At 44.7% G+C, this 576,716-nt stretch overlaps 5 protein-coding genes across 9 annotated transcripts in view; 3 read left to right on the forward strand and 2 right to left on the reverse strand.

Annotated features, from left to right (window-relative positions):
• The first annotated feature begins 30,017 nt into the window (after window positions 1–30,017).
• On the forward strand, window positions 30,018–88,200 carry Kdm7a (lysine demethylase 7A). The gene is made up of 20 exons (XM_036181006.1): window positions 30,018–30,367; window positions 52,567–52,652; window positions 59,547–59,664; window positions 61,418–61,578; window positions 63,384–63,525; window positions 64,024–64,210; window positions 65,328–65,490; window positions 68,518–68,605; window positions 70,012–70,118; window positions 75,345–75,436; window positions 77,934–78,023; window positions 79,356–79,565; window positions 81,342–81,466; window positions 81,659–81,813; window positions 82,927–83,024; window positions 83,477–83,625; window positions 83,761–83,969; window positions 85,293–85,378; window positions 86,288–86,561; window positions 87,288–88,200. Exons 1-20 carry the CDS (start codon window positions 30,174–30,176, stop codon window positions 87,380–87,382), a joined length of 2,829 nt encoding a protein of 942 aa, XP_036036899.1. The 5' UTR covers window positions 30,018–30,173; the 3' UTR covers window positions 87,383–88,200.
• A 16,728-nt stretch (window positions 88,201–104,928) lies between these two features.
• Window positions 104,929–143,646, forward strand: Parp12 (poly(ADP-ribose) polymerase family member 12). The gene is made up of 12 exons (XM_036181586.1): window positions 104,929–105,480; window positions 109,710–109,845; window positions 112,327–112,627; window positions 118,126–118,227; window positions 120,736–120,859; window positions 125,478–125,670; window positions 129,182–129,323; window positions 132,466–132,562; window positions 138,846–138,921; window positions 140,056–140,186; window positions 140,996–141,147; window positions 142,437–143,646. The coding sequence occupies exons 1-12, from the start codon at window positions 105,143–105,145 to the stop codon at window positions 142,763–142,765; spliced, it is 2,121 nt and encodes a 706-aa protein (XP_036037479.1). The 5' UTR covers window positions 104,929–105,142; the 3' UTR covers window positions 142,766–143,646.
• Window positions 143,647–145,815: 2,169 nt separating this feature from the next.
• Window positions 145,816–318,050, reverse strand: Tbxas1 (thromboxane A synthase 1). Of its 2 annotated transcripts, XM_036182150.1 has the most exons (13): window positions 317,797–318,050; window positions 286,200–286,293; window positions 282,445–282,497; window positions 249,669–249,765; window positions 225,274–225,390; window positions 210,773–210,861; window positions 207,561–207,709; window positions 205,751–205,881; window positions 201,423–201,737; window positions 155,767–155,858; window positions 148,367–148,504; window positions 146,475–146,637; window positions 145,816–146,058 (listed from the first exon to the last, which is right to left on the reverse strand). In XM_036182150.1, the coding sequence occupies exons 1-13, from the start codon at window positions 317,883–317,885 to the stop codon at window positions 145,984–145,986; spliced, it is 1,602 nt and encodes a 533-aa protein (XP_036038043.1). In that variant the 5' UTR covers window positions 317,886–318,050; the 3' UTR covers window positions 145,816–145,983. The 2 variants fall into 2 exon arrangements, with proteins under 2 accessions (XP_036038043.1, XP_036038044.1); XM_036182151.1 differs by lacking the exons at window positions 282,445–282,497; window positions 317,797–318,050 and having other exon boundaries at window positions 286,200–286,255.
• A 46,860-nt stretch (window positions 318,051–364,910) lies between these two features.
• Hipk2 (homeodomain interacting protein kinase 2) lies at window positions 364,911–550,498 on the forward strand. 4 transcript variants are annotated; one of them, XM_036182325.1, is made up of 15 exons: window positions 364,911–365,312; window positions 424,005–425,088; window positions 499,657–499,780; window positions 500,113–500,232; window positions 501,963–502,049; window positions 504,630–504,814; window positions 508,514–508,676; window positions 514,356–514,563; window positions 515,415–515,536; window positions 524,287–524,429; window positions 527,182–527,361; window positions 531,725–532,006; window positions 544,141–544,388; window positions 548,490–548,653; window positions 549,285–550,498. In XM_036182325.1, exons 1-15 carry the CDS (start codon window positions 365,294–365,296, stop codon window positions 549,744–549,746), a joined length of 3,591 nt encoding a protein of 1,196 aa, XP_036038218.1. In that variant the 5' UTR covers window positions 364,911–365,293; the 3' UTR covers window positions 549,747–550,498. The 4 variants fall into 4 exon arrangements, with proteins under 4 accessions (XP_036038218.1, XP_036038219.1, XP_036038220.1 ...); XM_036182326.1 differs by having other exon boundaries at window positions 524,290–524,429; XM_036182327.1 differs by having other exon boundaries at window positions 364,912–365,312; window positions 514,437–514,563.
• Window positions 550,499–568,836: 18,338 nt separating this feature from the next.
• Clec2l (C-type lectin domain family 2 member L) overlaps window positions 568,837–576,716 on the reverse strand; it is a 17,011-nt gene continuing 9,131 nt past the window's right edge. Inside the window, exons 2-5 of the mRNA XM_036182200.1 lie at window positions 574,599–574,673; window positions 571,875–572,041; window positions 570,907–571,007; window positions 568,837–569,565 (exon numbers count right to left, since the gene is read on the reverse strand). Coding sequence (XP_036038093.1) covers window positions 569,454–569,565; window positions 570,907–571,007; window positions 571,875–572,041; window positions 574,599–574,673 — 455 coding nt within the window. The 3' untranslated portion in view covers window positions 568,837–569,453. The remainder of the gene's footprint in view (window positions 569,566–570,906; window positions 571,008–571,874; window positions 572,042–574,598; window positions 574,674–576,716) is intronic.

Consider the following 576,716-nt stretch of genomic DNA (forward strand, 5'->3'; position numbering starts at 1 on the left):
AACCCACGGGATTAGTTCTCTCCCTCTACCATGTAAATCCTAGGCTCCAATTCAAGTGTCAAACTTGGTGGCAAACACCTGTACCCACTGAGCCATCTTGCAGGCCCATAATTATAACTAGTTGTGATGGTTAGTTTGAGAATCACCAGGGAAGAGAATCTCAGTGGGGGATTTTTTCTATCAGCTTGGCCTGTGGGCATGTCTATTAGGGGATTGTCTTGATGACATTAATTGATGTGGGCAGACCCAGCCCACTGTGGGCAGCACCATTCCCTGTTTTTGTTTTTTGTTTTTTTTTTTTGGGGGGGGGTGTCCTGAAAGGTGAGTGGAGTAGAAAGCATATACGAATTCATCTCTCTGCTTTTTACCGTGAATGTGATGTAACTTGGTGTTTTAAGTCCCTGCTACCTGACCTCCCCACAATGATGATTATTACCTGGAACTGTAAGCAAAGTCAACCTCCCCCCTCCCAAGCTGCTTTTTGTTGTGGTATTTTATCACAGCAACAGAAACAGAACAAGGGCACTAGGCAGAACATGACACTTAAGATCCTCAGCACCTTGCAGCTCCATTCACAACTGGGAGGAAATCTGTATGGTCAGATGACAGACAAGTGTATGAAGATACCAGCAAAGCTGTATTATTACATTTACCAGGTAAAACGTTCTATGCAGTGCCTTTCAGTGTGTCCAAACACGAAAGTGACTTTACGTTAGTGGTTCTCATCCTGTGGGTCAAGAGACCTTTGGGGTCAGGGTTGGGGATTTAGCTCAGTGGTAGAGCGCTTGCCTAGCAAGCACAAGGCCCTGGGTTCGATCCTCAGCACCACATTAAAAAAAAAAAAAAAAAAGAAAAAAGAAACCTTTGGGGTCCAACGACCCTTTCACAGGGGTCACTTAGGACCATTGGAAACCACAGATACTTACATTATGATTCATAACAGTAGCAAAATTACAGTTATGAAGTAGCAACAAAAATAATGTTATGGTGTGGGGATCACCACAACATAGGGGACTGTATTAAAGGGTCACAGCATTAGGAAGGCCGAGAACTGCTGCTTTAGTTGTTAATGGATATTTTTGAACTGGGGTTGGTGGCACAAGCCTGTAATCCCAGCCACTTGGGAACTCAGGAGAATTATAAGTTTCAGGACTGCCTGGGCAACTTAGTGAGACCTGTCTCAAAACAAACAAACAAACAAAAAACAAAAAGCACTTGCCTTCATTCACCTAGGTCCTGGGTTCAATCCCTAGTATTCAAAATGAAGGCACTTACATACATCTCCCATGAAATACATCTATTTTTCTTTCTTTTTTTTTTTTTTCCGTGAATCTTTCTGTTCTCTTTCTCCCCAAGAAATGATTGTTCCATCATCACTTCTTAGTCAGGGTTCCTATTGCTGCAAAGAAACACCATGACCCAAGAGCAAGTGGAGGAGGGGAAGGTTTATTAGGCTCACACTTCAGCATTGCTGTTCATCACTGAAGGAAATCAGGTCAGGAACTCCAAACAGAGCAGGATCCCAGAAGCAAGAGCTGATGCAGAGGCCATGAAGGGGAGCTGCTCACTGGCTTGCTTCCCCCGGCTTGTCAGCCCCCCTTTTTATGGAACCGAGTACCCACTGTCTAGGGATGGCACCACCCACCATGGGCTGGGCCCTCCCCCATTGATCACTACATGAGAAAATGTCTTACAGCTGGATCTCATGGAGGCATTTCCTCAGCTGAGGCTCCTTCCTCTGATGACTCTAGCTTGTGTCAAGTTGACACACGAAACCAGCCAGGACAATCACCATATCTTCAGTGTGTGAGAGGGTATTGCTGGGATGGAGCCCAAGGCCTTGCATATGCTAGACATATGAACTACAACTCCAAACACAGTATCTTCATTTTTTCCCCCCTTTTTCTATTTGAGACAGAGTTCCATGTAGCCCAGGATAGCCTGGAACTCATGATATAGTCAAGGGTGAGCTTGAACCTCTCATTCTCTTGTGCCTACCTCCCAAGTATTGAGATCACAGGTCTGTGCTGGCATGTCTGGTTTACGTGGTACTGGGATGTCAAAGTGAGGGCTTTGTGAGGACTAGGCAAGCACTCTACCAACCGAGCTACGACCTAGGATGTTGATCTGGTCGCACCTTGCGGTTTCAAGGTCAGACTGATGTCAGTCGTTAGGGCTGGGATGTGAGCTCTAGTCTCTAACACACCAAAGCCTGTGCACTAAATCCTGGAGCATCCTGGCTGCCTTCCATGACTGAGAAGACACAGGCAGGAAGCAGTGGCCTTTGCCCCATCAGTAGGAATGAAGCCCTGCTTTATCCATTTTAACATTTTCCTCTGTCTGTGGCCGAGCCTGTTTGGTTTGAGTGGTTTGGCTGTGTCCTTCCTGCCGTCGGGGTCACTGATGCTTACTTAGTGCAGAAGGATACGCTGTTACCTCATTCGTTCCTCTCCTCCAGACCCCTCTCCCTTTGCCCTCCCCTCTCTGTCTCCTTCCCTCCCTCTCTTTCCTGTATTTTTCAGAGAACCATTGGTTTTCATCTCAAGATGGTTTCTTCTGTTTCCACTGGTGGACTCTTGAACTTCCTTCCACACTCCCTGCCCACTCCGACTGCGCAGGCAGCAACCACATTTTTCAGATCCCCGTGTGGGCAGGACTCCCCAAATGCTCTGCTAAGGTGAATCCACGATGGAAGCACAGAACTTTCCAGAAAAAGATCCGGCTCCTCTGAAATCTTCTATTACTAATTAGTAATTATCCTATCACGGTATTCATACGTTCGGGTGAGTGGGGCACAGAGCGAGGAGGGAGCGCACGGCATTTTGCCCGTGAGGTTGAGAAGTTCTCTGGATGCCTCCTTTCCCACCACAATAGGTGTGACAGAGCACCAGGAAGGCTGGATCCAAGACCCCCCCCCCCAGACCATTCTCCCCGCCTTCCAGAGCCACTTCCCACTAGCCTCACTTGGGTGTGACAAGGTTCCTTTTTCAGCATCATCTCGCCTGCGAGTCATTTTTACTCTGGGGATTTCCAGAGGCTTTCCGGCCCACCAACACAGGGCAGCACGCTCCTCAAAAACTGGTCAGGTTTGGGCTCACCTATCAGGCTTTGGCTGCCAGAGCTCCTTAAGGGTTTTTCTTAAAGACTGGGTGTGAATCGCTCCCTCTACCTGCTGAGTAGCTATGGTTTCCCACTTTCAAGGGAATTCTCTGAGAATTCTTGTGTGGTTCCTACCCCAGTAGCACCAGTGCACTGTGATTTACTACAGTGTCGGTTTAATGCGACGGGAGGGGCTGCAGGGATGGCCCAGTGGTTAAGAGCACTTGCTGTTCTTGCGGAGGACCCAGGTTTGGGCCCTAATACCAACATGGTGCCTCACAAGGAAGGGTCTGTAACCTCAGTTTTATGGGATTGAGGGGATCTGACTGCATCTTCTGACCTCCATGGCACCAGGTGCACATACATGCATGCACATACATGTGTGCAGGAAAACCATTCATACACTTAATAAAATAAATAAATCTTCAAAAATTAATGTGACATCCAAGTGGAAGGGGGATTGTTGGAAGCGGAAGGGGGGGATTGAGGAGTATCAATGATAACAAAGTATGCATGAAAATGCCATCATAAAGCTCATTCATTATATGCTAATTAGAAAACTAACATGGGCTAGGGATGTAGCTCATCGGTGGTGTTTGCCCAGCGGGCAGGATGTCTTGGGTTTGATTCCCAGCACCACGTGAATTGAATTATGGTAGCACAGGCCTGCAATCTGAGAACTTTCGGGAAATGAAGAAAGAGGATGAGAAATTCAAGCACGTTCTTGGCTACAGAGTGAGTTCAGCTCTACGTAAGACCCTATCTCAAAAAACAAAATAAGGCTGGAGAATCTCTGTGAGTTTGAAGCCAGCCTGGTCTACACAGTGATTCCCAGTCTCAAAACAAACACACAAATAAATATGAAAAAAAAAAAAAAAAGCCACAACAACTAAAACAACCCCAGCCCACATTCAGAAAGTAATACTGCTACTACTATTAAATACATTTCTATAGATGCATTCATAAAGAGCCATATTGCACAGCAAACTGATGAGGGCCATATAAACTGTTCCCCCCTCTGCAGTTAATTTCTGTGATAAGAATATTAATTTTAAAATTAGAAAAATAAAATTGATCTTTAATTTAAATGTAATTTTATCTGTTAATCAATGCCTGTGTATGTTTGGGTGTGAGCACACATGTGCTATGCTATACATGTGGAGGAGTTCCTTTTCTGTTTCCATTGTGGGTTCTGGGGATTGAAGATTGTCAGATGTATGTGTGTGGGTGTTTGTGTGTATTTGTGTGTGCGTGTGTGTGTGTGTGTGTGTGTGTGTGCGCGCACGCGCGTGTGTGTATGTGTGTGTGGCGGGGATGATGACAGGACAAGTGGAGCCATGCGTCCTTGAGTCAAAGAATCAGACTTCAGGGTTTGAGGTGCCCAAAGTGGGCTGGAATAGCAGAGTGGAATAATGGAGAGAGGAAAGCCTCATGAGTGTAGAAATGAGGTGGTGTGTGCTCACGAGCATGGTTGCACGCATGTGTGCGTGTTCTGAAGATCACAAGATCTGTAGAGGGCTTCTCATGACTCTCCCCGTGAGAGTTCTGATCAGTGCTTACACATGAGGACACATCCAAAGTCCGGCGAAAATCATTGCAAAAGAGGAAGAACCTGCTCCAGAGCTGGCAACTGGAGCTGCGTTAGATTTTGCTTTGCCTGCGGGAGAGGAAGTGTAGGCCACTGAGAAGGGGCCTTAGAAAGGCCAGTGTAATTGCTGGCTCTGAAGTACCTCTGTATTTAGGCTGTTTGGAACCTGCTACACAAAACTTAAGGGACTGGAGGATTGGCTCAGGGTTAAGAGCACTGGCTGCTCTTCAAGGGTTTTGATTCCCAGCATCCACATGGCAGCTCACAATTGTCTGTAACTCCCGTTTCTGGGGGGGTCCACCACCCTTCCCTGGCCTCTGCAGGTGCAAGGCCCGAACATAGTGCACAGACACATGCAGGTAAATCACCCCCACACATGAAATAACAGTTTTTAAAGAAAAAATAATAAACAAAGCTTAAAAATAAGTCTCAAGGACTCAGACTACTTTTAAGTAATTTAAGTATAAAAATAATAACAGAAACACCCAATCCTAACACTCAATAATGTAAAAGCCACAATATCTAGCCTCCAAACAAAATTATTATGGGGGGAGGGGGGTGCTGAAGAGATGGCTCAGCGGTTAAGAGCATTGGCTGCTCTTCCAGAGGACCCAGGTTCAATTCCCAGCACCCACATGGTAGCTGACACTTGTCTGTTACTTCAGTTCCGGGGATCTGATACCTTCACACCAATGCACATAAAATAAAGTTAAATAAATTTAAAAATTTGCTTAAAAAATTATCAGGCAAAGAAACACACACACACACACACACACACACACACACACACACACACAAGAAAATATACCCCATGTTGAGGAGAAAAGTAAATCAGTAGAATCAGACTCAGAATTAATATAGTAAATATATTTCATATGATTAACATGCAGGAAAGAATGAACTTGATAAATATAGACATTAGAAGATACAAAAAAAATGACCCAGATTAAATGACAAGCACAGTATCAGATCAGAAAGATTATGTGCCTAGGGCTGGCGATATAGCTCAGAGACAGAAGCTTGCCTGGAAAGGTTATGTAGGGATAGCAAAATTAATTAGAGGTCTCCATCGGGGAGGGCCAAGGACAATCCAGTTGGTCAGGTAGGATGAGAAGCTCCAGGGAAGTACCATTAGATCTCCCTACTGAAGAAGTTCATCAGGGCTTTATGGAGGAGCTGGCATTGAGTTTTCCTGTAAGAGACTTCAACCAACAGAGAGATGGGGAAGTGGGGTGGTGGTGAGCATTTTATATAGGTAGATGTGCCTGCTTGGGTCAACTTAATTGGCAGGTCAAGGGGTTCCTGTCTGGGGAGGAGTCAGCAAAGACATCAGGTGAAGGGGCTGAAGAGAAAAGGCCTGGCAGACTTGGTTGTGATAAACACAGAGACAATGGGGGTGGTGGTGGTGCTGTGACCATCAACCAAGCATTCTAAGAGAATGGATGTCACTGCTGTCTGGGGCTGCTGAGAGTGAGCATCAGGACCTCGTTCAGTAGCCAGGAGGCTATCGCAACATTCTAGGAACCATTCAGATGATGCAAATTACAACACCGGTATTGGAGAGGGACAGAGAGTGGGAAAAAGGAGGCACCAGAGTTCTTCATGGAAGAAGGAGAAGGCCAGGTCTGCTCCTTTCAGACGGGCAGGCTTCTTCGGAATTCCTTTTGATTTTGTTTTCATTTTCCACAGGACAAACATGAAGGGAGCTGTTTCTGCCCCTGAACGCGAGGATGTACAGGAAACCCCTGGCAGCCTGTAGGAAGAAAGAAAGGCGCTCCTGGGATCAGGAGGGCAGAGAGAACAATGAGAGAGCAGGGCTAGGCTGCGCGCGCGGAGGGGAGGGGGGCACCACAGAAAGGAGGCCAGTCTGCAGGAGGAGGGGAGCTGGGAGAGCAAGGAGGTGTGGCCCCCATCTGTCCTGCGGCTTGCCAGGCCTGTAGGAGCCTTTCCCACCCTTTGTCCTGGGCTATTGGGCCTGCTCCCTGAGGACAGTTGATGGAGTCCTAATCACTGCCGGTCAGACTTTGAGCCGGGCTGTGCTTGAATGAATGACACAGCCCATTCATTGTAGTCTGTTCAACACATGACAGTTGTTGTTCTCATGAAAGGGGACAATATCTGGCTCGGAGGTATCTGCGGTTCAAGAAAAACATACGTCTGGGACCGAAAAGAACTCATTGCAAAATTTTCCTCGGGATATGGAACCTAAACTGTTGTCACTGAAGAGACTTCGCTCCTGATTTTCCGGAATGACTCAAGTGTTTGCTTCAGACAATGACAGAGTGTATCTTGCTCAAATTACTGAATTTCTGTTATTTTTGCAAGATGTGGGTGGACAATATGACTCAGTATTTTTCCAAAAGATGTGAAAATTGTATTGCCTATTTTGGATCATTTCATGTTGAGATCTGGAGAATTTTTTTCTTCAATTTCAAATCTTGGCTCTTAGGGAATTTTTGTTTTTGTTTTGTCTTTCAATCATGTCAGATCTTTTCCAGATAAGAATTTAAAGGAAAAGTACTTAACAATCACTCTAGGTTGTGAAGTAGACCTTGAATGGCAATTCGTGCTGACACTGTTTATGTAAAAAGATTAGCTAGAGCTATTGAGACTAGTTTTAGACACAGATCTGGACATTATCTTATTTAAAAAAACTTACCATGCAGTAAGATAGCTAAGTGTGTAAAAGGCACTTGCTGCTAAGTCTGAATTTCTAAGTTTGATCCATGGAACCCCATGGTACAAGGAGAAACCAACTCCTGCAAGTTGTCCCCAGACCTCTACCTGAGCACCATGTCATATACATACCTGTGCACACACACATGTATAAACATATACATAAATAGTTGTAATTTAAAAACAAACCTTGTCTGGGGACTGGTGAGAGAGGTCAGTCAGTAAAGTGCCCACTATGTAAGTTCAGGACATAAGTTCAGCCAGGCATGGTGGCATGTATCTATAATCCTAGCATGGGGGTAGGTGTCTACGAGTGTGTTTCATTGGCCAGCCAGCCTAGCTGATTGATAAACTCTGGGCTCAGTGAGAGACCTTGTCTCAAGAAATAAGGTGGAGAGTCAACTCCAGGGAGGCTACCTAAAAAACAGGACCCTAAGAAAGACACAGGGATTGCCCAATGATAGAGAAATGGATGAGATCTGCATGAACAACCTGGATGACAGTGGGAGTAATGAAGGGCAAGGTTCGAGGGAAAGAGAGCTTAGGGGAGCAGGAGATCTCAGCTGGATCAAGAACAGGAAGGGAGAACAAGGAATAACAGACCATGATAAATGAAGACCACGTGAGAACAGGAAGAAGTAAAGTGCTAGAGAGGTCCCCAGAAATTCACAACGATACATCTACTGTAGACTACTGGCAATGGTCGAGAGAAAGCCTGATCTGACCTAGTCTGGTGATCAGATGGCTAAACACCCTAACTGTCATGCTGGAACTCTCATCCAATAACTGATGGAAGTGGATGTAGTGATCTTTGGCCAGGCCCCAGGTGGAGCTCCAGGAGTCCAATTGCCAAGAAAGAGGAGGGACTGTAAGAGTGTGAATTGTTGAGACCAAGATTGGAAAAGCACAGGGACAAATAGCCAAACTAATGGAAACACATGAATTATGAACCAAAAGCTGTGGAGCCCCCAACTGGATAAGGCCCTCTGGATAAGTGAGACAATTGAATAGCTTGAACTGTTTGGGAGGCATCTAGGCAGTGGGACCCAGACCTGTCCCTTAGTGCATGAGCTGGCTGTTTGGAACCTTGGGTTTAAACAGGGACACTTTGCTCAGCCTGGAAGGAGGGGACTGGACCTGCCTGTACTGAATCCACCAGGTTTAAATGAATTCCCAGGGGAGTCTTGGCCCTGGAGGAGATGGGAATGGAGGGGAGGGGCTGGGGAGAAGGTGGGGGTGGGGGCTGGAGGGGGGAGGACAGGGGAACCCATGGCTGATATGTAAAATTAAAACACAAATATAATAATAATAATAATAATAATAATAATAATAATAATAATAAAAAAAAGAAGGTGGCGAGTCATCAGATAGATACCTGATCTCTGGTCTCCATATGCACATGTAAGCACATGCACCATATGCACACATTCTCTCTCTCTCTCTGTCTCTCTCTCTGTCTCTCTCTCTCTCTCTGTCTCTCTCTCTCTGTGTCTCTGTCTCTCTCTGTCTCTGTCTCTGTCTCTCTCTCTCTCTGTCTCTCTCTCTCTCTCTCCACACACACACACACACACACACACACACACACACCAGAGCTTACCCTGTATGTACATATCGTAGAGTAGATTTCCAGCTTCTGCTTGGATGTGGTCCTTAGACGACTGAGTTCCCTTTGAATGCACTGGGTTTTGGAGAGCTCTTTCGGGAGAAGATAATGCCACGTCTGGACAGTACTATCACTTCTAACTTGAAATTAGCTTTGCAAATTCCAAGTGTGGTGCTGACCTTGATCATTATTCTAGATGAATTTCCATGTCATGGTTTCATTGAAGAATGATAGTTTTTGAAATACTCACTGCTATATTTACCACCTTTTTTTGTTTGTTTGTTTGTTTGGGTTTTTTTGTTTTGTTTTTTGTTTTTTTTTTTGAGACAGGGTTTTTTGAGACAGGTAGCCCTGATTGTCCTGGAACTCTCTCTGTAGACCAGGCTGGCTTTGAACTCAGAGATCCTCCTGCCTCTGCCTCTGGAGTGCTGAGATTAAAGGCATATGTCACCACTGCTCGGCTTATATTTATTTACCTTCTTGATAAATCAAGAAGGTTCTTTTCTAGTACTAAAACAAAACAAAGCAAGCAGGCAAACAAACAAACAAAACCTTTTAGCTGGAGAGATGGCTCAGAGGTTAGGAGCACTGGCTGCTCTTCCAGAGGTCCTGAGTTCAATTTCCAGCATCCACACGGCCGATCTCAATTGTCTCAAACTCCAGTTCCAGGGAATCTGACATCTTCATGTATACATACATGCAGGCAAAACACTAATGCACTTAAAATAAAAAACAAAACAAAACAAAAAACACAAAAAACATTAGTGTTAAGACAAGAGACAGAGTATAGTCTCTAAGAAGGATGAAGGCCTCTCAGGGTAAGAAACAGAAGCCAAAGGGGCAATTCCTTTCACTTAGGAACATGAGGAAGAATGGATGGAGAAAATGTATGGACCCTGAGAGCCCACCATGTGAACACAGAGAAGTGAGTCTAGCACAAGCTCTCTCCCACCCCTTTGTTCCTCCACTCCTGCAGGAACCACTGAGGGGTCAGTAGACACTCCTGAGGTTCCAGAACAGGGAGAAGTGGATCATGAATTAAATGAAACCTTGTTGTCAGGGCCCTAGATTTACTGGGGGCATCTCCTAGTGCCCTAGGCAGGGCCTAGCACTGTGTATACATTGTGCCACTGAAAATTGTTTCTGGGCTGGAGATATGGATCAGCAGGATCATCTGCCACCAAGCTTAAGGACCTGAGATCCCTGGGACCCACGTTAGATGGAGAGAACAGGTTCCCACAGGTTGCCCCCTGACCTCCACCCACCAACCATGACATGTGTGTGCATGCATGCATGCATACATGTGCTCTCTCCAATTAAAACATAAAAGGACATTGTTTCAAAACATTAGAATGGAGGTTGTGTAAAATTCCATTCTGATTCCCTTTCTATACCACCTATCTAACGGTTGAGTGGGACAGGAATAACAAAAGGCACTGTTAAAAGAAAGAAAACAAAACAAAAACAAACAAACAAACAAAAAAGGCACTGTTGACATCCAGCTAAGGGCAACTGGAACAACTATCATTTTGATTAGTTTTTTGTTTGTTTGTTTGTTTGTTTGTTTGGTTTTTGAGACAGGGTTTCTCTGTGTAGCTTTGCTCCTTTCCTGGAACTCACTCTGTAGACCAGGCTGGCCTCAAACTCACAGAGATTCGCTTGCCTCTGCCTCCCGAGTGCTGGGATTAAAGGCGTGGGCTTCTCTGTGGGTGCTCTACCACTGAGCTAACTCCCCAAGCCCTTGGTTCCTTGGTTAGTTTTTATGCAACGTTTCTATAGTTTGCTGGCAGATCTGTCTAGAGTAATGCTGTTGTTTTAGCTGACCCAGAGCAGTAATGGCTACTATACAAGTGTGTTGGTTAGTTGTCGTCAGCTTGACACAAGTGTGGGTCATCTGGGAAGAGGGGACCTCATCTGACAGGATGCCTCCATTAGATTGGCCTTTGGGGCATTTTCTTGAATAATATTGATGTGGGAGGGTCCAGCCTACTGTGGGTGGTGCCACCCTTGGACATTTGATTGTGGATGTTATAGAAGAGCCAGCGGAGGGAGCAACAGGAAGTAAGTCAGTCAACAGCGTTCTTGCACGGCCTCTGCCTCAGCTCCTGCCTGGAGTTCCTGCTTGGGCATCTGTTCGTGATGGGTTGTACCCTAGCAGATAAAATAAATGCTCTCCTCCCCAGCTAGCTTTTGCCAGCGTTTTTAATCACAGCAACAGGAAACAAACTGAGACAACCAATAAATATTTATCAGATTTGCCAATCTTTGCCAATCCCCATGGTGTAACTAGTTCTACTGTGGACTACTCCAAACTGTCATTGTGATATCACTAATGAGGGGTTAGGAAGGGCAGCACACCATTCTGTAGCATCGCCATTCTAGAAGAGAAGTAAATAAACCCAAGAGCATGGTTATAGTTAGACATGGTGAATAATGTGGAACTGATATGTTTGGGGGTACTTTATCAAGAATCTATCTTTTGTATTATTTAATTATAAGCATGTAATTCAAAGTTTTCTAATGGTAGTGTTTAATAATTGCCTCCCCAAACTCTTGATAGTCTTTTGTTTGTTTGTTTGTTTGTTTGTTTTGTTTTTCGAGACAGGGTTTCTCTGTAGATTTAGAGCCTGTCCTGGACTAGCTCTGTAGACCAGGCTGGCCTGGAACTCACAGAGATCTACCTGCCTCTGCCTTCCGAGTGCTGGGATTACAGGTGTGTGCCACCACCGCCTGGCAACTCTTGATAATCTTAACCATTGGGTTTCATAAACTTGATGAAGTCTTGAGCCATCAAGATGACTTGGCGGGTAAAAATGGGAGCTCATGGGCTGGAGAGATGGCTTAGTGGTTAGCTTGCTGCTCTGGCAGAGGACCTGGGTTCGGTTTTCCATCATCCATATGGCAGCTGGTAACTGTCTATAACTCTAGTTTCAGGGGAGCCGGCACTTTTTCTGAACTCCACAGGCTCTTGCACGCACATGGTGCATATACATACACTCAGACATACATACACATAAAGCAAATAACTATATAAATAACAACAAAATAACAAAAAAATGCTTTCTGTGCAGGACTGATGGCATCCCCAGAAGCCATGCAGAGGAAGAAGGAGAGAACCAACTCAGCCAAGTTTCCCTCTGACCCCCACATATGTGCCGTAACGTGTGTACCCCTGACACGTGTACAGGTGGAAAGAAATCTGCTGGCGAGTACTGCTGCAGTAGAGACCAGGAGTCTGCCTTCCTGTCTGTCTGGATGATTTCTTCTGTTTGATGAACTAAACGTGTGGGGCAAGAGTGAGGGACCTGAGGTGAACCATGTGAACAACAAAGGAGAAACAAATTTTTATTGGTGTTTTGAGCCAGGGTGTCTCTACATAGTCTTGGCTGTCCTGGAACTTTCTTTCTGTGTAGACTAGGCTGGCCTCGAACTCACTGAGATCTATCTGCCTGCCTCTGCCTACCTAGTGCTGGGATTAAAGACGTGTGCCACTACACCCAGTGAAACAAGATTTTTAAAAGTAGGGAACCAAAATAAAATAAAAGTCGGGAACCTTAGCCGGGCAGTGGTGGCGCACGCCTTGAATCCCAGCACTTGGGAGGCAGAGGCAGAGGCAGGCAGATCTTTGTGAGTTCGAGGCCAGCCTGGTTGAGTTCCAGGAAAGGAGCAAAGCTACACAGAGAAACCCTGTCTCAAAAAAGAAAACTAAAAAACCAAAAAACCAAAACAAACAAACAAACAAACAAAACAAACAAAAAGTTGGGAACCTGAAGCTAATTTGTAAAAACATTCTTTCAATTTAATGATAAATTTGAACACAGAAAGTTTTATTTTTGTGAGTGTCTAGTCAAATAGAAGTTCTTGTCTGCAAAGACTGGGTTTGGTAATTTAGGTTGGTTCAAAGTTAAAATTATTCATGCCTTCATATTAAAAATTTTGATGGCATATTAATTACTTATTGCTGCATTATAAATGACTCCATCATTTAGTGGAGCTGAGTACCAGCTAGGCTTGTCTGCAGTTGGCTCAGTAGAGGGAGAGAGCAAGTTTTTCCCCAAACTCATGTAAGTGCTTGATGGCAGGATTCCATTCCTCTTGGGTTGGTGGTCTGGGGAACTCAGTTTCTCACTGGCTGCTGGTTAGAGTCCCTCAGTTCCTCGTCATGTAGGCCTTTCCATGATGCAGCTCATGACCTAGCAGCCTCTGTCAGGGAAGAAATGAAGGAGGACACAAGGGAAAGCAAGCTGGAAGCTACAGTCTTTCTGTGCCCAACGTAAGAAGTGGTGCCCATCATTCTGCTGTATCCTTTTAGTTTAGAGTCACTTAGAAGTCATTGGGGCCAGCTGGCCCTTAAGAGGAAGGAGTAATAGAAGGGTGTGAACATCAGAAGGCTGATATCATTGGAGGCCACTGTAGAGACAGCCTGCTACTGATAGGAGTGGCTATTTTAATAAATAATAAATAAAGTTTAAATATACTTTTTGGGATGGTGGTGGTGGACAGCATCTCATACCATCCATGATGGCCTCAAACTGGCCATGTAGCTGGGGGATGATTGAACTCTTTCCTGGTCCTCCTGCATCTACCTACTGAGTGATAAGATTATGGGCATTTGTAATTGTAGCTGGAGACCTTCTCTCCAGCCCCTGCCAAGCCCTGTTAGTCCAACAACTCACTTATAAAATAAACACACAGACGCTTATATTATTTAAACTGCTTGGCCATTAGCTCAGGCCTACCATTGTCTAGCTCTTACTCTTATATTTAGCCTGTTTCTATTAATCTGTACTTTGCCATGGCTTGTGGCTTACCGGTACCTTACATCTCACTTGTCATGGCGGCGGCTGGCAGTGTCTCTCCACCCAGCCTTCCATTTCCCACAATTCTCCTCCTTCTTGTCCCACCTATACTTCCTGCCTGGCTACTGGCCAACCAGTGTTTTATTTTTACCAATCAGAGCAATACATTTGACATACTTGAACATCCCACAGCACGTAATCACGCCGTTTATGTGGTGCTAGAGATCAAAAATTTAGAGTCTTGTACATGGTAGGTAAATACTGCCAAATGACCTACATCCCTAGTCCTTGAATTTATTATTTAGAAAATGCTTCGACCATCTCAGTATAAACACGAGACATTATAGAATCTTAATTTGCATCTAGATGAAAGCTGCCTGTATCTGTTGACTTTGAATGCATCTGAGTGAAGCGTGGTGGCGCATTCCTGCAGCCCCAGCACTTGGGAAGCTGAAGCAGGAGAATGTCAAATTCAAGGCCAGCTTGACTAAACACTGAAACCCTGTCCCAAAACACACACCTACATACATATATACATACATAAATATGGGCTGGCAAGATGGCTTGTTGGGTAAAGTCACTTGCTACCAAGCCTGATGATCTGGGTTCAATCTCCAGGACCTACACGGTAGATGAAACAAACAAACAAACAAACAAACAAACAAACAAACATCAATTCTCACAAGTTGTCTTTTGAACACACATATACAACACACATACACACACACACTAAATATAAAAAGGAGATACACTTCAAAGAAAATAAAAAATGGGTTTAAACTTCTGATAGCTCAGCCAGAGAAGAGTGGGTCACACAAACATATTAGAAAGTCAGCTCAATGTTGACAGCAAGAAAGACCACAAGAAATGATCATATGGAGCTGGTTATATTATGTCTTTAGTTCAGAGCAATTGCAATTAGCTTCCATAGAGGAAAATTGGAATTTCCTTGGAATCTTACAGCTCAGATATGAAATAGCTAAGAAAAGCCATTTCTAGAATTTAACAACAATCATAAATATTTGTATAATGTTACCACTAATAATTTGTGGGATGGAAACTTTTCTACGTTATAAATAATATTTTACAAAATCAAGCATAGTGGAGGGACCATAAAAAACAACAACAAAGATATTTCTCCCACCTGCTTGGGAGGTTGGGATAGGAAAGGGTGAGTTTGATACCAGAGTGGGCATCATAGCGAAACTCGTGGCCCACAGAAGGTGTGCAAACCTGCCATATGAAAATGCAATAAAAAGTATATAGCCAACAAAATTTGACTTACAAATATTTTGTGTGTGTGTGTGTGTGTGTGTGTGTGTGTGTGTGTGCCACGATCAGAGGACAACTTGGAGGAGTTAGTTTTCTCCTACCACTTGGGTTCTGAAGCTAGCTAGAATCGAGGCTGTGGGGGTTGATGGTAAGTGCCTTTATTTGCTAAGCCATCTTGCAGACTCCCAAATTGACTGCCTTTATTATTCTAAGCTGATATATATTTTCGTTACTTAATTTGATATTTCCTTTTCTTCTCTCCCTTCTCCTTCCCTCTCTTCTTCTCCCCTCCTCTCTCCCCTTCTCCCTTCTCCTTCCCTCCCTGGCCTTGATCTCCAGAGTGGCCAAAATTAAATACATAAACAAATCATCTAGAACTCCCTGAACTTAAATTATGATCTACTTAAACATTCAAATGAGATTTATTTATTGTGAGACAGGGTCTCAGGTTGAGGAAGGCAAGCACAGGGGATATTTAGCAACCAGGGACTCTGCTTGGATTGGTTTATGCACACTCAGTCTTCTAATAATGCACTTGGCAGTCCATCTCCTTTGGCTGCACAGGCTGTGCACAAACTCTGCTCTGAATAATGCACTCAGCACTTCATCAGCCTATGAGCACACCCTCTCTGAACAATGGGATAAGTTTCTATGCCCCTAATAAATTTAGACAGTTTCTATTCAAATGTATTCTCAATGTATCCTGGTACAAAGAATGGAAAGGCTAATCCAGCCTGAACTGGTTTTGGGTGCATGCACAGTAAGGCAAAACTGGATCTTATGCCTGTGCATAATTGGGTGTACGTATGATTAAAATCAGATTCATTATGGGAAGGGATATGCACAGTAGAAAAATGATTATATGCCTTAACATAGCAATCAAAATAGAGGAATACCCTCACAAGCATCTACCAAATGAGCTGCGTCCCCAGCTCCAAGTAAATATTAAAATTATTTTATATATGACAAAATTATTTTCAACAATATTTACAAAATGAAATAGACAAGCAGAAAAAACCTCACAGACAAGGACTGTTCATACTAGTATAAAAACATATGTTGTTGGGTTGTGAGGTACTCAGTGGCTAAAGGCTCCTGCTGACAAGCCTGAGGATCTGAGTTTGATCCCAAGCCCCACATGGTGGAGAGAAAAAGGAGAGAACTGACCTCTGTAAGTGATCACAGACAGAGAGAGACAGAGAGAGACAGAGACAGAGACAGAGAGAGACAGAGACAGAGACAGAGAGAGACAGAGACAGAGAGAGACAGAGAGAACTTTTAAATATATCCTTAACAAATTAAGAAAAAAAGAAAAAGAAACTCACCCTTCCTATGCTCCCAACCACACCACTGGGAACAGTGAAGCCCGGGCTAGCCTTGAATTCATCCTTTAGACACAATGACCAGGAACTCCCCATCTTCCCAATTCTCTCTCTCCAGTGCTAGATTATCTGTGTGTGCCACAGCAGTGAGTCTTTGGTCAATATCCACTGCCAAGAGTGGCAGTCTGATTGGAGATCTGGTGAAGTCTGAGGACTTGGGTACCACAGTGTTAGATTCCTGTTTCATTGGCAATGTTATATATGCATAGCATATCCCACACATTTAAATTACTTACTATAACCCCCAGCCCCCATATACCCTGTTAAAGGATAGACCTACACAGAGCTCCAATTTTATTTTACTTGTAGTTAACTGCTGCTCTTAGAAAAGAACCTGAGGACAGGACATGGTAGTAGTAATAATCTTGCCCCCACCCTCAGCCAGGCTGGCCTCAAACTTGAGATGTTCCTGCCTCAAGCTCCACAGTGTTCCCATTACAGTCAACACACACAAGTCCCTGTTTTCTTTCTTTTTTTGTTTTCTTTCTTTCTTTCTTTCTTTCTTTCTTTCTTTCTTTCTTTCTTTCTTTCTTTCTTCTTTTTGGTTTTTTTGAGACAGGGTTTCTCTGTAGCCTGGACTATCTCTGTAGCCCAGGCTGGCCTTGAACTCACAGAGATCCACCTGCCTCTGCCTCTCAAGTGCTGGGATTACAGGCATGCGCCACCACCGCCCAGCCACACTCCACTTTTTAACTTGGGCGCTGGGGATCCAAACTCAGATCCTCATGCTGTGCAACAGGCTTTCTGCCCTCTGAGCTGTCTCCCGAGGCCACATTCCGGAGTTACATCGATTCACTCCTTTTCCTATTTGCTTTCTTTGTAGAATCTCAATTATGGATGCTGGCCTTTCTATCTTCTATGTCTCAACTTAAAAAAAGGAAGAAATTTTATGTGTGTGGGGGTTTTGCCTGCATGTGCCTGTGAACCATGTGTGCCCAGTGCCTGTGGAGGACAGAAAAGGACACTGGATTGCTTGCAACCAGAGCCACCGATGGTTGTGACCTTCCATGTGACCTTCCAAGTGCTGAGAATGGAACCCTGTACCTTTGGAAGAACACCCAGAACTCTTAACTACTGAGCCATCTCTTCAGCCCCCAACTCCAACCCCATGTCACAACTTGTATTTCCCATTCCCTTCCACATTTGCATTATGCTCTGGAAAACGTTTTAAGTTTTTCTCTTCCAAGTCACCATTTTACTTATTTGTTTGTTTTGAGATGGGACGCTCATTTAGTCCAATCTATACAGCCAAGGTTGACCTTGAGCGTCTGATCCTCCTGCCTTGCCTCCACAGTGCTGGGATTACAGGCATGAGTCATCACATTTGGGGTATACTGCTGGGGACTGAACCTGGGCCGTTGTGCCTGCTAAGCAAGCACTCAGCCTCTCACCCTTAAACCACCTATCTGGTCATTGGTTGGTTCTCTTCATTCTTTTTTTTGTTTTGTTTTGTTTTGCTTTTTGAGACAGGGTTTCTCTGTAGCTTTGGAGCCTGTCCTAGACTAGCTCTGTAGACCAGGCTGGCCTCGAACTCACAGAGATCCACCTGCCTCTGCCTCCCGAGTGCTGGGATTACAAGCGTGCCCCACCACCGCCAGGCTTCTCTTCATTCTTTAGTGAACTCATTCACTGCTTGCAAACAGAATGTTTGACAGTCACACTTCAGGTTTCCCAGTGCCGTTGAGGAAGAGCCATGAGGAGCTGAGGAGTGCCTCTTCCGTAGCAGCTTGCTCCTGTTGCTTGAAATTTCTTGTTTCTCTGAGACTATTTATTAGAATTAAGGAAAGACACTTTTATGTTCTTTAATTTGTTTTTGTTGTTTTCAGACAGGGTCTCTTGCTATGCAGCCTTGGCAGGTTCACTCTGTAAACTAGGCTGGCCTAGAACTCACAGAAATTGGCCTGCTTCTGCTTTCCCGGTGCGGGATTAAAGACCTGAGCTATCATATCCAGCCTGAATCAAGTTTTCCCAGGAAGAGCAGTTCTTTCTCTTGTTGGTTCTTTTTCTGTTTCATGTTGCTTTTTCATGTTAGTCCTTTTGTACACTGTTGATTTTCTTTGGGTGTCTTTTTTGTGTGTCTTCACAGAAGCTTCCGTGTGTGAGTACCTGCTGGGTTGGTTTCTTTTTAGGAGTCTATCATGGTTCTCTAAACTGATACACCTGTTGTGAGTATTTAAGCAAGCAATGGGTATTTAGAGGCATCTTCCTGTCTGATTCAGTGTGCAGCAGGAGGTCAGCCAGTTGGGGAACTCACTTCCGGAGTAAGAGGGCATCATTCTGGAAGACCGGAACCTTAGCGTGTCAGCAATCCTTGTCTATTGTTTTTCCGTCTCCCGCATTCTCTGCTGTGGAGTATCTTAGCTCAGGTGAGCCGCTCCCCTTCTTCCCTCAGAACCCACTACCCCTTAAGCAAATTGCTGAGTTTCCTTAGAGAGCAGACCTATCTTCTTCAACCAAGAGCTCATTGTGGTTGGAGGCCAGAATCAGCACGACTGGGAACATGGCGGTGTCAATTCTCTGTCCTACCCTAGACCCATGGAAACTGAGTGTGGAGCTCAGCCATCCGGGGCCTGACAAGCTCAAGAGCAAACTTAGGGCCTGGTACTGGGACTCCTACTGAGGCAGGACCACTGACACGAGCACTCCCCCCCCCCCTCCCCACCCCCTGCGCCCTAGGTTCTGTGGCAGTTAGCAAGGGGCCTGTTGGCTCCTGGTTTCCTCTGAGGCCTCTGGGGCCTTCTTAGGAAGAGTTGCAATGATTTTGGTGAGAATTCCTCTTTTCTTTATTAAACCATCAAGTCCTAAATGCTTAAAAAAAAAAAAAGGCAATTCTATCATGAGAACACAAGGATATCATTCCTATATTGTAATGACTACTCTTCTTGATGGGACCAATCTTGCTTTAAAAAAAAGCAGCTTGAGGGGTAAGGGTTTGTTTCAACTCACTGTTTGAGTTGTCACTTTGAGGAAGACCTGGTGCTGGAGGTGGCTCTCACCATGGACAGATCAGCGCAGAGAAAAGGGATGCCGGTCCATAACGGGCTTTTCTCCTTCTCCACTTTTTTTTTTTTTTTTTTGAGACAGGGTTTCTCTCTGTAGCTTTGGAGCCTGTCCTGGAATTCACTCTGTAGACCAGGCTGGCCTCGAACTCACAGAGATCCACCTGCCTTTGCCTCCCAAGTGCTGGGATTATAGGCGTGCGCCACCACTGCCCGGCTCCTTCTCTACTTTTATTCAGTCTGGGATAGTGACTGTGATAGTGGGGCCCAGTCTCCCTCCTCAGCTAAACAATTCTGGAGACCCTCTTACCAATATACCCAATGGTAAGTATGTCTTATTAATCCCCTAGGGGGCTACGTGTGTGTGTGTGTGTGTGTGTGTGTGTGTGTGTGTGTGTGTGTGTGAGAGAGAGAGAGAGAGAGAGAGAGAGAGAGAGAGAGAGAGAGAGAGAGATTAGAGCTGTGTGTTACCATGCCCAATTTTACGTGGGTTCCTGGGATCTGAACCCAGATCCTCATGCTAGAATAGCAATCCCTTAATCCATGGAGTCATCTTCCTGATCTGTCCTATGATATACTTCTTAATCTGAGAGTTAAAATTAATCATCACAGATATCAAGCAGTATGAAATAGTTCCTAATGACAAAAGCAGATTTTGTCAGTACTGTCACGCCCTACCCATCCCCCTTCACTGAATGTTGTCCAGATCCGTTTGCTACTTTGGGACTATTGGCAGCTATTTTGACCTTGTTTAGTCATTTTTCTGTTGACTCCACATTTTTAAATAAAAACTTTGTTGTTTCTTAATAAGTTGGACATTAGCTGTTGACTTCCTGCTACTGAAGACTTAACTCTTTCTTTCTAGCCCTCTTGTTTTCTGTCCATCCTTAAAATTTTTTGAAGTTTCTTTTATTCAGCTGAGAGAAACAAAGAGGACAGAGAGAGAGAGAGAGAGAGAGAGAGAGAGAGAGAGAGAAACATATGCTTGTCACAGTACCTGTGTGGTCAGAGGAAAACTTTTGGGAGTAGGTTCTTTCTTTCCACTATGTGGTCTCTGGAATCAAACACTTGGGATCTTCGGCTTTGTGGCAAGTAGCTTTCTTGGATGAGCCTCCTTGCTTTCTTTTTCTCTTCTTTTCTTTGATTTTTTCTTTTTCTTTTCTTTTTTCTTTTTCTTTCTTTCTTTCTTTTTTTCTTTCTTTCTTTCTTTCTTTCTTTCTTTCTTTCTTTCTTTTTTTTTTTTTGAGATAGGGTTTCTCTGTGTAGTCCTGGCTGTCCTGGCACTCACTCTCCAGGCTGGCCTTGAACTCATAGAGATCCGTCTGCCTCTGCCTTCCAAGTGCTGGGATCAAAGGCAAGCGCCACCACTGCCCAGCCCATCTTTTAAGAATAGTTATTTCATTTTGGTTTAAATAAATAGCCAGCGTTTAAGTGAGATGCACACAAAGCTCACAGCGTGCTATGCTTGCTTCCTTCCTCTTAGGGCTCCAACTGTTCTGAAGTTGAAGCAGACTTATTTTCCTACTTGCACATTGTTCTAGTGTTTATTCATGAACTCCCCACTCTGATTCTCCAGTATACCCAGTTCATTCTCATCTCCTTTTTATTTTTTCTTTCTAACGTTAAAAGGGCATTTCCACTGACCTTCCCATCTCCTTGTTTTCATTTCAGAGACTTTCATCTTCCTGTCAGATCTGACAGGTTGTTCTCTGCGCCTGTACTCAGCCCTACTCCTGGAGTCTGCCTTTTCCATTCTCCCAGTCTCAGGAATCTTAGCAGGAAGTATTTAAGCAAGGCAACATAAATCACCCTTCCTTATGCTTCGGATTCCTGCCCCAGTCCCTGTGAACAGATCATTATTTTGGCATATTCAAGATCATTTAGGCATAGTACCTAACTGTTTTCTTTTTTCTAAAGTACTAGAGATTAAATAAATCTAGGGTCTGATGCATGCCGGGCAAGCACTTTACCACACAGAGCTGTATCCTCAGTCTATTGTGGTTTATTTATTTATTTATTTATTTGTTTGTTTATTATTTATTTATTTATTTTCTGAGACAGGGTTTCTCTGTGTAGCTTTGCGCCTTTTTCCTGGAACTCACTTGGTAGCCCAGGTTGGCCTCGAACTCACAGAAATCCACCTGGCTCTGCCTCCCGAGTGCTGGGATTAAAGGTGTGCGCCACCACCGCCCGGCTTGTTTATTCATTTTATTTATTTATTTATTTATTGAGACAAGGTCTCATTGTGTAGCTTTGGCTGGCTTGGAGCTTGATATGTAGACCAGGTTGGCCTTACACTCCGAGATCTGCTCATCTCTGCCTCTCAAATGCTGAGGTTAATGGCATGCACCACTAGGCCTGGCTCTAGATGATCATTTGTCATAATATCATTGTCATCATCATCATAGTTAGTGGTTTTTCAAGACCAGGTCTCTGTGTAGCTCTGGCTGTTCTGGAACTTGCTCTGTAGACCAGGCTGTTTCTTCCTCCCGAGTGCCGGGATTAAAGGCATGCACCACTACCACTTGGTTTTTTTTATTATTATTATTATTTTGGTGAGTTTTTTTTTTTTTTTTTTTTTTTTTTTTTTAGACAGAGTTGCATTATGTAGCCTTTCTGCTGTCCTAGACTTGCTATGTAGACCAGGCTGGCCTCAGACTCACAGAGATCTGCCTACCATTTTTTCCATGAACTGAGATTAAAATCATGTACCACCGTGTCAGACCCTCTACTTTGTTTTTAAAATAGCTTTCCTAGACAGCTGTCAGAGCACATATATATTACTCTTTCAAAATACCAAAACCAAAACCAAAAGGGCTTGGACTAGTGGCACACGTCTATAATCTTAGCACTTGGGAGGTGGCTGGAGGATTATCAGGGCCATTCTTGCTACATAGCAATTTTGAGGCTAGCCTACACTAGCTACATGATTCTGTTTCAAAGACAACAAAGGCTGGGCGGTGGTGACCCACGCCTGTAATCCCAGCACTCGGGAGGCAGAGGCAGGTGGATCTCTGTGAGTTTGAGGCCAGCCTGGGCTACAGAGCTAGTCCAGGACAGGCTCCAAAGCTACAGAGAAACCCTGACTGAAAAACTAACAAAACAAAACAAAACAAAACCAAGCAAAAAACAAAGACAACAAAAACAAATGTTTCATTTATCTGGGCATGTTGCTGCTGCACAATTATAACTCCAGCACCCAGGAAGATGAGACAGGGTGGTAGAGAGTTCAGGGCCATCCTATCTTGTTCTGTTTTTAAAATTTGCATTACTTCTTATTGTTATAATGTGTGTGATTGCACAAATATGGCAGTGCACACGTGGAGGTCAGAGGACAGCTCTATGGAGTTGATCCTCTCTTTCCTTTTTAACATCAGTCCCAGGGACAAACTGAGTTCTCTGGCTTGCACAGCAAGCCACTTGCCCACACCAGCCTGAGTTTCTTGAAGTATAACTGAGCTATAATAAATAAACGGTACACATTAATGCATACAGTTTGAACTTAGGCATGTTCTGTGAAACTGTCACCAGTTGGAGCTGGAGCACTACACTTATCTGTTTCCCACAAACGTTAGTGCCTTTGTCCTTCTGTCTTCTTACCCAGGGAGGATCACCCTACCCATTGTGGAGGCTCTCCGATCTGCTCATAGAGCTCCTCGATGCCAGTGAGCACACCAGACTCCAGTTTATTATCCCCTTGGTTCCATGTGACTGTGCCTTCTTCAGCATAGGGATGAGAGAGATGGAGTGACATCATGCAGACCTATAAGCAAGTCTCACTGTTCCTGTCACTAACAATGTACCTGCAGCAAGTCAAGTCTTACTTCCCACATTAGAAGAGCCAGAGGATCACACTGCTACTCACGTGAAGGATGTAGATATCAAAGGGAGAACATGGACTGTGTTCTGGGACTAGACACTGGAAGATCTCCTGGCGTACAATATCTGCTCTGCTCTTGCCTCTGGTCACAGTCAACAGCTTTGGGGGCTATCATTAGTCTTTCTATTTCTCCTGGACAATGAAGTTTCTCCTCTCCTTCATCCCTTCTTCCTTCTGCATCAGTCTCTCTCCAGCCTCACCTCTCTGCACCTTCAGACTTTGAATGCTTCTCTTTGAAGCCTCACTCAAGAAATACTCTGGGGTTGGGAGATGGCTCAGCAGTTAAGAGCACTTGCTGCTCTTGCAGAGGACCCAAGTTCAATTCCCAGCACCCATGTGGTGGCTGACAACCACCTGCAACTCCAGGGTTAGGGTATCTGATGCCCTCTTCTAGCCTCCATGGGCTGCTGTACCCATGTGGTACGCAGGAATTAACACACACACACACACACACACACACACGTGTAAATAAGTAAAAAGTATAGATTCAATTAGAGAACTTTTCTAGGCCACCCAATCCTGCTACAGATAAATGGGTCAAGTTGATTCTCTGTTTCTTGTCCATCTTTTTTTTTTTTTTTTTTGTATGTAGACAATATTTCCCAGTTTAAAGACACCCCTGGATAAGGGTGACAAAACCAAAACAGAGGTTGTACAATTTTGCTTTATCATATATCCATATTACATCATCTGCCCCACGAATCTTTTTGCTCTAAATATAGATTAAAGGGTGTTTTTAGTTGTCCTTAACTTATTTTTGGCAAGGCTCGGCTCATCCTAGGCTTTACTCTTCCTAATACCTTTCATACAAGTCTGTGCCACAATTCTATATATGTTCTTGATTGAATGTCCCTTTCTCTAAGTCAAAATCTTGGGTTTGGAGGACCTCATTATTAACTCTTTACTCATGGCTTCTTCACTCCTGTGATCTATCATATTCTTTTTGTTTTGTTTTGTTTTTCCAGACAGGGTTTCTCTGTGTATCTTTGCACCTTTCCTGGACTAGCTCTGTAGACCAGGCTGGCCTCAAACTCAAAGAGATCCACCTGCCTCTGCCGCCTGAGTGCTGGGATTACAGGCGTGTGCCAACGCCCAGCAATCTATCATATTCTTAAAAGCAAGAACTATTTTTCTATTCCTTTCCTTTTCTTCATGGTACTGTAAAATCTGATTTTACTTTTGTAGGGTAAGTGTGCTGAGGACCAAACCTAGATAGAATCTCACTCGTGCTATGCAGGTGTTCTACCACTGAGCTATATAACTCCAGGCTCCAAGTCTAGTGAACTCTTAGTAACCAAATCTACTTTTATTACATGGGCTAAAGTCACTTTTTAGTCTTTTTATTTAAAAGGGTCTTTAAGTGTGGTGGTGCGTGCTTTTAATCCTAGCATTTGGGAGTCAGAGGCAGATGGATCTCTGTATGAGGCCAACCTGGTCTACATACTGAGTTCCAGGACAGCCATGGCTACATAGTGAGATGCTATCTCAAAAAAAAAAAAAAAAAAAAAAAAAAAAAAAAACCAAAAACAAACAAACAAACAAAAACCCCAAAAAAACAAAAAAACAAAAACTTATCTATCAAGCATAAGGAGATACAACATTTTTAAAAATCATAACAAGTCCTGAATATTAAGGCTGATTATACATTTATTACTGTTTTTGAAATACTTAATAAAAAAGAGAGCTGGAAATTCTGATTTTTATCTGCTACACTGTGAAGCAAGGTACTGAGTGACAGTTTGCAGCTTTTGCCCTGTGTCTCAGGGTGTTAGGCTTGGCAGCAAGTGCCTTTGATCACTAGCAACCTCACTGACTCCTTCAATAATATCTTTTTATTGTTTTGGTTTTTTGTTTGTTTGTTTTCTCCACACAGGGTTTCTCTGTGTAACCCTGGCTATCTTAGAACTCACTCCATAAACAATGCTGGCCTTGAACTCATAGAGATCTGGCTGTATCTACCTCCCAAGCTGGGATTAAAGGTGTGTGCCACCACCAGCTGGTCCTTCAATATCTTAATGTGGACTGTCAGTGTAGAATTTCCCTAGCTCCTGGAGTAGAAGCAAAGTCAACCACATTATTAACAAAGCTGCTAGTTTTGCATCCAAGGTCTTTTCCCACTGTGGCTCTGTTTTCCTTCTCTTCCCAGCACCCATGAAGCATTCCTTCGATTTTGCAGACTTTATCTTTTTCCCTCCATCTCACAGAATTAAAACTTCCCAGTTTTCTCACTACAAGTGTGAGGATATTTTCTGTTTCCTTTAATACAATGAGCCATTGTGAGGACCAAGTAATAGAAAGTGCTATACAAAAACAAATCATGAGGATGGAGAGATGGCTCAGTGATTAAGAACACTTGTTGCTCTTGCAAAGGACCCAGGTTCAGTTCCCAGCACCACATGGTGGCTCACAACCATCTGTAACTCCAGTTCCAGGAGATCTGACACCCTTCTAACTTCTGACACTTCTAACCTCCATGGGCATCAGGCATGCATGTGGTGCACAGTATATATATGCAAGCAAACCTTTCATGCACACAAATCCAAAACCTCAACAAATCACTAGCAATTAATGCATGATAATAGCTTAAAGTAGAAGTCCAAAGCGTATTTTTTTTTCCCCAAAGAAACTGGCTGACACAGTTACAGAGACAGAAAAATGCCAGTAGTACTATAATCAGAATTGCTACGTTGGAGCTAACATTCCTTATCAGAGAAATGAGGTTTGTGGATGAGTACTAAACACATGCACAAAAACCTCAAGAGATCTACTGCCAGTACTGTAGCACCTACAGACTAGACAGAGGACGCCCCATCATAATTTGTCAGATTACACCTGTATGGAGGCAGGTGTCTTTCTGCAAGGTATTTTTCTTAATTCTTTTTTAAAAATTGTGTGTGTGCATACACATTCCATGAGATATATGTATGTGTGTGTGTGTGTGTGTGTGTGTGTGTGTACAGGACAACTTGCAGGAGTAGGGTCTCTCCTTCCACCATGTAGGTCTTGGGGACAGAACTCAAGGTTGTCAGGCTTTTTGGCAAGCACCTTTACCACTGAGCCATCTTACCAGTCTATATTTTTAAAAACTCTTTCAAACTCTAATTTGGGATAATTTTCTAGCTGTTCCTTAGTCCTCTCTAATACTATTAATAACCAAACAATTATGGATAATTATAGTTAACAGCTATATGGCTTATTATGTGCTAAGCTGTACTCAGCAGTTGGTTATCTCATTTAATGCACCCTAAGCTGAGGCAGATATTCTTATCATTCTCATTAAAATGAAAAAAAACAAAACAAAACAAAACAAACCACCACAAACTCGAGCATAAGTTGTCGTAGAGATACCAGGGTGCAGAAACCAAAGCCATGTACGTAATTGCTATGTCTGGAGGCTGCCACTAAAATGTTGGCATTATCCAGAGTTTTACCCTGCATCTCCTTTTTCCTCAGCATTGAACATTTGTGTGCACAGCTTCTTTACCCCACTCCCACCCCTTTTTAAAGGTTTTTATTCTTACAGTGTACTTATGCCTGATTGTTTTCATTTGCTCTTTAAAACTATCTTTATTTCCTAACTGCAGGCTCAATCAGGTAGACCAAACATGAATACAGGGCTTTACTAAATAAAGCTCATCTTAATGAAGTCTATTAAGTGGAATGGAAGGTCCATTTGCCACACTATTGGTGGCACTTGATCAGATGACTAAGATGGTGTCTCAGGTGCTGTCCACTGGGTTTCTCAGCATCATAAAGTTACCTGGTTTTCTTTGCTACATGTTAGCTGTTGTGGTTCTGGTGGTGTAACCTAAGGTCTTAGATAGGCTAGTCAAGTGCTCTACCTTAAAGCTACTCTCCTAGCCCTTCCTTCATAATTACTAAGAGTTTTGTGGGGATTTACTTGAAATTATGCATGTTACAATCCTTGTGGAACTTTCAATTTATACATTTTATACCTGTGTGATTCCGTATGCTGTATGCTGGGCTATAATATGTGATCATTAACAACAACAAAAACATGAAGCTCTGGGCCAGTGGGATGGGTCAGCAGGTGGAAGTGCACCTGAGTCTGTCCCACCTCCAGATAGAGCAGTGGAAGGAGAGAACTGACTATGTTGTCTCCCACAAGTGCGTGTGTGCTGTCCCACAGCATGTGTGCCATCTCTCTCTCCCACACACAATAATCATGAAGCTCACTTACTCTCAATTCAGTCCAACAAATGCACGTTGGCCTGTAGCCTTTTGACTTGCTTTATTAGTTTTCGCCCTTTTTTTTTCCTTTGCTTTTTTGAGACAGGGTTTCTCTATGTAGCCCTGGCTATCCTGGAAACTCGCTCCATAGACCAGGCTGGCCTCAAACTCAGAGATCTGACTGCCTCTGCCTTCTGAATTATGGGATTAAAGTCATGCGCCACCATGCCCGGCAGGTTTTCTTGAATTCTTTTATCTGACACACAATTAAGGCCCCAAGTTCATCTTGCAATTTTTTTTTTTCTCCTTCAGTCTTGGAGTCAACTATTTTGCTAAGAAAAATAGAGGATTGTATTTAGAAGCCAAACTCTGGACTCATTGTTTTATGAATTCATTGTTCACAGATCCTCTCAAGGGACAGAGTATGAACATACTTATATTTCTACAAATAGAGCTTGATACCGCTATTACTAGCCTACCAGAAAAGGTTTTCTAGTTTTCTTCTCCCATGTATGTGCTTTCTTTTTCAACAAGGAGAAACGACTTCCATTTTCCGTAGTATACTTACCAACTGGAGTACAGGCTGTACATAACCCATACCCTCTTTATTTCCTCCCCAGTGTTAACTCTCCCAGGTGTGCCCTCAGAGAACGCTAGGCACCAGGCTGCTTTCTGCATGGATGCCTCTGGCTTTAACAGGTCAGCTTTGGTGCCTGTCCTGCACCGCTTGTATTGTCCTTTGACCTCACGGAACCTCTATAAAAACGTGAAACTCATTCTTTTTCTTTTTTCTTTTTTTTTCTAGACCTGAGGACCGAACCCAGACCACTGAGCTAAATCCCCAACCCCTAAACTCATTCTTTTATGTTTCTTCGTTACCTCCCTCTTTCCTCTCCTCTTGCCTCAGTGAGGTAAGGAAGGCATTATTAGCCATAATTTTTAACAGATCTTTGGGGAATTGGTCAACCCATTATATATGTGCTAAAATTACATATCTTCAAATTCATTAAAATTATACATGCTTCAAATTGATTGAGTTTGTGTCAAGCACGCTTTTCAGGCCTTTCTTTTCTTTTCCTGTGAAGTGAGAAACTGTGGTGTAGTACAGAAAGGACTCGGTAGAATGAAGAAACAAGGTTAGTTCCAGTTCTGAGACGGTGGCAAATTACTCATTTTCCTAAAAAAAAAAAAAAAAAAAAAAAAAAAAGCCGGCCGGCCGTGGCGCACGCCTTTAATCCCAGCACTCGGGAGGCAGAGCCAGGTGGATCTCTGTGAGTTCGAGGCCAGCCTGGTCTACAGAGAAACCCTGTCTCGAAAAACAACAACCAAAAAAAGGCTAGAATAGACTAAGGAGATTTACTGCTTGGGGACAGAGTGAGTTGATTCACCTGCCCATCTTCCCAAACCAAAAAAAGTTACCTAGGGAGCATTATTGCTTTCCCCGGATATAAACGCTCACAGAAATTCAGCTTCCAACACTTGATTTGATAACCCTCAACAGTCTTTCTATACGGCTCATTCTTCTCTATTCGATATTTGTTAGGTGCTTTTATTCAGTCTGATTTGGCTTCATCTTTCACTGCAAACAGTGACGGCCTGGGCTGCACCGAAGACTACTCAACGATCCTTTTTTTTGTTGTAGCATCTCTCTTCCCAGGGAAAAGACGGTTCAAATTTTCTCCCCACCTTCCCAATTAGCATAGCAGAGTAGTCACAGCCACGTCTGGTTCTTTATAAAAACGCCGGTCCTTCATCCTCTCCCCCAAGCCCATTTCAAGACCGGTTCCCCGCTGGGCGACGGAGGCTAGCGGAATTCCTCCCGGAGTCGGGGCTCTTCCTCCCCACAGCGGCTGCAGTCAACACCCCGATTTCCAAGTTGCCCTCGGGGAATTTGTGCGCGACGCTTTCGGAAGTTTGAGTGCGTTTCACAAGGCATTCCTCCACTTCGGGAGGCACAGCCGCCTGACGCGTCACCCCGGCTGGGGCCCACGCACGCCGGGGGTGGCATCCTCTCCAGTGGGCGGCTGCTAACTGACGTGAGGCGAGGCGACCCCGGAGGGCTGAAACTTCGTGGCTTCTCCGCCTCTGAACAGAACCAACCACCACGTCTACCCTTCTTCGCACGGCAGGACCCCCGGCCCCCGGCCGGGACTTAAACTCAGGACCAGCGAAGCCCGCTCCACGCACGCTCCCGCGGCCGTCCTCCGGCCGGAGCCGCGCGCCCACCACCGCCGCCGCCGCCGCCGCCGCCGCCGCCGCGCGTGTCCTCACGGCATCTCCGCCCCCTCCCCGAGCCGCCAGCCCTTCCAGCCGGTCGCCGCGCGGGTCGCCGCGGAAGGAGCAGGGAGCGCGCGCCGCGGCTGGGAACGTGCGCGAGACGCACAGCCCCGCGCCGAGCGCCGGAAGCCGCGGGCCGGGCCTCGCGCACTGCGCGCGCCGCCCCCGCCCCTGCGCCGCGACCTTGCTCGCTCGCTCGCTCGCGCGCGCGCACTGAGGCGCCGCTGCTGCCGCCGCCGCCGCCGCCGCCGCCGCCGCAGCCGCCGCCGCCGCCGCCGCCGCCGCCGCCGCCGCCGGGGCTGCTGCTCCGGCTGCTGCAGGAGGCGGCGCTGGCTGGCGGCTGCGCTCGCTCCAGTCGGCGAGCGGAGGAGCGAGCGAGCGAGCGAGCGTGTGTGTGTTTTTTAAAGATGGCCGGAGCGGCGGCGGCGGTGGCCGCGGGAGCAGCAGCTGGAGCCGCCGCGGCAGCGGTGTCGGTGTCGGCTCCGGGTCGGGCCTCGGCTCCCCCTCCGCCTCCGCCCGTGTACTGTGTGTGCCGGCAGCCGTACGACGTGAACCGCTTCATGATCGAGTGCGATGTCTGCAAGGACTGGTTCCACGGCAGGTAAATAAACCCCCCCTCCCTCCCCTCAGCCCCGCCGCCGTCGCCCGCGGCCACCGGCCAGCCGCCGCCGCTGCCGCCTGCGCCTCCCCCGGGCTGGGCCGCCGCGTCGCGCCCCACGTCCCGAAACCCGGGCACTGAGCCCCCGGGCCGAGCGGAGGCGAGAGCGGGGGGGTGGGGGCCCTCCCCGCCTGCCGGGCAGGCTGCGGAGCGGAGCCGGTGGGCTCGGCCGGCCCGGGCGAAGAGTCGCCACAACAAACAGGAACAAAGGGGCCGGCGGAGAAGTTGGCAGGGGAAGCCCGGGCGAGGGGACGCGGCGGGCGGCGCGGCTCGGGTGGCGGCGGAGCGCAGGCAGGCAGGCAGGCAGGCCCGCAGCCCGTCGCCCCCCACTGCCCTGGCTGCCGCCGGCCGCCGCCGTCCCGGGCTCCCGCCGCCCCACGCCTGCCCTCGGCGGCCGCGGCGCCTGCTTCGCTTCCGGGCGGCAGCCGCTCGGTCCGGCCGCGCGTCGCCCCCGCCGCGGGTCCCGTCGCGCCCCCTTCTCTCTTTATCAAACTTCCTCGGGCGGCGCGACGGGACCCGCGGCGGGGCGGCGTGTAAACAGAGCAACAGATGAGGGACTCGAGCGGCTCGCGAGGTGCGGGGCCCCGTCACGGCGCAGTTTGGCTGGCCGCCGGCCCACCCCGCAACACACCCCCTGCGGCCGGGGGCGGGCGGCCGGGGTCGGGGCACGTCGCCGCAGATCCTCCCCGGCGTCGCCGTCGCGCCTCAAACTTTACACTGAGTGCGGTCTCGGGCGACACCGGGACGGCCCACGGCGGTGGCCCGGATGCCGGGGCCAGCCAACTTTGGGGTGGTGCGGTGGCGGACGTTGCCCTCGGATGCCGCCGCCGCCGCCGCCGCCGCGCCGCAGGTTTGACGTTTCGGAGAGCTCGGGCCGCCTCCGCAGCCAGGCCGCCGACTCGTGTGTTTTGTAATCAAAGTGTGAGGCTAATAAAGGGCGGCGCCACAGCCTCTTGACTCCAGCGTGGGAGGGATTCGCAGGCATTTAAACAAAGAAACTAGTTGGGGTTGGGCTCCCAAAGTCCTTATTTGGGTGTTGTGGCAAAGCCTGCGGTCACCTTTAGGTGAGGCAGGTTTTCTGGGCACCGTTGGATGTTGTATCTTGACGGGAGCCCGCTTGGGAGTTATAGCTGTTATGGTGACTGTGGTTGTAGGAAGTATCCTTTGATTGACAGCAGGGCATTTAAATACCGCCCCCCCCCCCCCTCCCCAATTTTACAGAAACATTGCACCACCAGGCCAGATGCCTTAGTCTCCCTCTACTGGTCTGGGGAGAGAAAACCATTGATACTACAGGGTTCTTTTCAGGGGTGATGACTAATTAGGTAGAGTTTGACTTAATTTTCAATTACTGAGTTTTAAAGTTAGGTGTTCCTAACAAATAACACACACAAAATTATCACTTTAAAAGCAGAGTTATGGGGTTAGGGATTTAGCTCAATGGTAGAGCGTTTGCCTAGCAAGCACAAGGCTCTAGGTTTGATCCTCAGCTCAAAAAAAAAAAAAAAAAAAAAAAGGCCGAGTTATGTACTCATTTTGTGTAAAGGCAAACTTGAGCAGTCTGACAAAAGGGTATTGTAATGTCTGCCACTTAGTAAATGTTTTCCTGTATTTTGATTATATGCAAAGGTGAAATTTGTAGGTACTAGGTACTAGACCCTTCCGATTCTATGCCTACATTCTCTGCTTCCACAACATTCCAAGGAACCAGAAAAGATTACCCAACATTAGATTCTAAAAAGAATAAAACAAGAATTAGTTCCAGTTTCAGAAAGGTTGAGGTTTCCAGGGGACTATTTGACAGACATATGCCCCACTGTGTAATTCACAGATCTGATAGGTTAATAAATTGTAGATTTGAAGTTTTTAAAGCTAATTTTATTGTCATGTGGGTGCTGGGGAGTCAACTCAGGTGCTCAGGCTTGGGCTGCAGTCTCTCGACCCCCTGGTTCTTTTGAGACACGGCGTCTCTGTATAGGCCTGGCTATTCTGAAAGCTTTGTCGACCAGGCCTGATACTCAGAGATCCGCCTGCTTCTGCCTCCCAAGTGCTAGGGCTAAAAACATGTACCACCATGCCCACCTGCAGTTTTCTGGTCTTAAATTAGGTGTCTTAATGCTAGGTGTTTCATGATAAACCTCTGGCTATTTTTGTCACACATTTAAGTACCAGTTTGCACACAGGCATTGAAGAGGCAATAAAGAAGGCCAGTATCTATCTTCATCACATATACATGTGATTTCATCTGTGGAGGTGACTCGGGTGAGCCCAAGGTCCTTTTGACCACCAATCTTTGAGATGTTAAAGTGGTACACATGTAGTTTTTAAATATTGATAATTTAGAATCTATATGCCTTTCCTATGATTGATATTTATTCTAGTGAGTCACTTTTTAAACACAGTGACGTATTACTTAACATATTAATTACTAAACATTATTTATGTACATGAGAATTGGTCCCTAAAGGACCCTCAGTTTTCAAAAAAAAAAAAAAAAAGATCCATTTGCAGAGTAGGGTAGATAAACAGTCTTTACCTGGATGATTTCTTTATTTTTTCTAAAATTTGTTGTTGTGTGTTATGGTGTGTGTTCTGGGGTGGGCCTCAGATTGTGACTTGCATGGCAGGTACCTTTATCAGGCTTATCTGTTGTCTGGGAACCTGAATTTGTCTTAATTTCTTTTGAGAAAGAAGAAAGGGTCTTCCTTGATGCAGCGTTAGCTCAGGGTGACTAGAACAGCTTCTTGGGTTGAGACTGTTGAACTTAGGTGCATCCTTGGTGATGAGGAGTCCTGTCCCTTAACCGGCCTGAGCTTTTTTGCAAGGGAGAAAATAAAAGGACCCGTAACCAGTAGGTTGTGATGTATAATTGATACCCTGGGGTCAGTGAGCTGAGAGATGGGCAGGATTTTCCTAGGGAGTTTCTTTTCAATTTAAAAGTTGAAAAGGTCTTCAAGTCCTGGTGGAGGTAAGACAGTGCATGCAGGTGCTCCTTGTGCTGCTGCAAGACTTTGATATCATCCTATGAAAAACTACATCATTGTTCTGCTTAAATTGTACTAGAATGGAGCAGGGCGGGGGTGGCGCACGCCTTTAGTCACAGCACTTAGGAGGCAGAGGCAGGCCGATCTCTGAGTTTGAGGCCAGCCTGGTCTACAAAGTGAGTTCCAAGATGGCTAGGACTGTTGCACAGAAAAAGAAACCCTGTCTTGGGGGTGGGGGGCGGGATTGTACTAGAATGTTGTGTCCTATTTAAAATTAAACACATATATCTTTGTAGTTACATATTCTTTAGTTGGCTTTTTTTTTTCCCCCTCTGAGACAGGGTTTCTCTGAGTAGTTTTGGTGCCTGTCCTGGATCTTGCTCTGTAGACCAGGCTGGCCTTGAACTCACAGAGATCCCTCTGGCTCTGCCTCCTGAGTGCTGGGATTAAAGGTGTGCGCCACCACTGCCTGGCTCATTCTTTAGGTTTTATAAGAGTAATGTATTATAAAAATTAAAAAAAAAAATAGAGAAATAAAAGTAATATGAAAGTCCATATCTTTCATGGATAACTACTATTTAATGTTTGAGATAGGATTTTTTAAAACAAAATTGGAGTTTGCTTTATGTATTTAATCTGTTACTTTTTTTAAACTAGTGTGTACTTTTTGTCATATTTTTAATGCTGTTTGAAAATTTTTTTAGTGACTCTAGTATTTTTTTGGCATTTTAATTCCACATACACACAACATTTAAAAGTCATTTTTCTGTTATTACTTTACTGCACCTTGCATTTATTAATGGTGATACGATTTACACCCTTTAACCAAAATTTTGTAGGTATCTCTGTTTCCTTAGATTAACTCAAATAGAGAACCTGGCTCATGCCAGGTATTCAGTAAGAAATTCCTTGAAAAAATTGGTTAGAAGATACAGCTGTTTTTGGTTTGACGTATCTTTGCCAGGTTGTCTCCTGAAATGTTCAGTTCCCAGTGTCTTTGACAATATAAAATGTTACTAACTTTCTTTGAAAGACAAACAACTTTGGCAATTTGTATGTAAGTGAATATTTTTTTTAAAAAGCCTTGGGCATAATGGTGCATGACTGTTAACTAGCATTCTGGAGATGGATGGTAAGGGAACACAAATTTGAAGCTAGACCAGGCTACTTAGTGAAACTGTCTAAAAAACAAAACAAAAAAGATGAAAAAAAGTCACCAAAAAAACAAAAACCAAAAAAACCCCAAAAAACCCAGTACCCCAAAATGGTTTATAATTATCCTCAAACTAAAACAATCCAAATATTAACAGTAGATTGCACAAATTTGGTATATTCATAAAGTAGAATAACACAGCCGGGGTGGTGGCGCACGCCTGTAATCCCAGCACTCCGGAGGCAGAGGCAAGTGGATCTCTGTGAGTTCAAGGGCAGCCTGGTCTACAGAGTGAGATCCAGGAAAGGCTCCAAAGCTACAGAGAAACCCTGTTTCCAAAAACAAAAACAACAACAAAAAAAGTAGAATAACACTCGGCAGTAAAAAAGAATGCACTATTGGTTCATGCAACAACATAGATGAAACTCACAAATGTAGAGTTGAACATAAAAAAAGGTAGATAAGAAATAAATACTGCTTTTAATCCCAGCATTTGGGAGGCACAGGTAGAGTTCTGTGAGTTTTAGGCCACCTAGTCTATATAGCAAGTTCCAGTCCAGCCAGGGCAAATAGTGAAACTCTGTCCTCAAACAACAAGTAAAACGAAGTGTTTTTAAAGTTAAGAATTGTTCACTTTGGCAGCTGACAACATTCAGTGTGTTGGTAATGCTGCTTTTCTGTGGTGCATTTGTGGAGAGCCTTGTGCATACGATGCTAACGAAGTGTTCGGTCAACGGAAAAAGAAGTTCAGTATCCTGAGTGTGGACCATGCCTGAAAACCTAGGAAGAATTGAATGCCTGTTTGGGGGGAAGTGGAAGAGATCACTAGTTTTGTAGACAGGGCTAAGTACTTTGGATTTTACTTTTGTTTTTGTTTTTTGTTTTTGTTTTTGTTTTTGAGACATGGTTTCTCTGTGTAGCCCTGGATGTTCTGGATCTCGAGCTGTAGACCAGGCTGGCCTCACTCATAGAGATCCACCTGCCTCTGCCTCCCGAGTGCTGGGATTAAAGGCATGCACCACTATCATCCAGCTTGGATTTTACTTTTAAGCAGATGATTTCCTTTGGGTTGAGGTGTCAAGGAGTTGACATCTTTTTATAAGGATCATTCTTGGTCTTCTTGGTCTTAGTGTGTAGAAGACTAGCATATCTGAGGACCCCTGCATTTGATTCCTAGTTCTGGAGGAAACTCACTCTGTTGGTATGTGAGAATACTGGAGGGGGGGAATGAAGGTGAAGCCAGGGAGACCACTAAGGCTATTGTAATAATCTAGGTAGCAGATGCTTTAAATGGTTGAGTCAGTTTGAGTAATTTATGAATGTCCTGTCTGTGTGTGTTACTGGAGATTGAACCTAAGGCCTTGCCCATGTCAGGCAAAGCCGCCTACCACTACCTATATCCCCAGCCCTCTTCACTTTTTGAGACAGGGTCTCACTAAGTTGCCTGGGCTAGCCTTGAACTTATTCTATAGCCCACACAAACCTTGAACTTGTGCCTTGAACCTTAGCCTCCTGAGTAGCTAGGAATACAGTCTTGTACCACAAGACCTAGCTTTTAAATGTCTTATAATATTTTCCCCTTCATATTGAATGGAGACCTTTGTACATGGGGATAGAAGAATTTTGTTGGGTAATACCGTTGAATGGGCAGTTCTATGTTATACAGAACCCTAGAAACTCACCAGAACACTTACTGAATGTTTTAATCAGTCTTAGGCCCTGTTTGATTACACTAAACCTTTAATTAACATTTAATTCTCACACCTTGGATAAGTGTTATTATTATCCCCATTTTACAACTTAGGGATCCAAGGGATAGGGAGTTGAATCACCTTCCCAGGACTGCACAACGCGGTGGAATAGTATCTGAGGCCACACAGCTGGGTCAGTAGTGGTCCTGAGTCGTCTCTGTGGCTGTCACTAGCCTAGGAACAGTCTTGGTTTGTCTCTGCCGGAGATGGAATAGATGTTCCTGAGGGAACACCTGCGACATCTTACTTTCATGATTCTTTGCAGGAAAGATTATGCTTGGGGGCAGAAGAAATGGCTCCAGTGGTTAAGAGTGCATGTCCTTGCAGGAGATGCCATGCCGGGTGCCTCGCAGCTGTCCATTAACTCCAGCTCCAAGGGATTGAATGTCCTCCTCTGGCTTCTGGGTACCCTACATACTCACAGACAGACAGACAGACAGACAGACAGACACACACAAGCAAAGACAATAAAACTTAAAAAATATTTTAAGTGAAATATGTTAAAATTATAAATGCCTTGAGGACAGAATATTTATTAATAAAATATTGGAAGCTTTCCTCATTTAACTCTGCTTTCATCCTTGTTATAATGAATTTCTTATTGGAGAATATTTAGCCTTTTTTTTTTTTTTTTTTTTTAATAGGAGTTGGCAGAGGTAACTATGGATCTGTATGAGCCTGGTCTGTATATTGAGTTCCAGGCGAGCCTACGCTACATAATGAGACCCTATCTCAAAAAAAAAAAAATAAATAAATAAAAAATGAAACAAAAAGAAAATTAGGGGCTTGGGACGAGTGTGGTGGCTTACACCTGAACCCTATCACCAAGCACCAAATTCAAGGCTAGACTGGCCATGCTAAACTTTGTCTCACACTTCCTACTCCCTAGCGGCCCTCCTCTCCCCCCTCCCTCCATTAGGGATTGGAATTATTTTTAAAAATTGTTTTGTAGGCCCTATCCTTAATGATGAAGTCTTGGTGTTAATATAAACCTAAGTGAGTATGTATTGCACCTTTTGGCTATTTTTTGATTTTTGACTTCTTTTTGGGTGGGGGTGGGACAGGGTCCTGCTGTGCTTGTCAAGAGAGTGCTGGGACGACTCCTTTCCTTGGTAGGACATTTTAATCAAAGGTGAGATAGAGTTCTTATTAAGCCTGTTGGGTTTGTGTTAACTATTAGCATGGGGCTGGTTTCTGCTTGCTTACTCTTTTTTGTTGCCAGTGTTCTAGGGATTAAACTGAGTTTTCTGCTCCTTTTCAGAGTGTTGTGGAGGGCTTGTGATAGAGCAGAACAGGTGTAAAGGAGTCTGCCATCAGGAGCGTTGGTAATTTCAGGCATAGAAACTCAGATGGTTTGCACAGCTTTTGAACAGCTGGTGGGTGCTGCTCTACAGTGCTGACCGTTAAGGCTTTTGCTCTTTATAGGCACTGCATTTTATTTCTGAAATCATCATTTACTTTTCTATTACAGATAGCTCACCTTTCCTATCCAATATAGTGAGTGCGATTTAGATTTAATGTTGATATATGGTTTTTCTGTTTTCATGGGAGCCCTGGTCCCTTGCCTCCTCCCCACCATCCGTTTTGGTGTTTCAAGATGGCCTGCCTCTGCCTCTCCATGCTGGAAATTAAGGATGAGCACCACCGTACCTGGCACCCTTGGTCCCTTTTTTTTATGGAGAACAGTGTTTAAAAATCAAGGTCTGTTTGGCTGTAAACTTGACGTTATGTCTAGGCTTTCCCAGTAGACAGAACTAGGAACTACAATATTATCCACATATGTGCACCTCTGTTCTAGATCTCCCTGTCTGCATACAATACAAACCATAAGCTTTTTTTTGAGACAGGGTTCTCTGAGGCTTTGGTGCCTGTCCTGGACTAGCTCTGTAGACCAGGCTGGCTTCGAACTCACAGAGATCCACCTGCCTCTGCCTCCCAGGTGCTGGGATTACAGGCGTGCGCCACCACCGCCCAACTCCATAAGCTTTTTTACCTTGTAGACTAACAGCTCAGGGCTTCTTTTAGTTTTTCTCCTTTCCTACTCCTAATTTTTTCTTCAATAGTGGGAAACTCAGCTCTTACACAACTTTTGTTTTGTTTTGTTTTTTTGAGACAGGGTTTCTCTGTGTAACAGCCCAGGCTGTCCTGGAACTGGCTCTGTAGACCAAGCTGGCCTTGAATTTTTACAGAGATAGGAGTGCTGGGATTAAAGGCATGAACTACCCCACACCTGGCTCATCTACGGCATTTTTATTTGTTGAATTTAGTGTGTATATAATGGAGTCCTAGAATTACTAACCTATCACCTTGTGAGAAATAAATGTGCTATATTACATTTTTTATATAGTTCCTTTAGCTTCACAACATATAGTAAATATTTTGTATAGCATTGTTTTTATTTTTTTAGGCACGTGAAATATTAAATGGTCCTGAGAAGTTATGAGAGATAAACTCAGAAATGTAACTACCTCCTCATCCCTCCTGTAACTCTCTCATTTCCCTCCTTTCTAATTCTTCCCTATCCACTTCGTGTAACAAGTTATTCTGTTTTGTGTTTTCCTTTGAGATAGGGTTTCATGTAGTCCAGGCTGGTCTTGAGTTCCTGGAGATCCCATCTCTGATCTCAGCACTTGGGAAGCTGAGGCAGATGGATCTCTCTCTAGAGTTCAGTGCCAGCCAAGGCTACATAGTGAGAGCCTTCTCCATCCCCCATGTGTGCATGTTATCTTGCCTAACCCTTAAGAGTTTAAAATTTGTTTTAAAGGATTTTTAATTTTTTTTTTTTTACATTTTATGTATGTGGCATGTATGAGTGTTTTGCCTACTTGTATGTATCTGCATGCCTGGTCCCTTGGAGGCCAGAAGGGACATTGTGGTCCCCCCTACCCTGAACTGGAGTTGTTAACAATTGTGAGCTATTATGTGGGTGTTTGGAACTGAGCTCATCATGTCTTCTGCTATTGACTGATGAGCCACAAATCCACCCCCTCTCCCCCTTTTTTTTCTTTTAAAGATAAGATTTCATGTGTCCTAGTTTGGCCTCAAACTTGCTGTGTAGCTGAAGGTGGCCTTGAACTTTTGATCTTCCTGTCTCCACCTGCACCACACCTGGTTTAGATGGTGCTGGGGATTGAATCCAGGGCTTTGTGCATGCTAGGCAAGCATTCTATTAACTGAGCTGTATCACTAACTCTGGTTATAATTTTTGCATATGATGTACAAGATGCACTTCGTTGCATGCATGCATGGATGTGCTGAGGATTGAACCCAGGGCTTTACCAATTCAAAACCCATTGTCTACTAATAAACATCTCCAGTGTGTGTGTGTGTGTGTGTGTGTGTGTGTGTGTGTGTGTGTGTGTGTGTGTTTCTTTTAAACTTAAATTACATTTTAACTTATTTTGTGTGTATGTGCATATGTGTGAGCATGCATATGCTGTAATGTATGTACCTGTAGAGGTCTAATGACTTGTAGAACTGGATTCCAGGGATTAAACTCAGGTGGTCAGGTTTTTAAGGCAAGTGTTACACATGAGTCACCTCAACAGCCCTATTTTATTTTATTTTTTCCATGCTTGGAATCAAAACCAGTTCTACACATACTATGTATGTTTTTTTGTTCTTTGCCTTTTTTTTTTTTTTTTTTTTTTTTTTTTAGTTTGCTCTGTAACTTTCCATGTTTAGTTCGAAGAGGTTTTCTTTCTTGTTTTTTAAATCTCTGTGACCACATAACTCTTTTATGTGGATCCCTTGGGTCTTATTCCACTTTTCTATATTGTATGTGGGCATTTAAGTTGTTTACAAGTGTTTTGTTGTTACTAACACTACTACAGTGAACAACCTTGTATACATCTGTATTTTCACATTGTTGGAGATAATTCTTTAGTTAGATTGTTAGTAACGGTAAAAGGAGTCACAGCTGTAATCCCAGCTATTTGGGAGGCAGAAGCAGGAGGATTGATTGCAAATTCAAGGCCAGTCTGGACTACTGAGTCAGATCCTTTCTCAAAACGAAACAAAACAAAATTTAAAAGGGCTAAGGAGAGCCCTGAATTCAATCCCCAATAATATCACAGCCATCACCCCTACACCCAAGAAAATAATGCATACATTGTTTTATTAGTACTACTACATTTCTTCCTAGTAATTGGATCAACTTGAATTCTCACCAGCATTGTGTTTGGGTCTCACTGTGTAGCCCAGACTAGTTTGAAACTTTAGCCCAGAGTAACTTTGAACTGAGATCATCCTGACTACCAGATCATCCTGACTACCAGAGTATAGGCATGTACCTCCATGCCTGGCTTCTGCCTGCTTTTAAGATCTCCTGGTATATTAGGGATATTATATTAGCCCTTTGTGGCAGTTATGAATAGCTTCTTCCAATGTTCAGTTGTCTGTTGGTTTGTTATGGTGATTTTTGAACTGGAAAACAAAGTTTTAAGTTATATAGTTACGTTTATCAGTCTTTTCTTTTAATTAGCTTTGGAGTTTAAGTTCTTTTTTTTTTTTTTTTTCCCTTCAAGACAGGGTTTCGCTGTGTAGTTTTGGTGCCTATCCTGGATCTTGGGATTAGGAGTTTGAGGTCTTACCCTTTTTCTATCCAAGGTTAAAGAGAATTTTTACCTTTTATTTTCTAGTACTTAAGCATTCCGATTTTCTTTCTTTTGTAATAAAAAGTCTGTGCTTTGTTATCAATAATATAAAATTATACTATAATCTAACTTCTTTCTAAAAGTGTCCTGGTATTGTTATTAAAAACTCCATATTGGGCCGGATGGTGGTGGCACGCACCTTTAATCCCAGCACTCAGGAGACAGAGGCAGGTGGATCTCTGTGAGTTTGAGGCCAGCCTGGTCTCCAAAGCGAGTTCCAGGAAAGGTGCAAAACTACATAGAGAAATCCTTACTCGAAAAACCAACCAACCAACCAACCAACCAACCAATCAACTAAACGAAAAACAAAAAAACCCTTCATATTGGGAGGCTAGAGAGATGGCTCAGCCCTTTTGAGCACTGGCTGCTCCAGAGAACCCAAGCTCTGTTCCAAAGACCCCCTTATCAAGCAGCTCACAGCCATCATAATTTTGGCTCCAGGAACTCTAACACCTCTGGCCTTCACAGGTACCTGTCACGTGTGCATACTCACACCTACAAATAATAATGAAAAATAATGAAAACAAAACTTTGAGAAATCCATGTGGGGGCTGGAGAGATGGCCCAGTGGTGGTTAAGGACACTTGTTCTTGTGGAGGACCAGTGTTTTGCTCCTAGCCCCTCATGGCACCTTACAGCTGCCTGTAATTCCAGGAGATCTGATGCCCTCTTCTGGCCTCTATGGACATCAGCCATGCATGTGGTACACATACATACACACAGAGACTCACAGCCGTAAAGTAAATAAATAAGTAAAATGAAAATAGAAAAATCTTTCTAAATTTTGTTGACCCAAGTGGTTTGAGATGCCCAAATCCTTGCCAATTAGTGTACATGGCTGAAAATCCCATGTATGGTTGATTCTATTTATATGCATTCTATTCCACTAGTCTGTTTCTGGACCATCAGCTCACTATTTAAATTATAGGAGCTTTTCTAGTGTGATTTTAAGTCTGATAAGGCCAGATTTGTCCTCATAGTTCTTTGTCTTTTCTGTGTGAACTTTAGTATTAACTTGCCTAAATTTTAATCTTTTTTTTTTTTTTTTTTTTTCCCTGAGACAGGGTTTCTCTGTGTAGCTTTGTGCCTTTCCTGGAACTCACTTGGTAGCCCAGGCTGGCCTCAAACTCACAGAGATCTGTCTGGCTCTGCCTCCTGAGTGCTGGGATTAAGGGCGTGCGCCACCACCGCCCGGCCTAAATTTTATTTTATTTTTTTATTTTATTTTATTTTTAAAATTTATTTATTATGTTTACAGTGCACACATACCCCTGTAGGCCACAAGAGGGCACCAGATCTCATTACAGATAGTTGTGAGCCACCATGTGGTTGCTGGGAATTGAACTAAGGACCCTTGGAAGACCAGCCAGTGCTCTTCACCTCTGAGCCATCTCTCCAGCTCCTGGCCTAAATTTTAATCTTAAGGACTTATTTTTTAAATGTATATATGTGTTTCTGTATCTGTATGTTGTATGTTTGTGTGTGTGTGTGTGTGTGTGTGTGTGTGTGTATGTGTGTATGTGCATGTGCGTGCTCAAGGGGGCCAAGAGAGGGTGTAGGATTTCCCTGGAGCTGGAGTTATAAGTCAGTTGTAAGCAATCCAATGTGGGTGCTGAGAACTGAATATGGGAAGAGCAGCGATGCTCCTCTTAAGCCATCTCTTCAGTCTAATAACTTGTCTCATTTTATTCAAAAATTTAGTGGTATTTTTATTGAGATTATATTAAATTTATAGTGTGTGCTAAATTTTGTGTGTGTAGATTTTGTTCATTTCTTTTTTGTTTGTTTTGTTTTGTTTTTGTTTTCGAGACAGGGCTTCTCTGTGTAATAGCTCTGGTTGCCCTGGAACTTGCTGTGTAGCCCAGGCTGGCCTCTAGCAGAGATCCACTTGCTTCTGCCTCCCGAGTGCTGGGAAGGCGTGTGCCACCACTGCCTAGCTATTTTGTTCATTTCTTAAGATTATTCCTAAGTATTTAATTTTCTTTACTACTGTTTTAAATGGGATTTTCTCATTTGCTTATTGCTATTTATATGAAGATTGGATTTTTTTGATTACATTTGTATTTTGCTGTCTTACTGGAAGAATTGAATTTTTGGGACTGGAAATGTAATTCAGGTGCAAGAGTGCCTAGCATGTGAATTTTTCTGTGCCACATAAGCCAGAAGTGGTAGTACATACCTATAATCATGGCACTCTGGTGGTATAAACAGGGTTATCAGAGATCGAAAGCTATCCTTTGCTACATAGTGAGTTTGAGGCCAGCTTCTGATAAATTGGACCCTGTCTCAAACAAAACAAACAAACAAACAAGAAACAGACAGAAAAACCTGTTGTAGTTTAGGGTTACTATTACTGTGAAGCACTGTGACCAAAGCAGCTTAGGAAGAAAAGGGTCTGTTGAAAGGCTTATGCTTCCATGTCATAGTTCACTGAAGGAAGCCAGGACAGAAACTCAGACAGTCCTTCTCACTGCACAGTCTTTTGATCAGTGCAAGGTTCTGTTGGATGGTTTGGTTAAATAACACTAGTCCCCTAGGATTCAAATTGCAGTCACCATGATACATTGCCTATGAGTACAGGCTTTGCTGCCAGCTCTTCAGCATGCACATCTTCAGTCACTGCATAAGCAAGAGACATACATTTGTTCTTCAGTTCACATGGGTAACAAGTGTGTCAACATGCTGCCTCCTTGCCTCCTGGTAAGAAACACAAGTGAGATATTGCTAAATTGGATAATGGAGAAAAGCATTCAGTTAAGAGGATTGTATATCAGAGGGAAAAAAACCAAACCAACTAAACAAAACAGTGCCCATGGAAGTGAAGTCCAGTTGATTGTAAATGGAGGAGTAACAAAGTAGAGACTCACCATTAGGGACACTGGTGCTGTTTACCATGGAAGGATTCCAGAGGAAGCCAGAGTCATTTAGTGAAGGCACATTCCCAGTACAGTGTTTTAACTTCTAGTATACAGAAGATGCATTCCTTTCATTGTTCATTCCTCTAAACAGCAATAACATGAACATTTTTTTAAAGTTAAAATCATTTTATTTAAGAAAAGAGGACACCTGGACCCTGCCATTCTTGCATGTTAGGCGGAGGGAGTATCCACCTGAGTCAGATAGCAGCACCACACACTCGGGCACTTTTAATGTTTTGATACATTTATAGAGGTCATGGAGTAATTATAATTTCCACCATTTAGTATTAAGATAGCTTTGCATAGTTTTGCTTATGTGGTTATTTAACAAGTATTATTTATGTGTGTGTGGGTGTGGTGGTGGGGGAGAGAAAATGAGCAAGAGCCCACATCAGCAGCATGTATGAGGAGGTCAGAGGACAGATTTGGGGACTTGGTTCTCGTCTTCCATCTTGTTGAGGCGTGAGCTTTTGCACAATTCTCCTTTCTCTACCTTCCATCTCACTGAAGGAGTGCTGGAGTCATAGATGTGTGCTGTTGAAATCAAGCTTTTGCACATGGTTTTGGGGATCAAACTTGGGTCACCAGGCTTGTGCAACAAACACTTTTACCTACTGAGCCGTCTGACTGGCTCACTGTGGTTATTTTTTATGATCTTGCTCTACTGTATTAGGCAGGGTTCTCTAGAGGAACCAGAACCAGTAGAATGTAAATGTGTCATTAAAGGGGACTTATTTGATTGGCTAACACAGTAAGGACTGGATCCAGCAGTAACTGTGTTTGCTGGAGGAACAGAGAACCCAGTAGTTAGTAGGTTCACAAAGCTGGATGTCTCAGCAGTTCAGTCTGCTGCTGGAGACCTGCAAGTTCTCTAAAGACTCTAGTATCAGAGCACTTTGGAAGACCAAGGGACCTAGGGTCTGATAGCAGAAGCATGATTAGGACCTGCTTAGGAAAAGTGCATTTGACCACCTGGTAGAAAGTGCCACCCTCTTTGGAAGTGGGTTCTTCTCCCTTTGCTAATTCTTCCTAGAATACCCTCAGACATGCCCAGATGCATGTTTCCTGGGTGATTCTACATCTGTCAGGTTGACAATGAAGAGTAACCATCACAGCTGCCACGTAAAAGCGTGGATTGCCCATGTCCTTATATTTGCCAGTTAGGGATTGTTTGACCTTCTAGTGGAAATTAACAATTACCCAGTGGACTTTGAGGAACCTGTAATAACAGCTTATCTTTTGAGTGACTTCATTATATAATCAAGTAAAAAAGTCCTCCTTAATGTCATATACTTTATATCGTGCCTTGACTTGTGTGTTTTAAATACAACTGTCTAATGTATCACCCTTATTGCTGTTGATGAACACTTATGGTTTGTAATTTTACTGAAGTGCTTTTATTTTCTGGGTCATATGTGAAATTTCACGCTGGGATATTTATTATGGATTATGTCAAGATTTCCATGTTCCAAACCCTATTTTGACTTCTCCTTCATCCAGAATGGAGAAGCATGCTACAGGTATTGTTTCCTTACTCCACATGGAATGCTACCGTAGTTGCTGTCCTAACAGAAAATCCACTCATGACTGCTTTTGCTTGGCTTAGCCTTTCCTTTTAGGAAACATAGCCTTGGGACTGTTACTTACAGACAAGAAAGGTTAGCAGAAAGACTGGATCTGTTTGCTCTTTTAGTTGACTCCTCTCCTTTGTAGCTGGCTGAATCATAAATTGTCTTAGAAAAGTTTATTTGCTGTTATCTTTTATTTCAGGTGTTCTCTCTCCCTCCCTTTCTCTTTCTCTCTCTTTGGTTTTATTTATTATGTGTACAGTGTTCTGTCTGCATGTTTGCCTGCCTGCTGGAAGAGGGCACAGGTCTTAATATAGATGGTTGTGAGCCACCATGTGGTTGCTGGGAATGGAACTCAGGACTTGAAGAGCAGCCAACCTCTGAGCCATCTCTCCAGCGCCCAGGACTGAAATGTTTATAATGGTTATAATTTATTAAAAAAAATCTATTTATGGCCAGGCATGGTGGTTCATACCTGTAATCCCAACACTTAAAAGGTTGAGCCAGGACGATTGTCAACAAGTTTGAGGCCAGTCTGGGCTATAGTATAGTGTAAGATGTTGTCTCAAAAGGGGGATAGCGGGTGGGGAGATAGGCATGGTGGTACATGGTACATGCCTTTCAATCCCAGCACTTGTGAGGGCAGAGGTAATTGGATCTCTGTTTGTTTGAGACATAGCAAGTTCAGGCCAGCCAGAGCTTTATAGTAAGACTTTGTTTCAAATCAAAACTAGTAAATAAATACATAAAATAAGCCCAAAATAATAACACTCCCATTTCTTTCTTTTATAATCTATTTACCAGTATTATTTTTATTAACAATATGTTTGGAAAATCAAGATAATAAAGTGACACTTGGAGGTACATAAAAAGAAAACAGACTTTATTTACATAAATATATAATGAGTAGGGACCCTTTGTTTCCAAACTTGCAGCCAAATCTAAAAATTAAAACAAAAATAGGTGGGGGCATGGGGACTCACACCTTTAATTCCAGCACATGAGAGGCAGAGGCAGGCAAATCTCTATGCTTTGAGGCCAGCTTGGTCTACAGAGTGAGCTCCAGGCTAGCCAAGGCTACATAGTGAGACCCTTTCTCAAATCAACAAAAAATGCCAAATCCCCCACTTCATCAGCAAAAGTATCAACATTTCAGAAAAAGAACTTGACAGTCTAATCAGTTTATTCTCCTTCACACTCATTGTCCTTCACCTCCTTTTATTTTCTATTTTTTTAAGAGACAGACTAGGTAGTGCTATCTAGCCTGGAATTTGCTCAAACTCAAAGGTCTGCCTGCCTCTGCTTCCAGGAGTGCTGGGATTACAGGCATGCGCCAGCATACCCAGCTCAGTGCATGTTTAAGCATGATGTAGGGTAGTAGTCCAGACTAGCACCTCCTAATCTGTTCAGCACTCCTGTGTTGTCTCAGTACATATGTTATAGGGATTGACTGTGGAGCCTGTGTAGCTAGAGCTGAGGAGGAATGCCGAATTACATATGAACTCTTAGCTGTGTGGAGCCTAAAGTCTTCATAGAAAGAGGTTGTGAATCAACATTGTGCTAGCCTCTTTGGTAAGGTTTTAGATTAATAGTCCCCCAGTGCCATTCCCTGCCAAGCACCTGAGGAACTTGTTAAGAATAAAGATTATTGGCCTACCAATTAACTTTTCCCTGTAGATTGAAGGTGGGGCTTAGGAATGTGGTTGTGTGTGTGTGTGTACATGTTCATGTGTGGAGGGGCTGACGTTGATGTTGAGTACTATCCTCAACCGTTCCTTTTCTTCTTTAAGATAGGGTTAAATGACTGGAGCTTGCCAATTCAACTAGACTGGCTGGTCAGTGAGCCCCAGGGTTGCTATCTCCACCCCTCAGTGCTGGAATTATTAGTGTGGGTCATGGTGCCTAGCCTTATTTGTTTGTTTGTTTGTTTTTCGAGACAGGGTTTCTCTGTGTATTTTTGGAGCCTGTCGTGTATCTTGCTCTGTAGCCCAGGCTGGCCTCATCTCACAAAGATCCGCCTGGCTCTGCGTCCTGAGTGCTGGGATTAAAGGCTGCACCATCACCGCCTGGCCACCCAGCTTTTTTGTAGATGTGGGTTCTGGGGGTTTACCTCTGGTCCTTGTGCTTGCATGTTAAGCAATTTACAGACTTATTTCCTTCCCTCCTCCTCCTCCCCCCCTCCCCCTCCTCTCCCTCCCTCAAATAAGCAGAGCACAGTGAGGATTTCAGTTGCAGAAGGCTGTGTAGTGAAAAGTAGCTCTCCCTCTCCTCCACTCTACCTCCATTCAGTTTCCTCTCCTAGATGTAAGATCCACAGGAGATTCTAATGGGTTATGGGTTAGGAGTCACAGTGTGAGTGTTAACAGGGGCTAGAAGCAGGTTTTTTTTAATGTTAATTCCCTAAATCTTGAATTTCTCAAGGAACTATAGTCACTAAGCATTTCATGAATTTCTAGATTTATAAAAAATTTTACATGTTTTTTTCCTTGCTAGTGATTAGGTAGAAACCATCAGTCAAAAATACATGGTCAGGGGCTCAGAGGTTAAGAGCACTTGCTACTTTTGCAGAGGACCCAGAGTGGCTCCAGCTCCAGGAGATCTAACACCCTCTGCTGGCCTCTGCAGGCACCTACACTACACTCAAGGAAAAACAAAAATTAGGGTTAGAGATGTCTCAGCAGTTCAGAGCACTTAACTGCTCTTTCAGAGGATTTGAGTTCGGTTCCTACTGCTCACAACTGTTTGTAACTCTAGTCCTAGGGAATCCAGCACCCTCTTCTGGACTTCAGGCATTGCACACATGTGATGCACATGCATTCATGCAGACAAAAATCCATACATGTAAAATAAATCTTTAAATAAATGATATTAAAAAAATACATGATGGAGTTGAGCTTATAGACACCTGCTTGCAATCCTAGGTGGAATTTGATAAATGTAGGATCAGGGGTTCAGGTGTATCCTCAGTTACATAAAACCAAAAATTAAAAACTAAAACATACTAAAATATATGAAGTCATCATCATGAAAGAGGTGGAATCAGCTAAAAAGGAGGTTTTTCAATCTTCAGGCTTTGTTGCTGTTTTACTTTGTTATTACAGGAGATGTGGGGAGGCGGTTTAGAATATGGCAGGAGGCAGGTGGCAAATGGTGCCACAAACCTGCTACAAAACTTTTCTTTCTATCCATCTTCACTCTAATACCAAAATGTAAGAGATTCTTATATTCCTGTCTGTTAGTGACTAAACTGTCCTCTTCTTTCACTTCATCTGTACTTGACAAGAAGCTACTTAGGAGGGATGTAGAATGGAGAGTAAGGATTGCTAGCCTGAAGGGTAGAATGACTAGTGGAAAGACTATTGGGCAGTGAAAAACAGTAGGACTCGGTGGATACTTTGGAACTATTTCCCCACTGGAGCATTCTCATGGATAGAGACCTCCATAGAGAATAGTTTATTCATAAGCTCCACTGCCAGTTATATTTGTTGGTCTGTGTGCTCAGTGCCAAAACAGCATGCACATTCTTTATGCTCAACAAGCAAATAGGTAAGGTATCAACATGTGAATCATCCTATTTTCACATACTTATCATGGAATAGTATCAGTAGAATTGTGTCAGCAATAGTTTCAGCTTTTTTTTTTTTTTTAAATATCTAAACTGCTAGGCAAACAGTTTTTTTTTTTTTTAAAGATTTATTTATTTATTATGTACACAGAAGAGGGTGCCAGATCTCATTACAGATGGTTGTGAGCCACCATGTGGGTGCTGGGAATTGAACTCAGGACCTCTGGAAGATCAGTCGGTGCTCTTAGACTCTGAGCCATCTCTCCAGCCCAGTTTCAGCTTTTAAGAGTATTTTATGTCAAAATTTGTTGATTGGTTTTTCACCTCCACATTTTCTTTTTTCTCCCATTTTCTTTGTTGTTTCCTTTTATATTGTCTTTTGTTTTTCACCTTCCTTAGTGAAGATGTTTGTAGCTAGTTGGGAAGCTGTGGGATACTTGGAAACATGAAGCCAACTGTTAAGGTAGGGAAGTGTTTCATAGTCTGAGAAATTGTGAAATGGGGAATTTAGTTTGCAAAATGTCCATAACTGTCCCAAGATCTAACCTGATTCCAGAATTGAAACATGAAAGGAATAAATAAGACCAAGCTGTGGCGTTAATTCACCACAAAGGCCATTGCTTTTCTTCTGTTGATATAGTGTCGGGGCTTTGGGGGCACAGGGTAACTCAGTCCTCTGATTGTGTTTAATGCCCAAATCAAGAAACCAGATAGCTATGAGCTTTAGATGAGCTGGTGAACTTTAAAAAGGATGTATTTATCTATTTTTATTTATGTGTATATATGTGTGCCTGTGTAATGTTTTTTGTGCCCTACCAGTGTGCGTGTGCCTTCAGGGGCTATATTAGAATGAATGAATGAACAAATGAATGAATTAGTTCATGTCTGTCTGTCTATCTAAAGGGGATTTACTAGAATGGTTTACAGGCTGTGGTCCAGCTAGTCCAACAGTGGTCGTCTAGTAATGGAATGTCTAAGAATCCAGTAGTTGTTCAGTCCATAAGGCTGGATGTTTAGCTGGTCTTCAGTATATGCCAGAATCCCAAAGAGGTAGGCTCTAATGTCAGTGAAAGAATGGATTTGCTAGTGAGAGTGAGATCGAGCAGGCAAACCAAGCAAGCTTCTTTTTCCACGTCCTTTATAAAAGCAGAAGGTGTGGCCCAGATCAAAGGTGTATCTACCCATCTCAAAAGATCTGGGTTAAAAGTGATCTCCTAGGGTTGGGGATTTAGCTTAGTGGTAGAAGGCCCTGGGTTCGATCCTCAGCTCAAAAAAAAGTATTCTGGTATACAATGCATATGTTTTGTTCTCTAAAACTGCTGTATTGAATTACATTTCTGCTAGTAATTTATTTAAGTAGTCCCCATTGCTCCACACAGTCTTCAACATTTAATATCTTCACGTTTGGTATTTTTTAGCTGGTGTAGTGGAATATTATGGAATTTTTTTGTCATTTTCATATATTGTTCTCATTATTTGAGATATGAATTTGCATAGTTCATATTTTGTATTGGCCACATATCTTTCTTCTTAGTAATTTATAGAGGAGTTAATTATACTTTGGGTATAATTTCTTTGGTGAGTATCTGCATTGAAATGTCCTTCACTCTGACTTATTTTGCCCTTTATCATGAAATTGTGGTTTAATAAACAGAAGTTATGTATGGCTGAAATGACCAGTTTCTCCCTTTATGGGTGCTTCTGTGTTTTAAGATAGAGTATCTACCAACTAAGTTGTATTTTCAGTATTATGCTGTATACTTTTTGCGCCTTTTCTTTTTGTTATACTTAGGTTTATAATCTCATTTATAACCCCACCCCCTTTTTGAGACAGTCTCACTATGTAGACCAGGCTGGCCTCAAACTCATAGATATCCACCTGCCTTTGCCTCTCAAGTGCTGAGATTAAAGGTGTGCGCTGCTGTGTCTGGCAACTACAATAAATTTTTACATTGCAAGAACAATTGTAAGGTTTTTTTCTTTTTCCCATACAAATAAATGAAATGTATCTTAGTAGACCCGTACACTGAAAAGTCTGCCCTGTTTGTTTACTCTTCAGTGACCCTCCTACGTTATGCACAAGCGTTGCTGTGTACATGGATCTATGTGCATTTTGGGACCACTGACATGTGTTCTGAATGACCTTTCAGATACATTTTCATATGTAGTAGAGCTTTGTTCTTCCTTCTAAATATCTGACTGTCTTGCATAGTCTTGGCTTTTTTCATTTTGACACCAGTTTTAGAATCATCTTTTGAGATTCCACATTGATTGGGATTAAACTGAATTTGATAGTCATTTTCAGAAGAATTTAATTTTTAAAAGATTGGTTTATGTTTAGAAAAAGTTATTGATGCTGGGAATCAGTCTGGGTCTTCTGGAAGAGCACCTCTTCAGCCTTGATTGTCTGCACTGTACCTCCGTGTGGTAACACTTGCTAGTTGTTGGCACTATTCTCTGTGTAATATTAGGAGCCTTTTCACAAAGTCCTTGCCTGTGCCGGTTTCAAGTGCTTTGCCTATTCCCCCCACCCAACAGTTTCAAATTTTGAAGTCTTTAATTTAAGATCTTTGGTCCATTTTGAAGTGATTCTTGTGCTGATAGAGAGATAGGCACCTAGTTTCATTCTATGTGGGAATGTCCAGTTCCCCTGACACCGTTTGTTTTTAGGGATACCATGCTGTTCTGTTACTGTGGCTCTGTAGTGTAATTTGATAGTAGGTATTGTGATATTTCCAGCATTGCCTTTTCTGTTTAGGATTGCTTTGTGCTTTCATACTATTTTAGGATTGCCTTTTCTAGTTCTATGAGGAATGTAACTGAAATTTTGATGGGGCTTGTATTCTAAGGGTTTGTTTTGATGCTCTTCATAACATGTGCTTAAGCTCAGTAGTGTCAGGCTTCCTTTTTAAACACATTCATTTAAGGATATACATTTATATTTGCAAATTCTATAACCTACAAATTACATTATGTAGTACATTTATTGTTAAGATGAAAATAATGTTCAGAATCTCATCTCATTATGACTTACCTTTTGACTCATTGACAATAATTTAAGAACAGGTGACATTTACATAGTGCTTGAGGTTTTTTTGTTTTGTTTGTTTTGTTTGGTTTGGTTTGGTTTGGTTTTTTGAGACAGGGTTTCTCTGTGTAGCTTTGCAACTTTCCTGGAACTCACTTGGTAGCCCAAGCTGCCCTCGAACTCACAGAGATCTGCCTGGCTCTGCCTCCTGAGTGCTGGGATTAAAGGCGTGCACCATCAACACCCGGCAGTGCTTGAGGGTTTTATGCTTATAATTGCATTATTTTTGATGTTTTCACTGATGCTGAAAGTCAATAGCTTCATGTACATTCGGATATATTCTCACCCACAATTATTAGCAAGTGTATGGAGGGAAAGGATAATAAAATTTATTCTTGTATATGTTTCAGATTTGCTATTTGAGGTATTGTACATTTCTCACCTCGAGTCCAAACATTTCTTTATAGTTAAGTAAAGTTTTTTTCCATTCATATTTTGTTATTATTTGTCTTTATCTTAGCTGTGTTGGTGTAGAAGAACATCATGCTGTTGACATTGACTTGTATCACTGCCCCAACTGTGCAGTTCTACATGGTTCTTCCTTGAGTAAGTACTAGATGCTTAAATGAAAATTACATGTATATGATGGAACTTTTATGATACTCTAATAAATATCATAATAACTTACCAAGAACTGTAGGGAAGATTTCATTAAAAATACTTACAGTACAGTTTTTGTCTGAAAAGAATAATTAAAACTTTGAGGTAGTCTGATTATTTTATTTACTCATTTATTTATTTATTTGTTTATTTATTTATTTATTTTGGAGCTGAGGATTGAACCCAGGGCCTTGCGCTTGCTAGGCAAGCACTCTACCACTGAGCTAAATCCCCAACCCCAGTAGTCTGATTATATATATAGCCCATACTGCCCCCAAATTCCTCCTTTTTTTTCTTTTTCTTTTTCTTTTCCTCTCTGTAGAGCGGGCTGGCCTCGAACTCACAGATCCACCTGCCTCTGGAGTGCTGGGATTAAAGGTGTGTGCCACCACCGCCAGGCTAGGCCCCAAATTCTTGATCTTCTTGCCTCTGTCTCTCAAGTGCTAGGATTCCAGGTAAGCCTTTGTTTGAATTATTAAATATGCCATGAGTATAAGGGAGAAAAATACTAACATTTTTAATTGCTCAAGGAGAGCCCTCAAATTTAAGTACATCTTTACATCTTTTTAAAAAAAATAATAACAACAACAAAAAAAACCCCAAAAACCTTTAAATTTACAAAGCATGGCAAAGAAACTCTTCCCTGATTCTGGAAACCTATTGTGACTAATAAAATCTTGTTGTATTGGAGCAATATGCAGAGTAAAGATTTGACTCTAATGGGCAGAGGCACATTGTATATTTAGGAGATTGATAGCTAAAATATTGCATGTATTTACTGAATTTGGTTGTCAAAGCGTATCTGCCTAAAACTCCTTTCTTCCCCAACTTTGGTGTCCATGGAGAGAGAGAGAGAGATGAGGATAAGGCCACAGCAGGTCTCTGACGATAGTCTTCTCAGAGAGGACAAGGTAAAGTCTGGAATCCTTTGCTTTCACTAGGCTAGAGTATACCAGCATTAGAAACAAAATAATATTAATATTCGGTCTTTTACAGATACTTCCAAAGACTACACTGAGATGTCATTGTACAGATGCGAGAAAAAATATTTAAAAGGCTTTTAATATATAGCTATTTATTTATGAAATTTTTTGACTGCAAACTATAATTTTTGTGCTCATAAAATTAAAGGAAACTGTAGACTTTATTTTAAAATTAGAAAGGCTACTGGAGAGATAGCTCAACCATTAAAGGCTAAACTCAAACTTCAATTTCCAGCACCCAAATCATCAACGTCTGTCTCTCCATCTTCCATTTCCAGACTCGGGAGACAAAGGCAGACTGATCTCTGTGAGTTCAAGGATTGCCTAGTTTACATAACAGGCTAGCCAGGGATACTTAGTGACACCTGTCTCAAAAATACCAAACCAAACAAGAAGGAACCCTTGACTGAGGGGACTTTGATAAACTGTGGGGTGGTAGGTAGGGAATCTGTAGCCTCTTTCTTTTGAATATGGAGTTTTGCCCCTTGTACTTTTCTAAGTAGAAATTTTGTTATATGAAAATAACATGTAAAAGAGACTTAGTAACAACTAGACTGATCATATATTAGAAATAGTAATAATTTTCATAATCTCTTTATAAGAATTTAAGCTCTAGTAATGCATAAAAATAGTTTATGTCAAATACAGGTTACTTGTTTTCCTAGTATACAGTATGAAACTTAAATTTAAGATGCCTGGTAAAATTGTTCTAGGAATTCTGCTTGGTGTATGTTGTATATAAGTTAAATAAGTTTTGGTCAGGAATAAGGAAGATGGAAACAGTACAGTAGTATTATTTCTAGCCAAACAACTAAATTTTATATTGGTTTTAGTGTAAAGTTCAAATATATATTCCCCAAATGAAATGATTTGAATTTTATTTGTATGAAATACTGAGTTGCTAAGAGCTAGTACTACTTCAAGGGATACATTCTATTTTTTTCCATATGATGTCATCTTTTAAAAATCTTATCACACTTGCTAAATTGATTACACAGACCATAATGGATTGTAACCTACACTTTGAATAATGATGCTTCAGAGAGACGCTTCCTATTATTTGGCCCTTCAAGTCCCTCTTCTCTTTGAAGAATTTCATACCAGGCATTGGCCCTCTTCTGGGCAAGCATCCAACTCTGAGTACTTGGAGGGAAGATGCTCAAGATGCAGTAATCTGTTTTGCCTTGACTTAAGACTCACCTTCCCCCATACTTCAGCATCCACTTCAACTTGGGTAATCCTTTTGATTCCTTTCCCTCTGCTACTGTTTCTTGATACCCTGTCAGAATATTCCAGATGTCTTTATTATAGATATAATCGAGACATTATAATACCCACTTAATAAAGTTCATCGTATTATACTCCATGGTTGGGAATTAAAAACCCTATTTTAAAGCAGGAAGCTGCTCAGCATTTGAATATAATATTCTGTGTGTTCCTCAGGCACATGCAACCAAAGCAGACATTTTCTCCCCTTTCCCTGTGACCACTACTTAAACTATCCCTTCACTGGCTTCCTCTTAAGAAAAATTCAGTCAGCTGTTGTAGTGGATGAATTTATGTTTCAAGCTTCTTGGCCAAATAGGACAATTGCATGCTTCTCTTAATCTATAGGTCAGCACATTACAGGAAGCTATAGTTATTATATACCAGATTCTGTAGTGAGTAAATACTTGACCTATATAATCTCCTTCAATGTGTGCAACCATGTTATATGAGACATACAAGAAAGTATCTAGTTAACTATTGTGTAGTTATTCGTCAGAGCTGTGGTTTGGACCCATAACTATCAAATCACAAATTGATTACACTTTACTGATTAATGTGCTCTGCAAAAGTTCAAATAAATGGAACATCTGCCTGGCCTGGTGGCACATGTCTTTAATACCAGCATTTGGGAGGCAGAGGCAGGTGGATCTCTGTGAGTTCAAGACCAGCCTGCTCTCTGTAGTAAGTTCCAGGACAGCTAGTACTACTATGTAGAGAGACCCTGTCTCAAAGGGAGGAAAAGCAACATCATAGTCCACTTAGCAAATGGGCAGCATTTTTGTTGTTTTGTTTTTTTTAATGATTAACACAGAGCCTTGAGCTAGGCTACCTGTCTGGTAGGAATATGAATTATTCTTACTTTCCTTGAGGCTGTTTTGCAGTATATAACAAATATCTTTAAAATAGTACTGTTTGTATTAGTTTTTCTGTTGCTGTGATACAATTCCATGACCAAGGCAACTTATGAAAGGAGTTTAATTGGGTGTGTGGTTCCAGAGGATTAGCATTTGTTGTGGTGGAGTGACCGACCGTATGGCAGCCGGTGGCTGGGCCAGCAGCTGAGGCAGCGAGAGTGCACTGTGAATAGTGGGAGGCTTGAAACTAGTGACCTCCTCCCACAAGACCACACCTCCTAATCCAACCCAAAGAGCCACCAACTGGGGACCAAGGATTCAAATATAGGAGCCCCTGGGGGCCATTCTCAGCCAAATCACCATACTTTATTCTAGCATTTCTGGAAATTTATATTGAGGAGTTAATCACAGAAACAGGTTTATGTACATGGCTGTTTATTATAATGTTATATGAAGAAAGATTGAGAACAAATGAAGTGCTCGTCTTAGTTACTTTTCTACAACTGTGATGAATTAATATGACTAAGGCAATTATGGGAGAAAGTATTTAATTTGCCTTACAGTTTCAAAGGGTTAGAGTCCATGGTGGTGGAGCAAAGGAACAGCTTAGAGCTCACATCTTGATTAACAACCATGGGGCAGAGAGAACATGTGTACTGGGAATTGCAGAGTCTTGGAACTTCCAAGCTTGCCCCCCAGTGACACAACTCTTCCAACAAGACCACACTTTTTAATCCTTCCCAAACAGCTCACTGCCTAGGGACTAAGCCTTCCAATGTATTTAGTTAGCCTCGTGAACCGTTCTCATTCAAACTGCTGCTCTGCTTAAGAGTCAGCAACAGCCGGCGGTGGTGGCGCACGCCTGCAATCCCAGCACTCAGGAGGCCAGCCTGGGCTACCGAGCGAGTGCGTTCCAGGACAGCCTCCAAAGCTCCAGAGAAACCCTGTCTCGAACCCCCCCCCCCCAAAAAAAAAATAAAAAATAATTATAACACGGCACATCTACACTTTAAAATTGTCTGCTTTTAAAATTGCCTTTGACAAGAAAATAGTATAAAAACATGTGATACTAGATAGAAATAAATTTTATATCTGTGTATAGTAGAGGAAAATCTACACTAAGATGCCCTTGAATTACAGGAATGGTTTTAAAGATTTGTTTTTAGTTTTATGTGTGTTTGTGTGTCTGTATATGTATGTGCACCTGTGTGGGTGCCTGAAGGGGCCAGAAAGGTCATCAGAGATCCACCTGATGTAGGTGGTGGGAACTGAACTCAAGTGTTCTGCAAGAGCAGCAAGTGTTCTTACCTGCTGAGCCATCTCTCTAGCCACTGTATGAATGATTACAAATGAGAAAGAATAAAGCACAAGGGATTCCTTAGTGGAATGTCTTAGGAGGATTCAACTGTAATTTATAAGTTTTCTTGGGAGATTTAAAGTGGGGTGGGGTGGCACTGAACCTCTTCTGTATTGAAGATCTAGTCACAATTAGTAGCACTGAACCTCTTCTGTATTGAAGATCTAGTCACAGTTAGTTACTTGGGAATCTTGTTTTAGACTCTTAGTTATAAATAATAGTGATTTCTACATCTTTTGGTTGTAATTGTGACCTTTATCCAGATGGGGATTCAGTGTTATGATCTTGGTAAGGGAAATACTTAAAATAACCTGAAATTAGGCTATGGTATAACTCAGTTGGTAGAGCATGCATGAAGTCTAGAGTTTGATTCCCAGCACTACACAAAACTGGGTGTGGTTATGTGCTTGCCATGCCTATAATTCTAGCACTTCAGGAGGTGGTGTCTGGTTTATCAAAATTTAAGATCGTGTAGTCTGGGCTACATGAAACCTTGCCTCAAAATGATAAAATATCTTGAAATCACATGGCTGTTTTCTCTATAACATTTTGTTATGAAAATGTCCAAATATACAGGAAAAGTTGAAGTAATTTTACAGCAAGTACCTTATAAGTCTTCTCATACTATTATCATCTTCCATCACTCGCTTTACTCCTTATTTCTCCTTGTAGTTATATCACTGTCAGTCATTCTTACTATTTAAAAAATAATGTATTTCCAAGTAAGTTGCTGAAATCGGTACCAGGAAGTTTGAGTGATGGGGTTTTAGACTTTAAAAAGGATTCTTTTAAAACTAATAGCAGTGGAGCCCCCATAGGACTGGACTAGGCCCTCTGGATATGGGAGACAGTGTTTAGCTTGAACTGTTTGGGGGGGTCCCCAGGTAAGGGGATCAGATCCGTCCCTGGTGCATGGGCATGCTTTTTGGAGACCAGTGCCTAGGGTGTGACACCTTATACAGCCTTGCTGCAGGGCGGAGGGGCTTGGACTGCCTCAGCTGAGTGTGCCAGGCTCTGCTGATTCCCCATGGGAGACCTTGACTTGGGAAATGTGGGGGATGGGTTGTGGGGGGGGAAGGCTGGGGGTTGGGAAGAGGGAAGAGGGGGAATCTGTGGTTGGTATGTGAACAGAAAAATTCTCAACACATAAATGAATGAATGAATGAATGAATGAATGAATTAAATAAAATAAAGGGGAAAAAAAAACCCACCCTGGGCTGGGCAGTGGTGGCGAACGCCTGTAATCCCAGCACTCGGGAGGCAGAGGCAGTTGGATCTCTGTGAGTTCGAGGCCAGCCTGGTCTACAGAGCTAGTCCAGGACAGCCTCCAAAGCTACAGAGAAACCCTGTCTTGAAAAACAAAACAAACAAGCAAACAAAAAGCCCCTTGAAATTTATAATCTAAACAGAAGCAGGAGGATTATGAGTTCCAGCATAGCTTGTGTCGCTTGTGTTCCATGGTCAGAGTCTTCTGGAACACACACACACACACACACACACACATACACACACACACACACACACAGAGTGAAATCTCACATTGGTATCACACAGATGAGCTTTAGGTAGGGCCACAGTAATAGAGAGGTATCCATTTTCTTCATTGACCATCTTCCTCTTTGCTCTATTCCATCTCCTTCATTCCCACTTTGAGAAATCTGTATCCAGAGGTGTCAAATGACCTTTCCATTTCCAAGGTTGCAGAGGAAGTTGATGGATGAACTAAGAATTACATATAGGTCTCCTGATTTTCACTCTTAAGAAAGTGAAAAATCTAATCAAGATTATCCCCCCCCCCCCACCCCAGCTTTAGAACCATAGTAATTTATCATCTGAGCTAACCTTGAAGTTTTTTTGTTTATCACAGCACTGGTTTGCTTTAATTATGTCTTGGTGAACTGTCTCTGTTCTTTATGTCAGTATAAACGTGCTTATTTGGAGATAAAATCCTTACATAAAAGAGAATAGTGTTATGATGATGGAATGGATTTTTGATGAGTAATAAAATGCCTTATCCTGAGAAGATAATTTGGATGATGTGATTAATCGTAGTATGTATGACCAAACATAATTTGGAAATGTTATAGTTAAATGTGAGTAAATAAAAGACTTCATTTGCTGCTTTTAATTCTTTTATTTAATTTTTAAGTTATTTTGATGAAATGATCAAGCGTTTAAAAACCCACAGTTAATTATTTATAATAACAACATTAGCTTTTGTAAAATTTTCTTTTGTGGCCTGGGAATGCCTTAAAAACTTGAGCATTTTCATTGTTCCTATAGTTGTTCCTTCTGACTATGTAGACTGTAACAATGAGATAGTATAGTACTTCCAGCTGCCCAGACTGTTTCCTCTTCTGACTTTCTGTGAATTCAGTGAAGAAGCGGAGGAACTGGCACCGCCATGACTACACAGAAGTGGATGACGGCTCCAAACCTGTGCAGGCTGGAACTAGAGCCTTTGTGAAAGAGCTCCGTTCTCGAGTCTTCCCAAGGTATGGAACCTCCTTCTGCCTCAGACAAGATTTAACAGCATTGGCTGATAAAGCGGAATTGGCTACAGTGGGGTTTTTAAATTTCGGTGGCACTATGCCATTGGTGTCAATTGGCTTTTCACTTTTTTCTGTAAAGGAAGTAGAAACTATGAGTCATGACAAGTCATAGGAGAAACTATGCTCTAGTTTCACGGAACTTGTGCATACGCAGACTGGGTCACCATGTAAAAATATTCATCCCCAGAATCTGAAATACACTGATTGAAGGAGTTCTCATTTCTGACTCCTTATGATAATGTGGCCGCTGTTTCTCTTTGTCTTTCTTCTCACTTTTCCCTGTTTTGCACCTCTGTTTTTCTCAAATCACTTTATCAGCTGCCTGTACCCTGGGTCCACCAGACGCATGCAGGGTCGTTGCTTAGCCTCTGATGGCATCAGGACTGAGCTTTCTGATTCTGAAAAAAATGGAGTATATTTGAGTTGTCTAGGCTAAGAGAGAGTCAAAAGCATTATAAAGCATTTAATCATGCTAATTCAGATCGTTTCCTACTCACTGCCTGACATCTCTTTAAGAGATAATGCTTAGTAAGCTTTATACAAGATCATATCTCAGCTTGTTAATGAGGAGAAGCACAATTTAAATTTAAATCACAGTATCACATTCAGTCTATTATAGAATTTATTTCAGGTCCTGAAATGAAAACCCTGAGATTTTCCCTTGTCTTTAAGATTTCTCTGCTCTGTTCACCACCTTTTAGTCCTTAAACAGAAACATGATGAGAAACCATCCACATTTGCCTCCCTCATGTACACGGAGAAATAGAAAACATATGAAACAGTGTTTCCACATGATTTTTGTTGAATTAAGAGTCTTATTCTCAAGCTGTCAGTTACCAGTTTCCAAGTTGCAAGAGGAAGTTTGTTTATTTTCCCTTTTACTGGACAATGCTTGATTTATTTGGGGCCTAGCCCTAGATTTTTAGTCTGGGCCTGTTTACAGGTCTCAGGTATTTTATGCCCTCCTAGAAACCATCTATGCAAATTAGTGTCTGTGGGTATACATTTTTCAGGGAGAGGAGATATGGCTTTCACTTATTTAAAAGATCTATGACCCTCAAATTATTAGTAATCCATACACTTTTCTGCCAACATAAACACAGATGAGAATCAGTTAGAGCTGATCACAAATGCCCATACTGTTAATGTTGTTAATTAAAGGGCTACTTTTAATTAATTCCAAAAGCTTTTGATTATTTAAACTATAGTAAGATAACAGTAAGTATTGAATTAAATATAGTTGATGTAATATACATATTGTATAATAAATTGAATAGGTTTTCATAATCCCCTCTGTCAGGCTTAATGTCTTTTGAGCTTTACTTTCTACATCAAAACATTTATGTTTATAGATGTATATATGTATAATTCTTTAAAAATGTGATTGTGTTCTGAATGATAAACAATTTGCCTTTATGGTCTATTTCATAGGCACCTTTTCATGTGATTATATGATTTGCCACACTCCATAACTGTTGTACTGCATCCAGTATTTTTCATTCCCATACGATCTATTATTTTATTAATTAAATATGAATTTTACTTTGAGGGTTCTGTGAAAGTTTTAAAGAGGAGAATTAGGTTGAGAACCACTGATACTGATACTTCCACATTCTTTCTCCATGTTAACTCATTACCTCAGGACTTTTATAAACAGCTTATCAATAAAAATAATTTTATTCTTACATTTTCTTAGTGCCGATGAAATCATTGTAAAGATGCATGGCAGTCAGCTGACACAAAGATACCTGGAGAAACATGGATTTGATGTTCCTATTATGGTCCCTAAATTAGATGACCTTGGACTCAGGCTTCCTTCACCTGCTTTTTCAGTGATGGATGTGGAACGTTATGTAGGTACGAAATTGGTTCCTTTAAGTACTTATAAAAACATGGTAAAACTATAAATGAGAGTGTCCTAAGAGTATTGATATGGAATGGAAAAATATTAGCTCTTTGTGCCGGATGCTTCATACGGGTCAGGAAAAGTGAAATTTGGGCTGGAGAGATGGCTCAGCCGATAAAGGCTAGTCTTACAACCAAAAGTGAAATTCAGTAGTGCTCCTGTTGAGCGCAACTCCACAGACCTACAATGGTCAGAAAAGACTGAAACATTTTATCTATTCTTATTATATCAGCCTATACCACTACTCTCTTAGTTGTTAAATTTGATATTTGTGTAGGGAAAGTCATTGCTGAAGGGCAGCCACAGATTCCAGGAAGTCGTGAGAAACTGGATAGGTTCTAACATCTGCAGAATGAGGGTATCAGTTCTGAGCCTAGTCTTTTAGATCCTGCTTCTTGACCTCCTGTCTCTTAGGAGGGGCTGTCAAAAGAGAAGGTTCAGTTCAAATATGCACTTATGTTAATGACTTGGTCAGTAATTGCCATTTAATGATGCCTGGACTGACTTCTGATTTTGAGTCCCAAGAAAGTAAGAAACAAGGCAAAAATTACCAGTTGCCAGATTCTTGACACTTTCATTCCTTTCATTTATTCTCATTATAAAGTTTATAGATAAAGCTGGCAATATGTACGTGCCATTTGCTAACAAAGGATAGGTGTTATTTGAGAATCAGAACCCAAGTCTACATTGTCTCAGAATTATGTGTCCACTAATATACATTACTTCCTTGGCATGTCATATTGAAGAACTTGTCCCTTTATTCATTTTCATTGATAATTGTTTCATTTAGAAAAATCCAGTTAAATGCCCTGACTTAAACATTCATGTAAATTTAAATATATGATAACCTAGGGAATAAGACTTAGATTTAACTTAAACCTAATTGCCTGTAAAGATAATGGTTAGTGTAACTTAATTATAGAAAAAGTTGTTCAAACTGCTTTATCCACTAACTTTTAATACTGCAAAGCTCTTCAGTTAAAATAACAGTAGTAGAACTATTAATGTTTTATGTGAAAATAAGGAAATCTGAGGCAATATTTTCAGTGTATATGACGTTACATTGACTTACAAGAGTGGAACAATTCCATTTTCTATTTCAGATTAGTTAACTGTTGCCATATTTTGAATTGCAACTCATTCTGTAATCCATTGTAAAAGGGGTTTTGCTTCCTAGGGCGGTGCTGCAGAAGTCTGCAAGCATCACCTTGTGGTTTATATGGAAAACTGTAAGGTAATCACAACTCAGAATTTGAGCATTCAGGCTACACTAATATGAATTATGAATTGGCTTTTGCTTGATAACCACCACTCTGCAAGGAGAATATTAGAAGACAGTACCAGTGGAGCAAAGATTATTTGTCCTGATGACATGTTGACAAATTCCCCAGTGCCCTCCTTTTTAAAGCACCAGATTTAGACTCTTAAGCATTATAGAAATTAAAGGCAAAAGCCAATCTCCTCTTTTATGCATGAGGAAATTGAAACCCAGGAGACAGTGGACAGTTTTCATATCCCAGCTTACTGGTTTTTTTTTTTTTTTTGTTGTTGTTGTTGTTTTTATGAGCTACCCACAAGAAACCAGTGACACATAGAAGGCTTAGTAAATTATATGTTTTTACAATCGATGCTAATTCTATGCAGTTTTATAGTCAGCTTAGTTATAATAAGCAAATATAGATTTTAGTATTTTTGTTTAGAGTATCTATTTATGCAGCTTTTAAGGTCAATAATAGACTAATTTTTTTGTCTGCAGGTGGTGACAAAGTGATAGATGTCATTGATGTGGCAAGGCAGGCGGACAGCAAAATGACACTTCACAATTACGTTAAATACTTCATGAATCCTAACAGACCAAAAGTGTTAAATGTGATCAGCCTTGAATTTTCAGATACAAAGTGAGTATCTCTGGACAGTTTGCCTTAGCATTCTCAATTTTAGCTAAGTGTAGTTTAATGATAATGTTTATTCTAATGAGCATAATTGTGATGTTGATAGCTATTCATTGGAAGCAGTGTTCTAAAATTTGCTTTGCCAGGTTCACAGAATATTTAGAAACAAGATGTAGCTGGCATAGTGGTGCACAACTTTAATCCCAGCACTCAGGAAAGGAAGCAGAGGCAGGAGGATCTCTGTGAGTTTAAGGCCAGCCTGATTCCAGGAGAGTGAGACCATGAGACCATGTCTGAGAGAGAGAGAGAGAGAGAGAGAGAGAGAGAGAGAGAGAGAGAGAGAGAGAAAGACATAAAAATGTATTTTAAATGCTTAAGTATTGTTAATGTTGAGTTCCTTTTAATTGCTTGGTTTGGGTTGACATAGGAAGAATAGTTTTAAGAACTCTTTAATTTGTATTAGATTGATATGTATATATGTTTTGTTTTGTTTTCTTTTTTAAGGATGTCTGAATTGGTGGAGGTCCCTGACATAGCCAGAAAACTTTCCTGGGTGGAAAATTACTGGCCAGATGACTCAGTCTTCCCTAAGCCCTTTGTCCAGAAATACTGCTTAATGGGAGTTCAAGATAGCTATACAGATTTCCACATTGACTTTGGTGGAACTTCTGTCTGGTACCATGTCCTTTGGGTAAGAATAGGGTATTGCTTACTTCCTTATTAATAAAAACTTGCCTTATTTTTCTGTTAGGACAGTTATTTGCTCTATGTAACATTTATAAACATTTAAATATTTTTCTGCTTCTTAAACATTTTATGCTTTGGTGCTTTCTTTTTCCTTTTTTTTTTTTAATTTCAAATCCTAGGAAATCATGAGTTATTTAGACTCCCTTTTTACTTCTATATTTTAAATGATTTCTGTTAGCCTTTTGTCTCTTTTTTCTCTTCTTGGTCAATTTGCATTAATCTCTGAACCAAATGACTAAGAAGAAGCAAAATTATGGTGGTGATTGCTTCTGGCCTTAAGATGAGAATGAGAAAACAAGTTTTATAAATCACAAATGCCTATAAAATTACGAACTCTTTTAATGTTTATTTGTTCTGCTTCATCTAGAACTGCATTGCCTAGTAAACATTAGCCTTTGTGGCTAGATTTAAATAATTAAAATTTAGTATAATTAAAAATTGAGTTGTTCATTCACACTAGCCATATTACCCATAGCTAATGACTTCTATACTGGAGAGATAACACAATTAAAAAACAAAAAACTTCCATCACTATTGAATTTTATGGTACCTGGCCCAGAACCAGATCTGATTCAGATTCCTATGCCTATGCAGTACCCTGGACTAGAGCTGATACTGTGTCCTTGAGATCTGGTCTTTTTCTCTGAGGATGCCAAGAGTTCACTAAAGGAAGTTTATTCACAGGTTTTTAAATCTGTAAGGATCTACCTGTAAGTTACCTATGAGATCTTTATGGTTCTGAAGATGACGTATGAGAGATGATTGTGCTACAACCTGGAGCATGTAACACAGTTGACTTCTGTTTGTGGGTCTTTATCTTCCTCCCTTGTGTTGCTTTCTTTGATAGGATTATTGACTGTCAGTTGGAGGTGGGAGGAGTTTTAGTGCCTGTGAATTTGCTGATTAGAGAATTAGCTGCTGATCAGATATGTGACATTTTTTGAACCTAAACAATATCTTATTAAGTTTAATTTAGATCCTTTTATCGGGAAATTGTACTAGTGTAAGCCATCCTGAGAATGGCTTTTCTTTTTCAAAGTAGTATGATTACTTCCTTCCAGGGTGAGAAGATTTTTTATTTGATAAAGCCAACAAATGAAAATTTGGCACTCTATGAATCTTGGAGTTCATCTGTGACCCAGAGTGAGGTGTTCTTTGGAGATAAAGTAGATAAATGCTACAAATGTGTGGTAAAGCAGGGACATACCTTATTTGTTCCTACAGGTAAGGTTTTAATTTCATCCCCTACTTCCGTGGTTGATTGTTGAGGGCTGGGCTGATCCAGGGATTTCCCTGAGGCCCTTGTGCATGGAAAATGAACACAGTTCCTTATCTCAAATCAGTAACATGCTTGGCAGAGCCAGTAATAGCCTGGGGTTAGGGCCTTGGGAGCTTTTCCCTGAGGCCCTGATGTATGGAGAAGAAACAGTTTCTTTGATAAAACCAGGAACATGCTTGACAGAGCCAGTAATGGCCTGAGGCTGGGACCTTGGGGGAGCTGCTTCAGATCTTGAGAACCCAACTTCTTGACACCTTACAAGGCTGTGGTTATCAGTCTCAAGGCTGCTGTGTTTTGTCTATAAAGCTCTTGAGATACCCTGTGTTCTCCTTATGCAACATTGTTTGATTACCTTTTCACTAACTTTGTTCTGCTGTATGATAGTTTCTGTTGACTTGCTGTACTTCTTAATAAGCTTGCTTGGCGTAAGACACAGCTTGTACAAAGATCTCTTGACCTCACCTTTTCTGTTTTCTTTACCTTCTCATCTCCTGGCCACCTCCAACCCTGTCACTGAAGAACCACTTGCTGGTCTAGGTTAATTGATAGTGAGTCACTTGGAGTCAGCTTATAATTAGAACCAGCTTTGGCTTTAACATATTGTTAAATAAAACAGCCTGTATGGCCTTACCTAAGAAGGACTAAGAACTTTTTACTTGCTTGTTCCTCAGAGGACTTGGTCACCATCCTATTAAATGATACAATTTAATGATTTTTTAATAGATTAGTATGATCACACAACCATCAACTGCCATCTAAGTGGAGAACCATTCCATTATGTCCAGAAGAAACTCCATACCTTTTAGCAGATACTGCCATTCCCCACTCCCTGGACCCACTGTAACTACTGATATACTTTCTATGCATTTCCTGTTTGGACACTTAATATGTTTCCTTTTGTGTCTAGCCTCTTCCCTTTATTTTTCTATCTCTTCTCTTCTGTTTTTTTTTTTTTTTTTTTTTTTTTTTGTTTGGTTGTTTTTTTGTTTGTTTGGGACACGGACACGGGGTCTTGTTTGGGACATGGGGGTCTTATAGCCCAATCTGGCCTGTAACTCACTGTGTAGTTGAAAATAACCTCGAACTCCTGATTCTCTTGACTCCTCAGTGATGAGATTGTAGACATGTGCTATTATCCCCAGCTGTGAGTAACTTCTTTTACTTACCATAATATTTACTTGGCTCATCTATGCCATAGTACACACGAATGCTTAATCTTTTTTTAGCCTAACAATATTCCTTTGCAGGATATACCATAGATTGCTTACCCATTCATTAGCTGATAGACATTTAGGTTGTTACCACTTTGTGATTTTTATGAATAGTGCTGTTTTGAACAATTGTACAAACTTTTATGTGGAGGTATGTTTTTGTTTATTTCTTTGAAGTATGTAACAAATTGCTTTGTTGCATTACTTAATGATGCATAATTCTTTGAGGACTACTAAACTTCTTTTACTGTGTACTGCAAATATAAGTATTGATATGTTGGTTGGCAGTGTGAGTGAATATGCAGGCTATACTGTCTGGGCTCATGGTTTTGAGAATAGTGTTCTTCTGACTTGGGTGACCTAATGGTTGTAGAGTTTACAGGACTGTTACTACATGTTCTGCTTTTCTACCTTGCCTCTGGTATAGAATAATTAAGCTTGAGTAAATTAATTAATCATTATCTAGAAGTATTAGGATTTATGTCTAGCTTTTGAAAGGCTACATTTAAGTCTCCTAGTGGTACTTATTATAGTTTTTCCATTGTATCTTTTTTAAGATCAAATTGAAGTCATAGATTATTGGACATCCTACCTAAATAACTTCTAATAAAGTCAATTTAGTGGTCTACTGGAGTGTGTAAGGAAGAATTTAAAAGATTAATTTATGAAGAAATGCTGTTTTTCTGTGTGCGTGTACTCACAGCAACATTAGTCACGAGTCTGTAAACCAGTACGTGTGAGCTAGGGATGACTGAAATTCATCAGCATTGGTGTAGCTTGGGGGTCTGTCCAGCTTCATGGGAGCATGGGGATCACCAGGAGGGCTTGGTAAACCACAGACTTCTGGGCCTTCTTCTTAAGGCTCTCATTGAGTACATGTAGGATGGGCCTAAGAGTTGCCATCTCTAATAGGTTGCTGACTGATGGTGCTAGTTTGAGGACTGCATTGGAACAGTCACTGCTCTAATCAATGGGATTTTTCCAAGATGATTAGCAGCTTTCTAAACAAACTAGCTGTAGTTTTCTTTAATGTATAGAGTAGTTGTATTCAGTGCCAAAACCATGTATATGTATATTGTTTAAATAATGGAATTTTAGTTTCTAGTCCTGGTTTATATTGAACATGCTTTGTTACCTATATGAATGCCCAGCAGAATTTATATTTTTATGTCTTTTTGTTCAGTCTCCTAACATTTAAAAAAATTGGACATCATCTGTTAGAAATGTCTCATTTTGAAAACATCCTAATGGAAATAAAACATTTAATCATCAGCATTTAATGTACATAGGCCCAGTTTCCCACCCATTTAAATGTGGGTGATCTGCCTTTCCTTCTGCTGGAGCAGGGTGCCACATGTGTTCCCTGATCTTTCCCTGCATATTCCTTCATGATGACACTTGTGAAGCAGATTGTTCTGCCAATCTTATATTCATTATGGAAAATGTTATTTCCTAATTCAAACCAGATTTGACTGGCCTCAGAATAAAATCTTCCATTGTAAAGGTGTTTGTTTAAAAAAAAAGCTGATGGTCACAACTCTAAACCCTTACTTTCTCCTCAATCTCAGCACAACGCCTAGCATATTATTAGCTTTTACTAAGTACTTAAGTGGATGAGTCAGTCAGTTGTAATAAGCACTAACTTCTTTAGTGCTGGGATATGAAGTAAGTTGATGTCAGTTATTTGAGTTATTTATTTCACAGGTAGAATAACACCTGTTTAGTTTAGAAATTGAAGCATCATTGATTTGTGTGTTTCAGGGTGGATTCATGCTGTGCTCACTTCTCAGGACTGTATGGCTTTTGGGGGTAACTTTCTGCACAACCTCAACATTGGCATGCAGCTCAGGTTTGTGTCATCAATATTGAAAGGATCTTTTGTTATTAATTAGAACATTTGTGCTCGTTTCTTACAAAAAAGTTACAGTATTTTGGGATCTTGTGGAGATATAGGCCTTAACCAATGATTAGGAACTTTTTTTTTTTTTTTAAGCTGAGGATCGAACCCAGGGCCTTGCCCTTGCTAGACAAGCGCTCTACCACTGAGCTAAATCTCCAACCCTGATTAGGAACTTTTTAACAAAAAAATATTTTAAAAACATTATTTGGGGCTTGGGGATTTAGCTCAGTGGTAGAGTGCTTGCCTAGCAAGCGCAAGGCCCTGGGTTCGGTCCTCAGCTCCAGCAAGAAAAAAAAAAAAGAAAGAAAAAAAAAACCCATTATTTTGGAGGATCCTTTCAAATCTAAAGTAAAATTGATAACTTATGAAATATGACAATACCTCTCACATCAAAATTTTATAAAATGTGTATGCTTTTCTTAGTCTATAACTAGTGTTATGAAAATGAATTAAATTAATCGGATTTGTGTATAGCCTGTAGAGCTGGAGCAGTTCTTACGTCAGGCTTGCTATTAGAACACCTTTGAATTTTGTTGTAGGTAAAGGATGGACAGTTGTTCTCCTTTTGATGAGATCTGGCCTTTGTGCTAACTTTGTTCCTTCACTGTACTTACAAAGGGTTAGGGTTAGCCACATTTCATATGGCCAGCATGCTTCCTGATGGACACTGCATGAGGACTGAGAAAAGGGGAAATGCCTTGGAGGCTGTGTATCATGGGGATTTCCCCAAAGTAGTGACTCTTGCAACTCTGCATGTGCATGGGAGCCCTGGATGCTTTGTCTTTGCAATTAGCGAAGGAGCTGGTGGCTCTTAGAGAGGACAAGGCTCTAAGCTGTGGTAGGTTGTGTATCTACCAGGTATAAGTTTTATGTACCTCAGCTATTTCTGGAAAAGAGATGGCTTCTTCTACATGTGCTGTTGTTAGGACTCTGACAGAAGACCAATATTGTACAAACCATGGTCTCTGTCTTTCTACCTTGACTAATACCAAGTATGGTCTTGATCTTGAATGCTTGGTAGAGCCTCAAGAGAACGTGGATGGGGGTTGCAGTGTTGTCCAACACATGGAACTGATCTTACTTATTTTATTAGTGGAACCCTCATGGAATCCTCTTTTGTTAAAATTAGGATATAGATCCCAAGACGTGATCTTTTACAGTACCCAGTGTAATTCTTAAGTAGATTAGCAAATTTATTAAAGTCACAACCTGCATAAGATCACAGTTCAGTGTTGTCGAAAAATGGTGTTGTTAAGGAAACATCTATATCATGGCTTGTTTATTTTCAGTTGATTATCTTCATTTAACTTTGAAATGTTAATATTAGTACTATTCTTTAAATTTTATTCATTTAGGTGTTATGAGATGGAGAAAAGACTAAAAACACCAGATCTTTTCAAATTCCCTTTCTTTGAAGCCATATGCTGGTTTGTAGCCAAAAGTTTGCTGGAAACCCTGAAAGGTAATGAGTGATTTGTACACTCTGTTGTGTGTAAGATTTGTGCTTGCAAATTCCTTCATGCAGACCCTTTGCTAGATGTCACCCTCACTTTTAAAATTATTTTATTTCTATTTTTAACTATGTGTATGTGTGGGGGTTGAGGGTACACATGTGAGTACAGTGCTGAGAATGCACATGCTCTTAACTTCTTTCTCTCCAGTCTGGCTTCCCCTTTTAAAAAAGTATGTATTTCTTTCCCCTTTCCCTGTAAGAATCTTTTAAGCAGTTAGAGCAGTGGTTCTCAACTTTCCTAATGCTGTGACCCTTTAATACAGTTCCTCATATTGTGGTGCCCCCAGCCATACAATTATCTCATTGCTACTTCATAACTGCGATTTTGTTGCTGTTATGAATCATAATGCAAGTATCTGATATGTGACCCCAAAGGGGTCGTGACCACAGGTTGAGAACCACTGAGGTAGAGTCTGGTCTACAGCTGTTCCTTCCGTATTCTTACACATCAAGTACCTGTATACGTATGATTGGAACATAGTCATTTCATTCAGGGAATGTATGGCCTGTACACATTTTAGTGCCTTGCTCTTCAAAATGTAGCTTGTGTCACTAGACAGACTGTTACTTAACACTTGTTCTGAAATATTTGGAGGAGTGGGGGATAGGCATGGGGGTGCACGCCTTTAACCCAGTGCTCAGGAGGCAGAGGTAGGCAGATCTCTCTGAGTTGAGGTTAGCGTGGTCTACACAATGAGTCCCAGGCCTGCTGGGGTTATGTAGTGAGACCACTAGCTCAATAAACTTTAAAAAAAGAAAAAGAAAATAGGGGAATGATTTGTGTGTTCTGAATCGTTAAATTTTGTGCCATCAGTCAACATTATGACCATTAGGCTAGCCAGTTTAATTCACATGTTAGCATATAAGCCCAGCTGAAGGAAAACATTTTTAGCTGGGCCTAGTGGCCCAGACCTAGAGTTCCACTCAGCTGTTTGAGTGGCCACGACAGGAGGGTTACAAGTTCAAGAACAGCCTGGGAAACTTGGTGAGACCAAGTTTGGTGAGAAGGCTGGGGATACTATAGCCCATTGACAAGCAGGCATGAGGCCCTAGGCTCAGTTCACACACACACACACACACACACACACACACACACACACACACACACACACTTTAGACTTGATGATGTTTTTTTACATAGTACAATTTCAGATTTTGATATATTTGTATTTCGACTTAATGTTTGAGCAGTCAAGTTGGAGACTGAATGGAACACTTCATCCTGCTTTTCTGTTTTTCATTCTCTGTGCTAGTGAGAATATAATTTTTTTGTTTTTCTAATTAGTTTGTAAATAGTGATACTCTTTAAATATATATTTTTTAATTTTATGTGTGTGAATGTTTGTATGTGTGTTTGTGTGCCATGTGCACCTGGTACAAGAAGGGGGCATGAGATTATGAGATTGCTCAGAACTGGAGTTACAGGTAGCTATGGACCACTCTTTTAGTTAGGGTTTCTATTGCTATGAAGAGACATCATGACCAGAGCAACTTTTTTTAGTTTTTATTTTTTTGGTTTTTCGAGACAGGGTTTCTCTGTAGCTTTGGAGCCTGTCCTGGACTAGCTCTGGAGACGAGGCTGGCCTCAAACTCACAGAGATCTGCCTGCCTCTACCTTCCGAGTGCTGGGATTACAGGTGTGCGCCACTACCACCCGGCCCAGAGCAACTCTTATGAGGAAAACATTTAATTAGGGCTGGCTTACATTTCAGAGATGTAGCTCATTATTGTCATGGTGGGAAGCATGGTAGACATGGTGCTGGAAAGGTAGCTGAAAGTTCTGGATCTTCAGGCAGCAGGAAAAGAGATAGAGACTTTGAGCCTGGGTTAATCTTCTGAAACTTTAAAGCCCACCTCCAGTGATAAAGCCACACCCACTCCAGCAAGGCCACACCTCCTAATAGTGCCACTCCCTATGAACCTATGGGAGGAGCCACTTTTCATTCAAACCACCACAGTGACTATGTGAGTAATGGGAACTGAACCGGGTCCTCTGCAACAACAGCAAGTGCTGTTAAACTGCTTTGCCATGTCTAGTCCCAGATGATGATACTATTACAGTTAGCTCTCAGGAAAACAGATGTAGAGATATACAGTGGTCTAGAGTCTAGACATTTATTTCTTTATCCATTTAATAGTTTATAAGAAGAGAAGGTGAAATGAAAAAAGTAACAACAAGATTATTTTTAGTATGGTGTATGTGTACACACACACACACACACACACACACACACACACACACACACAGAGTAAAACTGGGGTCATTTCCCTCCAAAGAAAAAAAGGGAACCAGCAAAGATGGCTCAGTGTTAAGGTGCTTGCTGTAAGTTTGATCACTTGAGTTTGAACCCTGGAATCACATAGGAGTAAAAGGAAAGAACCAATTCTGCATTTGTCCTCTGAGCTCCCACACATACAAAATGATTAACAAAAAAAAAAAAAAAAAAAAAAAGACATGTATAAGGACATCACCTTATTTTGAATGGAAGGTGAGAACAATGAGTCCTTGCAGGCAGTGTCAGGAGAGAGGCTGTGGCAGTTTTACAAGTATGTGTATGATGGGTTAAGGTTCCCCAGATGAGGAAGACCACACAGGAGCAACCTGTGCTCTAGAAATGAGTTCTTAGTGTGAATCCATGACTCTGTCAAGTATTGTTCTTGGCTGAAGGGATGGCAGTGGATTGCAGAGTTGCACCCATTTCTCAGTGACCAGGTTTTGTTGTTGTTGATTTTTCCCTTGAACATGGTTTCCAAGTTCAAGTTTAAAACAGCAGGAAGATGTATCACACACTTGTAAAAAAAAAAAAAAAATCTATAAATGTCTTTGTTTTGGAAATACAGTTTAATTCCTGAACTTCTGTTAAGAGACTGAAAGTTTTACATTTTGGTCCTTTTTCTTGCCTCTTTCTCTTACTCTGACTCAGGGACATCAAGTTCATGTCATCTGGTCAGCTAGATGAAGCTCTACTAATTCATAGTTATTCTGTCTGTTTCTGTCTGCCCACATCCCCACAAACCTTTAGCACTCAGAAGCCCACTAACCTTTTAGAACAAAATAGAAATTGATCTGAGAGAGAAAATTTGTTACACATTAAATTTCGGCACTGATTTAGTCTTAGAAATAACTAGTATTGGGGGCCGGAGAGACGGCTCAGTGGTTAAGAGCACCGACTGCTCTTCCAGAGGTCCTGAGTTCAATTCCCAGCAACCACATGGTGGCTCACAACCACCTGTAATGAAATCTGGTGCCCTCTTCTGGCCTGCAGTTATACATTCAGGCAGAACACTGTATACATAATTAATAAATAAATCTTAAAAAAAAAATAACTAGTATTTTGTCATATCACATAAAGTTCAGAAATACTGAGGTCTATGACATTCATTATTGAGCTCCCCCCCCCTTTTTCTTATTTTTTAGATAGGGTGAGTATGTAGCCTTGGCTAGCTTGGAACTCACTATGTAGACAAGGCTGTCCTCAAATTCACAGGGATCCGCCTGCCTCTGCCTCCCAAGTGCTGGGATTAAAGGCATGTGTCACCACCATCTGGCTACATCAGCATTTTTTCAAAGCATCAATTAAGTTGTTTTTGTTTGAGTAGCAATTACCTGAATAATAGCTTTCTTTAAACTAGGTATACATATCTATATATGTCGGCCATTATCATAGGTATTCATTCATCAAGAAAAATCTTGGTACCATCCCTACCGTATAGTAGTTAGCTACTGTCTTGACTTTTGCAATAATCCTTTTTTTTTTTTTTTTTTTTTTAGTTTCACCACCCATGTTTTAAATGGAAATAATATTTTCTATTTGTAAATTTCATATAATTTCGGGGCTGGAGAAATGGCTCAGAGGTTAAGAGCACTGGCTGCTCTTCCAAGGGTCCTGAGTTCAATTCCCAGTAACCACATAGTGGCTTACAACCATCTGTAATGAGATCTGGTGCCCTCTTCTGGCCTGCAGGGATGCGTGCGTGCAGGCAGAACACTGTATACATAATAAATAAATAAAATTTCAAACTGATATTATTATGTGGCCTTTAAAATTATATTTTATCTTTGTATTTTGGTATGGGAGGTTGTGAGTCTGCCACTGCATGTGTGTCTATGTGTCTGAATGTGTGTACATCCATGCTTGTGTCGTCAGAGGCCAGAAGAGGGCATCAGATTCCTTGGCCCTGGAATTAGAGTAGTTCTAAGCAGTCTGATGTGGTGTTGAGAACTGAAACCCAGTCCTGTAGGAGTAGCAAGTGCTCTCTGGTCCCAGGGGTTTAGAAAAATCTTTTAGTTTGTATGTTTCTTAACATCTGTAATTTTAAATTTCTAAACATTTGTTATCTGTTACTGTTATCTATGTTGTTGATTTCTAGCTTAATTGCATTTTGAACATATAAGTGATTAAGATCATTGAATATTTGTTGAGGCCTCTTTATGGTCCTGCAATGCAGATGATGTGCTGAGTATGTCTGAATAACAGGTGCAGTATCCTGTTTATGACTGTTGAACCAAATTTTATACAGCTTAAGTTGAATTATCTCCCTGTTTTTCCAGTCCACTCTGTGTTTACTGATTTTGCTAGAAATATCCCACTGTAATTGTGCAATTGCTTATTGTATTTTGTTGTTTTGTCTTGCTTTTTATATTTCAGGCTTGTTAGTGTGCAAATTTTAAATGTTTTTCTAGTGAATTGAAGTTTTGAACGTGTTGAAATGATGCTTTATTAATAATAGTATATTACTACAGCTATCTGAACTTTATTTTCAGTACTTGACATCTTTTTCCCACTGTTTTAAACTTTCCTGTAGTTTTATATGCTTAGTATAAGTATTTAGTATCATTACATTTTTTAAAAGATTATTTATTATGTGTACAGTGTTCTGTCTGCATGTATGTTTGCACACCAGAAGAAGGCACCAGATCTCATTACAGATGGTTGTGAGAGCCACCATGTGGTTGCTGGGAGTTGAACTTAGGACCTCTGGAAGAGCAGTCAGTGCTCTTAACCACTAAGCCATCTGTATCATTACATTTAATGTAGTTCTGTTTATTTTTCTTTCTTGCCTTTTGAATTATTTCCGGTGCTGTTTTGGGTGTTGTTAAGTTTGATACTTGATACTCGAGATATCCTTTAGTAAACTTTTAATTTCCTTCCCTCCCTTACTTCATCCCAACAGAACTGAAAGAAGATGGGTTCCAGCCTCAGACTTACTTAGTACAGGGAGTGAAAGCACTTCACACTGCTTTAAAAGTATGGATGAAAAAAGAAGTAAGTTGTTTTGTTGATTTTGTGTGTGTGTGTGTGGGGGGGCAAGATCATGAAAACAGTACTTTTGTTGCGTGGGCAGCATTCGTGTGCCAGTTGTAAAAGGAATGGAAATTGTATTTTATATACTGTTTATACCCTATGACATACTATATACAGATTCTTATTAGAGAATAAAGAACTTTGGCTTTTGTTCTTGAAAAAACAAAATGCAAGTATATTTAAGACACTGACTAGGAAACAAACATGCTGATACAGAGTAACAAGCCATGTTAAGCTCTTAGCACATCAAGCACTGTGCTTTGTCTTTACCTGTGTGACCTGGTTTAGTCTTCAGAGTGACTGTGTGGGGCCTGAGTGCTGCTGGTGTTCCCATTTAAGTAACTTTCCCAAGAGAACTGTCATGGCTAGGGTAAAAGTTGGACTCCTAAGATTCTAACCCTGCTTTTTACCACCGTGGTGGGTTCATATAAAATGGACAGGAAGGAAGGGACAAAACTCTTAATTTGTGGTTCAGTTGTTTGCAATCGTCCCAGGCTTTTCTGAGAGTTCATCCAAATCTGCATTTGGAGTTAGTGTTTACTCTTACTTCCCTTATGCTTCTGCAGTATATTCTTATGCATTTAGACCTAAAACTAATGTGTGTGATGTATGCTTGTTTCCTTCACTAAGCTTTTGAACTCTTACTTCAACCCCATGGAGCTTCACACATAATAGTAAATAATGTGAATGATAAATATATGTGCTAATGATTTCCAGATCTCCCTGATAACCATTTAAAATAAAATTCTTGCTATTAAGGGAAACGAGAGCCAGTGAGAAACTTAGTGTCTATGAAGCACCTGCTGTGTAAGCCTGAGAACAGTTCAATCCTGAGTACCAGTGTAGAGGTAGAAGGAAATGCCACAAAGTTGTTCTTTGACCTCCACTCATGTGCTTTGGTGCATACACACACACCTCTGTCTCTCTGTCTCTCTCTGTCTGTCTGTCTGTCTCTCTCTCTCACACACACACACACACACACACACACACACACCTTCTCTCTTTCTAATAGCAATAATAAATTTTTAAAAGGAGATACTGGGATACAAGTACTAGGCTATGGTCAGGCAATTTTTTGTTCCATTTTACTTTAGGGTTAGTGCTACAATTCCATTAGGGCAAGGTGCTATAGAAACACCCAGTAAAGTAAAGACATGCCTTCCACTGTCAGATTTTATCATGTGTACGAGGAAGAAAACCCTAAGCAAGTTAACAGCTGTTAAAGTAACGCGATGAAACATAAGCTGTGGAAATTGTGTACCTATGTCTCCTGGTAGAGGCTTTGGATGGGTGCTTCTCAAATTGTGTGTTAGTGTTGCCTTGAGAACAAAAAATAAAGTCCCTGCATCTTACTCAGAATTATGGTTTTACTAGCTCTGGAGTAGAGTTGATCCTAAAAACATTCTACGTGATTTCTGTGCATAGTAAACATTTATCACAAGTATGATTAGACATTGGAAATAAAGTGTATTTCCAAACATGTCTACATTTTTAGTAAATTTGTTCAGAGACAGGAGGCAGTTCAGTATACTGGTTGAAACTTTGGAGTCTGGAATCAGATATTTAGACTCAGATCTCATCTCAGTTGCAATATGGCGGTGATCATCAGAACCTGGAAAAGGTTGAGCACCCCCAATCTGAACTCTGAAACGTCTCTAGTCCCAAGTATGTCAAATGAGGAATCTCCAGCCGGAAGTATGTCATCCTGATATTGAGGGGATTAAATGAGTTCATGCTTACCAAGTGTACTTAACAGTATCTGAACACAGAGTTAGCACTAGTCCATGTTATTGTTGCTAGCTAACTCTCTAAAAATCGAATGTTCTTAGATACAGAGAGAAGTATTTGTAAATAGACATAAAAATAATGGTGTTAGTTTGTAGTTAGTAGATATGCTCACTTACTAATTCATTTCTTGTTCCTGTTAATGGTGTCTTTTTCTCATTTGCTTTTGATATTAAACTTTTAACTCAAATTTATTCAAATTATACTTTCCATGGAAAACAGGGATTACTTAGTACCAGTGTCCCCTATAAAAATCCTTATGTATTTTGAATTAAATGTTAGGCTTAATTTCTTTATTAGTAGTTGTATTTAGAATCATAGTGGGATTTGAGGTTTAGAGTGCATTATAAATAAGATTCACTGTGAGACAATTCATTTTAGACTTTAAAATAAGAGGATTTTATTTGATAATGTGGATCTCCTTAGGTGACATTCCACCAAGTACTTAAACTCTTGAGAGTAGCTTAACATTATCAGCAGTGTCTTTAAAACATAGAGAACCGGGCTGGGGATTTAACTCAGTGGTAAAGTGCTTGCTTGCAAGGCCCTGGGTGCGATCCTCAGCTCAAAAAGAAAAGAAAACAAACAAACAAAAAACAGAACCTTATAGAGTAAATTGGGCTTAAATATTTAAATGACTTTGGTTTTCTTATCTTTATTACTCCAAATACAGCTTGTATCTGAACATGCCTTTGAAATTCCAGACAATGTTAGACCTGGACATCTTATTAAGGAACTTTCTAAAGTAATTCGAGCAATAGAGGTAAGAATAGAAGTTATGTAAGTGTGTTTGCTTGCTGTCATCTTGAGAAGCAAATGGATCTGGCACCATCTGTAAATACTGAAAGCACTTACACACATGAAGGAATAGAATGGGCTGAATTAGCTTTACAGCTTTTAGGCTTCTAATGTCTTACAGAGAAATATAGAGTATTGCAACTTGAGAAGTCAGTGCCTTTGATTAAAAACCCATATATGTGGTAAAATGTTTTAATTTATTGAAGAATAAATTCAAATGAAGCTTCTTCACCATATCATTCCCGGTGAAAGATTAGGAAACTTGAGATCATCATGTCTGAACTCCTTCTAACCTAGACATCCTTAATTTATTGAAGAGCTGATGTTGGTATTGAAAAAAGGGGGTTTTCATTAAAGTAGTTCTTCAGGAAAGTAACTTGGTTTGTGTGTAGTTTAAAATAAGAGGAAATTCACTGGAGGAATGGAGGCCCCCTGGTAATTACATTAGATAATTTACATTTACACCTAGTAATTTACGTAAGTCCTAATCTTACATTATTAGGACTCTGTTTGTAGAATGGGAAGACGAGCAGGAAACATGACATGGTTCAGCAGTAACAGGCTAGGTTCACAACATGATGTCAAGAATTGAAAGCAGTATACACCTAAGAAAATTAATCATGTCTTTGTTCTTGGTGCTGGGGACTGAACCCAGGACCCTGTGCTTGTTAGGCAAGTGCTTTCTACCATTGAGCTAAATCTTCAAACTTCTAAGGAAGATTACTATGCTAGGTTTACAATCCATGAATAGAATATTTCAAGTATTTTCAGATGTAGCAAAAATTATTAAAGAGTAATAGTAATGACATGTAAGTGTGTTTCCTATCAAAAGTCTTATCAAATATAAAATATAACATACTACATATAATATAGGTGCACATGTGTGTCTCATGCACAGTAAAACCAAAACAGAATAAACTCAAAATTGATAGTTTAGTAACAGGAGTATCATTTCTGAAAATGTCAACTCCAATTTAACATTACAAATTTAAGATGGAAGTTTGGTATGGTGGTACATGCTTGTGATCCTAGCACTTGGGAAGCAGAGCCACCCCCATCCCCACCCCACCCCCCCAAAAAATCTTCCCAAAGAAAACAAGGAAATGCATTGTTCACAAAGTGTGTGGAGGAAAAAAGAATAGAGATCTCAGGAGAGCTGAGGCTTTGATTTTTGTCTTAGATGATTAAATAGGATGTGTGTTTGTGTTTTTTAAATTATTTTTATGCTTAATTGTTTAGTTGGGTATATGTATAAGGAGCTTTGCCATAAAACATACTCTGAATTTGATTCTTACAGGAAGAAAATGGCAAGCCAGTTAAATCTCAGGGAATTTCTACTGTGTGTCCAGTGTCACGGCCTTCAAATGAAGCTTCTTCACCATATCATTCCCGGCGAAAGATGAGGAAACTTAGAGATCATCATGTCCGAACTCCTTCTAACCTAGACATCCTTGAGCTCCATACAAGAGAAGTCCTCAAAAGATTAGAGATGTGTCCATGGGAGGAGGCAAGTATATATGAGGATCAAAAAAGTGCTAGATAGTACATGTAGCAATCTGACTAGTTCCTGCTGCAGATTTATAGAGACTAATATTTTTGTCTGTGGGAGATCATGAAATCTAGTTTTTCTAGTCAAAAGTGTGGTGTTAAGGTACCTAGATTTCATTCATTTGCTGACATGTTTATTAGTAAATAAAATAAAAAAGCATTTATCCAAATATCACACATTCTTCTGGTCTCTGAAGAAGATGCCAGAGCAAACAAACTTGAGTCCCTACCTTCATGTAGGTTTTATCAGAATTTAAGTTGGAAGATAGGGAATATAGATTAAAATCATGCAATTTTAAGCTGGGCATGATGGTACATGCCTGTAGTCCTAGCATTTGGGAGTCTGAGGCAAGAGGATTATTGCAAGTTAAGGCCAGCCTGGGCTACACAGTGAAACCCTTTCTCAAACAAACTTCAGCAACAAAATATATGTTTCCAATGCTGAGTGTTTTGAGGGGCCCAGAACAGTAGGCAGCAAGGAAGTAGAGGCTGGCTGCTTAGCTGAAGTGCTCTTAATGCCTTTCAGGTGGTGCTGTTTAAACTTAGACTTAGCTAACAAAAGAAATCAAATGAAAACACAGCTTTGAATTAGTGTAGCCAGCCAATACAATAAATTGTACAAATACAGAAAACCTGTCCTTGAGCCAACAGAACAGTCCAACTATCAAAATGGGAGACTGGTAGAATAAATCTATTTAAGTTGGAGAAGTTCTGGTGTACTGGACAGAGGTAGGAGAGTGTGGAGTAGTGGCACCTTTATAAACCATGCTACTGAGTTTGTGATAACATTTGTATCATACAAATTTTACATCCCAAGTAGAGGATTGACAGATAGTTGAACGTAAGATAGATGCATTGCTGACTTAAAATACTAAAAGAAGTTACAGTCATTACAACCTTATGTGTAAGTTTTAAATTTGGTATCATTTACGCTGTTTTAAGATTAAATGGTTCTAAACCTACTTAATGCATAGTTATTTTGAGAAGCTTATTATGAAAATTTCTATTTATTAAGAGGAAGATGATCTCAAAGAGGATCTTTTATATGTTTAAAAAAACCTTAGGGGGCTAGAGAGATGAGCCAGCAGTTAAGAGCACTGGCTGTTCTTCCAGAGGTCCCGAGTTAATTCCCATCATTAATAATAAAGTGGTAGCTCTTGTGCCTAGTGGTAACTGTGGAAGCAGACAGTCTTGGTGGGAAGGAATGAGGTCAAGGTTAGGGTGAATGGGAAGGCCCACAGCTGAACTTCATCAAGAAAAAACAGCCAAGGCACCTGAGACTGCCTAAGGCCATTTGACTCCAGCCCCTTAGCATCTGAAAGAAAGGATTTGCTTTATACAGATTTTGCATTTTATATTAGAAATTTTTTTGTTTTGTTTTTCGAGACAGGGTTTCTCTGTAGCTTTGTAGGCTGTCCTGAAACTCGCTTTGTAGACCAGGCTGGCCTCGAACTCACAGAGATCCACCTGCCTCTGCCTCCTGAGTGCTGGGATTACAGGTGTGTGCCACCACTGCCCAGCTAGAAAATTATTTTATTGCTAATGGCCCTGCTGAAAGATGAGCAATTCTGTGTGTGTTGTAACAAGGAGCTCTGGATTGTGGGACACAGATATCTCTAAGCCTAGATGGCTGCCCATCCCTCTACAAGGCAGGACCATGGGAGGAGTATGCAGTCTATTTTCAGTTGAGCAGGCCTATCTGGAGAATAAGTCAGTTCTGCTTTGTACTTTTAAGGACATACTGAGCTCTAAACTGAATGGAAAATTCAACAAACATCTCCAGCCATCCTCCACGGTTCCTGAATGGCGAGCAAAAGATAATGATCTACGATTACTGCTGACAAATGGAAGAATAATTAAGTACGTAAAGTAGATCAAGCTATCAGATTAATTTTTAGTGGATCCCTTTTGTTCACTTAATCCCTTGTCTACATTATTGCACAGCCAATCATATAGGGGAAAGGGTCTCAGTTCTCTACTCTGTCTGAATGGAGGGGAAGGGTCCACAGAGCCTTGCACGACTTCTGATGCATTTTTCCCTCCATGGCACAGAGATGAGAGACAGCTGTTTGCAGATCGGAGTCTTTATACAGCAGATAGTGAAAATGAAGAGGACAAGAAACCAACAAAGAAGGCAACCATAAAGACAGAAGAGAGCTCTGGAAGGGAGGGGGCAGAAAGTGAAGGATCTCCAAAACCACTGAAGAGTATGCTTTTTGTTCTTTCACTTATAGGGCCATGGGTAACTGTGTTTGAATTGTTGTAGGAGTAAAAGTATTTGTGTTTATAAAACTATTGGAAAATCCAAAGTATTTTTGAGTAGTTCATCGATCAGAAAAGTGCTGAATGTGAATGCCAAATAAGGTGTGGTAGCCAGGGACAGATTACCAGTGAAAGGGTTTTTAAAGTCTTTTAAAAGTTCATATGCTTTATGGCCTCTACTCCCCAAAATGAGTTTCAAGTTTAACTTCATTTCACATACGGCTTTTGCTAATGTCTTTGGTTCTCATAATTAAGAGACATCTGGTTGGCTGATCTGCAGCTAGTGGCAGTCCAAGTAGTGTGGTGCTATCTGGTTGACTATTGACCGGAAGCTTCTATTGGTGTGTTAATTGATTATCACCAAGTAAAGTAATAGTAGGAATATCAGACACTGTAGTAATACCACTTTCTCCTTAAAGTCTTTCTTCTTTGAATAAATCTTAATTCCTTTTTCAAGAACAGGATATACCTTTCCATCTAAAAAGTAATTAAAATCAGTATTTTTGATGAGTAAGTGTTCTGCATAATGAATATTATTGGATTCATATCTCAGTTTCCACTAATTCCCAGGAAGTCTGGTCCTCTGTGGTTGATAACTCTGCCTTTGTTCACATGTCAGAGCAAGGCAGTGAGTGTGTCATTGAGAACTGATGGGACAGTTGCTATGCAGCGGTGCTTGTGGAAGAGAAAGGCCGTGCTAAGAGCCCGGATTATAAACTACTTGAACCCAGAGTCCGAGAATGCAGTGAGCTTTGAGAGCTGCCTTTTTGTTCTCTAGTGAGAAAACGCAGGGAACGTCAGAAGCAGCTTGTAGTTCATTTTAGTTTTAAAGGTTTTTGTTTGTTTTTGTTTTTTTCTGGAAAGAAAGAAATACCACAAATGTTTTAAGGACATACTTCAGTCAGTGTGTATCTTGGTCATTTAGAGAGAGAAAGATTGGGAGAGAGATTGTGGGGAGATGGAAAGACATCTTGAAACTGTTAAGTTAGATATCATTTTTTTTCAACTTGCCCCAAAGTTTGAATGACTGTCCTTTCTCTTTATGAATTCTTTTTCAGGAATTTTTACAAGTGTGAAATCAGAACTCAGGAATAGAACATCAGGATATTCTGATGTTTCTGATTCAGAAGACTCTGGACCTGACTGCACTGCACTGGTATGCTTATACACCTCGGGGTTCTGGTGATGAACACCTGGGGGAGGAAGGCTGAGCCACTTTTCCCAAGGCTCGTCTCTGGGCTGTGCAGCCCAGGCTCTCCCTGTGGTGTCACTGTGCACACCGTCCCGTGACTGGGCACATTCTTAGGAGTTGTTGCTAGGTTCTGGGAAGAGTGGAGGCAGAGATTCTGCTGCTTACACTAAGCGCTTACATGGTTTATGTTCTGACAGGTTATGTTTTACTTTACCTTAAAGTGTTTAAGTGTGTTTTGTATTCAGGCAGTAGGTTATTACTATAGTTACTAGAAAGTTTTAGATTTTGTTGTAAAACAGAAGTAATTTTATGATAATTAAGATTCTAACTTCTAAACAGGTAAACTTCAATTAGTCTGTATAGCCTTGGTCAGTTTCTTTTTAGCTTTGTTTCCATTTAATGATTTATTATTTCAGAAAATTAATTTTGCCACTGAAGATTCTGAAAGTTCAGGTGATGAAAAGAAACATGAAATAATATCAAACTTTAAGGAGGAATCTGATATAGTGAGGAACCTCCTTCAAAAGGGCCAGAAGCCATCTAGAAATGAAATTCCAATGAAAAGGTAGGTTTTTATGGATGGTGGTTTTATATTGTGATGTTAATGCTATGAAAACACCATTTAGTTTTTAAGTTGTACTGAGTATTTTATCAGAAAAAAATACACTGTTGTGTTTTTGGATCACCTGCTCCTTCCTAGGGAATGTCCTACCTCGACGAGCACAGAGGAAGAAGCTATTCAGGGCATGCTGTCTATGGCAGGGTTGCACTATTCCACGTGTTTACAAAGGCAGATGCAAAGCACAGACTGCAGTGGTGAGAAGAACTCCCTCCAGGATCCCAGCAGCTGCCACAGCAGTAACCCTGCAGTGAGGCAGTTGTATCGATGTGATAAGCCAGTGGAATTTGGTAAGAAATACAAACATCAATCTCTGAAAAGTAATATATGACTCCCAATTTAAAAGTGCTGTGATGCTAGTTGAGGTTAGAGGTTATATGAATAAGGACCGTTTACCATTAAGAAACACTTTAGTCGTGTAAGATACAAGCATAAGCGCTCAGAATGTAGGTCAGCAAGATGCTCAGTGGGTGATGTGCCACAGCATGCGTGTGGAGGTCAGAGGGCAACTTGTAGGAGTGTGATCCCCAGAACCCACATAGTGGAAGGAAGAACCAACTCCTACAAGTTGCCCTCTGACTTCCACACGCATGCTGTGGCACACATGTACCTCCACACGACAGTTAATTAAACTGTACATGATGGGACTGAGAATTGTGCATACTCTGTCACTTCTCTTGTTTACCTGTTACCAACTGTAAGAGCCCCCAGAGTGGGAGGAACGTTTGGTGTTCTAGATGATCTGCAGAGCCCGTCCATTTTCCCTCCAGGAGAGGAGGAACTAGTTTTGAATAGCTTCTTTCTGACTGAGGCTAGGCTTTTGCAAGCTCTTTGAAAAGGAAATAGGAAAAGAGCAGACACAGCATGTCAGTAATGTTTCTTCCACCTAGTGTTTTTTACCTGTGCTTTCAGAGGAAAAAAAGACGATTTCCCAAAAATCTTAGGATTGAGAAAAGGACATGTAGTAATTATTATGTTCAGTTCATAAATAGGGTCATCTATGCACTAGGACCTTGATCTCCATTTTACATGAAAAGGAAATATGATTTGATGAGGTTAATGTAACTTGCACACAATTTACATAGGTATTATTCAAATCTGTTGGAATTTGAACCCAGGATCACTTGATCCCCAAATCTTTGCATATTGCATAAGAGCAAACTGAACCTTGGAAAGGTTTGATAGTTTATCTACAGTTGCATTGGTATTTGGAAGAACTCAAGAATTTAAATCTGGGTTTGCCTGTTTTTCTCTGCTCCATTTTGCCTTCCCATAATCTGTTTGGTCCCTTAATTCAAGAAAATACATACCTTTGTCCTGATGAAAATATGTCATTTTAGAGACATGTGTATTGTATTTGGTTTGCATCAACAACACATGGCCATAGTACTTGGCTGTAGGTCTTCTGGCATCTAGCACAAAACCTATCATCTAAAGAGAGTTTCAAGAAAATTGAAAGAAATAGCAAATTTAGTTGTGAGCTAACTGTGAGTTGTTTGTTTTAAGGAAATGTATAAATGATATGTCAGCATACATTTGCTTTCAGTTGTAAGCACTGGGCTAGTTTTAAGATAAATTTGTGCAAAGATAACTTAATCAAAGTTTCTTTTTAGGATACCATGACAAGACTGCAGATCAAGATTTGAGGACCTCTTCCTGGACTAAACAGTTTGATAGAAATTCCAGATTTAATCCTCAGGTATATTCCAAAGTGGAAATATGGAGAGATTTAGGATGTTCAATATTGTTTTTGCTTTTCTCTTTCCTTTCTCTTTTGATGTTGGTCATGATCTGTCAGTTAATTTCAAGACTTATCAGTAACATTTTTTTTTTCCCCTTAAAAATTGACTCAATTATTGTAAGAGATTCAAAGAGGACTTCTAGTTAAAAGGAAAAGCAGGCTTGAGCCTGGACCTTGGAATTTTTCTAGCAAACAAATATAGTAGAGATGAACCTTATACTTGTTATGTTTGAAAAGAGGTAATATGGGGGCAGCAAGATGGCTCAGCTGTTAAAGGTGCCTGCTACCAGGCCTAATGGCTTGGGTATTCCTGGGACCCACATGGTAGAAAGAGAACTCTAAAAGGTATCACATTGCAGTGAGAACCATGATGAGCCAAGGAAACTGTGGGTCCATTGCTTCTATTTCAGTCTCCTCCCAATGCTAGGGTAGTAGGCAGCACCTCTGCTTGTTTGGTACTACTTCCTGAAGTGATAAGAACTGAACTGCCAAACCTCTGGTCTGTATGGACTGAAGTGACCATTGTGAAGGGCAGGTACTGTCAAGCCCTGGTTAAGAGCACTTGCCAGTAAGACTGATGGTCTGAGCTTGATACCTGGTACCCTGAAAGGAGAGAAACAATTCCCACAAGTTGTTCTCTGGCCCTACACATGCATCCTGATGTATGAGCAGGCATGTGTACACACACGCACACGCACGCACACACACACGCACACACACACGAAACATAATATAGAAGGGGGATGAAACCAAAATTGAGTAGTTTATTTCCTTATCTTTGGTGATTTACTAATTCAGAGAGCTTAAGTATGTCATTTATCTGAAATGTGAAAAAATGCAACTACATTTCTTTCTTTCCTTCTTTAGGACTTAAGTAGAAGCCAGAAATACATCAAAAAGGAAAGCTCTTCAGAAATCAGTCAGAAGGCACAAAGCAGGCATTGTGTGGACAGCAGTAACTCAAGCATTCAAAATGGAAAGTACATGCTGAGTCCCAGCTTGGTTTCAGGGCCATGCCAGATAAGAAATGGCAGTCTAAGCCCAGAAAGGGCTGTTGGTGAAACTTCCTTTTCAGTGCCCCTTCACCCCACCAAGAGACCTGCATCAAACCCACCACCTATCAGCAACCAGGCAACAAAAGGTAACTTTCGTACATTCGCAGGTTAGGTATATTTGTGACTCTATGTAAAGGCAATGGTAGCAGGTAGGTACAGTCTCCATACCAGTGGTTCTCAACCTTCCTAATTGCTTCAACCCTTTAATATAGTTCCTGATGTTGTGGTGACCCCCTAACTATAAAATTATTTTCATTACTACTTCGTAACTAATTTTGCCACTGTAGGAATTGTAATGCAAACATCTGTTTTCTGATGGTCTTAGGCAACCCCTGTGCTGCAAGGGTCATTTGATCCCCAAAGGGGTTGTGACCCAGGGGTTGAGAACTGCTGTTCTATACTCACCACCTTTTGCATTATGGACAACAGCATGATAGCAGTGGGTGTGAGCTCTTGTAGTAACAATGAGAGGATACTTAAGCCAATCCTAAGGGACAGGAATGGCTTTCTGAGGCTCAGGAGGAAGTAGAGGCCTAAAAAGGATGAGGACTTTGCTAGGCTGATTTAAGGGAAGTACAGAAGCACAGCAGTGAAAACAGAGGAGAGCATGACCTGAGGCACAGGAGGGCAGTGGTTCCTGGGTAATGCATCAAGTTGCAGTCTACTTTGTTGCTGAAGCATAGTTTGGAGGGATGCTGGCCTTTCTCTTTTGTGTGATAAAGTGGAAGGGTTTCTAAGGTCTTAAGTCTTCCAGGTATGATAAGACAAATACACTTCTTGTGAGTGTTTACAGCGTTGTTGGTGTTTTATAGGTAAACGTCCAAAAAAAGGAATGGCCACAGCCAAACAACGTCTTGGGAAGATCCTTAAGCTGAACAGAAATGGCCATGCACGCTTCTTCGTGTGACAGCCGCTGCTGCAGCACTCTTCCTGTGGAGTCCAGTCTCGGGGTGGGGAGGCCTGGAGTCCCACCGTCCCCTGCCTGGAGCAGTTCGTGTGTACAGCAATACTGCCTGAAGAACAGAATGAACCTGATGCTGCATTTTCACTGTGCCACACCCACTCAGCAATAACCCTTTGGACCTGGTTGGGGAGAGGAAGGAGGAGGGTAGAACCTTAAAAAGAGACCTTGAACTGGAAAGGGGTCTCTTGTCAGGGCTTGAATTTAATTTAGTTGTTGGTAGTGTCTTGATTTATTTTCAATAGTAGGATAAAGAATTATCAATAATTTATTTAACAGATTTTTTTTTAAAGTTAACAGCTTTTAAATTCTTTCTTTTTTAAAGCTATTTATTTGGAAGATTTCTGGAGAAATATCTCACTAATTCAGATTTAAGAATGTGAAGGTTTTTAAATTATTTTTGATAGTGTATGTGTTACATGTGGGAAAGAGCCACAGTAACTGTAGCTAGTCTGGACTCTTAAATTTGATATTCAGGTTAAAGTCTTAAACAGGGATTTGATGCATTAATTATTTTAAATTAAGATGTATATGAAATCATTTTATTTTATATATTTCATGTGTTTTTTATAAGCTATTAGCTTCGCTTTTGCTAACATCCAAGGTGCATACTGTTATCCAGGTTGATTCCCTTACACCCCACCTTTCCACTGCAACCCTTCCACTCCCTCAGTGTATTGAGACAACCCAAGACTTTTCTCTTTGCAGGGAAACAACTTCATAGCCAATGTTTAAGAACCACATAAAAGAGTCCTCATTTCTCATTTCTTTTGACATTGTGGTTTTCTTCTACATGTAAAGAAACAGGCTTGTTTCATTTTCATTTCTCCTGATGATATCTGGGTCCCAAAGAGAACAGCTTTAATATCTTTTTCCTAATGGGGAAAGTATAAGTTTGGTTAAAATGTCATGTTTGTAGTGTTTCCAAAAAAACTTTATAATTACAGAGGGCCTTCTTCATACTGCTGGTGTTGGAAGAGCCAACATTACCACAGGTTATATCTTCCCATGCTTTTATTATGTAGACATAATTTTTTTTAGAAATACAGTTTGATTTAGGATGTTCAAATCTGCATAAAAGCCGTAATACAATAGGACTATACTATATTAAGTTGTATAGAAGCAAGCATGTTGGAATAGGTAGGTGTGTGTGTGTGTGTGTGTGTGTGTGTGTGTGTGTGTGTGTGTTTAATTTTCTGAAGAATTATTTCAATACAGATTTGGAGTCAAATGGGTGCTTTTTGCAGTTTCTTCCATCTGTCTTGACTAGTAGCATATGGAGGTTAAGTGTCTGGTTAAACTTTAGTTAAGATAATCATTTATCTCCTGTATGTACAACTTTTACTAAATGCAAGTTTTCAGTTGCTTATAATAGTTTTTAGTCTCTCTATTTTACCCCCATGGCATAAAAGTAAATTGATACTGGGGGTCTGATGGTATCATATTTTAAAAATTCCTACAAAGACAATATAGGCAAATAACATGAAATTCATTTTTAGGGAGAAATATGGCTGTATAATGGATTTTTGTCATTTTCACTCAGCAAGGTAGTTGGACTTTCCTTTCTGCACTAAGCATTAAGTTGTAAGAAAAGAATTATATACCATTATCTTTTATAGTTGCATTCAAAACATGTATTTCCAAAGAAAAATATTTCTTACTCTGCCTCTTTTACAGTATTTCATGGTATAAGGAAGTTATGAGTTCACCTTTTTTGGTCCAGATTGTCTGGACCAAAGTTTCGATCTTGTTTTGGGTGTCAGGAAGAAGGATTTTTTTTTTTATGGAATTCTTAGTATCTGTAGAAGCTTCCCTAACCCTTGCCTACACTATGCCATAACCAGTGGAGAGAGGAATGCAGTCCAGCTGGTGGTTGTATCTCAAGATGCAAAACTCTAGATTGACTGGCCCCTCCTCACCTTCCCACAATATCACTGATGTCTTTGTTTTCAGTTTTATTGTTAGAATACACATTTTTATTTAGATTAAGAAATAAGATGGATGATTTCTTTTTCCAATTATAATGATTTGGATTTTTTTATAACTCTTAAATATTTTAACTACTTTTTTTTTGTCATAAAAATTAAAAATTTATTTTTATGAATTAAAATTGTGGCCAGTATCCACCCTGTGTCTTTAAAACACTAATTTTGAGTTGCTAGTATTTGGAATTTTTAAGTAAAAGTACTGTGGATTCATTTTTGATCATTTTAACCCATAACTGACTAAATTACAAAATTTCTAGCAAATTAATACAGCCACTAAGAAAGAATCCATGTGTCTTTTTCTGAGTTGATAAAAATAGCCAGTGACTTTTCTAATCAAACCTCTTATATGTTCCCCAACTGTGATGTGTCCTTTTATCTCAGAGAGATGGCTGGACTTTGAGGTATGACTGCTACTAGGATCTGGGTTCAGCAGTGACAGGTAGTCTCATTTATAAGCAATATACTACAGCTTAAGTAAGAAGACCACAGTGATAGCATTTAATTAGTTATAAGCAAATAAAATTGTAAAATTGAGAACTAATGATTTAACATATGCAGCTTTAATAGCAGTAGTGATCCTGTTTTAATTCAACTAAGTGACCCTTAACCTGGAATCTACTGTACTGTAATTCACAACATTATATAATATCATGCTATTCAATACTGGTGAATGATTAATACAGAACTGGCAGCTTAGTAGTTCAGAATCTTTGAAATACATTGAAATTCATAAATACAGTTCATTTTTGAAGCACACAAAATTGAACCATCTACTGAAACCGCAAACTCAGAGGAGACAAATCCATCTATATCACTAGTTTATTAGCTTAATACTTAGTTAAATACTAGTTGAATACTATCCTGTGTTTTACTAATCCTAATCAATTCCTTTTCAATGTACTTTACTGTATTTATTCAAATGAGATCAGCAGGTATTTATCAGACATCTACTGTGTGCCCAGAACTAGTTAGCACTGTAGAGGTTCTCAATTTCAGTTTTTGTCTGCCTGTGAACATGTGTCTTCTCCAGGATGTTAGCAGTATTGTTTTCACTTCCAAGCAAACTTGAGCCGAAGGTGACCCATTTGTAAAGAGAACAGAACAAAACAAAACAGTCTCACTTCGTTAGTTTCAACTGAGATGTACCACTGTAGAAGTGTTTAAAAAAAAAACAAACAAACAAACAAACAAACAAAAAAACCCTGTCCTTTAACATTTAAGAACAATTCCACAAGTTAGTCATTTCTGTTGGTAATATAAGGATGTGGTATAGCTTAGAAGGACTTAAAAGTCCTGAATTATGGTCCATGCTCTGCCATTTATGTCAACTAAGCAATCCTGAGTCAGTATATTATTTTGAGTTTTATTTCTAAGTCCTAGTTTTCTTATTTGTAAGTTTGGATAAAAATAAATGATACTCAGTGAGGACCAGCCAGCTTTCTTCAGCTATTATGTCAGCTAATTATTAAGTTAGATTTGATGCTGAGTGTACCTTTAGAGAAATCTGTAAATGAAAACTGCTTCTAACCATCACACTTACTTGATATCTACTCTATGCTCAGAGCATGCTACCTAAAAACCTGAAAAATTCCTAACAAGGTGCTGAATTAGAATCAGGTTTTATGCTTGAAGTGAAAGAAAAAGAGGTGAGCTGGTTTGGAAAGAAGAGTGAGAGCTTTCATCAAGTCAATGATGATTATTTAGAACCACAGAAAAGCTAGCTTTAGGTTTTTCTCAGAGGAATTAGTATAGCACTGTTCTCCAGATTTGGACTAGGGGGAAAATAAGGTGACTAGGAAAAAGAACTCCACAAAGACAGCTTCGGGTTAGGTACTAATAGCCTAGGGAGAGAGAAAAGTCACAGGAGCAGTGTAGAAAGGCGAATTCACCTGGAAGTGTTCCAAAAAAATGAGTGTTGGCTTGCTTCAGGAGATGCTCTGCAGTGGCAAGACACTCCCTGAGAGCTGGTGGGAATCATGGTGTGGCCTAGTGTACTGCTGCTAGAAAGAACTATCAAGCAAATGTGCATTTTTAGTTTTCACATGGAGAAATAGGAAACTTCATAATGCAGATCTAATTCTCTCTCAAGAATTCATCTTTCCCAGTATATATTAAACTAATTGCTTCCTGTGTAGGAGAGAAGGTCTTGCCTTTCATATGTGTAAGGCCTTAGGTTTTATCCCTAGCACCACAAAGAGAGCAAGAGGAGCTAAAGCTTTCAGACTAGTACTGGTACCCTAGACTTTTATCTAATGCAGTCTCAAGAAACTAAGCATTGTATCTCTTGTCTAGAGAAAGCTAGTCCAAAAGGCCGACCAACTGAAATAGGACAGGTTTTCCTAGGGACACGGTGGCTGGGGGATTTCTGATCCCTTGTTTCCTTACATAGACCCTGTTCTGTGGCGCTGTAGCCTCTGCTTGTTTGTGGATGCTGTCCATATATGTTCTTGAAGCTAGACAGAAAAAAGAATTAGTGTGCTCCTAAATTGCTGTTGAGAGTGATTGACCTTCCTACTGTAGCCTTACTTCTAACCTTTCCCTTACTTTGCTTTCATGCCGTAAGTGAAAGAAATATTTGATACCCTTTCTATAAATATTTTTTAAGATATAAACGTTTTTTTAAAAAGCAAGTGTCTATTTCCAAAGCAGCTGGCATATCACTACCATGGTTTAATTCTTCTGTAGTAAGTCTCCCTCTTTACTGGGGGGAAGCAAATAACACTCACTGGAGAAGCCCTTAGGTTCCCCTCACCCTGGGTGTCCTTCTAGTTTCTCAAGGCTTTGTCGTAACTGTGACATTACATTTTTTGTTTAAAACCTTTCAAAGGATGTATCCAGTGATTCTTCCAACAAATTTACCTGCTCTGCACTATTCATTAATGTAACCCTGGCTACCACGTAGCCCTTGACCTCCAAGTAGTTTACCTATGCAAGACCTGTGATACTCTAGATTCACTTTTCATTCCAGAAAGCAGTCATAAATATAACTTAATCATTAAAGGTTTGTCTTCAAGGTTTTTTTTTTCTTTTTCAAAGTAATCAGTTATTTTCCCTCCATATTTTTTACCAAAACAATTATTATAAGTGCTAGAAATATATACTATTTTGCAGGAATAAAATAACCAAGACATATGCTTATATTTCTTTGGTGGATTTGTTTGGTAAGAAATGCCAGCATTAACTGTACAGTTGATTGCTTGCCTAGAATATTTTTTTCCTCTTAAAATTCATAAGTAACATTTTATTTTCACAAAGCATGCATATAACTTACACAATGTAGTCAGGGACCTGAGGTGTAACTTGCTAAGTGAAACCCAAGGTTATTTTATCTTGCAAAAGAAACTAAACCAAACTAAGGGCCTTACAGTTTATGGTTAGACCGAATCAATGCTGTAACCTCGGTTTTTCCACAGACAGCTCTTGACTGCACAGGCAAGTCATGCAGTTGTTGAGTAGGAAATAGCACTGAGAGGAAATGCATGTGCATCTTTGCAGACTGTATTTCCTTTGGAAAAGACTTTTCTACTTTTAATATAATTAAGCCATAACAGTTTCATGCTGTGGAAAGGATGAAAGGTTCATTTTAAGAGATTATATAGTATGAACTTTCACATTTATTGTGAAACATCTAACTTTGCCAGTGTTTCAGCAAGTTTTCTTTTGGGGTGTTGGAGGGTGGTAATGGGGAGGGGTAGTACTGGTTTTAGGGGTTTTAACTCTGTGAACTTTGAAAACAGGACAGTTGTTGGCTATGGTACTTACTGGTTTTGTAGTAATGTTTTGCTAGCCTGACTTTCCTTACTGGTTTGTACGTCCATGGTCCCTGGTGACTGTTACTCTTCTTGTTCGGGGTGTGTGCAGAGTAGTGTCTCATCTGTGTGTAGGCAGTCAGTGTGTGCACATGTGTCCTTTGACTACAGAAACACACTGTGTGACAATGGAATGGGGTGTGGCTGGGAGTGGGGTGCCGAAGCTTTAAGAGCATTTGTTTTTATTCAGAACAGTATTTCCCATCTTTTGCCTGCAGGCAGGGAAAGTGTACAGTATTTATTTTGTTTCTGTTTTACTCTGAATTTGTAAGTCTTTAAGTAGCTTATATTATTATTATAGAGGAAGGCGAGTGACTTGCTTAAAGTTGTACTTAGAATTCTTACTTCCTAATTTCTGTATTTTTAAATATTGAAATTAAAATTGTATTACTTCTGTTTGATTTTTTTAGCACTCGGTGTATTTTTTGCTCATTTTGTTTAAAAGTATAAATGTTGAAAGTTGTATAAAAATGTGTCTGAAAGAAAAAAATCTGAATCTATATCCAATTCTGACTTTCTGTTCCCTTTTTCTGAATCTCGAGGCACTATGATATGGTAAACTGTGGTGTTCTGGGGATTTAAATGTGAAAAGTAATGTCTTTTTAAAAATATTTTACTTCTTTAACGGATGAATTCTTAAGAGTGTGCACTGTTCCCATCTGGGCATCTCACAAGTGTTCACTAGCCACCTGCAGTGGGCAGACACTGCTGTAGCAGCAGTGTGACAGGATTGGCAGAACCAAGCCTGGGCTCTGGGTGACAGAAAAGGGAAGGGAAGATGGGTGGCGGTGGTGGCGCACAACTTTAATCTCAGCACTCAGGAAGCAGAGGCAGGCAGATCTCTGCGAGTTCGAGGCCAGCCTGCCAGGGCTGTTACACAAAGAAACCCTGTCTCGACAAATCAAAAAGGGAAACAAGTCTTAACTACCCAGTAAGGAAAGCATCTAAATGCAGATCCTGGGAGGGGAGGTAGGTGTGGTTTCGGACACAGAGCCTGGGAGACAGGGGAGGGATGATATAAAAAGGGTAGAGTGGAAGAAGGAACATGCAGGCAGGGAAGCTCAGGAGGAGGTAGGGTGAGTGCAGCTCATGGGACCCAAGGCAGCAGCAGACCAGGACCCTTGGCACTTGAGGGGGGCCGGAGCACTGCAGCTTCCTTCACAGTGGTTCCCAGTGCTTTTTACCCTCCAGCGTAATGACCAGTCTGTTTACAGATGGCGGAACTTGTTCTTGTAGATCTAGAAGGTACTTTGTAATGGTCACCTATTACAGTGAAATCATGAGCATACCTCATCTTCACAAACTCAGCCTGATTTTGTGGGACTGGGAAATAAATCCCAGGGGCTATTGGTGTTGCACTCCTTTGGATTAAGAGGGAAGAACCCGGTGCTTTGCTACACAAGTCTGCATTACTTCATAAGTGCTCACTGTATACAGGGAATATTTTTATTCTTCCTCACAGTATCCCAGTGAGATAGAAGCTACCTTATCTGCTGTACAAGTGAAACCAAGGTATTGAGAAGGAAAGTATGTCCAAATTCACCCACCATTAAATAGAGCTTGGAGCTGGGGAGATGGCTCAGTGGGAGGAGCTGAGTTAGGATCCCTAGCACCTGTATAAATGCTAGGCAGATGTGGTGAACCATCAGTAATACAAAACTTGGAATGTAGAGACTGGATCCCTGGAGCAGGCTGGCAAGTTATACTACCTGAATTAGTGAGTACCAGTTTAAGCAAAAGACCTTGCCTCAGTATATGAGGTGGAGAATGAGCAAGGAACATCCCCAATGTTAACTTCTATACACACATTCATATACACTTGTATACACGCACCATCCCCAAAACACTAAAAGTCTTGTTGAGTTGCTTTTATTCTGAATTTTGAATTATGAAGGAAGAATTTACATGGTCTTTGATATAGGAATGGTTTTGTTCCAAACATTTCTGTGTAGAGTGAAAATTTCTTGTAGAGTTTTACTTTTCACCAGATCTCATAGTGTGTCTGCTGGTGCTCAGGACTGATCTCACCTTCTGATACAAAAGGCGGACTGAAAACAAGCCAGTGGAGGAGTGGCCTGTTGAAAACATGAACCCAGTGAGTGCTTCCAAAGTTGGCAGCTCTAGAGGAAGAGCAGAGGCCTTGACTGATGCCAACTCCACCAGACGGCTCATAGCCCTGATGGCTGGGATGGCAGCCCCTCCTACATAGAAGCCTGCTCCTCTATCACCTTTGGTTTCTAAACTCCAAAAGTGAGTCTACCCACATGGGAAAGAAAACAGCAAAGACCTACCTCAAAGCTGAGGCTTGATACTCACCTCCTCTTCCGTAACTTCTGAGTCCCACTTGACCCCCTTCTTCCTTGTCTAGGCTATTTCTAATCTGCTTCCCCCATCTTATACATATCTTTTACATGATGGTTTTTTAAAAATATTTTAATTATGTAATAGTGGTGGGGGGTGTTGTGCATGTGAGGGCAGTTCTAGTGCCTGGAGGCTAAAATGGCATCAGATCCCATGTAAGTTGGCCTTACAATTGTGAAATGCCTGATATGGATGCATGAAAATCAAACTCCAGTCCTCATCAGGAAAGGTACACTTAGCCATGGAGTCATCTCTCCAGCTCCATCTTTATACTTTTAAAAAGTGCTATTTCTGTTATAATTTCAAGCTCATTTTATGTCATAATTTGAAAAAACAAATTTTCTTTTTCTTTGAGACAGGGTTTCTCCATGTAGCCTTCGCAGTCCTCGAATTTACTCTGTAGACCAGGCTGGCCTCGAACTCATACAGATCTATCTGGCAGGATTAAAGGTATGTGCTACCACTGGCCAGACAGATTTTTTTTTCCTATAAATAGTAATATATCTAAATTCCAAAAGTTTTTTTTTCTTTTCTTTTTTTTTTTTGTGGTGTTTATTTTTTGTTTGTTTTTTGTTTTCGAGAAAGGGTTTCTCTGTAGCTTTGGAGGCTGTCGTGGAACTCGCTTTGTAGACCAGGCTGGCCTCAAACTCAGAGATCCACCTGCCTCTGCCTCCCGAGTGCTGGGATTACAGGCGTGCGCCACCACCGCCTAGCTTGTGGTTTTAAAAGCAAATTTAACCTGGGCAAAAGATTCATAATAGTAAAAACTAGTGTTTAACTGACTCAAGTTACCTACTGTTGTTGTTGCACATCTGTCTCATAGAATATCACCCTGGAATCCACTGGCCCAGACACTTAGCAAGACCTCCAGTTTGAGTTTTCCTAGCCAACTGCAAATATGCAAAATTTTACTGTTAGCCCTTTTGCATCAATCCAGCCTCAGCCTCTGTTCTGCACAGCCTGAGGAACTAATACACACCAGCCTCTATTAGGAAAAGGAGACTGCATGTGGCTGGCCAAGTTCCTTCAGAACTCTGTAGAGGCTGAGGACAGAACACCTACTCTTACTGGGTACTTTGAATTCTCCCAAACCTCCCAGGTCTTGTGTCGTTGCATACTCTTTTAACACCAGGGTCAGGTGAAAGCAAGCAGGACTTATACTTGAGACTATCCTTTGATCTTGTAAAACTTCATTCTAAGACTCTAGGACTAAGAGCACAGATTAAAGCCAGAGTTAAATACTAGCTCTGTTACTTTCTGACTGGTCTTGGGTAAGTTCTATATTCTTCTTGGGCCTCACTTTGGTCTTAGTGACATACTTCTCAATCTCACTTAGATTATAGAAGGTATTGAATAGACACAGTGCAGTTAGGACAGTGCTTGACACAAAAAGACACTGGTTGTTAGCCATCAGAACAGTCTCGTTGAGCTGGGAGTGTAACTCAGAGGTACAATACTTGCCTGGCATGCATGAGGTCTGGGCTACAGCACTACCACTGTGTACATGCAACACACACACACACACACACACACACACACACACACACACACGTATATTCATAATACACTTTTTAAAAACCACTTCCAAGATGCTTATCTGACAGCATAAGCAAAACTAGACATACTAAGGACAAAGAAAAGGCTAGCTGCCTTTTTTTTTTTTCAAGACAGGGTTTCTCTGTGTAGCTTTGCACCTTTCCTGGAACTCGCTCTGTAGACCAGGCTGGTCTTGAACTCACAGAGATCACCCTGGCTCTGCCTCCCCGAGTGCCAGGATTAAAGGCGTGCGCCATTACCACCTGGCTAAGGCTCAGAAAAAGATGGAGTGATAGAATTCAGTCTCGTCGGCTCTCAATGTCTTATGGGAAATAGACTGAGAAAGCTGCTTGGGTGCCAATATGAACCATTATTTTAGATTTGTTTTAATTATTACTATTTTTAAATTGTGTGTGTGCTCCATGCTACATGGAGTTATAGGCAGTTATAGGTGGGAATGGAGCCTGAGTCCTCTGGAAGAACAGGAACTGCTCTTAACTCCTCAGCCATCTGTCTAGCTAGCCCAGCCCCGTGAGCCATTTCTTGTAAAGGCCGACAGAGGGCAGAGCTAAGAAGTGTTATGAAAACACATAACCGACTGCTCTTCCAGAGGTCCTCAGTTCATTTCCCAGCACCCACATGGTCTTCAATTCCCAGCACGCACATGGTGGCTCCCTTACATTACAACCATCTGTAATGACATCTGGCGCCCTCTTCTGTATAATAAATCTTAAAAAAGAAAAAGAAAAAACAGAAAGGTAACAAACACATGCACACTGGGCTTGTTATTATGGCGGCCACCAGCAAACTCTGCAGAAGCTCAGGCCAGGCTTCTAAGTGCTCAGAGAGGAGAGGGGAGGGACCGATGCTGAATGCAGCCACAGGGTTTTAAATGTGCCAGGGGAAGAACTACCCAGGAGAGCAGTATCAGCTCAGACCTCTGAAGAAAAAGAGAATCACTGGTATTAGCTACAAAGTTTGGGGTGATTGTTGTGCAGCGATATATATTTCTATTTTCTTAATCTTTTGATAGTATTCAATGTAGCTGATTATCCCTTATTAAAATATTTAGACATTTGGCTTTCATGACCTGATATTCTCCATTATTCTCTCATCCCACTGGCTTCTCTTCAGACTCTTCCGGAGCTGAGGACCGAACCCAGGGCCTTGCTTTTCTTCTCAATTTATTCTCTTCTGGGATGACCTCATCCAGCTCTGAGGTTTCAAGTCCTAAATGTTGTACAAATCCTAAATGGTCTTAATAAAAACCCGGAGACAGATATTGGGGAAAATGCTGAAAGGTCAGAGAGACAAAGGAACAAGAAAATTCTCACCGCTACCGAATCCTCAGGTGGAATGGAAGGCAAGATCCTATCTCCACGAATCCTCTGACTGACTGAGTCCTCAGCCGGAAAGCTTAGTCTGTCTCCTCATGCCTGACATGTCTTTCTCTGCCCAGCCGTCACTTCCTTCCTAGTGCTGGGATTGATGGCGTGTGTGCTTCCCAAATACTGGTAGTAAAGCATGAGATCTCAAGTGCTGGATTAAAGGCGTGTGACTCCCAAGTACTGGGATTAAAGGTGTGTGCCACCACTGCCTGGCTGTTTCTCTCTTGGCTAAATCAATCTCATGTAGTTCAGGGTAGCTTTGAACTCACAGAGATCCAGATGGATTTCTGCCTCCTGAGTGCTGGGATTTAAAGGTGTGTGCCACCACTGCCTGGCCTCTATGTTTAATCTAGTGGCTGGCTCTGTCCTCTGATCCTCAGGCAAGCTTTATTTGATACACAATATATCACCACAAAATGCCATCTGTATTTTCTTTTTCTTTTTTTAAAAAGATTTATTTATTTGGGATTGGAGATTTAGCTCAGTGGTAGAGCACTTGCCTAGCAAGGGCAAGACCCTGGGTTCGGTCCTCAGCTCTGGGGAAAAAAAAGATTTATTTATTTATTATTTATACAGCATGTATGACTGATGACTGTAGGCCAGAAGAGGGCACCAGATCTCATAGGTGGTTGTGAGCCACTATGTGGTTGCTGGGAATTGAACTCAGGAAAAGCAGTCAGTGATCTTAACCTCTAAGCCATCTCTCCAGCCCTGCCCCCTGCCATCTGTATTTTCAAGATTCTAGTACTGACCTTCTCTACAAATGCTAGACTCACAGATCCAAATGTATGCTTTACATTTTTTTTTTTTTTTTTTGAGCCGAGGATCGAACCCAGGGCCTTGCGCTTGCTAGGCGAGCGCTCTACCACTGAGCTAAATCCCCAACCCCTCTAGTATTCTCTTGTTCTATCTTAAAACATTGAATAGTCACTATAGTCAACTAAGAAATGCTATGAGCAGGAAAGATGGTCTTCCCCGGGAAGAACACTCCCTTCCATTAGTTCCAATGCGAAGTGGTCAGCCTTGAAATCATAGACATTTAAGTAGCAGTGTATAGACTGAGCAGGCTGTATTTATATATTTAGAAATACATGAATATATAAAAGCATATTATACCCTTGGCCCAGTTTTGGTACTACTGCAGATCCACACACACATACCCAATAGAGTCCATGAATTTGAGAGAAAGTGGGGGGGGATACATGAGAGGGGCTGTAGGGAGGAAAGGGATGGGGAAATGATGAAATTAAAAAATTATTAAAGAGCAACCCAAACATACTTCATGAATTGTTAAATGACTACTCATGGATGACAAAGATAGCTCACCTTGTGAGAGTGCTTGCTGCCAAGCCTCGTGACCTGAGTTTCATCCATGGGACCCACATGGTGAAGGAGTGAATTCACTCTCGTGAACTGTCCTCTGACCTCCAGGGGTGCCTTGATGTGTGCGCCCTTATACACTCACACTAAATAAATGTAACTACAAATTTGAAGACTACTCAGGATTCATTTTGTTTCGTAGGACAGGACAGGACTGTCATGAATGATGGCTTTAGATTGAGAGGGCTCTAGAAATAAGCACACTGTGCCCTTCAGGAACACACAGGTAAATCAATCCCAATGTAAGCCAGGAGGCAGAGAGCAGGGGAAAGAGCCTTGACTGTGAGAGGTGTCCTTGAGGAAGACCTGTGGTGAAGGGGCAGTTGGGATAGGCTAATTTGAATAATTTCACCAGCCTGGGGGGGAACACAAGGCCTGGCTCTCTCCGAGTCAGAAACCTGGACCTGGGGCAATTAAAGACAGGAAGTAACTGCCCAGGTAGTGGAAGCCCAAGGTGAGCTATGGCAAGGAAAGAAAGAGGTGGTTGTAGAAGCAGGCTCAGATCAGTGCTTTGCAAATGAAAGGCAGCCCACCACAGTGAGCTGTCGGTCCAGAGTCAGAGGTCAAATAAAACAATTAGAAATATAACTATTGTAAAATGTAAGTTAGGGGTTGGGGATTTAGCTTAGTGGTAGAGTGCTTGCCTAGCAAGTGCAAGGCCCTGGGTTCAATCCTCTGCTTAAAAAAAAAAAAAAAAAAGGTACTCTAGCATGCATGGATTCTGACGAGAAGCCAGCTGTTGAGGTCCCCCCCACACACACACACACACGTACACACAATGAATTAGTTGCCTCTCCTTTACTATTTTGAGGTTTTTATCTTTCCACAGTCTAATCACCTGAGGTTATAGAATTTAGATATGGAATGATTTCTATCATATTTAGAGGGGTTGGGCCATCACTTCTTCACAGAGCCTTCCTTTCTCTTCTACAACGCCCATTATGCATATGTTGCTACAGCCGATAGTGTTTGTTCACTTTTTTCATTCTTTAAAATTTGTCACACAAACCAGATAACCTTAATTGACTTATCTTCAGGTGTTCTATCCTAATAGTGAAATGTTTCATTGAGGCTTGCCCAGTGATTGAGTAAAACCAAAACTTATTAAGCCAGTGTCATCCTAGGGTCCCCCATGCTATGTAGCCTCCCTGGTTCTGTGGATTGCAGTCTGACTGTTCTTTGCTTTATATCTAGCATCAGCATCCACCCATGAGTGAGTACATACCATGTTTGTCCTTCTGGGTTTGGGTTACCTCACTCAGGATGATCTTTTCTAGTTCCATCCATTTGCCTGCAAATTTCATGCTGTCATTGTTTTTCTCTGCTGAGTAGTACTCTATTGTGTATATGTACCATATCTTCCTAATCCATTCTTCAGTTGACAGGCATCTAGATTGTTTCCAGGTTCTTAGCCAGTGCTTTTAACTGCTGAACCATCTCTCTAGCCCCTAAGAGCTATTTGTATTACTAGCTTTTACATCCTTTGTATGGGTCACACTTCGGTTCTTTACACACCTCACTAGTTACTTGAAGATAGCTATTTCAATTAATGTGGCAGCTCCCAAAGTCACATTTCCTTCCTTTCCTGGGGTGTTTCTTGTTGAACGAGTTGCTGTGGGAGGGTTCCCGCTGGGCTGCACCCGGTCTGGCTCCGGAGTGCTAGCACCTAGCCCTAATCCACCTTTTGTTTCTCTTCTTGCCCTCGATGCGCATCTTGTCCGAGAGTTTCCCAGGGGTACAAAGCCTATGCAAAACTTGGTTGGGAAAAATCTGGCACACTGTGATATTTCTTAATCAAGAATTTGTAGTTGGTGTTGTCCCTTTGGAAGCTTCTTCAGGGTGTTTGGGGGATATGGAAATCAACTTGCTAAAAGTGTAAATTTGGAGAACAATGAAAATGCCCTTAGCTAAGGGAAGGTGTCTCAGTTCTGATTCCCCCTGCAGATGGAAAGGCTAGAGACATCCTAAAAGTGGCTGTGTCTTCTTCGCACCGACTGGTGTAAACCCACACCTGTTCAACAAATTGCTGTTTGTCTAGTGACTTTTCCGATCTAATTTTGTGAAGTGTGCATCTGCATTGTGTGTGACTCAAGTCTCTATTGGTTAGCTTACCTCTCACCTAATGACTCCATGGAGATTCCCTTAAGCACCAGGAACCAGTATGCATTAGTCTTTGTCAAGGAGCTCTATGACTATTTTCAGATATGCCTGCAACAATCAGGCAGTTTACAAAAATGCACAGCTTTTGTTTACTGCTTGCAAAGAGCCTGAATGTCAGGTAGAACTTCCTAAGCATCTGAGTGGTCTTAGGCATGGCCTGTGTGGGTTCCTACAATATGCTGGCACTTTTCAAAGCCCTTAATTGTTCATTCAGTTCTTTGCTTAGTCTATTGTTTTCCTCAACTGTTATCCATTGCTTCAGCCATAATATTAAAATATTTGACATGTGTGTCCTCTTGGCAGGATGGGGACATTGTTATGACTTCGATAGTTCCAATGAGACCACATAAGGACATGCCTTTTTAGGAAACCCTCCACAGTTGTCCTTGGGATAAGCCTTTGAAACAGCTCCAGTCCTGTCTGCTCCCATGGTACAGATACTAGGAATGTGACTGTCATTTCTCAAAGGTATCAAAGAGCTTCAGGGGGACAAGATAGAACTCCAGCAAGAGAAAGTGCTACAAAAGTTGCCGAGATTTGGCTGCGCTGACTCTGGAGGAGTTGTTGCGAGCCTTTAGTTAACTTCCAGAGCTTGGAAATAATGAACAGTGTTTTCCAGCTTCTTCACTGCATCTATGGAAAGACCTACGATTTTTACCGTCATCCCCTTTCAGCCAGTCATATTAAAATGGGGGAACTTTTTTTTTTTTCCGAGACAGGGTTTCTCCATGTAGTTTTGGTGCCTGTCCTGGATCTTGCTCTGTAGAACAGGCTGGGCTCGAACTCAGAGATCTGCCTAGCTCTGCCTCTCGACTGCTGGGATTAAAGGCGTTCGCTACCACCACCCGGCTTAGTCTTCTTTATACTTTTTTTTTTTAAAAGGAGAGCACTGAGCAGTGGGTCTAGTGTTGACTGCTTTATACAGCCTACCACTGAGTTCCAGCATGCCCTTTTTATTATGGTGTGTGCATGTATGTGTAGGGGTGGAAGCCAGAGGTCAAGCCCAGGTGTCATTTCTCAGGAGCTGTCCACCTTAATATTTTATTGTGTATATGTATATATGATGTATGTATGTGTCACAGCACACATGTAGAGGCCAGAGGACAATTTTGGGGGGATGTGGTTCTTCTCCATCCACTTTCACCTGGGTTTAGGGGATCCACCTCAGGTTGGCAGGCTTGTGCAGCAAGCACTTTGCTCTGCTAAGCCAGCTCTCCAGTTCCACCTTGGTTTTTTGTTTGTTTGTTTTTCGACACAGCGTTTCTCTGTGTAGCTTTGGTGCATGTCCTGGATCTCACCTGGCCCCACCTTCTTTTTTTTGTTTTGTTTTGTTTTTTTGAGATAAGATCTCTGGAGCCCGGGACTTGCTAATTGGTCTAACTCCACTTGCTTTTTTCTTTTTCTTTCTTTCTTTTTGTTTTTTTGAGACAGGGTTTCTCTGTGTAGTTTTGGTGCCTGTCCTGGATCTCACTCTGTAGACCAGGCTGGCCTTGAACTCAGAGATCCTCCTGCCTCTGCCTCCCAAGGGCTGGGATTAAAGGCGTGTGCCACAGCCACCCGACCCACTTCCTTTTTTTTTTCCCCTTACATTTTAATAGTAATACTCCCTGCACCTTCCTGAGGATTGAACTCAGGGGTTATTCCTTCAGTTCCTCATTTTTGTAATATCTTATACTTAGAATTTTATATTCATTTTAAGTTTATAAGTACTCACCTCCCAGTTTTCTGCCTTCAACTCTCCTTTGTCCACTTTCCTGGTGCCTCCTCCACTCTCCCCTAACCAAAGTGTTGAGCCTCCTCCATGTTCATTCAAAAACACGTTACTGGTTCACTCTCAAATATGGGCTGGCCTTGAACTCAAGAGATCACCTGCCACTGCCTTCCAAGTCCTGGGATTAAAGGTGTGCCTCTCCACACCTGGGTTACATTTTTTTTTTTTTCAAGTGAATGAGTGTTTTGCCTATATGTATATTGTGTGTGCCTAATGTCCGAAGTCCAGAAGAGGGTGTCAGATTCCCTCCTGTAACTAGAGTTACAGGCAGTTGTGAGCCTCCATGTGGGTGCTGGGAGCTGAGCCAGGCTCCTTCCTCTACAAGAGCCCATGGAATATTGCTATACAACGATCTTCTCTCACAACGTATGGACGTCCTTCTTGGTCAAAGGCAGATTTAACATACGCTTGTTAAAGCCGTAACGTCTGAATAACAGTTACATTGTTCTCAGTACTCTGTCCCCTCTTGTGAACATGATTTACTGATGCTTTTCTTTCTGGGAAAGATTCCCGGGGAAGGAACGGGAGACGCCGAAGGGCATCCCTACGCTAACAGGTATTTCCCATGGACTTACTCCACGAACGTTTGACTCGCGGGGTAACATGGAGGAGAGTCCTTTCCGGTGAAGAATCTCCAAGTTTTGGTACAATCTTTATTCGGAAGGGGCGAGGGGAGGGGATCTGCCCCGTTGAAGGGCGTACCTACCCTTTCCGTGCGGGAAAGACGGAATCCGGTACAAGCTCCGATGCTCCAGTAACCCTGGGGCCGGCCTCTGGATTCCGAGCGATTGCTGGCATTTGTTCCGGGCTGGGGTGGGACCAGGTCCGCCGTCCCGCTTCCGTGGTCCGCCTGCGAAGCCCGCGTGGGCTTGGGCGACTCCTGAGCCCCTGGAACGCGCCGCGGCGGCGGCGGCCCCAGACGCGCCCCCCAGCCCCGGCCAACCGGCCGCTACGGGCCGGAGCCGTCTGGAAACTTCGACCGAGGTCGCTGACTGACGCCTTCCCAGCGCTGCCTCGAAGGACGCCGCCACTTGGCCCTCCGACGCGTCTCCGGCCGCGCGACGCCTTCGCTCAGTGCGCGCGCGCGGGCGGCCGTCGAGCCGCGCGGTCCCCAGCTGCGGGCCCTAAGGCGAGGAGGGCGCCGGCTTCTCAGCTGCGGCCCGGGGGCGTGGCAAGGCCCCGCTGCTCCTGTTTTCCCCGGCCGGGGCCCCGCTTTCGGTTTCGTTTCCTTCCAGCTTCTCCGTCCTGCGGAGCAGTGGGGCCGGGCCCGTGACCGCCGCCGTCGTCCGCGCTAACCTCGGTCCGCGACGGCCATGGCCCAGGCCGCGGTGGCGGTGGCAGAGGTGACCCAGGTGCTGTGCGCCGCCGGGGGTGCCCTGGAGTTAGCGGAGCTGCGGCGCCGCTTGCGAACGAGCCCGGGCGCCGACGCGCTCGAGCGGCTGCTGCGGGACCGCGGGCGCTTCGTGGTGGCCTCGCGGGCGGGCGCGGGCGCGGGCCGGGCGGCGGCCTCGGAGCGCGTGGTGCTGGCCGTGTCGTCGCTGCGCCTGTGCCGCGCGCACCAGGGCCCCAAGCCGAGCTGCACCGGGCTCTGCGCGCAGCTGCATCTCTGCAAGTTCCTCATCTACGGCGCCTGCAAGTTCCTGAGGACCGGGTAAGGACGCCGGCGGCGAGGGGCGGAGGGCCCTGTTCCCTCCACTCCCGGGCCTCCACTCCCGTCACCCCCCCAACCCCCACCCCCGAGTTTGGGGGCAGACAACTCGGTGACCGTTCCACGGCCTCGCCTGTCCTTCACTCTCGAGAACGTTCCTTGATCACCTACTTAGTGGCTGGCACTGTGTGATGGAGTGGCTTAGGTAGAATGTGGTACCAGGAGGGACACCTGAGTATGGTTCCCGGGAGGGAAGTTGAGGCAGAGCCCAGCCACGTAGCTTTGAGGGCAGGCAGCAAGGCTTGCGAACCAACGCATCTGTAAGAAACCTTCAGATGCTCCACTCATCTCCTATTTGTCTGCTTAGAAGCAGAAACTCAGATTTTCAAGGTCCTTAGGGAACTGGTTCTCGCAGTGCCCTAGTCCTCTTGGGTGCCTTTCTCCACCCCCACCCCCAGCTTTGGTTCATTTGGTGGCATTGCCCTGTCTGGAATACTCCTGATTTGCTCTTTCAGTGTCTCGGGCAGCAGCCGGAAGAATATGTCGTTTGTGAGCTCTTCCTCTTCACCTTCCACATCACACTGTTTACTCACCTTATTAGTCCGGGCTGGCTCTCCCCTTACACCTGCATTTAATAAATACGAGATTAGTGAAATTTGTTTGTACTGAAGAATTTGGGCCTCACCTTGAAGGTGATAAGGCCTGTTGGATGGCATCTATCGGGTTTGCATTTTAGGAAGATGTTTGGGTAATGGTGTAGATGCTGAGTTAGCAGAGGATGTTGAGACTGCCTGCTTCGAAGCTAGTCCAGTTATCTAGGAGAATTAGTTTCTTCCCTCTTTGGCTTCCTTTTGCTGTAACATAGTAGGCATTATTTTTTCTGATGTCAGGCTACTAGTCACCTTGGGATTAGTAACCTTGACCCATGTAGTCAGTCAGTCAGGGATCCAGGCTGACAAATAGAGCTGCATCCTCAACACTTTGGAGGCGGTTCTAAGCATCAAGTTCTAGAGGTTGAAGGAAAATCTGGATAGTAGAGGGTCTGGTGGGAGGTTTGTGTGGGACAGGTCTAGAAGTGGTAAATATTCCACCTACCTAAGGGGTATGGCCTGGCTAACGTGGTCTGTAGGACCCAGCTATTCAGAAATAATCCAGATTAGAACTTCACAAAGAATGTGTGTGAAAGATTTGGGAAGTTGAAGGAGACTAACAGTGTGAAGAGGGCTGTGGAGAAACGATGCCTCGTGCTTCTGCTCCACCATGGACTGAAGGCAGGAGAGAGTTTGAGTTCTGTTATTTAAAGGGAAGACCGAATCCTTAGGTACTGATTTGGAAGCTGCTAGGTGGTAAATCCTGTGGCCCCCGTCACAGGAGTAGACCAGATCTGAGAAGGTGGGTCTGCAGAGATGGTAGAATTCTAGGGAATCTGTCTAGTAAGGATGGGCATCTCTGGGGTGAAGGAAGAGCAGCAAGCCCCGAGAAAGAGGGTCCGTAACAAGTGGTGGCTGGGGGCTTGCAATGACAGGGATGCTGAAGGAGTTTGAGACAGCCTTGCTGTGTTGGCCTGAAACTTACTATGTAGACCAGGCTGGCCTCCAGCTCACAAAGATCTGCCTGCTTTTGGGAGTAAAACCATGCACCATTGCGCCTTTCTGGTGAATCTTTATAATGTGCTTAATTGGTAACATAATCATGGGAGGAAGATCTGTTCTTGTGCTAATTCCTGAAATTTGGGTTCACATTTCGTACTGGAAGTCTGGACATGTTCTGTTTACTGACCTATATCACCGAGGTTCGTCTTCCTCATTTTCACCTTTGTCTTAGCCCGTGATTTATACCAGGTAGTTTCCTAAACTACCTGAAACATCTTTTCGATGGGAAATGGAAAGTGAATGTGACTAACTGTACTTTCCTGTGACTTATCTTCTTAATCACAGGATTAGCTCGGAGAAACAAGCCCAAGGAAGGAGTCTTCAGCTCTTGATTTGCAGACTTGTGCTCAGGAGGCAGTGTGCCTGGTCATCAAGAGCATGGTCCCATGAGCTAGTCACCTTGTTACAACCCAGCTCTGCTCTTTGCTGGCTGATAATCTTGGGCAAGTGGCTTTAATGGCTAAGTCTCCGTTCCCTCAGCGCTGATAAGATAATTACGTCACAGGTTCATTGAGGACTGAGTTAACTCATGAGACATTTAGGCAGCGCCTGTGCATAGAAAATGCTCAATAGGCTTTAGCTGTCATCATTGTAGTTATTTGGTATAGTTGGCATTGGCAGCACCAATTTTCCCTTCTCATCTTGCCAGCTTTTCCCTAACCCTCTGAGTGTTTGTTTGTTTTATACTTTCTAATGGCCTCTCCTGGTTATTCCTCATTTCTCTCCCCAATCCAGACTCCGCAGTACCCTTTCTCTTTTGTGCTATTGGTTTCTTACCACAGCTGACCCTCGTTTTCCTCTCCATATTTGAGTTCTTTCCTGTTGCATTCACCAGGTGGGGGCGAGGAGTCAAGGATGACTTTGGATTTTGGATCTGCAGGGGAGCTAGTAGGAGAAACAGTTTTGGGAATGGATCAGGAGTTTGGCATTCTTTCGAGAACTTTGTTCCAGACCTTAAATGAGGTATGGCAGATGTTGCTTGCCTGGCTTTCCAGGTGACTGCCACAGTCATTTAAATATTTGTCCCTGAGTTCTTAGGGTGGAGTACCAGTGTCTGGTTGATAAGTGTTCACCAGATGCTTGTGGATTGAAAGTATGGAGGAGGGGAGCTGAAAAGGGTTGGACCCAGGAGTGTGTGTGTACATGTACACATACCTGGAAGCATGAGTCACTCTGCTTAGCATTAAAAAAAAAATTTGCCGGCTGGTGGTGGCCCACCCCTGTAATCCCAGCACTTGGGAGGCGGAGGCAGGTGAATCTCTGTGAGTTTGAGGTCAGCCTGGTCTACAAAGCGAGTTCCAGAACAGCCTCCAAAGCTACAGAGAGAAACCCTGTCTCGAAAAAACAAAAACAAAAACAAACAAACAAAAAAAAGATTTACATTGATTATTTTTAATTATGTGTCTGTGTGTGGGTAGAGTGGAGGGGGCTGTGCACTTCAGTGCAGGTGCCTTCAAAGGTCAGAAGAGAGACACCCAGCATGGGTGCTGGGAATTGAATGCAGGACCTTGGGAAGAACAGTATACCACTCTTAACTGCTTAGCCATCTCTCTACCCCCTGCTCAGTTTCTTGTTTTGTTTTTTGTTTTTTGTTTTTTTTTGGTGTGTGTGTGTGGGAGTGGGGTGGGAGGGCCCTCTACATAGCTCTGGTTGTCCTGGAATTCACTATGAAGCCCAGGCTGGCCTCAACTGAGAGAAATCTGCCTGCCTTTGCCTTCTGAGTATTGGGATTAAAGGCCTGTGCTATCATGCCTGCCCCTACTGAGGTTTTTAATCCACGTTAAGTGCTTACTGAGTGGCCAGTGTGCTGTGAGACCATGGCCCTGCCATTCTCTTTACATACCTGCTGAGAAGTGTTGTCTGGGCCCTATACATTGCTCAATCTCAGCTCTTCCTGGTAAATAATCAGGTTTTCATGCATAGCTGTTTGTTCTCTGATGCTTATAAGTAGGGTCAGGAAGTGTTTGTGAAAAATTGCTATGAAGAACAATTTCACCAGCTCTGTAAGTCAGCCATAAATACTGTAGACTGGGTGGCCTGACCCTTCTTCTTCCCCCCTCTCCCCTCTCCCTCTCCCTCTCCCATTCCTTCCCTTTCCTGCCTCCCTTCCTTCACAGAGGCTTGTTATGTTGTCCCACTAGTCTAGAATTTGTAATCCCACTGCCTCAGCTTCTGAGTGTTGGGATTACAGCTGTATGTTATAATGCCTGATAGACAGCCCATGAGGCTTAAACAACAAAAATTTCTCACAGTTCTGGAGGATGGAATTCTAGATGAAGTGTTGGGCAGGTTGATTTCTTCTGAGGTCGCTTCCCTTGGCTTTCAGATGGCCACCTTCTTTCTGGGGTTCTCACAGGCCTTTTCTCTGTGTATGGATCTATGCCCTCGTCTCCTTTTCCTTTATTAAAGTCCTGTTGGATTGGGGCCGCTCTAATGACCTCATTTTAATGTAATTACCTCTCTCATGACTGTCTCCAAAAGTAGTTTTATTTGCATCCCGAGGATCTGGAAGTTGGAGCTCTAATCAGGTCAGATTAGAGGTCAGATTTAGCCTATAACACCGTTTCTGCTTCTTTGCAGGAAGAACTGTAAGAACGGTCACAACTTGAAGACTGATCATAACCTGAGTGTGCTGAGAACTCATGGTGTTGACCACCTCACCTATAGTGAGCTTTGCCAGCTCTTGATTCAGAATGACCCCTGGCTTTTACCAGAAGTGAGTGCCAGAGGGATGGTGGGCCTTGAGGTCTTCTTTGCAAGTAATAGTGGAGAAGCCAGATGGTTGGAAGATAGATAACTCAGTGCTGGAGAGAACTGAGAACTTCATTTTGATCAAGAACCATTGCATGGAGGAGACTTGGATTTAATATCCAGCTCTGTTAATGAAATTTGCTGGATTTAATAGCTCTTCTGATCTTGGACCAGCCTTGGCACCTCTTGAAACTTTTCCTTCCCTGTCAATTGGGCTGGCTCCTCAGTGTGGTTGGCCAGTGCCTGAAGCGAGTGTTATTTAGAACTTGAGAAAAATGAAGGACCCCATTGGCCTGTCCCTGAATAGCAGGAACGCGAAGCGTATGTTTGGGTATTGCTTGATTCCCTGGTCTATGGAGCCGCCTTCAGAGCTTCTGGACAGTCACTCGGTACTCTCTCTACTCACTCCCTCATGCCCAGGAGAACTTGTACATTAGCTGACATAAAGTCTCAGATTGTGTAAGCTTATTGTGTTATCTCTGTATCATCTGGTGGGTGAAGACTCACAGCAGGAAAGAGTTACTGGGTAAGGAGCAGGGGAAGGTACAGAGACCATTTAGACAGCCCCAGGGTAGGAATGGCATTCACGGCAGGAGAGAAGGAAGGAAGGAGCTGAGTAGCAGACTGACTAGCATGCTCTGAGAAGAGTTCTGCCGGGTGCTGCTGGAGGGTACTGTGACTCACCAGATTAGGCCTGCTTTACGATCGATCGATCGCTCAGTGCCGTGTGCCATTGTGCTGGGAGAGACCTCAGTGTGAACAGGACCCTGGCTCTATAGGGCTCCTCTGGGCCTCCAGTTTCTCCAGCAGATCTGAGTAGAGTATTTTCATAGATGGGACAAGTAACGTGGGATGCTTTGGTACTGCTACTGGTTTGAGCCAACAAATTAGATTGGCATATTTTAATGCAGATATTTCCATATTAGACAATTAATGTCACCCATGTGAGAAATGTAGCATAGCATCATGAGTGGCACATAATAAATGTTAACTTTTTATATTTGCCTTTTGAAAATTTATATTGATTTAATTCAGCTAAGCTTTCTGGAATACCTATTTTGGTTAGGCACTGTGATAGGGAGACGAAAGACCCTGCTTTGCCCTTAAAGGAGGCGAATCAAATGGTGGAATGAGAAAGTCACAGGATGATTTCAGGGTGATGTTTAAGATATTGTGCTAGTCCACACTCTGGGCTGTGGGGCAAGGTGTTTTGGGGTAGATGAGGCCTGTCCTGGGTGCTGGAAGATAAGTGAGGACAAGGGCAATCTGGCACCCCTTATATGCTGGCACTGTTTGATTGACACTTACATGATTTCCTGTCTAGTAATCACAACAACTCTGTGACATTGGTGGAATTTTACCCATTTTAGAGATTTAAAAAAATGGAATCTCAAAGCTGTTGAGCGGCTTGTACAAGGCAGTTGTTGGAATTGGTATCTGGCTTTTCTCTTGGGTAGACCATCTGTAGAGTAAAATCCTTGAAAGAAAATGGCTCTCAAGGGATTTCCTACACCTTTGAAATGTAATGCCTGGGAGTCGAGTAGGTGGGCCAGCTTGCATGTTGAAGTATTTGAAGTGTAGGGAAGGGGCAGCTGATTGAGGTTCACGTTGCAGGTCTGCAGTTGTGCGTTGTGGTGCGTGTTTGTGATCTCAGCAGTTGGATGGTGGAGGCAGAGGACTAGGACTCAACTTTCCTTTAGTTATGTAGGTTGAGGCCAGCCTGGGCTGTGGGAGACTGTGTATCAATAAATCAGAAAAAAAGTTGCAGTTTGCCAACAACCCAGTTGAACAAACAAGAAATACAATGACTAGCTGTATGACTGGGCCAGCTGATGAAATCTTAATAGAATTTATTAGATTTGTTAGGAGTACATGTGTACAAGGGTGAGTGTGAGTGTGCCCCAGTGTCCAGGAGTTGTCCTCTCCTACTTTAGATGGACTCTGGTATCTGAGTCAGGTCTCAGCCTGAGCAGCAGGTGCCTTTACCTGCTGAACCATCTTTTTGGCTCTGGCTGTCGAGCTTCGGAGTCTTCTAGTTCCATTGAGAAATTCGGCCTTCTCTTGTATGCTTTAGCCCTCAGAACCTCTCTGACTTAGAATTTAGGAAGGAAAATTGGGAGAAATTATCTAGAAAGGGATATTAGATTTGTTGAGGCTATGTGTGGGGGTAAGGGTAGGTAGATGGGGTAGATAGAAGGCTGCTACTGTTCTGGATCCTTTGAAGTTCTGTGGATCTTCCCTGGGGAGAGGCATGTTCAGAGTAATTTCATCTTAGGGAATCTTTTGGTATCCATGTCTTAAGTGAGAGATGCTCACTATGGCCCATGTGAATGGTGAAATAAAACATTGACCCTGAGGCCCCTTCTCTCCCATGGCATGGCCATTGAGGAGGTGTGCTGCGTACAGTGTTCATGGGATTGATATCTTTGTTCCTCTTTGTCAACAGATCTGCCTACATTACAACAAAGGCGATGGACCCTTCGGCTCTTGCTCATTTCAAAAGCAATGCATTAAGCTCCACATCTGCCAGTACTACTTACAGGGAGAGTGCAGATTTGGCACTAGCTGTAAGAGGTCCCATGAGTTCACTAACTCGGAGAATCTGGAGAAATTGGAAAGGTTGGGTTTAAGTTCTGACCTGGTGAGCAGGCTGCTCTCTACTTACCGGAATGCTTATGACATCAAGAATCAGGGCTCAGCCCTCAGCAAAGTGTCCCCTTCTCCTGCAGGTCCACAGAGGACTTCAGGTAAGGCTGGTAGAAAGTGCTGTAGGCCCTGGGCTTGGGGCCTGGATTTTGTTGGGTAGTAAATAGAATGACTTTGTGCAATTGTGGCCTTCTTTAATAATGGTCATTGATCCTTGTCTAGCTAGAAGGTTCCTAAGATGAGTTGAAATCTTAGATGTAGTCAAACAAGGCATTCCAGATGATGTGAGGTGAGGTCGGTGCATTTTCAATCCAGGAGGATCTGGGTCTGCACTGAAGTGAGCTCAACTCCTTCCTGTGCAATTGCCTTCCATCTCTGGAGAAGTTTTCCTTTCAGTGAGGGACCTAGAGTTGAGATGCTCATTATATAGCTCTAGGGGCAACCATTAGGGGGCATTCTTTATAATATTACAAATGAATGCAGAAATATTTGCAAAGCTGTGGCCTTGGCCATTTTCCTGCCAGGAGTAAGAAGAAATTTCCCTCTTTTTTAAGAGTCTGTCAGGCTTAGTGACAGATAGATGAAGGACTTTTCAGTTTAAATTTTAAAATATTTTACATTCATAGGTGTTTTCTTCTATGTATGTCTGTGCGCCATGCACTTCTGGTGCCTGCAGAGGCCACAGGCTAGGAGAGGCCTTGGAGCCCTTGGAGCTGGAGTTACAGATGGTTATGTAGATGCTGGGAATTGTACCCAGGTCCTCTGGAAGAGGAGCCAATTAGTCTCTAGTAGAGATTTTTTAAAGTGTAATTTTAGTTATTCTTTGATAATTTCATACATGTATACAATTTTCTTAATCATATCCAACCCAAATCCCCTTCCTACTCTTTCCAATTCTTTCCAGTACTTTCTTCCCCAACTTTTATGTGTTTTTAAAAATGGATTTTATTTATGTGTGTGTATGTGCGTTTGTATGTATGCCACATGTGTGCGGGTGCCCATAAAAGTCAGAAGAGAGCATCAGATCCTCTGAAACTGAAGTTATAAATGGTTTTAAGCCTCCATGTGGGTGCTGGGAACTGAATTAGGTTCCTCTGGAAGAGAGCAAATATTTAAAAAAAAAAAAAGCTTTATTTATTATGTACACAGTATTCTATCTGCATGTATGCCTGCAGGCCAGAAGAGGACACATGATCTCATTACAGATGGTTGTGAGCCACCATGTGGGTGCTGGGAATTGAACTCAGGACCTCTGGAAGAGCAGTCAGTGCTCTTCACCTCTGAGCCATCTCTCCAGCCTGTTTTTGTTTGTTTGTTTTTTCAAGACAGGGTTTCTCTGTGTAGTTTTGGTGCTTGTCCTAGATCTTGCTCTGTAGCCCAGGCTGGCCTCGAACTCACAGAGATCCTCCTGGCTCTGCCTCCTGAGTGCTGGGATTAAAGGCATATGCCGCCACCACCACCCGGCAAAGTCTTCTCATTTGCAACAAATATTCTTAACCACTGACCCATTTTTTTTTAGATCCCTTACACTATCATTTTAAAAATTACTTATTAACATCTATTTGTGTATAGATCAGAGGACAGTTTGTTTCACCATGTGGGTCCAGGGATCAAACTCGGATTGTTAGGCTTGGCAGCAAGTGTCCTTACCACTGAATCTCCATTAGTGCTGACTGTATGCTTGTTGGCATGGGGCCATCCACCTGGGATTAAACAACCTGCCATTGGCTGTACCACCAAAGAAAGATGAGTCTCCCTCTCCACAGCAGCAATCACTTGCCAATAGCTCCTCAGCTAGGAGCGGAGCCTCCTGAACCTTCTCCCATTCATATTGGAATGTTGACTGGCTTAATCTTGTGTAGGTAAACCATAGCTGTTATGAGTGCATGAGCGCAGTGGCCATCCTTTGTCTAGACTGTAGCATTTCATCGTTCTCTCCCATCCCCCAGCTCTTACATTCTTTCTGTCCCCCTTCTGATACGTTCCTGGTCCTTGAGGAGAGCTAATACTAAATGTCTTTCTTAGGCTAAGCACTTAACAGTCACTTATTTTTGGTATTTTGACCAGTTACAATTCTGCATTGGTTGCTGCTCACTGCAAAAAACATTTTCTCTAACCAAGGTTGAGAGCAGTACCAATAAATGGGTATAAAATACATATTTAAAAGGTGGGTTGACAACTTGTCCATTTAGCAAAACAGCAGTAGTAGGTTACCCTCTAATGCCTATGTCCTCCCCAGCCATGCGCTTTTGCTTAGGTTTACAGTACCAAGTGTGAATTCTCTCCTATAGAGCAAGCCAAAATCCAAACAGAAAGCAATTGGTTCCCCACCCCACCCCCACACACTAGTTGTGCTATTATTGTACCAGTTGGCATCTCTTTTTTGTTTTGTTTTGTTTTGTTTTCTTCGAGACAGGGTTTCTCTGTGTAGCTTTGCGCCTTTCCTGGAACTCACTTTGGAGACCAGGCTGGCCTCGAACTCACAGACATCTGCCTGCCTCTGCCTCCCAAGTGCTAGGATTAAAGGCATGTGCCACCACCGCCCAGCCTTAGGCATCTCTTGCCTGGCAGGATGTATCTTGCAGAATCCACTGCTGGGTATTCATTCCATTGATGACTTTTTTCCTCCAGTGGCCTGCCTTGTGCCTTCTACCACTGTGAAAATTAGCCACCAGGGAGGATGTTTTCAGGTCAATTCCAGTTTGATTTCAGTTTTCCAATCAAAGTATGTTGTGTCTTCAAGAGCCCTCTACTTATGCTGAGCAGCCAAGAGCAATAGCCTCTGTTGTTTTGGTGGGTGTGCCTCTGGGCCTCATAGACTGGTGTCCCATGCCTGGGACTGAGGTTTTATTTAGTGACCCAGGTGTTCTGGAGGAAAGAATTTTCCATCCATGCAGTGTACTTCTACTCAAATTCCTTTTTAAAAAATGACATATTTAGGGGGCTGGAGAGGTGGCTCAGAGGATAAAAGCACCGACTGCTCTTCCAGAAGTCCTGAGTTCAATTCCCAGCACCCACATGGTGGCTCACAACCATCTGTAATGAGATCTGGCGCCCTCTTCTGTGTACATAATGAATAAATCAATCTTTAAAAACTGACATATTTAAATGAGCTTATGAAGCAGTGTTCCCATAAGCCCTTTCCACAGCCTTGGTTTCAGTTGATGCACCCCACCTTTACTCCCCACCGATCCCAGCCCTATCCCTGCTTAAGTCTCAGTCCCCAGTGTCCCCCACCTACTGGTGTTCCAACCCCTCGCCTGCCTTCTGGCCTTCTCCTCATGTGTCCCTTCTAGTTTCCTGATCTCTGTAGACTCCTCAAATTAAATACACAAACCGAAACATTTGAAGCTAGAATTTGTGTAAGATTTTAACTTTGTTTTGGAAGTGACATCTTACTCTTTGCTCCACACTGGCCTCAAATTAGGCAAAATGGTCTTTTGCTTCCGTCTCCCTAGTAGCCAGGCCTATAAGTGTATGCCTTTGTGCCTGGCTAAAGGTTTTTATTTAATAAGCATTTCTTAACTGCCTTTTATGTGGATGAATAATATGGCCGTTGAGGGACCTTATGAGAACTTGGTTTTTCATTTTAGCAACTTTGAGAATTTGCCGTGTGCTGGTGGTCTCTGTCTTGGGCCTGAGTTAGCCTTTTGTAAACATGAGAACAGGCCTCCCCCACAGAGCACATCCTTTTATTCATCTACTCATTTAGATGTTGATACAGAAAACTTTTTTTTTTTTTTGAGCTGAGGATCGAACCCAGGGCCTTGTGCTTGCCAGGCAAGTGCTCTACCACTGAGCTAAATCCCCAATCCGAAAATGTTTTTTAATAGAACTTTTCCTAAAATAGCAGGTAAGTGCCAAGACAGCCAACAAACATTGACTACTATAATCTTACCTGATTGTCATAGTTAAAAATTATTCTTGCTGCCTCTAGTTTTTCTTTGTATTTTCTTCAATTTGTGTGTGTGTGTGTGTGTGTGTGTGTGTGTGTGTGTGTGTATGTATGTATGTTCATGTGTGTACTAGGATGAGTGGAGGCCAGATGACAACCTCAGACGCTATTCATCAAATGCTGCCCATCTTCGTTTGAGACAAAATCTCTCTCACTGCCCTGGACCTCACCAGATAGGCTAGACTGGCTTGGCCAGTGAGCCCCAAGGGACCTATCTGTCTCTACCTCCTCAGTCCTGGGACTGTAGGCATGCCCAAATATATGTTTTGGTTTTTTGAGGCAAGGTCTTTATGTAGACCAGGCTAGCCTTAACCTCAACAGAGATCCACCTGCCTTTCTCTCCCAAGTGCTTTGACTAAAGGCATACATCACCATACCTGACTTAAAATTTTATTTTTATCATATATTATATATACAGTGTGTGTGTGCGTTCGTGTGTGTGTGTGTGTATGTGTATGTATGTGTGTGTATGTGTGTGTATACGTTCGTGTCTTGCTCGTCTGTGCACCACTTGAGTCATTGGTGGCCACAGTCCAGAAGATGGTGTCAGATCCCTTGAATTGGAGTTACAGATAGTTGGAGACCATGCAAATGCTGGAAAATGAACATGGGTCCTCTGGAAGATCAGCCAGTGCTCTTAACTGTTGAGCCATCTCTTCAGCCCCACTCAGCCTGCAGGGAAAGCACTGCCTGAGCTGCCCTTCCCATCTTCCCATCTCTTCAGATGCTTTTTTTTTTTTTTTTTTGAGCTGAGGATTGAACCCAGGGTCTTATGCTTGCTAGGCAAGCGCTCTACCACTGAACTAAATCCCTAAATCCCTAACCCTTCAGATGCTTTTTTAATCCCAATGTCTTCAAAGGTTTTGCTTTAGATAATGCTTAGAGCATTATCTGGATTATGACTTTATAAAACAATGAGGGGAGGGTCTGCTTCTGAGTAGCTCAGGTCTTACAAACAGGGCCTCCCAGGTGTGGGCTTTGAGGCCCAGCCTGCGGAACATCTGGGAGCTTACAGGATGAAAAGGAAAGAGGCGGATAGCAGAAGTACAGGGGATAGGATGGTACAGGAGGAAAGGTTGTAAAGGGTTTCTACTCTGATTTGGGTTAAGTGGATGGGATAAATGTAAGAGGTAAAGACTCATTGGAGTGGTAATGGGAAAGGTACACTTTGAAAGAACTCAAGAGCTTATCAGTAAACTAAAATGAAGAATATTTTATTTGGAGATGAAAACTTCTCATATATTACCTTTTTCTTATTAGTATCCACTCCTAAAGACTTCATTGACAAATGTTTGCTATAGAAACTAAATGTGATTTTTTAAAAAATGCCCTTCAATTTTTTCTTTTCTAGTGATTTGGATGGATAGTAAGAGTTGAAAAAATACCCTTCTGCGGTGTCCTGGGTTTAGTAAAAAGCTGTATGGCTGAGTGTTGTAGGATTCACCCTAAAAGTCAGGTGCCTACCTGTGTGGTTGGGGCACTCTTATCCTTGAAGGATAGGTTCTCCAGTTTGTCTAAGTCACTTCTGTCATGTAGATTGGACAGGAGATGAGTAGATTCTGTCTTCCTTTTTGCTGTGAAGTGCTATAATCCTACATGAAAAGCATCAATGGTCACTGACATATTGTGTGGTGTTTTTTGTAGAAAGAAAAGACAGTTCAGGTTCTGCATCACCAGGCATTCCTACCCAGGAGGAGAGTGATCAGATTTGCTTGTACCACATTCGGAAAAGTTGTAGCTTTCAAGGTAAGTTAGAAGCTCTTCCCTCTCATGGGAGGGGAGACTGCTTCTCATTCCTGGAACTGCGTTGAGGCACCCCTACAGAAAGGAGGGGTCTTGCCAAACTAGTTCTGAATCTGCTTTGTTGAGAACAGAAGGGATTATTTGAATTTTTGAAAATGAAATTGTAAATGAGTTTTTGGGAATATAGCAATCTGGATCTCTACCAGGGAAGTTTCAGGTGACCACAGAACTTTATGAAATGAGGCTACTCAATCTAATGGAAGCTGAAAGAATCGCCACTTCTGTAGGTCTAGGGGGGTCTCAGAAAGTAGGAAGACGTCAGTGAAGAGGAGGAGACACTTGATTCTCACTTGGAGGATTGCTCAGGGCTTCTCTGTTAGTAGGCCAGTGGTCCCTGCTTTGCACCTTTACCTAGCCTTTTCTACACACAGTAATTCTTGTGTGGGTTAGTGTGTTCACAAAAGCTTTGTGTTCTTCACGGACAACTTAGCCTTTGACCGAAGATTCTTTCTCGGCTTCTGTGACTGCAGCCACCAAAACATTGTGTTCCATTTCAGTCTTTAGCTGTCACTCAAGCAGCTGGTGACTGCTTTCACTTTGTGAAGGAGTTAGATAATTACAGAGCAGAGCGGAAAGTCCTCCTTCATCCTTCCTCCACGGTAAACACTTGCTGTGTGTTGTGCCGCTTTGTCTTACATTTTATTTATTTCAAATTACATTTTATTTTGTATGTGGCTGGTTTGTTTTCATGTATGTCTATGCACCTTGTTTGTGCCTAGTGCCCAAGGAAGCCAGAAGAAGGTGTCTGATCCCTTGGAATTGGAGTTACAGAAGGTTTTGAGCCACTCTGTGGGTGCTGGGAATCGAACCTAGGTCCTCTGGAAGAGCATCCAGTACTCTTAACTACTGAACCATTTCTCTAGCCCTTTCATTCTTGTTATGTTTTCTCACTTTTTCCTTCAGTTTTATTCTGCTGCTCTGTAGTTTGGGGGTTCTTGTTTTCTTTGTAGTTTGTATGGGCCTGTTTTATTTGTAGTACTTCTGATTGCTTCCTAGTGCTGTTTACATTTACTCTGCTCTCTACCCTGTCGATCAAGGGGTAGAGGGAGGCAGTGGGGATGGATGTGGGTGCTTTGCCTTCCAAGTTGATTCCATTTAACGTAACTCACCTGGGAAGCCTAGTCTGGATTGGTTGAGTTGGGGAACATTAGAAGGGAAGTGAGGAAGCTAATGAAGAGGTGGAGGAGCAGGGAGATGACCACAGAAGGGTTGCTTTCTGCTTCTACTGCTGAGCCAAAGTTCTTGCCAGCTGCTGCGGTTGAGGCGGTCTCTCCCATGGGCCTCCAGCTATGAGAAGCCTGGGACTTTACACTCTGCCTGTACTTAGAGTTTGTCAACGTAACATTTCAACGCTTGGGTGCATTCTGCTCACTTCTAATCATTTCCTTTAGTGCCCTTCAAGGAGGGAATAGGAACTCTGATTTGGTCGCAACCTCTAGACCATAACTGCAGCCTGACCCAGTACTTCATTGTTGGGTAGGCACACTCCTTGTCAATAATCCAGTAGATCTCTGAGCCTAGTGTGAGTCATATAAGCCTAAACTCTGTACAGATCAGCGAGTTGCAAGTCCCCAAGATGGCTGTGTCCTGCCTTGTTGAATTTAAGAGCTTTCCTTGCCTGGCCATGCACACTTGTTTTCTGAGGCCTCTTGGCCTAAGTGCTCCTTTTTGCTGTGTCTGTATAGCTCCTGGCCTGTTCTTTGACAAGCCCTAGCAACGTTAACAAGTTCCTCTGTGGTACTCCCTCACCACAGTACTTTTTGTAGATCCTGGGAAAATCTGATATGGAGAAAGAATGTGCAGATTCTAGGAAATTTTAATTTTTAAAGTGTTAAATTAACTTTCCCCCACCCTCCATCCCTCCTCTCTCCCTCTGTGCCTCCCTTCCTTCCTACTGGGGATTGAACCTAGCTCAGGCTTTTTGTCTGTGCTAGGCAAGTGCTCTGTCACTGAACTGTATTTCCAACACTGTTTTTAATTTAAATTTGTGATCCTCATGCCTCAGCCTCCCAAGTAGCTAGGTAGGATTATAGGCCTCAGCCATCAAGCTAGATTCTGGGATAGATTATTGTTGGAGTTAAATCTGGAATCTGATGTCTGCCCATCCATATGCTGTGGTGTGCACACAGACAAGGAGCACCTTGACTGCCCTCTGCAGGGCTGGTACCCATGACCTCCTTATGATTACCTTTACAGTCATGAAATGACATTCTAGACTTATACATTAAAAAAAAATTATTGCAATGCCTCATTTAAAGGAAAGATGCACATAGTAAGACATAGTGTTCCAGTATGTAAATGCCCAGGTGTAACTGCACTAACATAACACAACTTCCTCATAATTTAGAATGTTCTCAGGCCAGTGATCAGGACCACTCCCGTCGATAACTGTAGGGTGGGGACACACTGTTTACTGCTAGGGTGTCTTACTACTTTATGTTTCTATTTTAGATAAGTGCTATAGAGTTCATTTCCATTTGCCATATCGGTGGCAGTTCTTGGATGGAGGCAAATGGAAGGATTTGAACAACATGGAACTTATTGAAGAGGCTTATAGTAACCCCAGTAAAGAGAGGTAGGAGAATGAAAACGCACCCCTCATCCAGGCTTTGTGCCTGGCCTTTTGTGTGCAGCATAAGGGATTTAGTTTAAACAATAGTATGAGCATACATAGGCATGTGTGTACACAGACATACAGAGACAAGCGAGCACACATGTGGACACGCACCATCACATCAGCTTGATCTGGAGATGGAAGCCTGTGTTAATCCTGGCAGTCAGTTATCTGTTCTCCCACTCTCCTCCATTCAGGGAGGAGCTGTGAGAAAAGAAGGTGGTTCCAAGACCAAGTATCCTCAATTGCTTGCTGCTAGGATTGATCACATATGCAGTTAGTCATTATTGCAGAAAATCCAGATAATAATTTGTGAATTTCTAATCTTTTCCGTAAAGTCACACAGCTAAACTGTTTAACCTGAGTGTTTTTTTCTTTTAAGTTTTTCTTAGCATTTTTACTCAGCCAATTCGTAGTAAATAAGGAAATCTCAGATAGCCTTCTTTTAAATATTTAGCCATAACTTGGATTAAAATGTGCTGCAATATGTTGCTAAAAAGATAATAAAAAAAAATTTTAATTTGGGCATGGGCTGGAGAGGTGGCCTAGTAGGTAAAATTACTCATTGCTCTGCATTTGAACCCACTTGGCCACTAAGAACAGTCTGTAATTCCAGTAGTAGAGGATCTGATGCCCTCTTCTGGCCTCCTCAGACACTGCACTAATGTAGTGAATATATATAGACAAAATACCCATAGACATGAAATAAAAATAAATAAATCTCTATTAAAAGGTAAAGAGAGTTTGGGATTTATTTTATTGTTGGTTATATCTATGTGTGTATCTGTGTGTATGTAGGTGCATGTGAGTATAGGTGCCCGCATAGGTCACAAGGGTATTGGATTCCCTGGCCTAGAGTTATAGGCAGTTGTGATCAACTGCTGTGGGTACTGGGAACCAAACTCTGATCCTCTGTAAAAAGCAGCAAGTGCTCTTAACCACTGAGCCCCCTTAAAAGAGAATTTGAATATCTAAAATGATTTTGAACTTAATGTGCATATGTACAAATTGCTATTGGCTAAGAATGAAACAAATTATTCCCCTTAGGAAAATTAAATAGCTCACATAATAGTTCTATTTGAAGCAAATTTTAGACAGTGTTGTGTATAAATATTTCAAGTATACAGCTCAGTGACTTTTGGCAAATGTATTTGCTTATGCAGCCAGCAGTTTGATTGAGATATAGTAAGTATCTCATCACCCTAAAGAGTCTCCTTTCAGCTCACTTTCCAAAGCTGTCTTCACTCTCTTCTCTCACCTTAGACTGGTTTTGTTAGTTCTTAGACCTATAAGTTGAACCATTTGCTGTGTGCTGACATGTCTGAAGTCTCACAGCACTGTGGTTTCTTTCCTTTTGCTTTTAAGATTTTTTCAGTTTTGCTTGAGACAGGGTCTCATTATGTAGCACAGGCTGTCCATAACCTGTCAGTCTGGCCAAGTCCTCCCAACGACTGAGATTTCAGGATTGTACCAACCAGTCCAGGACTGTGTTGGGCCAATCTTCTGTGCACCATCTGTGTGTTTCTATGGGGGTTTCCAAAGGGGTCTTCCGGGAAATCTGCTGTGTTGGTCCCTGGCTTTGCCAGGTGATAACCTTTTTCAGGTGATTGTAGTACTTTCTACTCCTGTTAGCAGGATTTAATGACGTGGACCCCCAATACTGGTACTGATTTACATTTACAAATTAACCAGCCAAGAGTGTAAAATGTTTTCTCAGATTGCATAGCCCTGATTTTCAGTGAAGAAAAATTTTCCATATGTCCATTGACTGCTTTTGGTTCAATGTCCATCCTTAAATGTATTTGGGAATAAAGAGAGCTGTGTTTTACCTATCCATTTATTTTCAGGCAATCTTTACATTTCTGCATATTAAATGTGAGTTTAAACATCAACTCTTTTAGTCAGCTCATAGTGCCTTCAATGCAGAGAAATATTTATCCATCTTCTCCTTTATGGTTTTGTACTTTATGTGTCTTAAGAAATCTTCCTTTATTCCAATAACAAAAAGAAATTCTCCTGAGTTTTCTTCTAAACGTGAAGATTTTAAGTATAACACTATCTTCAAATTCTCTTTTATGTGATTAAATTTGAGCTCAGTTTCGTTCTTAGGTGAGTCACCAGTTCCTCCAATACCTACTTTGAAAAGTTTTAATTAATTTGCTCGTGATTAAAATACCTGCCATAAAACTTAAACTACTGAGTACACTCATATTATACAAGCTCATGACTACTCATTTCTGGAAGCTTATTTTAAAATCACCAAAAGAGAGCCAAATTTGGTAAAATGTTAACACACCTTAGCTCATTTCAGCTCATTTTCCTATTTCACCACAGGAGGCACTGACGGCGAGTGTAGAAAAGATGGTATTTGACACCTCCGGTGTTGGTCACTGGGTCCGCTGTCTCCTGGCCTCTAGTCAGTGCCACCCATTGGAACTCAATACTGAGTTCTGGCATCTGGGAAGGCAAAGGCTCCTCCTCTTCCTCCTCCTCCTCCTCCTCCTCCTGCTGCTTCTACTTCTGGTTCTTGCCATTTTGCTCTTTAGGAATTGAAAGTGTTCATCAGCTTACAGGTAACTCTGCTGTATTTTTAATTTGAAATTACAGATTTAATTTGAGTTTGAGGAGAACTGTGTCTTTATGATTTCAATGCAGACACAGGTCCACTTTCTGGAATTCTGATGAAGTGGTGAGCTGAGAAGTCTTCACTTTGTCTTTTATTCTCCTAACTTCCCTTTCAGTTCCTTTTTTCCTCTTGGCTGCATTTAGGGGAATTCTTCTCAGAGTCCCAGGCCACTAGTTCAGCCTCATCTGAGATACAGTGAGTCCCATCTGTGACTTTAAAATTTATGATATTATATTACTTATTCCTAAGTGTTCTTGTTTTTCATCAAGTTTACCTGGTCAATGTTTTTTTCAGTCTCATAACCTTAACTTAGACTTTTGATAATTAACTAAAAAGAACCACTTTACAAATGTTTGTATCTTAGAATGCTAGTCTGTAGCCTCAGTGGTCTGATTCTATTTGTTTTTGTCAACTATATTGTTTCAGACTTTTTCCACATGTGTTGTTCGATTTGGTTTTGTTTGATGAGACTTGATTTGTGGACATTTTTGTGAGGCGAGTTCTTCCAGGGAATTGTGTTGCTTTTCTGGGAACCACTATCTTTACAGCTCGTTGTAACATAGAAGTGTGAAACATTCTCCACCTTGTGTGAGGCTTGACCATTCAGAGTCCTGGGGAAGTTTTTCCTCTTCCCTCCAGAGCCAGTGTGCATGCAGCTGAATATCCTTCCTGACTGCCTTGGAACGGCATGTTCCTGGACCTAGCTATCCAGAAACCTGTCTCTGGTCTCTCTCTCTTCTCCCTCCTTCCCTTCTGCCTCACTCTAAGCTCTTTTGTCCAGATGGAGTCTCAAGTAACCCAGGCTGGCCTCAGCTCACTGTGTAGCCGAGAATGACCTTGAATTTTTGATCCTGCCTAGACCTAAGTACTGGGATTACAGGTGTGTGCTACCAGGCCTGGCTAGAAGTATCTCTTCTGAGCTGGGTCTGTGGTGTAGGCCCGTAATCCCATCTAGCTGGGAACGTGAGGCAGGAGGATCACAAGTTCAGGACCTGCCTGGGCAACTTAATGACTACTTCAAAATGAAAAGAGAGCTGGGATATAGCTAATTGAGGAGTGGTTTCCTAGTGTGTGTGAAGTCCTTAGTTCGGTATCCAGCACTAGAGGGAAAAAAGTCTTAGGTTTGGCCTCCTTTCTTATCCAGATACTGCATTTGCATGTGTCCCCCTCCCTGCTGGGCTGCTGAAAACACACCATTACTCATTGACTCCTCACTTTCGTTTCTGGTTTTGTGACTCCCTTTGGTCTTTGAGCAGCATCACGTTCAGAAAGGAGCCTAGTCTGGTGGCTAGTCATGCAGGCTGTGCTGTCAGACTGTTTCTTTCATACCTTGTTGGCTGGCTGGCTGTTGCTCAGATGTGTTTCTTAGCTTTTGTTTTTCCAGTTGTTACATGGAGATAATAGACTGATCCCATAGAGTTGTAAAGATTGATTCTACTATATTTATGGAGGGGCTGGCAAATGCTCGGTACATGCTAACTATTGTTTGTTTGTTTTCTAAGGATTTCTCTTCTCTCTCTCTCTCTCTCTTTTTTTTTTTTTAAAGCTTAGTAATGCATTTTATTTTTGTAGCCTTGGAGATAAAACCCTTGGAGACCAAACTGGCCTGTTCATGCTGGGCCAGTGCTCTTCCCTAGCCACATCTCCAGTCCTAATTATTTTGAAAAACAAATGTTTTAACCAGCATTTTCTGAATTTTACAGTGAAAGGATTTTCATGATAACCAGTCTTCTGTATCACCAGTGAGTGGATGCCATTGGTGTGCCCATGCTGTTAGGATCTCCAGTATCAAGAAGTGACAATCTTGTAAAACAGGTTTCCCTACCGCTAAAACCATTTGTAAAACTGCATGACACATTCATTTTTTGCACATCATGCATTCTCATTGGTGGAAGCAGAATGACCTGTGTTGTTTAATACGTGAGATTTTAATCTTCTCATTTTCTTTTTCAGGATTCTGTACACAGAGTCAGCTGCTAGCTTTCACTTTGATTTAGACTTTGAGTCCATGAAGTTTGGTGATACTGTGGCTCGTCGACTCTCCACAGCTTCTTCTGTCACCAAACCCCCACATTTCATCCTCACGACTGACTGGGTTTGGTACTGGATGGATGAGTTTGGTTCTTGGCAGGAATATGGACGACAAGTAAGTGTGGTGATGAAAAGGATGACCGCTTCATATAAGATGGAGAAGCCCTTCTCAACAAAAGCACGAAGATGCCAGGGGGCATACTTGGGTAGACAGCAGGACCCTCAGATATCTGGATGATGCACATCTGTACAAGCCTGTCTTTGAATGATTAGACATCTTGGCTCATGAGAATTGAATGTTCAATAACTGTCATGGTGGCAGTCTTCTTCATTGATTTTTATTAGTTAATAGAGAACTCTGGAGCTAGCGCTTAAACTAGTATAACATTGAAGGCTTTCAAATTACCTTTCTTGCCTGTTTCCACAATTTCAGAAGATAACCATGTGTGAGAATATTGATTTATATCAGCTATTGATTTGGAACGCAAATTGGATAACTCTGTCAATTCTATGAAGGTGTCTACAAAGGCTGACATTAAAAGGAGTCTCTGGGGAGGTACAGAAATGTAGTATGCAGAGAGAGCCATTTATGTAGAGATCCATTTCCACAGTGAGAATTACCTGTGGGGCCCGATGGGTACTTGCACTCCCTGGCTTGTTGGAGGCTGTGCTGAGGCTTTGGTTTCTTGTTCTTGACTATACTCAGAATGCTCTTCTGATCATGATTTTATGTAAGTTCCATGAAGACAGGACATTGCTCTTTCACCATGGGTGCATCTTCCATGCTTAGAATGATACATTGCAGCTTCTTCAGAAATAGCTGGCTATCAAACGAGAAGGGATTGCTGCTTCTGTTGGCCAGTTAGCTGGAGCTGGTTACTGGTAGTGCTGGCCTTATTGATGACTACCCTCTTTCTTTCTATAGTTTCTCCCTAGCACCAGCTTGACCTGCTTCTCTGTCTGGCCTACCTACCTCCCCCACTTCTGCTTTTCTCTTCTCTTCTCCAGTATCCTGGGATGTCTTACCTGTATGTGACCTCATTTAGATAAATTTTCTAATCAGATTGGTCAGGAGCATGAGAGAAGGAGGCTGGGGCCTGACATGGAAGAGAGGAGAGACATTGGCTGAGCATGTTCCATGGGTCTGGCTTGCCTGCTTACAAGATTTTGAGATCATTGGTAGGCTAGAAACACTTACCAAAGGCAACAGTCATATTTGATTTGATGATCCCTCTGGCTCTTGGGGGAAGACAGGGACAATCTTGTTGCTATAACACAGAGGGCTCTGATAGCACTCATGCAAAAGTAGGTCCCTGGGCGCCTTCCCAGACTGCATTGTCAAGCTCAGGGTTGGATACTTTCTCTTCCAACTGTCCATGCTTTTATTTTTTGCGTGTTCTTACTCTTGTGTTTACAGTCTATAAACTTGTTTAGGACAATTTGGGAATCCCTAGAAATGAACTCCACATGGATGCCATTGGTGTGCCTATGCTGTTAGGATGTGGAGACACAGGTGGGCTTGATGGGTTCTTGGGGTCTCCTTTTATAGTGGTAGCTGTATAGCCTTGGGGTCATTCTCTTTTCATATAATTGGGTTCTTTTCTTTAGGTCCCCCCCCCCCCCACTAACTTCCAATTTCAAACCAGTTTTCTCTTGATTTTCAGAACAGCTGAGTTTGTTTCTGAGTTTAGAATGTACCTTAAAATTTAATGTCAGAATCAACCAGACCCACCTTAGAACACATGGTGATTTTTCATTCCTGTAATCTTCCTAGTCTCTTGAAGTGCTAACCTTGGGTTTCCTCAGCTTAACCACTGGTCTCTTCTTCCAGACTGCAGCCAACATCCCTTTGCTTTTGTTCTCTGTGTGGTTGCCTTCATTGTCTTCCTTGGGATAACCTAGGTTAAGGGCTTTTGACCTTAAGGTTTGGGGCTGAGGCATAAGATACATGTCTGACTCCATGTCTCCTCTCTGCTAATTCTTTCCTTCATTTCCTTGGACTGAAAGGACCTGTTTTCTCTTCTTCCCCTTCACTGTCTGGAAGGAATTTGTATACTGCCTCCTCATTCTTCCAAATTATAACCTAATAATTTAGTTTTGGAGGATGACAGTTTAAAAGGAGAAACTCAGGCACTATTATAGGACCATAGAATACATTCCTTCCCAAACCGTATACCTACTACCCTTCCCTGACTGCCTTCATAGAGCCAAGCTCTTCTGGGGCTTAGGCCTTGACTTTTATTTGTTTTCTTCCAGGAAGCTTGGCTGGGTTGTGCCTCAGCAAAGGTCATTCTCTTTTTCATTTTCTTTCTTTTTTTTTTTTTTTTTGAGACAGGGTTTCTCTGTGTAGCTTTGCGCCTTTCCTGGAACTCACTTTGTAGCCCAGGCTGGCCTCGAACTCACAGAGATCCGCCTGCCCCTGCCTCCCGAGTGCTGGGGTTAAAGGGGTGCGCCACTACCGCCCAGCGCAAAGGTCATTCTCAGCAAGTGCCTGTAGCTTGTGTGTCCCCAAAGAACCGTGGGCCACTTGAACACCATGTGTTGATCTACCTACTTGCTTTTTATTTCCCCTCCTTTCCCGCTGTCCTGTTTCTCAGAGCAGGGACAGATTTGCTTGATTTGTTGTTTTGTCCAGACATTGATTGTAGAACTTGTGATTAGTGAAGAGGAGTGTTCTTTTTATCTTCTGTATGTGGTTATTTGCCTGCATATCGTGTGCCTGCAGAAGCCAGAGAGGGCCTCAGATACCATTGGAACTGAGGTGACAGTCAGCTGTCAAGTGGGCCCTGAGGATTAAACCTAGGTCCTCAGCAGAGCAACCTCTGAGCCACCCTACAGCCTCAGGTCCTCCTCCTTAAAGCTCCACCCTGCACTGGAGACTGTGCTTTAGAACATAAACCCTTGAGAGACAAACCATATCTACACCATAGCAAAAACTCAGAATTCAAATTTGGTCCATCCAATCCCAAATATTTCTAGTCGGTAATTGCAGAGAAAATGAGGGATTGAAAAAATAACTGGAAAAGTCGAGGTCCTCCAAGAGCCTAGGAAAGAATAGCACAGAAAAGACTGAAGCCCGGCAGGAGTGAGAGGGGAATGAGTCCCTGTCAGAAGGAGTGATTCTTGAGTTACGGAGCCTAGGTGAGTCCGCCGTTGGTAGTGTGCCGTCGTCTGTACCATCTGTTCTGAAGGATGGTTAAAATGCTGCATGTATTTGTAGTTGTGTGTATGTACATGTATGGATATGGGTGTGTGTTCATGCATGGATGTGGAGGTCAAAGGACAAATCCCGGCAGTTGATTCTCTTTCTATCATGTGTTTGTCTGCCTTGGTGGCAAGTACCTTTTTCTGCTGAGTCATCCTGCTGTCCTATGCCTTTTTTATTGCTTGCATCCTGGTTACCCTGCTTAGCAGGACTTATACATACTGTCTTCTGTTCACAAGAATAGCTTCAGGAGAGTCATGTCACTTCCCTTCCAAATCCCCCATCCTCTCCCCCTGCTCCCTGCTCTCCCCCTCTTTCCCTATAATAAGTTGTCTATCTAGAACAGGGGCTGGCTTGACTAGCATCTTTGTGCATCACTACAGGCTCCTGCCTCATGACATCTCTTGATTTCCCCTTACAGGGTACAGTGCACCCTGTGACCACCATCAGCAGCAGTGACGTGGAAAAGGCTTATCTGGCATTCTGTGTCCCAGGGGCTGATTCCCAGGCAGCCACCTTGAAGTTCCAGGCTGGCAAACACAGCTACGAGTTAGACTTCAAAGGTACCCCTTTCTCGAGGAGTGAGTCTAGCTCTCCCATATTAACCTGGGATCCTGGGCTGGTGTAAGAAAGGACAAGAGGGTGTATCTATAGACCCCTTAACAGATGACACTGACCTGCACTGTCAAGGGGACATGAGGAGAGGGAGCTTTTTGGACCCATGGAGGGCAGGGCCCGTGAGTACAGTGTGACTGTTCTGTATCTGAAGGTTAAGCTGTCTCTGACATGGCCTAAGGAGCTCCATTATGCAGTATTGCCTCATTATTCCTGGTATGGAACCGAAGATACTGCCTTCTCTGTAGGTACTTTCAGCCTTACTAAGTAAAGGTTCTGTACATGTAGTTAGTATCCAGAGCTGGGGCTGAGATGATTTTACCATATCCCTTAACAGACAAGAGCAGACCAGTCACCCGTTGGCCAGTTCTTCAGTGACTGATTTGTGAGAATGTTTTAGTTGTGCTGTAGTTTCTAATGCCATCTCCGTGCAAGGATATCCATCCCCCTCTGCTCAGTTCACCTTTGTTTTTCACATCTTGCACCTTGCAATTCCAGCATTTCTTTTTTAAGACAGGGTTTCTTCTCTGTATAGCTTTGGAGCCTGTAGACCAGGCTGGCCTCAAACTCACAGAGACCCCCTTGGCTCTGCCTTCCGAGTGTTCCGAGTGCTGGGGTTAAAGGCGTGCACCACCGCCGCCCGGCTGCAAATCCAGCATGTCAAAGGGAATCGATCAGAGGACTTACCCTGGCACAGTGTACTGCCCTCACTATTTTATGATATGCTCTGTTCTGTGTGGAAAGCAGCAAAGTGCCCTTGGTGAATTGTCTGAAAACCAGTTGGTTGCTTGTTTTGTGCCAGTTATTTTTGGCTTGTGGTTTTGTAGCACTGTGGTTTTGTTTAAGGAAGACTCCTGATGCTTGTCTTGCCCCTCAGAGAAGTTTCTTCTGTTCTCTAGGGGAATGGCTTCTACTGGAGAGACCACCCAAGACCAGGAGTGTCCCACATGACAGCCATTGTAATTGCTGATGTGTGTAGAGGAGGACAGGGGATAGGAAAGAAAGCAGGACTGTGCAGTGGTCACTCCTCCACTAACCACCGTTCAAATGATCAGTGTCAAACAGATACAGCCAAATGTCAGACATACCTTTCTAGTTCTCAACTTGGACTGCTTTTCTGGAGATAGAGCAAGCCGACTTTCAGGACAAGGATGTACCTAGAAAATGCATGCTCACAGTGGCCTGACCGAAGGTCATTAGGTGGTCACAGTTCACCTGTTGCTTGATTTTTTTTTATTTTTAGTTTTTGGTAGATGATAGTACCTATAAAAGAAAAGGATGGGCGGGGCAGTGGTGGCGCACACCTTTAATCCCAGCACTCGGGAGGCAGAGGCAGGCGGATCTCTGTGAATTCGAGGCCAGCCTGGTCTACAGAGTGAGACCCAGAACAGGCACCAAAACTACACAGAGAAACCCTGTCTTGAAAAACAAAAACAAAAACAAAAACAAAAAACAGAAAACAAAAAAGAAAAGGATGGGTTGGGGCTTTAGCTCAGTGGTAGAGCGCTTGCCTAGCAAGCACAAGGCCCTGGGTTCGATCCTCAGTACCACAAACAAAAAAAGAAAAGAAAAGAAAAGGACGGAAGTCATTGGCTTCACCTACAGATTTACTATGTATAATGAAATAGAGTCTCAAGTCTGTCATATATATACACTTCCTGATTGTCAGGACTCTATATACATAGCAGCCCAAATGACCTAGTCTACAGGGTTCGGGAGAGCAGCTCTGAGAAGGATTCTTGTCGTGAAAGAGTAACTCAAAGTGATGGCCAAGTTTCTAGAAGCAGAGTAATGACATCTTGTCCCTGGCTGTCAACAGCAGAATCCCCCACAGCAAGCTCATTTAGGGATGTGTCCCAGTGTAAATTAAGGAAACAGGTTTTAGGGAAAGGGGCTCTTATTTCCCCAGGGAAGGTCAGAGAAGGTGTCTAACCTATTTTTACCCAGTCCATATGTGCCGAATAGCCCATTTTTACTACTGAAAGGTCATTTAAGATTCATTACATATAGTTAATAAGCCAAGTGTGTTAATGAGCAAAGCATCAGTGGAGGGTCGAGTGATGGGTGACAGAAGGGTTATGGAAGCTAGGTGAATAGGAGACTCCAGAAGATAATGAGGATCCCTGTAGTGCAAGGGACACATCCTCAGCTTACTATATAGTTTATGTTCAAAGGTAGGTACATTTTAGACATCTGTCATTTCTAGTGTTAAAATGTTCCTAAAATGAAAATAAAAGTTGGTTCATATATTTAAGTATAAAAGTAGCACTTGCTAGGCGGTGGTGGTACGCGCCTTTAACCCCAGCACTTGGGGCGGGGGCGCAGAGGCAGGTGGATCTCTGAGTTCGAGGCCAGCCTGTGCTACCAAGTGAGTTCCAGGAAAGGCGCAAAGCTACACAGAGAAACCCTGTCTTGAAAAACCAAAAAATAAAAATAAAAAACATAAGTAAATAAATAAATAAATAAAAGTAGCACTTGATAGGGGTTTCTTAATAGGAAACATAACTTGTAGATATTTGTCATTTTCAATGCAAATGTGGGTGGATACTTACCCTCTATCCTTGGGATGAACCTGAGATTGTTGGTGGGTCAAAAAAATGTTTATTAAAGAGAACATGAATTTGAATAGATTGATAAACACTGCTATAAAGTCAGCTTACTCAAATTTAAGTACAGTCATAAGGGCAAAATTATTACCTATAAATTGCATTAACTCAAGATGTGATAATTTGTTCTTAGGCTTGGCTGGAACTTCTTTACATCCAAGCTGGAAAAAATTGCTAAGCAAAACAATAATTTAAATATTATTGGAAGGAACAATTGAAAAGCATTCATGTGTAATTGATACACCAATTACTAATCATTTCTCTATTCATTAAACTCGGTCTCCTAAGGATATCTATTTTCTTTATGACTATTTGAAATGAGTAAAATTGCCTTATCTTTAAGACTGATCTTGGGTTTTATATGTTGGATTATCTGCCCAACCCATTTAATTTATGTTTACAGAACATTACTGCTGTGCATGCACACACATACACACACACACACACACACACGTTTTTTTTTTCATTATATTTTTTTTTTCAGCCTTTCTGCAGAAAAACCTTGTGTATGGCACTGTCAGAAAGGTTTGTCGCAGACCCAAGTATGTGTCTCCCAAGGATGTTCAGATGAAGCAGTCCTGGTAAGTTAACATTTGTGAGCTTGCCTGGTGTATGGGTTCAGTTGAAGAGTGCTTTGCTACCAGTAACAGGAAGTTTCTCAGACCACATGGAAGAAAGGGTACTGACCAGCCCACTACTGTTATTAAACCTACTAGTTAGGAACCAGGGAAGCAGAGGCAGGAGGATCTCTGTGAGTTCGGGGTTAGTCTGGTTTACAGAGCTAGTTTTAGGACAGTTACACAAAGAAGACCTGTCTCCAAAAAAAAAAAAAAAAAAAAAACCAACAATAACAACAACAAAACCCCAAACCTTCTAGTTGGGAAAATCTAGTGAGAATTCGCATTGTGGGTTTCATCTAAAAGTCACAAGGCTGTCTGCTGGGGTGTGCAAACCTGACTAGATTTGAAGCCAGACCATCACCAGTTTGTCTGTGTGACAACTGAGTTATAGACCTGAATCTTTAAAAAATGGTGAAGTTCCAATGTGTGCCATCACACCTTTAATCCCAGCACTCGGGAGGCAGAGGCAGGCAGATCTCTGTGAGCTCGAGGCCAGCCTGGTCTACAAATTGAGTTTTAGGACAGCCAAAACTATTACACAGAGAAACTCTGTCTTGAAAAAACAAAACAAAACAAAACAAAACAAACAAACAAAAACACAAAGAAAGAAAGAAACTGATTTAATAGTCATTAGCAAACCAGCTTCACTTCACAGTGGATTTCTTTTCTTTTTTTTGTGTGTTTTGATTTTTTTCAAGACAGGATTTCTCTATGTAGTCTTGGTGCCTGTCCTGGATCTCTCTCTGTAGACCAGGCTGGCCTTGAACTCAGAGATATCCACCTGGCTCTGCCTCCCCAGTGCTGGGATTAAAGGTGCCTGGCCACAGTGGGTTTCTTGTGTCACAGGATGGCTGCCAGGAGCATCTGATTGAACCCATAGGCAGCATATAAAGGAGGAGAGAGACTTTCTGCAGCTGATGGGAAATTCTTGAGCGCTGTACTGATCAAATCTCTTTTAAAGCAAGAATGGTTTAGTCTTGGGCAGGCATGATGGGATTGGAGCTAGCCAAACCACATACCTATGTAGTAGAACATCATGGCCTGGATAGTGAAGATGTACCAAGTTCCCCTTAGAGTCTTGGTTTGCCATGGCCAGTGCTGGGACTTTTAAGATAACAATGTTGTTAGCTGCCTAAGCTTTATTAGCCTGAAAAGCCAGGATCACTTTGGTTTTGTTGGTTTTCTGAAGACTTTGTAGGTAAAGTTTATTGATTGTATTTGTAAAACAAAGAGGTTATTTAAAAAAGATTTGGAATAAGTAAGATGAAAAGTGTATTATCAGTCCAAGAAGCAATGCCTTGTGACTCAAATACAGCAACATAACTTCTTGAGAATCTGCCCTTCTTTTTCCTCTTCTTTAAAGATTTATTTATTTATTATGTATACAGCATGTATGCCTACAGGCCAGAAGAGGGCACCAGATCTCATTACAGATGGTTGTGAGCCACCATGTAGTTGCTGGGAATTGAACTCAGGAACTCTGGAAGAACAGACTTAACCTCTGAGCCATCTCTCCAGCCCCCTTTCTCCTCCTCTAATTAAAGTTTATTTTTGATGAAATGTAAAACATGTACTTGTTTAAAAGTCAGAGCTCTGTAATACAGCATACTCAGTAGTTTGTATCTGTGTTATCTCAAACCTGCTCCCATTGTGGTAACCATTTTTGTTTGCTTCTAATTGCTCTTTTCTGTGTTTGTCTTTGCAAAAATAAAATAGTATGTAATGTATGTACAGATGCTCATAAAGCCATCTGCCTGCTTCCTATCTTTGCTTACATAAAAGGTAGCCTACTATATATGTACCATTATGAACCTTTAAAAAAATCTTTAAAACATCCTGGTAATTGCTCTGTTCAAATTACTGAAGACTTCTTTAATCTGCTTCTGCTTGTGTGGTTTATTAGCATTTGTATATAACGTATTAATTTGTGCCCCTTTCATGGATGTTTGTGTTTTCAGTAATACACTATTACAAAATGCAGTGCAAACCCTCTGGCGTGTTTGGAGGTTGGTTGTCAGGTCAGAGTTAGAAGACAAATTGAGTTCCCTTTCCATGAACTTGGACCACTATGGCCACCCAGCAAAATCACAGTTTACTGATTTTCCTTGGCCTTGCCTTTTGTGAATCATCAAGCCCTTGGGCTTCTGCTGTTCTCATAGTGTACTTAGTTTGCTTACTTTTTTTTCTTTTTCTTTTTTTAAAAAAATTTTTATTTGATGTGCATTAGTGTTTTGCCATGGGTTTTAGGTCCCCTGGAACTAGTGTTACAGAAAGTTTTAAGCCATGTGGCTGCTGGGAACTAAACTTAGGTCCTCTGGAAGAGCAGTCAGTGCTCCTAACCACCGAACCGTCTCTTCGGCCCCCAGTTTGCTTACTTTAATGAATGAGATTGAATATATTTTTTTAAAACATAAGGGATATTTCTCCAAATCCTTTTTTTCCTCCTGTAGACTGTCTTTTTGTTTTTGAGACAGGATTTCTTTGTGTAACTGCCCTGGCTGTCCTGGAAGTCGCTCTGTTGACCAGGCTGGCTTCAAACTCAGAGATCTGCTTGCCTCTGCCTTTGCTTCCTGAGTGCTGAGACTAAAGGTGTGCACCACTACTGCCTGGGTCTTTTTTTTTAATTTAAATTTTATTTATTATGATTGTATGTAGGATGAAAGCAGACTTGCATGTTCATGACTCATGCATAGAAGGGTGAGAGAAAACTTTGGGAGTTGGTTCCTCCTTCCGTTGTGGGTTCCTGGCATTCACACTTAGATCCTCATACTTACACAACAAGCACTTTGCTGAAAGAAACAGACGAAACAGCAGCCTAGCCCCAAGAGCTTTTTAAAAATTTTTTATTATTTTGGAGCTGAGGATTGAACCCAGGGCCTTGTGCTTGCTAGGCCAGCGCTCTACCACTGAACTAAATCCCCAACCACCAGCCCCAAGAGCTTTTTAATCTGTTAGGGCTTTTTTCCTCCCTTCGGTTTTTCAAGACAGGGTTTCTCTGTGTAACTTTGGAGCCTATCCTGGAACTCACTTTGTAGCCAGGACTGGCCTCAAACTTACAAAGATCTGCTCCCCTCTGCCTGCTTTTTAGCCCTTGACTGCTTTTATAAACTCTAAATATACTCCCTTGGCTTTTTATCTGCTTTATTGTTTTGCTATTCATGAGGTATTTTTCATTAGAGATTTTTTTAACTGTTTTGTTTCAATGTTAACCTTTGGTGTTGCTTCTAGGCTTAGTTGTGATTGTTTGTGATGGGCCTACATCACATTACATGAATTTTTTCCCTAAGCAAAATTTGGAAAAGCCTCTTCTGTTTCTTTTCTGAGACTGAATTTCTTGTGTCATCATCTAATTTAGTTTTTAGGGGACCATAAGCAGACATATGCATAGCATGTGCAATGCAAGGCACTGGGTTTGATTCCTAACACCACAAAAAAGTAGTTATTTTGATCAAATACAAAATAAGGTACAAATTATTCAAGTCCTACTCCTCAGTGAGCTGTGAGCTGACTGCTGCATCCTGCATCCTGCCTATACAGGTGAGGTGCCTGGTTCCTTCCTCAGTAGCTCTAGCAACAGTGGCTGTCTGGGCACACATGACTCATACCTCAGTCTGTAGGAGCATCATTTAATGTAAAATTTGAAACTACATTTGTATACATTGAGTTTAGTTCCATTTTCAATTAACATAATCCAGGGCTGGTAATATGGCTCAGTGGGTAAAGACATTTGCTGCCAAACTTGACACACCCAAGTTCAATCCCGTGGACCTACGTGGTGGTAGGAGAAAAACATCTGCAGGTTTTCTTGTGGCTTCCACATGCACACAAAGATGCACACATGCAGACATGCACACATGCAGACATGCAGACACAAATTAAGTGTATAAAAATGTAAAGATTTTTTGATTTAAAAAATGAATTTTATTTTCCTTATTACTAGTTTGGAAGTTGTACACTGTGTTAGAAACAATGTAAGAAAGTCTGTGGGTTCTTCACTTAGGCAAAAATGAATGTCTTTGCTTTCCTATTGTAAGGACCTTCATAATCTCCTCTTGATTTTTTTTTTTTTTTTTTTTTTTTTTTGAGACAGGGTTTCTCTGTGTAGCTTTGCGCCTTTCCTGGAACTCGATTTGTAGACCAGGCTGGCCTTGAACTCACAGAGATCCACCTGGCTCTGCCTCCCGAGTGCTGGGGTTAAAGGCGTGTGCCCCACCACCTGGCTATTTTGTTTGTTTGTTTGTTTTAACTTTAAGAGACACCTGTTCTATACTGTGAAGCCTTCATTAAATTATGCACATTTTAACCTTGATTTGTCTTTTCTAATTCCTTAGGTAAGATTTCCTGGGGAAGAGAGATAGGATTGTTTCTAGTTAGTCTGAATGTCTTTATTTTGTCTTTGAAAGATGATTTCACTGGGTATAGACTGTTAGGCTGTAGTTACTGTCTCTTAGAACACTGAAGCTACCTCTCTACTGGCTTCTTGCTTTGTGGTGTAGCTTCTGAGGTAGCATTGAAGGTCTAACTGGTAGCATTGTAGGTCTAACTGGTAGTACTGTAGGTCTAACTGGTAGCATTGTAGGTCTAACTGGTAGTACTGTAGGTCTAACTGGTAGCACTGTAGGTCTAACTGGTAGTACTGTAGGTCTAACTGGTAGCATTGTAGGTCTAACTGGTAGCATTGTAGGTCTAACTGGTAGCATTGTAGGTCTAACTGGTAGCACTGTAGGTCTAACTGGTAGCACTGTAGGTCTAACTGGTAGCACTGTAGGTCTAACTGGTAGCACTGTAGGTCTAACTGGTAGCACTGTAGGTCTAACTGGTAGCACTGTAGGTCTAACTGGTAGCACTGTACGTCTAACTGGTAACATTGTAGGTCTAACTAGTACTTTCCGATGCTGTCACTTTGTTTTTAACCCCCTCTGGCTAGTTTTAAAGGTCTCACTCAGCCTTGGTGTTCTTACTTCATTCTGCTGTGTCTAGGCACGTGTCTGTATTTGCTCTGACTGGGGTTCTGTGGGCTTCGTAGCTGTGGTAGGTGTGTCTCATCCGTTCTGTCCTGCCTAGAGCTCCCTTAGGTTCCCACCAAGCCTTTCTCCCACATTTTCCCATCATGTCCTGGCTCTCTGGACCAGTTTCTGAATACTTTTCTTCCATATACCTTTCAGTTCACTTCACTCTTGAGGTGGGTGAATCTACAAGCCATTGAGTTTTTATTGTCAAGGATTTACTTTGATTTTCTAGTAGTTCTGCTTGGTTCTTGTTAGGTTCTTGTAGGTCTTTTTCTGATTTTCCTACATGTGTGTTCCAAGTGGTTTTTTTTTTTTTTAAGCATAGGAAGAATAAACGCTGATTAAAATCTGTCTGATAATTTCACCATCTTCCTAAGTGAAATAGGTGGAAAAAAGAACCTTGTGGCTGGTTCTTGCTTTTGGATCCTTGCTTAATTATTTTTAAACTGTGACGTTTTCCTAGGAAAAGTATTTGTGAGATTTCCTGGAGGCTTGGGATGAAGGGACATGTCCCATGCCAGCAGAAACCAAAAATAGATCTGCTGTAGGAAGGGCAGTGGAGGTTTCAATGTAAGGGAAATGAGCGGATGGTACTTTTCATAGGGATGTTCCTGAGTCGTGTTTTAGTACTACTTCTATTTGTTTATTTTTAGAAGGTAATGTAATGCCTCTGTTACATGACACCCTTTAATTTAGTGCGCGCGCGCACGTGTGTGTGTGTGTGTGTGTGTGTGTGTGTGTGTGTGTGTGTGTGTATTGCAAAAAGGAATGCACATTTAAGAAGGACAAACAACACACCACAAGTACCCTCTCATCAGCTTAACTCAAATTTCTGTTACAAAGTGGGTTTGGGAGCCAATTTTACTGTTTTAAGAATATTTTCTTTATATCAAGTGTATATCATTAAGGCTTCAAAAAAGTCTTTGGTGTTTTTTGAATTTCAAAACTTTGGTAAAGGCCCGTGTATACTGCTTTATTGAAGTACTCTGTCCCTTCTGTGTTGTTGGTGGGATGTAGGTGAGAAGTGCATCTCTCAGGACTGATGACTTTTTGGCTTGGCTGGTAGGCAAGATGAAAGTGCTCTTATGTTGTAGATATTTTGCTATGTACTTCCTTGTCCTCTATTTTTAAAAACATATTATGCTAAGACTCAGGAGTGGTGATATTGGTGAATAGAGATCACCTGTGGATTTCCATATGTCTAAGAATTAAGTGGTTTTGCTTATCTTTTGTAGCAATACTAAGTTTCAAATCCCAAAGAGCATCCCAGACTACTGGGACCCTGCAGCCCTGCCAGACCCAGGATTTAAGGTATGGGATTCACACACCCTTGAGCTGGACAGAAGGGGTTCTATAAAGATGGATGAGTGGGGAATGACTACTTTATGAAACTATGGCTTGTGGCACTCGAGGATAGAGATGTATGTGGGCTTTCTGTTTGTTTCTGTAGATCTTGGGGATTTTAATACTGGGTGACTATGGATTATATGAATGGGTTGACTGTAGCTCTTAGAGAAGGAGTTGGTTAGTGTAAGGGGAAAATATGAGCTGTGACATTTGCTAGGTAGGGCAGAAGTAAGGAGCTTCTAGGCAGGGCTGGATTAATAAATCTGTTTCACTAAGTAATAAAAAGAAGCTAGGCGGTGGTGGCGCATGCCTTTAATCCCAGCACTCGGGAGGCAAAGGCAGGTGGATCTCTGTGAGTTTGAGGCCAGCTGGTCTTCAGCACGAGATCCAGGAAAGGTGCAAAGCTACCCAGAGAAACCTGTCTCAGAAAACAAAAAAAGAAAAAGAAAAAGGAAACAAGGGGAGTATTTGAGTGTGATGAGGAGGGGCACGTAGAGGGAAAGACACTGACAGTAGTGGACAGGAGGACGATTCAGCAGCTCATCTGAGGCCTGCTTTCTTGTCTTGATGAATGTCCCTGGGGCTCCTCAGTGTGAGGCACGTTGGCTGATTTCCAGTGCTGGGAACATGCCGAGCACTGCAGGCAGGCTCTTCCAATACGGAGACTGTCCTGGGGCGGGGGGGGGGGTGTCTCTTACAGAGCTCAGAGCACACACGGTAGCAGGAGGCAGCATGTTAGGGCTAGAGGAGCATGCACACACCTTTGTTGATTCTAGTTCTTGCAGGCCACGTGCTCTCCTTTCTTGTCTTTGGCCTATGTGGGGTATAAAACCGTAACAGTGACATCCTGGAGACACTTAAGATGGGTGGATTAGGCACCACCAGCTGACCTAGGAACCATTTTCAAAGTGAACAAGAGGGAAATTACTATACTTTGAAAACATTTCATATCTGGAGAAACTGTATCTCAGGGAAGAGGGGTCAAACCATCACTCTTCAGCTTTATCTTGAAGTTATAGAGATTCCCAGTGATCTCAGGACAGTTCATGTATTTGAGTCAGCTGACGATAACATAGGAAAATTATTTTCCCCTTGTAGAAGATTATTCTCAGTTCTTCTTCAGAAGAGTACCAGAAGGTGTGGAACCTCTTCAACCGCACACTCCCTTTCTACTTTGTTCAAAAGATCGAGCGGATCCAGAACCTGGGCCTGTGGGAAGTCTACCAGTGGTATGTGTGACTGATAGCTGTCTTTCTTACCCTGCTGGCTGCTTATCAACATGCTTGCCAGCGCGGTTGAATGTTGTGAACTGCCTCTGCTCTTACTTTCCCAGCCTGAGGCTGTGTGACGGAGCAGCCCTCTGTAAAGGTGAAGGCCCTTGAAGCTTCCCTAGCATTGGCCCTGTTCTCATTCTGACTTTCTGAAGATCAGCGGGACAGAGCAAGACAGTTCACTCACCCATCAGCCTTAAGAACTTAAAGCTGTAGTTAGAGAGTGGAGGGACCTCATTTATTTATTTGTTTGTTTGTTTGTTTATTCTTCCCACAAGGACCAGCATGCTCATGTTCACCCAACTTTTCTCCACATAGGGTCGAAATTCATCATGGCTTTCCATGATGGCCTGGGGCCTGCTGACTTGGCCTCACATGGGTCTGGTACAGTACCATACCTCTCTGCAGAGATGGAGCCGCATAGTAGAGGGGTGGGCTCTGAGGGTGAATGCCCCCACCCCAGACCAGCAGCTTTACAACCTTTCTCAGCTTCCCAGGTGCAGCTCCACTCAGGAGCTTCTACGAACTGTTCTGCTTCTGGAACCTTTTGCTATGGAAGGGGCGATTTCCTTTTGCTCTTTGACCAGACCCCAGCCCATCTTCTCTCCTTCTGTGCTCTGTGGCTTGAGCCTCCAGGGGTTGGCAAGGGAAGCCACAGCCGCCTTCTGGTCACATGATACTTTTTTTTTTTTGAAAATGGGTCCGGGAAGCTGTTCTTTGGTGGTCAACACCTTCTTCCTTCAATGTGCATGTTTCTACCATTCTAGGCAAAAAGGGCAGATGCAGAAACAAAATGGAGGGAAGGAAGTAGACGAGAGACAGCTGTTCCATGGTACCAACACCAGCTTTGTGGATGCCATCTGCCAGCAGAACTTTGACTGGCGGGTCTGCGGTCTGCATGGCACATCCTATGGCAAAGGTAAGGCAGGGCTGGCCTCCACCAGCAGCTGGGAAACTCCTTGAAGACAGTCTCACAGAGGCTACAGGAGGAGCCGGCCAGTCCGTGCTGCCAGTGACAAGTGCAGTGCCTCTGGCCATGCACACTGGGGACAGCTCCACCCTGAGCTGCCATGCGCACTGAGGACAGCTCCACCATTATGTGTGATGCATTATGTGTGAACAAGAGCTCAGTCAGCTTATGGCAAGGCAGTCCTGCTCCCTGGGACTTGTTTGTGGTAGGGTGGAGGCCCTGGGAGGTAGTGAGAGTTGGAAGAAAACAGCAACTACACCTTTCTAACCTTGCTGAGCACCCTAGGCTGTGCTTTAATGACATCCTTAGACTAGAAACCAGAGAGTGTCGTTCCATCCAGCACATATGAATTCTCTAGGCATTTTTCTCTCTTAGTTATTTAAAACATTATTTGGTAGTAATTTCAAACTCACAGCAAAGTTGCAAGCTGTGTGTTTATGTATTTACACATACATGTATGCCTAGTGATTCTTGCATCAATTGTATCCACATTCCTCCATTTTAACATGTTGCCATGTTGGCTTCTTTCATCTCTTCATTTTCTGAACCATTTTTAAGTAACTGGCATCTGACGTTCTCTTGCACCTTCCAACACTCAGTAAGAAGAAGGCAGGTGGATATCCGTGAGTTTGAAGCCATCCTGATGTACATGAGTTCCAGGAGAGCCAGGGCTATGTAGAGAGACCGTATCTCAAGAAAGGAACAAACAAAACCCCCAAGAATCTGTTTGTTTGACGTGAACTCTATGGACTGCCTGGTTATCAGTTTCAGTCTGATGTGACATCTGTGGGATTGGCAAGCTGCTGATAGGTTTGTAAGCCCCACGAGAGGGAGCAGCTTCTGGTTCAGGTTCCCCTTGAGGAGAATCATTGCTCTATGTGTTGGGCTACTGGTGTGTCTGTAGAATGGCTCAATAGGAACAATGTTGCTCATTTTCCATGGTACCCCACTGAGGCTGGGTGGGCGCCCTATTCTATAGTTGGGAAACTGAAGTCTAGAACCAAGTATTGACTCTAGGTTTTCGCTGGATTCAGAACTAAGATTAGTTTGAGTTAGGGGACGTCCTCTCGTGCCCTGCTACATAGAGAGGTGTTGATGGCTTCCAGGAGTGACGAAGAAGGTAGAGAACTGGAGTCGAAGAGGGGCCGTTGTGGTGTTGAAAGAGCAGAGATGGCTGGCATCACATTGCCAGGATGTGCCCTTCTAGTGCCCTGTGGAGCCTGTGTTTATCATTTCAGGGAGCTACTTTGCGAGAGACGCTGCCTATTCCCACCACTACAGCAAATCCGACACGCATTCCCACACCATGTTCCTGGCCCGGGTGCTGGTAGGAGACTTCATCAGGGGCAATGCTGCTTTCGTCCGCCCTCCAGCCAAGGAAGGCCAGAGCAATGCCTTCTATGACAGCTGTGTGAACAGCATGTCCGACCCAACCATCTTTGTAGTTTTTGAGAAGCATCAAGTTTACCCCGAGTACCTCATCCAATACTCCACTTCCTCCAAGGCCCCGGCTGCTACCCCCTCCATCTTTGTTACCCTGGGTTCCTTGTTCACTGGCCGGCAGTGAGTGTGGCCAAGATGCATTAGGCCTTTCTGGTGGAGCTGTTTGGAAAGTCTTTTTTTAAACAGAACTTTTAATGAACTATTTAATGTGGCTTCTCAGTGAAGGTACAGTCTTTTTTTTTTTTTTTTTTTTTTTTTTTCCCTAGTGCTGGGGATGGGCCTTGTGCTTGCTAGGCAAACACTCTACCACTGAGCTACACCCCCAGCCCTTTTAAAATGTTTTTATTATGAGGCAGAGTTTTGCTAAATTATATTCTGCCTCAGTCTCCTGAGCAGCTGGGATTACAGGCCTATGTTGCCAGGCCTAACTTGAAGCTACAATCTTAATCCTTGGCTGATAACAGTTTTAGTTTTTAGGTCCTTTCAGGTTGGCTTATGATCTCACCAGTAGTGATTATGAGCCCAAGTTTGCCTTTTAGTAATATTAGCATTGTACTTTTAACTCTTTGATGACCGATGTTTATTAACTCTTAAGCACAGAATTTCTACATACTGTTTTATGGAATTTTTTAATTGTTAAGAGTTTATGTCTATAGAACAGCTCTGTTGGAGGGTCCTGTGGTCCAGAGTAGCATGGTGGCCTTTGGGGGAGACTACAGGGAAGGCCTCGGGCATCGCTGTCACTTCCGCCCACTGCTCTGGCACTAACCCAGGCAATTCTTGCTGTAAATGAAGCACAGTTCCCCTGTCCCCGACAGGAGACATAGACAAGTACCCCCCCTCCCCCAGTGCTGGGCTTGTCTCATACGTGCCTGTACCCAAATCCTTTAAGCATATAAGCATACAGGACACCTTCCAGGTGTGGGTTTTCTGTCCCAATGAGACTGACTAACCTGTGCTGCAAGTGTCACTTAAGAGTATGGAAATAAAAGACTATGAAACGAAGGCTGGAATTCATTTTTCAGTGTGTTTACAAAGGATAGGGAGCAGGCCCTTCCCTGGGTGTTGGGATTATCTTAGTCTTGTAGGCTAATAAAGCAAATTATTATAAACTGAGTGGCTTTAATGAACACTAAGCATTCAAGGTTCTGGAGACTAGGAAGTTCACAATCAAGGTGCCTGTATATTCAGGGTCTGTTAAGGATCATTCCTCATAGCTACCCATCTCACAGTAACCTTGGAGGCAGAAGGGTTTCTAACTCAGGCCCTTTATTATATAAGGATGTTAACCTCACTGATGAGGGCTTCATTCTCTGGACCTAATCGCCCCCTAAAGAACCCACATCCCGAGACCATTACCAGTGGCTGCAGATTTAACATGGGTTTGTGGGGAGAAACATTCAGACCATAGCAAGATATAACAGATAATATCACTGGCCTCAGTAGGGCTGAAGGTCTGGGTCTCTCTCACTTGCTACCTCCTCATCCAAGGTTCTAGAAAGGGCCCTGGAAATACAGTCACATGTTCACATGTATATTTATATTTTTCTTTCCTACAACTGATAGAAAGGTTTTGTCCCACAAAACCTAGTTTCCCCATTGAACGTGTTCTCCACATGCATCTGTGTCTGAATACACTTGTGTGGTCCAAGCTGGCAGGGAGACTGACTTCATCTTAAAGAGGTGTGCCATTGGTATGTCCTGTGGTGATCAGATCTAAGGCAGTTTGACTAGATTGATCATCTTTTGAGTGACCTAAAACCTTACACAGGGCATTGTTACTAATCAATACAGAGGGCTGAGGTACATGGTCAGAAAGATAAGCCTTCACTTTAGGTCAGCCACATAGCTGCAGACAATGTGCTTTTCATGAGTTTTCAACGTGGCTCTATCACAGCCTGACTGATCCTGAAAGTTCATTGTGTTTTGCTTGAGTTCTTGGTCCTGCTGTGGTAGTTTAGAGGGTGGGGATGGTATCTGTCTGGTCCTGTGAGTGTTGGAGAGACCACTGTTTGGACTGGCAGTGCTAGAGGGCGTAGAGCCACGTGAGCAGTTGCCTGGTTGTGAGGGCTTGGGGAGGAAAGGCTGTTTACGGATTATATTGTTACTGTATTATTATTTATAGAGCCGCTGTGAAAAGGTCACTGTTCACAGACAAGGACTGTTAGAATCACTGGACTCCCATCTCTTCTAGCAGTGTGAATCCTAAATGTCCTTCCTAACCCTGCTTACATCCTGCTCTCTTCATGCCCAACACTGATAACCTTGGGCAGGAAACAGGATGTGCACAAAATCTTCTGTTATATCCAACGAGATCCTCACAGACCCTTCTAATCAGTTGTATCTACATGTTTTTGCCCAGGATCCTGTACCCTTTTGCACCAGACATCATTCTTACACCTTTCACCAGATGCCCACCTTTCCTGTTCCAGTTTTAGACTGTTCCTTCAGCAGGGACCTGCATTTTTTTTGTGTGTTTGTTTGTTTTTTTCCATACAGGGTTTCTCTGTGCAGCTTTGGAGCCTGTCCTGGGTCTCACTCTGTAGCCCAGGCTGGTCTCAAACTCACAGAGATCTGCCTGCTTCTGCCTCCCAAGTGCTGGGATTAAAGGTGTGCGCCACCACTGCCCAGCATACCTGCATGTTTAGATGGGCCTCCTGCAGTGGCTGATGGGTGGTCAGAAACTGGGAGAACTGTCAGGGAAGTAAGGGAGGGCTGTAGGTCTCCAGGAATGTTTGTTTTTCCCCAATGAGTCTGAACCCCCTGGACCAAGCATTAAGAGAGCCAACAGTGTGCTCTTTAAAGAAAAAGATCCTTTAACCTGTATTATTCTGTCTGTGGAAACTTCTAGTAAATTTCTTCTGCCCTTATTTAGTCAAAGCATAAATGAGGCTTTGGAGCCACTTTGAGGCTGACTGTCCATACATATTATTCTCTGGAACCTATTCATTACAAGAAGCTAAAAAGCCCATGCTGGTGCCCTCAGGACCTGTTTCCCCATCTCCCCGTTTCCCTGTTTCCCCTGCACTGTCCTGAGGCCAGGACTCCTTTGACACCGTACTCACAGTTTAATCAAAATGACCTTTCCCTTATTTAACCTCAATCCCAAGAAAGCCATGCTTTGAACACCACCGTCAAAATGAAGCGTGGCAAACATTTATTAAACATCCAGGACCTGTGACATGTACCCTTTTAATCACCCAAAGATAAAGATATCATCTCTGTATTTCTTTAAACATTTCCATCTCCACACCAGGCTTTCGTTGGAATCCTGGGGGGGAGCCCTTCAAACAGGACTTGCAGATGTCATCATCACAAAGTGCTCTCTACTTGCCTTCTGTGTCAACGTGACACAATCTTGATGTGGACTCCATTTTTGGGGCCTAGGGCAGATTTGGATTCTAGCTGAAGAGGAACCTAAAATAGAGTAAATTGAAATATTTGTCAGAACTTAGCCTGAAGCATGGCTTGTGAAAATCTTGCTGTGGGCTGAGAGACAAACCTTGGGAGTTGGAAGGAGCCAGAGAGAGGGTCCCTGGCTTCTGTAGAAAAAGTTGAGCACCCCAAAACCCTTCAGGCTCAGTTACGATGACAGTTACTTGCTACTGTACTAAGGGTGATGCTAAGAAGAGAACCTCATGGAGTTGGGCCAACACTTACCTGAGCACAAGCGTGCAGTCATCCCCCTCACACTGGGATGAGATGGAGGCTGCTGTTTCTAGCACACACTTTGATCAAGAGATGGGGCATCCCTGGGAGGAGGGGGACCAGCCCTGGCTCACAGGCAGAGAAGCAGTGTGGGCGGGCCCCACCCTGGAATACCAGCCTCTCACCTGAGTCTCAGAGCTGGCTTCAAAGCGGAACTTGTGTAGGATCTGGAGGAGTGTCAGCTTGACCACCAGCAGCCCCAGCCGCACTCCCAGGCAGCTCCTGGGGCCAGCTCCGAAGGGCAGGTATGTGAAGGGTCTCTGCTGAAGCCGAGCCTCTGCTGTAAACCTACAGGTCAGGTGAAGGTTACAGTCGGCTGTGACACCTGCCCCATCAGAAGCAGTGCTTCTCAACCTTCCTAATGCCGTGACCCTTTAATACAGTCCCTCCTGTTGTGACGAGCCCCACCATAAAATTATTCCATTGCTACTTCATAACTATAATTTTGCTGCTGTTATGAATTGTAATATACATGTGTGATATGCAGGACACGGGATGAAAACTACTGATCTGAATTCTCATTTTTGGCCAAGTGGCCCCTTCATTTGAGGTCCCTTCCCTCCACCATGGACAAGAAGATCCTGTGTCCAGGACTGTCCTCAAGGTTCTGGGTAGCTGGTGGCCTCAGACTGCCATGCTCTGGTCCCTCAGCATTATCCTGCCCAATCCCAGAAGCCGCTCCATTCAGTCAGCTGAGTGCACTGTCTTGTCTTGTCTAGGAAGTCCTTATTATCCATGTATGTGTGAAGCCCAGAGATAATCCAAACTCCTGAGGCTTGGCAAGCACACCCTGACCCCAGCATGCCTCCCCTCCCTCACATCAGACCACACAGCCTCTCTCATTTCCTCCTCAGCAAAGTTCCCAGGCACATTGGCCACATCCTTGAGGCCCTCCCAGGGCCCGACCTGCTATCTCATTGAAGACTGGCAGCTACCTCCCCACTGCCCTGGATTTGCTGCCCAGAATTTGGGAAGCTTGAGTCCTTGGGAGCCTCAAGATTTGGACTGAAGGCAGAAGGACTGAGCTTGCTATCAGATCTCAGGCCTAACTCTGTGGAGCTAGGTGACAGTCACCAACCTGTGATGGCCAGCTTGCTTCTTACCACCTCTAGGCTTTCTTGTCATGCTGTGAGCCCCACAGCTGCTGTTTTTAGTATGAATCTTGCCATGCTTGCAGGATCTGCTGAGCTGTGGGATGTTAGTTACTGGAGAGGTGGACTGGGTTCAGATGGAGTTAGTAGATGGAGAACCCCAGTGGCTCCTTTAGCAGCCTCCCCTGGTGGGTCACAGGAGAAGGAAAGGGACTGATCTGTCAAGCAGCAGCGTGTGAGGGCTGCCCAGGTGTTTTATACCATATAGCCTAGAAATGAAATCGACAGCAGCCAGATCCAGGTCTATTGGATCTCATGAATTTAGGTTTGAAGGGCAGTTCTGCTGATGGGAATGCACTAGATGGAAGTGATGTGTTTTGTTGCTTCCTCATGCACACATAAACTGTAACCCTGCAAGGTGGAAAGATGGTTCAGTGGTTAAGATCATGTGCCACTCTTGGAGAGGACTAGAGTTTGGTTCCCAGTATTTATGCTGGGCAGCTCACACCTGCCTGTAGCTCCAGCTCCATGGGACCTGATGCAGGTCTGGCCTCTATAGGTACCTACACTCATAGCATGTGCGCGCGCGCGCACACACACACACACACACACACACACACACACACACACACACACCCCACATAATTAGAAATAAAATCTGAAAAAATAAAAACAAACCAACCCTGCCTCCTGTGTCCTGGCCTGGACAAAGGAAAGATACTGACTTTTATGAGCATTATTGCTATCATGCTAGATCTTTGGATCAGTTTTTCCTTTGGAAATGGTGCCTCACAATCTGTCTGAATTGGTGTGGTCTTTGTGGACAACTTTGCCTGTGACTCCCATCTGCTGTCTCTATAGCAAAATTTCTATCCCATACACTCACATTCCTCAGGAGCACCTGTTTCTAGACAGAATTCACTCACCTTTCCGGGTCAAAGATCTCGGGGTACGGCCAGTGCTCAGGGTCATGGTGTAGGGCACCCACAGCTATCTCCAGCACTGTGCCTGCAGGGATGTGCTGTCCCAGCACCTCGCAGTCCTGTGCTGCCTCCCGTGTGAATCTGTGGGAGACAGAGGCAGGAGAGCTTGCCAGTGGGCCAGTAGGTAGGGGCTTCAGGTGTTGTGGGGCCCAAGACGGAGTGTGGAGTGAGACTAGAGACTGGCCCCAGTCCTCTTGCCAGGGTGGACCAGAGAGAAACCAAGTTTTTGTCCCATAAACCCCTTCCAATCTCAAGGCCCCTGTAATGTGCATGGCCCTTGGAGATAATGCCTCATCCATGGGCCAAGCGCTGGAAAGCCTTCCATGTACATGGGGATTTCGGAGGTGACCTCCAGGGGCTACATCAGGCTAAAGGTCATTCCTCCGCCATTGTCTCCTCCTCGAGAAGATGGGTCTTCTCCATCACAGTTAAGCCTCCTCTAATACCCTCACTTTCCCTTTCCCTTCATCTCCTCTCATTTGGTAGTGTAGTTCTGCTGTCTGGCTTCTGTCCTCTGCTCCCCAGTCCATGGATGGTTCTCATGTTAAGATCATGATTGAGTGGCCCATCCTGTGGACCTGCAACCTGCATCTTAGTCCCTATATGCCATTGACTAATGATGGATCAGTCATTAATGAATAATCTTGGTTGTTAACTTGACTACATCTGGAATTAACTAAAACTCAAGCAGCTGGGCATACTTGTGAGGGACTTTTCTTGGTTGGATTATTTGTGATGGAGACCCACCCTATATCTGGGCCACACCTCCTGGTGGCAGCCCACACAAAAGGACATGGGAGAAGGGAGTGCTTGCTTTGTGCCTGCTTGTCCCACTCTCACTGGCAAAGCCTTCTGTCCTGTTGATGAACTATTCCTTCCCTGGTGTTAGAACCTGTTTCCTCAGGATTCCAGTGCAGATTGACATCCTTAAGCTCTCTAGTTGTTCCGCTAGAGAACCCTGACTAATACAACTCTATCTCATGAACTACAGCAGTGACTAGGAGAGCAGATCAGAAACCAGGAAGCTGGCAAGACAAGGGCAAGCAGGGGAAGAACGAGCAAACAAACCTCCCTTGTTCATTGTCCTTATCTAGGCTTCCAGCAGAAGGTATGGCCAGATTAAAAGTGTGCCTTCTTGCCTCAAGATCTGGATTAAAGGTGCGTGTCATCCCACCTCAAGATCCAGGTCCAAAGCTTGTGTCTTCCAGCCTCAAAATCTGGATCATGAGTGTGCCCTCCATTTCTGGATTGTAGTTCATTTCAGATATAGTCAAGTTGACAGCCAAGAATAGCTGTCACGATCCACCCCTTGTCAACTTGACACACGATCATGTCTCCTTATGTCATGATTAATTTCCAGATGAAAAACAATAACCAGGTCATAATGCCTAAACATAATATAACCATCTTATGTACACTCACAAGTGCATTATATATATTTAACCAGGTCATAATTGCACCTAACATGATATAACTATCCCTTGTACAACCACAAACGTATCATAAATTTAGAATAGTGGCATTGTCCCTTGGGGGACATCCTTCTAGTATGTCAAACTTATGTATGATAACCATTGATATTCTCTTAATTGATGTTACAATGTATAAGGAAGTTGAAAGAAAACACAAATATCTGTACAAAAACATTAACAAAAAAACCACAGAATCACTCATGTCAGTTATAATCCTTGTTTCTACAGCTGGTCATGTGGTGTTGGATGGTATTTCCTCTACTACCCATGCTTTTTTTTTTTTTTTTCCTCCACCCTTGGGAAGCACCTCCGCAGGCCTTGGCTCTTTTCCTGGAGGAGTGTCCAAACCTTCATTCCTGAAGGGTCTGTGCTCTTTGTCATCCTGTCTGGATCAGGCTGCTGTGGCTTCCCATTAGCTTTAATCACAGGACAGGGTAGGACCAAGAGACACCCTGAAGGATCTCCTGCACTCCAGACAGAATCCTTCTTACCTCCATTGTGGAGAGGCAATGGATTTCCCATGGTAATCTGGATCTGCCACCCTCCTAACATTGTCACTCCTTTCTTAGCCTGTTGTTTTAAGGGCATCAGAAGTCCGAAATGACAGGGGAGCTGGGCTTCCCTCAATGGGATGTTTGTTGTGGTTCCTGGCAGGAGCTCTCCCCTCTAGAACCAAAACTTCTAGGCCAGGAGAATTTAGGGTTGTGGGAACAGGAAGCCAAAACTTTCCTAGTTGGGTCACTAGGGGCGATAGTGAGTGGATTCCACCCTTGCTTGATTCCTGGACCCATGGATCCTGGCTATGGGAGAAAACATACCCTATAACTGGACACTGATTCAAAGCATATACTACTTTCTGGAGAACCCTTCCCTAGTCCTTCAGGCTGCTGCCACCTAATTGGTGCTAAAACTGTCTTCAAGAGGTCATTCTATCTGAGGCCAGCTGCTTCAGGATGGTGGGGAGCATGGTAAGACCAGTGGATTCCACGATCGTGGCCCACTGTCGCACTTCTCTGGCCGTGAAGTGAGTTCCCTGGTCAGAGGCAACACTGTGTGGAATACTATGTCAGTGGGTCAGACATTCTGCAAGTCCATGGAATTGGGCAGAAGCATTGTGTGCAGAAAAGGCAAATCCATAACCAGAATAAGTATCTACTCCAGTCAGGACAAAGCGTTGTCCTTTCCATGCAGGAAGTGGTCCATTATAGTTACCCTGCTACCAGGTTGCTGGCTGGTCACTCCGAGGAATGGTGCCATATGTGGGGCTCAGTGTTGGTTTCTGCTGGTGGCAGATCTGGCGTTCAGCAGCAGCTGTAGCCAGGTCAGCCTTGGAGAGCAGAAGTCCATGTTGTTGAGTCCATGCATAACCTCTGTCTCTGCCACCATGGCCACTTTGTTCATGGGCCCATGGGGTGATAGCCAGGGAAGAGGCTGACTGTCCACAGAACAGGTCATCCTATCTATTTGATTATTGAGCTCCTCCTCAGCTAAAGTCACCTTTTGACGAGCATTTACATGAGACATAAGAATCTTCACATCCTTTGTCTATTTGGAGAGATCTGTCCACATACTTCTTCCCCAGATGTTTTTCTCACCGGTTTTCCAATTACGCTCTTTCCAAGTCCCTGACCATCCAGCCAATCCATTGGCTACAGCCCATGAATCAATGAACAATCTCGCTCTTCTGGCCATTTCTCCTTCCAAACAAACTGTAATACCATGTGTACTGCCCAAAGTTCTGCCCACTGTGAAGATTTCCCTTTGCCGGTGTCTTTCAGGGTTGTCCCGGAAAGGGGCTGTAATGCTGCAGCTGTCCACCTCTGGGTGGTGCTGGGATAATGTACCGAACCATCAGTAACCAAGCCCTAGTCTTCTCTTCCTCAGTCAGCTGATCATAGAGAACTCTATGAGGCTCTAGGTGCATGCTTGGCAGCAGACAGCATTGTAACAGGAATGGAAACCATAGGCATTTGGGCAACTTCTTCATGTAATTTGCATGTGCCTTCAGGACCTGTGCAGGCCTGATCTCGTATTTACCACTTCCATTTGATAATAGATTGGCACTGTGCACATCCCACTTTATGACTTGGTGGGTCTGATAACACCCAGCTCATGATGAGTAGTTCGGGTCTCATGGTAACTTGGCAGCCTATTGTCAGACGTTCAGTTTCCACTAAGGTCCAATAACAGGCTGAGAGCTGTCTTGCAAAGGGAGAATAGTTGTCTGCAGATGATGGCAGAGCCTTGCTCCAAAATCCCAAAGGTGATTTTGGGATTCTATCATTTCACCTATGGGGGCCTGCCAAAGGCTTCAAACAGCATCCCTATCTGTCACTGACACCTCAGGTACCATCAGGTCTGCTGGATGATATGGTCCGAGAGGTAGAGCAGCCTGCACAGCATCCTGGACCTGCTGAAGAGCCTCTCCTGTTCCAGGCCCTCACTCAGCTTTCTGTGTCACTTTGTATATGGGGCGGGATAACACACCCAAGTGGGGAATGTGCTGTCTCCAGAGTCCAAAGAGGCCGCTAAACTTGTGCTTCTTTCTTGATGGTAGGAGGGGCAGGTGCAGTAACTTATCCCCTACCTTAGAAGAAATGGCTCTGCATGCACCACACCACTGGACGCCTAAAATTTCACTGAGGTAGCGGCCCTTGGATTTTGGTTGGATTTATTTCCCATCCTCTGATACACATATGGGTTACCAATGAGTTCAAAGTGGTTGCTGCCTCCTGCTCACTTGGCTCAATCAGCATAATACCATCAATGTAGTGCCCTGGTGTGATATTTTATGGAAGAGACAGATGGTCAAGATCCCTCTAACTAAGTTATGACACAGGGCAGGAGAGTTAATCTATCCTTGAGGTAAAACTATAAAGGTATACTACTGGCCTTGCCAACTGAAAGCAAGTTGCTTCTGGTGGCCCTGATGAGCAGGTACTGAGAAAAAGGCATTTGCTAGATCAATAGCTGCATACCATGTACCAGGAGATGTGTTAATCTGCTCAAGTAAGGACACCACATCTCATACAGCAGCTGTAATTGGAGTTACTACCTGATTGAGTTTTCGATGATCAACTCTAAGATCCATCTGTCTTCTACACTGGCCAGACAGGAGAGTTAAAGGGAGATGTGCAGAACCACCACCCCTGTGTCTTTCAAGTCCTTGATGGTGGCACTGATCTCCACAGTTCCTCCAGGGATGCCATACTGTTCTTGATTCACTATCTTTGGCAGAGGAACTCTAAAGACTTCCACTCAGTCTTTCCAACCATAACAGCCCTCACTCCACAGGTCAGGGAACCAATGCCAGAATTCTGCCAACTTTTCTGAGTGTATCTATCCTGATAACACATTCCGGACTGGGGAAGTAACCACGGGATGAGTTTGGGGACCTACTGGACCCACTGTGAGTTGGACATCAGCCAAAACTCCATTAATCACCTGGCTTCCATAAGCCCTACTGGAGGGCCACACTGTTTCTTTGGATCTCCTGGAATCGGTGTTAATTCAGAACCGGTATCCCGTAGACCCTGGAGAGTCTGATTGTTTCCTTTCCCTCAGGGTGCAATTGCCCCTCTGGGGAAGAACTGGAGAAAGACTAGCTGTAAAACTTTTAGGTGTCTTATCAGGGTCCGTCCTCAGGGGAACCACCCTGTCATTCAAGGGGTCCTGGGTCTGCAAGCCGGCTCGAGTCTGGAAATGGACTCTCTGGCCAAGACTGTCTTTGCCATGCATGAACCAGTGTAACCTTTCTCTCATTTGTTGGAGAATTTTTCTGCCTTTACATATCAAACAGAAATGCACTTGGCTTCCTATCTATTTTATGCCTGGAAATACTATGATTGATAAGCCAGGACCAGAGGTCTTGGCGGCCTTGAGGGAGGTCAGTATTGTCTTACATGGCATCTCCTTCAGAAAAAGTCACTGCTGGTTTAGCAGACACTGAAGGATTAATTTCCTCAGTAGAAGATGAAAAGGGGTGGCTGAGGGTACTACTTCCTCAGGTGAGATGAACCCTTGGGCACGTGATCTGCTCAAATGCTGTCTAGTGTTATAGGACTGCACCACTATGTCTGGTCATGACATGGATTTTTGATTGGGTTTAGTTAGATCTAGGAAATGATTTTTTCCCTTTTTATAAAATTTTGAGATAAGGTCTCACTATGTTGTCCTAGCTGGCCCAGAACTCACAGAGATCTATCTTCTGAGTGCTGGGATTGAAGGTACGCACCACCACACCCAGCCTGAAATGATGTAGTTTTGGCCAATTTATATAATTTCCTCCTTCTGGGGATTTGTTCAGCTCAGCCAGTTCCCTTTTTCCCAGGAATCTCAGCAACAATGGGAAGACCTGACCCCCATTATCAGTCATTCCTGGGCCTTGGAGATGGTCTTTGAAGTAGCCTAGTTCTGTTTTACTACTGAATGCTTAGTTTTGAGTTTCATTTTGAATTTGCACTTTGCAGTGCATACCAGCTGCCTGCCAAGTCCCCTGAGAGGAAAGCTGGATGTAAATCATGAAGAAAAAAAGGATTGGACATCAGGTTACTTGTGGCTTCTAAGAAAGCCACAGCAGGGCAGTAGACTTGGGTCTTCTTGTCATCATCAGAAGAGCAAGAAGGAAGCCTTTGAATTAATGAGCTGATCTGTGTCCGGAGACCTTCAATCCACACTACAACAACTTGGAATATTTGCTCCTGGGCCAGCACATTTTGGATTATATCTATACATATAATCTGTCGTGTTTGTGGTTTGAAACATTCCTCAGATCACATTTTCTCTTGAAAATGACAAAAGGCATCTCCATATGGTCTACATGGTATTTGAAGAAGTGTGGAGGGAAGTTTGTGAGATACGATTAAATGCTTTATGCTACTCCTGTGAAGTCTGCTCACTATTTTTCATTACCTTCAAGGGACCCTGGTTCAGATGCCTTTCCTCATGGGGCACTTGGTGTGGGGGAGTTTGAAAGAAGCAGACCTGGCTCCTAATCTGAATTGCAGGCTGGTGTGATGTTGTGAGTGCTGGCATGTGTCCAAGAATGTAATATGAAGTACATGCAATATGAATGTAATATAAAGGGCTGGACTGAGGCAGGAGCCCTCGCTGCTGCAGAAACAGCTCAGCAGCTAAGAGCACTTACTGGTTTCACTGGGTTCAGTTCCCAGCACCCACATCAAGTGGCTCACAACCTCCTGCAACTCCAGTTCCAGGGGACCTGATGCCCTCTGACCTCTTCTGGCACCTGCAAGCAAGTGGTGCACATAAACCTGTGAAGACACACACATGCACACAAAAATAAATAAATCTTGAAAAAAAAGTGTGTGGATGTGTGTGTGTGTGCACGCACGCGCGTACGCACTTGTGCACACATACACACACACACACAGTAAATCTTTGAAAAAAGAAATCCTTGCCATGAAGTCTTGTGTAAGAGCTCCAGCAGGGGCTGCTGGACACCAAGGAAGGAACATTCCAGCCCTAGATGATCCTCTGCTGAATGTTGCTTCCAAGGGCAGGGACTTTAGCCTGTTTTGTGCATGGGCTAATTTTCTAGTACTTACCACAGAATATATAGGTGGTGAGTGAATGATGAGTGGATGAATCAATGGGCAGGGGTGATGGCAGTGTCCACCAAAGGCTAAGAGGTCAGAGATGGGGCTGGGCTGAGGAGGAAGGCAGGAAAGGCTAGTGATGTTTGGTAAAGGTAGTTAATCTACAGGAGAATGGGCCAGACTTTTCAGGCCTTGTGCTCCAGGGGATATAGAGAAACCCAGGAACTCTTCAGGACACGTGCGATGACTGGCCGAAACAGACTGAGGATCAGTAAAAGCCCAAATAGTGATGTTCAAGGGGCCATAGACATACCTGAAAGCTGGTGGGTACATCCTCAGGGTCTCTGCAATCACCATGTCCAGATAGGGCAGGCCTTCCTGCAGGCTGCAGTACCCAGGGGCTGGCTGAGGCAGGGAACAAAGGGAGGTGGTGTTAGAAGGACTCTCACAGCTCTTGGTCTTTTTCATGGGCCCTTGCTCCAACTTCAGCAAACACTTCTGTGAAAGTCCTACAAGATGAAAAGTCGATCCCATCCAGATGCCCTTTTGGTGGCCCTGGCCATGCTCTGCTTGCTTCCTATCATTATCAAAGACCAGGAAGTGCAGTCTGGGATGTGGGGATCTTTGGGTGTAGCGTGGAGAGATCTGGTGTGATGGTTGGTGTGGTCTACCTGACAGAAGGGAGAGTCACCTGGAAGAGGGGTTTGCAGAGTATAATCTTGACAGGGTTGATTGAGGGGAGAAGACCCACCCACCGTGGGTGACACAATTCCCTAGGCAGGAGATTCTGGGGAAAGTGAGCTGAGCACTGCCGTGCATGCCTTCATTGCTCTCTTCTGACTGTGGACCTGTGACCCAGCTGCTTTATGCTCCCGATGCCTTGACTTCTTCACCATGATGGGCTGTGACCTGAAACTGTAAGCTAAAACAAACCATTTTCCCCTTACGTTTTGTCAGTATTTTTTTTAATCACAGCAACAGGAAAAGCAACACAGGCAGACTACTCAAAGACAACAGTGACAGTCCCATTTATCAGGAGACGATGGCATGGCTAAGTATGGCAAGCCCCTGCACTTGTCTAATCCTCCCAGCATCCAAGGTGGCAGCTATTTCCTTCTAAATGAGGAAGCCGAGGCTCGGAGTGGCTGTCACCTGCATAGTAATTGGTACGGCAACAAAGCTAAAAGACACAGAGAAGGAGCACAGAATAAACGCTTGCAACAGTTAGCAAGGATGAGCAGTTAACAAAGCCCCCCAAAGCTATTACATACCAGCAAGAAGAGACAGCTCAGAGGAGAAGCTGCCAACGGGTATGAAAAGGCAAAAAAACCCAAGAGAAGGAATAGAAGTCATGATGAAGAAAACATCATGTGCAATAGTAATATTCTCCCACACCAGACCAGAAATTGGAAAAGACCCAGTAAGTTTGGGAGTGCAGTTGCCAGGGCTCCTGACATCTCCTGGTGACTCTCGAGGGGTGGGACAGATTGGTGTGTGTAGTCAGCAGGTTGTGGGTACCCCCATGGGTGGGGCAGGACTAACCCTGGCACTCCCAGCCTGCCACTGCACACCCTGTGGTGGTGGTACTGTCTGACACTGAAATGCTCCCACAGGCTCGTGCTTTGAATGCTTGTTTCTCCAGATGGTGACATTCTTTAGAGAGGTCAAGAGCCTCCAAGAGGTGGGGCCTAGCTGCTTAAGTAGGTAACTAGAGGCAGGCCTGGAAGGTTAAAACTGGGGTCCTGGTCTGTTTCCTGCTCCTTACCAGGAGCAAGCCAAAGCAGCTCCTACCACCCTGCTGTGCCTTCACTGCTGTGACGGACTGAACTCTCCAGAACAGTGGGTCACCATAATCCTTTCCTCTGGTAGGCATTGTTTCTGTCTGGGATCTTGTCATAGCAACAAGAAAAGCCATACAGCCGGTAACAGCCTTGCAGTGAGTTAACGACAGCCATCCCAGCAGAACCCCTAATCTGGGGGAGGACTTTCTTCTGTGCCCACTCCTCTGCAGAGCAAGAGGCGGTCCTGCAGCTGCCACTCTCCAGAGACCAGCTCCAGGTGACTCCACTCTACCTGCAGGAAAGAGGCTCACAGCCAGGAGTGACCACAAGGCCACACTGCTAGGTGGGACACCACGGATGCTCCGATAAGCATCCTGGGGCCACAGCGTTGTCACCTGGGAAATGGCTATAAATGCAGAAAAGCTAGTGGTGGGAGAGGAGGCAGTCAGGACACTTGGAGTCCTGAAGTCCATAAGCCATACTTTAGCTAATCTGTGATGGTTCAGGCACTAAATTAAACACAGCTGCTAACGATGGGTCATCATGAGTCAGGTTGCAGTACATGTATGTGGTTGAATCCCCTGTCTGTGAATATTCATGTGTTTGGAAGGCAAGGGAGATATTTGCACTTTGTAATATAACACGTCAACTCTTGCTCGGTCTTCTCAGCCCTTTCCCACCTCTGCTCAGGGAACTGTCTCTAGCTGAGGCTCCTACTTGGCCTCACACTTGCACCTCCACCCTAGGCCCTGTGAGTGTGGCTGCACTCGGGGTTATTGCCTAGAGACTGCTAACAACTTCGCTCCTGACTCCGGGGTAGAGTTGGAAAGAAGTGGGGTGCATGCTCTGGGGCTCGGATGGCCACTCCTGGTTCCCTGGGTTGTCTCCCCTGGATGAGCTCTCAGCTTCTGTCTCTGTCTTGCCTCCTGGACACAGACATGGAGAGTGTGACCAGGGCTCACATATGCGGCAGCCATCTTAGCTTCAAGCTGGAAGAGCATGGACTATGTGGTGGGACTGGCCGGAGAGCACAGAGAATCCCCTGGAAGCAGAAGTTGCTGGGGGTACTATGGGGAGGGGGGACACCTGGATCAACTTCCCTGGCTCTCATCCCTGCCCCACCTCTCGGCCAGCTTGGGACTAGGGTTCAGGATACCCGTGAAGGTCTGGACTAGGGTTCAGGATACCCGTGAAGGTCTGGACTAGGGTTCAGGATACCCGTGAAGGTCTGGACTAGGGTTCAGGATACCCATGAAGGTCTGGACTAGGGTTCAGGATACCCGTGAAGGTCTGGACTAGGGTTCAGGATACCCGTGAAGGTCTGGACTAGGGTTCAGGATACCCGTGAAGGTCTGGACTAGGGTTCAGGATACCCGTGAAGGTCTGGACTCGCTCAGCGCAGCCTAGGTCTGAGGAGCTTGGGGGTTCTGGGAACAATTTCTCTTCTGCTTTCCATCTTGTGTTTGTGTCCTCTGGCCATTGAGTTCACACAAACATGAATTGTGCCAACTCAGCAGTCGTGCATGTGACTTCAGTCACTGGCTTTGCATGATATGCAGATGGGTGAAAAAATTCAAGTAAATACTTGAAAATTTAGATTTTTTTCTTTCCTAGCGATAACACTGAAGAGAAATGAAACAGGACCCCAACAGATCCAACAGGAGAACACGGAGGGAAGGAGGAAGGCTACCCCGGTTGGTACTTCCTCTGCCTTCTGAGTGTAGAGCCCCAGGTTTACGCTTTGCTTTAGGCCTCACAAATTGCGTAGTGGGCTCTGCAGGGCGTGTTAGTTGGTCTAAGGGGACCAGTATAGAAATCTGGATTGGGGCAAAGAAGAAGGAGCCAGAGTTCAGTGAGGACAAGTCACGAGCTGTTGGCAGCCACCTCTGCCTCATGGATCAGTGAGCACAAAGCAGCAGTTGGTGCTAAGAAGGAAACCAAGTAGATATAAAGAGAGAAGCAGGGGGCAAAGGACAGAGATCATTTCCGGTCTCGTAGAGCGCCAGTTCCTGTCCGCTGTCTGTCCCAGGCAAGTTCTCACCGGTGGATAAAGTATTTTGAGTCCTGATATCTGGAACGACGGGAGTTCTAACAAATGTAAAACTATGAAAGGAAGAAGAAAGAAGGGGAGGGAGGAAGGAGGGAAGAAGGAAGGGAGGGAGGGGGGAGGAGGGGAGGAGGGAGGGGAGGAGGGGCATGGTGACTGCACCACACACAGTATAGAGTGTGTGTGTGTGTGTGTGTGTGTGTGTGTGTGTGTGTGTGTGTGAGAGAGAGAGAGAGAGAGAGAGAGAGAGAGAGAGAGAGAGAGAGAGAGAGACCTAAGAGCTCTGTCTCTGATGGGTGAATGGTGCTGGCTCCCCACTAAACTTGTGTGGATTATAAACTGTCAGGACTTGTCAAAGAAGGAGAAGCTCATTGGACAGGCTGAGTGGCACCTTCATTAAGCTGACATCTTTGCCCGGGCTTCCTACTACCCCTCAGCTTTGACTCAAGTGCCTAAGAACATCACCTGGACCCAGTCTTCTCAGTCTATGTGGGCATTTGATGGCCTGTGGTGGGGTTTTCCAGAGCTTTCCTGGAACCTCAGGTGCCCACCACACAGGCAGAGTAGGCAAACGAAGCAAAGAGAAACACGCCCTTCATGTAACATAAATTCAGGCCAGGAAATAAAGTTTCAGGCTCTGTCTCACAGAGCCGCGGACTCATCCCTATTTGTTCCCAGCATCCCAGGGACACCAAGGGTCTGAGCTGAGCCTGCCAGCAGAGGGCAGCAAGTGTATGGTGAATGGGGGACTCCCTGGTTCCTGAAAGGACTTTAGAAATCATTGCCTCTGACTTCTTCATGATACAGAGAAGAAAAAAGGAGCCGCAGAGAGAAAGCCTGTCAGGCAGAGTCTTGCTGAGAGGTGTTCTGAGCATCTCTTTACGCAACACTCCCACAGCGAACACCTCAGAGAGCCGCTGGACTTGATGCCAGAGACCCACAGAGACGGTGCTCTGTCTTTTGGGGAGCCACACGCACATCTAACGAATCACAACACTCACTGGTGCTGTAGAATAGGCCGGGGAAGGACAGAGAGCCCATTGGGCTTGGGAAGCCATCGTCTTCTTCACCCAGGTTGTAAGCCCTGGGCCAGGCACAGGAGATGCGTGAGCACATAGCAGCCCATCACCTTCCTAACGCTCTCAGTCAACTAGGGCTGGACAGAGGAGGACAGAGGAGGCACACTCATACCTGACAGCTGCCGGGAGGGAGCCATGTTCACACTGACCTTCGTTCAAAAAACAAAACAAAACAAAAAAGTGTGTGGATGGTGCTTCAAACCAGTATGAACAACGATTACGGCTCAAACGGGGGACTCTGAACCCAATATTATAGTGGTTACTTTTCAAGAATCATGGGTTGTTTGCTGTGATGTGATGATGACATTGTGGCCATGTTTTAGGACTATAATACACTGGCCATGTAAGAGAAATACACTAAAATATTTGCAGATAACATGGGAAGGAAAAATGTGGGACTTCAAAGAAAATCTTCAGGCTGGGCGGTGGTGGCGCACACCTTCAACCCAGCACTCGGGAGGCAGAGGTAGGTGGATCTCTGTGAGTTCAAGGCCAGGCTGGTCTATAGAGAGAATTCCAGGATAGCCAGGGCTGTTACACAGAGAAACCCTGTCTCAGGGGAAAAAACATCTTGCAAGTGGAGGAAAATTGGATAAATAGTGAATCTAGATTGGCCGTGAAATAGTACTTGTTGAAGTGGGTAACAGGTTCACAAGTGTCTCTTAAACAGCCTTGTAATTTATTTACTTATTTATTTTTAGAGATTTTTTTTTTTTTTTTTTTTTTTTGAGACAGGGTTTCTTTGTATAGCCTTGGCTCTCCTGGAACTAGATCTGTAGACCAGGCTGGCCTTGAACTCACAGAAATCCTCTGCCCCTTCAGGTCTGGGACTAAAGGTGTGGGCCACCACCGCCCAGCAGTTCATTTTTACCTTGTGTGTAGGTGTTTAGCCTGCACATATGTCTGGGCGCTGTGTGTGCAGCGTCCACAGAAGCCGGAGAGGGTCTGGGATCCTCTTGAACTGGAGTTACAGTGAGCTGTTAGCCAACGTGGGGCTACTAGAACCCAGGTCCTCTGGATGAACAACCATTGAACCGTCTCTCTAGCCTCTAACCTTCTCATTTGTATCTAGCAAAACCCTCCATAATAAAACGTTAAAGCACCAAATAAAGCTCTAAGTCCTACAGCAGTGAGTGGGGCCATCTGTGCAGAAACCCTCGGGGTACATGCAAAGAATTAAAATGGTTCTGCCAGGCCTGACTAGTGGGGGTCATGGACCACCCTGAGCTGGACTCCGGGTGGATGGCAGCATGCCGTGCACAGGAGGGAGAAAGGAGTCCCATCTGGGTGGCCATTTGCTCCAAGAAAGGATGACAAAGAACAGCAGGTAGCCGCTGGTGAGAGGGTGTGGCCCAGGGCAGGCCTTCGGGATGTGGGCTTTCTTCGGCATCTAGAAACACAGACAGAGAGTGGAGTGTGCAGGCGCTGTTGTCTGACAGAAGGGAAGGATGGGGAGCTTGGTGAAGGAAGTGTCTGTCCTGGACATGCTGTGGTGGTGCTGTTGGGGAAGTGCTTGCCTCATACCTGGAGGCCTGTGCTGTGATCCCAACACTCCCGAGGAAGTGACCGGGGATCCTTGGGGCTTGGTGGCCAGCTGGTCTAACTGAATTAGCAAGCTCTAGGTTAAGTGAGGGGCCCTGTTTCAAAAAGATAAAATAACACACACACACACACACACACACACACACACACACACACACACACACACACGAAAAGTGTCCTTGGAGGAAAAGGCTGGAGGCTCACTCTACATGTTTAAAATAGAAATAGCATCTGTTGGGGCTGGAGTGGTAGCTCAGTGGGTACAAGCATGAGGGCCTGAGTTCAGATCCTTAGAACCCATGTGAAAACCAGGCATGGCAGCACACTCTGTCCAGCACTGGGGACAGAGGTGGGAATCCCAGGACTCGCTGACAAGCCAGTCTAGCGGACATGGCATGCTCTCCATCTGATGAGAAACACTGTTTCAAAAAAAGGGGGTGGTGGAGAGTGACAGCTACCTGATGTTGACCTCTATCTTCCACATGTCAAACGTAAGTAAGCATACCCTCATGTGTGCAAATCACATACACACACACGGACCTCTGGCTTCCACATGTGCAAACTTAAGCATACCGTCATGTGTGCAAATCACACACACACACACACACACACACACACACACACACACACACACACACACTGTCCACATAGCTAGTGCAAGAGGATGGAATGACAGACAGCACTGAACTCTAGCTGGCCTACCCTAGGCTGTTGTCCCAGCTTCTGAAGGTTGCTTAATGTCTGTAGGAAGTGGGCGGCAGCAGGTAGGAGAATAAGGAAGTAGTGCGGTGGGGTCTGCTGGCCTGGAAGGTCAGGAAAACTGGGAGGGATGAGTAGAATATTCTCTTCAAACCAGGCAACATGTCAAGCTTCCCCGGTTCCAAAAGATAACATCATGAAGTCACATGGGTTCTGCGGCCTCCAGACTTAGAAGTGGAGTTGTAAGGAACCTGAAAGCCACCTCTCTCTCATGAAGTAGTCTCGTCTGTCCCTCTGTCCCTGGCCATTCCCTGGGGAGCCACCGTCTTCCACAAGTGTAGGGCACAGGTATGAATGGCTCACACAGCCTTGACCCCGTCACCAGAGCACCATCAACAGGTCACCTTGGATGCCCCACCCCAATTCACAGGAAGAGCAAGTGGATGATGAAAGTGGCCGTTTCTGGAACTCCTAACAAACTGGCTGGCATTTCTGTGGGGACACACGCACTGGCAAGCCTCCTGAGAAGAGACGTCTGTCCTCTGTAAGGAGTGTTAGTAAGAAAGCGATTCCCAGGGCTTCCCAAAGTCACTCCAGCTGAGATTTGCTTCACAAAATGAATTTCTGTGCTCTTAGAAAGGAGGAAATTAAATACCAGGAGAAATGGAAATGGAAAATGTGAGTGGGACCCGCCCTGTGTTTACAGTCTCACATTAGGCTTCCTCGATTTTCAGGGAGAGCTTCATTTACATTTGATCTTTAGTAGGCAGTAAATTCTAGTTTTATTTCTTAGATTTTGGCCTTTTAGTCTATTTTTTCAACATTTATTCTATGTCTATGTTTTGCCCGTTTGTATGTATGTGCGTCATGTGTGTGCCTGCTGCCCTATGAGTTCAGAAAAAGGTGTCGGTTCCCCTGGGACTGGAGTTACAGATGGTTGTGAGCCACCATGTGGGTGCTGGGAATTGAACCCGGGTCCTCTGGGAGTGCTGTCAACTGCTGGTCCATTTCTCTGGCTCCCTATATGAAACACTGTTTTGTTTGTCTTCTTTCCTGTTTTGAGATGGGGTCTCTTGCTTTGTAGCCCTGGGTGGCCATGAATTTGTGGTCCTCCTGCCTCAGTTTCCCAAGTGCTGGGATCACAGGTGTATAGCATCACTCCCAGGTTACTGGGAGATCTTTTAAGTGGGAAATAGTGTTTCTCTTTAACAGTAGCCTGTGTTTCTGATTTGTGTGTGTATCATGTTCTTTGAAAGCTAGCACACACTTACAGACCTACACATGTCCACACACTAGGTGTGTGCACAGATGTGACCTGGAGTGTAAATGAAAACCAGGACATACAGGTGGCATCAATTTACAAAGATTTTTCTCTGGAGATTCAGAGACCTGATAGAAAAATTAACATTTTCTTGTTTTGTCAAAGGAACTAAAAGTGGCTGGCTCCATATAGTCCCTCTACAGCAGCATCACGTGGCATTAATAAGGGTTCTCTCACCCCGACCCCATTGCTACTTCTGTATTGTACAAACAGTGATGTCTCCTTTCTCTCTAGAAGCAGGGCATTAGAAATCTTTTAAGTGTAGGGACAGTCGGGGGTGGGGAATGCAGACTCAACAGACCCAGAAAGAAAAAGGTTCCCTGCACCTGGATTCTCCAGGGAGCAGAGACCACAGCATGAAACTGATCTGTGAAAAATGTGATGACCTTAGCTTTGTCCTTTTGACCACAAACTGTGGAGCAAAGCCTTCCTTGAGGCACACAGCCTGTCCCTGGGTCTCACTGCCTGTCCCTGGGTCTCACTCCCTGTCCCTGGGTCTCACTGCCTGTCCCTGGGTCTCACTGCTTGCCCCGGGGTCTCTAACTTCTACCAACATTGCAGGTTCATCTCTGAGATTTCATAGGAGTTCAGTGGGTTCCTGTGAGCTTCCAGAAGACAGACAGACACACACACACACACACACACACACACACACACACGAGCAGTCTTCTCTCAAGTTTCCTGGCTTACGTAGCGATGCTCCGAAAGTACTGCATGCTAGTTTTAGAGAATTTGGCAGCGTCAGAGGCAGAAATACATTCATAGCTTAGAGGAAGCCACGAGGAGCGTGTACATGGCATCTATTTATATCCACGTGAAAAGAAAAGAGCCAGAATCCATCTCAAACAAACAAAGGGGTTATTTTTCAGGTGTGCCTGGGTTCCGAGGCCCAGGCCATTAAGGGATTAGCTGAGGGGACAAAGGAAAGAAGATAACACACACACACACACACACACACACACACACACACACACACACACATACACACACCACACAGACACACACACACACACTCATCATCATCATCATTATCATCGTCATCAATCTTCTCCACCTAAGGCCAGTTCAATGTCATCAGCTGTGCTGGCCTTCTCAGGATCCTGCCTTTAGGGGATAAACATCCTTGGCTTTCATCTTGTGCAGTTCTGGTCTGCTCATCAGAGACTCCATATCTTTATACCATTCAGTCCTCACAACTGCCCAGAGAGATGGGGCAACTTTCGTTGTCCATCTTATAATGGATACTCCCCTTCCCCTCAGAGTCCCAGAGATTAAGCGTCCAGTTCCAGGCCTCACAGCTAGTAAAAGGTAGATTTGGAACCAAGTCCAGGTCTTCAGACGCCAAGCCTTTTCTGTCTGCCCTGCTGACTACCCAGCTCTGCCGTCTCCCCTCTTCCCTCCTTCCTACTCCTCAGTCCCTCCCTCTTGTACATGTTATGGAAAAATAACATCCTACAGAAGACATAGCACACAGACGTGCAGAGCTCAATGAATGTTTACCGGTGTAAACGTTTCCACAGAACATTCCAGAACTCTGCAGTGCTCTGTGCCCCCGTTCCTGTCACAGAAGTACCTGACCTGTAGCACAGAGGTGGCTTGAGTGTTTGCTAGTGGACTGGTCAGTGAGCAGGCGCCGCATGCTGCATCTGCCTTCTTTGGCTCAGTGCTGTCTGAGATCTGCCCACGAGTGCAGCTCTCCCCCTCTTCTCTTTCCTCCCATGAGATGTGTAACCTCGAATCTCCCTTCTCTCTTCCTCTCTCTCCCTCTCCTTTCTGTCTTTTCCTGTCTTCTCTTGGTCTCATTATCATGATAAACCATTTCCACGTGGATGCAGCCTCTGGGTTGTGAATGTCTACCCGACGCCCTGCCGCCATGCCACCAGCCCGTCCCTGCATCTGCCCAGCATACCGGCATGGTTCCCTGCACACGGATACCCTTGGGGTCCCCCAAGTAATAATTCATAACACATTTGAGTTGTTCCCAGCTTGGGGGCCATCATGAACAAAGCTAATGTGGATACTCTTGCCAATGGTTTAGGGTGAGCTTGTACACAAGTTTCTGGGGTATGTGTCTAGGCATAGAATTCAGGGTCCCAAATGATGTGCCGGCTCAGCTGTAGTAGATATTTCAAACGGTTTTACAAATGGTTTGTGGTGCCTGGAATTTTGGGGATGAGTCCATCAAAAAGCGGCAAGTTGACATCTCAGTTTTTTTCTATTTCCTCCACGACTTTCCTCTATCTACCTGATATGCTCAAGTCTAGCAATTTTAACTATCGCAGGGATGGTCTGAGGGAACAAACTTGGGTACTATTTTGGGAGTTGAGTTGTTTATTCAAATAGTTTGAGGGGGGACGTAGGGGTAAGGATGGGAACAAATAAGACATATCTAATTGCATAATTTAAAAAATTGTCCCAATTATCAGATGCAAGCACTCATAAGCAAAAATGTATTCTGGCATCAAGCAAATTTACGTTTTTGAATTAGCTTCTGTTTTATAAATTTAGCATTCTGTCCTCTCCATTAGCATGAATCATCCACAGTTGATTGTATTTGATGCTTAGAGAAATAAGCCCTTTCGCAAATGATAGTTAAATCACCCAGCCTGCTCTCTCTGTGTGGAGAAAGAGTGGACCGCATTTAATTTGCAGGGAAAATGTATTTATTCACTCATTCCACAGATAGGCATTGCTTAGCAGCCTGTGGGAGGTGGGGAGGGTAGGGAAGGGGAGATAAGATGTGATCCCAGAGCATATGGAATTCATTGTGCATTGGGAAGGCATTCATTTGTTCATTCAAAGATTTATTGTTATGACGGGGCCGCTGAGGGTTTTTGAAGAGTGGAGGTAACATGGAGAAAATGGTATTTCTGTGATCTGACAATGACAGGAAGAATAGATGGAGCAGGAGGAATTGGGGCACCATGCGGGGGTGGGGGGTTATTGCTGAAATGATGAGTTCCATGCACAGCCTGAGAAGGTACACTATGTGCCTCCATCTTGGTACTCCCTGCTGGTGCTCGGATGGGGTGGGGTCATCCCAAGACATTGAAATTCAATTGGCTTGGGTTGGCTACAGGGATTGGTGTTGTTTCCCAAGCTCCCTGAGGGATTATCATGTGTAGCCTGGATATCACAATCACTGTTATAAAGGAAGAATGGAAGGGAGGGGAGGGGAAGGAAAGGGAGGCTTGGGTTGGGATATAAGGGTCCAGGGGGAAAAGTCAGTCCCAGGCTTCACTGCTGGCAACTGAGAAAAGATGGAAAGAGGAGCCATGGTGTGGGGGGAGGAGCTTGGTCCCTGAAGATCTGTGCTGGAGCACCCCCTCCCCAGCAACCTTTGCCTAGAAATGGGATGATGAAGCACAGTCCCACGGAAGTGGCTGTGCCCTCAGGGATTAAGAGAAAGAAGCACAGAGGGACTGGACCTTCACTACTGCCCAGGGAAGGTGGCTGGTTGCTGGAAAGTAAGGGACACTGGACAACATCTCAGATTGCTGTAATTTGGCTCCAAAACGTCTCCCACAGTCCATGTGTTAAAGGCTCACACAGGAAAGCACCAGCCCTGTGCTTTCGGGAAGTGGTGGATATTCAAGGCTTAGGGGGAGGAGGCCATCTGGTCAGTGGAGGGGTTGACCTTGAGTGGAATCCCCAGCCCAGTCCTCTTCTGTTAGCATCTCAGCCATGAGGTGAAGGCTTCACGACACCACATCCTGCATGCTCTAGGCAACAAAGACCTACAGCCGAGACTAAAACCCTCAAAGCTGTGAGCCCAAACTGCCCTTTTCTCTCTACTAGTTGATGATATTTGCTGTAGAGACGGAAAGCTGACACCTCCCATCAAAGGCCGGGGATTCAGGTCTAGGGAAGACTAATTCATTGCCAGCTTGGGAAGGGGAGAAGTCAGAACAGACACCAGTGAGCCAAAGGGAGCAGAGAGAGAGGTGAGAGACAGGGCTAATGTGAAATCACACACCATGTGTCCTGTGTCCCGGGAGGACTGGGAACAGACCAAACACAGGGGACAAACAAAGCATGTGTCATATGCCATAGGTAACATGTGACAGGAAAATGCTGTGCGGGTCCATGGGCATCTGTAAAGGTCATTTTAGGATATTAATAGATGCCCCCTCATCAATGGGTGGGTGACATGAGTGACCACAAGGAGCCTCCTCCTCTGAGTTGGTCTGACGTATTAGGGCCATACTTCATCTGCTCACAGACAGCTTTGTGACCCTAGCACGTTTTAGTCACTCTGTTAGACCAAGTAAATGCCATGGGAAGACAGAGTGGTCCAGGGTTTACGCCCTGCCCACCCCCACTTCCTGTGTGCTTTTTGTTGATAATCTACCCCGAGAGTCAGAGTTCAGGTCATTTGCTGTTTGGAGAAATGTTAACAAAGATAAGAGCTCTAAGCGCTGGAATTTATTTTTTATCCACTTGGCCTAAAAGCCGCTGCCTGTTAAATTTAGACAGCCGTTCCAGACCCTCCCGCCTCTTGCTTCCTGTCCCCTCTGCCACCATGCCTAGAGCGTGCTCTCTGCTGGTTATGGAAGATGTAATATATTCACAGAGCTTGGGCCAGAGTCAGCCTGTCTGGATGTTTATCAGAATGTATCATTGGAGGGCCTGGGAGACAAGAGCCATTTCCTCCGGTCTCCAGCTCAGTTCACCAGTGTAGCAGCAGCAGCCAAAGGCTGCCCAAATATTTACCCAAACATCCTCCCAGGCAGAGCTCCTGGGCTTCTGTCTCACACTGTTGTAGGTGGGCTGTACCCCACAGGATGCCACAGCATTTCAGCAGACCATCTTAGGTTTTTAATTTACAAGGTCACCTTCCACCTGCCTGGAATCTATCATTGAATGGCTCTTTCTTTTTCTTTTTTTTTTCCTCCTATGTGGTATAAATCCCTTTGCAATCAACTCTAAGATCCAGAGAAATCCTTTTGTTGACTTGGAGTTCTGTTGTTTTGAATATTGCTTTAAATAAATGAGCCATTGTCTGGGCTCAGAATTTTCTGGAAAAAGATCTCCACTGTGATGCAATTTATTGTAGCAGGAATAGCCCCCCCCCAACACATACACACACACACACACACACACACACACACACACACACACACACACACACACATCTTCAAATCCCTATTGACTTCTCAGTCTATTTTCAAAACTCAGGGTATAAGTGGGGAGGGACAAGCTCAAACTGGAAAAAAAAATCCCTCCCCCATTTAAAAAATCCTCCTTTGTCCAAGAGTGATATCTAGAGGCCCAAATAGTGTCTGGGGACCAGATTTTAGGACTGTTGAAAATTGAGGAGCTTTTTATTTTTAGATTTTATGTATGAGTGTCGGCCTGCCTGCTTATCTGCATACCACTTGCATACAGTGCCCGTGGAGGCTAGAGTAGGGACTGGAGTTACATGCCACCGTGTGTGTGTGTGTGTGTGTGTGTGTGTGTGTGTGTGTGTGTGTGTGTTTGCACATGCGCACGGGCAGTAAAACCTCTTCTGTAAAAGCAGTAAGTGCTCTTAACTGCTGCACTGTCTCTGCAGCCCCTAGAGGACCTTTTATGCACCAGCTTAGGAGAAAGGAGAGTCAGATGCCAGTGTTTTTGATGGCACTGGATGTCAGTCATGGGACACGTAAAAACAACAACAACAAAAACAACAACAACAACAACAAAGGGGAGATGCCCAGGTTCCAGAAATGTAACCCTGTCATGAGGAACCACAGGGCAGAGAGGTGAAGTAGCTCACTCCAAGTACTCAACAAATGAGGAGCAGAGACAGCTCCAGACTCCAGGCCGACAGACCGGGGCTCAGCAGTATGCTCTCGGCCAGTGGTGCTGGAGAGAGAAGCATGAAACAAAAACCAGGGTATGAAAATCCAGAGCTACACCATTGTTATAGGATGTTAGTTAAAGATGTGTTACATTGTTTATGCTGTGGAACATTTGTTTAATGATGCATAGATGTGTTGCATTCTTTTATGTTGCATTTGTTTAACTCTGTGAAGCTGTGTTATTTTGCCTGCCTGAAACACCTGATTGGTCTAATAAAGAGCTAAACGGCCAATAGCAGGCAGGGGAAAGGATGGGCGGGGCTGGCAGACAGAGAGAATGAATAGAACACTGGGGAGAAGGGATCAAGGAGGGAGAAAAGAAGGGGACAGCTACCCAGCCACACAGCCAGATACAGGATAAGAAGGAAAGAAAGGTATATAGGATGGAGAAAGATAAACGTCCAGAGGCAAAAGGTATGGGATAATTTAAGAAAAGCTGGCTAGAAATAAGCCAAGCTAAGGCCGGGCATTCATAAGAAAGGATAAGTTTCCATGTGGTTATTTGGGAGCTGGGTTGGGGGTCCCCCAAAGAGCTAAGAGTAGAGGAGTAGAAAAAGAACCAACACACCCTTGAATGTATTTTCTCTGTTGTGGCCCCTCCTGTTTCCCTTCCTTTCTTGTTGGGCAGTGTTAGAGATACCCAGGATCTCACACATGCTGAGCCAGTTCTCAATGCTCAAGTGTGAGACAGTGCAGTGGCGCATCCTTCCAGGGTGACCATGGAGAACCCCCAGGAAGACAATGTACCTGTGGAATGACATGGGGTCTGTTCTAGATCAAATGGAAAGTGAACTTGGGCAGTGTGGCTTTGCAGTTCTTAACACGCTGCTTTCACACTCTGGCTTCCAGTCAGTCAGCAGTCGGGCGGTGTAGAAGAGGAGGAGGAAGCCCAGGTGCTCCCGCCCCACCCCAGGGGAGCACTGAAGAGAGCCGTGTGAGAGTACACAGAGAAGGTGTCAAGTGCTTCCTAGGACCTGGATCTGCCAGCCCTCTCATCCTAAAACTTCCTGCCCAGAGCTGTGAGAAACAGCTAGCTGTTGTTCCAGCCCCCAGTCTATGGTGATTTTGCTACAGCAACCTGAATTAAGACCAAAAATGCTTTTTGTTCAACTGTGTGTATGTGTGGGATACTGCACGGGACATTCTTGTGCTGTAAGAACATCATGCATTACTTATCTGAAATTCAGATTTAACTGGGTATCTTTATTCTCGCTTGCCAGTCTGGGGGCTTAAGGGTGGTCCCTCGTGCTAAGTTGAAAGCTATGTGGTTGGACCAATGCTCTCAGGTGCACGGGGCTGGGAGACCAGTCAAGGAAAAATAGGAAGGAAACTCAGAGGTCCTCTTGGCTCAACACTCATTTTATGTACCTAGAACCCCAGTGCTGTCAGAGAGGCTGCTCACACAGAAGCTCTACTTGCTATTTTCTGGAAGAAAACGCCATTGATGAGCTACTCTTTAACATACATCTAGCCCCAGTTAGAAAACGCCATTGATGAGTTACTCTTTAACATGTACCTAGCCCCAGTTACAACAGTTACAAGTACTTTATTAAGTTGTTTCTATGTTTGTTTGTTTTGTTTTTGCCAAGGAAATGGAGCATGATGGGGCAGGCTTGTAATCCTAGCCCTCAGGAGGCTGAGGCAGGGGAATCTCAAGTTCCAAGCTAGCCTGAGATACATATGGAGACCCTGCTGCAAAAGGCTGCCCTGTGGGAGCTTTCACACACAGAGACACAGACAGACAGACAGACAGACAGACAGACATAGACAGACAGACAGACAGACATAGACAGACAGACAGACACACACACACACACACACACACACACACACACACACACACACACACAAAACCCAGAAGTCTAAAGAGTAGTTAATTGTGTTTTCTTTCATAATGAACACTTAGGGATTTTTTACTTTCACGACTGGCAGACAGAACTGCAAAGAAAAGAGCAGAGTTGTGAGTCTAGCAGGTCCTGCTGGGAGATAGCAGAGGTTACTAGCCTCACAGAGACTCCGTAAATCTGGAAAATGGGGCACTAAAGAGTCACAGCCAAGCTGCCCTCTTAAGTGCTGATTGTAGGTTTTCTTAAGAGGCACTGCTTATGGTTCTTTGGCTTTGGACACAGCATGAGTACAAGAATATCGAAGGCTGTTTACAGTTCCCTCCCAGCGCAGATAGGAGACAGCTGTACCAAGGACAAGATCCCATGTCAGGTGGGGCTGCCTTGGGGAGACGCTATGAGGAGGTCCTTTTTGGTGGCAGGAAGATGGAGGGTACTATTGGGTAAATCCTCCAAGATGAGGCAGGGGTTGCTGCTCAGTGTGCCAGATGGACCCAGGCCCAGTGGTTTCCTGGCTCTGGGTCAGTTGGCTGTGGGAAGGTCTTCCCAGCATTGCCCAGCTCATGAGTAGGTTCTGGTCCTGGGCTCCTTGCTGTCTCTAACCCTGTCTTCCTGAGGAGTACCATGGCGGCCTCATTTCTTTCCATAGCACTGAATGACCCACAGGTCTGTACAAGACAAGTGACCCCCCTCTCAAAGACCCCCTCTGTCGGTTTGAATGAGCAATATCGATACCCCATAGGCCCGTGTATTTTACATACTTGGTTTCCTGTTAGTCATGTGTTTGGGGATGTCAGTGCGCTTTAGGAGGTACAGCCTTGCTGGAGGAAGTACGTCACTGGGGGCGGGCTTTGAGAGTCATAGACTCGCCCCACTTCTAGTTTGCTCCCTGTACTTCCTGTGTGCAACTGAGAAGTCAGCTCATAGCTTCCTGCTGCCATGTCTCCCCCACTGTGGACTCCCCCTCCCCAACTGTAAGCCAGAATAAACTGTAAGCTGTGTCACACGGCTGCTCACTCACACGGGAGGAAACCGAGGCTCCAGAGCTCAGGTAGCTATGGGAGAGCTGGGGCTGAACAGGCTAAGCCTGTTTCCATGACGCTTTGGCCCCGTGTAACACCACGGCCTGTCCCCTTTCCACCTGGTGCTCGTTTAGGCCTTTCTCTGTAGCTGGTGGCTCCCGTGAGAAGGACTTCTTGCCAAGAGTGACCTCTGCAACGGCAAAACTAACTTCAGAAAGGCCCCAGATAGGATGACATGCCCCTTCTCCAGCTGGAAGTGAAGCGGAATGGCGCTTATGGCGAGGAAGGGGATTTTTTAATGAAACTGGGGTGGCGAGTTTAATCAGGGATAGCACCTGCCTCGCGGTCTTATTTTGGTGACTGCACAAAGTAGCTGCTCCGTGAATCCAGACTCCCCACTTCTGGCTGAGCCTCAGTGAAGGCGGCTGCTAGTCCCTCTGCAGATAGACTCCTCCAGGCGTGTTGCCAGAGAGGATGTGGACGTGATAGTGGGCTCTGGGGAGACACAGGCTCCTTGTGCACGCCCCCTTCTCCTTCCCATGTGGCACCCACATAGCACTCCGGGTGGAGCAGAGAGGTCCTGCTCTCTGCATCTTTCATGGAACAGGGTCTCCCCTCTTGCTTCTCAATGCCCCTAGGAAAGTCTCCTCCTCATTTTCTGAGTCATTTGGGCCTATGGCACCCAAGCCTTCCCCCAAAGGCCACCCTACCTGTTCTCTTTAGAGCTTCCTGACATAGACCTCTACCAGTCCCAGCTCTGGGTCCTGCTCTGGTACCTTCTTTTGGCTTTCTTTACTCTGTGATTAGGTTGTTCTAATGTGGGGAAAACCCTAAGGTGGTGACTATGGCTCCAAGAGAACAAGTCACCCCCACAGTCTCACGTGACAAAAGATTCTTAGTTTATGTGTTTTTAATGCTTTTATTTCAGTGGTGGATTCTTTCAGAAATAAACCCCTCTTTTCCCCCAATAAGAATTTTGTCTGTCTCACACGGATGCCCTTAGCTACCATAGGACCCCTGCCTTTCCTATGGCCAGTGCCGCCTGTACCTGCTCTGCACCCAGCACTGTGTAGGCATGGGTAGAGATGGCTAATGCACAGTGCCTGGGTCAAGGGCACAAGGATATTCTAGTGCATTGCTGGAAGTGAGGGCCCTGTGGCTTTCATGGGACACTGTGAAGGTCAGGATCTACAGTGGGTGGGGGTGGGGACTTTGGAAAGCCTTCCCCAGCGAACAGGAGCCTGATGCTGAAGCAATTTTCCAAATGCATTTGTGTTCCTTCACACAGAAACAATAAAAGCAGTTAGACAAGGTTTTGGAACAACACTGAACCGTGTTCCATCGCTGCTGTATGTTTATTGCCATTTTATTGGCACACACTCTTCTGTGGTTTCTGCCTCACTTCAGTCTGTCCCAGCCCAGAGATGTGGCGGAGGCCGGTGTTAATGAGGGCAATTTGTTTTGGCTGGGGATCTTAGAGTCTTATGTTTCTTTCTTCTCTATGCCTGCTGCCCTGGTTCTGGGCCTCATGCACGCATAGATGCCTGACTCTGAGACCCTACAGTCTCAGAGCATCCTACCCAACACAGGGGCAAGGCTTCTCAAAGGGACTTAGCATGAAGGTCAGAGTGGCTGAGAGGTAAGTCCCTCTAGGTATCAGAGGTGACATTCCAGGTCACTCCAAGGGAGGATTTTTTTTCCCCCATCAGCAGAGGTCAAGTCTAGGGCCACATCCATAGAGACTGAGAAGGTCGGGTGGTAAAGAGGTCAAGAAAGGAAGCATGGTGTGTGTGGGGGGGTGTTGGGGGTGGGTGGGTGGTCAGAGAAGCCAGATCAGGAATCCTGAGGAGTAGGCACAGCTGAGCTGGATCCCTCCTAGGGGTCAGAACCAGGATGTAGGGTGGATTTTCAGAGAACACAAGAGTCATGTCTCACTGACAGGATGCAGATCTGCAGGGCTGCTGTTGCGTGGGCGAGCAGAGATGAACACCTCTAAGTCTAGGCTGCTGTGGTGAGTTGATGACTGAGGAGTGTCAGGCAGGGACAAGCACACCTCACACCCCAGACTCCACAGGCTGGGAAACCCTTACAGGTATTTGCAGGATCACCCTTCAGAGCCTGGGTCCTGAACAAGGGCCAGAGAGATGTGGCTATAACAAGGGTCGGGTTGGGATGGAGAGATGCCTATTCTGTGGGGGAATGGGAGCAGAGTCAATGATGTCATTGATAAGAAAGGAAAGTTCTAGGTCTACAGAGAATCTCGCTGTGTTCTGTGGGTGACTTTATCTGTGCCATGTACAAACCCAGTTGTAGTTTATAGATGAGGGACCTGAGGATTTGCTCAGGGGATTTGTGTGTAAGGTCAGGAGGCACAGATGGTAGCATCCGGCAGAGTGAGAGGTGGGGCTTGTGGCATCACGGAGTGAATAAAAACCAAACATGGACTCTAAGGCCTGTGACAGGGACAGCACAAGGACACGGGAGAACAACCTGTGGGAGATGCTTCACGGGATAGAACATAAACCAGGCCAGCAGAGTAAGGGGCCCTCTGGGGACCAGGGTTTTCGGGCCAGGGAGGTTAAAAGTGGGTAAGAAAGGTCAAGACTAGGGTCTTGAATGTGGAGCTCTGGCCAAGAGAAGGAAAGATGCTGTGGGTTCTCCGCTGCAAAGACCATACAGGACCTCTGTCTTCGGACTGGCCCAATTCCTGAGACAGGCTGCTCTGACTGGTCAGAGCTGGTACCAGTTAGCACAGGACAGCTCTCTTGGAAGGGACAGGAAGCCACTTGGGAATCCTGCAGGATCCTGCAGAATCCTGCCTTTGCTTACAGTGTGGTTAGCTACATAGAGTTTTGGCTCTGGTTTCCTTAGCCTTGACTTGACCTTCAGCCCTCCCTGAGTTTCAATGGAATCCTCTGGCCTGGAGTCCATATGAATGGTAATTACCTACCCTATTGTCTTCATAGACTAACCTGGGGGTGGGGACACCCCTGCCAATGTGTCTCCCTCCCTTCTGTGACAGCTTCTTCTCCAAGAACTGTCCCTGGACCAATAGGGGTCACCCTTGAGAAGTTTGGCCAGCCTTGTGGATCTATTGGAAATAGTGAAAATAGCATACTATATATTGTCTTTATTTCTGCTAAGGGCCTGCAGGGCCAGAAGAAATGGAACCAGACGAGAGCAGGAAAGGGACATCAGTGGCTTCTTCTAAAGGTTCCTCCATTCATCTGGGTGCCCTCTCTGCTTATAGGTCGCCAAGCGTGACTAACTGGTCCTACTTTGGTGGGCACACTGCCCTGGAACAGATGGCCAAGCAAACCTAATTCTCCCTGCCAGCCAGTCAAGCAGGGACAGCCACCAAAGGCTGTCTTCATAAACCCCTGAGCAAAGACATCCCTGTTCCTGCCACTCAGAGTGCCACGCAGCCCTCTGCCCTCTGGCCTGCAGCCTGGGTTTGCAAGCTCAAGAGCTGGGGTCTAGAGTTCTCGAGACTTCCCTGTGAATCACACCAGTTCCATAGGCATTCTAGAGGGCAACATAACCTGTGCAAAGGCTCAGAGAAAGCTTTGGAGGTTGCAGAGGGCAAAGGCGAGCAGAGGTGTTTTCGTCTGTGTCTGGTGGAGGTTGAGTGCAGAGCAGATGAGGAATTACGTCTAGCAGTCAAACTGCAGAGGCGGGAGCAGGACCACTTAGCTCAGACGGTGCTGCAAACCCAGGTGCCTATGGAGCCGGGGGGCACCAGGACTGTGTGAGCTGGTGCCCAGAGGGCACGGGTGTGATACAGAAGGGTTGCAGCATCTAACCTTGAGCTGCTCCGGGCACACTGAAGACTCGCCCTTGTCTGATGCTGCTGAAGGGGTGGGCTGAAAGTGGTCTCAGCTCCCACTGCTTCAAAGAAAAAGCTAGGATCTAGATTTTTGTAGAATTCTAATTTCTTAAATTCAGCAACGATTACATTTTTAAAAGCTAAAACAACACCTCTCCAGTCACACTCAGTTTATAGGCTGCCTGCGCTGACCTCTGTCCTCTCCAGGCTGCTTTGCCTGGATTCTGTGGGCTGGGCCAGATCATTCCACGCCTGCCCACTTTTGGTCCAGTCCCTAGGATGCTATGGTATCTGTCCCTACACTTGGCTAAGAAAATAGCACTCTTTCCCCAAACTTAGACTTGGCAGGTGGGTGGATTTCTCGTTTGGGTGTTGAATCTTAAAAAATGAAGAACGTACCTGATAGGAAAGTGCTTTCCTTCTCAGGCACATGGCCTTTCTTGGGAGCCTAGGAGGGTCTCATGACCCTCAGAGTCTTTAGGTCAAGGCAAGAATGACCATGCTAACCTGTTTTCATTTTCAGGATGAGTGTGTCCAAAAGTGGGGTTTTTGGTTTTGTTTTGTTTTGTTTTTTAAAGTCACACAGACCGAAGACAAAACTGCCCGGGGCTAATTTCAAACTATCCTTTACATCCCTGGAGTGCCTTTCTTTCTGATGAGTGGTCTCAGTACAAATGACTCCACCGCCATCCGATGCATGCTTTATACTTGCATGTTTGCTTTCGGCTCAGGGGCCCCTGAATGTAAGAATGAGACTGGGAATACGCAGCGAGATTAAAGGGAATGATGGCAGAGAGGGGCCTTCAGTCCTGGTGGGGAGTGTGGAAACGAGACTCCAGCTCAGGGTGCCACTGAGCACTGAGCTCTGGTGGACAGGAAGGGACTGTGATCCCCATCCTTGAGTGTGCCTGGAGAGACAAGGGAGCTTGTGGAAAAGCTTGTACATAGGCCAGTTTCTAGAGACACAGAAGCTGCAGGGAAACCAGAGGCAAAAGACTTCCCAGGGTGAGTCCAGGCTGCATCCAAGGATAGAAAACCTTTCGTGGGGCTGGAGTGCTGAGTGTTGGCCCATCACTGGAAATCCAAGCTCCCAAGCTCGAGATGGTGACTTCTAGAACAGTAGACCAAGGCTAGTTCTTACAGATTGCTAGGGAAATTCTTCCAGGGCTTCCTGCATTCGACTTCAAATTCCACCTCAGGAGCCAGTACGCAATACTAGAAGCACACACAGAGTTTAAATTTGTTTCATGGCCTGCCAGCTGTGCGGCCTGACTCGACTTTGGCAGCTGCAGTTTCTCACCCAGCAAAAGAGAGACGCGCCGGCCTTGCTGCACAGAGCTGCGGCAGCACAAACCTCCATTCAAGGATGGCTCAGAAAATAATGTCTGCCTAAGAAACTCAGCGGACACTCACGACTTCTCTTCAGCTTCCCTGTGCCCTACCAGGGTCGCCTCCCCACAGGCAGCATTTTGTAGATGGACCTGACCAAGTCTTGGATTTGCTCTCTTTCTGAAGAGGCTCATCGAATGCTTACTGCACATGCTCACTGCAAGTGGTGGTGGGACTTTCGAGGCTGCTTTGGGAGCAAGTCCTGGAAAGGAGGCCAGCCAGCACCACAAGTAGAGGACCCCTTGTTGCCCTGTGCACATGGAAAAATAGTGAAGTTGGATGGGGGGAAGTGTGGATGTAGGTGATGGATGGTCCATCAGGATGCCCATGATGACCCAGACACTGTGCTGGGCACTGGGGATGCTTGGGTTTGTGCCCCCTCAACATGGAGCTTCCAGCCCATGGAGGATGATTCCATCCCATCAGCAACTGTAAAGGCACAGACAAGATGTTTCAAAGAGGATTTGAGGGAGGGGACGTGAGAAATTGTTCACAAGATACCAGAATACCCGAAAGACTTAATTCAGAGAGAAAATAAAGGAAATGCCTCTTCCACCCACTATAACATAAACGTACAGGGCTTCTTCTCATGATACAGGGTCCCAATACTTGTTATGAACTTAGATAAATTCAATGGTAACTTGGTAGTGGGTCAGGGATGGGGCCACCCTGGCCTTTTGGAGATGAGTATCATGGAAGCAACCTTCAGCTTCTGTATTATACCATCTCACCGTCTCATATGGGGTCTGCTGCTTCTTCCAGAGGGACACAGCCAGTCATGGGGGACACTTATGGACAGGAGACATGAGACCTTGCTACTCTGGGAGAGATCGTTGATGCCAGATGGTGCATGGCGCCTCTTTAGGTGAGTTTGACTCACAGGTGGAAGGATGTTGGCCTGGTCCAGCCACAAGCTGCCCTTCTCCCAGGGAGGTGAGCTTCTTATTCCTGGTATAGTAGGCAGGAATGGACAGAAGAGTTTCCTGTATAGACCTAGGAGGGGTTTCTGGAACCCCAGTGACTGGGATCCATACATGCTCTCTGATTTGAGCATTGTTCTATTGGCCTCTTGAAGGAAATCATGTCCTGGAAAAATGGAATGTCAGAGGTGAATTTAGAGCAGTGAGAAAAAGTTCCCAGTAATGAGGAGGGTATGACATGCAGTGGCAGGGGGTGACTCTGGGCGCGCACATGTGTGCACGTGCGTGCGTGCGTGTGTGTGTGTGTGTGTGTGTGTGTGTGTGTGTGTGTGTGTGTGTGTGTGTGTGTGTGTGTGTGTGAGTGTTGCTGTCCCCTTTTAACAGATGAAGATATAGGCTCAGGGAGGATCCGTATTGTCCCCAGGGTAGTATGGCTAGGTAAGGGTCCCTTCACCAGGGAGTTGGGACTCAGAGCTTGGCATCAAGCTCTTGCATGAAGGTGATGTGGTGAGTCTCCAGGTTAACTTCCTGGGTGTGGGTGCTTGCCCTGCTCTGCTGCCCCATGGGGTTGTCTAGCAGCTCATGAAGCAGATGCCAAGGTCCAGAGGGATGGAGTGGAAAGTGTCTCCCACAGAGTGGAGGGTGGGGGCTAACCTGCTTCTCTATGTACACTGGTCACTGAGCTAATAAAAGCATCTGAAGGAACATTGCGCTTGGATCCAGTGGACAGTCGCTGTGGGGGCATGGGGAAGTGCTCTGGAAATAAAAGTTTCCTTGGGACTTGCCTGTCACAACCAAAAAGAAAAATGTGTATGGAATGGAGAGTCCATGAAGAGATTCTAGGGCACTCCAGAGGAGGTGCTCAGATTAGAGAGCAGTCTGTGTGGGTACAGAAAGAAAATACACAGTGTACATGGGAATTTCTTGACCCGCTGGCTTTTCCTGTCAGTTGATTTCTTTGCAAGACTTTGCTCAGTGTTAGAGTTGGAGAAGGCTGGATTCTAGATTTGCACCATAACCTTGAGAAAAAAATATCTGGAACCCTCTGAATCTCTACTTTCTCAACTCTAAAAGGGAATGTTTGCAACAGACATCACAGATACTGCATAGGTGATGGAGCACATGTGGTACCATGTAGTAGTTACAATAATGCATTTTCCTTATGTCATTGACGGTGACAGTCTTAGCAGGGACACGCAGGAGACTCACTATCAAGCTCTCCAGAGGCACAGAGACAATGAGACAGGGGTTTATCAGTAAGCTGCTGGAGAGCGAACGTCAGAACCAGGATGAATGAGTTTTGATGCTATCGAAGTCCAATAGATGCCATAGTTATGAGGTGCAAAGTTTGGAAACTCAGAAACGGTGCAAAGTTTGGAAATTTGAGGAGATGACATGTAAGACAGTGGTGTCCCAGTCATGTGATGGTGCAGTAGAGAGTCCCTGAATGTGCATTCCACTCAAAGACCAGGCAAAGGGATAGGAAGAGGAGGCAGGAAACTCCAAACACAGGCTCACAAGTTGGAAGGCCAAAGTCTGAGCCCTTACTTTGTCACAGATGAGCACAAATGGGAAAAGTCTTCACTGGTCTGATATATTTCCTCATTTGTAGAGTAGATTCGTGTGTGTGTGTGTGTGTGTGTGTGTGTGTGTGTGTGTGTGTGTGTGTGTGTTCATGTACTTGTGCACACAGAGAACAGAGGAGGACATCTGACGACTTGCCTAATTCGTTAGAGACAGGGTCTTTCACCGAACCTGGAGCTAGGCTGGCAACAAGCCAGCCTCAGTGATTCTTGTATCTCTGTTCCCCACAGAACTGGGTTCCAGGCGCACGTGGCTACACCCCACTTTGTAAGTGGGTCCTGGCATCCATACCCAGGTCCTCATGCTTGCACAGAGGCCCTCTTACTCACTGAGCATCTTGCTACCTCATGGATTCTTTCTTAATCTCTCATTTACTTTCCTGGATGGTGCCCCTGGAGCTCAGTGATTTTCAAAACAGGAGCTATGATCCTTTAGAGGTCTATAAATTCAATTTAAGGGGCAAAGACCAAAATTTAGAATGATGTAGTAGCCAGGCATGACAGTGCACACATACTGTCCTGTCATTGGGAGCAGAGTCAAGAGGATCACTCAAATTTAGGGTCAGCCTGATCTTACAGTCAATTCTAGAACAGCCATGGATTTATACTCAGTCTGAAACAAAACAAAATAAAGCTGAACCACAGCAGAAAAATATAAAACCTAAATACATTAGTAAATAAGTGAATACATGCAGGGCATAGCGCGCACACACACACACACACACACACACACACACACACACACACACACACACACACGAGCATGCACATGCACAGTAGACTAGAGCAGACCACATATACACAGTTATGTGTCCTTTTGTGAAACTTCTGTTTCTGTTGTGTGGTATGTTCCAGTAAATGAGCACTGAACTGAATTATAAATTGCATTTCTCATGATGGGAACCAAAGTTTGAAAACCAAAGCTGTAACACCCTGGTGTTGCCAAGAATGCCCACATATCTTATTTTGCCTCAGTTTCCCCATGTTCACTGGCACCCCACTGTAGTTGGATTCATTTAATTCTGTCACTGTTCCTCAGTGGACCAGCCTCCTTTACAACATAAAAGCACAAGTCCCCCGCAGTGGGTATAGTCCCTGTCTACCATCCCTTCTGCTCTGGCAGCAACTATCTGGGGTTTAAGCCATCACTGAGCTAAGTGCCGGCGCCTCCAATTTAGAACAGAAACAGAAGCACTCAGTTAACTAAACATCAGAGTACAGCACCTATATTTTTAGTGTAAGGACATCCCCAATACTGAATGAGCTACGCTAAAAACCTAGTCATTGTTTATCTAGAACTCAAATTTAACCAGATACCTGTATTTCCTTCTGCCAGCTTTAAGTAAGTAATAAACAGAGAGCAAACAGGAGGGGAAGTTGGAAGATTAAGACTTTAAAATGCCTCCAACTAAAAAACTTTGTGCTTTAATATGATCATAAATTAACAGCTGTATTGCATTATGCAAATTTATGTTAAGCTATTCACTCTGTCATCATGCCCCAGTAAAAATGGTATATATGACATTTAGGGGGAAAATGACATCTTCTGATAAGAGTTTTGCTCTGCATTTTGGCACAGCTGATTACCTATGCCTGAATGCTGTGGTCTTCATGTAAGTAACTCCCAGAGTTCCTTCTGGACTAGTTCTAGGAGAGCAGTCCGGGAGTGGTGGTTTCTACCATCCAGTGACGCAACCCTGCCCTTTACCCAAGAATGGCACCTCCTGGCGGTGAGCACATAGGCTCGAGGGCATGCCAGTAGGAGGGGTTTTATCTTTAATCTCTGGCATTCTGTCTTGGAGCAGTCACAGGCAAGGAGAAGGACATCTCTGGCCTGATGTCCCACCGCTGGCTAATTTAAGGTTCAAGCAGACGTGGGTACATGCCATTAGCTTCTGAGACAGACGCATTTCATCGGGTCATTTAGAGTTGCCACCTTCCTGGCAGTTCCTGGTATATCCACTAGAGTTTTAAAAAATAATTTCTTTTCTTTTTCTTCCATTCCATCCATACACTCATCCATCTACCCACCCATCCACCTACCCATCTATCCATCCATCCATCCATCCATCCATTCATCCATCCATCCACCTACCCATCCACCCACTCATCCATCCATCCATCCATCCATCCACCCACCCACCCATCCATCCATCCATCCATCCATCCATCCATCTATCTATCTCATTTATCATCTATCATCCGTCTTTCTTTCTTTCTTTCTTTCTTTCTTTCTTTCTTTCTTTCTTTCTTTCTATCTTCCTTTTTACCTTCCTATCTATCTATCTATCTATCTATCTATCTATCTATCTATCTCATTCATCATCTATCATCCATCTCTCTCTCTCTTTCTCTCTCTCTCTCTCTCTTTCTCTCTCTCTCTTTCTTTCTACCTTTCTATCTACCTTCCTGTCTACCTACCTACCTACCTACCTACCTACCTACCTATGTATTATCTATCTCCTTGAGACAGGATGTTGGATAGCCTAGACTGGATTTGAATTAGCTATGACAACTGAGAATGACCTTGAACTTTTGATCCTGTTGCCTCTACTTCCTGGGTGCTTGGATTATAGGTATGCCTCTACACTTGGAGGACAGTTTCTTAAAGTCAGGGCACTGCTTGTGGAGGAGGTGCCTGTTTCTGTTCTGGAAGGGAGGGTCAAGCCTTGCAAAAGGAATATGACCTCCATTAACCTGGTCCCAAGTAAAGCTTGGAGGACAGGAAGCCAGATGGCTTTCAGGAGATTGCAAAATGCCAGGCCTGGTTGTTGGCAGAAGTAAGCTACAGGGAGAAAGGCTGGTAAGAGGGCCTAGAATGATCTGGAACCGAAAGCAGTGATGTTGAGGAGGCAGTCCCAGGGATTCTCAGGGGTGCTGATGCTTGCCTCCACTGCCTACTTAGAGAGGATGCGGTTTCTCAAAGCACACAGACAAGTGTGCATGGGCCTTGGGCCAGGAAGCTACAATACAGTGTGATTCTGGACTGTCTCCTAATGTCCTTTCCCCGTTTGCTTATTTACAAAACAAAGTGATGGAGCTCCGAAGTAGAGTGTTTGCCTTACCATGTGTGAAACCCTGAATTCAATTCCTAGTAACACTAACACACACACACACACACACACACACACACACACACTCACACACACACTCACATACACTGTCTCTAGCATGCACATTCAAAGGGGGATTAGAGTGAACGATCTCTATGTCTTTCACCTTTAATTATCACCTACTCAACTACCACTGACTACTGCTGAGCACCCATGTCTGGATGGGATGAGGCAGACAAGCGTAGGGAATAGTTTAGCAACCTGGGACTCTACTTGGTTCGGGCTAAGCACACGTATCCCGTTCCCAGCAAGACACCTTGTAACCTACTGGGCTTCGTGAACACCTCACTCCAAACAATGGAGACAAGGATCAAAACCTCCCCACTCATGAACAGTTTCTACGAAAACACATACCAGAATGTGTCTGGGTGTGGAAGACAGTGGGCCCATTGTGTTTTTACATGGCTTTTGAGCACATGCACAATCAGGCAAATCGTATCCTCTGGGTGAACAGAGGGATCATTAGGGAGACCTCCCTTCTTACCATCTACGGCTATGCGTCATTAGGCACATGTATGGTTCCAATCAGCTGCATCGTGGGAAGGGACATACTCAATAAGCAGAGATCGGCCGAATTCTTCCTTCTCCTAAACCCCATAGAAGGAGGTCTCAAACAGTAACAGGTCCTTGAGTTTCCTCCGGCCTGTGGTCTGCTGTCACTCTTGAATGTGCATATCTTCCTGTTTCCCAGACTTGTTCTAGTGCTTTGCTTTGAATAAAGCTTCCTTGCTACTTTGCAATCTTTATTTCGATTATTTGACTAAGATGCCAAGAAGCTGGCAACACCTGGCCCAGACCCTGACCGATGGTGATCATGACAGATTCTGTGCTTGTGGTGAGACAGTCAGGCTTGCGCAGGGGCAGACAAGCACAAGAGGCTTCTACCTGTGAGAAGGCGTTCAGGAGTGGGAGGGGAAGGCGGCAAGGGAGAGAGGGGAAGAGATGTGAAATTCCCAAGGTAGGAGTTTCTTGCTTTTCTGAAATGATGAAGGCAGATATGTTCCAGTGGGGGTGAAGTCTGTGGCTTGCTTGGTCACAGTCTGTGCCAGTTAAAAAGGTAAGAGGGTCTAAGGTCTGAGCATGGGCCAAGGGGAAGGTGCTTGTTTCTGGAAATGTGGACCCGAGATGCCTCAGCAGCAAGGAGAGGCTACACTCATGCACCACTTCTGCCTAAGGCTGATCCACGTGCAAATGTAAGACGGAGTCTGAAGGGGGCTTGCATCAGTGAAGCCTTTGAAATTTGACTTAGGAGGCCAGGAGCCAGAGAGGACAGGGGAGGTGGTCACATTCCTTCCTCAGAACTTTGGGAAAGATAAGCAAGGACAGAAAGGTCACAGGCTACTGTGTAGATGCCAGACATGGACTGGGTTTGTTTAGCTAAATTAGGGTCTATGTCAGCCCAGAGCTTCACAGAACTCCAGACAGACACTATGGGCCCTATTAAGTAGGATTTAAGGGAAAATTTGAGGGACAGGGAGAAAAATACAACTAGATACAGTGACAACTGACAGGCTTAACACACAAATTATTCCTAGGGGAAGAAGCTGTCTGCCTGGAGCCCAAGGGACAGAATGAAGGAATTCTTGATAGGGGAGATTTTACATAGGAACAAAAGCTAATAATACATGGAAATACCCATAGAGATTAATTTTAAGAGACCCAAGGGTAGACAAGGAGAATGTAAATTTGCTATATGTTAAGTAAAAAGAACCCATTTCTAATCGGCTTAGGTTTGCTTTTAAAGATCTATTTATTTTTTATTTATGTGTGTGTGTGTGTGTGTGTGTGTGTGTGTGTGTGTGTGTGTGTGTGTATGTGTGTGTGTATATGCATAAGTTTATATGCACTAAGTATGCAGACATCCTTGGAGGCCAGAGGGCATTGGCTTCCCTGTGACAGACAGTTGTGAGTTACTTGATGTAGGCACTGGGCACGGAGCTCCTAACAGCTGGTCCACCTCTCCAACCTTCCTTTTATTTTCTTTGCTGTCTATTTTTTTTTTTATCTTGTTTGATTAATTTATTAATCATCGAACTAAATTTATTCTTTTACTGGTAGAGACAAACGCGTCTTAACTTACTGATATTTCCTTATTGCCAAGTAAAGAAAGATCTCTTTTCTAATAGTGCCCTTTGAGGTTTGGTGGCTGCAGAAAGGGGACGTTCAGGGCAGAGGAGAATCAGCTCTGGGATCTCTCCAATGCCTTGTCATGAACTTGGCTGCCACAGTGGTAACAGAACAGAAGTCATATGTGCATCTGACTACAAGTCCCCCGCTTTTGACATGTGCTCTCACAGGACAATGTCCCCCAGACTTAGTGACTTAGTGGCCATTCCCTAGATGGCACCAGGGTTGTTCTGGGTTCACATTAAGTCTCTGTCTCTAACTTAGTTTAGTTACTTCAACCCCGAGCTTCTATTGGTTTCAGTCTTTAAAATGAAGTCAAAACATAGACCTGGCTGCTAGGATTACCTGGTCCTTGTGCTATTGAATGAGAACCTCTTCCACTAAGCTTCTAGGAGGTTTCATTTTACCCAGCATTCTTGGCTAGCAGGGTCGACTTTTTTACAGCAAGGTCAGATTTATTTAGCACATAAAAGTGATTATGAATAATTATAATGCTCCATAAATGTTTATTGTTACTCAGGAGGTAAGAACCATCATTAGCATCTTCCAGGTCTACAAATCTTTCATTTGCAGCCAAGCTGGGGACTCATCAAATGAGACTGACAGAGAAAGGTGAGAAGGTGAGAGGGTGGGAGAGAGACAAAGTGCCGGCTCACCCCGCTGCCCCATACCGGGAACACCTTGTCTTCATTCTTAGCTGAGGTGGGGCCCTGTGATGGATACCCCTGGGCTCCAGTTGTCTTGCTGATAAGAGGGAGAAATGGGCTTCACAGTCCTTGAGTTGGTCACAGACCAGGTGACCTCCCAGCCTTGGGTTTGGTGTGATTTTTGTGAGATGCTTTCAGACAGGTACACCTGCCGGCCCTGTCAGAGCGACCATCTCTTAGGCCTTGCTGGACTTGAGCTGGGTGTGACCACCACACAGTCTCAGAAAGCTTGCTGCTTCCCAACAACCTGACCAGGGACTTTTCTAAAATGCCACGAGCAGCCCCAGGCACCACAGGGTGTGTATGAAACCATTCCTGCCATTGACAGTGACTTCAGGTCACATTATAGATCCTTTGGTGCAGACTCCCCACAGCACTGTGACAAGTCTTCACCCTAGCTGCATCTTAGATCCCCAGGGGCTTTCCCGAAGCCCAGGACTCACTCTGGACCAACTAATTCAGAAGTAGATCCCAACCACTGCGTTTTTATAGCTCTTGAGGACATAGAAGTTTCTGGCTATTTTGGGGGTCCCAACTGGTGTCAGGAGTAGGGAACAGCCTATACAGTACTGGAGGCTGCCAGTTGTCTGAAGTCAGATTGTACCATGTCAGATGACTGTGTAGAGTGGGTGTGTTCATCTCTTGCCACTGTGACAGTTACCTGTAAGAAGTGACTTAAAAGTAGGAAGGCACAATTTTGGCTCATAGTTTTGGGGGCTTTAGTCCAGGATCATCAGGTCCTGTGGCTTCCTGTATGATAAGGTACAACGTGGTGGCAGGACATGGTAGGCCGTGGCAGAGGAGACTGCTTACATGGTAGCCAGAAAGCAGAACAGGAGAGGGAGGCTGTTCAGACACTTGTTCTCAATGACATACTTCCTTCAAATAGGCTTCACTCCCCGCTCTCTACCATGGTCCAGCAGAAACTCAAAATTATGGATGCATCAGAGGCCTCATGGTCCAATCACTTTCAGATAGCATCATCAGCTAGAAAGCAAACTTTCCACACACAAGCCTTTGGAGGGCCACTTCATTGCCAAACCATGACAAGCACCAGGTCCTGGTTTGCTTTATACAGAGAATCTAGAGACTTGGTGAGGCCTGGAAGTCCTGTATCCTTTTGGGTAGAGAGATGGGTAACACAGCCTCAGAGTTTGGGGTCATTCTTCCCTTTCCAACCATTTTCCAGGCCTTCTCTACACTGAGACAAAACAGCATTGGACAGCCAAGGGCAGGCTGGAGGGTGAGAAGGTGGCCCCTGACTGGTAACCAGGAGGATGAAGAGAGCAGAGCCTCACAGCACTGAAGAGGGTGGGCCCCAGGGAGTGGGGGATCAATTTGCCTGCAAGCCAAGTGTCTCTTGTATATGCTTAATATATTTAATAACAAACACAGTGAAATCCAACCATTGTGTGCCAGCTTCCAGTAGGACAGACCCCAAAGAGAAGATGGAGATGAGGTGGGGTTGGGGATTTAGCTCAGTGGTTGAGTGCTTGCCTAGCAAGCACAAGGCCCTGAGTTTGGTCCTCCGTTCCGGCAAAAAAAAAAAAAAAAAAAAAAAAAAAAAACATGAGGCAATACCACCCACAAATGAAAGAAAGGGGGTCAACAGGATGGCTCAGCAGGCAGAGGTGCTTGCCAAGCCTGGTGACTCCCCACATACCACATACATGTAGAAGGCAAGACAGACACTAAAAGATACACATATAATAATAATAATAATAATAATAATAATAATAAGAAGAAGAAGAAGAAGAAGAAGAAGAAGCCGGGTGGTGGTGGCGCACGCCTGTAATCCCAGAACTCGGGAGGCAGAGGCAGGCAGATCTTTGTGAGTTCGAGGCCAGCCTGGTCTACAAAGCGAGTTCCAGGACAGCCTCTAAAGCTACAGAGAAACCCTGTCTCGAAAAACCAAAAAAAAAAAAAAAAAAGATGATGATGAGGAGGATGGTGATGAGGATGATGACCAAGAAAGGCTTCAGGCAGAGTGTGTTGAAGTAGAAAGCAGCCCTAGGACTGAGCACTCAGGTTCTAGAATGTTTTTGTGGGTATGGGTGAAACATCCAGGTACCTAGGGTCAGGAGGGTGCAGCTGCCTAGGTGCTGTTCATTTCATCCCATTAGAGGCCATTCGGAAAGAGAATCCAGAAACTCAGAGAGTGGACCATGATGACAGGAAATCACCTAAAGCCTTCTGCGGTCAGAGAAACAGGATAACAGGTCAGAGATGGTGAGCGGCTGATGGCGGGTTGGGCTCCTTTGCCATAGATGAGCATGGGCAGGGCTGCCCCCACCTGGACAACTGGCATTCCCATGATTCCATAAAACTAAAGCACATACAGCTCCAAGCTCCACCCATGAAGGCAGTCTTGAAGTTGTCTCTTTTCCAGTATGTTCAGAGCCACCACCATCTACCCAGTCAATAGAAACACCAGACCCTGGAGGAGCAGCCATGGAACCCTGAACAGTAGACACTGTGTTGATAAGAAGTCAGGAGATGGGAAAGCCAGAAGGGCCCTGGACAGTCCTTATCTTTGGATGCTGTCTGTCCTCTCTGTCATGAGAAGTCTTTTGAAAACTTGGGTAGGCTGTGGCACCCTGCCATGCATTCTCTGGGGTATTTTGCCCCACAGCATCAGCGTCTATACCACATTAAATCAAGGGCATGACCTTGGATTGGGTGATCATCTATTCAGTCGAGGGCAGAAGAGTGAACATTGCTGTTTCCTGGAGAAGCAACCCCATCTGCAGACGGTGGCATCAACTCCTTTGTGAGTTTCCAACTGCCAGCCTGCCCTACAGACTTCAGACTTGCCAGCCCCCACACGGCGCGAGCCAACTCCTTAAAATAAACCTCGCTCTCTCCTTGGTTCTCTCTCTCTGGAGCTCTTCTTTCCCAGCCAATGCCATGGGCACCGTGACAGCTTGACTTTGTGAAGTTCTTGTGAGGACCAGGTTAATGCTTGTTTGCAAAGGAAGGAGCTTGGGTCTTCCCTGAGAACATTCAATGCCGTTGTTATTGACAGCAGAGACATTGTCTGTTCCAGTCCCTCCCTTTTGTAGATAAGAAAACTGAGTCACAGAAAGGTGATAACAGCTGATGCATATATTGCTGATGCTGTCACAAATATCATACATGTGTTAACTCAGTCTGTGTGACAACCCATGTGCTATAGAATGTACCTATCCCCATTTTACAGAGGAAAACCAAAGAACAAAAAGGTATGTCCTGTCACAGATCCAGTGGTGGTCACTCAGTGTCTTCATGTGCCCTCCTGGTCATGTGGGACCAGTATCTGACTCTTGGAGCTCCCTCTTGCTCGGAAGGCATGCTTTTTGCTCTGGTCCAGTTTGGCAGAATGTGACTGGGGGGCCTGTGGTACCAGCCAAGAGTCCTAGAGAGAGACGCATGCTACCGCACCCCAGACCCATGAGGGGTAGGATCGCAAACCCAGTGACTGATGGGAGTGGGGCAGGATCCCAAACTATGCATTTTCAGGAAAAAAGTTGTGTGTTTTACAGAACTACAATCCTGAACCATCTCTTCTTTGTTGGTTGACTCCTTTTTTGAGACAAGTTCTCACTGCTTAGCCCAGGCCAGCCTCACATTCAAGATCCTCTTGCCTTAGAATCTCGAGTACTGGGGTTCTCCACATTCCTGTGCGCCAGCCCCCACTCCTGACCTAGCTCCCCTTTGCCAACCACTGGAGTCAGTTACTCATGTATTTCAAACCCTTGCCTGCCACAGAGAAGGTAGGAATTGGGGTCTCCCTTCCAGTCCTAAGCGATTTTACAGTGTCTAGGAGAAGAAGCCACAAGGTAACAGGTCTGGGTGGCTCTCTACCCCTTCTTGTTCACAGCCCGGGAAACGTGTTCCCTTCTCATCTCCATAACAAGAAGCCTTGGCAGGGGTCTGTGGTGTGCTCCCCACAGCTCCTGCCCCAGTTTGGTCCCAGCAGGAGGAGGCCAGTGGAGTTTAATTACATTCTTCCTATAGGGAACATTCAAGAAATGAGCCTTTGAAAAACAACCCGTGCTACCAAAAGAGGGGGGGATCAAATTAAGCAAGTGAGGAACAGGCATTGCCTCCTGTGTCCTAGAGACCCAGTCTAAATATTTAAACATAAAAGACAGATTTCTAAACGCTCAGCTTCATAAACCTTCCACACGCCGTTCACTGGAGCGTCGAGCATCCCTCTGCTCCGGAATATTCATAGGCCTGGCCGGGCATGCTCATCTAGTTGGTGTTTTCACACATGCCATGTTCAGTTATGAAACATCTAAAACAGACAACACCGCAACACAAAACATAATGCTGTTCACAGACCTGGGGTGGAACCGACTCACAACAAAGTCTGTACACAGTTTGGAAAGGCCCCTTGTTCCGTGGTGATTCCCTGATTACCACCCCCCCACACACACCCACCCCCCCCTGCTTGGCTCTAAGGTATTGGAGGACTGGATGGAGGCCCAGGTCAAAGCCATGAATGTGTTATCTTCTAGGGGAACTCATACCAAAGTAGACAGTCACTTGGTCACTTGTGCTGGAACCATCAAACCTACCGTACAGCCTCTTGTCATACACCTGTCCTCCTGGGGGTGTGTGACTGCCACAGATAGCCCGGGTTCCCCTCATTTCCTTGTTTGGAAGGTTCTAGCCATTGCCTGATAGGTCTGTGTGATGCTCCACAGGAGCCCATGAGAGCAAAGTTGTCTGCCTGTGGGGGCCATCCCCTGTAGCCTCCTCAGTTGACGGCCCCTCCCTCAGTGGTGGCCCTTGTCTGACCTGAGTATCTCCGTCCTCCCAGAAGGCAGTAACCAACTGCTTTTACCCAGTGTGCCTCCCTGCCAACCCCATCCCAGGTCTGCACGCAGATCTGCCTCCAGCTCGAGGAGGAGGAGGGCGCTGCATCCACGCGGCACCTCTCACCACCTGCATCTTACAGGCCTGGTGCATACCAGGTGCTGTTGTGGGATCTGGGCTGGACCAGTGGGCCTGGCAGATGTGGCTTTCTATCCCCATGGGGCTGGCTTCCTGCTTGGGCTTGAGTCTGGTGCCCCTGCCAGAGAAAGTGCAGGCTAATAGTGGATATGTCGAGACAAAATGGCCGCATTCTGAGTCTAGGGCTGGGTTGACAGAAAGTCTTTTAAGGACCACGGGTTTTCAAATTCTCACCTGACTTAGCTATTTGGAAACTTCTGTGTAAAACAGCATTTGTTAAAGGTGTCCAGGGAAGTCAAAACATGAAGTTTCCATTTATTCTTTTATTTCCAAAGCTAATTGGAGGGAACAAAATCCATTCTTTTGATGTGCACAATAATTAAGAATCGCTTGGTTTAGGTGTGACTGGAGGCCAAGTGGACACACAGAACACTGAGCTCCACCTGTGACTTCAACTCGCTCACATTTCTTTTTAATTCCTCCTTCTCTGAGTTGCTCTGAACCGACCCTACCACTTTACATTCTTAGCAAAGCCCGGATCCCCCAGAGCCCCAGATATTGACTATACAACACTCTAATCTGTCGTGGGAAAGGCACCCGTCCAGGCTGGTTCGTGTGGTGCCGCCCTGGGAGAGCTGTTTCTTTACAGGTCACTCCCCTCCTTGCTCTGCAGGGACACACAGGGTGAGGAGAGACTAGACTTGGAGCTTCCGTGGCTAAACATCCAAAGAGCAGACGCGCTACACGTGCTGAGGTGGGGCAGCTCCGAAAAGCTGCTCCTAAATCCTTCCTGCCCTTCAACCTGCCTCCTGTCTTGTTTTCCTCAGTGTTCAGTTACGGGGTCTCTTGATGGTTGGGGCCGCTCATGGGCAGTGAGTCAGGAAGTGAGGCGGTGGGGCTGGGGGGGGGAGATTCTAGATCTCTCTGGATCTGGGGAACAGAGCTAGGACAAGAATGAAGGAAAAAAAAGAGAGGAGAGAAGACAATCCTGTGGGCATCAGAGAAGGGACAGGAGATGGCAGTGGGGTAGAGGGGAGAACAGGCAAGCGACTGGGGAGGCTGAGGCGGGTCACAGTCAGGGTTGTTCAGAGTTCCCAGGGGTTACTGCAGGGGTAGGCACTGTAGTGAATATGAAGGATTTAGGAGCCCTGGATAGTGACAGAGAGGCTGTGGCCATTCACGGCCCAGACAGGCCCTGAGAGGTGCCATCTGCCCGCCCCTCCTGTTTATGTGAAGGCCATGGGGATAGTTTCTCTGGCACCTGGTCCAGGTTTACTGGCCACTCTGCTCTAGGGACTCACGAATTGCCCATGTAGACATGTTTGCAGTCTGTCTGTCTTCCCTCCAGAAACTGTCTTCTTGGTGTCAGGGGCCACAGATCATAGTTTCTAGGACAGAGCGCTAGGCACACTCCCAGAGGGACCCCTGTTCATACATATGAAGACTCCCTATCCAGCATTCACTGTTGGGGTGCTATGCTCTTGGGTCAGAAGCTCCCAGAAAGGACAGGAAAGTAGGCAAGTTGAGGCTCACGTCTAGCAATCCCCTCATGAGAGGCCCTTTCTTCACGTGACACTAGAGAATTGGTCGAGAGGAAGCTCCCTTTGTTGACAACACTTTGGGCAGGGCCTCGTCAGTGACCAAGACTACTGGGTACGATGGTTGATTCCTGGGCAAGCTCCAGGGCCAGAGAGAGAACCCTGCCTGAGGAGACAACGTAGTGGGTGCATGTTGACTGTGACAGGTCTCCAGTTTGTACAAGCATACTGCATCCTGCTTGCCATCTTTGTCTGTTTTGAACACGGCTTTAAATCAACCAGAAGCTTGCCCTCACTTCCCATCAGAGAACTGCCTAAGGAGGCAAGAAGATTATAGGATAAATTCAGGACTAACGGACTTCCAAGATGGAACAGGATGGAATGAGTTCCTCAACACTTTATCTCTCATCTATAAAGTTACTGGCATCATCACCGGAATAATCTAGAAACCACTAAAATGTATTCACTAAAGGCGAGGCATTGTTGAACCCTGAGGCCTTCATTATCATTAGGAATAAACACACACTGACTCCAGGCACATCACAACAGGGGCAGGATTTACAGTTGAAGGGCCTGGCTCTCACCATGTGAGCTGCTGACAGACATCAGAATCTGGAGTTCTCCCTGGAAACTGTAAGGAATGCAGATGCCCAAGCCCCACCCCAGTTTAGCCCAACAGGAATCCACAGTTTAGCTCAACAGTTCCTATGTATGTTAAGTGTGTGTGTGTGTGTGTGTGTGTGTTAGAGGCCAGAGGATGACATTTGTGCCATCCTCTGTTGCTCTCTATTTTATTTTCTTTCTTGACTAGCCTGGAACTCACTGTGTGGACCAAGCTAGTCTCAAACTAACAGAACTCTGCCTACCTCTGACTGCTGAGTGCTGGATTAAAGATGTGCACCACCATATCAGCTCTATCTTATTTTCTGAACCTCGAGCTAACCGATTGGGCAAGACTGGCCAGCCAGCTGGTCTACAGTGTCCTGTCTTTACCTCCCCAGTGCTAGGATTATAGACATACACTGCTCTGCCTACAGTTGCTGGGGATCCAAACTCAGGCCCTCATGCTTGCTTGACAGGTAGGTATTTTCCTAACTGAGCCATCTCCCCAGAGGCACTTTAGCGGATGGCTAGTGCTGTGGCCTGGGCCTGCTTCCCACTGCCCCCACCCTTGGATAGTAGGGTGCTCTTACTTCTTCTCTTCTATGTGGTTGCTTTATGTTCAAATGCACTGCTGTGAGACCTGAAAGGAAGCAGGGAGTTCTAAGGAGGTATGGGAACTGTGTGGCTTGGTATGGAGCTGATAGTGAGCACCCAAACTCATTCAGAGTTCCAGCAGACTTGGGCAAAGGGAAGAACCCCTGCTGACCAAGAGCCTCATTCCCAGTTTCAGGTCCATCCCACTTCCTGTGTGACCCTGGATCTGACCCTGGACCCTCTCCTAGCTGGGAGACTCTTTCCTCCATAGTGAGGACAAATTTATGTTAGTCTATCTAAATAGTTTTCAAGCCAGTGCTCCCCCTGTGACAAAAGGACACAGGTATTTATGAAATAGCTGCTTGTGGCTAACAGTTATTTTATTTTTGTAACCATGGGGTGTGTTTGGCTCTTGGAGATCCTCTGACTGCTTCAAGGAGCAAACCCCCAACTTTGCTCACATTAAGCAGCATGAGCTAATCAGCCGAAAAAACCAGCATGGAATGTTCTTTGATCCTTAAGAGAACTAGGAAGAGGAAGACGTGTTTTAATTAGATCTTTATAATATGACGAAGTAGCTGTTGAGGAGTTCTAGGGAGCTGATTGCCCTTCTAAGTCATGACTGTTCAAACTGCCCTCAACAGAGGCTGCATATCAGTGCCGTCCAGTTTGTGATAAATTTATAACTGGGTTCTGCAGAGCAGATTTATATCAACAATTAAGCAGAAGGAAAATGGCCCATAAATTTTGGCTGGCATAGTCCAGCACCAAAGAGGAGGCAGGAGAGTGGTTGAGCCAGATCAAAGTCAGTCATTTCAGCACGCAGTGCGGAAGCTAGAGCAAAACAATGACAAGGAGAAGAGTTGTGTGTCTCTGTCCCCCTTTAAAGACCCCTCAGTGGAGCATACAGTGACACATCCTCACGACCAGGGCCTGACTAGAAAGTTCAGTGCTTTTTGCAGTCCCCTAAGTTGCACAAACGGGATAAGCCTTCCTCTGGTGCTCTGCTCTAGCTTAGTGGATGTACCCCCCCTCTTCAGTCTGACCAAGACAACATGGGGGGAACGATGAGTTCTCCAAAAGGCCCAGTGACTTGAGCAGGACAACACTGTGGTCCGTCTGAATGTGACAGAATGTACGTCTTAGGATTCGGCCCCCATTTTATATGTCAATGCTATTGGAAGGTAGAGCCTTTGAGAAGTTAGGTTAATGAGGTCATGAGGGCGGTGAGTCTAAAATGCTATGAGGCTTTTATAACAGAAGAAACAGAGGAGCTAGGAAGCGCTCCATTTGGCTTGTCGTCCTAGCGTGAAGGTCTGAGTGTGGATGCCTGCCACGCACGTAGAGAGCTGGGGTCAGTGGCATGTACACGTCATCCCAGAGTGGGAAGGTGGAGACTGAAGGATCCCTGGGGCTCCCTAGCCACAGTTTAGCTGAATTGACCTCTAAGTTCAATGAAAGACTCTGGATCAAAAAAATAAAAAAATAAAAAATAAAACTGGGAGTGATGACGACACCCAACACTGACTTTTGGCCTCCTTAGGGGTGTGTGTGTGTGTGTGTGTGTGTGTGTGTGCACGTGTGTGCACGTGTGTGCGTGCGTATATGTGTGCATGTGTGTACATGTGTGCCTTCGTGCATGCGTGCATGTGTGTACGTGTGTGTGCATGTGTGTGTACATGTGTGCACGTGCATGTGTGTACATGTGTGTGTGTGCATGTGTGTGTGCGTGTGTGTGTGTGTGTGTGTGTGTGTGTGTGTGTGTACACACAGACAGACATACACAAAACCAAAAGGAAAGGAGCAGAGACCAAGCTAGCATGCTTGCTTGCTGTCTCAGCATGTGACACTCTCTGCCATGTCATGAAGCAACAAGGACCCCTGCCTCCTTCCTGCCCTGCAGACTGGTACCCCAGCCTCCAGCATGATAGTGAAATGAACTTCGTATTTTTTAACCTGTCTCTTCTCAAGTCCTTTGTTACAGCAACAGACTGAGGGAAGGCTCTGAGCAAAAGGAAGAGAGGCCAAACAAAATTCTCAAGACAGACGATTTGGGAGAAAATATGCGTGTGTAGAAAGAAGGCTGGAGACACGGACTGTGAGGCAGACTGTAACGGTTATACTTACAATGGAACAGAAACGTGTCCTGTGTAAGGAGAGAGGCAGCTGAAGCCAAATGGGTCAGAGGAGGGACCCAAATGGAGCATGGCTAGGCAGAAGGTGAGGGCTGAAAAACACGAAGAGATTCCCCAACAACAAGGGGCAGGGGGACTGTGCATGAGTTAAGTTGTTTTTGCCAAAAGTGAAACTTTTAAACTTCTGACTTTCATGGCTGATATATCACTTCTAGGTTGGTAAAGGATGCACTGTGGCCACCTGCTAGCCCGGGCTTCATCATAAGCAGTAGGAAGCAACAAAGAGCCCCGAGGAAGTCACAGGAAGCAGCCACATCATTTATAGGAAATACACAGGAGCCGGGTAGCCTAGGCACTGCTGGAGTCACTGTCCTGATTTCCTAAAGCTGCTCTGAAAAGTTCTGAGGGAGGGAGGCACGGTTTCCTAGAAGGAAATTGGAGAGGGGAACTTTTACTTTAGGGGACCATGGGTTCTTTTTTTTAAACTTCGGATTGACTCTGTGGATTTCACATCACGCGTCCTGACACCACTCATCTCTCTGCCCCTTTGCCTCTACCCTCTGCCCTTGCAACCTGCCCCGCCCCCAAACAAAATTTAAAAGTAAGACCAAACAAACAAAACCCAAGTAAAACAAATCTTGGCCTGGAAGCTGTAGTGTGGCCCAGTGAGTCACACAGATACTCTGTAGTCCATACATCTTGTAAGGAAGTGTTCATTGCAATGAGTCATTGGTCAGGTTCGAGGCCTCTGGCTTCTGCTACAGCCTCGATACTGGGCCCTCACTGGGACTCCTCTAAGATATCTTATTATTACCTTGTGTCATGGAGACCTTGCAGCTTTGGATTTATAGGTTTGGGAGACCATGGATTCTATGCCCAATGCTGGACAAGCTTTTTTTTTGGCTACCCAGAAGTCATTCACCCCACTTCCAGTAACAGGGTCTTAGGGATCCACCCTTCTACCCACTGAAAAGCTAAGAAGAAGGGATGAAGCCTGCCTTCTTTAACTGCAGAGATGGACAGGTGACCCAGGCCTAAGACAACTCAGGACCTTGTGTTTGCATTACCAGTGGCTGGTTGAGGGGTCTGTCCCTGAGCCACAGTGGGATTTCTGTGTCAGCATTTCCAAAAGAGAGCCACGCTTCTCCATGCTGGGCTTGTACCTACTTTCTGCTATCTCCATGTTCCTAATAGAGAGGCCAGAGATGCTGGAGGTGCAGCTCCGTGCTGGAGGGATTTAATGCTAGCTCACTGGATCAAGAATCGCCAGACTGGAGATGGGTACTTACTACCTCACAGTTCCAAATCGAGGTAGAGTCCTCCTACTGACCCTTTCAGCCAGGGGCTGGGGAGATGACCCAGTCAGTAAAGTGCCTCCTGTACAAGCAATGGACCCAAGCTTGGATCCCTAACACCTATGTATAAGTAAGGTGTGGCAGCATATTGCAGAGGTGTGACGGTCATTGAAAGGCTGAGTGGGCATGGCAGCTTACCTGTAATTCCAGCACTCAGAAGGTGAAGATGGGGAACCCTCAGAGCTAGACAGACTAGCCATACAGAAACTCTGGGCTCAACTGAGAGACACTGTCTCAATGAATAAGATGGAGAGCAATGGAGGGAGTCTCCCAGTGCCAATCTTGGACCTTCACAGGCATGTGAACACATATACATACATGCATGCACATACAACACACTGGAAAAACAGAAGAGTGCATTTAAAGTAATAATGGAAGAGAACAAAAGCTCCTCATGTATCTCATTTAATTCAAGATCCAGGTGACACAGCTCTCCTGAAGTGACAGGAGAAACTGAGAAAGGCGAGTGTGCCCAAAGGTACTGAAACCAAAAGACAGAGAGCAGGTGGCACAGGGGCGGAACACTTGAATCCGTCATTCCTGGTGGGAGCCAGCCTCTGGAGTTTGCTGTGCCCTGGAGTCTACCTGGTTTACTTGTTGTTGTTTATATTTACGTGTGTGTGTGTGTGTTTGGAGGTGCCACTGCTAGAGTGTGGCTGTCGGTGGTAGTGAGAGCTATTTTTCTCATTCTATAGTAAAGGTTGGAGGAGAATTGGACCCATTTCATCAAGCTTAGCAGGAGGTGGCTTTACCTGCTGAACCTTCTCGACTGCCTATTGGGTGACATTTTCTCCCATTGCCTGAAGCAGTCCCAGACGACAGTTTTTTCTCACAGAGGAGGGTAGTGGCTCTTACCACATTCCCAAAGGAAGAGGGGGAAGGAACTAGAGCCAGAATCCAGCCACTTGAATGACAGGCCATCCAAGAGGTCCTGCCCACTAGAGCTGGGCCAACGCACCCCGTCCACAGGGAATGTCTGCAGCCACAGAAGCTGGCATTAACTGGCACTCAGGAGATATTTGTTGAATGGCAAGCAGCAGGAAAGTTATAACAAATCATACTTTACATGCAAATTTTTGGGAATATTTTCAGGGAAATACTTAATGTGTGAACATCTAATCTGCATTTCCATGTCCTGACAGATGGCCCATATTAACAGAGTTCTGAGTATGGTAAAAATAAATAAATAAATAAAAGAAGAAAGAAAGAAAAGGAAGGAAAAAAAAAGAAAATCTACAAGTATTCATGGTGAGGGCACTATGAGTGAGGCCGCACAAAGCAGTGTGCTCTCTGACTAGCTCACTAATTGTTAAAAATAAAATAGACAACCAACCTGGAGACATTCCCATTTGTTAAAAATGACCCCAGATGTTGTCCAGAGGAAGAAAATGACCCTCAGGACTTGCATGGGTGGTGTAGAGCTTTTTTCTTGGGAGATGGTTCTAGGTCCCAAATGTCTAATGCTGTATTCTCAAAATGAACCAGGAACCAACTACATCAGCACCTGTGGAACTGTTGATCAAAAATGCAGTCTCCTCCCAGACTACATTTTCAGAATCAGAACTTCTATGGCCAGGGCCCTGGAATCTGCATTCAAATCATCTTCTCAGAGGTTGAAAACCTGTACCTGGTACAATCAATTCGTGTGCTCATGGTTCTCCCCACTGCTTGGGGACACTGAGCACAGCCCCATGGGAGGTGGCCTTTTGGAGAAAGAAGCCTTGTTCCTAGGCTCAGAGGCTGAAGGAGGCCAGGGTCTGATGAATTGGCATCACCTTCCTTGAGGTCAGGGCCAGTTGAGGCCATGGTAGAGGTGAGGGCATGTCACCAGATTTTGTGTGGGAACATTGCTATGGCCAGAGCTTCATACCCAGACCTAACACAGGTTTGTAGTTGATGAACCTGGCAGATTCCTGGGGCTTTGCTACTGTCTAGATGATACCACAGTCTAGAACGAATTATGCACATCTTATGTGGCCCTGGAGGGTTTCATTTGGAAGGGATATTGCTTAGCAGACTATTGGCCCTTAATCCCCTCAGGGTGAAGATAGTGACCCCCCGCCACCTCTTGGAGCATTTGCACCTTCCCCAAGCCTGTCATATGTACCACACCATAAGGCACCCTTCAGCTACTTCTACATCCACTTCTTCATTTAGCTTGCCTTTGGCTTGAGACTAAGGGCTGACCTTCCCTCTGCTCCCTTCCTCAGAAGGTGTCTTCCCCAGTTTTCAACCATGGGACTTCAGTACACTTGATCTTGGGGCTAAAGTCAATTTGCTTAGGCATATTTGTGTCCCTATGCCCTGACCACAATAACTGGCCCATGGGTGGACAGTGACTTCAGCACTGTGAGCAGAGTAACCTTCGTGACTGGGAATTTTCAGTCATAGAGCCGATTTGGTGGTGAGGAATGAGGAAGCGTGTGGTCCCAGGGGCTCTTGGCAGGCATCCTATGGCTTTTGAAGGACAGTGTGGCCAAACAGGGCCCACAGGAAGAAACAGCCAAAAACGGGGGTCAGAAAGACAAAGGCCTGAGGGTATCTTTGAGGCTTCACTAAATATTTTCCTGAAGTCTTTTTCACTCCCTAAGTGAGCATAGTTTTGTGCCCATAAATACAAATGTTCGATTTTGCTAAACTCAGTTTGACTAAGAGTTTTGTTACCTGGTACTAAATATGTCACAAGACACGCCCCATCCTCTTTGACCCCTCTTCTCCCTGCTATTCAGCTGGAAGCAAATATTAAATAACTACCCATAAAGCACCCTGAGACCAATGGTGGGTTATCTAGATTCGTGGCTTTGTTGAGACTCCATGCTCTAAGAATATTGACTAATGGATCAATGTCAGTCTGGAGGAAGCCCTGTCCTGTTCAACATTTTAATCAATGACTTGGATGAAATGGAAGACATGGTTAGCAAGTCTCAGATGACATACATGAGCTAGAGGAAATGCTAACATGACAGATGGCAGAATCCAGATTCAAAATTATTTTGCCTGATGGAACAGTAATAAGGAGAAATACAAACTCTTGCATTCAACTCAAAAGATCAATCTGTATAAGCGGGGTACTGGGGAGACCTGGCTCAGCAGTTGTCCTAACATCAAAGAACTTGAAGTTGACCATGCAGCCTCATATGGAGTTAAACACTGGGCAATTAGTAGCAGTTATTCAGCTTTCAAATATTTATGAAGTGACTTGGAGAAGAAAGACTACCTTTGTCTCCACTTCCCCAGTAGGACAAAGAAGTAGACTTTTCTAGAAAGCAGTTCCTAGATCCTTCCAATAGTAGAATGAGCTACATGCCAAAATTGTGACTGTTGACTAATGACATCAGAATATAACAGACAAGATTCCATTGCGGGGACTTTCTTATTTAAAGTACAGACTTTTAAAGTGATTCAAGGCAGTGCACACAGCAGCATCCTGAGAAAACCACAAGGTGAGAAAGCAGCCCAGCTCAACCCCCTTGGAAGGTTGCTGTGATCCGCTACAGAGGGGCCTCATCTCCAGGGAATCCCCAGCCCCCATCTGTGCTTGGGGCTCTCAGCCCCATTCTATCTTCTTATCCGGGTTGTAGCTCCTTTCTGCTCTCCTTCCTGCTCCCTCCGGTGTCCCCAATCTACGCCTGCCTCTGGATGCGGCCCCTTTGCTGACTCTCCTCTCCTGGCTTCTTCACAGAGGCCTCTCCACAGTCAGAGCATGCCATAACCAGGCTCCTTCCCTAAGGCTGCCCTTCGACCCCCTACTCCTTCCTAGCCTCTGCAGGCCTCCAAAGCCAGTCTTATGGGCTCTTTTCTTTCCTCTGAACACCCCGTTTTACTTGCTGGCCCAGGGAGATGGCGAAGGTAGGTGTGACCTTATTTTATCTTGCAAGCTTAGAATGTGGTTTTAACGAGTTTTTAAGTGAAGTTTCACTGAATCCACCACTGGTAGATGCACACACACGCTGTACTCACATGCTTCTCCACAAAGAGGTCCACCTCTTTCAGAAGTCTCTCCTGGCAGTCAGGGTGGGTGGCTAGCAGGTATGTGATGAAGGAGAGTGTGTTAGTGATGATCTCATGGCCAGCGATGAGGAAGATGAAGGCTTGGCCCACAATTTCATCCATGGTTAAAGGCTTAGACATGGATATAGGGTGGCTTCTTTGGGGAGGGTCCATGGGGCACTTGGGGGAGGACAGGGCTTCTGTGACCATGTCAAAGTCTTCCACACCCACAGAGCTCGTGGAGTGCCGGGCATCCAGCACCATCTGCAGGAAGTCTTTCTGCCTCTGAGGACAAGAGAAGAAAAGGCACATTAGAGCCACAGAATGAGGCTAGGGGACAAGAGAAGAGACTCCTGGGTGGAGCTCCTGAACAGCTCAGGAGGAACAGGTTCTTGTCATTGGGTTATAAGAGATGGTGAGAGCCTGGTGGCCTCCTGAATGACCCTCGGGACAGCAGTGAGGGGCTGACCAATGCACCCATGAAAAGATGAGGCTATTCTTTGCCACTGTACAGACTTACAGAGCAACAGTGTGACAACTTAATGCATGTAATGTGTGATGGGGAGAGCTGTCTTCCATAGCTATCATGTGTGCGTTGTGTGTCTGGAGTCTTCAAACCCTCCTTTTGTAGTTGTTCACAGAACAGTCACACCTACCTGTGAATACAGTCAGCCTGCTGAGCTGGAGAACACCATAACTTAGTCCTCTTACTCATCGGGATTCGGGTACCCCACCACCTTCTTTCCCTTCCCCTCTTCCTCCCCAGCCTCCAGTGACAATCATTCTCTATTTCTGAGATCAGATTTGCAGCTCCCACATACCCAGCATTCTGTGTTTGTTTTTCTGTTCCTGGCTTATTTCACTTAACCTAATGTCCTCTAGTTTCTATCCATGTAGCTGAAAACCAACAGATTCCATTCTTTTATAAGGCCAAATAGTATTCTATTGTGTTTATGTACCATACCACCTTCATCTATTCTGGATGAGGCCATTCCATCCAGGCTGATTCCTACCCGACCCCAAAACAAGCTTGAAATAAAGCAAGTTTTAGTAGATACAGTGGGATCTCAGTCTTCAGAAACAGTAAGTGTACAATCTAGAGAACTATGTGTATTCTTCATGTGTAGTCAACATTGGTCACATCTGTATTCAGCAGATCCCTAGAGAAACCACCTGATAGATTTAAATCAAAACACATGTCTACTGTTTACCATCCAAGGACATAGTAGGCAGCTATCAGTTTTCTCACACAGTAGAGAGTCAACAGGACGGGATGGGGGCATGTAGCGGGGAGCTGCCTGGTCTTCAAAGTCCCCAGATTGGCAGGCTGCTTCCTATGGAGTCCCTTTTTCTCTCCAGTAATCCTCAATCTCCTTTGAGTGGTTAAAGCCTTCTTATCATTTCTCCTACCTTCCTTATCAGTAATTTGCATAGCCTTTACATTTTGACCACCACTAATTCTAACTATAGGAATGTTTACCCACTGCTTTGGCTTTCACAAAGTGTATTCCCAACACATCCTTTCTTTGAAATGTCCTTTAATGTGATGAATGACAACCAGGATGTTGCTCTTTTCTAAAGTTTATGGGATTAAAACAGCAAGAGGAGAGTATCAGAACCTCCGACAGGAAAATATTATAATTTCAAAGTACTTTCCTAGCTGCAGCGTTTTCTCACTTCATTGGCTTCTGAATTTCTGTTGCATGAATAATCTATGCCCCACACATCAGCATGTAATTCCACCTTTTAAGTTTGTTGGCATTTCATGTGTGGCTACTTTTTCTTCTCCATGAAATGAAAAGCAACGCCAGGGTGAGACTCTCCTCTTTCCCCCACCTGAGCGCATATTAAACACGCAATAGAATCTTCTACAAGTCAGAATGTGAGGCAACAGATGCCCTCGGGGATGGGTGCATTGAGTTTGGTTTCAACTGTTCAACTACTGTTGGGAGCAGGAAGCCTTTGCTGATGAACAGGTGGTGACCATCAAAGGTGTCTGCTGGGAGCCTGGCAGGGCTCACCATTAAAGGCTCACATACATTGAGGCCAAGGAGGCAAGGTTTCTATTTCCCACCAGCCTGTTCCCACTTTGATAGCAGAGAAAAAGGCTAAGCCTGGGCTTCATCACTCTTCCCTGACCCTGCTCATTTTGCTGCCCAAACTTCCTCACTGTTATTGGTCAGCATCTGGGTGGCAGCTGTGGTCCCTCTGCTGACATATCACAGGGGTTAGAATAAGATGGTACAGGGGAACATGATATCTGAGGTTCCCTGGGTGCCTGGATGGGACTAGAGAACTTCCTCTTAGGCCTCATGGCACAGTTTAGTCCCTGAGGCTTGGCTGTAGCTTTTCTTGGGTGGAGGAGGGTCATGACAGCTCACAGCCGTATCCATACCATGTATTTTTCCAGAAGCAGCATGGTGGCTGGCATTTTTTCCTCTTATCCCAGCCCAGCCAGACTGCTAAAAGGGCTGGTGAAGTCTTGCAGAAATCTGTCTTAACTGCCAGCTAATGAGGCCAGGGGAAAGGGCCCCTCTCTAGGGCTCATGAGATAGAGAGGAACATTAGTGCAGATGGGATTCTTCTGTTCACAGAGCATCATGAAGGCCATGCGAAAGCTGCCCATTTAGGATGGAAACAGGGCTGGTTTATAGTTATATCCAAGAAAAATACATGCCCTGATAGATGTAGGTGTCTAATCCACCCATCGGCTAGAGCTTAGAAAAATATTTACCTTTTAACATCTGTGTGGCATTTTCACTGTGCAAACACACATCTGTTTGATGGAATGTATACAGAGTTCAGATGGGTTCTAAGTGAGTTTTCTTAGTAACTCTATAGCTCTGTCTTGACACAGGCAGCCCTGGATTTGAGGTTGGGAGTTTTTTCTCAGATCAACTCATTGTTTGAAACAAATAGCTGTAAAGTTTATAAAAGGAAAAGCTTGAGGCAATCCCAGTAATTGGCTCTTTAATAACCTCTCACCTCTTAGTCACTCAGTGCAATGGTTTTTGAGTTTGCAGCCTGGTTCTACAGCAAGTAGGTTTCAGGCTTGGGTGTGTGTGTGTGTGTGTGTGTGTGTGTGTGTGTGTGTGTGTGTGTAAGCTCTCACAGGGCAGCCCTTTGCAGCAATGATGAGGTTTGAAATGGTTCTTTATCTCGTCCTTTAGACCTCTTCCTCACAGCCCAGAAACATAGATTTGAATGAAATTGTCCTGTCCTTTCTGGCTGCTTCCAAGTGGGGCTGGGTATACCAGATGGCCCATTTTTCCCCACCTCTAAGGGCATTCAGGCAGAGTTGATGGTGGTGTGGGCCAAGGGGCTGAGAACTTATATATACTTCCCTACACCTTCCCTATCCAGAAAAAGTGGCTACACAGTCCCCAGGGTGTGTAGCTGAGTAGGACAGGCTGCTGCCCAAGGCTGCTAAGTGCATCAAGCTACTAATTGACTCAGATTTCATTCTAGGCCAATGCCTTAACCATCAGGCCTCATGAATCCCTCTGAGCCACTGTCTTTGAGAAAACCCTTTTAAAGCTCCATCTTGCTCAAGGCAGTAAAGGGAAAGCCCTTTTAGTCCATTTTTTTTTTTTCATTTTAGTAACTGTCTTTAATGCAACGAGACCCTTCATGGACAGCTTTATCATGGGCCGGAGCATCTCCCGATGCTGAAAGATTATTTCTCACACTGAAAACGCCGTTCTACTCAGAGTCAAGTTCAACCAATATTTACTTATCCCTACTATGTGCCAAGGAGAGTGTAAGCCTGTAAGGGAAAAAGGAAACAAAGAAGCATGATAAACAGAGCAGAGACCTCAACCACAAATTTCCTAGCAAGAATCTCCGTGTTGAAAGAGAGTGTGGGATTGATTGACAGTTGCCCAAACTTCTTGCTAATATTTATGCTCTTCATGCTATGAATCCCCATCTTGCTATTTCTCAGCAGAAAGACTATGCTCATGAAAATTGCATGAGGCACTTACTTAGAAAATTTGGGGGTGGGGTTACTGCAACCTGTGCTTGGGGTAATATCTAGGTGGTGTGCAACAGTTCAGGGGCTGGTGTTCATTCTACAACTCACATCAGGAACAGGCAGCTTGCTGGGGGCTGCTACCTGCCATCCTTTCCTCCCTCCTTCCTATTGCTTTCTAGTGGCCCCCAGAAAGCTCCAAATGGGAGACTCGGCAAAGCCAGCCCCATGTGATGTGAGGGGTTGGGAGGGTGGAGAAAGGAAAGAGAGAGTGATGCCAAATTAGGTTCCATTCTGTTTGCAGGCTGCATCCTATTAAAACAGTTACCTCTTCTGCTGCTTGCTGGTCCCGTAAGGCAATCACATTCCTAATGAGTTTGTTAAAAAAGCCATTCAGTTCATCTCGGTTCTTATTGGGCAGAATCCGGGCCAATGGGACCATTATGGATGGAAATGATACTTGAAAGAGAAAAACAGAAGTGGCATTGAAGGGGAGTGATAATGAACCAGGGCTATTAGACTCCTCTTACTCAGAAGCAAGAGCCAGTCTTGAATCAGAGTCGCTTGGGAGGCCTGTCTTCCCTACAGACTCGGTGTTTCTCATAGTAGGGGTGGATCTGACTTGAACTCTGCTCTCTAGCCCATTTCCCACACATAGTAAGCCCTCATTAAATGCCTGTGCAATAAAGTGAGTCCTCGTGTGTCCCTGGCCTTGCAAACCCAATTTCACTATTGCCAATCTCAGATGTGTGTGCGTGTGTGTGTGGGTGTGTGGGGGGGGGTGTCTTTCAGTTCATCAGGACAGGATAGGTGACTGGCAGTGTGTCAAGCCTTCACAGAGGGTAGAAGTATGTCTACTTTACAAACTATCTGGCCATTTTGTATTTGTCTTTCTCTGGAATGAGTGTCCCCACAGCAGTCACTTGAATTGTCCCTAAGACATGCTTGTTGCAGCTGCTGACAAGGATACTGGCTCCATCCTCTGTCTTGCAACATGCAGCCTGGGCCCTTAGGACAGGGCTCCCTGGATCAAGACACTTGATATCTCCCTGAGTAAGGTGCTGGGCCTAGGGGTGAGGGCTTGCTACAGGGGCATGTGATTCTACTTAGATTCTCAGTTTGTACACAACCCTCTGTGTTGAGTTGGGCTGGAGACAGCAGATCCCAGCACTCACACACCTCAGCCTGTTTAGATGTACAGAGAGCAGGGGCCTTGTTAATGGAACTCCTTGCCTCATAGGACAGAATGTCTGACGGCCAAAGGTGCATAGAAGGGGTGGGTAGTCTTAGCCCCAGCAGACCTCCTGGACACGAGGAAGGAGGCCGACTGACCCACATGAAAGCCTACAGTTTCAGTGTGCTGATGTTGGAGGTGAGAGGGCTTCCCACAGAAACTGGCTCAGAGATGAGGGAAAAAAAAAGTTGGCGAATGGTCCATAAGTCCGACACGCAGGAGGGGAGGCAAGAGGGTTGTTCATTGAAGACCAGACAAGACTGTATAAAGAAGACCCTGTCTCAAAATGGAAGAGGAGAGGAGGACGAGGAGGAAGAGGAAGTGAGGGAAGAGGAGGAAAAGGGGAAAGAGGAAGAAACAAGAATGAAGTGTCCCGGGTGTGTCTAGACTATGCCAGTATGACAGAGAGGTTAAGAAGTACAGGGCCCATCTCTGTAAAGTGGGAAGAGACTGGAACTGGCCAGAGGCAAAGATTCCCTTGAAAATCAGTGGATTAGTCTTATTAGTATTAAGCCTCCTTCCAGTGACCCATTGGGTGGTTTCTAGTTTAGGAGTCATTGCTTCTGGTAGAGAAGTCCCCAGAAGAGAATTTTGAGTGAGGTGGGAAAAAGCAAAAAGCAAAAACCTCTAGGAAATGAGAGACTTTGGGTTCTAGTCTTGACCTTGCCTTTCTATGCATCAGTTTTCTGATCCAGGTGTGACAGAGGCCAGGGTTACCTGTGCTGGTGATAAGTCACCCCAGATTGTGACAGGAGGATTCTGGTGGCCCCAGGAAGACAAAGTCTTTGCAAGTCAACTCTCAGGGACCCCTGAGGGACCTTTCCTAGTGGAAGGGACTCAGCCCTGCAAGCTGTCCCATGGCTGGTGGTCTGGTCTCCTCACCCTGGGTAGGGGATGCACTCACAGATTAAGGCCAGGAGGGGCCTGGGGATACAGAAGGCAAAGAAACGCCGGCAGTGTTGCACAAAGGGGTGTTCCGGAGCATTCTGGGAGTCCACCTGGGTGCCAAAGGCCACATTGGCCACCACATTTGTGGTGTAACAGCAGTAACACCTGTGGAGAGAGAAACGTTGGAATTTGACCTTCCCACAGTGCACCCCTCCTGGTCTGCAGGGCTGGTCTTAGCACCACAGAGGGACTTCCGCAGATCTGAGCGGGGTAGTGGAAGGAAAGCTTCCCGGATGAGCCGCCACAGCAGAGTACAAGCGGAAGCCTTTCCGAGGAGCTATGGGAGAGAAGGTGAGGGCAGGCATCACTGACTCAAGCCTTAGAAGAGAGCTGAACATCAAGGTGTGTACCTTCCAGGGGAGGGGGGCCTTCCTGTGAGGAGGGAAACAGGAGCCCCAAAGCCTAGACACTTGAGCCCCCATGCACATACAGCCCTTCTCAGGCCAGAATCTAATGATTAATTGACAGCTGTCAAATTGGCATTGATGAGTGAACCTTATTTGCTTGTTTTACTAACTCCCCCCCTTCTAATGGATTTGGAAAGCTGTTTTCTGTAGTTTTCTTCTTCTTTCTCTCCCCTGCCCCCTTATCTTTTTTGAGATGTATGTAACCCTGGCCAGCCTCTGCCTTTCCTGTGCCGGGACTATAGGCATGCTCCACTACACCTGATAACTTTGCAGTTTTTGAAAGTGCAAGAACCAAAGCAAACAAAAGTAAGGGTTCTTCTCACACAAATGGATCGCAGATAAACGTAGGGGCGGGCTTTCCGGGATCTACTTATGTTATTACTGAAAACGCACATTGTCTTTTCTGAACAAAAGGAAACGTGTCTTCCAATAGCCATAGAAAACTTAACCTCAGGATAGGAAGCTTGTCCCTCCCAAAGGCCATTTCAGACTAGCATTCTTCTTTGATAAAACGTTAGGTATTTATTGTTATTGTGTACACGCACACGGTGTGTGTATGTATGAGTGTGCGCATGAGGGGGGCATGCGGCCACGGTGCACATCACATGTCCGTTCTTTCCTCCATCTTCCACCCTGTCATCTCCATCATCAGCACATTGAAATGGCACGCATTTGCGTGGGGGTGGTCGGCCTCTTTCTTTGTGTGGTTTTTAAAGATCAGACTTGGATCACTAAGTTTTCTAGGCTTCCCTTGACCTCTGAGCCACCACACCAGTCCTGAGACAGAAGAGGGCAATGGATCCCACTATAGATGGTTGTGAGCCACCATGTGGTTGCTGGGAATTGAACTCGGGACCTCTGGAAGAGAAGCCAGTGCTCTTAACCGCTGAGCCATCTCTCCAGCCCTCTTTTTGTTTTCTTGCAGGCATTGCCATCTTCAGGTCGTTTTAAGGACGCTAATAACTGGGTTATTAATAGTCTCCTATAATTATAACGTCTGTGTGTGTCGTGGATACAGACACGTTTAGATCCTCTTCTGTGTGAGTTCTGCAGCCACCAGCTCGTCAGTGGAGAGTAAATGCCGTGACTGATGGCTCTAAAATTCTGACTGCTCTTATTGAAGACATTTCTACAATCGATCACAGATTTCCCTATTGAAGCAAAAGCTATGCGTGACTACGGAATGCCATTCCACCAGACCCTCATACTTAATGATTGCAGAGACTGAAGAGTTATTTGCTGTGCTTCACTAGCTGAGGAGGCCCCCTTATCTTCCTCCACCGTCTGCGCAATCGGAGAGATTGTGGATGAGGAGCTCTGTCAACAGTTGGACACAACGTAAATGTTGGCATCGGCTATGTTGTGATTTTATTAGCAGTGATAATTCTGAGTCAGCTGGGCCTGCTCTGCAAGCGTTCTGGTCCCAGCCTGCTGCCAGCCATGATTGAGCAGAAAGCATATAAAGGTGGCTACGAGAAAAGTCAGGCACTTGAATTGCCAGCTGTATAGACCCAACATCACTCTCCTGCCCACCACTGAGCTGTGGCTGCCTCTGTGCATAAATGATCCACTACTTATTTATTTATTAGTTTATTTAACTCAATGGAGAATTGAATCTAGGGCCTGAACATGCTAGGTAAGCACTCTATTCTATTGAACTAGATTCCCACCTACCCTCCACTTTTATTTATTTATATATTTTTAGAGATTTAGTTATTTATTTTATGTGTATATGTGTTAGCTTTAGTGTATGTATGTATACTACCACATGCCTGCAGTCCCCTTGGAGGCCAGAGAAGGCTTTGGATACCCTGGAACCGAGTTACAGACAGATATGAGCCACCTGACATGGTGACAGGAATTGAACCCATGTCTTCTGGAAGATCAACAAGTGCTTTTAGCTGCTGATCCATCTCTCCAGCCCCTTAACTTTTTATTTTGAGATAGGGTTTCACTAAGTCACCCAGGCTGGTCTTAAACTCACTCTAGCCCATTCAGACCTTGAACTTGTAACCTTCCTGCCTTTGTTTCTAGGTCAGATCATATGCCTTGCTTACATAACTTTTTTAATTTTTAATTTTTTTTTTTTGAGACAGGGTCACAGGTATCCCAGGCAGGCCTTGAATTCCCCATGTAGCCAATATCCAGAATACGGAGCTACATGCAAGGTATCATGTGGTGTCGGGGATTAATCCCAGGGCTTTGTATATGCCAAGCAAACATTCTATCAACTGAACTATAGCCTCAGCCTCATGACTCACTTTTTTTTTTTTTTTTTTTTAAAGACAGGATCTCACTGTGAATCCCTGGCCTGGAATTCACTATATAGACCAGGCTACCTTCAAATTCACAGAGATCTACCTGCCTCTACCTCCCAACTGCTGGGATGAAAGGCATGTGCCGCCACATCTGGCCTCACAATTTTTCTTGATGTGAAAGTGTAAGTACTTTCTCCAAAGTCCCTGTCCTCTCTGCTGTAGTGTGTCTTGCCCATTTTGTCCACGGAGGTCAGAGGACAGGTCTATTCAGGGACTAACCACTGCCTATTTGGAGTCTCCTCAGCAGATGACATCCCTGGCTCAGGTTGCTTTGTTTCTTGGTTTAAGTGGGTTTCTCCTCATTAGTCAGCCCATCCATGCTGTTGGGAATGCCTGCCATTTCCAGTTTGCTACTCCCAAGGTAATTGTCCAGCAATTATGTATCATCACAAGAAGCAGCCACTCAGGGCTGTGACTTCTCACCTGTAATGGAGCAGCCTTACCTCTGGATGTCGAATGTGTCTCTGGCTGCTGCGTAGTGTTTTAAGTGAGCCAGGAGACGTTCACAGGCTTGGCTGATGAGAGGTGTCATCTGTTAATAGATAGCAGAGGTGTAATTAGGGCATCGTGCCTAAATCGGCTACAGTTGATGGACAAGGTTACACGCAATGCTTTCTGGGAAAACAGAATGTATTTCAGAGGTACTTTGTACGAGGCTAAGATTAAGGAAGTATCCACAATATCTGTAAATCCAGTGTCTGTAAAGACCTATTTTGAGCTTAAGCAAGCTTTCTGTGGCAGAAGCACAAGAGAAGAAAAGCATCAAAGTAAATCTGGTGAAGTAATTATGGAAGTGATCATTAAGTGTTTAGACAAAACTTCAAATCAGCGCTTGGCTTCCTGACATGTGGTTAGCATTAGGAGCAAGTAGACCACACTCCATATGTCCTGGCCCTGGCACTACCCCAAGTCCATGCATGCTTGCTCCAATTAAGTCTTCAGATCTCCCACCAGAACATAGAACCTCGGATCCAGAGGACCTGAGGGTCAGCCGCTTCAACTTCTTAATTAACCCAGAAGTTATCGTGATGGTGTTTCTGAGAGATGGTTTTTCATTTGTGTTTCAGCTGCTTAAACTTTCTAAGACAGGGAAACTCTTGACCCGCATAAGGCTGTTGCTGGCTTCTTAATATTAAAATATTTTATCGTGTAAAGTGTCTAACACCAAGAGAAAGGGCTGTGTACACCTATGTAGTGCCAGCTGGCTCCAACACATTCTGATTGCAGATTTGGCTGCCCATCACTTTGACTTCCAACAGGATCGCTCGGATGGGTAGAACTCCTTATAGCCTTTTATTCTTGCCTATGTATCTGAGAGGCCAAGCTCGAACTGTCAGGGGGTCATTTGAACTGGCACACGTTCTAGAACAGCATCACAGCCGAGGCAACATGCTATTGCAGGTTCTTCTGAACATTTATGGAAATCATACTTAGAAATGGTGCCTGATGTTTAGTTTTCATTACTATTATTTTTAAGAAACTTTAAAATTGTATTTAAATTTAAAAAATTTAGATTTGTTTTATTTTATATGCATGAGTGTTTTGCCTGTATGTATGTGCACCCCATGCCTGCCTGGTCCTCAAGAGGAAAGAAGAGGATAGCAGGATCCCCTGGAACTGGAGATACAGGTAGTTGTGAGCAGCTATGTGGGTCCTGGAACCGAACTCAGGTCCTCTGCAGGAATGACAAGTGTTCTTAACCTCTGCCCAGCCCCCGTCCCATTTTACTTTTAAGATTATGTGTGTGCATGTCCATGGTGGGGAGCATTTCAGATACCCACCAGAAAAGGCCCTGGGGCATCCTGGAGCTGGTGTTACAGGTAAGTCACACAACACAGTTGCTAGGAACTGAAGCTGGGTTCTCTACAGGAGCAATATGCTCTCAACCCCTAGACCATCCCTCCAGCACCTGGTTTTCAGTGTTTTGGTGCTAGAATATGAAGTGTCTGAAGTTAGGGGAGGTTTTTGTCTGTTTGTTCTATTAATTTTTAGTCTCTCAAACCTGGCATATGTAATTATGTGTTGGATGGATGGATGGATGGATGGATGGATGGACAGATAGATGGATTTCAGTGATTATGCAATACCTGCTCCTTACTCTTCAAATATTCTTTTGTTTGTTTGTTTTTGTTTTTTCAAGACAAGGTTTCTCTGTGTAGCTTTGTGCCTTTCCTGGATCTCACTCTGTAGACCAGGCTGGCCCAGAACCCACAGAGATCCGCCTGCCTTTGCCTCCCAAGTGCTGGGATTAAAGGTGTGCGCCACCACCACCTGGCTGCTTAAGACACTGGGAAAAATTATAGATGTTAATCTACTTGTCAGAGATATGTTATTGGATTGAGACAAAATCCAGCTCCCTCCTTTACAATTTGGATGTTAAGTATCCCCTTAGGATAGTGTGAGAGGTCGTGAGGCTGGGCCTAGTAGAAGGTCTCAAGGCTATTGGGAATGTGTCCTTTAGGGGACTATGGAATGAGTCTTGGCTGGGCGGTGGTGGCACACGTCTGTAATCCCAGCACTTGGGAGGCAGAGCCAGGTGGATCTCTGTGAGTTTGAGGCCAGCCTGGTCTACAGAGCTAGTCCAGGACAGGCTCCAAAACTACACAGAGAAACCCAGTCTTGAAAAAAAAAAAAAAAAAACAAACAAACAAACAAACAAACAAACAAACAAACAAAAGCAATGAGTCTTTTCCTCACTCTCTCCCACTTCTGGCCTGAGGTGAGGGGTTTTGCTCTGCCATGTGTCATCATGGGCCACCACAGAAGCAAAACAAAGCATCCGACCAGTCACACACTAAAACCTTTGGAACTGTAAGCCATCCACAACCACCTTTTCTCTTTCTAAGTTGATGGGCACCAGTGTTTGTGATAGTGACGGGCAGCAGACTGGTACCTGTTACAGTGATCTCTCTGGTTTCATAGTTTGTACACCTCTCTCTGCTCTTATTGCTCCTCTTCAAAGAAGTTATTCTCGAATAGCAACCCAGAGGTGGAACACGGTCCTATTTCAGGCACTATCTAGTAAATAGTAAATTAATCACATTCTGTGATCTTCATCCTGTAAGCCAATAGCAAGGTCAGGTTTATGCTGACCATTGCAGAAGACACAACTCACAAGCAAATATCAATGTTCAGGCTGACGAAAGCCACAATGTCTTTTTCCCATGAATCATAACTGCATGCAACTGATTCTTTAGCCCTTAGGGTCCTTTCATTAGAAAGGCTTTGCATTTCTTCTTAAAAATTTTTTCCTATATTTTTTATTATTTTATTTTATTTTTTTCTATTATCAGCTTGATACAGTACAAATTCTTATCCTAATAGTGAAATGTTTCACTGAGGCTTGCCCAGTGATTGAGTAATACCAAAACTTATTATAAGCCACAGTCATCCTAGGGTCCCCCCTGCTATGTAGCCTCCCTGGATCTGTGGGTTGCAGTCTGATTGTTCTTTGCTTTATATCTAGTATCTACTTATGATTGAGTACATACTATGTTTGTCCTTCTGGGTTTGGGTTACTTCACTCAGGATAATTTTTTCTAGTTCCATCCATTTGCCTGCAAATTTCATGCTGTCATTGTTTTTCTCTGCTGAGTAGTGTATATGGACCACATTTTCTTAATCCATTCTTCAGTTGACAGGCATCTAGGTTGTTTCCAGGTTCTGGCTATTACAAATAATGCTGCTATGAACATAGTTGAGCATGTATCTTTGTGGTATGGTTGAGCATTCCTTGGGTATATGCCCAAGAGTGGTATGGCTGGGTCTTGAGGTAGATCAATTCCCAATTTTCTGAGAAACCGCTATACTGATTTCCACAGTGGTTGTACAAGTTTGCACTCCCACCAAAATTTTTTTCCTGTATTTTTAAAAAAGTTGTATCTGTGTGGGTGTTTTACCTGCATATATGTCTATGAACTATGGGTGTACAATGCCTGAGGAGGCCAGAATAGGGCATCAGATCCCCTGGGACTAGACTTACAGACAGTTGTGAGCTGGAAGAGGAACTGGTCCACCACTCCATCTCTTCAGCCCCAGGCTTTGCATTTCTATTGCCTTTATTTCCATTAAACGTTGTCTTCAGCCGTTCCGGGAAGAATGATCCCCTAAACTGCCCTAAAACCCTGGGCATGGTGGAACAGCTGCTGAGATGCTGGAGGGATGTGTGGCTGTGTTGGGTTCCTCCCTTTCACGGCTCCCTGCCAGCTGGCCTCATCTGCCCTATGGGGACACACTTCTGACAGCAGGGCTTCATTACCTGTACTGGTGTGGGAGCCTTGTAGGAGAGAGCAGCTCTGAGAAGCCCTGGGGCATTCCTGTAACTCAAAGTGGAACACTGGCCATTCCTTCTTTGTTCCATTGAAAGTTTGGTAATGTACCTTCTAAGTTTTCATTTGTCTCATGATTATGCAGATTGGCTCAAGCGCAGGCCTGTGATACTTCAGGTGTCTGCAGAATTTTCAAACTCTTCTGGCCAGTCTGAATGAACCTAAGTAAGTACTCAGCCTGACACCACCTTCGCAATAGTTGGCAGGAGACCTTGTCATGGATTGGCTGAAGCAGGAGTGTCATGGACCCAGCTATCTATCTATCCTGAAGTCCATTCAGGAAAGAAATGCTTATGGTGAGTCTGATTTGCTTTTGGTGACTCTGTATCAATTCTTCATGTCTGAGGGATTTTTTTTTTTCTAAATTCTCACAAACTATCCACTGAAAAATCCATCGTACAAGAATGTGTGTAGATGGGTTCCTTAAAATGTCTCCCAGGCCATCATTCCCAAGAAATCTGACTTCCCTAATATTTGGAGAACTCAATGCTATCTAAACTACATCTCTCTAGCTAGCTTCTCTGGCTGTTATTCTCAAGTTATCTTAGGGAACTTATTTATTACTCAGTATGTGTGTATGAGTGTGCCCATGACACAGTGACATGTGGCAGTCAGGGGACAACTTGGAGCTTGGCTTTCTCCTTCTACCTTGGTTCCCAGAGAAGAAACTGGTCAGCCTGGCAGCAAGCACCTTTACCTGCAAAGTCATTTCCAGCCCCTTCAATTATCCTGGTAAGCTTAGTTTTTCAAGTGAATCTTATTTTAATAAAATACTGAAAATGGAAGGTTTTTTTAAAAATATATATATATTTCAGAGGAGAATTAAAAACAAAACCACTACCAACAGAACTTTTTGGAATGAAAGTCTCTCTAGACACCAAGTGAGACACAGTATACAATTTGACTTATACAAACGTCTCAGAAGCTAGAATCATGGCATGTGTATTAGGAGAGCTCTCTTACACTGAGTTCAAATGCAGACCTGGGTAATTCAGAGGATCCAGGACCAGCTGCCTACCATGGCTTCTCCCATGTACACTTGACTAAAGTGCTTTGTGGCTGGCTGATATGGTTGCAATTTTCTACTATGCCATGCCTATTATCTGTCGCAACTGAATGGATAATGACATTTCTATCTGGATTAATATGATATGAGATGGGGCATGTAATATGAAAATGGTTTAAGAAATAATGCAGAGAAAAATATCACAAGACAGTGGAGCGTGATCTGGATGTTGGCCAGTAGTAGTCATCAGTTAGTTCAGTTTTTCTTTCTGTGCATGCACCACTGTTACAGAATGTCTTCTCTTACACGAGTTACATTCAAGCAAAGGCTCTGTGGGTTGGGCTTGTGGAAAGAGCCTTGTAGCTCCTTCCCCGAGTATTGAGACAAGCTGGTGAATGCGGCATATGTATGGACCAGAAGAAACCCAATGCTCTTCCCCCGATCTTAAGGCAGGCTTTCATTTTGTTGTAGTTCATCCTTGTAGGACAATGAGTGATTTTTATTTTTGTTTTACCCAACATTTTCGAGATGCACATATGTTATACTTTTAATCACATAAAATATTGATACCACTTGATTTTTTTAAGTGGATTTCTTCTGGGGGTTGTTGTGGACTGAATGTGTCCTCCTGAAATCCATATGTTTTTGTTGATCTAATTCCCAGTGTAGTTGGATTGGTGATGTGGCCTCTCAGGAAACCATTAACATTAAATGAAATCTTAAGAATAGGGCCTTGATCCAGAGATGATGGTGTGTCCCTGTAATTACAGCATCCAGGAGGCTGAAGTAGGAGAAGTATGACTTCTAGGCTAGCCTGGGCCACATAATGAGTTTGAGGCCAGCCTGAGCTACACAGTGAGACACTGTCTCCAAAGGGGATCTTGTGAAAACCACAAAAGAGAAGCCACCAAAAGCCACAACTTCCAGGCCCCTGTTCTCCGATTGCAACCTCTATAACGGAGAGAAAACACCTACCTAGTATTTAAACCATCCATTCTATAGTGCTTCCCTATTACAGCCTGAGTTGGCTATGACCAGGGCGACAGTCCAGCGGTCCAACCTGGGTTGTCCCTAGAGGAGACAGTCAGAACATGGGACTGGGTGATTATTCGGTGACTAGGCACAGTTGCTAAGACTAAAGCCTCATCCTTAGTTTGGGGAGAAGATTCCCCAAGGAAGGAAGTTCTTGCTCAGCATGGACTTTATTACATAAATTCAGTGCCTAGTGTTTGTCAAAGAATTTGAAAAAGACAGAAGGTAAGTGGGTGAATTCTAATTCTTAGGAATAGATAGAGAAGGCATCTAAAAGGGAGATGGCCAAGAAAGGGGGAGGCATTCCCCTGCACAGAAGAGCATTCTCCAACCCCTGGTAATGCTCTCCAAAATCTCACCCTTGGCATTCTTCTTGTGGGGGAAGAATTTGACTTGGGTCATTCATACTGGCTCCAATGTCACCGATGACAATGACTCCATTCCCTGGAACTTCGTAGTTGCTTGCCAGAGGCCAAACCTTGGTGAGTTTATATCTTCACCCACAGAATGGGGATAATAGTGCCTCCTTGAAGTGTTCTAACTATGATTATAAACAAAATATGTAAAGCACCTAGCACCGTTAGGAGGGGTCCAAACATGGCACCTGTCCAATGGAAGATCCATCTCCAGGCTGGTTTAAACACTTCGAATCCTCTTCTTCCCCACAGACAGCTTCCCATTGGGCCCACATGTTTGTTCTCATTATGTAAATGCTGCTGATCCTTGATCGTTTGTTTGTTTGTTTGTTTGTTTGTTTGTTTGTTTCGAGACAGGTCTTACTGTCCTGGAACTTGCTCTGTAGACCTGGCTGGCCTCAAACTCAGGGATCTGCCTGCTTCTGACTCCCAAGTGCTGGAATTAAAGGTGTGGGCCATCACTGCTGGCAGGGTTTTATCTGGTCCCAGATGGAGGTGCTGTTTGGGGAAGCTGTGGACCCTTTAGGAAGTAGGATCTTGTTGGAGGAGGTAGGTCATTGGGGTGGGTCTGGAGGCTGGCCTCACTTCCTATCTACTCTCCATTTACTAACTGTAACCAGCTGTCTCTTGCTCCTGCCTTTGTGCCTTCCTTGCTGCGATGGACTGTTTCCCTTAAACTGTGAGCCAGGATCAATCCTTCCCTTCTTAAGTTTCTATTCTCTGGTGTTGTGTCACAGCACCACAAAACACATAACTAATACACTACAAAATATCAGTTAAGAATTTGCTGGCGACCAGGGGGAAAAAGCAGCCATCTTGTAAATTTGGGTCCGTAGAGGGTCATATCATTAACCCCATCTACTTGAAGTGACACATCCCATCTATAAAGAAATTCATTGACATCCCTTTGACACATTGACATGAGATTAAGAATGTCAGACCATCTGACTCCTGTTGCTTTCTCACCAAAATCAGGTCCCATATTTCCTTTGCCCCTCAATATATCTACTCTTAGGTTATAATTTTACTCTCTGCAGATTCAATACTATGAACTCAAGGAAGAAGAGAAAAGAAAGAAAGAAAGAAAGAAAGAAAGAAAGAAAGAAAGAAAGAAAGAGAGAGAGAGAGAGAGAGAGAGAGAGAGGGAGGGAGGGAGGGAGGGAGGGAGGAAGGAAGGAAGGAAGGAAGGAAGGAAGGAAGGAAGGAAGGGAGACTTCAGCATTTAAAAGCCTTTGGAAGTCTGGAAGTTTGGGGAATGGCATCTCATTGAGTGTTGGGAGGAAGTATTTCCCATTCAAGGAGTAGGAAAAAAAGGGTCTTGAGTTTTATGACATTGCTAAAGTGATGTGATCCCTACACGTTGATGGTACATAGCTAGGTTAGTTATTAACCCATGCAGAGAGAAAGACCGAGAATCAGAGTAGAGGCTTGTACCTGATCCCACATCCAGTCTCTGGCAACCTGCCCACACCTGGACCCTGGGAACCTGCCCACACCTGGACCCTGGGAACCTGCCCACACCTGGACCCCGGGAACCTGCCCACACCTGGACCCCGGGAACCCTCCCACACCTGGACCCCGGGAACCTGCCCACACCTGGACCCCGGGAACCCTCCCTACACCTGGACCCCGGGAACCCTCCCACACCTGGACCCCGGGAAACCTCCCACACCTGGACACCGGGGAACCTGCCCACACCTATACCCCAGGGAACCTGCCCACACCCCTTGTCTGCGTTCTGTAGAAGAGATTCTAGATGTACCATTTACTGTTCTCCTCATCTGCTCCGAAAGGATTGCCTCATATGTCTGGGGACATCCGGCATCTTGAAATCTAAAAAGCAGAATGGAGTGCTTTCTTTTCTCCCACCAGTGAGTTCTGAGCAAGTCATTCCTCCACTTCTAAGTGTTTGACATCTCTTGGCTCCCCCTGGTACAGGGCAGTGGCCTCTGCATGCCTCAACCCACTTTTGCAATTCTTTTTTCCCTTGGTCTCTTTCTTGCATGCTGGGTTCCAGCCTGTGACTCCCCCTGTTCTCTGAGCAAGTCCTGTACTGCTCTGTCCAGACACCTGTGTACCTACCTACCTCACAACCTTCTCCCTAACATCTACTTCAGTGAACCCTGAACCTCCCCTGAAGTTCGTGGTCCCCAAAACAAGACAAAGGCTCTGTCGCCACCCTCCACTACTTGGTCATTATGCAGTGATTTACATCTCTTGCTACATTTTCACACTATAAAGTCCTTGAAGATCTAAGTGGACAAATGTGAGAAGTTGACCTTTCTTCCTGTTCGCGGCCACAGTTTTAATCTGGACTAGTCCCCAAAGGTCCCTTCGTTAATGGTTTGGTCCAGGGTGCTGTTGGGAAGGGGTAGAGCTTGAAGAGGTGGGGCTTGGGAGGAGTTCTCAGGATTATCGGGAGGGTGACTTGGAAGGGACTCTGTGGCCTCTGCCTCTTCCCTGTCTTCCCTTTCACTCCTGGCCTCCAGTGGAGAGGCTCTACCCTGCCTGTGTTCCCTTCATGATGCACTGCTGGCCCCTTTCCTGAGCAGAGACCCAGAAGAAGTATGTCCATCATACTTCTGGGGATTGGAATCCCCAGAACTCTTCATTAAAATATCTTTCCCCCCCGGTATTTGCTATAGTAACTCACCACTGACTAACACAACAGGCCTGAGGCCATCCATGTTCAAGAACTGATACAGAAGGGTGAACTATCAAAGAGGGCTTTAAAAATGAATACCTTCAAGTGTTCCAACTGTTGACTAACAAATGAAAACTTAATTCTAGCTAATGAAACTTGTCGCTTCCTTCATCCACTACACCGTTGCTAAAAGCCACCCAGATATTAAAAACATCCGTGACTCATTTTTATGCAAAATTCCCTGCTGATATGCATCAGCACCAGCCACCTAGATGAATAATCAAGTGTCATTTCCAATAAGTCAGAGACTCCTGTCAAGAGTTGTGGCCAATTAGAACTTACTCTGGTGTGGAGGTGGCTGTCGGGTTGCCAAGCAACAGCCAAGCTGTAAAGCACATTTAGATGCTCCTTTCCATTTAACCAGCGGCAAGTTGGGAGTGACATTGATTCCAGCAAAAGAAAGACAAATTATAACCCAGGATGGGGTATCCATGATGAGGAGTGTGTTTTCTTTTAAATGGAAATGGAAAGTGAACATTTTTAAGTAGAGTTTAAACAGTCCATCATTATTCTGATTTTAATTAGAAGATTAGGTGTCAGTAGGATACAACTATGTCTCAGGATAATGGTCTCACGCTGCCAGATAAATACCCAGACATCCTAGAAAATGGGCAACTGGTCAGACAGGGACAATGTATTTTTGGAACTCTGAAGTATTTATTACCACAGCTACTCTGGTTTATAATGACTTTTATTTTTATTGTTCAGAAGGATTAAGAAATAAAAGCAAATATTAAAAGTAAACCACCAGCAGGGATGCTGCCAAGAGAAAGCTGCTTGCTCCAGCATTATTGGAGAACTCTTCTGCTGTAGAAGTCCCTGTACCAACTGCCTGAAGAGTTTATTCAGGGAATTTAAGGGCCAAACAAAGCCCAAAGCCACAATGATGGCTGTAATTGTGCAAAGACTTTCACACTGAAATGGTCCGAGCCACACATTCACTCATAAGCTGGTTGTATCAACTTGAATTTTTTAAAATTGTAGCCATTCTTGAGTCATACGTCTTCTCCCAGGCAGGAAAGGCCTATGGGGAGTAATAAGCACATATGCCTCTGTCTACAAGACTCATACATTATTGACTATGCCTTCCCGACAGGAAACATCTGGATGAAAGTGAAAAATTAGGCAAAGAGCTGCAGCCCTTGGTGCTGTGCAAGATGCCAGCCTTCCTTGTTTGTTTCATGTTGTGGAAACTGGTATCCATGTGTGAGTGGCTTATTCACTTTTGGGTTTCACTTGTAAAGTTGCCTGATCTCTTATATCCGCTGGAGCCTTGGTTATCTGGGTGAGGGAGCAAATGTCACCACTGATAGAAGATTCTCAAGACAGAACAGATAGGGGTTTAACGCTGTTACTGGGAAGTCATGTGTAGAGGTCTGGTCTTTAGGACCGAGGTATTAGGAAGTGCTTTGGACCTTTAATTGCTAAGTTACAGGGAGCCTGCCTTTGGAGGAGACTGTGGGACCCTGGTCTGTCTTTGTCTCTGCTCTGATTCTAGATGTGAACATTTGTTCCAACATGTACTTGTCATGACATGCCACCATCTGCCATTCTCCCTGGAGACCAAGCCAGTGGAGATAATTGATTTTAGACTTTGACTTTGCTAAATTGCAAACTAACTAGACCTTTTATCTTGATAGGTTATCTGCCACAGGTATTTTATTGGAGCAATGCACAGTTGACTAATATGGTGCCATGTCGGCTTGTTGTCCTTGAAGCACTAAAAAGTGAGGCTCCAGTGGGAACTGCAAAGACTTACTTTCCAGCAGCACCATTTGCTCAAGAACAAACTATGGTATTAACTCCCCAGGCTTTTACCTTTTTAAAACTATGAGTCCAGAATAAACAAAGCTAGACTAATAATTAAATGTCTTTTTAATGTGTTAGAGTGCATGGTGAACCTAATCGTTTGTAATATTTTGAGTTATTCAACCATGGAGGCCTTTTCATCCTCAATGATTTCAGATCCCTTTCCTTGGTGCTGTTCGGCTTTCTGCCACTATGAAAAGACACCTGAGACAAGCAATTTATACAGAGAATGTGTTTCTCTTGGCTCACGTGTTTGGATGGTTCAGTCCGTGGTCAGCCAGCCCTATGGTGTGACAGCACACTGTAGCTAGGGATCTGTCCGAGCCAAGCCTCTGACTGCACAGCCAGGAAGAAAGAGAAGGAATCAGATGTTTGGGGTGCCACAGTCCCCTCTCAGGGAGGCACCTCCTATCAACTCCCAGCAGGGACGTGGTGGGGCCCAGCCTTTACTACACAGCTCTTTAGGAGACATTCAGGATCCCAGGAATAGAAGGGAGCCCAACTCATCCTCTTGCCAGTGCAGATGCCTGCTTCCTCCTCAAGGCATTCTCTCCTCTGTGTACCCGAAGGTCACCTGCCACTCTCCTGCTGACTCACACAATCTTACAAGAGTCTGTGAAAGTTGGTCCTTCAAGTTGGAAGAGTGCAGAGGGAAACACAGGTGTGTGGGTTCCACCATACCTTCCCTCCTTCTGATTAGTTATGACATTTAAAAAGAAAAAAAAAAAAAGCATTAACCTGCCCTGAGGGCATCCCATTATTTATGTGTTTCCATTGGAGAAGTATGGATTTAGTTTCAATTTTGTTTCCTGACATTAAATCCATTTACTTCCTGGTTCACAATAAAATTGCACACGATTCCAGGATTACACACAGCCTTTGGTAAGGAATCTCATGAAAGACTGTCAAGACCTAAGTAAATCTCCCAGCTGCCCTTTTAAAAGCATGAACATTTTTGGAGGATAGGTGGAAAACCTGGCAGGCTAACCAGGCAAGATTTCTCTAACAACAACAATAATACTAAGCAATATTCAGCAATCCACTCTACAAATCCTAATCACCAGTCGGTCACCATCCTATGATCCTGCTGGTCCCTTCTTCCTGAAGTGAGATGCATCAATCACATTTGCTCTGGCTTTACCTCTGCATATTATCCCGTCTAAGACTAAAGCCAAAAGCAATTTATTTTTAAATGAAAATGTGACCTCACTTGACTCCCAGCTTTTTCAAACAAGCAAGCAAAAGCCATAGAAACCTGCATGCACACATGTGTGCGTGTGCTGTGCATGTGCATGCACCCCCACAAGGCTGATCATAAAGTGAATCCAAGCACTGTGGTTGAGGCATTCTCACCTCAGGTAGATGAAGCCGAGGGGGGCTTACAGGTTAAGAAGGCCTCCAGAAATCAACAGGGTGCTAGGGAAGGAGGCATGGCATTCGGGTGCGGGCAGGGAAGACCATAGCTGTCAACGTGCCACAGAAAATGTGGGGGGCCATCACACCCTCACCTTTCCCCAGGGTACTCTTGAGCAGGAGCAACGGGAAATATTAAAAAGATAGCTAGAGAGAGACAGACAGACACACAGAATAGCCTTGGGAGGGCCTGGGTCCTTATCCGTTAGGCTCTGACTGTCTCTGCCAAAGGACTTTGAAAGGAGTGCCAAGGGGTGGAGAAAAAAGCTCCCCCTCCCCCCAGCTCAGCCACGCGCAGACCCTTCCAGCCACCTGGCAACCTTGCCCATGGTCAAACCATCCCCCTGTGCAGCTCTGCTGTGTCAGGCACATTCATCTCACAAGGAAACTCCTGTGGGCTCCCACAGGCAAAGTCTCACAATTCTGTTTGTTTAGAATAAACCCCTGGGGTGGGATGACAAACCCTGAAGTTCGGTGACAGAAGCCTTCCCTTCAGGAAGGGCTGCAAATGTTGAGCTCTCGCTGCTCTCTCCATGCAGCTGCGTGCCTGGGCTCAGCATCCCTGCACTGTCTCATTTCCCTCTGTGTCTTTATGACCTGCTTTTTCTACTTCCATGTGGATGGCCTGTGAGTTTGTAAGAAGGCCAACAATTTGCAACCTCCTCTTACTTAGCCTTTTCTTTTTCAATTGTGCGTCTGTGTCTGTGTGTGGGTATGTGCATGCAAGTGTGGCTGCCCAAAGAGGCCAGAAGAGGGCACCAGATCCCCTGGAGCTGGAGTTACAGGTGGTTGTGAGCCACCCTGTGGGTGCTGGGAACCAAACTGGGGTCCTCTGTGAGTGCAATGTGGACTCTTAACCCTGGAGCCCTCTCTCCAGTCCCTTGGTATTTTTTGGGGTTTTTTTTGTTTGTTTGTTTGTTTTTGTTTTTTTTCTTGATAATGTGACTTCCCTTTTATTTTTTTCTTGTCACGTGGCATTCACTCATCCACTGAGCCACCGTTACTGAGTGCCTATTATATACCTTGTGTGCACAGCGGAAAGTTAAAAAGATAACATGACAGGAAAAAGAAAAAACTTTGTCCCCTGGGGCATCCACGAAGCAGGATGAGGCACACAACCAACACAGGAAATACATAAACTGAACGGCCCCTTGGAGTCAGAGAGAAATAAGACAGAGAAAACCCAGCCTGGGAAAGCAGCAGAGAGGCGAGTAGTACAGTGAGGTGGGGGGACCAAGCAGAGCACCCCCACCCTGGGGCTGTCCAATTCAGGCTTTAGCAGAATCCTGGAGGGACCCACAGGTTCTCAGGCGCCTCAGACACTTTAATTCCATGCGACTTGAAGTAGCCAAGAATTAGTTTTTGGTTTGGTTTTTTGAGAGAAGGTCTCATTATGTAGCTTAGGCTGACTTCAAACTTGTAATCTTCCTGTCTCCGCCTCACGAATGCCGGGATTATAGGCAACAAGTTGTAATCTGCCCCTAGTCCCAGAGTGAAAACCAGTGAGCTAGAGGTGAAAGGTCAAGGAAGCATCTAGAAACCATCAGGGTCACACCTGCTGGGGAAGGAGGCAGTCAGGACACACTTCTTGAGCAGCCTGTTCTGTCTGTTACCTCCCAGGCCTTCTTCCACAAGCAGTTGGGAATGGATGCTGGAGACATTGGCTGTGAGGAAATGAGGGCCATTGGGTTGGGAAAGGAGAATGCCCAGAGTCTTCAAGAATTTGTGACATCTCATGGAGCCTGATGTTACCTTGGCCTGGCTGCCCTCCTAGAGTTCTGCAGGGAGAGCACCTCTTCTTCCCCATCACTCATGGCCAGCACTTCCGTATCTAAGACACGTCTCAGCCCTGCAAAGTGCTTCACCTTTCAGAAAACAGGTAGTTTGAAGTTCACAGTCCCAGACCTGGCCAGGACCTCCTGGGTGGGAATTTGCATTGGAACAGTGAGAAACACTGTTCTGTTTTTCTCCTGAGTGCCTCAAAGTGCCTCAAGCAGTGTCCCGGGACAGAGCCAGGCTTGCAGTGTGAACCATTGATTTATGGTGCCTGGGCATGAGCGACACCAGAGAAATGCAAGACACTCGGCTTTCTATAATGGATAGGCTGAGGGCCCCGTGGGTGAGACACTTTGATGTACCACCTGGGCAGGCCTTGCACCTGGTCCAGCTCTGCCTCACTTTGGAGAGAAGCCTGTTCCTGTTCCATAAGAGCAAGAATCTGCTTCCTGTCTCTTACCTCATTCAACTTTTCAGGACTGAAAGCAGACGTCAGGGCACCTCTGACTTCTTCCCATCTTTTGTCACGTAACAACAGGATGCTGTCTGCTACCGGCTTGGGTTCCAGACCTGAGGCCTGAAGGAAAGTGACAAGCAGAGGGTTAGCATCCAGGGAGCCAAAGCCACTTCAGTGGCTATCCTAGTTAGCTTCAACTGTCAATAAAGTCATCTGAGAAGGGAGTCTCGATTGAGGGATTGGACAGATCAGATTGGCTTGTGGGCATATCTGTGGGGGTTATCTTGACTGATAATTGATGGAGGAGGGCCCTGCCCACTGCGGGCAGCACCATTCCCTGGGCGGGTGGTCCTGGGCTGTAGAAAAAGCCAGCTAAGCACAAGCCCGGGAGCAAGCCAGCAAGCAGTGTTCTTCCATGGTTTCTGTTTCAAGACCCTGCTGGAGTTCCTGCCATGACTTCCTTCAGTGATGGACTGTAATCTATCTGGAAGTACAACCCAAACAGACCCTTCCTCCCCAAAGTTGCTTTTGGTCAGCATCTCATCACAGCTGCGGAATGAGAACAGGACAGTGGTAAATGAAGGGCATAGTGAACACCCCTGTTAAACTCCACCAGGATTTCTCTTGCAAGTTCACAGAGAAGCATTACACTGTTCATGGACAAGGATCTAGGACCCACAGCTGGGGACAACGGGGGACAGATGGACAGATCTGCTGGCCTTTGTCGTAGAGTGAACATTATCAAGATAACACAGTGGCCTCTGTGTGCCCTGAGGCCACAATGACCAAAGTGGGTTTCCTAGGGTTGAAGGTCACATCTGGAGTTTGTAGCAAGAGATTTGGGGTGTCTGGATTGATTGGGTTTGGCTCAGAGATGACAGACTTGTGTACTCATGTCATTAGGATGCTGGAGGTGGGAGAAATGACTGCTGAAAAGTGTCCTTCAGAGGCACACAGGAGAGAGGCTTTTAAGAGCTCATCTGCTGTGATGGTTCTATGTTCCAGCATTCACTGGGCTTTCCTTTTCTTTCTTAACTTTAACTTTGAAAATTCCATATGTGAGCACTGTATTTATATCAACCCCCCTTCTCCTCCCATATGCATCCCTGATGACTCCTTCTCAAATTCATGATCTTAATTTTTAATTATAGATACACACATATAAGTTTATAAGTTCATTTAGTATTGCTCAGATGTGTTTAGAGCTGACCTTTGGGATTGGATAACCTATAGGGGGTGTCTCATCCTTGGAGAAGACTAATTCTCCCTCTCACAGCAACTATCAGTTGCCTGTGCTCTTCATCTAGGGATGGAATCTTGGGAGATTTCCCTATATATGTTGGTATGCCAACTGGTGGTGCATTTTTAAGGCCTTGTCATTTTTCTTTTATTGAAAAAAATGTATTTTTCGTACCATATATTCTGATTTTGATTTCCCCTCCAGTTACTCCTCCCAAGGTCTTGCCATTTTTCAAGCCTTGTTTAGACAACAGCATTACTGAGAGTTTCTGGATGTGGCTTCCCTGTCGTGTAGAAGACACTATTTCGAAGAAGGTCCTCTGGCTCCTACAGTCTTTCTGTCCCGCTCCTCTGGTGTCCCCTGAGCCTTAGGTGTAGGGGTGTGTGTTATAGGTCTGTCATGGGTACCCCATGGCCAGTTGTTGTTTGAGTTTTGGCCAATTGTGACTTTCTGAAATGATCTCTGTTGACTGCAAAAAGAAACCCCTTTGATGAAGGGTGAGATACATGTTTGTCAAGCAAAGGATGAGCTCTGCATTTACATATATGCCAGTCATGTGTCTGGAGGTAGGCCTGTGAGTGTGCAAATGGCATGGAGTGGATGGGAGTTGGACGGACTCAGCAGCACAGGGGATGTATGAGCCTTGTGTCTGGAGGTAGGCCTGTGAGTATCTTTGTTTCACTCTTAATCAACAGATTTGCTAAATGTCCAGTATGGGCATTATGGCTTGAATTGTACCTCCTGAAAGGTTATATACTAAAATCTGGATCCCTAGAACTCCCTATTTGGGCATAGGGATTTTATTCATTTATTTATTTATTTCGTTTGTTTGTTTGTTTGTTTTTGAGACAGGGTTTCTCTGTGTAGCTTTGCACCTTTCCTGGAACTCACTCTGTAGCCCAGGCTGGCCTCAAACTCACAGAGATCTGCCTGCCTCTGCCTCCCGAGTGCTGGGATTAAAGGTGTGCGCCACCACTGCCCGGCTGGCATAGGGATTTAAAAAGGTATCTAAAATAAATAAAGCCTTTATGGTGAGCCCTAGTCCAGTGTGTTTGGTATCTGTATATTCTTATAAGATTAGGACACAGGGGGTTGGGGATTTAGCTCAGTGGTAGAGTGCTTGCCTAGTAAGCACAAGGCCCTGGGTTGGGTCCTCAGCTATGGTTAAAAAAAAAAAAAAAAAAGATTAGGACACAGACATGCAAAAAGAGGACCATAGGGGATGTAGAAGACAGTCATTTAAGCCAAGAGACAGATCACAGATGATATCAACACTGACCTCACTCATACTTCCAGCCTGTCCAGAACTATAACAAAATGCATTCCTGTGTGTGGGTCCCTCAGTATAAGATACTCAGCTATGGTCTTCCCAGAAAGTTCATACAGAATGTTCAAGAACTTGTTACAGACAGTACCGAGCGGGAAATACTTGGCTTTGGCACTTGTATTGGTTTGCCATGACCAAAACTTGGGGAGGGGAGGGTTTATTTTGCCTTGCAGGTCTTAGTCCATCATGGAGGGAAGTCAGGGCAGGAACTTGGAGGCAGGAACTGAGGCAGAGACCATGGAGGAACATCGCTAACTGACTTGCTTGTTTTCTTATACAGCCCAGGGTGACCGCCCACAGTGAGCTGGGCCCTCCCACATCAGTCATTCATAATAGTTTGTTTTTTTAAAATGCCCCACAGACTTGCCTACAGACAAATCTGATGGGGACATTTTCTCACATGAGGTTCCCTCCTTCTAGATGATTCTAGCTTGTGCCGAATTGACAAAAAATTAACTGCCCTCATGAGGCTGACAGCCGAGTAGAGAAGCAGAGTAGAATGAATATCATTACAGTTTATGAGAAAGTGAGTTTCTCAAGGGGAAGACCAGGTGTGGGGGCATGTCATGGGGTTACATGGTCAGGAGGTCCTGAGAATAAGCCATTTAGAAACTGAGCCAAGAAGCATACAAAGGAGTCCTTCCCTAGGACCTTCTCCTTCCCTCCCCTCCCAGGCCATTCTCTTCCATCCTAAAGGCAGCCATGCCAGCTGTGGTTACAAATGGTACCCTCCCTGTTCGTCAGTGTGGCCCCAGCTTTTAGGATGCAGGAGGATTCTGGGACCACGCACTCTGCAGGACCGCGTGTGCCTTGGGGCTCCACTCCTTCCTTTCACTGTTTTAATTATAGCTGAATCACGAAGCCAGCCATCATAATTCAAACGCCTTGTAAAAACTCCTATTTAGAGGAAAATTATAATTTTCTGATAAAATATGAACACTCAAAATAAGCCATAAAACATAACTGCAAAGTATCTAGAGGATTTAATTATATATTAGAACCAAGTTGCTGGGATATTTTTCTGCAGAGGAATACCTCTCTATATTTAGAATGAGATTCTTTAGGAGTGCCGTGGCCACTAAATTATGGTTTTATGGAATTTTTGGAACATAATCTGTTTATTTAGGTTCCAGAGTCAAAGGAGGAAATCATACATTATGGATATTTATAGAGTGGCAAAGCCCCAGCCCGTGCCACACTGCTAAGACTTTTCACTTGGAAAAAAAAAAAAGTGAGGCACAGGTTTACACGGTTCTGTTAAAACAGACTCAATTGTTGAGTCAGGGTCAAGATTGCCTGGATTTGATCCATCCTTGAGACTTAAGAAATGGGAGGCTGGGGAGCCAGCAGAATGCTCACTTGTACATTGAGGCCCTGAATTCAACCCTCAGAACCCATGTAAAAAAAAAAGTTGGATGTGGCGTGTGCATGTGTGATCTTAGCCCTGGGGATGTGGACATGGGCAGATCTTGGGGGCTTGCTGGCCATCCAGCCCAGCCTACTCAGCAAGCAAGCTCTAGGGCAATAAGAGATCATGTCTCAAAACAAACAAACAAAACAAAGCAAGAACTCAAGGTGGATGGCACCTGAGAAATGACACCTGTGTTTGATCTCTGGCTTCCACACGCACACACCTGTGCCCCTGTATATAGACACAGAAGACTTAAGGGCTGGGTTCCTGCTATCTTCCATCTTATAGGGAAAACAGCTCACTCTCCATATAGTATGTTATTAGACTCTCAACCGCCCCCTTAGCCTGCTATATCTTCAGACTAGAAATTCTACTGGAGTCCTCCGTGGCTTTGCTTTTTGGGTTTTTCATTTGTTTGTTTTTGATAGTCAAAGTCAGGAGTAACGCTCACGGAAGTATTTCATGTCTAAACATGTATTAGAACAAAAAGAACAGCAAAGTGGTCATTTTAAAAGACGGCAAAAAGGTATTAACATCGAGCGTATTAGCTACTTTTTCTTGGCTGTGACAAGAAGCAACTTGAGAGGAGTGTTTTAGTTGGGTTTATGGTTTCAGGGGATGTAGTTCTTCATGGTGGAGGAGGCCTGCGGCACGTGGCTCTGTGGTAGTGGGGGAGTGTGTGGCAGCTGTTTGTCCACATCTCAGTAGATGAGGAAGCAGAGGGGACAGAAAATAGGCCACGTCCCCCAGCAACCCACTTCTTCCAAAGAGGCCCTTTGTCCTAAAGGCTCCCCCACCTCCCCAAATAGCACTGCTGGCTGAGACTAAGTGTTCAGATACATGAGCCCAAGGAAGAGATTGTACATCCAAACCTTCAGCCTCTGGCTGCCATAGGCTTATAAACATCTCCTAATGCAATATGTACTCAGTCTATCCTCAAAGGTTCCCCCAGCCTCACAGTTCTAACTGTTCAAGAGTCCAAAGTTTCTTCTGAGACTCAAGGTTGTGAGCCCTTGAAAAACAAACAAACAAGCCATGAGCTGCACCTCCCAACACACAGAGTGAGCTTTCCCAAAATGGCGGAATGGGAGCCCAACAAAAACAATTGGTCCCAAACCAAACCCAAGCCTAGCAAGACCAACACTGCACAGCACAGCCCTGTGTCTGACATCAGGGACTTTGCGCTATCAGTGCTCCAAAGGGCTTGAGTAGTGCCGCCTCTCAGCTCTGGTCTGTAATACATGTGGTCTCTCCTTAGGTCCGGTTCCTCCCAGTGCTTGATGTTTTTCTCAGCGAACATCCCGTATTTATGACATCTCCAACAAAGGCTCCAACTTCATAGCTTCATTCACAGTTCTCAGGAACTTCATGTGGGGAAAATCTAACCCTGCTACATATTCCCCGGCCTCCGCTATTTTCTGGAACCTTGGTGCAAGCTTCTATGACCCTGTAAATCTTGGTTTCTACATGCCTGAAAAATCAGCACAATGTTGACAAGGAATCCAATTCTTCTCCTGGATAGAGATATAGCCTAGCCCACTGGGGTACAGGTACACTAGGCTCTGTGAATCTTCATGACTGGACCTGGAAAAAACCTTCCCTAGATGGCCATGCCCATGAACCTGACTGTAACTGTCTACATTTCTGGTGTCATGTTGATCTTCCTAACTTTTAACAGAATGACCCATTATATAACGCTTACACTATTCTAAGGCTTTCCTAGTCCATAGCTCCAAACTCTTCAAAATCCTTTCCATAGCCTCTAAAGACCTATGAATCACATGTAGTCACAGCCACAACTTACTTCTCAGCACCAGTTTTCCGTATCAGCTTTTTATCTCATGGCTGTGACCATATACCCAACAAGAAGTGACTTATAGAAGAAGAGTTTGCTTAGGTTGACAGAATGGGAGCAATGTGGTGATATTTTACTGGTGCTGAAACATGATATTTTATTTGTATGTTAATAAATAAAGTTTGCCTGGAGATCAGAGGTCACAGTGAGCCATAAACAGAAGTCAGGCTGTGGTAGCACATACCCTTAATCTGATCACATGGCAGGCAGAGTCTCTGTGTGGTCAAGGACACAGCCAAATGTGGTGACCCATGCCTTTAATCCCAGTATCAACCATAGAGACCTGGAAGTCTGTATAGACAGGCAGTAATGAAGTGGTGTGGTTAGGGCTTAGAGCCAATGAGAAAGCAGAACAGGAAAGCAATAAAAGCATAGGAAGCTTTCCAGGTCCAGTCACGAAGATTTACAGAGCCTAGTGTACCTGTAGCTCAGTGGGCTAGGCTATATCTCCATCCAGGAGAAGAATTGGATTCCTTGTCAACATTGTGCTGATTTTTCAGGCATGTAGAAACCAAGAGTTACAGGGTCACAGAAGCTTGCACCAAGGTTCCAGAAAATAGCAGAGGCTGGAGAATGTGTAGCAGGGTTAGATTTCCCCACAGGAAGAAGCTCTCTGGGGAAGCTACTGTGTGGTGGTAAGCTAAGGCTAGCCGTGGCTATTTGCTATTTTTCTGATCTCATTTGCCATTACCCCTGTATTTGACTCTGTGTTTCTTATTAATAAGACTGTTTAGAAATTCATCTACAGGGCAAGGCAGAAGGTGGCTCTGTGGCCATGGGAGTGTGGCAGGTGCTTGTCCACATTTTAGTGGTCCAGGAAGTAGAGAAGGGACAGGAAATGGACCTGGATATAAATCTCAAGGCCTATACTTCAGTGAACCACTTTCTCCAGGTAGACCACACCTCCTAAAGGTTCTAGTACCTCCCCAAACAGCACTACTATTGGAAGACCAAATATCCAAATACATGAGCTGTCTGTGGTGGGGGCATTTTACATAAAACAAAACAAAAACACAGGTGTGAATCAGCTGTCATATTCTAGAATGTCTACCTGCAAAAGAAAAAAACTTGAAAATGCAGGCTGTGGTTCTTGGCATGTGCCCAGTGAATATTTATTGGATTCATATTACACAAGAGAAGTTTTGGTTGTTTTTGTGACCCTGAGGTGTGGAATTGGAAAGAACTCACAGGAAAATCACACCTATCTCCAGGGGAGCAAGCTCTTTAATCAAAATTCTTCATCATTCAAAGGCGAGCCAAGCTGCCTTCAGCAGTGAGCTCCCTATCACCAAAAGGATGATGCACAGCTTACTAGGAACACAATTCCAGAAGTTTGGTCCCTGGGTTGGGGGCGGGACCTAGATGACCTTCTAGAACTCTCCCAACCCGAGGCTTCATCTCCAGATCATCAAGCCAGTTGATGTTTTGTTTTATTTTGTTTGGAGACAGGGTCTCGCCCTGTAGTCTAGGTTGGTCCCAGACTCTCCATCTTCTTGCTTTATGGCCTGCTGAGTACTGGAATTACAAGCATGTGGTACCAAGCTGTTGTTGTTGTTGTTGTTTTTAATGAATTTTGAAAAATGAACATACATATACAAAATTAACCTGTTTTTAAATGTTTAGTGTAGTGCTAAGTGCTTTACACTGTTAGGCGGCCATTACCACCGGCATGCACACAGCTCTCTTTCATATTTCAATTTCTTATGTGTATCTCTCTATGCATAGTACACGGTACTGTGTTACATAGAGCATTTTCCTATAAGCATGTGCTGTATATAGAGCGTATTCACCTCCATACCCTACTGCGCACCCCCACCTTACCTGACCCTTGTTCCTGGGGCAGTTTTGCATCTAATCTCATGTCATACACATGTGCATGGCTTTATGTATCTATTTAAAATCTAGGAACCACAAAGGAGAGAAAAAAAAATGTCTGGTTTTTGAGACGGGCTTAATTTGCTTAGTGTGATGATCTCTGATTACATCCTGCAAATAATGTAGCTTTCTTCTTTTTTTTTTTTTTTTTTTTAATGGCTGGAAGAAAATGCTGAGGTGGATAAATATCACCTTTTCTTTATTCTTCTTACTGCTGCTGGATACATAAGTCAGTTCTGTACTGTAGTCACTGTGAATCATGCAGCCGTGATCCCTGACATGAAATCTCTGTGATGTGTTGACTTGGAACACAGACGAATTTCCATCATGCAAACCTGCAGCTCTACCTGCTGGACCGCACCCCTGCTCCCCAGCTCTGCCTATGCATCCTCTCCATTAGCTTTACTGAGGAAGGGCCTGGAAGGTCTTGAGGGCCCTTGAAGGAGTGAAGGGTAATTGGCTAGGCAGTGGGAGACTTTGGGTCTTCAGAAAGGAGCTCAGAGACACAGGGCTCTCTAGACTCTTGTCTGTCCGTCTGGCCATGTATGCTAAGTGTCTGTGAAGGTGCCTCTGAGTTCTTTCAGGCCAGGTGTGTGTAACATACAGACCAGAACCCATAGATTATCTGTGTAGCAAATCACAACCAGCACACAGGAAGAAGACCCAAGTGTGGTGTCTCATGCCTATAATCCCAGGACCTGGGAGACTGAAGCAGGGGAGGTGTGTGGGTATGGGGCCAGGCCAGCCTAAAGGCGAGGACCTGACAGAACAGCAACAAAAATCAGAACACACAAACATAAAGAAAATACAAAAAATGAGAGAAAGGAAGAGAACAAAGAAAGGGGATAAAGAGAAACAAGAAACACATAGGAAATCTTGAGTATTTCATAAGCATTTGGGATTTTGTTGTCCAGCTCATTTGTCATAGGTGTGTGTGTGTATCTATGTGTCTATGTATGTGTCAATATCAAAATGTATCTCATGGCCAGTTTCTTACTATTAGTCAAGCAAATTTGAAAAGCCTGTTCTAATCCGAACCCCAACCCTTCAGGTCACCTTCTCTTTCTACTAAAAGCATATCAGTCACAACTCTGAAATCTCTTTGATCAGCCAAAGGCCAGCTCGCTCCATCCCCATGGCCACCACCCTGGCTGCGGTCACCATTATCTCGCCCTAACTGATTGCCCTGCTCCAGCCTTATCACACCCATCCACTTTCCACACTGCAGGATCTTTCCAGAGTGTGAAAGTTGATCTCCTGTGACTGGAGAGTGAACTGATGGTTACTGGAGGAAAGTGGGATGGAGGAAGGCTGGTCAAGAGGTTCTGAGCTATGTCAGGCAGGAGCAGGCGGCTCTGGTGTAGGCTGTATGATAACCCTGGATGACAGCAGTGGAGTGGGTGTGTTTCAAAAAGCTAAAAGAAAGGATACCGCGTTATTCTACCATGAAGATGATAAATGAGAGGAAAGACAGATGTGATTAACCTGCTTTGAACATCACACAACGTAAGGGTGCCTCATTATTATGCAAATATTTACATTTTAAACATTTTAAACTATATTATTGTTGTGTGAGCATGATTTGTATGAGTGCATATGAAGTCAGGGGCAATTTTAGAGTCAATTCCCTCTCTTTACCTTCATGTGGGGTCCAGGGATTGAACTCAGGTTGTCAGGCTTGCACAGGGAACACTTTTACTCAACTGTGGGAGCCCGTTTCAGGTTCCTCATGGCTTCACCCAGCAGGTCCGCATAGAGAGGATGATTAGGACCACGGGCCTGAGTGCAGGTGTCTGAGATGGTCTGCACTTGGCTGGGCTCGGGGAGGAGGTCTTTTGCTCCACCCCCTTGCCGTCTCTATAAATACCCTGGGGCCGAGACAGTCAGGGCCTGTTGGGGTAAGTTCCAGGCCCTCTCAAGGCTATCCTGTATTTTCTGTCTGTTTACCTCCACACTATAAATCCTTCTATCTAATATTTCCTGCTGCTCACATTCAGAAAACTCTGGGGAGCTGTGGGGTTGGTGGGTAAACGCCCCACACTCAACAAACCATCTCAGCAGCCCTTATTATGCATTTAAGCATTAGATAAAAGAAAAAGACAACAAAAGCAGGAATACAGCCTCATCCAACAGCTTCTTGTGAGAATTCTTCTCGCTTGTTTGTAAGCCAAGGAATGCTTTCACTAGCCCCCACTCTTCCCAGACACAGCACAGGGCCAGAAGGACGTCTTTAACCTTGTGTTTTGTAGTTGCTATTTGTTTGTTTCTTTTCTTATGTTCAGCATGTGTGTGGTCATGTGTGTGCGAGTGCCCATGTGTGTAGGTATGCATGAGGAGACCAGAGGTCAGCCTTGGGTAGCATTCTTGGGAACCATCTACCTTGTTTCTTGAGACAGGGTCTCTCATTGGCCTGAAACTTAGCAAGCACACCAGACTGGCTGGCCAGCCAGCCTTGGGGGTCAGTCTGTCTGTCTCCGCAGCACTGGGATTGCACCCCGTGCTACTGCATGCAGCCTTTTTGCATGGGTTCTGGGCATCGAGCACCCGCCTCATGGTTATCATGCACTCACCGCCTCTTTATAACTTCTCAGTCCTCTGTTGAAATCGTGTGAAGATATAGGGCGGGGCCTTCTGGAAGTCCGGGCTGGGCTTGGGCAGATTGATGCAGAGGTCATAGCCTGGCTCTGGCTAAGCTTTAGGCGTGATCAATTTAGGCCTCTGTCTCCTGATAAGCTGTCAATGATATTTACTTATTCTCTAGCAAGGTTGTGGAGTTTTTCACTTAACTAATGTTTACTTGGTACCTGCTATAAGCAAGGCCCTGGATGTGGGTGCTTGAGATAGATACATTTGTGAATAAAACCAAGCTCTCTCTCTGCATCAATTCTAAAGGAGGAAGGCGGACAGAAACATAAGGTATATTTAACACATACCTTGCCCACCCACTGTGCTAGGCAAGTCACTCTTTATGGCCAGACAAGGAGAGAAACAGATGTGGCATGCTTTGGAAGGCAGAGCCAGCGGGATTCCCTGACAGATTAGTATGGGGGTGGGAGAGTGCGAGCATTGATCTTCATTGTGGACATGACTGGATTTGGGATCACCTAGGAGATACACCTAGATGTGTCTGTGAGGCTGTTTCCAGAGAGGTTTAATGGAGGAGGAAGACCTGCCCTTAATGAGGAATACCGGTATTCGTATCTGTTTTCTGACTGCATGTGAAACGTGACCAGCCACCTCACGCTTCCATCACGTGCCTTCTCACCATGGTAGACTTCTTTCTTCAGCCTGTGAGGCGAAGAAGCACTTCCTCCCTTAAGTTGCTTCTTGCTGTGTGTTTGGGCATATCAGCAAGACAGTGATGTGTACAGAGACCAGGGTCAAGGATGACACCTAGAGTTTTGAACTGAGCAACAGGGAGGATTGTATCAATACAGTTAAGACACTTAGAGCATCCCTGGCATGCAGTACTTAAGACTACTTCATGTCATTCAGCCGTCATCATCTCCTCAACAACTCATCTCCTTACCTGGAACTCTTGGTCCCACGCCAGCCCTTTTCTCGTTTATCTGCTAGCTCCTACTTTCCATAGAGAACACCGCTGAGAAAACACCTCCCAAAGGAAGCTCCCTCGCCTAGACATCGTTCCAATGCCCCTGTACAAATAATACATTTCGTTCCCACTTTTGGAAGGCTTTTATGTGTAGAAGCCAGGATTTTTCTTGAAGGAATTTGTAAAGAAGGGCTTTTAGGAGTCAGCTCAAGTTCACAACAGCAAATGGTACCAAAGTAACCTCGTGATTTCTTCTTTCCTAGAGAGGCTGATCTGTAGCCGCAAGAAAGGGAGCATTTATGACTTACTTCCAAGGACATTCTTATGGAGAAGGAAGAGGAATAGTGGGTGGGTAAATAATTCTTTTGGGTGTTTTCATGGCTGATAGAACAAAGACAGATAAACTCTACCAATCTGGAGTCAAGTGGAAAACCATAGGTTTCAACATTGAGCCTAATCCAATTGCGTATGTTATTTGTTATTGTCATAATAAACTACTGATTTGCAGTAATCAAAGCTGAGATTAATGCTTGAAGAAGCACAATTGAACATTAAACCAGACCACTGTCCGAGCCAACAAAAGCCAATTCCAAAATCTGTCAGAAACTTACAAGAAAGAAAAACTTTCTCATGAACACAGATCCAAAAGGCATTTAAGCAAAACCCTAGCTAGTATAATCTAGTGACATATTAAAGAGTAATTTATCAAAACCAAACAGGGCTTTTCCAAGGAGCATAGGCCTTGAAAAGTAACCACAGTAAAGGAGAAGACCTATACAATCTCAACAAATGCCAAGAAATATTTAATAAATTTAATATTTAGTAGATTTATTATTTAATAAATTTCAATAACCAGATCTTAGCAGACTATGAATAAAATGACATGAAATATGCCTGGTGGTGGTGGCACATGTCTTTAATCCCAGCACTCAGGAGGTATGGACAGGTGGGGCTCTGTGCGTTTGAAGCTAGCCTGGTCTACAGAACTGGTTCCAGGACAGCCTGGGCTACAAAGAGAAACCCTGTCTCAAAAAACAAACAAACAGACAGACAGACAGACAGACAAGAAACCCCAAACCAAAACCATGTACAAATTTGCATAGAAGAGATAAAACTGTATTTATTCTAGAAGGCGTGGAGAACTGTATAAAAAGTTCAAGGAGTGTCTGATCAAAGGACCTGAAAGTCAGGATAAATGATACCTTTATCTTTCAAATGTATTGTAATGATGCAATAGTTATTTACCCTATAGTATTAGGGTAACAAAGCAATCAATGGCACAAGACAGGATCCAGAAATAAATACACACAATGTCTTGATTTGTGGCAAAAGGGATTATTTAGTAAAGTGGGGATTGAATGGTCTTCCCCACAAATGATACTGGAGCATTTAGATATCAAAATGGTCCATCCCTTACTTCCTACCAGAAAGTCATTTGGAGATGGCCATGGCCCTACGAGCGAAAGGCAAAGGAAGTGAGACTTACAGAATGCTTTCCAAAGCTCGGAGGCAGGAAAGAGCTCTTAAACAGAAGAGCCAAAGTAATACCGCTAGAGGTTTTGATCATCTAAACTTGATTATCAAACGATATCATTAAGAAAATGATCAAACCACTCTTGGGTATATATTCAAGGAATGCTCAATCGTATTACAAGGACACTTGCTCAACCATGTATTTATCTGACAAAAAATTTCAGATCATATAAGGATGGCAATTAATTGATCAGAAAACAAAGCCAAACACCTGTTTTAAAAACGGGCAAAGGTCTTACAAGCACAAAAGAGGACTTTCAAATGGCAGCTGAGCATATGAAAGAGTGCTGAGTATCATTATTCATTAGACAAATGCAAATTAAAATGGCAATGATATGTCACTACCCAGCCAGAAAACAATGGAAAACGTGGAGGGTAGCGGGCTGGTAAGATGGAGACCTCTGCCTCAGACTGCCGAGGTTTCAGCAGGCTCAACCACCTTGAAAACCGATCCATGGTAAATGGGAAGGGCAGGCACACACCTGCTCTTGTGACTCAGCAATTGTGGTTCCAGGAGTCTGTTCCGAAGTGCATTTCCTTCATATGCTCTTAACAGTTTGACTCAGAGCAGTAAAACTCTAGCAGCTCCCTACATGTCCAGCAACAGAGGAACAAAAGTTCTCGGATACATCAGAGAACTATACAGCAATAAACAAGATGGATTGTATTCACTTTAATGCCTGGTTATAGATTAATCTTACAGATACATTGAGAAAAAAAATTAGCCAGGACAAAATGACACACTTTGTTAGTTATCATGTAGCTATTCAGAACTGGGATAACCGATAGCATTTCTCACTGAAAGGGCCTTAATCAACGATAAGCTTGTTGGGCAGGGCCATCCCTGGCAGGAGAGAGGAAGCCTGGCCCACTTTCCTGATAAAGACCCTGCTCAGTCTCAGGAAGTGTCCACTGTGATGTGGGATAGAATTAGACCTTATCATCTTGGTGATTGTTTTCAGACATGGACCACAATTTAAGAGCTAAGTTAAGAACATCCTTTCTTCCCAGAGTTCCCTTGGCTAATTTAGTAGGTTTTTACATTTTTTTCCTTTATAATATAAATGAGACTTAAGCACTCTACTATCGTAGTACTGCATCACTTTGGATTCAGATTTTCCATCTTATGCACGTGGCTGAGGTTGCCACCTTTCAAAGACCACATTGATGCCACTGGTGTTGTGATAGGCCGTTCATCTCTCACAAGGTTCACTGGTTTTCTTAACCCCGGGTCACACTAGCTTCCTTATATCTCCCACGCGTTTCCTGGGAGTCCAGGTAACTGACTTCTCTTGTCTAACATGGACTCCCAACAGACTCTCACAAGGTGTAATCCTGGGCCTGTGTATCCTCACTAAGTGTGGCCACTATTTGGAACATGTAGGTCCTTGTGTCTTCTCAGCCTCAAAGAGGCAGAAGAGGCAGGAAGCGGAGGAGGGTTGCAGGCGAGCAGAGTGATGGAGGTTACAGACTTCAAGGGATGCCACGTCACTCGGATGGTCACTGTTTTGGCACTGCCAACTGGTTAGTGTTAGGCATGTCAAGTTGGTTCCAGAATACCCACAATCGCTTGTTTGCCATGATGGCTACTGCTACCAACATTTCTGACTCCTACACAACCTAACACGCATGAAGAAGCTCTCCGTTATCTGAAACCTCTGACATGTTCACTCATTAGAGGCCAGTCAATTAAGCTTGAGAAGTCTGTCACTTTAATCATTTCAGTTTCTCTGCTTGAGGTGATTTTAAATATATGATCACTGTGATCTGTGCAAAGATTTGAGCCAAGTATGGCTTACATTTGGGGGTAGAAAGACATATACTTAGATCTTCCATTATCCCCACACCTGACAGCAGGGCCCTTCCTGAGTTGGGAGACTGGGACTTGTCAAAACCTCCTATGGAAGACTTCAATAGCTCTCTGCACAGCCCTTCCGTAGAATAATAGCACCAGAGATGGACAAGGGTGTGCCTGATACAGCACCAGCTGTACTCAGCTGGGACAACATTTTCTTAAGGGACAGAGAGAGAGAGAGAGAGAGAGAGAGAGAGAGAGAGAGAGAGAGAACTTGTTCTGCATTTAGATCTTAGAATGGCTGCATGGGGTGCCAGTAGGATTCCAGGGTAGATGTCTCTTTCACAGACTTTACTAAGCAGTCAGCCTTATGCCACCCATACAGGAAAAATTCAAGGCTCAGAGAAGTCAAAAGACCGACATGTCACACAGCTAAAAATCTGTAATAAATTTAAACCAAGGCTTTACGTCACTGATAGACAACTGTTAAGAAGAGGGGGAATGTGGGAAGAAAGAGGATGGTACAAAATTGGAAATCAGGGTGGGAAAAGAATGCGCATCAGTCTTTGCCTGTACAATGACTTGTGTGACAGTTAACATTGACTGTCAACTTGACAGGGCGAGAGTCACCTAGGAGGCAAACCTCTGACATGACACACCCTAAACATGGGAGGCACCATTCTATGGGCTGGGGTCTCCAACTGCATAGAAAGGAGAAAACGAGCTGAGCACACCGGATGTGATGTGACTCGATGCCTCAAGCTCTCGCTACTGTGGCTCTCTGCTACGATGGACCACACTGTGGACCTGTGAGCAGGAGCAAATCTCTGCTTGTTTAAGTTGCTTTCATTGAGTGTCTTGTCAAGCCACGAGGAAGGTAACCAGGCCAAGCCAACGGCATGGAATACTTAGGACTGTAACTACCAGGAGACGACAATCACTTTTGGGCCTCATTTACAGTTTGTCCCCCAAATTCTAGACATTCATCTCCTGGTTGACACACTGATTTCTACTTCCACCACCATAAAGGGCAGGAGGGGAAAGCATAATTATACAAATAAGATTTTACTCATTTGTTTTTTAAAAAGTTGACTCTCTGCTGAATGAGCCAAGAGTCTAGTAGAACCAAAAATACAAGACTGAGCTGGAGGGGTGGGGAGGGTGTTCAGCAGGGAAAGGCGCCGGCTGCCAAGCCTGGTGTCCTCAGTCAGTCCCCAATCCCACACGTTGGAAGGAAAGAGCTAACTCCTACAAGTTGTCCTCTGACCTCCACACGTGCACTGTGGGAACCCACCCCCCCCCTCCCCCGACCCCTTACCCCCACCCCTGCTACACACACACACACACACACACACACACACACACACTACACACACACACACACACACACACACACACACACACACACACACACACACACAATACACACACACAATACACGCAACAAGAAAGATCTTGCTAAAACCAAACATATAAAATCCCTCCAACAACATTTTGAAATTTAGAAAGAAGTGTTGTGAATGAAAGAAAACTTTGAGCAGCGAATCAATACCACTTAGCCCGGTCCATTCCTACTTCCTACATCCCAAGGCCTCACAGGCACTCAGGACCTAGGAAGGAGATGTCAACGTTCAAACTTGGTTTGAGGTGTATCTCACAGAGAAGTGTCAGCCCGTGTCCTGGCTGTTTCCAGGTCCAGCCGGGCTCCTGAGTCATGTGGTGAGGTGGGAAGCTCACAGGTAACAAGTAGGCCACCCTGTTGGGCAGAATGCCCAGTGGGCGGCCCAGTCTGCATGAGAAGCTTCCAGCTCAGGCTGCAGACTTCTGTGCACATTGCCAAGTGCTTACAGAAACAAAGAAGTCTGCCTCAGAAGCGGACAAGGTTGTCCCTCCCCATCTTGGGGTGTTCACTAGTCTTGCTGGAGGTTTGAGCTGTCAGGAAGAACTGCCTTGCTCAGAGCTGTGAGCCTATCCTGTGGTTTGACCTTCCTCCCTCCCTCCCTCCCTCCCTCCCTCCCTCCCTCCCTCCCTCCCTCCCTCCCTTCTTCCCTTCTCTCTCTCTCTTTCTTCTTCCTTCCTTCCATCTTTCTTTCTTCCCTCCTTTCTCTCTCTCTCTCTCTCTCTCTCTCTCTCTCTCTCTCTCTCTCTCTCTCTTTCTTTTTCCCGGTGGCAGTTACCCCTCCTTCCTCACCTCCCATTCCCCCTCCACACTCCATCAAGTTGAGGCAGGACCCAAATCCTCCCCCTGCATCAAGGTTGGATGAGGCATCCCAGCATGGGGATTGGGTTCCCAAAAGCCAACTCAAGCACGGGGACAGGTCCTGAACCCACTGCTAGGAGCTGCCCACAAACAGACCCAGCTACATAGCTGTCACATACATGTAGAGGGCCTAGGTTGGAGTTTGGGGGGTTGACCTTTTCTTTTCTTTTCTTTTCTTTTTAATTCTTTTCTTTCTTACTTACTCTATAGACCAGGCTGGCCTCAAACTCAGGGATTCACCTGCTTCTGCTTTCCAAGTGCTGGGATCAAAGGTGTACACACCACCACCCCTGGCTAGGAGGTTGATCTTTCTTTCTTTCTTTCTTTCTTTCTTCCTTTCTTTCTTCCTTCCTTCCTTCCTTCCTTCCTTCTTTCCTTTTTCTTTTTCTTTTTTTTTTGGTTTTCCGAGACAGAGTTTCTCTGTGTAGTTTTGGTGCCTGTCCTGGATCTCATTTTGGAGACCAGGCTGGCCTCGAACTCACAGGGATCTGCCAGGCTCTGCTTCCCGAGTGTTGGGATCAAAGGTGTGCGCCACTGCCGCCCAGCTTGACCTTTCTTAAGAAATGTTTAAGGAGAGAGAGTGGAGGGAGGGAAAAGAAAGAAAGAAAGGGAAAAATTGGCTCAGTGGTTAAGAGCACTGACTCCTCTTCCAGGGGACCCAGGTTCAACTCCCGGTGCCCACATGGCAGCTTATGACTGTCTGTAACTCCAAGATGTGACATCCTCATACAGACATACATTCAGTTAAAGCACCAATGCACATAAACTGCAAATAAGAAAATGATTTAAACAAAACAAAACAACCTTCCAGGCTTGGCCAAAGTGACAAGAGCTTCCTTAGAAGCAACAACCCCTTCTCACCAGAGGAATCGGAGAGCCTGTTCATTTGCTAGCTCACTCCTTCCTTCCTTCCTTCCTTCCTTCCTTCCTTCCTTCCTTTCTCTCTCTCTCTCTCTCTCTCTCTCTCTCTCTCTCTCTCTCTCTCTCTCTGTTTCTTTCTCCTGGTGGCAGACGGACAGACAGGGACCAGGAGCAGATGAATGAATTTTCAAAAGCTGTGGGTAGAAAGGTGCCAGTTGTGGAGGTAGGGACAGGTTAAAAGGGGGCAATTTCATGATCAGTGGAGACTGGAACGGGCATCCCCAAGGCCCCAGCACAGGTGGCTCTGACCCGCTGGTGCCTCTGAATGGAGCTTTTCTGGACTGTGAGCGCTTTAAGGGGCCGCTGCCCTCTGGGTTTCTCTGAGCAGTGCACTGCTTTGATGCAGAATTACAACGCTTCCAAGGGACTAATTTGCCTCCTGATTTTAGTCATCTCTGTGGCCAACTTGTGGTCTGATGGTGACTCATCCTTGGGATTCTAACAGCCACATGATGAGTGGATGAGGCGCTCCTTTGAGAGGCTAAATCTAGGGCAGCCAGGGCCCTCAGTGTTTATGGTTCAAGATAAAACCACTCACCGAATCAATCACACGGCTTTAGATGAGACTGTTGTGATTCAACCTGTCCCTAGAGAGTTGGTCTCTGAGCTATTCATAAGGACCTGAGGGCTGGTACTCACCCTTCCACACATATATGCAATGGCTTTAATTCCCTCCTCTACTCCATATTCAAGCTGCCAAGACAGGAACCAGTGTGCCCACAGTCCTAGCTCTGCATGCTATCCATTTTGGGAGAGAACTCAGAACCCAGGCAGCATGTCACAGGATCTGATACATCTCCTTCATAACCACATCCAACAGGACCAAGCAAACATAGGCTAAAGATCAGCCCACTACTCTTTAGCCCTTCCAAGAGTAAATCCATCCACTAGCCGTAGACATTTCTGCCAACAAATGTAGACTCAGCTCCAGTTTCCATAGATATTAAAAACAAAAGAAGCCACCCTCAAGTTCATTGAGAGCATGATAACCAAGAAGAAGGAACTAAAAGTACGTAAGTAAAAAAAACCCTAAGTCCCAGGCTGCTGGAACAATGGAGCATCTACAAACACTCAGAAGATTGATTTGGGTTTAATGGTCATCTCCGGGTTCAAGGTTCAGTGGAGCCATCTCGGGGAGTTCCAGGAGTGCTGACAGGGGTGGAGAGAGAACTATGGGCAAGATGGAGCCAAGACATGCCTCATAAAATCTGAGGGAAAGTGTGAAGAGAGAGCTGCCAGTCATGAATTGAAACATTTGTAGCCTCTTCAGTCCAGCATTTTGGAGTTTGAAAAAAAAAAAATGTGTCTCCCACCCCTTCTTTTGAGATGACTCAGGCTGGCCTCGAACTTGTGACTGTCCCACTTAAGTCTCCTCATACAGGGATTCCAAGGATGTGCCTCCCTACCCAGCTGAAAAAGAACACTTCTTTCAATGATTTTTTTTTTTTTGATTCAATATTTACTCAGAGCCGATATGTGTTAGAGAGTCCTGTGTGGTGTCACCTCAGCTCCATGGGTCCCTCATGAGATGTTCACAGCTCACATCACATTCCAGAGCTTCACACAGTCGCTGTCTACCAGCTTGTCCTTGAATCTGCATGACTCAAAATGGGATGCGTGAGCGGCGACAGGCTCTCAACAGTGGAAAATGAAGCTATGTGTTATTTCAGTTCCTTTTCATTTAATGCATCAAACTAATATGCCGAAGTGTTTCTGTATCACAAGGGACCTCTTGGTAGACGCTTGCATGGAGTAAGCGTTTAATGTTTACCGAGTGAATGTATAATAAAGCTGAACACTTAAGTAAACACGGCTTATTAAAGAGAAGGCTGGCATGGCATCGGTGAGGGGAAATCACGCCTCACTAATCTCCTGGAGTTCTTTGAGCAGATAAATAAGCATATGGAAAAGAGGGAACCACAGAACCTGGTTTAATTTGACTTTCAAAAACCTGTGAGAAAACCCCACTGTAATGACTGTTTTTTTAAAATTGAGTCACTAAGGTTGTTTCACCATAAATATGGAATTGACTTAAAGACCATAAACAAAGCTGAAGACAAGCACAGTCATCCCAGATGGAAAATGATCTCTAGGGTTTCCTAGAGATCTAATCTATGATGGGTCTTCTATGTGTTTGTGAACGACCTTGCTGGGACATAGATATGGAACCTCCAGGCATATCTCATACAGAGAAGGTCAAGCTTATGGACATTTGCATATTCCATGTGGATTCATAAGACATGTTGTATTATTTATCTTTCTCATTGTCATGGCCAAATACCTGACATGCAGTAACTTATAGGGGACGGACTTTTTTGTCTTCATGGTGTAAGTGTACAGTGCATCACAGTGGGCGAATCATGGTGCCAGCAGCTCACTGAATTTGCGGCAGAAGCATGAAGCTGCTTGTTCATATCTTGGTAGACCAGAAGCTGAGACAGACAGCCCTATGATTGCTAAGACCTACTCTCCAGGGACCCATTTCCCGTCATCTACCCCCCATTCATCTGAAAACTCTACAGCCTTCCAAAACAGAAGCACCAGCTCGGAAGCAAGTGTTCAAAAACATGAGCACATGGGGAGATATTTTATATGCACTAATGCCATAATGGTCATTATGTGTTTGGACCATAAAGTACAAAGAGGATGTAGAAAATACGGTCCTTAGGCTTGGAAAAAATAAATCGCTAAGTTAGGACAAAAGCCAGAAGTTCCAATGGGGCTAGTTACAAAGACAAATGATTCAGGTAAATGAAAGTATGAGAGTGCAGAGAAGGGGAAATGTGGATGGAGGCAGGGAAGGCTTCCTGGAGGAGGCAGAACCTAAGAGAGCCTTGAAGAAGAGCTAGGTTTTGCATAGATGCAGAAGAGGTGAAAGGTTGAAAGCAGCCAATGGATATTGAGCAATTGTTGACCCTGCAAGCACTGTGCAGGGGCCATGGCTTGTATGAGTGATCCCGTCTAACTAACATCAGCCTAGTGAGGTAGCTTATATACCCCCAGTTTCCAAAGGAGGAACAGGCGCTGGCTCTAAGAAGTTAGATCTACTCAAACTTGCATTGCTTATGAGCACAGCAAGCCTTGTTGTTATAGCCCCTCTTCTTTTAGGAATTGTTGGTGTTTGCAAAGATCTGGTGGCAGGCTAGGAGAGCATGGAGTGACTATCAAGCCAGGGTGACTGGAGGGACACCTTATGTTGGAGAGCAAAGAGAGGTTAGGTTGGAACATGTGGATCGTCTCTGAGTTAGAGTTCCTCCATCTGCGGGAAGACCTCAAGAGCTGAATGCTCCATCCCTTACTGAGTGGAAGAGGAAAGGAATTGTGAGCCACAGTCTGCAATTAGGGCCAGGACCTAGTTTGGGAGGAGGAAATTAAAGAGTGCAGAAAAACAAACAAACAAACAAACAAACAAACAAACAAACAAAAAACAACAGTGTGGGGAAGAAGCTGACAGAGGCCAGCTTATTTAGTGGCCTCTGCTTGAATGTACATTGGGTCTGTTTGCACCTTACACACGCATCAGAGTGCAGGTTTCTTCAGGGCCAGCTCTCAGGGTCTCCTGCCACACAACCATCTCGGGTGTGGTGGGAAGTCAAATAGAGACTCAGAACTCTGATGCCCCTGTCACCTTCAGGGGCTCAGGTGGGCTCAGGAAGCAAGGCAGGAACCCAGAGCTCCCTTGCTGCCTGCTTGGCTATGACTTGGCTGTATGAGTTCTTTGACACACATCCCTTAACTCACAAGTCAGTCTTGGTCTCCTGGGTCCCAGCAGGGAGCAGTCTGCCAGTGGCCTCTGAGGGAAAGAAGGGTAATCCTCAAAGCAGCAGGAAGCAGCTAAGCTATGTGATTCCTTTGGCTGCTCCAAGGACGTGGAGGCAGGATGCCAAGTGGTCACCTCCCTCTAGTGTCTTGTGGGGCATGGAACTGGGCTAGAAGATGAGCACATTTGGGATTTCGGGTGAGTGGCCAATCACTCTGTTAAACTTTGCTATCTAGAAATGTCACCTGAGATACTGGTTGGGGTAGTGAAGTAAAGAGAGTGCTGGACTTGAAGTGGGAGGTGACCCTCCTACCTCTGCCCATCCTCAAATTAGTCTGTGAGCAGGCTGACCATGTAGTCTTTGTGGGCCTCAGTTTTCCTGTCTGTGAAGTGGACGGGTTCACTGTATCAATCTCATATATACTTTTTTATTTTATGTGTATGAGTGTTTGTCTGCATGTATGTCTGTGCACCCCATGGGTACACTGCCGGTAGAGGTCAGAAGGCAGCATTGGAGTCCCTAGACCTGGAATTACAGGAAATTGTGAGCTGTCATGTGGGTGCTGAAAATCAAACCCAGGTCCTCTGCAAGAGTAGCAAGTGCTCTAAACTGCTGAGCTGTCTGTCCACCCCTCATGTATTCTGTAATGACCAAAACCCCGCCCTGCATTGTTCAATCTGCACAGAACGCAGGAGGGTGCCTGCTGTTTTATCACTCTGTTTCAAGTTCATGCTGTCTTAAGTAAGTTTCACACCTGAACCCTGGATAACCCGGCACTTCCCACTGTGGGAGCCGCCCCATGCATCCTGCAAATGTTCCCGCTGGTCTGCTAGCTCCATAAGACCTGAGGATGAGATGCTGTCTTCTCCCTCTTTACAATTAATATCCTCGGAGTGTCTGGCCTAAGGCAGGTATGCACAGGGTTGCCAGATAGTCAACAAAAGAAAGACTGCATTACCAACAGTCTCTGGAGAATGGTAAGTGAAGTCTGGGGCTGGAGAGACGGCTCAGTAGGCATGTGAGGACCTGTGTTTGGAGCCACAGACCTCTGTAAAGTCAGACTGAGCAGCACATATCTTCAATCCCAGTGTTTCTACAAGATGAGAGGGACGCAGGATAGTTCCTAAACATTCACCAGGCAGCTAGTTTCGTGTATAGATCGGCAAATGACAAGAAAGTCTGTCTCAAAGTGGAAGGCAAACGTTTGGATTGTCCTCTGACTTCTACACCTACAGTGTAGCCTGCCTGCATTCACGCACATACACTTACACACGTGCATGCATACATGCTTACACACACACACACACACACACACACACACACTTTTTAATTGGATCCCATAAACTACCCTTCTTTGTTAGAATTTCTGTCTCCTCACCTTGGGAAAATATGGGCGGCACTAAACACTGCCAGTTCTTCTATCTGGAATTTTTTCATTAAAGGTAAAAAGCAAGAAGTGGGCTGGGGACTTGAACTGGCACAGGGGTCCTCTGTCAACTCCTGCTATTAATACTTGGGGGCTAATTTCCCTACTGAAGTTGTTTATCTTCTTTCTTTAGCTTTCCCAGTTGCAGAGAAAGAGGTAAGCACAGACCCTCCAAGTTCGCTCTCCCGCTGGCACGTATTAACCTTGCTTGCTATTTCTCAGTCCCGTGCCCTGTGCCCTGTGGATCTTCTAGCTTTGAACACAGCTTTAGCCAGTGCTCCTGGCTTTAGCCTTTCTGCTAGCTCCAATTTCTCTTTCGCTCTAGCTTTCTTGGAGTGTTTCTTAGGTGCAAATGCCATCTTTGCAGCAGTTCTGGGCATCTCTCAAAACCACATGCTCACCAGGGAGCTAAGTTTTGAGGGGAGGAGACCTCAGCCCCACAGAAGCCTGTGCAGTTCACTTCGGTTTAGATGAGAATGTCCCTCGGAGGCTCAGATATTTGAACTCTTGGTCCCCTGCCGCTGGTGCAGTTTGGGAAGGTTGTGGAACCTTTGAGTGTGTATGGTCTCACCCACTTCCTGCTTTGTTCTGCTTCCGGTTTACTTTTGAAGATGTCAGCTTTCAGCTTCCTTCTCTGGCCACAGCTTGCTCCTGTGTCTTCTCCACCATGATGGACCCATCCCTCTGGACTGTAAGCTAAAATAAGCTCTTTCTTCTATGAGTTGCTTTTCAACATGGTATTTTATTCCAGCAACAACAATAAAACAACTAACACCCTGTTGCTGTGATAAACACCATGACCAGAAGCAATTTGGAGAGGAAAGGGTTTATTTTAGCTTACAGCTCCCATTATCAGTGGAAGTCAGGGCAGTACCTCAGGGCAGAAACTGAAGCAGAGACCATGGAGGAACATTTCTTACTGGCTTGCTTCTAGGCTTATGTTTGGCTACCTTTCTTTCTTTCTTTTTTTTTTTTTTTTTTAAGGTTTATTTATTTACTTATTATGTAAACAGTGTCCTGTTTATGTGTATGCCTGCAGGCCAGGAGAGGGCGCCAGATCTCATTACAGATGGTTGTGAGCCACCATGTGGTTGCTGGGGATTGAACTCAGGACCTCTGGAAGAACAGCCAGTGCTCTTAACCGCTGAGTCATCTCTCCAGCCCCTTGGCTACCTTTCTTATATAATGCAGTGCTACCAGCCTAGAGCTGTTACTGCCCACAGTAGGCTTGGACATCCAACATCAACTAGCCATGGAGAAACTGCCCCACAGACATGCCCACACAACAGTCTGATGGAGACAATTCCTCTGCTGAGGTGCCCTCTTCATCAGTGAGTCAACCACGGTTAGCTATCACATGCCACCCCTCCATACCTGTAAGTCCTTACATCTTAGGATGACCCCACCCCCATTCATCCGCACACAGAGAGAAACAACATACCATTCTGTTGGAGAAGTTACTGAAGTTCTCCACCAACACCTGCTTGATCATGTCTGGCTCAGAAATGACAATATACATCCGACGACCAAGATAGTACCTAGAAAGGATCAAACAAATTGCTTTTAAAACATGGCACTTTTACCCATACCCCTCCCCTCCAAAAGAACTCACGGTGGCTTTAGAGTGAAGGCTGAACAATAAGGGAGAAGTAAAGACATAGAGATGAGAAGGTACAGGCTCCAAGGGTGAGCAATAGTAGATTTTCGATAAAGTGTCACCAAAGCACTTCCCATCAACACTTGCAAACTGCCACCTTGTCCCAGAACTAGAAATTCAGATAAGACACAGTCCCTGACTCAGGCAGCTTATAGGCTGAGAGGAAACACAGGTCGATAAATGTCAATGCACTAACAAGGGCTCCTGAGATCCAACAGTAAGATGGAGGGGAAATGGCAGAGTTTTCCAAACACGAGAGGCTGGCATTTTAGAACGAAAACATTTATACTAATTCTACACTGAATGAATAAGCAGATGTCAGAGAGAACATGAGAATGATTAACCCTGCTTCCGAAAAGGCTGAGCTTGTACAAGGGAGATCAGCAGACACTCACAGCATCTGAGAAGTGGAGGACAGCCTCAGCCAGTCACCTGCTGCTGGTGAACTCTGGCCAGAGGAAGTGCTTACATACATGGTGTATCTTTCTGAAAGTACCAAGGACCCAAACCACCAAGACCCAGGGCCCCACCTGCTTGGGCGGCACTGTGAGTGACCCAGGGTCCCACCTGCTTGGGCAGCACCGTGAGTGACAGGAAACTAACTGTGCACAGCAAAGCTGAATGATGATGAGGCCATGGTGCCAGGCATGCTTCCAGTGTATGAGCTGACACATTACTGGGTATAACTGGCTGGCTGGTATAGCCTGTTCAGAGCAGCATGGGTCAGGTTTTAAAAGGGAAATCACATTTAAAAAGCAGCCGAGTTTGCTCTGGCATTCTAACTCAGCTTTTCATAAGCCAAAACGATGTTCATTTAAAAATTATTTTTCCCTTCACAAAATAAGGGAAAAAATAAGAAGGGGCTGGTGAGATGGCCCAACTGGCAAAATACCTGCCATACAAGCATGAGGACCTGAGTTCAGATCCCTAGCATTCATATAAAGAAAGCTGGGTATGACTATGTGCTTCCAGAACCCCAGGACCGGGAGATTGTCACAGAGGCCAGCCAGCCTGTGAGCCCCAGGTTCAGTAAAAGACCTTGTCTCAAAAAATAAAGTAGAGAATGGTTAAAGGTGACACTCAACATCATGCATACACCTATGTGCACAATACTTGAGTGGGGTAGACAATATAACACACACACACACACACAGAGTTTTTTGTTTCTGTTTTTTGTTTAGAAAAAAAATTTATTTAGCATCTATTAGGCACTCAGAAAATATTCAACCAAGTGATCATATTTTCCAAAATTGTTAGGGAAGTCTTTGGACCACAGGAATTTAGCAGATGTGGTACAGGGAAAGAAAGGCCACCAACTAGCTTCTTACTGTTTTTAACCAAGAACACTGAAAATAACGCAGTGGAACCATTAACCAACACTGTTATAAAATCTGTGGCAGGTATCATGGAGTCTTTGGAGAACCAGAGAGAGAACCAGACTCTAGATGCCTGGCCAAGAACGGACATTTACAGGACTCTGTCCACCCCTTGCCTCCGCCCAGAGCAGGGCTCTCAGACTTGAGTGTTCTTTAAATCCCTTCATCTGAGGAAGCACTAGCTGAAACTCCCTCGGTCTGAAAAAAAGACTAAGTTAAAAATTCAAGAAGCCAAATGAACCTCAAATAGTCTAAACACAAAGAAACACACACCAAGACACATCACAATCAAGCTTGTGGGAGAGAAAAAAAGTGGCAAAATAAAGCAAAGTCTTTAAAACAGCTCCTTGTGGGAAGGTTAATTCAAAGGATAGCAAATTTCTCATCAGAAATCACGGAGACTGATACTCAAAAAATAGCTTGGTCGGTGAGAGAATGTGTGCAAAGGTGAGGACCTGAGTTGAGATTCACAGAACCAGGTGTGGCAGAGTGTTTCTATAATCTATAATCCCAGTGTATGGAGACAGGAGGATGGCTGGGGTGGCTTAGCTCCAGGTTCTGTGAGAGACCCTGTCATAGGGGAGCAAGATGGAGAGTGGCAGAGCAGAACACACACCAACAACACAGAAAGCAGGAAGGGAGAGGTAGTTGGCGGAGGGAGGGAGGGAGGGAGGGAGGGAGGGAGGGAGGGAGGGAGGGAGAGGGAGAGAATGGAAACTGGGGACTGGAGAGATAACTCAGTTGACTTTTTTGCTACTGAACTTGAGTTCAATTTCCCAGCACCCATGACAGTATACACCTATAATCCTAACTCTAGAGAGGTGGAGAACCCTTGAGCCTTGCTGGCCAACCACTTCTACCAAACACTGAGCTCCAATTTCAGAGAAAGATCCTGTCTCAAAATACAAAGTTGAGAGAGATGGACGAAGACATCAAACATTGATCTCTGACTTCCATGCACACATGCACACACATGCACACGTATAAATGTGTACACATGCACAAACATGTCTACATACACAGGCCAAAATCCTGGGATTCAGGAGGAATTGGCATATTTTAGCTGGGACAGGCTAATAGTCTGGTGATGGCATCTTTCAGGAAACAGGTTAAAAACTACATTTTAAGAAGAATGACTAGGAGAATTGATCACTGGTAGATCTACCCTCAAAGGAAGGCAAAAGGAGATTCTCCGGGGAGAAGTGGAATGGTAACAGAAGAAATGTCACAAAACGAAGACCACAGAATGGGTGAAACATAACAGGCTATACCTCTGCTCAGAGACTCCTTAAAGTATACTGGATGGCTGGAGCAAGAGCTAAGGGGTCATCAACTGTGATCGACATATGTGGAGGAAAAGCTGAAGTAAAGAGGCAAACCAGTGTGGAAGGTCTGCACATGTCACTCAATGTGGCAAAGCAGCCATACTCAGAGACCAAGACAAACTACGATGCATTCTTATTCAACTAGGGACACGACACAAAATAATAGAAACATTTTAATCATAAATCATAGAGTGTGTGATGGCTCAACAGTTAGGCGCACATGTTGCTCTTGCAGAGGACCTGGGATTGGTTCCCAGCACCCACGTGGCAGCTCCCAACTACTTGTCAGTGCTCCAGGGGATCTGATGCTCTCCTATGGCCTGTGCAGACTCCCATATGCACACATGATAGACAGAGAAAGAAAAACAGCAAGAAGAGGACAGAAGGACCTGAAATGGAGTAACAGAGGTTAAAGGAAGTAGATGTGAAAATGCTGTGGTGGAGCTCATTGCTTTTCATGCTGATAAAAATACTAATAAAAGAAAAATATGATAACAGTCTAAACGGTCCTATGACCACAACAATGGTCACAACAATAATTTTAAATTCATTCTCATCCAAACTACTGCAGTAAGTATAATTTTAAAAAGTTTAGAGAAAACCCACACAGAATCAACTAGGGCGCCCGGTGGTAGAACATTTGCCCAGTTCATGAGGTCCTAGATTCATTTCCCATCATTGTAAAACAAACAGACAACACACACACACGCGCGCACACACACACACACACACACACACACGCACACACACGCACACACGTGCACACTTTTGATGAAAGAAGTCTAAGAACCCCTAAGGAAATGCAGAGACAAACCATGTTCATGGGTTGGAAGACACTACAAAGGCACAATCCTACTTCAGTTGCCCTGAAGACATGATGCGTTTCCAATCAAAATCCTACCAAGAATGAATATAAGCATGGACAAACTTACTCTAGAATTTGTATGGGAAGACCAAAGATTTAGAATAACTGATTTTTTTCCTGAAGAATGAATCAGAAGAACTGAGTATATCAGCAACTTGACAGGAGCAGCTGAAACTAGGATATGAAAGAGAGAGAGAAAGATACATACATACATATCTACACATACACACTTATATGTGTGTATACACTTGGATAAAATTGGAATGATCTCTGCATGAGCCGTGCTTCACCTGCTGGTTTTGATGACATGCTGTAGTTTTACCTGAGTGTGGTGCAGATCACCACGGGGTAAAACTAGATCTGGAGGACACTGGGTCTCCCTGTGCATTTTTTCTTCATTTGTTTATAAATCTCTCTACATCTATATTATCTCAAACTAAGATAACATTTTACGAGTCATTCAAGAAGTTAATAAAGCTTCAAGACATATACCCGTTCCTAGCCAAGCCTGTTTCTACCAGGCTTGGGTGAGCCCCAGAAAACAACATAAGAACTAGTTCTCAACAGTATCATGCCAGCTAAGCATTTTTATTCTCACAATCCTATTCAAGCTGGGGCAGTACCTACTTCTCAAGAGTGGCTCTGTGCAACATTTTTTGGCCTCCTGAAATTCATTTATCCTCCTTTGAAGATACCTTAAATTTTGTGAGTCTGAATGTAGCCATTATGAGACCATTAGTTTCTGCTCTTTATGGTTCTTAGTTGTTCTTTTGCAGAGCTGCCAGCTTAAGTCGTTCTGGGATCAAGAATAATGGGCCTCAGTGGTTCACATTCCTGGAGTTGTGTCCATGCCAGTGGATGCCCACACGCTCCAGAAGAGAATTTGACATTGCTGCTGCCATTGTTGCTGTTATAACAGTGACGACCACGCTACTACTGTTTCTGGGATTGCCATTTCATAACTGGTTACTACAGCTAGCACAGTGGAGACCCTGGTAGCAAAAGTAGCTACCACAGTTAACTAATTTTTCATTCTATTGGGCATGACAAATTTAAATCAATAGTTATATACATTTTGATTGGCTTTGAAAGTTATAAATTTACAAACTCAAGTTCCATTTGTTCTTGGGATACCATCTTACAAGGACTCCAATTTGCAGTAAGGCTCGTTAAGGAAGGGAATGGCTCAGCTGCCTTTAGCCTACAGACTATGGGTGGGTTAAGACTTCTGTTGGTCTTTTCTGTGTCAAATACACAGATTGCAAGCCCAGCGCCACTTAGAGATCTTTGACAACAGTTAACTCTGCAGCTCTCACAGGATTGAGCCTGTATGATAATGAGTATTCAGAGACAGGTAATGACTGGGGGGGCGCTCACCAACCTAAGACAGACCGCCTGTGTGCCCTGGACAGGTGTCTCCATGACGGGTAAGGTGACCTGCTGAAGTCCATGCAACCTAAGTCAGAAGCTCATTCTTTAGTAATAGGAGGGGACCTGTAGGGCCCTGGCTCCTGTTTTGGGTAACTGTTGCATTGCTTGCTGACATTGACCATGATATCCCTATGCTAATTCCCTACGAGATTTCACCCTCCTGAATGCTTTTGGGAAGCTCCTTGTCTGTGTATCCAGCATATTGGGCGTTAACAGCTTAGAAGCAAAATTGTAAAACATCAGAGACATGTTTGGGGATTTAGCTCAGTGGTAGAGTGCTGGCCTAGCAAGTGCAAGGCTCAGGGTTCAATCCTCAGCTTAAAAAAAAAAAATCAGAAGCAAACTTCTGCCCACCATGGTTCTCTCATTGTGCTGTAAGCCTGTTTTTAAGACCTCCTCCCTCCTTCAATAAACGGCATTCAGCATTCAAAAGAAGAAGAAGAAGAAGAAGAAGAAGAAGAAGAAGAAGAAGAAGAAGAAGAAGAAGAAGAAGAAGAAGAAGGGGGGTGTCAAGATCATGATGGGGAAACCCACAGAGACAAAACTCACAGGTACTAGTTGGAGCTCACTGACTCTGGACTGACAGCTCGGGAACCTGCATGGGACCAAACTAGACCCACTGAATGTGGGTGACAGTTGTGTGGCTTGATCTGTTTGTAGGGTCCCTGGCAGTGGGACCAGGACTTATCCCAGGTGCATGAACTGACTTTTTGGAGCCTATTCCCTGTGGTGGGATACCTTGCTCAGCCTTGATACAATGGCTAGGCTCTCCTTCAACTTGGTATGTCAGACTTTGTTGACTACCAAGGGAGGCCTTACCCACTCTGAGGAGTGGATGGGGGTAGAGTGGGAGGGAGGTGAGGAGGCGGGAGAAGGGGAGGGGGGGGGAACTGGGGTTGGCATGTAAAATGAAAAAAATCTTAATAAATAAATATATTTTTAAAAAAGAACTAGTTCTCAGATTCTGATACTAGAAGATGGGCTACCCTTCTAGGACAGTGGTTCAGAGCCTCAGTAGCTGGTCAAAGCCAAAACTGGAACACTCAAGGAAGGATGGGCCCCACCCATGCCTACCAGGCCTAGTCTCAGGCAGGGTGGGACCAGTCATTACTTATTTTAACAAGCTCCCAGGGGATTCTGATGCCATTGACAGTGAACAGATCAGGGCCCCACCTTACAAATCTTTATCTCTGTCTGAGCAGAGGGCACACCCATTTTCATTTCCTCAAATCCTTAGACTGTGGGAGGCATGTATATTTTGGCAAGATATTTGTATTGAGTTTCTTATGATCAAAATAATTTTGTACACCCTCTGAATTTTTTTTTAAAAAGCAAAATAATACTTGTATATTCTGGTGGAAGGAGCCGCCACGGGAGTCTTTCTGTATTTTTCTAGTAATATTACTAATGCTAAAACCAATTTTGCAACAATTCCTTTAGAATTGCCTCAGAGCTGCTTTATGAACCTCGTGAGAAAACTGGCCCCATTTTACATGTAAATTGTGTAATCTTGTGAATTTATGCTTATAAAAATGCTCATCTGTAGTTTGAGGAGCTCCTAGCAAGATCTTAAATAGGAGAAACGTATTTGACTTATGCAGGTGTGGCCTTCCTTCCTAGAGCCCAGGATGGCTCTACCACATGGGTCTGCCCATCTCTTCTCCTATGTAAAGCCATCCTCTTATCCTATGTAAAGCCATCCTCTTATCCTATGTAACTCTGAAGGCAAGGTTAATTACAGAACCATGCCTCTCAGCTCACGGAATGGATTTAATTATCCAGGCATGGCTATGCAGAGCATCCCATCCTTGGTAACTGGCCCAAGGGTTGCACACTTGATCCAGCATGCACTGGGATTTTTCCATAGATGTTGAGGCACAAAGTGTCATCTACCTCCTGCAGCGCCTAAACTCCAGCTCAATATATGAATCTGGGGGTGTGTGGATCATTTTCCTCCCTCATAAAGGGAATCTATCTGCAGAAGGAACTGAGAGATACCAGCAGAGGTTTAAGACACACAGAGAGCAACTGTCTGGGAAGCACAATTTCAAATTCCAGGCTCTGACCCTTATATCCCTTTGCTGGATCCCACTGGCTTAAAGTGTTGTAGTTTGACTTGGGTTTCTGTTATATATAATCACAAAATCTGAACTAGTACAGTGTCGTTCTGCCTCCAGGAAACTTTCTTTAAGAAAAAAAATATGATCTCTGTCTTTTTTTTTTTTTAGTATGTATTTTGGTTTAAATGTTTCTACCAAAACCTTTGCTGTAATTAAATCTTCATTGGGAGGGATGTAGCCTTCAGAGGTGTGTCCAGTGGTACCTTCAGGGACTGATTAGGCCACAAAGGCTCAGCCTCAGAAGAGATGGATTAATGGGTCACCTTGAGAGCAGATCTGTTAAAAGGCCACTTTGGTAACATTTCCAGGTCTTCACACCATGTGATGCTTTGGACTCTGCACGGATGTAGCTCATCAACTTCAAGCCTCCCAGTCTCCAGAACTGTGAGTCAGAGAAACCTTTCTTATTTATAAGTCATTCAGTCTAAAGTGTTTTGTGATAGCAAAAGAAAATGCACCAAACTGGTATGTATTGTCCTGCTCCCTGAGATGGTAGGTACAATATGCCTCAGAGGTCAGCAGGAGGGATCTGTACTTCTCTGCCACCTTTTGCAGGGGACAGTTTTAGACACAAACTCCTCAGACTCTCCATGCTGCAGCTGAAACATGGGGGTAAAATTGAGATAATTGTAATTCCCTGTGGCTTTAAATCCTACCAATCCTATGAATTCCAAGGAAATGAAATCATGGTTCTTGAAGGATAAGCCAATAGGGTGCAAAGAAAGATCCCAATCTATGAAACTGGTCAGTGATGTGTGGCTAGGTCATGAGTCCTTCTCAGAACCTTTGTGGTGATCATCATTAGCATCAGTGTTTGCTTCCTGCCCTGCCCTGAGCTTCCTATGCTACCTCTATCACTGCATGTAAGTAAGAGGAAGTCACTCTATTCACTTCTGGAACAGGAAACCAAGACAAGGACTGTCTGACCCCTGCCTCAGAACTGTCCTTCTCCAAGATGTCCAACGTTTCCTTTCCTTCCAGGCTGGCCTGGTCTGTAAAATCCAGTGCAAGCAGGTAGGTGAGTGAAGGGCCCAGGCAAGCTCCAGCCGCACTGTCTATATCTCCACCCCCGCAACAGACTGGCTCTCTTAAAGGTGCAGACTGAAAGCAGATTCTTGCTTAATGGACCAGAAACCCCCTTCCAGCCTAATTAAGGAAGTGAGGTCTTGCTCTCCGCTAATCCAAGTTGCACGTTGACTACTACAGGGGCAAGAAATTCATAACCGATTATTCATTTATATTTATTTATGCACATAATAATTTGCTTACTCAACCCCAAAGCACCTGGTTGGAGAGAAAATGTGGGCAAATCAGTGAAGTATTGTGCAGTTAAAAATAACACTTGTTTGACTTGTTTAATTAGTGGTTTTCTTTTCTCTTTCTTCCTTTTTTTTTTTTTTTTTTTTTTTTTTAAACAAAACTGACCACTCTAACCAAAATAGCACAGCTGCCTTCTTTCTGGGAACCATGACAAGGAAGGCTATTGGCATTAGCTCGGGGGCCACCTGGTCCTCTTCTAGAAGGCCTGCTCCTGTCAGGGGTGACAAAACTATAGGGCCATTCCTGGGCAGAAGTGGGGGGGGGTGTCACTCACAATCACACAGAAAGATCCAGGCTCCACAGCTAGATGGAGTTGCACCTTATAAAAATAGCATTGTGGTTCTGTTCATAAATAATAGATGGGGTTGGGGATTTAGCTCAGTGGTAGAGTGCTTGCCTAGCAAGTGCAAGGCCCTGGGTTCGATCCTCAGCTCAAAACAAAAACAAAAACAAAACCATAATAGTCAAGCCCAGTATTAATTAGTACATCCAAGAAGTGTTTATTGAGCACATATGCGCATACTCTGCCAGGCAACCAGCTGACAAACTCCTGCAAGTCTGGAGGCAAGTACCCTGGACGTGCATTTGGAGCAGGGGATTGTGGGTACTCTCCCTTTCATGTTACTTATTTCTTTTTTGTTTGTTTGTTTGTTTTCGTTTTTTTGTTTTGTTTTGTTTTGTTTTGTTTTTCGAGAGGGTTTCTCTGTGTAGTTTTGGTGCCTTTCCTGGATCTCGCTCAGTAGACCAGGCTGGCCTTGAACTCACAGAGATCAGCCTGCCTCTGCCTCCCGAGTGCTGGGATTAAAGGCGTGCGCCACCACCGCCTGGCTCGTGTTACTTATTTCTTTAATGTGTCAGGATTTCGCAGTGAGTGTGTGACTTTTGGAAGAAGTAGGAGGGGGTTGTCACTAAGTTGGCCTACTGAGGTCATCAGGGGTCAAAGTGAGGTTGACAGTGCTGTGTCTTTGGGCACTGGAGTCTTGGGGACTCAGTTCCAGGCCTTGTTTGCAATTAATAGCTGTGCCACCTTGGACAGATCATGTCCATCTTGAGCCTGCTTCTTTGATGAAAGAGGTCATGGTGAAGGTCAGTGGGCGGGTTGTCAGCACTAAAGCTGGATGTCAGTGGCTAGTGGGCAGTGATATCCCCATCTATGAGAAATAAATTTATAAGTGCCATGGGCGGAGGGGTTTAGGGTTCCTGATGAAAGCCTGACACCCCCACATCAGCAGAAGGAATATGAACGCATGCATGGTTGATGAGACTTGCTATGCACTACTAGACATCAGACGTCTACAAAACTGTGCCTCAGTGACAGCCTCACTTCCAACAGTGGAGACACTACAAGGCAGCTGCTGTCCTGACCTCACATCTCACCTCTGGCTGGGTATGGAAGTGTCAGGAAGCTCCACAGGAAAAGGCAGTCACGTGCTCCGGCAAAGACCATGATGAATAGCTAGACTCACAAATTCCAAGAAGTCCAGTGGCAACTCCTGGGATAATGGCAACTCCTGGGATAATGGCAACTCCTGGGATAATGGCAACTCCTGGGATAATGGCAACTCCTGGGATAATGGCAACTCCTGGGATAATGGCAACTCCTGGGATAATGGCCCCTGGAATAGCTGCCTTTCCTGGTATGGCAGCCCCACAATGCTATATAGAAGCTATAGTTTCCATATTGTTATGGAAGGTGTTGGAATACCATTCATACCAAGTGTGTTTGGGCCTTGCCACTTTTATATAGACTATTGCAGTAGCTCTCAGTGGGGATCATTATCTCCAAAGCCAGTCCCCATTAATGCCAAACCTACCTTTTGGGGACAGAAGGTGACTATGTGACCTCACTCACTGTAAGTTCTGATGGGTTTCTATTATTTAAAACAAGCCCCAATTTCCTGACCTTTAACCACGGGCCCTTCGGTTTTCTTACCAAAGTCCACAGATTCCTTATTGACTCAATAATTTTATAGCCTCTCGAGGGCCAAAAGAATCACTTAACACTCTTGTTTTTGAGTAGCAAAGTCCATACAATAAGTACTCATGTAGAACAACTTAGTGGATATTTAAACACACACACACACACACACACACACACACACACACACACACACACACACACGCTCAATGGACATACAAGATTGGAAGCAGTTCTTGTAGAGACCAATAGATGTCGCTGTATTTTTCAGTAAACATTTACAATACTTAAGGGGGACCCTATGGATTCATTGTGGCACCCTGGGGTGTCTCAGCACACAGTTTGAGAAACAGTTCCCCACTCTTGTTTTGAAAAAGTTATTTGTAGTTTCCTAAATTTGCAGTCTTGCTCCATATTCCTTTGCTTTGTGCAGATTTTCCATCCAAAGTGCTTATTAGCCTGGGAAAACCCCACAGGCCCTCAGGCCACCTACCCTGTTTTTGGGGCCCTCACTCCTGCAGTTGACTTAAAACATATTTATTAACTCTTTGAGAATTTTATGTAATATATTTTGATCATGCACACACACCCCACACACACACTCCCCAACGCCTCCCAGGCCCACCCTTTCCTTATCCCTCCCCAACTTCATGTCCGCTTCTTTTTAAATAGCCCTCTAAGGCTAATTTGGGCTACCCATCCACTCATGGGTATGGGGCTATGCACTGGAGTGTGGTCAACCTACTGGGACCACAACCTTAAAGAAGACTGACCCTCCCTTCTCCAGAAGTCATCAACTGCTAATAATTGGTTATGAAGGGGACTCGTTTGTCTCTTCCAGCTCCATGATGGCATGTTGTCTGGTCTGATCTTGTACATGTCTTCTACAGGCACCAGCTGCTATGAGTTCATGAACACGCAATCCTGTCACAAGACATTGTTCCTGTCTACTCCTCCCTGACCTCAGGCTCTTAAAGTCTTTCTGCTACCTCTTCCTTGATAGTCCCTGAGCCTTGGGTGGGTGAGGGTGATAGAGATACCTCATTTGTGGCCGAGCACTCCACTGACATTCTCTACTCTTTGACCAGTTGTGAATTTATGTGTTAATTACTATCCATGGCATACAATTTCTCTGATAAGGTTTTAAAGCTGCACTAAGCTATAGGTAGAGATAGAAGCTTAGAATCTTTAAGTGGAGTGATAGTAGAGGGTTCATCCCTGGAGCCTGTCTTCCTCCCACCACAGACAAGAAACCATAGCAGACATGCTGTACACCAAGTCCATCTCATTGTCAGTCAGGAAACCAGCCTGCAAGACCTGCTTTAACCATTCCATAGCTATGAGCAAGGACAATCACCAACATCCTGAGCCTGGGAGCCAAGACTTTATTATGTGATGAGTAGTGAACCATCTCTGACTCCTTCTCCAGCTTTCCACTTGCTGCCCCACTGCCCCTGTCTTCAGGACCTTTCCCTAATGGTTCTTCCCCAGTAGAGTGTACCTTCCCCTCAGGTTCTCTGATGCTCCCCATGAGGCCATAGTCAAGTACCACCTCCTCCCAAAATCCTCCTCAGCATTCACAGCTTGGATCCCAGGCCCATTCCTGTTCTATTTTGGGAGTACTATCACTTCCTACCCAGATTTCTCATGCACCTTGGACAGTGTCTATGTTTTCCTTCCAAATTCGATGTTAACTTTCTTTGAGAAAAGAGACAAGAATGAAACCCACTTGTGGGGAGGGATGGTGGCCTCTGCCACCACTGTCAGCTCAGTGCTACACACAGACAGATATCGCTGTCAAGTACACCACACCTAAAGAAGGGCCAACAGGGAGCACTTACAGAGATGGGATAGCCCCCACCCCCTCTGTCTTATGCCACTGGGAGATCTGGGCAAAAGTCTTGAAGCATCAAAGTGAGGTCACAAAGTGGGTGTCCTTTCTCAGAATGAGCAGAGAATTCATGGGAGAAACCACTGCGTTTGGATCTGTGGAGAGACTGGGTAAACCCTTCACAGTATCTAGGCCACTGTCTCTGTATCTGGAAAATGTCACTAGGCTTGCATTAAAGCAGGTTCTCACCCTTCCTGAGAACATTCCTGCCGACTGCTAGGAATATGCATATGGTCTTTAGGTAGGTTTCTAAGCATTCGTGATAACAGGGGGTTAATGGGGTCTGGAGTCCCACATGAAGCCACCCTAGGAAAAGCCAGAGAACAATGGATCCACCAGGGCAGGTCCTAAGAAGAGGAAGCACCCTTATGGTTTGCCCTGTTCACAACACCTTTTACATGCTTCCCTAACCCCCACCCCATCTGCACCCATGGAAACATGTGTGAGGCTTGCTCTGGGAGAATGGGGCTGACACAATGGTGTAGTGTGTGGGTAGTGACCAGGCTCTCCTAGGGGGCTGCCTGTGTTTCCACAACGGTCCTAAGCTTGTCTGCCAGGAGTCACAGGTCCAGGCAATAATCTGCTTATGAGTCTGTGGCTCAGAAGTGGTTGTTCTCCATCATTTCTGGATGCAGGAAGATAGCCTCTCAAGCTCCAGCCCTCAGAGTCTTCATCTGAAAGATGAAGCGCCCCACATCCTGGTGAGTTATGACTACATTAAGATATAGTAAATCTTTCTCCAAAAACAGAGTGATGGATACAGGAGAGAATTGGGCAGCAAAGGGAGAAAATAACTGAAACAAAACCTGTAACATTAAACCTCCCTCCTCTATCGAGTATACCCGCCCATTTAATTTATTCAGTTAATAAAACATAGTCCCCAGAGGGGGACAGGCAGAGGTAAGCTGCAAGCCAATCTGCCTGTGTGAGCGGGGTATGTATGTGTATCTCATAACAATAAAAAAAAAAGAGTAATTAAGAGATGTATTGAAGTGTGCAGAAATCCTGAAGGACACTGAAGATTCCAATTCAAGTTAGTGTCCTTGGTGCAAATTTAATTCAATCGGGAATAGATAAATAAAAATAAAGAAAAAACAAAAAAACAAATTCAGAACAGATGTTAGGCAAGCGATTTTTTTCACAGTAAGAATCATAAACATGAAAAACAGCCTATAAGGCAAAGTTGTTGATGCCAACAGCATCAAGCTACTAAATAAATAGTTGGATGGTACCACAGGGACAAAGAAACATTAAAATAGTCATTTGGCTGTCCCTGAATATTTTTGCCTACACGTTACACCCAGGCATATTCTTGGGCACTGGAGGGAGATTGTGTGTGTGTGTGTGTGTGTGTGTGTGTGTGTGTGTGTGTGTGTGTCTGCCTGTCCGTCCATCCTATTATATAGATACACATAGAATATACATTTACTTGAAAGTATAATGCAAAAGTGCCTGCCACACAGACTCGGAATATAAAGAGAGAATTTGGTAAAGGTGTTGTCACTTGTGCAAAGACAATGAAGCCTGAGGAAGAACCCAGTGCCAACGAGGGACGTGCTGTCCTGAGCTGGGCATTAGAAAAGCCTAGATGTGTGACAACAAGAAAGGAAAATTTTAATAAGAGATTCAGACACAACTGGGGAGAAACAGGGGAGGGAGAATTTTTAAGCCTAAATAGTAGTATTTTAGAAATGGAAGTGAGCTTCAAGATGATCAAACACACCACACGCATGTGCACACACACACCACATGCATGCACACACATTTCCTGGCTAAGAACATGAACACAAAGAAAAGAGACAACTGGATGGCTGGTACCATCTCCTGAGAACACCCCTCACTCAGGAGGATGGACTAGGGCAGGGATTCTCTGGAGACACGAAAATGAGAGGGCCCACATACCCACACGCGGGGACTCCGGGTCCTAGCCTCGAACAGCTGTGGAAGGGGCTCCTGATGTGTATGGTGTCCCCCAAGATGCCAAATGACTACAAGAAAGACTTTGAAACTCAGGTTGGAGGAATAAAGAAATCAACAGTTAGATTCCTGGACCCTTGATGATCTTATCTCGGGGCTCTGAGTGACCTCTAAGTCCCACATCACTGGACCTGTGATAAAGGCAGGTACTCACTCAAGTATGTTGTAAAGGTGACCAAATGGCTAAAAGATTCCTGGGACTTCCTGACTAAGAATAGCTGGGTTAAGACCAGATGATGGCTTCTAATCCAGTGTTCTTTATGGTGCCCGAAGATGACCCCAGAGAGGTCAGGCGATGGCAACACCCTGGGAGCAGGACGTGAGGTGGCAGATCAGCAAGGACCCAACCAATGCCCTGTGTGGAGGGAGCCCCACCAGCCCCACAAATACCCCTCTGCTCTACTCATCCTTCAGATCCCAAGATGGTCTTCATAGTGTACACCAATTTTGTACTTCAATGGGCTAACTCTTGATGAGGACAATCATGATCCCTCTTTCTCTAAGCTTTGATTTTTAAGAGTAATTTATCCCTGTTCTTTCTGTCTCCCAGAAAATACCAGTTACCCAAATGGGCAAAATAAGAACTTCCTAATGTTTGAGGTCTCTTAGGGATAAAATTATTGTGAAAAAGAGGCAATTCATTTAGTCACTCAACAAATATTTAACAAGCACCTGTTCCATGCCAGATGCCGCTCTAGGTGCTTGGAATAAGAGGATGGGCAAGGGGTAACTTCCTGTTGTGGAGTTTACATCCCATCAGGAGAACTTGACAATGAACAGACAATTACATTGCCTGATACAGAGGCAAACGTCCTAAGGCAGGCATGCTTAGAGATTCCGATGAGCATCGAGAGGAAAAGCTGAGTAAGAGAGCTTCAGGTTAACAAAGAGATACACGTACGGTGGCTGGCCTTTTAAAAGACGTTTAGGTTCACACAGAAAGCAATCACTTCATCCTGGCCTCTTCCCACCTGTGTGTCATTACAATTTGTTTTCATTGGGTCCCTTCCTTGACTGCCTGCTCAGATACTCCCGTCTCGAGCTGGTCCCTTCCTTCTCCATTCGTCCCCCCTTACTGGTTTCCCGTCAAACGTGTTCCATCGCCCTCTCTGTCTCCCACCTCTCTTTAGATCTCCCTTTCCTGAGATCCCCTTTCTAGCTTCATGACCTCCAAACACACAGATAGAAACATACACGTATTTACATACTCATACACGTTAAAGGTTAGGTTCCACCAGAGAGAAAACAACGCTGCAATTGTCTAAGTCTGGCTGATTCACTTTCTGTAATGACTTCTAGAGATACGTGCTTTTCTGCAAATATCGTGGGATAATTTTATAATGGTAGAGCCTGGTTATCAACTTGATTGTGTTGACAAATGCCTAGGAGATTAATCAGGCACACCTTGGGGTGTGCATCAGGGAGCTGCCATCGGACCATGAGGGTTCTGTCTTCATGATGGCTTCATCTATTTATTTATGGATTCAAAGTTTGAACAAGCTACTGAGAGGTGGTGGGAATTGCAGATGCAGGGAGGGGAGTGTCGTTGAAGGAAATGTCAAGATTGGTCTTTGAAGTCATCCATTTCCCTGGACCCTTTCTGTCTCCGCTCAGTTTTTTGGACACCATGAGGTAAACAGTCTCCTGCTACCACCATGGTATGCTGCCTCAGCACAGAACTGGCACTCATGGTCTGAAACCTCTTAGATCAGTTACTTTCCCTGATGCTGTAAGGAAACACCAGGGCCAAAAACATCTTCTAGAAGGGTTTGTTTTGTTTTATGGTCCCAGAGGCAGAGTCCATAATGGTGTGGGAGGCAGGGCAGCAGGTAGCAGAAGCAGTAAGCTGAGAGGTCATATCTCATATCTCAACAGCTAACAGGAAAAAAGAGAGAGTGAACTGGAAGTGGATTGAGGCTACAAATTCTCAAAGCCTACCCCCCCCCCATTGACGTACTTCCTCCAGCAAGGCTTTGTGTCCCAAAAGTTTCATAGCCTCCCCAAACAGAACTACCAACCAAGTGTTTAAATACACAAGCCTATGGGCGACATTTCTCATTGAAACCACCACATCTCTGAAACCATGAGCTAGGTTGCTTCTCCTGGCATTCTGCCACAACAGTGGGACAGCAAACTAGTCCACCATATACCCGGTGCCCACTGCTTACTACATGTGTGCCCTTTCTATCTTAAAGACACTTGTGTTTCTGAACTATATGATTAGCTCAGCCAAACTTAAGTATTGTTGGGTGGTTACATGCCAGACTATGCAGGAAGGATGCATCCAACTCTCTAATTACAACATTTGATATGTAGGTGGACCCTGGGAACAATGATAAGCATTTCTTACTGTCATAAAAGCAAAGAAGCTAGCCCAGAATGTTATCTCACGGGTTCATAAAGAGCCACATAAAAGGATGCCCAGAGGAGGGTTTTCTGGAAGCCCTGGGAGAGTGGGCAGGTGGGAGGCAGCAGGGAAGTGCAACAGATTTGAAGAGAACACAGAAACGTGATGGAACTCAAAAACACAGGCACGAGACCTCTGGTGCTACAGGGCTACAAATGCTATGATAAAATGGTGATAGAGTATAAAGCCATGCAGACATGTACACTAAATGCTGTGGGATGACTGGCTCCTGGGGGTTGGGATAGAAGGAGAGAGGTACAAAGGTCGAAGGGAGCAAACACGGGATCAGAGCACACAGCGGCGCGTTCCCAGCCTCTCTACATAGCCCCAAAGAGAAACCCTCCCTGCCACAGAGCACTTTGAAAGAGAAATAGTGAGTACTGACGTTTGTCCTGATAGTTCACAACGGTCAATGTTCTCCTGTTGTTTGTTTGTTCTGTTTTTGAGACAGGGTCTCATGTAGCCCAGGCTAGTCTCCAGCTCTCTATGCAGCAGAGGATACCCATAAACTTTTGATCCATCTGCACCTGCCTTGGATCACAGGAATGAGCTAGCATATCTGGCTTGAGGTTGTTGTCTTATACAGAATTTTACTAATTATTAGGTCTGTGTTTTCTGCTCAAAGCCTGTTTTTCATATTCTACTCCCAAAAAATATTATGGGACACAGAAGAGTCCTGTGTTCAAATAAACAGTGTACCTTGCATTTCTCACTTGGAGAATATCTATGCATCTTATTCCATGAAGCTATGGAGACAGTGCAGTAATGAAGTCTGTGTTCCTTGGACTCTATTTCCACCGTTTGACTAAGGAGGGGCCCATCCTTTTTATTTTCCATGTAGCGACCATTATTGTTGGTGGAAGTGGACCAAAGGACATGCTTTGGGAAATAAGCTCATAAGACTATCAAGGGATAAGAGCTGGAAGATTCCAGAGTCCAGACACACCCATCATTCCCTTCTCCTTCCTCTTATAGAATGTGATCCTTAGAGGGTTTCATTCCTAAGTCACATTGTCACTGTTGTCAACAACTCTTCTACTATCTCAGTGTTTGCACCCCCAAATTTGTATGTTGACATCCTAATCCCTTAGGTAATTATATTCAGAGGTGGGCCTTGGTCTGTGTGTGTGTGATTTTTGCCATGAGGACAGAGCCCTTTTAAATGGATTAGTGTCCTTATAAAAGGATCCCCAAATTGTTCCTTTATGTCTTCCACCATGTGGGGACACCCATGAACCAGAAAACTAACACTCACCAGATGCCCAACCTGCTGGTGCCTTGACATTGAGCTTCCCACACCCCAGAACCATGAGAAGTAAATTTCTATTGTTTGTAAGTTACCCATTGTGTGGTATTTTGTTACAGCGACCAGGGTGGACTATGGCACATTCTAGCTGATTGTGGCAAGCAGGAAATCCTTTTCCCCTTTGCCATGTGCAGTCTCTTCACTACTATGGTGTCACCATTTTATCCTTAGAACAGGAATTAGTCACTTTCCTTGCGGTTGTGACAAAATACTTGATCAAAACCGACTTAAGGAAGCAAGGTCTATTTTGGCTCGAAGTCTCAGGCTAGAGGCCATCCAGCAGGGAAGGAATGGGAGCAGAAGCTTGCACATGCTCAGTTGCATCCACAGTCAGGAAGCAAAGATTGGTAAGTGCCGTTTCTCAGCTCACTTTCTGTTTATTATTTACTCCAGGATCCCAAGCCATGGGATGAAGTCACCTGCATTTAGAGTGTGTTAAATCTCCCCTCCTCAATTAACACATTCTAGAACCCCCTCTTTGGCATGCCCAGCGACAATCAGTATTCACCACCATAGAACTCAAAGCCAGCATCAATGATTCAAGTTGATTCACCTTCATTCTTATAGCCCATCTTGTTCAGTTCTGCTGTTTTTCCTACAGAAATCTCTTACGTAAAATTTCCCATCTGTTTTCTTCCCCATTTCTGATGATTCGAATCACTGTTTTCTCACCAAGGCTAATAGAATGTTCTCTGTGGATATTCAATATCACATTTCCCCTTATCGCCTACTCTTCTCCATTCTACCCTAGCCCAAATCTCTACACCCCTTCCAAAGCTTAGGTGCCTGGGTACATGCTTCTCTGTGGGTCCCATGGCATTTGGACACGTGAAGCTAGTCAGTTTCTCTCAGTGACTGTGTTTGTGCAGGAACTGTGGAGTACAAAGGGGAATCCAGTTTGCCTTCTTCAGCAAATGGTCTCAAGCTGGAAGAGATGCCTATGGAACAGCTTGGAGACTGTCTTAGCAAGCTACCAGACTTGACCTCACAGAGCTAGACTGAAGGGCTAGTTCTGTGGAGAGAAGTTGTGCGGAGTCCATGAATAAGAAACCAGAAATCAACACCAGCACCAGAGACCCAAAGGCTACAGTGAGCTCCTGGGATAGAGGAAACTTCAAGAGGTGAAGGCTGAATGGAAAAGTAGACACATACATCATAAAGAGTTTGACGAGAGAAGGAGCTTGGAAAGGAGATTGCTGGGAAGTCATCAAAAGGAACTGAATACATGGCACCACACGCACAAGCACTGGTTGATAATGGGACTAGCTTTGCTTTGTTTTGTTTTTTCAAGGGCTAGCTGGTTCACAGCCAGTGGAAATTTGGAGGGGAAATCACTGATCTTACATTCCAATCAGAAATGCAGGGTTCATCTTGGCCAGTTGGGTTCCAGGGGTTTTTGCAAGGAAGAGCATATATTTCATCTGGAGTTCATTTTCAAGGTTTGACAACAACGAAGATTACCACCTAATCTTGGTGGAAAGGGAAGGCTATGGCATTGCTACAAAAATATCCTCCAAAGGTAAAATGATGGGGTTGCTATGGAAAACAGCACAGAAAGTGCCCCCCCACCCCCACCAAATAAAAGCAGAATTTCTATCTAATGGTGTAATTCTCCCTTTAGGATGTATGCTATAAAAACTGAAAACAGGAACTTGAAGAAATATTTGCATGCCAGTGATCATGGTTGCATTATTGAACTGAAAGCAAGGTCTTGGATGTATACTTGTATACCCATGATCATGGCTTCATTATTTACCGCAGTCAAGTGTTAGAAGGAGGCCAGTTTCCATCAATGGCTGAGCAAAAAAACATGGGGGATATATCTAGTGTACTATTTTTGTTTCCTGGAAGAGGAAGGAAATTCTGGTACATGGTACAAGAGAGATGAACACTGAGGAGGACATCTTCTTAAGTGAACTAAGACAAATAGTGTGTGATTCTGTCAAGGAGATAGAAAATACAATGGTAGTTGCCAGGGGGAAGAGAGGGGAACAGAGGGCAGTGTTTGCCAGGGACAACATTTCAGTTTGTGAAGCACCTGTGCATATGAACAGTGGTGACTGTACAGCTCTGTGAACATGGTTAGCAGTCCTGGTTTGTACAATGAGAAATGATCAAGATGGTAGATTTTTGTCTTGTATACATTTTATCACAATAAGAAATGTCCTTAGTTAAATGGCCTCTCTGCCACTTTCAGTATCTGGCTTTGTCTGTGAAGCAGGGCCCATCAATCCAACGGCCATCCTTCCAGACAAATTGTGGGTACGTGAAAGTTCACCCCCCCCCAACTCAGATAAAACCATTGTTCTGTGAGTATTAACTTATGGCATCTTGGGTCCCAAAGCCCTGGCAGTCATCAACAGGTTTGGACGTGGAGAAGGTTGGGGTTTAGGATGCTGAAGAGGGAGGTGAAGTCATCCTATTGGACTCCAGGCTGAGGAGGACAAAGACTAGAGACTGTTCTCTCCATGGGTGATTTGGAGAACTCAACTCCAGCAGAGAATGCAAAGACTTAATGGAAGCACCTGAAAATATTTCGGTTGGTTGTGGGAGGAATCTGAGGGCTATGCTGACCATTGGACACAAGTATGGACTGGCAGTGAGGCAGAGCTGGGAACTTGAAGAGTTAGAGGCAACCTTTAAAGAGAAGTAGATTCACTTACAGCCACCTCTAGGTGGTTCATAGGCACCAGGCACTCCATTAACAATGCCAAATGCGGAGAGAGGGCAGCACAGGATATCCTTCCCACAGTCATCTTGTTGGAAAGGTAGTTTCCACCAGTATCAAACTGCCTAATTCCCTTGCAACTCAGTGGCACCTAGAGGTAATGACAGATGTTATAGCTCAAAAGACTACAATCTGCACATCATCACATGCAACAACAGGCTGCCCACCAGCCACTGGTTCAGGGCATATGTTACTAGGTTCCTCTTTAGAAAAGACAACAACAGGATCACTAAGTAGCAGTGCTTCCCTAGTGGTTAATGTGGGGTCTGGAGAATGTGTGAGAGAGCCAGACCTTTATAGATAGACCCATCAACTGAGAACTGAACCCAGGACAAAAAGCCTCATATTGTGGGTCACAAAATTCTTGCAGTTGGAGGACAAGATGGAGGATATGTTGTTAGGAATGGGGCCTTGAGATGCAAAGAATAATCAAGGAAGTTATTTTAGTAGTTAAGTTTCTATTATCTGCCCTAGGCATGGAAGCATCATAAAACTCGGCGGTGCCTTGCCAGGGAATTGCTTTGTGCGCATAGCTGTGGAAATGTTACACATAAGACTGATCAGGAATAATTGGAATGCTTGCTAAACAACTCCAACTCTCCAAGATTTAAGGGTCTTGAAGAAGAAAGGAGGACTTAGTCCATTTTAATGAAGAACTCTGATCATTCAGAACTTAGTAGAATTTCATACGCGTGTGATGAATGGTGTGTGACCTTTGTGTGTTTAAGCGGTTAGGCTAATGTCTGGAGCTGATTTGGTTTTAGACATTTAGATTCCATACTTTATTTTCTGCCAGTAAGCAACAAAGATTCAAACTTTTTTTTAATCATTCCAGCATCCCTCTCCTCCTCCTCTCCCCTCCTCTTCCCTCCTCCCTCTCCTTCTCTCTCCTCCTCCCTGCTCACCCTTGTCTTAAAGGGTTTTATTTTGTTTGCTGTTTTCGTGTTTGGCAGCATAGCCTGATGGTGACTTAAGAATCACCCCAGGGTCTAGGTATGATTCAGATACAGACTCGGAACTGAGTCTATATATACATCTGCGGCCTAGGTTGGCCTTGAACTCATGACTTTCCTGCCTCCACCTCTTGAAGGCTAGTCATATGCTACCATGTCTAGATTATTCAAGAGTTTCTGAGAAGTTGAAAAAGATTCTCTGCTCACAAAACAGTGATCAGAAAGGAAATTTAAGTACTGTGTGACTGGGTGTTTTCTGCTTCTTTTAATTTACAAATGATTTTTTTTTTAATTATGAAAGCAAAGATGGTCTGTCCATCTTTTTGGACAGAGTAGAAATGCTGTTTAATTTCTCAGCTAATTAAGGTTAAGAGCTGCCAGAATTGGGTAAATATGTGTGATTCTTGAGGCTATGCACAGGAGTTCTTGACAGGAGACATTTGCATAAAGCTCTGTACTATCAGGACTGACTTCCAGAAGAGAAACCGCCTTGACAGATGTCACAGTGATTCATGACAGTGTTATGTAACTCTATTATGCATTTTGGGTTGAAAACTTGGATTTGTTGCAGGTACAATTCAATTAAATGTGGAATTTTTTTTTATTTGAACTGATTAGCTAGAGATGGAGCTTTTTACAAAACTCTAATGTGAGCCAGTCTATTGTTTAGGAACACATCTGTGCAGCTTGTCATGTGGGGATAAAGGAGTTATTGATGCTACCTCTGATTGTCACCGTTGGAGGAGCTCGCTCCCTCCCACCTTGAAACTGGTATGCACTTCTCTACTGTAGATCTGGGTACAGACATCAAGAAGGACAAATTGGAAAATCTGTAACTGACTCTGCAGCCTCTGAGGTGTTCCACTCATCCCTCCAAGCAGCTCCATCCTTACTTTCAGGCCCTACTGTGGACCAGAAGCTATGTGATCCCAGAAATGCAGTAGGAGACCAGTCTCCTTGGTCTGGATGGGCTGTAAAAGGATGGGCGTTTTCCTCACAGGGGTACTTGGACCTGGGGCTTCTCGCTGGGCTGATACTGTTCTCTGAGGCTGTATATGTGATTCATCTCTGGGCTCAGGGCCCACCTTATGTTTCCATCAGCTCCCTTAATAGAGCTCAGAGGCCCCTCAGTTGAGTCCTAATGTCCAAGACAGGCTTCCTTGATGGCTGCTTGAATGGCCACCCATCTACTGTCAAATAACCTTCTCTGTGGGCAGCCTTCTCCTGCCCATTCCACTGTGGCCAGTGCTTGCTAGAACAAAGAGCTTCTACTTCTTACCCTCCATGAATGTCCAATCTATGGCCTGCAGGCTAGATATGTCCTAAGATAGCTAGGAATGTAGCCAGGCACATTTGTAAACCATAGTGTCATACTGTAATGTCAAAAGATTGGACACCCATGGAACACTGGACATTACCCATCAGCTGGAGCCATCTCCCTGTCCATAGCCCTATCCCCAATCCACCACACTGAGGGGGGTGGCTTCCAGGTCACTCTCTCTGCTGCCCCATTTCCTTGAGAGTATTTCAGCCACACTATGCTGAGGCCACACAAATTCCTTAGATAACTTTACCTAACGTAAAATAGATGTACTAAACTGTCAGTTGATAGGTTATTTCTGTGAACTTCTTAGCTTAAAAGATTCTAGGATAGGACTGAAAAGTAATTTCAAGAATAGCTGAACGTGTGGGTTTAAGACTAAGAAGGAGGATGCTGTTGGGCAGGAGGTACTGGCCCTGGGCTTCGAGCCAGGGTTGTGAATGCGGTCGCCAGAGGACCAGTGCTGCCACTTGGGTCTGTGGCAACTGTCCACAGGGGACTCTTGCTGACTTTGTCTGAACTTTCTCAGAATCGTAAATCCCCAGGGGCGAACACACACACACACACACACACACACACACACACACACACACACTTTTTCCAACGTAAACTGAAAAAAGCTGAGTCATCATCAGCTGGAGGCCTGCATGGTTTCTACCTGGAAAGGACTTGTAGATACCACCTGTCCTTTGATTTTGAATTTATGGTCTTGACACAGTAGTGGCTTGGTTGGATTTTGTCAACTCGACACAAGCTAGAGTCATCTGGCAAAAGGGAAACTTAATTGAGGATTGCCTCCATGAGATTGCCTGTATGCACGCCTGTGGGAGGGGAGGGCCCAGCCCACTATGGGCAGAGCCGCCACTGGGCAAGTGGTCCTGGGTGGTCTTAGAAAGCAGGTTGAGCAAACCAGGAAATAGCATTCCTCTTTGGCATGCCCCCATGTTTCTGTCCTGAGTTCCTTCTCTGACTTCCCTTTATGATGGACTAGAAACTGTAAACAGAAATAAACCCTTTGTTCCCCAAGTTGGTTTTGGTCATGGTGTCAATCACAGCAGTAGAAAGTCAACAAGTGCGGAGGTTATAAAATCACTTTAGGCCATTGTGAGTGGCCTTCACTTCTCTCCTCTTTCATGAAGCACCCCAGTGGTTATTATGGAGTAAATAAGGCAGTCTTTTACAAACTTCTGCTTCCTCTGAGTGTGTCTCTCTGTGTGAGTGTGAGTGCTCACGTGTGCCCTGCACAGGCATGAGTCCTGGATCACAGTGGTCAATCTCTGTTTACTGAGGTTCATAATTAAACAGAGTGTTAAGGTCACTGATCCAGTTCAAATCTCTCATTTACCTCTAAGCAAACGGATGGAAAGTAAATGATTGGCCTAAACCCATTAAGCTAACAAGTGGTGGCTGGGAAGAGTGGAAATTGAAATTCACACACACACACACACACACACACACACACACACACACACACACTCATGCAGGCATGCATCTACATGCATGCTCACATTCAGCCATAAATAATGAAATTGTGAAACTTGTTGAGCTGGAGATCATGTTAAGCAAAATAAGCCAGAAAGACAAGTGTTGCATGCATTCTCTCATTAATGGACTTTAGATTTAAATATAAATTTTAGGAGGGCTGTGATGAGAGAAGAGGTCAAAAAGGAGAGAAGGGAACAACTCAGGGTAATGGGTCGGGGAGGGAGACAAAAGTATTGTATATACAGCATCTAGGTGTGTGTCTGTGTGTGTCTGTGTGTGTCTGTGTGTCTGTGTGTATCTGTGAGTTTGTCTGTGTGTATGTATCTGTACGTTATCTGTGTGTGTGTCTGTGTATGTCTCTGTGTGTGTATCTGTGTGTTTGTCTGTGTGTGTGTCTGTGTATGTCTGTATGTGTGTGTATCTGTGTGTGTATGTGTGTATCTGTGTGTGTGTCTGTGTTTGTGTATGTATCTGTGTGTGTCTGTGTGTATCTGTATGTGTATGTTTCTGTGTGTGTGTCTGTGTGTGTGTATCTCTGTGCGTGTCTATGTGTGTGTCTGTGTGTAAGAGAGAGAGATGGAAGCAAAGATGACTGAAGGGAGGAAGGGAAATATTGAGAAGAGACAGGAGGATAGTTAGAGTCAAATATGTACAAGGTATAATGACACACCTACATTAAAATGTCAGAATAAAATTCATTATTTAGTTGCTAACAAAATATTTATAATAAAAACGCCTGCAGCACCCATCACTTCTACTTCGTTACAGAAAGAGGACAGGGGGAGCAATGAATGGCTGGAGGTAAATGTGCTGAAGAAACCCAGGGATTTAAGCCGTCTTTGGAGACCTGTGGATGGAGCCCAGGAAACAGGATGGGCCAGCTCATAAAGAAGGATGGGAGTTAGGAGCGGTTCCCCATCGGGAATGACAAGAGGCGATGGTCCTGGAGGGTAAGTGGAGAATCCGTTCAGATATGTTCAAGGGAAGTGTGGCTTTAAACAAATTCATTGCTTTCTCTTTGGTCCCTGGTGCACATTTGTCTGGGGATAATTGTCTACTTATCAGGCCATGCACTTGGCCTGGAGACAGTCATCTTGCTGGACACTTTCCTCCTCTTCTCCAGGGTCTCCTGTGTCAGCCTGTGTGTTTTGTCAGGCGAGGTACTTGATAAAATAACAGCCTCTAAGATTCTCTCTTAGCAAGGGTTTCTATTGCTCTGATAAAACCAGGACCAAAGGCAACCAAGGAAGGAAAGAAGGGTTCATTCCAGCTTACAGTTCCATATCAGAGTCCATCACTGAGGGAAGTCAGGGCAGGAGCTCAAACAGGCCAGGAATCTGGAGACAAGCTGACACAGAGGCCATGGAGGAGTGCTGCTTACTGGCTTCCTCTTCATGGCCAGCTCACGCTGTTTTTCATATACATGTTAGGACCAACTGTCCAGGATTGATAAAGCTTCCTGTGGGATGGGCCCTCCCACACCAATCATTAATCAAGACAATACTCCACAGGCTTGCCGACAGGCCAATCTTACGGAGGCATTTTCTCAGTTGTGGGTCCCTCTTTTCTGATAACTCTAGCTGTGTCAAGTTGCTATAAAACTAGCCAATATGCAATAACAGTTTTTAAAAATTCCAGGGATTTAAAAACTGTGAACGTATAGGCCTAGTGTTTGTGATTAGTCTATCTTGACCTATGAGAATACTGAAAATTTAATTTATAAGATGATGCCCAATGACTATGGCCTCAAGGCCATTATGTCTCATGCTCACTTTGGTTCCAAACTCATGTGGCCTCCTTTCTATCACTATTCAGCACTCTTTGGTACAGCTCTGGCCAATCCAATAGCAAGGACAGTCTCCATGACCCAGGAGCTCAGCTGCTGTCTCAAGACTTTTTTCTTTTTTTTTTTTTGAGCAATTCAACCATAGGTTCCCCGCACCCCTCTCCCTACACACTTGGTCACATTTTCAAATCCAGTGTATTCAGATGTCTCACAGCATATGTGTCTGTCTATCTGTGACTTATGTGTGTCTGTCTGTCTGCCTGAAAACCAGCACCCCTGACAGCACCAGTCCAGTAGACCGTACCCTTCCAATCCCTCTCCTCCAAGTTGATATTGCCCTTTAACTGCACAGAGCTAACCACTCTCTGCCACTCCTGGCTCTCACCTTAGTGGATGAACACAGTAGTTAAGGGCTCTTGCATCAGAAGACCACACATCAGTCACTTTGGGGGCACAAATGTTCCTAATAAGCAGCACCATGGGTTAAGAGCACTGGCTGCTCTTCCAGAGGTCCTGAGTTCAATTCCCAGCAACCACATGGTGCCTCACAACCATCCATAATGAGATCTGGTGCCCTCTTCTGACCTGCAAGCATATATGTAGGCAGAACACTGTATACATAATAAATAAATAAATTTTTGCGGGGCGTTGGTTGGCGCACGCCTTTAATCCCAGCACTCGGGAGGCAGAGGCAGGTGGATCTCTGTGAGTTCGGGGCTAGCCTGGTCTACAAAGTGAGTTTAGGAAAGTCGAAAAGCTACACAAAGAAACCCTTTCTCGAAAAACAAACAAACAAACAAAATTAAGGGGCTGGAGAGATGGCTCAGAGGTTAAGAGCACTGGCTGCTCTTCCAGAGGTCCTGAATTCAATTCCCAGCAACCACATGGTGGCTCACAACCATCTGTAATGAGATCTGGCACCCTCTTCTGGCATGCAGGCAGAACACTGTATACATAATAAAATAAATCTTAAAAAATCAAAACAAACAAACAAAACAAACAAAAACAAAAAGCACCATGGAATCTAAGCTTGAAGCAACCTTATTAGCTTCATCCAGAAGGCCATACTCTCTCCCATATGCATCCCAAAGCCCTCCACTTTCTCCCTGTCTCCTGACAAGGTGCTATCCGATCACTCATGCTAACTAATTAAATCATGGTGCTAACCCTCCATGTTAGAAGTGTAGGCGTCACTTCCCCTTTCTGTGGTGTGAACTTTGAGGTCACCTGTCAGTCCCTCCTTGTCAAAGGCATGTTTGCTTGGCCCATTGATTTTTTTCCAGCATGGGGACCCATAGTTCCCTGGAGATCCATTGCTTCAGGTCCTCAGAATTGCAAAGGTGCTCTTGGAACACCAGCTGCTGTGAGATACAAGGAGTTTCACACATAACATTCAAATCAGGGTAGCCAGTAAGGCATCCAGTTGGGTAGATATTTCAATGGAACAAAGGATTCAGAAATACATATAGTATAGGAATTCCTGAGTAATGGTGCATGAAAACATGACACTTCAAATCAATTGGAAAAGGATGAATTTTCAAATAGAACCATCTGGGAAAAATAAAGGTGCATCTTCTATGAGTCAACTCTCTGACATGGTAACAATGGGCTAATTAATTTATAAAGAGAAAAGGCTTCTTTTGCTCACACACAGATTTAGGATTTCAGTCTATGATCAGATAACTCATTGCTTTCAAGTGTCTAATGAGGGCCTGGATGGGAGTAAGAGAATGTCCATGGCAAGGTGAACTGGTCACCCTGTGGCCAGGAAGAAAGGGTAGAGGTAATGACGGGAGTCCAGAAGCCCTCTGTGAGAGTGAGCCTAGAATGACTTCAGGAAATCCCTGGCAGGCCTCACTTCCTAAAGATTCCACAACTTCTGGATATCACCACCCTGGGAACAACACCTTGCACATACATTAAATATAAAGAGCTACTTTCTTTAATATGTAAAGAGCCTTTACAAATAAATTAGAAGAATACTACCTCAACACAAAGTGGCAAAAGATAACAAAATATTGTGAACTTTTAAATTAAAATGATAAAATTAAAGCAACAGCAATATGCCATCAAATGCTAATAAGCTTTTGACTACTTATTTTAGTGGCAAGTATGTGAAGAATCAAATTTTCTTATGTCTTATTTGTTGGAGCATAAGTTGATATAAGCCCTAGAGAGAGCAATTTAGTAACATCGAAATAAAAAATGTAGATAGTCTCTGACCTAAAAATTCCATTCCTAGGGGTTTATCCTACATATATACTCAGGCTAGAGAACAATGATGTATATTTGAGAATATCCACTGCAGTGTTGTTTGTGAAAGCAGAAGGCATTGCTCAACTCAGAAATTATTTTTAAACTTAGTGTATTTCCATACAATTAAATCCTTTAAAAAATAATATAGCATTTAATAAGGAGTGTGTTGAAGGAGAAAGTCCTCCTGAAGACCATTAATGAACACGGAAGGATGAAAGAGCCATGGTACACATGGCTAGAAGCTGGAGACAAAGCTGCCTCCACAGCTAAGTGTATGGAGCAGACACAGGTAAGTGTGTATCTATACACCCCTCTGTGCTTTGTGAATCACATGTATGTGGCATTCACGTTTGCCTATTTACAACTTAATGTTTTAATGGGAATACAGGAGGTGACGCCCCAAAGCTGGCTTCATGGAGGGACATGGGTGCATAGGTGCCAGGGGCCAGGAACCAGCCCCATACCCCAGCATGGGGGAGCGATGTTTGGACTAGAGATCAAAATTAAAGTGATGTGGAGGCAAGAAGAAATGAGAGTGAGGCTAAGTAAAAGCAGAGCTGCAGAGCGAGAGCCTGAAAGATAGATGAGGTAAGGGAAAAGGGGCTCCTGATGGAGGCCTTGAGTTGTTGCTAATGAGCTGAACTTAGGGCCTGTGTATCTATAAGAAATAGTCACAGCATACTAAAGGGCCCTCCCCTACAGCATTGCATCGTCTGTCACAAATTGGTGGGGCCTAATTTCTTCCCTGTTTATATTTAACCATCAGTGAAGTTGTTGCTACCATTTTTGAGGGCATGGGGATGGGATATAATAACTTGGAGCAGCTCCTCAGACCAAAAGAGAGTGTGGGTAATCATTAATTGCTTGTACCAATGATACTGCAGGGCAAGTCAGAAGAAACCGAGCAGCAAAGGTAGAAGCCGGGCCGTGTGCACACCAGACTACCCGTTTATACTCAGCTTCAAGGAAGGATGTAGTTTACACAGCCCTGGCAAAGCCACCAACATAGTTAGACACTTGAAGAAAACCCTTCTTGATGGCAGTGGTAGTGGTATGGATGGCAGCAATAATAAACACTGAGGCTATCTGTCCCTCTTGGCAGGATCCTTCACCAGCGACGTCCCCTGCTCCTGCCTCCCCTGCAGAGCCTATTTCATTAGGAGTCCCAGACTCCAACCAGGCTGCTACGACAAGCAAACCAGGGCTCCTAACAGCCCTCACGGTCGTCTTACTGACTTTCAGAGCACGTGGGCGATCCTTGCTGCGAGCATCCCTCTCCACAAACAGGCTGTGCTGTCATGGGAGGGTTTGGTGCTGTTCTGTTCAAGATTCAAGATTATTCAATGAGGAATCAAACCTCTTTGGTTTTTCAAATTGTAAGAGGACCGTGATGGGCTCCATTTCCTAGTCATAAAAGCAGCCTGAAAAACCAATGTCGTTTAAACAGAACTGTTTCCTGAAGAAAAAAAAAAAAGAGGGGGCGTGTCTTTGTTGTTCATGGACCGCAGCCCTCTGACATCCAAATCAGTGAATCCATTATGCCAAAGGTAAGGAGCTGGAAGAGTCTTTTAGGTTAGATGGCAGCTCAGAGAGAGGCCAATTCAAGACAGCCATTCCTACCCGACCGAGCGCACAGTGGTGGGACTGGGAGAGGACCCGTAGAGGCAGCAGGTAGTGTCTTAGGGCCCCTTTTTTTTTTTCCTACAGGAGAAAAGGTTGATGGCTTTGTGCGAAGAGATTATTCCATCATTTCCTTTTTTGCAGCAGAGGTAGGGACAAAGAATAGAGATGAGGCCGCAATCATGATCTCTACAACCTCATTTGAAACCATTCTCTGGGATTTAAAGTTTTCTGGAAATGAAAAGGGTAAATTGTGTGAACTTAGTTAAAGTTGGGAAGAAAAGTTGATCGAACAGCCTATTGTCAAGGAAACCATCTCTCTCTCTCTCTCTCTCTCTCTCTCTCTCTCTCTCTCTCTGTGTGTGTGTGTGTGTGTGTGTGTGGTGTGCGCGTGTGTGTGTGTGTGTGTGTGTGTGTGTGTGTGATGTCCTTTATACTCTTCATCTGACATTTAAGAATAACTCTTAGGTACCCAAAGCTTCCACACTAAAAACATACCAAAAAAAAAATTTCTCCAAGAAAGTGATTTCTAGAATTTAAAATCAGGGAGAACCTTCTCTAACTCCGGTGGAGACAGCATCCTTCTGAATCAGCAACACGGGTGGTCACCACAGTCAGGGTCAAGGCCATTGCTGAGTGAGGTTGAAAAGGCAACAAGACAGCACCCGGGTAAGAAAAAAGGCAAACCACTCAGCCCCTTGATACATTATTGAGTAAGTATCATGCTTAGAGCCAGAAGCCACATGTGAAAAGTAAACCTTGAGTGGAGTCCTCCTTCAGAGACCACAGAGGGAAAGAAGGAGGGCTTATTACTTAAAGACAATTGTTGCCTCCCACCACCCCGCAGGAGGAGCATCCCTCCCCGATACAAGCTTGGCCAAGGGACTTGGTTGCCTCACAGTGGTCACAGCACGCTCCCTGCTCCAGTTTTGAGTCTGGCTTGGCAGGAAGGGTGCCAGCACGCATGCTCAGCAGTTCTCCTTGCTCTCCCACAAGAGCACCCTGCCCTCTTGAGCCTGAGGGATGATGGGAAACATGAAAGGAAGACCTGCCCAGAGGAGCCTCCTCCCTGGCCGACACGGGAAACCCAGAAAGTCCTTCCAGCCAGGTAGCTCTTGGGCTGGCCAGCCTCAGCCAACTCTCAGATGAATGAGAAGTTATAAAGTCATTTGTGTCACTGAGGTTTTGTTTTGTTTTTGTTTTTGTTTTTTTGAAACAGGGTCTCTCTGTAGCTTTGGAGGTTGACCTGGAACTCACTCTGTAGCCCAGGCTGGCCTCGAACTCACAGAGATCCACCTGCCTCTGCCTCCAGAGTGCTGGGATGAAAGGCGTGCACCACCACTGCCCGGCTCTGTCACTGAGTTTTGGGGTGGTATGTAAAACAGTAGTGACAGACAAGTACAGAGAACATCGACCACAACAGCTTAACTTTTTGCTTTCTCAAGGCCATATAGAAAGTGGAAATAGGTAACCACTTGTTCTTCTGGGTACAGCTATGTCCACAAAGATCTCAAGCCAATACCTTTCCAAAGCAGCGCTGAGGGAATGCAGGGCCAGGTCTTTTAGGCAGAAGGGTTTACAAACAACTGAACTCATCAGGGCAGGCAAAGCAGTTCTGCAGAACCTTCGTGTACCTAGAAAAATGACTGCTGGCCTGGAGATGTAGGAAAAGCTACTGAAAGTGACCCAGTGGCTGAGGAGGAGTCGTGTGAAAAGGGCCTAAAGGGATGGGGGCCCTGGTGAGCACAGACCCATGCTGGAAAGCCAAAAGAACCAAGTCTTCCAGAACTTGAAGATAGCAAATGATCTAAGCAAAGATTCAGCACCAACATCCTGAGTCATAAAAAGCTTAAAAGAGGGGCTGGAGAGATGTCCCAGCAGTTAAGGTCATTTGCTGCTCTCGCAGAGGACCTGGGTTCAGTTCCCAGCACCCACATTTGGCTCACAAGTATCTGTAATGCCAGTTCCAGAGAGTCTGATGCCTTCTTCTGGCTTCAACAAGCTCCTGCATGCACATAGTACATATACACATGCATATAAATTAAAAATAAACAAGTCTTTAAAAAAAAAGAAAGAAAGAAAAGAAAGACTGCAAACAGAAAAAAAATCCAAGAAAAATAAAGGGAAGGGCTATGTTACTTTTTGTGGCCACAAACAAGGAGACCAGGTGTCCCAGTATATCCAGGACAGGCTTGGTCACACTATTGTCATATGTCACTATTTACAGAACTTATTTCCAGTGCCAGAAGTGTGCCAGGTTAGCTGACAGTAACATCACTGTTGGTGTCATATCTTACCCACAGGCTGGAACAATACAGGTCCAAATAAGATATTTATTTGTATATGTGTGTGTACTGCAGTGTACTTATCCTTAGGCATCCTCACAAACAGTTCAAATGTTCATGACAGTCCTATTACATCTGTTCAACGTGAGAAATGAAAGCATATATAAGAGAATCTGAGTCTCCCCCTTACCCACACAGAGGCCCATATTGCTCCCTGAGTTCCAATTGGCTCTCCCAAAAACCCTGGAGAAAAAAAAGCAAACAAACACACAGCACCATGGTAAGAATAAAATTGAGCAAAATTTCAATGATTCCAACTTATTCAGAAAAAAAAAAACAGAACAGCAAGAACACAATTACATAAACAATAAAAGAAGAATCACCATTATATTGCATTGAATTACTATAGAATATTGGGTAAAGAAATGGCTTTTAAAAAAATATTGCTGAGTAAAACTCTCAGCAGCTCTATTTAATGTACAGAAGAGACCACAAGCACTTAAACTATCTGCATATAATTGCTGCTCACACATCTGAAAACTATTTGCTTTCACATCTACAATATTCCTCTCAGATGTGGCTCATGTTTGCCAAGTCCCCTTTCATGGCCCTCATGCATGTAAACTTCTGAATCTACTCAAGTTATCACAAATTTCAAATTCTCATGATCTGAGTTAAATGTCAAACAATAGATTCCAAACCTAAGGCCCTCAGCATGGTTTTTCATAGGCTGTAACCTTAGGGTACCAAAAGACGTGCATGCGGTGAAATTGGTGGGGGGTGAGGACATGCTAACCCCTGGTGCTGTAAGGATGGGGCTGAAGTGGATGTCCACTGGAGCATAAGCAGGTGTTGTGAGAATTCTGCCCTCACTCCAGCTACATGACTGCACATGCGCCACCTATCATTCATTCCAGGTGTGATAGGACATCACGTGGGCAGGCATTGGTAACCATGAAATGTGGTGGGAAGGACATATATGTGAAAACGTGCATGTGTTGGGAAAGGTGTGGGTGGAAAATGCTAGATCTGAGTCATAGGGATGGAGGGTCAGAGGGCTGTGGGTTAGAGAAAGCACATGTCCTGCATGCCCTGTTCTCAGTAACTCGGCACTGCACAGTGAAAGCCTGGACTGTAGCAAGGAGAGCTAGATGAACACAAGAATAGTGTAAATTCAGGGCCCCGCCCGTAGACAAAGAACTACATTCAACTAAGGAATGCAGAGACAGGAGAAATAGTCTTCCCTGGGGATTCACCCTATTTGGTTATCCAGTACCAAGTGGTCAGCTCTGAAATCACATACATAACACTAAATGGCCCTGAGCAAGTTGTGTCTACACATTTTTACATATAAACTAAAGAAGACGAGGTCATGGTTTTGAGAGGGAACAACGGAAGCATATGGGAGATAATGGAGAGAGGAAAAGCAGAAAATGATGTAATTATATTTTAATTAAAAAAAAAAATATATATATATATACAAGTACCTCAGGTGGGTGCCCAGGAGATTAGTAAGTCTCAGTTTTTATAAGCCTCTCTAACGATTTGACTTCTCTGTTCAGGGAAAGAGAGGCATCATGTTGCAACATTTGTAAAGCAAACTTGGAGAAGTCTATAAGTAAAGGAATGATCTCTGCCTCTGCTGCTGCGTTCTAGAAAGAACATAGCAGAAATTCACAGGGACAATGAGCTGAAAGGAACTGATGTAGACATTCTCCAGAGCCAGCCAGTCAGCCAGGGTTCTCCTTCCAGGACAGTTACTCTGTCTGTCTCCAGATGTTAATACCAAGTACATTTTTCTCACCTGACCTGATGGTTTCCGCCAACCCTACAACGTATGGAATTTTTTTTCTTTCCATTCCCTATATGGCTTGTTTGTTCTATTTTGACACTTTTAAATCTCTTCACACTTGCTTCGGGAGGGTGTAGGAGGCCTGTTGGGGTGATTGTTTGTGGGCTTAAAAGTTGTGAACCAGGCACCCCACAGGGAGAGATGAGAGAAGAGGGTGTTGGAAAAGCAGAGGAGAGAGAAATGCCAGCAACAAACGGTGAAGAAAGGCAGAGAAAGAAAAAGAAAGGAAATTGAGAAGTGGCAGGCAAAAGGCCAGATGTAGGTCATTCTCTGCCTAGGGGGTGGAGCAGTGGCCTTGTGGGGGGGGGGGGTAGCAGCACGCATTGGGGGGGATGTCCCAGCATCCTCCAGGCTTGCTATCAGCGTTGGCCCAAATTAGCCCTTCCTGCCCTTGTATGGCAATTCACGTGCAGGATCTGGTGGCGCCTGCTGTTAGTCTGGAGGCACTGTCCCCCACAAGTTAATCAGGCTTCTGAGAAAAACCAATGGCAGTAAAAAATATAACCTTCAAAAATAGATACTGGCTCCCTATCTACAAATGCCCTGGTCATCTACACTGCCATGTCACTCTGGTGAGCTGAAGGCCACACACTTAAAATATCTTCTCCCTGAACCAGCTCCCCCCCCCCCTGCCCCCCAACCACTTCCTTCTGCCTCCCTGTGGCCATTGTCTTGGCTCTGCAGGTTCAACCCTTTGGCTGCTGGTTCCCTCATTTTCCACGAACCCTCCAAATTTGGCAGCCACTGGGTCCTTACTTTGCCCCAACTGTTCTCTTCGCAGGCCTACACTAAGCCCTTCCCCCTTCAGCCTTGATGTTGGCCACAGCATGGATTCTGCAGCCCCGATCTCAACTCTCATCCCTCCCAGGATCAGTGGCCTGGAATGCTTCCTGACTTGACCTTCACATCTGTGAGTAAGCTCACCCATGTGTCTCACGCAGCCACACTCTACAGAGTTCCCTTCCCAGCTTTGGTCCTGCAAGCTGCTGGCTGACCAGGGCCACCATTGTCATATGGCTGCCCTCTTGTGCACAGTGCTCTCTCCCTGGTGTGTGTGTCCTGGTCTGCAGCTCCTGCAGGACCCCCTTCTCCAGGAACTCCCCCACAATGATCCCTCCTTGGTGGCTCTCCCTTCACCAGAATGATAGCTTCTATCTATCTGCACTTCCCAATCTAGGACTTGACACATTCCAGCTGGTGGTGTACGCCATTGCTGGATAGTGACCTTGGGGGTGTGAGTAATTCAACTTCTGCATTCTAGAACCTAGTATATTTAAATACTCAAAATCAGTTGGGTTGGGGGTGGGTGAATGAATGAATGAATGAATGTACACGGATGATAAGAGATGAACACCATCATAACATAGCTGGAGATGTGGCTTCATTGGTAGAGTGCTTGCCTAGCATGCGCAAAGCCCTAGGTTCACTGCAGAAGTTGGGTGTAGTGGTGCACACCTATAATCCTAGCACTGAGGGTGGAGGTAAAAGGATCAAAAATTCAGAATCATCACATAGCAAGTTTGAAGCCAGCCTTGGCAACCCTGCCTCAAAAGGAAGGAAGGGAGGGAAGGAGGGAGAGAAGGAAGGAAACCCATTCCAGTAGAGAAGGGTTCTTCCCATCACATGTATTCTATTTTTTTTAATGGTTTTTTGAGACAGGGTCTCTCTATTTATCCTTGGCTGTCTTGGATCTCACGTTGTAAACCAGGCTGGTCTTGAACTCCCAGAGATCCCACTACCTCTGCCTCCCAAGTACTGGGATTAAAGGTGTGCACCACCACTGCCCAGCATATTTCATGTCATTTTATTCATAGTCCAGTAAGATTTCGTATAGTGAATGGCTATTGAAATTTATTAAATATTTCTTGGCATCTGTTGAGATTGTATATATTTTTTCTTTTACTGAGTTAATGTAACAAGTTATAATTGATTGCTTTTCAAGGCCTACACTCCTTGAATAAACCCTGTCTGATCTTGATAAATTACTCTTTAACATGTCACATGTATTCTTCACGTGGAGACCATCCTGACTACTGAAACATAAACAGGAGCAATGCCCGATGCTAAATCTTGTGCAAGATCCAGAGTCTCACCTGGCAGAAAAACATCAAGTTTCCAACAAAAGGAGAGGGCTTGGGGTGTCTGATGCCCAACTTCTCCAGTCTTGAGAATGCTGATGTAGAATACCTGGGTGGACAGAGAAGCAAATTTTTTAAATCCAAGAAACTGGTGCTTACATTCATGTCATTGGCCCTGTTATGAAACAAAACTATTGAGTTCTCTCAGCGAGGCTGAGAGATGTTTCCAATGAATGCCTCTAAGGACTCTGGGGCAGGGAACTAGCAAGGAAAAGAGAAGCATAGGCACTCAGGAGTCCCTCCAGATGCAGGGGTGGAATCCCGAGGCCTTCACCACCTGAGATACCTCAGAGGAAGGCAGTCTAACACCCTCCTCCGCTAGAACTCCATCAATCATCTGTACACATGTACCTCAGTCCCTCAGCTTCTAAATCTATCATGAACTCAGAAGACAAAGGGAAAACTTACAGTGGCAGAGAACAAGCTCCCTGGTATCATTTTCTGGATCCAGACCAACCCCCAATTCATACACAACTTGTTGCTCATCACATTCCATGGCCATGGCCTCCCTGAAAGTAAAAATAGAGGTGGGGGCACCTCATGGCAAGGAGACTGCCTTATTCCCCACTACAGCCTTTGTGAGACTCTGTCTTCCTGCCTAACACATAAGGGAGGCAGATTCTCTCCACCCCAAACCAGGAAGAGCGGCCCAATGGAGTCCACAACTTTTCAGTACAACTGTCCAAACACTGGGGTTACGGGATGTTTCTGTTTATGGGAACAGAGAGGTGACATGGTAAGAGTCAGAGCTGGCTTGGGCAAACCTGCCATATGGCCCCGATCCCCACCCAGCCAGACAATTAGGTCAAAAGTTCAGTTGGTTCAGAAAAATTAATGAGTCAAACTGGGTGTTTAGCATCATGCAGAGATCAGCCAAATCCCAATTTAGGAACAAGGAAAAATAACAGAATAGCACTCCAGTCTGGCTTCTGATAAATACTAGAGCTCAAAACCCTCTACAGGGAGAAACATAGGGTATTTGCTTTATTCTCCAATCTGAGAACAGTTCAGCAAACCCTCCAATATCCAGGGAAAGGGAGATGCCTCTTAAGTATGGTTTCTACAACACAGCATTGTGCTTATAGCTAAACTAGCCATGGGGGAGGACCAAGCAGGGCACAGGGGGAAGCAGTGGGTCCTCCCAGCATCCGAAAGTACTGTTGGTTTGAATGACTTCCCAGAACATCACCAGTACATCCACATTTGAGTGTAATCATGAAGCACAGGCCAGAGCCACGTGTGAATTACATGGATTAGCCACACCCACATTCCCGATCGTTAGTGTGTGTGCCAAAGGTCAGCAGCGCTGTTTGGAAACGGTAGTTTTTCAAGCGAGTGATGGTATTTGAAATGACTCCCCTTACCCCCAAATGGAGAGATTAAAGGAAGCTCACAGCTATTGAACACTTCCTGTAACACTCTCAAAAGGGAGATTTTTCCATCAGTTTTTGCAAATTATTTTCTAAATATAATCTCTGATGGATAAAAAGAAATATGAAGATCTTGGGCCACGTAATTACATCTTAATTTAGTAATTAGATGCCTTGATTGTCTAATTAAAGGACAAGAAGTCTGTGCCTAATTACACATGCTAATTATTATGCAAGTCCATGCCCTCATTATGTAACTGCACTTAGAACACAGCCTGTGTCTCTGCACAAAATTCAGACATTTTCGAGCATATGGCACCAGCAGAGAGTGTCCTATGCACAATCACAAATCTCACTCACAGCCTGGACTCGGGTGGAGAATGTGGGAGTCTTCAGCGGGAAGTGACCAGGTAAGGCTATCTACCGTCAGTCAGAGTCCCTGAACACAGATGACAGTGAGAGATTCCCGCAACCAACGCAAGGCACAAAGTTGTAGTGCCGGCACGATTTATGTTCCTCCTGTTTCCTTCTCTGTAACCTGTTGTAACCTGTCTTGTGCTCTGGTCTCTGGGGCCTCAGGCTGACCTCCAAGTCTGTGGACTCCTTCAACCATCGGGTGGTAAGTTCCAAATGACAAGATGAAGTCCTAACCTCCAGGACCTCAGAACGTGACTCTATTTGGAGATAGGGTTAGTTTAATGTCTTTCCTTGAGAGGAAGTCACACTGACGTCAATGGGGCCTCTCATCCAAAAGAACTGGGGTCCTTGTCAGAAGACGGCCAAATTGTTTACTTCCCTCACCGCTGTGGTAAAACATTTGACAAGAAGCAACCCAAAGGGAAGGCTTTACTGGCCTCAGGTTTGAACCGAACGTGGGCGCCACCCCCACTTGAAATCTCAAGGCCCGCCCCACTGACCCACCTCCGCCAGCAAGGCTCCACCTCCAACAGCAGCTCCAGTGGGCAACGAATGGTCCAGTGCACGAGCTTGTGAGAGACATTCCGCATTCAAATAATAAAATGTCCCGGTGAAGACAGACACACAGAGGGCAGAGGGCAGAGGGCAGAGCGCTGCTAGTCAAGGGAGGTCGAGGGTCTTCAACAAACGTCTAACAGGAGGAAAGGCAAGGCGGGGTTCATCCCACAGGGTTCCGAGGGAGCCGGCCCTACCAACACCTTCATTTCAGACCTCCAGCTTCTAGACCCGGAAAACAATCAGTCCTCCAATAGAGCACTCGTGGGAGGCTGAGACTAAGGATGCTCCCAAAACATTCCAAGCGGTCAATGAAAATATTTTAGACGTCTCTTTCTTCCTGTCACTTTCGACAGTCATTGTAAAAAGATACCTGTACTATCCAACGGAAGGACAGGTGGCCTGGAATGGTGCTGTGAGAAGTGGGTACTGTGCAGCCATTCTGTGACCGCTGTGTTGTGATATTCAGAACACCTTCCCTATGACAGGAGTTAATGCAAATATGCCCACCACTACCGTTCTGGACATCTGTCATTGTTTGTAGTAAGGATACTTAAGTCAGAAAATGGCAGCAGACATACATTGCCCCACATAAAATTTTCTGATTTTATTCTCACACCTAAGGCATCATTACATGCTGCAGGATACAAATCTCACAGTACCACTGGTGAAGCTTAGGGTGTCTCTCTCAGAACAAACTGAACCATAAACATAGTTTTCACAATAAGGCTGAATTGTAAAGGTTACAAGTAGCCCAGTCTTTCATTTCCCTCAAAACCAAGGCACACTCTTGATGGGTTTTACACAGGATTATGGCCCATTGTTTAGGCAAAGAAACCACTTGAGGTAAATGGGGGTGGGGGGTGGGGGAGTTGTTGTTGTCTGAGACAAGATCTCGTATAGCCCAAGCTAGCCTCAAATGTGTGTATGTTATGTAGCTGAGGAAAGCTTAAAACTTCTCATCCTCCTGTCTCCACCCCCTGACTGTCAGGATTACAAGTGTGTAACACCACCACACCTGGTTATACAGTGCCAGGGATCAAACCCAAGGCTTTGTGTGAGCTGGGCGAGCACGCTATAAACTGAGCTACATCCCCAGGCCTTGGAGAATGCTTGATGGGTTCAGGTCAAATGGGCTGAGGTTTAGAACACCAGAAGCCAGTCAGCGGCCAGCCTGGCCTGTAGGCTTCCCTGGCTGGGTGTCTTAAGCAGCCATGAGAACAGCCTTCTCTTTGAGCACGTGTCTGGGTTCTGCCAGCAATGTGGCTCATTCATTCCATTCACTTGGAAAATAGTGACCTGTAACCTTGGCTGAACCCCATTCCTCCTTTGCCTGGTTCCTCTCTCTACCAGAGCAAGAGAAGCACACGAGCAGAAATAACTTAAATCTTGTTTTAACACAGACATTTCTGGTGAAAAAATTATGACATCTTGAGTTTGTGTGTGGGACTCTCATTTCTCCTTTCAGAACCTCATGTCTGGTTTCCTTCCTCCCTCCCTCTCTCCCTCCTCCCCTCCCTCCCTCCTCCCCTCCCTACTCCCCTCCCTACTCCCCTCCCCTCCCTCCCTCTCTCCCTCCTTCCCTCCTCCCCTCCCTCCCTCCCTCTCTCCCTCCCTCCCTCCCTCTCTCCCTCCTCCCCTCCCTCCCTCCCTCCCTCCCTCCCTCCCTCCTCCCCTCCCTCTTCCCTCCCTCCCTCCCTCCTCCTCTCCCTTCTTTTTTGCAGTGCTGGGACAGAAACCAGGAACTCATCGATACTGTGCAAGTGCTCTACCCTGGAACCACATCCCTGATCCTTAGGTATAAATGGCGTCTCTAACGGTTGAGATGAGTTCTTCCCTCCAGTGATGTAAAAGCACCACCACACCAGCACACCAACACACCACCACCACCACAACAACAACAAAAGTGGCCATTGCGGTCATTCGCCTGAAAACAATTCCGTTACAAGAAAACAACGTTATGTTGACATGGGAGAGCTGAACAGTCACTAGGGTTGTTATCATTTATTCTCGGCCACAGTGTTTCTATGTCCCAGGCACTGTGGCTTATATGCCACTTCATATACAACCTCCAACAACCTTTTCAAAGTGGAAGTCAGTATTGTTTTCCTGTGGCTAGTTAGGAGTGCCAAGTTTGGAGAGATTTAACGGTGTACCCGAGGTACCAGCAACTGAATCAGAGTTCAAACCAGGTCAGGCTCACTTCAAGCAGGTGTTACTGTCCATCTACTCTGCTAACCCGTTCAGTCCTCCAGGCTACGGCTTTGAGGGTCAACAGGAGACTACGCAGATAATGTTCTGAGAACAAAAGCAGGAGGCTTGGAGCGGACAAGCTCCACAAACACAGATGTTAATGAACTGACAAGTGTCTGGGGATGCCTGTGTGAAGCCGGTCCTTCCGTCTCTACTCCTGGCCTGTCTTGTGATTCTCTTGTTTTATTATTTTTATTAACTTATTTAATGTGAGCACGTGCACGTACGTGCCATGGTACACATGTGGAGGTCAGAGGACAACTTACAGGATTTGATTCTCTACTGTACCATGGGGTCCTAGAGCTTGAACTCAGGTCATCCGGTTTGGCAGCAAGCTCCTTTACCCAGTGAGCCACACTGCCTCGCCCTTTGCTCGTTATCCTCTGTCTTCTTTCTTTCGGATGCATTGATCTTGCCTTTCCACTGGACCATTCCTACCACAATGCAAACAGGCCCTGGGTCCTCCGCCTGAAAGCACGGGTGCAAACACCCGTGAGCCCACTTGTGGCCTTGTCTTCCTCCTCTCCTTTCAGCGGAGTTTCTTGAGTGGAGATGTGCTGTCCCCCTCTGTCTGTTCCAGCCAAATTGCTATGCCTGCAGAAAGGGAAAGGACTTCTCTTCTCAAGGTCATTGATGACTTTATCTTTGTCAATCCTATGATCCCCTGCCAGTCTCTTTTCTTGAATTCTCAATGGTACTTGCATGTGCCTGAGCACTTCTTTGGGAACACTGTTTTGTAGCTGAAGTTTTTTTCCAGTCCCACCTGGGCCCACAGCCACTCAGAGCCAAATAAACACATAGAGGCTTACATTAATTACAAACTGTATGGCCTAATGGCTCAGGCTTCTTGCTAGCTAGATCTTACATCTTAAATTAACCCATTTCTATAAATCTATACCTTGCCACATGTCTTGGGGCTTACCAGTATCTTTATATCTTGCTTCTCATGGCAGCAGCTGGCAGTGTCTCCTCACTCAGTCTTCCACTTCCCAGAATTCTCCTATCTGCTCATCCCGCCTATACTATACTTTCTGCCTGGCTACTGGCCAATCAGCGTTTTATTTATCAACCAAATCAGAGCAACACATTCACAGTGTATAGAGTGGTATCCACAGCACTGTTTCCTCTTTATTTCCGTGATGTCACCCTCTAGGTATGTGAGCTGCTGGCCTCCTTCCTTCTGTTGATCTGTCACTGTCAATACCATCAGCAAGTCAACAGTCCTACACTTCTAACTCTAGCGCCATTCTCTAGAATCACGGAGCTCTGATCCTCTTTATCCAGCTCCCAACACAGCTGTACATTTTAAATGTCTACTCATCAACTCAAACATTGACTATTGTGGTGGTTGAGTGGGAAATGTCCCCCATAGTCTTGGCACTTCACTGTTTGGTCCCCAGTTAGTGGTGCTGTTTAGGGAAGTTTGGGTGATACAGACCGGCTGGAGGAAGTGCATCACTGGGAGCAGGCTTTGCGATGAAAAGCCTCAGGCCACTTCTAGTTCACTCTCTCTGCTCTGTGAATGTGGTTATGGTGTGAGCTTTCAGCTTTCTGTTCCTGCCCCACCATACCTGCTACTTGTAACCATAACTCCATGGCATGAGGGACTCCTATTTCCTCTGGAGCTATAAGCTCAAATAAGCCCTTCTTTCTATAAGTCGATCTTGGTCATGGTATTTTAGCATAGCAACAGAATCATAAGTAATACAACTACGAAATTTAACTATTTCTATTGTCAACTTGATTAGATTATGAAACACCCAAGCGTTAGTGAGGCACAGCTATGGTGTGTTAGTGGGGAATTCTAGAGAGATTAGCTGAGGGGGGAAGATTCTCCCTCTATCCCAAAACTAAATGGTGAAGGGAAAAGACCTAGCTGGCTGAGTGCATCCCCATCTTTGCTTTCTACCAAGGTGTGAGTAAGCATCCTCTCCCCACCATGTTGGACTGTGTTCCCTGAACCATGAGTCAAATTAAACCCTTCCTCTAAGCTGCTTTTTGCCAGGTATTTGGTTACAGCAATAAAAAAAAAAAAAGAACTAAAAAAAGAACTAAAAAAAAGAACTAAAGCAACTATATTTAAATAAAATATATTAAATAAATAAATAAGCAATTTCCCCTCTAAAGAAGTTGTTCCCCAGCCCTTGTGACCACAGTTCACCAATGGTGTAAGCCAGACACCTCAGAGGCTGTATAGTTGTTATAATTATGATTGTCCCCCCTAACTGGATAGTAGACATCCCCATCCCATTTGCCTCAGACCAAATGGTGATTGGCATCTGATACTGGAGCATGGAGTCCACATCCCAACCAGGCCAGAAACAACTCCAGCAACCTCCAGAAGCTGCCAGCTCAGCTGACACCCAGACTTTAGACCAGCAAGGCATGGCTATGCCTCAGACGAACAATTTAGTCAATTCAGTAATAATTGCAGTGACTCAAAACATCAAACGTATTTAAATTTGAGGTAAGAATGATACAGGCACATAACATCACCTTCACAACGTGTGAAACAACTGACTCCTGATACCACATTTGAAGTTTCCCCCATTGCTGAAAACTGTAGTAGACTTGGAGGCTCATTAATTGAGCTCTTTATAATGAAAATCATTTTACAGGCATGGTGGTACCTTCTTCAAAAGGCAAATGTTATGGTGAATCCTATCAGAACTCGAAACCATTTTTAAGTCAGAAATTTAAGCTATTTTTTTTTTAAATAAGCTAGTTTTTCCCATTGCTGATATAACAAATAACCACAGGCATATTTGCTTAGACAATTCAAATTTACTGCCTTGTGGTTCTAGAGGCTGTAGGTCTAGAATTCTTAAACACCTTTAAAAGTCTTTAAACCCCAGGCCAGCTCCTTCTGGAGCCTCGAAGGCTGGTGGCAATGACATTCAGGACTTAGAACTCCTGCGTCCGTTCTGGAGGTGGCCAAGTAATTAGAGATGAGTGGACTGAGCGGGACATCTCAGCAGCTGTATTTCTGGACGGGTGGCATGCTCCTTGTGGTAAAGCATTCTTGAAGCTGCAGTTAGGTTCTTTCCCCTGTATCAGAAACTAGGGTGTCACAGATCTGCACCAATGAAGGATCTGCAGCCTCTGAAGATGGTGCTTCTTTATAATTCCCTTGCACTGTGGTTTTCAACAACACACACACACACACACACACACACACACACACACACACACACACACCTACCTGATGGGCTTCTCTAGAGGGTTATGGGAGGAAATACTCTAAAAAGGGATTTGGCCCACCATGACATGGGCGAGGAAAAGGGTCTCCTTGCTCCATGAATATTCCACCCACCTCATAAATATTCATAAAGCTGGCTTTGAGCCCATAGCACAGAGGCCACCATGCTTCCTGCCTCCATGTCTCTCTGGAGTGCCGCTAAGCAATCTTCTGTGTCTCTCACTGAGATCTTTCCTTCTAGAGACCCGAGCAGGCCTAGAGAAATGCCTCAGTTAAGAGCACTCGCTGCTCTTGCAGAGGATCCAGGTTTGGCTTACAACCATCTATAACTCCTGTTCCAGGGGATCCAAAGCCTTCTTTTGTCTCTGTAGGCACCAGGAACACATTGGTGTACATACATGCATGCAAGCAAAACATTCATAACATAAAATTAAATAAATCTAAAAAAAAAAAAAAAACATAAAAACCTAGAGACCCCTTCATGGTAACAAAAGAAGTCTCGTGATTATTTTAGATCTACCCCCATGGTCCAGCATTTCTCTTTCTTAAGATTCTCAAACCCTAGTCGCCATGTTGGTGGCATTCCTGGGGCAGGACATGGACTAACTCATATTTAGATAGATAGGCATTATCTGGGGAAGTGCCTGGGATAAGGATGGGACTGTGAGCTGTCATAGGTTTGTTAAGACAGATGGATGGTGTAGCTGTGGGGCAGTGGTAAGAGGCCAGCAGGCTGCTCCCACCAGAGTTGGCCTCTGCCCTGGCAGCACAAACTGGCTTTGGTGCCCATGGCCTGCACAGCCAAGTAGGTAAGCGCTTTCCAGAAACCATCGTGATCTTAAAAGCAGTCCCCAGCTAACGGTTATAAGAGTCCAGAGAGTTAACTTACTTTTCCATTTTAATCCTAGACTTCAGGCTAGGAAAGCCAATGACATCAGTATGCCCCACAAACCTAATGACCTTACTCTTCCAAAGCCAGTCTGACCAGTACCGTCACCTCCCAATTCCCTTTACATTTGTAAATGTGCCATTTTTCAAAGAAGTTTTATGTTATGACCTTAAGTGAAAACCAGGACTGCTTCCATAAACAAAAACAAACAGTGATAAGTTCTTTCTAGTGACAGACTTAAGGGGAGGCACACATTAGAGTCTCCCATGCCAGCCATGGTCCACAGCTACTGTTGAGAAGATGGTCCGATCAAGGCACAGTGTAAACTGTGGTCTGTTTATGGTGTGGCCTGGCTGATGGTCTGGCCTGATGGCCAGAGACTGGAAAAGGGAACCTCAGTCTTTCCTCAAACTCATGTGGTCACTTGGGCTGGATGAACCTCTGGTTCCTGTCATAGTGTCACTACCGCAAAGAGCTGCTCAGCACTTGACCTTGGGTTTAGTCCAAGCTGTGGTTTTGGCTTGTCCTCAGGGAAGAAAGAAGTGCAAGAGGGCCTGTGTGGCCCTTGGGGCTAATGCACCCAGCATGTTAGGAATGGAGAGAGTTGCCACCCTGGTAGCTGCTACCTTCATGGCTCTCCGTGTGTTCCCACTCAGCAGCATGGCACCAGGGGCTGGGTACCAGGCCATCATAGAGATCACATCCTGAGCCTAGGCATTCACAGCCTAGGCAAGTTCAACAGCAGACAGAAAACGTGAATTAGGTATTTGCATTCCGAACCTTGCAGCTAAGATGTGGCCCCTGTCAGAGGGTGCATGCTCAGTTGAAATCTGTTATTCCTATTTCAGTTATTCTACCCACTGCTGAGCTGTAGTTATGAATCAGAAAATACAGGAAATGGTGCTAAGCTGTTTCCTGTAAAAGCTTGTTTGGAAACAAACTGAAACAAAACAAAACAAAAACAACTCAGGTCCTATAAGGAGACCCTCTCTCCATGATGCTGTTAAACCAGGAGATGGGACCATTACATCATAGCCAAGGGACACAACACAATGACACCTGAGGAGGGATGGGGTGCAGGAGGCCACAGGGTGTTGTCAGAAACACTTTAAGAGGGCATGACACCCTGACCACCGAATTTGTTCTTTGTTGGGTGCCCCAAGAAACCCAGCCCCATATGAAAGAGCCATCCAACAAACACCCACTAGGACAGGTGGTATGAGGCGGGTTGGGGTGAGATGGATAGCTTGGGAGGGCCAGGCAAGAGAGAGCTGAGCCACCCATCTATTCTTGGGTCCTAGCTCTCTACCATCTCACATCTAGCCACCAAAGGCTATTGGGACACGGTCCTGCCTTTCCATGCCAGTGAGAATTAAAGGAAACTGAGTCAAACAGTAGAGTCGTGGTGTAGGCACACACAAGCTTTGTTTCTAGTGTAAAAGCAGAACAGAGCCGTCAAATGATGTCAGAGCGCCAATTAAGTGGTTTTCCTTATGAAATACTCCTGGGGTGCATGGTATGGCTCTTTTAAAGTATTGTTTATTTTTCTAACTTTATCTAGACTAAGCTACTCCATTGACAGAAAAAACAAACAAACAAACAAACCAGTGATGGTAGATGGTGCATAAATGGTAGGCAGATGATAGCCAAGTGATAGATTGGTAGATGATCACTATTAATTGGGCCCAACACAACACAAAATAGTTACTTAAGACATTATGAGGGGTTTTTTGTGATTTTTTTTTTTTTGTAAACTCAATTGTGTGGTATTCAGGTGTGGACCTTGTAGATAACAACATCATTTTGCAATGTCCGAAGGTTGGACATCACTTGTAGGATGAGAAACGACCCAGGTTCTCTGCACACATATTGGTGTGCAGCTACAAAAGCTCACCCTAAGGTGTACATGCACAGCACAGAATGCTGCTTCATTGTATGAATAAATTATAAATTTACATTTTTCATGTGTATGTGTATGTTCTTTCCTGAGTCCATGTGCACCACATACATGGAGACATAGAAGAATGCATGGGAACCCCTGAAACAGGAAACACAGATCATTGTGAGCCACCATGTGGGTGCTGGGAATTGAGCCCAGGTCCTCTGTAAGAACAGGATAAGCTCTTACACACTGAGCCATCTCTCCAGCCTCTGTAATAGCATTTTTTAGACCAGATTAGACATATTCGATAGATATAGAGATAGAGTAGAAAGACTATGATTGAGGGGGTTAAAAAAGGGGGAGGGGCTTACTTAAATGTATAAATACAAGCACCTTAAATATTTTTTAAAAGATTTATTTATTTAGTATGTATACAGTGTTCTGCCTACATGCATGCCTGCAGGCCAGAAGAGGGCACCAGACCTCATTACAGATGGTTGTGAGCCACCATGTGGTTGCTGGGAATTGAACTGAGGACCTCTGGAAGAAGAGTCAGTGAGTGCTCTTAACCACTGAGCCATCTCTCCAACCCCCCCTCCCCCCGCAACCCAGGGCCTTGCGCTTGCTAGACAAGCACTCTACCGCTGAGCTAAATCCCCAAACCCAAATATTTTTAAAATTAAAGGTTTTTTTCTCTTCTTTTCTTTGGGTTTTTGGGTTTTTTGTTGTTTTTGTTTTGCTTTGTTTTGTTTTTTGAGATAGTGTTTCTCTGTGTAACAGCCCTGGCTGTCCTGGAACTAGCTTTGTAGACCAGGCTGTCCTCAAACTCACAGAGATCCGCCTGCCTCTGCCTCCCAAGTGCTGGGATTAAAGGAGCGTGCCACCACTGCCTGGCTTTTTCTTTTTCTTTTTTTTTAAGTATGTGTGTGTGGAGCGGGTGCCTGTGGAGGCCAGGGGTATTGGATCGTCTGGAGTTGGAGTTATAGACGGTGGTGAAGTATCTGCAATGGGTGCTGGGAAATGAACTTGGGTCCTCTACATTTTCTTAACTGCTGAGCCATCTCTCCAGTCCTTCCCCTGCACTTAGCTTTTCTTTCTTAAAAAAAAAAAAAAAAAAAAAAAAAAGATTTATTTTTTTATGTACATTGGTGTTTTGCCTGCATGTATGTCTGTATTAGGGTGTCAGTTCCCCTGGAACTAGAGTTACATACAGACAGTTGTGATCTACCATGTGGGTGCTGGGGATTGAACCTGGGTCCTCTACAAGAGCAGCCAATGCTCTTAAAACCTGAGCCATCTCTCCAGCCCCTGCATTTAGCTTTTTAAAAAGCTACCTCAGCAAACAGAGGCCCAAATATGGCACCCCTCAATGGCCCATGTACAGCCCTGACTGCATCTGGCTGATTCTAGGAGCTGCAGAGCCTTGGACAAGCAAAGTGTGCTGGGGACAGAAGGCAGGATGCAGGGCTTTGCAGAAGTCATGAGTAATGCAATCACCTCAGCTCAGAGGTGGCATCTCCACAGAGCCACTTAAAGGGCCTTGCTCCTCCAAGAAAGGTCAGGACTGAGGTCATGGCCTTGGAGGCCATTCTCGCTCTGTCTGCCAATTAGCAGGCTAGCCTCACAGATAGTCAAGGCCTTGAGGTAGTGGTTTGTTTAGGTAATTGATGGTGTTGTCCTCACTGGGGAATCTCAGAGCATCAAAAGCTGTTGAGAAGCCAAAATTCACCGAGAGTCTGTATTAATCACTTTGTCAAGCTCTACAAAAGCCCTCTCGCCTTGCTAAAAACCCCAGATGAGGTAGCCCTCAGTTAAACAAGGAAGCCATGGGGCTCTTAATTAATGTATCAAAGGGCTCAGGCACACATTTTCATGAGAACAGTGGGATGTTCAGGTAGAGCCGGTATTTTCCAAGCTTCTCAAGCACAAGAAGAACAAGTCCCCAGTTCCACTGAAGCTCACAGAGAAGGATCTAGAAACTTTATTGGACCACAAGACCAGAGTGGCCTTGTCTAGGTTTGAGGAAGCTAGTGTCAGTGAGTGTCTCATAATGTACCCTGTAGCCTTAGCACTTCCTCCTGCTCTGAGCTTGACTTTGGGAGCACCAGTAAAGTGAACTTCCTTCCCCATGCTGCTGAACCAGCCTTCTGACCGCCTTCCAGACAGCACCCCAGAAACCAGCCTCCTGATAGTGTTGCTGACTAATTATTCAATTCCGGGCCATCCCTCCTAAGATCCTGTTCACATTCAGACAAGCCTCCCTCAGCCTCCTGAAAGCCTTCAGGACAGGTTACGTTGATCCTTCTTTCACCTTCCGGGGCCACAGGAAGCCCCGGTGTCCTCTGACATCTCCTGACACCTCAGATGAAAACTCAGGTTCTTTGGGGCCAAGTCAGTACTGCAGCACACCAACACATGCCCGGGAAATGGGTTCACTGCAGCATTAGACCTCACAGGACAGCGCCTTTAAAAGATTAGGGATACCGGAAGCCACTTGGAAGCCAATGCCAGGATGGGGGGGGGGGGGCTCTGAAAGCCACAGAATTCACATCAACCCTTGCTTAAAAGCATGTATGCTACACTGGAGAGACAGGAAAGAGCCTCTCCCCTATGAATGGGGGAGCCAGGGACCCCCTTGGTTTGGGGGGCCATGATGACTGTCTTCCAGCCTCAACCCTTGTAGACTGGGGTAATCTTGCACGTTTTTAGTTATGCTGACCTGTTTCCTGCTCTGGGCTTAGACCCAAGCTCTTCTCCAAGGCCAAGACTTAGACAAGTTCAGAGAGACATCTAGAGCGCATTTGAGGGAGACCCTGCCTCTTGGGGAAGTGGCCATACCAGCCCTGCTCTTGTGGTCCACATCCCAGCTGCCTATGTGTGCCCTGTGGAGCCCAGAAGCAGCCTTCACCTCTGCTTACACTTTCTGGAAGTTGGAAACTGTTGCCTTTCTCTGGCTTGTACATGTGTCGCTCAACCTTCTCTGCCTCCGTCCTGTCAGCAGCCTTGGCTTCGGGACACACCTTCTCTGACTCTGTATCAGAATGTCCGATTTGTAAGGACAATAGTCCTGGGTTTGGGGCCACTCTGATACTCCTGTCTTAGTTAGGGTTTCGATTGCTAGGAAGAGACACTATGACCATGGCAACTTTTATAAAGGAAACATTTAATTGGGACAGTTTTACAGTTCAGGTTTAGTCCTTTATCATCATGGTGGACATGGTGGCACACAGGCAGACGTGGTGCTGGAGGGGTAGCTGAGAGTTCTACATCTGGCTCTGCAGACAGCAGAAGGAGACAGTGAGCTGCTAGGTCTAGCTTGAGCTTCTGAAACCTCAAAGCCTGCCCCTGGGGACACACTCCTCCCACACCTCCCCATGAGCCTATGGGACCATCTTCTTTCAAACCACAACATCATCCTCCCTTGAGTATATTTGCACAGACTCATTTCCTGATATTGTGATGTTCCAGTGGATGTGAGCTTTAGGGGGACACGGTTCAACCTGCTCCAAGGACCGTCAAAACTGGTAGTTAATGCACGTAGTACATAGTATATGTGGTTGGTATGTGTGGGTATGTTATTTGTGTGGTATGTATACAATATCTGTGTTCATGTGTGGTATGCATGGTGTGTGTGGTGTATATGCATATGATATATGTGGTATATATTTAATGTGTGTGTATAGTGTGGGGTGTGTATATTATGTGTGTGTTCTATGTGTATCATTTGCATGCAGTATGTATGTGGTATATATAGCTTATGGGTATATTATTATGTGTAATGTGTATGGCATGTATGCTGTATGCATGTATGTGATGTTATGCTAAGTGTGTATAGAGTATGTACTATGTGTGTGTGATATGGGAGAGCAGCAGTTGTGTGTGTGTGGCATATGTGTGTGGGGGTGTGTTATGTGGCATGTGTGGTGTGCATATGCTGTATCCTAACTGCCCCAAAGACAGAGTTGGTGAGGCAGGAAGAAGCCTCACTCCAAAGTCATCTTGGGCAGAGCTCACACTGAGTGCCCTACTTTTCCGGGTTTCTCTAGGGTTTCCTGCACATTTTGACAACACTAACCTATATTCCAGGTGGTTTAGTCAGCACTCCTTTAGAGGGAAAAAGACAGTGGAGTGTGTCTGATCCTGGATCACAAAGCCCCTTGTGCACAGTCTCCCTGGCAGCTTCCCAGGGAGAAGGGATAGCACACAGGGCAAGGAGGAGCCTGCAGTGTGACAGGGGCTCTTTCTAGCTTTGAACCCCACGTAAAATTCAGTGTCCACAAGCCTGGGAGAGGAGGATACTGCCTTCCTTCTGAAAGCCAGTAGCTGACACCCAGATGTAGTTACAAGAAATAAACATTTTACCCTTTGTAATCCAGGATGCTCTAGTACCCGTGAGACTAGGAAAGCGTCTCCAGAAGTTTGTATCTCAGCCCGTTCTTGGCATAACTACATCCATACATTTTTTTCTGCCTGACACAGAACAAGGAACATGTCCTCCACCACAGCTCTCAGTCTGCAAGGGTGTGCACCGACCGCTGTTTCAAAACGCGACAAGTGTGCTGCACCCAGGTCCCTCAGGCCCTCTCCCGTCAGACGTGCGTCCCCTCACCCTGCTGTCCTAGGCTGGAGATGAGCACTCAGGGTTCCCTGAAAGTATGCCCCATCCACCATGAGCCAGGCCCTGCCCTCAATCCTTTGTTTGGATGGAAATTCCTAGGCCCGGGTCCAATCTGAGTCCTGCACTGAATTCTGAACTCTGCTTCAGGGACTCCTGATGACAACTCATCTATCCACAGAAAGACCTGCCATGACCCCTGTCTCAGCTGGCAGATTGCTCCTCAGTATCTGGTTTACTTAGATTCACTATTTTCATTTCTAATAAAAATCCAAATGTCTGTTAGCCTTAATTGGGTTTTGTTGTTGTTGTTTGTTTGTTCTATTTTTGTTGTTGTTGTTGTTGTTGTTGTTTGTCAAAGACTCATGAACTTGGACTTGGAACATGGGGCAATGGAAGGCTGTCAATTCTTCAAGAGTTTTCTGTATCAAAATTATACAGCAGCAGCATTCTTGGCTCAGGCCAGACCACTACCTCCCACTACAGGGGTGGCGTCTTCTTTCTTAGGGCATTCACATTAGACTTCAATTTGCAGCTTGCTGAGCCAATCAGAAGGCAGTTCTGGAACAAAGCCTCCAGTGTGTGATGGCCCAGAACAGAACTTCCTCAAGCCTCAGCTGTTACAACCACAAGGAATAGACACAAACCGCATTCTCAGCCCAGAACAGAGTTACTCCAGCTAAGCCACCAACCATGGGAAAACTAAATGTGATGTTTGTGACTGAGTTCAGGTGGCTTGTTATACAGCATAGCTGGCTGATACAGCTACATTGATTTAATTTCCCTGGATCTTCATTGCTGCATCTATAAAATGGGGCCTCTGGATCATAATCAGTAATCACAGCCTTTTTACTCATGACTCACAAATAATGGCTGTGATAAATAATGGCTATGTATGACACATTCCCAACAGTTCCAGAGACCAAACATATCATGGATTAAGATTGCAGACATTAGAGGCAGAGGATGGGAAGAGTTTAACTGAGGTTAAGAACTTGGGACATAGCAGGGTGGTGGTGGCACATGCCTTTAATCCAAGCACTCAGGAGACAGAACTAGGCAGATCTCTGTGAGTTCGAGGCCAGCCTCGTCTACAGAGCAAGATCCAGGCACCAAAACTACACAGAGAAACCCTGTCTCGAAAAAACAAACCAAAACAAAAAGAACATGGTACATGGGGGCTGGAGAGATGGCTCAGTGGTCAAGAGCACTGGCTGTTCTTTCAAAGGACCCAGGTTCAATTCCCAGCACTCACATGGCAGTTCACAACTGTCTGGAAATGCAGTTCCAGGGGATCTGACATTCTCCAGCCAATACACATTAAACAGATAGATAGATAGATAGATAGATAGATAAAACAAAAAACTCGGGGCATATTGGTATTCCTAGAGTGAGTTGTTCCAGTGGGAAATGAAGTCCCACTGCCAAGCTGTGGTGGTTTGGATGTACCCGTTGGCTTGGGAATCTTGACTCTATGTGACTGTTTGGAGAGACTGTAGAAGGTGGAACCTTGTTAAAGGAAGTGCAACATGGAGCTGGCTTTGAATGTTGTTTGTCTCATTCCACTTCCTGTCTGCTTTCACCACTTCCTGTTTATGGTTGAAGGTTTGAGCTCTCAGCTTCCTTCTCCAGCTGCCAAGCCTGCCTGCTGCCATGTCTTCCAACCATGACAGACTCTCATCCTTCGGGAACCATATGCTAAAATGAACTCCTTCCCATAAGTAGTTTTTGATTATTATGTTTTATCATAGCAACAGAAAGTAACTTATACAGAAGTTGGTGCCAGGATCATGAGGTATGGCCAACACAGTCCTGACCATATTCTTTTGGGCAAGACTGTGGAAGGAGTTTGGAACTCTGGGCTGGAAAAGTTGTTCATTGTTCAGAGTTTAACAGGCTGTCCTGGGGAGTTTGTAAACAAATGTGGAAAGTGCTGTGGATAATGGAGGCCTGGCTTGTGAAATGTCAGAGCAAAGTTTGAGTCTTTAAAAGACTACCAGGGCCATTCATGTGGTATGTTTTAATTAATAATCAGTGGCTTCTATGCAGCTGGAGCTGAAGAATCACATGTTATTAACAAGAGGCCTGCATCACTGAAGCCTGTAGAGCATTTCTTTGATTGGATTGATGTAAGAAGGCCCAGCCCACTGTGGGTGATGCCAACCCTAGGCTGGTAGTCCTAGGTAGCATAGGAAATCAGGCTGAGCAAACCATGGAAAGCAAGCCAGTAAGCAGTACTCTATGGGCTCTGCTTTAGTTCCTGCCTCCAGGTTCCTGCCCTGACTTCCCTTCATGATGGACTGTAACCTATAAGCCAAACAAATCCTTTCCATCCCCAAGTTGCTTTTGGTCAATGTTTTGTCATAGCAACAGAAACCAAAGAACAACAAGAGCTGACAGGCAAGTTGGCAAGCGTGGCGTCCTTTTAAGCACTCAGCTGACCAGGGGAAGAAGAATGGAGTGAGTAAACTATACAGTCAAGAAAGAGATGGCTAAGTGGCGGATTGTGGGTTCTTTGGTTAGCTGGCTGGTTATTTGGTTGGTTTACTGGTTGGCTGATTGGCTGGTTAGTTTATTGGCTAGCTAGCTGGATGATTTACTTAGTCTAAATAGAAGGTAAGCAAAGTGTAAAGAAACCTCTTTGGTGGCGTGGTAAAGGATGGGGAGAGCTGGGCTTAGACTACAATGAGCAGGAAACACGGTGCCTACCCTATGAGGAAAAAGAGGAAGAGCTTCACAGGGTTTATGTGCCAATTTGCCACACATCATTTACACTTCAAGTTCTCAAACCCAAAGGCAAGACAAGCAGCAGCCAAGGGAAGGCCCATCAAGTCAGATGATGAATGTCAGTTTTCACATGGGAAAACTTGAACATTTTCTGGGAAGCAGACTGAGTTGGGGGCTTGTTTTGCAAAATAGTTTTTCAAGAATGAGATTTTGAAATAACTAAGAGCTGATAGGGACTAAACATTGCCACCGATGGGTCAATAATAATAATAAAAATTACATTCTATTGTAATAAAGATACTGTTCAAAAATTCCTCACTTTCCAAGAGATGGTGAAGTATGGCCACCTCCTCTTCATATGGAAAATAAAAGGTCTGAGGCTCAAAGCTGGCTGTGACACTCTGGCCTTGGTAAAATTACCCACGGCACTTCTGTACTGCATTCCTTCCCATTTGTGTGTGTGTGTGTGTGTGTGTGTGTGTGTGTGTGTGTGTGTGTGTATGTGTATACACATTTTACACTTGTGTAAACCAAGGCACAGTATCTTACCTGGCTTGTTTAAGGTCTTAAGGTCATAAGGTCAGTCAGGATTTGAGCCCAGGTCATCACAAAGCACAAACTCTGAGCCATTATAGAAAGTGGGAGAGGCAGGCCAGAGCAAGGTGTCTGAGGGCTGGCAAGCTGCTAATGCATTGAGAGTGTATTGTTTTCCTGAGTGGGCTCAGCTGCCCACTTTGGGATGCTTCACATCTTTTCTCTAAATAAGTAGGACAGAGATGAGCTTCAACCCACATCAGAGCTCAGTTCACAAAGGTAAAAGCTCTTAAGATCCAGATGAACTCTCATCATACAACAAATGAGGGTGGTGGCTGGTCCCAGTGGTACTCAGCCAGCACTGAGTGGTGTCCCCAGGATGACAGTCATAGTGTCAAAGAACAGTGACATGCACTGAGGGCTCATTTATGCCCCACAAAGTCGGGACAGTTGACCAGGTCATTGAGTGCCTGTTGCCCAGTAGGAGTGTATCGAGGGCTTGGACCTGAATACAGAACATTCCAACTAAGTGAATAATAGCTGCTCCTGCCCTTGGGGGACCCACCTTCAGATGGGGAAGCTGCTGGGTGATCAGGGAGAGAGAAGGCAACCGGTGTGAGGAGACAAGAGCCTGGGAATGCAAACCATGGAGCTGTCCACTGAGGGAAGAGGTGAACTTCCCGCGAAAGAAAGGGAAGTGGGTAGCCAGCAGTGGAGCAGAGAGGAACTGTAAGGAAAAGTGAGGTCAGCTGAGAAGTAGCCGGAGACGCACCGACAAGGTCCCCAAGAGCCCTCATGAGCTGAGCCAGGGAGAGTTGATTTGAGGGAAGGAGGCCCAGGCAAGGTTTCTTTTTTCACACTGGGGTGCAGTTTGCTGCTGTGGGGTCTCCTGACTGCAGGTGCAGGGTGCATTTGAGGAACTGGAGACAGGGCAAGCAGGGGAGGCTCCCCAGCCTCAGACTCTCTAGAAGACCTCAGCCACAGGAGAGAAGAGAGAAGGGACAGGTCCAGGGCCACCTAGGATCTAGACTGGCTGGATTAATGACTCACTGTAGGGATGAGAGACGGGGGCGGGGGGGGGGGGGGGAGCAAGACGAGTCCCAGAGAGCCGGCTGGCGACAAGGTGGAAAGTGTGTATGTGCAGAGAAGTGGAGGCTGTTGACCTTCTCTTACCCACAGGAAACAAGAAAGGAAATGTGACCTGCCCAGCATCACTCTGCAGGAAATTGTTGGTCCCTAAATGAAAGGTCTGGCTGTTTCCCAGAGCACGACACTTTTCCTGAGAGCTTTCCACCCTCGACCTCCACAGCCCCTTCTGTCAGGGGATGTGGTTACTAAAGTGCCCGTTGTCTCTGTGCTTGGCAAGGGTTATTAAGGTATGCAACTGATTAGAGTCCCTCCTCAAAGCTCAGCAGCCTGCGGCCTGTTTCCTATTCATTTGTGAAGGTGGAAGAGTGATGTGTGGGGTATTTCCCACATCTCAGGGAGCCTAATGTAAACTGTGCATTCATTGACAATAGGAGGATGCAAGTTAGCTAGAATGTCAAGCCTTTCTGCTTTGGAGCAGAATGATAACTTGGCCCATGGACGCTGGCTATTTCATTGATCAGTTCTGCTCCTTGCCAGGGCTTCCAATTGGCTTGTAGCTGAATAATTACAATGGGAGAGATCAATCAATCTCTACATAAATACACATTGTGGTGGGGACAGTAGATCCCTGGACCTATGGGGACAATCACATCAACAGCGGATGTCGGGGAAGAGTTAGATGCCGTCGCTCTACACTTACCAGGGTTGGTGATCAATAGGACAATATAGAGCAATGTCTGCTCTTTGCTGCCTCTCTCCAGGTGGCCATGTGCCCCTTCTCCTCTCCCAGGGAGTCAGGATGCTCTACCACTCACCACCTCCTCTACTACATCTGCATTCCATCCCATCCCGTCTTTCCTAGCCTTGTTCTCTCATTTCTAATGCTTTACCTCCCTGAGTTCATGGGACGACTACCCACAGCACACCCACGAGGAGGCAGACCAGTACACCGTCCAGAAAACCTTTGGCATTCAATGCTTGAATGAACAGAGAATTTATTTACTCTTTCAAGTAGAAGTCACAAGCAAGGCATTCTGCCAGGTGCTGAAAATACAGTGGCATTAGTGGGCACAAAGGAGGGAAACTCATCCCACCCTCCATGCATATGCACGTGCACATCCGGCCATATCTGTAACAGTATCCCATGAAGCAATGGTGCTGTAGCAGTTAGTTGGGCATCATAACGGTGACTGATATTTAACTCAAATGCTTCCCTCGGGGCATACAGCCAGGCAGACAGGATAGGCATGTGCAACAAAATAATGCTGGAGCATCTAGAGTGAACGGGGCAGAAAGACAAAGGCTCATTGCATGCTGGCCTGGTCAAAGGGTCCTTCATAGAAAAAGAACACTTTTGAAGGCTGGGGAGGATGTAACAGCCAGGGGAGGCATTCTGGCAGCAGGGCTTATGGGAGAGGAGGGAGGGTACTGTGTGGTAGGCAGAAGAGAACCACAGGGAAGAGTTTAGGGTACTCTCTGATCAGAATGTGCAGACAGCTGCTGATGTGTTATGGCGCAATGTTGGCTCTCTCTGGCTCTTTTCCCGGGATGTCTGTGCTATCCTCAGGAAGTAGGATTTTGGTAGAGGAGAAGCCATTACTTCTAGGAGGTTGGCTTAGCTTTTTGAACCATCTCTGACACCATTTTCCTAAATACTTTGGAAAAAATAGGGAGGCAGCCTCCTTCTGGGACTTCGTTCAGGAGCTGGCACTCCATGGAGATGAGACTCCAGAAGCACATCTTTGTGTGAGGCTGTCTAGGAGGGGTGGGGTAGCTCATCAGTATGGCCTGGAGCTGGACTCCGCCTAGGTCAGTGACAAACCAAAACCCCCCATAGTCCTTCTCACCTCTCCTACCAGGAAGTTGTACAACATCACACATTTCTGATGTACCAGGAGCCATGAGCGCCCCACCCCATAAATACTGAAATACAAGCCAATGACTGCATGGGCATCTGCCCTTTGTCTTCAGCTCCCAAAAGACACTTTCCGTACAAGTTATCCCCGCCATGAGGAACAAGTCCCTGAAAGGCTACCAGGGTCCCCAAAGATGAGTGCTTCCCTTAAATGGCAAAGGATAGCCTATTGGTTTGTTCTTGAGGGTATCTGGGAACAAGGGAAGGGGACACTCAGTAGCTCTATTTCTGGGAAAGCCAATTCCTCTTCCTCCTAAGCAAACACCACACAGGTCCCTGAGTAGCTCAGTGAGGCACAGACGTAAAACTCGCTTTGCTGATAGAAGAAGTGAGATTCTAACATGCTTGTTTCATCTCTGCCTATTGTGCTTTTGATGTGAAATGGCCCCTGCAGCTGGTGTGTTTGGACCCTTGGTTCCCAGTGATGGCGTTGTTCTGGATACTTGTGGACTCTTTGGGACTCCGGCCTAGCTAACAGAAGTAGGTTGCTGGGGGTGAGCATTGAAGGTGATAGCCACTTCAGGTTCTGGCCTGAGTTTCAGCTTACGGTCCACCACGATGTGAAGTAGCCAGGCAGCAAGCTCCCATCACCATGGATTCAGGTGCCCATATGGCCACCAGGATGGATGAGTCACAAATAAATATAAACCTCCCCTCCCTTCAATGATGTAGTCATTCAGCCTAAAAGCAACTGATACCCCTGCTGCAAGACCGGATGCCACCAGGGGCCCAAGCTCCTTCCTGGATAAGGAAGGGAGGGGTGAGAAATTGTCAGTAAAGCGCATCCCACACAGCATGAAGACCTGAATTCATATCCCCAGCATCCATGTAAAAAGTCAAACATGCCAGCATCACCTATATCCTCAGCACTAGGGGAAGAAGCAGAGACAGGGGAACCCCTGGTACTTCCTGGATAGCCAGCCTACCCAATTGGCGAGCTCCAGGTTCAGTGAGTGTCTGTGTCTCAAAAGAAGAAAGGTGGAAAGGTTGGAGAGATGTCTCAGCAGCTAGGAGCATGTGTTGCTCTTGCAGGGGACCCCAGCTTTGTTCCCAGCACCCACATCTAGAGTCCCACAGCTGCCTGTAACTCTGGTTCCAGGGAATCCAATGTCCTCTTCTGGCCTCTAAGGGCATCTGCCACTCCCACCCAGACACATGTACATACACATAATTTTCTTTTTAATGAAAGTAGAGAAGCAATTGAGTAAAACACCTGATTTTGATCTTTTGGCCTCTATACCCACATGTGTGCACACACACATGCTAATGTGCACATACATGCACAAACGGACACACAGACAGAAGGGATGACCATAAGGAATGAGAATATTTCCATAGTTTTCTTAAAAACAAAAACCCATACTGGGCGGTGGTGGCACACACCTTTAATCCCAGCACTTGGGAGGCAGAGGCAGACGGAATCTCTGTGAGTTCGAGGCCAGCCTGGTCTACAAGAGCGAGTTCCAGGACAGGGTCCAAAGCTACATAGAGAAACCCTGTCTCAAAAAAACAAAAAACAAAAAAAAACAAAAACAAACAAAAAAAAAAAACCCCAAAACCAGAAAAAAACAATCACTGCCCATGAATTTGGCCCTCCCGCAGAATTGAAAGTCTTCCACAACATTTGCCTCCATGTGCAAATAATGCCCGGAAGCTTTATTGTTTATAATCACCTTTTATTCGGATTGCAAATACTATTAGCCAGTTTAATCACCTATTTGCCAAATTGGAAGCTATTTTTAAGGACCAATCCACTCTCAACAAAGGTGCTTTGCCTGATGGCTTCCCAGAGCCCACATCTAGATACCCTGTGCTTTCCCCGTAGCCTAGTCCTAAGGACACAGTTTCTGATCATGGTGGATCCGCAGTGAGGGCTCAGCCTATAAGGAAAATGCCTTTGAAGGTCATAAAATGCATCTGGCTGTATAAGTTCTGGTGCGTATGCTAAAATAATCAGTCACATTGCTTTACAGTCACACCTCGTACTCTTGTTCTGGAAAATCAATAAAGTGAGAAGGACAGAGACGTTGTGCATGACTATTGAAAAGAGAAAACAAAACAAAACAAAGAACCAGTAATATTCTGTGGAAATAGTCCTCAAGGAAGTGCAGACCTAGTTTTCATAAGCAGGCACGGTTTTTATCTCCACACTCATCAGCGCCTTATTAAGCTGAAGTATCCATTGTATCCCAGGCAAAAACGCAAAAAAAGCAAAAGGGCGGAGCAGTGTGCATCCTCTAGGAGCTCTGAGGCACTGGAAATTATCCACGGCCTTTGAAATGTACTTCTAAACTGCCCATTATTCACACTCTTAATGTGCTGTTCCACTGAATGTTACCAACTCTAATGGGCCTTGCCTGGGCTCCTGCCTCACCTGAAATAGTCTCCCTCTTCTAAACTGCCCACTCTGCTCTTCCCTGCATTTCAAGCACCAGCAAAGGCCCATCTGCTGGCAAAGTCATGTCTGGCTGGTGGGTGACTCAGAAAGGCTGACGGGGCTGGAGACATAGCTCGGCTGATAGAGTGCTTACTTAGCACACAGGAGGTCTTAGGTTTGATCCCCAAGACTATATAAAGCTGGGCACAGTGATACGTGGCTGTCATGCCTCACAGTCAGGAGGATCAGAAGTTTCAGATTCTTGACTACACAGTGAATTAGAGGCTGGCATGAGCTATATGAGGCCCCATGTCAGAACAAACAAACAAACAAAAAAAAAAAAAAAACAGGTCAGGCATGGTAGTATGTGCTGATAATCCCAGCACTCAGGAGACAAAGGCAGAGGGATGTGTATGAGTCTGAGGTCAACCAGATCTAATAGCAAGTTCCAGGCCAGCTAGGGTTATGTAGTGAGACCCTGTCTCAAAAAACAAACAAATAAAACAAAAACAGCAACAATGAAAGCAAAGGCTAACGGCTGGAGAGATGCATCAGTTGTTAAGAGCACTGGCTGCTCTTCTAAAGGACTGCCATGCAATCTGCAGCACCCAACCTTCTGTAACTCGAGTCCCAGGGAATCTGACTCCTTCTTCTGGCCCCTTCGGGTACTGCATGCAGGTGGTCCATCTATGCACAAAACACGCGTGAACAAAAAGAGAAAAATTAAAACAAAAGTAAAGGCTGAAGGACTGGGGCTGGGGCTAGGAGAAACAAGAGTCATTCACAAAGCTCCAGTGAGGGCCCCACACTGCTTCTGGGGTGTATTTCCAGGCTTCTGGGGCACTCTGTCAGGCCCACAGGCTGCCACTTAGAATGAGTAGGGGAGTCTGGACAAGAGAGACAATCACCATTTGTGGATAATTTGGGGTTTAGCCAATTTTTCAGGAGCAGAAGCTAGGTCCATATAGACCTATATCGAACAATGTCAAAGCCATCCAGGTCCAGAAGGTTCTGTGGCCATCTTTGCTGCTGCCTACACCATGCCTAAGTGTTTTGGTAGCATCCCTGATGGGTGCAGGGGCACTCACACACTCCCAGAGCAGCATCCCAACCGAGTCAATGTGCTCCTTGCTGTACCTCTGATGTGGAACTTTGAGCTGGAACTCATTGCGGGGGCCCTAATTCTGCCACCAGACTCCATAGCTTCATGTCCCGCGGGGTCTAAAAACGGGTAACTCTAACCTCTCAGCCTCTCTGTAGCAATCTCCACTTTTTACCAGCCCAGAGATGCATCGAGCTGTCTTTCCCTCCCATCGTGGCCGTGCACAGCATTACTCCATCGAATAAATGTGGGAATACCGGAGTTAATGGAGTTGAGTAGGCTTCTCTCCTGCAGGATTTTCCAGGGCCTTTGATCTTCTGTAAATCTCCAAGAAGGGTGGATCCACCTTAGTGCTAACACTCCAAATATGGTTAGGGACAAAAAACTGGGACTGGCGACCAAACCAGTCGATCTTGGGTCTGTGAATGCTGACTTTGTGATCCTGGCTACTTTGTCCTTCTACCTCTGGTTGTATCAGGAAACACAAGTGTCCCTTGGCCATGTATCCACATGGCCTAATTTCCAAGACCCCCAACAGACATCAAAAGACAAGATTCTTTAGTCTCTTACAGAAACTGATTCAGACTTTGTATACACACACATCCTCCTTTGTGCTCTAAATCACCTCTAGATGACTTTTTTCCCCCTGAGACTGGGTTTCTGCATAGTTTTGGTGCCTGTCCTGGATCTTGCTCTGTAGACCAGGCTGGCCTCAAATTCACAGAGATCTCCCTGGGTGCTGGGATTAAAGGCGAGCGCCACCACCGCCCAGCCTCTAGATGACTTATAATAGACAGTAGGATGAATGGACATGCTAAGTAAAAGCTGTGCTCTGTTGTTTAGGGAATGATAGCAAGGCAAAATCTGCACATGTTCAATACATGTGCAAGCATCATAGACCTAGCCCCATCACATGCCAATGACATACCAGGCAGGCAAAGCTCAGTCTAGCAATGGGCAGAGGCAAAGGAGCTGCATGTGGCAGGAGGTACCACAGCGCTACTTTGTGCTGGTAGACCCAGTGTGGCGTCTGCATGTGACAAAGTCAAATTTGTGTGATTTTTAGTTTTTTTTTTTTTTTTAAGATTTATTTATTTTTACATGCATTGGTGTTTTTCCTACATGTGTATCTGTGTGAGGGTGTCAGATCTGGAGTTACAGGCAGTTGTGAGCTGCCATATGGGTGCTGGGGATTGAACTCAGGTCCTCTGGAAGAGCAGCCAGTGCTCTCGACCCCTGGACCATCTCTCCAGTCCTTTTTTTATTTCTACCATATTTGTTTTATTTTGTTTTCATATTTTAATCTGCGGTTGGTTGAATCCATGAATACAGACCTGAACATGTGGAGGGTTGACTGAAATGCTTTTCTTGCTCTGCCGTGCTCTGGGTTTCTTATCTGGCACCCACATTCTACCCCAGTGGTTTATCTTAAATATGTCCTGGCAGCAGGTAAGGCTCTAAGATTGGAACACATTCTCTCATACAGAATGCAAGCTCTCTTCTGAGAAACTTCTGAGCACAGGGGTGGGGTTTTCCACGATAATCTCAAGTCCTAATAATCCTCAAACACATTTTAATTTAAACTACACTTAGAAGCATTTATCAGCACACCACATCACTCAGATTCCTGTGTAAATGTTGAACCAGGTCATACCTCTGCAGCCTAAAGCCAGAGTTTTACGCACAGCTTGGAGTTAAAATCCCTTCCACCTTCCCAAGAGAGACCTCGCCACCTCACTGTGATCACCTATGAAGGCTTATGCTTTCCGTGCTGATCACACCACCCTTCCAATTCCCCACACAAGACTGACACCTCAGGTCCCAAACCTCCATGCCCAAGGAACACAGCTGCTCCCTGTGTCCCCCTGTACTTGTTGAAAGGAGCAATTTCCCACTTTTTTTTTTTAAGCAAAATTACTTTTTTTGTTAAGTCTTCATACTCCTTAAAGAAATAGGAAAGCTACAGAAACTAAAAGAAGAAAATCTCCCCAACCCCACCACTGAAAGAAGCCTATTATTGATAGTTGGGCTTTTTCTTCACACTCTATCTAACAGGATAAAGAAATCTTTATCTACCCCAGGAATCCAGCTGCCAGGCTTGAGGCATTGCTTGAAAGTTGAAACACACTTGTACTTAAGGGTGCCTTAAGCAATATTCAACTCAACTTACTTCTCGAAGTAAGAATTTCAAACAATTTTATTCAGAAAAAAGATGTCTTTACCCGCCCCCATCTCAGTGCTGCTATGAAACCCAGGGTTTTGTTCATGCTACACAAGAACTCTACCAGTGAGCTATATCACCAGATGACAAGTGGGTTGTAATCTAATGGGGATGAGACAATGGCCTACTTAGTGGGTAAAACATGAAGACCTGCGTTAGGATCCCTAGCATCGAGCATGGGAAAACACGTGTGGCAGAATCCCTGGGCTTCAGGCTCAGTGAAAGACCCTGTCTCAGTAGGAAACAATGTAAGAAGGCACCCAGTGTGGACCTGCACATACACACACACACACACACACACACACACACACACACACACACACACACACACTCACACACACACACTCACATACACACACACTCACACACACTCACACGCACACACACAAATCATACAGTGTGCTAGTCACTGTAGTATAAGCTTCGTATCCTTGCTGCTAACCTAATGGATGCCCTCAGCTCCATCCCCAGTCCTAGGGAAGCAGCCCTGACCTACCAATGCCCAGATCATGCCACTTAACCAAGCATCGGTCAACTTAAACAGACATCACTGAAAAATGGTACCAGTTCAGTCTGGGGAAAACAATAAACAGTTTATAGCAGTCTCTCTTTAAGTAAAATGGAGTTATTTTGTCTTTCTCCTAAATCCATTCATATACTTAACAATCATTTACCTATTTTTAAGTCCCTGGTCTCTGCTCTACAAGGTGAAATAATTATAAAGGCAGGCACCAAGCTTCTTGAGGTCTTCAGGAATCAAGTGAGGCTCATGGTAGAAGGTTCGGATTTCTGTGTAACCATGAAGGCCAACGGAGAAAGGACTGGCAGAGACTCAGGACCTTCTGCCAGCCCTTGTTAGACATCTATGTGCCAGGCACTGTGAGTGAGAGAGAAAGCAGACAGAGGTGGGCTTCTCGGTGTCCTGGAGGGATGCTCCACCAAAAACACACCCCTGAACTCAGTGTTGAAGGACAGAACAGAGGAAAGGGTATTCTAAACAGGCAGACTGGCTGTGTGCAACATGAAACATTCGCAGCACTGCACAGCTGAGTGTGACCAATGTGCAGGCTGTCGGGAGACGGAGTGGCTGAAGTAATAGGGGTCACTCCGGGAATCTGGAGCTGATGAATATGGACCTGTCAAATTGACCTCATTCAGCCAAACATTAGCAGTGCCTCTGTGCCACGAGCTCCATGCTTCCAGAATTGCAATGAGAAAGGAGATCCTGCACAAGCCCTTGAAAGGCTCACAGGCTTGAAGGGATATGATACAACCTTGGGTCCCTGGTGCCTTTATCTGCTCAGCAGTTAGGTTACCCATTTCAGTCTCTGCTGGACTGGTTAGAGGGAACTCCTAAAGGAGGTCAGTTAGGTACATCCAACCATCATCCCACAGGACACATATGGACAAGGATATCCATAAATTCAGTCCAACACAGAATCTTAAAAACTTTATTATTATTATTATTATTATTATTATTATTATTATTATTATTATTTGGGGTTTTGTTTTTAAAGACAAGGTTTCACTGAATAACAGCCATGGCTGTCCTGGAACTCGCTCTGTAGACCAGACTGGCCTTGAACTCAGAGATCTGCCTGCCTCTACATCCTGAGTGATGGGATTAAAGGCATGTGTACCACCACCAGTCCTTAAACTTTCTTAAAACCTGAGTTTTGTGTGTGTGTGTGTGTGTGTGTGTGTGTGTGTGTGTGTGTGTGTGTGTGTGTGTGTGATTTTCTTTTGTAACTCAATTGCATAGTTCTCAACTATGAACTTTACAGATGACTATCTTGTGCGCCAGTACCCAAAGGTTGCATACCCCTGGTAGATAGCCCATTAGAACACATCACTCTTTACAAACCCTCTTGGGTATAAGATGATTATGAGGGTCTCTCTTTACCTCAGATTCCTGGCCCTTGACCTCCTTCCCTAGACACACACACACACACACACACACACACACACACACACACACTTATGGGAAGTGTAGCCAGAGGGTTGGAAGTCTTGCCAAATCAAATTGGGAGCTTCCAATGGCTGCCTAGCATCTTGCGTGGAATAGGAGCCTGGGTAGTCCAAGCATGACTGTCACTGAGCTGAGCAGAGACACACATACAAGAGTGCCATAGTCACAGCCATGTTCTCCACTGCTTCCTCCCCAGCAATTTTCACCTTTGTAGACATTGAGCTCAATCCCCAACCCACCCTCGCCACAGCCATGCTGCCCTGTCCTTGGCTCATTTGATCCAGATCTCCTGTTCCCCCGACCTTACACTAAGACCTCCCACCATGCTGGCACACATTAACAAGTCGATAAATGTTTCTGTGATAACAAATGGATGCTAAACTCTGACTTCCTATTCACCACCTGTGCCCCTGCCTCTATCTTCACTCTGCGTCTTTGAACCTAGCTATTAATAGGGCCTGGGAGTAGATTACACACACACAGCTGCCTTGCCGGATGGTGTATCCCTGAGTCTCTGCAGAAAGCCGGTTGGGAACACCCAGCTCATGCAGCTTACCAAGCAGGACATGGGCCCTTTCCATCATCAGAGTCATGGTAATGTATGTAACTCACTTGCTCGCTCATCAAACATTTATTGAGGCCATGCTATATGTCAGGCACAGAGCTGAGAATTAACACAGAAATGAAAAGGACACAGAGAGGGGCTGTAGAAATGTATGTCAGGGAGGCATGGATGCTGCAGGACCATCTGAGAGACTCAGGTGGGTAAGGCTTTGAGCACCACAGAACACAGCTGATGAAGCATTTCCTTTTGTTCTTTTTTGAGACAAGATCTTATATAGTCTGTGTTGCTTAAGGATGGCCTTGAACTTCTCATCCTCCTGCCTCTACCTCCCCAGTTTGGGGGTTACAGATTTATGCCACCATACCCAGTATTTATGTGGTGCCAGGGATTCCGCCCCACCAGGGCTTTGTGAGCAGTATGCAAGCAGTGAGCTACAGCCCCAGCCCACAATCAGAACATTAATGAGAGGCGAGGGTACGCATAAAGCCAACCACTGAAGACTTTCCTTTCGCAGTGCAGGGGTTCAAACCTAGGACATCACACATGCTATTCCTGTGCTCCTCCTCTGAGCTATCCTCCCCACCCCCCAAACACATTTCCCTCTGCTTTTCAGTTACGGAGGAGTCAATCATAGAGGGTGACATCTATTATGCACCTCCTGTATGCTATGTGCTTTGTTTTGGATTCCACAGGCACAAAAGCGCATTGAAGTGGCTTGTGGGCTCAGGCTGGGGGTGGGTGGGTGCAAGGGGTAAGCATTTGCTCTTGTTTTTGCATGTGGCTAGTTTCAGGCCAGATAAGCCATGCTGAGACAGAAAATTTCAAAAAATAATTAAACCAGTTAAAAAGCAAAAGAGCACTGGGATTGAAGCCGGGTTTCAGAGCCAATTTCCAAGAAGTCATTTCATCATCAGAGAACATCAAACGTGCATTCCACTCTGGGCTATGCAAATTCCAAAAGAATAATACCTCACATTTGCATAATGCTTGATGTTTTTCAAAGTGCCTTCCCAGTTATTAATCTACAGCAGGCTTTATTACCACTAGAAACATAAATTGAAACTCTCTTCCAACTCTATTATTTTTTCCACTTTCCCCTTAAAACCCGGAGAGACCTAAATCCAGGTGGTTGGGAATACAGGGGCAACTCTAGGAAGTGTAGCTGACAGGCTGGATAGACACAAATGTAGCTCATGGTGAGGTCTTTCTTTTACAGTCATCACTGGGGCCGGATTAAGAAATCCGCGGTTGAGTTTAACAAACCCGCCAGGGAGAGACTGTGTAGCTTAAATGTGAGATTCTTTCAAGATCCCCAGCTTCACGGGCACTGCACCTTGTACCTCGTTTGGAACGTATTCCCTTCTAGAACATATTAGAACATTAGGAAATTCATTCTGCCACTTTGTCCTTAAGCCTGCACACACCCCTATCACCAGCTTGCTACAGAGTTTGTTCGCCAAAGAGCTTCCATGTCTTTAATGTGCTGTGAACCAAGAGGCTGAATCTGTTGTAAACCCAACATGAAGACAGGATTTCAAAGAGCAAGGTGAGACGATATGACAGGGCTTGAGGAAACACTCTCAGCCATACCTAATGCCTTTCCAATTTTCTTCTTTTTCCATCTCTTTCAGACTTAATTATGTGTAGCGTTCTCAGTCACTGAATCACCAGCATTTCCTCACACTTGAATCTCATGCATTTTAGCGAAAGATTAACCTGTCTGTTTGCTTTTAATTCTGAAGCTGTGTTAATACCCAACCCCCTCTAGATTAGACAGGAAGACAAACACATGCCCGCACACCCCACCTGGCACCACAGGCTCCAGGGCCGACATTCTAGCCATGTCACACTCCCTAGGGTAGGCTGCACTTACCATTTCAGGAGGGCCAGGAGAGCCACAGACAGGGTCAGAGTAACCATGGTGCCACTCGCTTCCCACTTGAGAAACCCCAAAACTTCCATTGTTCCTCTGAGACCCCAAAGGGGTGGTCGTCTGGAGGACAGAGAGCGTTGATCTCCTGCCTCTGAAGGAGTTCTGATCTGTATGCAGGTGGTGGAGAAAGAAATGGGAACCAGCAGCACGTCCCATCAAGTGGGTCCCCAAATGTGCTCTTTCTCAGAGTGTGCCTTTATAAAGAGGAAGGAAGCAGAGGGAGAAACAAAGGGTTTCGGGGAAAGGCAATGAATCAGCAACTTGATTTTCTTGATGACTGTGTTGTGAATAAACATTTATGTTAGCTTCCCCCAGAAACAACAACAGGGCCCCATGATCACTGAGAAGCAAAATGGTTGTAACCATTGGCTGCTCCTCTAATAAACATTCCTCAGGGAAAGAACTCCTTTATGGTTTCCCTCTGTACACCTTTATCAATCCATACTTCAGGGATGACAGATCGGGGCATTCTGGATGTCTTACAGAACCCAGGGACCAGACACCAGCTGGATGGAAAACACTATCTGCTTTGCAGACAACTACCTCAGAGTTCATTGGTTATCAAGGGGAACCCCCTGGCTCAGAGGTGTACTCAGAGTTTTGGTGCAGACCACAGATCCTGCCTCGGGTGGGTGCTGTCAGCATGAGTTGGCGGGTTTCTTGGTTGTCTAAGAGCTCATGCACAGTCATGCATGGGTTGATTGTTCTAGCTCTGAGCTGATCTGATAAAAGCCACTGAATGATTTTATTTGCTTAGTAGTCAGTGTGTTTTATCTTGAGAATAGATAGAAGGCAGGGTGAGGAGAGAACCACCCTTATAGCATGTATGAAGCCAGTGTCTGCCATACTCACACATGGTGCTGGCACCTAATCCTGGAGAATTTTCTTTGCAGATGGGTGAACGGTAAACATGTCTACAAATAAAGAGATAATTACTAGTGGAGAACAGTGTTGTGAAGGTGCTAAAAATGGAGCTGTGAGACAGCCTGTGGGATGACCCACTAGGAGGTATAGTGCAGGAAAACTCTAGAGGACAAAGCTGTCAGCTGAGGATTGCCTGTGAAGGAGCATTAGTGGCAGACAAAGAGGGCATGGATGGAGGCCCGAGGCTGGGGAAATCTTCCTATAGCTGACTGCAGCAAGACCCATGAGCCAAGAGTACAGAAGTCCCACTGGGGAGGTAGTGGAGGGAGAGAGCGGGTGTCCATAGAGGCCAGACATCCCCAGTGCCACAGTCAGAAGCCTCACTTTATTCCCTGTGCCATATGTACATTCCTCACAGGTCCTTCAAGCTACAGCTGAGAGAGTCCTTGCAGAGAAAAGCAGAGAGATCACTCTAGAGACTGCTGCCTTCATCCAGCGACGAAGAAGCTTGCTGTAGACTAGGGAGCCAGAATGGAGCTGATGGATGGGAAAGAGATGTGGGGGTGAATCTAGGTGGACTGATGTGAAAGGGGGGTGGAAGACACCACCTCTAACTCCTCCTGTGAGCTCCAGGTGGGTGTGGTGACACACAGAAAGGGAGAAAGCTGAGGAAAGGTATTAGGGGAATCAAGCTTTATTTTGGGCCTGTGAGGTGGAGATGCTTAGGGGCGTATGAGTAGACTGCCGAGTCAGAACAGAACCCTTGTAAGAGTCAGTCATGACCATGCCATCTGTGGAGATCCTGCTACATGTCAGTCACTAGTCCCCAAGCCATCATGTGTTCCAATTCATGCAACCCTCATGCTCAGGCTTAGCAGGGCAAGCCTGAAGATTAGTCCCATTTTACAGTAGAATAAACTGAGGCATGTGTGTGACTTCAAAACCTCTTCCTTAGATGATGATATTCAAATGTGGAAGTCCTCCATACACCCCTGGCTATGAATTACAGACGGATCACTGTACTACTGGAAATGAAAGATTGCAGTTCACAAGTTCTTTCCCAGCTCCCAGAATGCCTGCCTTCTCATTGTGGATGCCTATTTTGTGGCCCCAATCCAGTGGCCCATCTGGATTCAGATGTCCCAGCACCTTTCTCTCTGTGTCCCATCCCACCAGTCTCTATACTGTGATGTCAATAGGCCTACGTGCTCTCTCTCTCTCTCTCTCTCTCTCTCTCTCTCTCTCTCTCTCTCTCTCGCGCGCGCGCAACTTAAGGAGCTACCATTCAGAGCAACAGCAAGTGCTGTGGGACAGCAGCAAGTTCATGGCCATGGACTCCGAGGAGGAGGGATGATCTCAGATGTGACTGAACTCAGTGAGTGAACTGTCAGACCAACACTCAGGGAATATGTATATATAATCCCCCCTAAGGAGTCCAAGGTGAAATAAGTGTGAGAAAGATTGGTATAAATAGCAATAAGTAAGTTTATTTACCGTAGGGCTGCTCAAAGCTGTGAGGCTGCTGATGTGCCCTGGGAAGGCCAAGAGTGGGATGTGGCAAGCATCATGGCCCAAGTGCATTTGACCACAGAATCCTCCTTCAGAGGCATTTGTTAACATACCCCGGATGGAATATGCTAAGGAATTTGCTTTGAGAAATATTGATCATGGCAAAATATTAGTTATAAAGGAGGAAGCAGAAACTCAGAAAAGAAGACTGACTAGAATAAGGCTCCATAGCTGTGTCATGATACAAGCTGGGTCACCCATCCCATCCTGAATGTGTCCCTCACCTCACGCTGTGGGTGTGGTACGCTCACACCTGGCACGCCCCTCCCACTGCTCACTGCCAATGCTTTGGTATGCAAAGTGGCCAGTCCAGAGATGTCCAGCTTTCTGAGGGGCTACCCACTCCCCTAGGGACACTAAGTTCATGTGATTATCCTCGTAACAGTTCTGGAAGTCTCCCTAAGTGATGTGCGATCTGTCGAAACAGCAAGTGCTATGAAGAGATGGTGTTCTGATTAGTTTCTGTCAGAGTGACATAAACCTAAACATACCTGGGCAGAAAGAATCTTAATTTAAAAACTGCCTCCGTAGGATTGGCCTATAGGCAAGTCTATGGGGTACTGTAGTCTTGCTTAGTGATGAATGTGGAAGGGCCGAGCCTGCTGTGGGTGGTGCTACCCATGGTTAGTTGCTCCTGGGTTCTATAAGAAAGCAGGCTGAGCCAGGCAGTGGTGGCGCACACCTTTAATCCCAGGCTTGGAAGGCAGAGGCAGGTGGAACTCTGTGATTTCGAGGCCAGCCTGGGCTACAGAGAGAGTTCCAGGATAGGCTCCAAAGCTACACAGAGAAACCCTGTTGAAAAACAAAAACAAAACAAAACAAAAAAGAAAAGAAAGAAAGAAAGCCGGCTGAGCAAGCCATGGAGAACAAGCCAGTACTCCTCCTCGGCCTCTGCATCAGCACCTGCCTTCAGTTTCTGGCCTGACTTCCCTGGATGATGGACTACACACTGTAAGATAAAATAAACTCTTTCCGGGGTTGGGGATTTAGCTCAGTGGTAGAGCGCTTGCCTAGTGAACACAAGGCCCTGGGTTCGGTCCTCAGTTCTGGAAGAATAAATAAATAGATAGATAGATAGGTAGATAGATAGATAGGTAGATAGATAGATAGATAGATAGATAGATAGATAGACAGATAGACAGACAGACAGACAGACAGATAGATAAATAAATAAACAAACTCACTTTTCCTTCCCCAAGTTGCTTTTGGTCACCGTGCTTTATCGTGCAGTAGAAAACTAGGCCATGCCCTTCCTGTGTCTGCAGCAGGGCAGCGATTAACACTCCAAGGACTGGGGTAATCTACTAACCAGAATTGGGGGAGGGGGGCGGGGAAGGTCGGAAATAAGTGGCCTACAGGGTTTTCAGTGGGAAAGTAACATAACTAAGGATGTATTACAAGTCTGAAGTTCATGAAGCAATGCAGGGACACTCTGCTGACGAACTAAAGTACAGCCCCCAATGTGTCATTACATTTTCCCATGTGGGAAGGAAAACCTCCTTGGATCCACACCACTTTACCTGCTATGAAGTATTTCTCCCTTCCACATCCGAAGAAAGGTGTCAGCGACTACTCATGACTCTACTCCATGGATATGTCGGGAGTCAATTAGCCGGTCTTCCACTCAGTGGCATCTACATTGTTTCCAGTTTTCTTGACTTCAAATGTGCTCTTTTTTTTTTTTTAAGATTTATTTATTTATTATGTATACAGCATGTATGCCTGCATGCCAGAAGAAGGCACTAGATCTCATTGTAGATGGTTGTGAGCCACCATGTGGTTGCTGGGAATTGAACTCAGGAACTCTGGAAGAGCAGCCAGTGCTCTTAGCCTCTGAGCCATCTCTCCACACCCAAATGTGCTCTTAAAAGTGAGATTGCTGGGTACAAAAACAAGTGTTTCAAAAATACTGGGAAGCGTTACCCTATGTCCAAGCAGCATGGCTTCCTGTCCCCTAATCCCTAGAACTGTGTGTGAAGGGGTCCACTGAGACCACATAGTGGTTACCCCAAGGAGCCTTTCTCTTGTTTCCACCCTCTGAGTCTGTCTTCTTTCCCTCCTACCCCAAGGCAGACATCTCCCCAAAGTTGAGTCACCTGTTTTGACTTAAGTCTTGTGTTTCTTTTTAAAGCTTTTCCTCCATAAATTCTGTGATATTCCCTCCATCTTCCCTGTGTTTAAAAACTGCATGTGTGGATGTGTAAGCGGTGTCTTCCTTCTCTGTGGAAAGGTCCCAGCTGCTCTGCGCTAAGCTTGAGGTCTCTGACGGGAAAGCAAGGCAGAGGTGAAAAGAGACATCTTCAGGGAATGCTCATTGCCAGACAACCCTAGAGAAAGGGGTGTGATACCCCTTTAGCACTGTGTAAGCACCTCTACACATCACCTCAGAGCAACCCCAGGAGGAGGTGAGCAATGCTTTTCACCCTTGGGCTCCAAGCTGCGGAAACTGGGTGTCAGTGATGTCAGACCTGACCTAATACTGTCTGAAAATGAGGCTCTCCATGCCTTCTAGAGGCCAGGCTCAAGCCCTAGTCTTCTGACTCTAAGCCCATCAGAGATTCTCTCTTTTCCCGCTAAAACTAACATCCCGTCTGGGTCTTGGGAAAATCCACTGTTTGTGCAGTAAGTCCATGGTTGGACATTTGATTTTTCTATGAAGTGCAGAGTTATGCATTTACAAAAAGTGACCTGCTCCTCCTCCTTGCAGAAGACAGTGGGGCCCCTGGGAAAGACTCAAAACCTCAGCTGTCCCAGTTCAGTCCCATCTCCTCATTGTCTCATATACTTTAGAGATGCCCTGTCCAGTTTTGGAGAACGTACTGATAATTCTTAGGCACTAGGCACCAGGATTAGAATCTCAATGTACAGGAGCTAGGGCTTGCCAACAAGTTCATTTCCAAGGATGAGCAAGGGGATCCTAATGCCTAAGTTCCATCAGCATTACAGCTTTGATGACAGGAGTACGTACAGGGCACAGAGGGGATAAAAAATCAGAGGGAAGGAGATTGGTGGAAGGTTTAAAACAATTGAGACTGAACATCAAGGTCATTGTGGGTGTGCCCAGCAGAGGAGCACAGCCCACACCGAATCAAAGGCTTTGGAAGTTGGGGGTCAAGGGGCAGAATGGCAAGATACTCTGAGCCAGATCATGCAAGGCATTGTGGGCCAGCCAAGAAATGGACACTTCATTCTGGAGTCAGAGATAATCTGCAACAGGAGATAAAAAGTAGGTGGCAATGTGATCACATTTGCTTCTAGAAACATCCATCAAGAGGTAGATGGAATGGTTTATACCTTTGAGGAGTCCAGCCAAGAGGCTATGGGCCAACAAGGCAGGAGATGCTGCTCTGGGTCAGGAGACATGGAAACTTGTGAGGAGGGTTAGCTTTGAGGGCACTGGAAAGGCAGAATAAACAGCATTCTGTGTGTTGCATACGGGAGGGAGGTGAAGGATGTCAAGGGTAATCCCTGACCTTCTGACTTCTCCACTGAGCCCTTGAGGGTGTCATGCAGCTCAGTGAGGATGGGGTGGTGGTGCTCAGGGGGTGTCCAGGAAAGAGACTGGGTAAGGGAATGGCTCAGAAAGTAGCAGACCTATAGCAGTGAGGAGAACCTGGGGCAGGAGAGCGGTTTCCATCTTGAGAGCCGTTTGCATGTGGATGGGTATGGCGAGCCATTGACTAAACCTTGCCACAGAGCACACAGAACGGAGACAGTGTTGAGAAATAGACTGGAGAAAGATGATAAGACGGAAAGGCCCGGAAGATGGCTCAGCTGATAACACGCTCGCTGTGCAAACAAGGGGGTCCAAGTTCGATACCCACAACCCACACAATGGAGCCAGCTGTGGGGGCACAAGCGTAAATAAAGTCCCAGAGCTGGAAAAGCAGAGGCAGGTGAATCCCTTATGCCTGCTGAGCAGCCATCCTGTCCTCCTGAGAAAGTCCCAGGCCAATGAGAGACTCTGTCACTGAAACCAATGTAGATAATATCCCAAGAAACTACACCCAAGATTGACCTCTGACCCTCTCACATGCATGTACACGTACACACACACACACACACACACACACACACACACACACACACACACACACACACACGGTGAGTCCAAATCTTCACACTGCGGCCCTCTAACTCAGAAGGTCCTAGAAAGTTACATCACCCCTCCAGGTCTGTGTCCCCACTGCTCAGGGGAGTGGGGACAGTGCCGTGTGCCATGTGACTGCTCCAGCAAAACTTCCCACACAGCAAGCACTTGACGCAAGCAATCTCTGTTTACCGAAGCTACCACACGGAATGGCCAAGGACATTGGCTGACCCAGAGAGGCCAAGTGTGGTGGCTCCCAAAGTGTCTTAGGATCTGGAAGTTGGGTCATTATGCCCACCCTCATGATGGCTCTGGGAGTGGTTATGGGGTGGGGGTGGGGGGAGTCAGAGTTAGAGAAAAGTAGGCTGAGAAAGGGCTGAGCTGGGTGCCACTATCTGTGCCTGGCATGATGTGGGCTGGAACCTGCACTTGTAGACTTGGGAAAGACGGCAGCCATCTGTGTGTGTTCCCTGCCTGTGATAAGGGCAGAGCTCGCTCTCTCTCTTTGCTTTGGGGTTGCTATGGAGATATGGACAGGTGCGTAAACAGCTTTAAGGTCTATGTCAAATCTTGATTTTGTGTTGGTTGTGAGGGCAGGGACCATATTTTCTATCTCTTTGTACAACCTTACCGCCTGTCGCCTCGTCATCTCTTCTGCTCGCTGACTGTCATTAACATCCTCGGGCCGATCACTCCTCAGTCTGTTCTCTCCAGCTCCATTCTTATTCCTGAGTTTGAGACCAAGACTTCCAGCTGCCCCCTGGGTCCCCTCTGATGCTGCCGACTGGAAATATCCGAAACTAGATTCACGGCTGCGGCTTCCACCCTGGCTTCACCTCACCCACATTCTGTCTCTGGAGCTCCAAGCAGAAGCTGGGCTTAACCTTGACCTTTACTTCCCCCTGCGCCCCCACCTCTCACCACACATAATCACTAATGCCCGGGGATTCTCCCCACTAAGTCTCTCTCATTATGCCCCGCAGGTCCCCACTGCAGCCCACACCACCGGCTCCTTGGCGGCTGCTCACGTCAGACAGCAACCTAAGCCGTGAGAACCCTGGTCTGATGAATGAACAAGATTTCTGACCCCATTGTGCTTGTGGTTAGAGACACGCCCGCTCTTCCCCCACCGACTCTCTCCATGCTCTCCTACTAGTTCCCACGCCTCTAGGTGGCCTTCCGCTTCTCGTTCATTCTCTTAACTGTGACGCCGCTGGATTTGTACGAGGTGTTGACTGCTTCTGCTCTGTGTGCCTAGAGAACGTAGAGAATGCTAGCAGCCCTGAGCAAGGCTTGATATTGGACTGGATGATGTAGGAGAGATGTGAGATGGTAGCTGATTCTCTTCTAAGGAGTGGGGGAACCATTAAAGAGCTTCACGCAGGGTGCTCGTTAGGCCAACTGTCTCCCATCTGGTCTCATCAGATGATACCCTAACACCCATATGTCAACATCACACAGGTCCTTCCGTCACACGAGGAGGCTGAAGTGTCACCATCATTTAGATTTTGACTGTGCATGTCATCAGAAGGCAGTCGACAGTGTCGTCAACCACAGGCTGCTCTTGATGCTGCTCTCTAGATATGGCCGAGCCTGCCTCCTTCTCAGCTCAGCCTCTCCATCAATTCATGTCACCAACCATCATAGCCTGGGAGCTGTTGGCACTTCCTAAATGGTCGGAGAGTCTCTTTTGGCACGCCTCAAGGCTGAGTGTGGCCACATGTTGACAATGAGACATGGCTTTGCCCACGAACATGCAGAGTCAGCAGATGGCTCCACTGCCTTACAGCAAGTCAGGGAGCTTTCAGCAAGCTAGAGCCTGGAACATTCCTTCGTCACCGCCCAGTCACCAGGCAAGCCAGGCACTGAGGAAACAGACCGCATGCCTAGGAAGCAGAATGCATAATCTACAGAGGTTGACAGCAGCACCACTCTTGGCCTTCCTTAACTTGCCAGCACTGGGACATCCCACCACGGGGTGAGAGGGCACTGTGACTTCTACACAGGACCAAAGGACCAATAAGAACAGCTCATAGGGCAGAAGATGGGTTATCAGTCAGGAGTTTGGGTAGCAGCGGCCTCAGTGCATAGCGGGACCCTGTTGTCCCCACCGCAGAATGGCAATGGGAATTGGAATTGGGTCTACAGAGAAGAGTAGAAAGGATAATGTAGCAAAGATCTGCTAACCGTTAATAGCTTAAGGAAGCAGATACAAAGGATCACTCAAATAACAGTCCAAACTACGGCATCCTGTGAGAGCTTCCACACAGTGTTTAGGTATCCAGGCTCCCTCCATCCTACGAGCTTGTTACTCAGTAGATCCTTTGATGTTGGTGCTGGATCACCCAGAGTCAACTAACCAATGGAAAAAGGGAGAAGAGGATGCTGGGAGGTGGTGCTTTGCAAGTCAGGCCTGAAAGTAGTATAAATGCTCTATCACTCTTTGCTTTGGCCTGGATTCAGACATGTGGCCACACCTAACTGCAAAGGAGGCTAGGGAAAGGAGCCAGGCCCAGGAGGAAAAGTCATTAGGTTGGGAGATAGAGAACATTCCTGTCACTGGTAGGGGGGCCCATGAGCTATGCACTCAATTCCAGAGACTCTTTTCTGGGGACAAGCCATTAGGACAGGCTAGCAATTAAGGTTTCCCCAAGGCTACATCTGCATAGCCAGTTCAAGGGACAGGCATAGAAAAGGACCAGCTCCTAAGGTGGTGGTGTGTCAACCTCTGGCCAGTCTTCCCAACTGTCTGGAGCAGTGGTTCTCACCCTTCCAAATGCTGCAACCCCCTCTAATGCAGTTACTCACGCTGTGAGGACCCCCAACCATAAAATTCATTTTGTTGCTACTCCATAACTGTAATTTTGCTACTGTTAAGAATTGGAATATAAGCATCTGATATGCAGGATATCTGATATTGGACTCTGTGAAAGGGTTAGTTGACCTCCCCAAAGGTTGAGAACCACTGACCTAAAGGCTGGGCTGAGATCTAGGTTCTGTCTTATGCCACTGCCTAGAGCCTGCTCCCAGCCCCTCAGGGACTCTGAGACTATCTGCATGTAATATTCATCTCAGCCTGCCTCACTGACCATCTGGGATGTAGTACTACCTGAACCAAGGTGCAGTTCCCCACACCCTCAGAACAGTGTAAATTAAAGATTTGCTTTAAGGCTGGGGCAGTAGCCCAGTGATGGAGCGTTAGCATGTATAAGGCTTTAGGTTCAATCCTCAGTACTGCCAGAGAGACAGAGAGAGAGAGAAAGAACAAACAAAAAATATTCCCTTTGTCTGCAGAAGTCAACCTCATACAGAGAAATTGCCAGGCTCCTGTCTTTGTTGGTATATACTCCTGCCCTCTCTGTACTGACAGATTTGCAGAAGTCCCAAGCATTCTAGTTCATGAACTTATGACAGGCCCTGGATCACCTTCCCCTCACCATTCTTTCATTGACTAGGTTCCTTCCTGTACATCTTCAGTTCTCAAGAGTAGATGTCCCCTCAAGAAAGGCCCCCAGGACATCCCAGAACAACCAGGGTCTCACTACCTCTTTCCTACCATAGCACCCCAAACCTCTACTACTGAGGTTACCTTTATTTACTTACACTCCAGATATAAATTAGCTTTCTAATGAGGACTATATCTGACCCAAGGATGTACTTCCAGTGGCCGGGAGATGCCTGCCTGTCACTCAGTAGGTATTCACAAAATGTCGAATAAGCGAAGGAATGAATGAAATGAACTCTTGCCTGTGTTTTAGGTAGCTGCCACCAGGTGGCAGTAGTGCTCTTTGGGTTATGAGGGTAGGTGGTAGCACTCGCGCACACCTAAAACAGTAGTAAATTGAGGTGTGCTCCCGGAAGCCCAACAGCTGGTACCTTTTCTAGACAATAGCCAACAAGTGACTACTCAAATTAGACATTGTAAGAAGACTGGAATGGGTGAACTTCCAGAAGGAAACAAAGTCCCATTGAGTTCTTGAGCCATTGAGACCCCACACCACAGAACATTCGCTAGGTTTACACCCTTTAACTCAAAAGACCAAGTGACTCTGTTCTACACCTGAGCATTAGAAGCTGCTCGCAGCTGCTCTGGGTTCACTGTCTAGTTTTCTTGCTTATCTTATCAAGGGTTCCCAAGCAGACCCTTATGACTGGAGGCAGGGTTCATGAAGAAGGCTAGTGAGAGATAAGCTGGACACGGGGAGGTGCCCGCAGATGGAGAGGCCTCTAGATACCAGGCTGAGGAACATGGACTTTACCCTGAAGGTACCAGACTTCCTAGTTAAGATTCCTGTGGGCACACATATGCTCACGAACGTGTGGGCGGGCGGGTGTGCACGTGTTCAAGAGTACGTGTGGAAGGGGATGGGATAGGGAAGAACAGCACGGGATGGGATGGAGTGATGCCGGGAAAGACATATGCTAAAAGGTTAGGAGCTGCAGGGAGAGACTCACAGATAGGAGACCCACACAGCTGGAGTCTTAGAAATAGGCCTAAGGCTGCACAAGGGAGACAATGTATGGCAACAATCTTGGGCAGCTTCTGGAATGTTCCTTAGGTAGAACTGTAGAGGCTGAAGACCAACAGGGAAGGATGGGGAGAAAAGGATGCCCAGGAAGATGCCTGGCTGTTGGATAAAAGAGAAGATTGTGTAAATGATAAAAACACAGGACTCCTTGTCACACTAGAAAAAGATGGGTCTTTCTAGGCTTCGTGGGACTCAACTTTTATGCACTGAAAAAACTGTCCTTGTCTACTCTGCTCCCCAGTGGAATGCTGTGCAGTTGAGTCCCACCCCACCTGTGAGGACATTCAGTCTTGAGAAGACCACAAAGTTCTAAGGCAGGAAGCAGGCACCAGGGGTGGAACTTCTGAGGGACATAGGGAAGACTGGCTGGTTACTCCTGTGTTTGTTGGTCCGAGGAGTCTGATGTGTGCCTGTATATACAGTATGCATTCATGTGTGTGAGTGTGCACATGCAGAGGTCCGGGGACAACCCTAGGTGTGGGTCCTTGTTTGTTGAGACAGAGTTCATTACTGCAAACGCAGGGCTAGCTGCCTTCCACCTCTCCAGGGTTCCCTTGTCTCTGCCCCGCCTCCTCTTTTTTTTTTTTTTTTTTTTTTTCAGAGCTGAGGACTGAACCCAGGGCCTTGCGCTTGCTAGGCAAGTGCTCTACCACTGAGCTAAATCCCCAACCCCTTCACCTCCTCTCTTAAAAGTGCAGGGATTCTGGGTGTGTGCACTACTGGGTCTAGCTTTTGCTGAGTTCTGAGAGTCCAAACTCAAGTTGTTGGGCTTGTTCAGTGAGGGCTTTACCCACAAAGCCATCTCCCCAACCCTGAGGACAATTACTTTTAAGAGGAATTTCTGAAGCTCCCAGTCTCTAGCACACCGATTCTCCAGCATCATCTCATGGGACGCCCTGCAACATGAAACTCGGATATCTGAGCTGTCCCACGGTGCTTCTGACTCAGTGGACCTAGATTGGGGCCTGAGAATTTATATTTTTAGCAGCTTCCCCAGGGCAGCTCCTGATGAACTGGGCCCTCCTCGAAGGATGCTGTGTTTCTCAGCCCTTCCTGTCTCCCAGGAGTCATAGTATGAGAGGAGACATCTTAAAATTCTCAAGTTTGGAGCTTACTCAGAGCAACCAAATCAAAATCCAGAAAGCACCTGGCCTGGAGACTCTCCCTCCCCCTCAGATTCCAAGGGACACTTTCTCTTCACCAGATGGCCATTCCCCAAGCCCGGGCTGTCCCGAACCTTTACTCCTGGGAACAAATGTCTTTGTCATTTTCCAATAACATTATATGAAGTTCTGCAGAAACCTAAGACTGTGTCCTTTCCTTCAACATAGTAGTAGAAGATGAGGTAACATAAGGTATGTGTGGGATGGGTGTAAATATGGGTCTAAAATCCCACATAATTGCATGATGGAGAGGTGTTGCCAAGGTAAATTAATAAGAAAACAGTTGGGTGATGTTTGCCAACAAAATCAGTTTGGGGTGTGTTAATTCAACTGCATTTATAAGCTGTCAATTAAAATAATTCATGTCAAAAGATATGGCCTCCCCACATGGAACTGACTGCATTATTCTGTCTGCTTGGTCAGACTACCTAGAAATAGGAAAACTGCCATGGTGAGGTCTGGGAGCCTCATAGGGCTACTTTGCAAAATCAATCAAGCTCACTCTGCACTCACACATACACTCTCTCCCCATTTATTCTGCCCCTGTGAGTCTCTCACAGCCTTGAACAGGAGTTCAGTATGGATTTGAAGCAGGACTTGTATCTGTATCTGGGGTTGAAGGACCCGATGCTATTACCAAGGTAGGGTACCATGGAGTATCCACCGGGTAAGAGGCTGAAGGACAGAGCTAGGAGAGGTCCCGGGTGACCAGGACAGCAGACTCAAATGGAGACCCCAGGATGGAACAACCATGGAAGTACCCGTGTCAGTGGCAACAACAGCAGTCTTGGGAAACATCTTGGTACCACACAGGTACTCTGGGCACTGAGTTAGCGTCCATTCTCATAGGACATGCTTGACACCAGGTTGCCGATTCTCAGCTTGAATTCCTCCAATTCGGAGGCTTTCACTGCCTCAGAAAGCAGTCTTCCTTGTATGGCTTGGCCTCAACATCTGTGTCATGTTTCCCCAGGGCCTTTAAGTCAGTGGGACTCTGGAACAACGCTGCAGAGCCCTTTGGGCCATCTTGAACAAGGTCTTCCATGTTGTCCTTTCATCTGATGGCATTGACCAGCTCCTGATTCGAGCATAGGCTGTTAACCGATCAGCTCAGTGATCTAGAGGAAGACTGTTAGTTATTACAGCGCTCTTACCCCTCGAGGAACACGTCCCGAACATGACAAATCCACAGAAGAGCTGTCTATTAATATAGGATAGGAAGAGACGTGACAGGCCTGTGTGAAGCACACACGTGAGTGAGGAGAGGAGAGAAGAGGAGGAGAGACGAGAAGAGAAGACAGACCTGTGCAAAATGGCACCGGCTTTTTAAAGAGTGAGCTGCGCATGCGTACAGGACTGCATGGGGCTACTCCACGCATAGATTGCATGGCCGGGTGCTTTACGCAACCATGTAAAGCCACGGAGTCCTAGTCACAGTCACGCAATGGCTATTTTGAACCGGAAATAACTAGGCGGTCCTCCGGGAAAGCCCAACCGTGTGGACATGTTGTAATTTTCTATCAAAGACGAGGCTGGAAGTTGCTACTGCCTTCTGGCCTGACGATCTCCATCATGACAGTCATTGGTGGGGAGCATAGTCAGAGCCCAGAATATGTCATTCGACTGGTGATCTTCCTAACAAACGTGTGTGTGTGTGAGAGAGAGAGAGAGACAGAGACAGAGACAGAGACAGACAGAAGGAGAGCGCCATGTGCTCCAAACTTAAACTTCCGTGAAGAACAAACCAATAGCCCAGGCTACAGCTAAGTGAGCAAGATAAGAGCAGAGGTCTGGAGAAGGCTTCCCAAAATAGGAGACAGAGAGATGGCTCAAACTATTTCTTCCCACTCAGATGGTTTCCAGGAAGGAGGGGCTGATGTTGTCTGAACAGAGCTTCCCCCAGGCCAGACAGGAAGCACAGAGATGCTAGTAAGGGCAGCATTGAATCCTGTGACCCACCTCAGAGAAACACCCATCCAAAGGGAGCCAGACAGGGATGGAAGCCAGACCCAGCTGACCGGAAGGAACCAGATATGAGTGGAGAATAGACAGAAACCAGGAGATTCCAAACCCTCATCTCATACATCTCCCACTAGGAACAGATCCCAAATGGCACAGCTTTGGACCCCCCCCTCAAAAAAAGTATAGATTCTATATATCATAGTAAAGCCTAGTATTTATAAGAGTTTAATATGAATGAGAATAATAATGGATATTAATCGATAATTATGGATAAGTATAATAATGATAATTCAGAGTCCTTGAGTTCGTTCTAGAGTTATTGGAGTCCATAGCCACCGGGAAGGCGGCTTTAGGAACATGCTCACAGATAAGCAGTAACAGGGACCTGGTTGGCTATCTGGACAGCTTGAGGACTATAGGAAGTCTATAATGGGTTTTCTTCCCAAGAAACAGGGTCTAAGTAAGAAACCTCTGGAAAACCCAAGAACCCTGGACTTGCTGTTCTATCCTCGGCACTTCTCAGGAAGCCTTAATTAGTTCACTAGAACATGAATTTCACCAGCCCTCGACCAGAGGCACCAACGTATTTTGGTTTCTTGGGGTGTTTATTTGTTTGGAGGGGGAGTTGCTTTGTTTTTAGACAGGGTCTTACTATGTAGCCTTGGCTGTCCTGGAACTCACTCTGTAGACCAGGCTGACCCCAAACTCAGAGATCACCTGCCTCTGCCTCCTAAGTGGTTAAAGTGGTGGTACTCCGCATCCAGCCCTGTTTCTTTGGTTTTGCTTTTAACTTTTGAGATAGGGTCTAGCTATGTAGTCCAGCCTGGCATCAAACTCATGATCTTTCCCGGGTTTGCTTCAAATAGCATGAGGGCCTCCCCAGGGGATTCACTTTGGCAGCACTTACAGTCTGGGGATGGGGTGGGGGTGGAATGTCCATCAGTTGCTCATGGGAGGCTGAGAAGGTACCTGTTACCTGCACAGGGGTACTGCAGGCCCTGTCCTTTCCAAGCAGGAGTGGGAAGGTAGAGCCAGGATTCAGGACATAGTCCTCCTCCACTTCTATTTGTGTGTTCTTCCTACTCATTTCTCCCTCTTGTTTTCTGAGAAAGCTCCTTCTTTATTTATGCACAGCCCACACAGTGCACCAAAGGGCGAAAGACATCTTGCTGCTTGCACGCACACACACACACACACACACACACACACACACACACACACAGAGCAAAAGCAAAAAGTATTTTCTTCCTTATATTTGTCTGAACTTAAAATCTAGAATGAACATGCATTGCTTTGTGTGTCTGTCTGTCTGTGTGTGTGTGTGTGTGTGTGTGTGTGTGAGTGTTCCTGTGTGGGCAAGCGCACAGGTGGGTGAGCATATGTGTGCTTGCATGCAGAGGCCAGAGGACAACTTTGCTGTCATTCCTCAGACACCATTCACCTTAGTTGTGTTTGTTCACTTGTTTATTTTAAGACAAGGTCTCCTGCTGACCTGGGATTCACCAGGTAGGCTAGGCTGGCTAGCCAGAAAGACTCTGAGAATCTGCCTGCCTCTGCTTCCCGCGCATTGGGATAACAAGCATGCACCACCATGCCTGGCTCTCCGCCCCCCTCCACATGACTTCTGGGGTATCATACTTTGGTCTTAAACCTTGCAGGGCAGACTTTTTACCGACCAAGCCATCTCCCTGCCCCTCACATGTATGATGATGACAGAAAAAGAGTTCTGGAAAATCCTTTGGTTTGGGTCAAAGCATCTGATTTGAAGACCTCTGTTCTGGGCCTGTACACTCCCCCCATCTCTGACTGAAAAGGTCACCCCCACAATGTGGGGCTGATATTGTATCTCTGTGTTCATGCATACTTGCTCAGTAGGAAGTCAGCCTTGACCACACAGTGCAGAACGTTTTAGCCTGATCGCCTTTGCTTTGGAGGGACCTCCCACTATCCTTTCTGGTTGAGAGGAAGATGCCAGCTATTTTGGCATTCCCGTGCATTGCTGCTTTCAAGGATGGCAATAAGAAACAAGTGTTGCACACTGAATTGCCACCCATAGAAGACTGACCTGTGACATGAATTCCAGTTATACCAAGGCCAGCATTTGAGAGCCTGGAATATAAGAGCTGGAAGCCACTGGGCCTAAATTTATGACCATTCCTATATTTCAACCATCTGCTTCAGGCGCGTACCTGAAATTTATGAAAGGCAATTGCTCTGGAGGGTACAGGCCAGGAAGGACAAGGTTGAAAAAAAAAAAAAAAACCCTAACTAAAAAAAACTAAAGATGGAGTCATGTAGCCAGCCCAGTTTCAGGCTTTGCTTATTTTCAAGAAGGCCTTTCTTATCATGATAGAGTGAGTATATTCTGGGACACTGCAAGATTATAAAGCAGCCCATCTTGCTGAAGTTGTGGAATATCCCTGCCCAGAGGTCCTGGCAATCCTTAGAGTGTCTGCTTGTGTGGTTTTTGTCAGAATGGAACACTACCTTCCTTTTATTCTAGTTTTTATTTTCATTCCTTCTTGACCCCTCTGTTGGCTATACCATCATTCTGGGGTTGTTTTTGTTTTTTTTCTTTTTTGAAAGATTGAGTATTACTTTTTTACTTTGTGTGTGTGTACCATGTGCACACAGGTATCCAAACAGGCCACAATAGGGTGTCTGATTCCTGGAGCTAAAGTCATGAGTGGTTATGAGCCACCTGATGTGAGTTCTGGGAACCAAACCTGGGCCCTCTGCAAGAGCCACATGTGCTACTTACCACCAAGCCCTCTCTCCTACCCTATTCAGCTTTACACTGTGTCTAGACATTGATTCTACAAGTTGGTTCCACAATGTCTCTGTTCAAGAGATTTAGTCATGCTATGGACTCATTCCTAGCCTACAGTCATCAAGCTTAGACCCAGATAATCCTCCCAGGCAATATCTCAAAGGCAGGGGAACCTGCTCGTTCTCTTTTAACTTCTCCAACAAGGACAATTTGTACATGCACAGCTCTGCACAATCTCACTTAGCCAGGCCTGTACTTCTGTAATCCCAGCACTGAGTAGGTGGAAGCAGGAGGATCAGGGTTTCAACGTCATCCTTAGCTACATAGTGAGTTCAAGGCAGCCTGAGCTCAAACAGTAAACAAGCACTTTATGAGGAGGATGACTCCCTGGCTAAAGGGCTTGCCACAACAATGTGAGGACCAGAGTTCAGATCCCCAGAACCCAGATAAAAGTTGGGCTGGTGTGGTGGTCTGCCTGTAAGCCCAGTACTGGGGAGATATAGGCAGGAGAGTCCCTGGACAAGTCAGTTATTTAGATTAGCCAAAATGGTGAGTTCCAGGTTCAGGACAATCTGGTCTCAGAAAATGAAATTAGGAGTGAATGAGAAGAATATCATCCTCTGGTCTCTACATACATGGACACACATATGCATTCAAATATGCGTGCACGCGTGCATGCATACTATACATATACACGTGCAAGCAAGTAAACAGTCTCATTCAGGAAGCTCTCCACTCTTTGAATACCTCATCTTTGAATGAGAAGCTTAGATTCCTTTTTTAAATTTTTGTATCACATTTAATTAGTGTGTGTGTGTGTGTGTGTGTGTGTGTGTGTGTGTGTGTGCGCGCGCCATGGCACACCAATTGGGGGGGGGGTGTTAAGTGAAAAACTTGCCTAAGCCAGTTCTCTCCTGTCATATGGGCCCTGGAGATTGAACTTGGGTTATCAGACTTGGCAGGAAGTGCCTTTCCCACTGAGCCATCTTGCCAGCTCAGGAACCTAAGAATCTTGGGAAATGTCTGCTAAGCACAAAAGTGACCCAATGCTGAACCTGACAAGGCATGGCTGAATGCAGAGACTATGCTGATTTATACCTATCACCAGAAAGAAGTAATATTTCTGTATAGAGATTTTTAGCTAATCTAAATCAAAATTGGATAAGGCTGAATCCAACCCCAAAATAAGTTCTTTTAGATTCTACCAACTGAAATTTGAATGAACTATGAAAAAAACAACAACCCATTTTTGGATTTTGCCTTTCAGACTGGGGTCTTTTGTAGATAGAATCTTAAAGACCCCAAACTTTTCTTTAAGGAAAACTTCCAATTTCTCTCAGGTTTCAGTAACACACAATTTCTACAAGGCCTGAGTCTAGATAACTGGTGTAGTTTGAGGATATGTGGTATGGTTAGTTTTAGCTCTGTTATGGTTTGTTTTTAAATATTTATTTGTGAAATATAAATCTTGCTAAGATTGAAATCTGTTCTGGAGAAATGATGGTGACTTTGGCTGTTGCTTAATGGAACTGTTGAATCTGCTCAGAAAACAAAAAGATTCTGTTTTGTAAACAAGCCATCCTTGTAAGAGATAAAACAGTTCTAGTGAGTACATCATGACTCGCTCCTAGTGAGATCTGAGCTCAATTTCTGTAGATGTGTTACAATTTAGGAGCCCAAAGACACCATCCACTGTAGTTAGTTGGCTGCAAAAAAATATGAGTCTCTTGGAAGTTAGAACCTATGTCACCATAATAACAAGCACCCCACTGGTATCAATACAACTGTGGATCATATCCCATTGCAGTAGTTAATACAGCACCTGCCTCACAAAAGAAGCTTAATCACAGGTGTGTTCTGTTCATTAGCTAACTAACTCTTCCTGATAGCCTGCCCTGGCTTTCTGTCCACCATAAAGTGATGAAATTAATTTTCATTCATTAGGAAAGGCTAGGCCACTGTTTAGAATACCACATAATATCAGATGTATAATCACCTTAATTGGTTGTTGTGGTGGGTTGTTTTTTAGGTACCAGCTTGACTGGGCTAAGGGATACCTACCTAGCTATTGAAGTAGTATCTCTGGGTGTGCCCAGGAGAAACTGACACATGAGTAGAGGAAATGAGTGTGGACAGGCATTCCAATCTGCTATATTCTCCACACCACCACAGAACATAAAAAGACAGAGAAAAAGCAAGTGTGCATTCTCTGTCTCAGGACTGGGTCTCTTTCTCCAGCCTTTAGGTTCAGAACCCCAAGCTCTATGCCTTTAGACTCTGGACTCAATGCTTACCTTACTCCAGTTCTTAGGCCTTTGGCCCTGCACTGAGATTTATATCACAAGGTTCCCTGCTTCTGAGATCTTCAGACTTGGGCTGAGCAAACTATTGTCATTGCTGGGACTCCAGGTTCCAGACCACCTATCACAAGACACCTCTAGCTCCATAGCTATGTGATCCAACCTTCATAGTAAACCCCTCTTGTCCATCATTCATCCATCCATCCACCCACCCAGCCAGCCTCTTGACTACATCTCTCTGGAAAGCCCTGTCTAATACAACCACTTTCCCACATGTAATGAATCCACATTCTGAAGCCTAAGTCATGGTAGTCATGAGCATGGTGACCTCATGTCTAGAAACTGGCTGGGAGAGCATACCCTGCCCTACTCCAAATTGATCCAAGTAAACTACACCTCCCTGTAAATGCTCTGTTCACATGGTCAGCTCATCCAATTACCAAGCACTTGGCTTTTCCACTGATGCGTGGTGCATGGTTCTATCATGTATCAGCTTTCCAAAATGATTAGAACTAGAGATAAGGAAGGGGAAATGTTGTCAACAGAAAACACCCACTCGCTCAGTGTCTATTGTGCATGGATCATGAACTGTGCTAGGATGACAAAGAGAAGTCATAGCCTCTGACCTTCGGATGCTCATGTAAAAGGGGCCACAGGCCCTTGTCCCTATAATATGGTGAGAGCACTGTCAGAGTGGGAGAGAGGAACATCCCCATGTGGGCAGAGCTGACTTAAGGGCAGAATGACCATCAGAGACCAGGATCTCCAGGTAAGAGGTGAGATGAGCCACACCCATAGCTGCCTAGAACAGGCAGAGGGAAGACAATCGCTACATGTTTGGTAATCTTACCAGCTGGCTGTTAAGTATAGCCATTGTTAAAAACGAAATTGGATAAATGTATAATTAAGTGGAGAAGCAAAGATAATAAATACTCAAACTCTCTTTTAGTATTTATTATTTTACTACATTTTTACCATTATCTCTGCTCTGGGGGAGTTTTTTTAGATCTGTCAAACCTGGTAGACACATTATCTAATGGTGGCTACTGTACGTCTCTCTCAAGTCCACGGCCAAGTACACCACACTTAGATCGAAGACTGGTCATGATGGGAGGATTTTCAGCAGTGAGACCAGGAAGTGTGAAGAAGGATCAAGGATTATCCCCTGCACAGAAGACCACTGTGTTGGTGACCTCTCTTGGAGGGTGTGACATGGTGACCTCTCTTGGAGGCTGTGACAAAAAAATACTGAACAAAAGCAGCCTAAGGAAGGGAGGCTTGATTTTGGCTCATAGCTTGAGGTGGTAAAATCTGTCCTGGTGGAAGCATGTAACTGGGGGGGGGGGGGGGGGCAGAGACATGAGGCAGCTGGCTGTAGTGTCCATAGTCAGGAGAGAGGGGAACTCTGGTGCTGCTTGGCTTTCCCATTAGACTCAGTCTGGAACCCCAGCCCAGGGGATACTGCTGCCCACATTTGAGATGGTGGCTCCCCACTGCATTTCAGCCTTGTTGGATACCCTCTCACAGACATGCTCAGGTGTGTTTCTTGGGCAGAGCTGAACCCAACCAAGTGGCCAGTGAAGACCCATTACCAAAACCATTTACCAGCAGACAAGGCCAGCTTTAACAGGGAACCCTAAGCTGTGCAGAAAGCTGGGAACCTAAGGCAGCCACAAAAAGGGCTGGTGAGGTCAAGAGGGCCCTTTGAGAACCTGTTGAGAAACCAACCAGGAGCTTGTGGTTTTGAAGGATTTAGGAGAGAAGAAATCATCTTTGCAGAAGTGGGGGAGGAGTATTGGGGCAGGGTTGTTTAGCTAGAGAGTAGCTGAGCTAGAGGCAGGAACCAGAGGTGACTCTGAGGTTAGATGAACTCTATCACCATGCAGGAGACAAGTCCCATAAGAAAGGAGAACCTGGGTGACTTTTGACTTGAGGAGTTGCAGTGTCTGGTCTGGGAGACCTTTGACTGAGAATATCCCACAACAACCCCCTAAGGCAGCCTTGGAGATATCTAGGTTGTGCCTCTGGACCAGACACCAGGTCTTCAGATGGCAGTGAAATCTTTAGAGGCGTAAGATTACTTAGGATGGCATGGAGAGCAGGAAAGCAGAAAAGCTGGGTTCAGGGGAGCCAAGGTACAGGCACATACAAGGTAGAGTGGGGAGAGGCAGAGAGAAGGGAGCTGTTTTATTTTGTTTTTCTTTTCTTTCTTTTCTTGCTCTATTCTTTTTTGATGTATTCGTGTGATTGGTAGGTGTGTGTGTGTGTGTGTGTGTGTATGGTGTGGTGTGGTGTGCATGTGTGCTGTGATATGTGTGTGGTGTGTTCGTACTCATTAGTGTGTGTGCACACTTGTGCATGTGTGTGCACATGCATGCCTGGGCTAATGGTGGTCAGAAGTCTATGCTAGATGTCTTTCTTTGATTGTTCCCCTTCTTTTTTCCCTAGTGTCCTGTCTCCCCACTGAACTCTCAATGTGAAGGGGGCCTGGACCCTTGTATATCGTGGAAACCATTCTTTGCCTAACTATTAGCACAAGGCTCAAGGTTTAGCCCAGGAGAGCTCACAGATCTGAAAGCTTGTCCATTCAGCTGGCCTGGCTGGCTAATGATCTTCAGGGACCCAACTGTCTCTGCCCTCTCTCCTCAATGCTAGTGTTAGAGGGTTGTGTTTTGAAAGCTGCTAACACTACTTCTGAAATTAATTTGGAGTAATAAAGAAAAGTAGAATGGAGTTGAGTACAGGGAGGAAATAAAAGGAAGTGAGGAAGCACAGCAAAGCTGAGGACAATTCCCACAGCAGGTTTCTAGGAGGAGGAAGCCCAGGCTGCAGAGACGGCTCAGTAGTTAAAGCACTTACTGCTCATGTAGACAACCTGAGTTCAGTTCTTAGCACTCAGGTAAGGCGGCTCACAGCTGCCTGTACTCCAGTTCTGGGAGATATGATGTCCTCTTCTGGTCTCCAAGGGCACCCCCACACATGTCTCTCACACACACATACATTAAAATGTATTTTCCCATATATACATGAAGAAGCATGATTGAATTGAATCAATAAGTTGGTTTTGGGTTTTTTTGCTTTTGTTTTTATTTCTGTTTGTAATGAAATGAAATGAATGAAAAAAGAAATTAACCAACCAATGGGAAAACACTAAAAACCTAAGATAGTCAGGATGTCAACTAGAGGGAGGACCAGAGGGCGTGGGAGAGGTCATAAGAAGGGCACAGACAGCCAGAGGTAAAAGAGAGAGTGTTCCATAGGAGAATATCGGACTCATCGAGATAAAGGATGGTTTCCAAGATGTTCTCCGATCAGGCCCCCTTGACATTGAAAGGTCACTGGAGAGACAGATAAGACACAAGGAAACAAACTAAACAATTGCAAATGATGATTAAAATGCTCAAAGGAGCCGGGGTGGGGCGGTGGCGGCACACCTTTAATCCCAGCACTCCAGAGGCAGAGGTGGATCTCTGAGTTTGAGGCCACCTGGTCTCTAGGACCTTCCAGGACAGCCAGGGCTACATAGAAAAGCCCTACCTGGAAAAAAATCATTTTTAATGGACAAAGGAATGAAAAATAGTAATAAGGCCAGGTGGTGGTGGCACCTGCCTTTAATCCCAGGAAGCAGAGGCAGGCAGATATTTGTGAGTTTGAGGCTAGCTTGGTCTACAAAGCAAGTTCCAGGGCAGCCAGAGGTGTTACACAGAGGAAACTCCTCTCAAAACAAACAAACAAATAGTAATAAGAATGGTGGTGGATGGTGGCTTTTCTGAAGATACTTACCCAAGACCAGAGAGGTTGAGGGGGTTCTGGGAGCCAAGAAACAGGAAGAGGGTGGACAATGGATGCTTCTCCTGAAAGCCTGGCAGGAAGTCAGGACCAGCATAAGACCCACAGACATCCAGGTAGAGGGAGGCAGGCAATGAGCTGGGAGATTACCTGGTCTATACAATGAGGTTAAGGCCATCCTGGATAAGTACAAGACCCTGTTTTCAAACCCTGGAGGTTTTGACAAAGATTTGGGACTTTATTCTAGTGTAATGAGAAGCCATTGATAGGATGGTTCAACCTGAGTCGTCTTGGAAAGATTGCTTCTGACCACTTGTGTAGAGAACAAGTTGAAAGGGATGGAGAGGAGCAGAGGTGGTAGTTATCCTAATGTGTGAGGTGAGCCCTAGTAAAGGTAGTGATCATGGAGATGATGGGGGAGCAAGTTAATACTATAGATGTACAATCTACAGAACTAGTTAAGAAAGACAAGGAAACACAGGATGATCCCAAGTCTCAGCAAGCATATGTCATTTTAGTAGAGAGGGCTTCATCCTGAGTTGCATGGGGCAGGCTGGGCTTCCTGCTGTTGGGGATCTCAGAGACCCTAGGGCTCAAAGCTGGGCTAGGACCACTGTTCAAAATTACGTGCAGGATGGAACAGAGCGAGGCTAGTGAATGATGGCCTGGTTTCAGTGAAGAGAACCGAGAATGGCCAAGGAGGAGCTCAGAGATAATCGGTAGAAAAGGTGGCAGGATGTGGAGGTCAAGAAGGGAGAACCCAAGGGGAGGATGGACGACAACTAGGTTGATGTCAGAGAAGCAGGCAGGGAGAGGGATGCAGGCAGGGGGATGACAGCCAGTCCTGGTCATGGTTTCCAGTGATGGCAAGGCTTCCAGGTACAAACACCCAGATGACAATTATCCCTCCAAAACCAGAACGAAAGTGTTGGATCCAGCCTGGATGGCAAATGGACCACATCCTAAGTCACCAAGGACTAATCTGTCTTTCAAATAACTGACTGTCTTCCTTGGCCTGTAGTTGTAGCTGCTACGGGAGGCTGAGGCAGGAAGATTACCTGGTCTATACAGTGAGGTTAAGGCCATCCTGGATAAGTGCAAGACCCTGTATTCAAAATGTAAAAGGCTTTTTGTTTTGTTTTGTTTGTTTTTTTAAGGGCTGGGTGTGTAGTCCAGAAGCAGAGAACTGGCCTAGCTTGTGCAAGATCTTAGTTTAATGCCCAGTACCAGAAAATGATGGTGATGATGATAATGGTGACGATTAGAATCATTAGAATCTTTCTTTGAAAATTAGTTTTCTTCAAGTTTTGTTTTTTGTTTTGTTTTGGGGTTTTTTTTTGTTTTGTTTTGGTTTTTTTTTTTGTTTTGTTCTGTTTTGTTTTGGTCACATTTCAGGGACAAAGTGAGGACCCTGAATTTTTGGAGGTGGATTAAAAACTGTATCTAGGACAGAACCATCAAGATTTGGTTGCCAAACATTCTCTTGGGGCTTTGATGTGAGACATGTACAAAGGTGTTGATCTCCGCTATAGATGGATTCTATTCTCCCACGCCACCAAACCTCCACCAAATGGCGATCTTTCACTGTCAGGGCTACTGAGCGGCATTTTGTTTTCCACGCTCGCTCTCCGCACGCACCTCAGAAGCCAGATGGCAGGCAGCAAGTAATGCAGTTTGAAGAACAATGTACCTGCTTTCCTTCGAAGCTTGCCTCCTCCCTCCCAGGGCTCCCTGGTTTCTGCCTGGCACACCTCCCCTTTTGAGGAACCTGCTCTCCACACACATGAGCTTCCATCTCTCACACTCTCCTTTATTTCAATGCTTTCTTCTCTTCCTGCTTCCCCAACTTCTTTCTTTCCTTTCTGGCTTGCTTCTTGTCATCTTTCTCAGAATTCTTGCTTCATCCATTTTCTCCCGCACATGGCTCAGAGATTCAGGGCGGCCCTTGCCTGAGTCTCATTGTCTGACTGCCCTCCCTGACTTCTGTCTGTTAAAGAAAAAAAATCTCCATCATCAGAGCTCTGTGACTGCCTGGATTCCCGATACACTAAGATTTATTGTGTGTACACAATGGCGACCCCCAGGCTAAGCACTTGGAATGCAGAGCGTGAGTGTTCCAAGAAGAGTTTAAGCAAGCGTCTCTTTGCTTTAGTTGGTAAACACACTGTTCATAATTATTCGAGGAGATAATAGATGGAATCAAATGAACTTCGTGTAGTCAGACCAGTGCTCAGGATTCGGGGGGATTCTGTGAGTCTGGTACAGCCCTTTTGTGGGGCTTGAATAATCTCTGCTGCAAGTGGACACTTAAGAGTAACCAGTAACATTCCCCACCTCTGTTTACTGACTCTGTTTCCCTTCCAAATACAAAGAGTTCATGAGCAGGTGGAGAGTGGACGGGTGCTGTTTATTTGGGACAGGAAATACTGGCCAACTGGAGGTGGAAAGCCTTTCTCTTCCTGGCTAATAATGAAGCAACCTTAGCAGCCAGCTGGGTACTCCATGGTTATTAGGTAAAGCACTGAGAATAAAGGACTTGGATGGTTTTGTCTATCAGTTCAGCCATTTTAGTTGCCACACAAAAAGATATTAGTTACCACACAAGATGATGTGAGGGAAATGGCCGATTCTGTGGCCCAAATCCCTACCTAACCTCACAAATTATTCCTTGGTATCCTCAGAGAATTAGTTCCAGAATCTTGCAGACACAAAAACCTGCAGACATCGGAGTCCCTTGTGTGAAGTGTAGTGTTTGCATAGACGCCTCCCCCCACCTCTTCTGTGTACTTAAAACCATCTCTAGGATACTTACAATACCCAACACAATGCAAATCTAAGCAAATAGTCATCCGATGATGTTACATTGCTTAGGAGATAATAACAAGGAAAGTTGGGGATGTTTTGTATGGATGCAATTTCTAAGGGTGATTTTGATCCTCAGTTGAATTCACAGATGTGGAAGCTGTGACGACAGATAGTTGAGAATAAACAGTTCAGCTGTAGTCCCAGGGGAGAAGTCTCCTGGGTCAGTTACCTTAAGCATATTCTTTCATAGTTGAAAACAACACTCTGAACTGGGCTCCATTAAACTGAGCTGCCTGCCTATGACTTCGAATACTCATTTCACTCTAAGTAGATACGGCTTTTCCTCAAATCATCTGTTAAGAATACAAAAACAGGGCTGTGCATGGTGATGCACGCCTTTAGCCCCAGCACTTGGGAGACAAAGGCAGGTGGATCTCTGTGAGTTCGAGGCCAGCATGGTCTACATAGTGAGTTCCAGGACAGCCAGGACTATATAAAGAAATCTGTCTCAAAAACAAAAACAAGAGGGTTGGGGATTTAGCTCAGTGGTAGAGCGCTTGCCTGGCAAACACAAGGCCCTGGGTTCTGTCCTCAGCTCTGAAAAAAAAAAAAAAAAAAAAAAAGAAAGAAAGAAAAAGAAAAAGAAAACTACCAACAAACAAAAACAAAACAAAACAAAAACTAACCACCACCACCACCAACAACAACAAAAGAGTATAAAAACAAGGCTGGGGGCTGGGGATGTAACTCAGTCAGTAGAGTGCTTGCCTAGCATGCAGGAAGTCCTGGGTTCAATCCCCAGCATTGTACAAGTCAGACATAGAGGAGCATGCCTGGAATCCCAGCACTTGGTAAGTAAAGGCAGAAGTATTAGAAGTTCAAGATCATCCTCAGATACATAGTAAATTCAAGTCTTGGAGAAAAAAGGTGAGGCTGGGGCTAATGAGTCTCCATTAGTGTAGGGCTTATTGGGCAAGCAGGAGGACCTAAGTGTGACCTCCAACACCCACGCAGAAAGCCAGTCCATACCTGTAATTCAAATATTGGGGAGGCAGAAGCAAGAGGATCCCAGAGGCTTACTCATCAGACAGTCTAGCCAAGCCAGGTTCAATAAGAGGCCCTATTTAAAAAAAATCAGAAGCGCCTTTAATCCTAGCACTCGGGAGGCAGAGGCAGGCAGATCTCTGTGTTCTAGGCCAGCGTAGTCTACACAGCAAGTTCCAGGACAGGCTCCAATCAAAGCTACACAGAGAAACCCTGTCTCGAGAAACAAAAAACAAAAAAAACAAAAAAACAAAAAAAAAAAAAAGAAAAGAGACTGAAGGGGAAATCTGACTTTGACCTCTCACCTCCACACTCATGCCCATGTGCACTCAGACAAAAGAAGAAAAGGAAGAAAGAAATAAAGGAAGGAAGGAAGGGAGGGAGGGAGGGAGGGAGGGAGGAAGGAAGGAAGGAAGGGAGTTTTAAATGACAAATTTGTGTAGGTCCTCTTTCTACTGATAGTAAGACTCCATGATCATAGTATAATGAATTTACTTTCTATTAAAATTTGTGTGTTAAATGCTGAGGCTTTCTCCAAAGGTGAGATAGGAAAGAACTTGTCTTTCTTTTGTATACTTTTCCACCAATTCAGTTGGTTCCTTTGAAATTTCTGGATATTGTATAAAGACCCTACCAAGCAGCAAGTGTAAGCAGCACCTAGGGAATACAGAGTGCATGAAGACATAACACAGTTTCTTTTTTAGTTTGTGATTGCTTTGTTTTGTTTTGAAATAGGGCCAACAATGACCTAGAAAAGCAACGTTTTTAAGGGAGTGTGAATGAGCCCTGGTTTGCCTAGGACTTGCCATGTAGCCAAGGCTAGTCTCAGATTAACAGTACTTTTCTTGCTTCCATCTTTCAACTGCTAGAATTACAGACATGAGCCAGCACATTGGTCTCAAGATAGAACATTCTTTATCCTTGTGGTCATTAGTGCTCACAATCAAAATCTTTAGTAGTAGTTTTTTTTTTTAATTTTTGTTTTGTTTTTGTTTTTCAGAAAAATGAGCAGAAAACACAGAAAGTTCCCACACAGCCCTTTGCGTCCCCTCCCCCACCTCATGCAGTTTTTACCCTGTCATTAACATCTTGCATTAATGTGGTACATTTGTTACAACTGATGAACCAATATTGACAGAGCATTACTCACTGAAGTCCTTTGTTTACATTAGGGCTCATTCTTCCTGTTGTGTGTATGTTCTGGAGTTTTGACCAATGTATAATGATGGATCTATTACAGTCAACAGAATAGTTTCACTGTGTGAAAGTCCTCTGTGCCCCACCTGTGTGTCCCACCCTCCTCCCCACTCATCCCTGGCAATCAAGGATCTGTCTGTTGTCTATGTCCTTGATCGTCTTCAAATGTCACAGTTAGAGGGATGCAGTAGCATGTCTTTTCACACTGGCTTCTTCTTTTTTTTTTTTTTTTGTGGAGCTGAGGATCGAACTCAGGGCCTTGCACTTGCTAGGCAAGCACTCTACCACTGAGCTAAATCCCCAACCCCGTGGCTTCTTTCTCTTAGTTGCAGAATTCATGGAAATTCCCTGTGTGTCTTTTGGTGACTGGCTTGCTAGCTCGCTTACTTTGGTTCCTGGATGATAGTAGAAGGTATGGATAAATCATAGTTTGTTTGTACAGTTATTATTAAATCAGTGCTCTTATCTGTTCTGCGATCTACCATAGCCAGATATGGATGAGAGATGAGAGATACAGAAACTTTCTAAAATGGTTCTTTCCTCAAGTTTTGTTTATTCATGAGACATATGTTAGACAAAAATCATACAAAAACGTATTCTAAACATTAATGTATATATTTGTACCAGATAAGTCTGATCTAGGAAAGCAATGTTTTTAAAGGACCATGAATCCCCTGAAACTGGACCCATGTGTCTCTTCTGAAGCGTGGTGATAGAGACTAGTGGGAAGAGAGAGCCAACTTCTGCAGGTTGTCCTCTGACCTCTACATATATGCCATGGTACACATGTGCACCCCCCAATAAATGCTAAAATAAAAAGTCAATGAAATAAAATTTTTACAAACACCCAACCAAGTATGGTGTTATACACCTGTAATCCCAGCACGTGGAGGTAGAAGCAGCTAGATAAGAGGTTCAGGTTCATCCTTTGTTACCTAGCAAGTTCAAGGCAAGCCTGAGCTACTTGGGACTCCTTTTCAAAACAGCCAACAAGAACCCCTCTGGAACCCAACCTTGTTTGTTTGCATTGGTTGACTGGTTGGTGTGTATATGCAGGTGCATATGCCCACACATGGACATACAGAGATCAGAGGAGGACTTTGGCATCTTCCTCTCTCTTATCACCTCATTTTCCAGAGAAAGTCTCTTACTGAACTCAACCTTTTGGCCAGGCTGGCTGGCCCAAAAGCTCTTGAGATCTGCCTACCTCTTTCATCTATTACCACCCTAATGCTAAGGTTATAGGAACCTGTGGCCGTGGCCCACTTCTATGTGGGATATAATCTCTGGTCTCCTTGTTCTCTCAAATGCCCCTACCCTCTGACCCATCTCCCCAGGCTGTTGATTTATTTTTTTGAAACAAGATCTAGCATAGCCCAGACTGGCCTCAAAATGACTATGTAGCTGAGGATAGCTTTGAACTCTGGTTCCTCTGGCTCCACCTTCCAAGTGCTAGAATTAGAGATATGGATCACCACACCTGTTTGTTTGCTTGTTTTTATTAGTAATGAGCTCTACCCAGATGCTGGGCCAAGTTCCATAGGAAATGGGAATAACTTCTGAGATCTGCAGGGCAAACACAGACATGAAAGTGGCCAGGAAATAAGCCATCAACCAGGCTGTGGATGAAGCCCATTAGCTCTTTTGGTCTCCTGAGGATTGGCTTTTAGGAGAATCTCTGTGTATTGGTCATGAGAAAGATTCAGGTCTCTGCCTTGAGGTCTAGGTGAGTCTATTCTGTGGGTTACCAAGGATCTGGCAAGTTGAACCCAGGGATTGTTTCTCTTCTCAAACTCAGAAGGAAGAGAGAGAGAGAAAGAGAGAGAGAGAGAGAGAGAGAGAGAGAGAGAGAGATCTTTTAGGGCCCAAATATTTAGGTGTAGAATACTCAGTAACCTTTGATATAGTAGAAGCTAATACAGTGAATATTGGGCGAGGAATTACCTTGCTGTATGTGGAATCAGAATCTGGTGTTTCTCCAGAGTGTACTTTATTCTTATACATGCAGACACCTGCTTCACTTTGGGGAGAAAAAAATAGTATCTTCCTAGAGAAACAAATGTTGTGGTGTACACATATACCCACATGCATCATTTCTTCTTTGCTTCTTTTTGCTACATTTCACAGAGTCCACTGCTGCCTTATATAAACCATTATAAAATACTTCTTTGTTTTGATATTTTTTAAATCAAGCATTTTGTTTTCCTTTGATTTGTTTTGTTTGTTTGTTTGTTTCTTTCTTTCTTTCTTTTTTTCTTTTTTTTTGTATTTTTTGAGACAGAATCTCACTGTCTCTGGCCTGGAACTTCCTATATAGACCAGACTATCCTCAAATTCACAGAGATTCACTTGCCTCTGCCTTCTGATAGCTGGGATTAAAGGAGTCTGCTACCACATCCAGTTTATAATCACACAAATCCAAAGTAAGTGTGTAGTCATTAGTAGAAGTAAAACAAAAGCCAGAACCCAAGATGTAGAAATAAAAGGTTCTGAGTGTCACATTTCTGCCAACATCCCTATTCCTTGCCTGTGAACAGACAGATAGGCAAAGCCTGGTGTGTGTCAGTCTCCCGCACTTTCTACTGGGCTTGTGTGAGGACACAAACACCACTGGGAAGTCTCATATTTCTTTTATAAATATCATATGCTGTATCTTACTGTAAAACTTACTCCATCACTAACATATCATTGACACTTCCCCTTGGTCAACAGAGATAGTTCAAACTCATTATTTTTAGAAGCCATATCATATTTGATCATTCCCCGGCCGCCTTTGTGGTTAGATGGACTCGCAGTACTGAATTTTGCCGTGTAGTGTGGACAGAAGATAGGATGCCATTCCTAGGTCTGACGCGTGGAGTCTGCCCACAGAAGGGGCTTGTTTTCATCTCCTGTCTGCCTGCTGGAAATAAAGCACTACAAGGATCACCCACACTGGTCTACTGTGGAAGCAGAAGGTTCCGCTGGTTCAACAACTGTTTGAATTATCTACTATTGCAGCATGTGTTGCTTTACAGAGATAGACGTCTCACTACACTGTTGTTTTATTTTCTTTTTACATGGATAACCAGATATATATCAATCAACTTTGTAGAAACTTGTCACACAATTTCTTAGGACCCATTAATTCATATAAATATAATCTGGAGTCCAGTTACCTCTCTATAAAAATAAATACATAAGAGCAAGAAAAAAAAATTGCCTGACATCCGGGTGTTTCAATCCTTACTATCGAACTTCATTTAGTTTAATCAAAGTGCAAATTCAATTTCCTTTGTCCAGGAGGTGAAGGACCCATTATTCTTTTTGAGCATCATCCTTTTGTTCCTTGTCCCTGAGTACAGATTTGTGTCATTTTAACGGTAGTAGAAGCTTTCTAAATAATTATTTTAATGTCAGTGGGCTTTTTGTTCATTTGTTGGTTGGTTGAATTTGTGGTTTGGGTTTTCCCCCCTTTTACTTTTGAGACAGACTCTCAACTCTATATGTGACAGGTCTGCAACTCACTATGTGACCAAGCTGGCCTTGAAGTCATGACTATCCTCCTCCTGTCTCAGCTTCCTGATTGCTAGGATTATGGGCTTAACACCTGACTTGATGCTTGTTTTGCGTTTGCCTTAAAGGTAGGGTAAAGAACAAATGAGAAGGTGTTGGAAAGATGAAAGGGAAGGAAATTTTTAAAAATAAGCAGGACTTTTGAAAACCATATTTGTGGTGTGGATGTTTAAGTCATAAACCTAAAAGAGCTTCTTCATTCTCCCTCCATGGATTCCAAACTGAAGTTCCAACAGCTTCATGGCTGAGACAAACCAGATAGGTAAGCCCAGCATCTTGATGAAGCAGTTTGGGGTGGACTAGATTGTCACTTGGTAACAAGTTTGATTGACAAAAGGGAACAATTAGAGGGGCGTGGTGGGTACAGTGAGGAGGAAACACGACCACGTAAAGAGATTTTAGCATTTTGTCCATGGACCTAACCAATTGAGCTTTTCAGATCCACAGTCATGACTCAGTATGACTTGATGGAGAAACTGACTAGGCCCTAAAAATGTTACAAGAAAAAAACACACTTTAGTCTACACAGACTTGAGGAGATACAAGAGAAACCATCAAACCACAGCCACTGGCTCGTGTATTTTACTAGCATATCAAGCACAATAAAACTATAGGCATTTATGTGATTTCTCAAATTATTATAAAGCCCCAAAGATGGAGTGTTCATAGTCTCCAGAGGTGAACTTACTATGATTTTATAAACGGACATAGTATCAAACTGCCCCCTAAATTCATATCTCTATACCCATAGATGAGTGCAGCCCTCAGACCTCATCAAAGACGTTTCTTTGTGCTGCAGATGACAGTTAACATGGTAACACAGAGAATAAGTGGGGTGCTCAGTGGCAAACAAAACATCTTTATTACCACCACTACCAGCTCAGGGACCATTACAGAAGAGGAGGGTGGAAGAATTGTAGGAACCAGAGGATGAGGAGGACCAGAATTAAACAGGGTCTTCCAGACATAGCAGGACCACTGCACACATGAACTCATAGCCTCTGCACAGCACATGATCAAGACCTGCACAACAGCAAGACAGTTAACATTCCAGCACGAGAGGGAGGGGCTAACAAGGCCCCGGCCCTGGCAGAGGAGCTATCAATAATAAATGGCTTCTGGGAGAGGGAGAGTGGGTTTTCTTTTTCTTTTTCCTTTTTAAGGGCATGGCCCATGGTAGGTTGACCATCCTTCTGTGGGTGGCCCTGTGCTCATGAGTGTGTGGGCAATACACATAGGATGTGATGAGTTACTGAGAGGAGAGGGGCACAGAATGGGGAGTGATAAGGGAGGTGGAGTGGATCTGGGAGGGGTCAGGGTGAATATGATCAAAATACGTTGTAGTATAAAATCCTCAAAGAATAAAAGATACTGTATTTTTAAAGAGAAAGGACAGAAGGGGACTGCGTGCCTGATGGGGTGCTGAGCCAGGAGAGAATGACGCATTGTCCCACCAGGACCCTTGATGAGCACAGTGGAAGCAGAGAAGGGCTCAGACTTTGCTTTTGACGATAGTTTATAAACCAACTTCCTACTCAGACTTAAAACATTGAGGTTTTTGTTTCCCAACCATTCCTTCCCAGTTTTGTATCGCTCGCAGCTTGTATCCTTGCTAGAAATGCTCACTGCCTCGCTGTTGCTGCTTTATTGAATCAGATTCAGATACCTTTGCCTGGCACTAAAGGGTCTCCCCAGTCCAGGGCCAGCAGAACTATCTAGTCCTATTGGGCACCTGTTATTGCCTAACAGCTTTCTGCTGTCTGGGCAGGGCCATCTTGTGGGCGTGGGATTTTGGCTGCCATGTTCATTCATGCATTTCCAGCCTGAACCCTAAATCTTCCTCGGTTGTCCTTGTCTCTCCCACAGCCAATCCTGGCAGTGCTGCATGCTGACGTCAGCATCCCAGTCCTCCATGTAGTCGACTGGCTTGCTACTCCTCAAAAGTGCAAGTGGATGGGGCAAGGCAGCTCCCTGGGTGTAATGACCTAAGCCCCCAAACCCTCAGTGGCTGTCTTGAAAGTTACCTTTGATGTTTTTGAGGTGAGAAGTCCTTGGACTTCACTTGTGATTAGTCTTGCTGGGTGTGGCAGTGGATAACTGCAATCCTAGTACTCAGGAAACTGAGGCAGGAGGATCACAAGTTCGCATCCATCTTGGATTCTATAGCAAGACTCTGATCTGTATTTTTAAAAAAATGAAGGTGGGGAGGAGGAGGAAGAAGAGGAGGAGAAGGAAGAGGAAGAAAGAGGGAGAAAGAGGGACAGGACTGAAGTCCAAGAATGGATTCTGGCCCTGCTGTCCTTGGGTTTGGGGACATGAATCTGGTAGTTCTGCAGCAAGAAAGAGAACTTTGGGGGTGCTAAGCCTGCTTCTGTACTGCACCTTGGTCTCTGGAGCATATGGAGTTGCAGAGGGAGGCTCGTTCTCTGGGGAGGAGTGCACCAGTGCACTGTATTTCCATTTGCCTCATGGCCTTGTGTGTACAGGCAGACAGCCTTCCGTATCTGAGGGTCCTGTAGCCGTAATCAGGATTTTTTTAACTGAATCTATATTAAACATTTCATTTTTCCCCCTAAACAGTCTAGTAAAATGGCTCCTTACACAACATTTATGTTGTATTAGGGATTACAAGTAATCTAGATATGATTTAAAGTATACAGGGAAGAGGCAAGATGGCTCATCAGGTAAAGGCACTTGCTGTACAAGCCTGAGAATCTGAGTTTGATCCCCAGACCTAACCAAGGAAGGAGAGTACTGACTCTCAAAGATTGATCTCTGACATTCACACATAGTCTGTAATGTTCATGCCTGTATTCACACATATTACATATACACAACAATAATAAAAATAAAAAAATAAAACAAATCTCATAACACTTCCCTGCTTTGAGGTTCAGTAAGAGACCTTGTCTCAAAAACAAGAGGGGACAGCTTCTAGGGAACAACACCTGAGGTTGACCTCTAGTTTACATGTACACACACACATACACACACACACACACACACACACACACACACACACACACACACACACACTGTTTGTCATTAACTCTACCGACTTCAAATCTGGACTATCTCTTGAAACCAGCAATTTCTACTGCCCCTTAATATTGCAATGGTCTCCTCACATTGCTCCTGGCTGTGGGCCTCTCTGCAGCCAATACAGGCTCCTTAGCTTGCCATTACCTCCAAGCAGTTCTTGACGCAGTTTAGGAGGCCTTGCCTGATCCACCTCCCTGACCTCCTCTTCCCTTTGGCTTCTCTCACTGGCCTCCTGGTCATCCCTATGCTCTAGGCAGACTGACTGTGCCCCAGCTGAGGGCTGTGACTTCTCATTCCACAGATTGCTGCTGAGAGCCGGTACCCTTCTTTCCTAACACTGAGGCGTTGGTTCTTCCTGTCACTTCCTTTGCTCCTGGGTAAAATCAGCAGCGCAAGAGGGTGGCCACAGTCTTTTTCTCTACTAAGCACCGAAGAGAACCCTGAAATCCTTACCCTGCCCAATTCCTTCACCCCCAGAAAGAAGGTGAGAGTTTAATTTAATCCACCCGAGGAAGCCCTGGGATAGCTGGGGGTGGAAGAAGAGAGCTTTTCTAACTCTTGGCATGTACTGTGAGTTTAGATCCTCCTTGGTGTTGTTCCAGATGTGGAGAAAGAGGAGAAACAAAGGAGAGAGGGAGAGAGAGGGAAGAAGGAGGGAGGGAGGGGGTGGGAGACTTATCTGAAGTTTTCTTCTTGATTGTGGCAGTCTACTAAGCCTGAATTTGGTGGGCCCAGGAGTCCCATGCATCTTGTGACTGGTTGTTGGTTTATCAGAGCACGATCATACTATCTTGGCTGTGACCTGTGTTTACTTGTCTCCTTCCCCACTGGAACCAGTACAGATCACAGGACCAGGCATGTAGTAAACCTTCTAATGATTGACTAATAAATGAAAAGGAAATTGTAAAATGAAAAAGACACACAACAAACAAAATAAAAACCCGAGTCACAGAACAGTGAGCAAATGTGCCTGTAGTCATGTGGTAACAGTGCTGTGGAGGCAGATGCTAACTATGCTAGCCTAGCTCCAAAAATCACATCCTCAGTCACTGCCCAAGTACTGGCAAATGCCTGATGGCAAAGGTCTGAATCTGCTTTATCTTAAGTACTTCTTGAGCTTGAGGATATTTCAGGGGGTGGGGAGAGAGAAAACGAAATTGCAGAGAACTAGAGAAAGCATGTAAACTCCAGGCCCTGCCTCCTTGCCCACACTGCTGCAGTCTGGCCTTGGCTGCATAATCAGAACTGAGGAAGCCCCTAGCAAATGTCGGTGCTATTCCAGACACAGATCAGTGAACAAAACAGCCCAATGCTGCAAGGAACTTACATCTTAATAGGAACAATAAAAAATGAACTTTAAAACCAAGACATAAGTAAATAACTTATGATGTTAGAATATTATCAAGTCTATGCAAAAAACAAAAACAAAAACCAAGCACAAACAAACAAGCTAACAACAACCAAAAACTGGGAAATAGGATAAGAATAGGATTTTTCTTTATCTTTTTTGACACAGAGTCTTGCTGCATAGCCTAGACTGGCCTTGAATTCACTATGTAACCCAGGCTGCCCTTGAAGGCAAAACGATCCTATTGCTTCAGGCTCCCAAATGCTGGGATTGTAGGTGTGTGCCACTGAGGTTTAGGATGGGAATTCTTATCTTAGAGTCCCAGATCCTCAAGGGTTGTCTCAGAGATAGCAATCAGGATCCCCATGAATTTGAATAGACAGACACAGGCAGGGCAGGCAGGCGGGGTGGGCAGGTGGAAGGTGGGAATGGGGAGATTTTTATTTTCATTGATCTTAAAACCTCAAGCCTGTGTGTAACAGTCTGTGAACTCGCAACTGTAGAAATTACAGTTTCTGTCTTTTTGGCGGCTGTTCCAGATATCTTGAAACATTGTTTCTAGTCATTTCTGCTTTGTAGCCATTGGGCTTTCTGATTAGATCTTGTTCTTTAGTGTATCAATAAATAGATACTTAGTAACTGGGTGTCAATATACTTAGTTTCTTTTGCAACCTAATGTTCTTTATTTCCCTCACTTAGAAGCATCTCTTGGAAGCCTGTAATCCCAGCACTCAGGAGGTGGAGGCAGGAAGATCCCTGGAACTCAAGGCTGTCCTCAGCTATGCAGAGTTCTAGACTAGCTCCTATCTGAGACCTTTTCTTTCAAAACAAAACAAAGGTTACAAACAGTTGGAAAAGAAAAATGGGTTCAAGCAGAGGACAGCAGGGGTGACTAACCAGGTTTAATGTTAAGTGGGGTGGGCAGGAAAGGCACCACCTGTAATGTCCCATGGACCTAAGTTTCTAGTGCATTCTCTCTCCCTGGCCATCCTCAAACCACTGCCTGGATCTATCTAATGCTCAGAGTCAGGTGTGCAGTGGTGACATCTTGTTTATCAGCCTTTTTCACTCCGAAAACCTTCCACTGCTTTCCATTCTCAAAGTACTTAACATTCAAAGGCTCATTTTTGTTTTGTTGAGCCAAGATCTCCCTATATAATCTAGGTTGGCCTGAATTCTCTATGTAGCATAGACTGGCCTCACATTCTTTTGCGGGGAGTGAGGTGGGGGCAGGTACAGGAATCGAACCTAGGACATCATGTGAGGCACTCAACCTCCGAGTCGCTGCTCCAGTTGTAGCCTCAGAGTCTTGATCTTTCTTTCTTTGCCTCATTTCTGGGATTACAGGTGTACACCACCACATGTAGACGTCAACGTTGGGAAGCAATGACATACTGTCAGAAGGACCAAAAAAGCATGTGAGCGTGTGTGTGTGTGTGTGTGTGTGTGTGTGTGTGTGTGTGTGTGTGTTGGGGAGAAAAGGAGAGAGAGAGAGCTTCTTGTTGTTCTGCTTTCTATTTCAGCATCCGACTCAAGGAGATAAAATAAACTAGCTCAAATCAGCCAGCAGTGTCTGTCTCCCAAAGAAAAGATAAGCAAATTGGCAACTCTGACTACTGATTAAGTACCACCCAGGGCAAATGCAATGTGAATGGAAGATATCGCCATTTTGTGAATTATTTTAAAATTCCAATTCATCTCACACATACAGTGAAAATCCTCAGGATTCTGTGACAAAGGATCCTTTGTTTCTTTGTTATTATTTTTTTTACACTTTGAGGCTGTAGAAATATTTTTAAAGAGCTACATGTCAATTATGATAAAAAAATACTATCAAGCAATGACAAAAATTGATTTCTTAAGCAAATTAAGATGCTATTAGCTGTGAGGATGAGTTGTCCTGTGACAGTTATATTCATGGAGAGGTCTCTTCTATCAGTCAGATCAGAGGTCAGTGTTAGGATTCTGTACATGTGCAGCTTGCGGTCCTGTGTCTTACATCATCAGCGGGGTTGGGTTGGGGATTTAGCTCAGTGGTAGAGCGCTTGCCTAGCAAGCGCAAGGCCCTGGGTTCGATCCTCAGCTAAAAAAAAAAAAGCCAGACGTGGACCCCCACACACTCTCCCTCTGTGTTCTCCCTCTGCTCCCACCATCTTCTTTTCTGTCTAGGCCTGGCTCTCCTCCCTCTTTCTTTCTAATAAAGCTCTTTATAACTCTGGTAGTCATAGTTGTGGCCGTGGCCTATGACTTTTTCCACTGGTAACCAGCGCTGCCACCAGTGTGGTTTATCATAACCATCAGTCAGTACTTCCAAGGCTGGGTCCCCTCCTCACTGCCACCTCTCTCTTACTCCTTAAGCCTCCAGTAGCAACTTGAACTATCCCATGCTACTGTCACAGGCTGAAGGAGTCAGGTATGTGGGGTGGCACTGGTCACCCCCACATACCTCATATATTCTTATCAAAATAAACCACTTTCCCAGTAGTTCCAAATTTCATCTTTTTCCTCCTTGGCTAGAACAGTTGCCACTGGAATGTGATTTTTTTTTTTTTAACCACAAATTGACTTAGATTATCACTCCTGGGGCAGGCACATTGCTATTCAAATAAAACCCAAGTTGCATACCTCATGAGGGCAGGCACATTGTTGTTCAAATAAAACCCAAGTTGCATACCTCACGGGTCTGCTCCATGGAGCAAAAGCTCTAGGAATCTAAGCAAAAAGAATCCTGAAACTTTAAGCTGTGGAAATATATGAACCTTAGCTAAACTAAAAACAAATAATCTCAAGACTAAATTCTTCCTTCCATTCGGTCACTTACATTTTGTATTCCCAGGTCACACTTTAAAGATTACTCAGAAACAACTTTTTTTCACCAATTGGTGTGTCTGTTAAGCTCCTTCATATCCAACACTACAGCGCTTCACTTGCTGGAAATGCATGTGTGCTCTGCTGATTTCCACTGATGATGCGGACATCATTATCCTATTCTACAGACAAGAAAACTGAGACTTAGATAAATTTCATACCATCATCTAGTTGGGAGCTATAGAAGTGAGACCTGTATTTCCCATGTTCTATTCTTGTTTAGCTGTTTCCAGGGAGGAGAAGATAAAGTATTAAAAAGATGGAACAAAGAACTTTAATCTTATGTGGGAGGTACAGCAAAAACGGACCCAGTGTGTACTTTGAGGAGACCAAAGGATAACTAACTTCTACAGGTGCAGGTGTCTGAAAAGATAGAAAAACAACAGATGGGAGGGTGAGTCCAGGGACGAAGGGGTGAGGCCACTACTCAGCATGCAGGTGGGGCAAGAGTGGGGAATGAGCTTGGAAAGTTTGTTTGGGGCAGATGTTAATGAGATCCAAGGACCTGGTCAAGGTGATTAAGGTTTACTGTGTAGGCCAGGCAGTGGTGACTCCAGAGCTCTGAGCAATGGTGTGGCTGCAGGAAGACAATTTTATCAACAAGTTACATGCATTCAAGAAAAAAGACTGGAGGCAGGTGTCTGGTGAAGTGGGGCTGACTGGACACTGGTAGCCAAGGGAGAGAGGAACGTGAACTATGGGAAGGGATCTTAAGAAGAGACATTAGTGGGCATCAGTGTGGATTTGCAATGGAAAGCACAGGAAGGTGGTGGTTCTCTGAGAAAAGCAGGTGAGCTCCATTTGGTGGAGGTTTCTAGAAGGCTGTTGGAAATGTGGGACCAGATCTAGTAACATGCCATCAATGCCAAGATCAGCCCAGCGCTTGTCAAGAGAGAGCGAACAGAGAGCAGAGAGAGCTTAGATAGATATAGACCATCAAGGGCGAGAAGGGGAAGCAGCCCTTCCTTGCCTCGCCTCAGACCACGTGGTCACAGAAGATCACTAAGTAAATCTATCCCAGAGGGAATAAATGCTAATCCAGACACCACCCCTGAATCCCTGAGTCAGTAGGTGAGGAGCTTGGTCTAGATCCTGCATCTCTAGCTGTTTTCTGTGGGGTTTGGATGCAGGTGGCTTAAGGGCCACACTTTGAGAAACACAACCACAGAACCTCCCTGTGTGACCTCACCCCCCCTCCTGTGGATTAGCAGCATATTATACATGTATGACGCAAAACAGCCCATCGCCATTAAAAATCTCTTGGCTGAATGCCAGCCTCTAACACCCACCTGCAGCTGAGCTCCACTGTCTGAATATCTCAGAAACCTTGAACTCAGCAGGTTCAGAATCCAACTCATTTTCTCCCCACACCTGGTGCATATCGGATTAAGTACAGGTTCCTCAGTTTGGCATAGTCTCCCTGGTGTGCTCATCCACCACAGCCTCTGGCAGTATGCTCATTTTGAACAGATCCTGGTTGCACAGACTTCTTCTCTATGTTGCTGTCCTTTGCCAGAATTCCCAGGCTGGTCACAGATGTACCATCACCCCTGCCCCCAAACACACTCCTTTCAGTTCATCCATCCCCCTGTGCTACCTTTAGACCACAGGTACCCATGTCATGACAGTGCTCCTCATATTGTATTGTGGTCTTTCGCTGATGGTTTTGCTTTGAACTTCAGTCCCTCAAAGGCCAGGGCCATGGCTTTTATACTTCCAGATCTTGCTATAGAATTTAGCACAAAATAAGCAGTCACAGGACAGCTGATGAATTGAATTTCTCAAGAGGAAAGAAGAGTGGGGGTGGGAAGGAGGGAGAGAGAAAGGAAGAAGAATATGACCAGGAAAGTCGAAGGGAAATTTGAAAGTTTGCAGAGAGAGGGGAGACTGAAGAGGAATAACAGAATCTAACTGATGTTTGCCAAGAGACCTAGCAGGGGAGGAGCTGAGGAAGACACTGGGATTGGCATCTATGAGGTCGCTAACAAGTTCAGGTGAGTGTCAGTCCAGCAGTCCTCTGCCTTGAGGCCCAACCCCTCCAGGGCCTGCCTCACAGGGCAGGCTCTTGTCAGCAGGAGGAACTTACAATGCAAACATGATACCCAGCGATGCTCAGGCCCTCGGAGTCATCCCTGGGCCAGGCTGAGTTGATGTAACAGGACCTGCTGGCCTTGTAAACCGCCTGCCCTCGTCCTCTCCTCTTGCTATGCCCTTCCAAACTTCTCGGTGTGTCCTCTCTGCCTAGTTTGCTCAAGTTCAGCCTGAGCTGCATGAGCTCCTGCCTGCCTTCCCATCATCACAAGAAGTCCTCTGAAGGACCTGGTTACCTCTCAGAACTGCTTCTCAGGGACAAATCACCCCAGCCTGCCATTCCTGCCACCTCCAGCCAAACCACCCCACCCTGTCTTCTCTGCACCTCCCTTGCCGCTTCTCTCTCATGCATTGGTGGATTACATTCGGACTTTTTCCTCTCCCTAACCCCTTTCAGCTGAGTGCTCTTTGGGCCTTGACTTACCCACACCCCCGCCAAGGTGTCTGGTTGTTTTCCTTCTATAAACAGAAGCAGAAAATGAATGATTTTTTTCCCCTGTCATCCTGGCCTTATCCATGCAAGTCCTCTAAGGCTGTGTGCATGTCTGTTTTACAGACACGTCTCCTTTGCCCTGCCAAGTCTCTGGTCTGCTCTACCCTTTGCCCTTAAAGTTATAGCTGCTATCATTCCTCATTTGAACACACTATCTACTCTTTCAAAATCCTCTGTGGGTGTGATATTTGTCACTGAACTGTCATTATTAAGTACCACTCTCTTACAAAAAGATCATTGAAACCAAGCAAGAGTTGAAAGTGGAAATACAAATGGATTTCTTAAGAATAACTGAGAAGGGGGCTAGAGAGGTGGCTCAGTGGTTAAGAGGACTGACTGCTCTTCCAGAGGACCAGGGTTCAATACCCAGAACTCACATGGCAGTTCACAACTGTGTGTAATTCCAGTTCCAGGGGATCTGGCACCTTCACAAACATACGTGCAGGCAAAACACCAATGAACATAAAATTAAAAAAACAGAGGATAATTGGAAAAAAAAACCCTAATAAAACAATAATAAAAACAAAATTGGCTTTATTATGATTTGTTAAGAAACAGAATCAAAAGAGAAAAAGAGGAGTCGATGAAATAAAGAATTTGTGAAAAGATAAAAAGAAAAAGAGACAGGCACAAGGTCAGAAAGAAAACAGACAAACAAGACAAAAAGAGAGGTGTGATTTGTGTGTCTATGTGTGAGTGTTGGCCACATGTGTGTACAGATGTCAGAGGACAACCTCAGGTGTCACTCTCCAGAAGTTTCTTCCTTGTCTTACCTTCATTTTTCCTCCCATCCTCCTTCTGTCCCCCCTCCCTCCCTCCCCCTCCCCTTCTTTCCATCTTTGCTTGCTTTCCGAAAGAGTTCTCGTATTACTGACCGGAACACACCAAGTAGACTAGTTTGTTGGCCAGTGAGCCCCAGGGATCCACCTGCCTGGATTACAAATGAGTGTTACCACAGCAATCTTCTTTTTACTTGGGGGTCCCAGGGATCTAACTCGGGCACTATGCTCGCAAGGCAAGCACTTTACCAAAGACGCCATCTCCCCTGCTCACAGAGGTGATTTGGGGAGAGAGAACTTGAGAGTGTGACCTGCTTCCTCTAGATGCATTTTTAATAGATGGACCACAGGCTCAGATTCAGAAATGAGAAGCTGTCAGGAAAAGAATCATGACACCAAGTCAAAATAAGACGTAACTTATACAGACATCCTATTCCAAACACCTGAGGCAGGGGTAATAAGACCCATACCCCTAAAATATGCACTACCCCATCTGGTGGCCTTGAAGACACTGTGGTGTGTGTTTTCACAACTGTAGGCACAAATAGAGAAAGAGTCCCCTTGTTACTTGTCATGCAAACAAAAGGACATTGAAATGAGGCCAGTGCTTGTTTACATTTACATTACATTTACTAGTTCCGTAGAGAGTTAGGGCTTGTTCCAATTTGTAGAAAGGTGAATTACCAAGTGGTAGCTGGGGCCTGGAGAAATAGCTCAGTGGTTAAGAACACTTGCTGTTCTTGCAGAGGATCCAGGTTCAATTCCCAGCATCCACATGGTGGCTCACAATCATCTGTAACTCCAGTTCTAAGGACCTGACCCTGCCTTAGTTAGGGTTACTATTACTATTATGAAACATCATGACCAAAGGCAACTTGGGGAGGAAATGGTTTATTCACTCAGTTCCATACAACAGATCACCAAAAGCAGTGAGGACAGGAAACCAAAAAGGCAGAAGGCAGGAGCTGAGACAGAGGCCATGGAGGGGTGCTGCTCACTGGCTTGCTCCCCATGGCTTGCTCAGCCTGCTTTCTTGTAGAACCCAAGACCACCTGGCCCAGGATGGTACCACCCACAATGAGCTGGGCCCTTCCCTGCCAATCACTAATTAAGAAAATGCTCGACAGGATAGCTTACAGCCTGATCTTATTTTCTCAACTGAGGTTCCTTCCTCTGTGATGACTCTATCTTGTGTCAAGTTGACATAAAACTAGCCAATACAGACCCTTTCTTCTGACATTCTCAGGCATCAGGCATGGATGAAGTATACACACATACACACAGGGAAAATGCTCATATGCATAAAATAAAACAAATACCTCTTTTTAAAAAGTTGGCACAGGTGATTGTCAATTCCTTGGTAGTTTTCTTGCCTTATTTTTTTCTTGTCTAAACATTTTGAAGTTGCTTTGCATTTTGGCCACCTGGAGGTCTATGTGTTATAAGTCTGATTTATTAAATGAGTTAATAGTTATACACTGCTCAGAACACCGAGCACTAAGGTGCTCTTGGGGACAGCAGCACTGGAATCCTCCTGTCCAAATGCTCTTTGCTCTGTGGTGTTGATGTCCCCCCCCCCCCTTGACTGTCCACCTGTCTCTGCCCTCTGACCTCCAGGCAGTTCTTTACCCTCTTCCCACTGGACACCGGTGCGCTTCCGGCCAGCATCTCAGACCATCCCCCTCCTGCCCTCATGCCTTCCCACAGTGACACTTTGCAGTGAGCCTGGTGCCTACTTGACTGCAGTCACTACAGGGAAAGGAGATAATTAGCTCTCCTCGGCCTGGCAGTGTGTAAAAGAAAAACTGAAGTTCGTTTCAATAGCAGGGTTTTTTTCATCTATTTGATACCAAGAATACTAGCTCGACTGAATTTTTTAACTGACGTTTTGCATCCATAGGGACAGCTATGGTCACAGTGGCCTACAAAGAAGGTGGGTGTCTTGCCAATATGGCTCCCTCATGCTCCTCTATTTCTTTGCTCACTATGCCTGCATTCCCATGAGAAGGAACACTAAGATGTTTTCAGCTAATACAAGCCACTTTCATTTTATTGCACAGTGTGTGTGTGTGTGTGTGTGTGTGTGTGTGTGTGTGTGTGTGTTCGGGAGGCATTCCAAAGAATAAGACTACCCAGATAATCTACTGCTCACCAGCATCTCGGCTGGAGTTAGAGGCCATTATTAGTCAGGAACAAGGGCTGAGGTAAGGGCTAGCCCAGAAAGCATGCTAGGGAGCTTGCCCCCAAGGAGCTTCCAGCACAAGTGTAGGACAGAATATTTACACAAAAGGAAAGCCAGCCCAGGGAAAGGAACAATAAAAATCAGTGGGACTGGTTACAGGGAGGTGTTTGGAATAGTAATAACTACCTCTTATTGAACACTTTAAACAAATTCTCTGGAATCTAACCTCAGAAGCTGTGGAGAGAACTATATGAACTATTTAAAAAAAAAAAAATCAAGTCCTAAGTGTTGTGCTGACACACTTGAGGAAGAAATAAGTTGTCACTATCACTCACTGCCTAGGGATAAGATGATAAATGAGACCTGTGTGGCTTCTACCCTCACTGAGCTTATAGACAGAAATACACTCCCCAGTATGGTAGCCACTAGCCACATGTGTCTATTAAAATCAATATTTAGTTCCTCAGTTATACTAGGTACATTTCATCATATGTTCAGTGGCCACAAATGGACGGAGCCCGCCAACACTGCAGAAAGCTCTGTTGGCCAGCATGGAAAGAGGCAGAGAAAGCAATAAGCAATGTGTATCTATGTGGTGAAGGCGGGGTGGGGACTGACGGGTGCAGGGAAGCATAATATTACTACTACTGTTCTTATTACAATCAAGATGTAGAAACCAGGGCTCGGGGAAGTCAGACCATGAGACCAAGTTCCCGCACCTACCAAATGGGAGAAGTGGAGATTTGAACTCAGTCTCGTCTTTTTCACATGGTATTTGGGTTGTTTTACGGAGGGAATGAGCCAACCCGCAGGTAGAAATTATTTAAAAAGAGAAAGCACCACTGGCGGGAAAGTGAAATTTTGGGCAAAGGCACATAGATGAGCAAGGCTGGCAGAGGAGCACAGGTAAACCAGTCTGGCTGGAGAAGCCACGATTTGCTGAAATCATGTCCTAGGAGAGGTGAGTTGGAACCTGCCTGTCTTGACTAAAAGCCAACAAAGAAACTTAGCACTGCATGTTGAGTCTTCCTAAGATGTAAGCAGGAGCATGGAGTGGCCAGAGCCATGCACTATGAGAAGGCAGCAGTGCTCAGGAACAACTGGCCATGAGCAAAGTAGGGAGACCAGTGAAGGATTACAAGGAGTCAGACGGGGCTGAATGAGGGCTGTGAAGAAAGATCAGCATGAGGACCTAGAGAGCTAAGGTTAAGGTTCAATGCTTTGTGGATTGTGGGTTTCTTTTCTCCAACTACACGGCAGGCCCAGATGATCTCTGAGTTTCCCCTTACCAATGGTAGTTTAGGAGTTTACAAATGTAAAAGGCTAAGAGAAGCACTTGTTTATGTATGTTAAATATTGAGGCAGAGAAGATGGCTGTCAAGGACCATCCTAAGATGAAGAGGAAGTTATTTTTCCAGTAACAAAGCAAGCTAAGTGTGTGTGCAGGAGCTAGTATGTCTTTTATTTTGGGATGATGAGCACCGGATAGTGATAATGTAATGGGCTTAAAAGCAAAAGAATGGTCTTGTTTTTAAAGAAAGTTTTATAGAGTTAGAGGCTCTTTATACATCCCCACACCTCAAGATAGTTTTTAAACTGTTTTGACCTATGATCCACAAGTAGAAAATAATACAATTTAGACCAAGTGTCCAGTATTTATTCGTGAAAACAAAGGGTTTGTGACACAACAGTTGACCTTCCTAAGGGCAATGAGCTAATATTTTTTTTGTTGGATTCTGATAATATTTTGTTGGATTTTCAAAAGCATGTTGCCACCCACTAAATTTGTTTTATGATGTATTATTCATGTGTTGGGACTCAACAAGTTTTCTTAAGTTGGAGGCAATGGCAGGGCGTCCTGTGCAGAACGAGCTGGAGAGGCAAACCAGGGCAGGACTCCAGGCTGGGAGAGTTTAAAGAACATTTCGCTCGGATCGGAGCGCGCAGAGAAAAGCGAAACCCTGGAACCGCTAGGTGGGACCGTCCCACCCGGATGATGGAGGAGAAGGGCTTTACGAACGGCGGGGGTCAGGCGTCCATCCTGACGCTGCCTTTTCCCGGGCGTTCAGGGAGCTCCCCGGGCATCCTCCGGGGAGGACTACGCGCCCATCCCCTCCATTCATTCCCCTCGCGCGTCGGCGAGCACCGAGCCCGCACGCGCTGGGACGAAGACACTTTGCCCGGCAGCGGGACCGCTGGCGGCGGCGGCGGCGGCGGCGGCGGCGGCAGCGGCAGCGGATCGCGCTCCCCGGGCCGGCCGGCGCGCGCACACACCCACGCGCGCACTCCCAGGCACGCACACACAAAGTTGTGGCCGCCTCCGCCGCCGAGCCTCCGGTCGGGCGGCTGCGGGCCAGCGCACGGCGCTCTCGCCCCGGCCCGGCTCGCACGACCGCTCGGCTCCCCTCGGGCCGCGCTCGGCCCCCGCCGACGCCCGGCTCTGTCCTTCGGCTCGGCCTTCCCCCGCCTCGCATCCGTGCCATCGGCGCTCGATTGCGCGCGGACTCCCTGGGGCTCTTCCCGGCTCGTTCGCTGGCGCTTGCCCGCCTGCCCGCTCGCGCCCGGCCGCGCCGCCCCGCCCCCGCCCCCCCCCCCTGCTCCTCACGGGCAACTTTTGCCGGCGCCCCCGCCTCACAGCCATGCGGAGCTGAGCTCCGGCCCGGGCCCTGGCCGCCGCAGCCCGCCCCGGCTCCCGCCCTCGCGGACCCGCCCGGCCCTCGGTCTCGGCGCCTTAGCCGCCCCGGGCTGGCCGAGCCCCCTCGCAGGGCCCGGGCCGCGGCCACGGCGGCGGCGGCGGCGGTGGCGGCGACGCGCCCGCCCGGCCCCCTCCCCCGGCGCCGGCCAAGTGAGGCGGTGATGCGGGCGCTGGCGGCCTGGGCTGAGCCGAGAGCGGAGACACAGGCTCAAGATGGCAGATTCCCACTGAGGCTGAGGGGGCCGAGCTCGCGCGCCGCGTTCCCTTCTCCGTTGCCATGAACCGCGGACACCCCGGCTCCGATGGCCCCCGTGTACGAAGGTAAGGGGCGTCCGGCCCGCGATCCCCGGCTCGCTCGGCCGGCCGCGGCCCCCGCAGCTTTGTTCTGCCCGCGGCCCCTCGCCCGGCAGCCCCCGGCCGCAGCCCTGGGCCCTGGCCGGCCGCGGGGGCTCGTGACCCTCCCCGATACCCCCCATCCCGGGCCCAGACGGGACCGGAGCCGGCCTGGAGCAGGATCTCATTCCCAGGGCAGAGAAGGCGGCTGGGGGGTGTGTGCCGGGTGGGCTGCTGCCCAAAGAAAAGAAATGGGGGCGGCGTGTGGGAAAGACGGCTCCGTGACTGCTTTCTGTTTATTTGTGATAAATGAAGGTGATGCGATCCTCCCCCATTACCTTTAAATGATCTCCTTTCTACTTGTCCGTCCTCTCTGCTCCCTTTTCCAAACATCTCCACTCCCACCCCACACTCCTTTATTCTTTCCGAGCCTCCGATTTTTTGGGGTGGTGGTGGTGGTGGTGGTGGTGGTGGTGGTGGCTGTGGAATCCGATTGTAAGGGGCCAAGCGGTGAGAGAGGGTAGAGATGAAAAGTCCATTTCAGACCCAGGCAGAACAATGAAATGGGCTCAAAATCTCCCCGCAATTAGCGTGTGGAAGGGAGAATGTAGTTTGGCTTGGGGGGGGGGGGCGAAAGAAGATTTTCTGGCTCGGCCTGGGTAGATCTGTGCTGTGCACCTTCACCTGGCGTTGGCTGATTTTTCCCATTTGACTGTCTTCCTAAGAAAGAAAAGGTAAGGCGATACAGCTGCCTCGCACACTCTTTCGGTTCTCTTCAGTCAGTTCCGTCAGCTTGCAGCGAAAAAAATCAAACCCGAATCAACTAAGTTTTTACACTTTTATGTGTTTTTGTGTACTTGTAGTACGGGGGGCTTTTTCAATCAAAGTGTGCCCGATTTTTCAGTTATTTCATCGTGAAAATGTTTCTCTCGTGAAATCATTGAAATTGCAGCCTTTTACATACTTTTAGCGTGGGTCCATCTGGCTTTCTTTCGGTTTTGTTCAGATATTCTGTGGATGAAATCGCAAATGAGAGGGCACCGGGTTTGCCAGGAACCAAGAGGAGGGGCGAGGGAGATTGTAATCCTATAAACCCGGGGAACTGTGGGGCCGAGGGAAACAGGGATCTCATTAATAGTTTTATCTCTGTTAGGAGAGGCAGATTAAAAAAAAAACAAAAAACTTATCTGAAAAGAAAATCTGTTATTAGTTCCAGGGCTCCAAATGAATTAGGTTTCTGCACGGAATAAAGTTACCAGTCCGGCTCTGAATAATGAGGCTGTAAATAACCTATGGACTGTAAATATTTTTTTCCAGAGTCTCTTAGAAACAAAGGGGCTGTTTAGAAAGCAACAGAGAAATGTTATTCCAGGGGCTTTCCTCTTTGATTCTGAAGAACACAAGGTCCATTTAACCGTTCCACAAAACAAAACAAAATTTCTGATCACTCCACCACGGAGAACAGAAACATGCCAGTGGGTATGTGAACATGTAGGAGAGCCCATGTCGGGCATTCATTGTTCATCTGTTCTAGGGGAGGGGGCTGCAGTCAAAGCTCCCACTGTCTAGAGTGTTAAAATGAAACAGTTTTCTCTTTATTAAGTACCTCCTTGAGACTCCCTCTGCTGGACACTCGGGGTGAGCATTTTAGAAGGAACTTGGCATTGAATTCACAACTGTAATAGAGGGCTGCTTTCCCTGTTCCAGGGGCCTGGGTAGGTTGGTTGGGGTGTATTTTATCAACTTTGTACACAGCCACCTTGTGGACTGCGTTTATCATGCTGATTTCATTGGGAACCCATGAGGAATGTAGGCTACCCCCCCTGGGGCTAAGTAAGGCCTAGTATGGTTGGTCCTGTGACTTTGTTCTTTTAGTGATTATGTCAGGTAAAGAATTACAGGTGTGTAAGGTGTTTCAGTGAAGGACCGTGGGTCTCAGGGGTCTCAGCTCACAGTTTCATTTTCCAACCCTCCTCTATCCCAGGCAACCTAATTCGTCGACCTTTCAACCCTGGTTTTCTTGAATCTTGTCTGTGGGTTCTCTTAACTGGTCTTTTGTTTGTAGCTTTTTCTTATATGGGAGCATCTCTGTACATCTTCATAATTATTTTCCTAGTCTTGCTCAGTACTGCTTATCTATCAGCCCAGAATCACCCAGCCCAAAGCTCAGGCCTGGTCTTTTTGAGAGAGACTGTTAGGCATGCTGTGAGACAGATCAATGACCTCCATAGTTAAGGCCTACATTTTGAGGACCTACACTCACTCACAGTGTGTGTGTCCAAGACTACAGTGACCTCTCCCTTGACCCGCAGTGACAATCTGTGGATTCAGTGAACCTGATTTTCATCATGTCTCAGCCAGAACCTAGGGACTGTGTGTGTGTGTGTTGTATCTTAAATGAGCAGGGCTTTTCCTACAGACTTCTCCAAGAAGAGGGATTTCGCCTCCTAATAGTTCCACATGATTCTTCTCAGAGGTCTAATGACACATGAGACTTTCTAGCTGGAATTTCTCAAATGGAGTGTGACTGGAATACTGAGTGAAGGCTGGAATGTAGAAATTTAGATAGTCATGCTGCTTTTGAAACAAAGCACATTTGATAATATAAATTAATAAGTGGCAAAGGGTAATCAGTCTTCTAGGGCTTTCTTCAGGAATACATTTATAAACAGCACATTAGTTTTCAGTGACTTGATACTGATCAAGTTAAACTTCTTGTAAAAAAAGGGGGGTTATTTTCTTTAGAAGGTTAAACATTTGCCTTGTGATTATATTTCTCCATCAACTTGCTTACCAAGGCCTTTTCATTATGCAGTGCAAAGGTCAACCACAGGGGTCCATAACTCTATGGGTTCCTAATTAGAGGAACCTGAATTCCGAGTTAACTATGTCTCACTTACCTGATCTGTCTTGTTGATGAGTGTGGAGGGGACCAAGAAACCTTTCACAGTGGTTCTTGTACACCCTGGCATGCTGAAATCCCTCATCACATGGCCCCGAAGACACTGGCCACCAAGCTGAATCATCTTCCCTCAGAAGAATTTTATGATGTATCATCTATAATATCTTTGCCTGTGTTTATAGTTTGTATTTTTTTAATTTAGTAAGCTATTGTTTTCCTTGTTACATTTGAATAGTGAAGCAAAACTCATTAGTTTTATTCTTGACACTGGACAGGACGGCAGGACACTCAAATCAGAGAAACTGAGTTTGGATCTAGCTTATGACCTTGGCATCTTACTTTTACTTTTACTTGGTATCAGAACTTTTAGCCTCTGTTGGGTTGTGTGAGCATGCCATTAGAACCTGGTGTTCAGTAGAGTTCCTGCATTTTCTCAGTATGTGCTAAATCCCTGTCTTCTGAGTTGCTTATAGGCATGACAACCCCAGGGAAAGTGTAACCTACAAATAGTTTAGAAAACCGGTAATAGCAACATTTCAGTTTCAATTATTAATCTCCTGCTATTCCTTTTCCAGTTTGGGAACCAGCCACAATAAACCCCCCATAGCCATGGAAGAAAGCAGCTTTTTTTTTTTTTTTTTTTTTTCCTTTTAACTCCTCTGTGACCTTTCCAGTCTCTGTTCCCATCAAGCTTCTGCTGGTTGCAGGTAGAGAATGGTTCCTCCATAGCAGCACTTTTGGACTACGTTAAAAGTGTGCAAACAAATACTAAGACAGACTTTGAGGGGCTGCAGCTGTGTTCCTGGGAAGGCAGCCCTGAGAATGAAAGGTAACCTGTGCCCTTAGCAAAGACCCACTCACTCCTATATAAGGTGGCAGGCTGGGTAAGAAATTCCCTAGGGTTGCTTACTGGTTCTTCTTAGAGGAAAGGCTCCTATCCAGCCACATGCCAGGGTCTGCCTCACTAGGCATTAAACATGAATTTTCTTACCAAAGAAAATTGGGACTTTATGCAAATTATAGCTTCTTACATTCTTAATATTTTATGTTTCATGCTCCTTTCTTTCTTCATAGAGATCAGTGTTGAGGATCTACCTTTGAGGCTTGTATGGAACAAAGTAGTGATGATCGGAGGGTAGGACATTTGTGCATTTTTTTTTATTGTTCTCTGAATGCATGCTTTGCCAGTGCTTTCTGGTAGCCTTAGTATGACGATTCAGCCGCTTGGGGTTGCAGTCAAGCTGCATTCAGAATGACACTAGCAGACTCTGTGTAACCACTAATAGAGTGTGAACTTGAAAGCCCCAAGCTCATAATAGCTCCATTTCATGTGACAATACCTTGTTGAAGGAGGGGGAAAAGAGACCCAGAAAACTGAAAACCCAGAGTACAGGAAGATCGTTATTTTTTCTTTAAAAGAAACTGAGAGTCTTGGGGGTTGGTGATGGTGATTATGACTTAGACTGTGATTTGGCTTATGTATGTTCTGCACTCTCTACGTGCTGACTCCCAGTTTGTTCCCTCATTCTGCAGACCAGGGTGCATCTTTCATGCATTCATTGAGCAAACATTTACAAAGGCTCTGCTGTGTCCTGGGCCCTCGTGGCAAGGTTCTGTGTTTGGAGAAATGACAAAGACTTGGCCTCTGACCTCTGGGAGTTGAGGAATAGAGGAAGTGAAAGTCAAAATATTTAAATGTGTACAAACTCACTGGGGAGTGTGTCTGAACCAGATGCAGTGGTTGTTTGTTTGTTTGTTTGTTTGTTTTATTTTTGTGTGTGACGGTTCTTACATACTTATGGTGTAAAGGGAAGACCTCCAACTTCCCTTTTATGTTGAAAGAATTATGTATGAATTTCAAAGCTTCTCATTAGATTTCCTTAGAAATTTCTTGAATATTAGCATCTCTTTTGCATAGGATGCTTTTTAACTTTTATTGTGTCTCCTCATCAATGCAGAAACAGTTCTCACGTGCACCCGCTGCTGGGGTACTTTTTGTTTTCTACATTTAGAGTTGAAGGCTGTGTTGTGCCCCATCCATGTGCGCCCGTTGGAGAATTCATCCCTGGCTTCACTGTCTCACTTGTATTCCAGATAGTCATGTGGGTACTCACTGGCAGGACATAGATGGAGCAGTCAGTCACACAGCAGCTTTCGGCAGTTCTTTCCCAGGAGCAGATCTTTCTGGGAAATGCCTGGCTGTACCCTTCTGTAGGGGAAGATAGAGCCCTGGAGCAGGAGCCTCTGCCTCTGAGAATTTGATAGCAGCCTCCCTGCCTTCAGCAGAATCACCGGGGTCAGGGGTAGGGGACATGGCCTTGTCTGATCATGCTTTAGGTGGTGTTCTTTCTATTCCCCTTATGGCCATGGAGGAAGGAATTCCACCCCCCACCCCCACCCCTTCTCCTCTGTGACCTTTCCAGTCTCTGTTCCCATCAGGCTTCTGCTGGTTGCAGGTAGAGAATGGTTCCTCCATAGCAGCACTTTTGGACTACGTTAAAAGTGTGCAAACAAATACTAAGACAGACCTTGAGGGGCTGCAGCTGTGTTCCTGGGAAAGGCAGCCCTGAGGATGAAAGGTAGCCTGTGCCCTTAGCAAGGACCCACTCCCCAACTTGAAGTCTTCCTCTCAGTGTAGCCGAGGTAGGAAAGAGCATTAGCAACTCCTTCACTAACCAGTTCTAATATTCCATGAATCTGATGGCCCAGAGATCCCCGGGCCTACTAGAAATCTCATCTGCTTTCAATCAGACCTGTTTTCTTTTCCTTTTTCCCTAAAGCCTTTCATATACTTGAAGATAATAACTGCACTCGTTACTTTCCCTGAATCGTCTCTTCTCTGTTGTGAACGCTCTAGTTTTTCTCCACTAAGAAAAATGGTGGTAATCAAATCTGAATGCAATTCTTTTTTTTAATAGTTCAAATTTTTCTTTTCTTTTTTCTTTTTCTTTTTTTATTATTTTTATTATTTATTATTTATTATTTTTTGAACCCAGGGCCTTGTGCTTGCTATGCCACTGAGCTAAATCCCCAACCCTATTTTTTATTTTAAAAAATTAATTAATTAATTTTTCTACTATCAGCTTGATACAGTATAAATTCTTATCTTAATAGTGAAATGTTTCATTGAGGCTTGCTCAGTAATTGAGTAAAACCAAAACTTATTGTAAGCCACAGTCATCCTAGGGTCCCCCATGCTATATATATAGCCTCCCTGGTTCTGTGGGTTGCAGTCTGATTGTTTTTTGGTTTATATCTAGAATCCACTTATGAGTGAGTACATACCATGTATGTCCTTCTGGGTTTGGGTTGCCTCACTCAGGATGATTTTTTTCTTGTTCCATCCATTTGCCTGCAAATTTCATGCTGTCATTGTTTTTCTCTGCTGAGTAGTACTCCATTGTGTATATGGACCACATTTTCTTAATCCATTCATGAATGCAATTCTTTAAGAATATTCTAATTGGTATGAAAAGGGACTTTAGGGTTCTTACTTCCTGGGGAAGTCCTGGAGGGCAAGAACCTTTGTCTCCCCTTGTAGCTGTACAATTCCTTAACCCTAGTAGGAACTTGTTTGGTTTTTTGAGACAGGGTTTCTCTGTGTAGCTTTGCGCCTTTCCTGGATCTCGCTCTGTAGACCAGGCTGGCCTTGAACTCACAAAGATCTGCCTGCCTCTGCCTCTCGAGTGCTGGGATTAAAGGCGTGCGCCACCACCACCCGGCCCCCTAGTAGGAACTTTATAAACATCTATAGTATTGACTGTTCTTTTTAATGTTATCTGAGCAATACTTTATAGCAGCCCTAGTACTCACTTGGGTCTTGAGTATTTTTTTTTTCTTAGATAGGGTCTCACTATATTAGCCCTGGCTGGCCTGGAACACAATAAGTAGACCAGGCTAGCTTGAAATTTCCATTTGCCTTTGCCTCCAGAATACTGGAATTAAAGATATATGCTACCATGCCTGCCCCCAGCCAAGCTGCCATCTTCTGCTCGACTGTACACACTTCTTTGAATTTCACCTTCCTATTTCCAGCTCTTAGGGTCTTTCTTAACTATCTGCTGCAGAGCAGACAGAACGCAGAGCACATAAAGTATCACTAGCTTAAACTGTTCTTGCCTGAAGAAAAGAGTGCACAGTGTCTTTATGATTCAGTGTAATATTAGTTCACCAGGATTAGAAAGGACAGTTTGTCAAATTCTTTATGGATTCTGAGTCAGCAAAAGCCATACCTGTTTTACCAGTCAGTGAGCCAGGTGTTTCTGAGAGTGGTTACAAGGCCAGCTTCCAAATAGTCGCCTCCCTCTTGACAGTCTAGAGCCAGTAGAAAGAACAAAGATATAATGGACAGTCTTATTGCCACTGGGTCATTTTCAAATGGACGACTTTGCTCTTTAAAAAAGCAAAGGAAATTATTACCAAAACAAACAAAAAAATTATCAAAACTTCACAACTGAAAATTAGCTTTGTGGTGTCATTTATTTGTGAACATGATACCAGATTTGTAGTGATTTAGGTAGTATTCTGTTTTAAAAATTCTTGCCTAACTACTTTTGCTCTAGTACATTCTGATCAATTAAGTGCCATGTTTAAAGAGAATTAAGACTGACCAACTCTTTTCTGTGTGCTAACATGTAGATATTATAAAACCTCTGTCATGGGAAGAATGCCATCTAATACATAATAGAACAAGGGCACTCTCTTCCCCTGGTGGCTCTGTCCATCTGCGGTGAGGAATCACTGTGAAACACTTCATAATGTGAGATTAACAAAAAGCACATCTCTATACAGTTACACATCACATCTTTATTTCAAAGGTTTATTTGTGAAAATTGGGCATTTCCTTCCATACCAATATTTCCTTATTCAACCTGTGAATTATTCTTCAATTATAAAGTGACTTTTCCAAGGGTTTGTCAAAATCCATCATGCTTGTTCTGTGTAGAACTTTGGCATCAACCTGTTGAAGTCCATCTTTTTTTTGTTGTTGTGTTTTTGTTTTGTCTTTTCAAGACAGGGTTTCTCTGTGTAGCTTTGTGCCTTTCCTGGAACTCACTTTGTAGACCAGGCTGGCCCTGAACTCACAGAGATCCGCCTGCCTCTGCCTCCCGAGTGCTGGGATTACAGGCGTGTGCCACCGCCGCCTGGCTTGCAGTCCATCTTTTGTGATCTTTGTACCTGCAGCCTATAAAAATCACATTATAAAGACTTGGAAAACTCTTTTGTTGCTAGCAGTGGAAGCAGCCCCCCCCACCCCCAAAGAAGTTACAGAGCTCTGACAGAAACCAGATTGTAAATTCCTGGGACTCTGAAGAAAGACAGTGAGTTTACCCTCCACATTCCATGTACCTGTATCCAGTCATTAAAATCCATACTGATAGCAGGGACTTCGGATGGGAAGGCAGTTTCAGAGAATCTTGTGACAGGAAAAGAGTGAAAGGACATATAAAATGCACGCACGTAGTCAGCTTCCCTCTGGATCATTTATATCTGCAGCTACAGGCTGGAATGATTACTGTTACTCATTAAGTATGACCTGCACCATAAGGAAAAGATTAATCGATATTCATTATGTTCTGTTTACTGAGATGGGGAGGCTTTCTAATGTATTACAGAAATGAAAATGGTCAAAATAAAGTTTCATTTGATTATACTATGACTTACTCTGAAAAGGATTTTGAGACCACATAAAGGGTTAAGTTTCTGGTAGAGAGGAAAATTAATTTATGTAGATCAATTTCGTGGCTCAGCCTATTTCAAGGGAAGTTGGGTAAATGAAGTAGTCCTTTATAAAGACAACAGAAACAGCCAAAGCTCTTGTGCTGGCTTAACAAGGTGAATGAGCAGAGTGTATAATGGGATTCATTTGCAAAGTAATTTTTGCTTGGCTGGAGTGGTAAGCACAAAATAGACCAGCAGATGAGGACAGTAAGTGTTTTGGATCAGTTGTCAAAGGTTTAAAAGGGGTTCCAATTCAAGAGCCATTTTATGGTGTGGAGAAGGGGACTGGTATCAAAATGATACTTGAACCAGGTAATATTTAGTGGCCTGGACTTAATAGGAGGAGGGAGGGAACTTGAGAGAGCTTGCCAGGAGGCTGGGTACTGTGGAAGGAAAGCATGAGTATTCTGGAGTTGGGGCTGGCATCTGGGTTGCCTAGGAGTATATTCAGAGAGAGTATCTGTCAGTGCTGTGTGGCCCAGAGGTTCAAGAAGTTTTTGTTCTATTTTGCTTCCTTCCTGTACATCTGACAGGGATCTAAGATCAGAGAGACTAACTGGCTTGGGCAAAACATTTTTTTATTCTTTTAAGACTCTGTTTTTGTAGGTTCCTTACATTGTACAGGGCCTTCTTGGACCATTGTACAACCTGTAGGGTCTTCATGAGTTTAGTGTTCCACCTCTGACACATGAGGATCCTAAAGTCCAGATCAATGAAAAGGCTGTAGATGCTTACTAGGGAGGCCAGGGTAGGGGTGGGGTGGAATTATGGCAGTGTGCAGAGAAGCCCAAACAGCCCAGAATGCTGAGGACAGCATTGCTGGACTGCACTGTTAGGCATAGTTCCAGTGTCTAGGTTCCTAGGATTCATCAGAGCCACATCCTGTTGTCCCCAGGCTATGGGGGAGCTACTGACTTCTGGTCTCTGGGGTACCTGGAAGCCTGCAGTATTATACAGAGGCCGGAACCTAAAGGACGTGTTTTCCTCTCCCTAGAGAGCAAAGCCACAACCCTCAGCGCTAGTATTTTCAGTTTTCTGTTAGGAACTCATTCCTTATGTTTCCATGAACAAGTTTGCAGCTTGTCACCACGAGCTACATATTAACAACAGAAAATCACAGGCAAAGGACCAGTACAATCATGATTAGTTTCACAGAACCTCAAAGCACTTTTCAGCCTTAAGCAGCTTTTAAAACAATTTTGCCTTCCTAAGGTTCAGTTTGGGGTCATTCTTGCTCTTTGTCATGACCACAAACTTGAGATTTGCCACTGCTTTCGGGAACAGCACGACCCCACATGGGATCCTGTGAGTCTTCTTGCACTGGTGTTGGTTTTGAACTGGCTTGGAAGAATTTCTGTCCTGCTGAGTGACTTCTGGACATGGACTTTAACACTGATGAGAGCACAAACTAAGGGCGGGCTTGCTCTGACATAGGTCCTAGGGCAAGAGGGCATCACAAGACCCCACTCTCTTTCTGGTTGGTGAATCCAAACTGCAACCAGCCTACTTCCTCTTGGGACCGGAGGTGTCCCAAGGATGCCTGTCAGGCCGATGAGTACACACCACAGACTCCAGAAAGGCTTGAGACCTATGGACAGGGAGCCCCAAAGCCCTGGGGATATGGGAGACAGCAGATGCTCAGCTTATGGATGGACGTACACCTTGACTCTAGGGACTCCTCAGCCATGGAGTGGGGTGGCTAGGCTCTCTGAGTCTTGCCTAAAGGGGACAAGTAGGGAGCTATGTTGCTAGTAGGGGGTTACCTTGTGTTTCAAATACTTCAGAAACGAAGACTATTTGAAATATTTTCTTTTTGTACAAATGACAGCTGTTGATTGTATCATCTCCTGTTCTGTTCCCCATTCTCTCCTCTCCCTCCTTCTATCCATGTTGTACAGCACAGGAGTCATGAAACTGACCCATGTCCTATGGCTTGCTAAGGTTCCTCCAATAGTCAGTTTGCTCCTCCCACCAGGGAGGCCTCATGGAAGACCTAGTAAACCTGATAGCTACTCTGTTTTGGCCCCTGGCCCCTGGCACCTGGGGCCTCCCCTCCTTGACGGCATCTCTCCTCTACACTTTAACTGCTTATTATCTACCCACAGGGCCCCTCTGCCTACCTATTTATTCTTCTGACTCTCTGCATCTTGGGCGTGTTTGTGCCTTGTTATCCTAGTAGGTGGGAGGGTGTAAGGGATGTCACAGAAATCTCTGAAGTATATCTGAGTGAGGCGCTAGTTTGGAGGACCATCAGTCTCCTAGAGGGCTTGTTAAAACATGTGATCCTCCCCTAGAATTTCTAACTTATGAAGTCTGTGGTAGGCCCCAGTTGCATTTCCAGTGGAAAGTTATTGTTTTGGAGAAATGCATTTTTTTAAAGATTTATTTATTATGTACACAGAAGAGTGTGCCAGATCTCATTATAGATGGTTGTAAGCCACCATGTAGGTGCTGGGAATTGAAATCAGGACCTCTGGGAGAACAGTCAGTGCTCTTAACCTCTGAGCCATCTCTCCAGCCTGAAAAATGCATTTTATTTTTTTTTTTTTAACCCCTCCGAGACAGGGTTTCTCTGTGTAGCTTTGCGCCTTTCCTGGAACTCACTTGGTAGCCCAGGCTGGCCTCGAACTCACAGAGATCCGCCTGGCTCTGCCTCCCGAGTGCTGGGATTACAGGTGTGCACCACCACTGCCTGGCAAGAAATGCATTCTTAATGAAGAATTGGTACACATTTAAAATCAGATAGCTATTTTGATGCAGCCTTTCTTAGATGTGTAGGGGAGAGACCTGACATTAGTACAACTGGCAGCCTGCTGCCTTGGTGGCCATGAGAAGCTCAGGAATGCGCAGGGGCTGTCTCTGTCCTCTCCACATACCTTCCCATCTCCTCTGGCGGGTCAGCAAGTGCAGGAGTTACTTCCTCTGGGCCTTCTACAGCCAGCAAGTCTACAGTGGTACAGTTTGGCCCTGGAACCCTGGAACAGACTGGGCAGTCATCATTCACACAGTAACATATTATTATTAGCTAACATTTAAGAGTGCTGTTATTGTCTCCATTTATGGAAGGGGAAATTGAAGCTTAGCAATATTTAATAATGTATTCAAAGCCTTCTGACCAGTCATAGTAGAGCCAGAGTTTAAACCTGAGTCCACCTGATACCAGCCTGCTCTTGTCTTGACATGCAGGCTGCCTTCCTTCTCACAGCATTGTTAGAATGGCCCAGACAACACACAGTAAGGATCTAGAATCTTTCCTAGAAAGAAATAACTAAGCTAAGACCATTGGTGCTAGATTGTTGATTTCCCTAACATAAATGTTCTTCATCACCCAAGCCAGATGAGGTGGTGATGGTAGTGCAGGGTGGAGTAGCTGGTGTGGAGGAGGGCTGTGGTATGGAGACGCCAAGCTATGAGCCTGCTTTGAGCAAGGACATGTGTTTTCAAAAGACTTACCAAGCCTGTGAGATTGCCTATTGCATTTGAGACTTCACTGGATCCCCGTGGCATTTCTTCAGGGTTGACTGGACTATTGGTATGCTGTACAGACAACATAGGAAGATGAGGCAGCCCATCCTGCAAGATAGGGTCACTCCCAAGCAGATAGATCCAACTGGTACCTTTTTATCATCAAGTTGTGGCTGTGTAGCGGAGACTTCCCAACCCTTGTAGATAATGAAGTAGAATTTGTAAATATGTTGGTTTTTCTCCAGATATAAATGAGTTTTGTTTTTGTTTTTTTTCTTCGAGACAGGGTTTCTCTGTGTATGTAGCTTTGCGCCTTTTTCCTGGAACTCACTTCGTAGCCCAGGCTGGCCTCGAACTCACAGAGATCCTCCTGGCTCTGCCTCCCGAGTGCTGGGATTAAAGGCGTGTGGCGGCGGCGGCGGCGGCGGCGGCGGCGGCGGCGGTTGCGGCCGCGGCCCAGCTATAAATGACTTTTGTTTCAGCCAAAGTCTTGAATATTTTAAATATTTTAAAATTGCAGAAGCAGATTTATGTTGGTTTCCTTGAAAGATAAGGTCGTGGGCATAGAAGTCAGGCTTGAATGGGAATAACCCAGTGTGAAAACAAACCATACCACTCTCTTCAAGTTTAGCATGACTTTGTTTTTGTTTGAAACAGCCTTTCTCTATGTAGCCTCTCTGCATAACAAAGGCTGGCCTAGATCTCAAGGTCCTCCTGCTTTAGCCTTCCAAGTGATGGAATTACAGGCTTGTGTTGTGAAGTGTGTGAGTGTGTGTGTGTGTGTGTGTGTGTGTGTGTCTGTGTGTGTGTCTGTGTGTGTGTCTGTGTGTCTGTGTCTGTGTGTGCACACATATATGGGAATGCATGTGCATGGGAATATTGCTTGGGACCAAACACAGGGCCTTCCACATTTTAAGCAAATGTTCTACCACTGAGATACAGCCCCAGCTGGCCCCTAACAGGCTATATGGCATGTCTTATCTGTGGGACAGAGTAGGTGAGCCAAACTTCAGATGCTGCTGCCTGAGAGTGTTGAACAAATGATGGAGAAGGAGCCTCAAAGTGAGGAGAGAAACGCTTATTAGACAATGGAATGGTCCAGATTGACAAGTTGTGTCATTTCACAACATAGTCTTAGAAATCTTATGTGATTAAAGCATGAGATTCAACTGAAGTCAACTGAGCACACTAGCATGCCATGTTCTAGGTGCCCAGTGGACAGCATTGTGTCTAATGGATAAAACTCTGCTCTGAAGCAGATTGTGTTGTAGTGAATGAAAGTGAATAATCTAGTTTGGCTTTTTGTCTTGTCTTGTTTTGTTTTAAGCTTGAAGGAAATAGAAGTGGACACTTATTAAATCCCTAGAAAGGCTGAAATTTCTAAGATTAGAATCTATAGATGAAATCATAGGAAATATCATTAATATTGTCAGAGTAAACATTCCCCAAATGTTAAGATTATTTCTGGCTTTGCCATCATGAATTATTCCTTAGGATAATTCTCTGTAACATTAAAGTTTGTCTGAATTTTAAGATCTGGTCTCCAAATTATGTTTACTAGGTCAAGGGATTTGAACATATGTCGTGTTTTAGATATATACCACTGGATTAACTCCTTTCTCAAAGCGTTTTCAAACTAAACAAATTAAACTACCTAGATAAAATTTAAATGATCTCCCATATTTATTGCAGAAGTAAAGGAGTGCCTTGATGCACTTGGGCCTGGACCCTGCTCTCTGATTCTTTCCCCTTGAGTGACACATCAGTCCCAGACTTTGAATATTGCTTCAGTGACTCTCAGAGTCAGCACTTGGGCTTTTTTGTTTTTTGAGCTCTGGAGTCATGAAGTCAACAGTTTACTTGACATCTGTATGTAGAGATCTCATGGGCATCTCAACTTTAACATATTTAAAGAAAAAAATCTTGGTCACCCCATGAAATACACTCCAGTTCCATGCTTTGTTTGGAAGCATGTACTGTATGTACTTCAGAAATGCTGGAGTCATCCATGCCTTTGTTTACTTCATCATTAACCTATCACCACTTTGTATTGATTTTTTTTTTTTTTTTTTTTTGCTTCCTGAGTGTAGCCATTCTCATTCTTAACTATAGTTATGTTCTGTGAACCCGGAATTAGTGAACAGTGAGCCATTATTGATAAGGAAAATAGAGGGTTAATTTCCTGAGAGTTTTTGGTCATATTTCCATCAGTTGATCATTACTTGGCATCAGTAACATTGGTGTAATGATGTTGTATGTTGGTACATATTATGTGTTCTGATATTACATAAATTTGTATAACAATGTTTTTATATGTTTCTGCTTACAGACAACCTAATTTTAACTTTGTGTGTGTGTGTGTGTGTGTGTGTGTGTGTGTGTGTGTGTGTGTGTGTAAGAGGTGGGTAAGGAGGAGGAATGCATATATATGTGCATATGTGCATGCCATGGCTCATGTGTAGAGATCAGAGGACAACTTCGCGGATTGGTTCTCTTCTTCTACCTTTACATGGGCTACAGGGATTGAACTCAGGTTACCAGGGTTAGTGACAAGTGTTTTATCTGTTGAGCATCTTGCTGTTGACTTACATTGAACTCACAGCCAACAATCCTATCACTCAAGCCCAAATGAGCCCAAATCAAATACTTGTTTTTTCTCATAAGGAATACCACAGTTTTTTTTTTTTTTTTTTTTTTTTTTTACACCTTGGAGCTCATATGAGCATCTCAGCACAGTGCTTAGAACCTCAGCCATTTTAAAATTACTAAATTAAAAAAAAAAAGAAAGCATCAAGTATATGGTACTTAGGACAGTTGTTGATGTAAGAGCTGGAATAAGAAGGCAGGGCACCATTCTGCTGAGCTTCAGCTAGGCACACATAGAAGAGCAGCACGGCCTCCCAGCTGTTCTGCTCTTGCATGGGAAGGAGAGGAAGTGCACTGAGTCTTGATTTTGGTGTTGCAAGTGAGTTGCGGTGAGTAGATGAATTCACAGCACGGAATCCTGAGTAAGGAAGATGGACTATGAATTGTGAGCCCAGTTCTCTCCCTGGGGCTGGCCAACTTTCCCCATAAAGATCCAGATAATATATCTCTTAGACTTTGAGCCACATTGTGTGTACCTTAGTAGCTCTGTAGTTGCTATGTGGAACAACACAGACTAGGACAGGTTGGGTTATATTCTATTTACAAAAGTTGACTTTGGGCTAAATTGGGTATCAGGCTGGACCTCCATTAACCCACCATACTGTGTCATCTTGACTGGTTTGTGTGTGTGTGTGTGTGTGTGTGTGTGTGTGTGTGTGTGTACACATATACATGTATGTGCCTATGGTAGACATTAGAGGTTGATGTCAGGTGTCTTCCTCAATCATTATTTTTTTGAGACAGTGTCTCTTCACAGAACTCACTGATTTGGCTGGATTGGCTAACCGGTGATCCCCAGGATCTGCCTATTTCAGCTTCCCCAGCACCAAATTATGGTAATGCACCACTGTACCCATGTGGGCGCTGGGAATGAACTTAGGTTCTCAGGATTGTGCCGCAGGCCTTTTATAGGCAGCCATCTTCCCAGCCCTATGATTTAATCTTCTAAATTGGCTCCTCATGGCCATTCTTTTTTTTTTTTTTTTTTTTTTTTTTCCTTTTTTTAGTTTAGTTTAGTTGTTTTGAGACAGGGTCTCTCAACATAGCCCTGGCTGTTCTAGAATATGTGATGTAGACCAAGCTGGCTTTGAACTTACCGTTATCTGCCTGCCTCTGTCTCCCAAATGCTGGAAATAAAGGCATGTGCTGCAATACCCTCCTGTCTTACTTCTTGAGTCTCTCCAGCATGCACCACAGTGATATTAAGTGTACACTAGCTGCTGTCACTCACACCTCAGGTGTGCCAGCGCTGCTGTCCACTTTCAGCACAGCCCCAATTCTGAATAGCAGAGGTCACAGCGTGCCCTGACTGTTTCTCCAGTCGCCTTTGAAATTCTTTACTTGTCACACCTGGCTCCTTCAGTTCTGTGGCTGCCAGGTGTAGCATGAATCTTTGGCTTTGTTCTAGTGGCTGTGTGTTCTCTGACCCCAGATAAATTTATTAGGGTGCACAATATTGTGGGGAATACAATACCACCACAGCCAGGTTTGCTTGCTCCCATGCCATATATGTAGTCTTTCTTCTGCATGGAGTGTCTTGCCTCTCAAGCTCCTACTCACTCTGCAGTCAGAGTCCAAATGTCACTTTCTACACCTGACATTCCCTGGCCCTCACTGTCAATCATATGCTGATTTCCAATATCAGAGCACCCGGTTTTGTTTGCTTTTCATTCATAACATGTAAAGTTTTTAGGTATCATTGGTTTGGGTGACCCTTTTTTCACCTTCCAACACAAGGAATATGTTTGTGGCAGTCTCGGTGATCTTCACCATATTATAATTACACACGGCATAGATGCTAAGTCAATAAAGAATCATACAGCACAGTTGTGTTTACACACATTTTCTGTGTTGCTGCTGTAGAGAAGATGCTATGATTCAGAACAAAAATCACCATGTCAGTGGTTATGAGGTGTGCCTTTATTGTCAAAGGGTGATTCTGAGGCAAGCTATCTGGTTGAAGCTTTCTCTTCCAGATAGGAGTGCTGTGTGAAGTCTGCTAGTCTGCTTCCCCCAGCAGCCTTGGGGACTTCACTGGTAAGGTTTTCGGGTGGGGAGGTGGAGGTGAAGTGTGCTTGTGGAGGCATTTCAGCAGGCCTTGCGAAAATTGACTTGGCTCCAGTTTTACCCTTCTTAGACTTCAACTGGTAGATGTTTTATTTTTATTGAAATTGTACCATCTAGGAAGGAAATCTTTCATTTGCCAGAGAATGAGCTAAGCAATGATGTTCCAATGTGGAGATTATTCTAAATTATTCCAAGAATCCTACATGCAACCAGGAAGAGAATCACTTTTCAGGTGGGTTTTTGTAGGTTAGTGGGAATCTTGAAGCTTTATTTAACTTCTTTAAAACATTGTGCAGTGTAGAACATTAGAAAATAAGCAACCATATACAGCACATGTTCCCCACCCTGCTGCCACAGGTTCTGTCATGCTTTTTAAATCTCATGCTTTCTAGATATTTCCACAGACTCTATAAATAGAAATGTGAAAGTTTTTTAGATAAAATAATGTTAATTATTTCAAAATCTGAGTTTTTCTGCTAACTATATTTCAGTGAAGCTTATTTTATGTAATAATTTGTTCATACTGTTTCCATAGTTAAAAATGTCTTTTGAGTCTGATGCACTGAAGTCAGCATCCACTGTAGGATGTTGTTCTGTGTCTGGTTGTGAACTTCGTTGTATTTCCTTAGGCCTGTGTAGTCTCCTATGGAAGACTCCTCCAGAGCAATTGCTGGGTAGACCCTTGCACCTGCTCAGTGAGTAGGGCGAGTCTCTTGTAGAGGGACGCGCTTATTGCTTTATTCTCTAATTTCCTATGCACGAGATTCTGTTAGATTCAAGTTGACTGGAATGCACCAGAGCTGGTTTTGTAGTTTTGCTCTGAAAAGCCCCACAATTGACAATGACATGGTTGTACCATATTCCACTCTTACAAGCAATACATTGAAGTACTTATTTCCCTGAGATGTCACCCACACTGTCTGATATTAAACTTTAGGAGCTTTGTTGGTAGTGCGACATAACATTTCAATTTAGTTTCAATTTATATTTCTTTTATCATGAATAACATTATGTTTTCATATATTTTTATATTTGTTTTATGCAAACTATGTTCTGAACTTTACATATTTTCTCAATATTTTGTTGATCTTTTCTTCTTTATTTCTAATAGTTATTTATTTATTTATTATGTATACAGAAGAGGGCGCCAGATCTCATTACAGATGGTTGTGAGCCACCATGTGGGTGCTAGGAATTGAACTCAGGATCTCTGGAAGGGCAGTCAGTGCTCTTAACCTCTGAGCCATCTCTCCAGCACTAAATATTTGTCTGTTTTTTTTGTTTTTTGTTTTTGTTTTGGTAGAGCTGAGGATTGAACCCAGGGCCTTGTGCTTGCTAGGCAAGCACTCTACCACCGAGCTAAATCCCCAACCCTAATAATTCTTTATATGTCTTTGAAGTGAGTTGTAAAAATTTTTTTCCCAGTTGGTCATGATGGAAATCTCTTTAACTTAATGTAATTGAATTTATCTCTTTAAAAATGGCTTTTGTATTTGAGTTAGAGTTAGACTTTTTCCTGTGTCTTGTTTTAAGTTTCCTTTGTGTATTATTGAAATCTGATTTTTGTTCCATTTTTATGTTTCTTTCTTCCCTCCCCTCCCCTTCCCTCCCCCCCCCCTCTTTCTTTCTTTTCTTTCTGAGACAGGGTTTCTCTGTGTAGTTTTGGTGCCTGTCCTAGATCTCGCTCTATAGACCAGGCTGGCCTCGAATTCAGAGGTCTGCCTTGCTCTGCCTCCCAAGTGTTGGGATTAAAGATGTGTGCCACCACTGCCCGATGGTTTATTTGGTTTTTAAACTAGGATAGTATATGTCCTGAGGTTTGAATGTGGCTTTATGTTTTCCCAGTGCTCAGTTGTCCTAACACCATTGTTTAAAAGTTGATGTTTTTTTTGCCATGGTACCCTAATGTCATAACATATTCTGTAAGTTTGGGCTTCTGCTTTTGGACTGTTTCACTGGCTGGTGATTATTGAAGCCTGTGGTTTTCAATGTCTGGAAAGGCTCGTTCTCTTTCATTGTGCTTCCTCTTCAGAGTATCCCTGGCTCCTCTCTATGTGTGTTTTTCCATTAAAACTTTAGAATCAACATGACTTGATTCCAGGAAAAAGTAAACCCTTCTATTGGGATCACATTAAATAAGTCGAGTATTTAGGAGGACCAATGTCTTTCTGAAGTTGAGTCTTCCTAGCTAGTATCATTTTCCCCATGTGTTCTTCCTTGTGCATTTTAGTAATTTTGAGAGTTTTATTTTTATAGCCTATATAACTTTCAATCGACTTTTTTGCAAATAAGGAATTTCTTATTCTAATTGGTTATTTACTTAACTAGACTGTTGATTCTGTGTGTGTTTTTGACAGCTTTATTGAAATTCACACACGTCACCTATGTATATAGTTAAATGAATTTTAGTATATGTACATAACTGTGTGTCCATAACTACTTTGTGTTTTTACATTTTTCTCATTCCCAAAAGGAACCCTGTACTCATTAGCAGTCATTCTCCATTCTCACCCTCCTGTTTCTCCTGGAAACCACTAATCTGCTTGGTATTCTAGACATTTCTTATAAATGGAATTATAAAATGTGTGGTCTCTTGCAGCTGGCTCCTTTCACTTAGCATAATGTTCTTGGGCATTACCCATGTTGTAGCATGTGTGTGCATTCTATGCTAGCCATTCTTGTGTGTAATGATATCTCATTGTGTGTTGCTGTTTTCCCCCCTGATTCTCTATATATTAGTTCTCACTTGTAATTCACATTGGTGAGACTTCATAAGGGTAGAGAACAGGCTTTCAATTCTAAAACCACAATGCTGACACAGTGCCTGGCAAATATTTGGTATTTAATAAATGCTTATTGAGTCAGTGATTGGATTGGTTGTGTTTCTAGGCCACCTCTACTTTTTAAAGTTAAAATATGTTTTAGCACATATAAATTAATTTCTGTTTTTCCCCAGGCAAAACATAATTAGAGGGAGGGTTGTTTTTCTCCTCTGGGAAAGTCATGTGTTATATCCAACAGCCTGGCAAAAGTAATTTTGTATGATGTATGGTTTGTGATAATCAACATTACTTTTTCTTACATTAAAACAAATGACTGTGAATTGCTGATACATATGTCTAAGAGTCTCATTATCTTCTCAGAAGGATTTTTTTTTTTAACCACTAGACTGTGGGTACTGAACAAGTTGCTAGCAATAAAAAACAAAAGTGAGAAACTAGGTTAAGGTGTTGTTTTGGGGTTAGGAATAGGGAGTGTTGAATGAGCTTGACCAGCTTATACACATATCAGAAGGAAGCCTAGGTTTACCAGGAACTGTGTTCCAAAACTTTTTTCTACATTTTTTTTCCTTAAATTTATTTTGTAAGGTAGTTATAAAAAAAAGTGACACCAGTTAAGATTTGGGTGTCAAGCTAGTCTTGAAGGACATGTGAGAGGGCTGGAGGGATGGCTCAGCAGTTAAGAGCACTGGCTGCTTTTCCAGAGGACCTGGGTTCTGGTCCCAGCAGCCTTCTGGCAGCTCACAACCATCTGTAACTTCAGACCCCAGAGACCTCATGCCCTTTTCTGGCCTGCATGCACACATGCAGGCAAAATACCCATACACATGAAAAAAAAAAATAAAAACTATAAAGAACATAAGAGAGAGTATAGCTGATGCACATGTTGGGTAGAGGGTATATTGGAATTCCATTTATCTTCCACTCATATCTTTTAAGAGATCACAGCTGAAATACATATATTTTGTAAGGAAAGGGACATAATTAAATATTGGAAAAATAATACATTTTTAAAAATATAAATGTTTCAAGGAAGATGTTTTGATTATGTCAGATTATATGTGTGCAGAGGTTGGCAGAGACTTTTGGACATGATCCAAAGATTTAGAGATACACAATATTAGATTTTTATTTATTTATTTATTTATTTATTTATTTATTTATTTATTTATTTATTTTGAGATAGGGTTTCTCTGTATAGCTTTGCACCTTTCCTGGAACTCACTCTGTAGACCAGGCTGGCCTTGAGCTCACAGAGATCCACCTTGCTCTGCCTCCCGAGTGCTGGGATTAAAGGCATGCACCACCACCGCCTGGCGATATTAGATTCTTATATGGCTTCTATTTTGCTTCAAAATATATGACTAAACATGGTTATTACTCATTAGGCATGTTTGCATTGGGATAGGAAAGGGAAGGAAAGAGGGAAGAAGGGAAGGAGGAAGAGAGAGAGATTGATTAATTGATCATTCATCCATCGATTAACTGAGACAAATTGATTTCTCTAAAGTGTCTTGGCCTGAGAGTTGGGAAAAGTAAAAATGGTTCATGCATTTACTGTAAGAAAATACTTGTCTGAAAGAACCATGGACAGAAGTAATATTTGAAGGTCAGATAGATAAAAGGATTAGCTGTGGCTCTAACTTGAACCAAGGGTTTGAGAGCCACAGGAAGCAGATCTCGTAAGACCAGAACTAGGGCCTCATGCTGAAATCTCTTAGCAGCAGCCCTGAGGACAAGGGTTTTTGGTCCTGGAGGTGTTCAAGATGAATGAGCACCTTTGGATGCATAAAGTAGCTGGTGAACTAGATGGCCTTTACAGATACTTGGGAGACAGCCTTCCTAAGCATTTCACCACAAGGAAGACAGGAAGAAGTGAGAAAAGAGTCATGATTTCCTTGTTGGTCAGGCATATCTTTTTAGAGACCAGTGGGGTGGCAGAAAGATGTTGTTCTGTTTTGAGTTTCATGTACTGTGTATTAGAATATTGGTTGGGGTGCTTTTAGCTTTAAGGGACAGAAACCAAACTCAGAGTCCCCTTTGGTTTAGAGGTCCATCCTTGTTTCCCTTTACACCTTTGCCTTTCCCCAGCAGCTGTCTGTCTGTCTGTTTGTTTGAATTGTCATAGATTGTCATAGTCACATCATCGCTATGTGACTATGACTTGGGGTGACCTCAAACTTGAGATCCTTCTATTCAGCCTTCCAAGTGTGGTATTATATATATGCACTACCATAACTGGCTAATTTTTAGAAAAATTTCAGTTCCTTGTTTGTTAGTTTCTTCAGTGCTGGGAATCAAACCTTGGGCCTTGTATGGTAGACAACTTATCTATCACTGAACCTCAGCCCCAGCTCTGTAGGTAATCCAGGAATAGCTGAGCAGCTGTAGATTTTATTAGCATGTCCTCCTCCCATGTGTCTGTACATGTTTGCGCATAGATGTTCTGTATGTTCATTCTGACCTGACTTTTTTGATGGAGCTGGTTTTCTTGCTCTACACATGGATCTCTTCCTCTTCTTCCTGAGAGTTTTAGTCATGGTTTGAGAGAATGTGTCTGAAGTGTGCAGGTCTAGCACTTTCCTTTACAAAATGGCCTGGACCCACTCTGCTCTGCTCTCCACTGACACAGAATGGTTCTTGAGTTGTCTGTTTCCCTGACACTAAGCTAGCTATTTGCAGATCCTCTCCCACTTGTGCACCGTCCCTCATAGGAGAGTTCGATGAAATAATTAGCATTCTTCAAATGGTTCTGCAGTTAAGGAGCAAGGGCCTGAAGGACAGGTTCTCCTTTTTCTTTGCCTTCAGGCCTGACTGCTTAACAGTATGCTCCCCCAACCCCCTTTCTAAGGGTGTCTCTTGGGCAAACATGAGGTAACCAGGACTATCCTGAATTACCCCAGAGAGCAGCCTAAGGCCTTGAGCTTCCCCTGACCTCTCTGTTTCCATGTTTGGCTCCTATTTGGCTCCTATGTGGCTCCTGCCTTTGAAATCAGATGGAAGCCAACAGGTGAGGCTGTTGCCCCCTTCTCTTTGGTTATTCTGTGCAACCTTTAGTCCAGGAAAAGTGCCAGTCTTCATTTCCAAGAATCATATCTCCCTAAATGGGGCAATCTGCTTCAAATGCCTTTTCCATTGGCGCCTTCCCCATCTCACAATTGGCATAGTTAAAGGGACAGGTGCACTTATATTTTTTTAAACTATTTGTAATGTACTGGATTGGGGTAGGTGGCCCAGTGCCTATTGGCATATGTGTACATGTTACACATGTATACAAATAACCAGTTCTGCATACTGCAAAGTCATTCAACAAGCATTAAAGAGTAATAGGTCTCCAGAAGCTTTACTTTTGTATTTTTCTACATGTCCAACATACATTTCCGACCCTCTCCCTCTCTTACTCCATCCGTTTGTCCGTCCATCTATCTGTCTCTAAGCAACTGGGCTATGATGATACATGAAGCTTTATCTACCTTGTTGGAGAAACTTACATGCTGTGTTGAACTATATATATTCTCTCTTTAGGGTCCTAGGTGGAGATTTTCTATTACACATGACATTGGTTATCTTTCCACATTACTGTTTCTCCCTCCTCTGGGTTGTGCCAGAGTTGTGTTCATTCTTAGAGTTGGTGCTGTTCTCAGCATGACAAGTAGGAAATCTCCAGTGATCACTCCCTGATTACAGTACAGCTGCCTGGCCAGCCCCTTCCATTGAGTTCTTTGGGAACCTGGCTTTTTATTTCCCATCACTGAGCTTCAACCAGTCTTCTTCAAGGGCGTTCCAGGTACTCCTGCTACCCTCTGCTTCACAGAGGCCCCTAGCTTCTGTTACTTCACTTTCAGGAGCCAGCCTCTGAACTGCATTGAGGCACACTGGATTCCTGTGCTAGTTGTTCAGCTGAGAAGAAACTAGTGAGCCCACAGTGCCCTCCTGAGTTGCTTTAAAGAGTCACAGAAGAACCTTGGGACAGATGCACACCTGTGCACTCCAAGCTGAGAGACTGCCCTGTGGTAGGACCTACCCTTGGAGTTGGTTTCCTAGCAGTGAGGATAACTTGGGCTTGTTTCTGTCCTGTTTGTCACCTAAGTCCACGATGAGGTGAGGTCTGATGTCTGTGGTTCCAGCTGATAGCAGTTCACTGGATGCTTGTGGGAAGTTTAGGAAGGAAAGTGGAAATTTTTGAAGGAAAGCACCTCCTTTCTTCAGCATAGTATATTGCTTTGCTTGTCTTTGCTGCCTCTGATAAAGTGGGCAGAAAGCAGGACATGCTTCCCAGAAGATAACATGGGGAATACTGCCCTCAAAGGGAAAAGAAGTCTTCAGTCCTGAGCACTGAGGTGCAATGGGCCCAAACCCAACAAATGCACTCCGCTGCTTTCAGGAAGAGTTTGGTTTTCAGGTTTTTAGAAGAATGTGGGCATAATTTGGTGCAGAAGGAAAAGAGCTGGGTGGGAAAGTTACAGGTAGACATCTCTAGTAATAAGTAGGCAAAGGTGGTACAGCTCTGGGAGGGTTGTAGAGTCCAGCAGCTGGAGTGACTAGACTATTAAAGTACATTATTTTATCCACCATGTGCTATATTGCATCTGTGATTTTAATTTTTTTTTTTTTTGATGTCTAGGTGAGTGTGCTCTGGGTAGCAAGAAGAAGGTAGACATAGGGGGTGGCGCCTGGCCTCTGAAGTGCAGTGGCAGCAGGGGGATGAACTAGGCAGCTTGTCCAGTTGTGGAGCCACCGGCATATGTGTGCATGTATGTGCATATGTGCCTCATGTGTCTCCTGAAGAAGAAAGGCTGCCAGGCCTTGTGATACATGCTTTTAATCCTAGCACAGGACACAGAAGCAGTCAAGGCAGGTGGATCTGTGGCTTTGAGGCCACTCTGGTCTACACGGTGTTCCAGGCCAGCAGGGGCTACCTAGCAAGAACTTGTCTCAGAAAGAGAAGAGAGCCAGGTAGCAAGTTGTTGGTGGCTTGTGAGCCAATTGCAATTGCAGATGGGGAGACTTTTCTCATCTTAAGAGGATGTTGGGGATACTGTGAAATGGGGCAGTCAGCTGTTCTGCCCAGGCTGCCTGCTGTCTTTCCTTTTTCCTTCCCTCAGTTCTCTTCCCTTTTACTCTTTTTTAAAAATTCTTTTATAGACAAGTAAGAACTTTTTTTGTTTGTTGGTTGGTTGGTTTTCTTTATTTGTTTGTTTGGTTTTTGTTTTGTTTTGTTTGTTTTCCAGAGCTGAGGACTGAACCCAGGGCCTTGCACTTGCTAGGCAAGCACTCTACCACTGAGTTAAATCCCCAACCCCTGAGTAAGAGCTTTTTGCATGTAATGTTTACCAGAGATGAAGGTTCCCACCTCTGTGATTCTGAGTCGACTCTGGAGAAAAGCATCCCTGAGGCGCCTTCTGAGGAGTGTTTTGGCTCCTGCAGCATCCACTTTCCCTAGCCCCTGTTTGCTCCTCATTCTTATCTCTCCAAGTGTAGTTTTGTAGCAGCACCTAGTGATGGAACAGATTAGTATGCATGAGTTGCTTCAACATTTCTTTATTTATCTTCCATCCATCCAATCACCAAATAAGAAAACCCTCCCTGAAGACCCTACCTATTCTCTTCTCCCTTCTTTTTTTTGAGCTGAGGATCGAACCCAGGGCCTTGAACTTGCTAGGCGAGCACTCTACCACTGAGCTAAATCCCTAACCCTTCTCTTCCCCCTTCTTATTGGGTAGACTTGGGTCACATGCCCAGCCATGATCAGTTATTCACAAACATACATAATGATTTGCTTAGGGTAACCAGGATTGGCTCTGCCATTACAGAAAGGAAGATGGCAGGTAATGGAGAGAGGGGTTATTAGGATCAAGTCAGAGTTCTGCCAGATAAGGAAGGAATGACTGTCAGATAGGCAACTTTGAGCATCTGCTTTAACTTGCTAAGTTAAAAAAAAAAATTTATTTATTATGTATACAGTATTCTGCCTGCATGTTTTACCTGCAGGCCAGAAGAGGGCATCAGATCTCATTGTAGATGGTTGTGAGCCACCATGTATGTGGTTGCTGGGAATTGAACTCAGGACCTTTGGAAGAACAGCCAGTGCTCTTAACCTCTGAGCCATCTCTCCAGCCCCTAACTTGCTAATTTTTAATAGTTTACTTTGGCTATGGAATGCTTAACTATAGCATTATGTAAATTTGGCCTTGTTTACTATGGTGATTATTTTAATTGAGTCTAGTCAATTAATTATACCATATCTTTTTCTGTAAGTTTTTACTTGTTTTACAGTGTGTCCCCATGTGCTGTTATATGTAATACTGAAAAGGAATTTAGGAAAATAATCAGAATAAATACAAATAATTATAGTAATTTAAAGCTAAGAGGAAAAGGAATCCCAGACATGCAAACGTTAAGGATGTTTAGCTGAGCTTTACATTGTCTCTGAGCTTCATGCCATAAAAGGCCAATGTGGTCAGTGCTGTAAGTTCTGCTTTTAGAGAAGACTTACCAGCCATTCAAGCCAAGTGAGGAGCTGGAGAGAGAGCTCAGCAATTAACAACACTGGTTGTTCCAGAGGACCCAGGTTCAGTTCTCAGCACCCACATGGCAGCTCACAACCTTCCAGAATTCTAGTTCCAGAGGATCTGACACCCTCCTCTGGCCTCTGAGGGCAGTGATCGTACATGGTGCACAGACATTCATATAGGCAAAACAAAAGACACATGAAATAAAAATAAATCTTTTTTGTTTGTTTGTTTTTTGTTTTTTCGAGACAGGGACAAGGTTTCTCTGTAGCTTTGTAGACCAGGCTGGCCTCAAACTCACAGAGATCCACCTGCCTCTGCCTCCTGAGTGCTTGGGTTACAGGTGTGCGCCACTACCACCCAGCTACATCTTTTTTAAAAAAGAAAGAAAAGCAAGGATTTCTTTAGCTCTTTTTTTCACTGGATTTTGTATGTGAACTTTAATCTAGGAAGCAGTAAATGCAACATTGAATAGGGTGTTCAATGTCCCCCCTAGCAAATGAAAACTGGAATGTCTCTCTTTCATAGTGTTTTTATTAGAAATTCAAGGTATAACATGTACCCCAGCAAATTTCATATTCTGGAACTTGAAAATAACAAGTCTGAATACTTATCCTTGGTCTGCTACTGGTGGTAGTCCGTGCACCAGGAACCCACTTAATCTGCAAGATTGCTTCATGTCTTTCACACAGTCTTGACTAGAACTGGGGAATATGTGTCTATGCACAGGTGTACAGATCTCTAGTACTCTCTGAAAATGTATGTGAGAGATGATTTGAAATGATGTTCCATTGCCCACCATGCCACTTGCGAGCTCACTGACTGAGTCCAGGAATCAGCCTGGTAAGGTTGACATCTGTAGGAATTAAGGCCTCTATTTGAGACACTCACAGAGGAGAGTTCTATTTTTGTAAATAGGATAATTGGGTGGAAAACTGTGCTAATGTCTATCTTTAACCACTCCTGGGGACGAAGTCTAACTGTTAAAACCATGGAGCCATAACTAAGATGCCTCATTGTCATCTCTATACAGGCCAAGTATTTAAAGGGGGTACAGAAGTCAAAAGCCAGACTGTTGGGTTGAGCAGAGGGTAAACAAGGTTGGCAATTAATAGGGAAACAGGGCAGGTAAGTCAGGGGATAGAAAGGCATCTAGCTGCTGTGAATGTTACTGGGAAAGAGGCATGGAAGAGGGTTTCGGCAAATGTCAGAGGAGACAGTAGTTGTACCGACAGAGTACTTATTTAATCTAGATGGGTTTTTAATGATCTTCTGTCCTTGTGAAGGTTTGGGATGACCAGTACTAACACAGCGTGGACCATTATACTGCACAGATAGAAGAGGGAGAGAGGTGGGCTTAGTGGAAAGGGACATTTATAGACGCATTGCTATGCCCAGGCACCATTGCTCCACTGACCTCCTTTGAGAATGTCAAAATTGGCTAGGACTGTAGCTTCGCAGTCAGAGACTTGGTTCTAGGTGCTAAGCCTGTTTCCTCATTCAAACATTGGATAAAACAATGTTCATCTAATATCTTCCTTCTGATAAGTGTCAAAGAGGATTAAAACTAGGCTTTTTACCACCTAAAGCCCATTGGTCTCCCTTGTTACCTGCCAACATTATTTATTCTCTTATTCCTTATGATACATATGTACTGTGCACCAAAGCACCTTTTTGTTTTGTTTTGTTTTTCGAGACAGGTTTCTCTGTGTAGCTTTGGAGCCTGTCCTGGAACTCACGCTGTAGCCCAGGATGGCCTTGAACTCAGAAAGATCCACCTACCTCTGCCTCCCGAGTGCTGAGATTAAAGGTGTGTGCTACCACTATCCAGTGCTAAAGCACCTTTTAAGAGAAGATACGCAGGATTTCAAGAAAAACAAGCGTTGTTTTAGCCCCTTTCAGCTGGTGTTTGCATATGGGCCGTAATAGAGGAAGCAGTGATTTGGACAGCCAGTGGGGGAGTTCAACATCCCCACAGCAGATGAAAACCTAAAGTCACAGCTTTTCTGTGTCCTCATTGCAAGCACCTGGTGCTCCCTGGACTGGTGGGTGACTTTCTGTCTTTGTGACCCGATGAATGAGCTTGGGCAGTGATGTACATGAGGACTGTGGCAAGCTCCATTTGCCTCAGGAGTGATGTTTCCCACTTGCGCTTCATTTCCCTGCTTAGAGAGTATCCCTGACCCATGAGGAGGCTCCCGAAGATCATGGAAGGACTCAGCAGCACTGTGGCCATGACTGTTAGCTGTCACAGTTTTTCTTTCACTTTTATCCATGTCCAAATTTTGGTTCTTGTTTTTGGACCTTGTTAAATCTAGTATAATAGGCTTGAGTTTGCTTGATGTATAATGGAAATAGCCTTGTGTGGCATAAGCTTCTGCCTGGGGTCACCACCTGCTCCTACAAAGCTGAGTAGCCAATCATTTCGTACAGTTCTTTTCATATTAATAGAATAATGGAAGGCAGATGGTGTGCCAGGAGGAATGCTTTTTCTTTTAGGCTTTGAGGGCCTGTTATGGGGCAAATTGCACCCCTCCCCCAATGCATATGCTGAATTACTGACTCCCTACACTTTAGATCGTGACCTTATTTGGAAATAGGGTTGTTGCAGATGCAATTATGTTAAGATGAGGTCACACTAAAGTAGGCCCCTAATCTAGTATGACTGGTGTCCTCATAAAGGGGGAACTTTGGGCACAGACACACCCACAGGGAAAATGACACATGAACATGAAGGCAGAGATTGGGGCAATAAGTCTATTCACCAAGGAACACCAAATATTGTCATCAGACACCAGGAGAGAGGCCTAGCAGTATCCTTGACAGCCCCAGAAGGAACAGTAATGCTAACACCTTGATCTTGAACCTTTAGCCTCTACATCTGTGAGCCAGTAAATGTGTTGCTCAAGACACCCAGTTCTTATAGGACTGTCTGCTGCAGCCTTTGCAGACTAATACCAGATCCCTTGGAGAAATAGGAATTTGCAAACTCAGAAAAGAGAGCCCCTGATGTGCCCTGATTAAAGTTTCCACTGCAGCATGGGAGTTTGGATGTAGGACTGAGGGTTCAGGAAGTAGAGAGGGTAACCCAGTCTAACAGACCAGCTTCTGAAGAATGCAAGTCTTGTTATGTGAGGACATTGCTTTGGGGTGACCTTTTACCTCATTACAGAAAGCAGTATTGTTCATTAGAGATGGAAATATATTTTCTTCAAGACCACAGAGGTTTCTAAGTGAGCAAATGAATGAATAAAAGCATAGGCAGGCTCTTGCTTTGTAGCCTTGGCTAGCTTTTGAACTTGAGATCTTCTCCGTGCCTCAGCTTCTAGGATTACAGGTGTTTGCTACTGTACCTGGCTAGGTTTGTTTTGTTTTTAAATTGGTCACCTACAGTTTAAATGTTACCATCTGGAACACTAACATCTAACAGAACTTTCTGCAGTGATGATAGAATTCTGGATCTACACTTTTTAATATAGTAGCCACTTACCACCAAAGTGCTTAGAAATAATGTAGCCAGTGGAGCCAAAGAACTAAATGTTTTATTTTGTTTAACTTAAGAATAGCCACTGATGGCTAATGGCTACTGTCTTAGGTGTTGCAAATTTAAAACACACTAATAGCTATGGCATAAGGCCAAGGAGAACTCCCAGGGTGCCTGGATCCTTTTGGGCCTCTTGGGAAGGTCACCTAGGCTCACCCTTGCCTGACATGTGTGCAGAATTGCCCTCGGGTGCAGGAGGTGGTGGGAGTGAAAGGAAACAACACAAGCACATTTTCTCAATGCTTTACTAAAACAGTGTTTAACACAGGGCTTTGCTGTTCCTTTGCCAAGCCCAAGTTGTCTTAGGCTAGTTTAGTACTTCATAGAGATGAAGAAAGTGGCAAACTGGAGAGGTGAGGGAGCTAAGTGTGTGGTGCAGGTAGACAGAGAAATTTCTTTTCAGATTTTGGATGCCAGTTTCTGATGTGCTTTGAGGGGCCTCTGGTGTCAGCGTTAGGAAGGTGGGGATATTCAGTTGGACCACTTCTCAGGATGTAGGAGGTTCCTGTGGTGTCTGTGCTACTAGATTTGTTGTGCCCTGAGCTGGAGTTGAGCTGAAGCTCAGCCCCTAGCCCCAGCTGGGGCTGCCTTTCTCTCTGCTGTGTGCCCCCCCACCATCCCTCACCCCATAAGCTCAGGATGCTGCTGCAGAGACTGCATGTGGGATATTTCAGAATCTAAAATGGAACCCCAACTGGGCATCATTAGATGCAGTTTCACACTGAAAAAGAATGAGTCCTTGTGACTGATCTGGCCATCCTGGACAAATGACTGTTGTCATTGCATCACTACTGGCTTTGGCTTGGTGCCCAGTATAATTTAAAAATTGCTTCTTTTTCCAGCTCTACATAGTTATCATTCTGATCCAGAGAGAAACAAATAACTTCTCAAATCTTATATTCTCTCTGAACCCTTAGACCAGCTAGAGTGTCATTTGGAAATGTGGTGTATCAGAAAGGGACCTGCTCTCCTTGGGCCCCACACCCTCTGGCAGACTGGACTCTAGGCAGCAGAGGAGATGGCTTGGAAGAAGCACTGGAGGAGATGGTATTCAGCCAGAACCACTGCGGCTAAGGCGGGGCAGAAGTTTTAGTTCTAGAAGAGGTTAGGAAGGGGAAGAGGGTGAAGAAAAGCTGCTTTCAAATTTAGTAGCTTTGGCCCTGGGTGTTTATTCTGGGGGACCTGGGAGACATCAATACATAACAATAGCTAATAGTAGCTAGTGCTTATCTGGTTCCTGCTCACAGTGTGCCAGGGGGGTTCCAAGCATACTGCTTTACATATGTTAGTCTACTTAAGTACATACTCTCTCTTTTCCAAGAATTTATCAACTCATTGCAGACAGATTAAACAAAACAACAAAAGACATGAAGTGATGCCAAGTAATAAACAGTGAGTACCATCAGAGAGGCGCAAAGAGAAAGCCCTGAGGTCCCAAGTATCCAGGGGAGGCTCGGAAAGATGGCTTTGGTTTGAACAGTGGAGCCCACGACTGCCTCAAATGGTCATAGGACAATGAGTATCCAGCCTGTCGTGACTGGACCAAGTTTATGTCACAGGTTTTTCTCACTTGAATGTAGTTATGTGACTGAAGTAGCCATCACAGATGGAGAGTTCAAAGGCACCACACAGAAATAATGAATAATTTGCAGGTGCAGTTGGCAGCCCTGGTGTCTCCATGTGCCTTTCTGTCCCAGCAGGATGCACATAGAGGGCAGCCCCCCACCCCCATCTGCTCTGTGCTCCCGGGCTTGAGCTGAGCTTTAATAACTTTCCTGTCACCTGCTTACATGAGGTCATCCGTCTCTTCTGTGTTAAATAGTTCTGGCTATGACTTGCAGGGTCATGCTTGATTGTTGGCAGGATTGACTTCTGGGTAGAATGAACATTTATTGGGTCAGCAGGACTGTAGTGAACAGGTAATGGGATAGGTAGGGTCTAGGTGTCAAAGGGCCTCAGACTTATCCATACATTGGGGTTGAAGAGAGCCAGATGAGAAAGGTAAGCCTAGGCAGTCAACTTGGGCTCTTGGAGAGTAACGGAAATGATTGTGGGAAGGGAAACTGATAGGAAGAGCAGTCTTGTGGAATGGAGAGCAAGGGGACTTTGTGCTTGATTTGGGATGTTTGAAGTTTGAGATGTGACATCTCCATGGTGTCAGTAGGCAGATAGTAAAGAGAATCTCTAGCGTAGAGTCCTCCAGCTTTCCCTCCCAGTCCATCTCAAGTGGTTCCCCAACAAATCTCAAGTCTTATTAGTCTGGAGGGAGGGATGTGTCTTCCTCTGTCTCCCTGGCCTTTGCCATTGCAAGGGAATCTAAAACCCCCTATTTCTGCTAAATAGTTAAAAGGCTCTGAGGGATCCTTGGAACATTTGCACCCTGGTGGGACTTTTCAGAGCACTCTTGAGGTTGGAAGAGGAATTTCTGGGTAACTACAGAACAGCACAGCTATAACCAGCCTGAGTGATCTTCTAGTGGGGGCTTGGAGACAAGGCTGGCCCATTTGAAGGCTGGGAATGCCTGGTGAGTAGTGTACTCTGGCTCCCTTTTAATTCTGAACTAACTGCAGAGAGCAATATAGCTGCTCATCTGTGACACGAGACGGGGGTGTGCCTACCAGTCTTGCCACTTGGGTTGAGCCCGCCAGTCCAGTGCTCTCTTTTTATTCATCTGGAAAATGAAGGATTTTGGCAAGGATGTCCTTTAATGTGACTTCTAACACTAGCTCAGTGATCTTTTGTTTAGGGAGTAATTTTTTTTTTTTTTTCCCAGAGAGCCATTCCATAGTTGCTGGTTAGCTTATTATCTTGGCAAGACACAGCATAGTAAAGTAAATGGAATGTAGCCTCAGGAGTTGGCAAACCCAGTTTAAATCCATCCTGTCTGTCTGTCCATCTGTCCATAATGTGGCTCTATTGTGGCCCGTGGCAATTAGCTGTTCCTCATCAATTCTCAAGTTTCCTCATGTGTAAAATGGGGGATGACCTGAATTTCAGGATCATTGGAGATAATGTATACCAGGCACTATAGCAATTTCCCTTTATCCACAGAGGAGCCAGGATTCCAAGACCAATAGATGCCTGTAATTGAAGACAGCTCTGAGTCTTTCACACAATGATGCTTTTCCTACATGCATACTATGATAATGATAAGAGTCTATCAGTGGCAACTGATAATAAAATAATTCTAACAATATACTTACTATAATGAAGATATATGAATATAGCCTCTATTTCTCTCAAAATATCATTGTATCATATTTACGTATTTATTCATAATGTGAGGTTATCTGATGCTTACCCAATGGGTTGAAGTGAGGTGAATGACCTTTGAAGCATTAGACCACTCCCTGAGAGTTATTGTGACGTCAGCACAGGCATGCTGACTAAAGGGTTGCCATGCGACTGAAGGGCAGGCAGTGGATACACTGTGGATGCTGAGCAAAGACTGCAATCAGGACAACGCGAGACTGTCATGTTCCAAATAATGTCTAATTTAAGCCTTGTGGATGGTTTCTTTCTGGAATCTTATATTTAATATTTTCAGATCTTAGTACAACATAGAAGACTGAACTTAGGGAAGCAGAACAGTGGATTGGGAGGGCTGCTATACTTTGTGGCCTACTTTTAAAACAACTTTATTGAGATCTAATTCACCGTTTTGAAGTGTACAACTAACTTATTGTTATTAGACTATTTCACATAGTTGATATCACTGCTGTCTAATTTCAGAACATTTTCGTCATCATCCCCATTAACAGTTACTTCCCACTAGCTTCTTCTAGTCCCTGGCAGCCATTGAGCTACTTTATTTATGGATTTGTCTGTTTGGAATTTTGCATGTAAATGGAAGGGTAGCCTTTTGTACTATATTTTGCACAATATTGTTAGTTCCCCCACATTATAGTATATATCATTACTTCTTTGCATTTCCATTGCCAAATAATATTTTGTACTATAGCTGTTCCACATTTTCTTTGTCCATGAAAAGATGAGTTGTTTCTAATTTGGTACTATTATGCATAATTCTGCCTTAAACTTTTTGTGTACAATTTCTTAGCATCTCATTGTGTTTGGCTTATATTTACCTAATGACTAATAACAATGTATATGTGTTTATTAGTCATTTTCATGTCTTCTTTTTAGAAATATGTAATACATTCTTGTTTTGTTTTGTTTTTGAGACAGAGCTTCTCTGTGTATCCCTGGCTGTCCTGGAACTAGCTCTGTAGACCAGGTTGGCCTCAAACTCACAGAAATCTGCCTGTCTCTGTCTCTTGAGTGCTGGGATTAAAGGTGTGTGCCACCACCACCTGACTATCTTACATTCTTTACTCATTAAAAAATTTGGGCATTTGTCCTTTTGTTGTAGAGTTGTAAGAATTCTGCATATGTTGTGGATAGTGTGCCTGGGTTTTGCAACAGGTCCTTAGTCTATGTTTGCCTTTCATCTCCGGTTTCTCCCGGAGATCTATAAGCTTCTAGGTGACCTCTAGGACTAATTTTCCTGATACTGAATCTCTTAAGCCTTCATCTTATATACTGTCCAAGGCTGTTCTTAGCTCAGAGCCTGAGCCACTCTGATCTTGGAGTGGGCTCTGGGACTCATAGCAGCAGGCTAGCTGGAATCTAGAGATGCTGATGGCTGAACCCACCCACTTAGGATTGCTACTGGGCCTCGGTTTCTAGATGGAGGTGTTACAGGGCAATTGTACAGCATTTTGTTGTTGTTGCAGAACAAAGCAGAGTACCAGAGCCCGCCATTCTGTACTGTGGGCACCTAGATATCGGGGTTAGGGGTTACAAAGGGTTGTGTATTTGGGGACATGACTTTTTTCCACTGGGTCACTACAGAGATGAGTAATATGTTTTCCGAGAGTGATCTGGCAATTTTAAGTCACATACAAAAACAGTTCAAGGAAAATCATGTGCCTGTTTTATTGAGAATTGTATGGGAAGACGTCAAAGCTGCTGACACTGAAGTCCATGTCCAGTGTGTGCTCTCTGCCTTGTGCCCCTTTGGTTTTAGTCTCATCACCTCTCTCCCGTCTCCATCTCTAACAGGCACACCCTCTCCTTTCTGCCAGTGTGGATTTGGCTATCTCTCCATGTACAGATGGCTCTTGCATTCTCCTGGAAACGTTCCCTTGACTTCTGTGGCTAGCACCTCTTCACAGCTGCCCTGGGAAGGGGCCTGTGGTGATGTAAAGGTCTGGCAAGTCTTCCTGTGCTGTGTTCCTGAGTGCTGTCTCTACCACTTTGAGAAGGTGTAGAGTCCCGAACTAAACACTTGGGCTTTCCTTAGTCGTGGACTTGACTGGGTATAGACAGATGTTATTGACTCCTCTCAAGTTAGTCAAGGTAGTTTAAATTCTTCTTAGTGCCTGGAACCTGTGTGTTGGAAGACAAGGCCAAAGATAAGCTGCCTTTGTTGTACTTAAAAAATTTTTTTTACTTAAACTTTTTTTTTTTTTTTAACTTTAGATACCAACCACAGTTCCCTCTCCCACTGCTGCTCCCACCCACCCTCCATACCTTTGTTGTACTTTTAAGGTGGGAAAATACCTATGGCTATATGAGACCATTGCCATAGACTACCTTGGCATCTCTGAACATTTTGACCTGGCTGATGTCTTAGATGTCTACTTAGATGACTAATTAGAACATGAAGTTGTAAAGTTACTTGTAACTAGAAGATGGCCTTGGAATATCCAATCCATTATTTTCCAATCTTTTTTCCTGATAAAAATATTAAACATTTGGGTATAGTTTGAAAATTTTTTTTTGATAAACACGTTTGGGCTATGGGGTATATTTGTGTGACTCTATTGGTGGTTCACAGTGAGCACAGCCATATTGAAGCTTGATGAAGTTCTGCAGTAAAGACAGCAGCTTACTTTTATTTAACCTGGCATTTCAGAAACTGTTCAATCCAGTTCCTCTTCCCCATAAGTATTATATCCTATAGGACACTAAGCACACTTTGGAAACTGTCTCTCCTTTACACACAGGGAAACTGTGCTGTGTTTGGAAATATTAAGTGACTTGTTTAAAGTCAACATAAAGTCAGACTTGAAACTACATTTCTTAACTCCTACTCTGTTGCTTATTCTACATATTATTGCCATCACATTTGAATATATAGCCATTACGTTTGAATAAGGGAATAGATTTTGTTTGTTATGTTTCCAGATAGTGTCTCATGTAGCCCAAGCTGGTCTTGAACTCTTGGTCCTCCCATATTATTATCCTAAGTGCTAGGGTCTCAGGTATAAGCCAGCTAAATTATTTTTTAACACACACAAGCATTAGAGTTAGAGTGGGAAGCATTTGAAGCCTGTCCCTGTCCTTTTACCAGCTTATGATCCTGGGCAGCTAGGTCTTCTGGGTCCCTGGATCTGCTTCTTCTGCAGAGAGACCGATGACAAGGACAACCTCACAGGGTGCTGTGAGGACCAGATGAGAAAGGATCTGTAAAGATCGGAACTGCATTCTTTGTTTCCTGGGACTTGTTTCCTCACATCAGGGACTGAGCTCAGTAACCTGGAACTTTAGAAGCTGAGCATGTTTCAGATGCTCAAAGCCAGTGAAGATAATTGTAGTGGGTATGTATTGAATGGTAACTAAAGAATGAATGCACACACAGGAGAAGGTATGGCTGCCTACGGAAGTGCAGAGCTGTACTAAAGTGCTAGCTTCTCATGGGATTGGAGCTAGCATAGAAGGGATGAGAGGTCAGAGCAGATTAGCGGGGGCCAGGTGAATAGCTGTGTACAATGGGACAAATTCCAGCCCACAAGCCACCTTCCTTTTTCTCTACCACCACAGGTAAAAATGTGCTTGAGATGTCAGCCTGCCTTTGGAGACAATTTAAAAGCAGGCCTGCTAATAAAGTCTGTCTTGAGGAGAATGGGTTGAGAGACAAATGGAGCACTACAGAAGAACAGGGCAATGAGGGTACAGGAATGGGGGCCCAGGTACAGTGACTGGGCTGAAGCCAAGTGTTTCTTGGGTAGATACTTGTAAGGTGCTCACTGATGCACAGCTCCTTGCTCTTTCTCCAGCCTGGCCCACCTCAGCCTTAAATCTTGCTTGTTTGTCTAGCTCTGGAATTTGTACTTCTGCCTAGAAAGGAAGGACATGAAGCCTGGCATTTGCTTACTGCCAGCTCAGAGAGGACCCATACCCAGCACTGAATCATCACTTGTACTGGTGGTGGTGGACTTGGCCTCTCCCCTAGTCATAGACCATATTGGTACAGTTTCTTCATTCACTCTGGGATATACCAGGGCTCTAGAGCACCAGTCTTCCTGACACTTTCCTTAGATTACTGTTCTCAGCCCCTTCTATCTTCCTCTCTTCCAGTTTCTCAGCAGGCACTTTTAGGAGTATAATCTAGAGCAACAATAAAAACTCTGCCAAGGTCCTGACCTATGATGGGACAGTGAGAGCATGCCAGTTTGCTTCCTGCTGCAGCTGCTCCTTATACAGAGCACCTCTTCATCTGGCAGCTTGGTGCACATTGTGCCAGCTTTGACTGCCATGCCAAGTGCTGGCATGCTCTTGGGATGATACAGTCTAGACGTACTGCTGACACCAATTGCCTCACAGCTTCTCTTGCTCACTTACCTTGAGTTGAGCAAACCCTGACTCCTGCTCTGAGTTTAGACTGTCTTTTATAATGACAGGAGGACAACTGTTTCTATGGAATTGCTTTCAGTGTGTCTTGCCTGGAATCATGTATGCTGGGACTCTTGGAGAGTTAAGAAGGCTAATTTAGAAAATAGGCAGCAGTTCCTCAAAGGGTTAATCATAGAGTTCTCTCATGACCCAGCAATCCCACTCCATACAGATAAACATCAGAGGAATGAAAACATTTGTTCACACAGACTTGGGCTCAAGTTTATTGTAGCATTGTGCATTGCAGCCAGAAAGCACAAGCATCCAGATGTCCACTGCTGAGGAGTGGAGAAACAAACCGTACCGTATCTATTCAATGGACTCTCATTTGGCAGTAAAGGAGAAGCAAATGCTGACATGTGCATGGAGGAACCTTGAAAAACTTCTTCAAAGTGAAAGAAAAAAGACAACAAAGCCCACAAGTTGTGTCATTCCATTTATACTAAATGTCTAGAGTAGGCACGTTCACAGAGCAGGAAGTGGATCAGTGGTTGCCAGGGCCTGTGGAAAGGGGATATGGGAAATGACTGCTAATGGGTGTGGGGTTTCTGTTCAGAGTGTGATGAAAATGTTTTAGAATTAGTGATGACAGTCACATCGCTCTACTTAAAACCACTGAACTACGTATTTTAAGAGGGTAAGGTGTGTCCTGGAGGGAGCAAGCACTGATTCTGCCCCTGAAAAGAGGAGCCAGGTGGAGAGCAGTGTGGGGATAGGAGTATGGAAGGTTCCTTGGGACCTGTGGTGTTTGTTCAGTCTTTGGTGCTTCAGCTGGAGCCTGCTAGATTACAGTGGCTAATGAATAAATGACAATTCTTAGACAGTTACAAATATTTCATTTGGAGATAATTTCAAACAACTGAAAAATGGCAGGACTGCAGGCTGCCTGTCACCGGGCCATTGTTGCTTGGCAGCTTGCTTCCCTGCAGTCTTCTCTGTGGTCTGGGGAGTGAGCACCCACAGAGATAGTTTCCACTCCAGAACTAACTGGCACGATAGGGGTCCTGGGACTCCTGGGATTTTAGGGTGAATGCTATGGGAGTAGATTCCTAGGCTGCTGACCATTTCCTTCGAAGGTCCGATCCCAATTTTTAGGATTTTATGGAGTAAAAGCTGGGAAAAAAGACATCAACATGTGTATTCTTTACTCTTTCCTATATTTCTCTTTAGAATGCATTCTCATTACCTTTTGTTCTGATTTAGCAATTTTTAGAAGAGAAACTACCTAGCAAGGTAAGGTCACTGAAGATGTCAGCCAGACTCCTGTATGAGCCATATCATTTGAGCCAGGGCAGAAGAGGGAAAGGGGTTCTTTAGGGAGAGTAGGAATGGAGCCTGTAACTTCATTTGTACCTAAGTAAAACAGAATGGAAGGGCATGGCTAATAGGCCCAGGATCCCAGAGCAAGCTTGTGAGAACCACTTGGGCACAGAACAAGACAGACTTGACATTCAACTTGCCTTGAAGGAGTCGACTCCATGTATTTGCCTCCTCTGCATCCACCATCAGTTGGAACACAGATTTGTATGTATTTCTTTACATTATGGGCAGCAGAGGCACCCTGGTTGGTACATTGTTTTGATTCACCCTGTGTGACTCGAGTTGCTGTGTGTTTTCCCTTCAGGACTGTGCCCCTTAAGCCCACCCCCACCTAGGGGTTCGGTATTTATTTCCCTTTGTAATGTCTTCCAGCTTTGACTGGGGCCAGGATATAGCTGATTGGTTTCCAGTCAACTTTGGCCTTGGAAAATGAGGGCAGGCTGGATGGACGCTTGGCTAGAAGTGTATGCCCTCTGCATTCTGCTGCCTTTGTTCCCTCAGGGATGTACTTCAGTTAACTGGACACTGCTGTGCCTCATCTCTTTGTGGTGGCAGAGTAGAGTGCCTTTGTTGAGCCTGGCACCTGAACTCCAGGGTATGCCCTTCCTCTTCTTCCATCTGCTTTGCCTGAAGTGGATGTGTGAGCCTGGCCACTTCTTTTCCAGCCCGCTTTCTTCTGCCATCAGTCTCAAGGCATTGGACAGCTACTCACTCCCCTGTCTCTGGCTAGGCCTTACCTTTCTGCTAGTATCATCTTTCTTTTTAAAATATGTGTGTGGGTGGTTTGCCTACAGGTATGTCTGTGCATGCCTGCTGCCTGTGGAGGTCAGCAGAGGGCATAAGAACCTCCTTGGAACTGCCAGTGTGAGCTACTCTATCAGTGCTGGGAATCAAACCCAGGTCCTCTGTAAAACAACCAGTGCTCCTAACTGTTGAGCCATCTCCAGCCCCCTGGCACCATCTTTTATATAGGCTCCTATCACCTTACACACAGACACCTCTGCAGTGGGCTTCTGGATGTGGTACTAACAGCCATCAAGCTTTGGGTGTACATACCCATTTCCCATTTAGGGATCCCACTCCCTTCTCTACCATATCCTGTATGTCTCCAGGTGAGAATCAAAACCAGGTGCTAAAGACCTGTCTTACTCAGCACCAGCCTGTCTCTCCACATCCATCTGCTGCTGTCCTGACAAGAGTTCAGCTGTGGTCAGCATCTGCATCTTCTCCTGTGTTCCCTGTAGATGGTTTGGTCCTGTTTCATCTCATCTCAGTTTTGTACTGCAAACCATCCCTGGTCCCAAGGGAGATAGGTAACTCATAAATTTTAAATAGAAATAGATCCAATCTGTCCCCTCACCCCAAGATGAGGTCCCTAGCCCTGATGCTTCAGCTCCCCTTGGGCCCCGCTCTTCTGTATAAAGATCACATCCACCACTGGGAGTGCCTCCTTTCTCTGAGTCAGTGACATTTGATTGGTGAGGGTCATAATATCTGTGGTCAGTTACCTTTTCTGGTCTTGCCACACGACATGCTAGTCTTTTCAAAAATAAGCAGTACTTTTGTTCCACATTGCTTGTACATCATAGGCACTCAGCAGATAGTTGTGGCTCTTCACCATGGCCTATAGAATCCTTAGTTTAGCAGATTTGGAAGAACAGATTTGACCAGAAATTCTAGGATTATTTGATTCTGAAAGTCTGGATAAAGCTGATTAATCTTCTAAATGGCTGGTTAGTTGCTGAACCTGGATCATTTAAAGGAAGATAATCCTAGCATCCAGCCAAGAGGGCACCCTCCATGGTCCAAGGCTTTTTCTGGGATCTCAAGAGAACAGAAGGCGCTCATTGAGCACAAAGTTAAGCAAAAGGCATCTTGGGTCTAAGCGCAACATCTGCTGTAGAGAAAATGTTTGTCTTTAAAGAACCTGAGGAAGACTTCCAAAACCTAACACCCCCAGCTCCTTTATCAGTGGAAAATCAGACTCTTATTTCTAGATGTCACTACGACCACTGTCAATTATCCTTATGAGGCCTTTATTTTGGTATGTTTCATATATTGGGGTTGCAAATTTATGGATCTTCTCATTAATTACACTTTAGGTTGGTAATTTTGGAGGCAGAAATAAGATACTTGTTAAATCCCAAATGTGTAGATTTTTTTGAATGTATAGATTTTTTTCAAATGAACTTTATTTGTTTGTTTGTATGTATGTGTGTATGTATGTTTTGGTTTTTCGAGACAGGGTTTCTCTGTGTAGCTTTGAAATAAGATACTTGTTAAATCCCGAATGTGTAGATTTTTTGAATGTATAGATTTTTCAAATGAACTTTATTTACTTACTTACTTGCTTGCTTATTTATTTATTTATTTATGTATTTGTGTGTGTGTTTTGTTTTTCGAGACAGGGTTTCTCTGTGTAGCTTTGCGCCTTTCCTGGATCTCGCTCTATAGACCAGGCTGGCCTTGAACTCACAAAGATCCACCTGCCTCTTCTTCCTGGGAATGTATAGATTTTTAAGATTCTTTCCTTTCAGATCTGTGAGTCTCTACAACATAATACTCCTACTAGGGCGATGGAAAATGCCTGTGTCTCAAAATCCTGTATCCAAGATTCTATATAACTTAGAAGTCCAAAGTAGTATTTGTTCAGTTATTAATGAAGCGGTGGTACTCGGGATGTAAGCAATGCTATTTTTAAACCTATTGCTGACTTCAGTGATAAAGAGGGTACAGAATGTGCCTTGCTGGACTTGAGAGCATACCATGAGTAATATCCATTATTACTATGATGTCAGAACTTGAGTATTCTTTACCCAAAAGATAACCATTGCATCATGGAGCTGAGGAATGCAACTGGAGCAGGATGAGAAAGGCCCATTCCTCTCAGATGAAACACCAGCATGTGATAAAAACAGACAATCCCCCCAGGGAACTCAGGACTGTGATCAGCAGTGCCCAGTCCCTGTGGCCAGTTGGAAAGACAGCTTCTCATTTAGTTACCAGAAGGTGATTTGCCTCAAAGTTTCTAGACCAAACTGAAGGCATTTTTAAAGATAATCCTGTACTTTCCACTTATTCAGAAAACCTACTAGGTTGTAATTGGTGTATGTATACTTGAAGTCGCTAACATTTGTAATGACGACTGCCATTCCATTATGGACATCAGAACCTTGTTGAAGCATTCTTACATTAAAATAAGGAAGAAAGCGGCTGGGCGGTGGTGGTGCACGCCTTTAATTCCAGCACTTGGGAGGCAGAGCCAGGCGGATCTCTGTGAGTTCGAGAACAGCCTGGTCTACAAAGTGAGTTCCAGGAAAGGCACAATGCTACACAGAGAAACCCTGTTTCAAAAAACAAACAAACAAACAAACAAAAAAAAAAAAAAAAGAGGAAGAAAGGAGCTAAACAACTTAGAAGTTTTAAAGTCATCCTCACAAACGTGCTCTGGTTTTGATGGGTAAGCAGCTTGTGCATCAAGACATAGTCACATAATACTTGTCAGGGATGGCAACATTAAGGGAAATTATAGTGCTTGTTAAGATGTGTTCTGATATATGGAGGCAACAGATTGTTCACATGCATGCTCCATCTTAGGCCAATGAGGTCATCGCTTCCTTCAACCCTCCTTCAGTTTCCCAGGCCATACAGCCTCTTCCCTGAATCAGGGAAGAGGACCAGTTGTCACATTGGCTTCAAAGTTCTGGACCAGAAGCAATGCCCTGCACCACCTTTTTTGCTGGTTTAAGGCTTCACTTATTGCCAACCCTAACTCTTACATTATATGACTTGAGTTAGTTGAGTTCTAGCAGGAAGTTTCTGAGTGGAAGGCTCAAGCAAAGTTACTAAGATTCAGGGGGGGAAAATCTAAACATTCATATTTTTTCTAAGACATTTCTATTTTGTGCTTTTAGTAGGCATTAACATAGAATACAAAAATTTATAAAAATAAACACTGTATGTCTCAGGAGTGGGTTTTCATTTTTTTTCCTGAAATATGAAGTAAAAAAAAAAGTTGAGATCAGTTTATATGATGGATACAAACCTGCATTGTGTACACCACACATAGAATCTAGGTCTCAATTGTGACCATGAATAATGCTTCTGAGAACCACAAAAGAAATACAAAATTCATGAAAGCAAATTAAGTAAAATATATTTTGCACCCAAAACTTCTATGTCCTTCAAGTCTCCCTGTCCTCTTCAGAGTCTTCTGGACTAAACCTGCCTTTCCTTCAGGAATAGTACTGGAGAGGAGGGACACTTACCCCAACACAACAACTCTTTCCATTTCATTGTTTTCTGTTTCTGTTGTCCACTCGTTAAAAACAGCATGCTGCACCCCTCACCTTCGCTAGGCATGGTGCTGAGAATTACGAGCACCAGTTTTTAGTGCATCATATCCTCATGTGTTAGATAACCATGGTAGCCTGGCCAACACTCCACCTCATTTTTCACTGTCCACCTTCTTAGAGATTACTGTGTGCCAGAGTTGCAAACACACCAACCATTCAACCCACACAGAGCCTTGTGACAGACTGTTATCAGCCCCACTTTCTAGATGAAAGAATTGAGGTACCAAGAGGTTGAGTGGCCTGCTGTGCTCATAAGGGTAGAACTGCTTTTGACATAGATGTTGGAGACTCAAAAATGATCTAAAACAAGCCTTGGAGCCCAGAGAACAGACAAATTGGGGTTTGCTGATATTGCCAGAGGCCATCCCATCTTCCACATCAGCACACATGAACACCATCAGATATCTCAGCCATGACCTGAGAGGAAGATAGATGCCAATGGCAGGGACCCATGTGAGAGTAGGCACCTCTGCCAGCAAATGTGATAAGTGGCTTAGCATAAGGGAGCTGCTGAGTAATCACATCAGGGGCAAGTTCAATGACAGTGACTCTTAGTATAATAATGTCCTTGCAAAAGACCACAGAACCCACTTGGATTTGCACATGTGAGCATGGACTGCTGGGTGTATGGGTTAGGAGTCCCAGCTGACTTCCATATCTACACACACATACAAATACACACACTTTACTGTACATTGCATTACTGTACTTAATAATTAAGTTTCCAAAGCACATGACAATGTTTATTGCTCTGAGTGTACTCCTGATCTGGGCCTTCTTATTCTCTCACCTCTTCTTTTCTTTTGGTTTTCTCCTTTTGTAACTCTTTCCCTTTATCTTCCCATTGTTCCTGCTCTTCCTTCTTTCAGATACAGCACAGAGGTGACACTTCCTCTGCTTCCCCAAAGTAACCTGTGACTGAGTTAGTCAGATGGCAGTTGAGAGTAGCCGAGGGAAATGACAGTTTTCCAGAGAATAAAAACTGGAAGATTAGGCTGCTGTATCACATAAAGCAGCAAGGGTGGCAGATTGTCACACTCTCAGATGGAAGGTAAAACGAACCCTGCCTTGAGAGACGACTCGGGAAGAGGGTCCTGTGTGTTTCCCATCATCTGCCTCAATGTGCCTAAGCAACGCCCTTCACAAAGTTCTGTGAGCGGATACAAGAAGCTGAGGTTAGGAAAGGTGAGGTCTTGTTCCTGATGTCTGTGCTCTTGGGTATCCCCAATGTGGGCAACGTGAAGTTTGATGTGGCTTCATGTTGTCCTGAAGTCAGGCCTCAGTCATGATGCACAAGTGTATTTGCATCAAGGAGGAGTTGTTGGGCATCCTGACAGGAATGGGGATCATAGTGTGGGAGGAAAGCTGCGCATGCCTCTGCCGCTTTTCAGTCAATAGGTGACAGGTACAGGATCGGAGGCCACAAGGACAGTTACTCTTTGGCCTAAGTGACTTTGCAAGAACTAAAAATACTTTGTCATAGTTTGATTGTAGACATGTTTCTTCAATGAAATACACTCTGGATATACAGAGTATATTTGATTCCTAGGGCTACTTTGTACCAAAGTGGCACAAACCAGGTGGCTGAGAACCACAGAAACTTAAGCTTCTGCAGTTCTGAAGCCAGAGGTAGGAAATAAAGGTGTCAACAAGTAGAAGTCCCTTTCTTCTCTTCCCAGGGTCTTGTGGGCCCTGCAGTCTTTGGTGTATCTTGGCTTGCATCTTCATTCAGTTTTTGCCTGTGTCATCATGTGGAATTTCCTCCTCTTATAAAGGCACCAGTCAGGTTGGAGTAGCACTCACCCTAATGACCTCATCGTAATTTGATTACACCTGTAAATACCCTGTTTCCAAAGAAGGCCACATTCATAGATAGCTGCTGGGGGCTGGGAGTTCAACACACCCTTTTGATGAATAGATCGTTAGGGAAGGAATTTACCATAGTGTAAGACCCAACATGGGGATTGTATAAACCAGGTTTTCAGCTCTGTTTCTGAGTGTCAGATTTGCCAGATAAGCATAAAAAGACAACTCAGTAGTGGGCTGGGCATGGGATAAGCACACATTTGAGGATATCTTATTTTCTTAACAAGGGAAATAAGAGCCCACCAGCTTATGAATCTCAGTTTGTGCTTTATAAGACATTTCTAAGAGATAGCACAATTCATTGTGAGGCTGACTCACCAGCCAACTACTCAGCCTCGTTTTCAGTGACGGCTCCAACTCTGGCTTGTTGAGGTGGTCACTAAGGACTGAGGGCTGGTGGCACACAGAGGACAATACACCTGCCAATGGCAGGGAGGGGTTGAAGGGGTCAGGGAGGAACTTGTGAAGACAGGTGACTCAACACCTGAAATTAGCCTGCTGCAAGTCTGAGCATTCTAACTGTGAACATTCTGGGGCCAAAGCCATCTGGAGTTTGGGGGCCAGTACTACAATGGATTTGAGGTCAGAACTGTAGCTACTATTTTTTTTTTAAAATAGTTTGTGGTTGTCTGCTGTTTTTTGTTTGATTGATAGGTTATCTTTTTGAGATCCTTGCTTAGAAAGAAAATACAAGGCTAGGAAAAAAACAAAAACAAAAACAAAACAAAACAAAAAAAAACTAAGCCGGGCGGTGGTGGCGCACACCTGTAATCCCAGCACTCGAGAGGCAGAGCCAGGCGGATCTCTGAGAGTTCGAGGCCAGCCTGGACTACCAAGTGAGTTCCAGGAAAGGCTCAAAGCTACACAGAGAGACCCTGTCTCGAAAACCAAAAAACAAACAAACAAACAAAAAACTACTAGTCTTTGGACAACAGGGACAATTTAGGTAGCAGGTGAGAATTCATTAACAGAGGCTCATTATCATTGACACCAAAGTGGGCATGAGGAGGGACCCTCCCAGCTTCAACCTACTCCACACTCAGCTGTCCATTTGAGATTCTTCATGCAGGTCACTCCAGACTTGTTCCACATTTTTAGATTCAGAACCTAGAACCTCATGTTGATACTATTAACCTGACACTTGCAATTGTCCCTGATACCCACATGACTGCAGTGGTTTCTTCCCGTGTACAGACATGTCCCTCTGTGGCCTTTTCCAGAAGCACAATGACAAACTAAGTTTGCAGAACTTAGTTTAGTATAACTACTTTGCTTTTACTTGTTTTTATATGTGTGACTGAAATGTACTTGCAGGTTATTTAAGCAGGATTTAGGGAAAGCACAAAATGAAACATCTTACTTTGAAGAAAAAAAAGCAAAGAGTGTATTTTTTTTAATGTCACGACATCCTGACAAAATCATACTTTAGTAAAATGCTCTGGCCTTCTTAAACTTACTGTGACAGTATGAATTGTGTGCCCCCAAATTCATATGTAGACCTTTAGGACCTCAGTTTATGACCTTTACCGAGATTATCATATTGAAGTGGCTTCGTTATGGTGGACCATACTCCAGTAAGACAGGTGTCCTTATCAAAGGGGAAGTCTGGACACAGATGCGCACAGGAAACAGCTGAAGAGACATCGGGAGAAGATGACTAGAAAAGCCAAGGAGAGAGACTTGGAACACCTCATTTCCCCCAGCTCTCAGAAGGGACCGATTCTGCTAGTGCCTTAATGGTGACCCTCTGGCCTTAGAGCCGCGAGATGACTGTGTCATCAGCTGTCCAACAGCCCACAGTGCCTTGTTCAAGAGCTGTAGCTGACGACGGTGCCTGTGTTTAGCAGTGTCTGGCTTTCTGTTTGTTGGCCAGGCTCGGTGATCCATGCCTATAATTCTAGGAGACAGAGAAAAGGGAATTGCAAGTGTTAGGCTATCCTGGGTTACATAGAGAGACCCTGTCTCAAGCAAAACATATTATTATCCTTGGGTTTTGTTTGTTGTTAAATAAGTCTCCATCACCGCAACTCTAGTTTTAATTTTTGGAGTTGTTTTTTACAAACTATTTTCCCCGTAGCTGCCTATTGATTGTAGAAACTGAAAAGCATGTGTCTTATCAGCGGCATTCTTTACTTCACCAGGATCAGATTGGTTGTACTGCTGGGAAGGTATCATTACTATTTACAGTGTTGCAATGGAATGGTAGAGAAGTGCTCTGTCTGTGAGCTACCTTCCTAGGCCTTGCCAAGTTGAGAGTATTCAGATTGCTTGCAAACACCAACACTGTAAAGGTAATTGTTCTAGACTACAGGTACTCATCCACTGTATGGAAGTGCTGGCTTGGCATGGCATTGGCTTTATGCAAGGCCAATATAGGGGATTTGCAAAAGGTCACTAAAGAGAGGCTTGGAGCTGTGGGCAAAGCTGACAACTTTCAGAAAGGGAAGAGAGTTTGAACACTGAGATTTTGGGCTGATTTTGACAAATAGTGAACCAATAGGTTGGTAAATGTATAAGGACTTTGCAAATAGCAGGGAAAGATGTTTTATGAATTAAACATAGCTTATGGTAAAATTTGAAGAAACACAGCTTATGACAGATGATGTAAAAGGCTTTGAAAGCTCTTAAGAGAATTACATTTCTTAGAAAAGCAAAGGGGCATATGTTTCTCTTCCCTGGAGGATACTCCTCCTTTTTCCTCTGACCTCTGGGGGAAAGAAGAGCTATTGGCACATTCCCAGTCAGACCTAGCCACTCTTCCTCTTTCTTCACTCTTCTAATTGTGTTTGTTCTCACTTCATACTTGACTTTTCCCCAGGACTCAGAAATCCTTCTCATACTATTTGACATACTATCTGTGCCCTCCAAAGATTACTTTATTTACCATCTGTTCAACTTTGTATTTGGTTCTCCTGGGAAACAGCTTTACTCACACGAATTTAATTTTCATTGAGGTATCAACCTCTTTCCCATTCTCTCACCTGACTTCTGTCTTGATAAATACAGCATAGCCTTTTGTTGTTCCTGACATCTAACGAGAACCTTCTCTGAGCAGAGTTCCCAAGCTGGGCTGGGCTCTCACAGTCAGTAGTAACTCTCAGTATCTCTGGCACAAGAGCTTTTCTTTGCAGTCTCCTTCCTTTAGATGTCTGTCTACATTTTGTGCTTCTGTATTTTGGACCTGTCCCATTGTTTTTGGTTTATCCATGAATAAGGTTAGGGCCACCTTGCCCTCTTCTCCTTCTGGTTAATTCTGTGCAGGCTTAGTCCATCCTATCAATTTCCATTCTCTTTTCAAAATGGTTTCTCTTCATTCAAGAGTCAACCTGGGACTGGAGATGACTTAGTTGGTAAAGTGCCTGCTGTATGGGCATGAGGACCTGAGTTCTCTAGCATCCACATAAACTGAGCATATGCATGCAATCCCAGCACTCGAAAGTGGAAACAGGAGGCTCCTTAAAGCTTGCTGGCCAGTCTAGTGAGAAACCTTGTTCCTAAAAATAAATAAAGTGGAGAGCAATTGAGGAAGATACCTGACATCAACCTCTGGCCTATACATACTCAGACATACTCCTTTCTACCTAAACACACACACACACACACACACACACACACACACACACGCACACGCACACACACACACACACGCACACACACACACGCACACACACACACACACACACACACACACACACACACACACACACACATGCACACATACACTCACACCAAACTTTGCACAATGGTAACAGATACTGCTTGTCAAACACCAGCATCTCCTGACACTAACTTCATTTAAATCAAGCAATTCCTTTTTTCTATGTTTTAGTAGGAGTTAATGACTGGACAATATCCTGTCAGTGCTTGGCATTCAACTTGTTAAAAGCTCATTCTATCCTCTTTTCCCCAAGAAAACTGTTTGACACTATGTCCCATCTCCCCTGCTACTACCTGTGGACCTACTTCTTTGCTTCTCTCAAATGTATTTGATTCTTCTCCACCCTTCGCCTGAGTGTTCTGAAACCTGTCACTTTCTTTTATTTTTTTTTCCTCTGTGAAGCCCTATATTTTTGCTCTTTCCTTTCTGTTTTCTCAGACAGTTCTTTAGTTCAGATCCTCCTACCTTCACCTCTGGCCTCTTGTGACAGCCTTCCTGTTTGCCTGTAACCTCTTCAGGTCACTTAGTCTAATCTAAGTCTTCTTACCAGGACCAGTGTCCTGGTCCCTGTTCCATTGTACATTACAAAGAGATGATTGCCTCTTTCTCAGATGTCATCCTGACCAGAGGAGACAGAAATGGTAGATGCCGTAGTTACTGTTGTGTGTATCTGTCCTAGTTGATGGAGTTGGCTCTGTCCTTAGTTTCAATCGCTACTCTGCCTGGCCTCATGTTTGATGCTTCTAACCTAAGAACCTAACACATGAAGCAGAAGCTTGACTCATGACATGAATTTGAGACCCAGGCAGACCTCAGCTCCAAATTGAACCCTGCTAGTAGCAAATTGACTTTGGGCAACTTATGTCATCTCCCTAAGGACATCCATCCATTTGTTCAGTAGGGGAACTGCACCTTCCTGCATAGTCCTGAGGAGTAAGCACCTGAAGTCCAGGAAGCAGCAAGGGAGATCGTGAAAGTCTCTAAAAACTTGTTTAGCTACATGTGTGGTAACAAAAAGGATGAGTGCCACAGGTGGATCAGGTGAGAGCATCACACTAGCTTCAAATGTCTAGAATTATTTCTAGAATATTGGAGCTACCAGAATTAGGTAAGTAGGCAGTTGGTATTGCCTTAGCCTCTGTTAAGGTATTACTGATATGCAAATGGGCTTCAGTTGTTTCCAAACAAAGCAGAAGCTTCCTAAGGACAGACAACAGTGCTGGTTGCTCCCCATTTTGAGACCTTTCTAGTAGGATCTAGAACACCAGCCTCACCTTTCAAAAGGTCACCCATCTTTTTAATCATAGCACATATTTTGTAAAATCTTGCCTGACTATAACCTGAATGATTCCTGTTCTGAACTATGCTGTTTACTTTGGCAATTGTTTATGTTGGCTACAATTGGCAATGGTCCTTTTAAATTGACATAGGACTTAATGATGCTATGCAGCTTTAAGCTCCTTTAGGACAATGGTGATGCCCCCCCCCCCCCCCATGCACATGGGATCTGACTTTGTCCTGGTCTCTGATTCATAGAGATGTGCCTGCCTCTGCCTCCTGAGTGATTGAAGGCATGTGCTACCAAGCCCAGCTAATTAATTGGTGATGCCATAGATGCTTTTGTGCCCCCCAACCCCGTTTTTGTGTTTTCATTCCAACCCATGCTGGTCTTTTTAATATAGAGGACCTGTAATACAGATCTGATGAATGATTTATTCTAGTTTTCAAATGCTCAGTGCTGCAGCAATAGTATTTCTGCTGTCATTATCAAAAAAGATTCTGTAGAGCTTGTGGTTAATTCTACACTACTCTGGTAGAATTATATCATATATTTAACATTATACAACTAGTGGATAAACACCCTCTGACTGAAAATGATATAAAAACCCCAAAGATATTTAGTATACACTGTTTTGAAAATCTGTCATTTAAAAATAGGCTAACCTAAAATTGCTTCATATTCTTTTAAAATACAGGCTTGACACGCAGAGTAATTACTATAATTTATGAATATTCTGTAAGTATATCAATGAAGAATTTCTTTCTAATACTTTTCAACCCTCTCAGGCATTTAATCATCACAAGTTTATCAAAGGTTATACAAATTTACTGTACTCTAAGTGTTTAAAAGTTTCCATTTAGATACATATTTCTTTTGAGGGGGAGGGGTTTGAGATGGGGTTTCTTGGTGTAGCCCAGGCTGGCCTCAAACTTAGAGGTTCTCCTGCCTGTGCTTCCCAAGTACTAGGATTAAAGGCATGTGCCACCAAGTCTGGCTGTAGATATATATTTCTAACATTGATTTATTTTAACTTATTCCATATCTTATGTGCAAAATATGATATAAAAGACATTCTGTTAAGTATGGGAATGAATCCTTTGAGTTCTGTATTGTAGGGAAACAAAGTGACATTGTAGCTTCCTTCCAGTGGATGATCATTCAGTCAGGGTACACCCAGGAGTGAGGGAGTTGCTACCTCTTCCCCATCTGGACTCTACTCTTTAACTGTAACTGGATTCTGAGTGGCAGTCTATTTCACATCTGCCAGGCCTAAATTAAAACCTTAAATACGATAAAAATGATGCCTATTTTTACTTATAATTCCTTCTCTTGAGCTTTGCTAAATTCAGTGAAATTGAATTCAATGAGAAAATTAATCATATAGTTGAGCCCTCACTTATCCCTGTAATTTCACCAGAGTCTGATCTTCCAGTAGATAATTTGGGGTGGTGAAATGGAAAGGAAATGTACTCACATGTGAAGCAACTTTTCAGTTCATCCAATTGTGAAATAAAAGTTATGAAGAAACTAAGCAAATATGTTAGGGAAAGTACATTAAATGACCCAATCTTTTAACAAATGTTGTCTTTAAAAGTGATGGGCTAGGGTTGGGGATTTAGCTCAGTGGTAGAGTGCTCACCTAGCAAGCGCAAGGCCCTGGGTTTGATCCTCAGCTAAAAAAAAAAAAAAGTAATGGGCTAAAAACTCAAGATCATGAAGAGTTTTAGCTTTTTTTTTTTTTTTTTTTTTTGGTAAATGTAAAAAGTTAGATGGGCATGATAACACACAAACACTTGTAATCCCAGCACTTGAGTTCAAGGCCAAATGGTCCTACTTGAAGCTAGCCTGGACTGCGTAGCAAGATCCTGTCTCAAAAGGCCAGTAGAAGTTGTCTATAACACTGGAAAAAAGGATTTCTCATTAAACCTTAAAGATTAAGAAAGTCAAAGAACCACACAGAGTTACCTAGGCTTGAACTTCAGAACACGGACTGATTATGCTCCCTGTTTTAGGATCCTACCTCATTGTCTGACCATCGTCTGACTTCATCATTTTCAACTTTGTGAGAATGAGACTGTATGGAAAATGTGTTAGTGGGATGAGCATACCATGACCATCAGGCTGTCTCAGGCAAAGGGGCTCACTCACCCTTCCTCAAAGATACCCCTCCTGGAGCTAGGTGTGTACTGGGTACTTGGTAGTTTAAAACCTGGGCAATGATGCATGGTTTTAAATAGGGGTTGAAATTGAGTGTGGTAACATTTTGTGGACATACGTGGCTTCCAGAAAAGACCACAAGGCAAATGCTTTGAAAACAGTGTTTTGAAACACAGACTTATTATACATATGTTTTGATGTAAAGTGGGCATTTGGAGTGGGGGGAAGCCTACAAAAAAGAGCAGTTGTTTAAGACATACAGGCCTAACCTGGGCATTGGTGGCACACACCTGTAATCCCAGCACTCAGGAGGCAGAGGCAGGTGGATCTCTGTGAGTTCCAGGCCAGCCTGGGCTACCAAGTGAGTTCCAGGAAAGGCGCAAAGCTACACAGGGAAACGCTGTCTCAAAAAACCAAACCAAACCAAACCAAAACCAAAACAAACAAAAACCAAACCATACAGGCCATCAAACACACAAAACCTGGGTGACCTGGGTTTGTCTGGTATATGAAGCAGTCTATCTGTTTTGTATAGGTAAGGAATGATTTAAAATGATGCACTTTAATTCTTTCTTGACTGTTTTTAATCAGCTTTATAGATGCTACTTTTTGTCATGTAGTGAAGAATTTATTGTGTGATATAAGTTGGCTTAATTTGTAGTGTGTTTGTAAATAAATCTCTTTTACTGGTAGTTTGTCCATGAGTCCTATAACATGGAAAGAGCTGGTGTTCTGTGCTCATGATTTTGGCCTGCTCAAGGCCAAAGTAGCATGGGGGTAAGAATACTCCTTTGTAGATGCTTCACTCTATATCTCAGCAATCAGTGGATGCACAGCCAGCATGTAGGGGTTTATCTTGAGAGGCCACCAAGGCTTTTATAGAAAGGTCTGGATGGGTTACGCCTCCTATCACCTGTGCCTAAGGAACAGGTGTAATTATTGCAGATATTGTGTTATTCCCTGGGTCTTTCATACTGCCCTCCAGGGACTTAAAACCTATCTTCCCACTAAAGAGGGACAAATTCACTTTTTCTTCTCAGAGCCTAAGAGGAGGGGTAGAGATTGAAATTTTGAATAGCATCAAACTGCAAATGTCCAGTCAGCCCCTGACATTTCTGGGGGAAAATTATATTACTATTATAATGTTGTGTGTCCAGGAGGTCAGTAGTCCTTGTACTCTCAGACTACAAGAAATGAGAGGAAACATTTAGCTCTTCCTTTAGAGTGGAAAACACACAGGCCTGCCCACCCTCTTCCTTGTCCCTTGCCTTAGGGATCTGAATCAATGGAGTAGCAAAGGTTGTAGGCTTGACTCAGAGAAAGCTACACTAATCAGGAAGGTTTGTTCCAGAACATCATTTCAAGGAGAAATGTTTGGAAATAAGTTTGATTGTGGCTGTGAGATTATTTTAAAGTGAAATTATAAAACTACCAGTGTTTTATTTCTTATAAAGATTTTAGGGCTTAAAAAAATCATCATTAATGATTTTCTTTAGCTATATTTTGTTTGAACATTTTGCTTCCCAGAGGAAAATGGGCTGTACCATAGAACAAAGGTAAAAAGGTTGTTGGAAACATTAGGTCTAGTTCTTGGAATTGTGGCTATTGACCTCAGCAGTGACTACAGCAGCCCTAGCCAGAATCTGAGGCAGCTTGCCACAGTGGAGGGTGCAGGGAGGTTCCAGCATGCAGGTCTCCTTGCTGAGCCTGGGCTTCTGTCACCCAAGGCAACCAGTGATGATTTCCACAGTTTTATGACCCTTGGCTCTCATCCCAATAACAAATAAGTCTTAAGCTACCCTCTTCCCCTTTGTAAAATTCCACTCTGCAATATGGTCTCTTCACCAAGAACTTCTGAAACAGTGAGGACGGGAACCAGTGCCTCCAAAGCTTTGTGTGTAATCAGCTTATTTCTCCTCTCACATCCTCCTCTCTTTTCTCCAGACAGTGATTTGAAGAGTGACAAGCAAGGGACAGTCAAGGGACAGAAGCTGAAGCAGATGTTCATTTTGCTTAGTCTTTTCCAGGGATAGGTAGCTAAAAGCTAGGGACTGCTCTTTTCTGTTTTGCTTCAAGGATGTCAAAACTTTTGACATTGTAACAAAATGACATTCATAGGTGTCCTGGAACACCTGAGGCCCATGGACCATGGGTTGGACATGTCTGGTTTATAGCACTTATAACTATATGAATATTTAAATGATACTAATAAATAAAGAATAGCCATTTTCTATATTTGTAGTATTAGGAAGGTATTAACCTGAAAGGAAGTGAAAATATGATTACATAACAAACCAAAATAATCATGTCAGACATATACAGATATATTAGTCATTGTACCTAGGTCAAGGTTGGAGTCAGCTTTCAAACCAGAAGGGAAGTGTCTGTTGACCCATGGGTCACAGTAAAGGCAGATTCAGAGTAGGATTTCGGGTTAGACCTAGTCCTACCTCCAAGAAGTCAAAGCATGTGTGGCTAGAGCACAGGCAGAACATGACTCTCCAGCCCAGGAGAGTATTTGTTTGTTTTGAGTCGGGGTCTTTCTGTGTAGCCCAGAATAGCCTCAAATTCTCAATTCTCTTGTCTTAGCCTTACAAGTACTGGAAGTTTAGTCATGTACCATCATACCTGGCCCTCTCTCTTGCATTTTAGAAATCTGGATTTGGATAGAGAAACACTGGCAGACTCTCCTCTAATTTTGAATTAGGCCTGCTTCTTTAGATATGTGTGACTGGTAACAAAGCAGTCACAGGCTGTCTTCAGTCAGCAGTGGTCACTGTGCACTGTAAGCTTGACACAAAGAAGTCGGAGGCTGAAACAAGACATGCGAGGTATAATTGTAGTTCTTGGTGCCAGAATATGGTCTAGTTGTGGAACTTAAATGTGTAAATAGTATAAGAGAGAAAATGCTTGCCAAATATGGTGGCTCACACCTGTGATCCTAGCTAGCACTGGGGAGATGGAGGCAGGAGGATCAGAAGTTAAAGGTCATCCTTGGCTATATAGTGAGTTTGAGGCCAGCCTGAACTACATGAGACTCTCAAAAACTCAGGCGTAGGGCTCTAAACTGTATGATCTTTAGGACAGTTGAGAGAAACAGTGACTAAATGCCAGAAGGCAAGTACAGGAGGCGTTCTGCTCTGGGAAGACGTGTCGGACCAGGTCAGAGTCGAGACCTCTGGAAGATTAATGGTTGGAGATGAAGCTAGCAGGTGTTTGGAATCAAGATGTATGTTGTCTCCTCAGCTTTATCTTCTGGATACTAAGGAGCCACCAGGAACTTTGGACAGATGACAATGCTCAGAGTTTATGTAGTAAGACAAACCTGGTGGTCAGATACAGGCACATTAAAGATCATTTGGGTGGAACAGGTTCCTATATTACTTTAGGGTATTTTCCTTTGGAAAAGTAATAATTTCAGCTGGGTGTTGGTGGCTCATGCCTTTAATTCTAGCACTTGGGAGGCAGAGGCAGGTGGATCTCTGTGAGTCCAAGGACAGACAGCCTGGTCTACAAAGCAGTTCCAGGACATCCAGGGCTGTTACACAGAGAAACCCTGTCTTGGAGGGGAAAAAAAAAATTAAAAAGTAATAATTTCAACTTGGGAGTAGCAAAAAGAACAGGAATTAAAGAGTTGGATACAAGAGACATTTTGCCCTATATGGTTATTTAAATACTTTTTAATTAAAAAAAAAAAACACACCATTTTAAAGGAAGGAGGAATCTATCAAGACTGAGTATCTTTTGGCTCTTGAGGTAATGAAGACTTATCAGGGTAAATCCACAGTTTGGGAACCAAGCAACTAGATAAATACTTTATTAACAGAAATCAAAATGTTAGAATGCAGGATTCGATGGCTAGGTTTTTGGGAAAACACAAGGAGTTCAGCTTTGGAAGATCATCTTTGATGTAGCAGGAGACAAATTTATTGGTGGGACATTCAAGTGGGAACTTGGCCCATGATAAACATGTGGGAGTTGCCTCCATAGAGATGACTGCTTAAACTGTCTGAATGAATGATGTCTTCCAGAGGAAACAGAATACTGGAAGCACCAGTGTTGTAAAGGAAGGAGAGGAGGAACTAACTGCCTTAACCCAGTGTAATTAGCCTTGGGGAGGAGGTAGGCAGTTACAGATTCACATTAGTGTAGATAAGAACACCAAGAGGGAAATGATGGTCAGCAGTGTCAGATGCTGCAGAGAGGTGAAGGAGAACAGGGCTGAAAGGGCCTCTAGAGTAGGCAATTAGGAAGTTGTGTACCTTCTGACACAGATAGTGGAATATGGTGGGGGAAGGACGAAGAGTGAGCACTGAAGAAAAGAGTACAGCAAGCATCGGTTTACAGGTAAGAAGGAAAGAGTGAAGAGGGGCCATGACTGCCACTCCTGCCTTTCAAGGTGGAAGTGTGTGCATGCATGCACACATACTTGAAGGCAGAAGGGAGAGGTTAGGGCAGTGATTCATTTGGACAACCTTATTTAGTACCAGCTAAAGACTTTTATCCAATAAACTGAGAAAATCAATAGCTTCAAGGAAAAAGAATGGCAGAAACATGATTCTAGAGAAAAATGGGAGAATATGGATTAGGAGACTATCAGAACCTGAGACTGTCCTTGGGGTTCTGGACAAAATAGAAGATGTGGATTTGCTGAGGAGAGGGAGGATCACGGACAAGGTGTTAAGAGGGAGATGTTAAATACTCACTTTAGATAATGCTGGGGTCAGAGCAGCTGAAGGTAGATGGTTAAGTATCAGCGAAGCTGTCCACTTTCTAACTGCTTTTGTAAGAAGTGGTGGTAGGTGTGGAAAGAAGGCTCATTCAGTATGACACAGCATGAGGACCTGTGTCTTTATCATTCACCTAAAAAGCCAAGTATCTGTCAACCAAACACCAGGGAAGTGGAGACAGGAAGATCTCTGGAGCTTGCTGGCTAGCCAGTCTAGTTGAATTGGTGAGCCACAGATTCACTGAGACTTGTCTCCAAAAATATGGCAACAGAGGAAGACACCCATTATCAATCTCTGGTCTCTATACACATATGCATGCACACTCAGACATATGTATACATGTGAACACACACACACACACACACACAATGGTTATCAGAGGCAGCTTAGAAGGTAATTGGTGTTTGTTTCTTCTTGTACCTTTAAGGGTTTTCCCTTTCTTGTCACTGTAGTGGTTTTTCCTTTATATGTTTATACATACATACATATATACACATATATCACATTTTAAAAATTTTCCAATATTATCACAATTATAAATTTATATAGCTACTCCAGAAAGATTATCTAGGTTGTAGATATGTCAGTATGAAATCATAGTTCTTTCTCTCTCTCAGCTTCCACTGTGTGTGTGTGTGTGTGTGTGTGTGTGTGTGTGTGTGTGTGTGTGTGTGTATGTGTGTGAATGCTAGAAATCATGTTCAGTCCTTTATGCCTGCATTGTGAACACTTTATCTAGACTGAGCCATCTCTGCAGCATCTGAAATCTCAGGACTTTCTAGAGAAATTTATTAATGTACAGACTGACAAAATAGGTGAGCAAGGAGCCCATAATGGTGCTGCTAGACCCATTCTGAAAGGCGATGCATGTTTTAAGCCAGCTAAACACCAAATCATCCACCTACAACCCTACAGAATTCAAGGTGACCTGGATGCCAGATGGTACGTAGTATGTTTTATTCAGAACACAGAAGATCATGAGAAGCCACTGTGATGGGGTTTGTGTGGGAACATGTTTCTTAAAAGTAGTAAACCTGCCGGGCAGTGGTGGTGCACGCCTGTAATCCCAGCACTTGGGAGGTAGAGCCAGGCGGATCTCTGTAAGTTTGAGGCCAGCCTGGGCTACCAAGTGAGTTCCAGGACAGGCGCAAAGCTACACAGAGAAACCCTGTCTCCAAAAAACAAAAAACAAAAACAAACCAACAAAAAGTAGTAAACCTGGCTATGAGATTCTATTGAGAAAGGTAAACTGACTACTTTGAGGAGCTAAGTCTGTAATATTTACCTGGGTACTTGATACAGTCTTCAGATTTGGGAAGATGCAATGTGAACAGGAATGAAGAATTTATTTCTGCTACAAGTATAATTACAAGAAATAAATGATGTACTAAATCTCAGTTCTGTATCTGATTCTTGACTCTATTCCTAAGTCTCCTATCCTGCTAAGGCCGGTAGGTCTAACGGCAGAGAGCCTGGGAACCATTAGTCTCACAAACAAGGAGACTAGAATGTGCTTCTGAGTGAAATTGGTTTGTTTTTTTTTTCAAGCTGCTGCATTTTTAAGTCATTATGCACGCATTTGTGTGCATGTGCTCATGTGTGCACACGCAGAACAAGAAATGTGCAGAGGCCATAGGACAACACCAGGTGTTAGCCCTTCCTTTGGCCTTGTTTGAGAAATGGTCTCTTGTTGTTCATTGCTGCATGTGCCAGATTAGCTAGTCCATGAGCTTCTGGACTATGTCACCCATCTTGCTGTGGGAGCTTTGGGATCATAGGTGCATATGACTGTACCAGCTTTCATGGGTTGTGGGGATCTGAATTCAAGTGCTTATAGTTAACTTCAAAGCAATACTTCACCCACTAATCCATCTCCCCGGTCCTCAAGCTGCTTTTGAAGTAGAAGGACAATCTGATCAGAGCCTAAGTGAATCAATGGTGTTTATTCATAGAGGAGTAACTCAAATATTTATTTTTCCTTTTCTTTCCTTGTAGGTATGGCCTCACATGTACAAGTTTTCTCCCCTCACACCCTTCAATCAAGTGCCTTCTGTAGTGTGAAGAAACTGAAAGTAGAGCCGAGTTCCACCTGGGACATGACTGGGTACGGCTCCCATAGCAAAGTGTATAGCCAGAGCAAGAACATACCACCTTCTCAGCCAGCCTCCACAACCGTCAGCACCTCCTTGCCAATCCCAAACCCAAGCCTACCTTACGAGCAGACCATCATCTTCCCAGGAAGTACTGGACACATAGTTGTAACGTCAGCAAGTAGCACTTCTGTCACCGGGCAAGTCCTCGGCGGACCACATAACCTAATGCGTCGAAGCACTGTGAGCCTCCTTGACACCTACCAAAAATGTGGACTCAAGCGAAAGAGTGAGGAGATTGAGAACACAAGCAGCGTGCAGATCATTGAAGAGCATCCACCCATGATTCAGAATAATGCCAGCGGGGCCACTGTAGCTACTGCCACCACATCCACTGCCACCTCCAAAAACAGTGGTTCCAACAGTGAGGGTGACTATCAGCTGGTACAGCATGAAGTGCTGTGCTCCATGACCAACACCTATGAGGTTTTAGAGTTTTTGGGCAGAGGGACATTTGGACAAGTGGTCAAGTGCTGGAAACGGGGCACCAATGAAATTGTGGCCATTAAGATCCTAAAGAACCACCCTTCCTATGCCCGACAGGGTCAGATTGAAGTGAGCATCCTAGCCCGGCTGAGCACCGAGAGCGCTGACGACTACAACTTCGTACGGGCCTATGAGTGCTTCCAACACAAGAACCACACGTGCTTAGTCTTTGAGATGTTGGAGCAGAACCTCTATGACTTTCTGAAACAGAACAAGTTTAGCCCCTTACCCCTCAAGTACATCCGCCCAGTCCTCCAGCAGGTAGCTACAGCCCTGATGAAACTCAAAAGCCTGGGTCTTATCCATGCTGACCTCAAACCAGAAAACATCATGCTGGTAGATCCATCCAGACAGCCATACCGAGTGAAGGTCATTGACTTTGGTTCAGCCAGTCATGTGTCCAAAGCCGTCTGCTCTACCTATTTGCAATCCAGATACTACAGGTAAGACTGTTCCCATGGAGATAGCCATAGGGTGCAGGAGGACCAGTAGCATCCACAGGGGTGTGCAGAGAGAGTCACCATGGGGGAGATACAAACATAACTAGTGGTTGCTACTAGAAAGAGATCTTAATATGGAGGCTGGAGAGATGGCTCCGTGGTTAAGAGCACTTGCTGCTCATACAGAGGACTTCAGTTTGGTTCCCAGCACCCACATGACAGCTCCCAGTGATCAGTAAATCTAGTTGGGGGGGGGGTTCATCACCTCCTTATGGACTCCAGACATATATGTGGTATACATACATACATTCAGGCAAACACTGTTATGCATAAAAATAAATAAATGGTTTTAAAAACAAAAGGAGAGACCTTCCTGTAGTTGGAGAATAAGAGTTCATGCAGATGGGAGTGAGAGGAGAAGCCAGCTAAGAAGGCATCCAAGTAACGCTCTCGGGCTGCTGTTGAGAACTGAAAAGAATTTGGGGAGCTAGGTGAAGAGCAGAGTGAAGAAGTCAGGTTCTCCTGGATAGAGAGGATCCAGATAGCCAGAACAGGAAGGGCTGTGCCAATAACAGGCACAAGGTTGCAAAATGTAAGACTCATTTAGGAGATGAGGATGAAGTGCCTGGCCAGACCAGAGGATTTGTGAGTGGTACCTGGAACAAGTCCTGGAAGCCTGGAACAAGCAAGGGTTTGTGGGAGGTGGTGTTGGGGGAGGGGTAATAGGTTGATAGCAGTGTTCTGAGAAGGCTATTATGTTTCTGTGGAAGAGGCTGGAGGAAGGGAAGATCTTTGTCCTGGGGCCAGCTGCTGCCCCCCCATGATAAGTTTATGTCAGGAAACATTATCTACCCCTGCCACCTTTGTGCGCCACTCTTTTTTTTTTTAATTTAAATATATTTATTTTTTTTCCATACAGATATTTGTGTTTTAATTTTACATATCAGCCATGGGTTCCCCTGTCCTCCCCGCTCCTGCCCCCACCTGCCCCCCAGCCCCTCCCCTCCATTCCCATCTCCTCCAGGGCAAAGACTCCCCTGGGGATTCATTTAAACCTGGTGGATTCAGTACAGACAGGTCCTGTCCCCTCCTTCCAGGCTGAGCAAAGTGTCCCCACATAAGCCCCAGGTTCCAAACAGCCAGCTCATGCACTAAGGACAGGTCCGGGTCCCACTGCCTGGGTGCCTCCCAAACAGTTCAAGCTATTCAATTGTCTCACTTATCCAGAGGGCCTGATCCAGTTGGGGGCTCCACAGCTTTTGGTTCATAATTCATGTGTTTCCATTAGTTTGACTTTTTTTTTTTTTTAATTGTAAGGAAATACCCAAGGCTGGATAATTTTTTAAAGAAAAGAGGTTTATTTAGCTCAAAGTTCAAGGTCATAATGCTATCAACAGCCTTATGGTAGATGGCCCCACAGTGGTGGAAACATGCATAGGAATAAGAGCTCACATGGCTAGATAGGAAAAATATAATGGTTCAAGGTTAGGATCAAGCTTTAAAGACAGCTTTTGTTGAAGAGAACTAACTCAGGGGTTTTTAGCCTTAATTCCTTCTAAGGACAGCACTGATCATGAACTTCCACTAGGCCTTACCATCTCCCAACATCACTACACTGAGGACCATTCTTTGAACTGATGACCTTTGGTGGGGGTGGGGGGGACACCACATGACACACAAACTACACTCTAGCAAGAAAATGTACACATTCAAATATCACACAGGTGTTTATCTCATTTCTAAAATGGACCTTGCACAATGCTAGCTAGCTCCAAGGATATAAACATGGCCCTGGCCATCCCAGAGTCTCCAGCATGCTGCAGGCTTTGACATTAGTAGAATCCAGAACTGGGCTGATCCCTATACTCATTAGGCTGAGTGATTTGTGCTCACTGGCTAACTTCTACATCTCATTTCCTGACCATGAGCTGGAAGCTGGGGTTTTTATACCAGTTCCAGGGTGCTGTTGGACCATCACATGCTGTGATACAGCCTAGCGCTCTGTGCAGTGACCAGTCTGTGGGAGACACGGCATCAGGAGGTAATGGGAATGGAAAGCAAGGTTTCAGGGTTGTAGGATGGCAAAGAGCTGTACTGGAAGCAGTAGCGACCAGTCCCACAGAGGCAGAAATTGCCAAAAGAGAAACTCAAAACTGAGAAAGCAGGCCGACCCAGTCCCTCAAGAGGTGGACTTGTGGCAGGAGTAGGAGAACACCAGGACTTCTTGCTTCATGAAACAAGCTTCCTGTCCCATCCCCTGGTGGTGGATATGCTTCTCCCACGCCTTCTTCAAGGACCCAGAAGGAAGACTGGACAGACAGCGACCATGACTTATTGTGAAGCTGAGTACCAGTCCTGTCGGTCTGGCTCCCCATCTCGACTTCTCCTCTCACGGAGCCAGTTGCTGCTTGTGGCAGGCACTGTTGCATGTCCCCTCTGTTTTGTCTGTGCTCCCCACCCTCAGCCTTCAGCCATGCCTTCCTCTCTGTCTTGTCTTTTGATCTGACTCAAGGGATGGGTCTCAGGTCTTCTCTCTTCTTCTTAAGATTGATTCCTGAGTTGTCGGAGCTCTCTCCTCACTCTGGAATCTGATATGTGACAATGATGGCTTTCTCTCTGAATTCAGATATACAGACAGGAGTTCTCATAGGCTTCTGCATACTTGTGAGGGTAAATCTTCCCCTGCTTGCTCTCTTTTCCCCATTCGACCTGGAGGGGAGCTATGGGCACACTGCTGGAGCCATCCAGGAAGGTGGAGCCTGGACAGTGGGGAACTGCACCCCTCCTTGGTAGAGAAGGAGGCTGACAACCCATATTCTCTGGAGAATGCCTGGCCCTTCCTTGAAAGCCAACTCAGTGTGGTTCATCACAGGGAAACAGCTTTCCCCAGAGGTGGCTATTGCTGGAGTACTCTCTAGTTACTGCAAAATGGAGGCTGTTGCTGTCATTTTATATTTAGACTTACAAATTCAGGATGCCAAAGGCTATTTCTTCCCAGTTCTTGGCCTGAATATAAGGAAAACTGTGCCAAGTCAAGGACTGTGTGAGGTTTTATTATTTAGTTAACCTGTATTGCTTTCAGTGAAAAGAATCCAGCTTCACTGAAGTTTGTTAAAAATTAAGCATGGAGACTAACTATATTTAATAAGCAATACATCCTTGTAGCAAAAGTTGACTCAAGCTACATTTGGGACTCTGAAGCCTTTTTTGTATTCTTGCCCTCTTGTGCCAATGTCACTCTGCCCACTGTCACCCCCTCCTGCTAAGGCCTCTGCAGTCGTCCTTTGCTTTCAGGGACCCTAGCTCAGAAAGGCGATGGTTGGCAGTGATGTTTCCATGGGAACTAGGGCAGGACTAAATCCTCTGCTTGAACTTCATATCCCTCCTCACCAGCTTTATGCCCTAGTCAGCCATTTGAGCATCTCATGGAGTGATAAAGGCTGTTTGCTCACTGTTGGACACTTAGCTCCCACCTGTCATTCCTCAACAGGCAGTCACCTCTACTTCCAGCATCCCTACTTCCATCTGAGACACCTTTTTGGGTGTCATGGTACCCCCCTTTCTTTAGGCTTTAAGTGACTACTACCTAAAATTCTAGGCAGAATGGTTTCCCTCTCCTCAGGGTCTTCACGGTCTTGTGTCTTCAAGGCTAGCTAGGTGACCTTCAACTAGGGTCAGGGGCACAGAGCCCTGAATGATGCTCAATTTCCAAATCACTCATGATACTCTGCCTACCACAGGCCTCCTCTGAGCCCTGGCATGGCCGGGCTGCTGCCACACAGGTCAGTGGGAGATGCTGAGAACAGCATCCAGCTTTGACCCCATTTGTTCCAGCTGTGGAGGACAGTCTAGACCATACTGTTCAGGTTGATTTTTCCTGACTACCTCACCTTTTACTTGGGAAGAGGGGACAAGAGAGACCCTTTGTCGATCATTAAGATCCTTTTCCTAAAAAAGCATACTTTCAGGGACATTTTTTGAGAGCAAGGGTTCTTTCTAAATGCCTGGACAGAGAGATCGTTACATGCTGTAGATCAGCCTTTCCCAGGGCCTGTCAGATGGACCTTTGTCCTGCAGGGCCTGTCTCTCACCAGGGGTCCCCTGTCTTGAGTCTGGCATGCTAGCCACTAGGGATACCTCACTTTCAAAGGGATGAATATGTTCTGTCCTTTCATCATTTTAAACAGGACTGTATTAAGTGCCACTCCCTGACCCCGTCAAGGATGATAAAATAGTGTGATATAAAGTGAACTTCCTGTTCACAGCCTGGGGGATCTGGGAAGGAAGGTAGTGGCCTGGAAGCTACCCATTTTCCCCAAGCTAGATGTGCTTGGCTCTGCTGCTGGCAACCGGCACTGCCTCCCAGAGCTCCAGGGTCTCCCTTGTCTCTGTGGTCTACTCACCGAAGCTGGATCCTGAACAAGCCCACAGAGAAGAGCTTCAAGGGCCAGGGTGAAACCAAGTGAGTTTTACTAAGTACTTAGGTCGAGACCTAGGGAAAGGATGATGTACACTTAGTACAGGGAGGGCTTCTCAAGAGTCACAGTTGGCTACATTTAAGTTAGTATGTATTACTCAAAGCTTGTAACTGACAAGGTTAAAGATTAAGCAAAGCTTAAAATTCAAGTAAAGTTTCAAAAACAAGTAAAAATACACAAGTAGGTTTACTTATTTCTCTTACATTAAAGATTTTCCTTTTGTAAATGAAATAGGGTTTTTAAGAGGTACATAGTTTAGATTCAGAAGTGAGAAAGGTATGTATTAAAAAGTAAAACTCAAAAGTTTCAAACATTCTGGCCCTAGGTAGATCTTAGTTTATTTGTTTTTAACATCCTTGTTTGAGGTATCCTTAGAAAAATGTGATTATTTCTGTGGGCAATTTTGGCTTTGTTAGTTATATTGAACTTTCCTGACCCTCAGTAGGAAAGGCAAATTAGACTTCAGAGTGAGGAGCACCCGTCTCTTTTCATGCCCCACTAAGCACGCTCCCTGTATTTCTAGCCTACCACAGAATTGCTGTTGGCATTCTGTGAGGAAAGCCCAATATGTGGCTTGAAGGAAATGGGGTTCCTTTTTCAGGTCTTTGTGAGTCTAGTGGAGCGGTGTAGGGGTATCTTCCAACCTAACCTATGTCCTGAAGATCAGCTATGAAGGTAACTGTCAGTAGGGCTGGTTCTCAGGCTTTCTTGTTCCTAAGAATCTGGAGAGCTTATATAACTAGAATTATGCTAGATCCCATCCCAGAGCTATTGTGCCCATACTCTGGGGGGGAAGCAGCTCCTGATCCATCTAAGGGGCCACCTTTCAGTTGCTCATGCCCAGAAGAACACAGTGGCAGGTGGCCCTGTTTACATGTATTACATCACTAAAGAAGTCCCTACCAGGTCATTATTTAGCTCTATATTGATACCAAGGTTTTGGTTTTTTAGGTAAGCAATTAACTGGTGCTGTGGTATTTCTGCTGTCAGTATGACCAGTAAATTAAAAGTAAGACTAACTATTAAACTCTGAAAACACACACAAACACACAGACACAGACACAGACACAGACACACACACACACACACACACACACACACACACACACACACACACACACCATTGTTGATTAGAAGATAGTCAAGGTGACAATATGTACAATTTTGTTTCTGCTCTGGACTATTCAAAAAAATTTGTTTGTTTGTTTGTTTTGTTTTTTCAAGACAGGGTTTCTCTGTGTAGCTTTGCGCCCTTTCCTGGAACTCACTCTGTAGACCAGGCTGGCCTCAAACTCACAGAGATCCTCCTGGCTCTGCCTCCCGAGTGCTGGGATTAAAGGCATGTGCCACCACCGCCTGGCTTCAAAAATATTTTGTATAGACTTTTTTTGAGACTTTTGAGACCATTGCTACAATCCCAAAAGTGAACATAAAAATCAGGACATAAGGGCTGGTGAGGTGGTTCAAGGAGTAAAGAAAGGTGCTTGCTACCAATCCTGATAACTTTAGAGTTTGGTCCTGACAACCCATGTGGGGGAAGGAGAACTGACCTCTGTCCCTGTCCTCTGACCTCTACATACATGCCTGGGCACATAAGTGTGTCCATATTCACATAACACACAATAAATAACTAGATAGACACATAGGAAAGATATAAAAAAAAACCTAGGACAGTGTAAATGCCTGTAATTTTTTTAGCACTCTTTTTCACTTAATTCTTTTGGGTATAGAGGCTGTCTTCCAGATGATTCTGGAATGGTTTTTAAGTAAAGATGGAAATTTTAATTCCATCCATTATGTCAGATACTGATTCAGTAGCTCTGAATATCTACATATTCGAGGGAATAGGAAGTAAGGTATGCTCTCAAATTTTGAGATAATTACCTCTTTCAGATGAAAAGAATTCCTAGAAATATAATTCTGATATTTAGTATTCCAAGTGTGTGACTATTCAACAGATACTTCTCATGAATTCATTGTATACCAGATTGAAGTGGGTAGTAGAAGGGAGTAACACACAAAATTCAGTGAAAGCATTTTTCAAGATGGGCTGAGTACAGAATGAGAGCTGTGGTGAAGGATCTTGAGACAGCTCTTTAAGAAAGGATGAGATGGGAAGTGGCTGAGAAGTCTGGGGCCATGGAGGTCATAAGAAGGAAGGTGGGAGAAACAGAGGGCTTGCAAGTAGCTCAAAGCCCGAGTTGGAGCACAGTGGTAGAGATGTGAGGGCTGACAGTGGGGAGTTTTGAATATAGCACGAGGGGCTGAGGTTTAGTCAAAGTAATGTGTTGGAAGCTTCTGGAAATTCTTGAAGAAGAAATAATAATCTGATGATTTTAGTGATGGTATAATCAGCTGGAAAAAGGCAAAATAGACAAAAATTTGGTGGAAGACACAAAGGCCAGGAAATAACTGTATTTACTCAGGAATGAGAACAGAGGGTCTAGATTGTATGGTGACCCCCTCCACAGTCTTACTGTGGACCCTTCAGTGAATTTGTTGTCTTGATAATTGACCACAGAGCTGACTCACCAGAGAACAGTTTGGTATTTGTTTTGCTTTTTTGTTTGGTGACTTTGCTCTGTCTGATGCTGAATTCTGAAGTTCTGGTCTGCTAGGACCTGGTGTCAAATCCTGCCACCAAAAAAAATAAATAAATAAAAGAAGATAAAAACAAATGCCACCATCACTACAAAGTAAGAGTCTCTGGAAGGTCACCTTAGCCTCAATCCTGATCCTGCCCCACCACCTAACTCACAGAATAGATGTGAACTGCAAGCCACCCACACTGTTCAGTCTGGAGTCTGTTGTTGACCCAGGCTTTTGCTCACCAGGCTGTAGGTCAGAGTTGGGGATCCTGGCTATGAGTAGAAATCTTACCCCTGTGGGTCTCTGGTATCATTAACTCCCACTGGGAATCTTCCTTCATTTCCCATGAACAAACAGGGCATATTCCACAATGCCAGACTTTAGGCCAAAGTCACTCCAATAAAGGGTGTTGCCCCAAACAGAACTTTCAAAAATAATATAACTTTTGCAGATCATAATATATAAAAATTGACTGGCCCATTTTGAAAACAGAGCTCTGCAAGCAGTTCTATATGGCAAGCATTAGGTCTTAAACTTGCCTTCTGTTACTAATAGAGACTACAAGAGGAGAGGTATGTGCTGGCTCACGCTGGAGGATAGTATGTGAAAGCTATCCAGCTTATTGACAGTCTCATTTGCCAACTTCCACACATGTGAAGACAAGCAGAGACACTGTTTTGTTTCTGTGAGGAACTGATCAATAAATTACCTGGGCTGCTTAACTGCCTTCAAATCTCCATTGTCTCTGGGACCTTCAGTTAGATAGTATACACTTTTGAAATTAGTCTTTCAGTAATTATTAATTCATGTTCACAACTACCTGGCAATTGTTAATAAATACAAAATAATTTTCAGTGTTGTAGTCTGTGTGTATTTAAGTATCTCACTGCTGCAAGCTTGCTATACACACAAGAGCAAGGGCTTATGCATGCTCATAAACATTGCCTTAGGTACCACAGTGAAGCCCATACATGACATGCAGGCATGGGTATGCTTGTGAGAAAGGGTGACATTAGCACTCTGTGCAGGGGTGCTGATGTGCATAGAGACAGAAAGGGAGGTGAATACACATGAAAGGAAAGAGGTGCATATGTTCAAGACAGTAGGTAAACATGCACCTCAGACAACAGAAGCCTCTCAAGTATCCTTGGAGTCTGAGGACCCAGATGCAGAAGTGGTGTCTGTGCCCTGGAAACTCAGCCTAGCTTTCTGCCTTGTTGTCAGGCTGCCAGCTGCATGTCTCTAAGCCTAAAGATGGGAAGGCTCAATCATCCTTGGGCTCAAGGTGTAGGCCAGTTGTTTTCAAAGTGGGCTCTAGGGACGCTGCCCTGCAACCCCAGAATCTCCCATGGTGCTTGTTAGAAGTTAGAGATATCTACCATGCCAAACCAATTTAATAGGCAGGTATGCTGGGAGTGGGACAGAAAGAGGCATTATTAAGTTTCACACAGCAAATGCTTTCTTTCTCTTCTTCATCCTCCTCTTCTCTTCCTTCTCCCTTACCCCCTTCCTTCTTCTCCTTAGTATCAGGGATTGAACATAGGGCCTTGGACATGATGGCAAGTGCCCTACTACTCAGCTACATCTCCTGCCCTACTCACCCCTTTTTAAACTTTTATTTTGTGATAGTGTCTCACTAAGTTGCTCAGGTTGGCCTTGAACTCTATTACTCTAGGTTAGCCTTGAACTTATAATTCTCCTGCCTCAGCCTCCAGAGTAGCTGGAATTACAGGCTTGTGCCATCATGCCTGGCTGCTTAACATGCTTTTAATGAAGAATTTCCATTCAGAAAGCTGTTGACAAGTTGGAGCTGTTAACTGAAGTTTGTAGATAAAGATACACCAGCAAAATCACAATCTATTCATGCCTCCCTCACTTCTAAAGTCTCCTCCCACCTTCTCTGTTGTTGCTGTTGTTCTTTGCGAGTGTGCTGCAGCTGGTGTGGCCTTCAGAGTCTCATCTCAGTATGTAGTGTACCTTGTCAAAGGTAGAGAAGGGGTTACTGTGCCAGCCTGGCCTTGAGCGGTTGATCTTTCTTCTGAGTGATAGGTCTGAGGGCCCATCTGTTAAATGTCTTGTGGTTAAACTCCTAAAAGTCAGTGGTGGGGATGTGGAAATACAAAAATAGAGAGTGAGATAGAAGAGGGCATGAGGGTCGGCAAACTGAAGGAGTGGGTGATTGAGAGGAGTGTGTTTGCAATGGGGTGGGAATAAGAAAGCAGATGCCCAGCAGAGGAGATAGTACTGTCCATGACTTCTGTATAACTTCAACAGATATGGCACCTATTATTGGTCACTCCAGCATACTCCCTTTAGCCCCAGCTGTGTTCAGAGCCATAATTCCCATCAGGCATTGCACAAGCAATTTTTTTGAATTCTAAGTATGTGCCAGGCACTGTGTTTTATGCTGAGCTTGCAAGATATGAGTAGGAGTGCCCTTAGCTATGCAAACACTCTCTACAACCTTAAGTGGAATGAGCTCACTTGCCCTGGTCCTATCTCTGACTAAATTGAGTAGGAGTACCTTGTGACCCCTAGTCACCTTGTCCATTCTCCTAGGTGTTTTGGGACTCTAAGTGTTTCAAGTCTTCCCCATGGCAGCAGGTCTCTGCTGCCCTTAGTCCCTTCAGCTGGTGCCTAGCTCACCACCCTGCCAAGTAGGTACATGGCAGCCCTTCTCTTTTCTGTCCCCAGCAGCTGCTGGCTCACATGGAGTTGTAAAGGAGGGTGACCAAGATAAAATAAGCCAAGCACAGCTTGTGCCAGATGGTAGATCAGTGTTTGAGGGTACCCAAGTGCATGGCCCTCGATGCTGGAGAGAAGTTGAGAGGGCTACATTAAGGAACTATTGTCTTATGGTTCCCCGTATGGTTCAGGTGGTCTCTTTGCTAGATGATCCAAGAATCAGGAGTGAGGACTAGCAGAAATATGCTGACCACCCTAAGTGCCCTGTGAACAGCCACTGGAAGCCATAGGACTCCATTCCCCTGGGAGGAGTCTGCACAAGGCCTTCCAGAGAAGAGCATAAGAAGAGCAGGGGACTCCGAAATCAGGGTTGCCTTTGTCTCTTTAATTTGACTGCATCCTTTGGAGCTGAATGTGTGTTAAGATTCAATGGGCTTCTGTAGCAGGAATCTTAAAGAGTCTTATTAATAAAATCAAGCCTGAGGCCAGTTATTGGGGTGAATGCTGGAAGATCAGAGACACAGAACAAGCCACAGCTACCTCACCTGGCCAATTCCTCAGCTGGTCTTGTTTCCTCAGACTGGAAGCCTCTGCGTCCTCATCCCAATGGCTCTCAGCTGAACTGCTGCTCCAAAGCCTAAAAGCTTAACCAGCCAAATGCTTCTAGTTTCTGGTCTTCACACCTTATATATCTTTCTACTTTCTGCTATCACTCCCTGGGATTAAAGGCTGGATTTCTGGGATTAAAGGCGAGTGTCACCATGCCTGGCTCTTTCTACTGTGGCCTTGAACTCAGAGATCCAGAGGTATTTCTGTCTCTGAAATGCTAGGATTAAAGGTGTGTGCTACCACTGCCTATCTCCATGTTTAATATTGTGGCCGTCCTGCTCTCTGACTCCAGATAAGTTTATTTCGGGGAACACACAATATTTCGGGGAACACGATACCACCACAGGCTTCAGCATTTCTGAGGTCTGCTCCAAGCAGAAGTCAGGCACAGTGAACACTGAGGCCACAGTGCACTAAGATGGGATAGTGTTCTCTCCATCCCATGTGAGCTGTAGTACCAGTGGATCTAAGCTCTTGGCTTCTGTTCTCTGCACCAATAACATGTGTGGTGTTTGTAAGTGGGAAAGGACTTAAAGGAAAATGCTTTCATAGGCAGATTTAAGAGTTGTAGTCTAAGAATGCAAAGCTGAGTTCTGTGCTGTGTTGTAGGGGATGTAGGGACCTGAAGCTAGTAAGAATGAGTCTTATCTCTACTTTAACCCCTGTAGCCTTCATCTGGGGTAGTTGGGGCTGGACTCTGAGATGGTCTAGAGAGGAGGTGAGGATAGGTAGGCCTAAATGTGGAGCACGGGGCAGTCAGGGAAATGGCAGAGGCAGATGGGAGGTCAGCCACTTTATTTCCACACTCTCCATTCATAAATTATGGAAGTTGGAGCTACCACTCCCTGACATTCATTTGTGGAGAGGGATGACTACAGGAATAGGCAGTCAGTGATGACAGCAGTTTCCCATGCTTCGTAATACAACTCTTTGTCATGTACCAGATACCCTTGCATGCCTAACTCTCTGTTATACCTCAGACAAGTCCTTTCCTGTTGACAAGTCTTAAGTCTGTGTCATTGGGCTTCTCTGAGCTCTGGATCATAGGAACCCAACTTTAGCCTCTTGGGGTTCATACATATCACACACACACACACACACACACACACACACACACACACACATACATACATACACACACACACTAATAATGTGAATGCCAGCGTATATCTCTATACCAATCAGACTGCAGTTAAATCCTGAAGTCAGTGGTCCTAACCTTTGATCAACCAATTCATCAGAGTCAGCAAGCATCTGTTTTGTCCTATTTAGAAAGTTCGAAAGGACTACCCTAGGGGTGACAGATAGAGACTGAATAATAGCACTATGGAGGCTGGAGCTGGTGCCCTGGGCCCCATGACCTCTTGTTTCTTTTCTGGTTTTGAGGCTTTTGGATATGATACTCAGGCACCTCTAACCTTGTCTTCACACTAGAGATCTGAGTGCACAAAGACTTCCTGGAGAGAGCAGAGCTCATCATAAGCTGCTCTGCATGGGCCTGGGACAAGGAAGTACTCATAAATGCCAGCTGCTATTTTAATATGCTGTTGTTAGCACTGCAGTCACTACTTTTATCATCGTTACTATATGTGGCAGACAGACCTGGGTTTGAATTCCAGATCTGCTACTTTATGGCTGTGTGACTTCAGGCAAGTTTCCAAACCTTTCTGAGACTTCATTTCTTTTAAGATAGGAAACTGGATGTTATATGAAACAAATGAGACCAATCCATGGGTATAACTCAGCACCACTGGATTATACTGTGCATTATTTTTCCTAGGTTCCATAAGTTTATTTGTCATAGAATGGATGTATGTGTCTGATCAGGCATGGTTAGCAGTTTACAAGTTGCCCCAGCCCCCAAGCATTAGGCGTCATGCATCACTTCCCTTCCATCTCCAGCACTGAAAGTCACTTTCAGGAGGTGTTCAAGGAGCAAGCCTGCAGGTCAGGGATGTGGCTAGTGGCTTCTCTCCCACATCAGGAAGAGACAGAAGACACTGCAAAGGGAGTAGCATAGAGGGAATAACAAGTGCGTGGGTGGGGGGTATAGACTGTGGTTGGTGGGGAGAAGGGGATACACCAATCTAGCTTGAAAGTTTAGCTCATTGCCACACTGCTGCTGTTATACCCCTACTGATGTCCTGTGGCCTGTGACTGGGTGCTGGGACTAGAGGGAAGTAACAGAAGGTGGGACACAAATTGCATGTGATACCTGATGATCTTTCCTACACTCAATCCCACCATCCCGAAGGTCAGAGAGCTGAGAAGGATGCTGAAGATTTCCCCTGAAAGGCAGCACTGTGGAGTATGTGTGTTAGATGTGCTGCATATGTGTGTTTGTTGTTCCATGTATGTTGACTTACTTATGGGGTGCATGTCTCCAGTGGCAGCAAGTAGACTGGTCCAGCATCCCTATATCCTGAGTTCTTGTGCCTGAGAAACAGCCTCCAGTGGCACCCTTACTTACATAGATGTGGACAATGGAAATAAAAGTTCTGTAGTCAGAACAAACTTAAGAAACTGCTATTGTCACTGTCTTTTCATCTATCTACCTCCAAGAAAGGCGTTCTAGCCCTCTTCTTTTTGTAAATTAGAACTTACATTGGCAAATAAAAAAAGCAGATTTGGCACACAGAGAGTCAGACATCCACCCTGATCAGCAAGAATCAGAGGCTAGTGGAGTCATATACCCTCTGAGTAGAGGTGTGGTAACACAAGTCTGTGTATGTTATAAAGCTCAACAAAATAACATTTAATTTCAAAATGTTTTAAAAATTAAAAATTTAAATCTATTTTCTCCTTAAAAAAACTTCTAAAAATACTTGATAATTTTAAATAGAAAGCTTTAGTGTGCCTTATTTCTCTTCCTGTTTTTGTTTTGCCCTGTGGTGTTTGGGTAAAAGATGTCTTGTTTATCCTGTCACAGAAGGGTCAGAAAGAGGGGAACAGTCATTTCTGGAAACGGCTGGGTGGGGGGGGGGGGGGGGAACCTATAAAAACAAGCCTGGAATAAACAGTTGCTGAGGACCGACACACTGAAAGCAGGCAGCTTCTCTCAGTGCTGTTCCATGAGAAGGTCCCAGGCTGTCCCCACAGGGCTAAGGATAATGGTCACCAAGGAGAGAGGCGATGAACTTGGTACTGAGATGCCCAGACTCTGGGCTTCCAGAATGAGATCAAGGACTAGCAGATTCTGTCTCCCTGGGCCCCTTGCGCCTGCAGTCCTCCTGCACTGTCATGCTGTGGCCTGCACAGTACCACCCTGCATGTGACAGTGTGATTTCCTATAGTAATTTCCCTCCTGGAGGCCTCTGATCTCCAGGCATTTTCATACTCAGTACAGGAAGTAGCCAATTTTGCAGGAAAGGCCATTTGCCCCCGCAGTAAGAGCACCTACTGGCTGTCCTAGAAGTGTAAGGTGATCTTTTTCAAGTCTCAGCTTCAGGGCCTTGGAGGATGACCCTGGCAGCTCTTACTGGGCCACACACACAGCTACTCAGCAGCTCAAGGCCAACCATGAGCACAACCTCCTTCCTGTCCTCTCATTTGCAGGAACTTTCACGTGTTTCCTTGGAAGAAAAAACAAGGTCATTAAAATGTGAATATTTCTTGGTCCCTGGTGGCTTAGTTTAAGTTGGCAGTTCTCTTTGACACTACTGAGGGAATGTTTCTTGTGTTTGCTGAAAAGACCTCTTGGTCACACCACCTGTTTGCTGTGCTACTTCTGCCATGTGTGGAACAATCTGGCTGTACCATGTTAGTCTAAGCATTGTTAAGATCACTCTTCCATGCTCTCACTGTCTTCCACCCCCCTGGAGTCCTTGCCTGAAGCTTGCTCCTCCATTCTTTGTTAGTTCCTCCCATCCTGGTCTATCTCTACACCCCTAGCCTATGTAAAGTTTTGGTGGTTCTATCCCTCCCCAGCACACTCTGTCTCTGCTCACTAGCCATTCTCTAGCTTGAACTATCCTTCATCTTGGACACTCCCTGCTTTAACCCAATCCAGCCCCAAACCTAGTCTTCCCCACCCACTTCATGAAACTCACTCACCCTAAGAGATCTCTGGACACTATGAGGGACTATCTTAGTTTGCTTTCTATTTCTGTGTTAAAATGTTGACTTTGAGGCACTTGGGAGGCAGAGGCTGGTGGATCTTTGAGTTTGAGGCCTGTCTGGTCTGCAGAGCAAGTTCCAAGACAGCCAGGGCTACACAGAGAAACCCTATCTCTGGGGAACAACAACAACAACAACAACAACAAAAACAACAAAAACCAAAAAAAAAAAAAAACAATTGAACAAAAACAGCTTGGGAAGAAAAGATTTATTTGGCTTATACATCCCCATCACAATCCATTATCAACAGAAACCAGGGCAGGAACTCAAGAAGGGCAGGAACCTAGAGACAGGAACTGAAACAGAAACAGTGGAGGAATGAATGCTGCTCATTGGCTTGCTCCCCATACAGCCTGCTTCCTTAACCACCCAGTACCACCACCCAGGGGTGGTTGTAGTTGGAATCTTAAAAGTTCTTATTAATAAAATCAAATCTGAGGCCAGTTATTGGGGTGAATGTGGAAGATCAGAGAAGCAGAACAAGCCACGGTTATCTCACCTTGCTAGTTCCTCAGCTGATCCTGTTTCCTCAGACTGGATGCCTCTGAGTCCTCATCCCAATGGCTCTCAGCTGAACTGTGCTGCTCCAAAGCCTGAAGGCTAAACCAGCCAAAAGCTTAACTTAGTTCCTGGTCCTCACACCTTATATACCTCTCTGCTTTCTGCTATCACTCCCTGGGATTAAAGGCTGGATTTCTGGGATTTAGTGTGTCACCATGCCTAGCTGTTTCTAAAGGGGCCTTAAACTCAGAGATCCGCCTAGCTTTGCCTCCCAAGTGCTGGGATTAAAGGCGTGCACCACCACTGCCCAACTTCTGCTAGGGCTTGCTCTGACCCATTTTCTAGCCACCATTTCTGGCTCTGTTCTAATGGCTGTCTGTTCTCTGACCCCAGATAAATTTATTAGGGTGCGCAATATTGTTGGGAACACAATACCACAGGTGGTACTGCCCACAGTGGGCTGGGTCCTGCTATAGCAATTATTAATCAAGAAAATGCTGTGGCCAGGCAGTAGTGGTGCACTCGGGAGGCAGAGCCAGACAGATCTCTGTGGGTTCGATGCCAGCCTGGTCTACATAGTGAGATCTAGGACAGGCACCAAATCTACACAGAGAAACCCTGTCTCGGGGGAAAAAAAGTGCTGTACAGATTTCCTACAGGCAATCTGATGGAGGTGTTTTCCCAATTGAGTTTCCTCTTCCCAGATGGCCTTAGCTTGTGTCATCGACAAAAAATCCAAGTAGGACAGGGACCCAAGACCAATGGTATCCACTGACTTTAAAGATGTTGTGAACAACTTGCCTCCATTGGATGAGTATAGGGAAAGAAGTTAGAGACAAACAAAGGCTAAGCATTCTGCCAGTTTGTAACTTGGGCTTGGTGTCTCCAGGTCTCTGACACAATGTCTCTGCAGCTCACTGAGTAAGAGAGGTTATTACTATGAGGCCTGGGGAACTGTGAGGCCTATGTGAATTAAGCACTGTTTAGCTGACAGCTCCTTGGTGTTTGCATAGAGAAGAAACTGTAAATACTTACTTCTAGCCATAGCCTCCCTGTTCACAGCCTTTCCTTTTCCTATGCCTGTCTGTGCTACCAGTGAGAGTAAACAACTTGTCTCCATTGGCTGAGTATAGGGAAGGTACTTGTCCCCAACAAATCCAGGGAGATGCATCTGCAGTGGAATATAGTGAGGAGAAATCAGCTTCCAGAACACTGCCACCTAACTGCTTTACCATCAGATGTCAGGGCTCCCTGTAGGGAATGTCACCATGTGTCTCTCAATTTTGGGTTAGCTGATCCAAATTAGGTGTTGCTGATCCTGACTAGAACAGTAAGATTGAAGGTAGAAATGTGCCATCTTTTACTTGTCCCAGGCCTTTCTGTTTCCATGTCATGTCATGGCCCCATGTCTCTGCCTCATTGCTTTGTTTTAGAGGCCGTAGTCAGCGAGTGGTTGTGGGCACCTACTTTGTGCTTGCTTGGCTCTACTGGTAGGGTTACAAAGCTAGGCTGGGGAGAGTGCTATGGCTTCTTCAGAGCAACAACATCTCTTCTGAACACATCTTATTTAACAAAAGCTTCAGAGCTGCCGACCCCCAGCCCCCTGGGCTAGGTCTACAGCCAGCCATACATGTTGTCTTGGGGAATCCATAGGAGAAGTCTATAGAAATCTCAGCAAAAGTCAAGAAAAAAGGAAGGCTTCCATAGGCTGGCTGGAAGGCTCACTGCATGCAGATTCAGGGAATACAGTGGTATGCACAGGAAGTAGCCATTTATGAAGCTGGGTGCCTGGCAAACTCTGCTTCCACTATACGTAGTATGAATTTAACCAGTCCTTAGTCATATTGGTGACTCAAGTCTGTGTGTTCCAGGAACAAGGCTCTGTGTGATCCCTGCAGTAGCTCTAAGGGTAGCTCAGGAACTTTACTGTCCTTATCCCACAGGGCACAGGACCTAGCCCTGGGTTATCTGTGAGCTACCTATAAGCTCTTGCCTACCCTAGAAAGCAAGGACTTAAGAGTCTCTGGCCATCAGCTGAGGTGTGGGACAGCCTGTAACCCTTTGAGAACAGCCTGAACTCTCACAGCCCCAGGAATGTAGCTTCCTTGCTCCTCCCCTACTCCAAACAACTGGCAGTTGTCCTTTAGAGAATTCCATTGGTATTTGTTTTCTTGTCACGTGGGAAGCATGTGAAGCATGTGTTTGGTCTGTATGGACATCGTGTGGCTATGAGAATTATTGTTGGGTTCTGTCTGTAGCCATGGATGATGATAATGTTGGTCCCGCTGGACAGAGCAGCACAAGTGTGATGTATATATGCACACATGCACACACTACATCCTGGCTGAAATTCAAGTTCAGTGTCAGGGTCTGAAGCTGGCAGGATGTGTAAGCATAGTGAGCCTGCCTGTTTTCCTGGGTATACCTGCACCATGCCCAGCTGTGCATTCATTCTGCCTGCATGCCCCCAGGTGAACATAGACTGAAGCTTGCCACTATCATGGATTCAGATCTGAAGCAGCCTCACTCTAGACTCTTGAGTTTAAGAATGTGGACAGGGTGTGTGTACGTTGCTGGACTTCAGCAATGGGAACAGTTGCCTGGTGCTTGGTACAGAGGGACTTGTTCCAGCTCACATCTCCTAGTTTTAACCCTCTCTGCCTTCTGAACAGGTGAGCTCAAGGTACTCACACCAATCCGTTCTTTGGTTGGCATTCCCTCTGGACAATGTTTAATGTCTTGCTTGCTGTATGCAGGCTGCGGAAGGAAGGCATGCATGGCTCAAGTGTAGTTCTGGTCTCTAGGCAATAAAGAACCAGGGAAAATGCATGTACATATTCATTCTACTCCTCTTTTCATCTAGCAAGCAAGACTCAATCATACAAATACTTTCAATTTTGCTTGCACAGCATGAGAATTGCTAGGTCTGTTTTGCTACTGAAATTGAACACTTCTGAAGAAACATGATGGCATTATCTTTCCTGGCAGGTAGGAGGGAAGTTCTGCAGGAGATATGCTCCCCATAGCCCTTTGGAAATGAGACACTACTGCTCAGTACTGGTAGGGAGACGAAGGGTCTCACTCCTCAGTGGCTCATTCTCCAGGTTCTTGGTCCCTAAGTCCTAGGGATGAACAGAGTTGGCTGGGCTCCTACAGAAAGCAGGTCACGGACATCTCCAGAGATGTAATAGTTGGTACTCCATGTAGCTACTGTGTCTCTCGTTTATTATATTGTCTGCTTTTCTATTTCCACAGTTGCAGTTCCCTACTTACCTTTCTGTGGCCACTCTGCCCTCTATGCATCTCGCCCTTGTCTGCTGTAAATTCTTACTTCCTTAAAAACCTGTATTATTAGACATCACTACATCTGATGGAACTTGCAGACAAGACATTTGTTTGCTAATTGTGTCTGGGTGTTAGTTCTGGGCAGCCAGCTGGATGGTAGACATTTCTGGGTGTCTGCTCTCTTCTGGTAATTACCATATTGTCTGTACTTGATGGGGAGTGGGGCTAGAGATTACAGATTTTACAAGGCCTATTAAAGGAAGATTCTCAAAGAAATCCCTAAGATTTCATGGAGTATAGGGGTCAGCATTAATGAAAATTATTTGGGGAAATTTTTTAAATAAATTATGTTTTAAAATAATTTTCTCTACCCTTTCTTGCTGGTGGGAATGCGAAATGGCCATTGTGGAAAAGCAGCTTGGCAGTTACTAAAAACATTAAGCATAGAATCTCCATATGCTCCCTATATTCCATTCTCAGGTTTATGTCCTAAAGGTCTGAAAACAGCTACTTGAATAGTTGTATATGCATGTTCTTATAACACTATTCACAGCAGCAAAAGGTGGGCCGTCCCAAATGTACTTCTGTGGTTGATTGTATAAGCAAATTGTGATAAACCAATATAACACAATTGTATTTGTCACAGCAACAGTAGCAAGGGGGAAAAGAAAGGAATGATATATTGATAGCTGCCACTAAAAAAAAAAAAAAAAAAAAGGCTATATATCCCAAACTGCAGGCGTGTTTGCCAGGGGCCAGTGAAAGAGACAATGGAAGAAGCTGCTTTGTAGGTAAGGGTTTTTACCGCCAAGTGAGGAAGGCATTTGGGAACTAGATGGAGGTGGGGATTGTACATCACTATGAATGTGATAAATACTCACCTTATAATGGCTGATTTTATAGTATGTAAACTTTACCTCAGTGAACCTTTTTTTTTTTTTTTTTAAAGCAGAAAGGGGGAGTGATTACTTTTCAGGCCCAAGTTGAAATGGGATGAATTTTACTGAATACTGAAATGTAGACACTTTGAGGTTAATTTTAGGTAAACCCTAAAATTGTTAGAAATGGCAGCTAGAATATGAGTTCCTTTAGGATACTGCTAGGTTAGTATTTTGCCTTTTGTTGACCTGAGGAACAAAGGAACAGCTTCATTCAGGCTCTCTTCATGCCTCTGTGTGCCTCTGTGCAAAGGAGGATGCTGGAGCTGGGAGAGACAGCAGGCCTTTCCTGAGGGGTGTGCCAGGCTCAGCTTGCTAGGAATCCAGGTACTGCCTCCAGTGTTACCCTCTCTGCTTTAGAAAGACTGATAGGGAGGGGACTTTGTTAATATTTCAATATTCCTAAAGTGTGTGTGTGTGTGTGTGTGTGTGTGTGTGTGTGTGTGTGTAAAAGGTTTTGGAGTTGGCAGATCTAAAACCCCTTAACCTTCCTGTCCCTATATTAGGGACAACACTCTTTCTTTGTGCTGGGGTTTAGAGGCTAAGGAAAGTACTTGGGTTCTATTTGTTTTTACACCAGCTTCTATCATCAGCAAAGATTATTTTTTTCCACCCTGCATTGCCACATAGATCATTCATCCTCATTAGCCTTTAAAGAGGAAGAAGATGGAGACCTCAACTGGGTATTTATACGTTTACTGTTTTTCCTGTCATCAACAAGCCAAGGTCAGCCCTGGCCACTCTTGTCTGAGAGCCTCTGTTGGTTAGTCAGTTTGTGCCCACGGCCCCTTAGGCCAGTGCTATCGAGTCCCATACTCAGAACACGACTTGCTCTCCCACATTCTAAGTTGGTGTTACTTTTATTTCTTCATCATCCAGAGAACATGTATTGGACATCTATTATAAGCAAGGTCCTATGTCACCCTAAGTCAGGAGTAGGCTTGTCCTTCAAAGAGCGTCTAGTGAAGAAGACAAGATGGAAATAACTGTTGGCAAAGCTGACCATATTTTGTTGATATAGCCATTTTATCCCCCATCACACCTCTTTCATAATTTTGGGTAATTTGTCTGGAACCTTTTCCAGGGTATATTTTATGACCATAAATCTCCTTTTTCTGTGTTTTCTTCCTTGGTGCGCGCTCATGTGCTTATGCTGGCTGTCCATGCTGAATGTCCTCCTCAGTTACTCTCCACTGTGTGGTTTCGACACAGGCTCTCTCGTTGAACCCGGAGACCATCATTTTGGCAAAACTAGCTGGCAAATGAGCTCCAGGGATCCTCCTGCCTCTGCCTTGCCAGTGCTAGGATTATAGGTCAGCAGTAACCATGCCCAACTTTTTACATGGGTGCTGGGGATTCAAATTCTGGTCCTCATGTATTCTCAAGAAGCATTTACTGAATAAGCCATCTTTTCCAGACCTTTGAGTACATATTCTTTCTCAAGAAATTCTATTGGTTGTTGTTTGGTTTAGTAGACCTTTTGTCCTATAAGGCATTCTATAGCCTAGCTCTGATTTGCTTTGATTCTTGACTTTTTCCTCTGCCCTCTGAAGAACCATTTTTCTTTCCTAAAGCCCAGATCTATCCATTTATATATCATAAGTATGGAACATTTTCCCCACAGAGTACTGGTGTCAGGTAATTGGGTTAGCATTCTCAGTCCACTTCTTCATTGTGTGACCATAGGAGATATAGTGTGTGAACCCCCTAAGGCTGCCCAACTAACTCACGATAAACGGTGGCTCTGGGCCACCTAATGGCCATGCAGTTTTATTGAGGGGTTCCCCTCCATCTAAGCTGCCCACTGTGGTGGTCACTTTGATGATGAAGACTACAGTTCCCTCAGATATAGGCTGTAAACAGCCTCCTCATCTAATGATAGAACACATGGCAGTGGGAGATGCTATTACTATTAATGAACTATATTTCACTTTTACTACCTTTTCATTAGGTTTTCATGGAGATGGTATTTGTGAGGGACGTGCATGAGCTGTAGGTGTGCGTTTGTTTTCTTGACAAAATGGTAAACTTCATAGCCAGAAGCCAAGGCAGGAGAAGCAGCCAGCCAGGAAAGTGCTGATGAACATTAGCAGTGAAACAGAAGGCCTGTGAGTGCCCACATTTCCCTGCAATCTCAGGCAGTTTTACAGTTATCTCTCATGTGACAGAAATCTTTATTTTCATATCAGGTGTATATACTGTGGCAGCTCCCTGTCCTTTCTATAAGTGGTTCTGGTCCTGGAGTTTACATGCCAAGCTTTAGCCTCCTACCCACTCACTGTGTACCCCTCAGACTTCATCTGCTGTCTAATGTCTTCCTACCAAACTAAAGCAGACTCTACCTTCAGGTTGTCACATTGTAACATCTGTGTGTTTTTGTGAACAAAGCTAGACCTATAGGAATGCTGAGACCACCAGGTAATGGGAGACTTGTCCACAATCCTGAACAATATGGGGAGGGGATGCTTTGAGACCCAGATTGACAAGCAAGGGATGCTCACATGGTTCAAGGACCAGAGTGGCTCTGAGCTGGGCAGAAGTGACACCTCAGTCTAAGGAGTGCCTATATCTATGACCTACCTTCCCTTGGGGAGAGGCACCTGTTAGAATTCTAAGCCATGTGTTGTTGGTATAAGGAGCCTAAGTTACATGGATGGAGTGATGATAGATACCCATCACTGGGCTAGATGGCAGAACCACATTCCCACCAGCTGGAATCCTTTGAAGAATGTGAGAGCATGCTTGTCTTTGTCAGAGTAGAGCATGACAAATTGTTTGAGAGTTGGAGGGGGCAGACTGAATTTAACACATTTATTTCATGAGCCAGAAAGATCAAAAGAATTTTGCTAATTTAGTGTGCCTGTTTCTGCAGGTCAAATGAGAAACCTGGCAAACCATAAGAACTGAGTGATGTAGCCCACTCAGACCAAATCATTGTTGATTGTTTATTGATTGGGGGGGGAAATGTACTTTCCTTCTTTTCCAATTCCAAATTTTTTTTTTCTCAGTTTAGAATCAGTTACTTCAGGGAAAGACAACACTCTATGTTTATAAAAAGTGGCTTATTTTAGAGTTGGTTATCATTCCTTTCATATATTGAACTTGCAACAGCATTTTAGTGGGGTACATGTGTTGACATGAGTCACACACTATTAGAGAATAAAAATACTGCATGTGGATAAATTTCTAGGTGCCTGACATATATCTATCTCAATGTTATAATGTGAATACTCTTATTTTTTTCTGGACAGATATTTAAAAGACAACACCAATAGCACCCTTAGCCTTCTGCTGCAGCAGAAGTCAATGGCATTCAGTAAGCACCTGCTAAAGCCAGTGGCCTCATTTGTTTTTCAAGGTAGCCATTATCATTTCTGCCTAGTAGATGAGAAAAGGAGTTGCTAGTATGCACTACCCCTGGAATCCAGGGCAGATCCATCTTTCTTCTTGCCAGAGGGTGTGTTCCTTGAGTTGAATTTTTTTCCTCATCCTCAGCATTGTCGTCATGAGTTCTATGAAATGTACTCAAACACATAGATTCATGTATATATTGGATTCTCCTTGCTTTAAAGCTAAAAGGCTCCAGGCATACAAATCCATTACCCAGCATATAGTGTTCTAACTACTTACTGTGTGTTCAGTGCCTGGTTTGTACCAGAAATGTTATATATACTATCTGTTCTTTGGGATTCTTGTAGGTAGATAATATTATTTTATAGATGAAGAAATTAAGTTCAAATGGGTTAAGTAAAATTGTCCATGATCCCAAAGCCACTAGGTGATACAGAGCCTGCCTTTCTGCCTCCAAGGCAGAACAATTGATCTCTAATCCTCATGGTCTCTAATCCTCAGCCAGCCCTGCTCACCATTGTCTGAATCAGCCCCTCCTTCATTGGCTTCTAATGGCATGTACTCATCTCTTTATGTTTCTAGTACTAGGTCACCAAAATTGTTGGAAAACATTGTAATGTAAGAGCCCAAGGACCCAGATTCTAGCCTCAAGCTGGGCCTGTCCTTGTGGGATGTCCTTGACACCTAGAATTGAGAACTATAAGCCCCTAGCCCTTGCTTCTATCCCTCCTGGCATTTATCACAAATAAGTGAGAATCTAGATTTGCTCTATCTACATAATATATAGGCAACTTATACTAAATTAATCACACATGACTTATTTTTTATGATGTTATTGTGATGAATATTATTTAACTACTAGGGCTTTTTGGCATTTTAAACTTTCTCAGTTGGAAGATAGTAAAAACTCAGTTATTATCATGAGAATCTAATCCCTCCTTACCCACCCCCATACTCCACAGATGAGGATAGAGTTCCATTCATATTGGGAGCCAGGTCCCCTAAGTCTGCATCACAGGAAAAGCACTTTTAACAGGATTACTACATGATCCAGGGACTTGAAATCAAGACAGTGATACACAGAGCTAGGTCTTGAGCTTTGTCCTTGTAAGGTGATAGTGACATTCAGCAGGCTTCTGGTACCCACTCTGCAGTCAGCCTGTGTGAGCTAAGCCTGTGGACATTTTTTCTTTCCTCTCTTTCCTTTTTTTTTTTTGTGTGTGTGTGTGTGTGTGTGTGTGTGTGTGTGTGTGTGTGTGTTCTCAAAGACATCTTTGAGGTTATATACAGATAATAGATTTTGTCCTAATCAGTCATATGTGACAAATAAAAATTTAGTTCTAAACATTATTAAATGTATATGTTTCTTTTTACTGAGAATGTTTGAGGTATATCTAATTAGGAATTTATGGCAGTTTGGTTGATTCTTTAAGCACTTAGCCATAGGCCTAGCTTAAAGAGAAACACCACCTGTTTATATACTGCATTGGTATACTCACTACTATATTAAAAACTGCTTCCTTAAGCTTCCGTAAACTTGTTTCTAATACATATACTTTAAAAACATCTCTTTATATATTCTGACTTGGGCTGATTAAACTCTCCTTAGAAGGAGAAATAATAGTGCTACATATCTCCCTGCTACTACTCTTTCCTCTTAGAATAAAAATTCTTAATTTATTAATTCTTTATCTATTTTTAAAGTATAATTTTGCAACTTGACAGGGAACTACCATGTATACTATTTCACGTGCTCATCAGAGCAGCTGTTTCATCCCCATCTGCATATGTAGAAATTGAGAACCTGACTTGTCCTAGGACCCTGAGCCAGGAAGGAGTAGAGCCAGCTGGTCCTCAGGCATAGCCAGCTCTTGCAGCATTAGGGCTTACAGCCTGCTCCCCTTAGTCCTTCAGGGTTTGAGTTGCTGCCTGACAGTTTCTCATACTGATTGTACTGTGTACAGGGCCAGGTTAAATGGTTCTAAGCAACATTTACTGCTGAGGGGTGATGGGGCTGAACTCAGAAGAACAAATCTTACCTGTATTACCTATGGAAGGAATACTATCATCTTATGTAAAAAGAGAGCAGAAACTTGTTGTCACTCTCCACTGATGGTGAGCGCTGTATTAATTATACTGGTGGAGGGCTCATCACAGGGCTAAGTAACCAGCCATTGCCATGTTATTTGACACCTTATCAGCAATAGTATGAGATGTCTGAACAATGGAAACCATGGAATTAGAGGGATGATGTATTAACCAGCTTTGCAGCTAGCCACATATATGGGCAACAGCGTTCCTGCAGATTCCTATCACTGGAGCCCCTAAAGAGATCTTGGCAATTAGATAATCCTTTCCTTCATCAAGAGATTCCTATTCAGCCAATTATCATCAAATTCCAAGGCAATCCGCCAGAGCTTCAGGTAACAGTTTATAGACCTGTGAACCATGTATCAGGTAGAAGGATCCCTGGCCCCATGAAGGGCTAGCTCTCTGTCTCTGCTCTGGGTCCTTCTTCATCCACTGACTCTGTGTCTAATGCTCATGCCACTAATTGATGGCAGGTGTTCTCTGGCAAGCAGATTTTAATGTAAGTATGGTCACTGTGGAATTGTTACAGTCCAGTAGCATGGTCTAGAGTCCTCTTGGATCCAGTTTGTCTCTGGAGTACTTGCCTGCTATCCTTTTAAACCCGTGCTGTCAGCTGTTTCCTACGCCTGAGGGCTGATGCTCTCCGGGTCTCACAGTATCCTCCACATGAGCTCTTACTCAGTAAGAGAAGGCAAACATGGATGCCTTGCCCAGCATGGGAAGCTACTTGAAAGCCCTTATCCCTGACTCCTGTTGCAGAAGCTCTGTGTTTCTCATGCTTATTTATTCATTCCTCTTCCCCCTTTCTGCCTCTTTCTCATTTTCTAATTTGGGAGTTGGAAATCTCTAGGCCCCAATTAGTCCTGATTCTTCTCTAACAAAGTATAAGCCATGACTTTGGAGTCTGAGCCACAGGATTACACGTGGGGTACACAATACCCTCAGAGCAGAGGTAGTTGTGTCTTCAGGGATGGGCAGTTGGAGCTCAGCCCTTTCCCTGCAGCAGGCCAGGAGCCCATCACTAACATGTGGTAATCAGAGTAGGATGAGTCTACCTCCAAGGAACTTACCATTTAGCTAATAATAAATGATGTTGGGTGAAGAGAATTCTGGGCTATTTCACAAGAAATATTTATTTTCATTCCAAATTGGATAGCAACATGATTCCTTTTTGTAAGAGACCACGTAACAAAAATAACTTGAGGATGGCACACTTTACACCAGTTATACCTCAGTTCCAAGCACTTCATGGACTTCACGGTGCTGAAGTTACCTATGCTTTCCCACAGCAGAACAGGCCACGCTGTCACAGGTCCATTTGTCTCCTCTTGGGGAGGATGCTGTGGAGTTCCTAGTGGCACTGGCACCCTTGCCAGTGTGACTCTCAGCAGCAGGCCCCAACAAGAGTAGTCTTTATCTTTGACTCTACATCTGGGAGCTGACAATTAGGAGAGGTTTCATTTTGAGTGGCTCTCAGTTGACTTTTTAATGTCGGGGCTGGACAACATAAGGTCTGAGCTTTAATGATAATAGAATGAGGTTATAACATATTTTGATATGCATCAACTCCTAAATATACCCCAAAGTCTTACGAGTTGCTAGTCAGTCCTGGAGAGATTATGCATACATGTGGGAGAATTCTCCTTTAATGGACAGTATTTTTAAGTTTGCTGACTGGATGTTGGTTAGGTGGGAGGTGAGAAGAAGGAAAATGATTTTACACAGGAACTCATCGCTGGTGTTAAAAATAGTCCAGGGAATCATATGATTGATACGCAAATGCTGTCCTAAGCCACATTATTCTGGAAGGATCTGATGTTAATGTGGGCTGTGGATGAAGACTGGGAGCAGCTAGTCCTCTGAGATTGCACCCCTCATGCATCAAGGGGGAAAGAACCTGACAGCAGCCACTACCTTCTGGCCTTGACCTTTCCCAGACTCCAGAGGTGAGGGGCTGAGAAGCCATTTCTTTCAGACCTTCCTCTCTCTACAGTCTGGCTGCTCTCAACTCTTTCTGTTATTCCAAGACCCAGGTGTCATTTGCTAATAATAGTCTTTCCCAGTACAGGAGATGGCTGGAACTGAAGACTGTAGAAAAGAGTGAGGAGCTAGAACTGGCAGGGCTAAGACAATGCAACAGGGGTCATCTCTCAGTGAAAGAGTTGATAGCTCTATGTCTACTTGGTCAGGACCTCAGCTGGATGGAAGAGGGACAGGGTGTTGTGTGGGTTGGACCTGTGGTATGTTGACCCCAGGCCTAGTGGGCCATGTGTTTGCGGCCTTGGCAGCATCTTACAGTTGGTCAAGGGTGACAAAAATGTGTGTTGCTTAAGAACAGATGTATACTTTGGCTATGTTCAAACCCACAGCTTTGTAGGAGAAGTACCCTAGAATCTAGTGGTTTCCAGTGGGAAACCTTCTCTGGGAAATCCATTCAGTATCTGGATTCTTCTCTCACCCAATCATGCGTACACCAGGCCAAAAACTGCCTCAGAATATTAGTAAACACAAATATAAATGGTTTGAACCAGAGTTTTATTTAATTGGGGGCAAGAAAGGTTGGTTGCTAGGCTGGTCCTATATTGCTTGGGATTTTCATATGAGGAATCCAGGAAACAGTATCTCCTCCAGGAATTTGCAGGGTTGGTCCTGGTGAGATGTGCCTGATAGAAGACTTCAGACATGGGTTGGGAAGACTGAGGTATAGATTGAGGCAGCACACACCCTACTCTTTGTTAAAACCCAATTCCTAAGCAGTACCAAATGTTCTATGTTCGTTATACTTGTCTGTTTTCTTCAGTTGTGTGTCCTGCACCTCAAACATCTAATCATGCCTTGTACATGACCAGATAACTTGCCATGTAAGTTATTGAATGTTACAGTTACTTTCCAAAGGGGTAGGCATTTAGAGTTTTGAATTACTTATGAAACTTTACAATAATCCACAGCTTAATTCACCTCTAGATGAGTAGGATGCTTATGTGTGAACTCCTCTGTCTTCTAGGGTCTGGCCAGGGCAGACAGGTCTGTTGTATGAGCTCTTTTTGTAAGCATCCTCAGCCTTAGCTGAGGTTGAGTGATTCACCTCATTCAGGGTAAATTTAGGCTTATATAGGTGAAAAAGTGTTCCCTAGGCAAGATGGTGTGCTGTTCCTACTGGAGAGAAGGGAAGAGCTGTTACTACTATATACTTATTGTTCCTTGACCTCTGCTTAGAGCTATCAGCTGAGGCTGGTCTGTTTGGTTGGTTGATTTAGCTTTTGTTTTATGACTTTTTTAAGACAGAGTCTCACTCTCTTTGTTGCCTATCTTGGCCTGGGACTCATAATCCTCCTGCCTTGCCTTTTGAGTCCTGGGAGTACAGGCATTTAGCAGCATACTAAGGTATCCGTTGAGTTTTAAAAGAGCCAACATTTGATCATAAAGCATTTCCTTATCTCAAGAGGGCTGTTTGTTTGAATTTAAAAAAAAAAAAAAACACATGTATTTTATGATAGGATGTTATTTTTGAAAAGTTAAACTAGAAACATAGTAATGCATGTATATGTGTATGTATGTATTCACATGCCTGTGTGCATGATGGTACACATGTATATGGAGGGCAGGGGTCATCATGGGTGCCTCCTCAATACTCTTCCACTTTGGTTTTTCAGACAGGGTCTCTACTGAACGTAGTATTCATTGATTGGCTAAGCTGGCTGGCCAATGAGCTCTAGGGATTCACCTGTCTTCATGCTTCCCCCAACTCCCACCACTGGGGTCACAGATGCTGGCCACCACTTAAGACTTTTACATAGGTACTGATTTAATGCTTACCAGCTGAGCCATCTATCTCCCCAGATCCCACAGTACATCTGGAATAGAGTAAGCCTGCATTTCTCTGTAGCCACTGTCAACCATCACTGAGCTGCTAGGCCCTAACCTAAACCAGGCCAAGGACTGTCTAGCCAGCAAGGCAAGAAGGTTTCCATCCTTCAACTCACTCACTCACGTTTAACATGTTCAAACTATAATTGTTTGTATATATTTTTGAATACTTGAATACCATGCTCATAGCAGCATCATTCACATCAGCAAAAGGTAGAGCAAAGTGTGCATTAACAGAGAATGAAGGAATAGCATGTGGCATATTCATAATTAGTATACACACAAACTAGAATTCTACCCCACTTTGAAAAGGAACGAAATAGAGCTGCTATAGCTTAGAATATGCAAGGTTCTGGGTTTGATACCTAGTAAAACACACACACACACACACACACACACACACACACACACACACACACACCAGAAGGGTGGTGGCCAGGGGGGTGGGGTTCTGATATGCTACAACATGAATGAACCTTGAGGACATTCTGCTAAGTGAAATAAGTGAGACACAAAAAGATAAATAATATGATTCTTTTTCTATGCGATTCCAAGAGACAGAGAGTAGAACAGTGGGTACCAAGGGTTGAAGGTATAGGAGTTAATTGCTTAATAAATAAGTATAATTTCCATTTTAGAATTAGATATAGATGGTGGAGATGAAAGCATAATAAAATAATTGTACTTAATGCCACTGGACTGATATTTTCTCACAGTAAGAAAATTTGGGAGATATATGTATATATATGTATATGTATGTATACACACACACACACACACATATATATATATATATATATATATATATATATATATATTCTCTTTCCCTCTGAAAGCTCTGAGCTTGTTCTATATTTACAGCTCCTTTCTAATGTAATTTACAGCCCTTCAAGACCATAGGAGGAAAACACTATCTGTTGAAAAATTCTGTTGATGAATCTTTAATGCAGGGTTACAAATCTACCTACCCTTTTGTCTGTTTGTCTGTCTGATCTTAGAAAGGGAATAACCAACCATAATGGAGATATATGTCATTGCTAGACTGTGCCTGTGGTAGCCAGCTCCCATGATAGCCCCCAATGGTCCCCACCACCTAGTATTCAGGGTTGATTTGTGGGATCCATAGGATCCAGCAGAAATGATGGCATGTCACTTCCAAGATTAGATTATAGATGATATGTTGGTGTCTGCCTTGTCTGTCTATTCCTTGTCTCCCTTTAGGAACAGTACCCCTGTAGAGACCCACATATGGCAAAGCTGAGACCGTCAGCCTACAGCTGTGTTAGTGAATTTGGAAATGGATCATCATGAATACAGCTTCTTGATAGACCCTGACCCATATCACCCAGCTAGGACACTACTGAATCTCTAACCTCCCAGAACTACTATTTTAAGCTTTTGTAGTAGTTGGTCATGTGGCAGTAGATAATTAACACAGATCTTATAGTATTTTGATCCTCATACATGCAACATATGTGTGTCAGAAGATGACCACAAAGAGTGTCAAAGGCTGGACTCAATCTGAAATTGCAGCCCTTTGGGAAATGCTAACTATTGTATAGGCAAGTTTTAGTCACTAACTAATGCATGTTGTTAGTGAGCTCATGGGTGTTGATATGAAAATACCTCATCTCTAGAGTGAAAGTACATTTTCCTTTCCCACATGATGTGTCTGCCCTGTGCCCCACCAGAACCCTCATTTCTAACATCTGCTTACATACAACTGTGTTTCTTCATTCCTGCTCAAGTAGAAGTTTCTTGAGTCTGGGTATGGGTCCTATGCAGTGCCCTGGCACTAGTACAGTGCTCATTGGAGGTCCTGGGTAGAAGAGCTGAGTAGATGAATGAGTGTATGAGTGAATGGAGGAGGAAGGGAGGGTGTGTGGTGGTGGTAACACTGTAGCCATCACTTTGGACTGAACTGTAAAGGGTCTCTACTCTGTAGCAAGTGAAATCAGAATCTGGGTAGTAGTCACGTAGGACCTGACCCTGAGGACCGGCACTGCCCTATACCCAAAGTCTCTCAGATGGGGACTGGGGCAGGAGAGTCTCGGGCCGTTGAGCATCTCACAGAGAAGCCCCAGAAGCAGCCTCAGCACAGAATGAAGAAGAGACGCTGGAAGATTATACTCAGGGAACTCTGGTCTCCTCCCCCAAAGCAGAGCTTGCCACAGTAAACTCAGCTTGGCACATGGACAACCAGGCTACATCCCATATTTTTCTTAGAAAGTCAGGAATTTTCTAAAGTTTAAGAGCTTTTAGGGGCTGGAGAGATGGCTCAGTGTTAAGAGCACTGGCTGCTCTTCCAAAGGACGTGAGTTCCATTCCCAGCACCCACATGGAGGCTCACAACTGTCTATAATCTAGCTCCAAGTTATTGGACACCTTCACACAGGTAAAACACTAATGCATGTAAAATAAAAATAAATAAATCTTTTAAAGAGCTTTTATTATAGAGATCTTTAAATATGTTCCCTGGCAGTAGCCACCACATCCTTAATTTTCATGTAAAGCAAACAAGTTGAATTTGAAACAGATACTTCCTTCAAATGGTGTTCAGCATCCAATAGAGATGTCTTCTTGTCCTGCCCTGATTGCACACATTGGAAGGAAACAAATGGGGATGCACCATTAGGGCTTACCATGTAAATGTACCAGTACATTTTTTAGCTTCAAAAATCCAGACATCTTTTGGCTTTGGAAGTGGATTTGTGCTTCCATTTAATTGTGGGGGTGCCCAGCATTCTGAAAATGCATCACAAATTTTCAAACTCGGCTAATAAAGCCATTTGGAGGGACCAGAAAAGCAGGGCCACTTCCTCCTTCCTTCCTACACCTTCATCCAGTCTATCCTCAGTTTTGACCCAGGAATGCAGCACACTTCTGTCGTCAAAATTAGCCAAAACAGAAAACTCTGAAAGTTTAAGTAGTTTCAAATGGTCAAGTAATGCAACAAGACTGACATAGTTGAAATTCATAGGTTGTCGGAGCTGTGTTTATATCAGGAAAGGTGTGTCACCAGTTCCCCGTGTAAAATACACCAAAAATAAAGATGGAGATTGGCTGGGTCATGTTGTGACTCAGCGTGCTTTTAGCTCAGTAAGTTAGTGCCAGCAAAAAGGAAGAAAGAACACAGTATGACCACGTTCTTTATAGGAAGGAAGTTTGTGGGGCAGGAAAACCTGGACAGGGCTTCTGACTCAGTGGCCTCCTGGTCCCCTCACTAGGTACCTGGCTGCATGATGCACTGGTGACAGTCCTGTGGAAGTGGGCTTAAAATAGTACACTCAGGGCATTCTGCAGAGCCTTATTTGGCAGGTGACCACACACCCAAATGAGAAAGCTACCTTCAGGCTGTGCCTCGTTCTGGTTGGGGAACATAGGAAGCTCATGTAGATGTGTACATGCCATAAATGAGACCGGATTCTGTCTTCAGAAGAATTGCAGCCCATCTTAACCTGGTTCTTTTTTTTTAATGACTTGCTACATTTGAGTCATTTTGCAAATCTATTTTGGTTACCACCACTGATCACTCTGAGTACTCACATCTGTCAAGCTTTTGTAGTTTTCAAAAACATCCCTAGCAGACCCTTATTAAATGGTGTCTCTTTGAAACTCAAGGCGCTGTGTAAGGAAGGGATCAGAGTCAGCAGGAGAAAATCAGTAAACAGGACCTACCATAGATGGCCAGACTTCTTAGGCTGGCTCCTCAGCCAAGGGTCTGGGCCCAGGTGTTTTGGGTAGTTCTCCCTGTCAAGATCAATTCCTTGCTTGGGCTGTGTAGTAATACTGGGCCCTGAGTGGAAATCAGGATCCATGTGTGAAGTAGCCATGGGGGTGGGGTGGGGGCAGGCCAACAGCCAGGCAGTATACAGCAAAAACAGCATGGGCAGAAGAAACATTGCCTGGGACTGCAGCCCGGAGAGCTTTCAAAATGCTAAGCACACACAAAATTCAGATTAATGGTTTTGGAAGGAGGGGCATTTCTGGAGATTGGTTTACCTTTGAAAATTCTAGATTCATCTTTGCTTTCAATCTACTTTTCTGTAGACTTTGTTCCCTGGGGTTCTAATGTCCATGTCAAAATGATTCTTGATAAAAGCACAAGATATGTTAAATATTTATTTTAAGTTAACTGTTCTGCTTCTGAGAGGTTAAAACATAAATGTGTTTTCATGCAGAGCCTTCACCAGTCAGCTTAAGCTTCCTTGAGCTTTTTTCTCTGGCGCTGCAGCAGCCAGCTAACAAACTGCATTCCTGAGATGAGCTGACAAGGGTGCAGAAATGAAGAAATAAACAAAAAGCCATGTTAATTTCAAGCTTCACTAAGAATACAAAAAGTAATATTAACAGTTGCTGAGTGACAAATAATGAAGTGGCTGGAAATTTTAATGCTTCTAGCAAGCTTTTATAATCTCTCATGGAATTTTCTCCTTGTCAGGTATAGCACATTTCTAGCCAGCAGTGTGTTATTCAGGTAGTTTAGTAGGCTGTTTAATTTAAAGATTGATACAGCCAAGCATGTGGGTGTATCTATACAACAATTCTTTAGTCCCATTCACACATCTCCATATGCTAGAAGTAACCCTACCTTCTTAGTCTAAAATCTTCGTAATTGCTTGTCCATTAAATAAAAGTCATTTCATCAAGCTTGAAAGATGGTTACAGTGTTGTCATGTTGTTGCTACTATTGATTAATAAAGACATATTAAAGCATATATATGTGCTCATCTGCCCTTACATCCTAATGTAGTATTTTACACATTAAGAAATAGCAAGGTTCTGAAATGTATACCCATGTATCAATTAATAGGTCATGGTTAATTTAAATTTAATTCAGTTCAATGTAGCATGTATATTGAACAGTGGTGGCTAAAAGGAAGAGGAACTTAGCATCAGATACTGAACCAAATAGCAGGCCTTCTTTCTGGTCACCCTGCCTCTATTAAAATGTCTACACAGAAAAAGGCCTGTCATTCACTCCATAGACCCACATTAGTAAGGATTTAGTAGTGTAGGCCCCTGATAGGTATCTGTTGAAGAGTAGCTGGGCAGCAGGAAGTTGGAGTGGGTATTGAAGTCTGGTGAGAGGCAGTAATGATGGTGAAGATGCTTATGGTTGCAAGGCAGGGAGTGGGGCAGCCAAGGGAGTTGACGTGGTTGAGCCTGGAATTCCATGCCAGGGAATGGGAAGTAGAGAATGGCCTGTTTAATGACTCTATCCATTCCTCTATCTACTGTCTCTGGGGCCTTTTTTGGTGGTAATGGGGTAGACCTGTCATGGCCAGCCTCAGATTTACAGTCCTCCTCCTAGGCTTAAGAAGACCTTTGTGCTCTGTAGACAGAGGTGAATAGCTGGCCACAGAAAGGAGTTGCAGCATATATAGCCTGCTTAGCTGAGATTTTTATTACTTTCCAGACAGACTTTATTAGATTCTGCTACAGAGGAACAGAGCAAAGATGGGTGCAGTTACCTTAGGACCATGTTCTAAAGCAACAGTGCTACTGTAGTGCCTACTCAGTGCTCTTTTGACCAGGGGCTGGCCTAATAGGGAGTATATATGGTTTGGGAAAGCATTGACTAGGACAGGGCTGTGGCGAAGGGCCTGGATATAAGAAATCTCTGGTAAGGGCCTTTCAGCTACCAGTTGAGGCATCTTTGAACACAGAATATCCTTTGAATCTTACTGTGTCCCAGCTCAGTGTCCCAATTCCTGTTACCACATAGGGGTCCTCTTGAAAGCGCTTCCTCACACCCTCGTGGTCTCTGCACAGTCAGGTCTAAGTCAGTGTGTTGCTAGCTTCCTGGTAACATCAACTTTAAAACCATTCTCTGACCCCAAGTGGCAGTGCCTGAGCCCTCCCTTGCTATTCTCCCCTGTCATTTGTATGTGGAGATGTGTGTTCTCTTTCCCTCCTACAAGCACCCTGAAGGGTGGGGACCGCACTCATACTTCTGTGTTGTCGGGGATTAGCATAATAGTTTTCACATAGCTGATCCTTTGTGAATGTTTGATGATGACACAGCCACTGAGCAGTGTAGGAGAAAACATACCCTATCTTGTTCTATAAATTAGTCAGAATACATCAGGCTAATAATGGTAAGAGTGAGCATCTGTCAGTCTGATGCACCAACATCTATCAGACAAAGCAGTTAAACCCATGTCAGTCATTGTGATACAATAAAACTAAAATTAGACACAGGATAAATACACTCAAGATGAGAGCATTTATCCCAGTGTTGGTTTCAAGACTGATAGAAGCAGATGCTGAAGCATCCAGGCTCTGAGAGCTGGTCAGTAGATAGCTGTTCCAGTGGAAAGCCAGTCTAGGTGGCAGGAAGTAGAGGGCTAGAGTCCTGAGGCCATGTCTTAGGGTGTGGGATCTAGAAGGTTTGGAAATGCAAATAAGGTTTTATTTAGTGATATTCATTCTTTAATACTCTAAATCAAGAAAGAATCCCCTCCTTAATGAAGTAGTTAATTAGCTCTGGGAATTGAAGTTGAAAACAGAAGACTGATTGATTAATATGATTGTAGTGTTCATTTTTCTCCCTTTTGTCCAGAGGAACCAGTATTTGGTCCACACGAAATGTGTTGCTTCCTGAGGCTAAGCTGGAATCATTTTGCCTGGAGTCTGTTTTCCATCTTCTCTACCTCGTCCAGTTCTCGTCTGTGAAATCCTCCCACAGTGCTGTCTCTAGCTCTTGCTTTCCCAGGCCCATCCTGCCCCAGGACTGTTCCAGTTCCGAGGGCTCTCTCCTCTCTAAGGCTTGCCTAGTCAGTACCATACAAGGTTAATCTTTCTTGCCGCTTTACATGTGGGATATTAAAAAAGTTCAGTGGGTACAGTGCTTGCCACGCAAGTCTGGGTTCCTAGCACCCATATAAAAGCCAGGTGCAGCAGGACAGACCTGTTATTCTGCACTAAGGATGTGAAGATGGGTGAATTCCTAGAGCTTTCTGGCCAGCCAGAGTGTATCATTGAGCTCCAAGTTCAGTGAAAAGATCCTGTCTCAGAAAATAAGGTGGGAGTTACAGAGGAAGACATCCAGTATAAACCTCCAGTTCCCATATGCATGCTCATTTATGTGCAAGTACCCCATCCCCCAAAATTAAAAGATTAAAAACAAAAGCAAATACAGCCATCTGATTTCCTGCATTAGTTGTTTGAAATCTGCCCTCACTGGGCCAAGAAAAAACTTACCAACAGGTCTGAATATCCAAAGACCTAAAGCAGAGGAAGACCCAAAAAAAGTATAAAGTGCCACATAAATTTAGTTATTGGCATCATTATTATTATTCACATGATCTTTGGATAAATTTAATCTTAACTTCTCTATTGCATTTATGCTTAAGATCACCAAGCCAAAAGTCAACATGTTTTTTAGCATCTGCCTGGGAGCTTGCTGGAAACAAAAACAGAAATGAAATAAGTCAGAAAAAGTTAGACTTCCCAAACTCCCTACTACACTGGAGGCCTACACATGGAAGGTCCCACATGATGCAGACCCACTTGGTAACAGGTAAATCCAGCCATGGGGACCCTCACACAGACCGTCTATGCCAGACCTCAGCCTCTAGGAGCGTCCTCAACCCTCATTCCTTTTTAAAAAATAATTTATTTTTATTTGCATTGGTGTTTTGCTCACATGTATGTTTGTATGAGATTGTCAGATCTTGGAGTTGCAGACAGCTGTTAGGTGCCATATGGGTGCTAGGAATTGAACCCGGGACCTCTAGAAGAGCAGTCAGTGTGCTCTTAACCACTGAGCCATCTCTGCAGCCCCTCAACTCTCATTCTTTTTCCACAAAACAAGTGAAGAGGAGGAGCTGGGGAGCAGGAGGGCAGCATGTCAGAGTGCTGGCGGCAGACTGGCTTCCCGAAGGAAGAGCTGGCTCACTCTGTGAGAGGAGGGAATGGACAGAGCATGAAGAAGAAGAAATTATCACCAGGTCACCAGCCTGCCACCCTGACCTTCACGTTCCCAGCCAACTCCCCTTGAGTTTGTTTGCAGTTGTTGTCTTTCTGTGTATACTCACTCGGTGGCAGAGTCTGTGCTCCTTTCCTATGGGCTCCAGAGCCAGGTGGGTTTCAGGTGTAACTTAGGGGCTTCTTCTCCAACCCCTTTTTTAGAAAAGAAAAAAAGTTTAAACACCACTTTTTAGGTCCTCACCATTCTAGCCACCACAACTTTCTGTTCTAACAAATAGATTGCTATTAATGTGATTGTTTTCATGACTGAAGAAGTGATAAACATGACTTACTTGTGGGCTTTGTTCCGGTATGTTTTGTAAAAATACTGAGAACATTATAGAACACTTAATCATACCATGGCCAAGAACAGTGAAAGTACAAATTCTTTCTGATTTGAGTTAAAAATGGGTGGTCAAGTAACAGACAATCCATAGTGTTAAATAAATTTGTGGTTATGGTTCACTGATCTTAATCATCACAGTTAATAAAAATGTTACTTTTAATATCTTTTGAAACCCTCCCATTCTGGTCTGCTAACTTTTTTTTTTTTTTTTTTAGCAGTTCTTAGTTGATATATTTAGAATTTCTCCAGTTTTTATAATCTTGACAGGTGTTTCATACCCAAGATATTTTATAATTTCTTGCCAACTTAAATAAAAGTAGCATTTGGTTTTTAAATTAGTAAGCCAGGGATCAAGTCTATTAATGCTCAAGTGCTGCAAAGTGGAATGTGGATTCTATGAGAGTAAGAGAGTAGACGCCTTACTCTCCATCTCTAGCATCTAAATCTGTGTGTACCACACATCATGTCCGTGAGATCTTGAGTGAGTTAATGAATGCATACATTATAGAAACAAACAGTAAGAAATTAATCAAGGGCCAGTAAGATGGCTCAGTAGGTAAAGGCACTTGTTGCCAGCCTGAGGACATGAGTTCAATCCCTGGGACTCATGGTGAAAAAGAGAACTGAGTTTTATAGGTTATTTTCTGACCTCCACGTTTGCACTATAGCATATGTGCACCTTTGCGTATGCATGTTTACACACACACACACACACACACACACACACACACACACACACACTGTAACTTAAAATTTAAGTAAATTAATAAAAATGTAGACCAGCATATAATAAACCTCAGGTGTGTCTTTAAAGCAGAACAACAATGGGTATACAAATGACAATAACTAATAGTTCTTTGTGTTCCCATCTGAATGGTAATATTCCATCCCTAGGTTTTGCTAATGATTATTTTCAACAAATGCACTGGTCACTTCATTCAAACTTTATTCTCCAGTGAAGTCCTGGGATAGAGTATAATCTATTCCAATACACAAATGATAGTTCTTTTTAAAATTTACTTAGTTATTTGTATTTTATGTACATTGGTGTTTTGCCTGCATGTACGTCTGTGTGAGAGAGTTGAGTCCCCTGGAACAGGAGTTGTGAACTGCCATGTGGTTGCTGGAAATTGAACCTGGGTCCTCTGGAGGAGTATCCAGTGCTCCTAACTGCTGAGCCATCTCTCCGGCCCCATGATACAGTTTTTAATTGGCTTTAATTTTCTGATCTACATTCAGCAGTATTTATAGAGGCTAAAGATCAAGGCAGGGCAATCACCATTGTCTGAGAAGATGTCATGTTAGCAGTTCTGTTAAAGTAAATATATAAATACAGAGTTCATCAGCGATGTCTTCTGTAAAACTGTTTGTGGTATAATTACTATTTTAAATTTTCTGATTCTTACTTTATGTTAGTATGTTACTGTTTGACATGTCAGTTTCTGTTTGCTGAGTTTCTGTTGCAATGCTTTTGTCTTTGACTGTTATAAAAATATCTTAATGTTCTTTCTGTAGCAAGTCCCTCTTTCAGTTCATTGTTTCAAATTGTGGCTTTTAAAGGTTGTTTTTGTCCCCCTCCCCCAAGTTTTTTCTGAACTAGGGGATATTAAACTCAACTTTGGTTGTTTGGGTTTTTTATTTTGTTTTGGTTTTGGTTTTGGTGTTGCTTGTTTATTTCTTTGTGTAGCCTTGGCTGTCCTGGAACTCTCTCTGTAGCCCAGGCTGGCCTCAAAGTTACAGAAATCCACCTGCCTCTGCCTCTGGAGTGCTGGAATTAAAGGCATACACCACCACCATCCAGCAACAATTCTGAATGTCAGGAATGCCGATGTGGCAACCAGATGCTCCTTGCTACAGTCAACAGTAATGACCAGCAATTGCTTGATATTTCTTGTGCTTCATAAATAGCTGGGCAGAACATCCATGTTCCTAACTCTGAGTGCAGATTTGGAGGGACTTTACAGCTCTGCACCCCTCGGCCAGCAGTGTAAAGCATCCACTTTACATACACTCAACCTTCTGAAGCTGACATCTCGAGCCAGGAGTTAGAGAGGGAAATGGTTAACTTTTGTGTTGGTTCCCACTTGCCAAATGTCTGAAAGCAATTTAAGACACATTTCAACCAAACCCTCTTGTACCCCTAGTGAAGAATAAGGTTAACTTGTTCATTGTGCTCCACTTGCTGTCTTGGCATGTCCATAAATGAAACTTTACAAAGATGGGTGGCACAGGAAGGAAATGGAGCTAGTCTTCTCTTGTAGATGCAGCTGTGGGTGCTCTGTGCTTGGCTTTCCTGCTGCCCACGGCCATGACTGCCATCAGTAGCTCTTTACATTTAATCAAGTCCTCTAACATTCATGCTTGTAGACTTTTCTTTCCAATAGCCCTGTGTCAGGGGTGTGTGTGTGTGTGTGTGTGTGTGTGTGTGTGTGTGTGTGTGTGGTGTGTAAATACACTCGATTATGCTAGGCTTCAGTACTTTTTGTCACTTAATTCCCTGACTGTTACAGTGTTATTGTAATGAAACAGTGCCATGGGACTAGGAACTTCCCTCTGCATTGATACACTCCCATGGTAGGCCCTCTGTTTGCCAGATAACAGCCACATAAAAACCATGATGAACAGATACTTTTTGTAGAACTTATTTCAGTTTCATTTTCCCATCCACAAATGAGTCTTTAAAGGCTAAATTTGAGTTCTTTTGAAAGATCTCTGAGTATGCAGAAAAAGAATGGTCTTATTAAAATGTCACCCCTATCTTTAATTATGTGCAGTCACAATATGCTTATCTCCTTGGCTTCTATTTATGTCATCCTTTGAAATGACTCAAGAGTGGGCTATATACAGCAACCCTTTGACCAAGAGGGCTGAGCTTAGTTTCTAGGTAGGAGGCGGGTTCAGTGATCCTTCTGGAAAGGTCACCCTCCTCTGGCAATGATAAACTGAGATTGTAGTTGTTAGCTAAAGAGATTAACTCAGAGGAAGAGATTTTTAACACCACGTCATTGGTTTTGTTGTTTTTGATAGGAAAATTGAACTGGCCCTTCAGTAAATTGACTGCATTATATAAGGCACAGGTTGAAGTGATCCAGTAACATGAATTTGTCTGTGGTTATTTGGTTATTTTCAAAATACCTTTGACATTTGAAAGGCCCGTAGACAAAGGCCAATCCTGTAAGTAGGTATGTTTAGATAGATAAAAATAAAATTCCATTCACTGGCCTTTTTACTTTAACCATCTGGATCTAAAGCAGGGTTTGGTTTCAAATAAATAGAATAGCCAACATATAGTTTTGTCCTTTTTTTAAAAAAAGATTTCATTGCATATATTCACTGTGCATGGTGCTACATTAAAATTTATAGTTTTACTATTAATGCCTTCAGTTATAGAAGTTTTGAATAGTATTTCTAACTTTTCATCACAAAATGAATGACATAAACTCTTAATAGAATTGATTTCATTTGTTAATTTGTTCTATTCAGTCTTAAGGTATTTAACAATACTTGAAGTAAGATGTCTCATTAGATACCCAGTTAAATGAAAACTAACTCATGACTGTTTTCTATAGCACATCACGTTAATCAAACGTCTTTGATTTGTATAGAGGTTATCTATTATTGTATGATACTGCTGACGCTAATTAATTTATGTCATTTGTTAATAGTCTCTTCACTCCCACCTAAAAGATAATGCCTAGTAAAATAAAGTATATCACTACTTGCTACCAATGAAACTAGGTTGTTGGAGGGTATGAGGAGGTTAACCAATATGTTTTATGTATTATATACATGTATAAAGGCTTTCCTAGAAATCTGGCAATTTGTTTTTAAAGCAGCTCATTCTTTGTCTTGTAATTACAAAAGCCATTGAATCAAGGCTATTTCTGAAGCAGCAGTTACTTCTTAGGATCCTAAAGCAGTGACTGAACATAGTTTCAGTTTTACTAGTTGTCACAGTGAATCAAAAATTATTAAGTTGATTTTAAAATGATGTGATCCTTCTAAGAGTCAAATCAATAAATCCTACTGGTAGCCATAAATAGTTGTCTCCCTTTTCCTGATAATCTCATTCTTTAACATTATAAGTAATTATAATTTTTTAGACTATGTAGCTATATATAATTACTCCTATTTTTCCTAAAAATCATGTGTTGAAGGCAAACAGCAACTGACAGATAAAAGTTAGAAAATTAAGATGTTAATTTGTAGGCTCTGGATTGAGAGTCTAAAAAGACTAGCAAAAAATAAGTGCAGGCTGTCACATTAAAACTACAAAACTGTACATATGCTGTGATTACAACTTTGTATTTAATGATTTGAAGGAAACACTACTCTCTGTGTCACTTGGGGTTTTAGCTTTTGTATATATTGGTTTTAGTTTCTGAGCTTTAGTCTTAGTTTTTGTTAAAAAGTTCTTTGATTCCTTTTCTTACATGTTTTATATGAGCACATGCATGTGCACTAGAAGGGATCAGTCGATATTACATGTGAGATCACCAAAAATAAGGTGTTTTGTGGTATCTTTGTGCCACTTTACAAGTGACCATGTTATGTATGGTATCCTTATCCATGTTCCTTAGCTACCCAGAAAATCATCTCCTCTGTATGATAGTTGCTCCTGTTTGGTTTGGTTAAAACCTTAAGGAAGAAGACAGTATTTCCAGTATGGAAACTAGCATTTCCTGCCTGGCCTTGGGCTTTGGGGAGAACCAGAAGGCCCTTCAGTGGTCTTGTTGAGCCTGAACTCTTAACATGGGGCCATTCTTCCATTTTGTTTTCAGAGGATACACACTGTGCCAGCCCCTCTTCCCCAAGTCTCAGGAGGCCTAAAACTATGGTGGCTGAGATTAAAGAATAGCCTAGTATTGCAGCTCACTTAAAGCTCAGCTTTTGTTTATTTTGGTTTGTCCTTTTTTTTTTTAAACCATTTGCTCATTTTGACCTTTTTCCTTCAGGAAAAAGGACTGAAAAAGAGAAATCATTGTTCTTTATGGATGCCAGTAAATTATTTTAAAAATGTCAATCTACAAAAACATGCTTAGCATAACATCTTTTCTTAGTTATAGTTTTTATTGTATGTGATTACTGGTCCTTCTAGAAACTGGCTTCTGGCTAACAAGAATCACTACACATCTTCAGAGCTTATTGTATAATGCTGTATACTGAAGCACCATCTGGACAGCTTGGTGTTTTACACACACACACACACACACACACACACACACACACACTCACACTTTCTTTTTTTTTTTTTTTTTACTGATTCTGAAGAGCATACAGTTGAGAACAGAAGACTCAACAAGTTAAAACCGTCTGGTAAGCTCCAAGTGAACAAGTCACCGTAGACATTCACAGTGAATAAAAAACATGCTGAGTGGGGGTCTTCACCAAAACATCGTTTGGGTCAGGTTAGCTAAGCAGGTGGCCCATGCAGAAAAGAAAGAAAGTTGACTCCTGGGTACTCATTTGAAGGGGTGGATTTGAAAATGTGAGGAGACTAAAGAATACTTGCAGTTTTGGGTAAGTTAGTCCTGGAATCAAAATTTTTAGAAGTAGGTGGGTGGTCTTGACACAAAAGCCGTATCTCTCATCCTAAAGAGGGTAAGAGATAGCTTATTCTGGAGCCCTTTTGAGTGACCATGGCCTGGGAACACAGATTTAGATTACCCCAAATTCCATGTTCCATTGTGGAAGCAGTTTCAGGAATTTTTACAGTTTTACAAAACAGAGAAGATCATACATAAATCAAGGCAAGTTTAAAATACATTGGTAGCTACATCAGAGAGGAGATTATGCCAAGATGGAGTCTTTTCTGTAGACCTCAGATGTTATCTAATGACATTCTCAGCTTTTAGATTGGTGGAAGCCAGTGACCTGCTAAGTTAATAGATTCCAAAAGGTTTTTGTTAGTCAAAAGATGTTAGTTCAGACACAGAGGTAGGCAAGGAATGGTTTTTCTGGAGGGCCAGAATTAGCCCAAGATAAGGTAATTAACCTTTGAACTGCAACATTCCCATTTTTTCCACAGTACTGAAATCCTAATTCATCAGCCAGTCTCTTTCCAGGAGTTTTTGTTCATAGTGGGTAGGTGGTGGATGGTCGGATGAGTGAGCTGTATGGACAGGAATCTAAAGTGTGAGGCCCCGCCTGGTGAAATGGATCAGTGCATGCATAGCTAAGGCATCAGCTAAGAAAGTAGGGGAGATACTGTAAATTCAGATATTTTACACAAAAGAAACCTGCAGGGTTTTGTTTTAAAAATTGTTAAACCTGGCATGCCGAACACCTGGAATCCCAGTAATCCCAACATTTAGTAGTCAAAAGGACCAGGAGTTCAAGGTCAGATCCTCAAAGAATTAAAGGCTAACCTAAGACACATAGCTAGACTTTGGGGAGAGAGGCAAAGGTTGGAAAGAAAGCCCTGGATGTGAGATAAGGAAAAGGAGCAACTACTAGGTAATAGCCAGAGGCATTTTTAAATCTTTGAAACTCATTGTTAACGATAGTGTTGAAGAAAAACTGTCAATGGGCCATCTGTGACAAGATCTGAGGGGCATTCTAAGCTGCTTATATTGTTACATTGTAAATATTTATTAGGATGCCCATGCATCCTAGAATTAGGGAGCAGTTAGGAGCAGAGGTTAACCTTCTCAGTCCTTTGTGCTTGGAACAAAGGGAAAAGTGGTCAGAAATCACTGACACTTAGGCTAATGAGAGAGAACCAGGGCAAAGGTGTGACTTGAGATTACTGAGCAGAGAGCAGCTGAGGGATAGCTCCTGTATCCTGTAAAGAGAAGTATTGCACAACAGGAAAATGGAAGCCAGGTTGTAATAAGAAGGGAAGAGTGTTTGCAGAAAACATGTCTGAGAGCAGCTGAGAAAGAAAAGTGCAGGTGCCAGTGGCGGGGAGGAGGAGAGGGACCTGAGATTACTGCTGACTGTTTCCACTAGACATGCCAGGAGGGAAGTGAGGGACGGGTTGGGGGAGGGGCTCGTGGGGCGGAAGGCACCTGTAGAAACCGCGGGCAGGGTCCTGGTGGAGGCAGGTGGCTGCTGTGAAGGGAGAAGCCTATGGAACAGGCTGCTTGGAGCCTGGGTGCCTGCACCCTTGTCTCACCTGAGTGAAAAGGAAGCATTAGCTTGCAGCAGGTGAAGGACAGACAGCTCTGGGGAAGGACTGGGATGGGCTTTAGAGGAAGCAGGAGATGGATTTAGGAAGCTCTGGACTGGTTCCTTCTTTTCAGTTCTTAGTCTGGCTCTGGATTTCAGAGGTGGGAAATGTGGAAGTGTAAATATCTTAAGGTTAAATTTTACTCTGAGTCTAAATTTAACTTATATATTGTATTTGTTCCTATTGGGCCCACTTCCTCATACCATGCTATTTAAAATTTTGTTTTGTTGGTCAGTCCCCAGTTATAAATGCCATTGTTTACATTGATCTTGCCTAACTCCCTCCCCAGCTTAACTTCCTAGGGGTTAACAGCTTTTTGTCTCTTCTCCACGTCTAGAACTTTCAGTATAGTTTCATACCTGAACCTCATGTCAGGGGAGAAAGACCATAAGGTTGGTTACCTAGCTACTAATGGCAGAAATGTCCTTCAGACTCAGGCCTGGTAGCTATCTGTCAGCCCTCTGCTGCCTCTTCTGTGGATATAAACACCCTATTGGCCAGAAAGAGCAGAACTTGGTCATCTTCAACCCAGTTTTCCAAATTGTGAAAACCCATGACTGTTAACAGTTGAGTGAACACTGTATAAAGTAGGTGAGTCAGGGCCAAAATGGAGAGTAAAGCTTCATGAGCAGGAGGCTTGGAGTGTCATTGGGAAATTTAAAAGGCAAAAGCAGATTGTTCTAACTGATGACAGACAGAAGTAGGGCTACCAAAAGCAGAGCCAAAGGCTTAATCTAAGGTCACCATAAACAAGGTAGGGTCCCAAAGCAGCCAAAAGGTCAGAGACTGGACTTAGGATGTCAGGAATGTTGGGAGGAAAGGGCAGTGGAGAGAAAGTGGCATTCCAGAGAAGTCCAGCTGGCATACAGGAGAGAAACTAGGGGAAAGCTTCCCTGTGGCAGGACCAAGGAGCATGTCCCTGGTTCCCAGGAGAGTCTTCAGAAGTGATTGTTGGCAGGTGGCTTATAAGCAACTATAGAAAGATCACAAGGTGCTTGTTTGACCTCACTCAAAAAGGCATGCCATATTAACCCCATTTATGTTTCTCACAACCTTCTTGAGGGATAGGCCTGACAGGAAATCTAGGCAAATCCTCGAGGGTCTGTGTTACTTGCTAGCTATAGGTATATTGTAAATTTCAGTGAGGCACTTGACAGGTACTTGAAATCCTATGCATGAGATGGAGAATGGAGACTGGAACATGGATTAGACAATTGTTTTGTCTAGAGACAGGTTCATTGTAGTGTGCACAAGATCCTGTCTTTATGAGTAGCTTGAACCAAGATATAAATGGGCTTGTTTTTCAAGTTTGTACCTTTGGAAGGATAACTAAGATCCTGGTTGATGGATTCAAGGTTGAAAAAGATCTCAATGAGTCAGGAGCAGGAGACAAGCTAACCTTATAGTATTTGTTTTCATGTTTTCTTTTTAATCAGTTAATAGGAGAGACCTGATGAATTTTGAAGTACATTATAAGATTGGGGTGCGGGGGGAACTTTGAGAAAGTTAGTTGTATAGAACGGATGATTGCTCTCAAGTAGTTGTCAGTGTGACAGTGATAGTACAAGCTCAGGAGCAGGGAAGAGAAGCAGTCTGTGTCATTGGACGATGACAGTACTTTCTGAGAAATGTGTCCTTAGGTGATCTGGTGAATACCATAGAATATGCTCCCATGAACAAAGACAGCATCACTAGGCAATATAATCGTAAGGAAATTCTATCATATGTGATCCATCCATCATTGCTGAAACAACCTTGTATGGCCCATGACTGCATTTAGAGCAAGTAATAAGTATTGTATGTGGGACTGGAGAGACGGCTCAGATGTTAAGAGCACTGGCCCTTCTTCCAGAGGTCCTGAGTTCAATTCCCAGCAACCACATGGTGGTTTACAACCATCTGTAATGAAATCCGGTGCCCTCTTCCAATCTTCAGGGATACATACAGGCACAATGCTATCTGCTGTAATAAATAAATCTTAAAAAAAAAAAAAAAAGTATTGTATGTTACATCTTATATTCATGTGATTGTGGCACAATCATACTTTTGATGTGAAGGGTAGTTAAAGTGGGTAGGGGGATGATTGTCTATTATGCAAAAGAGAAGACACATAAGTTTGAGGCTATTTTCTTGAATGCGTAGAAAGCTGCTGTCATGTGAAGACACCATGGGCAGGTAGATTTAGCTGCAAACTTTAATGGTCAGCCTCACCCCTCCCCACCCAGGATCAGCCTCTCAGCATACCACCAGTAGCCCCAAACTAAAAGGTGCCTGTTAGAGCTGGGATCCTCTGGAATGTGGAAGGGCAAGCTAAGGGCGGGGACACTAGAGTGTATGTGCCTTGGTCTTTTCAGCTTCTGTTTCCATTCAGAATTAGGCGGAGCTCTCCTGCTAGTGCACATACCATTTCCTATCTCCTGCCAAGATCTGAGGCCCATGAGTTTCTCTGTCACTGGATCTGCCAGGGAAACTCAACTATCTTCTGTTCCTTAGAATAATTCTTTCCTTGTTTTATGTCGTGTTTGGCTAGCCCTCTGTAGAAGGTGCCTCCCACACCATTCTTAGCGCTATCTGAAAGGACTGTGAACAGCAAATGAATTGAACCAGAGAAGGGATTTGGAAACACCTGGCTGCTGAGAACAAGTGATTGCAGGTGTGAGGTCCAACCCACAGATATATGGTAATAACATACCAATGATGGAGCTTGGGCTAACTCCAGGTGAATGAGTCCATCTCTGTGCCACCTGGGCAGAGGGCAAGCTTCTATTGCTTATTGCCAGCATTTTTTTTCTGAAGAGAAGACTTAAAGTCTGAATCACCATGTACATGGAAAAAACAAAGGCCTGTGCTAAACACAATAGTCAAATTCTACTCTCACCATGCAAATCTTATTTGAGTTTGTTTTTAGGCTCTAAATAAAAAAAAAAAATCAGAAACTGGCTACATTGACTTTCCTGAGATGCTTACAACATTTGAAACCCCAAAGTTTCTCATTTTTTCAGGGGTTCTTCTTTCCAACCCTCTCCTTTTCAGTTTCCTAAGAGACAGACAATACCCATGATCATTTGGGCTATCACCAGCTCTAAGTTCCTAAAACTCTGGAAAACCTTGAGTAAAGTGTGTATCTTAGCCAGTGAACTTGATCAACTTTTTGTAGGAAAACAACCCACCCAAAAATGATTAATTGGAGCAATTTCAAGTCTCAGTATTCAAACTCTAAGTAAGGGAGTTGAAGGATAGTTATTACTTTAACTATATAGTTACATATTGTGAAGCTGTATGTGAGTCTATTATAAAGCCTATTAATCCTAAGGAAAGTTGCACTTCACTACCCCTGTGTGATGATGGATACAAAGGGTGTCAGAAAGAAAGGAAAAGAGAGTCAGCCACAGCTTCATAGGCTGGAGACAAGACCTTTTAAAGACTGTCATAAGGCCCAGGACAGGGAATAAGGAGAAAATGAGAGTCCTGAGAGTCCTGCCACAGAGCTATAGGACGCCATCACCAAGGTGTTGTGTGGTCATTTTAATAAGAAGCCTGACCTGGGACACTTGGAACCTAAGGAAGAATTTCCTCTGAATATTCAAGGTTGTGGCTGAAGCAGGGCTCAGCACTGGGCTTACTGGGAGTGCTCAGACTCCTGGACTTGGGCCTAGAGAAGCTCTAGAAAACTTGGGATGTATGACTGTGAAGTCTTCAGCTACATGAGATACAAATGCCACGATGTTTTGAGACTAGAAAGTTAGGCTTGAGTGGCTTTGCATTGCAAGGAAAAGGTTAAAATAAGGGCCACTCAGGGGGTGGGGGGCATAAGACAGCAGGGGGACATGTGAACTCAAAGGGTGTAGGAAAGCAACTGAGATTATTAAGGTAGTGTGCACTTCAGTCCAGAAGATCCTTGTGGCCCCTTTGCAGGAGAGAGAGGGCCCTGTTGGTTTTGGTCAGGCAGTAGTACCAGTGCTGATTCAGTCTAGGGGCCTTGAAATGATACAGTCTGGGGTTCTAGATTGATTCACTTTCTCTGCCAGTTAAAGAATTAAAAAGCAAGAAGAAAATCTGAAGTTCAACAGGAGGCAGCAGAGAAATCTTAAGCACTGCAGACAAAACCAGCAGTTGAAGAAAGGTGATTTTTAAGGGGGGTGAGGAAGCACACATGTGCAGCAGGCACTCAGAGAAAAGGACCCTCTGCAGAGTGGAGGGGACCTGGAAAACCTAAATATCCAGTCTCTTTTCAAGGGCTGGGGTTCTTAAAAGCCTCTGAAGAGTTTTCCTCTCCTAATCTATGGTTGATAAGTTTGAAAAAAACTAGGATGGTTGATTGGCCCAGAACATGTGTTATATGTCCTTGAACTTGTTGAGATAGTCCATCAATAGCAGGCCTGCTGGTGGGAGACAAAAGCCTACAAGGCCTTTGTTTTAAGCTGCCAAGCTTTTGTCTCAAGTCAGGAGGGTGAGGAAGAAGCTGGCCATCTTGGAAATTTGCCACCTTTATTACCTAGCTGTGGCCCCTCTCCCTGTCTGTCTCATTCCTGGTGTCTCATTACCACATAGTGCTGGCCTCCATGAGAAATATGCACATCAGTCAACATCCAGCCTTCTCTAGCCAGGGTCCAGGAGAGAGTGAACCCCTACCTCCCTAAGGCAGCTATGATGACCTTCTTATGGTGCACCGGAAGGCCACAGGTACCCAGCTTGTTTTGTGTGCCTATAGTTCATGTGGTAAGCCTAAGGTGAAATAGGCAGATAGTCTGGTGGTGGCTGTTGGCCACCAGTGTATAATCAACAAACATCGCCGCGCTTCCTGATGTTCAGTCTGGAGGAGGTGGTGGGAAACAACTACAATAATGACCACTTGGAATTGAGTTTGCAAACAAGATCTCACCTCCACTGCTCCAACTAGATCGCTCCATTCAGTGAAGCTCTGCCATCTCCCACCCTCACTCCCCCAGGATTAAAGCCGTTAATAAGCCAAAGTCTTTGCAAAACTTTTAACCTTTGGCTGACATATATATATATATATATATATATATATATATATATGTAATTTTTAATGTCATTAAATTAATTTCTATGAAAAAATTTTGGTTTTGCTTTCCTATTTCACATGGAAATTATCCATGGAAAGAATTCAGTGGAGTTGGAAATAGTTGGCTTTTTTTTAAGGTTTATTTATTATTATTATGTATACAGAAGAGGGTGCCAGATCTCATTACAGATGGTTGTGAGCCACCATGTGGGTGCTGGGAATTGAACTCAGGACCTATGGAAGAGCAGTCGGTGCTCTTAACCTCTGAGCCACCTCTCCAGCCCATAGTTGGCTTTTGATCACTTACTAGTCTGGTCATTTTTGCACAGAATTTATTGAATGAGCAAGCGAGCCAGACTTAAGTTCTTCACATATACTGAAACTCAGTTGGTCTTTACCCCAACACAGTATGTAAGGTCAGTGGTTTTGACGATGGCCCATAGTATGTAGATGACACAGCTAGAAGCACTTTGGTGGTTTAATGAGAAGTACCCCCCGTAGTCTTTGATATTTGAACACTTGGTCATCAGTTGGTAGCCCTATTTGGGGAGGCTTAGAAGGTGTGACCTTTTGGGCGGACTAGAGGCCTTGAGAGTTTAAAGCCTTTCATCAGTTCCAATTGGCTGTCTCTGCTTTCTGCTTGTGGTTGAGGATGTGAGCTCTCAGCTTCCTGCTCCAGCAGCCAGACTGATGCTTGCTGTGTGCCTCCCACCAGTATGGACTCTAGAACCCTAAGCCAAAAGAAACTTCTTCGATAAGTTGCTTTTTGGCATGGCGTTTCATCACAGCAGAAAAGTAAGCAATATAAACACAAAGTAGGTGAGTCAGACTTGCTTTACAAACCCGCTCTTAAATACTGATGCAAACCTCTTAAGGGACATCTAGGAAAATGGTGGCCAATCAAGGGGTATGCAGCAAAATAGTTAGTTCCACTGTGTTTTGTAAAGGCCCTGTGATATTGCATGGGGATGTAAGCATCTAGAAGGAGAAGGTGCCATGGATTTTCATAGAGAAGCTCACAGCTTAGTTGGAGAGACCAACTGCTGTACCTAGAAACAGTGGAATGCCTGAGACAACGCCTAGGTTGAGCAGAAGGTGAGCTGAAGGAAATAAGGGAGTTCTGAAAGGAGACTTGAGACAGAATCTTGGGTAGAAAGGGCCAAGACTGGGGAGTCCATGCAAGTGAGAGTATCCCCAGGGACGTTGAGTGGAAGGAAGGCAGAATGCACGGGGTCCACCCATACTTAGAGAAGAAGCCACCTTCACCTGTAGGTGAAATCTGGAAGCTCAGCATAGAAAAGGCCTGGGGACTTGAGGAACCAGTAAAGTGAAAAATCATGCCAGCAATGTCTGAAAGGCCATTGGAGCCAACATAAGCCATTCTCACAGCGTGATCACAACCCATGGTGCTGAGATAAACACTGTCTAACAGAAGGAACTGGGCACTCCTGTGGAGCATCAGCATTAAGTCAGGCAGCAGAGTTCACTCTGAGGCTTTCATTTAGTGCCAAAGCCCAAGGTAAGACCATGAAGTGACTGCTAGCAGAAGGGGGCATAAAACTGAGCTCCAGGAAAGTCGGCATCAGAGGAGAGGTGGAGAGAAACAACTCACACAGAAGCATGGAGTAAGAAGTTTGTATCACCAGAGCAGGCAAAATGACAGTGAAGATCTGATTCAAAGAAGAAGACATTGGAAATTGGACACAGAGGGAAACTTGATGGAATAAGGGAACAGTTGTTTGGGGGCCTTCCACATAATGAGAACTTGTATTTCCTATGACAAACAAGGTGGTTCTTTAGGAAAGGAGTAGGGTGATGAAAACTCTTTTAGGAAAACAAGTCTAGCAACAGGCTGTAATTGATTGGAAAGTGGGAAGACTGGAAACAGAGACTACCTCCGAGATCCAGGTGAGGCCAAGGAGTCGAGGCCTTGTGAGCAAAGGGGAGCAAAGGAGTAGAGATGAAATTCAGTTGGTAGAGTGCTTGCCTGCTGTGCATGGAGCACTGGGTTTGATCCCTAGCACTGTCTTAGTTTAAAAGAAAAAATGGACAACATAGTACATGCCTATAATCTCAGGGTGAAAAGAAGACAGAAGATAAAGCAAGACAAACAAATGTGTGATATTACAGATGACTGTTGAGCACACTGACTTCAGATAGGGAGAGCAGCATGGTTCCTCCAGGAGAAGCGCAGTGAGTTAGAGAGCAGGAGGACCCTGAGTTCACTCTAAGGTTCTGACGGAGACCTACAAAGGCTGGGCCTGAGGCACTAGCCTGCTGATGGTGGTGACAGGGAGTGAGTTTGCCATGGCAGGTGGGACAGGGTCCACAAGGAGCCAGTGGAGGGAGGAGTGACAGAAGTCAGTGGAGAGCTAGCTCACAGCTTACCGAGCCACAAACTTGAGGGGTTTGGGAGAGTGGTGAGGACAGCAGGCCCCTGAATCAGAGAAGGGGGCGGGGCAAAAGCTAGAGGCCAGGAAAGGTCTCTGGGCCTCAGGGGAGGGGTGGATGGTGACATACTCATGGAGCTTCATGGAGCTTCTTTAGTGTGTAGTCAGCTCAGGTGTCCTTAAATTACTTCCAGAGCACCATGCTAGCCTCCTGACCTGTCTCCCTGCTCCACCTCAACTCTCACTGTTCTCTATAAGCTGGACAAAGCGGTCTCTGCCTTTCAGAGCGTAACAATGTTAAATGGTAGTATGGCCCCCAGGACAAACCTGCCTGCATGCCTCCTTATGGATCTGTGGGTTCCTTCAAAAAGGAAGAAGGCTGGAGCAGTACGTCAGGAAAGCAGAACAGAAATAGAGCAAGCAGTGCTGTCTCAACTGGAAGAGCTAGAGAAGGGGAGGGAAGCCGTGATCACTAAGAAGCCCTGCAATGTGGGGTAAGCTGAAGCTATTGCCAAGGAAGACAGCACACTCTGCAGACTCCCATGTACCTGCTGCCCACAGCTACCTGGGAGATGAGCCAGTGGAACCCTGCCCTGCGCTGGGCTGACCGGCGGCTAGCTTCCTTTGCACTGGGGCTCATTTCTTTGATCCAAACAGAAGGTGGACCTTGGCTCTGTCTCACATGTTACAAAATTTGTTCATGCTATGTTTACTTCTCCACTTCTCCTGGTTTGCCTTGACTGTTCAATGTTACCACTTAACAGAGTGGTTGATGCCATTAGCAGCGTCTTGTGGGTCCTAAGAATTCAGTGACTTGCTCATCAGCATCCTAGCTCCAGGCTTGGGATCCTGATTTCTAGAGATACTTTCTAATCTAAGAGAGTACCTCCCAAGCGTAGGTGTCTTTGTGTGAAGAGACTGTTGTCACATTGCTCTTTGTGGCTTGTGGACGCGAAGCTCCATGTGATCAGAGGGGAAGCATCAGGTGGCCCCTTGAAAACTGGTGTTGGCAAGGACTTTAGGAACCACCCTGTTTAACCTCCCACTCAAAGGGATCCCTCCAGCAGCACTTATTAATAACTGTTCTCTTGGTTGAAATTTCTCCCCCAAATAAATGTTGGATGGGTGATCCAAGTAAGTTGAGAGTTGATATTACCAGGATATCAAGATAAACACAGGTTTGTTTTTTGGGGGTGTGTCACTGTTAATTAGGATTTCTTAGACCTATAAATGTATACAGAGCACTCTAGCCCTCTGTCCTTCCTGAATTTTCACTCTTTCTTGATGATATATATCTGCCCCACCAGGAAATGTCTCTGGAGGACTTCCTAAGTATGGAAGACAGAGATAGTGAGATAAAGTGACAAGCTCCAAATGCCTAGAGGTCACATCAAAGCCATTCTAAATACACTGGCAAGTCCAGAGATTTGTCTGTAATGATGTTTAACTTGAAAAGTCACATTTGTGTCGCAGCATCTTTTATGTTTGGCTTGTACAGTTAGGCCTGCAATAGGAGCATGAGCCTGTCTGTCCAGTGCACTAGCTGCATAGACACACTGCTCCTGCAATAAAGAAATGGCCTCACAGGGCAGCGGTGGTGCACGACTTTAATCCCAGTACTCGGGAGGCAGAGGCAGGTGGATCTCTGGGAGTTCAAAGCCAGCCTGGTCTATAGGATGAGTTCCAGAACAGCCAGAGCCAAACAGTGGGATCCTGTCTCGGGGGGAAAAAACAAAACAAAACAAAACAAAAACAAAAACAAGCAAACAGAAAGAAAAAGAAAGAAATGGCTTCAGAGGCACTGCGAGTGTATTCCCTACCCCTACCACCTTTGGGAAGAGGGGAAAAAAAAAACAAAAAACCTTCCTTATAACTCTGTAGAAGGGGCAAAACCTTACTACGCCACCATACAGCAGATCTCATCACAGATCAGGCTCAAGCTAGTTCCTGAAGCACTGGAGATTATGTCCTTGGTCACTTGTCATCTGGGCTTCTCAGTGGCCTGTCTTTACAAAGAGGCCAAGAGCTGCTTCTGCTGGTCAGCCCCTTCTGTGTGGTGGTGTAGGAGGTGTGACCTGCCTCTCAAGTCAACTCTCTAAACCTACTCACCATGTTACAAGAAGCCTCAGCACTGAGTTTCTCGTTTGCTCTTGTTTGGAGGCAGATGCCCTGGGGTCTTTTTTCCTAAGAGTGGAAACCGGATCAAAGCTTCTTGTCCCCTTCAGCAGGGACCATGGCACTGACGAAAGGTCTCTGCCCTGGCGTCACTGGCCCTTGCCCTGCCTTAGTCCTGTGGCCCCTCCCTTGTTCTCTTGAGCATTCCTTGTGCTTCCCCACCCCTGTATCCCCTCTTAGGCCACTTTCTCACCTGCAGCTTCCTTCTTTACTCTCTGCTCCAAGGTTTTTCTACCCAATCTTGACTTCTTCAATTCTCTGTTCTCTCCAGCCAGTGGCAGCATTCCCTAATGGCCACTGGAGTTTAAGCTCCATAAGAACAAAGACTTTCTTGTAGATGCCCAAATACTCAGTTCTAGCACCTACAGATGTTTGGTAAATGCTTATTGATTGAAAAAAAAGAGATCATTCTCTCTGGCCCTCCATGTATCACTTGCTGTGTACATGAACGAATTGCTAAAATTTGTGAAAACAGAAACCATTGCTTAGTATCACCTCTAGCAGAGAGTCTCAAATGTACTGAAAGTTCAATAAATATGGGCAATTCAGGATGCCACAGTGCTCGCTGTGTTTAGGGGAACAGGGCAGCTCGTTCTGCCCTGCTCTCTCTCACATATAACACTGCCCTTGAGTGACTTTGAAGCAACCCAAGGTCTTCTCTTCCCTGCTGAGCTCTTGCCTACTTGGGCAGGATGTTCTTGAGAGCACGATATGTTAATCCTACATTCTTCTTCCAGAATTTTAGAAAAGTTACAGAGGATTGTTCACATCAGTTATCCAGTGGTTGACTAGTTAATTCCTGAGTAAGCCACTCTGAAAACTGATTAGAATCCTCTTTCAAATACATAATTAGGAGAAGGCCAGAAAGGGGTACATTATTCTATCTTGTAGGAGAGAAGAATCCAGCAGGTAGTCATAGAGCTGTGGTGACAGAGCCTTCCTTTCTTCTGTTATTGTAAACTATTACTGTAGTAGAAAGCCAGATTGCAGTGAGATGAAACATCACACTTCCTCTCAGCAGAGGTCTTACATAAGAAAACCTCCATAAATAAACATTGCTATTAAAAAGCAGGCTGTTTAATGTAAAGTGCAGTAATTGTTTTATATGCTTTCTAAGTTCTAAGCTGTCCCTTGCCTCTGGGGCAGCTGTTGAATGAACTTTCTTTTTGTTAGTTTTGAAAGCACAGGGCATGGGGACATATCTGTAACCCAGCCCTCCCGATGCTAAAGCATTTGAGGACCACCTGAGCTGCACGGTAGAGTCCTAGACCAGCCAGACTGGGAAGGGGAGGATAGCAAAGAACACTAAATCAGTATCCCTCTAAAGTGCCCATCATAGAGATAAAACAGTAATTACTTTTAGATATTTTACCTGTCTCCCTACATCCAGTCTCTCTCCTACCCATCTCAGAATTCAAGTGCCAGTGGAGCCAGATGGTATAGCTGCAACAGGTGGTAGACACGGGAGTCTTATAAGAGGGCAGCACCGCTATACCAAGATCATCACTGCTAGAAATAAGTGTGGGCCCTAGAATTTCCTGAGCTTTTGATTTTTGAGAGAAGCTGGAAATTCCTACTCTTGGGATCTATCACCTGAGTTCTCAATGTTAAAAATCCTTTAACCCCACCACTTGGGAGGTGGAGGTAGGTGGATCTCTGTGAGTTCACTGCCAGCCTGGTCTACAGAGTAAGTTTCAGACCAGTCAGGGCTGTGTAGAAAGACCTTGCCTCAATAAATAAATAAAAATCTTGAATATGATCGAAATATGATATATACCTAGTACATGCTGATAAAATTTTTAATAAACATTTTTAAGTAGTTTAAGTTTTATCAGGTCAAATTGTTAATGTCTCTGTTGGATTCTTCTCCTAGGATAGCGATCTGCAGCCTTCTTCCTGTTCTTTTGATCCTGCCATCTTGTAGGTGTTTGGGAGTCCTTCAGCTTCATTGTAGTTGTGCTGCCAATCCTTAGAAGGTATTGAAGTGATTCCAGTCAGGATAGGGACTAAGTGGAGGCCGGCACAAGTGTCTGGGCCGTTCCACAGGCTGGCTAGAGTGAATGTAGAGTTACTTTTGCACAGATCTGCTCCCTGCTCCTCTTCTTCCTCCTCTTCCTCTTCCTCCTCCTCCTCCTCCTCCTCCCTTGTCCCCCTCCCCCATCATCCTCCTCCTTCTTCGTTTGTTTGTTTCGAGACAGGGTTTCTCTGTGTGGCTTTGGTGCCTGTCCTGGAACTCGATCTATAGACCAGGTTGGCCTTGAACTCACAGAGATCCACCTGCCTCTGCCTTCCGAGTGCTGGGATTAAAGGTATGTGCCACCACCGCCCAGCAGATCTGTTCTTCTAGAAACATAGCATTCCTACACATAGACATGAGCCATGACTATAGGACAAGTTGCCCTAAAACATAGTGGCTTGTGCAGTAAGTGTTGATCATCTCAGTTTCTGGGGGTCAGTAACTTGAGAGCAACTTGGCTTAGACTGTCCTGGCTCAGTCTTGGGAGGCTGCACCCACTGAGCCCTCAGCTGGGCCTATAAACACTTGAAAGCCAGCTGAGGTGTGAGATCTGCTTCTCAAGAGGCTCTCTTGCAACTGGTAAGCTGATGCTGACTGCTAGTAGGCACTCATTATCCTCTCAACACAGCCACGGCTTTCTCTGTAGCCAGTGATTCAAAACGCAACAGGCTAGAAGCCCGTGTCTTTTTATGGCTAATCTCATAAGTCACACATCATTACTTCTGTAATATTTTATTGATTCCACACATTTACCCTACTTGGTATAGTAGGTCACCCGATAAGGACATGTGGACTATCCCCGGCCATCTTAGAGGCTGGCTGTCACTGCTGTACTCCCAGTGGATCCTCAGTAAATCCTTTATAAATACACAGCCAACATTCAAAGGGGGTTTGCAAAAAAACCAATGTAATAACACTCACACACCAGCGATTTGTGTTTCATTTACTAACATTTCTAAGACCAACCTCAGAAATTAAATCCCCTGCATGTATATATAGCCCATCTCACAAATGCCTGCTCTGGAACTATCTAAAGTATTTTTTTTTTAATTAAAATTAAAATCCTGCTCGTACTATCACTTAGAGCAGTAGTTCTTAGCCTTCCTAATGCTGTGACCCTTTTTATACAGTTCCTCATGCTGTGGTGATCCCTAACCATAAAAGTATCTCCGTTGCTACTTCATAACTGTAATTTTGCTACTGTTATGCACTGCAATGTAAATATCTGTATTTTCCAATAGTCTTAGGCAACCCCTGTGAAAGGGTCACTCGACCCTAAAGGACTTAAGAGTCATGGGTTGAGAACCACTGACTTAGAGTGATAGATTCAGAGAGAGTGCTAATTAGCTCACCCTGTCTGCTCTATGGGTATTCCTTGAATATTCTTTGTGGGCATGTTCTCTCAGTTACCAAGGATGCCACTTCTACTGAGCCTACTGGTTGTTGGTTGGTGGTTTTTCTTTTTCGAGTCGATGGGAAGGTGTAAGCAGGAATGATGGGGACTTAATCAGAGACAGTGATGTAAGCCAGTTTGGGGGCTCCGCTCCAAAGTCCACTACCCAAAGCCGCACTGCCATCTCATGTCAGTTAATTGAAGGAGAGGGGCTCCCCCGGTTTCTGACACGGCATCCACTTCTGGTACTGCCTTGCTGTACATACACTAACTCAAAGAGAAGACAAGGCTGTTGCTGATGCTCTCACACATACACTTCAGGCCCCTACTGCTATAGCCTTTCAAGACCACCTTATATTCATTTAAACAAGATTTAGCTCGAATAAAAATGCTAAGGGGAAGGAAAGGTGCCCCGATATAATTTCCCCCTGGGGAAACCCTCAACTGGTAGCCAGTTCTCATTTGTTCAATAAACAAAACCAAAGGCTGAGAATTGAAGGTCAGCACTAGCTACATTGTATGGGCCCTGTAACATTTGTATGTATACCTGAGGGAACATTTTATGGGCCATCCCTGAAGCCGCCCACCCTGGCAGTGGCCACCAAGTCCCAGTGTTAGTAAATGGAAATGAAATGTATAATTCATAAGGCCATGATGGCATGCAATCTGTGGTGGTGGTGGGGGTAATTATAGACTTGAGAAATGAGGCTGCAGTGTGTATGGAACCTTTCTAGAGGACAGGCTGTATGATAGATGGCCTGCATTGTTCTCCTTCTGACCTTTTCCTGAACTTCCCTTTAGAGGAACAGAGGAAATAGAGTTCTGCCATTTCCCATATTGTTTTTGAATAGTACCGTAAGATGCCCACCCTTAGCATATTTGATCTTCCACTGGGAGTTTACTTTCTTTCCTGTGCTTTGCTGTTTCTGTACAAAAACCTAATCACTAATGATTCCGCCCTGGGGTTAGTGCAGAATACGGAGGCTACACAAGTATCTGTCCATATTGAACACAATGCTTACAGGGAAAGGAAAACTCCCAGTAGCATCCACTCCCTCTGTCCCATATTACCTGCCGAATGGAGCAATCAGGGAACGGCTTCCGTGATGGTGCCGAACCCAGGAGGAGGGAGGGCAGATCCGAACCTGCAACCAAACAATAGAATCGTTTGGTAGATGGGAAGGTGTGAGCAGGAGTGATGGGATTTACATCAGAGACAGGCCTGGAAGATAATGACCAGTTTGGGGGCTCTGCTCCAAAGTCCACTGCACAAAGCCTCATTGCCATCTCTGTCCTGACCTTAGCTGATTCTCTAGTGATTTACACTCACAGGCAGTCTGTCGATCTGGTCATGGAAGCCCAGAAGAGGGAAAAATGGAAGAGACCTCCTCACTATTCGTTCTTTATTAGCATATATTAGTTATACAAAATAATTATGATATTCCCTTTCGGGCAGGGGAGAGAATGCAGGTTAAAACAAGGTCTCATTGTGTAGTTCAGACTGGCCTGGAACTGGCTATGAGATCCTCCTGCTTCTGCTTTTGCCTCTGTCTCAAGGGCTGGGATTATAGGTGTACACCAACATGCCCTGCTCCATTAACACTTTTTCAAAGGAGTATCTAACATATTTTGACCACAGTCACCCCCAGTTTTGATTACCTCTGTCCTATCCTTCCCTGCTCTGGCTGACCCCTTCCTCTTCCCACATAGTCCTCCCTTTTTACTTTTTCTATTCTTTTTGTTGTGGTGGTGGTTTGGTTTGGTTTCCTGAGACAGGGTTTCTCTGTGTAGCTTTGCGCCTTTCCTGGAACTCATTTTGAAGACCAGGCTGGCCTCGAACTCACAGAGATCTGCCTGGCTCTGCCTCCTGAGTGCTGGGATTAAAGGCGCGCCACCACCGCCCAGCACTTTTTCTATTCTTATAGTTTTTGTTGTTTAGTTATTGTTGTTATTGTTATTTGCCTAGATTCTTCGTGAGATAAAACATGATACTATACCCATATATCCTACACTGGAGCCCTGAAGCAAGGGTATTCTAAAGAGGGACTCTTATGCCCCTCCTTTTTTTTTTTTTTTAAATCAGTGTACCACCCTTTTTAACTTGCAAAATTGGTATGTTTAATAGGCATAATGGAGTTGTAACTTGGAGCTGCCCTCCAAAGAAAAGATACTAAAGGCTCCAAAGTCCACTACACAAAACCTTTTTTACCTACAATAGGAATGGCCCCACGAATAGAAAATTCTGTAGCCCTAAAACGGGCCCACACAACCCGAGACTCTATCTTTTTAAAAAAATGAGTGATATTGAAGACCCCATTTTCCTCAATCTGTACTTGAATAAAATACTCTCTGAGAGTATTTTATGTGGAGGCTATCTGGAGCCCAGTCCCTCTTTCCCCCCAGGAAAGGGCTTGTCAATTTGTTATACAGCTGAATTTGCATATGTTGTAGCCTTTGGCTTATGGCTTTGTAAAAATTGTAAGGTGGCTACAGGCATGGTAGGGAGGACGTTGGACCCAGACCCAGACCCACACACATTAGACCAAAGTGTAAATGAACCCATTTTCTGTTTCCTAATTTCTTCAGAGTACAGGGAAACTGAGGCAGCTGCTTAATGGACCTAAGTGCCTCATAACAGCTTTTGTCCTGAGTTGAGTTTCTCTTGCTTGACATGATGATAATCCAGTTTCATCCATTTTCCTAAAATAACATAATTTCATTCTTTATAGCTGAGTAAACATCCATTGTGTATATATACCAGGGCTTCTTTATGCATGTGTTTGTTAAGAGCAGTTAGATTAATCAACCAAGAAGACTTCTGTGGGATTTTTATCCAAGCCAGGATTTCTAACAAGGCAAGGTTTCACTTAGCTTCAGATTTGACTCTCAATTGAATCTTTGGGGGTTTTGATAATTTTCTTTCTTTTTAAAGTCAATTTTTAAGGCCTAATGAAAAAGAACTTGTTAGTTCTAGGTTAAAGCCTTCCCACTGGAGCCTCTGAGTTTGGTTAGCCATTTGTCAGATGGTGCTGAGTACCTGCTGTACTTGCACAGAACGTCACTCACCATCAGCACTTCCTTAAGAAACCAGTATGGATTCTGCCTCCCTAAGGAGTTTCTGCTCTCCTGGGAGTCCAGGTCAGGCCTGAGTACATGAATGCAGACACCCCCCTGTTCTCAGAAGGCGTGTGTGCTAGACCACCACTTGCTAGCACAGATGCTATTATTACAAGCTCTTATTCTTTGCTAGCAAGGACACATAGGCCTTCATTCTAGGATTGTGGCCATCATTTCAAACATCTATTTAATTGCCTGGGAAAGTAGATGCTTTTTTAAAAAAACCTCCTATCTAGTCTCATTCCCTTTCTCTGTTACTGTTCTTCATCTCCAGGTGCGTGTGTGTGTGCGTGTGTGTGTGTGTGTGTGTGTGTGTGTGTGTGTGTGTGTGTGTATGGTGCATACACGTGCTCATGCATGTTTTTTCCACTACCACCACATCAGTTTATACATATGTTTTCAGGTGTACAAACTCCCTATGTCAAACGTCTACTAAAAGTAGGTGTTTCTTCTTTGTTTGCTTTGGTTTCCCCCATTATCAAGTAAGAGTTCAGAGAGTTTGCTCACTCCCTCCCCCTTCTTTTCTTAGAAATAATCAGAAGTTGCTGTTTGACTCCTTCTTCACTTAGTCACGTTAGTGTGTAGAGCATTCACTATATTTTTATGGTAAGAGAAAAGGTACTTAACTGAAGCATCACCGCCATTGGTGTGAACAAAGTCAAACAGTTCACACCTCTCACTTGCTGCCATCAGGCTCTGCTGGGAACCACAATGACACCAGGAAGAGGAGCTTGTGGCCCCAGGATGCCTCTAGTCTAGAGGCAAGATTGACTAGATTTTTCTCATTTAAAGAAAAGACAGGTTATCAGTGAAGGTGGGATACAATTCTAATGTAAGTGAGAATATAGACAGAGCACCTCCCCTTGGTGAGGGGAGAGTTTGGGAGGAGACAAAGTCTAAGTGGAAAGCCTTGTTGAGACGGAAAAAGTGTCTTCCAAAGACACAGAACTGTGCTGGAGGCAATGGAGGCAGTGACAGGAAATGGGAATGTTTCTTGGAGAGCACTACCTCTCAGCCCTCCATGCTGTCTTTCTGTGTAAGTCCCTCCTCTCCACTTGTCATCCCCAGCTCCAGTGCCCACCATTAGCTCACTCTGCTAGAGCAGCATTTGGTATTCATGGGAACAAAATGAGCATTCTAATCTCTTGCTTAAGTTTGCTCCATTCCAAAGGCCTGCAGTTCCAGCTCTTGGATTACAAAAGAGCCTCATTGTTATAATAAAATCAGTAGCTTATGGGAACATGGGGCAGTGGTATTGCCACCTGGGGGAATAGCTTAGCATCTTGCACCAACAGAAAGATCTTCTGTGTTCTGCTTAGTTTGCTGTGGGTGTCCCAGGATTCAGTGGCTGTCACCAGGGGATAGAAATGCCATCCATCCCTGTAGGAATTGATGGTTCAAATGACATTCCAATTGCCTACCTGCTGTACTTCTGCACCTCCTAGTGGTGGATTTAAAGACACAGCTGAGTGTTTCTTGTGGGACCAAGACATAAGAAAGCAAATTTGGGTTTAGTTTTGTTTGTCTCCCCATCCCCCTAGCACTTGAGTATTGGAAGTTACTCCTTAAATAAGATCATGTGCATTTTCCCTAGAGAGCTGGCCTCATCCCTGTGGTTCATCTAGGCCCGTGAATGCCTGCTAGCTTGGAGAGAGTCACATCCTGTACTTACTGGGTCAGCATACCTCATCAGCTAGCTCCTAGTTTATGCTGAGAACTTGCTCTGCAGGATGTTAGCACGCTTTGGCCCTTGGTTCTTAGTAATCCTCTACTTGAGATACAGTGAACAGAAAGAAACCTCTGATGCTTTCCCTACAACTGCAGTGGATTGCCATCGTGCTCTGTGGGGTGTTTTTCATAGCTCAGGTTTCTGGCTTCTGTTCTCTGAATTGGTCTTGTCCCAGTCAGTGACACCAAATGTACCTCCATTTCAAAGAAGAAAAGCCTTTTCTATTGTCAGAGTCCTCTCTTTAATCCCTAATCAGCAGCAATAAATTGTGGCTTGCCATTTAACCCTCCAAGCACAGGAGCAGATGAGGGAAGTGAGGAAATGAGCCTTGTCGTCATCTATGGGTTAGAGAAGCAGAGGCCTCTCCAGTCTAGGCACAGAGCACTTCGGCTAGGAAAGCACTGACACTCTCTGCTCATGTTTATTTACCCAACAAACATTTACTGAGTACTCAGAATGTTCAAGCCATGAGACTGTGACATTTAAATCAGTAAAGTGCCACAGAGGTAATATCACTGCTTGGGTATGCTTTTTACCTGGGGTGGAAAGTGAGCCCTTGAGTACTAGGTTCACATGGAAGAAGCTATCCCTTCCATGGTATGACATCCCATTTTCACTCTGTTGGTGGCTTTGATATGTATCACCAGGCCAATATAGGGAAGATGCTGTATGTGCAGCTGATCCACAGGAATTGAAATTCTGAATTTCCTCCCAGGGTAGAGGAAAGATGAGTCACCTTCAGAAAGGTGTGGCAGGTGACAGCAGGGGACAGAGATGTTTGAGTTGGCCCTTCCCAGTATCAGCAGGTTTCACCTTAGAAGCCATAACTGCACAATTTTCACCCTTGGCTTTAGTCAACAGACTTAACAAAGCAGAAGAAAAACTCAACAGAAGGAACTGTGAGGAGCTGTCACCGAATGTCCACGGCTCTGCCTGCTTAGCTCTGTTTTTCCATTTCTTCATACACATCTTGTCTGGAGTTTCCTGGGGCTGGGGGTCCACTTCACCAGTGTGACCCACACCCATCTCTTGTGTGTCTGTGGCATAAAGACGCAGGTTTCAAAGCCCCTTTGAAGAGAAGGGACAGTGTGTTAAAGGCAAGGAGGGATTTTGACATTCTGGGATGTTCTTTGATGTAGTTGTCTTTGCTTTCTAATCATTACTGTTTGTGTGTGTGTGTGTGTGTGTGTGTGTGTGTGTGTGTGTGTACACAGTGAACACACCCACATTCACTCATTCTCTCATTCTCTTTCTCTCTCTTCCCTCCTTCTCTTTTTGTATGACCCTGTGGAGGCCAGAAGTTAACCTCAGGTATCATTCCTCAGGAGTCATCCGCATTGTTTTTGAGACAGGATCTCTTGCTGGCTTGGAATTTTCTGGTTAAGCTAGAACTCTCTGGTTAATTAGAAAACCTCAGGGATCCTCTCTCCACTCTCCAGCACTGGGATTACAAACATGGGTTAGCACTTCTGGGTTTTCATGCAGGTGATAGAGATCAGACTCAGGTCTTCTTGCTTATAGAGCGAGCACTTGATGTACTGAGCCACCTTCCTAGCCCTTGTTGTATATTTCTTTGTGTCTGTCTTCTCAACAAAAGTGAAATAAGTGTTTTTAACTAGTACAAGCACCTGGAATTTTATAGGTGTAAAACAAATCACTATGTGGATACCAGCAGATCTCATAATTCAGTTCCTGGGCTGACATTTGTTGAGCATATACTTTGGCAAAAGGCACTGACATAAAGCCTGACCTGGTTGCACTGTAGTCCTGGACAGGCTCTCTGCAGCAACTTTGGACTTCCTTGTAAAACACCAGAGACAAGACTGGAAAATTTAGGCCACCCAGGCTAGAAACAGGCAATGCTAGGTACAGCACCACCAGGAAGGTGAGGATTCTAGGAATTTCAGGGCTGCTGAGTGTTTTAGAGATGAACCATTGTGACTTTTCCTAGAAAGGATCTAAGCTGTTCTTCCTAGGAACATTCCTCAGTGAGATATGCACTCATAGTAGGGTTTCTATTTATTGTTTCTTTTTTTACCTCTTTCCCTTCTTCCTTGGCTTTTAGATGTTGTCAAACCAAATTAGCGTTATTTAGGTGAATACATGTCTCTGGCTGTATATTTGCTTTGTTTTATCTACCTTAACACATACTAGCACACTGGAAGGCTAGTGTCAGAATGTACCTTGGATATCTGAGAGCTGGCTTCAGGGCACCAATATTATTAGAGGCCTTAGTGTTGTATTCAGTTTGTGTTCCAGAGCCAGCTTTTTCTTCCACATGTAAGCACAGAACTAGTTTGACTTTGATGGTGTCCTTAGCAGAGGTGGAGTAGCCCTAGGAATCAAGGATTAGCATGGGAAATACTTGTGTGTTAGTGCACACAGGGGAAAATCTCATTCAGAGATAACACTGCCTATACAAATAAAAACAGCTACCCCTTTGGTCCTAACAGTGTGCTGGAAATGGCTGGTGGGATCAAGAAAGCCAGCTTCCTTTGAGAGACTATCCAAGTGTGGCATGAGACTGACGTCAACATATAGACCAAACTGTGATTATGTCACCTTCCCATATGGACACAAGACTATGTTTCAACGTCTTACGCATTTCTATTGAAGATAGCCAAAGACAGTCGTCACTGAGGGCCGTGAAGTAATCCTCATCAGCAGTTTTATGAGCACTAGCCCCATGTCAAACTTGAACACCTCTGCCATGGGTTCTGTGTCTGTTGTATCAAGCTTTTTCACTAGCTTTTTTTCTAGACTCAGAGCCCACTCCTGCAGCAGATCTCATCTGCGATGTCTCTTCAGCTCATTAGAGCTGGGGAGTGTGACAAAAACAAAAACAAAAACAAACAAAAAAAAAAACCTCAAGGTCTCCAGCAACTGAGCTGGGTTCCAGGCATGGCTCCTTATAAGTTCACATAACAGAGAGCCCTGGGTCAATTTCTTCCAGTGTTTTCATCTTAAGAATCTCATCCATGGGTCCCTCTTTACTTCTGCCCATTCCCCAGCCCCCGAATCAAAGACAGATCAGTTCCTCTCCTACCTAGTTTGCTGAAGAAGCTGTATCTTTTTCAGAACCAAATCCCTGGTTGACCTGGGACTATCTAGGCCTGCATCACTGTTTAAATCTCCAGTCGTGTGCCACCTCATGACTCCTCCCAGACACAGTCTGAACTCATTTCTGCAGATGCAGGACTGTTTTCCTGGTAGTCTTGCCTGTAAACCAAGACTATTCTTTCTAGGTGGTAACCTAAGGTGTTCTCTGGCCCTTACTGTGTAGACTGTTTTCTACTGATCTCTCATGTTTCTGGCTCTAGTTCCTCCCAACTCGATTTCTCCTCTCTACCCTTCAGGTTCTGCTGCTGTTTCTTGGGCCCTATATTGCTTTGATGTAGTTCCGTGCCTCCACTCCAGGTCACCAGTCTCAGCAGTGGCTCAGAACCCATGAGGGCATTGCCAAGTATCCTTAGTTTTGCAGTAGCAACATAAGATTTAACAACCCGTCTGAAATACAATTTTACATTTTGATTGCTTCTGCCCCAGCCATACTGAGGTTATTTTCAATCTACATATATTTGTGGGAACAGACTTCTTCACTGCAGTTCAATTTGAGTACACCTTATAATACCAGTGATTATAAAATACCAGGGACTAATACAGTTTTTTGCTTCCAAGTAGTTCAAACTGCTTTATAATTCTACTGGCCATAATTTATCTCCATAAGCTACTATACAGACAAGAGAAAAAGTGAGATTAATAATCACATTTTATAGAGGGTGAAATAAAACTAGGAGAAATTGAATAGCATTTTCCCAGATATGTTCAGCTCTCCCCAGACTCTCCAAATGAGCTGCAGACTGATCACCCATATCAGGAATGCACGTGAACCTTGTTTTGTCAGAGCCCTGTGGACAAGAGTAAGACCAAGGAAAACAGTCCTTGGTTTACAGGCAAGGCTGCCAGGAAAACAGCCAGTGGTTGGCCAAGGCTGCTGGAGTGAGCAGAGTGTGTGCCTAGCTCCTGCATTAAGACCTCTGCTGCACTGAATGTAGTGAGCACACCCCGGATCAGCTCTCCACCTAGATCCTCGGACCTCTTCCCTGGGCTTTGTTCCCAGGTATCACTCTGGCATCACAACTACCATCTCGATAGGAGGCCTACCCACAGCACAGGGCAGGGGCTGTGTTTTCAGTCCTGGCCGTGTAGTTCCATGCATGCTGCTGCCATCTGTGTTGGGCCAAATAAATGGATCTGGGTTATAGGTAGGAAGTTTTGCTTCTAAAGTGAGGTGAGAGGTCTGTGGCTGTGGGTGCCAGTGTATAAGAAGAAAAGGCATCTTTGAGATGAGGGAAAGGATCAAGGGAAGTAACAGTATTGAACACATTCCTAGTGTGAGCAAGGCCCTAGGTTGGATTCAGAGCACCAAAAAATGAAAACAGAGAAGGGGTGTTCATTTTGTTTGATTGCTGCCATATAAATTAAGTCAGATAATAGTGAGTTATTTAGTGTTTTAGTATTGATTGCCATGCCTTGCCCTAGACCTTCTGTGAGGAACTTCCTGCCATGCTCTATTTAATCTTCTTTCTAGAACCCCATTCTGGAACGAAGTATAGAGCCAGTGCCTAATATCTCTAGGATTGGACCCATGGGCACTGGCTCCTGTCTGCAGTCCTCACGGCTAGCCTCTGCAGGTCACATGATCTGGACTGATCTAGGAATAACTTATCTCTTATGTGCAGTCAAGAGAGTAGTGGAGCTAAATATCAAAACTTTAATAATTGATGTGTTGAAAGTGACGGTTGTGGGTTTTTGTTGTTGTTTTGTTTTGTTTTTGTGGGTTTTTTTTTAACCTCCCATAGAAAAATGGAATGTTCAGTGTCCTGTGATGGTCATGTTGAAAAGGAACAGTCACTCTCTTTCTTGGGTACAGTTTTGTCTGACAGTTCATGTATATGTTTAAAGTATTTTTGATGTCCCAAAATAGTAGTGATATTCTTTAAAATGGTTGCATGAGGTGGTACCATGGCAGTGAAAGTGTGAAGCAGCCATGTCACATGAATGATCCACAGAACAGAGATCCATGTGCCCAGGGTCCTTCCTGCATTGGCACTAACCTGCGAACAGAAACAACCTCCATGGAATGTGACCACAAACCTCCCAAACCTGGGAAAGCCAGAGCAGTGTGTCTCTTGTCATAGTAGTTGCCAAGGTGATGTTGCCAGCCTTGAGGGGGAACTGCTGGGGAGCTGTGGTTGGCACAACCATTCCTTTAGAAATGTATATTAAGTACCTACCATGCCCCAGGCACTGGCAATACAGCAGTGTGTGTGTGTGTGTGTGTGTGTGTGTGTGTGTGTGTGTGTGTGTGTGTGTTGGAGGGATGGAGAACTACTCACTGCCTTGTGTCTGGAGGCTGCCCCTGACTTGCCATGTATCAAGACTCAGCTCAGACCTCTGTGGGAAGCCCCCAGTTCTGTCTCTTCCTCTCCATTTTCCCTTCTTCATATCCTGTGTACATATTTCATGTGGTAGGGCTGTGCTGCCTGCATGAGGCTGCGTCTGACTGGCTAGTGACCTCTAAAGGAGCCACAGAATTTGGTTTATTGTGTGTTCTTCAGCCCCCAGCATAGTGCCTGGCACATAGTAACACTGAATAATAGTGCTCGCGGCTGAATGTTTGAATAAAGGAAGGAGGGAGTGCAGCTGAAGCCAAAGCCCGATCTCAGATGATATCTGGTCAGAGTGCTTCATCAAAGAGTGGACAGACGCTCTGGCAACCATTGAGCATGTGTCAGAGAAACTGAATAGAAGGAAAAGAACTTTAGAATTGACTCATGCGCCTCCAGAACCTCAGAGTAGTTTAGCAGCATAGAAACAAGGTATCTGCAGAATCACAGCAGAGTGTACTCATACTCCCAAGAATTGCTGGCATCCAAAGAGAGAAATGGCTTTTTTTCCAAATAAATTTTATTACTATTATTAATCTGCTGTGTGGACATATACACACCATACCATGCATGTGGAGATCAGAGGACAATTTTGTGTCAATTCTCTCCTTCCACCTTTACGCAGATTCCAGGGGTCATATTCAGATTGCTGTAGGCTTGTATGGCAAATACCTTTACCTGCTGAGCCATTCACTGGCCTTAGAAGTATCTTTCTTTCCTGAGAATTCAAACAGCTGTTGAAAGAGCAGCCTCAATGTATCTAGCTTGGAATCTAAAATAATTGAGACACAGGACCTTGTCCTTATAGATGTAAAAAGGGGACAGATGGGCAAATATGTCAATGGGTCAAAAATAGCAGAATTTATTCTTTTATTGGAAACTAGAACTTAGTCAGGCATGTGGTACACACTTTGTTTTGTTTTGTTTTTCAAGATAGGGTTTCTCCATGTAGTTTTGGTGCCTATCCTGGATCTCACTCTGTAGACCAGGCTGGCCTCAAACTCACAGAGATCCGCCTGGCTCTGCTTCCCGAGTGCTGGGATTAAAGGCATGCGCCACTGCTGCCCAGCTACACGCTTTTAATCTTAGCAATCAAGAGGTAGAGGCAGGTGAATGAATCTCTGTGAGCTCAGTGCCAGCCTGATATGCATAGTGAGTTTCAGGCCATCCAGAGCTATCATGAGCTAGACAATGAGACACTCCTCTCTATATAGGACTTTTAGTGTCTTGTTGGGACGTAAGAAATGGTTTTCTATCTCATAGGTGCAATTTTTTTTTTTTTATATTACATGCATGTTTAAAGGATTTCTGGTGTCCCAAATAATCACAGAGAGATTTCTTTAGGATGCTCAGTTAGCTAGTATCTACTGGACCAGTGTGCCATTCATGTTTACATTGTGATCTGCTTGTGTAGTCATCAGTTGAAAGTGAGCAGCAGATATCTGAGTAAGGAAGGTTGGAAGGGGTGGGAAGGGGTAAAGATAGGTCAGACATAGGTTTTATGTGTGGAACTTGTTCTCTGAGATGTGAGAGGCAAGATTGAAACAACAGCAAGACATTAGTTAGCGACTGCAACAGAGCCATGGCCTGAGGAACACTTGTTTTAGCTAGTGGAATGGGTGCTGAGCAGGGTGCAGCTTCATGGTACAGTCCAGTGACCTCCTCTGTAGGGACAGCTATCTCCCCTCCAAGGCAGGTCGGGGGAAGAGGCTTGTACTAAATCTCTGAATTCCTAGCCCTACAAGACTTTGGTACCACTTTCACGTCTCCACACTTCCACCTTTCTTGCTGTAATTCTGTCGTTAGCCATCTGCAGACAGACGCACAGACTCTTCTCCTGTCTTTCTTGCTCAGGTGCCTGTGCAGCTGAGCATGGGCTGGTATTGCACATGCCCCTTTGGGCCTCAGTGCCTGTTCACCCCTGGCTGAGTCCTTCCTGCCCCAGTGCCCAGGCTTAGTCCTTGTGAAGACTCACCCTTCACCCTCCTTTGTCTGCACTGCCTCAGCATTCCCAGCCTGACTCATGTTTTCATACTTTCTTATATTTAATCAAGGTTTATTCAATCAACACATCTGTATTGATTGAGTGGCTACTAAATGCCAGGCACTGTGCTACCCTCGTGGGCTTGGTAGAGGGAGAGACAGTACGAAGGTTATTGGGGAAAGTGCTATAAAGTGACATTTATGGCACTGGAGATGGAGACTAACTGGTGTCAGGGGAGGTCTGTCTATGGTGGTGACAATTAAGCAGAGATGTGAAGGATGAGGAGGCAGCTAGCTGTTTGAGAGCTATGGGCAAACACAGAAGCAGAAGCAGCTACATTACCTGGGCTGCAGCCTCACAAGGTGCTTAGTGTTCTGGAAGCTGAAAGGAAACTGCTGCCAGAGCCTTTTGAACTAGAAGAGTGATTCGAAGTGACAGTGGAAAGGCAGACCGGGTCCTTAATTGGGGAAGGGGGAGGTCCCTGGACCATGGCAGAGATTCATATATTCTGAGTGCTGCAAGAGCCTCTGAGGGCTTGAAACACTTAACTATTGGAGGGAGCTCCAAGTGAAGCAGTGGCTGGGGCCAGAGCGATGCCAAGGGGGACGAGGAATAGGAACTGATTTGAGGTAGACTGGATGGATTGGGTGGCGGAGGTAAAAAGGGAAGGGAGAATCAGAGAGCAGTCCTGGATCTCTTGCAAAGTAGCTGGGTGGGGGTGAGGATGTTGGATCCATTTAGAGAATGAGGAAGACAGAGGAAGGACAAAGAAGAGTTCCCTTTCAACTGTGCATTTTGACATGACTGTGAGATATAGCATAGGAGGTTCCAGGCTCTCAGATGTGAGCCTGGAGCTGAAAAGACTGATCCAAACTCAGACTGAGATTTAGATGTAGAATTGAAACCTGTGAGGGCTAGCAGGATTGCTCTGTCAGTCTCCGAAACAGCTGCAAACAAGGACCACAACATGCATGACTTGAAACAGCAACTACTCAGAAGACCAAAGTCAGGATGTTAGCCGGGCCATGGAGATTGAGGAGAGGGTCTTTCCCTGCCTTCTCTGGCTTTTTGTGGCTGTAGATACAAAAAAGCATCTTCACACACACACACACACACACACACACACACACACACACACACACCATACCTTAGCCGCTCCTACTTTGGGAAAAGTAGCTCCTCTTTTTCATGTTTCAAGGCTCCTTGGCTTGTGGCAATGAATGCAGTCCCACCTCTGTCTCCACACTATCCTGTCAGTGTCTGTGCCCAAATTTCCCTGTTCTAATAAGGACTTCTGTCATAATGAATTAGGACCCCACCTTCTGTGGTACAGCTTTGTCTTAACTAATTATACTTACAACAACCCTATTTCTAAATAATTAAGATTTCAATATACCTTTTTGTAATACTGGAGAGTGAGCTCAGAAACTTGTGCATGCTAGACTAGTACACTACCCCTGAGCTATATCCGCAGCCCAGCATATCATTTAGGGCAAACACAAAACCATGATAATCACTTAGGGAATGAATAAAAGGAAAAGAACAAGAGACATGGAGCAATTGGATGAAGGAGGAGGATGTTCTAGCAAAGGGAATAAATAGGCAAGAAATTTGGATATGGGCAAGTGGCACCTAGAAAGCTAGGAATAGCTATTGCAAAGCAGAAGCAATGGGCAGTTGTATAGAAGAAAGGCAGCTCTCAAATTGTAGAGCTGAGATGCTGACCAATGAATGAGTAGGACATATCTGATCTTGCTAGTATGGCTCATGAGTGTAGGACCCCACTAGAAAAAGTTATGAAGTCTGTATGCAGTGAAGAGACAGGAACTTTAGGGGGCCATTCTTATGAGAAATGGGGGATAGAGGAAGCAGATACTCTAGGTAACATAGAGAGAAGGATTAAGGAGAGGTGTGTATTTGAGGTTTGCTTACATTTGGTTACTTTGTCCTTGCATTCTATTTTGTTTTCCCAAAGTAGGCACTGCTGTAGCTAGTTTTCCTGGTCCTGCCTGGCCCATGGTCAGGACAAATCTCTCTCACCCACCAGTCCTGCCGCTGCTCAGACCCAACCAACTAAACACACAGAGACTTATATTACTTATAAACTGTATGGCCATGGCAGGCTTTTTGCTAACTGTTCTTATATCTTAAATCAACCCATTTCTATTAGTCTATAAGTTGCCACGTGGCTTATACCTTACATCTCGCTTGTCATGGTGGCGACTGGCAGCGTCTGTCTGCCTCAGTCTTCCGCCTCCCAGAATTCTTCTCCTCCTTGTCCCACCTACCCTCTCCTTCCTTCCTGGCTATTGTATGTACAACCATAGTACTACAAATGGCTTTCCTCTTCTGGTAGACTGATAAAGAACAACATTCACAGACCCTGTTCATAAAGGCAGTTGCAGAAATCTATATCTGGTGTTTCTTGCCAAAGAATACTAGCAAAGTGTCTGCATAGCATGTTCAGATGTTTATATCATTCACAGCACTAGGGAACAGAAGCCTGATTGAGAGGTGTCGAGAGGTTGGAAGCTGCCAGCATGGAGGCCACAAGAACCAGTCAGTTAACCTGACAGGAATGGCCCACTGTCAAATGCAGGGAAGACAACTGGAGGGAACTAGATATACCTGTTCCTAACACAGGGCTGGGGACTGGAATGGGATGCATCCAAACATCAGGACTATAACTGGCAGGCTGCTGAGGAAAGCCTGAGCAAGAACTCCCATAGACAGACCTGAGCCTACGTGTGTGCAGAGGCAGGAGCACATCTGACTCCAAAACAGTGGCAGGAGGAAAGGCAGCTGTAACACTCATTTTTCTCTCCAATATTCTTTTCAGGCATCCCCTTTCTAAGGGATGTAGTTTTTTCTTAAATGAACAGACTATCTCCAAAGGCATCTGCCAGCCATCTCATTAGTTACACATCATGAGAAACAGATTTGGGAGTCCTGGACTAGGGGCCCCAGGAAACAGGTAACCTAGGCAAGTGGTGGGCTCAAGACTCATGACGTAAGAGTGAGGTGGGCATACATCATGGAACAGTCCCAGGCATCCACACACACACACAGTCAGCAACTTCACTAAAGGAGACGAATGCTGTAGGGGTGGGGGACTGGCAGCTGCTTCTAGCAGTGAAGGAACACGGACAGGAATACCTGTTAGATGGCACTAAGACAATGTTCTCTCTACTCTAGCTGTGGTATTCCTCTGTGCTAGTCAACTCTCCCTCGCCCTTGTGAAATGCCTAAGACAGTTAGTTGACTTAGAAATGACTTCTTTGGAAAGTTCCAGTATAGGATTGACTGAGGCAGCACACAGACAGGAGTACATGGCAAAGCAAATCTTTCATACCACATGGGAAAAAGAGCAGGGGCAAGTGATCCATAGTCTCTTATAAGGACACATCCCCAGTGAACTAAGTACTTCCTGCTAGGTTCCACCTCTTAGAAGTTTCACCTCCTTCCAATGGTGCCACACTGGAGACCAATCCCTAACTAAATACATGGGCCTCTGGGAAAGCCTTCAACATCCAAACTGTAGCACTCTCCCTTGCTGCCCAGAACAACCATGGTAGCACCACAGAAGCACACATACATCTGAAAAATCAAAACTTTGCAGAAAAACACTTGGGATTTTGTTTTCCAATACTATTTCACAGGGGAGATAGTTCACTTGGTAACCTGAGTTTGATCTCCAGGACCCTCATAATAAAAGCCAGAAATGAGCCTGGTGGTGTGGCATGTGCTTTTAATCCCAGCACTGGGGAGACAGGTAGGTGGATCTCTGTGAGTTCGAGGCCAGCCTGGTCTACAGAGTGAGTTCCAAGACAGCCAGAGCAACACAGAGAAACCCTGTCTCCAAAAACAAACAAAACCCAGGAATGATAGTGTGTGCTTATAACCCCATCACTAGGAAGGTAGAAACAGGTAGCTTCCCAGGGCTTGTTTCCCTGCCAGCCTAGACTACTTGGAAAGTTCCAGGCCAGTGAGATAGCCTGTCTTTAAAAAAAAAGGTAGGTAGCACCTAAGGAATGACACCCAGGTTGTCCTCTGGCCTCCCTATACACACATGAGAGCAGTCAGAGCAAATTTAAAAAGAGGGGACTGTGGCTGTTTTCTGAGCTAGAAGAGAGAGGTCTGAGGCTGATAGAAGTGGTTTCATACTGCCCTTCCCTTCCCTTCCCTTGTGCCAGCCAGGTGAAAGGTGACAAGGTTGAAGACCGACCCCTGAGCCTCCACTCCTGGCTTCTACAATTGTGGCACAGCGGTGCTCCTGACATGGCTCTATGGTGTGGAAACCTTGTAGAGAAAGCAAATTGGACTAATGTATTTCATTATGAGCACAGTGCATTGAGCACATTTCAAAATAGGCCAACATCAAGCCTGTCTTACCAAAGCGTAGTACTACCTGGTCAGGACAGATGCTTAAACTAGAAGGTAGAGGTGCTGGTGGGTGCACTTCCAGAAAACCCAAGTGTGTTTCCCAGAATCCATGTTGAGTAACTCACAGTTGCCTCTAACTCCAGCTCCAAGGGACCTAGTGTCTGCTTGCCCCACATTTGTGACATTCCCTCACACAAATACACACACATGCACATGAATAAAACGTAAAAGAAGGTATACTTTGTGGTCTGGCTTTGGTTACCAAATACATGTGCACTCTCCTCTTTTTTTTTTTTTTTTTCTGTAATGGAATTCTGCTTGACTCTCAAGATGATCTGTTCATGTTCATGGGGTTCTGCATTTGCAGCATTAAAGAACTTTTATAGAGATTAACCAGTTAGAAACTGATGATAAAAGTAATAGCAGTGTTTCTTTGAGGAACTGCGATACAAATGCCTAAGACAAAGATGTGAAGAATGGATATTGGACTTAATTGACGTATTTTAAGTGGGGGCAGCTATTTTTATGTATGTCTGAAATAGACTGTTTCAGAATTCCTTCTTTAAAACCAGGCATTCTTTATGAAGATTTCCAGGTGTTCAGCTACAGAAACTAACTGCCTACTGTTACCATGATTGTTACCAGTTCACCAGCTCCTGTGGCCAGAGTGTGATGGTGGTGACGCCCACAGACATGCTTTATTGTAGGTCTGTTGTACTGCCACCCACCTGCCCTTACTCTGCACTAGCAAGCTAACTGCATCCTTCTAACTAGAGGATAAGGCCAAAGGTTGGAGAAGTCACTGCAATGCAGACCTCGCTCAAAGACCGCAGACCCCCACAGGCAGCCATGGTACCCCAGGAGAGAGCTAGAGCACTGATGGTTCTTTCCCTTGTTCCTCTCCAGGGCCCCCGAGATCATCCTTGGTTTACCATTCTGTGAGGCAATTGACATGTGGTCCCTCGGCTGTGTCATTGCTGAACTGTTCCTGGGCTGGCCGTTATATCCAGGAGCTTCCGAGTATGATCAGGTAGATCTGGGTGGCACAGGAATCCACTGTGTGACTTCATTCTCCATCCAGAAAACCCTGGATTACCATTTCACTGAGAACCTGCCCTATTATATTCTTATGGGCTGACTCACTGTCTCTCTTATGGCTTCCTCTTACCCCCAACCCTGTGTGTGCATGCGCGCGTGTGCGCGTGTGCATGTGCATGTGTGTTTCTTTACTCCTTTCTTTTTACTACTTCTTTTCCCTCTAGAACTAGTAATTCCATTTTTCTCAAAGCCACTAGAGCCATCAGTATACCATATGTACAGTGACAGAAAAAGCCCTGACCTCTTTCTCATCTTTTCTTGCAGATTCGGTATATTTCACAAACACAGGGTTTGCCAGCTGAATATTTATTAAGTGCAGGGACAAAGACAACTAGGTTTTTCAACCGTGACACAGACTCTCCGTATCCTTTGTGGAGGCTAAAGGTAGGAAAAACACCCCTCCCTTGCACTACTGGTGGCCCAGTAGTGAAGGAAGAAGGAAAGACAAAAATGAGCTTTTGATATTTTCAAATTGATAGCTTTCATTTGGCCAGCAAGATGGGGATGTCAGATACAGTTGTGAATACAAGGTGTGGCTGGATCTGAATGTTTGAAAACCCCTGTTCCTTTGGCCTACTGCTGCCTGAGAGGCTCTGTCCCATGGGAAGACTGCTGAATTTCTGGGATTTGATCCTTGATGACTAATTTGTGCTAGGCAGATGAAGCAGCCATATTCACCATTATGGAGCTCACTGTCCATTGGGGAGTGGGTAGGACCAATACCCAAGCTCAAGGTTACAAAATGGAGTGTCTTCCTCCTAGGAGGAAAGAATGTGGGAAACAGTAGTGATCCAAATGAGCCAAGAAAAAGTGAGGTCAGGGGTCAAGGCAGGGAAGAACGTTTGTGCTGGGCCTTGTAGGTACAGAGGGAGGGATTTTCCCAGGCAGTGAAAGCAGGTAGCCTAAGCAATGCAGATGGCACAAGCCCCTGGGAAGAGGGCAGATCTGATTCGTCCAGGTCTGTGTAGTGCTCTGCTGTACACCATCAACTCTTGGTGATTTTACCTTAATGGAAACATAGTTTTGCTTTTACTTTAACCTGTGTCTTGTAATTAAAATTAACACACTTTTCCTGAGAAGGAAAAAGGAATAAAGACCTTAAGTATGTTGCATGTTTGTTTGTTTATTTATCTATCTATCTATCTATCTATTTATTTATTTATTTATTTATTTTACAGTAGGTTGAGTTTTAGTGGGTTTGGTTTGGTTTGTTTTTGACAGGATCCCAACCAAATTCTAATAAAGTTTAAAGATAATAAGTACTTTCAAAAAGTTGGGGTTTGGAAGTTAAGGAGACTCTTAAGCTCTGAATAGAGTTCCTGACATTCAATAATTATGAGAATGAGTTGTCAAGGTCAGATCTAGTAAGAAGTCTTCAGGTAGAAGAGGAAGAACCCAGGGTGGGGGTAGGGGATGGCTACTTCTGTGTTTTATCAGGAAACTCACTTTTTGTGTTCAGCTGCTCCTAGTAGTTGAACTACTTCAGGTGTGCTGGCCTACAGCCAGAATTAATTACCTTGGATCCATGGAGGAGTCCAAACCCCATGACAAGTAGCAGTGGTAGTTTCCCAGCCAATGGTGTAATGGATGTCTGGAAGAGCAGGGTAGGGCACGGGCTCTGGAAACAGCTGCCTCTTGTCGGCCAGGGGCTTTGGTAGGTCCCCAGAGCTTTGTGTTCTTGTGTTCCCATAGAGTAGAAGGGAAGAGCATTCACCCTGATGCCCATCACATGTTATGAAGAGCATTTAGTAAGTTAATGTGCCTTGAAACAGCTTCGGAGCTGTAGGCAGACGGGATTGTAAGTAAAACAAAAGTTTAAAGCATGTCAAAAAGGGCTCTGGTCTTGCACAGTGCAATCTTACCTTCAGCTTGTAGAAAGCTGCAGAGGGATAAGGATGTGGCTCTCATACTCTCTTTAGAATCTTTGGTAGCTGTATCAGAGTAGGAAGGAAGAAAGCTAGTGTGGATGGGTAGAAAAAGGACGCTTTCAGAAGAACCAAAGTTTCCTTCTCTACAAAGTGAGAAAAAAGACCCTGGGGCCAAGCAGGAGCTCAAATGCTTGAGATTCCATGACGAAGAGATGCCATCTTACCAGCTTTTGCCTTTCCCAATAGACACCAGATGACCATGAAGCAGAGACAGGAATTAAGTCAAAAGAAGCAAGAAAGTACATTTTCAACTGTTTGGATGATATGGCCCAGGTAAGCTCTGTGGATGAGTATGCAGTACAGCACTTAAAAAAAAAAACACCTGCAGGGCAAGGCTTGGTGCTACATGTCTGTGATCCCAGCATTCAATCCCTGTGACTTTGAGGCTGGCCTAGTCTACATAGTGAGTTCCAAAACAGCTAGGGCTAAGTAGAGAGACCCTGTCTTAAAAACAATAAAAATAAATAAATAAAACCCACCAGCAGTGAGATTTATTCAAGAGCAGTACAGAGTAGAAACCCCCACTACCCTGCTGTGCTCCTTGGCTTTGCTTTTGAACCATGTGTGCCAGACTTAGTGAAAAGCCATTTGGTCCATGAAACCAACCACTTGAAAAATAGCTCCAGGAAGCAGATGTGTAATCCACAGCCAAGCACTGGGTCGAGCTCCGGGAGTCCTGTTGAAGAGAGAGTGCAAGGATTGTATGAGCCAGAGGGGGGGTGTCAAGGTCATGATGGGGGAACCCACAGAGACAGCTGACCTGTGCTCGTGGGAGCTCATGGACTCTGGACCAACCTAGGCCCTCTACATGTATGTGACAGTTGTGTAGCTTGGTCTGTTTGTGGGGCTCCTAGCAGTGGGATCAGAACCTGTCCCTGATGCTTGAGCTGGCTTTTGGGAACCCAATCCCCATGCTGTGTTGCCTCATCCAACCTTGATGCAGGGGGAGGATCTTTGTCCAGCATCAACTTGATATGCCATGCTTTGTTGACTCCCATGGGAGGCCTGCCCCTTTCTGAATGGAGATGGAGGAAGAATGGATTTAGAAAGGAGGTGGGGGAGAGAATGGGAGGAGAGGAGGGAGGGAAAACTGGTTAGTATGTAAAACAAATGAAAAAAATTTAATTAAAAAAGAAAAAAAATAGCCCTGTTGTATTGCTTCTTGTTTGTAAGGTAGTGGCTAACCTTACTAACGTTTTTTTTTCCCCCCTGTGGTGCTGAAGGCCTGAACCCAGGGCCTTGCATATGCTAGGCAGGCATTCACTCCTGAGCTGAGAAGTCCAGCCCATTGCTGTATTGGGATTGATGACCATGGTTCAGTGTGTCAGTTTCCTACGACCTCTGTAACAAGATAGAGTGAATTGGAGGATTTAAGACAGCACACATGAATTCTCTCATAGTTCTGGAGGCCAAAAGCTAAAAGTATGTGGTATCAATGTGCTCAGAGCCACAGTCCTTTTCAAGCCCCTAGTATCCATATGGCTTCTCATGGCTCCTAGCAACCTCAGAATTCCTTGCTTGCAACTACATCACTCTAATCCCGGCCTTACCCTCTACGTGGCTGTTATCTCTCTGTCATCTCTGGTCTTGGTGTCAGATCTCTTCTCTTATGAAAGCACTGGTTATTGGATTTAGAACCACCCTAATCCAATATGGCCTCATCTTAACTTGATTATATCTGCAAAGACCCTATTTCCAAACAAGGGCACATTTATACCTTCCACAGATTAGGACTTGAATTTGAGCTTTTAGGGGAATCCAATCCAGACCACTACACTCAGTCACTGTCAGCTCACTAGCAGAGACTTTTCCACTCACTATAGACTTTTTCTTACCTTAGTATCAGAGATAACTCCAGCTCTTCTGGTATTTTTAATTAGAGACTAGCCTGAACTCAGAGCAACCCAGAATGAGTTTTTCTTTGAAATGCCGAGAAATAAAGCCGTAGCCCAATAAACACTTAGCACACCTCTTAGCAAAGGTGAGTGTAACCAGAACTCCTGATTCTGAGTAAAGTACACTTGTCAGTTGATTAGTAGCTTAAATGGTCTGTGAAAACTGAAATTGCTTTCCAGAGTCCCTCTTGGAAAAAAAAAAAAATAGAAAGTACCACAAAGCAAGCCTTTTAAAGGCCATGCTAGTAGAGACCTGGCATCGGGAGAAAAGTCCTGTGTTCAGGGACACTGCCTTCCTTGGCCAGAGGTGACTGCAGGGAAGGAACACAGGAACTGAAACTGTTCTGGTCCCAATTCAGGGAGCTCTTGAAGGGTGAAGTGATGAAGATGAGGGAACCCAGGCTCTTCTTTCCCCTCCAGGGGTTGAACACACGTTTTCTGTCTTCTCCCGCTTTATCTTAGAACTTTTGAGGGGTATGTGTGTTTATTTCTTTGTTGTTGTTTGATTGTACTAAAACACATCTAGCATAAAGTTTCTTGTCTTAGCCTCTTTTAAAGTTCATTAAGTTCAGGAGCATTAAGTACATCCACACTGTTATGCAATCAGTCTCCAGAACCCTTCATCCTGTGGTTATTTTTAATAAGGTGTGATAAAAGCTGTATTTTGCTTGGCCAGTTGAAACAGGAGCAGTTTTGTGCCTTGTCACTGGGAATTATTTGCAGCTATCAACCATGATGGCTTCTTTCTGCCCCCACCCCTACCTGGTGCCTGACTGGCTCGGCCACTCTGTTCTTACAGTCTAAGAAGCCATGACCTGTGGATAGTAGCAGCACACAAGACCATGTCTCCTCCACTGAGGGCAGTCCACCCTCTGGCAACTAGGATGGGAGGCTTGAGATCAGAAGAGGTTACAGGGTATACTCTGGCTCTTACTCCCCTGTTCCTGCTTGCTTCCAGGTGAACATGACAACAGATTTGGAAGGGAGTGACATGTTGGTAGAGAAGGCAGACCGACGGGAATTCATTGACCTATTAAAGAAGATGCTAACCATCGATGCTGATAAGAGGATCACTCCCATCGAAACTCTGAACCACCCCTTTGTCACAATGACACATCTGCTCGACTTTCCCCATAGTACACAGTAAGTGTCCCACTTGATCCTCTGTACCAGGGCAGCACTTCGAAGGCCCAGATAGTAGATACTTTAGGCTTTATAGCACTCTGGTTTCCGCTGCTGCGGTGCAGTTCTGTTATAGTTGAAAGCAACTGTGATACATCACATAAGCAAAGTTGCGGATCTGTGTTCCAAAACAGAACTTAGAAAACTTATAAGGGCTAGATTGGGAGTTGTACCAAAAAGGAGGGAACATGGGACATGGGAGACCTTGGGGCCAGATGAATTTGGATATCCGTGCACAAAGGAAGTAGATAAAACAACAGTGCTCTAAATCAATCTAGCATCAATACCAAGGTTATTCCCCAAACTTCCCTGGAGTGAACTGGTCTAGTTTGTTCAGATTTGTCCATTTCCTTGGCTTGCTATGGGCTATACCAGGTGCTGGGGTATGGTGAGTAAAAATAGATTGAGCACTTGCCCACTGAGCTATGGTCTTCAGAGAGGAAGGTATAAAACAATGGCTGTTACCAAGAAAGAAATGAGGTGTGATGAGTCAGTATAACAAGGAGCTGACTGAGCAGGCCAGAAGACCCAAGAATGTAACCTCTGAGGGTGAAGAAGAAGATGGGTGTGAGCAGTCAGGGCATTGCCTGTGTGAACTCTCCAGCATGACTAAACACTGGACATAAGGACAGTGGTGACATGCCAAGGCCACAGAAGTCAGCTGGAGCAAGTCATGCTCAAGCAGGACTTTGTCTTTTATCAAAAGCACAGTGCAACTCATTAAAAGACTTAGAATCAGATGACTGGCTGGTCAGATTTGTGTTGGATACAGACCTAACTGCTGCCATATCAGTAATCTAGAAAAAAAAAAAAAATGTCTGTAAGGTCTTGGACCTGGGAGAGCATTGTTAACTTAGTGCAGCCATTCCCGAGCAGAAAGTTGTTGAGCAGGTTGAAAGTGAGAGTGGAGAAATGGATGGCAGCCTTACAAGAAGTGAGCTGTGAAAGGGAAGAACGAGAGGAGCGTCCAGAGGACAAGAGGAAAGGTTTGAAGAGTGAGGAAACTTAAGCAAACACTAGTGGAAGAATCTGGTAGCAGGAGAGCGGTTCAAGAAAAAGATACTGTGACCAGTTTCTTCTGAGTTGGTGTTTAAGCTGAGTGGAAAGGTGGCCTGTCACTAAAAGATGGCAAGAGAGATGCATGGGTGTCCACAGATGCATTGGCTAGCAGGGGAAAGTTGAGGGAGTTCCTGCCAGACAGCTTTTGTCTCGGAAATAGATGATGAAGCCACCTGTTAAGACCAAGATGAGTGATGGCTTTAAAATTGTGGAGTGTTACGATGACTGTGGCTGGAGAGATGGCTCAGGGGATAAAGCATTAGCCACACAGATGTGAGGGTTAGGTTGGTATCTCAAGCATCCACATAAATGCCAGGTGGTCTGCCTATAATCCCAGCGCTCAAGAGGTGAAGATAGAGGGTCCCAGGGGCAAGCTGGCTAGCTAGACTACTTGAAGGGTAGTCAAGAAAGGCACTCAGGATGCTAGAGCGATAGCTAAATGCTTAAGAGCCTGTCTGCCTTGTAGACGACCTGGACTCAAGTCCCTGCACCCACGTGGTAGCTCACAACTGTCTATAACTTGTTTGTTTGTTTGTTTGTTTTTCGAGACAGGGTTTCTCTGTGTGGCTTTGTGCCTTTCCTAGAACCCACTTGGTAGCCCAGGCTGGCCTGGAACTCACAGAGATCTGCCTGGCTCTGCCTCCCGTGTGCTGGGATTAAAGGTGTGTGCCACCACCGCCCGGCCTGTCTGCAACTTTTGTCTCAGGGGATCCAGTACCCTCTTCTGGCCTTCCCAGGCAAACATACAGTGCACAGACAAACACACAGCAAAATAACTATACACATAAAAAATTTTAATAAGAAAAAGAGATAGTTGAAGGCTAGAGAGATGGCTCAAGAATTAAGTTCACTTACTGCCCTTGCAGAGGACCTGGGCTCAGCTCCCAGCATCCACATCAGGTAGCTCACAACCATCTGTAACTCCAGCTCAAGGGGATCCAATGCCCTATGGCCTCCTCAAGCACATACATGATGCATATAAATTCCATGCATGCATATACAGATACATAAAAGTAAATAAATCTTTTTAAGAATAAAAAACCCAAAGTAGAAGTACTTGTCCCATCCTAATAGTCAAACTCAACCCACTGCAGTGAGAAAACTCTGGAGACTATACATTGAGCCATCACAAAATCATTGGATGCTTTCAATGTATTCCAAATAGAATGCATCCAGCATCACTTTATTGTCTTCTGCTCAGTGTGAAAGCACTCAGTAGTATACTAGGTACTCACCAGAAACTGGGTGGGCATGGTGTTGTTTTCTTTTCTCTCTAGGACCATCAGTTAGTTTGTTTACTGTGCATTGGTATTGAGTAACTAGGTGAATAGTAGCCAGTGTGAATAGTAGCCATTAACTTAGGAAGAAATAGGAATCTCTAGGTCGTGCTTATGTCCAATTACTGAAATTTTGAACGTATATTTCTTGGAAATCATATTCTGGGATACCCTATAAACACCTGTTTAGTCCAAGATACAGCATACCTGTAGTATACAGCAATTTCTGTTACCTTGTTTACATTCAGCTATTGCAATAGGCATTTTAAATTGTAGATTAAACAAGGCTTTATCTTGAATATTAGCACTTGAGGAAAGGTGAACGTAGAAACAGACGAGGCAGAGTGTGTGAGGAGCAGAGTATGAATTGATGAGGACACAGTGGATGGTCAGGAGCTAGGGGGCCGAGGCCACTAAAGGCCTTCATGCTTGGACCTGTACTCCTTTAATACTTTTGTAGTTGGGTTTTTGGTTTTGATTCACCAAGACAGTTGAGGAAGAAAATGGGGGATGGAATTCTACTTCATGTAACTAGACAAGAATTACGATAGATAAATAAATAAATAAAGAAAGAAAGTAAGTAAGTAAGTAAGTAAGTAAGTAAGTAAGTAAGTAAGTATTAAGGGAGTTAGGAGTGTGTATGTAAGAGAGACGGGTTGAATTGCCAGGCAATAATTCTCTACCTGGCAAATTACTGGTCCTAACCCTTCAGCTTTACTTATAAAAATGAGACAGTGATCATAGTCTGTCTTGTGGCTGGTGTAAGACTGAAGGGAGATTGCAAACACATGTCACTGCTCTCAGTGACCTGCTTGACAGGTGCCGGTGAGGTGAGCCAGCTGCCTAAATTCATGACCCGAGATGGGAGAATTATTTGGCTGACCTCTAGGTGGTGCTAGTAGCCCAGGGTCAGGAGAATGGGGGGTGGGGGTAGACAGGAAGGTGAAAGTAGGTTATAGCAGCTCCTTCTGTAAGACCCTTGCTTGGAGAGCCGTCTTGAGTGAGAACTGCGCTGAGCAGTGAGATTGGAGGTGGGAAGTGATGGCAGGAAGATAGAATGAAGATGTCTGTGGTCTGGGGAACCTGCCCACCTGGGCCAGGACAAAGGTCGACAATATAAGGGGAAGTTCTCACAGAGTGAGACAGTCCCAGGAGCAGACTTGGAGAAGGCCGGGGGTTTTGAAGCTAAAGCAAAGCTGCGTGGTCATTTTGTTTATTGGATTAACCATTCTCTCCTCTTCTCACTGTTTTCTCTCCTTTCCCACCCTTACCCCGCCTCACCCTCCTTGTCCTGTGTCTCTGCCTCCACCTTTTGCATGAACAGTGTCAAATCATGTTTCCAAAACATGGAGATTTGCAAGCGCCGGGTGAATATGTATGACACAGTGAACCAGAGCAAAACACCTTTCATCACACATGTGGCCCCTAGCACATCTACTAACTTGACCATGACCTTTAACAACCAGCTGACCACTGTCCACAACCAGGTGAGTGGCAGACACCAGAGAAAGGTGGGCAGGGCTGTCATTGCTGGCATCAGGACTCAGATTTCCCCCAACAGACCCAGGTGGTTTCCCTGTGTTGTCCCTTTGGGTTTGTAAGCTGAAGTACTTGCTTCCTTGGTTAGTTTTTTAGGAGGCCAAGGGGCTCTCTGTTCTCACTACGGCTTCCTGAGATGGCACCTCTTTCCATTTTCCTCTGAGCAGATGTGGGAATGGAGCCTGCTAAAAAGTTCTAGAAGCAGAATGAGCAGGAGTCCCTGCCTGCACCCATGTTCGTGTAGTCTTTATTAGGAGAGGTGAAACCTGTCCATCCTGTAAGTCATAGAAAAGCCAGCTCATGGCTCTGTCACCAGAATCCTAGCACCCTACCCAAGGGGTACAGGAAGCTGATCCCTGCCTTCTGTAGATTGGAAGGCCCAGCAACATAGAATCCACATCCTAGTTCACCTGCCTCTAGAACCTGAGAGACTGGAACTGTTCCTCCCATCTTCCAATCTTCCGAGTTCCTCAAAGTGTTCCCAGACTTTCCAGTCTTACTATCAATCTGTAATGACAATGGTGTTCCTGTGTGGTGGTCTCCCTTGTGCACAAGCACATATACACACCTTCAGAGAAGAGGAAGAAATATGTAAACCTGAAGTGTGAATACTGTCACCTGTGGGTCCACTTTTAGTTGGCATGTCCTCCTGTCACTGAGGAGTCACTGGCCCCTGCATTCAGCACTGTCTGTTTACACTGTTCACCCTCTGAGCTTGACCTCCAGTTGCTAGCTCTTCCTCAACTTAGATGTTCAGTGCCACCTGGAATCTGCTGTCCCCTGGAGGCCATGAGAGTTCTTGACGCTGTCTGTAGAGTGAAAAGCTCATTTTCCTGCCAGCCCCGAGGTTAAGGCTTTTGTATCTAGGGGCTTCTCAACCAGCAGTTACTGAGACTTTCTTCATTACCTTGAGGCTCGCTTTTCCCATCCTTAGGAGACTCTTGATCCTAACTCCCTAACCTCAAATCCCTTGTCCCCATCTGCCATCTGTCGGTTCCTTCCATTACTAAAGGATCTAAGAGGGCACACAGGGAAGGGAACCCTACAGATCATGTATCAGGTCAGGTGAATCCCCAGGCCCCACCAGCCTTTCTGTGAATATCTCCATAGGCTTCGGAATGGAGGTTTGGAGGTCTGGAGGTCCGTGACCATAACAGAACAGGTCATCTCCATGTTTCCTATGACAGGACAGCCAGCACATCCATTCCAAAGAGTATCACCAAAACTGGACAATACAAAGGCAGGTCCCAAATAAGAAAGAGCACCTCTGTTCTCCATGGTAGTGAGACCTGCGAAGCTGGCCAGGTGAACTAGAGTAGAAAAGGCTGCTAACTTAGTATAATGGTAGGCTTGAGCACTGGGGGTGAAATACTGCCCTACAAAAGCATGATCCTGAGAACAAACCCTCCATCATCTGAACTTAGAATTGTTGGGCCCTAATTAAATACATGAGAAAAACAAGTTATTCCAGTTATAACCTAGACAAAGCACTAACTAAGGCATGCTGTCCTCCTCTGATAATGTTACAAAGTGATCACATTACTGACAGTGAACATTGTTGTGTCAGATTTTTTTAGTCCTCCCAGCATGCATGTGGGATAGGTATTATCATTGGCATTTCAGAGGCAGAAACTGAGGCACAAGGTAATTAATCCTCTTACCTAAGGCTGCCTGCTAGTACATATAAGATAGGTTTGGCCTTTGACTCCAGCAGTCTGGTATCAGGGTCTGCATTCTTGAAACATATGCACTGATAAATCCTGTGGAGGTCCTTGGATCCTTTTCTAGATGGTGTCTGCTCTTCAAATATAACACGACTTCTTCTGTACATTAGAGACCCAGTCCTGTGTTCCTTCTATGAGGTCCTTGGAGTTTTTCTGCTCAGTCAAACATTTGGATGTTTAGAAGCAACAAAATACACCTACAGTTTTGTGTTAGTGAAGGACATGGACCTCATTCTGTGTTGCTCTTAACTTACATCCAGCAGACTAGCCATAGGACCTTTCCCAAGTGCCACTGATCTGTAATTGTGTGTCTCAGGGGAGCTGGGTCAATATGCCATAATTTTTATGTACTTTTGAAAACTGTTAGTAGCCAGGTGGTGATGGCACACACCTTTAATCCCAGCCTCAGGAGGCAGAAGCAGGCGAATCTTTGAGTTCAAGGCCAGCCTGGTCTACAAAGTGAGTTCCAGGACAGCCAGGACTACACAGAGAAAGCCTGTGTGGAAAAACCATACAACAAAACTGTTAGTAACATTGAGTAGGAAGTCCTCCCCTGAGTGTTCTTGGCTAAATCCTTAGGCTCAGTCGCTTTACTAACTTTTCCAAGGTGTCTTGTTTTAGGAGCATATCCTTCTACCAAGAATTTTAGCTGGATTTATAGGTTATGCTCACATCCTGTTTAAACATCTATTATAACTGCATCCAAGAATCATTTGGCCCAGCCAAGTGGCAGTAGTGCATGACTTTTAATCCCATCACTTGGGAGGCAGAGGTAGGCAGATCTCTATGAGTTCAAGGCTAGCCTGGTCTACAGAGCAAGTCCCAGGACGGCCAGGGCTACACAGGGAAACCTTGTCTCAAAAAATTAAAAAAAAAAAAAAAAAAAAAAAATCACTTGGCCCATCTTTGCAATGTAGGCTGCCAGGGAACTTGCTTTTTCTTCTCATTTGTCTTTGTTAGCCAGAACAGCTCTTAACAGTCCTCCCTGCCTCTCGCAGACAGGTGACGTCACTCTGTCAGAACCACGAAGGACAGAGCAAAAATCTCCCTCAGCCTTATACACACTCCCGACAGCTGATCCATAGCAGCATTGGAAACTGAGGGAAATTGTCAGCATACATGCCTACTGCTCACACTGGGGACTGGTGCTCATATCAGGATATGCATTCCCCTTTTCTTTCCTGGAATCTACAAAGAGCTCATCATCTTTGTAGATTCCTCTCAAGGAGCTCATGGTCTCCATGGTGAAACATGAGCTAAAACAGATCCAGATATAGGCTGCATACATGAGGAACAGATAAGGCAGACAAACAGGATCACAAGTAGAGCCCAGGCCCTTCTCCCCAGGGGGCATCAGTCAGGATGTGGACTACACTGCCCAGCACACTGTGGCGGGAGTTCAAGAGCACTGCCTGGAAGATTCCACTTTGGAGCCCTGGTATCCAGGCTGGCCCCAAAGCACAGAGGCTCCGAGAAAACACTGAGCCAAGGGATTCCTATGAGATGAATAGCCTTTGCTCACAGGAAGCTAGGAAAACAGCAAGTAGACTAATCTGTCCTGAAGAAAAAAGATAGTGCTTATCCAGGAAGGTAACTGAGGACCTATAGAAAGCAAAAATGCTGGGCCAAGATGTAGACACCACATTCATGAGGCCATTACTGGAGTTTGTGAGCAGGTACTTAAGTGCAGACCAGGGAGCTGGTGCACAAAGTGGGCTTTAAGAGAGAAAGATCCAAGACTGGACAGATGGCCTCTCCCAGAGGACCTGGGTTCAATTCCTAGACCCACAATGTGTCTCATAACCATCTGTAACTCCAGGAAACACAGTGCTCTTTTCTAGCCTCTGTGGGCACTAGGCACATGCATGGTACACAGACCCTCATGTAGGCAATATACCCGTATACATTTTTTTTAAATTAAAAGAGAGAGAAAAAAACGATCTTGTGCCCAAGAATTGAAAGAGAAGTAGAGGGCAGGCCATCACTAATCAGAGACTTATGGGTCCTTGGTGGGCACCATAGAACAACTGAAAGAAGTCAGTGGGTCCTAGGGATGTTTGGAAGGCAGAGGCATCAGAAGAGTGACTGATCAGAGGCTGGGACAGCACAGTCAACTGGGAAGACATTGGTGCCACGGCCCCAAGCAGGGGACCTTCAGGGTCTGCCTTGAGTGTCTGAGAGGACAGTGAGGAATGTGGTTGGGGAAAAATAATGGTGTGGGGAAATTGGAGATGAGTGTGTGCACCCATGTCCTCACCATAATTCTAGAAGGCATGGTGTGGAATGCTGAAAATGCATATGTAGTTTAAAATCTAAATAAGCGTGTCATAGGAGTTCGTAATCATTTTCAAATAAATTTATTGTCTTGTACTAAAATTTAACACAAACTCTAAGTATTACAAACTATGTAGGGCTAAAGATAGAGCTCAGTAGACTTGCCTAGTGTATGTAAGGCTCTGGGTTGTTTGATTTCCCCAGCACCAAAAAAAAAAAAAAAGTAAAAGAAGACTTTGCCTTTTATGAAATTTGACATTAACTCCACTTGAAATTCTCTTTACACATGTGTCCAGTATTTACTCACAGTCTCCCTCCTCCTTACCCCTTAGTTCTTCCACCCTCTAGAGCAGTGGTCCTCCACCTTCCTAATGCTTCCCCCCTTTCATACAGGGCCTCCTGCTGTAAGAGGAACCCAAACCAGAAAACGATTGTGTTGTTACTTTATGACTGGAATTTTGCTAGTGTTATGAATTGTGATAGAAATATCTGATATGTGACCCCCAGAGGGACCGTGACCTTCTAGAGTCACAACTCCTTCTAGACAGTGTTCAGTTTGAACCCATTGCTAGCCTCTGCCTCTCTTTGCTTCAGGCTCGGTGTAAAGAAGGCTGAGGAGAGAAATAGAAGAATCCCCAACAATGAATTTGCTCTCCTCTACAGCTTTGTTTCTGTTGGAAATTCCATTTCAAAACATAGATCCGGATGTTTGTCATGTCCTACAATGGGCTAAGGGTATCGGCACTGTCTTTAGATCTGAGCAAGAGTCTCCTTCCAGGGCTCTTCCTGGGCTTCCCTTCTGGTGCGTGGGCTTCCGTGCTAAGACCTGTTTATCTAGGACCCAGGCCTGCAGGAGCCTCTTCCTGATTTGTTCTACCAGGTGTACATTACCTGGGTCCAAGGAGAGGCCAGGGTGAACACAGGTGGAGCTTGTGGGCTGGCAGCACGACATGCGCCCCGGAAGCCCTCATGTTGGTGGAGCTTTGCTGGGACAAGGGGGAGAAAGGCAGGTTCCCCCCCATCATAGTCCACGTGGAATCCAAGGAATACAAAGGTCCTCAAAGGCCCTCACCCCAAACCTGGCCTTCTGGTGTGAAGCAGACTTTCATTAAACAGTTTACTTTTTTGTTGTTTGTTTTTCCTCCCCCCTTGGGGGGGGGGGGATTAGGAGTTCATGTAGCCCAGACTAGCCTCAAACTCCACATCTAGCCAAAAATAACCTTAAGCTTCTGATCCTCCTGCCTCAGCCTCTTGAGTTTTGAGATTACAAAATACATCTGAGATTACAAGGTTGCCACAGCTATTTTATTGAACCCAGGACTTCATGCATGCTAAAGTAAGCACTCTACTCTCTGAGCTACATCCCCAGACCCTTAAGCAAACGGTTTTCTAGACTAAGTTAGCTTTTCAGTAGTGAGCTGTGTGGTCCCACAATGTGAGGATGCAGGCGCCTGCCTTCCCCTAAGGCACTCAGCTGGGTTCCTGCCCCTCTTTTTGCTTTTCTGCTCTTGGTTTATGTTAGCTCTCCTTTCAATTTATTTATTTGATTGAGATTTGTGTCTCCCAACATACCACCTCCCTCATTTTTTATTTTTGTTTATTTTTGTTGAATCCCCATCATTCCTTTAGGCTCCCACCTCCACCAGTGCCACTCTTTCCTTAGCCAATCCCGAAGTCTCCATACTAAACTACCAATCTGCACTCTACCAGCCCTCAGCGGCATCCATGGCCGCCGTGGCCCAGCGGAGCATGCCCCTGCAGACGGGAACAGCCCAGATTTGTGCCCGGCCGGATCCCTTCCAGCAAGCTCTCATCGTGTGTCCCCCTGGCTTCCAAGGTAAGGCTGAACTGCTTCTTGCAGGACCACTTCCAGGGTTCCGCCCCCGCTGCTTCCTGGAATGCTCACTGTCAGGGGAGAGAGCCCTCTTCCCTTCCTTCATACACACGCTGGCATCACTGAAGTTGGACTGCTGTCCTGTTGCCACCAACCTAGAAACAATGCGACTTGTGCTCTAGCACCCAGTCCATTTGCTGTTGTTCTCAGCACCTGCCAGAAGCGGTGGCCCTAGCCAGCTGCCTGTGAAGAGACTATTGTCTGCTTCCATTGTTATGCTGATGTCAGCTCCAGCTTCCCTTGCAGGAAATGCTCTCTGAACACTGTCTGTAGAAAATTGCCAGTCTCTGACAGCCAGCATAGGCCCACTTCATGTGGAGAATAGAAATTTGTCTGAAAAGTGCTTCCCTGTGCCTCCTCCCCTTTGGCCGTGGTCCCAGAGCTCTTTTCCTGTGGACTCTAAGGAGTTAGAAGACTCTCCACCAGAAGCTCAAGGACAGATTTTCGCAAAGCACCCATGTGAGCATATATCTACACTGGTGCTCAGATCCCATCTGTGCAGTCCAGAGAGAGCCCACCACTCTGTCCCCAGCATCCTTTCTGTGACACTGTTATGTCTCCAGGAGCAGCAACCATTGTTTTCCTCTTGTAATCAGTCCTCCTAACTGTCCTGTTTTGGACTGTACATAATTTAATTTTGGAGGGGTGTGTTTGTGGGGAGCAGGGAATGACTTTTTAGTTAGAAACTAAAAGGAAAACATCCCATAGCTGAGCAGTCAAGCTCACTCAGTGGCTAGAAGGGTCTCTCCATCTTTCAGTCCTTCACCTCCCTCCTGTCCCTCACTCATGAACAGGCCTGCAGGCCTCTCCTTCCAAGCATGCTGGCTACTCAGTACGGATGGAAAATGCTGTTCCCATCGTCACTCAAGCTCCAGGAGCTCAGCCTCTGCAGATCCAACCCGGTCTGCTTGCTCAGGTAATTCTCTTCTGTATTGCTCATATTCCCATCGTCCATGTTAATGATTTTCCAAAAGACATGTGTCTCTGACTTCCTCTCTGGTAATGAGGTAGGAGCTCCCAGGCACTGGAATATGTCAGTAATGTTCTAAATGATCCCGAGTGAATTACATCCCTAAGTGTCTAGTGACAATTCCAAGAAGAAATTTAGATACAGAGAGTCTAGGGAAATTATTATTATAGCTTTGTAAAGCAAATCATTTAGGAGACCTAGGTTTTAATCCTAAATCTGCCAGTAATTCTCAGTGACCTAAGGCAAGCCAGTTAATATCTATTTGCCTCCAAATTCTTTCTTGTAAAATAGAAGTGGTTCTTAGAGCCAAAGGAGCCCTGGAGATTACCCCTTCTTTTTTAGAGTTGGGGAAAAATGACTTGCAGAAGCTATGGGCTGGAACCTTCCTTTCTGTCCATATAGGTATTCTAACTGTGGAATGAGGTCACAAAGATGAAAAATAATTGACAACGTATAAAGTGTTACATGAGTTTATAGTAACAGTACTGGTGCAATACCAGAAGTCAATCCTTAAAGACATTTGAACTCTAATAACATATGTAATGTTTCTATGCCATGCATTTTCCAGTTAATTCATATATAGTTTATAGTTAATCCCCACAACCCAGAAGGATATCTGTCTCTCCTTGACAAGTAGGAAAACTGAAACAGGGATTTGCTCAGAGCCATATGGCAGCCAGGCATGGTGGTACACACCTGTCACACCAGTACTCAGCTGGCTGAGGTGGGAGAATTGTGGATTCAAGACCATGCTAGGCTACATAGTGAGTCTTGGCTATCCTGCACTACACAGTGAGACCGTCTCAAAACAAAAACATTGCACAACAACTAGATGGCAGAACCAGGACATATTCTAGACAACTGACACAAATGTCCATATTTTTCTACCATCTTAGACCACTTCCATGTCATCTTTCTACTGTCAGGCATCAGGGATGGCTTGACCTGTTATGTCAACTTTACTTTTAAATAAGGTAGTTTCCCAAAAGATTCCCCTAAAGTCTTCTCAAATAGTTTGTTTATGAAAGTGGTTTTCCTTGTTTCAGTTTCTAGGTAGTGACACTGCACAGGTCTATTCTGGGCTCTCTTGTCATCAGTCCATTGGCCGCTCTAATATCCAGTCTTTGCCATGACAACTGTGTCTTGCTATCTGATAGGAATGCCCTAGTCTTCTCTAGGTCTTCAGATTTTCCTTAGGTATTCTTTTCTTTTCCATACTCGTTTTCCCATCATTTCTCCATAAGAATGTTGGCTAGAAAAAAAGAAAGAAAGACGTAACTGCGGGGCTGGAGAGACGGCTCAGCAGTTAAGAGCACTGGCTGCTCCTCCAGAGGCCCTGGGCTCAGTTACCAGCACCCACAGTCACTCACAACCCTCTATAACTCCAATTCTAGGGGATCCAGTGACTCCCCCTTGTGCCTTCTGCAGGCCCCAGGTACACATGTAAAGCACAGAAATGAATGCAGGCAAAACAGCCACACTCATAAAAATAAATAATATTTTACAGTTTTTGTTACTATTGATTTTATTAATTATACTTGTAATCATTTGCTTTCAGTCTATAGGAATATAGCTGATTTGGGTCATCAAGCTAGCCTTCTGTAGGGAATTTTTTGTGAATTGTTTTTAGTTGCAGATAATAGTTTTGTTTTTGCTCTTCAATCTTTGCACTTTTTCTTATTGTTCACATATGTTAGATGAAATCAGGGGTCTTTTACTTCAGTCTAGTGTATTGTAGCTATTTCCCAGAAGGCAGGTTTTTTTTTTCTCCTAGCTATTTAATAGAGATAGTTTGTCATGTTTTAATTTTTAAGTAAATATTATATGTATCAAATATACTTTCTCATCTGTTTGGATAACCATGTGACTTTGTTCCCTATTCTGTTAATGTAGCAAGTTACATTAATAGATTTTGTAATGTTAAATTATCCTTATATCTATGAGAGAAACTCTGTTTGATCATGTTGATATGATAACATGCTTTTTGAGCTCAGTTTGCAACTACTGTGATTAGTATTTTTGCATCAGTGTTCATAGAACAGTTAAGATTGTTACTAACCATCTTTGCATCTCTTTATTCTTAATCTAAACTGTCATTGCTCAAGTGATGGCCACCACCAGCAATTGGTGACACACGAAGTTATGCGTGCCTTGTTGAAAGGGTGTCAACAGAGAACCTGTATATAAAGAGGTCTTGCCCCTTCTTTTCAACTTCCTTTGTGTTGTTGATGCATAGTTCTGTGGGGAGGAGTTCAAAAAGGCCACTATAAATCAAAGAAGAACTACTTAAAGATCAGTCCAGGTCAAGACATTTGCTCACTCTTTATCTGAGTGTGAGAAGTCCAAACCAGCCTCCAAGTGAGCCCAAAATCTGTAGATCTCCCTGTATACTTTCCAAGGTAATTACAGACCCTTTTTTATATTTGCACACTGAATCCAAATAAGCCAGGGGTGAGCTCTGTTAGAAATAATAAGCATGACTTGCTAGCTAACAGAGGCATTCCTCATTGTTCAGTGGGGTGGAACCAACAGGCTCAGCATTTCTGAGTTTGTCTCAGCCTCTAGTCATAGTGGGGAGATTCCTCCTCTCGCTTACTGGAAAAGAGTCTCTGGTGTTGTAAACCTTCATGTTGATTTAACCTAAATCTGTAATTGGAAAAGTGAACAACAACAAAAAGCATATGTATAGGATTTTAATTGCTATTGTGTTTATAAAAAGGAACCATTAGGAGCAAGTTCTCTAGTATGTCTCACTAGAGAATTTGTTGAGTCAACAGGTGTCTGCATAAAGTGGGATAGCACATACCCACTAACATGGTTGTAGTAGACCTGTGTGTCTTCACATGCAAAGAGTTCAAAGACACATTTCTTATTTTAAAAAGTATCTTATCTTATCAAGTATTTCACTGGCTTATGGTTGGCTACCCTTTCTTTTTCTTCTGTCATTTAATCTGTCCCAATGTGCTAGCCTGTTACAATGGAGTTATCTCCTCTGTGTTTTTTATGCTCAAAAATATAGTAACTTACAAAACTAAGTGGTGGCTATTTTTAAGGCAATAATTAAATATTGAAGTTTAGGCCTTCATTTTTCTGTGAGTAGATTTCTAGGTCATCAGGCACAAGATTTCTAAACACTATTGTGTGCTTTTAAATGTATCCCCAAATTTGACATTGTTTTCTTCTAAGCATTTAAAACCTTTTGAGGACTTAGTGAAGGCTTAGAGATGGACCCTTTAAAAGTATTCCTTGTGTTAGTTTAATGTTCTTTCTTCTCTTTCTCCCCATCTCCCAGCCTGTGTCCCTACAGAGAAACAAGCCTCTAGCACAGCCTGAGGATGTGTGCATGGTAAAGGGCACAGTTATTACAGAAAGCCTTTCTTAAGGAACCTCTTGATACTTCTGAAAGGTCCATGACCTCTACCTTCCCAAGCCTAGAGCCCCAGTTAGCATGTTGGTTATGAGAGACCTGTGAGGGAACAGGTCAAAGTGGGGGGATATAGGAGGTACAGTTCTCTGAGGTTGTATTATAGTTAGCTCATTTAATTTTCAAGGAGTAGGATCTAAAAAACTCCCTCTCACTAACAAGACCAGTCAGAAACTCAGAAATGACAGATCCTTCTAGACTCCACTTTCCACAAAGAGGTTTTTGTATTTGGGGCCCATTGAGTCATATGGCCAAGGTCCCTGTATTTCCCTGAGGACAAGGGACTTTTTAAACTATCCACTCTACCAAAACCCAATGCTTCTCACTCTAAACCTCCACTGATGGCATTTTCAACAGCCAGGCTTCGCAGCCATTGTCGTGCTCTCTACATCTACCTCACTTGGCATTGAAGCTGCTAACAGATAAGGTTTGTTCATGCCACCTTCGTGTAGTTCACACTCACACCAGATTCCAAATGGGGCCATTGTGTTTGTGATCTCCATAAAGTATGTTTGGATATTGGCTAAGAGCATGGGAATTAGATCATTCGTGTGCACACACCAGCTGTACCACTTGCTAGCTGCCTTTGGGGATGTGGTTTTTGACATTTAAATTTCATCCTTTTTCAAAGTAATACAGGTACATAATTTTTTTAACTTACATGACATTACACATTACTAAAAAGTATAGTCTCTCTATCCCAACTTTAATTTCTCCTATTCCAAAACCTTTAACTTGACCATTCAGTCTTCTATAAATCCATATAAGTAACATTCTAGAGTGTTTTTCAATTGATTCTTCCTTTTTTTTTTAAGTCTAAACTGACTTCCTTTTGTATAATGAAGCCTTAGCTCTCCAGTCCATTCTACTGGCGTCTGTCTTTCCTTCACCCTGTCCTCCAATCTCCCTATAACCTGTGATTCTACTGCTTTGCACTGTTTGTGTGATTATCACCAATCGTACAGCACTGCTCTTGATGAGCTTCAGAATACATTGTATTCCCTTCCTTGTACGGCTTCTTGTTTTCTCTAGAGTTAATGGCTGTCTCATTTTCCCACTGGGTTATCTTCTGTGTATTTCTGATTGTTCAGTCTCAGATCATTCTAAAGCTGTAAGAGGTTTCTCTGTTTGACATGTTTAGGTTTGAGTATATTGAGTTCAGTATATTATTTGTTTCTATGAAACCTTTTAGACAGTCCTTGTCCACAGTGGTCTCAGCTTTATGCCTTCATGCTTTCTTGTTGTTTCCGTACCTTGTCCTGGACTCCTTATTTGCCCTTTACTCTGAGTTCCATTGTTTTTTGTCCTTTAACAATATTTTCTGTTTTCTCTTTGCAAAATTCTCATTAATTGGATATTGTTACTTCTACTTTTTCGTGTGTAATGTGTGGGTGTGTGGATGCATATGTATTAATGGTGGGTAGGTATGGATACACATATGTCCTGGCTTGTTTTATGTCAAGTTGACACAGGCTAGAGTCATCTGAGAGGAGGGAACCTTAACTAAGAAACTGTCCCCATAAGATCAGGCTGTAGGCAAGCCTGTAGAACATTTTCTTAATTAGTGATTGATGGGGAGGGCCCGGCCCACTATGGATACTGCCACCCCTGGCCTTATGGTCCTGGATTCTATTATATATTGAGGCAGGGTCTCTCATGTGAATCTAGACCTCTCTGGCTAGTGTAGTGTAGTATAGTCTAGCTTTATAGTTTGCTACAGAAATCCTGTCTTTGCCTCCCAAACACAGGGATTGCAGGTGGGCCACCATGTCTGCCTGGCATTTAGGTGGGTGCTGGGTATCCAACCCTGGTCCTCACACTTTCATGGAAATACTTTTGCCCCATTGAGATATCTCCCCAGTCTGGATGTTTATACTTCTAAATTCATCTTGCAGTATTTATCTTGTGTGTGTGTGTGTGTGTGTGTGTGTGTGTGTGTGTGTGTGTGACCACTTCTAAGAATTTCTTTCACTTGTTTTGAAATTTTTTTAGATTTGCATATTTTTAACTCTGGATATTGATTATAGACAGTAATAGAGCTTTGGAATTTTTTTCAGTTTCCTACATTGCTTTTGTTTCATGTGAGTTTCAATTTATTTTTGCCTTGCTCTTTTCCACACTGGATGCTTTCTAAAGGCCATCTTAGCTGTCCCTACATAGTTGAGACTGAAACATTCAGCTGCTCGGCACACTGGGAAAGCTGACAAGGGATGGACTACTGAACATGGGCTTCCCTGTGGAGTGGTTAGAAGCAAGGCCGGCATTTTCCCTGGCAGACCCCTTATCCTCCAATCACATACCTGTAAGCTCTTTTCTCCTGAACGTCTTCTCATTTTCCCTGAAGAATCACCCCTTTGTCTCTGAGAACAGTAGACACCTGCACACTGGGGATCTGGCCAGGTCTCATATGCAGATTTACCTTAGAGTAATTCAATATGCTAACTTCCTTGGCAATTGGCCATGTGTTGTTACACCTCTAAAATCCTAACTGTTCTTGTACACTGTCCTCTATTATCCTTGCTTCTATGAATCAATATATTTTATTTCTTCCCTGTCATGTTAGGTTCAAAGAAAAACAAATAATTTGCCATATTTTCTAAGCAAGTCACTATTTAACCTCTCCATCTGAGTTTATTTCACCTGAAAAATGGGAATAAGTAGCAGTCCTTATCTCACAGGGCTGATACTAAGTTCGAAAATCCATTCATGACTAAACACTGATTGGCCCAACACCGCCAATCAAGAAATACCAGCTCTAGCTGAGCTGGGTGGTGTGTAGACTGAGGCAAGGAGGATCTTGAGCTCAAGTGCTGTCTGGGATACAGATCAAGATTCTATCTCAGAAAGGGGAGAAGGACAGCTCAGGAGTTAAAAATGCTTGCCTTGAAAGCCTGGTGACTTGAATTCAATTCCTGAATCATAGAACAGGAAGATAGAACCAAGAACTGACTCCCAAAAGTTGTCTTCAGAACCTCCAAATACATGTATGCACCCACAGACACACACAATAATAATAATTTTTAAAAGAAATATTAGTTCTATTCTTAGTAGTAGTCATAATAAATTATAGATGCTTGATATAATGTCATCTGAATGAGCTGATTGTATTTGTAAACATCACTTTCACAGTCAATGAAAAAGGTTTAAAAAAATAACCTTTCACCTATGGCTTTGAATGTAAAATTCAAGGAAATGGGGAGGAAAAAAAGATAACTTCATCTTAATATCAAGATACATTTTTTAATGACATTAGTCAAAACTCATAAAAATTTCAATTCATAGAATTGGAAATAAGTTCCAGACCATAAAGCAGTAAAAATCTTAACTGGCAATGAAACTGTTTGTTTGTTTGTTTGTTTGTTTGTTTGTTTGTTTGTTTAAATACAGTCTCAGCATGAACCTTGGCTGCCTAGAACTTACTATGTAGACCAAGCTGGCCTTGAACTCACAGAAATCCACCTGTTTCTGCCTCCTGAGTCCCAGGACTAAAGGTGCATACCACTACACCTGGCTCATTCAGTATTTTTAATTGACAGTCGTTTTACCAGTTAAGTTATATTTCCCCTTTGTGAACTAGTGGACTTGAAATACAGCTAGCTATGATTAATAAACTTATAGAATCACTTTTCATTTTGTCAGCTGACATTAAGTATTTATGGTGTGATCAGTGGTCTCTGAGCTTTCTGCCTCTATCACAATAGATCAGTAAGCAAACAAGCAGTGTCAAAATGTGTATGAGAGTCACAGGCCACACCAATGACCTGAGACAGAAAATGGGGCAGATCTGAAATGTGCTTCTAACATGCTTATTAAGTCTTGACATAAATCGTAGTTCTTTATAGAAATATTTATTTATACAGGAGTCAGAACATACTTATTAAAACACATGCCCAGTCAGTGGAGCACTGAGTTAGAAAATGTTAGCTATATGTTAGTCATATTTGGCTTTGTGAAAGAGAAATGAACTGAGAAGTCAAACCCCTAGTGTAATGAGTTTTTCCATCCAGCCAGCCACCTTTCAAATAGCAACACAAGCTCGGCCTTAGTTTAGGCTTGTTTCTAACTAGCTCTTAAAACTTAAATTAACCCATTTCTATTTATCTATGTGCTGCCTCGAGGCTAAGGGCTTTTACCTCTCCTCCTCCATGTCCTGCTTCTTCTGCAGCTAGCAACTCTCCCTTTCTTCCTCCCAGAGCTACCTCTGTCTGTATGTCCTGCCTAGACCTCCTGCCTAGCTATTGGCTGACACCCTTAGGTCCTTGACCCATCCAAGAAGCATTTCACTTGGTGGTGGTCCTTTAGGCATCCACCTTTGGACAGCTATGTTTAATGAGAATCACTGAATGACCAAAACAAGCAGAGGAGAGATGGAGGCACAGAGAACTTAAAGTGTATCATCGCACATGTGCATACCCATCAATTAGTCATTAAGGGAAAAAGCATAACATTTCTTCATACTGTGACTGTGAAGATGGAAGCAGTGAGTTCCTACAAGTCCCTACAAGCTTTAAGGAATTGAGGTATTTGTCATTTAAGCTTAAAGTCATAGTTAAGTTCATTATTTTATACCACTTTCTCTCAGGTATAGGCCAGCACCAGGTAGTTTATGGTCTCCAAGTTATATAAGGTGGGAATGGAATCCGTAAGGTGAGACTCTATGTGCTAACTGATAAAAGTCAAGTATCAAATCTAGGACACTAGATAGAAGGCTTCCTGGGGGCAAAGAGCTATCCCCATCTGACCCACTTCAATTAGCTCAGTCTTTTGCACATAGTTTGCAGAACAAGTCAGAAGATGGATTTTCAGAGAACTTCAAGTGTTGTTCAATAGAGCAAGTTCATTAAGAAAGCATCTTTAAGATGAATACATTCCTTCCAGATATCTCTGTATTCCTCTACCCCCTTACCTGTTGCCCTCCTGTGTGTATATATATATAATTTACTTTTATTTCATTTGCATTGGTGTTTGCCTGCATGTGTGTCTGTGTGAAGGTGTCAGATCTTGGAGTTAGAAACAGTTGTTAGCCACCATGTGGGTGTTGGGAATTGAACCCAAATCCTTGGAAGAGCAGCCAGTGCTCTAAACTTCTGAGCTATCTCTCCAGCTCTCCCTTGGTTTTTTGAAGCCAACAACCAGTTTACACTTTCACACCCGTTACAAGATCTAGCACAGTCCACACACAGATTAAGTTCTGGACTCATGCAAATCAACTAGGTAATTAACAAAATGTAATGATTGTGATGGATAACAAAATGTATCCTCTGTCTTACAGCAGGCCTGGCCAGGTGGAGCCCAACAGATCCTGCTTCCTCCAGCCTGGCAGCAGCTGACTGGCGTGGCCACCCACACGTCAGTGCAGCATGCGGCTGTGATTCCTGAGACCATGGCAGGCACTCAGCAACTGGCCGACTGGAGGTAAACAGGAAATCCTCCTGGGTCAGGCAGTGTTTGTGGGATGAGAGTTGTGTCCACCTCTGACAGAGGACATCCTATGGGCTATGGCCGCAGTGTAAGGGGAGGAGGGTTAACAATATACCGGGGTACCAGAGATTTAACTTGATTAATTTATAGTTAGCTGTCATTTTCTACCCAAAACTCAGTTAAATCTTTTAAACACCAGTGCAACTCACCAGACCTGGCTGGGCTTTTCTGAGTTAAGTTCCTTTCAGAAAGCAAATACTCGTCACCAGTGAAGGGGTCCAGAAGAGTGTCCCCAAAGCCCTAAGCAATTCCCAGAAGTGTTTTCATGAAGTTCTGAGACATAGGTGCCTGCCTGTCTGAGCTCCCCAGAGAAAGCTTGACACATGAGATGTGTTGGGAAGGATAAGCTCCAACATGTTGGTTAAGTGTGCCTCTTCAGTTAACAGCATGTCTCACGGATAAGAGTTCACCTTCTGCAGACCCCAGGGACTCCAGTCACTGCCTGCCAGCAGCACCCTGCATGTTTCCAAAGCTGCCCATGCAGCTCCCTGACTTCCTCCCTGACTTCCTCCCTGACTTCCTCCCTGACTGTTGTCAGAAGCACTCGTCACTCTTCCTCATCACAACACCACCACAGTGCCCTCCTTGACCAGGACAGAGCCATGGGACAGTCCTCAAATTGTCCCCAGCTCTGTGGCCCCTTTGGGCTGTCCATCCTTCTGCAGAAATTACTCCCTGCTACCCTCTGGTAGTCTGTATACCACCCTGAGGGTTTCCGTGGTTCCTTTTCTGAGCATAGGGTTTTCTTGGGTTGAATGTGGTAGTATGTATTTGAAATCTTGGCATGTGGGCCAAGGCAGAAGGAAGGGTCACAAGTTTGAGGCCAGCCTGAGTTACATAGTGAAACTCTGTCTAAATAAGTAAGGAACTCTCGGGGAAAGGTTGGCAGGTGGCTAAGTCAGTCCCCTGAATCATGTCTACTGCAGCTTTCTCCTTCGTCATGTGAAACTACTTTCTGACTATTAACAGGAGGGAACATTTGGGCCATCCCCATGGCTGCATCTGCACTCAATGGAAGCACTTTCAAACCAGGCAAAACTGGTTTCTATTCTGGCTCTGCAAGACCTGAGGCAGGTTATTTGACTTTTATGGCCTCGGTTGTCTTTTCAATAAAGTGGGGTCCTGATGCTTACCTCACAGGACTGTGGGGCAGTAGAGAGGGGGTAGAGGTAGTGTCAACTAAAATGGAACACAAAGCACTTGGCCTGTCTTTACCATGCAGTGTAGCCGTGCCTAAACATTACAGAATGAATAAGCTTGGCGACTTCCCTTCACCCATTCACAGTGGCTCTCACTCGGCAGGATTGCCTTTCTTCAAGCTCATTAGGACTAGCAGCCAAGTGGAAAGCTATCTGACCTACGGTTTGGTTCCCCTCCCCCTTATTCTTCTGAAAGATGCCACCACCACCACCACATCATATTTTCCTTTGTCCTTCAGCCGTTAGAGCTCAATCTCAGCAATAGTCATGCACTGATTTGTGCATATTTTCTTACCCTGCCTTCTTCCACCCCTCTCCCATCTCTTAGCTGGTAACCTCCATATCTTTCCAGTCTCTGCATTTCACTGTGGGCCAAAGAGCATTCATAACCATGGCCAGAAAACAAAAGAGGAGCACCTGTGCTGCCCTTGTTTCCCAGAGAAAGGGTCTGTCTGTGGGGAAGTAAACAGAGAAGAAGCCATCCCCACGACTGCCAGAGGCCAGATATGTGTCTCAACACTATCGAAATCACTCAAAAATGCTCGTCTTTCTTTTTCTGTTATTTACCCTTCAAGTTACAAAGATGGAATTGGATTTTTTTTAAGCTTATATGAATTCTTTAGCTTTTAATTTTATTGTGTGTTAAATGGGCTTTTATGAACAAATCATTGAATTAATCACCACTTTAAATGTTTCTATTGGAAAACAAGGCTGTAAGCACCATCCAACCTAGATGGTAAGACTTTAAAATGTAACTCATTTCCAGGATGCAGGCTGCCATCATATTTCTCTGCATGTATATAGCTGTTATTAATTTTGATTGAATACAAACTCTATACATGTCTAGTCACCCTTCAGTTAATCTAATTGTTCATTCAGCAAGCGTGTAATTAACTGATCAGCTGCTACATGCCTGAGCATTGTGTTAGCTACTGAGGGAATTCAAAAGAACATTAATGATTCCTAACGCCAGAAACATATGGCTCCCTGTTACCAGTTTGTTTTTCACATTAACTACAATTTCCTCATTAATAAAATGGTATTTCTAAGATATCCTACCTACCTCACAAAGCAGAATAAAAGAGCCCATTTAAGTTGCTATATAAATTCGAAAACAAAATGTGCATTCTAATGTGCAGCACAATCACCTGTCCAGGGATTTTAAGGCTAGAGGAGCTCTTTATCCTCTCTCTCTGGAACTTGACATTCTTTCCCCCTTGAAAGTCCAGGTTCTCATCAAGCAGCTTGATTTCTCCTACTTCCTCAGCACAGGACTCCCAGTCTACAGTTCAGGGAAGCCCACATGCAAACCCGACAAGGCTCATCTCTTCAATTACCTCTCACTACACCATGAGGTGGCTAACAGTGGTCAGCCTTTATCTGGGAAGAAGCCTCATCTTATCAAAGAGCTCAGTTTCTATAAAAAAAATTAAAATTAAAAAAAAATCAACCCACTAATGGGACTTCTGCTCCCTTTTCTCTTTCAGGAACACACATGCTCATGGAAGCCATTACAATCCCATCATGCAGCAGCCTACACTCTTGACTGGACATGTGACCCTTCCAGCAGCCCAGCCCTTAAATGTGGGTGTAGCCCATGTGATGAGGCAGCAACCAACCAGCAGCACCTCCTCCAGGAAGAGTAAGCAGCACCAGTCATCTGTGAGGTAGGTGCTGAGAGCCTTGGTAGCCAGAAACACCAGAAGATTGAAATGCTTAGCCCTGCTTGGAGGTAGGGATTGCTGGAGCACTACCCCATCGTGGTACAGAGAGAAGCTCTTCCTGAAAGCTGGGGGAACAGCTACAGTACATCCTCCAGGGTTTGCTGAAAGCTCTCTGGGCTCTGTGCAAATGCAGCCCTGCCTCTCGCTCTTTCTAGTTCCTGTCCCTTGGGCACTCTGAGGTAGAAGCCTGAAGTCATGCTGTGCCTAATATCTTGAATGCTTCAGCCCTTTTTATTAAAGAAAAAGTAATAAAGCACAGTAAGGCAGATTTCATTTGAGACCACAAGGTTGTGTACAAAAATGCTTCAGTGGAGGAAAAAGTGGGCTCAGCTCTACACATAGCATGGGCAATGAGAACTTGCAGCCAAGGAGTGGTGTCTGGGTTGTGTGGGAAAACCAAATATGAGACAACAGAAACTGGAGGAGCGTGGCTAGACCACCCTACCAGGATCCTCTGACAGTGACTGGCCGTCATCCAAGGACAGTGGAGGGTGAGGAGTCTGATCAGATATCAAGAAGGTGAGGGCCTCTAGCTAAAATGAACTAGCGAGGCTCTTAGCTGAAACCAGACTTTATAAAGAAGTGCACAGGTGAGTCAGGAGGAGGTTCAGAGTCTGACTAAAGCCAGCCACACAATCTGTCATCTTTTCTAGAAACAGTGGGTCTCTGAGTTTCCATTTGAATACAAATTACCAAGATATCTTTTTCAAAAACACTAGAAAAGGCACTTTCTTTGATATTTGAGGTCAGAAATATCACTCATAACTTAAAAATAAACTGCATAGCTAGCAAGTTAGATCTAGGTCATAAAACTGCAGAACTGCCCCACATGGACACATTTGGCTGCCTGCTTAAATGTGACCGCGGTGACTTCCTCGTCCTTAATGGCGGACTGCTGTCTCCCACTCCCCGGGACTCTTAAGCCGTCAAGATTGACACAAGGGGTCCGTGTTCTGTCACTTCGATGAAGGCAAACATAAAGATAAATTAGCAGTACCAGTGACTGGATATGAAGAAAGGAATTCCTGGGAAGGTGGTAAAAAGAGTTCCATATCTGGGTTGTAGGTGAAGTTTGTAACTGTATATTAGTAACTCCCCAAACACTTCAGAAGGGAGAATTTTAGTGTATATAGCATATACAGCAGCAACTGTAGAGTTTAATAAACCTGCCTTTTGTTTGTTTGTTTGTTTTTCGAGACAGGATTTCTCCATGTAGTTTTGATGCCTGTCCTGGATCTCGCTCTGTAGACCAGGTTGGCCTCAAAACTCACAGAGATTCACCTGGCTCTGACTCTGCCTTCCGAGTGCTGGGATTAAAGGCGTGCACCACTGCTGGGCTAAACCTGACATTTTTAAAAAGAGGTTCTAGGTTCCACTCTAAAAACAAATAAACAGGAGCAAAACCACAACTTATAGCTGGTTAAACAGATTTAGATTGTACAAATACAGAAATGCTCCCACAATTCTTGTGATTTGCATGCACATTTGTGGTTTTTTGGGATGGATTGAACAAGAGAAATCAGGTACATAAAAAATGTAGTTATTCTAATTAGCTTTTCTGTTTCTGTAATAAAAACACTCTTGACAAAAACAACTTGGGAAGGAAAGAGTTTATTTCATCTTACAGGTTATAGTCCATCCTCCAGGAGGGAAGCCAAGGCTAGAACTAAAAGCAGAGGCCATGAATGAACACTGCTTACTGGCATGCTCCCAAACTCATACTTAACTACCTTTCTTTTACTGTGTAGGCCCACCTGCATAGGGCTGGTACTACCCACAGTGAGCTGGGCCTTCTTAAATCAATTAGCAATCAAGAAAAGTTCCCCACAGGTCAATCTGATGGTCACAGTTTTTCTGAGGTTCCTCTTCCCCATGTGTTGACTCTATCCATCATGCTGGTGAATTTTCTTTTCTTTTCTTCTTTCTCACATAGCCAGGTGCCAGAAGCTAGATCTGCCTTCTTTCATTCTTATTCATAGGGCTGACTTCCCTCAAGTTGGCATCTTTCTTCATAATCCCTTGTTAGGGTATTTCTGATAACACAAGGAAGTTCTGCTTAGATCAGTGGCAGCTCCCCAGAATGCTTTTGTGTGGCAGCCCTGTGACAATATGCTGTGTCTTTGGAGGCAACAGAAACCACTGTTTTGATCTCTTTGCTCCATCAGGCTCAGCCTGGTGCCCTACTAGAATGCTGATCAGACAGAATTGGGCTTAGCATTCTTGTGACCACCCTGCTGAGTAGGTATAGTAAGGACCCTTGGCCCACAACCAGTTCAGCAAATCTTCCCCTGCCCCCCCCCCCCATCACACAGCTGCTTCTGGTGAACACATTGCTATGTAGGGCAGAACCAACATAGTTGTGGTGCAAATTGTCTCTTCGGTTCTTCTTGTTCTTATTATTGTTTTTGAGACAGGGTCTCACTTTGAAGCTCAGAAATGGCCTAGAACTCACTATGTAGATGAGTCCTGGATTCAGATTTACAGAGATCTACCTGCCTCTGCCTCCTGAGTGGTGGAAGATCAGTCTCCAGCAAAACTGTGAGAAACCGCACAGATGACTATCCCTGTGCAGTAATGCAGCGGACATGCTTTTTCCTGTAGACATGTTGTAAGTGCTGAAACTATAAAAGCTGTAACATTGCAAAACCAATGGTCTAACCAGAAAGCATTATTCCCAGCTCCAGAGAGAACTTTACAAATGCAACTGATGTCCTCTATGGACAAAATCAAGTTCACCTTCACTAAACTATTTTCATTTCACTTCTCTCTCTTCACTTAAAGGTGTTGGACTCTCTAAGGACATAGCAGGGCCAAAGATTTATTCTCTTGTGACTTTGGTCTTCATCACATAGGTCCTAACCAGGATCAATGAAGGGTTTGATAGGGAGAAAAGAAGGTAATTGTTCCCTAAAGTTACCAGGACTAATATAGAATTTCAGGTTCATCAATCCAAATTAAAAAGTCCCTTTTGGTGGGCTGGAGAGATGGCTCCCCAGTTGAGAGCACTGGCTGCTCTTCTAGAAGAACTCCCATGGCAGCTCACAACCGTCTGTAACTCCAGTCCCAAGAGATCTGATGATCTTCTGAACTCCTGGGGCACCAGGAATACACATACATACATGCAGGAAAAACACTCATACACATGAAATAGTAAATAAATCTAAAACAAGTAAATAATTTTAAAATGGTTAGAACTATGCTACAGTATTCAGATTTGGCTTATACATAATTTTTTAAAGTCTCTTTTAAAGTGTGTCTTGCATTTGTCCCAGTTTTTTGTTTTATTTTGTTTTTTGTTTTTAAATTACAATTCACATTGATAAGCCTCCCATGAGGCTCAGATCAAAATCCAAAAAGGTTTTTTGTTTTGTTTTCCATTGTACACAAATCTGAATGGCCATAGCTTTTCCCAGAAGGGAAAGAAGGGAAAGCTGAGCCAAGGGACTGGGAGATCACTCCATCTTTAAATGCATGCTACTCAAGCATCAAGACCTGAGTTCAGTCCCTAGACCCTACATAAGAAGCTGAGCATGGCAGTGCACGCCTGTCATCCGAGTGTTGCGGGCAAGGGTCAGAGACAGGCTGATCCCGGGGACTTGGGCAACCAACTAGATCAGTGAGCTCTGTCAGGGAGAAAGAGGCCTTGTCTCAAAAAACAAGATGGACCATGCCTGAAGAACATACACCTGGGGCTGACCTCTGGCATACACACATGCACACACCCACCACTGAGGTTCTAGAAACTCTCGAAGTGTTTAAGGGCTAGCAGTGTGGCTCTATGGTAGAGCATCTGTGAGAACCTGGATTCAGTCCCCAGCACAGAAGGGGGGCAGGGAAGCAATTAAATAATAAACCAGCCATCAGAAAGGAAACCAAACCGTGTGTGGCAAACACCACTTTTTCACCACTCCTAAAACAAGACTCAGGTACTGTCGAGGGAGGACTAGATGAAGCCAAAAGCTGGGGTTTAACACTGAAGATTATCCTGTACAGCCATGTTGGATGAGATAGCTAAAATCCTCATCTGGACAGCTGCCCTAGAAGATCAACTCTCAAGAACAGGTATATGACCCAAAACAGAGCCCAGAGAAGGCCCAGCTGAGGTTCTAACCTGAGGTCCTAGAGTGACTAACTAATGGCCTCTAGAGGCACATTTTCTGTCACAGATGGAGGCCAACTGGTCTGGGCTTCAGACTTTTTTCTGTGGAAATTTGGTAAATCTGGTGTCTTCTGAAAGTTGGGCCCCTTGGATAGAGATATGGGGCCTGACTTTCCTCTGTAAGTATGTGTTGTTTTGTCATTCCAGAAATGTCTCCACCTGTGAAGTGACCTCTTCACAGGCTACCAGCTCCCCTCAGCGATCTAAGCGTGTCAAGGAGAACACTCCCCCACGGTGTGCCATGGTGCACAGCAGCCCAGCCTGCAGCACCTCAGTCACCTGTGGGTGGGGTGATGTGGCCTCCAGCAGCACCAGGGAGCGACAGCGGCAGACAATTGTCATCCCTGACACCCCCAGCCCCACGGTCAGTGTCATCACCATCAGCAGTGACACGGATGAGGAGGAGGAACAGAAACACGCCCCCACCAGGTGAGACTGTGCTCGCAGATTCTGGAGAGCAGAGTGCCCATGCATCGTGCCGTACACAGTCTTGTCTAGGGGTCCTGGCCAGTCCGTGAAGCATGACCATTATTCCCTGCTGGTCCCTAAATTCTCATTTTGCCATGTTCTTGGATCCACAATTACTTCATGAGAGTGACAAGTTTGCCATACTTGTTCAAAACCAAACTAATTTTGAGTAAGTTTGGCCTTATAGAATAGCTACAGTCCTTAAACGTTTGGGAACAGGAGACTATAAAAATTGGACTCCCAATCCCAGTTTATTTTAACACTTATAAACTTAAAAAAAATGTTCCCTCAGGCTATTGAATTTATTCCCAGTTGGTCAGGATCTCTCTCTAACATTGCCTTGGCTCACTCAGAATTTGAAGTAATTGTCCAGTTAATCAGAAATTTCCCTGTGTCTGATTAACCCAATCCTTTAAACTGCCAGTTGGCTCTACACCCAGAGAGCATTACTGTTTATTCCAAAGTAGCAATAATTCATTTTACACTGTGTGTGCTTCCTAGGTGGAGGGAAGACATATTTATTGTGTTTGCAAGACTGTTGTTAGCCCTCGTACCAGAGCCTCTTGTCTGCACTTAGCAGCCAGACTCCAGCACCGTGTGCCGCCTTCTTGGGCTGCCAGCTCAGGGCCCAGATAGATGTACACTAACCCATGTCCACAGTCTTACAGCCACACCCTACTGTCACCTTTACACTAGGAATGAGGCCAGGGAAGGGGGCCTGCCCCTGCAAGCCAGAGCTTCCAATCATCATTGTACTTGCCATGCCTGGGTACAAAGTTCCGTGTTCATAATTAAGCCCAAATTGTTGATTCCTGATTGGATATAATGCTGCTAATCACTAATCATGATGGTTTTGATTAGATAATAAGTTTTCGTGCTTGAAGTCATCACAATGTTCGGTTAACCCGATTCCAGCACTCTCGTTGTCGCAGACCCTACAGGATGCAGCCCTTCCACTTTCCGAGTGAAGTTTAGTGCTCTGAGTTTTCACCAGTAGGTCACATGTGTCTCCTTAATGTGTCATCAGTGTGGTCTGACAATACCCTGTTGTGTTTCTGTTCCTGCCATTCGCTAGGTATCTGAGGGACATAGGGTTGGTGAGGCAGGCACATACTTTGTACTCTAGTATCACTTTACACTCCATCTCCTTGTTCCAAGACTGGCCTCACTTTCCTTTGTGATTATAGCCCAAGTTGAGTCAGTGTTCCATCATTCCAAACCTGAGAATCCTGAGGGCTCGGCCTCCTTCCAGAGAGGAAGGTTCTTCCTACCCAAGACTGGCCCCTGGCTTGGGGAAGCCTGTGCCTTAAGAAAAGTTGAGTAGCCTTGAGCACAGCTGGAGAAATGCAAAAGCAGCTTAAAGACCTAGCTGGCAACTGGATTGCAGTGTCGTTTTTGAAGGCTGACATCTGAATTGATACCAACTCTGAACATGTGCCCAGGAGGGACTTGACTAGAGGGTGGGAGGACAGGAGGACCAGTGGCATCTCTCCAACAGCCAGAGCCAATAGGGCTGAAAGCAGAAGGCAAGTGGAACATAGAACTGTTTCCCTAGGAGGAAGCATAACTGAAGTGTGTGGCAGCTTGTGAGAACTTCAATAGAAATGACTCAGAGGTGGGCAGCAGCCTGTGGGCAGGTGACATCGGGAGAACAGCCACAAACTGAACCCAGTGGCTTTATACAGTAGGAAATATAGGGAACTGCCAGCCTTCACCAGGATAGGGAAAACACGTTAGAGACACTCTGGTGGGTGTCTGCAGACTGAAGCCACAGAGCCATGGTAAAGGGCCTCAGCTACCCATTGTGGTGACAGAGAGCTTGCAGAGGAAGATGCAGGAGTGATATTTTCTGCAGAGATAAATGACCATTGCCTTAGAAAATGGTTCAGTCCCCAAATGGATAGGAAAGGTTACCTGAAGAAGCAGCAGCCAGTAGCCCTTACTCATAGAGAAACCACTGTGTAATTGGATCATGTAATTGTGACTATATTTAACAGTGAGAAAGTAAATGGACTTAGGGTACCTGTTCCTGGAAATCATAATTATCATAAAATTCAACACAGTGAATATTTACCAGCCCCATCATTGTAAGATATTAAGTCTGGAACTCCAAGTGTCATACAAATAAGAGGAACAGTCTCTCTTCCTGAGGCTTGCAGGTAATAAGCAAGATAAGAAAGACATGTACAAATCATTCTGACACAAAGCAGAGCATCTCCAGAGAAACCAGCCAAGCACTCAGGAGAGTTGAGGGAAGAGTTGTAGATTTAAGTGAGGTGACTGTGCAGAGCCTCAAAGGTAGGCAGACAGGAAGCATCACAGTAGCAAAGCTTAGCCAAGAGAATGCAGAATGTCGGAGAAAAAGGATTTGGCCATGAGAGATGGTTTTTTGAGGCATTTTTCCTTTAGATGGAGATGAAGGATTTGTCTGAGGGCTCTAAGGAGCTCAAGGAAAAGCATCCATTCTAGAAAACCAAGAGTTTACTATGTGCACCTAAACAAGAAGGCACTTGGCTGTGGGCTGCAGAGTTGTACAGCATCCCTTTCCTCCCCTTTCCAGTTGAGTATTGAAGACGTTCCATCCCTGTATTACTTCTCTGTTGTGATAAGACACCATAGTCAAGGCACCTTAGAGAAGAAAGAGTTTGTCTGGGGCTTATGGTTCTGGAGGGTAAGAATCCAGATGGCAGAGCTGAAGTAGCAGGCAGCAGGAGCAGCCGAGAGTTCACATTCTCAACCACGAGCAGGAGGCAGAGAGCACTAACTCTAAACCATACAGGTCTTCGGAAACCTCAGAGCCAGCTCACTTCCTTATCTTCCCCAAACAGCCACAATCTGGGGACCAGCTTTCATATGCCCAAGATTTATGGGGGATATCTCATTGAAGCCCCCACAGGCCCTACCTAATTCTGGTCATCCTTGTCACCAGACTACAGTTCTCCTTGGAAGTGAGCATCCTGACTGTTCTGTCTTCCTGACTTCATTCTCTATTGCTGCTTACCCCAAATCTAGCCTTTATAGTTCCCAGTGTGGTGCTGAAATGCTGGTCGTTTCCCTAGCAAGGCTCAGCCTCAGCACAACAGCTAGAGCCAGGTGTCAAAGACACTCAGAGGGAAGCAGCCTCACTACAGAGTGCCTTTTAGCGTCAGCATAAATGATAAGCCCCATTTTTAGACCTTATTGACAATGTCCCTCTCTAAGACTAGATGACATTGCCTAGAATTGTTAAAGAATGCCAAGGGAGGATCATTATTCTTGACCACAAATATGGGCACTGTTAGTTGCCAATGCAATGGCCAGCCTCCCACCAGTCAGGAGAATTCCACAGCATGTAGAGGCACATGGAGCAAAATGAATGAGCTGAGGGGATCATAGCAGAGCTACACACATGCTTTTCTACACCCTTGTCACTTCGACTCGCTCAGTAGCAAGGAAACTAAGGCCCAAGGAAGCCAAACGACTCAGTCAGCTCAATGAAGGTTCAAATAGAGGAAAAGGAATTCATTCAGGAAGTGCTATGCCATTGAAGAAATTATATTAATTCCTGACAAAAAAACTGATTTCTTTTTAGTCACTATTTTAGCAGTTACTGATTTTGTCCTGCCTTCTCCTGTGACCAATCCCGTGATAGCACCCAGTGTGCTCAGGAAGCTATGACAGGCCATGGAAAGCACAGGTGCTAGGCTGGTACTCATTAGGGTGCTGAGGCTGCCTCAGGAAATGGGCAGAGGTTTGCATCTTCTCGTTGCAGAACATTTTAATAAATGGGCAGACCACTGAAAAGCCAGTGGGCTCTATTTTTCAATGGTTCACTAATAGCCTTGGGGATTTTTTAAATCATAGCTAGAGCTTTGACATAAAGACAGAAAAACTAAAATACCTTTTTTTCCTGCATTTCCCAGGGTTAAGTAGAACTGGTCTTATTTTAAGTGTTTTTGACGAGGGAAGCATTTGATTGTATGTCTTTTACCTGGAATCTTCTTGAACAGTGTTTACCAGGACATGTCTGTTCATCCAAATCCTCATGCCTAACTCACCTTATTCGGAAACAGTCTTATAGAAGCCATGACATACAAACTTCTGATAAGGAAAACATTTTAAGTATGTGATAAAAGTGATTCATTTCATCTGATAAGCAAGAATGTTTTGTCCAGACTTCATTATTCCCATGCCCAGTCACTGAGTCTAGTGGGGGAGTCAGGCCACAGAGCACATCTACATTCCACACTTCACAATACACAAGCCGCTATGTGAGGACTGTTGAGCCAGTGTTTTGAACGATGCCCGCTCTAAGTATCACATGATGTTTTAGATATAAAAGCAGTTTCTTAAGTTACTCTTAAAGTGTTTTTTTTTTTTTTTTTTTTTAAATTGGGGGCTATGGCTGTAGTTCTGTTGCTTATCCATAATGCATGAGGCTGAGTTCAATACCCACCCCTAAAAAAAGAGTTGCTTCTTTATACTAAATTGAAAAGGTGGTAAAATTATTCCAGATAAGTCACAGTCAGGAATTTACAAACTATTAATGACTTCTGCCTGGAAAATGAACAACATAAACACTCATTTATTATTGCCTGAGCAAAAATCCAACCCAGATTGGAATTTCTTTGCATTGACACCTACAACAATGTTACCTCACCAACCTCCTATACTGGTTAAAAAGCCCCATCCAACCAGCATCAGAATGCACTCCTGGGCCAGTGACTGCCAGCTAGAGGGAGACACAAAGAAACCAGACTCACAGTGTCATGGTTTCAAGCTACAACACACCCTGAAGTTGAAAACAATTTCGGTCTTGTGGGACTCACGCCCAGCAATAGAAGGTTATACACTCTGGACATTCTCACTGCGTCTTCATCAACAGGGCCCCATTCAGAATGGGTCAGTGGGTGGATCAGAGAGGCAGCACTGTGCTAACCTGTCTGTCCCCAACAGCTTATCCTAATGTTTTAGTATACCACAGAGCCAGACTGATGTGTGGCAACCTCCTGGTGGCTCATTGCTCTACACAGAGGGAGCTAGGGACACAAGAGGGGGTTGGATCCAGCCCGGCAAGGCATTGCTCAATGCATAGGCTTAATGTGATTGGTGACCCAGGCCAGCCTTGTCAAACTGGTTTAGGAAGATAGATAACTGAACTACTGAAGAAAGGGGAAGGAAAGCCTACACCTCCTTCCAGGCCCATTCTTGATGTCCTACAAAGTAGTCTTGTGAAGGCTGACCTTGGTGTTGACACACATGAGAGTATGTACATACAGATGGAAATAAGCAGATAATACCATTTGAATGGAATGTATGTAACATATTAAAGTTGCGGGACTGGGAGACAGCTCTGTTAGAGAAGTGCTTGCCATGTAAGCCTAAGGACCTGAATTTGAACCCCAGAACCCACATGGGAAGTGGTGTGTGGTAGTGTGTGATTGTAATCCCAGCCTTGAGATTACAAAGACAGGCAGATCCTGGGACACAATGGCTGAATAATCTATCCAAGCCTACTTGGAAAGTTCCAGGCCAGAGAAACCTTGTCTCAAAAAGCAAGATGAACATCTCCTGAGGACTGACACCTGATGTTGACCTCTGACCTCCATACCTAGGCATGTATACACAAACACACATACACAAAACAGTAAACAAACAAGTTTAAGGTATCTTTTCTGATGCTAATAGCTAAATTAAAAGCTACATAGCATCAGGGGGAGCACTTTGACCTGCAGACCTTGGCTTCTCATCTTTCTCTCACTTGGGGCAGATTGAAAGTAATCCACTATGCTGGGCTGTGATGGTGCACACCCTTAATTCCAGCACTTGGGAGGCAGAGGCAGGTGGATATCTGAGTTCAAGGCCAGCCTGATCTACAGAGTGAGTTCCAGGACAAGCTTCAAAGCTACACAGAGAAACCCTGTCTCAGGAAAAAAAAAAAAAAGAAAAGAAAAGGAAAGAGAAAAGAAAAAAAAAAAAACCCACTGTGTATTTCTGGTTGAGGGACTTAGAACAGAAGGGGCATGGGACAAAGCAGTGAGGCTAGCTGAGCCCTCACATCGTCTTTTCTTCAGCTAGGAAACTCCATGCAAACCACCCCATGCCCAAGAAAACCACGATTAACAAATGGGCCCTGGAGAAACCAGACGCGAGAGTTTGCCTCACTTTACTTTTCCAGTGTTTGTTAGAGCCTCTCTGGGAAGGCAGAGGGCTGTGGAGCTTAGTGATTAAGACTGCAGATGCTTTGGCCTTGGGCAAGCAAGCGGCTCAAGTCTTCCTTGCCTGCAGTTCCTTTACGTGTAGTCATGCTGTGAGGACTGAAAGGTAACACACATACAGCACTTGGAATGGTAGCTGATCTATACCCAGTGGACGTCGCCTTATTTGTTCATCGGTGGTGTATGGAACAGTAGGTTTGGGTTTTGTCACATATAGCATTTACTTTCAAGTCAAGGGAGATAAAGAAGTCATGGGAAGTTTATTGGAGGAGATGGATTTTGACCTTGTTCTTGAAGGATGAAATTGACTGAGATTAGCAAATGGAAATCAGAACCATATTCCAGACAGGATCCTACAGGGATGGGGTCAGAGGCTTGCATCTGATCCTCTGGCTGTATTTTTTCCTTTGTGGCTCATTTCTGTACTTCTTAGCTCCTTATTTCCTTTCATCATTTTAAAATGATGGAAATCATCTATTGCCATGACAACACAATACAGTCGTGAGCTCTTGCTGCTTTGCTTCTTATTCAGAAGTGTGTCTGTCAAGGCCATTTGAGCAAATATTTCTCATTTCCCTCCTATCGCTGTCCCTCTCACTTCCATTAACCAACTCAGAATGGCATTGATGAGCTGTCAATAATAATTAGAGACAATGGTAGAACAAGTCCCAGTAGTATCGAAGTATAGGAACCTGAAGAACTCGCAGTGGCGATCTCAAATGTGTGCTTGGTTTTTAAAGTGAACCATTTAGCAGCTTCCCATTGTTCTCTAATCTCAATAGTATATTTATGTAGAGCACAGACATTTCTAGCAGTAGACAAGATTAGAAACAGAGCTATCAAACTAATTCACCTTTCCCAAACCTGTCATATATACAAGCCAAGAAGATACAATATTAAGCTGTGCTGTGTGGTTTTGCTTGTTAGTCATGGGCCTCCCCAGATACAAAGTGATGAGCCTCATGGAAGAGTGTGGGGAGCTCTTCTCTTCCCCTCCTCCACAGATAACAAGACACTGACATGCACCACTCACTGCCTGCCAGCTTCCTATTGTGAACCTGACCCTAAGTCCTCACAGGTAACCCAGCCACGCTCTCACAGGACTCTGCCAAGAACTTCAGTGGCAGTGTGCTAATTTATGAGGTAGTTCTGTGCCTTCAGAAAGTTCCAGTGGCTAGAAAATATAACTGCATTAAGCTAGAGATTCTTTAGAATTTTCAAATCTGAGTTAGGAATTCCAAATAGGCACAGTTTAGATTGTGTTTGAGGTGAGATAACAGTTTGGTCAAAATCAGCATGTGTTGCTCCCCTTGCTCACTTTGTAAGTAGCTGATAGCCTGAGGAGGGGCTCAGCAGAAGTGGCCATCACCTTGCTTATGACTAAGATCCTTTCGAGAAGGAGATTTGTCTTCTCTTGACGGGATTTTATCTTGACTGTCTTTTGTAATAAATCTTTGAGAGATATTCTAAATGAGCCCTTTCATACTGCAAGTAATCTCTCCCACTTCTAGTAATTTCAGAGTGAGTTGGAGCTCGATGGATGGCACAAGGCCATGGTTCCTCAGGATCCACCTATAAAGGGACAGCAGAGCCAGAGCTAGAATGCCCTTTGCGGGGACATGTTGGGAGCCAACTGCTAGCTTTGCATAAGTCCACCACCCTACCGATCATGCCTCTGCAGCAGAACAAATCCCCATTTCAGAAAATGGCAAGAGGAGCCACTGTGTTGGGTTAATCAAGAACAAATGACAGTGACTGAAGTCCTAAGTGAGGAAGAGAGCAGCATGCCTCCCGCATCCCCCTGGGAACATGCCTGGAGTGAATGCTTGCTCCATCCCTGGTCCTGGAAGCACTTTGTACCTATGCAGGTAGGAAGGACACCCCCAACAACAGGACAACAGTGTTTTGCTGAGGCCAGCGGCTTCCTTTGGCCACTCCCACCACAGAAAGAGCAGCAGGTCCTCCTTGTTCTTCAGCTTTCCACGCTGACTCCTACATGTCCATTGCTTACCCCGCTCTCCAGGTGCGGGGGGCCTCTCCCTAGGGACTCACTTTCTAGTTCTTGCCACAGATAACAGTTGCTTGTGGTCCCTGAGAGCTGCTGAGACAGTGCTGCTAGAGGGCCTAAGGCCATGTCCTGTGAGCTCTGTGTTGTGCAGAAGCCGATGAGCTTTTCACAATTAGAAAAATCCATGTACTGTACAGTTCATCCACTTACTGTGTACAGTTCCCTGGGGAGATTGCAATTAGTTTTTAAATTATAGTAAAACGTGAAATTTGCCATTTTAACCATTAGGGGGCACTGGTTGTCACCATTATCTATTTCTAAATTTTTTCTGTCATTCCAGTCCAATATTCTATATCCATTAAATAAGTTTACATTTTTCTCTGCTCACCCCCTAGATCTCTGTATCTGTAATCTATTTCCTTTTTGTATGAGTTTACCTATTCTAGACATTTTGTGTGTTGAATCATGCAGAATTTGTTTCTGGCTTATGTGATCCTTTCAGGGTTTGTCAATGTTATAGTGTACATCAGAACTTGACTCAAGCGGTTGGAGAGATAGTTAAGAGCACATACTGCCCTTCATTGGACCTATGCTCTATCCCCAGAACCTATATCAGGAGGCTCACAACCTCCTCTAACCCCAGTTCAAAGGCACCCTGACACTTCTGGCTTCTGTGGGTAGCTGTACACACCACACACACACACACACACACACACACACACACACACACACACACACACACACACACACACACACACACACACACACACAACAATAAAAATACTAAAGAAAGAAAAAAGAACCTTTTGACTGACTGGTATTCCCTGGTGTGGGTGTGCCAGGCTTCATTTACCCACTCGTCGTTGGCCATACTTACATTGCTGTTCTCTCTTGGGTGTTGTGAGCAACACTGCTGTGGACATTGAGATAATAATCACTGTTTGAGTCCCATCTCCACTTCCTTTGATAATATGTCTAGAATAGAATTGCTGTGATAACTCTGGGTTGGGCTTTTTGAAATGCACGTGGACATCTGGGTTTAAACCATTACAAGGGAGGAATGTGGGTCTTCACTAGTTAAAATGGACCTGGTTCTGTTAATGTGAAGAGCTGCAAATATATGTGACCAGCTCATTCCTCGACTTCTTTGGGGTTTTTAACAGTTATCATCTGGAAGACTCGTGTGACAGTTAATCATGGATGGCTTTGTGACTCCATTATTCTAACTGGTTATTTTAAAACTTTTACTGTTCAACTTGTCGTGTTGTTATATGGTCTCCCACAGAGCTTTTCATCTTCTCGAAGACAGAGGCATGTTTCTATTTCTTGGTGCAGCTCTTCCCTATGGCGATGACTAGAGCTCCAAGATTCCAGATCTCTGATGTATCATTTCTTTCCTGTCACTCTTCTGGCTCAGCACAAACTGGAGAAGAACTTCTTCAGCAAGCCCTTCCCCCTAAACTCTCTGTGCCTCATAAGGTTTTGGGTAGAACTTGCTTTCCCATGCTATCTCAGGTAGTACAACCGATAAGACCACAAGTTGAATATCCTTTACCCAAAAGCCTTGAGACAGCAGGCACGGTGCTGCGTGCCTAAATTTAATCCTAGCACTCAGGAGGCAGTCTGGACTGTACAGTGGAACCCTGTCTTTAAAAAAGGCTTGGGACAGGCCCTGCACAGGTCTAAGCAGATGGGGCCCCAACAATGAGAGAGAAATGGACACAAGCCCCCCTCCCTAACTCAGAAGCTATTTCCACTTGATAACCTCTCAGAGGAAGAATTAGTTCTCCAATGGCGTCTCGCTGGCTGTACAAACCACACTTACGGGGAGGTCCCATGCCCAGCACTAGATGGCCAACACTAGACACTCTCTGTGGACTTTCGTTGCATAGTGCTTTGTCTAGTTTTTGTTTGTTTGTTTGTTTGTTTGTTTGTTTTTTACCTTGTAAATCTTTTGCTAATATATTATGGTTTCTAACTTTGTATTTTTGTGGGATTTCTGGGGAGGAGGAGCGTATCTCTGCATCTGTATGTTTGTCTTGTGGAGTTTTTGAGGAGGGGAGGTTCTTTTTTTTCCTGCTTTTTTGTTTAGTACTATTCTGATTTGTTTGTGTGGTTTGGTTTGGTTTTTGGTTTCTAGTTGCCTAATGAGAAAGAAAGAAAAGGTTTGAATGCGTGTGGGTGAAGTGGGGAGTATCTGGAAAAAGTTGGGAGCAAAAACCATGATCAGAATATATTATATAAAAAAAATCTATTTTCAATAAAAATTAAAATTATTTTTTAAAAAGACTTGAGACCAAAAACATTTCAAATTTAAAATTTTCCCATGTGCATATCTTCCAAAGGGAATTTTACACAATTATTTTTAGTATGCCTGCTTTTTTATTACAGCCTGTCATATCAGGTCAGACATGGGATTTCCCACTTGTGATACCATGTCAACACTCAAAAATTTTTAGATTTGGGAGCATTTTTTATTTTGGATTAGGGAAGCTCATCCTATATAATAATAGTGGTAGTTCACCTGATGAACTACTTACATGTGTCATGCAGTATTATTGTCTCGCCAAGTCCCAGAACAGCCTGATATAAGTTCTGTTGTTACCCATATTATTGCTGTGCAGACAACTAAATCCCTCAATAATTGATGCTTCCCAGGGCCCTGTCATCAGCACATACTGAAGATAAACATCTGGTTGAAAGCCCCACCAGGACCTTCTGTCCTAAACCAGAAAGAACAGGGTGTATGGCCATGAGAGGAATGGCCCAGGCCTGGCATCACTAGTGCTAGGCATCAGGAGCAGGGCCAGGTCACCTAGAGCCTTCAGCCCACTGCCCGTCCAGCCTCTGTAGGTCCACAGCCCTGCTGACTTCCTACTAGCTGCTCCTGAAAGTGCCTGCCCACTTCCCTACTCTCCCTCAAGTGATAAAAATGCATCATCATTGGAAAGTGCCTGGCCTGGGTCTGTGGGATAGGAAGGTCATTGGGAACCCTATCAGATTCTATAAATACTGGGTTTTTGCTCATATCCGATTAGCTGGAAAGTGGCCATCTTGTCTAGGCAATTGTTATTTCTTAAAAATAACTGATCAGTGTACAAAAATAGAAGAACATCCATTTTTAAAACCTTGCATAATACGCAGTAAGTTCCACATCTGTCATCCCAGCAGCCTATGACCAAGCCACAGGCAGATGGAATCAGTTCCTAGAGGAACCACAGGAGTATAAACCTTTGAAAAGCAAGTGCTAGCCAAGAGCCACCCCAAGCCAGCTCTTCCTTGTTCCCAGTTAGAAAATGAAGACATGGGCTTGGGATCCACTCCCTAGTGGCATCAGCACACAAGAGACTTGCCTTTAGTACTCAAGACAGTACTGTCTCCTGACTTGGCCCCGAGGATAGGAACTCTGCAGGAAGGCCAAGCCGTCCCTACAAATGGGCACCCAGGGGTCCTAGGTGGCCTGAGCACAATCACCCAAATTCAGCCCAATTTCTATTTCTCAGAGTTTCTGAATGATGCTGCTGAGATCTTGAGAGCTTCACTCCTTCTACTCCTCTGCCAGCATCCTGGATCACTGGATGCCTCCTCCCTTCCTGCTTACACTCTGCTGATTCTCACAGGCCCAGAGCCCAGAGTCAGGGCCATTTCCCTTCCAAGCTGGTCCTCTGCCTGCCTAGTTCATTCAGGTTGTGTTTCCTTGCTCAGACAGACCCACCAAACTCCACTGAACCTGCCATGTGAGGACAGCCCAGGCCTATCCGATTGTCTCACTCGGCGTCAGTGGGCCTGGTGCCAGGCCCAGCCCTGCTCTGCCGGCCTCGCCATGTACTCTCTGGTTGTCTCACCTCACAGCCAGCCCATAATTCTAACTTCTCCCTTTAACTCTGCAGCACAGTCTCCAAGCAAAGAAAAAATGTCATCAGCTGTGTCACAGTCCACGATTCTCCCTGCTCGGACTCCTCCAGCAACACCAGCCCCTACTCGGTGCAGCAGCGCACAGGGCACAGCGGCACCCACACCCTGGACACTAAGGGGGGCCTCGAGAGTCACTGTGCTGGCAACCCCCGCACCATCATCGTACCTCCCCTGAAGACCCAGGCCAGCGAAGTGTTGGTGGAATGTGACAGCCTAGGGCCAGGTAACTGGGGCCACAGCAAACTCTTCTCTGCTCTCACAAATGCCAGTCCTGGTGACACAGGAAGTACCTAATTATTTCATATGATCTGTGTTGCACACACGGTTCTGTTCAAGCAGCCACAGTGAGAGTCTGCCTATACCACAGAAAATCATCATTTTCCTTTTGAAATTCTGCAAGCATGGCTGTCCTCATGGTGGCTCTGTCATTTCCTATCAACTGGTTTGGTCATTGCTGACATCTTCCTAGAGCCCACTGGGACAGTGGGTGTCCTGTGGAGGAAACACTTCCTCTGAGTTGCCATATGGGAGTCATGGACCTTTATCGGGACTTTTTCTTGGGCACAGAGATGTGAGCTGAGCACATTGCTCTCGGCTTTGTTTAAAGAACTAACATTCTCTGAGGCTTATTCTGAAAATTGAGCCCTAGCAGGAAGCTGGTGAGCTGAGCCTTCAGAATCAGCACAGTTGTTCATCATGGTCCTACTCAGCAACATCACTTCAGTGTTTTCTTCACTCAGGCTCACATAGATGAACCGAGAGTTTAAGCCAAAAGTGTCTGCATGTCCTGTCACATGCTGTCATCAGCCACAGTCAGGCCAGGGAGCATCTTCATGTCAGAAAGGGACACACTGTCAAGCTTTGTCTAAACATGAGAGGCTACCTCCTGTCTGTCACCTGACATGGCAACAGGAGACACCTGAGGTTACCCTGGAAGATAAGGATCCTTCTTTGCTGGTTACAGCTTTGCCAGGCCTAGAAGATACAGGCTGCTGAGGTAGAGTAGAACTCAAGATGAGATCTCTAGGGACTTTTCCAGTCCGCTGAGGCAGCCAGCCTGTGACCAGCCTCCCTTTTTCACACCAAGAACTCTGCCTGAAAGGAAATGGAAACCAGCTTGGGCTTCTTTCTCTCTGACCGTCTGACTGGGGTGACCATGTGTGGTGTGCTCACAGGCCTCCTTGCCGAGCACTCACCATGACTTTAAAGGTATCCAAGCTACCTTCTTCAGAAGACAGGCTCATCAAATGCATCTGCCTGGCACCCTGCCACTGCTGCTCATTTTTAGATCCTAGCTGCCCCCACAGTCTGTGGAGTTGATGCTAGTTACAGAGTCGTGCCCTAGGGCTGAGAAGCAGAGTGTGGGGCCCACAGTGCCCTGGCTAAGAGATAACATGAGGTTGCTGAGCTGCTTGGTAAAGGGGGTATGCATATGGAATGAACCCCACAAGGACTCTCTAATACAACTAGTCTCCGTAGTAACTCTGCAGTTTCTATGATTCCCAAACAAAGGAACTGCAAGAGCATGGGGGTCTCAGACTAGCCCAGGGCCATGCAGCTGGTCTCTCACAATCTGCTGCTGGAGCTTACCTGTGCTCTAAGCACATTTGTTGCACATACACTGCTTGAATGAGGATCTATTCCCTCAAAGCCACAGAATCTACATTAGGATAGTGATGGCCCCCTGCCACCTCATTCACCTCTGCCAAGGAAATTACTCCCTGAATCTCTTGACCCCTTCAGGACCTTCCTGCATTCAGGGTTCTTCCACTCAGACAGCTTGATCAGCCCTGACATAGTCTCCTCATCTTGTCATCACAATAAAGGTACTAGGTGAACATCAGGCTCCTTCTAATGTTAATATTTAGCAGACCCAAGCTGTAGATCCCTGAAACTAATTGATTCTGCCTCTAACATAATCCTACAAAGTTCCTAGGATGCTGAACTAGAGCAGAGATCAGCCCTTGATCTCTCAATTCCAGCTCACAATCTCCTGATGCCCAAGAGAAAAGGGAGCTCTGCCGACAGACAGCCAAGGCATGCAGCTTTGTTTGACCCCATAGCTAGTCCTCAAAGACCCAGGTCTGGGCTGGACTTGGAGAATCTCACTGACTTAGCTTGGGCACTGAGTCCTAAATGTCGTCTGCTCCACTAGTGCCTGGCAGCTTCTGGATTCCTGGCAAGCTCAGTACACCAAGTCCCAGGCACTTCCTAAGGGACTTTGATGCCGTGGGTAGGTAGGAGAGACCTTGGGTGCCAGTGCACAGTCAGATTTAGGGACGTCTTTCTGGGACCCACTATCTCCCTCCCAGTAAATCAGATCTTCCTTTGCTTGAGACTGGGAGTCTCTTGAGAGGTAGGATGGTCCCTCTTCCTTCTGCACATGCCATGATCTGCTGTCCCCAGGTTTCCAGTTTCCCTTTGTCCTTCTCCTGGAGCCAGTGCCCTTGATGGAACTCTTCTCCCATCATTGGTGGTCCACAGCACTGACTTCATTGCCCTGGAATTTGTCAATCCAGCCTAAGTCATTCAAAGGCCCCATCTTTTATTATACATGTTCCTGAATGTGTAGTGCCATCTGTCCTAAGAATGAGATAGAGACCTGTATTTTAGTCATTTCCAGAAACTTGGTGAAGGAAATGAATCATTAACTCCAAGACACAATGTGACAGTGCTCAGATACACTTGGACTGATGGAGGTGAAGAGGTTTATTGCCTCTCTCTTACAGTATGCTCTCTCTCCCCTTGAGCAAAGCCCTCCTCAGACTTGTTAAGAGATTCAACACCACCTTTGTGCACCTGTCTCATGCAGCCCATCTCCCAGCTGGCATTATGTTCCTGCCTAGACTGGGACTTGGTTGGCCTAGGGCAGTGGGAGGCAGGCAGTCCTTCGACCTCCAAACCAAAACCTTGTCTTCTCAACTAGTTCTTTGTTCTTTAGCTTGTAAGAGTACAATTAACATGTTAGCTGTGGCTTTGAAACATACAACACCAACAGTACAATCCACAGGCTTTTGTTCCTGCAGGCACTCAGATCACAGAGGAGGTGTCTGGGACCTTCTCCCACCCATGTCTGCCTAGGATCTGTGCAGGTTTAAACAAGACATGCAGTGTCCCCTCATAACTGTCTGTCTGCTTATGGTTGGTTCTTGGGTATTGTTCAGTAAAGAGGCTATAGCTGAGCCAGGTGTGGTGATGCACATCTGTAATGCCAGTGCAGAAGAAGCAGAGACAGGAAGATTCCCCATTTGAGGGCAGCCTGGGTTACTTGAGACCCTATCAAAAATAAAAGGGGAGAGGAGAGGGTTATGACCTGTCCGTTTAGGTGTTCTTCTTTGCAAAGCATCACTTACTTTATTCAGCGGGTGAAGATCTCACCCCTGCCCAGCTAAACAGTTCAGGCCTTTCCTACCCATCCATTACTACCTCCCTGCATCCCCTGCCTCTTGCTTTTATGCTCTGTGATGCCTCCTGATTACCACTCTCACCCCATCTGTCCCTGGGTGGTACATGGTCACAGTGTCTGGCAGACAGCATGTACTTAGAACATATTGGCTAGGTTAAAACAGTAGGCTCTAATAGAGCTCTGGGCTCCCCTAGAGCCGTCTAATATGGGTATTGTCTTTCTCAATCTCCTACCCATTAAGGCTGTGGTCTTCCTACCCAGCAGCAACATCCAGAATATACTAGAATGCAGACTCTCATGCCACCCCCCAGCTACAAAGCTGGACTCACATTGACCCAAGTATAGAGCTACATCCTAGCTGGGCAGAGTCTCTACATTGTCAATAACATAGGAACAGTTGTTAATGTCAGCCATACTGGGTTCTCAGGCCATTCCCTGGGAAAGCTAGTCTCATCCTGCCTTGGGTCAGGAAAACTGCAGGGTTATTGTAGCCTCTACTGTTCATCCTAGTTGTTTGTTAGGGCCAACCACTGGCGTGATCACGTCTGATCCTCTTGGCTACCTGGGAGGGAACCAGACAAGCCTTCTTCCTTTCACAGACCTCCCAGGTAGTGCTATGCACTTTCCCTAGAAGACCAGTATGGGGCCCAGCTTGGACCTGTGCCTTTACCCTTGATTTTGTTACTCCTATGCCCCTCATTTGCAGCTCCAATTGACCATGTAGCCAAGGGCTAGAGCCCAGCTGCTTCTCTAGAGTCAATGTGAATGCCTGACCAGGTTCAGGGACCGAGTGGTTTTGGTCTGGGCGTCTCAGGAACATGTCCTTCCTAGAAGGCCACTGTTTACAAGGGGAGGGAACGAGTCTGCTAGACAGCCAAGGACATGCCACCTACCTATGACCTGTTCATCCTCCCACAGCACTCAGTACCAGTCACCATTCATCCTCCTTCAAGTCCAAGTCCTCCAGCACCGTGACCTCCACCAGTGGCCACTCTTCAGGGAGCTCATCAGGAGCCATCGCCTACCGGCAGCAGCGGCCAGGCCCCCATTTCCAGCAGCAGCAGCCCCTCAATCTCAGCCAGGTAAACCCCGACAGCCACAAAAGGCAGTGCCCTAACCTAAGGGGCCTTGATGGTTTATTCCTATGCTAGACCAACCCTGGGAAAGGCGGTATCACTGGTTCACAAGAGCCAGCCCAAAGCAAAGTAATAGAGTAGTTAGTGATGTGGTGCCAGAGCTGAACTGCTGGTCAGAGGGCCGCATGGACCCAGCAAAGGTTGGGCATAGTGTCCTGCCATTGCTTTGGGTCCACAGGCTAGCCTCACTGAAGGGGATCCTCACAGTCAGAGCCCAGACCCATGCAGAGAGTACCCTGGGACTTGCACACACACCCATCATTTGGGCTCTCAACAGGAGAGAGGGCTCTTTCTTGGACTGGTTCTGGAAGTCCCCAGTTTTAGATTTCACAGCATGTGGGAAGCAGTTACTCTCAGAGGGTCACTCTAGCCAAATCCCACTGGCTTTGTTCCAGGCTGGCCGAATATCACCCTAATCTGGTAACTAGCCAGTCAGACATTACTTTCTCAATCCAAACACATTTTTATGCTCTCCACTTTTGAAGGGAAACTGATGTAGTTCTTCTGTCTTCCCATTCTGTCTTCCCATACTTTTCCTCTTCCCCTAACACAGTCCCTCTGCTCCTTTTTTCCTCAGGCTCAACAGCACATGGCTGCAGACCGCACTGGAAGTCACCGCCGACAGCAGGCCTACATCACTCCTACCATGGCCCAGGCTCCATACACCTTCCCGCACAACAGCCCCAGCCATGGCACTGTACACCCCCACCTGGCTGCAGCTGCCCACCTTCCCACCCAGCCTCACCTCTACACCTATACAGCGCCCACAGCCCTAGGCTCCACTGGCACCGTAGCCCACCTGGTGGCATCCCAAGGCTCAGCACGACACACTGTGCAGCACACTGCCTATCCGGCCAGCATCGTCCACCAAGTTCCTGTGAGCATGGGGCCCCGGGTCCTACCCTCACCCACCATCCACCCCAGTCAGTATCCGGCCCAGTTTGCCCACCAGACCTATATCAGCGCCTCACCAGCCTCCACCGTCTACACTGGATACCCACTGAGTCCTGCCAAGGTCAACCAATACCCTTACATCTAAACACTGGAGAGGGTCTGCAGGGTGAGGGGTGGAAGAGCTCCCAGCAGACCTGGGGAGCTGGGGTTTTATACTGCAGGTGCCGCACACAGAGAATGCAGATGGGGCAGGGAGGGGGGCAGCTGGGGACTTGAACTAGAAGGGAGGTCTTAGGGCAGAGAAGAGAACATTTTAAAGGAAGGGATTAAGGAGTGGGAAATCTATGCTTTCTATTTTAAAAAAGAAAAAGGAAAAAAAAGAAAAAGAAAAATGTTAGTAACAAAAGAGGAAAAAAAGAAAAAAACACAGCTCACAAACCCATTCTGCACCAAACTGGAAAGAAAAAGAAGAGCTACAGGAAGATTCTGGAAGCAAGGGGCCCCAGTTTTTGAAGAACTTTATGAACTTTTTAAAGATTATTTTCATATGGCAGCAAGTGACATTGAAGAATTTGCTGTCAGGGACACCTGATACAGAAATCCAATAGATTTTTAATTAATTGAACATGAAAATTAGGGATTTTTCCAGAACTCCAAAAGGGTCAATATCCCTTTCAAATGTCAGGCCATGGCCTGAGGAGGCTCATATTTGGGGATTGGTCTGAGGTTGACAAAGCCCAGTTCTGGCTCATTCGTCAGGAATACTGGGGTTGGCCAGACTGATGGAAGAAGACCCCTCAGGAGAGGGGTGGGTTTCCTCTTTTGGGGCACTCTGGATAAATCTCTAAGCAATGTTATTCCTCAGATGTCATTAATAATGTATGTTGCCGTCTTTAATTTTTTTCTTTTCTGAGACTTTTTCCTCTTTGAATCACCCCTAGTCGTGTGGCATAGGGCTAGTGGTCGCCGTGGACACTCGAGTAGAGTGTAGCACTCTGCACCCTTGTTTCCTACCTTGTGTTCGACTCCAGTGATACCAATAGACTATTCCTCAGTATAATTGCACAAAAAAGTGATAGGACATAGGCATGGAACCAATGTGCTGGTCTAGGTGAACGAGTGAGTGTGCATGAGTGTGCACGTGTGGGTGTGAGCAGGGCTGCCACCCTCCCTGTGTGTCCCTTGGCACCGCCGTCACAGCCCTTGCGGTCTTGATTTTACATCATTCCCTCCTAGTGCCTTAATGACCGACAGACAGACAGACAGACAGACAGACACGGTGAAGGGTTTACTTCCACTGGTACTCCAAGAAACTGGCTGGGGCTGGTCAGATACGTTCTCAGCTCTTGTGTTAAGCTGTTAGACTATTTTACTGGGTCTTTTTGTTTTTGTATCATTTTAATGTCATGTGGATTGTCTTTCCTGGGCTCGTTGTGAGCAGGATTTTAAAGAAGCTTGCATTAAAAGGGGAGAATCATGGATCTCAAGAGGGATGTGGGAGCCAGGTCGGGGCACACAGCTGGTTCTTTTGCTGAGTTTTACTCTGAGGGCACAGGTCCAGAGAGACTTCTACCCTGCTCTAGCTCGGCCACAGATGGTGTGAGGGGGGTCTTAAGAATGTCAGCTTTGCCTCAGCCTCCAAGCCCACCACACCTCCTTCCTGGAGCCATATGGGGAGAAGCAGGAGACCTGTTCCCATTTCTGGTTACTTTCCCAGTCCTTCCCTCCCCTCCCTCCTTTCCCCCCTACCCCCTCCCTTCCCCCCTCCCATAAGAAGCCTGGTCCTCTGGGCACACCCACATCTCTCTCCACCAGCTCCAGGGCTGCAGTCAGACTGCTTGTGTACCCAGCCCTCCCCTGCAGACCTCCACCGGTGAGTTTGCTGTTGCTTCTTCCTGAAGTTATCCTAGGCCTCCCAACACACTTTGATCTCTGCTTTTGAGAGAGATGCAGCAGGCAGCGGGGCTGGAGGGACATTGGGAAGACACTCCCATGGACAATTAAGCCTCCAAAGAAATCTGCCTTGCACCCTCTTTGCACCTTTGCTACATCTGGACGTTTTCTCCAGTTTTGAACAGTGAGGTGGGTAGGGATTTTGTATTCCTACTGAGAAACTGAAGCCATGGAGGTTGGAGACCAGTCGGGTCCAGGATGGGACATAATAGCATGGTTTGAATTGTTTGATCCTGGTGTGAGTCCTAGCTGGCCCCAATCCACATCTTCAGGTAAAAGGTCTAGTCAGCAGTCCAGACTCCCTCCCTGTCTTCTTCTGCAGACCCTAAGCAATCTACTGTGAAAGGCTTTCTTCATGATACCTTTCCTTCTTCAGTAACAAAGCTTACTTAGCTTTTAGCTGTGAAAAACTCTGGAAACTTCCCTACCCATCAATTCTTATAAAGTCCCCAAACTGGGTTTGTCTTAGTGCACCTTGGGCCAAAAAGAAGAGATGCTGGAGCCTGGCAAGGCCTGACCCACCTCCAGCCAAGGACTTGCTGGAGACATAATGAATGAAGTGGGTCTGGGGTAGGGAGCTGCATCCTTCTCATCCTGCTCAGAACCACGTTAGCCCAAGACTGGCTTTAGCTGAAAGTGAGACACAGGAAAAGTCAGTTCGAAGAGGGGTAGGGAACAAAGTCTGTGGAGAAGCCCTGAGCTAGAGGCTCCTAGAGCCTCTCCAGCATGGAAATCCATCTGTCACACAGTTTCTTGTGGGACCTTCACAGACTAAGTCACCAGGCAGCTAGTCCTGACTGAAAGTGGGCCTGGGTTTGCCTCACTGTGTGGCAGCATCTGGAGACCAGCATGGTATGCAGCTGGCCTTCTGGGGGAGGGATGACTCTGTCCTCTCCTCTTCTTGGTCCCTGCATTGAAGCTTCTCACTATTCCACCTTCTGTGTCCTCCCTTTCCCTTTGCAGATGGAGAGTGAACGTTCTTGCTGCTCATAAAGTTAGTATTAGTGTACTGACTACTTGTGATATTGTCACTGTCATTGTGATCACTATCACCTTGTTGCTACTCTAGTCAGGGTTTGAAGTATACATTTATTCAAGTATTTGTGTCTTCTTGGTAGTATTTAAATTTATTTTATTATAGCTGTGAGTATATGAGTAGACTGGAGGGACATACCTATGTCCAATCTCGTCAGAGAAAGAGAAAGAAAACAAAAGGAAAGGCCCAGGAATTAGGAAATGTTTGTCATCTCTGCCCATAAACAGCTGTGAGGAAGGCCTACTGCAAAGCAGAGACTCGGATCCTCGGGGCCCTTCTGTGCGTGGCCCAGCAGTACACAGCCACTGCTGGGGCAATGTCTTCTGGACCCTTTGGCAGCTTCTCCCATATTCTCTGTGCTTTCCTCCATGTCTGAACTACTGACCAGATTTTAGCCTGCCTCACAGCTGACATTCAGCATAAAAGGCCCCCTCTCAAAGCTGCCCTAGACTTTCCTGTCAGCATACTTGGAGTGTGGCTTATCTCCCTCAACGCAGCGACAGTGGTCCCACCCAAAAGCCATTAGGTGTAGTGAGGGTGATGGGCAGTCGGTCGGTGCCTCTTTTTGTCTCATTCAGTCCTGCTCAGTTACCTCCCTTCCCATTTCCCTAGTCTGCTGCTTCCCCAGACACCCTCCCAGCACGCAATTCGAGGGAGCCAAGTAAAGGGATGGGACACAGAGAGCCTCACGCAGAGTCCAGCAGCTGCTCAGACACTGCAGGCTCCCTTCTAAATCACTGGCAAGTGAAGGGCACAGGGGGACTTGTAGCCGCCTCCCTCCTGGGCTCTGGCTCTGCCCGCCAGTGCCCTAATTGTGGTGCTGGGTGTGTGCACATTACCCGCTGTCACCCAAACACCAGGCCCCTGGGGAAGAAGGGGAGCGCTGGCTTCCCCAGACAGAAGACAGCCACTGTGCAAACCCTCATCCTACTGCTGCCTGGGCCACAAGTCGATGCACAGAAGACCCTCGCTAGTTAGCATCCTCACCCAAGTTCCTTCTAAGGTGCTCGCACCACATCCCTTTGGCAAAGAAGATGGAAGAAAGGCTGCCGTCCTTAGGACTCCGTACTCTCTCAGTGGGAGGAGGCCCACATTGTCCTTAATGGACTGTGTGTCCCTGGTGCACCTCCTGGTGCACCCTCTGGGCCTCTCCAAGGAATAAACACTGCTCAGCATGAGGAAGATGAGGAGGAAACACGTCTGTGGCACCTTGTGACCCTCCGGTCAGCAGACTCCGCTACTCGCTGGGTTCTTACTGACCATCTGGGCCTTAGCACCCGGGTCTCTGTGTTAGTATGTTAGGGTGAGGTTTTAGGAAAGCAGATGAGCAGGCCAGTGGGTAGGCAAGGCTGGTGTTAGTGTCAGTTAACCCTGTGAAGTGGATGTGGTTGATGTGATTCAGAGGAAAGGGGGTGGGGTAGCCCAGTGTCCCCTGGACTGTATTCAAATTTCTCTCCTTCCTGGTGGCAAAGTTGTTTTCTGCTATAAAAGCCAACTTGGCTTTGTTCTCTTTGCCTCTAAGGACTGGAACTGACCGACCACAGTGTGGAGCAGGTCAGGAAGGGAGGCCAACCCAGCAGAGAGGACCTCCCTGGACCAGGTCTCTGGAGTTGCAAACACTCTTTTTGAACAGTGGTGGAGGAGTGGGTTGGGTGATCGTAGGGGGTGGAGTTAATGTTGAGGAGGCTTAAGGAAGTATTACTGGTGGTTCATGGTAGTAAGGGTGATGGTCCTCACTCTGCCCTTCCCTCTCCCAGGTTCTCGTCATCTGGCTGAGGGCAGGGGAGGGTGTGAGCATGGCTCTTGCTGGCCTGCCAAGTAGCTGTAGAACAAACAAACAGAAGGAAAGAGCTTGGTGCCCTCAGCTAGCAGAGTTCAATGAGAGGCAAGGTCTCCTTCCATGGCCCAGCCTGACACCACACAACTCCCCAGCCAGCCATTGTACCACAACACATTCTGGCCCAGGGGCTTACAGGCCACGCTCCTCGCTCCTTTTTTTCCTTCTTATGTGCTTTATAGATTCCTGAAGGGGAAGCCCCAGAATTAAGCAGGCCAGAGATGTCCTTACCAAATTAGAACAGAAAGTAAAATTGTCCCTTTCTATAGCCAAAGAACCTTCTCAAAGACACCTCTAGAGAAGAGCAAATGTCATTCATTCCCTGTCCCTTTCTGGGCAATACTGTCTTCGGTGATGCAGTTTATTTATCTTCCCTCCTTCCTGCCTCCTCTTTGTATTTCACTGCATTTGTTCCAAAACCACTCATCTTTAAAGAGGAGTGGAGTAGCGGTCCTAAATGCTGCTGCTCCTGGGGAACCGAGGCCCTACAGTGCTCATTTATGCTTCATTGATCTCATGGTACACTGCGGGGCTAGAAAACCAGCAAGCAGACCTTCGCTGGTGACCCACACTGCACCCCAGGCTTAGGCAGTATCTGTCCACTTGCCTAGTCTCTACAAGCAGTACTCAGACAAATCCATCAAGCCTCTAAAGAACCAAAGAGGGCAAAATGAGGCTTACTTAATTGCAAAAGAAACCTCATGAACACTTTGGCACTATGGCTCATTATGGCCAACTGAGAAAAGGTTTCCTGTGTCTTTAGGGCAGCTCATGAGAGAGCCCAGGCCGTCCCAGAATTGCCAGAAAAGAGACCCTGGAGGCTCCCTGTCACAGACGACCCCCCCAAATCCTTTCGGGGTCCTACATCTCAGACCCATGCAGGAGAACATTGCACTGATTGCCTCTTGCTGCACACTAGTAGTACCCGGCGTGTAAGGACTGACCAACATTCATTGAGTGTTCACGGTATGCCAAGGCCTGTCTGGGCATCCTCCCACGTCACTGTCACACCCCGGCAAGAGTCAGTACCCCTATTTGACAGATGGAAAAGCCGGCCCTCTGAGAAAGTGGCATGTGTGAAAGGGAAAACGTGACGCATTTCAGAACCCCAAGTTTTTAATCCTGTTTTGTTAATCAGGACTTTGCTGTATGAAGTTTTGTTTCCCTGTGAGCAGCCTGTCTCTAATAAGCCCTTCAGTAATGCTGCCCTTCCTGTGTGCCAAACACTGTGCTAAGAATTGCTGGATGGACCCCCTGACTCCAGCCATGTCAGTACCTGTATCTTAGAGAGCCTGCAGCCTGCCGGGCCACCCTCTAGTGAGAAGGGGCCGAGGCCTCGGTTCTGTCTGCTTGGCTCTAGAACTGTGCTCACAGTCACCAGCCTGTGGAGCAAAGACAGTCCTTTGCAGAATGTCACGTCCTGTCTTCCCTGTGACTGTGGACTTCAATGGGTCTGTGCAAAGGGGTTCCTGGATTGGATGCAGGTGGAAGAGGAGGAGTTCAACTTGAAGAAAACTTGAGGAGTTTCTCTGGATTCCTAGAATTCCTTTCTGGTTTCTTTCCAGCAACTAGCTTTAGTCACTAGTCACGCTGCTATACCTCTTAGAAGAGTGAAGGGAAAGTGTTCTTTTCTTTCAAAAAAATAAATACAGAAGAGGATTTTCTTGCTTATAGGTAGTCCTAGAAAGGCAATACTAAAAGTCTATATTTTTTTTTTCCAAAATGCTATTTTTTACTGTACTTGATTAATATCTTGACAGCTCTGATCTCTGTACTAGACCCTCTCTTCAGCTCTGGACAGAACCAGGAGCCAGGTTCACGCCAAATTTGTAAATACTATCTGGGTCTGTATCCAGAAACTTTTTTTTCCTATGAAGAAACACAAAAAGAGGAGGAGGGGAAGACAAAGGCAAGCTGGGAAGAGGAACAAAATGGAGTTTTCTTGAAGAGAGACCCTTCTCAAAGAGGTGGGCAAGCGTTGGGAACACTGCAGTGAGGAGGAGGAGGTGCCTCTGGCTGCTGTGAGGCTGGGAGCACTGCAGTGAGGAGGCGCCTCTGGCTGCTGTGAGGTTGGGAGCACTGCTGTGAGGCTGGGAGCACTGCAGTGAGGAGGAGGAGGTGCCTCTGGCTGCTGTGAGGCTGGGAGCACTGTAGTGAGGAGGAGGAGGAGGAGGAGGAGGAGGAGGTGCCTCTGGCTGCTGTGAGGTTGGGAGCACTGCAGTGAGGAGGAGGAGGAGGAGGAGGAGGCGCCTCTGGCTGCTGTGATGCTGGGAGCACTGCAGTCGCTGTTCAGTTCACTTGAGAGATGACAAAAATCAATCTAGAAATGCTTGAGGACTAGATTTGAACTTCTTTAAGACTTTTACGTATCTGCTCAGTTGTTTGGTTGAGTTTCTTGTTTCTCTTTTCTTCTAAAAATGTCTTTACTGACTGGCTCCAGACTCGCTTGCCTAACTTCTTAGGTCGTTTACACAGTTCTAATTCTTCTAGAACTTTAACTCCATTGGAAGCAAACCCAACTAGTGCAGACCTAAGACCCTGGTTGGTGTCAGTAGATGTTCTGGAACTCTGGCAGAGCACCTGGCAATGTTTTCAGAAGGTTTTAGATACATTATCTTACACAAACTGTGACCTAATGGCAATAATTACCTCAAATGTGGGCATTTGTCCTGGTTTTAGCCTTTTTTGAAATCATGTAGCCAGCTTGATCTTGTGATTTAAAAGACGATGAATTCTCTGTGGGCTGAAAGTAAGGATTAATGTGTACCCTGGTCACTGTTGCCGAAGTGAATTCTGAGAATAGCTCATTGATATCCCAGAAGTGAAACCAAGGAAGAGATGATTCTTTGTGTCATAATCAATGTGATGTTCAAGTACGGGGAGAGCGTGTTTCTTGCCCTTTGCTTTCTCCAGTATCAAGTAAACTACGCAATTGACTGTCAATATTCAAGCATACTTTTGGCTACATTTTATAGTTAAAGTATTTTATAGTTTACATTTAACCTGGTACTTTTCAAAAGAAAATTGTTTATAACTGACATCTTCAACCACAGTGATTGATTGACTCTTGTGTTAGAAGCTGTGTCTCCCCAGGCAGGCATGTTCCACTCACACTGTTCTATAGCCCACTATGTATGTTTCCTTTACTGTTGCTTTCCAGTGAACCTGAGAGAATGTGCAGGGAAGTCTAGAGGGAATGGGAAGGGGTGAGTCCTGAAGATGTAGAGGCCTGTGCCGTGTTGTATCGACACTTGTCAAAGCCTTCTTGACAGCATGGAGGGGGCGGTGAGAAATGATCTCTGCTTCCTCACTTCTGTCTTGATTTGAGTGCCTCCTCTGGGACTAGATCACTCACCTGGCAGTGGATGATGCTGGCTCTCAGAAGCTCTGAAGGTATGACCAGTGACCTTTGGTCAGCATTTTGAGAGGGAGAACCATACCCTATGCAGTGTTCGCTAGCTGGGTTTCCACATATCACTGTTTCAGTCTTTTTCTTTCTTTCTTTCTCTCTCTTTAAAATAAAACCCATATAAAATGATGTGTTCTTTAATTTACCCATTGTCAGGCTAAGCTGTGAAACCCAGTTGAGAGGCCTCTGCTGACAGATGCAGGTGCTTCTGAGCCAAAGGAGCTGGGGGTGGGCAGCGAAAGACGGCCCGTGGAAACTGGGTCTGCAGAGGGGATTTACAAAGACAAGTGTGGGTGCCACTGGTAGGCAAGAGAAGACAAGAAATGTCAATTTCCCTGACAGTTTTATTGGGTTTGGGTTTGGGTTTGGGGGTGTTTATTTTTGTTTTGTTGTGTTGTGACTTTAAGACAGGGTCTCACCATGTAGCCCTGGCTGGTCTGGAACTCACTGTGTGGACTGGGTTTGGATTTTATTGTACCACCACTGAACTGGAGAACCCACGGTGACCTGTGGTGTGATGTGACCTTTCCTTGAGCTGACACCTTGAGAGCTGCAGCACGAGGTACCCGGGACTGTTCACCTCTGTTGGCTTTGCATCTGTGGTCAGTGCTGACAGCATGCTCTTGTGAGCTCTGTTAGAATGTCCTTGTAGAATGTTCTTCATCTCCCCCTTCTGAGCCATACTCCCAGGCTCCTGGTGTGTGTGTGTGTGTGTGTGTGTGTGTGTGTGTGTGCGTGTGTGTGTTTTCCTTTGCACTAATAAACCAAATGAATTTTGTGTCATTGTCTTTGGAGCTAACCCATGTTTTTTAAAATGAGAGGTATAGAAATGGGCTCTTTATTAATATTTGAAAAGTTAAATTTACTGCATCTAAAGAAGGTCTCTGCTGTGGCTCTCTTTAGTGTCCTCTCAACCAGCTTCCAAATGGCTCTCTCCTGCCCCTCCCCCGTGTAGACTCCCTGCTGCCATAGCCCCCTCTGCCTCCCTGCTGTCACCACAGGTCCATGCTCCAGCACTCAGGACTCCAGGAAGCTCCAGAGCCAACTAGAAGACTTGCTTAGCCTTGAGAGCCATGCTCCTGCCTCCCTGCTGGGCTGGTGGCCTGCACATTTGCTATGGTCACGTTAGTACTTCCGCTCAGGTCAGGAGGAAGGACATAGGAAGTTTCAAGTGACTTGATGTGCCATCCTCTAGCTTTCTGTGACTCTGAGTGTCACACACACACACACACACACACACACACACACACACACACACACACACGGGCCCTTCAAAGCAGAGATCCTGTTCACACTGCCTCCAAATCTGCTAGCTCCCTGTCCTTCCACAACCCTCTCTTGTGTGCAGCCCATTTGAGGCTGGCTTTCTTCCATGGGTTACCCAGGGCACAATCATTTCTAGCCCCAAAAGCACCCTCCACCCCTTTGTGTGTGTGTTTTTTAACCAAATGAAGTTGACAAAGGCGTATGTTGGGGCTGCAGAATCCCTAGTGTAGTAGCAGCACTGTATAGATAGAGATGTTGATATATATGTTTGTGTATATATATATCAAGCCAAATTTCTGATAGGAAAAGTATAGCTTTATGGATGAGAAGGAAGAGGAACCCTTTAAGGTTGGAGCCAGCCTCAATGTGTCCAATGAGCAAGGCACATCCTGTTCCTTCACACACTGCTAAGGCCTCAGCACCCAGCCCTGCTGTCCACCTCACCTCAGCAGAGCTGGAAGACTGTGATGGCTCTGTTGCTCTGCTGGTCCCTAGCAACAAAGGCACGGGAGAGTGAGGGGACAGATCAGAATGACTGGAATTTTCCAGCCCATTTTGCTCTGACCACATATATTGAGCTGCAGCCTGATATTATATCACATTTCCCAAAAACAAAAGGCACCGTGAAGATGGCGAGAGAGAGCTGTAGCAATGTGTACCTTTCAGCCACCTGTGAGTTCAGGACGCTCTGGGCAGAAAGACATACTCCCTAGGACAAAATCAGGGAAGAGGGGACCTGGCAATGCCCATCCCTAGTCCAAGGAACAAGGCTCCCTCCCCCGAGGTCATCTCACCTAGATATTTCTCTACCAGGTCATCTTAGCTCAATCTTGATAACCCCTTGAAAGCCCTGGCCCATCGTGTTCCTTCACTGTACGGTTTCTGTAATAAAGTGTTAATCCATGTTAATCTGTGTGGGAATTATTGCGTGCAACAGTATTTTCTTGTGTACCTCTTTTTCTTCCGTGATGTGTCTCTTTTTATTTATAAATGTCTACTTTTTTTAAAGGACAAACCAGTGTGTCGTAGACCTCTATGTAACCTATTCCTTAGTCTCATTATAGGTATGTTATAAGGATGGATATTTTACTTGGCTTTAGAATGTTTTTCAAGAAAACTAATTCTTAACTGATGAAGTTGTTGCTACTAAAATGCTCGTTTTCATCATGACGTCGTGCGCTTCTAAATTAATCATCATTTTCGTTGTAGAAAAATGGAGTGAATTTATATTAGTCTTGGAAACTAATAATAGCATTGTAAATTTATGAGATGATTTTAACAGAAAAATTATAGAAGAATATAGTTATTTTAATTGTAATATTACTAACTGTAGGGTGAAGAAGGGGGTCCTGTTGTGGTGAACTCTGTTATAGCTTGTTACTCAGTTTCTTTTTGATCATATTTTCAGTCTCTGAGGTGAAGCGAGTTATTAATGGGATCTGTAAACTCACATATGCATATTGTATATGTGTAGAGATGTGATCACACTGTCTTGGAATTACATTAAACTGTTTGGAATCACTGTACTTTGCCCTGCAGCTTCCTTATCCAGAGCCTCACTAGAGGGCACTGTTGCAAGTAATGTCTGCAAGAAAGTTCTTTAGCCTTTCTTTCAGAAACTGCTCACTGTCCCGAAAGGACTCACAACCCACCTGCACATTGAAACTAGAGATGTCCACATGGCTGGAGTGAGGTGGGCCCTCTGGTCACTGCCAGTGCTACCTACCCTGGATCCTCGTTGTCTCTTCCTGACCCCATCTGTGCCTACATTCCTTCTCTGAGACCCAGGTCACTGCTATCCTGAGCTTGCCAATATTCCTTCCAGATGTGCATTCTGCTTCTTCGCCCTGAACTCCACAGACAGCCTCAGTTGCCAGGGCCGCTATTTCTACTGAAGAGTGCATGCACACGCACACGCACACACACAACCTCAGGAAGCCTAGAAGATGCCAGATACACACACACACACACACACACACACACACACACACACACACATCACAGCTCCTGGCTTCAGTGGTTTCTTTTGTTTTGCCACATATCTACAAAATTTGCCATCCCCTCTTCCTATTCCATCAAACACCACTGCACTCTGGCTTTACAATTTGCCTGTTCCATGTGCTTCATATACATACAGTCATTCATTATTTGTCCTTTTATGCCTGGTTTATTTTAATGTTTTTAGGTCCTTTCATGGATCAGTATGGATCAGAATTTCCTTTGCAGATTAAATAGTGTTCCCTCATAGGCACACACCACATTTTGTATGAATATCTGCCCTGCCCTTGTGGTACACCACTGTGAACTTTGGTGAGCAAAATTCTCTTCAAACTCCTGCTTTTTATCCTTTCAGATATGTCTTATAGAAGTGGAATTACTGGATCATATGACAATTTCATGGTAACTTGTGAAGAACCATCACAGTGTCCCACGGTGATTCACTTTGCATTCTTTCCCGTCTTCAGTGTACAGCTCCATGTTCTCCCCAGCACTCTTGTCCATCCTCAGGATCTCCTGCCTCCTCTTCTTACATGCTCCCAATTCACCCTAAACACTAGACCCTTGGCTCACTTCCTCCACCTTCTTACCATGACTTCTGCAGCCCTTGCTCTCCCACCACACCTGCCATGCTTCCACTAAGCCATCCAACTGCTCAGCTTCTGAGATCCTGACCCTGCAGAACCCCTGACCCAGCGGAACCTCTGACCCCAGAGATCACTGACCCAGCAGACCCCTGACCCTGCAGAACCCCTGACCCCGCAGATCACTGACCCTGCAGAACCCTGACCCTGCAGAACCCCTGACCTTCCTTGCAGACCCCTGACCCTGCAGAACCCCTGATCCCACAGACCACTGACCCAGCAGAACCTCTGACCCCAGAGATCACTGACCCAGCAGACCCCTGACCCTGCAGAACCCCTGATCCCAGAGATCACTGACCCAGCAGACCCCTGACCCTGCAGAACCCCTGATCCCAGAGATCACTGACCCAGCAGACCCCTGACCCTGCAGAACCCCTGATCCCAGAGATCACTGACCCAGCAGACCCCTGACCCTGCAGAACCTCTAACCCCAGAGATCACTGACCCTGCAGAACCCCTGATCCCAGAAGACCCCTGACCCTGCAGAACCTCTGACCCCAGAGATCACTGACCCAGCAGATCCCTGACCCTGCAGAACCCCTGACCCTGAAGAACCTCTGACCCCAGAGATCAGTGACCCAGCAGACCCCTGACCCTGCAGAACTCCTGATCCCAGAGGACCCCTGACCCTGCAGAACCCCTGGTCCCACAGACCACTGGCCCAGTAGATCCTTGACCCTGCAGAAGCCCTGATCCTCCATACAGAACACTGACCCAGCAGACCCCTGACCCTGCAGAACCCCTTACCCCACAGACCACTGACCCTACAGAACCCCTGATCCCACAGACCACTGACCCAGTAGATCCCTGACCCTGAAGAACCCCTGTTCCTCCATACAGAACACTGAACCAGCAGACCCCTGACCCCACAGATCATTGACCCAGCAGACCCCTGATCCCACAGATCACTGACCCAGCAGACCCCTGGTCCCACAGATCACTGACCCAGCAGACCCCCTGACCCCACAGATCACTGACCCAGCAGACCCCTGACCCCACACATCACTGACCCTGTAGACCATTGAACCAGCAGGCCCCTAACCAAGAAAACCCTCAATACTAGATTCCCCAGTCTCTTCAGCCATGCAAATGGCCTGTGGTTTTAGCCAGGCCCCTATAGTCACAGACTCCTATGACTGATGAGAAGCATCCCCCCTTTCCACTGTCTTACTTCCTTAGATTCCTATCTCCAGAGTAACCAGAGAAACCTACAACTTCCTTAACTCCAGTCCTCTCCAATCCGGGAGTCAGCCTCACCACTGCCTTTCCTTCAGTGTCCTGGTCACTCAGCCAGAGGCTGCAGCACCTGTACTGCCCAGCAGCTACCCAACCTCCACCTTGTAGAAGCCAATCAGTGGATCCAAACCTTCCTTCAGTATGGAGACCATCCCCCACCACTCATTTATTTATTGATTGATTGATTTTAGGGTAATTGGGTTTGAACACAGGCCTTGAGCATGTTAAGCAATCACTCCTGCTACGTACATCCCAAACCCTTATTTATTTGTTTGTTTGTTTGTTTGAACATTGAGAAAGCATCTTGCTAATTTACTCAAGCTGACCTCAAACTCACTATGGAGCTCAACCAAGCCTCAACTTGTTATCCAAGCTGTCCCGGCTTCCCGAGTAGCTGGGGTGAGAGGCATATGCCACCAGGCTTGGCTCACCTTTTCTTAAATATTTGTCCCACTTAAACTCATAAAGGAATGCCATATAGAATATCTTCAGTGAGGACACTACATCTGATGGTACTTCTAAACAATGCTGGACTTCCACATCCCCTTACAGACATGGACATCCTCATGTCTTCTCTAATGTTTCAGTGGTACCTTGGGTTTTGTGGCAGCAGCTCGCTCAGAGTCTTCACCCATGGACGGGGACTGCTTGTGAGGGGCAGAAGGGAAATGCTGATGCCGGGAGGCATCCTCTCTGAGTGGGGGAGACAACCACATGTTTTAAGTTGCCACCAGCCACTGAGGTGTGGACAGCAGGCTGTGTGGTTGGTCCCAGTCAGGTTCAACTCCAGGGGCTCTCATTTTATCCCTGGGAACTCTGGTGCCTCAATATGTGACCTTGGCAGAAGTGCTATGTGCAGACCGACTGGCCAGCCCCCCAAACCTTTTCATTGTGTCGAGCCACTAAGTAGTGGTTCGTTGTTTCTGTTGAGCCTATATCAATACAGAAATCAGTTCCTGAAAGGGAATGTCTTCCTCAAGAAAAAATCTAAAGTCAGGGCCACTGAGATGGTTCAGTGGGTAAATGGTGCCTGCTGCCAAGCCCAAGGGCCTGGGTTTGAGCCCAAGCCCCACATGGCGAAAGGAGAGAACCGGTTCTTACTGTCCTCTGACCTCCACAAGCACACCAATGGCACATGTGCTCAGACACATGCACTAAAGTGTAATAATGTGTTTGAAACATATGAAATGTGTGGCACTGGCTTGGAAGGTGAAGAGAAAAATAAAGAAATTGATTTCAGGGCTAAAAACATTGTGGTCCAGGTGAGGCTTGAATAAAATCTAGACCAAGATAGAACCTTGGAAAACTGAATCCAAATGGCTCTCCAGCTCCAGACGGGGTGATAGGAAAAGCCAGAATGTTAGTGGTAGAAGCTGGCGCCATCGCCTTGCAGCAGGTTTTATGCTTTGGTTGTTTTCCTTTTTCTTTTCTTTTTTTTTTTTTTTTTTTTTTTTTTGAGACAGTGTTTTTCCACGTAGCCCTGGCTATCCTGGAACTCACTCTGTAGACCAGGCTGACCTTGAACTCACAGATCGACTGCCTCTGCCTACCAAGTGCTGGGATTAAAGGTGTGTGCTGCCACCACTGCCCAGCAAAGTTATTTTGTTTATTTTATTTTACTTTATTGCTGTTGCTGTTTTTTTATTTTTTTAAGACAGGGTTTCTCTGTGTAGCTTTGCTCCTTTCCTGGAACTCGATCTGTAGACCAGGCTGGCCTCAAACTCACAGAGATCCGCCTGGCTCTGCCTCCCGAGTGCTGGGATTAAAGGCGTGCGCCACCACCGCCCAGCTTTTAATTTTTATTTATTCTTCTCAGCAAGGTTTTATAAGAGGTAAAACCGAAGCAGGAATCAGACAGACATGGTGTTGCACGCCTTTAATCCCAGCACTGTGGAGGCAGAGGTGGGCATTCTGGGCACAAGGCCAGCCTGGTCTACAGAGACACTCCTCTGTTTGAAAACAAGCAAAAGAAAATGAAACTCAAACTGTGACAGACTGTAGAAGTAAAAAGGCTCAAGGGGGAAGGAGGTGGGCATGGCTCACACAACTCAGCACCCAGGAGCTGAGGCAGGAGCTCCAAGAGTTCAAGGCCAGCCTGGGCTTAGAAGACCCTGGAGAGATGGTGTGAGGAGGAGGCAGGGAGAAGGGGCTGGGGGAACAACAAAAGCAAAATTTCAACTGAACAAATGAACTGGGCCTCCAGCGAATCTCAAGATTGCAGAATGGTGACCCAAATATATATTATCTCCAATTCCTTGAAGACTGTACCAACAGGTTAACAGAAAAACATGGACCAATACAGAAGAAAAAGAAATCAGGCAGCCCTGAAAACCTGGAAAGACTCTGATAGGGTGCAGATGATCAAAAGTATATTGAATATCTGAGGAAACAACGTTGCCATAGAAACCTCCCCCTGACACTACAGTTTAGGAATGCTTCCTGCTGTTTGCTTGGGCTCCCAGGGCCCTCGGACAGGTCCTAGAAGACAGCTAGATCTGGGCAGCCTACACACTGACCACTTCCGAGATGGCCAAGCAAAAGAACAGGGAAAGCCTCCAAAGGGTGGGGAACTCAGCATGCCAACATGCCAACCAGGCCACACTTCCTAATCCCTGCTGAGTAGTGCCACTCCCTAATGACCAAATATTCAAATCTGTGAGCCTCTGAGGGTCATTCCTGTTCAGGTCACCTCAGACCCTCTGGAATTTAGAGTTGTTACTGGCAGCTCTGAGCCTCCGTGTAGACGCTGGGACCCCTCTGCAAGAGTGTAAGTGTTTTAACCACTAAGCCACCTCTCCAGCCGGGTGAACATTTAGTAAGAGGTGAAAGGTTCCCCTCTGGACCCTCCAGCCCTTCCAGAGACTTTGATGGCCAAGCACAGGTTAGAGCAAGACACTACCAGGTGCCTGGCAGTGGCCCTTTACCACACTAGCAAGCGGAGGGGCACCCCCAGAATTCCCTTTGTCCTACATCCTCCTCTCCACTGACTTCCCCTGAAGAATATCTAGAAAGCATGTAGAAAAGTTAACAGAAATGAGTAGTTTTGTCCAAAACATACACTCAAAAGGAGCGAACAGGACCCCAGGAGTGGGCCATATTTTGCCTCTGAGGTATTTTCTGAAAATGGGTCAGGATTCAAATGCAAGACTCAGCTCCCAGGCAGCCATCCCACACTCAGTTGCAGACACCAGGAGGAGGTCAGGTCAGGCTCTACTGCAGGCTGCATGGAGCTCCCTCCAGTCCCTTACCAGGCAAACCTGAGAGCCTAAGAGCAGAAGATCCTCAAGGCTCTGACCCAGCCCAAAATGAACATCCTCCCCAACCAGAATAAACCATTCTTCTACAATGTTCCAGAACATTCTAGTGCTTTCTAGTTCCTCTTCTCCCTATATGTTCCCTGGGGCAGAAGGACAGATTCCCACATACCTAGCCTGGTGTCTGTCAACTGGTAGGTGTCTTAGGGTTTCTGTTGCTGTGATTAAACACCATGACCAGAAGCAGCTTGGGGAGAAACGGGTTTATTTTCCTTACTCTTCCACATCACAGTTCATCACTGAAGGAAGTCAGGACAGGAACTCAAACAGGGCAAATCCTGGGGGCAGGAGCCAATGCAGAGGCCATGGAGGGTGCTGCTTACTGACTTGCTCCTCATGGCTTGCTCAGCCTGCTTTCTTAGAACCCAGGACCACCAGCCCAGGGGTGGCTCCACTCACAATGGGCTGGGCCCTCCCTATCAATCACTAATTTAAAAACTGTGCTTCAGACTTACCTGCCTACAGCCAAGAGGCCTTTGAGGCTCCTCCTCTTAGATGACTATCTTGTGTCAAGTTGACGTAAAACTAGCCAGTACACCTGACCTTGTCAACCTGAAACACAAACACCACTTTTCAATCAGATCCTCCCTTCCTCATTTGTCACCAGGATGGCTATCAATAAAAATATTGCAGTATAAATCAAACAGCTTTAGAAGTTTCTCAGTCTTTACAAATTCAAACACTTTAAAAATTCAGCCTCAGCAGGCAGTGGTGGCACATTTGGGAGGCAGGTGGGTCTCTGAGTTTGAGGCCAGCCTGGTCTAGAAAGTGAGTTCCGGGACAGCCAGAGCTACACAGAGAAACCCCGTCTTAAAAGAACAAACAAAAAGTTCAGCCTCTAAAATAGCTAGTCTCTTTTAAAATCCAAAGTCTCTTTAAAACTCCACAATCTCTTTAAAAGTTCAGTCTCTCAACTGTGGGCTCCAGGAAAGTAAAATTAAATACTTTCTTATTCCAAGAGGAACTAACCAGGATAAGGTCACAATCTGAACAAAGCAAAACAAACCCCAACAGTGTAAATAACTCAGTGCCCAATGCCTGGGATCCACTCACGGGCTTCTGGGGTCCAAAGGGCTTGCCACAGCACACACAACTTGTCTCCTAGGCTGAGGCAGGTTCCACTCCATAGCTGCTGCTGGGGAGTCTCCAAATCGCTGGGGTCTCTGGCTGCAGCTGGGGTAGTTTAACCAATAACCTTTCTTGGGCTCTCTTCATGGAGCCCAACCTGAATGCTGTGTGACCCCTTCAGTCCTGGGCCTTCAACTGCTACCGAGGCTGCACCTTTCTTTACCAGTGGCCTCTCCTGGTCTCTCACAGCGCCAAGCCTCAGCTGCTCTCCACAACCCCTTCATGCCTTCAAAACCAGTCCCACCTGGGAGACTCCTACAGGTGACTGAGTTCGGCTGCCAGCCTGAGGTACAACCTTGGCCCCTCTGGAACATGACTTCTGTGTGCTCACCCTGAGGAAACGCATCCCAGGAGATTTCACCTCAGTGATGCTGGTCTCGTCTTAATCATTGCTGATTTCTCAGCTCCAGCCGACCCAGATTAACTGTCCCAGATTTTACTTTTAATGGTTCTGTTATCTTAAACACAGCTGATTCTTCAGCTCCAGCTGACCAGAATCACAGGTTCTCAACTCAAAATAGCAAACAGCCCTGATAAAGTCTTTAAGGGACTCTCAGCTTCCCTCTGGAGAAGTCAGACCTTCAGTCTGCCCTGTCCTCAACATTATCTTCCAAGCTCCCACAGAACAGCTCACCAAGCTTGAAACATTTAACGGCTTTTCCAACCCAAAGTTCCAAAGTTCTTCCACAATCCTCCCCCAAACACATGGTCAGGTCTCCAGTTTGTTTTAGTTAAAGTTTCTATTGCTGTGATAAACACCAGAACCAAAAGCAAGTTGGGGAGGAAAGTGTTTATTTGGTTTACACTTCCACATTACTGATCATCATTGAAGGAAGTCAGAACAGGAACTCAAACAGAGCAGGAACCTGGAGGCAGGAGCTGATGCAGAGGCTGTGAAGGAGTCCTGCTTACTGACTTGCTCCTCCATGGCTTGCTCAGCCTGCTTTCTTATAGAACCCAGGACCACCAGCCCAGGGATGGCTCCACCCACCATGGGCTGGGCCCTCCCTATCAACTATTAACTAAGAAACTTCCTTACAGGCTAGCTGACAGCCCGATCTTATGGAGGCATTTCCTCAATTGAGGTTCCCTCCTCTGAGATGACTCCGGCTTGTGTCAAGTTGACATGAAACAAACCAGCACGGTAGGTGTGAATAAGCATTTGTCCTGTTGAGCCAAATGATCCTGAAAGTACCAGAATGGGGGTACATACAAGTGACTGACAGAGCTGCCACCATGAAATGAAGCCTGAGCTGGGAAAGGTGTTCCGTTTCGTTGCTCATTTTTTTTCGTCCTAGGCCCCAACACAATGCTGTTTGTCACACTGGGACACGTGCGTCTTTATGGTGGCCCCCAGAGACCGTCCCTCTGCTCCTCCCCAAGCGATGGCCCCCTGGGACAAATGGCAGCAGACTCAGAGATGCAGTCATGTCTTTATTCCATTAGTGACCTCATCAGCACCTCAGCACAGCAGGGGCCCTGCCCGAGGACCCCGGGAAGGCAGGGAGGACAGACAGAGGGGCCTCCAGCCCCAGGCTGTTCTCTCCAAGGTGCAGAGGAAGCTGTACCTGCCCGCCTCCCCCAGCCACCTGAGAGAAGCCACTGGGGAGGACAGGCTGCTGAGCCAAAAAGCCATACAATCGTCAGCCCCACTTCTGCCCAGAAGCACCAGGACTGCAGTGAGGAAGCTTCCAGGCAGAGCCAAGGAAGGGGGACCTGTTACAGAGAGCCTGCATGTGTGTTGTGTACATGTGTGTACATGTGTGTACACGTGTGCTTGTGTGTATGGGGGCAAGATGTCTACACTACTTAGCACATGAGATATAACTGCTAAGCCGCAGGACCTGCCTGGGGACAAGAGAGACCAGGAACCAGGGCCTCGGAGCTCTGGAGCCTGAGAGGGGATAGTGCCAGAGGCCACCCTCCCCACTATTTCCATTCAGAGAGGGTGGCGGCTCCTGCTGGAAGCAGGTGGTAGGACAGATACTGCCCTTGGGCCCGGGCAGAAGGCCACCTCCGGCCTGAGCCCCATCACGTGTAGGCCATCTTGCTGCACACCCAGGGCCGGGTCGTCAGACACTCCGTTGACACCAACCTGGTGGGTTCCACAAAGACGCACTCCCCGATACCCGAGATGGTGAACCTGTGATAGAAGAGAAAGGTCAAGGGCTCACATGCGGCCCGTCACAGGTGGTCCTACAGGTCCTGCCGCCACCTCCGGCCCTCGCTGGAGTATCTTCCAAGACAGACATTGGTGCACCTTGCTGACTTAGTCCCCCACTGTTCCAGCGCTGTGCTCCAGTCACCGGAACCATCAACGCACCCGCCACCAAAGCCCCCTGCCTTCCTAATTCTAAGGTCAGCTCCAAGGTGCCCAGTTCAGAGCTACCCTCTGCCCACCTGACCTCCCGCAAAGCCCTGGGAGCATTCCGTTAAAACCATGCTTGTTCACCCGGTCTCTGCTCACGCCCTGGCAGCTGAAAGGGTGGGGACCCAAGTGCAAGGTCCTTGCCCAGGGGTCAGCCCTTGAGAGAACCTAGCCTCCAGAACTCCCTGGGACACTAACAGCAAGAAGTTTCCAGAAAGGTAAAGAAAGGCTCTTCCGTGGTCTGGCCTGGGAGAAAGAGGCTGAGGGGCTAGGGAAGAGGCGAAGCCCCTGAGCACTGGGGTGGCAGGAAAAGACACGGGAAGGGCTGCTGGCTGGCACTAGGCTCAGGTGGGCCACACTCATCACCAGCCCTGTCTCCCTTCAGCTCCTGCCTTGGGGACACTCTTGCCATCACCGTCAGATTGGCAGCCATGTTCCTTCCGACCTGGCACCCTAGGGCACAGGGCTCCACAGGTAGAGTCTGGACTAGCAGCTGAAGTGACCTGCCTGTCCCTAAGCCTACCCTGCCACCACACACGCCTCCGCCACCACAATCCACCTCCACACTGTACTTGCTACCCCCATTGCCCGAGGTCATTGCCGCATCACTTGGGCCATACAAACTCAGCACCACTGTGCGCCCAACACCTCCCTCAGGGCACCTGCGCCAGAAGATGCTGTCACAGAGAAAGGTGATCAGTAATGCCATGGGCAACTGTGTTCAGAGTTCCTGTCTTCCTTTGCCACAATGCATTTGGGGCCCACTACCTACAGAAGCCATACCTCCCATCATCCCTTGCTACCAGGTGTGGACAAGTGACTAAGTTCTGGCCAAACAGGAGTGGAGCAGATGGGGTAGTCACAGATAGAGGTCACCTGCACCTTTCACTGAGAAGCTCTGTGTGTAGCAGGGCTACCAAACCAGGCTGGACTTAGAGGGAAATCAGGACACTTTCATAAAGGGACCCTGCCACAGACCCCACACACACTTGCCCTAGAGACCTATCAACTCTAGCTAGCAGAAAACCACACGTATCTGTCCGAGAGCCGCCTCCAGGGCTTACACCTTCCCAGTCTAAGCTCATCTCTCTCCTAGAAAACGGAGTCTCAGCTCACGTGTCTGGGTCAAACGGGTCCCCATTGACCCAGTGGAAGTCATCTCCAACTCTGCGCAGGCCAATCCAGGGCTCCCTCCGTGTGAACTTGAACATAAATTCCTGCAAACGGAAAGAGAGAAACCTGGGCATGGAGGATCGTTTTGTGACTTCTGTCCAGCCCAAGCCGGGGCTCGGCCTGGAAGATGCTGGCTCCGGAGAGGTGTGGTGGGTACTGAGATGGTATATTACTTGGATGGGAGAGTGCGGATCAATGACTACAGAGCCCTGGGCAGTCACACTGCTGGAGCAAGATTAGATAGAGCAGCTTCCCAAGTTTGCCACAGATGTCCCCAACAGCCTGAAAATGGCCCCACCCCCCAGCTGGCCTCATTTAAGTGGCTGGGAATTTGAGGATGGCCCACAGGATAGGTTAGATTCCTGGCCAAATCTTACCACAGTAGGTTATTTCTACCTGTGCTTCTGGGACTTTCTCAGAAACTGGCACAGAAATACTGTGCTTCGCAGACAAACAGAAATCGATTTTGAGACCGACTCCTATTTTAGAAGTGTGCAGCGCTGGGCTACAATGTCCAAAATGACCCAGAGATCACGGGTTCTGTCTCTTTAACCTTTCTATTAGCAAAACAGCTCAAGGTGTGAACCGAGAAACAGTGCCTTGATTTAGATGGGAGGAAATGAGAATGTCTGTTACATTGTCCACGTGTGTTCACATCTTCTAATCCATCCTTTTAATACTGAGTTTAGCGCAGCCAACCAGCCTTGGATGGAAGTGGCCTGGAGGCTGGAGGTTCAAGTGGTCAGACCCCAGGAATTCGCCTGTCTCCCCATGGCTGTACAGTGGCTGAGTGAGTGGACACAGGCACCCAGAGGGTCATTCCACTTGGGTGTGCATCTCCCCTTGGAGTCGGACACGGGCCCGGGGGGGGGGGGGGGGGGGGGGGGCTGGCTTCTGACCCAGGCTCTCACCAGCTCCTTCTGGCTTTGGACCACAGCCAGCGCTGCCTCGTGGGTATGGCAGTACTGCCTCCCCGTGTTCCAGTCTCTGGACTCCTCAGAGAAGTAGTAGCACGTTCTCCCATAGAGCAGCCAGTCCTCCGGGCAGGGCGCCTCACACTTGATGCAGCCCTTGGAAGCTGCAGGGAGAGGGAAGAAGCTGAGTGTCTCTGAGTGTGCCCGGCCACTGCCACGTTCCCAGGATGCCTGGTGACACTGTGTTCCAGTCCTCTTCCCACAGCTCCCTCCCTCTGCCTGGACTTCAGTGCCCTTCCATGGCACTGCTGACGTCACCATGCCTCAGGGAGGAGCTCCAGATGAAATGGGCAAGAAGAAGGGCACTGAGGAAGGTGGCCAGTGTGTTACAGTGGGGGACAGTAGAGGGACAAACCAAGGAAAGACCTCTCTCTTAACCCTAGGAACTCAGACCGGAAGGGCCCTGCCGGCTACATCTCTATAGCCAGGGTGGGACCCTGGCAGGACAGTGTGCCACCCACATAACCATGCTCTCCCTCACTGGCTAGCTCCATAACCCTGCTTACCCTTGAACTTCTAGAAAAGCCCTTTTAAGTTTGAGTCCTGAGCCAGGTAGATGGCTTGCTCAGTGAGTAAAGACACTTTGCCTCCAAGCCTGACAACCTGAGTTGTATCCCTGGGACCCATGCAGTGGGCAGTGAGAAGTTGAGAGCTAACTCTGGCATGTTGTCCCCTGACTGCTACACCCACAACCCACCAATAAATATACGTGTAAAGAGTACTTTTTTAAAGTGGGAGGGATGGAGATATGGCCCAGAGGTTAAGGTTAATTGAACCCTTGCTGTTCTTCCAAACAATCTGGGTTCAATTCCCAGCACTCACGTGGCAGCTCACAACTGTCTACAACTCTAGTTCTAGGGGATCCCATGCCCTCTTTGGTCCTCCATAGCTCACAGACACACACACACAGACACACACACACACAGACATACATACACTCACACATACACACATACAGACACACACACACACACACACACACACACACACACACACACACACTTTTCTGGGAAAACAGTTCAGAATGTCCATCAACCCTCCAAGACCTCTTTGCCATGTGCTTACTTACACTCTGTATCTTCTGGAAATCAGAACACATGTCAATTCAAAACCAGAAGTATGCCTGGCTTTGTTCTACACATTTCTCCTTCTCTTGGGATCATTTGAGGTTCTGTTTGGTTTCAGTATGTAGCCCTGGCTGGCCTGGACCTCACTATGTAGGCCAGGTTTGCTTTAAACTCACAGAGATCTGCTTGCCTCTGCCTCCCAAGTTCAGGGATTAAAAGCATGAGTTACAGTGCCTGGCTCATTTGAAGGTTTATAGGTAAGTTTTAGTTTTGGATTTTGACACAGTCTCATGTAGCCAAAGCTGACTGTGGCAGTTTGAATGTAATTGGCACCTATAATCTCATAGGGGGTGACACTATTAGGAGGCGTGGCTTTGTTGGAGTAGGTGTGGCCTTGTTAAAGAAAGTATGTCACTGTGGGGATGATGGGCTTTGAGGTCTCCAGTGCTCAAGCTATGCCCAGTGTCTCAGTTCACTGCCTGTTGCCTGCAGATCAAGATGTAGAACTTTCAGCTCCTTCTCCAGCACCATGTCTGCCTGCACACAGGCGCACACACACACACACACACACACACACACACACACACACATACACACACATGCACACACACAATCATAAAAATAAAACACTTAAAGATTGAGGACAGGAGGGCGGGGATGCAGGTCAGTTGACAGGGTGCTTGCTTAGCATGCACAAAGCCCTGAGTCTGGTTCCCAGCATTCCATAAGCCAGGGGTGCTGGCACACACTAGACAGCCCTGGTGTGGCCCCGAATACCTTTAATCTCAGCACTGGGGAGGTGAAGGCAGTCAGACCAGGAGTTCAGGGCCAGCCTCAACAACACAGGGAATTCAAGGCCAACCTGGGCTACATCGGAGCCTGTCTCAAAAAGAAGAAGAGGAGGAGAAGAAAAACTTCAATCACTTCTACAAACTCCACAGAGGCCAAGACATTCTTCCAGAAGTCTCCCCAGGGCACTCATATCCCTGTAGGGAGCCTCGCCTGCCCTGCTTTACCTCCGTAACCTGTTCACTAGCACAAAGCACTCCTTGTTTGTAAGCCTGTGGAGCATCTAGAGTATTCCACTCCAAAGGAGGCCCCTTTGGCATAAGGGTTATTTTGAGCTAAAAACAACTGAGAATCAATAAATGCAGGGAACTCTGCTCCCTTCTCCCTCCCTCTCCCTCCATCCCTCCCTCTTCCTAGTATCCACCTCACACCGGCACTTAGTCTAGGGTCTTACATGTAGCAAAGTTCAACAAGTGTTTGTTGAATGAATGTGATATTTAAAGTCTCCATATCTCCAAATTATCACCTCCAATAGGCTTTGCCTGCCTAGCCTAGCTTGCTCTGAATGCCCATGGCATTTATGAACTAATTCCTTGCTACCATTGCTTCCTACAGGACCAGTGAATGGGACATGCACAGCCCGTGTGGAATTGTATTTTAGACTACAATTTTATAAACAACCAACCACTTCACTTCTAATTTTCTGTGTGCCTTCCTGGTATTTGGAAGAATTTGCCTAGCTAGCCATGCTGGGCCCAGGTGTTCAGAAACCATGCTGCTGACACACTCTGACAGGCATGCTCACCCAGGATGCTCATCACCACCAGGATGGCGAAGAGAAGGACCGCAATGGCCCCCAGCAGCAGGCGTGTGGTGGTATCTAAGGAGAAGAGAAATGGATCAGTATCAGCTGGCACCCTGTTGTCCTGTCTCCAACCCCCACCACCATCCCCAAGTCCTAACTGCAAGAGCCTTATTGGGTGGAACTGAGCAAGAGCTGGAACCAGCCCTCAGGGTGACTGGGACGATGCCTGCCCTTTGAGAGACTCTCTTCTGGACCACGCCTCAGTTTTGTCTGCTGCCCACAGGCTCCTTCTATGGCAGCCACAGTTTTGTGACCTAGACTCTCCTGTTGTTTTTCCCACACCTTCCAGGCTTCACTCATTCTGCCCTCACAGCCTTGTGACGGGGTGTCTGCTCCCCAGGCCCTCCCCCTCCACCCATACCGCTCAGCATCTTGCCCATCCTTATCTGTCACCCCATACCCACTCCTCCAGACTCTCCTTATTTACTTTTATTTCCACTTAACATTTGTATCGTGACAAAGTAAACCTTTTAGACTTAAAACAGAGAGGTTTCTTACTTTATTGTGATACATATCTTGTGAGATACATATAATACACCATACAATTTGCCATTTTAACCATTTTAAGTGCTCAATTCATAGCATTAAGTAGCCAAGCTAGGCCCGTTATCTGTTTGCAAAACTTTCACCTCTGTAAGCAAAGGCTCTGGACCCTCTAACCAGCAACCCCCGCGCCCCATCTCCCAGCCACCATCACTTTGCCTTGTCTCTACCCGTTTGCCAGCCCTACTTATTTCATGAGTGGAATCCTACAGTGCTTTTTCTTTGGTGTCAGGTCTATTTCACTTCACATGTTCACAAGACTCATCCATGTTGTAGCATGCAACAGAACCTTACCCCTTTTATGGATCATTATTCAATTGTATGGATATATCACAGTTGGTCTATCCATTGGTAATGGTTAGTTTTGATGGTCAACGTGCACAGTCTAAAATCATCTGGGAAGAGGGTTTCCACGGGTGACTGTCTAGCTCAGACTGGGCATGTCTGTGGGGGACTGCTCTGGCGGTGTTCATTGTTGTGGGAAGAACCAGCACCCTGTGGGTGGTACTCTTCCCTGGTTTGGGATCCTGCTTCAATTGTAGAGTAGAGAGCGTGTGCTGAGCAGTAAGCATCATGCGTCCATTTCTCTCTGCCCTTAACTGTGGATGTGACCAGCTGCTCCAAGCTGTTGCCTTGACTTCCCAGCAACGATGGACTGGAGCCTGGAACTGTGAGCTGAAATAAACCCTCATTGTTTCTTGTCTTGGGTTTTTAATCACAGAAACAGGGTTGCTTCACTTTGACCATTGTTAACAACACAGCTAGGGACTTGTGGACCAATCTTTTGGAGCCCCTGCTTCCAGTTCTTTGGGGTCCATGACTAGCAGAGCTGCTGGATCATGTGCTAATTCTGTGTAACTTTTTGAGGAAACATCAGAGTGTTTCCCGCAGTGATTATAACATTTTACATTTCTATCAGCAACACTGCAGGGATCCAGCTCCCCACACCTTTCCTTTTTCTTACTGTTATCATCATCCCCATTATCCACAACATCCTGGAGATAGGAATGCCTCCTCTAAACTTTTTGGTGGGCTTTTCTACTGTCTTGACCATTAAATGTACAAAGACACTGCTGGATGGCACATTGGTGCTTAGCAATTCAGTGTGTGCATATTGGGAAGAAATTAACATTCAGTCCAAAACAACTGTCTCAAAGATGTGGCCTCTGGACCCTCCTGGCCTGTTAGTCTGACTGGCTGCCACCCCTGAACCAGTGGCCCGAGAGTTTCTCTGGCCCAATCCTGTTTGCTTTCCTGTTCTTCCCGCCAGGGTCCGCTCCTGTGTGGTTTACACCATCATCTTAAGCACACCTCTTCTAGTGGCTGCCCCACAAGTTCACACCAGTTCACACTCTTCCCACCTCTCCTCTGCTCAAACAGCTCCCAGTAGTATCTTCAGAGAACCCCTGACATCACTAAAACAAGACTGGGTCACGCTGAGAGAGGACACCATAGCACAGCTGGAGCAAACCCCAAACCCCTTAGATTACCGTCACAGAAGGGAGAACCCTGGTG

The sequence above is a fragment of the Onychomys torridus genome, chromosome 3, assembly GCF_903995425.1.
Source record: "Onychomys torridus chromosome 3, mOncTor1.1, whole genome shotgun sequence".
Taxonomy (NCBI): domain Eukaryota; kingdom Metazoa; phylum Chordata; class Mammalia; order Rodentia; family Cricetidae; genus Onychomys; species Onychomys torridus.

What these genes read in the sequence shown, in the direction of transcription:
- Kdm7a (XM_036181006.1), top strand. Translation starts at nt 30,174, where the DNA reads ATGGCCGGAGCGGCGGCGGCGGTGGCCGCGGGAGCAGCAGCTGGAGCC. An exon ending in AAGGACTGGTTCCACGGCAG is followed by an intron (nt 30,368 to 52,566) that starts GTAAATAAACCC and finishes TCTTTATCTTAG; the next exon opens with CTGTGTTGGTGTAGAAGAAC. An exon ending in GACCTGACTGCACTGCACTG is followed by an intron (nt 83,025 to 83,476) that starts GTATGCTTATAC and finishes TTATTATTTCAG; the next exon opens with AAAATTAATTTTGCCACTGA.
- Parp12 (XM_036181586.1), top strand. Translation starts at nt 105,143, where the DNA reads ATGGCCCAGGCCGCGGTGGCGGTGGCAGAGGTGACCCAGGTGCTGTGC. An exon ending in AGGTCCACAGAGGACTTCAG is followed by an intron (nt 112,628 to 118,125) that starts GTAAGGCTGGTA and finishes TGTTTTTTGTAG; the next exon opens with AAAGAAAAGACAGTTCAGGT. An exon ending in CTACGAGTTAGACTTCAAAG is followed by an intron (nt 129,324 to 132,465) that starts GTACCCCTTTCT and finishes TTTTTTTTTCAG; the next exon opens with CCTTTCTGCAGAAAAACCTT.
- Hipk2 (XM_036182325.1), top strand. An exon ending in GAGCTTCCGAGTATGATCAG is followed by an intron (nt 499,781 to 500,112) that starts GTAGATCTGGGT and finishes CTTTTCTTGCAG; the next exon opens with ATTCGGTATATTTCACAAAC. An exon ending in AACCCGGTCTGCTTGCTCAG is followed by an intron (nt 515,537 to 524,286) that starts GTAATTCTCTTC and finishes TCTGTCTTACAG; the next exon opens with CAGGCCTGGCCAGGTGGAGC.
- Tbxas1 (XM_036182150.1), bottom strand. Translation starts at nt 317,885, where the DNA reads ATGGAAGTTTTGGGGTTTCTCAAGTGGGAAGCGAGTGGCACCATGGTT. An exon ending in ACCTCTTTGTGGAGAAGCAT is followed by an intron (nt 155,859 to 201,422) that starts GTGAGTACAGCG and finishes TCCCTGCCTCAG; the next exon opens with CCAGCCCCTGGGTACTGCAG. An exon ending in AAGCCAGCTCTGAGACTCAG is followed by an intron (nt 146,059 to 146,474) that starts GTGAGAGGCTGG and finishes ACTCTATTTTAG; the next exon opens with GTTCCTCTTCAGCTAGAATC.